Source organism: Vidua chalybeata, chromosome 13 (genome assembly GCF_026979565.1).
Source record: "Vidua chalybeata isolate OUT-0048 chromosome 13, bVidCha1 merged haplotype, whole genome shotgun sequence".
Lineage (NCBI taxonomy): Eukaryota > Metazoa > Chordata > Aves > Passeriformes > Viduidae > Vidua > Vidua chalybeata.
The window spans coordinates 2,197,730-2,687,080 of NC_071542.1; the positions used below are offsets into that span (position 1 = coordinate 2,197,730).

At 48.5% G+C, this 489,351-nt stretch overlaps 6 protein-coding genes and 4 long non-coding RNA genes across 28 annotated transcripts in view; 2 read left to right on the forward strand and 8 right to left on the reverse strand.

Annotated features, from left to right (window-relative positions):
* CD276 (CD276 molecule) overlaps nt 1–2,938 on the reverse strand; it is an 11,773-nt gene extending 8,835 nt beyond the window's left edge. Inside the window, exon 1 of the mRNA XM_053954831.1 lies at nt 2,619–2,938. Coding sequence (XP_053810806.1) covers nt 2,619–2,826 — 208 coding nt within the window. The 5' untranslated portion in view covers nt 2,827–2,938. The remainder of the gene's footprint in view (nt 1–2,618) is intronic.
* An 18,374-nt stretch (nt 2,939–21,312) lies between these two features.
* Nucleotides 21,313–24,937, reverse strand: LOC128794695 (uncharacterized). Of its 3 annotated transcripts, none has more exons than XR_008433233.1 (2): nt 22,081–24,937; nt 21,313–21,698 (listed from the first exon to the last, which is right to left on the reverse strand). XR_008433233.1 is itself a non-coding variant. In XM_053954832.1 (2 exons), the coding sequence occupies exon 1, from the start codon at nt 23,323–23,325 to the stop codon at nt 22,420–22,422; it is 906 nt and encodes a 301-aa protein (XP_053810807.1). In that variant the 5' UTR covers nt 23,326–24,937; the 3' UTR covers nt 21,313–22,241; nt 22,382–22,419. The 3 variants fall into 3 exon arrangements, 1 of the variants encoding a protein (XP_053810807.1); XR_008433232.1 differs by having other exon boundaries at nt 21,313–21,749; XM_053954832.1 differs by having other exon boundaries at nt 21,313–22,241; nt 22,382–24,937.
* Nucleotides 24,938–25,770: 833 nt separating this feature from the next.
* Nucleotides 25,771–67,870, forward strand: NPTN (neuroplastin). Of its 2 annotated transcripts, none has more exons than XM_053954834.1 (8): nt 25,771–25,950; nt 47,902–48,070; nt 50,668–50,762; nt 56,928–57,061; nt 57,909–58,182; nt 66,037–66,058; nt 66,381–66,454; nt 66,797–67,870. In XM_053954834.1, the coding sequence occupies exons 1-7, from the start codon at nt 25,863–25,865 to the stop codon at nt 66,439–66,441; spliced, it is 843 nt and encodes a 280-aa protein (XP_053810809.1). In that variant the 5' UTR covers nt 25,771–25,862; the 3' UTR covers nt 66,442–66,454; nt 66,797–67,870. The 2 variants fall into 2 exon arrangements, with proteins under 2 accessions (XP_053810809.1, XP_053810810.1); XM_053954835.1 differs by having other exon boundaries at nt 66,049–66,058.
* Nucleotides 67,871–67,872: 2 nt separating this feature from the next.
* Nucleotides 67,873–83,942, reverse strand: REC114 (REC114 meiotic recombination protein). 2 transcript variants are annotated; one of them, XM_053954837.1, is made up of 6 exons: nt 83,691–83,942; nt 83,135–83,224; nt 73,233–73,316; nt 70,098–70,262; nt 69,342–69,410; nt 67,873–68,100 (listed from the first exon to the last, which is right to left on the reverse strand). In XM_053954837.1, the coding sequence occupies exons 1-6, from the start codon at nt 83,859–83,861 to the stop codon at nt 67,939–67,941; spliced, it is 741 nt and encodes a 246-aa protein (XP_053810812.1). In that variant the 5' UTR covers nt 83,862–83,942; the 3' UTR covers nt 67,873–67,938. The 2 variants fall into 2 exon arrangements, with proteins under 2 accessions (XP_053810812.1, XP_053810813.1); XM_053954838.1 differs by lacking the exon at nt 73,233–73,316.
* A 13,780-nt stretch (nt 83,943–97,722) lies between these two features.
* LOC128794700 (uncharacterized) lies at nt 97,723–98,262 on the reverse strand. Its single transcript, XR_008433234.1, has 3 exons — nt 98,191–98,262; nt 97,891–98,027; nt 97,723–97,794 (listed from the first exon to the last, which is right to left on the reverse strand). It is a non-coding gene; the product is annotated as an uncharacterized LOC128794700 (long non-coding RNA).
* Nucleotides 98,263–123,500: 25,238 nt separating this feature from the next.
* Nucleotides 123,501–221,395, forward strand: HCN4 (hyperpolarization activated cyclic nucleotide gated potassium channel 4). Its single transcript, XM_053954829.1, has 8 exons — nt 123,501–124,332; nt 152,193–152,616; nt 181,451–181,612; nt 190,596–190,814; nt 203,288–203,434; nt 204,561–204,801; nt 206,935–207,099; nt 217,238–221,395. The coding sequence occupies exons 1-8, from the start codon at nt 123,629–123,631 to the stop codon at nt 218,830–218,832; spliced, it is 3,657 nt and encodes a 1,218-aa protein (XP_053810804.1). The 5' UTR covers nt 123,501–123,628; the 3' UTR covers nt 218,833–221,395.
* A 9,543-nt stretch (nt 221,396–230,938) lies between these two features.
* On the reverse strand, nt 230,939–395,309 carry NEO1 (neogenin 1). Of its 9 annotated transcripts, none has more exons than XM_053955282.1 (29): nt 394,974–395,309; nt 342,791–343,108; nt 326,934–327,209; nt 323,222–323,375; nt 315,945–316,081; nt 290,952–291,106; nt 289,443–289,563; nt 271,806–271,965; nt 267,257–267,411; nt 266,614–266,762; nt 265,118–265,256; nt 261,520–261,569; nt 260,973–261,117; nt 260,595–260,705; nt 257,802–257,996; nt 257,125–257,220; nt 255,897–256,120; nt 252,039–252,177; nt 249,405–249,512; nt 246,508–246,702; nt 245,767–245,799; nt 242,150–242,218; nt 241,375–241,522; nt 239,746–239,984; nt 239,149–239,241; nt 237,189–237,347; nt 235,658–235,894; nt 235,065–235,201; nt 230,939–233,517 (listed from the first exon to the last, which is right to left on the reverse strand). In XM_053955282.1, exons 1-29 carry the CDS (start codon nt 395,086–395,088, stop codon nt 233,434–233,436), a joined length of 4,341 nt encoding a protein of 1,446 aa, XP_053811257.1. In that variant the 5' UTR covers nt 395,089–395,309; the 3' UTR covers nt 230,939–233,433. The 9 variants fall into 9 exon arrangements, with proteins under 9 accessions (XP_053811257.1, XP_053811255.1, XP_053811253.1 ...); XM_053955280.1 differs by having other exon boundaries at nt 255,897–256,072; nt 271,806–272,025; XM_053955278.1 differs by having other exon boundaries at nt 271,806–272,025.
* Nucleotides 395,310–398,757: 3,448 nt separating this feature from the next.
* LOC128794955 (uncharacterized) lies at nt 398,758–410,645 on the reverse strand. 6 transcript variants are annotated; one of them, XR_008433328.1, is made up of 8 exons: nt 406,813–406,906; nt 406,302–406,376; nt 405,756–405,834; nt 405,629–405,676; nt 405,107–405,261; nt 401,740–401,854; nt 401,330–401,561; nt 398,758–400,341 (listed from the first exon to the last, which is right to left on the reverse strand). It is a non-coding gene; the product is annotated as an uncharacterized LOC128794955 (long non-coding RNA). The 6 variants fall into 6 exon arrangements; XR_008433330.1 differs by having other exon boundaries at nt 401,330–401,854; nt 406,302–406,371; XR_008433326.1 differs by having other exon boundaries at nt 401,330–401,854.
* Nucleotides 410,646–428,945: 18,300 nt separating this feature from the next.
* Nucleotides 428,946–433,798, reverse strand: LOC128794957 (uncharacterized). The gene is made up of 3 exons (XR_008433334.1): nt 433,702–433,798; nt 432,344–432,459; nt 428,946–429,131 (listed from the first exon to the last, which is right to left on the reverse strand). It is a non-coding gene; the product is annotated as an uncharacterized LOC128794957 (long non-coding RNA).
* Nucleotides 433,799–442,701: 8,903 nt separating this feature from the next.
* LOC128794956 (uncharacterized) lies at nt 442,702–461,744 on the reverse strand. 2 transcript variants are annotated; one of them, XR_008433333.1, is made up of 6 exons: nt 461,664–461,737; nt 459,890–460,064; nt 458,237–458,312; nt 455,002–455,154; nt 454,508–454,665; nt 442,702–442,920 (listed from the first exon to the last, which is right to left on the reverse strand). It is a non-coding gene; the product is annotated as an uncharacterized LOC128794956 (long non-coding RNA). The 2 variants fall into 2 exon arrangements; XR_008433332.1 differs by lacking the exons at nt 458,237–458,312; nt 459,890–460,064 and having other exon boundaries at nt 461,664–461,744.
* Nucleotides 461,745–489,351: the final 27,607 nt, after the last annotated feature.

A 489,351-nucleotide genomic window follows, 5' to 3' on the forward strand; every position in this document is an offset into this window, starting at 1 on the left:
CATCCCTGCCCGCGGGGAGGCGGGAGCAGCTCCGGGATGGACGCCGGGAGAAGGGATTAACGCGGAGCGGGCCGCGGGGAGGGGGAGGGCGGAGCGCCCGGCGCCGCTGGACTCCCCCGGAGCCCGCGTGACCCGCGCATGGAACGAGCTCCGGGCAGCGGCGCCACCGCGGTCCCTCCCTGTCCCCTCCCCGGGCCATGCCGGCCCATCCCCGGGTCCCGCTGTGTCCCCTCCCTGTCCCCTCTGTCCCATCCCATCCCAGGGTCCCGCTGTGTCCTGTCCCTGACCCCTCCCTGTCCCCTCTGTCCCATCCCATCCAAGGTCCCTGCCCGGAGCCCCTGGTACTGCCACTGCCACCCCTGTGGGTTACGGCACTGCCACATCTATGGGGTCACTGCCACATCTATGGGGTCACTGCCACATCTATGGGGTCACGGCACTGCCACCCTGTGGGGTCACTGCCACATCTATGGGGTCACTGCCACATCTATGGGGTCACAGCACTGCCACCCTGTGGGGTCACGGCACTGCCACATCTATGGAGGCACTGCCACATCTATGGGGTCACGGCACTGCCACCCTGTGGGGTCACGGCACTGCCACATCTATGGGGTCATGGCACTGTCACCCTGTGGGGTCACGGCACTGCCACATCTATGGGGTCATGGCACTGTCACCCTGTGGGGTCACGGCACTGCCACATCTATGGGGTCATGGCACTGCCACCCTGTGGGGTCACGGCACTGCCACATCTATGGGGTCATGGCACTGTCACCCTGTGGGGTCACGGCACTGCCACATCTATGGGGTCACGGCACTGTCACCCTGTGGGGTCACGGCACGGCTTTCCTGGGGTGCAGCGGGAACAATTTCAGCCTCATTCCCTAAATCCCCTTTAACTGGGAAAACGGCAGCGCCAAAGAGCGGCTCAGCTCACCTCCCACGGGGGAAACTGAGGCACAAGGGGAAATTGAGGCACAGGGAATGGGGGAAACTGAGGCACAGGGAATGGGAGAAACTGAGGCACAAGGGGAAACAGGTATGGGGGAAACTGAGGTATAGAGGGAAATTGAGGCACAGGGAATGGCGAAACTGAGGCACAGGGTTTAAACAGAGGCACAAGGGGAAACTGAGGCACGAGGGAAAAAGTGGGGCAGAGGGTATGGAGAAAACTGAGGCACAAGGGGAAACTGAGGCACAGAGGAATGGGGAAACTGAAGCACAAGGGAAAACTGAGGCACAAGATGAAACTGAGGGTTTTTTTCCCCTGTTTTTTTATGATCCCTGAGGTGCCAAGGGAACACCTCTGGGGCCTTCCAGGGAGAAGCCCTCGCCTCCCAGCCCAGCTCCATCCCAGCCCCAGCCGGGTCAGGATTTGCAAAGCCCAGGCATGATGTTAATTAACCCTTTCAGTGCCTCAATCCTCCCCCGAGTGAGAGAAAGGAACGGGATGTAAACATGCAAAGGAACAGCATGAAGACATCGAGAAGTCCCAGATGGGAGGGAGGAGGAGATGCCTTGATCTTAGGGCTGAAATCCTCTTGTAAGCCACGGAGAAAAAGACTCTTTTTCCCTAAAATACGCGAAACTATGTGGAGATGAAGGGTTCAAATGAATATTGAGCAAAGGCCTCCACACTAAAGTAAACAGATGTTAAAGTAGCTGTGATCCTGTGAAAAGTTTAAACGGGGGAAAAGAAAAGCATGATGAGACCCTGCGCCCCCAGGAACAAAAATATAAAGATCTTTGTTCCCAGAGATGAAGATTATTTTAGAGACAGATAATGAGAACTTTGACCTTTAAAACAATACCCCATAAGTGAACATAGCCCCTAAACAAACTGTGGGAAGGCTTGTAGAAAATAAGAGGGGCTTCAGGATAACAAATCTCGCCGGGCAGCTGCTATTTGTAAAAGAGCCACGAGAGATCTCTTTCCTTCCCCACAAAAAAGTCTCCACAACATCAACAAGAAAGAGTTCTCTCTAAGTGAACTAAAGAAAGATTATTTTACAAGTAGTCAACTAAGTAAAATTTTTTTAAATTATTGGGGTGCCTGGGTCGGCCCCCCCTCTGCCCCTCTCCTCGAGCCAAGAGCCAGGCTCTGCTCAGGACTATTTTTAGGTCGCGCTCAAGTTGTGGGCCTGCAGCAGCAATGCCTCACGTGGGACTCTGTGGGGATGGGGTGTGCAAAGATGGGACACAGCCCCCAAATCCCACTGGGGCTTCGGGGTGTGGGGTTTGGGGTTAGGAAGGGATGAGGATTCAGGGTGACACCTGGCAGGAAAAAGGGACGAGGATTCAGGGTGATACTGGCAGGAAAAAGGGACGAGGATTTGGGGTGATACTGGCAGGAGGAAGGGATTTGGGGTGATATTGGCAGGAGGAAGGGATTTGGGGTAATATTGGCAGGAAAAAGGGATGAGGATTTGGGGTGCAATACTTTGCAGAAGGAAGGGATGAGGATTTAGGACGATACTGGGAAGAGGAAGGGATTTGGGGTGATATTGGGAGGAGGAAGGGATGAGGATTTGGGGTGCAATACTTTGCAGAAGGAAGGGATGAGGATTTGGGGTGCAATACCGGGAAGGAGGAAGGGATGAGGATTTGGGGTGCAATACCGGGAAGGAGGAAGGGACGAGGACTCCGTTTGATCCTTGCCGGGAGGAAGGGAGGGGGATTGGGGATGCCCCCGTGGCCCGGAGGAAGGCTGGGCGGGTTCTCCGTTGTCTCGGCGAGGAAAAGGGGAACCAGCCCTTCCTCCCGGGACCGCGGGGCGCGTTCAACCCTGGATACCAAGAGGGCGCTTCCAGTGGCATTTCCAAGCATCCCGGGGTGCCACCCTCCCTGCACCCACCCCCACACCGGGCCGGGGGAACCCCCGCAGCCCCCCAACCCCCGCGGGGCTCCCCGAACCCCGCGGCCCCGCCCGCCTCGCCCAGGGGGAGCCCCATTCATTCCTCGCTCCTTCCCTCGCTCCGTTTCTCCCCCCGTCCGCCCCGGAACCCCGCCCGGCGCCGAGCCGCGGCCCGCGGGAGGGGCAGCGGAGCGGGGCGGCCCCGCAGCTCCCCCGCGGCTGGAGCCGCCCCGCTCCGGCCGGACCCCGACCGGACCCGCGCCCCACGAGCCCCCCGGGCCGCCCCGGCACTCACCGGGCCCGCGGCGGAGGCAGCGCGGGCGGCGGGCGGCGGCCCCGGCACGATTGGCTGCGGCCGCTTCCTGCCGGGAACGGCGCGGGAGGAGCCTGGAGAGGGACCGGGAGCGAGGGGATTGGGGAGCCGGGAATGGGAGAGAGGGGACTGGGGAGCCGGGATTGGGAACGAGGGGATTGGGGAGCCGGGAATGGGAATGGGAGCGAGGGGATTGGGGAGCCGGGATTGGGAGAGAGGGGATTGGGGAGCCGGGATTGGGAGAGAGGGGATTGGGGAGCCGGGAATGGGAGCGAGGAGACTGGGGAACCAGGATTGGGAGCGAGGGGATTGGGGAGCCTGGAATGGAGATTGGGGAGCCGGGAATGGGAACGAGGGGATTGGGGAGCCAGGAATGGGACAGGGAGCAAGAGGATTGGGGAGCCGGGAATGGGAGAGAGGGGACTGGGGAGCCGGGATTGGGAACGAGGGGATTGGGGAGCCGGGAATGGGAATGGGAGCGAGGGGATTGGGGAGCCGGGATTGGGAGCGAGGGGACTGGGGAGCCGGGATTGGGAGCGAGGGGACTGGGGAGCCGGGAATGGGAATGGGAGCAAGGGGATTGGGGAGCCGGGATTGGGAGCGAGGGGATTGGGGAGCCGGGATTGGCAGCGAGGGGATTGGGGAGCCGGGATTGGGAACGAGGGGATTGGGGAGCCGGGAATGGGAATGGGAGCGAGGGGATTGGGGAGCCGGGATTGGGAGCGAGGGGATTGAAGAGCCGGGATTGGGAGCGAGGGGACTGGGGAGCCGGGATTGGGAACGAGGGGATTGGGGAGCCGGGAATGGGATTGGGAGCGAGGGGATTGGGGAGCCGGGATTGGGAGCGAGGGGATTGGGGAGCCGGGATTGGCAGCGAGGGGACTGGGGAGCCGGGATTGGGAGCGAGGGGATTGGGGAGCCGGGATTGGCAGCGAGGGGACTGGGGAGCCGGGATTGGGAACGAGGGGACTGGGGAGCCGGGAATGGGAATGGGAGCGAGGGGATTGGGGAGCCGGGATTGGGAGCGAGGGGATTGGGGAGCCGGGATTGGCAGCGAGGGGATTGGGGAGCCGGGATTGGGAACGAGGGGATTGGGGAGCCGGGAATGGGAATGGGAGCGAGGGGATTGGGGAGCCGGGATGGGGAGCGAGGGGATTGAAGAGCCGGGATTGGGAGCGAGGGGACTGGGGAGCCGGGATTGGGAACGAGGGGATTGGGGAGCCGGGATTGGGAGCGAGGGGATTGGGGAGCCGGGATTGGCAGCGAGGGGACTGGGGAGCCGGGATTGGGAGCGAGGGGATTGGGGAGCCGGGATTGGCAGCGAGGGGACTGGGGAGCCGGGATTGGGAACGAGGGGACTGGGGAGCCGGGAATGGGAATGGGAGCGAGGGGATTGGGGAGCCGGGATTGGGAGCGAGGGGATTGGGGAGCCGGGATTGGCAGCGAGGGGACTGGGGAGCCGGGAATGGGAACGAGGGGACTGGGGAGCCGGGAATGGGAACGAGGGGACTGGGGAGCCGGGATTGGGAGAGAGGGGATTGGGGAGCCGGGATTGGGAGAGAGGGGATTGGGGAGCCGGGAATGGGAGCGAGGGGACTGGGGAGCCGGGAATGGGAACGAGGGGACTGGGGAGCCGGGAATGGGAGAGAGGGGATTGGGGAGCCGGGATTGGGAGAGAGGGGATTGGGGAGCCGGGAATGGGAGCGAGGAGACTGGGGAACCAGGATTGGGAGCGAGGGGATTGGGGAGCCTGGAATGGAGATTGGGGAGCCGGGAATGGGAACAAGGGGATTGGGGAGCCAGGAATGGGACAGGGAGCAAGGGGATTGAGGAGCCGGGAATGGGAGAGGGGGTGAGGGGACTGGGGAGCCTGGAGTGGGAGAGGTCAGTGAGAGGACTGGGGAGTCTGGGAATTGGGGACTGGGGAGCAGTGAGCTGGGGACTGGGGAGCGAGGGGATTGGGGGTCTGGGGAGAGTGAGGGATTGGGGTGTACAGGGCTGGGGGATCGGGGAGCCTGGGGTTGGGGGATTGGGGTGTACAGAGCTGTGGGTGTTGGGGAGCACCAGGCCAGAGGGATTGGGGGGTGTCGGGAGACTGAGGGTTGGGGTACAGGCATTGGGGGGCACAGAGCTGGGGGATTGGGGTACCCTGAGGGCATTGGGGTGCACTGAGCCAGGGCACTGGGTACACCCCGAGCCAGGGATTTGGGGTGCAGGGAGCCAGGGCACTGGGTACACCCCGAGCCAGGGATTTGGGGTGCAGGGAGCCTGGGATTTGGGGTGCAGGGAGCCAGGGCACTGGGTACACCCTGAGCCAGGGATTTGGGGTGCAGGGAGCCAGGGGACCAGGACACAGCAATGCAGAGGATTGGGGTACACAGAGGCAGGGAATTTTGGGGTGCACAGAGCTGGGGAAACGGCGTGCATGGGGCCAGGTGAAGCCCTCAAAGGTGGGACATGAAGCTCCAGGGGACTGGGGTGCACAGAACCAGGGATTTTGGAGATCTCAGATTTGGAATTTTGGAGATCTCAAAATGAGGATGAGGTGCAGGGAACCAGGGATTTTGCAGATCTCAGATTTGGAATTTTGGAGATCTCAGATTTGGGGTTTTGGAGATCTCAAAATCAGGATGAGGTGCAGGGAACCAGGGATTTTAGAGACCTCAGATTCAGGATTTTGGAAATCTCAAATTTGGGATTTTGGAGATCTCAAATTTGGGATTTTGGAGATCTCAGATTCAGGATGAGGTGCAGGGAACCAGGCAGGAAGGCTGAGCCATCTCCTGTGGGCAGGACAAAAGGCAGCTGGAATTTGCCAGGTGGAGCCCAGGCTGCTTCCCAGGAAAATCCTGGTTAATGATTTCCCCACCCCGTGCTGCTGCTGGGGACCCTGGCTGTCATAGTTTGATATGGGAGGAATTTAGGGAATTAACCTAAATTAACCTCAAATTAGAGTTCCATTTGAGGTTAAAAATCTCAAAAAAAAAAAAAAAAAAAAAAAAAAAAGAAATCTCAAATTTATTTGGAGAAATCTCAAAAAAAAATCAATTTTTTTTGAGGAAAATATAAAAATTTTTTTAGGAAAAATCTCAAATTTTCAAATTTTATCTCAGATTTGAAAAATCAAAAAATCAGCTTTTGATTTTTTCAAATCAAATGAAATCTCAGATTAGCGAACCAAACCCACTACGCCGGGGAAACCCCAAAATTTTTTTGGGAGCCGTGGCACTGGAAGGAGACCCCCAGCAGGGTGGTTTGGGCCTTTCCTGGCTGCAGAGCACAGGAAGCTCCTCACCCTTTTGATTACAGGGGAAAGCTGCAACACCCGGAGCTGGAGAGCTGAAAATGGAAAGGTGAGTTAAAATAACCCCAGACCTGCTATATTTAAACCACTCCATGTTTTTTTGGGGGGTTTTTGTTTGTTTGTTTGTTTGTTTTTTTGTTGTTGTTGTTTTTTTTTTTTTTTTTTTTTTTTGTTTTTTTTTTTTGTTTTTTTTTTTTTTTTTTCCCTGGCAGGAGAGGGAGGATTTTGCATTTATGTAAACTCTGAGATAAGAAATGTTGATTTAGAAATATTATGGAATAGGATGGGTGCTGTTGGAAGAGAAATGGAGTTAGAAAGCAAGTTTTAAAGGATAGTTTTATAAAAAATAAGATTAGATGCTTTAGGGAAATGGAATTATGAAGGATGTAGGAGGGTTTATGAGGGGTAGTTTTAGATGATTGTTTTTAAGGCATTTATAGTATGGTGTGGTAAAAGCTGACAGGTTAAGAAACATTTATTTGTGTTTTGTGATGAGGAAATAGCTGGGTTTTGATTGTGATGGTGTGACTTATAACATCTGTATCACTTTTTTATGAAATTGAAAGTGGAATAAAAGTTTTTGAAACGGAGGGACAGAACACAGGGAATTCCACCCTCCCAGTATCCCATCCATCCCTGCCCTCTGGCAGTGGGAGCCACTCCCTGTGTGCTGTCCCTCCATCCCTTGTCCCCATTTCCTCTCCAGCTCTCCTGGAGCCCCTTCAGGCCTTGCAAGGGGTCCCAAAATCTCCCTGGAGCTTCTCCTCTCCAGGTGAGCACCCCCAGCTGTGCCAGGCTGGCTCCAGAGCAGAGGGGCTCCACCCTTGGAGCATCTCCAGGGTTTCCTCTGGATTCTTTCCAGCAGTTCCAGGTCCTGCTGATGCTGGAGGCAGCTCTGCAGGTGAGGCAGAATTCCCTCCTTCCCCCACTGCCCAGGCTGCTGGGGATCAGCCTGGCACACAGCAGGCACAGCAAACCTCAGCACCCCAAAAGCACAGGTGGAATCCACAAAAAAGGCATCAATCCCCCCAAAAAAGGCATCAATCCCCTAAAAAAATACATCAATCCCCCCAAAAAAGGCATCAATCCCCCCCAAAAAAGGCATCAATCCCCCCAAAAAGACATCAACCCCCCAAAAAAGACATCAATCCCCACAAAAAAGGCATCAATCCCCCCAAAAAGACATCAACCCCCCAAAAAAGACATCAATCCCCACAAAAAAGGCATCAATCCCCCCAAAAAGACATCAACCCCCCAAAAAAGACATCAATCCCCCCCAAAAAAGACATAAATCCTCCCAAAAAGACATCAGCTGGCAGCAGTGCCAGCAGGGCAGGGCTTCCCACCTTCCCAGAGTCCTGATTTTGTCCCTTCTGCCACCAGCCCAGGTGGCAAAGGCAGCACCACAGCTTTGATTTCTCTGCTGTTCTGCTCCTGGAGGCACAAAGGGAGCTCTGAGGGCCTGGAGGTTTCTGAGTGTTAACAGAAACACCAGAAAATTTAAAAAAAAAAAAAACAGGGAAAAACGAAGGTTGGAAACAAAAGCAGGTTTTTAACACCAAAACACGCTCAGAATTCAAATCAGTGCTGCTCATAATTAACAATGAAAAGGCTTCCAGGGGGGAATTTCAGTTAGGGATGTCTCCATCCCAAATTATTCTTTTTGGCTTATTTTCCTTCCTCAAGCCCTGCAGTAGCCCAGGTGTATGGGGAGGAGAAACGTGCATAATAATGACCCAAAAATGTGCATAATAATGACCCCAAAACGTGCATAATAATGACCCCAAAAATTTGCAAGGTTCATTCTGTGCTCAGCCAGGATTCAGTGAGGGGCAGGAGGGCAGGGGCAGATCTGGGGATCAGTGCTGTTCCTGCTGGTGATAATTCCCGTTATCAGCATGGAAATGCAAATGGGAAATGCTGATAATTCCCATTATCAGCACCCCAAATGCTTTCCAGCAGTTGGGATGTGGGAATCAAAGGCGTGGTGGCCGGGAGGATCATTCCCAAATTTCCTCCCAACATGCTCAGGACTGATCCAGTGATGCCTTGGGAAGGCTGAGCTAGAACCGAGGCTAGACTGAGCTCAAGAATAAAGCAGGGATTTATTAAAAGGATTTCCTCAATGGAGCCACCTTGGGCAGCACCAGAGCCCAGCCAGGGCTGCACCCAGGTGAACCCAAATGGTCCCAAAATGGAAAACTGGTCATGAGGTGTCTCACTTTAATGAGTTCTGCTCCATTTGCATATTGGAGTTAATTATCCAATTACAGCTTTAGGTTATGAAATCCCATCCTGCTTGTTTTTCTCTCTCCAGCCCGCGTTGTTTGTGCTCTTGGGGCTGAGATCTGGATCCTCTGTCCTTGTTCCCCAGCTGGAGCAGGAATTGTTTTGTCTCCCTGCTCTGTGAACAGAGCTCACCATCCCCTAACAGGAACCCCAGACCCACCCACTGAAGCAGCACAGAATGTGAACATATAAAAGCTGAAGCTGAGGCATCATTTCCCCGCACTACAAGGCAGGGCTTGGAGGGTAAATCCCCCCTTCCATCCCAAAAACCTGCCAGGATCGTGGAATCCCAGGAGGGTTTGCCTTGGGAAGGAGCTTCCAGCCCATCCGGTGCTCTCAGATTAATCCCAGCTTTCACAGATGGGGCAACTTTTAAAATTAAAAACTTTTCATTTTATTCCATTCTCAGTCTCGCAGAAGGGTGAGACATGAAATATGTCAAACTCAGCACCATTCTATCAGGAGCCAGCCCATTTCCTGGTTAAAACACCTTATAAATGTTTTTCAGCCTGCCAGCTTTCCACACAATGTTGCTAATACTCCTAACACCAATCACCTAGATTTTTACTTATATTTTACCTGTATTTTACCACCAATCACCTATATTTAAACCTATATTTTTACATATATTTAACTCAAATCACCTCTATTTTTACCTATATTTTAACACCAATCACCTATGCTTTTACCTATATTTTAACACCAATCACCTATATTTTAACCTATATTTTAACACCAATCATCTGTATTTTAACCTATATTTTAACCTATATTTTAACACCAATCATCTATATTTTAACCTATATTTTTACATATATTTAACTCAAATCACCTCTATTTTTACCTATATTTTAACACCAATCACCTCTATTTTAACCTATATTTTTATGTATATTTAACTCCAATCACCTCTATTTTTGCCTATATTTTACCACCAATCACCTATATTTTAACCTATATTTTTACATATATTTAACTCAAATCACCTCTATTTTTACCTATATTTTTACCTATATTTTAACACCAATCACCTCTATTTTAACCTATATTTTTATGTATATTTAACTCCAATCACCTCTGTTTTTACCTATATTTTAACACCAATCACCTCTATTTTAACCTATATTTTTATGTATATTTAACTCCAATCACCTCTATTTTTGCCTATATTTTAACACCAATCACCTGTATTTTTACCTATATTTTTACATATATTTAACTCCAATAATCTATATTTTTACCCCACGTGGTCCTGCTACAATGCATCTTTCACAGTTTGAATTCTCCAAACTATCTGGTCATTTCCAAAGTTGTTTTCAGTTTTTGGTTTCATGTCTCTCTCAGCAATGTGAGCCCACGCCGCTGTGCCCCGCTCTCAGAGGTTTTGCCACAGCCTGCAGGACGAAAAGCTCCTCTATTCCTGGCAGGAATGAAGGCATGAGGAGCCAGCTGTGCTCCTTGCCCTCCCCCAGACATGGAAAATGAGGATTTTTCCCTTCTCCTTTCCTCCTGCTTCCTCCCCACGTCCTCCCCCCCCCGCCAGCTCTGCTGCCACCAGCACTGCACATCCAGCAAGGACAGCAGGGAGAAGGCAAAAAAGTGGATTTTTGTCAGATTTAACCCTTTTCTGACCCAAAGACGGGGCAACCAAGAGGTGTCTTAAAACATTTTATTCCATTTTCAGTCTCATGTGAAGGGTGAGACAATGCAGATGTTATAATTCACAACATCACAATCAGAAACCCACTATTTCCTAATTACAATAAGTGTTTCTTGGCCTATCAGCTTTTGTCACACCGTGCTGTAAATGCCTTAAAGCCAATCATCTAAAATGCATCTTTCATAGTTCCATTTCTCCAAAGTATCCAGTCTTACTTGCAAGGCATCCTTTGAAACTTGTTTCTAACTCCATTTCCCTCTCAGCAGTGTCTGTCCTATTCCATGGCATTTCTAAGTCAGCATTTCTTATCTCAATGTTTGGATACAGATGCACACTGTGTGAGCTTGGAGAATTCTCTACAAATCCATTTCCCACAGATTTCCCCGCCCAGACTGAAAAAATATGAGACCTTCTCCCCCAAGAGCATCACCCCGTGGTGCTCTGCCCCAGAGGCAGCTTCACAGTGTCCCACTCAGCCCCTGCAGCCAGGCTCGAAGGCAGCAGGAGCATTCACCTGGCAAACCTGAAATTCCCAGAACAGCAGGAAGGAGCCAGAGGTTCCTGCTCCAGTCCCAAAGCACGTGCAGCGTTTTGATCTCCCAGGAAATGAATTCAGCTCAGAGCAGCCCAGCTATCTGTAAATATCAGCCAGGTATTTTGTTAGCAGAGAAAAGCCACCAGGCTTTTCTTTTTGCCCAGCAAAGATGCTTCCAGCGTGGCTTTCATCCCTTCAGGGTTTGGGGGAAAAAAAGAGCTGTTATCTCCAAAAGCTTTCCTTGAGGTCTTTTCTTCAATAAACTACAAAGCCCATGGTGCTACAACAAACAAACTCCTTTTTGCCACAGAGCAGGGGCAGCCAGGCAGGACAAACAGCTGGCAGTGCCCACGGGGGCACCACGTCCCCAGGGAAGCGGGGACACCACGGCCCAGGCACGTGGAAGCTCAAAAGTGTCACCAGTGAGGGACCTGCCATGCCCAGAGCAGCCAGTGCCACCTGGTACAGCGTAGGGACGAAGGGCCCAGGCTGCTCCCCGTCTGTGGGCACAGCAGAGGGGCACACTGTGAGCAGCGTGTGGGGCTGTTCCTGTCTGTGGGCACAGCAGAGGGGCACACTGTGAGCAGCGTGTGGGGCTGTTCCTGTCTGTGGGCACAGCAGAGGGGCACACTGTGAGCAGCGTGTGGGGCTGTTCCTGTCTGTGGGCACAGCAGAGGGGCACACTGTGAGCAGCGTGTGGGGCTGTTCCTGTCTGTGGGCACAGCAGAGGGGCACACTGTGAGCAGCGTGTGGGGCTGTTCCTGTCTGTGGGCACAGCAGAGGGGCACACTGTGAGCAGCGTGTGGGGCTGTTCCTGTCTGTGGGCACAGCAGAGGGGCACACTGTGAGCAGCGTGTGGGGCTGTTCCTGTCTGTGGGCACAGCAGAGGGGCACACTGTGAGCAGCGTGTGGGGCTGTTCCTGTCTGTGGGCACAGCAGAGGGGCACACTGTGAGCAGCGTGTGGGGCTGTTCCTGTCTGTGGGCACAGCAGAGGGGCACACACCTGGAGGCCTCACCCTACACTTTTATTTACCCTAGAGTTACCAGAAGTTGGCCAAGTCCTAGAGCAGGGCTGCCCGGAGCAGCTGTGGCTTCCCTGGCAGTGCCAAGGCCAGGCTGGACCGGGCTGGGACAGCAGGAGGTGGCCCTGCCTGGGCAGGATGGGGTTAAGGTCCCTCTCACCCCACTGTGGGATTCTGTGATCCCAGGGGCTGATGTGCATCCCAAGATCCTCTGGAGATCTACTCCTGGCTCCTGCCTGGGAGGTGCCACCAGCATCACACAGGGCCTGGCAGAGCGCTCCGTGTGCCACGAGGGATCCCAGAAGCGCATCCTGCTGGGCACACACAGACACAGGGACACACGGACATGCTGCCCCAGAGGCATATCCTGCTGTGCACGGACACACGGACACAGGGACACATGGACACAGGGATACAGGGACACAGGGACACACGGACACAGGGACACGGACACAAGGACACACTGACACACTGCCCTACCCTGCATCCCACTGTCCCAGAGGCACATCCTGCTGTACACAGACACACGGACACACAGACACACAGACACATGGACACAGACACAACACATGGACACAGGGACACATGGACACAGGGACACAGACACAGGGACACACGGACACAGGGACACACAGACACATGGACACACAGACACATGGACACACTGCCCTGCCGTGTCCCACACCGTGTGCCAGTGCCCCAGAGGCACATCCTGCTGCCGGGCTGCACACAGACACACGGACACACACAGACACACAGCCACACCCCAAAGGCCAGGCTCCTGTGAGTGTCCCTGCTGCGGGACACCGCCCGTCTCCTCTCCAGCCCAACTTCCCAGCCAAGCCGGGTGTGCCTGTCCCACCAAAGCCCTGGAAGCTGAGCTGGGAATTCAGCCGGAGCCAGGCAGCCAGTGCTGCTCCAGCCCAGCCACCTGCGGCTCTCCCAGTTACCCCAGCGGTGGCAAAGGGCTCTGAAACTTCAGATTAAATGATTGGCTCTTGGCAAATATTAAATTGAATACTACATGTGTTATGTTGGAGAAGTTATTTTGTAGTACTGTATTAATCCTTTTTAAGTAGTGTGGTAGAGATAGTTTTAGGTTATAACATAATGTTATAATAAGAACTATTATTATTATTTTTATTTATTATTATTATTTATATTATTATTTTTTATTTTTTTTTTAACTAGCTCAAAAAAAGGATGAGACAATCAAGAAATTCTTTGCACAGAGATAACAGCAACAGGACACCCAAAGAGTTACTGCCTCCTTGTCAGAAAAGACAAACATCCTTCCACCTCCTCTCTGTCCTTAAGGAGCCACCAGGATTAAGGAGAAGAAGTTGAGAATAACCAGAGAACACCTTTTGTTTGAAAAGAATTTATGCATCATGTATGAGATATATGAATATGCAACAGGCTGCTGCTTTTAAGGGTTAATCCTTTGTTAGCGAGCCATGCTTTCAAGAAGAATTCTTTACTTTTTGTTGTCCATTATTGTCCTAACACTGTCTAAATTCTTATTGCTCTATTTTTATAACCATTTTATTACTATTAAACTTTTAAAAATTTAAAACAAGTGATTGGTGCATTTCACAGGGCTGATCCCATGGGAAGGGAGCCTGGGGATGGAATAACCCCGTGTGAGCAGCTGACTGTGAGCACACCGCATTGCCAGGCTCGCTTATTTTTGGATCCCGCCCCCTGGCACACAGCACGGAGCTTTTTTCCAAGAAAAGCCCTTCCCAAAGTGGCTTCTCCACCTCAGCACCATCCTCCTCCTCCTCATTCCCCCTTCCTCCGAGGCAGCTGGCAGCACGGAAGGGGGAATGGGAAAAACACGTTCACTCTCCCGTGAAAATGTAAAAGGTTTAATAAAGGACAGTAGGAGATAAGGACCACAGAGCAAAGGTTATTATGGCAGCAGCCAAGAGCACTCTTATCTTCGGGGATGCCCCTGAAACACCTTTTCATTACATCAGCTCTTTGCATATTCATAGACCCTTATGCATAGTAAACTTTCCACCAAACTAGTTTACATGTTCTCAGAATTGTTCAGCATGGCTCCTCCTCAGCTCTGCCTTCTTAGACCATGTGTATTTTTGGGTTGTGGTTTTAGTCCCTTTTTATCACCTCCAGTTTTGGGCTTGGTCCACACTGACCCTCACAGAGGGTGAGTGCTGATGGTTGGCAGATCTGTTCAGGTGTCCTCATCCCGTGTTCATTGGGTGTTATCCCATCCCAGCAGGCATTTTAACACGAGCATATTTACATGGGATGAGATTTCCAGCCCTGCTGCCACTCTGCAGCCTCTCAGAACCCTCAGGGATGAGATTTCCAGCCCTGCTGCCACTCTCCAGCTTCTCCCAACCTCCAGAGATGAGATTTCCAGCCCTGCTGCCACTCTCCAGCTTCTCCCAACCTCCAGAGATGAGATTTCCAGCCCTGCTGCCACTCTGCAGCCTCTCAGAACCTCCAGGGATAAGATTTCCAGCCCTGCTGCCACTCTGCAGCCTCTCAGAACCTCCAGAGATGAGATTTCCAGCCCTGCTGCCACTCTCCAGCTTCTCCCAACCTCCAGAGATTTCCAGCCCTGCTGCCACTCTCCAGCCTCTCAGAACCCTCAGGGATGAGATTTCCAGCCCTGCTGCCACTCTGCAGCCTCTCAGAACCTCCAGAGATGAGATTTCCAGCCCTGCTGCCACTCTCCAGCTTCTCCCAACCTCCAGAGATGAGATTTCCAGCCCTGCTGCCACTCTCCAGCTTCTCCCAACCTCCAGAGATGAGATTTCCAGCCCTGCTGCCACTCTCCAGCTGCTCCCAACCTCCAGAGATGAGATTTCCAGCCCTGCTGCCACTCTGCAGCCTCTCAGAACCTCCAGGGATGAGATTTCCAGCCCTGCTGCCACTCTGCAGCCTCTCAGAACCTCCAGAGATGAGATTTCCAGCCCTGCTGCCACTCTCCAGCTTCTCCCAACCTCCAGAGATTTCCAGCCCTGCTGCCACTCTCCAGGCTCTCAGAACCCTCAGGGATGAGATTTCCAGCCCTGCTGCCACTCTCAAGCCTCTCAGAACCCTCAGGGATGAGATTTCCAGCCCTGCTGCCACTCTCCAGCCTCTCAGAACCCTCAGGGATGAGATTTCCAGCCCTGCTGCCACTCTCCAGCCTCTCAGAACCCTCAGGGATGAGATTTCCAGCCCTGCTGCCACTCTCAAGCCTCTCAGAACCTCCAGGGATGAGATTTCCAGCCCTGCTGCCACTCTCCAGGCTCTCAGAACCCTCAGGGATGAGATTTCCAGCCCTGCTGCCACTCTCCAGGCTCTCAGAACCCTCAGGGATGAGATTTCCAGCCCTGCTGCCACTCTCCAGCTTCTCCCAACCTCCAGGGATGAGATTTCCAGCCCTGCTGCCACTCTCCAGCTTCTCCCAACCTCCAGGGATGAGATTTCCAGCCCTGCTGCCACTCTCCAGGCTCTCAGAACCTCCAGGGATGAGATTTCCAGCCCTGCTGCCACTCTCCAGCCTTTCCCAGCCCTGCCTCTCACTCTTGGTGAGCCAGAGCTGCTTCTCTTCCCCCCAAGCCCAGCTTCTCCCTCCAGGGTGCCTTTCACAGACAATCCTTTGCTCTTCTTTAACTTTGCCCTGCCCAATTTATTATGTCAGGGGCTGAAAGTTTTAGCTGGAGTGTGTATTCTATTGCCATCTGTTAGAGGTGGGGCAGGTATCTTCTGTTCATTGGGAAGTTTTCTTTATCTCTTCCACAGCCAATCTTCCCTCTGGGAAATATCTTCTGTTCATGGGCCATTAATTATTAATTATCGTCAGTTAATGGGCCATTGAGTGTCCCTGCACGTGATAAAATTCCATCATCCCATGGGGAGATGCTCTGCCCAGGGGGAGGAGCCAAGCATTCCTACCTGGATACAATCTGAGAATTTGGGACACCACAGCAGCCTTTGCCCACTGCATTCCCAGAGGAGCAGCTTTCTGCCCCACTGCATTCCCAGAGGAGCAGCTTTCTGCCCCACTGCATTCCCAGAGGAGCAGCTTTCTGCCCCACTGCACTCCCAGAGGAGCAGCTTTCTGCCCCACTGCATTCCCAGAGGAGCCCAGGCCCATCTCCAGCATCCCTGGAGCTCCAGAGGAAAACTGCAGCCTTGTCCAGGATCCTGCCCCAGCAGAAGCACAGCTGGCACTGCAGGAGGGCTGAGCCCCCATGGAATGGCACTGCTGCCACCTCCCTGACCCACAGGGTGTTCTCAGGGCATGTTCTCACTCTGGCAGTGTTGGTTTGTACTTTTGTATTTTTAATTTTCCTAGTAAAGAACTATTATTCCCATTCCCATATCTTTGCCTGAGAGTTCCTTAATTTCAAAATTATAACAATTCAGAGGGAGAAGGTTTACATTTTCTGTTTCAGAGGAGGCTCCTGCCTTCCTTAGCCTTCCTTGTCTTTTCAAACCAAAACAATCATTTTTCCCTAAAATTTATGATTTTCCTCCCCTAGTTCTGCTTTCTAAAAGCACATGGGAAGGTTTCAGCCTTTCCACTGAGGCTGTTTCATTCCTGTGCTCATGCTTCCCTAAAAGTGTAATTCTAACAACTTTAATTGTACATTATTTTCCCTCTGAATTGCCCCCATGGATAATTTATCCTCTCTTATTGTAGCAGGAGGGAGTACAATCTTATCTTTCAGCTCCAGCAAGGCTGACAATTTCCTATCTTCTGATGCCTTCTGTTCATCACTATGTTGGAGCTTTGTTAGAGAGTTGATTAAAGCAAAATTGCTTTTTTTTTTTTTTTTTCTGCAATTTTGCTGCAATCTCACCCAGAAATGCCCAAAGAATCACAGTCATCTTTCACAATGCTCCTGTGTTCCCTGCTATAAAAGTCTCTCCTGCCCAGGCTGGAGAATTCAGCACCAGCTGTAATGTTTGCCATCAATTAAACCTCCCCTCCTGTCACTCTCTGAGCTTTAGGAGGTGAAATCGTTGGGATATTCAGCCCAGTCTGGTCACTCACTCTTGTTCATTTTCTCCTGTTGATAAAAGAATCTTTTCCTCCTAAATTGCTTTTCTTTTACTGTGTGCATCCAGCTCTTCCCAATCCTCTGCACTGCAATTTCCTCAGCTTGTTTCTCAGGAGCCGGAAGGTTCCCCAATGCACACTAAAATCCCCAATTCTCCCAATTTCACCCATTTCCATGCCTTAGTGGGGCACAGAACTGTGAAATATCCTGAGTTAGAAGGCTCAGCAAAGCCCAACTGCTGGCCCTGCACAGGACACTGCAAAATGTGGCACCTATCTAACCCTGACTCCACTTTTGGGGAGTCCTAATGTGAAACACAAAGCTGTGTTTCGTGTCAGGTAAATAAAGGCAACCTGCGAAGTTGTGGTTATGAAATGTGTGGAACACGGCCATGGGACAGCTATAAAGATGAGTTCTAATAAACAACCGAGGAAAGCATGGAAGAAGGCTTTTGAACCAATCTTTTGTGTGCAAATAACAATTATAAGCCTTAAGCTGGTTCTGCAATAAGAACTTTTGAATTATGACTTTAGAACGTTTCCTAGTATTAAGGATATTAAACTGTAGTTCTAGAATGTATAACTCTTAAGCTGGTTTGTAATAAGGACTTTTGAATTATAACCTTAGAATGTTGTTTAGTACTAAGGATTTTAAACTGTAGCTTTAGAATGTACAAAGGATTTAAACAGAAAGGGAAGTGACCCTATCTCAAGCTCCTGGAGAAGGAAGATGGACATCAAGACTGCTGATTAGTGACTTTGAAAGGGGAAGCTGGACATCAGTACCATAGATTAATGATCCCAGAAAATAGAAGCTGGACCCCACCATGTGAACACACATCCTGGGATACACACAATAGCATATAGAAATTGGAAAGGAACCAAACATCACCATCATAGACTTATGATCCTGGAGTATAGAATTGTGATGTTAAAGGTAGAAATGGAAATTGTCAAAAGCTCACATAGAAACTGGGAAAATATTATGAATAGGCATGAATATGATCAATAAATACCAGCAAGCCCAACAATCACTGTGCAGTCAGAGGGGAAACCCCCACCACGGCACCCAGCGCTGTCTTTGCTCATATGTTACCATATTAATTAATAAATTGAATTGCTGCTTGATATATTGGCTGAGTCAAGCGTCTCATTCCTAACACTAACAATGATTTTGGGCTGGCCTAGATGACTTTGGGGTTTTGGTAACCCCCAGCCAGTGGGAGAAGGTTTTAGGAGGTGGGTTGTGCATCACACCTCAATCTTGGAACAGCCTGCAACCCACCCGTGTTCTTGCAGATCCCAACATGATGAAAATGGCCCTTTCCCAGTCTGGAAGCCCAAACTGGGCCAGATTTAGCAAATTCCAGCTCAAACTAAGAACAGCTCCCTGGGGCTGGGCCTACACCGAGCAACAGCAGAGGGTGGGTGGTGGGTGGGGGTCCCAGGTAAAGCTGCTCCAGGACATTAAAATCCATCAGTGCCCCCTGGCTGGGCCCTGCTCTTTCTCATCACTGGGGTTTATTTCAGGTGTCACCCTCCCGAGGAGGGAGGTTTTATTAAATCACTTTTATTGCATCACTGGCTGGAGTGAAAGTGCCCCAGGGCAGCAGAGAACGCTGATCAGGGTGAGCCATTAGGGTCAGAAGCACCCCTGGCTAATGCAGGACCAGGAAAATTATATTTATCATTTCCAAGGCCAGCTGATAGCGCTCATTTGGATTTAGCTGCTGAAGGACGAGCTGCAGGGGCTGGGGAAAATAAACATCCCCCACAAGAGATGTGAGAAGCAGCACCACGGTGCTGCTGCCGCCAGCTCGCAGTGACCTCCTGGCTGTCCCCTCTGTCACTGCCACACTGATCGCAGCTCATTGTCTTCATTTCATGTTAATCACCGCTCTTTAGGCTGATGGATTATCGGCCTTTCTGCCTGGCTGCCTGCCCCTGCGGCGGCTGGTGCCGCTCAGCTGGCCATTACAGCACTGATCCCATCGATAGCTGGGACATGGAGCTGTCCCCAGCCCCCAGACCAGCCCTGGGCACCTCAGAGTGTCCTTAGGGACAGGCACTGTGTGGGACAGGAGCCAGGAGGGGATCCTGGTGCTCAGCCGTGGCCATTACAGCACTGATCCCATCGATAGATGGGACATGGAGCTGTCCCCAGCCCCCAAACCAGCCCTGGGCACCTAAGAGTGTCCTTAGGGACAGGCACTGTGTGGGACAGGGGCCAGGAGGGGATCCTGGTGCTCAGCCGTGGCCATTACAGCACTGATCCCATCGATAGATGGGACATGGAGCTGTCCCCAGCCCCCAAACCAGCCCTGGGCACCTCAGAGTGTCCTTAGGGACAGGCACTGTGTGGGACAGGGGCCAGGAGGGGATCCTGGTGCTCAGCCGTGGCCATTACAGCTCAAATCCCATCAATGGAGCTGTCCCCACCCCTCAAACCAGCCCTGGGCACCCCACCATGCCCCCACATTGTGTGGGACCAGAGCCATAAGCCACGAGGGAATCATGGAATCACAGAATGGGCTGATGGAAGGGACCCTTTGGGCTCATCAGTCCAAGCCCTGGCCTTGCACAGGCCGATGACTGGGGCACGGAGCTGTCCCCAGCCCCCAAACCAGTCCTGAGCACCCCAACAATCCCAGCCTGTCCCACAGCCTCGGGCCTGTGCCCATTCCCTGGGGAGCGTGGGCAGTGCCCAGCACCCTCTGGGGAAGGATCTCCCACCTGACCCTCCCTGGCACAGCTCCAGCCATTCCCTGGGGCCTGTCCCGGGTCAGGGGAGTGAAGAGCCAGGTCCCTGCCCCTCCACTGCCCCTCAGGATGGTGGCACAGGGAGGTGTCCCCTCTGCTTTCCCTTCTCCAGGCTGAACAAACCAAGTGCCCAGACATGCAGGGTGGCATGTCTAAATACATCCCTGAGGAAAAACTGAGGGAAAACAGCTCATTGAGGTGGCCCTGCAATTTCAGAATTTCTTCTGCCTCCTGAGCAAACTGGTGCCCAGTGATAACTCCTGGGCCACAGAAGCTCTGGGCAGCCCCACCTGGGGTGGCACTCCCACCCAAGGGCATGGGAACCCTTGTAAGCTCAGCCCAGGGCTGCTCCTGGCTTGTTCTGGGCTCCTGCTGGTCTCCACTTTAGCCCCAGCTGTCCCTGCACCTCTGGGCCCTGGGGATCTGAATCCTGGCCTGGATTGATTTCCCAGCTGGAGCTCAGGTCAGGTTTGTGCCCGTGGATGTGCCCAGGAATCTCCTGGCTCTGTCCAGCCCCAGGTGCCCTTGCTGGGATTGATCTTGAGCTATGGATTGCTATCTCCAGCCTATCTTGTGCAGCATGTGGGGACTTCTGGCCGCTCTCCTTCCCTGCCAGCCAAAGCATTGTTCCTCTCCTTCCCTTTCCCCTTTCCTTTCCTTTTTCCTTTTTCCTTCCCTCCTTGCTGCCCACAAGGGCACCCCGTGCCCAAAGCCACACCCCAGGCCACTAAGATGCCACGGGAGCAGCCTGAGTGTCCCGTGGGGAGCACTGCAGGACACGGGGCTGTCCCTGCAGCCACCACAAGGGCCCAAATCCCTGCTGTTATTGGAGAGGAGCCCAGCTGCAGGCAGTGCCCAGCCTGGCTGGAGCCAGCCCTGTGCTAATCCAGGGGTGCCACCTGCCGTCTGCTCCTGCCGGATCAGCCACATCCTGAAAATTCCTCCAGATGTTCCAAGTTTTCCCCCCGTGCCTTCCCGGAGACCCTCACTCAGGAGCAAGCTGGGGTGTAGCAAAGCTGCCCCAACAAAAGTTATGCCTTCCCTCAGGGTAATGAAGTCAGGGAATGGCTGAGTTATTGAACTACATTCCCTAAAAATTGGGTGGAGAAAAACATTACAGTGTGGCTGAGCTGGGTGAAGAATTTGCAATGGAGACAAATAATTTTGGGCTAGGTCAGAGAGGAGGGAGGAGGGAAAGCAGTTTGATTTGTGTCCCTCTTGCTCCTTCCCTGCAGAAAATAAGGTCAGGCAAACTCCAGCTGTCTGTCATAACAGCTGATGTCAGCCCTGCTGAGATCTCTCCCCGGACTCGGTGTGTGCATTCCAAACCAGCCTGCCCCAAATCACCCTTTGCTTGTTCTGCACGGAAAGCCATTTCTGCTGGGAGGAAAGCACGGAGTGACTCCGGTCTGAGCACTGCCCACAGGAACTGTGAGCGTGGCAGGAGGGGAAGAACCCAGCTGCCATTCCCCACGGGACTGGGAAATGGCAACTCAGCTTTCTGGACATTTAGATTTTTTTTTTTATGACTACCCTGAGATCATTAATGTTGTTGTTGTTGTTGTTGTTTTCTTTTTTTTTTCTTTTTTTTTTCGAAGGGGGGTTGGGCTTTTTTTATTTTTTAGCAGTTTTGCCTTTGACTCCTTTCCCTCAGAGCACGTCCCTGTGCGATTTTACAAGCTCTTCGTTCTCTCATTTCTCAGAGCACGGGGGTTTTGTTCAGTTTCATTTTTTCCTGGCTGTTTAGGATGAGAACTGAAGGGCTCACCTGTGCAGCAGGGTGTGAATGAGGCCTCCATGGAGCCTCACCCCGATGTTATCTCACGGGGTTAACGTCGTTCTCCGGCTGCCATTGTGCCTCTGGGGAGATGAATACCCTTTAATCAGGTCGCAGTTACCTTTTGGGATCGCTGTTTTCCTGGCAAGTGGCCCTGTGGGAGCATTATCTGATGTTATCCAGGGTTTCTCAGCCCTGAGAGCAGCTGGAAAAGAGGAGTTTTGTGCTGGACTCTGTTTCGTGCTCTGCCCTGGCCCAGAACACATTCAAAAGAATATCCACGTGAGGAGAGCAAAGAAATTCTTCCCTGTGAGGGTGGGGAGGCTCTGGGATGGAGCTGTGGCTGCTCCTGGATCCCTGGAAGTGTCCCAGGCCAAGCTTAACGGGGCTTGGAGCACCCTGGGACAGTGCAAAGGTCCCTGCCCATGGCAGGGGGTGGAATGGGATGATCCTTGAAACCCTTTCCATCCTGTGAAAGCTTTCAAGTGCCAAAGCACTAAACACATCAAAATAACAGGGATCTCTCAAACACTCACAGTTGCAAGAAGACAAGCTCCAAATTCCCCCACAAAATAGGGAGGATGCATCTTTGCTGCTCTCCGAGAACTGAAACTCTCCCGAATTTCCTGCTTTTTACGGGGTATTTTTTCCTTCCTCTTTACTTATCTGGCTTCCAAGATTTTCTGTCTTCCTCGTTCTGAAGGAATAAGCAGAGAATAATCAAAATGGAGACCCCCTCCAGGTGAAAATATGGGTCTTGATTGAAGGGAAAAGGCAGGGATTGGGAAACTTTGCCATCCCTGAGTTTTCCCTGGCATTCCTGAGGCCAGGAATCACCTGCTCAGACTCCATCTGCTGGAATTCCAGGGTTTTCGTCACCACTGAGCCACAGTGGTGGATCTAGGGCTGGCAAATTCCCTTTTCCTGCAGAACTCCAGTTGTAAGACGATTCCCTCATCCATGGAACAACAAGAAGGGTTTTTTTTTGGCCACAGTTGATACAGCTGGATACCTGAGTGCTTTGTTATAAATTTTAGGGATTTGTGGGAACTCTGTGCTCCAAGAGACTTGGGATCAGACCCATGAGGACATCTCCTGGCCGTGGGGACTTTCTGCTCTGGTTTCTTGTGCTGCATGATCACAAATCCATGGATCAGCTTCATTCCCTGCCTGGGGAACAACCTCCAATGGAGACCTTCCAGGGACGCTCCAGCTGACAGCAGGGCTTGTCCCCAAGGCAGAACCAGAGGAACACAAGCGACAGCTGAGTTATGCAACTGTGGAGAGAAACTCTGAGCTGGTGACAGAGGAGGGGAAAAAATTCCTCCTGCTAAGTTGGGCTCAGGCCTGTGGCAGTGTGAGTCACCCTGAGCTGCCATGGTTACGGAGCAAGGATTGCTGAGCAGATCCAGAGCCTGCTCCCAGCGCTCACTCCTTCCAAACTTGGAAAACAGGCACTGGAGGTAAGGCCTAATAGCGAGTGGGTGTCTGCAAGGAGCAGAGTTCCAGCAAAATCCTGGGAAAACGGCGTGCAAAGAGCAGCGCGAGGGGCAGCGCTGGGTAAAACTGGATTTCTGGGCCTCTGTTCCCCTTTTTGTCTGGTTTGCAAGGGGTGCTGTTGTTGGGTTGTTCCACACAGAGGGGAATAAAAGAGGATGTCTCCGCGCCACGGTGAGAAAAAGCAGGGTAGTGTCACACAGATGAATCAGCTGGCACCAACATTGAGTCATGGAAAATGCACCGTGGAAATTCTCCAGCGCAGTGGAATCTCTGAGGCACATCGAACCTGGGAGCCAGGGGCAGCCAGGATGACGTGGAGCACCAGCACACGGCCAAAAAACTGCTGCTCCTCACGTGTGACCTCGCCCCTGCCATCCTCAGCCAAGTCCTGAAGCGCTCAGGCGGGGATTTCAGCAGGGTTTTCATGGAAAAGATGTGCCTGATCCTTGCTCTCTGTGAGTCACAGCAGCAATAAAAGGAGGACATGGAGGCTCTTTGCTGATGATCAGCTGAGACTGACCGACCAGGGCAGGGTGAAGGAGGAGGGAGACAAAGGCAAGAAACCAGGACAGTTTGGGATGTCACCATCCATTATTTCCCAGCCCACCCCACTTTGGGCACGCTGGTGACACAGGGCTCTGCAGAAAGCTGAAAATCTGATCTTGAGGATTTTCTGCTGGCTTTTCCCCCAGTCTCCTTCTCTGCTGGTCTGTCCCAAGCCTCGTATCTCCCCACAATCAGCTGGGCTCAAGGGTACAGAAGAAAGCAAAAGCAAGCAGCAAATCTGACCTGGCATCTGTGATTTATGACAGGAAAATAGAGAAAAGCCAGCCAAAGCACACCAACAGCTAATTTCCAGCGTGTCTGGCTTGTCCAATCATCCGGGAATGAGTTTTTGTGCTCTTTGCCCACAACTCCGTGGCTAACATGGAGCAAACACCTTTGCTTCACATGGCCTCGGTTTCCTACTTGTGCAAAAATGACATAGCCCTTGAAAAATCTTTTGTATGGAAGCATAGAAGTGAGGGATAGAATGCTGTTTAAAATTATATTGGTGTTTTGTGGGTGCGTGGACCTTAAGCTGAACAATTTGGGGTGGAATTGGGTTCCTCTGACACACTGTGGCCCTTGCAGAACAGCACAGAAACTCCTTAAGTGAGTATGAACAGAGCCAAATACCAGCTCTTACCTTGTACTCACCAGTGTTTTAAGCGCAGAAGTGAGGAGGAGTGTAGTGCTTTGCATATCCCAGCCAGAGGGGCTCCGCTGTGGCGGCTCTGAGGGGATGGATCCCTCAGCCAGAGGGGCTCTGCTGTGGCAGCTCTGAGGGGACGGATCCCTCAGGCGGGTTCTGCTATGGCAGTCTTGAGGGGAGGCTGCCTGAGGCAGGCTCTGCCATGGTGCCATCTGTGCCCCTGAGGAGATGGATCCCTCAGGCGGGCTCCGCCATGGTGTCCCTGAGGGGAAGCTGCCTCAGGTGGGCTCTGCCATGGTGTCCCTGAGGGGATGGATCCCTCAGGTGGGCTCTGCCATGGTGTCCCTGAGGGGATGGATCCCTCAGGTGGGCTCTGCCATGGTGTCCCTGAGGGGATGGATCGCTCAGGCGGGCTCCGCCATGGCACCTCTGAGGGGATGGATCCCTCAGGTGGGCTCTGCCATGGCACCTCTGAGGGGATGGATCCCTCAGGCAGGCTCTGCCATGGCACCTCTGAGGGGATGGATCCCTCAGGTGGGCTCTGCCATGGCACCTCTGAGGGGATGGATCCCTCAGGCGGGCTCCGCCATGGTGTCCCTGAGGGGATGGATCCCTCAGGCGGGCTCTGCCATGGTGCCCTCTTTGTCCCTGAGGGAGGATGCCTCGGCTGGGCTCCGCCATGGTGCTTGCAGGGATTGATCCCTCGGGAGTCATCCCTCCTTCAGTGCCCCTGGGGGGATGGATTCCTCAGGCAGGTTCTGCCATGGCGTCCCAGAGTAGGGGCTGCACCATGGTGCCCTCAGAAGGGTTCTGCCATCACACCCTCGGTGCCCCTATGGGAACGGATCCCTCAGAGCTCACTAAGGTGTCCCTGAGGAGAGGAATCGCTGAGGAAGGGCTCCACCATGGCAGCCTCAGTGTCCCTGAGGGGACAGATTCCATCAGCTCTGCCATGGTGTCCATGAGGTGACGATCCCTGAAGAGGGGTTGCACCACTGACACCCTCAGTGCCCCTGAGGGGACAGGTGGGCTCTGCCATGGTGCCTCTGAGGGGCCACATCCCTGACAAGGGGCTACGCCATCCCACTCACAGTGCCCCTGGCGGGAAGCTGCCTCAGGTGAGCTCCACCATGGTAAATCTGAAGGGACGTTTCCCTCCGGCGGGCTCCGCCATCGAGACCCTGAAGGGACGGTTCCCTCCGGCGGGCTCCGCCATTGCGCCCAAGGAAAGGCTGCCTCAGGCAGCCTCCGCCATGGCGCCCCTGAGGGCACGGCAGAAAGGGAGAAGGGGCAGCTCCCCGCCGCCTGGGCGCCCCTGTCCCACCGCCAGCCCGGGAGCTCGGCAAGGAGGAGAAGCCCCGGGACAGGGGACGCGGCGGCGCTGCACGGACCGGGCCGAACGGGGCCAACATGGCGGCGAGGGGCGGGCGAGGCGAGCCCTGACACCGCCCCCCCGCCTCGCCCGTCCCCTCCCCGGCGGCGTCGCCCCACGCCCCCGGCGGATCTCGCGAGAGCGGGCGCTGCGCTGCGGTAGGAGGTCGGCGGAGAAGGACGGACGGAGCCGCCGCCGCTCCCGCCGCCGCCTCAGCCTCCTCGCCTTCCTCCTGCCCCTGCCTCAGGAAGATGCCGCGCTCCGGGCCGCTCCCCGCCGCCTTCTCGCTGCTGCTGGCGACGGCCGCGCTGCTGCCGGGACCCGCCGCGGCGCAGAACGGTGAGGGAGGGCGGCGGCGGCGGCGGGGGGAGCGGGGGGGGCGCGTTGCTATGGCGGCGGGTGCGCTGTGGGCAACCCCGCGGGTGGGGGGCGACCTCCGTTTTGGGGGGATTCCCTGTTGATTTGGGACCTCTCAGGGGAAGGGGGAAGGAGGAGAAAGGGGGAGGGGGACAGGCTCGGCCCCCCCGGCTCCTCCTGAGGCGCCTCGTGCCGCCGGTAAAATGGAACATCTCCTCATCTCCTCCCGCCTACTGAACCTGCATCTGCCGGGCCGCCTTAAATCATTTATAATGCAATAAAGCCCGTAGTTCCTTAGCAACTGGAGAGGTCCTTCTGATAGGAGAGTAAAAGAAGGAATTATGAGGGGAAAAAAAAAAAAAAAAAAAAGAAACAACCAACCCACCACACCCCAAGCCTTCTCCGTTCCTTGTAGGCTAGCGTGAGCTAAATCCAGCGCGGCTGCCTCCTCCCCGGCGAGTTCGCAGCCAAGTGCATGACAATTAGTGGCAGAGCGGAGCGGGGCCAAGACGCTGCTCCAGCCGAGCCTCCTGCTCCAAGGAAATCCCGCAGCGCCGGGGAAAAAAATGCCTGTGTGCTCCTGCCAGGCCGGGCCGCGCTGTGTGCTCCTGGAGATGGAGCTGCTCCTGGAGATGGAGCTGCTCCTGGAGATGGAGCTGCTCCTGGAGATGGAGCTGCTCCTGGAGATGGAGCTGCTCCTGGAGATGGAGCTGCTCCTGGTGCAGCATCATGGTCAGCGCTGCTCGGGCCTGGAGAGCCGGCAAGGGCAGGGAGCTCAGCTCGCAGGAGGAGCCGCTGGGAAAACCTGCCCAGGAGGAAGGGCTGCCTCTCTCGTACGCCAATTCCACGCTAGTTTCATCATTTCGTCCTCCTTTCTCTCTCCTTCCTTTCTGCTCTGCAGATACTATTCAGTCCTAGAGTTTTCCAGCTGTTGAGGTCCCTGGCTCTCTGCTCCAGGGGAACCCTGGAATCACCGGAGTGTGGAATCTCGCAGCCTGGTTTGGGAAGGGAGCTTAGAGCCCATCCCACCCCACCAGGCAGGGACAGGGACACCTTCCACCAGGCCAGCATTGAGCCTCTCAGGGTGTTTGACAGCGATATCTAGATGGGGAAAATACTGTCCTAAAGATCCCGGGTGAGAGTTTTTCCCTGAGCACGTGCAGATTTTGCAGCGTGAAGCCAGCAGCGAGCCTCGTGTCTCTGCTAACCGGAGTTTGGCATCGGCACTGGGAGTGAAAACTGGAGGCTCTCTGCAGAGTGAGGCAGTCTGGGAAAACCCTGCTGGAGCTGTGTGGGATTCAGGCATCCGGGAAGGGGGCTGGATGGGGCTGAGTTGTGGATTAAATGTGGTCCTGTGGCACTGCTGAGTTCCCAGAGAAATTCCAGCCTCGGGAGGGAAGGCGTTAAATGGAAATGGGTCGCGTGTTCCGTGCGGGGAAGGTGTCAAGTGCCGGCAGCTGGGATGACAATCCCGAGTGGCTGCGGACAGTGCAAACATTTGTTTGGCAGCAGTTGCGAGTCTGGAGGCCAGCGATAAAGTGAATTTTGGGGAGAGCTGGAAAGGGGCTCTGTCCCCACCAAAGTGATCTTGGCGTGAGGGGAGATTGCAGCCCGCTGCTGTGTCCTGGAGGCTGATTAATTGTTATCTTTAATGAAATGGTGAGGGAGATATTGAGTTTCTGTAATGCTCTGGGAGCTCACACGGGTGAGTGAAAATCTGCTTGGGAAGGGTTGGAGCACCCCGAGCCAGGTGAAAGGTTGAGGTCTTTGTGACTTAAGGTTTATTGCTGCCCCAGTTTTAATGTAAAAAGGCCCTGCTGCAGAGGAGCTGGGCTTTTTTTCAGCAAATAATGGCCCGTGGGGAGCTTCCTGCAACAGAACAATCCCTCTTTGGGTGGAGGACAGGTCCAGCGGTTTCCTGAATTGTGGCTGTTCCTTCAGATCTCCTTTGAAAACGCTTCTCACCTATGGGTGTGTGCTTTGAGGGGCAGGGGAGGATCCCAAAGGGCAACGATTTGTTATCTTTTATTGATGTGCAACCATCAGAGTGATGAAAGGTGAAAAGTCCAAGTCAGGGTGGTGGAGGAATGGCCACGGACCTGTTGGAGCTCACCTGGAGTAGAAAATCCCCACTGGAATGCTGAGTGTTTGTGGGGAAAAAAAGCTTTTTCCCCACCTCTGACAGGAGATTGCTGTTAAGTTCCCAGTAATTTTTCCAGACTCAATACAATCCAGAATATTTGGAGTCAGGCTCACCTATGGATTTAAGCTTGCTAAAACTGAGAGGAGGGTTTTATTTTGAAAGGTTTTACTTTGAAAGCTTTTTATTTTGAGGGTTTTATTTCTCTGGTGGCTTTATTTTGAAAGCTCTCACATAAACACCTTGAGATCTCAGGGAAATGTGGCAGGAATTGAACTTTTCCCGAATATTCTGCTGGGAAAATGCTCAGTTTCTGCTCATGGCTTACATCCAGAGCAGAGTCCTGATGGAACTGGAGGAAGAGATGGGGAATGATGAGGAGGAAGAGCTGGAAAAAGCCAGTCAGGAAGATCTGTGTTTAACCTGCACTTTCTAAGGGCAGCTGTTGGAAAATCACTTTAATGCTTCCAGGCAAGCTCCTGGAGGGGAGGAAAACATGACTTTTCCATCATTGTTTCACTTTTGAAATATCTTTATTTCCAAACAAGCAGCTGGAAAACCAAAGGCTTTAGTGTAGTGATAATTCCACCTCAGAGTGGCTGGGATTTAAAGGTTGTTTTATTGTCTAAAATTGCTGCTGGAGCTGCCCCAGTCTGGGAAGTCTGCAGTGGTTTTTTTAGCACACCAACACAAGAGTTGGAGTGGGAGCAAGCAAGCTGAAGTGCAGAGAATTCTTCACCCTAAAATTGCTTGGGTTGTTCTGAGCTGGGCATGAGGGAAAATAAAACCAAATTAATTCAGATGGTGCTTTTAGTTCATCCTCTGCATAGATGGAGAAGGAACTAGCTGGCTAAAACCAGAATATGGATTTTCTGTTGGCAAAAACCAGCCTAAAAGCGACCAATAAATCAGGAAAATTAGCTAAGCTAATCCTGAATTCTGAAAATGAATTTCTTCTTGAAGGAGCCAGTGAAAAACTTTGCTTTTATCCTTGTTTGTGCCTGCTGAGCCTCACCCATTCCTCTCCACCTGAGCTCTGCTGTGCCTTTTCGTGGTGCCCAGATAAATGTGAACATTTTTGGAGCCTGAGTGTGGGCTGAGCAGCGAGGAGTTCCCTTCTGCTCCTCCCCACCAGTGCTTCTCTCCTCCTCCTCCAGGCAGGATCTCCCCTACTTCTGCTGCTCTCCCAAGTCCTGCTTTATGTCCCCAGCCCAGCCCAAGGTGGCTTTGTGACCCTCAGGGACCCTCTAGATCGTGGATTTTGTTTCATTATTTCATTTTCATTTCCATTATTGCAGCTCCTGAAATTCACACACGTGCTGCACTTGTCTCCTGTAGTGAGATTTTAATTTTTGGGGTATTTTTCTCTAATCAGGATCTAAATCAGGACAATTCCTGTGACCACATTCCTCTAAAGTTTGGTTTTGGTTAAAGCAGGAGGGGCAACGAAGCACAGGGAGCCCTCACAGCTTGGCTCTGCCTTACCCTGAGCCCTTTTTTCCATTTGTTAAAAGTTTCCCAGCAGAATTCTTCTTTCTGGAGGCTGGAATTGGGCTGGCTGCTGTGGAATTCCACAGTCTGATCCTTTGGATGTTTGGGGATGGGCTTCGTGTGTTCAAACTCCTCAAAACAGCAATATTTGGGAATAAATACAGTGACTTTTTCCCCAGTTAATTCTAAAATACAAATGCTGACTTCTGTAAAGCTGGAGGAGGGAGCTGTTAAAATATGACAAAGCTCCATCAAATCCCATATCCAGTCATTCAAACAATTATAATTATCTATGATTTTATTTTCATGGGAATTTATCCTCACTCCAGGTTAAGCATTTGTTTGATGCATGGTGCTGCTTGATTTTTTTTTTTTTTTTTTTTTTTTTTTTTTTTTTTTTTTTTGGTGTTGGAGATGTGCACTATTTTTTCTAGAAGAAAAATAGATCAAAATGTCCTGTTCTGGTTTGAATAAGCAAGAAAAAAAGATTTTTTTTTTTTGCTTTAGTTCCTATAGTTTTACATCCCACGTTTTAAAATCCACAGCAGTTACTGGTGTAGCTCCTCACATTTTGGGGGTACTCAGAGGGATCTTCCACTGGTTTGGAAACCTAAAATATAGCTTTATTTATTAAAAAAAAAGCAGTTACAGCATTTGTGTTGACAGAATAGGAAAACAAGAGGAAGGGGGAACATCACATTTTTTCACATTGCTGGAAAAAATGCACTCATCCCAAAACTTCAGCTGGAAAAGCACATGGAATTGCAGGAGCTTGGGAGACCTGACAGGGAACATCTCGGGAATGCTGAGGGATGGATTGGAGTGCCCAGGGAAGGCTTTTGGCAGTGCACAGAGCTCCCAGCAGCCTGCAATAATTCCGTGAGGGCGGACAGCAGGAGTTTGCAAAAAACAGATGCTCGGAGCATTTTTAAACCTGAGCGTGCACCAGCTTGGCTCAGCAATCCGGGGGTGATTTTTTTTTTTTTTTTTCCCCATGGATTGTTGGGAAAAGCTTTGTGGTGCTTCAGCAGAGCTGCCTCAGGTTCAGGCTGCAAATGGGGTTTGAATTGCTGTCGTTTGGAGGTGCTTGAGGTGAATTAAATGGTGCTGGAGCGGTTTAAAAGCAGCTCTGAATCAGAGGGCAGCCGCTCTGCCTGTTGGCACAGTGAAATCCCTGCAGGTGATGGGATGTTAGGGAGCTGCTGGATGGTTAAAGGATTAGAAAATCCCTAAAATAAAGGTTGGCAGCTTGGTTTTGGTCTGGTCTGACCGAAAATGATGCCTTGGGAAGGCTGAGCTAGAGCCAAGACTAGACTGAGCTCAAGAATAAAGCAGGGATTTATTAAAAGGATTTCCTCAATGGAGCCACCTTGGGCAGCACCAGAGCCCAGCCAGGGCTGCACCCAGGTGAACCCAAATGGTCCCAAAATGGAAAACTGATCATGAGGTGTTTCACTTTAATGAGTTCTGCTCCACTTGTATATTGGAGTTAATTGTCCAATTACAGCTTTAGGTTATGAAATCCCATCCTGCTTGTTTTTCTGTCTTCAGTAAATGATTGCAGCTCTCCATGGGATCCCCAGGATCAGGGATTGCAGCTCTCCATGGGATCCCCAGGATCAGGGATTGCAGCTCTCCATGGGATTCCCAGGGCAGGATCAGGGATTGCAGCTCTCCATGGGATCCCCAGGATCAGGGATTGCAGCTCTCCATGGGATCCCCAGGATCAGGGATTGCAGCTCTCCATGGGATCCCCAGGGCAGGATCAGGGATTGCAGCTCTCCATGGGATCCCCAGGGCAGGATCAGGGATTGCAGCTCTCCATGGGATCCCCAGGGCAGGATCAGGGATTGCAGCTCTCCATGGGATCCCCAGGATCAGGGATTGCAGCTCTCCATGGGATCCCCAGGGCAGGATCAGGGATTGCAGCTCTCCATGGGATCCCCAGGATCAGGGATTGCAGCTCTCCATGGGATCAGGGCAGGATCAGGGATTGCAGCTCTCCATGGGATCAGGGCAGGATCAGGGATTGCAGCTCTCCATGGGATCAGGGCAGGATCAGGGATTGCAGCTCTCCATGGGATCAGGGCAGGATCAGGGATTGCAGCTCTCCATGGGATCAGGGCAGGATCAGGGATTGCAGCTCTCCATGGGATCAGGGCAGGATCAGGGATTGCAGCTCTCCATGGGATCAGGGCAGGATCAGGGATTGCAGCTCTCCATGGGATCAGGGCAGGATCAGGGATTGCAGCTCTCCATGGGATCAGGGCAGGATCAGGGATTGCAGCTCTCCATGGGATTCCCAGGATCAGGGATTGCAGCTCTCCATGGGATCAGGGCAGGATCAGGGATTGCAGCTCTCCATGGGATCAGGGCAGGATCAGGGATTGCAGCTCTCCATGGGATCAGGGTAGGATCAGGGATTGCAGCTCTCCATGGGATCAGGGCAGGATCAGGAATGCTGTTTGTGCTCTTGGGGCTGAGATCTGGATCCTCTGTCCTTGGTCCCCAGCTGGAGCAGGAATTGTTTTGTCTCCCTGCTCTGTGAACAGAGCTCACCATCCCCTAACAGGAACCCCAGACCCACCCACTGAAGCAGCACAGAATGTGAACATATAAAAGCTGAAGCTGAGGCATCACTCTGTGTCTTCCAGCAGCAGCAGATCCCTGTGTGTTACCCTTCAGTGGATCACTTCAGGGCTCCTCATGTGCAGAGTTCACCTAGAGCAGCCTTCCCAGGGAATTTGATGCTTGCAAGAAGCCGATTCACATTTTCCCAGGATGGTTTGGGTTGGGAGGGACCTTAAAACTCATCAGTGGGCAGGGACACCTTCCTCTAGCCCAGGCTGCTCCAGGCCTGCCCAGCCGGGCCTGGGACACTTCCTTAAATAAACCCCACCTATTGCTGAGGGGATGCATCACACAGCACAAAAGAACAGGCTTGGATTTCTTGGCTTCCCAGCAGGAAAACGCAGCGGAGCAGGCAGGGCCCGGCTTCCCAATTCCCACAAAAACAAGGAAGAGCCATCAGGAGATCCCAGGATCCAGGGACAGCCACAGCTTCCCTGGGAATGCCATCCCACAGCCTCACCACCCTCACAGGGGAGAATTTTTCCCCAGTATTTAACCAAAACCTGCCCTTTTTCACTTTTTAGCCATTCCCTGTGTCCTGTTCCTCCATCCCTTGTCCCCAGTCCCTCTCCAGCTCTCCTGGAGCCCCTTCAGGCCCTGGCAGGGGCTCTGAGGTTTCCCTGGAGTCTTCTCTTGTCCAGGTGAGCACCCCCAGCTCTCCCAGCCTGGCTCCACTCTTGGAGCATCCAAGGAATAAATGGCATGGAGAAAATATGGATGTATATATTTATCACTCCAGCCTGCTGGATTGAGCAGAATGAGAATGTTTTTCACTTTGAGCTGAAGATGAGCAGTTTGCACTGACCAGCCAGCTGGGTTTCCACTTCAGGAGCTGGAATCACTTCAGGATTCCAGGGAGCAAACTGGAAGCTCATTATTGGAGAGCTCATTTGGATTTGATTTGGCCAGAGGAGCCCTGCAGCTCCCTCCTCTCCTACTGCCACAGAAACTGGGAGCTGAGCACTGCAGGGGATTGGGAAACAAATCTTTGGGAAGTGTTTCCCAAATCCCAGAGCACCCAGACATCTCAGGGTTGTGACTCAGAGCCTGCACCTGCACTTTGGGATCTCCTGATGGCTCTTCCTTGGTTTTATGGGAGTTGGGAAGCTGGGCCCTGCCTGTTCTGCTGCATTTTCCTGCTGGGAAGCCAAGAAATCCAAGTCTGTTTTTTTCTGCTGTGTGATGCATCCCCTCAGCAACAGCTGGGGTTTATTTAAGGTCCAATAAATGTAAAAAAATCCCTTTAGAAAGGTAAAATCCCAGTGTGTCCCAGGCACACTTCAGGGCTGGTACAGAAATTCCACATGCACGTGGGATTGGGACTTTGGAGTTGTGCTTGGAGAGCTGTTCTGTGGTGCAACTGTTCTGGGAGAAAAATACAGTCAGGGTGCCACTCTTAGGGCTTCATTTTGCTGTGAGAAATGGGATATTTGGTGCATTTATTCCCTCTAGCCTAGAAACTTAGTTATTTTATATGGCACCCATCCTGTAGTGCTGTAGGATCACAGTCACCTCTGGATTCTCCCTTCCAGTGTCACCTCTGATTCTGTCTTTTTGGAAATATTTCAGTTTCATCCCATCCTGCCAATTCTTTGGGCAGAAGAGTTGGGAGATGCTGTAACCCCTGGGTACTGTGAGAGCTTTTCTGCTCCCTGTCAGGCATGAGGGTTATTCAATATTTTCATTTCTTTCAATAAGATATTTGTGATTGGATCTTTTTTTTCCCCACTATAATTGGCTTTTTGCTTCCAAAACCAAAGCAGAGTGAGGACAATTCCCCCTTCTCCCCAATTTTGAGGTTGCTGAACGTGCTAAGGGGCTGGAATATTGTATTGGTGGTTTCATTGCAGCCTTAATTTGTTGCATTTTTTATCTGACAGGGTTTTCAGCACTTTGCTGAGCAGTTCAGAACCTGCAGCAAAGTGCTGAAAACCCTGTCAAGAAAAAAATGCAACAAATTAAAGCTGTTCTCACCCCAGGCTCTGAGCTGTCTCTTTGGGGTCTCAGGCTCCTAAAGCTCCTATTTTTAGTAGTGATTTGGTGTCCCCAATCTTAAGCCATATGGAGTAAAGAAAAAAAAGAGAAAAAAAAACCTAAAAAGAGGAAAAAAAAAGCTAAAAAAAAAAAAAAAAAAAAAGGTGGGGTTTGGTCTGCAGGAAGGGAATTAGTGGGAGAATGGAGCCAAAACCACAGGAGGGCACTGCCCTGGTGCTCTCCTGCTTTGGGGCCTGACAAAATGGGTTTAGAATTCCTAAAGGATTTCCCAAACACCACCCTGCTGTCATCCTTTTGCCAAGTGAAACATCTCAGAGGTGGGGAGCTGCTAAATCGGGATTTGCTTTGTGGAAACCTGCATTTGCTTGGGTGGCAGTAGAAAAGTGGAAAAAGCACCTTTGGTTCAGGAACAGCCTCAGCAGCAAATTCCTGGGGGCTGGCAGAAAATCCCTCTGTGCTGTGCCATTCCTGTCCCAGTTGGATCAGTTTATCTGTGGGATAAATCTCCAGTGCTTTTGCTGGGCTCTGGTCAGGTATTTTGAGGGAAAAAAAAATCTTTTAAAGCTGCTGTGAAATTGCTGCACAACTGAACGTGGCCTCTGGATGGAGAGCACGAGGGACCCTGTGAGGGAACAGCTTTTCCCACTGGGTGTAAAGCAGAATTCTTGGGGTATAAAGCAGAATTCTTGGATATTAAACAGAACCTTTGATATAAAACACAAGTAGAACCTTTTAACTCGGGTTAGGGGACATGGCTGAAATGAGATTTTCTTTAGGTCACCATTTCTGTTCCTCTCAGACACCACAAAATCCCTGCAGTGTGATTAAACACAATTATTGTTGGTACCATGGTGGTGATACTAATTTTTTTTAAATTTACATTGAGCAAAGGAAGCTTCTCTCAGTTTTTGGGGTTTTTTTCTGCTGCCTCTTTGAAGAGTCCAAATCTGCTTGGCTTTTAATTGAATTTTGCTTTTGTTGGGAAAGCTCTGGGAGCTGCTCTGGGAAGAGCTGTGGGACTCCCCCTCAAGCTCAAAAAAACCCCACAAATTGATTTTTGTGGTTTTTTTTTTTTTTTTGCCCTTCAGCACAGCAGTTGTGTGAGGTGTGGGTGCCCAGCCCAGGGAGGTGATTCCTGCCCGGGATTAGGATGGATTAATCCGTGCTGGAGTGGAATTCCAGCTCAGGAATGGGGTTCTGGATGCAGCGGGGAGGAGCTGCCCTGCACAGGTTATTTCTGGCCCTATAATCCCAGCAGTGTCAGTAGGGCCCTGAGATCAAACCTCCTCAGGGAGAGGGAGGAGCTGGGCTCTGCTGGAGCCCATCCTCATCCCAGCTCCCAGGGCTTTTGGGGAGAAATGGGAAATTGTGTTTCCTGGGGGGCACTTCCCTCATAAGCCATAAAAAAGCCATAAAAAAGCCAAGGCAATTGCACAATTTACCAAACCCCTCGGAAAGCATGGGTGGCAAAGGCATTGCAGGGAAATGTCAGCTTCCAGCAGCCCCTGCCATGCCGTGGAAAATGCAGCTTGGGGCTCTCAGGAAGCTGGGCTGAATCCCTCCCAAGCAGATTTCCTTCCACGGGGCATTTGTCCCTCCTCTCCCAGAGGTTTTTCCAGGGATTGAACCACCTCATGCCCAGCAAAGGCAGGAACTGTTCTCTGCTCTCCCCATTCCTGCTCCTCCCTGGCAGGGAAGAACCCCCAGCCAGCAGGCACTGCTTTAATCCCTTGTTGAAGGGAATACAGGAATGTTTAGTGCTGCAGCTGGGGACTAGACAAGAATCCCTCCAAAGCAGAAAGAGCCAGGGCAGGAGGCTCCTGGGAGCTGCCCAAAAAATCCACGTTAACAACTAAGAAGCCATTCCCTGGAAAGCAGTGGGAAGGGGTTCAGCTGCAGCACAGGAAGCAGAGTCTGAGCAGGCAGCAATTGCTATTTCTCTGCAGCAGCTGAAGATCTCAAGAAATTGCTTGGGAAAAAATACCTCTAAAAATGCAGTTTTTAACCAGGAGCTCAATGTGCACAGCAGAGGAAATCTACTGCACAAAGTGTGGCATCTCTGCTGCTTTTTAATCCATTTCTTCCTGCTTTCCTCTTCCCTGTGCCTGGAATTCCATCATTCTGCTGCTTTGGATGCACTGAGCAGGGGCTGCAATTCTCTCCCGCTCTGGAGAGCCTCAGCTTGGGATAATTAAAGCATCTCTAACCCCATGTCCAGCAGCAGGGCCAGGATTTCACACATCAAGCAGTTTAACCTCTGGTTTAGGCTCCAGAACGTGCTGGAAATGTGTTATCCCCTGTGCTGCTGCCATTTCCTGTGCTCACATAGGAATTATTTTTGTGGCTGAGCAGCTTCTCCTCAGCCTCTGTTACATAATCCCCAATTCAGCAAAGGGCATTTCTTCTGAAAGGTCGCTGCATGAAAATGTCCTTTCCCTCCCTCACGAGGACGTGGAGCAGCTCCTGCTCTTGCAGGGTGAATAAAAGGGGGAAAAGCAGCTTTGCTGGAGAGAAGTGGGATCAGTCTCCTGTCAAACACATTTGTTGGATCAGGAAAGGTCAGGGGAGAACGGGGGAGCGTTGGAAACCTTTGGTTATTTAAAACCCTTGCACCACGCCATTAGAGAGCCAGGCTGAGGATTTCACAGAGCTAATCTGACACAAAATCATTTTTATTCCCAACCTTTGGGGTGTTTTCAGTGGCTTTGAGACAAAAATGGAATGCTGTTTAAAATTTCTTGAGATCTTCAGCTGCTGCAGAGAAATAGCAATTGCTGCCTGCTCAGACTCTGCTTCCTGTGCTGCAGCTGAACCCCTTCCCACTGCTTTCCAGGGAATGGCTTCTTAGTTGTTAACGTGGATTTTTTGGGCAGCTCCCAGGAGCCTCCTGCCCTGGCTCTTTCTGCTTTGGAGGGATTCTTGTCTAGTCCCCAGCTACAGCACTAAACATTCCTGTATTCCCTTCAACAAGGGATTAAAGCAGTGCCTGCTGGCTGGGGGTTCTTCCCTGCCAGGGAGGAGCAGGAATGGGGAGAGCAGAGAACAGTTCCTGCCTTTGCTGGGCATGAGGTGGTTCAATCCCTGGAAAAACCTCTGGGAGAGGAGGGACAAATGCCCCGTGGAAGGAAATCTGCTTGGGAGGGATTCAGCCCAGCTTCCTGAGAGCCCCAAGCTGCATTTTCCACGGCATGGCAGGGGCTGCTGGAAGCTGACATTTCCCTGCAATGCCTTTGCCACCCATGCTTTCCGAGGGGTTTGGTAAATTGTGCAATTGCCTTGGCTTTTTTATGGCTTATGAGGGAAGTGCCACCCAGGAAATACAATTGGTGTCTCCTGTGAGAGCTCCTCCAGCACTTCTCCACTGATATTCCTTAATATTTCCATTGGAATATGGGATAAAAATGTGCTTTTTGAGACACTGGGTTTGCTGTGGATCCGGGTTCACAGGTTGGTCAGAGCTGGCCCTGCTCCATCTTTATCCATCTATTATTTATTCCAGAGTCCTGACCCAAGTGTTTCAGGTAAATCAAGAGATTTTTCCATGCTTCCTGTTAAAGTGAATATTTGATATCAAGTCTGCAGCGAGATAAAAATTATTCTGCACCCAGGATGTCCCAGAAAAACAAACACTTCCATGAACTCCATCTCTTTAAATTCCCAAGGTGCAGAGCCCCGGAATTCTGTAGTTCACACTGAAGGCCTGGGAGCAGCTGGGCTCCACCAGCAGAGCTGGGGAGGGAAGGAGCTGGAAATTGGAGCTGGAGCTGTGGGGGACCCTTGGGGGCAGGCAGTGCCCACAGTGACATCCCAGGGGTCTGTCCCAGCTCCCTCCTGGGGCTGGGCTGCTTTATGGAACCAGGGAACTGCCAGGGCTTTGTTCTTCCTGGCCAAAATCTGGGGAAAATCTCCATTCCTGCTCTCCAGAAGGTGGCTGCAGCCAGGTGTGACACTGGTCATGAAGCCACAGTTTATAATAAACCCTGTCCTGGTTGTTATTCCCATGGGATATCCCAGCCTTGTCTCAATTCTCACCTGCACCCTTCAGGTGGGTTGTCACCTGAAATCCCTGGAATTGTGTTCTGAGCCCAGCCAGGAGGGGATTTGGGGGAAGGGAATTCCCTGGAGCTGGGGGAAGCGTGGCTGTCCTCCCAGGGCTGTTCCCATGGGCTGTGCTTGGATGTGTTTCCTCAGGGAATTGGGGCTGCTCAGACCAGGTTTTGCACCATAGAAGTGGCCATAAAATACCAGTTGTGTTTCGAAAGTGTGAAGGGAAGCATTCCTGTTTTTATTTCAGGGAAACATGGATAAAAACATCAGGTAGGGGGTTGTGGGAGGGTTTCAGGCTGATCTGAGGGGCTTGTGAGGCCAGAGGACCTTCCACAATCCTTTCCAAAATCCTGATTTATCCCCAGGAACTGATCCCTGTCTCCTTTTCCCTGTTCAGGAATTCTTTCCTGCCTAAATTCCTGATTTATGGAACTGATCCGTGTTCAGGAATCCTTTCCAGCCTGAATTCCTGATTTATCCCCAGGAACTGATCTCTTTGTCCTGTCCCTGAACATCAGAGTGTTTCACCTCTTCCAGCTGTCACTTTTTGTGTATTTAACTAATTTCCAAGATTTTCAGTGGATGAGAGCACTGGCAAGGAACAAAACGTCAATCAGGGTGTTTTTTCCAGCAGCACTCTGCCAAAGTGAGATTCCCCACCCTCAGAACTCTTTGGTGTTTAATTAAGAGAAGGAGTTAATTAGCCAGGGCACCTTATTAACACAGCCCAGCTGAGGGGGGGCAGCTCCTGCCTGGCATTTTCTGGGATATTCCCATCAAATTGTCAATGTGGGAATAAAGCAAAAAGAATCAGCTCATGTGAGGGCACAGCAGAGCTGAGCACTTCTTGGTGGGCCTTGCATTTTCCACCTGCACTTCTGTTCGTTTATTTGAAGAATTTAAAAGATCAGGCTGCATAATTGAGGGAAATAAAACCTCCAGAACTCTCCTAAAGGCCTGAGAGCAGTGAAATACAAAATTTTGATGTGCTGAGAGGTTTTCCAGGTGGATTTTTGCTGTAAAGACAGCCAAGCTTGAAATCATTCAGTCCCACAGAGTTACACTTTGTTTATTGTGGCTCCAGACTGAAAATCAGGTTTATTTTTGCACTTTAGCCTTGTAGATTCTCAGTTCTGAGCTTTGAACTGTGCTTTGTGCTTTCATTTAAGTGGGATTTAATTGATTTAATTCAACTTGAGCAGCAGCCTCAGGATGGGTGGGAGCATTATCCTGCTTTTTGGGGGTTCCTTGATTACATTGTGTTGGTTGGGATTGAAAACTTCCTTGGAAATCCTTTTATCATTTTAGTCCTAATCTGTCCATTCTTTGTGTGTCTTAAACCTGGTTTTTGCTGTCTTTGAACCTGGCTTAACATCTTTCCTCAACTTGGCTTTTAAGGCAAAGCACTTTTGTTTTTTAAACTCCTTTTTTACACCAGACTTAACTTGGGAAGATGAAAATTCTCCCTGCTCTGCTCCTCCAGGGCCATTCTCCTTAATTCTTTTGCACCTTGATGAAATTTGAGTTCCAGAAGGATATTTTAATTATTAAACAATAATTTCTGCAGTTCAGGGATGACTGCCTTGTGTATTCTTACCCTGGCAGATTTTACAAGAATTCCTGAGCTCTGAAAATCCTCTTTTTTCTCAGTGGGGATTTAATTTTCTTTCCCCAACACAATTTTTAAGGCAGAAATGGAAATGTGAGGAGCCCCTGGAATTCCAGTGGAATTCTGTGTGCAAACTGAAATGTTCCCCTGTTTTAGGGTATTAATTGCTCCTTGTATGCATCTACACCATTGGGGGATGAGATCAAATCCTGAATAAATAAATCACTTCCAGAAGGGGGTTTAGGTTAGTCCCAAATCTTTGGGGTTAAACTGAGCAGAGTCCCAAACCTCTGGGGTTTAAACAGAGCAGAGTCCCAAACCTCTGGGGTTTAAACAGAGCAGAGTCCCAAATCTTTGGGGTTAAACCGAGCAGAGTCCCAAATCTTTGGGTTTAAACCGAGCAGAGTCCCAAATCTTTGGGGTTAAACAGAGCAGAGTCCCAAATCTTTGGGGTTAAACCGAGCAGAGTCCCAAATCTTTGGGTTTAAACCGAGCAGAGTCCCAAATCTTTGGGTTTAAACCGAGCAGAGTCCCAAATCTTTGGGTTTAAACCGAGCAGAGTCCCAAATCTTTGGGTTTAAACCGAGCAGAGTCCCAAATCTTTGGGTTTAAACCGAGCACAGTCCCAAATCTTTGGGTTTAAACCGAGCACAGTCCCAAATCTCTGGGGTTAAACCGAGCACAGTCCCAAATCTCTGGGGTTAAACAGGGCACAATCCCAAATCTTTGGGGTTTAAAATGAGTAGTCCCAAATCTTTGGGTTTAAACATGGCACAGTCCTAGATCTCTGGGGTTAAACTGAGCAGAGTCCCAAATCTTTGGGGTTAAACAGAGCAGAGTGCCAAATCTTTAGGTTTAAACCAAGAACAGTCCTAAATCTTTGGGGTTAAACCGAGCACAGTCCCAGATCTTTGGGGTTAAACCGAGCGCAGTCCCAGATCTTTGGGGTTAAACCGAGCGCAGTCCCAGATCTTTGGGGTTAAACCGAGCATAGTCCCAGATCTTTGGGGTTAAACCGAGCGCAGTCCCAGATCTTTGGGGTTAAACCGAGTGCAGTCCCCAGTCTCTGTGGTTAAACCGAGCGCAGTCCCAGATCTTTGGGGTTAAACCGAGTGCAGTCCCCAGTCTCTGTGGTTAAACCGAGCACAGTCCCAGATCTTTGGGGTTAAACCGAGCGCAGTCCCTTGCGGCAGTCCTGCGCTTGTGTTTCTGTCTGGGTTTGGGATTTTGTGGTGCTGCTCTCTCTGGAGCAGGAGCAGAGCTGTGGGACAGGCCCAAGAAAGGCAAGGCTGGGCTCTGGCAGCTCCTGCGTCACTGGGACCTGCCCAGTGTCACCCGCTCCGTGCTGGGACAGCCCTGGAATCCACTGGCAGGGCCCAAAGGCAGCAGCACTTCCCTTCCCAGTTGCCCTGTGCTGCAGCCTTGGGAATAATTCACCTTTTTCCCCCCTTTTTTTGTTCTTTTTTTATGCATTCCTGCTTGGTGCTGGCAGATTGCAGCTCCTGGCTGGGTGTCAGCGTGGGCAGTGGCCCTCTGGAGCATCACCTTGCTCACTGCTGCTGTTTGAGAGTGGCTGGAAATGCAAAATATTAACCCAGAACTGTCCCTGGTAATTGAAATATTTGTTAATTTATGTATGGAGGCTGTTTGGCATCCCAGGGAGTGCTGGTCTTTGGGGTCAGTGCTGGTCATTTAGGGTGAAGGAGCGCTGGTCATTGGGGTCAGTGCTGGTCATTGGGGTCAGTGCTGGTCATTGGGGTCAGTGCTGGTCATTTAGGGTTAGGGAGCGCTGGTCATTGGGGTCAGTGCTGGTCATTGGGGTCAGTGCTGGTCATGGGGGTTGTGGCTGTTCATGATTGGGGTCTGTGGCTGTTGGTCATTAAAGGCTGTGGCCATTAGGGGGCTGTGGCTGCCAGTCACTGGGGGCCTGTGGCCGTTGGCCATTAGGGGGCTGTGGTCACTGGGGGCTTTGCCTGTGGCCATTTGTCACTGGGGGCTGTGGCCATTAGGGGGCTGTTTAATGAGTGCTCCAAGCCCACATTTCCATTTCCAAACCTCATTGATTTGCCTCTCATCCTAAAATAAGCCAGGAATGTGAGGACAGGGATGGCACAATCTGAGGACAGGGATGACAGGCTCCTGGTGAGTTTTCCTGGTGTGACACTGTCCCTCCCCACGCTGCTGATGTCCCCTGCCCTAGCACAGCACCAGGACGGGTTTTGCTGCATAATCTGTCTGGCCAGCTGTGTCCTAATCCTGCAGTTTTAGGAGGGGCCTGGGGGAGGGCCTGGTGTTGAGGCACTGCTATTCTCATAAATATCTTTGGAAATAGGATTGAAGGACAATTTAATGTGTGTGTGTGTGCTCCCAGCAGGGCTCTGAGGCGGGTAAGTACGGAGGATTTAGGATATCCAGAATCTCCTATACTGTGGCCTGAGCACGGGTGTCAGCCCTCTCCACAACGTGGGAACTGCTGAGGGTCCTTTGTGGGTTCCTAACAAAACACCCTTTTGGTTGTGAGCGTTCATTCCGCTGAAATTCCCTTTCCCAGAGCTGGGCTGATCAGGAAAATGGGTCACTTGTATCCTGGGGGATTCCATGCCCTGGAGTCCTGAATAGATGGGAGAGGAGGTCAGAGCAGAGCTCACAACTGGCACAGGTTTGGCATTTTACCCCTGGTGCCCTGGGGGTGGGTCAGGTAAAGAGACCTCCTCAGGGAGCAGATCCCTGACCAGGGACACTTAACCCTGGCACACCTGAGCTTCCCAGGGCTGGAAATCCCACGGGGAGGGTGCCAGGGGCAGCTGCCAGGCAAGGGAGGAGCAGCAGGGATACCGGGAATTCCTGCCCTGCAGCCCTGGCCACTGCCAGTACCATGGGTGTCCTCAAGCTGTGTCACTGCCAGTGCCATGGATGTTCCCAAGCTGTGTCACTGCCAGTACTATGGGTGTCCCCAAGCCACCATGGGTGTCCCCAAGCTGTGTCACTGCCAGTGCCATGGATGTCCCCCCAGCCGTGTCACTGCTGGTGCCATGGGTGTGTCACTGCCAGTGCCCTGGGTGTCCCCAAGCCGTGTCACTGTGTCACTGCCAATGCCCTGGGTGTGTCACTGCCGGTGCTCTGGGTGTCCCCCAGCCGTGTCACTGCTGATGCCATGTCTCTAACTGTGTTTTCTGCCCCGCTGCTGTGTTGTGTGTGAGCTCTGTTGTTTTCTGCCGCTCTGTCACTGCGTTTCTGCTGCCCCTCCCTGCAGCCGGGTTTGTCAAGTCGCCCATGTCAGAAACTAAGCTCACGGGGGACGCCTTTGAACTGTACTGTGATGTGGTTGGGAACCCCACTCCAGAGATCCAGTGGTGGTATGCGGAAGTCAACCGGGCTGAGGCTTTCAAACAGCTGTGGGATGGCGCTCGGAAGCGCCGTGTCACCATTAACACTGCCTACGGGGCCAATGGGGTGAGTGTGCTGAGAGTAACCCGCCTTACCTTGGAAGACTCTGGGACTTACGAGTGCAGGGCCAGCAACGATCCCAGGAGGAATGACTTGAGGCAAAATCCCTCCATTACGTGGATTCGAGCCCAGGCTACTATAAGCGTCCTGCAGAGTGAGTCCGGCCCCCAGTAGTGGCACTGTAGTGTCTAGAGGCAGTCTGGTGACCCCGCCCCCGTGTCCCCACCCTCTGCCACCCTGTCCTGTCCTCCCGACCGCGGGTTGCTCCTCCTCGCCTGTAGTGCTGACCCTGTGTGCCACCCGTGTCTCTTCTCCTTAGGACAAAGCACTCGGGAAAACCTCGGGATGTGTGGTAGAGCTTCCGTGTGAAACCAGCCCGCTGTCGGATTTGTGTTTGTTCCCTCCTCCCTTTAGTTTTGTAGGAGGTTTCCAGCCTCCCTGGCTTCTCCACCAGTGCCTTTCTCTTTGATTTCCATGATCTTCCCATCTCTAACCGTTTTATTTTGATTTCTTCTGTTCTCTTGGAATTTCTGGGAATGCCTCCTCACCTGGTTTTGGTTACATATCTGCTTCTGGATAAATCCTTCCCTTTCAGTTCCACGTGACCTTTCGTGTTTGGAATTTTCCATGAAGTTGTGGTGTTTCTTTTCCTTCCTGGCCAGCAGCATGTTCCTAAGCAGTTCTCTGATGCAGCAGCACTGAGGAGATGCAGCCATTCCTAATCCAGCCTGTGGGAGCAGGGGGGAACGTCCTGCCTAGTGCTGAGCCCAAACTTGAGCTCAGTGACTCCATCCAGGGTGCAGCTCCTGGCAGCAGCAGAGCTCTGACAGCAGAGGTTGTGTTTGGCCCAGAATTGCTTTTTGTTCTTGCTTGTGGCAAGGCTTTCCTGCCTTCACTCTGCTTTTCAGCCCAGGTGGATTTGGGAGTTCATACGGTTAGATTCCGTAGAGAATAATATTGGGCCAGATGTAAAACTTGCATTTGCCTAAGGAAATGGCTGCTGAGTTACAGGTGGAATTAAATCTGCAGTGTGCAGGTACAGGAGAACTTGTTTTGGATGGTTTCTCAGTGCCCTCAGCTGACAGAAGAGCAGAGCAAAAGTGTGGTCTTGCTCCTGTGCTCTGTGCACAAACAGCCCTTTAATGCCCTACTGGGTACAAAATTCTGTATCTTGATTTTTTTATTTGGGTACTTTCAAAAATCCCCCCCAAAGCTGTCCCCGAAGCCTGGTGCTGCCGTGGGCACTGCTGGATCAGAGACCTTCCCTCTGGAAATGGAAACAGCCTTGGTGCACGTGGAGAAATGGCTGGTGACCCCGGTGCTGTGGAGTGACCGCGGTTACACCGGGGCCCTGAGCTGGAGCTGCTCAGCTCAGCCCACCCCTCGGCCCTCCCGTGTCCTTTGGGCTCCCAAAGGACTGGAATGCTTGCATGGCCTCCAGCAGCAGCTCTGCCATCCTGGGAACGCTGCTGCAAACGTGTCTGCTAGGGAGTGCTGTGTGCTGGAGAGAGCCCCGTGCCCTGCAGAGCCTGCCCTGGGACAGTCCAGGAGCTCCAGAGCGGCTCTGGGGGACACAATCCTGCTGCTGTGCAGAGCCAGCCTTTGGCAGCACAGATGTGTCCCTGTGGTCAGGGCGTTCCCTCCCTCAGGCCCCTGGCACGGAGCTGCTGCAGGCAGGAGCTGCTGCAGGCAGGAGCTGCTGCAGGCACTGCAGTTCAGCCTCTCCTCCCCTCCCAGTTTGTTCCAGCTGCTGCTGCTGAGTGGGAGCTGCCTCCTGAGTGCCTTGTGTGGGATCTCGCTGCTCTGGGGTTCTGCTGTGCAGGGAAATATGGAACAAACCCCTGAGTGCCTTCCTGTGTGTGCTGGGACAGCCGAGCTGCTCCTGCTGGGAGAAGGAGCCCGTGGACATCGGCGCCTGCCTGAGCCTGCTGAAGGCAGAGGAAAGCGGGCACGAGGTTCCCAAGGTGTCCCTGGAAGTGGAGCCCCTTCCCAGAGCCTGCCCAGGTGGCCTCAGCTGCTCCATTCCATTTGTCTGGGAAATGGGAATTGTGTGGCTCAGTGGAGTTGGAGTTTCCAGCTGCTGCCCTGCTGTGACACCAAAGCCCCACAGAGCACAGGCTCCGTCCTGGCCTCTGCAGAGATCAACTTGCTTCTGAAAATCTGGCACCCAGGAACCACCGTCTGCCTTCCACCTCATTCCGGATTTGGAACCAGAATTTCACTTGCTGGGGTTTTTTTTTAGTTGCTTTGCTTGGGTTTTAACTGTAAAAGCTGAGCTTACATAAAATGGGCACTTCAAGTGATGTGTAAAAGGTGATTTTCTAGGTGAGCATCCCCCTTTGGCTGCTGCTGTCCCAGTATTCCAGTTGCAGTTTGTCTCCTGCAATTAAATGAGGAGACTGATCCATCAATTTGCTTTCTAAATAACCAAATCAAAGTAACATAAATGCAGGTGAAGCTGGAAATGAGATGTACAGCTGCCTTCAGTTCTGCTAAACTAAAACTGAAAAGGTTGCAGGTCAGTCACGGAGTTACTATTTCAGACATGCTCCAGAAATATTCCGAGAGCTCTGTCAGTGTTTTTGTGGGAATGCAGATGAACTCTTTGGGGGTGGAAAAGCACACGGGGCAGGCCAGGAATGGTGCACGATATGGGAATAACACAACAATTTAGGGCCCAAACAAACCTTGAAAGGATAAAATGCCCAGCGTGAGAGAAAGGAGGCAGAAAGAGAGTGAAAAATGTGGTAATACAAACAGCAACTGCAGTGTTGCTGCAGTTAAAGAATGATTTAAAGAACTGGATTTCCAAGAAGGAGATCCAGGACTGGAATGCTGCAGGTTATCAGAGGATGGGTATTTTTCCTCCCTGGGCAGTAATCTAAGGATGTGCCATGGGATACAGGGATGTTCCTTCCCTGTGTGGAAAGCTGGGATGGTTCTGACACACAATTGGGATTTTCTATTCTCTCGTTGTGTTTCATAACCTGCATTCCAGAGGCTCCATGGATCATAATTTATATCCCAAACTGTTGCCACAGGGCACAACAGTTTGCAGAATCCAAACTGCTTGCATGACTTGCAGAAATCAGGGAGAGTCTGCTGCTTCCTCAGCCCCCTGCATCCAGAGGGGAATCTGGAATCAGTCAGGAATTCATCCCAGGCAGGGCACGCAGCAGCATTTCCACACAGAGCCTCTGGGGTGGCCTGCAGGCCAAGCTGATACTAAAACCATTTTTTTGGGGAAGACTAACAGCAGAAATTGTGAAATTCTTAAGCTGCCATCCTGTGTGAGGTGGTTTTTCACAGAATGCTTCAGACCCGAGGTGAGACACAGGCCCTGCAGCAGAATGGTCTTTTTGCCAAGTTTGAGAAGCAGATTCTGTGACAGAGAATCAGCAGTGAGCTGTGTGTGCTGGAGAGCAGCAGCAGCTGAAGGCAGCGTGGTTCTCAAACAGTAGGACAGTGCCCTCATTGATTTTAGCACTTCTGAAAGGCTTTGCCCTAAAGAATGGGAATTTGGTGATGCCAGGTGAGGCTGTGGAGTGGAACAGCCCCAAAGCAGCCAGCAAAGAGCAGAACTCCTGGGCTCTGCTCATGCACTGGGGCTGGTTTTGTTCTTTATGTTTGTGCTCAAGGTTGCTTCAGGCACAAACCAGTTGCAGCTGTGATTTTAGCCTGCTGTGTACCCTTACATTTCCCTGTCAGGTTTTGGGTGCTGCTCTCCCTCAGCCTCCTGCCTTCCCCAGTTCCACACAGCAGGGAAGTTGTGCCGTGTGGAATCTCCTGGGTGCACCTGGGCCCACAGCAGCCTTTGGCCAGGGGCAAATCCAGAATATTACCGAGAAGCCTAAATTTGAGCGCTGTTTATATAAAAAATGGGTTTGTTTGAAACCTCAAGGAGAAGAATTCACAGAATGACCAGGTTGGAAGAGACCTTCAAGATCATCGAGTCCAACCCAGCCCCAACACCCCAACTGAACCCTGGCACCCAGTGCCACATCCAGGCTTTGTTAAACACATCCAGGGATGGGGACCCTACCACCTCCAGAACTTTATCACTCTTTCTGTAAATAACTTTTTCCTAATATCCAACCTGTATTTCCCTTGGGGCAGTTGAGGCTGTGTCCTCTGGTTCTGTCAGTTCTTGGAGAAAGAGCCCAGCCCCACCTGGCCACAACCACCTTTCAGAGAGCTGCAGAGTGATAAGGTCAAAGAGCGATAAGAACCAAGTGCCAGCCAGCAAGAAGCTTCTGGAGGAGTAACTGAGGCCTCCCGTGCAGCCCCAGGAGTTTGTTTGGGGAGCACAGAGTGTGTCAGGAGTGCTGGTGTTACCTACCTGATGTGTGGGGATTCCCAAGAAACCATTAACCCCTTCTGTCTCTCCCCAGGAGCGCGGCCCCGGGGCGCCGCCGCGCCAGCTCCGAGCTCTTTGGTTTGGTTGTGCTTCCTCCGTGTGTCCCGCAGTGCCATCCCCCGTGTGGTGCCCTCCCCTCCCGCCCCCCCTGTGCCACGTAGAGTAGCTGGCACTGTCCCCAGGGGCCGGGCGCTGAGGGCTGTCCCTGCCTTGCAGAGCCGCGGATCAACGCCAGCGAGGACGTGGTGCTGCACGTGGCTGGCGTGGCCGTCACGCTGCAGTGCAACCTGACCAGCAGCCCCAGCCCCCTGGCCGCCAGCTACTGGGTGAAGAACGGCGAGGAGATCCCGGGCACCAGGAAAGCCTCCAACACCACCGAGTACAGGTGGGTGCTGGGCTCAGCCAGGGCAGCAGGGCACACTCGCTGTTCCACAGCGGTAGCTTGAGTCAAACTCTGTCAGTTCTGAGCTCTTCTCCAGGGTTCATGGATGGGTCTGTTGCTGCCCATTGTCCTGGAGCCCAAATTCCCAGCTGGAATGAGAAATGGGAATGGGCAGGGATGGTGTTCCTGAGGTGTGGGTAGGCTGGGCTCAGCCAGGGGACAAGGGCACACCCGCTGTTCCTTCCCACAGCGGTGGCTCTGTAAAACTCTGTCAGTTCTGAGCTCTTCTCCAGGGTTCATGGATGGGTCTGTTGCTGCCCATTGTCCTGGAGCCCAAAATCCCAGCTGGAATGAGAAATGGGAATGGGCAGGGATGGTGGTCCTGAGGTGTGGGTGCCTGGGCTCAGCCAGGGGACAAGGGCACACCTGGTGTTCCCACAATGAGCTCCAGGGTGGATGAGCAAAACTGTAAATTCAGAGTTCTTCTCCAGGGTTCAAGCACACGCACAGCATGGGTTTGGTTTCCTTGGAGCGTGTGGGGTTTATCCTGCCCATCTCCTTAATGATGAGTCTGTTGCTGCACATCCTGCTGGAACCCAAAATCCCAGCTGGAATGAGAAATGGGAACGGGCAGGGATGGTGTTCTGAGATGTTCCTGAGGTGTGGGTGGGGTTGTTTGGTCACAGCACTGCTGTGGGATGATCCCAGACCTTGGCTGGAGCTGGTGGGATCCCCTGCAGCTCCCTTGGTTGTGCCCTCAGTCTGTTCCTGTGATTTTCTTGCCCTGTTTTTTCTTTCCATCCATTTTCCTCTTTGATGCACAGCAAATCCAACTTCCAGTTCCACGTTAAGCCAAGCTGAAGAGCACTTTAGCTTGGCTTTACTTTAGCTTGGTTTGAACCCCTGCTGGCAACTTGGTCCTAACAGTTTCTGTCTCTAGAGGGGCCCTTTTCCCCCTGCTTCACTGACACAGGACTAGGGGATGTTCCAGGTTTGCATGGCCTTTGCAAAGCAGCCTCTCATCCACAGCATTGTGGAAGCTGGGTTTTATCCTGATAATGATTTGTCCTTTAGTTTTCCCCTTTAGCTCACTTTGAATTACCTGGCTAATTTTGCAGTTTAAAATTGAGTGTCATTTCCTTCCCTAACCCCTTCCTGTCCCTCCCTCAGTGCAGCGTTCAGCTCTGGGCCTGAGCTCTGGGGGCTCTGCTTCCTTCAGGAGGAGTCACTGCATGGGACTGGTGCTCAGGGTTCCTGGGAATTGCACATCATTGCCCAGCAAGGGCCAGGCCGAGGCTGACTCCTGTCCCAAGCCAGGCTGGATTTTCCCTTCCAAATTCCTCTGTAAAGAAGGATTTAGGCTTGGCTTCAGCTTTAACTGCTGGGGAAGGAAGGAGTGAAGTGGGAGAGCACCACAGTCCCCTTGTCCCCAGGGAATGGGGGGACTGTGGGAGCTCCCAGCAATCCCAGGGACAGCTGTAGAAATCCCAGGTTTCCATTTGCAGAGTAGATCCTGAATTCCTGACCACTCCTGGGCTGCTTTGCTGATGCTGGAGTTCAGGCTCTCTCTGCTGTTTGGTTTTACTTTGGATCTGCCCCTTAACTATGCTTTGGTTACATTTAAAACCCAAGAATTCCAAGTTTTCTCAGTGAAAAGCAGCAGCAGTAGCTGTGGTTAACAGAGGGGGTTTACCTCCCCCATTTATTTATATTCTGGTTTATATGTTGGTTCATCTTTTGTATTCTGTTTATTTCCCTTAAACTCCCGGGCTCTTGTTTTTTCAGTCACTTTATTTTGCTGCAAGATGTTCTTGGTGCTTGGAGTTCAGAGCTGGGTACTTCTATCATCGAGAAAGCTCCAGAATTTAGAGATTAAACTGCTTCAATTAAAAATCCTGTCTCTTCCAGCACTGGCAGTGGAATGAACCTCTCCTAACCCTTCATGCAGCTCGGGGTGGCTGCTCCTGGCTGCCTGTGAAACCTTGAGCTGTGTCAGTTTGCAGCTCCTGAATGATTGATGGCAACCAGAGCCCGGGGAGAGTCAGACAGTTCCACCTTGTCCTTCCCCTCCTCGTTCTGAGCATCGCCTGCAGCGCCTTCCAACCAGCAGTGCTGAGCGTGCTTATTGAACTGCTCTGCATTGGAAAGTTGCTTATCTGAAATTAATTCACTTTATAACTCGAGATTTGGGTGTGTAAATGCTGTCAGCACTCAGACTGAAGTGAGCAGCTTTTTCCACGTGTCTCAGCAGTTTCCACGTGTCATTAACTGATTTTATTGCAGGGTTTGTGTTCTTCTGCGGGGGCTTTTTTGCTTGAATAAAAAAAGAATTAATAAAAAAGGAAAGGATAATAAATAAAAGAATTAATAAGAAATAAAATAATTAATAAAAAGGAATCATTAGAAAAGGAATAATTAATAGAAAAGGAATAATTCATAGAAAAGGAATTACTAAAAAAGGAGTCTTCTGGGGGAGGAAGCAGTGCCTCAGTGGGGGGGTGGGCGTGCCCTGGTTGCAGCAACAATGAAAGGGTGCAATTAAGGGGTGCTAATTGAGGTGCTGTGGGTGTGAGCAGCTGTGCTGTGTCCTGTCCCTGCAGGATCCTGAAGGCCCGAGCAGAGGAGTCGGGGGAGTACCTGTGCGTGTTCGTGTTCTCCGGCTCTCCCGTGGCCAACGCCACCATCGAAGTCAGAGGTACTGCTGGAGCTGTCACTGCCCCATTGTCCCCTCCCCTGGCCCTGCAGGTGGCACTCACTGCCTCCCTCATCGGCCCCACAGCAAAGGAAAGGCCTCCTCAGCATGCAGAGCCAGGCCTGGGTTAATAACCAGAAATAATAATTTATTATCCTAGATAAAAGCTCTGATTGTGAGGGAAAACCTGCACACGTTCAAGGAAGGAGCTCAGAGATAGGAGCAGCCGTGCATTTGTGGGCACTGAAACACCTCTGGGTCTTGGGCACCTCCAGGAGCATGAAATTAGAAATAAAAGCTGCAAAATGGGCAAGGTTTGCCACGAGTGTGGCTGTGGGGGAACCACAGAGCAGTGCTGGTGTCAGGGAATTCCCAGGGAATTCCCAGGGGGCTGCAGGGAGGGCTGAGGTTGGGAATTTGTGTGGAGTTTGGCGGGCCCTGGGATCCAGCTGGGAGGATCCATCACTCTCTGGGAAATGGAATTGCACCACGCTGTGCCTCTGAGCAGCTTGGCTGGGTGTTCAGGGTACACAGGTGGAGGGCTTTCGTTTTCCTTCTTTTCCTTTTCTTGGAGATTTTTTTTCTTCCATTCTGCTCTTTTGCTTTAATTGCTGAATCTCCTAATGTTACCCTAATTAAAATGTACAGTTCCTGCCTGGCTCCTCTGGGCTGCTTTAGGTGACAAACCACTCCTGGAGAGGGGAAGTGCAACTCTGGGAGTGGAGCAAGACCTCTGCCAGCTCGGATGGTCTCTGCAAGGCCCTTTGGCAGTGTTTGCCACGGGGCTTGACTGCTGCTCTGCCAGGCAGGGCCACCAGGAGAGCTTGGCAGGGAGCTGGGAGTTCACTCTGGGGCAAGAAAAGTCAATTTCTGTGATGGAAGTGCAAGGAGAACTGATCCCACTCACTTCCCACAGGGAATTTACACTGAAATGCTCCTCCTGGGAAGCTGGGAATGGTAAATGGGGATTGCACTTGGAGCAGATGTGAGGGACAGTGACACCACCTGGGTGCCCGTGCACGTCTGTCATTTCATATTTACCTGCATGGGTCGTGTTGGTGCTCAGGCAATTACACTCAGATTTAACTGTAATTATGCTGATTGTAATTATGGTGCAGCTCTCTCTGCTGATACACAGAGAAAGGAGGGTGCTGAATGCCAGAGTGCTCCTGCTCCAAAAATAGGGATTTTCTGACAGCTCGTGAACAGCTTCCCCAGAGCCCAGGGCGTGCAGGGCCACCTCCCCTGGTGTGCTCTGCCTCCTGTCCTGCCCTGGCCCTGGAGCAGCCTGGCCTAGGGGGAAGTGTCCCTGCACACTGGATGGGCTTTAGGTCCCCTCACCCAAACCGTTCTGGGATTTTTTCACAAATAAATCCACAGGGGAGATGTGTGAGAGCAGTTGGGAATTCAGGGTTTAGTGACAGTGTCTGGTGCCTTTCCTGGGAACTCATTCCAGGAGTTCCCTCAGCCAGCTCTGCTGAGCTGCTGGGGGGGCTTTGTTCCTGCTCAGGACCCCAGAGCTCTCTGGGGGCAGCTCCGAGCTGCAAACCTGAGGCTGAGCAAATGCTGGGTTTAGGGAATCCAGGAAACGCTGGGTTTAGGGAAATGGTGGGTTTAGGGAATCCAGCAAATGCTGGGTTTAGGGAATCCAGCAAATGCTGGGTTTAGGGAAATTCTGGGTTTAGGGAATCCAGCAAATGCTGGGTTTAGGGAAAGGGGCCCTTGGAGCAGGGATCTTATGTCTCCTTTTCCTTGGCACTGGAGCAGGCTGGGGTGTCCAGGGGTGATTTTGGTGGGGTGGTGGTGCTGGAGCTGCCAGGCCTGGCCAGGGCACCCCCTCCTGCCCCCTGGGAGGGGATTTTTGATTGCTGCATTTCCACCTGGGGAATCCCTGCAGTGCTGGTGTGGAGCTCTGGAGGCCTGAGGATGAAATTGTGAAATGCAGCCCTGGAGAACTCTGCAGTGCTCCTGCTCTTGCAGGATCTTGGGAGAAAGGGAGAGGAAACAGGTGCTGGAAGGACCTTTTGAATTCCCCTTCCTGCCCTTGCGTCATCAAGGGATTCCTCCCGCTCCCTTTGCACCTTCCTGTTCCATCCTCCCCAGTTCTTCCTGGGGAAGAGCCTGCTCCTCAATTCCTGCCTGTCTCAGCAAACCTCTTCTGCAGCCTGGCTCCTCTCTACCAGCAATGAGTTAAATTGGACCTTCTCTGAGCCCAGCTGCATCTTGGAGTGATCCACAGAAATCCTCTCACATTCCCCCTTCTCCTGGTGCCTTCAAGCTCCAGAGGGAGGCAGGGATTGGAATCATAACCAGAAAGAGAAACTTTCCAGAGCCCTTGTTCAGGTCACTCCTCAGACATCCCAGTTTGCAGTGCAGGAATATTTTTAGGCACTTTGCCCTTGCTTTAATTTTGTCTCTTAATGGGAAACTTGAAGGTAACTGGGCCATGGTTTGGAGGTGCCACACATTTAAATTTCCCTCCTTTTCAGCTCCTTTCAGAGTTTGGAAGGGCTGAATGCCTCCTGTATATGAGGAAATGAATTTTCCTGGCTGTGTGACCCCTAAACCCTTCAGAAAGCTGCTGCATACTGAGTTCTGTGCCTGTTGGGAGCTGGGAGCACTGGAGCCCCATGGTCACCCTGCCACAAACCCCTTTTCTCCTGTGTTTTGGTTTAAAGCTCTCAAAATTATTCTGCTTAGAATTCCTCTCACGTCAAGCATGCCTGAATGTCTATTTATTTTTCCTTTTTTTGGTAGCAGTTAATTTCAATTAGATCTGCTTCCTTTTGCTCTTTGTGAGGTGTTTCCAGCCCACCTTCAGGATTTTTCCTGCTTCACGTGCAGGAATTCAAACCTCCCTTTGCCAGGGGCATTCTGCTGGTGCCAGTGATCAGTGATGCAGCAGTGACAGAGCAGCTCTGAGCAGAGAGGGGACTCTGGTGCCTGAGAGCTGAAATCCAAATCCTTCCCAACAAAACCTGCCTCACCCTGATGCCTTGAGGAGCTGGAGCAGAGGCTGGATAGAGTTAGGAGGAATAAAGTGGAGATTTATTGAAGTACCTTCAAAAGCCACACCCTGGCAGTACCCAGAGGGCTCCAAGATGGAAGCAAAACAGAGCTTGGTCACGAGATCTCACATTTTGATAAGTTTTAGTCCATTTGCATCTAGGAGCCAACTGTCCAGTTAATACCTTCAAATGATGAAGTTTCATGCTCCTTGCTTGCTTGCCCACCCTCCTCTTTTCATGTTGTTTAAGCTTTGGGCCTGAAGTTTGAAGAGATTGTCCTTGAGTCTCCAGCTGGAATAGGGTTGTTTTGTCTTCACCACCCTGTGAAAAGATCCCAGTAACACTCAACATAAACCTAAAAGCTGCACACCAACACAGAACAGAAAAACTTAAAACCTAAGGAATCAGCCCTGGGCTTTGGCAGTCACAGAGCAGAACGGTGCAGGGAGCAATCCTGGATTGAAAAGCTTCCCAGGAAAAACCTGCTAAAGCTGGGGCTGCAGGGATATGGGGCCAGCAGGACACAGTTTCCTGCACTGTTTGGGAGAGAAAATGCTGGCTTGGTGTCTGGGTGGTGGCACTGAGCCCTGAAACACCAGCACTGCACGGAGCTCCCTGGGTGCTCCAGGAATAGCCCTGGCCCAGCAGAGCCAGGGAGGAGCAGAGGTATTCTGGGCACTGCTGCTCTGCTGGGATCACCCCTGGGAGCTGGCCTCTCCTTCCAGCAATGTCATTGTGTCACCCTGGAGCAGGAGTGGAGGTGTCCCAGAAAGTGTTCCCTTTCCCTTCCCTCCCTGCCAGCAGCCTGACACAAACTGGGCCAGCTGGGACTGCTGTCCCTGACCCCTTTTCCAGGCTCAGCCCTGCTCAGGATGGCACTGGAAGCCAGCCCATGGAGGGGTGCAGCTCTGAGCTGCTGAGTGCCACTGCTGCTCTTCCTCATGGGGATGTTCCCAGTTTGCAGTCCCTGGTGGCATTCCAGCAGTGCCAGCTCTGGGATCGTGTCCTTGTCACCGCTGGGCTCTCGTGTCCCTAGGCTGGAGGAGATCCCTCCTTGACATTCTCCAGGAAGCAAAAGCCACAGAGGGCTCACCCAGCTCCTGCTTTAAGAACATCCCAAGCCCAGCAGGGAAGTGGTGGCACCTTGCAGTAGATCCCCAGATGATCTTGCCCTCTGGAGCCCTCATTATTAGGGATAAATGTCATTTTCCTCTCCAAGGCTGGAGACAGGGGTAGGAAGGATGTGGCAGGTGCTCTGCAGGGTGCTGCCAGCCCCAGAGCTGATTGATTTCCTGCCTGAAGATCTGAATTCATCTCAGAAACTCCATCTGCTCCAGGTGTTCCTGCCCCTTGCAGGCACAGGGAGTGTGGGATCACCTGGCAGGTGGGGAATGTTCCTCCCAGCTTCCTTCAGCTTCTGGCAGCTCCTTTCTGTACAAGACCAGGGGGTTGTTTGGATCTGGTGCCTTCATGCAGGTCAGGTTTTATGTCTGATGTGCAAAGATGCATTTTGGGTGTCAGTTTTCTTAAATGAACCCCTTGGGTTTGTTCTTGGCCTGTTCTTACCTATCATGGTGTAGTGGTTTTGGCATCATCTTGGAATTAATGAGTTGGCATCTGGCTGAGCTTCATCCTCTGGTCAGGACTCCTGCAAAGCCTGGGAAATGCTGTGTTGGAAATGCTGTGTTGGAAATGCTGTTGGAATTCCCATGGGCACTTGGAGAATGCCTGGAGCCTCTCCTGGTGTGCCTGTCCAGGTGAACACACACCAGCAGGTGCTGAAGCCCAGGCTTTCCTACAGCCATGGATTTTCTGTGGTTCACAATCTCATTTTGATAACGCTGTTACTGTCCAAAAAGGATCTGAGGCACAGGATGCTCCCTGCATCAAAACCCCTTTGACACAGCACAGTAGGAAGCAGGACAGCTTGCCAGGCATTTTCCCAAAGATTTGTGCTGCAATTTTGGGAAGAGCAGGCTCAGCTGCTGTCTGCTGGCACGAGGGCTTTTGTTCCCTTTGAGCAGAGCTGTGAAATTCCCCTCATTCTCTGAGCCTGCAGCTGGAATTGCTGGCTCTGGGTGTGCACGTGCAGGGAATCTGCTGGTGGTGCAGGGAAGTCTCCTGTAGGAAATCCCAGTTTCCTGCAGCAGCCGGGCTGGCCTGGGCTGGATTAACAGCTCAGAGCTGCCATCACACATCCAGCCACGTGTGCTGTAATTAGGAGCTGCAGCTTTAAAGGTGGGCCCTGCAGCCTGGGGCCATCTGCTGGGCCAGGGGTCAGCCCAGGCACTGCCCTGAGCCAGCCTAAGCTCGGGGAGGGTTTAGGGCTGTGCTGAGGGACACAAACACAGCCCAGGGTTTAGGGCTGTTCCCAGGGACACAAACACAGCCCAGGGTTTAGGGCTGTGCTGAGGGACACAAACACAGCCCAGGGTTTAGGGCTGTGCTGAGGGACACAAACACAGCCCAGGGTTTAGGGCTGTGCTGAGGGACACAAACACAGCCCAGGGTTTAGGGCTGTGCTGAGGGACACAAACACAGCCCAGGGTTTAGGGCTGTGCTGAGGGACACAAACACAGCCCAGGGTTTAGGGCTGTTCCCAGGGACACAAACACAGCCCAGGGTTTAGGGCTGTTCCCAGGGACACAAACACAGCCCAGGGTTTAGGGCTGTTCCCAGGGACACAAACACAGCCCAGGGTTTAGGGCTGTTCCCAGGGACACAAACACAGCCCAGGGTTTAGGGCTGTGCTGAGGGACACAAACACAGCCCAGGGTTTAGGGCTGTTCCCAGGGACACAAACACAGCCCAGGGTTTAGGGCTGTTCCCAGGGACACAAACACAGCCCAGGGTTTAGGGCTGTTCCCAGGGACACAAACACAGCCCAGGGTTTAGGGCTGTTCCCAGGGACACAAACACAGCCCAGGGTTTAGGGCTGTTCCCAGGGACACAAACACAGCCCAGGGTTTAGGGCTGTGCTGAGGGACACAAACACAGCCCAGGGTTTAGGGCTGCTCCCAGGGACAGACACACAAACACAGCTCTTCCATAACATCCCCTCGGGGTGGGAAAGCACAGCTTCCAGGGAGCAGGAGGGATTTGGGTCCAGGTGAGTGAAAGAAGCCTGTTTGTACTTACAAGCTGCTTTGTTGTCTCGTAGCCACTCCTGACATCACTGGGCACAAGAGGAGTGAGAACAAAAACGAGGGCCAGGAGGCCCTGATGTACTGCAAGTCCGTGGGCTTCCCCCACCCCGAGTGGGTCTGGCGCAAGAAGGTCAATGGGGTGTTTGAGGTAAGGAAGGGGGTCAGGATGTCTCCACCTGCCCAGACCCCCAGAGAGGGAGGAAAGCAGCACCCTGGGGCTGGGCATGGGCTCTTGAAGGAGCTTTGTGACTTCTCAAAGTGCTGTCCCTTCAAAGTGTGAGTGAATGTGGATATTTTTGGCAGCAGTGAGGTTGGATGGGTGAATAGAAAACTGATATTTATATATAAATATCTAAAATATAAACATATAAAAAGAAATATATAAAAATAAAATTGATGTTTATATTATTGGTATGTGAAGAAGAGCTGCTCACTGCATTTCTGGGCAAAGTTAAGAATTTACCCTGAAAGCCATTTTGTGGAATTTGCTACAAACTGCAAGATCTGACTTATGAAATGTGATTTAAAACCACATTGGGTTATGTATTCCTCCAAGTTTTACTGGTTGAGCTCACAAGACTTAATATGAGGAGGTGGCAGTGATCCCTGTTAGAGCTCGGGTGATCTGTTTGTTCCATGTATCCAGTGATGTAGTGAGCAGGAAAATGTGACCAGCAGTGGGAATAGCAGAGAGGAGCTGGGAATTTCCAACCCCTCCAGCCCAGCTGTTTCCTGTTGCTGCATGGATTGGATGGGCGGAGCCAAAATGTGAAGCGAATAGCAGGGTGGGATGAGTGTTCCCTGCTGAGTGTGAGCTGGAGGTTTTAAGGAGTGGCTGAATGCTGGCAGTGATCAGGCCCCTGAGTGCAGGGTTCCCTTCCTGGTGTTTGGAGAGATGAACACCAGGCCTGGGCTCCTCCCTCAAATCTCCTCCTGTTCCCGTGCCACAAAGGCCTTAAAGCTGTTGCTGTTTCCCACCCCTGTCCCTTTGCCAGGACATCAACAACTCCTCGGGCAGGTTCTTCATTTCCAACAAAGAGAACTACACTGAGCTGAGCATCACAAACCTGCAGATCAACGAGGACCCCGGCGAGTACCAGTGCAACGCCACCAACCAGGTGGGCTCCGTGTCGGTCACCACCATCCTGCGCGTGCGCAGCCACCTGGCCCCGCTGTGGCCCTTCCTGGGCATCCTGGCAGAGATCGTCATCCTGGTGGTCATCATCGTCATCTACGAGAAGCGGAAGCGGCCGGACGAAGTTCCCGACGGTAAGTGCGCCCAGCGGCGCCGCTGAGCGAGCACGGCGCGGCCGCGGGGCCGGCTGCTGCTGGAGGAGCCACGGGGCCTCTGCAGGAAGGACCAGCAGCCCAGCCCGTCCCGCTCCACGCTCCTGCCTTTCTCCTCTCTTCCCTCTCCGGACATGAAGCCCAGAGGGTGCGACGCCCAGGGCTGGATTTCAGGGGGTCTCAGGGGTGGGAGGGGGTTGTGGATGTCTTTAAAGCTTTGTTGCATGAGGGGTGGAGCGCTCCCATCTCTTTCCTGAGAAACGCTGTCCATCCGCCCCAAGGAGCATGGGGCAGCACAGGGGCAGAGCTGGCAGCACCCTCACCCCTGGTGGCATTCCCTCCTCCCTGTGGCCCTGGGGTCGGACACTGGGCAGGGGCTGTGAGGGAACATCACACTCAAACCAAGGAATCATTGCACTTCAAGGGATTGGGGCTGCAAAGGTGCTTCAAAACTAAAATGTGTGCAGGGTTCAGAGATGGGGGGAGGGCTCTTACTCTGCTGTGTAGCTGAATCTGTAGTTAAGGAATGCTCTGGAACCTGTATCTATTGTAGCCACTGATTAGATTTTATAAAAATAGGGCTTATTATCAGGTTTGATGGTAGCAATAATTAATTAATTAATCTGTGTTTGGTACATACAACTAGTAGTAACTTTTATCTATGAGCTTCTCCTGCACACCTTCCCCTGTGTACAGCTGGGGAAAGGGGCAGTGTGAGGCTGAATATTTGCAAGATCCATGCTGAGAAACAGCCTTTAATGTGCTGCTAGCAGCTTACTCCAGTGTGTAGTGAGAAAATCTCTGTGAGGACTCCTTGGGAGACGCAGCAGGAATGTCGTGGTGCTGTAGGAACACAATGGATCCGAGCATGGGACAGGTGGAGGGCAGCATGCTGGAGTGATCATCAGCACCATCCTGGGCTGGCCAAGCCCTTCCCAGTGAGAGCTGTTTGCCAGGGCAGCTGGGTGTGGCTGTGGGGCTGCAGGGGGCCCTCACAGGGCATGAAAATAGAGGTGTGAGGCAGTGATGTGTGTGTGGGGTGGGCACAGCCACCTTCACAGGTTCCACAGTGAGGAGAGAGGAGCTCATAGAAGACAGCAAATGGAATAACAGGAGAAGGGCTGAGGCTTGGATCGGAACTGGCTGAAGCAGTGCATCCCTAGAGGAAACCAGCTTTGGTTGTAAGCCTTGAGTAGCACTTACTAACTGCTTACAGAGCATGTGTGGGGGCTGCTCTCAGGGTGGAGCCCCCCAGTTGAACCGTAGTGCATGGTCTGTGCATCACTAACAGCTTCCAGTGGCTCCGGGGCTTGTCCTGCCCTCAGCGTGGCCTCAGGGACCTCCACCAGCCCGGAAAACTTGGAACAGACAATTTTCATTTCCCCTTGCACGTACCCGCCTCCACGTGAGTGATTACAGTTCCCTCCGTTCAGAATTTTCATTGGATGAAGTTTCACAAGGACCAAAACAAGGTCTTGGGAATTTGATACACAAATATTCCCTGCAAAGAGCCCCAGATGAACTGAATCCAAGAGGAGTTGGCTTTGATGTGACCAGATCACAGCACAGCCCCTGTGGTGGTGCAGCCCCTGTGGTGGTGCAGGGGAGCTCACACTGGAGGTGAAGAGTTCACTGCCTCTTCCCAAGGCGGGAGTTTTCCTGGCTGGTCTGGCCACTCCTCAGGTACCCGCGTGATCCAGGCTCATCATCCCCCTGGAGCTGTCCAGGATGATGAGCCAAGGAGCTGAGGTTACTCCAGTGCTCACTGGGGCCGCTGTTTTGAAGGCAGAGCCCTGGAGAGTGACATGATGCACCTCCGTGGGGGTCAGATGTTCTCCCTGTCCCCTTCCCTGGAGGAGAAATCCATGCTGAGTATGACAGTCGGTAGCTATGGATGGCGTTTGCCTGGCTGATGGACACAACTGGTGCATTGAGTCCCACATTCTTTGGATAGTTGTGCTTTTTCCATACTGGCACCGAAGCTTTCCGTGCTGCCGTGGTGGGAAACGCCCTGGGAGCAGGGCATGTACAAATACACGTGGGAAATCATCAGGAGCCTCCTGATTGCCATGTGTGGATCTTTGACTCGGGTTATCCTGAATTTTATTAGTTTCAAGACATGGTTATGAAATGCCAAAGTTAATGCTGGAATGCAGCGGCGTGCTCGGCGTTTGGAATTTCAGCTCCCTCTTCCAAAATCACACCTCCGCCTCTGCTGCTGCAGTGAGCTGGGGAGGGAACGTCAGGGAGCTGTGGCTGAGCCAGCAGGCTGAGGCCAAACACCACAGCACTCGTTATCCACAGCATCTGGCACCAGCCAGGATCTCTGCTGGCTTTTCCAATCCTGGTGTCAGTGGGATGTGATCACCTTTAGGGATGTGCTCATGGCAGAGCTCCACGTGACATGGTGCTGCAACAACCATTGAGCTGTTGCTGCCCTTCCTGCTGGGATGGGAATGTTCTCCTTGGACCTCTCCAAATTTAGACACTGAGATTGCTTCATCATTGCCACCGTCACCCCATCTTCCCAGGGTGGAATAACTCTGGAATGCCCTTCTGGAGTCCCAGGTTTCTGTGAGGTTTGTGTCAGCCTGGATCCCACAGCAGGTGTTAGGGTGGGTGGCTCCTGTGGATCTGTTGCCCCTTGCCTCAGCACGTCCTGCTGGGCGATGGCTCTGGCTGCAGATCCTGTAAAGATCCCGAGGGTTGGGCTGCAGGTGTTGGACCTGTGGTGTCCCCCCCTCTGCAGGTGACATACATCCACCTCAGGGTGTCTGCCACTGCCCCTCAGGAGTCCTCTGATGTCATGGCCACCATCTGGCCTGCTGAGAGGAGTGCACAGAGAACTGGAAATGTGGCTTACTCAAACCACTTGTAAGGATTGTTTTTAAAGTTTGGAGAAAACCAGTGCTGCTAAACGTGGCCACTTCCTGTGTTCAGGAAAATCAAAGCTTTTGGAGCAGAAGGAGCTGTTAATGAGCTGCCGGAACACACCTTGGCTCCTGACTGGGCAGTGCAGGATGAGCTGGATCCTGCTGGGAGCTGCAGATGCCCATGATGAGCTCTCATCTCGTGCTGTGCCCAGGTGATACTTTAGGGCTGGCTCAGTTAAACCTACACAAATGACAGTGTTTGGGATGTGCTGGGTCAGCTCCTCACGTGAGACCAGTCTGGTGCTGAGCACAACTGCCCACTTAGTCCTGTGGAACATGACTGGTGGGACAGAAGCTCTGGGTGAGAGGATCTTCAGGCCTCTGGAATTTTTTCCCCAGCACCTGGGAATTCTGCCTGGCCAGCCCCATAGAAACAATTGAATGAATTCCCTTTCCCTCAGATCTCCATGTTCTATAGGCTTCAAATGCCCTCGTTCAGCGTGCCCATGGCTCCATCCCAGGGAGGCTGGGGAGGGTGATGGGCTCCTGGGTACACTTGGAGCAGTTCTGTGTTCCCAAAACACTTCCCAGTAAAGATGTTCCCTCTGTTGGAAGCGCTGCCATGCTGGAAGAGCAGGGACACTCCTTTAACTTTGGCATTTCCTGACTGCAGGGCTCGGTTTTGCATGGACCTCGCTTTGTGTGTCTGGTGAGCTGCTTGGTGTGCCTCAGGCCAGGGCTGCTCAGGAGCTCCTTTGCTGATGTTTCCTCCTTCTCAGAACTCTGATTTGGGAGCTGATTCTTTTTCCTGCTGCTGGAGAGCGGGAAAAGGAACATTGCACCCGGGAAATCCCTGTTTCCACCAAAACAGTGGCATCAGGGAGTACCTGGTGCAGGGTTTGCTGCAGAGCCTGTGGATGAGGGGTTCTCCCAGCACATCCAAATCCCGTGCTGGAAGGAGGAAGGGAGGGCAGATGGCGCTTCAATTCCCGCATCCTTTCAGAACGTGAGTTCTGACCTGCCTTACGCCTGGCAAGGCAGCATCCAGCTCGCTCCCTGTTCCCAGAGAGCGGCCAGGGGCTGGCAAATCCAGAGGGGGCTGGCCACGTGCATCTTCCGTGGCTTTGGGGGCGAGAGCTGCATGAGCGTGGCATGCCCTGGCACGTGGCTGCATGCCCGGCGGGAGGAGGAGCCAGCAGGGAATGCCGGGGTGCTCCCCTGGGCAGGGAGAGAAGGGAATGGCTTTGTTCTCTGTAATACCAGAGCTCGAGCTGCTTGGTTTCCATAGACGAGTGACCAGCCAGCACCACCTGAGTGTAGCGTAGCAAAGGTTCCTAAAGGAGTGGGCTTTCTGCTGTTGTTGCATCAAATAGTCTAAAATCAGCACAGCCCCTGGCTTAAAGGGTGTTTTCTGGGGTAAGTAAAAAGTAAAAACCCCTTGGCTCCATTCCCCATAGGAATGGCAGTGGTTTGTACTTGTAAATCCATAGCCGTGAGGTGACTGGGTTATAACATGTCCCTTTTCATTCTTCCCCTCTCATTCCTCAGCCTAATCCAAAGATTTCCCATAAATGTGTTTCTTCTCCTGGCTCTGCAGAAGCTCCATCCAAATCCCCACATTCTTTCTAACCCTCTTTTGCTTTTTTCTTGACTTTCCCTGTTCCTGCTGTTACTGTAAGTAATTGAAAGTAACAAACTGTTTTAACTGCAACCATTTACCTTTTTTAACCCGTGATTTCGGTGGGTTTTTTTTTTTTTCCCTTTTATGCACATCTTTCTCTCCTACACTTTAAATTTGTCAGGGCGAGCAGCTTGTGAGGCAGGTACATAATGAGGCCATAGCCATCAGCTGTTCCCAGCAGCATTGCTGTATCCCAGTGGGAATGGGCACAGGACTCTTGAGCTGTCACAGGCTCTGGCTGCTCCTTCAGAGCATTGAGCTGCCCCTGGATCCCTGGCAGTGCCCAAGGTTGCACAGGGCTTGAAGCATCCTGGGATAGTGGGAAGTGTCTCTGCCCATGGCAGGGGGTGGCACTGGATAGGCTTTAAGGACCCTTCCAACCCAAACCAGTCTAGGATTGATTTTGGCAGGTTTTAAAGCATAAGCTGAGATGTAGAATCCCTTCAGAAGCAAAAATTGGAGTCTTAGTGCTGGAAGAACCCGCTGGTGTTTCATTTTTAACTTCCACCAGTCACAAGATGCTACCCAGGATTAATTTGATACTAAAAATAAACCCTGTAGCTTTCCAAAGGCAGTGAAATAAACTGAGTGACATACAGAATGACTTGTAAATTAAGGCTGAAAATGGGTGGGGGGGCACAAAACACATTCCCATCCAAGTGGAGGACCTAAGGGAGATCTGCTTGTCATCATCTTCCAATTTTAATTCCCAGATATTTTTGCCTGCAGGGATTGATTACCTCTGTTAAAGCCAAGCAGCAGTTCTCCCCTTTTGGCACAGAATGTGTGTTTTGGGGACCCCGTGAAGCAGGTCATTCCATCCCCTGAGGAAAGGCCTGGCTGTGGGGTTATTGCTGTGTGCTGTAACCAGGGGGGTTTTGGAGCCTGCAGGTGCCCAGTCCCAGGGCAGATCCTGCAGGAGGAGGGGCTCGGTGTGGTCAGTGGCCGCTCCTGGCAGCGTTGGGGAGCACTGGGGGACGTTTCCGTGCCGTAGGTGCTACTGACTGTTCTAGAGCAGAGCTGTGGCATTAAAGCTTTGGGTGATATTGATCTTGTCGGTTACTATGACTTCTTTTTTTTTTTTCCCCCTTCAATTGCATCATACCCTTAAAAAATGGTGGTAAGTGAGAGCTCTGCATGCTTTGGAGTTTGTTTAACCTCCGCTTCAGTCTATACAACGCACAAGTCATAACGTTAACACTCTTGAAAACTTCCTCATTCACGTTCACAACTAATTTGGATTTCAGTTTGCTGTTTTGAACCTTTTCTTTAGTCTGATTTTGTACTGGTTTTTCTGTTGTTCTGTTGCCCCTGGTTTCGCTGAGGGTTCGGTCTGTGTCTGTAGTGTACTGGGGATGCTTTTCCAGCACTTAACGGGTGACCGGGAATTTCCCTAGGTCTTTTTATCTCTGGTTTAGGTTAGAGATGGGACAGGGAGGAGTGGTGGGGATCCACTATCTAAAGTATTCCCAGTAGGCTTTTTTGTGGGATCTTCGTGAGGAATCACCAATGGCAGCCTTTATAAATTTGAAGCTGCTTTTTTTTTTTTTTGCTTTTTTTTTTTTTTTTTGACAACACAAACTTGCTGATCTGAAACAGGCATTTAAATCTTTGAGCAGAGAAGGGAAAATGGTTATTTTGTAGTGAGTGTCCACGGTGCATTTTGATATTGCTGAAGTCCAGCCAAACAAACTCCCAAAGCAGTCGATGGTGCTTGTTGGAGCCGAGTTGGGTCTCAGAGGCAGCACTGGCGTTGGGGGCCAGACCTTGCTGTCCCTCCCAGGCTCATCCCACCCAGAGCGCGGAGCTCGGCTGCTCTCGGATCCTTGATTCCCAAAGATGTTTGTGGAAGGAAGCCGTAGATTCCTCTGCTGTGCTTTGTGTTTGAGTACCTGATGTGTCTCTGTATATCTCACTGTATATACAATAGCACATTGATGTCTGGCTGTCCTTCCTAGTCCCAGTTCTCTGTACCGTGTCCGATAGTTACTGTTGCTGGTACTGGAATTCTGTGGACACCGGTGTGTCGCTAGTCTGTTACTTTGGCTGTAAAGCTCTTGGTTTGTGGTTAGTTCTTTATTTTTGAAGTATTTTTTGTTCTGGTCACTGTCTGTGCTAGCGGTGGCTTTGCCTCTCCGTTGCCTCGAGGGCCCAGGTGGAGTAATGTCCCCTCTCCCTGACATTACTCCTGGCGTGTGCTCATGTGGATGCCTACACTGTAAGACTGTAATTTCCATAACTGCTTCATGTGCACTAAGCACCCTTGTGGAATCCTGCTGAGAGTTTCTCAAAGACTTCCCTGAAAAATCCCTCTGGCACGAGGTGGGAACAGCAACTATCAAGTGCCAAAACCAGCAGGGCCTGAATTGGTCTCCCCAAAATCTATCTGTGGGAGCATTAGGCTCTTGGATTGACTCTTGTAATGTTGTGTAAATGCATTTTTGTCTTCTGTACTACAGCGTGGGAGAAAACAGTGTTTGAGAATTCCAAAAAAAAGCCTAATTGGTCATGAGAGTTAATGTGAAACATTGCTCATTGGCAGATTTCCCCCACCCCACCAGTTCCTAAATGAGTTTTGCCAAGTGCCATGGGCAGGACGATGCTGTCTGTCCTCTCTGCAGCTGAAGCGTGTCCAGAGGTGTCCCAGCACTGCGACTCCTCCTGGTGACACTGGATGCTGCTGCCCAAGGACCATGGTTGAAGCTGGAATCGAGTGTTCCCCTTCAGCCTCTTCCTAACCTGGTCCCTTCTAACTAAACATTGAGAAAAATGGGGAATGTAGAGGTTATTTCATCTGTGGGGGAAAATGAGTGTGGGGTATGTACCCTCTGGGGTATATACCAGGAGTTACCCATCAGCAGTGGAAAAACGGCTTAAAAATTAAAGTACATATTAAAAAAAAAAGTCAATGCAAGCAAACATCCAGCAGGATTTTACAACTAAACCGTTGGTTTGTCTCCTCATCTATTTTTTATGAGATTGAACCACTGGAACTTGGGGACAAGATGAGTCTTGATCATGTTGCACCAATCTGTCCGCTACAGTTGCAGTCCTTCATGACCAGCATTCCAAGTGTTAACTAAACCCATTGAAGCAACATACCTGCCATTAAACCCGAATCCAGAGCAGTAACTCCATGATCCTTGCACTCCCGACTGGAATGGCCTTTGATGCTGTAGATAGATCACTTTGCTGCTTGCATTGCAGCTCCCTGCAAACACTGACTCTCTTTTTCTTTCCTTCCCTTGTCTCTCCCTGGGTGCATCGGGATGCTTGCTGCAGATGATGAACCAGCTGGGCCAATGTAAGTGTGTTTTCAGGAAAAAAATACTCTTTGGGTTAATCTGGGGGGTTGTGGGAGGTGATAAATCATGGGATTGATATTGCATGTGACATTACAGATGGTGTTGGACCGTCTGATGCGTTTCTTGGCGCTGGAGGAAAGAAAAGCAACATCTTGCTAGAAAACAAATATTGTGCTAAAATACAAAGTCTGAGACTGTGTTGTCTTCATCCAATTAAAGGGATGAAGACTGAAACGCTGTCTAATGAAGTACAAGTAATGTCCATTTTTCCTGTACCTGTGACTGATTTTTGGTGCATTTCTCTCCCATGCCTTTCTGCAGGAAAACCAATTCTACAAACAATCACAAAGACAAAAACTTACGTCAGAGAAACACAAATTAAAAATGCTTATCATGTAAGTATTGCCTGCGCCCGGCCGGGAGCGGGCAGGCCCAGCCCTCCTGCCTGGAGTGCTGGGGGCGCGGCAGCAAAGCGTTCCCTGCGTTAAAATATTCCCGCTGCGCCTCAGGGAGCGCCGGGGGGGACCAAACGTTGATTTCCTCAAACAGGCGGGTGGTTTAAGGACCTGCTTGCTAAAATCTAGACAAAGCTGCCGAGCCCTCCAGATTGATTCCCCGCTAAAAGGTGGAGCTGGGGCTGTCGGGAGCCGTGCCCCGGTGGGAGCGCGGGGATTGCAGGCTGCGGCGGCTCGCACTGTTCACCATTGACTAGCACCTCTTTCTCGTTTCTTTTTTAGAGCTTTAAGTTTCTGAGAGACTGATGGCAATATGACCTGCTAAATTTAAGGGTTGGAACTCTTGGTTCTAGAACTCCAGTTCTGTCTGATTTCTTATTTTTTCTTTCCTTTCCAAGTGAGCAACAATATGACTGTCTAACGCATGCCTTATTTAGCCTCTCCTGCAAGGATGACCTAGCCAGATGAATTTTAATAATGCTTCCGTGTAGAAGGTGTAAACTCTTTTGGGCTTGATGTGCTGTGAATGTTGCTTTTTTTTTTTCCTCCTTTCCTCTCTTTACACGAGCAGTAGCCAGGCGGGTTCACGCATGCGCTGTTTTTTACTTCCTGTAGCTGTTAAAATTCGGCACCGCTCAAACCGCACCGCTGCCATCTAGTGAGACTTCTTTTGTAAAGTACAGCAAAACTTAAAGATATATACAGTATATATTTATATTTGGGGGAGGGGAAACCAGAAGTCGTTGTGGTTCATTTTGAAGCTGCTGATACTCATTCCTTACTGTATGGCTGGAAGGAGGAGGGAGTGATGCCGGGCTGGTGCTCGCAGCAGGGACATTGGAATTTCCTTAAGGGCTTTAACCATGGAGCATGGGGTGTCCTGTTGGGCGTCGGGGCTGGGTGGTGCCAGGGGCTGCTGGTGGTGGTGGGATGCAGTTGGAAACAAAAACAAACCTTCAGTTTATAAATATATATATATGATTGCTTTTTAAGTGATTTTTTTTTTTTTGTTAACTCATGTAAATTCTCAAATCCTTTTGCACTGATGTGTTCGACATATTCTTGTACATTCAATTCAGGCAAACTTTTATAATTTTCTTTTTTTTTTGTTTTGTTTTGTTTTGTTTAAATGATGAAATGTTACAGCATGGTGATATTCTATGCAACTAGTTATTCCTCTTTAGTTTGACACTGTAATTTCTCATGATTTAAAGATTGTAGAAATAGATCTACCAGGGTTCTCATGATGTGCGTAACTGTAGCTGCATGAACTTGTGTTCTGTGTATTTGTTGAAGTGCAATGATGTATAAAAAGTGGATTCACCTGTTTTTAAAAATAAAACACCGACAAAAACCGCTGTAGGCCTTGTTTTTCAACCTTTAATCACCAGAGCTGTGTGCACCCCTCGAGGGCCGGGCGTGCCTCATTCCTGGGCGAGTCTGTGCAGCTCCTTCTCCACGTCCTCCACGAAGGCGGGGAAGTGCTGGTCCATGAGGCAGAGGCGGATGAAGGGCCCCAGCTCCCGGGCACTCCAGGCCGGGTGCCGGCACGCCGGGGGCAGCTCCGGCCGCTGCCGCAGCACCGACTGCGAATGGAAGGTGGGAAGGGGGCTCTGACCTCGGGACACGACACAGCCACACCCCAGCCCTCCTGGATGCTGGAGGAACGTGGAGCTGCCGGCGTTTGATTCTTAGAATGGTGTCAGTCACCTGTGATTTCTGTGTGTGAGCTTTTCTCTGATGTCCAGGTGTGATTCCAGTGTAGCTTTTACACACTGTCAAATGCCCCTGCAATTATTTCAGTTGGAAATTTTCCCTGGAGATGCCAATTTCCTGGGTACCGTGGCTTCCTGGTGGGTATCCATTCTGCAGTGTACACTCTTTATGAGCTGTACATGTTGCCACATGGATAGTGTAGGGATAACCAAGCGTGCACTTCCAAGCTTTTCATTTAGCCAGATGTCTTTTAGAAGTAAAGTATGGGTCTTTTATGTTAAAACTCCCTTTTTATCCCTGTTTAATCCCCTCTCCCAGCTTTTTCCCATGGTGGTGGGTGAACTCTGGGCATCGTGGCACTGGGGCTGGGAAGAGGTGACCTTTGAGGTCCCTTCCAGTCCAGCCCAGTCTGGGATTCTGTGCTCAGCCAGTGACTGCGAAAGAAGGGTGAGGAAGAGACAGAGAAGGAACTGCTCAAAATCAGAAAAGAGCAGAGTTTTCTGTTCATCTGCTGCTGCACTGGCCTGAATTCCCAGTAAATGAGCAACAGTTGACTTCAGGTATTTACCCAAAACTGCTCAGTGAAGTTGTCCATGGAATATGGGGATGCTTTGCTGTGGGACACGGTTGAAAAGCAGAACCTCAGAGCCCCTGCCAGTGCCTAAAGGGGCTCCCAGAGAGCTGGTGAGGGACTTGGGTCAAGGGCCTGGAATGCCAGGACAAGGGGAAATGGGTTCCCACTGCCAGAGAGCAGGGTTAGATGGGATATTCTGTGATTCCTTGATTGGTATTTTCAGGCTTCAGCTCTGATCTGCACAAGTCACTTTTGCAGAGTCAAACCAGTGCCAGAGCCATTCATTTGGATGTTGCCTCTGGGTATTTCTATGCTCTCAGTGTGTCATTTGTTCCTATTCAAATGGGATGATTACACCATCAAACACCTTGTTTTGCTGTTTATTCCCTGGCTCTGGACCATTACACAGATCCAGTGTTTTGCTGGTGTAGATGATGGCATCCTGATGTTCAGGAAAGGCATTTCCCAGATGGAATCTGAGACAGCTCATTCTCAGGCTCAGTTACAGACTCTAAACAGGAGATGTTTGTTTTTTACCTGTGCAAGCTGTGCTACAGATCTTCTTTCTCCAAGGCTTGTGCAGGAGTCTGAGAGAGGCTCATCTGGCTAGAAAATACCAAATGCAAATAAGGGCTTGTTACCAAGCAGAGTGTGGGTATGTGCAGGGGGGGAAGCAGTTCCATTTTTAGCACTGACGGGAAGGGAATGTGCTCAGCTACCTTCTGCAGTAAAAAGGTATCTTTTTATGGAACCTGCATGCACATCTGCTCCAGTCTTTAAAAATGAAAAGACATGACAGTTTAACTACAGGCTTGTTAGCTCATGGCTAAACTGAAGTCACAAACAACTTCCTAGGAGTAACTTCAAAGAATGCTGTGTATGGATGCTCACAAGAGCACACTGCTTCTTTTCCATGGATCTAAACACCCAGGAGAGCAGAGATTTTGGAATAATCACCCCGGAATATGCTGTCTGTCTCTGCCTTTTCCAGTTACCTCAGGACTTTATCTTGGAGAGGGGAAACATTCTGTTCCTCCTGAGAATTCTTTTAGATGTGCCAGGTTAGGCTCAAATTGTAAACAGGCAGTGGTAGCAGCTACTACCACTGCAACCTGGGAGCAGGTAAACACAGAAAGGATCCAGGATTACCTTGTGGCTCTGATCATTTTTTACCCTGTACAACTAATTTCCCAGTTCCTATTTCATGCAGACAGTCTCACAGCTGTGAGAAACTCGTCATGCCCAGCTCTCTCAGGCAGAGGTGACTGGTTTTGGGGGTGTGTGGTCACTTACTGCGTGCTCAGTGTCCATGCCCTGGGTGTCCTGGCTGAGGCTCTGCTCCTCAGCCCCCTGCACTGGGACGTACTCGCTGAGTTTCTGGACACAGCTGCAGCAGTGCTCCTGCATCTCCTCCCTGGAGCTCCCTCCGAACTGCACACGGAACATGCGGCACTCGTTCTGCTCAGAAGCACAGGGAAATCAAATTAACTTGGAATCCCCTCAAACTGCTTGGATTAAATCCATATTTGTTGGAGTTGGGAAGAATGCAATAGTTTTGTGGATCACTGCGCCAATTTAAAAACAAATAAACAGGTTTTCCCTGCTGTATTTTCTTTTTTTTCCCAGCAGCTTAACCAGAAGACTGTGACAGGTGATTTGAAAACCAGATAAAAATATACAAGAAAATGGTAAGTGATGCAGGGCCACCTGTCACTAATTCAAGGTTTAGTCAAGTGGACAATCCTTGCCAGGACTCAGCTTTTACATGCAGCAGGAAAATTAAGTTTTATTATTGCTGCAGGTAGTAATCCTGTAAGGGTGTGCCAGCTCTGCACAGTAATTTGTGACAAAAAAAGACACAACAGTAAACAGAAGTTAACTCTGTATCTGAACTAGAAATTCTGGGAATGGCATGTTCTGGTTAGGATTTATGTTCTTGATGAATCAAAGTCAACCCTACCTGGTCCGCCTGTGTGGAGCTAGACCAATACATTCAGTTTGTCTTTCACCTAAATGTTCCTTGAACAGAAACCAACACATTGAATAGGAGTGCAGGAAATTCAAATGCATTACTGCAAAGAGTGAAATAATACTAAAAATCTTTGAAAACTCCCAGTTAGCTCTGACCCCCCCAGAGTAGGTTGTTGGGCTGTACCATAATTATTTTAAATAAGTGCCCCAGGTTCAGCAAACTGCCTTGAAATGGGGATGGGAATCTATGGTGTGTGATAAGCTTGGCTTAAGCACCTTGAGCTGATGTAAGGTAGGTGCATATTCAGTGTTTAGAGAGTGAATTAATGGAACTTTCTGTTTGATCTGGAAATTTCAAATTTAAAAGACTTAAAGTACTAGAAAAGCAGCAAATTCTCCTTGGCCCAGCCTGGCTTATTTAGGTCTTCATCTTCCTGAGGTTCCAAAGTCAACCCCATTTTCAATGCCCATTTTAATCCTACACTGCTGGGCTGCTGGAACACGAGGACACCTCTCACTTTAAAGCTCCTGTCTCAGAGATGAGCCAGCTCCTCCTGACAGCCCCTGTGTTTACATGCCTGCTGCTTGAAGATGTTTGAATCCCATAAAAAGATTTTTAGGGCAGGGTAAGCACAAAAGCTTCAGTGCTTTTTAAAGGGAAAAAAAAGTCAAACTAATGTGAAGTGCAGCACTCATTTGCCAGTGCCCAGTTGGATTTGCCCTCATTCATTAAGGAACTGGGGCAGCCTCACAGAGCCAGGCACTGAGCTGTGCACTGCCAGACAGGTGAGTTCTGATTTCAGTGACACAAAAGGAACTTGGGTGGAATTTCCTTAGGAAACTTTCAAAGACCACCTGCTTGTTTAGATCCCCAAATCAATTTTGAGGCTGAGCTATTTGGACTCCCTCGGGTTTCTCACAAGGACTGTTAAATACTTTAGTTTGCAGTTCATAAACAACGGCAGACTTTGAAAATTAAACATTGTTCCTTTGTGGAAAGAGAGCTGTGATATGTCAAGGTTTATAGTATGGGCAGTCACACCTGAACCACACAAAAGCTGAACATTGATGTCATGGAATCATTAAATTGTTCCTCTTCCATGCTGGGGTGGGGGGCTGAGCTCAAGGAAAACAATATGAAGGGAAATGATTTATTGCAAAATTATTAAGAAGATTCATCTTGTTCCTGTTCATAGTTTTGGAACTCATTCTGCTGCAGTGCCCTACTGAAGCCATATTTGAAGTGATGAGTAAGTTCCACTGTAAATGCAGTATTGATGACTTAAAAAAAACAAGGAGTACAAGATAAACCAGAAATTCATCATAAAGGTGAGCACAGAAGCTGCATCCACTGTTAGGATATAGAGAAGCTATATGGTAGAACCACTGCAGTGTCACTAAATCCAGTTGAAGTTGTGTGAATTTATGGTAAGTAAACACTGAGATGCACCAAATTAATTTCAGACTGTTAAAATTCCTCCTTTCCTGAAGTGCCCCTCAGAGCTTTGCTCGAGCCTGGCAGTGAGTGTGATGTTGGTTTTGTCTTGCTGGTGAGGAGCAGCAGAATCCCTTGATGCTGCGCTGGGGGACTGGCTCTGGTAACTGGGTTAGATGGGATATTTTGTGGGCCACTTATGCTTGTTCTGTTCATTTCAAGTAGTTTCTGTTTTGGAGACACACCAACTGTTTATTTAAATATAGCTATTCCCATATTCAGTCTGGTTTTACAGTGTTTTTCTTGGTAACTGGGAAGGAATAGCCTGCTGGTTCATCAGAACTAATTCCTGCCCCAGCTGTCTTCAGGTTTTCCAGGTTTTCTAGCAAGCTGATAGAAAGCAGAGTGCAGAGGTGTTTTGGTTTCAGGCATAACCCATGAATTTAAAACACTATGATACTTACAGAGTATCAGAGTTCATCTAAGAACAAAAATCCCTGAGATTTTTACATAAATTGGTAAGAAGTAAGTGCTGTTGGATCATTTAAAGGCAAACCAACCACTTTTCATCAGGAGAGCTGAGTGAGAGACCAGAAACTCATGTCCATTTTATTTCCTTGAGTACCAAATACCTTGAGCACCAGCCTGCTGCTGCTGTGCGAGGAGCCACAAAATGGCTCAGTAATTGCTTGGTTAGAGTTTGTTTCCTGAAGTGCAGTCTGACTCAGAGGAATCTTGGAAGAGATTTGCTTCATCTTCTTGTTAGCTGTGGCAGATAGATTGGGAACTAAAACCAGTCTGGCTGTTTTAGCAGCTAACTCTCAGAGAGCAGTCTAAAAACTGAGTATTAGCAGTTACAAAATATATCAATATTCAATCCATTTTTGTTTAGTATCTAGAGTAATAAATTTTTTTTAATTTACATAGATAATTTACACATTCTAGTTTAATTTAGCCAAAATGGAGAGATTTTCTCTATCTCTGTGTTACATATTAGGAATGTTCCAAGCAGCTCAGCTCACCTTGGCCTCTGCCCGGAGCAGCAGGCACTCTGCTCTCCTCACTATCTTCAGCCACTTGTGGGAATCAATCAGGGAAAAGCCTTCCTGAAATAAAGCACAAACCAGTGGCCCAGCAAACAGCAGCACTCAGGAGCACGTTTAAGTTCTGTGATGTAATTAAAGCCCTAATGAAGATCGGTCACTGCAGCTACGCAGTTTTTGGAGCTGTCAAACAACTGCCACTGTGGAAGTTTTACCCCTCCAGGGATTAAATCCAGTAACAACAGTGTCGAAGTATGTTCTGATTGCCTTACCTCTGTACATTTGTATTTGTGCATGCTATGAAGAAGCCAGAATAAAGCAGCTGCGAGTGGAGCTTTGAGTGCTGAAGTTGCCCGGGAGGGCAGCAGAGGGCAGGCGAACCCGGGGAATGGCACAGCCCTGCTTTACCCAAGCCCCGGGGAGCCCTTGGCTCCAGGTGGTACTCAAGGAACCAAGCAGCAGCTTTATTAATTGGATAAAGATGTTTTTGTACTCCAGTTGCATCACTGTCAGTCTCTTCAAACTCTACAGACTGCTCAGCCTCCTGTAAAAACACCCCAGGAAGGTGAAAAACAACTGCAAGGCAATGGACTGTGTCTCCCAAGGCACTCTGAGCCATTACTTAGCAAAGTCCAGGGGAAAAACCCAAACAATTAATCAGTGTTAAGGCAGGGAGGAAATCAGGCACACATTTTATCACACACTTTCAATGACAAAGGGCTTGAGCCCAGGCTGCTTTCAAGGGGTCCTAAGGGTCAAACCCCACAAGTCATGTCCATCCAGAAGGGCCAGTGATGTTTGCCACAGTCACCATCCATGTTAGGTGGGTCCAGGCTGGAAAACCATCTGCCATTCTATTTTGGAACAGAAATCACCTCAGTGGCTCTGCTGCTTTACTGTGCTGGCACTGGCTTTACAGTCTCATGCAGCAACTGCATGTAGATTTTTAGCTGCACTTCACAGAGGAATCTCTCAGAAAGTGTGAAGAGTTGAAGCAAAGGCAGACTGGATGGCAGACATCTGCTGTGACAGACTCCAGGATGTCAGCCAGCAGGGAAGTACCATTCCCAAAAGAGCTGGGGTCAGAGGGAGGGAAGAACTGCCCTGTGTGCTGTAAAAGCAGGTGCTGACAGCAGGTAAGAGGGCCATACCTTGTAGTGTCTCTCTGCACTGAACACACTCAAAGTGCCCTAAGGCAGGACGTGCTAAGCAGGAAAGGCCTAAAGGTCTGAACAACAGGGAGAGATCACCTGGTGAGCAATGGGAGAGGCTGAACCAAGCACCAGATGCTGTCAGTGAAGCAATTCCCAAACCATTCCATCACTAGGCCACTTTAACTTGTGGCCACTTGTGCTTGTTCTGTTCATTTCAAGTAGTTTCTGTTTTGGAGACACACCAACTGTTTATTTAAATATAGCTATTCCCATATTCAGTCTGGTTTTACAGTGTTTTTCCTTTCACTGGAGAGGAAGGTTGAACAAATGTTGTCTCCTTAAAATAATAACTGTTTCCAAAGAAATTATAGAAGGCAGTCACTGTTTAATTTTCCTACCAACTATTTTATTGATGTTTCCCAGGTTCTTTTATATATCCTGTTTCTGAGGTAAAACAAGTGGGGAAAAAAACAGCATTTGGAATTTTTAGTTATATACCGCGATTACCCAATTCCAACCCCAAAATTTGATTTAACTGAAAATGTTCAACCACATTATATTTTATCATTGTCCCTGTATTCACAGAATCACAGCCTGGTTTGGGTTGAGAGGGACCTTAAAGCTCATCCAGTGCCACCCCCTGCCATGAGCAGGGACACCTGCCACTGTCCCAGGGTGCTCCAAGCCTGGCCTGGGTCACTCCAGGGGAATGAATCAGAGCAACAAGAGGGAAGAACACAAGGAACGTGTCCCTTGAGGCACGCTCGAAGGCAGGAGGATCTCTGCCAACACCCAGGAGCGGGTGTGGGGCAGGGCCTGGGAACTGCAAGGCACTATTTTGGCATTACAGTCCACTGTGCCTTTCCACAGGTGATGGATTGACTCTCGACATGCTCTGGATGTGGGCGGTGACACAGAAAAAAGCAGCGTTCTTTCTGGACTGGTGCTGCCACCAGGCTGCCAGACCAGGGAACTGAGCAGCTGGTCCCTGTTCCCTTGAGCAGGCGTCCGTAGCTGCTTCAGTCAGCTAGGCAGGGGCAAAGCCAGAGGGCAGTGTAAGATTCTTCAGAATATCCCCAAAACGCTGCCTAGAACGGGGCAGGGACACAAGAGCCCAAATGTTCACCATGTGAAGAGAGAAACGGCAGCATTTTATTAAGTGTGGTCATCAATGTTCAGTCAGGCATACACCCCTGTGGTTCTCCACGACTGTACTTGTAACAAAAGTGGGGTAAAGGAAAACTCTTTCCTACATCTGTGACCAAAATCTAAGTTTCTCAGAGGGAGGACTGAGTGGGATGAAGCTGGAGGGGAAAACAAAGCAAGATGTTTCCCAAATGTTTTGGAAGCAGGCAAGATGTGACCACAGCTGCCATGAGGCAGGAGCCAGGAATGCTGATCCAGCCTCACAGCCATCGAGTCCAGCACTGACTGGGAAATACTTTTGTTCTGATTTCACATGTCAGCATTCAGAAACCTGCTGTGTAATGAGGGCTGTGAGCTGTGCTGGAAGGTATTGTGTATGATTTATGAATATTTTTTATTGTAGCATTTAGAAACCCTGTGGTGCTAAACAACACAGGAATAGATTATCTAAGTTTTGTTAGACTGCAACCCTATCTGAATGGAAAATTACTCTGTATCTAAGAAATGTTATTTGTGTAGCAGTTCAGCAATGCTGGCTTGCATCACTTAGTTTGGACACGCTCATGCACAAGCCAGATGTTTTCAAACAAAACTCTATGTAAACAATAGCTTAGCAGGAAAAGCTTTTTTTCTTGGTCACAAACATGATCTAGTCTGCCCTTAAATCACAACCAGTATTAAAAAAGACAAACTGAACCCCAGAATGCTATAGAGACACATTCTTCAGTCTGGGCTGCCTCTTCTAGCAGGCCCCTGAAATGCAAATACACCAGCAGTTTGTTCTCCAAGTTCACAGCTCAAAGGAATGTATGCATTGTATGCTATGGATTAAGGACTCAGCTGGGAACGTGCATTTGAAGGAAAGGATGAGATCAGCTTCTGACCTCATCGGTTCCCCCGTTCTGTAACTGACTAGTAACCATGTGTTTTGGTTTCAACTGTTTTACTAGTTTTTAGGGATTTTTTAGGGTTTTTTTTTTTCTTCTTTTTCCTCTGGGGATTTTTCTAGTTTTTAGTTGTTCGTTATCTCTGTCTCTTTAGGGAGGTCTTGACACTGATAGGTGTTCTTCACACAGGATTACTACTTATTTTTTTTTTTTTTTTTGTTAAGGTTGGGATTAAATTGTAAAATGGTAAAATTTAATTTTTTGTTTACATTTAGATGTTTATTAGTTTTTATTTGTGTTATAGTTTTATAAGTAGTGAGTTTTATAGTATTTTGTTTTAATAAGGTATAAAATGGTTATGTATTTTTAATGAGGTTTTTAAAGGATAAATTGTTTAATTAAGAAATGATATTGAAATTATTTTTATTTTTAATTTAATAATTATTTGAATTATGAATTATTATTAATTATTTGACTGTATGAATTAATAGTGCATAGCTGCCAGGGTGGTGCTGGCTGGGAGAAGAAAAAAGCTACAGGCCTCAGACAAAATTCTGCTTGCACCATTGCAACACAGGCTGGGCAGCACCATGGACACAATTCCCTGGAAAACAGAGAAATCTACTTCCAAAGTTTCCAGGGAGGTACCCGAGAGCTCCTTAACCCTTGCCTTTCCCAAGGTAAGGCACCACGACGCAAGTGGGGAGCAAACCTCACTCAGCTCCACTCACAGAGCCCGGGCAGGGCAGGAGGAGAGATTTGGGAAAGAGTTTTGTGGGAAGGGCAGGATGCTGTGCTGCTCTGAGCACCCTGCCAGCTCCTGCAGGAGCAGGAGGAGTTGGGTAATCGGGGTATATAAATAAAAATTCCAAATGCTGTTTTTTTCCCACTTGTTTTACCTCAGAAACAGGATATATAAAAGAAACCAAACCTGCAGGGATGGCTGAAATAATGTGCCACTCCTCCCAGGCACAGGGGGCACTGCCACCTGTGTCACCCTGTGCAGAGCTGCACGCCCCTGGGGCTGCTCACCACACTGGGGACAGAGTCATGATTCACTACCTGCTGTGTTGAGCTCAAATACTCACATTTTTGACCTGTGATGTTGTGGGTATTATACAACTGAACATTTATACTGCCTAACACCTTGCTTATTCTTGGAAGTGCCTAACTTGGCACCAGAGCAATGGCAATGTTATTTCCAGGTGTCCCCACAGTGACACACAGTCCCCACACAGTGATCTTTCACATCAAAAGGGAACAGAGATAGTGGAGTTGCAAGGACTTCTGATAACCACTCTCTTAGGAGACAGGAAAAATAAAGATATGTGAGCAGGCAGGCAGAAAAAGCTTGTGAATGATGTTCAAGAATTATACAGAATGTTGAAGAACAGGCAAAACTGAGATGCTTTCAGAAAACTGGAGAAAGTGTTTACAGGTAAGTGGTGATCAATGGTGATCACTTTAATAAGGGTTTGGTTATTAATAGGTTCTTATAATAAAAAAGTTGCACATGCTTGAAACATGACATAGATTCTAAATCAGATGCTTGCATAAATCTGAAAAATAGCAAATTTTAACTCCTTGCCTTCCCAAAAGAGAATGTGTGTTGCCATTTCACACTTTTTTCCTAGAATAAGCAGTTTTCTATTTAAAAAGTACAAATTCTTCATTAATAACTGTAGGAAAAAAAGTTGTGAAAATTAAACTTCTAACATAATTTCACTCCGGACTTCATTACTAGCTTGTAACACACCTGAAAATAGAATTTTTTGTATCTATTTCTAAGTAAGGCTAAACACATCAGGCTTGATTTCTGTAGCACGAGCTGTCTTGAACATTGAGTTAAGATTAGAAGAGCCAAAAAAAAAACCAAAAACAAAACAAACAAACCCAAACAAGACAACCTGAAGAGTGAGGGGAGCACAAAGTTGTCCCTGCAAACATTTCCAACCCTACCAATCAAGGCAGAGAGACAGGAGCAAGGAATAAAAGGATGTTAAGCTCTGCATAATGCATTTTTGACCCTCAATCTCTTCGACCCTCCCACCTTGCTCTTAAGCCTGTTTGAGTGTGGCAGAGAACAGCCAGGGCTGAACTCATTAAGCAGAGTGCTCTGTGTGTACACGGGCAGGGAGGCTGAAGGAGGGAGGGAATACAGGACACACGGAGCCACCCGAGGGGACAAAGGCAGAGAATGGCTTAGGCCAAAGTGCAAACACTGCCTGCAGGAGCAGGGCTTTGGATGGGTACAGCCCACAGCTCACTGACAGCAAAGACAGGCCTGACCTCAGCACAAACCTCGGTGCTTCAGTGACAACCTGAGTTGTTCTGGGGATTTTTCCCAGTGACATCTGTGCAGGGCCACAGAGAGGGGAACTGGATGCTCAGGGATGAGCTGGCTAAAGCTCTTCAGGGTGTCCCAGTAATGCATTCTTCCATTCTCAGTATAAAATATGTACTTCTCCAGACTGATAGCACACATTAAACTCTAGGGTAAATACACCTCATTAACAGACATCACTAATCTCAAAGAAAAAAAAAATCTAAGAGCTTAGGTTTAGGAGAATTGGGACAAGAGAAAAGGGAAGAGCAGAAGCCCTTGACATGGAACAGAAATGGGAAAGCTGATGCAGAAGGACACTCTCAGCTCGTCCAAAACAATCACATCAACAGCACATGTTGAAATAAACAAACTGAAATTGAGATTTTTGAACTGCGATTGTGGTACTAAATAATCCAACAAAACTTTAATAAAAGAACAACCTTGTGTGGCTTTGCAGGGCTCTCCCACAAAGCAGCATTAGCAACCTGCTGGCTGCCCAGCTTTCTGTCAGGAGCCCTCATTTATTGCACAGGGACCAGCTCTGCCCAGGGCACTGCTGTGAATCTCATCTGCAGAATTTGGTGCCTGAGTTTCAGGCACTGCAAAGAGAGCATCAGGAACATGAGAATGCCTGCTGAATGCCTGCCTAATTAATGAGTTTGAATCTACTGTACCCTAAGCACTGGTAGCTTATTGGAAGTCATGAGGGGACCAGGAGGGCACTAAAGACATTTAGTCTACACTTCAAAAGAGCAGGTCACAAATCAATTATTCCAGATTAATTTTATCCTATTAAGTAAGTCCTCTTCACAATTTCAATTTGTTTCATTTGTAGGATATTATCAATTCTAGCAGCAGAAATAATTGCACTGAATAAAACACCAAAATATAATTTCCATGATGTGTTGATAGAGAGAGAAAAGGAAATAAGAGTTGTGGTAAATGGAACATGATGTATCTTGAGCATGGCCAGAAATTACCAGAGATGCTGTTGAGATATTCCTGTAAAATTCCATTGACTACAGTATACAACAATGAGGTTTTTCCACCATCAAATATGCAGTCTGTTAGGCAACACTGCAGCAAAAACAGATCCTAAAAATACATTATGCAATTTAATTCCAAATGAAGAATTTGGTTTAAAAAAGAATAAAACAAAACAAATCAAAACACCCTTTAATTTGCATTATGCATCAGGGATTTTTATGCTCCATGCTCTGAAGTTCCATTTCCCTCCTCTTCATTCCATTACACAAGGAATAGATGGTATTTTGAAAGGAAAACAGTTGTTTCTGTATTTATTAAAAACAACAGTTGTTAGGATATGTGAATATTTTATTGCTATTTTATAAATATTGTTCTTAGAAACGGATCATAAAAGAGCCAGTGGGCCCTAAGGAAAAGGTTTCTTAACTTTCCTGCTTCAATAAAATTAAAAGGACTAAGAGAATACGTAAGTACACCCATCATAGACAGAGTATTTTGACAGCAATCAGAAACACCTGAATATTGTTCCTACTATGGATAATTATCCAGCCATCAGCAAAACAGAACTTTTTCTTCACAACCCTTTCAATTTTGTGCAAATATTGTTCATAGGTGAGAAACAGAAAAAAAATCCTTTTATTCATCAATGAAAATGTTATAAAAATTCAAGTTCTGCATGTTGAGAAGGAAATGTGTCCTGTGACCCAGATCTTGTTCCAGTGTAGAGGTACAAAGCTACAATAATTGTTATCCAGTTCTCTCAAACCAAGAGCTGGAGCACATCAAAAGGCCTGGAAAGTAGGGATTAGGAGATAGATCAAAAGACAAGGCATCAACAATTTAAAGGATGCAGTTCCAACACAGCACAGAACAGTTCTGTGAGTACACCAGAGGGAATTCCGATGCAAGTAAGGCAGCACACAGGTGTGGGAGGACACCCTGGCAATCCAAAGGACACAGCCCAGCCCAGGCCAGCAGGAGGAAATGAGAGCACAAGTGAAATCATGCCAACAGCTGCAGCATTCCGTCAAGGCTGATCCATTCCCTCTGGAGCAGGAGTTGTGCATTTTCCCCTCTGACAGAATGTCCAGGATAATGGACCCCCAGTGAGTGGATCTGGAGTGTGACAGGCTCCAAGCACGGGCTGTACTTAGTCGTGCAAAGCCTGGTTAAATATTGTGACAAGTTTGTGACAGCACTGACAGCTGGAACTGGAGGGAGATAGAACCATTTCTGATGATTTCTGCAGCAAAAATACAGCCTGAGCAGCACTACAAGTTGGTTTGTTCTTACGTGAACAAAGGGAAGGAGTCTGTAAAATGCCCCATCCCTGGAAGTGCTCAAGAACAGGGTGGATGGAGCTCTGAGCACCCTGGGACAGTGAAGTGTCCCTGCCTGTGGCACTGGATGAGCTGTAAGGTCCCTCCCAGCCCAAGCCATGCTGGGATTCTATGAAAACGAGCACATGGGGTATTTGGTGGGGTTTTCAGCCACTCAGGTATGTTTAAGAGGACAAGTGGGAGGACTGCAGCAGGTCCAGTCTCAGAAACCCACAGTCCAGTATGTACCAGTCCCACCAGTTCAGTCCTGCAGGCACAGAACACACCTGTGCCACCACCCCAAATACTCCTGCTCAAAGAGCTGCACCCAAAGCATCAACGGGCTGTAAAACCAACTTTATGTAATTTTTTCTTTAACAAATTCTAAATGTTAGTGTGTCAACTTTAAGGTTGGCACAGAAGCATTGCCAAAATAAACGTTAGAAATAAACCAAAACAGCTTTTTTTTTTTCTTTTGAACTCTCAGTACTATATTTTGGACACATCTACCAAGCATGTCTGTTCCACCTCTCCTGCACTATATGATAGCTTCCACAGTATCTCAGAGTCTCTTAGAAGCTGGAACAGTCCTGATAGGTCCCAAAAATTCTTCATCTGGCATTTCAAGCAAAGCAGCTGCCTGAAAGCTTCACTAGCCACTAAATACAAGAGCTGTAAGAAAGTGCTTTTCTCAGCCAAGTTTTGAGCAGCTTTTCTGATCCCTCATCCTTTCCGACAGCACGCTTTATCTGCCCTGTTACTTGCCAGATTCAGCCTTTGCCAGACAAGTCTTTGAAGGGCTGCAGCTTTGGGTTGTGCCTTTTTTGCACTTGGGTTAGTTATCAGAAGTTGCTGTTAGCTTTTATATGGTTATCTCAAGGACTTTTAGAGGAATGTCAGTTACAGATCACTAACAGGAACAGCCACTGGGAACAGGAGCATCCTGCACTGAGTCATTCCAAGCAGAATGTGGTAAGGGATGGCAGCAAGTCTCATTTCCAAAACCTCTTTCCTTGTTCTTATTCAACACAACTGCTAAAATACTTTCCACAGTCCCCTTTTACCTTGTTCTCACTAAATGAGCTGAGGGCCATCCACAGTAGCAGCTCTCTGTTAGCTCATGCATTAACTATTCAATGTTCCTAACACACAGGCCAAAAAATTCAAGGGTATCCATGGTTCTCCCCTATACTTGAATTTCTATAAGTTTATGACCCTTTAAGAGGCATAGTAAAAACTAATTTATAAGCTTATACATATTGAAAGCTGCAAGACAGTCCCTTATACATTCTATTTAAAAAGCTTTGTTATCTTTACACTGCAGCATCTTCCAGTGGTTTGTAATACCTTTCTAACATATTTATCAGCCAGTTCCTACTTGTTATCACCACTGAGTACTGGTGATGGTGCACTGAACACTATTAATTCCACCTTCCAGCAAGGTCTTCTTTGTCAGAGCATCAAACCCACTCCTTCTAGACAGAATTCTCCTTTTGCTGTCATTGTGAAATCTTTATTTTAGTAGCTGGTTATGCTTAAGTAAGTGCAGGCTACAGGAAAACCAGCTGTCACCAGTTCGAATTTTGTCTCCAAGGATCTTTTGTTGTATGTTAAATCCCATCATCCAACACAGAAAACACAAACCCTTTGATAAACCAGATTGTCAAACCAAAATACTAGCAGGTCATTGGCAAGGAGTCAGCTGGACCATATAGAAAAATGATAGTTTTACCTATTTCTAAAGAGTGTATTTTCCTGTCTTCTTAGTCACAAGAATAATGAAAAAAAAAACCAAATATCTTTCAACATCAGCAACACTTAGCATTACCTCTTAATCTAGATTTTTCGAAATGCAGAAGAAATGTTGATCCTCAGCAGGAAATAATGCATTTAGTATTATTCTGACAAATGCGAAGGGAAAGCAGCACATGAGAATTACCATGAGCAAAACAAAATTGACAGTTCCCACTCAGTGGGAGAGAAGATGAAGCTGAGAAAATAAACCAAGTTAATACTGATGGTAACATGAAGGAGAAATATTCTTTATACATGACAAACTTACCAGCACTGTTCGTCCTTGGGAAATGAAGAAATGGCCAGACTCCACAATGGTAAGAACAAGAGGGCCTGATTCTTCATTTGATTCAAACACCTTTAAAAAGACAAAGGAAAATCTGGCCCTGCAAGCACAGAATCTGCAATTCCCATTTCTAGGTCAAATAAAAGGTCTCAAAGGTTGCTGTTAGAAGCCAGGTGTGTAATTTGTATCTCACTAATGCAACTTACCCTTCACTCCCACAGACAGGAGGCACATCAAATGCTTTTTTCACTAATTATACCTCCATATACAGATCTAACTACTTGGGACAACCCTCTGGATTCTTCCACCTCGATCTCTAGATTTTAATACCACAGGTTACTGATGAATGAAGGAATAAAAAAAAGCGGGCCACTAACACTCTGATGTCATTAATAATTCATGAGTAAAATCTCCTCCGATTCCTGCTTTAGCTCTGGACTCGCAAAAAGACACCTGAAAGACCTCATTTATTCGTGTTTGCCTCACAGCAGAGTGTTACCCCACGCCGTCCCAACCACCCTCCCCGCGCCGCCGGCACCTTCCAAGAGGTGTTCTGCCCCTCATGGTCACCGTCCTTCGGGGGGAGGAAGCGACCGTAGCGCTTCAAGGGCCACACTGTGGCGCTACCGAGGAGGGAGGTGTCGCCGGCGCTTCCCGGCGCCGAAGCCAGCCCAGGCTGGGAGCCACGACCGCCGCCAGCTGCCGCCATCCCGCGCTGAGGGGCTGAGGGCTCCGAGGGCTCCGAGGGGGCTGAGGGCTGGCGGCGGGCAGCGCGCGGGAGCTGGGCGGGAAGCAGGAGCCAATAGGAGGACGGAGAAGGCGAGCGGCGGGAATTGTTCGCCAATCAGCGCGAGGCGCGCGGGGGCTCGCGCCGCATCTTCTGAGGCGACCCGTGCTCGTGCGGTGCGGTCGCTTCTTTCGCCTCAGCGGTGCGGTGCACAGCTCCTGGCTCCCTCCTCTCTTTCTTCTCCTTCCCTTTCCGCTTTTTCCTCTCCTGCTCCGAGCGCAGCGTGGCTACAGCCTCTCCCTTCTCCCAAGCAGCCCCTGGCCGTGCCGATGTGGTGGGTCCGCCCGTCGGCGCTGAGGGGAGAGAGGAGCGCGGACACCGCGGCCGCCATTTTGTGGCGTGAGGGAGCGCGGTCGGAGCTGCGCAGCGAGGACGAGGATGTGAAGCTTTCGATGTCTGTCACTGCCCCTGTGACATGGCCGTGGAACCTGGCCAAGATGTCAGCGTGCATCATTCCTCAGGTAGAATGTGACAAGTCCCTGTAAAACAGGTCCTACACTCTCAAATGTCTTTCTATTTCTTGGTGGCGTTAACTTCCTAAAGTTGCAACAGGGGTTCTTCTGGTACCTGAACTGAGATCTGTTGAAAAAGCTGTTTTCAATGTGTGTGATGGTTTTAGCCAGTATGAGCAAACAGCTGGATTAATAAATCAAAATTGTTCTCTCCTCCCCATTTCAGCTATTAGATGCTTCTACAAGGATGTAATTGTAGAGATTTGGAATTTTCCTTGGACAAGGAGTGATGGTGACAGGACTGCACTTTGATATTCCAATATAGTACCTACCTTGGGCCATAAACAATAAAAATGTGCATGAGCTTGTGATAAAAAGGTCTTTGTTCATCAAAACGAACATTGAAGATAAGAATTTAAACTGAATAGAGAATTTCAGACTGTGAGAAGAGAAAGAGGAGAAAAAAGGGGGGGGGCTTGATAAACAACAAGTATTCTGCTTAAGAATTGTGCAAATGCAGCTAGCATAGAAGACTGTGTAACTAACTATATACAAGCTAACTTTTAGGCCAAGGACAGCCAGCAAAGAAGATAAGGAGCCTTCATCCCTATGACCACCAAGGGCAGAGAGGAAAAAAAAAAAAAAAAAGGAAAAGGAAAAGGACCCCCTAGCAACCAATTGCACCGGCGCAGAGTACATCGAGAGAAAATACATCAAACAAAAAAAAAAGGGGGGACTATAAAAACAAAAAGGTCAAAGGGGGAAGGTGCCCCGTGGCAGAGTGGAGACTCCCCGGCCGCCCAGCGCTGTTTTTTTTTTTGCTTAATACCGCTTGCTAAATAAATTCTTGTTAATTGATTTATCTATAATTAGCCTCCCCAATTGAATTTGTCCATAAGCTGGTCGAGGTCATTGAGGGGGCCCAGAGGAGCCAGGTACCATTCAGAACTGCCCCAAATGGGCTTGTGGATGCCCATTGTGGATCACCTTGAGTTAAGCCATCCCTGCCTGCGGGTACCATCCCAGTACCTTTAATCCCTGTTCTGTGCATTGCCCACTGCAATACAATACACCTGACCAAGATGAAACTTGGCTAAATAATCAAATTAAGCAGAAAAAAAAAAAAAGTTTATGGCATTTTTCCCTGCTTTTCTTTACCTGTATGCTTTGCATTGATGATGTTGTGTTGGCTGATATAAATAAAATTAAAATAACTACTCTCTCACTGAAATAGAACCTTCAGGGATGAGGTTAACCTATTAAACTGTGATGGTTTAATCTAGATGGTTTAATTAGAAAATATTAGATTGACATTTATGTCCTGTGGCCCTTGTGTTTTTCATCCGATGCTGTACCCGAGAGCCTGTTTAGCATCCAAGGAACTATTTCCAAAGTAAACAATTTTACAGAGTTTCCAAAAGCGAGGTGTTTATCTAAGCATTCTGCAGATAGGGAAAGGCAGGCAGAAAGGCATTAAATGACTTGACAAGGTCATCCAGAGACATCAGTAATGAAACAGGGAATACAGCCTGGGCTTCCCAGCTGCCAGTTGCCTTCTCTAATCACTGCTTCCCCACGAGGCTTTCTCAAATTGTGCTTGTCAAACGTTCAGAATTTGCCAGTAGACTTGGGACTTTCTTGGAATCTATAGAAGCTGAACATTTTTGTCAGAGAAAAATATTATGAGTACATGTAGGTAAAATATTCTCCCCTGTTTCAGCAGGAAACTGTTTGCAGCATTAATTTTCTGTGGAAAACAGTTTCCAGTGTCTGTTTTCCAAGAGTGATTTTTGGCTTCTGCATGAACAAAACAAAAACTTAATACTTTACTAAAGCAAACATTTCAAAGTGTGGGTTTGAGAGAGGCAGATGGAAACGAAGAGCATCAGATACTTCAATCTCCTCATAGATCTTTGCTCTGCTAGTTTACTTCTAATTTTTGGACATGAATGTGTGATTTTACATATAAATATATATATATATATAAAGCCAAATGAGCATTGTGTTGAGACCAATACACAAGCCTTTGCAGATTCTGATTTCCTGGGGAACTGCATGATTAGCTCTGGATTCAGAGAATAGACATAGAGGGAGATGGTTAAAATGTGTTTTGTTTTGTTTTGTTTTTTTTTTTTTTTTTTGTGGTAAACGGCTACAGAAGCCGCCAGTTTTTAAAAATTATAGAATAAAATGTAGAAGAAAGAGACAAATAAAAGCTGTCAGGAGACTGACAGGTTAAAATGTGTTTCATCAGAGATGAGATGGCAAATCCCATCTAGATGCCAAGGGTTTGTCACTGTTGTGTGCTTCAGGTTTGCCTTAGACTTCACAGGCTGCAGTGGTACAAGTTAATTTTCTCACTGCAAAATAAATTAATAAATAAAAAATGATATTAATTATTAAATTAATTGTTAATAAATTAGAGAAAGTGCCAAAAGTAGAGCTCTCTGTGCAGGGACACAGATCCCTTCTTACACCACGTGGATTTTATAATATGCTGATAATTGTTAGATGTACAGCAGTCCATTCTGGTACTGGGTGTTTTGCTGAACAATCTACATTACTGATTTTTAATAATAATAGTGGTGGTGATAACAGTGACAATAAAATCACATCACTGTTACTTTACTGTCAAGTGTGAGCACAGATTTGCCGCAGGTGCTGGGGGTGGACTGGAGGAGCTCACACAGGTTGGACAGATAATGTATCAACAACATCGAGGGTGCCAGACGCATGAAATGGATCAAAGTAAGCAACAAAAGGTTGTAATTCTTTTTAGTAATTCTGTAGTTTTCCCTGTGGTACTGACCACTTCCCATCTGCTTCTGCCCAGCTGTGTTCAAGGCATGAATAGGATTCCTCACAGTGGCATAAATCAAAGGCCAGTGAAAATGTTTTGTTCAGAATATTTGATTTATTGCTTTGAGTTCTGTAATAATTAATGCTGTCTTGTGCTTTAGTTGCTTTGTTAGTAGTTGTGGTATTTCCCCAGGTTCATTGCATTAGTTAACATTTCATACAGTTGTTTGGAATGTGGTCTGTGACCTCCCTGCCCAGGTCTCTCGGTGCTGATGAAATCACAGCATCTTGGATTACTGCACTGCAGTTCTTTACCCTGCTCTCCCCAGAGCACCTCATCCAGTTCTGTCAACGTGATTCAGCCTGGGGCAGATGAACTCTGAGGTTTCTTACTCAGAAATTGGAAGCAAGGCCCCAGTGTGTTCTGGGTTGTGGTACCATGGCCTCTGCTGACCTGGGGAGTGTGAACACACCCACCTGTGGGAACTGCAGGTACTGATTTTTACTCATCACTTTTATGCTGTTCCACTTTTTTCCTTGACAAAATCTATCCCTTTGCAATAAGCTTTATATTTTCAAGTGAAAATCTGAGACCACATCATTGTGTTTCTGCTGTCATGTACTGAAAGTATCAGTGTAAGGTAGAAGTCTGATGGCTTGTGTTTGGCATCTGAGTCCCACAGAATCCTGGAATGGTTTGGGTTGGAAGGGTCTTTAAAGCCCATCTGGTGCCACCCCTGCCATGAGCAGGGACACCTTCCATTATCCCAGGCTCCTCCAAGCCGCAGTGTCCAACCTGGCCTTGGACACTTCCAGGGATCCAGGGGCAGCCACAGCTGCTCTGGGCACCCTGTGCCAGGGCCTCCCCACCCTCACAGGAAAAAAAATTGTTTCTACTATCCCATCTGACCCTGCCTCTGGGAGTTTAAAACCATTGCCTCTTGTCCTGGGACTACATGCTCATATTAAAAAATCCCTCTGTTTTTTATAAGCCTCCTTCAGGCACTGGCAGGGGCTCTGAGCTCTCCCTGGAGCCTTCTCTTCTCCAGGTGAGCATCCCCAGCTCTCCCAGGCTGGCTCCAGAGCAGAGGGGCTCCAGCCCTGGGAACATCTCCATGGCTTCCTCTGGACTGGCTCCAGTAGCTTCAGTTTGTAATGTGCTGGGACCCCAACTGATTTGCAGCTACACTTCACAGACTCTTTGCAGTGGCCAAATCAAGATTAAGATTGGCTTGAGAATCCACCCTTCAAGCACCATGAGCTCCCAGCTGAGTGTCTTCAATTATACTTTCTATTTTCAGAAGTTACTCAGTTGTTATGTGTCTCCAAAGATTGAGCCCATAAGTTCACATCTTGTTTCTGTATCTAAGGGGTGGCATTCCTAACTTGTCAAATTTCACATTCCTCACCTTCACTAGATCATCTTTAAAATCCCTTCCAACCCAAACCATTCTGTGCTTCTATGATCTTACTCCCCAGATTACATAATTCGTGAAGGTGCTTGAGCTTTAGAGGGCAGCTGTGGAAGCTCCCAGAGCAGTGCCTGTTATGGGCACACAGACAGAGCAGCCATGTGGGTCTGTGTATCGTGGTTATCACAGCCATGGGCTGTGCTGGAGTGTTTCAAACAGAGCCAGAAGCTGGGAACAGCTCAGTGGCCAGAGATGCCACAGAAGCCTTATCTCCTGAGGTCTGTGTGGCAGGCAGGGATGAGCACCGTGCCAGGCCTTTGGTGAGCAGGTGCTGGGGACAGAAAGCAGAGTTGTCCTCTGTCCCACAGTCAGCAGGGACACACCAAAGCCAGCGCGACGCCCTGACTTCATGGGGTCTTTGACCTCCTTGTGTGATTTGAGACTCTGCTGCATAAAGCCTTGCACTTTTGCCAGGGAAGGTCACATTTGTTCAAAACATAATTTATTTGCATTTCCTTTATTTTCTTTTAAGTTGTCTAACTTTAGCATTTGGGGCACAGATGAAGGAGCTGCTGCCTCACAGATTTTCCATTTACATAAAAACCCCACCCACAAACACCCTTCACTGTCAGTGCATCCATTTTGCTGAGTGCTTTTCATTTTCCATGACCTTGAAAACATTAGGGCGTTTATTAATTAATTCAGATTTACAGCTGGGTGGAGGGGAGAATTGCAGATCGGAGATAAGCAATTTGTTGTGTGCCCCTTATTTGATGAGGATTGTAGGAGAAATAGTCCAAGCCATTGCCAGGACTTCCCATCACAATCAACTCTGTTTTTCATTTAACCACTGCATGAAGAGTAACCCTAGCAGGGGAAGAGTCTGAACTTACAGGGACTGTTATAATGAATTCCTGACAGTCTTGGATATGAAGAGGAGCTGGAATTAGCTCTGCTTTTAACTCTTGCACTGATTAACTCTGAACATTTCCTAAAGTAAACTTTTACATACTGCTATATAAACACAGCCGCAAAGGGAATTCTGATTTGGACAAATCTGTCAAAATTTGTTTCTTTTATAAAGAAAAATATTTTTTTTTCCCTTCAGGTTGCATTTTACTGATTTTAGCAGTTCTTGCAGTGAGCCTGTAGAAGAAAATACATCTTTGATTCTTTCTTTAAGCCTCAGTCCCAGAGCTGATGTCAGGGAGAGTTATGTGTGCATAAAGAGGAAGAAAATGTCTTGAACTTCAGTGCTTCTCAAAGAAGGATATTCCCTCCTCACCACCCTAATTCTGAATTCTCTTTCTAGACTACTGGATTATCATGTGTTCAACCAAGGATTTAGTGGAGCAGGTGAAGAGAGGACTCTAAATATGTCTAGCTAGTGTAATACATCTGTGCCTCTTTGTGCCTGAATAGAATAAAATGAAATAGAATATTATGTTTCAGCTCCCGTTCCTAATATGCAGCTTTTTAAAATAGAGAAAAAAATGTGTAATGTTAGTGACATGAGATTTTGACATGCACCTGAGCAGTTGCTGTGCCTTCCACTAAAAATGTGACACTGAAACCTGCCTTGCCACATTCAGTTGTCCCTCTGACACCTGACTTGCAATCTGTGCCACATGAGAAGGAGCCTTTAGTCCCCTGAATCCCACTCTGGTTAGGAAGCAAGCAGCAGAATGCTAATGAATTTAATTTACTTGCTTAATCTCCCCTGTGTTTTGTATTAATATGAATAGCATTACAGGAGCAGGGATGTGCTTATATAACAAAATGTTCTCCTTCAGCTTAAGGTTAATGTAGTTACTCGTATGTACCACACACCAAACAGGGGCCTAATCTCCTGCAGCAGGACCAGTAACTTGTGTGGGAGTTCTGTTGTCTGCCAGGAGCCTCTGAGCCAGGGAGTGGGATCTCACCTCTGTAGCTTCCCCAAATCCTGTCATATGAGGTACTGGAGATGTTCCTGTCTCACCACAGATGACACAGTGGGGATGTGGAGGAGAACAGTATTGATCCAAAGCATGGATTTTCCTTGCTTGCTTTCATAGCCTAAAACACAAGTAAAGGCCTGATTTTTCTCTGTCACTCAAAGGCTCCTGCCTTGCTATTGGATTGCATATGGTGCAGTGTAGTGATGCTGTGCTGTAATGTACACTGCTCTATTTTTGTTAATTAAAACGAGAGAGATTGATCATTTTTCCTGTCAGCACTGGGGGTCAGGTTCCCTTCAGCCCACACTGATGGAGTCTCACTGGTGACTGCACTAAACAGCCCTGCAATGTTTGTCTGGCTCACAGACACCCAAGGAAAGGGGATGTGCCATGACATTATCCTCTCTCAGTCAGCAGCAGGCACAGGGCATCTCCCTGTTCTGGGGTACTCTCTTCCTGTACATCATAAGGAATTAATCTGTGAAGTTGTAACAAATTCAAGTATGAGTATCCCATCCTCCTGCTCTCCTCCATTGTCCCTGACTTCACAGGGGACATTTGCCAAATGGGCAAGCATGATTAAACTTTGGACATGTCTTCAGGATTCAGTTTTGTAACCCATTTGCATCTCTGAGCCTGCTTTTGTACCTCTTGGACGTGAGCTGGCTTTGTTTTCCTGTTGTTTTATAGAGTCAAGAGAATACCATCATTTCATAAACACGGAATAGCTTCTCTGTACTCCTTTTTTTTGTTAATTTTGAGACAGAAGGCAGCTGCTCAGTTCAGTCTAATTTATTTTCTGCATGAAAACTGAGAGATGTCTCTTGTCATTCTCTGCAGAACCTGGGCATGATTCTGATCATCCAGCAACTTCACAGCCTAATTTTGCCAGTTTCAGCTGATTTCTTCTGATCCTGTTTGATGGAAGGAAGAGTGAGAGCCTCACTCAGTCTTATTTGTTATTGTTACACAAAACCTGGATAGACAGGGATGCAAATAAATCCAGTCTTAGTTGTTATTCTCAGCAAAATATCAAGTGTGATAGCTGGAATGTCATTTGTGATGGAAGAGATTTTGTTTTCCTATCTCAGCTTTCCAGAGATAGAGTATTTGCTAACGTTTAACAACAGCCTGATGTCAGTGAAAAACTCAGATGCTATTTGACACAAGCTCTCACATTAATAAAGAAAAATACAAGTTTTGAGAGGCATTTCTGCTACCTGAACAGAAATGAGGCTTGGGGTTACAGTGGAAGGTTGGAGATAATTTTCAAGCTGCTTTTTCTCCTCACATACTGCAAAACAACATTTTCAAAACACAGCCCCTTTCCAAAAAAAGCATTTTCGTGGCTTCACTGCATTAATCATAAAGGTAGATGTAAAAATGTCTTAATCCCAGCAGTGCTGATGTCAAATAATTATTGGTGCTTTAAGAGGCCAATGGAGAATATTTTAACTTGAGGGTAAAGGACTGAAAAGGAATGGTTTTATATTTATTGTGCTACCATTCCCAGTGTCTCAGAGTCTGTCTCCTGTGCTGTGAAGTGTGACTCTGGGATTGATAGCAACTGCTGCAGAGAATCTGCAGATCACCTAAACTTTCTACCATGCTGGCATTTCTTTCTTCCCCCAAGAGATGACTTTGGTGTGATCCCTGCATATCCTTCACCAGGGATTTCATGTTCCCTGTAGAAGTAAGGTATCACCCAGGCTGCTGCATTAAATTCCCTTCAAACCAGAAAGCAGTTTGCTGGAGTGCTGGAATTGCCTGTTTGTCTGGGAAACAGCCTGGAAGTTGTCTTCAGGATTTGTGCCTCTGCCATCAAAGTCCAGAGTGTCTCAAGGACACTTCAGTGCCACGAGGAAGGTGCTGAGTGAGGTGACTCTGCTTTTATCAGGATGAGTGCTGTCTTCTTCCGTAGTAGACATCTCACTAGTGGAACAAAAGCCATTATACCACAGTGGCCCAGGACTTGAGATAGTACCAGAGGCAGTTGGAAAGTTTTAAAGGTATTATTGGACTGTGCACAGCAGCCTCATGTTTGCAAGTGAAGTTAAGCACTGTTCTTTTTAAGAAACAATGAGCTTTGAAATCTGTCTGGGCTTTTCATTCCATTCAAAGCCATCTCTACCTCTTCTCCTCCAGTAAGTTATGCAAGGTTTCTTAAAGTTTTACAAAGTGAAGCTGGATGAATTACTCTGATAATTTCTTGTAAAAAAAAAAGAAAAATGTATTCCATGTTTTAAAAGGTTTTATTATTTTTAAGAAAAATGCATAAAAATACAGAGCACACACCTGACTGTACAGGAACAAACAATTCATATACTGGTCTCTTTGCCATTGGGTGTTGTGGATGCCAAATGTTTATATGGATTTGAAAAATAATTGGAGAAATGCAAGGGAAGAAAGCTGTGATGGACCATTACAGGTGGAGATGATAACCCTTGGAACCAGAGAGTCCTGGAGCCCAAAGGTTGCTGAAGGTTTGAGAGGATAGCAGGGAAGTGTTTTCATAGGATTTTCCTGCAAAAGGCTCCCAACAGTGGCCACTGCCCCCTCATCAAGGTATCCAGGGAAGTGCTGGATTTTGAGAGAGCTTTCCCAGGCATACAGAGAGCAAACTTGGCTGACAAGAAAGTCTTAGTGCAGCTTTGGGGTGAATATAAATAAAAAACAGGGAGGTAAAAATAGGGCTGGAAGAATGCAGCCTGGCACACCACATGGTGTGGTGGTCTCCCTCTTTCTCAGGACTCAGGAGACCCTGTGAAGAGCATCAGGAATGTGCCCACTGGCTGATGTGGGAGGCTGGACTCTTAACAAATCTTAAGTCTGCACCTCTATGTCTGTTCATCTACTTCATTAACATTTTCTTACTCAAAATCACATTTTTCTAGTTGCTTCTTTGAGTGATAGAAACCATACAGAAATATATGTTGTATTAGCCATGTATAATATGTAGGAAATCAAATCAGGCACAAAACCCAGGCACCATCTTTATTAATACTACACTTTGGGGAGGGGAGGGAAGCTATTTTATTCATGCTTTTTAAAGGAATGAATAAAATCCCTTTATTCATTCTTTGAAAATATCCAGACAACTCAAACTAAAAGAAACTCTCAACATATGATATCCAGCAGCTGGGGAAGTGAATTTTGCACACAGCACACACATTATCCATTCCAGCAGCGTGCACACCTTTATCCTCTGTCTCCTACCTGCTTTCATAATGAGCCTTCCAGAAGCAAGAACACATGTCCTGAAACAACTTCTGAGGGTTACTTAATTGCTCAGTGACCTTTTCTAGATTTGCCAAACCGCTTAAGCTCAAGCACCACTCATCAGTATTTAATGTATACCATTGAGTGCCACTCAATTTTCAAATACTCAGTTCTGAACTTAGTTATTATTTCCATGAAGAAGGATTTCCAAATTGTTCCCTGTTGGCAGAATGAAAGCAGATAAAACTGGGTAAATCCTCAGCTACCTGAAATATGCCAAGGGACAACCAGCAGGGTCACTGTGTCATACATTTTGAACTCAGAATTTTGTCTTTAAATGGTTGTAAATTTGTGAAAATGACCTTCAGAATCAGAGGGTCAGAGACAATGCTTGGGGAAAAAGCGTGCAACGGATGATGTGAACTTTCTGTCATTGAAATACATAAAGCAGTGTTTGCATGTCACAGTATCTGAGTGTTGTATCAAATGCTCATAGATATGGAAATGAATAGTATTTTCTCCTGACCAAGGTCTCTGAAAAAAATAATAATGGAGAATTGGCAGGTGAGTGTTTAAGAGTTCATCCGATTGCTGTGACATCTGCAGCTGGTGATCCCTGAGCAGAGTCATGTGTTCTTTCATTGCAAGAGCACTGCAGGATAACTGGGAGTTGTGAAATGGCAATGAGATGATGTAAAGCCTCAGCCTTCACCAAGTTCCTCTGGAATTGGCACCAGGAGGCAACTCCCTTGCTCCCCTAAGACCACCTTGCATTTTACATGCACTGATGGACAATTTTCATATCAGCATTAGTTCATGAGCCACTTCATCCCCTCTTTGGATGGCACAAGCTTAGACACTCATAGTGTGTGCATAACATTTTCCAAACTCCAGTTTGTGAGTCTGAGGGCTAGAAATACAACTTTTATTTACAACAAAGGTGAGAATATCTGTTGGTGATGTGACACTAAGAACTGAAGACCTCAGCAAATGTTACAGCTTTAGAATTTAATCTGGGTCATGTGCCATAGTGATCATGATACTTACTATTATTGAAGTGTATGGATATATTATTGCAAGAGTGAAAAGAACATTCCAGAAAGAAATGTCCCAAAAGGGGTTAAATAGAAAGAAGACAAAATGCTGCTCTGTCTAAGCACTTCAAACCGCTCCCTAAAGCTGTGAAGATCCAGAAGATACTGGCAAATCGTTGCTGGTTAAAGGGAGTAAGCCAGGGTGCTCAGGTTCCAGCTGATGACTTTTCTTATATGAGAGTTTACAAATTCCATTACACCCATGTTACCTTCAGAATTGTTCTTGTTACCTTCCTCCACTGAAGTGCATTGTTTGAAACTTGATAAAATAGCAAAAGTAATTATAAATTTGGCTGGGAGACAGTCAGGAGCTATGTCTGCTTGTATCTGTGGCTGTTCAAAATTCATTTTTCTTCCTTTGCACAGTGACAGGGCACAATTTATTTTTACAATTATATTGAGATATTTTGTGGATGCTTTCAGAGGAGCAGTTTAGTTGGAATCTTTTCTCTGTACGAAGATGCTGTTGTTGGTCAGTGTTTTTATTCATACACCAGGAAAAAAGGAAGAGCACAGTTCAGGGTGCGGGTTCCGGAGGATTCAGGACTCTGTTGGGAGCATGCAGCCTGATTTGAAGATGATGTCAAAGTTCTTGAATGAAGTCATGAATCCAGGGAAGCCCTGGCTGATGGCCTGCAGAGTAGGATAGATGGAGCAGTTTCTTTCTCAGGCATTGCTGTGGCCAGGGACAGCTGTTCCTGCAGGGTTTCATGCAGGTGGCAGCTGCCGGGCTTGAAGCAGAAAGATGTGAGTCTAACAGGAATTGAAGGAAAAAACTGCAGTGTCTCAAAGCTGCTTTGAGTTAGGGTTGGGTAGGAATGATTCTTCCTGCTGGCTGCTGGAGAACGGTGGTGGAATCATTGTCCATGTTGTGAGAAGTAGCTGCGGGTGTGTGTGGTGGACATTGCTATTGCTTAGCCAAGCCCATGCTTACCTGGCACCCTTGGAAGGGAAAGCAGGTGCTAGAAAACATAACAGCCTCACAGCAGTGAGCTCAGGGGAGGTACAGGCCATGGCACAACAGCACATCCCTCTCTCCAGTACACAGAAGCCACAGTACACAGACTGGAGGTTCCTGGAGGAGATGGCAGGAAGGAGAAGGGCTCCAGTGTTTGCTTGCAGCCAGGCACCTGAGTGAGGCCCTCTTGTCTGAGGCTAGCACTGACTCCTGCCATGATGTGCTGGGGTATTTTTACTCTAGAAGCACAGTCTGAAAAGGCTAACTTGTTCTGCCATGTATAGCAAATGATCCGTCTGCTGAGCCACCTGGAAGGCCTCTATTTTTAGGCTCTTTCCTCGGAGCAGTTGTAACTTGAATTGACATACTGTTAGCCAAAAGCGTGCCACACGAGGCAGGAATATGTCCGGAGCCACGCGAGCCACTGATTGTTAGCAGCACTGGGAACAGGGGCTTGGCAAGGGCCAGTTTGCGTTTTCCAAGCGGGAAAGAAAGGAAAGCAAGCACACAGGTTTAACTAGGACAGGCCTGGCTTTCAGCAGCCTGAGCTGAGCAGCCTGAGCAGGTCAATCCTTGAGCTTAGAGAGGGGAGAGCAATGAAGGACACCTTTGACCTGCGTGGGCAGAGTCCAGCCTGGCAGTCACCAGCTGCAACGTGAGCACACCCAAGTGCCTGTGGCCTGGAGCTGTACATGGAATGGATGAGGTTTTGGCTAACATTTTACAGAGGTTTTTCTTTTTGCTTAATTAAGACATCTTTGTCTGTGTGTTTCTGTGTAGGTGCAGGTGGACATTTCTGTTTGCTTTCTTACCAGTGTTAAATGCTGGATCCAAGGAATTTTGGTTCCTTTTCCCCAGATCAGCTTTGACAACTCTACCATGACAGATTTGCTTGGAAATCTGATTTCCTGTTTGTTCTTGTTGTGTTTTGAGACTAGGGAAGTGTATTTTCTGTCCCATATTCTAGTTCTACAAGAGGCCAGTGGTGAAGCTTTGCTAAACAGTATCCTGTACATTCCCAGGAAAAGCAGAAACACCTACGGGTGTTGGGCTCATGTATTACTTGTATAAATGTTTGCAGTTTAAGTGCTGGTTTTTATTAAACTGTAGGCAAGGGGGTACTTTAATTCCACTCAGTCAATTTGCAACAGCCTTTCCTTGCTTTGAAACACTGTCAGAATCTCAGTAGTCCATATCCTGCTTCTGAAAACATGCATTCATTGAGTTTAAAATGATTTCCACTTAGCTTTCTGTTGGGAAGGCTGTCAGACCAGTGTATTATCCAGCAATTGGAACTGACTGGAGGAGTTTTTTGCTGTAATACTTCTTTGCAGCAGTAGTGAGGTGAGGAAGTCAGCAGAATGCTGGTGTGTTTTGTCTCAGGCTTTTTGTGAAACTGCTGTGTGTGCTCCAGGTGTGCAGTCAGATCCAGAAAACAGGGGCTGTGAGGCACTTCAGTGCTGCTGAAGTACAGAATCACTCATATATAAATATATATACACACCTCAACTCACCAGCACTGCAGCTGCTCAGAACACGGGGTAATTGTGGGACACACTTTGACCCTACCTGTCAAAACAATCAGTAACTCAGGGAGAGGATTTCTACCCAGGCTGCAGTATATTCCTGAGGGATATGGAAACTTCTCCCGTGTGTAATGGAGGACGTGATTAATTCTGACTGTGCTGACACACGAAGGTTACTGAATAGGATTTCCTTGTGAATGGCACATCCATTCCCAGGAAAAAATCCATTGCCAAGATGTCAAACACACTCCCATTGTATTCTGAACACCCACCCCAAGGCTGCACAATACCAGCTCAGGGTGTTCGTAATTAAAAGCTGCAGAGAAGCATCTCCAAACTTGTGCATTTTGTAGTAAAAACAATGTGAAGACTTATTTATTGGAGGGAAATATTAACTCTGTAGCCTCCCCTCAGTCTCTGTGTTCTCAGTAGCAGTGGAGCTGTGCCTGCATTGACTGTGGAGAGAGAAGAGTCAATGACTTAGATCTGACTGCAGGCACCCGGGTCTGGTCAAACAAATCACCGATGAGCAGTGCATTCATCACTGTTACCCTCTGGAAAGGAGCCAAGGACCTTGACAGGTATGGGCTCCTTCTGCCTCGGAGCGAGGTGCACAACATCCTGACATTTGACACCAAATCTGGGAGGTGGAGCTGGCTCCAGCTGACCTGCACATGCTTTCCCCCTACTGAGAGGACGTAAGAACCAGTGACAGGTATTACTCATGGTGCTCCAAGCACTCGGAAAGGTATTTTGGTGCAAGGTAATGGATGTAGCATTCCCACTGAATTCCCTAAGATTTAAGTGTGCATTAATGCTGCACTGACACAGTTCCCCTCAGCAGCACTCACCTTGCTGTTGCTGCATTCAGCTCACTGCGGGCAGCGGAAAGATTTGCAGCTATTAAAAACCAGGCAGAGGAATTGTTACCTGTCTATTGCTCCCCTAGCAACTGTTGGAAAGCTCTGCCCATGACTCACAAAGGCTTCTCTCTTTGTTCTGGCAGGGCCCTTGTGGTGGAGGGAGCAGTGTGTCCTTGGGGAAGGCAGGGACAGCCAGGGGTGCCATGGGACACTGTCCTGGTGCCACGAGAGAAGCAGGGACACCAGCACAGGGTCCTACAGCAGGATTGTGTCACTGCAGGACCCTTCTGACTGCCTGCTTTATTCCCGTGGAATCTCCATATCATTCCTTTGGAAGCAGCTTATCATGGTCATAATACAAAAGACGCTTGACAGAGCACAAGTCTCAAGAAAAACAAATTGATTCTTTGTGCTATGTCATGCATAGATTGGACACCTTCTAACTAGAACATAAAGAGGATTCTGTGAAGGATCAAGAGATCCTGTACATTCCCTTTCCATAAGAAGTTTCAGGTATGTGGTAGGTCTGGGAATTTCTTGATCAGCACCCTGAGTCCCTGCTGCAGCTTTCTAGGAGCATCAAGCACCTTAGGAGACTATCCATTAGGATACTGGATGCTAGTAGAAGTGTCATGGTCAGCAGAAGAATGATACTAAGATTAAGAATGAATAATTAAGAATTATTAACTGTTAATGCACATTAAAAAACTCAGTGCATAGAGCCATTGGAAAGGAATTAGTTCTGAAAGTTTTCTGTCCTCCAGCAGTCAAGAATTAGGCTGGGAGGGTTTTGAATTTCAAGTACTTCTTAATATTTCAAATACTTAAGTGCTGGATATAACCTCCAGGTCACTAATTATTCAGTAGCCACTAATTAAACCCTGTAAATGCATAAATCAACAAAATTATGTTATTATTTCTGTTGTTGTTTGTGTGAAATCCTAGAATCATCCTTTTACTTGTATGGATCTTACTGATCAAGTAAGTTTTTTTCCAAGTAAAAAGTTCATAAAATTAAATGTTATTTTCAGCGCTGTGCTTATTTTAGAATTTAATGGGATTCCGGGCAGCTGCCTGTTCTATTTATTTCTGCTTTTGTATATTAATTGGTTATATCATTCCTTCGGCCTCTGAGGTCTGGAGGTGGAAGCTTTACAGCTTAATTAATCTGTGCTTTTGCTATATTAATGTCATTGTGGAATCTGGAATTGGATGGGGTCATTTTCCTGCTCTCAGCAATGGTGAGGGCCATTTGTGTGAAGGTTCTTTTCCAAAAAGTGCTCAGCTTTGGGTTCATGGGCTTAACTCTGCTCTCAGGCTCACTGAGCAATCCATCCCAGTGTCATCAGTGCAGATACTCCAAAATATCTTCCATTAAATCAAATTTTGAAGAATTCATTTCTCCACGTGCTGTGGTGGCATAAGGAATTCCAATTGCCTGGGCCATCTGGAGAGGATGCCTGCATCATTTCTCCCATGTAAGCAACAGCACACTTCGAGAAATCTGATGTGTTTAAGTTTGCCTCTCTGGCTGAGAGAGGCTTGTTTGCTAAAGTTGTGGCAGTTTAAATATAGTTCCTCCAACAACATAGTTACATCCCATTTTTTTCTTTTTTTTTATTTGTAAAGCATTTGGTCCTTCTTGAATGCAGCATCTTCCAAATTCAGAGTACAAGGTAAACATCACAGATTCATGTTGTTATTTTGGGCGGTGGTGGTGAAAGATAACTTTGTAGATGTGGAAAAACATTGAGTGAATTGTTAGGCAGACATTATTTAAAAGGTTGTGTCTTTCATGTGTTTGGTGTTTAATAAACTTCAGACTCTTTGAGAGTTCTGCTTCCATAGCCCCATCTTGGGTTTGAAAAGATAAAACATTGGACCACCAATGCTAAATTCAGCTTGAGCTAAAAGAGCAAGTTAGAGAAATCAGTATTTGCTAGTAAAAGGATACAAAAGGAAATGTATATCAGACCCAGGCCAGGGGGGTATACAGAATATTGTCAAGGCTGGGTGGTACTATCTCACATACTTTATGGCTGATATATACCTCAGACAAACTCAAAAGAACCTCAAAACTGTCACTTCAATGGGGGGGGGAAAAGTGAAAATATATGGTGTAGAAAATGCCTTTTTATCCCAGTGTGGTGATCAACAGGGTGCCTCTGTCCAAGACATCATCAATTATACCTTTTCCCCCAGAGCTGTTTACTGATCTATTTTCAGAGCTCTGTGTAGTAGCAACAACAACAGGGAGAAGAAAGGCTCAGCAAACAGGCTGTTTCCCCTTCAGGTACAGAGCAGAGGATCTATTAGTGGGAGGGGATGCTATTTTTGAAGCATTTCCACTGTCCCACTTATTCACTGGTCTCATCCATCCATCTCAAAACCCTCTCAAAACCCTGTAACAATGCAGGCAGCAAGCCTTTGGCCAGATGTGCGTGTCTTGCTGCTGTTTAATGGGTGTTGGGTGAGAGAGCTGAAAGGCTCCTTCCGTGTCAGCGCCTGCCCCAGTTCTGAGCTCGCCACATTCCTGCGGGATGGGACACAAGGATCCCGCACAGCTGCGCGGCCGCGGGGTCCCTCTGCTGTAAAGTGCTGCCACTGGCAGCGGGGAGGCACAGCGACTGCTGAGGAGCAGGGATGCTCTGAGTTAATGCCTTCTGAACTGCCGGGAATGTCGTTTATTTCTTACTGCTCTGATGAGCTGAGTGCCCCAAGGGCCACAGTCCCATCGCTGTAATCCCAGCTCCAGTGCTGCAGGCAGTCCTGCTCTAGGGGGCTCCGTGTTTTCTGTGGGATGTGAGGCTGTTTGAACAGCTGAAGTTTGATCCAGGCTCTATTGTCCATCCAACAGTTCTGAAAGCTGGAAGTGCCCGGGGTTCAGTGCACGAATCCTGACCTTCATTTTCTCTGGATGAACTTAAGAGCAAGGCAAGCAAAGTGCCCCTGAGTGTGTGACAAATCATCCTCACAGACAGATCTGCTCTGGCTTTAAGGCAGGTTTGTTCCTGGACGTCTTCCCCGGTGTGGGAGCTGCACTTGAAATTTACTTTGCTTAGGAACTGTCTAGTGCTTGGGTTGGAAACCGACATGGTGTAACCTTGGGGGAGTCATGGAATTGCATATAACCCTATTTGCAAGTTTGGGATATTAAAATCCTCTTCTTGAAGAAGGGCAAGAAGTCTATTAAGTTCCCTAGGAGGCAGACTGCTGGGAAATGAGCATCATTGCAATTCACATGCTTGAGTGAGACATGAGTACAATTTGCTGTGAGCTCTGCAGCATGAGCAGCATTTTCTTCATTCTGTTGTACTGAGATTTTATAATTTCATTACTTTAAATTGAATAGGACATGAAGGCAAATCCATCTATGGAATAGAAGTATACTTCAGTGCATGCACTCATGCTTTAATATCTTTAGGTAGGGGCACATCCCATTGGAAGTAGTTTGTGCTTATGTTATGAAAAGCTTAATCTGGGAAACTGAGGTATCCATCCTTCAGATTACTCACCTGCCTAAAAGCTTGTGCCTTCTTTTCAAATTATGCTCCCACTGAAAATGCATGGTTTTCATAATGATAAATATTTAACAGCCCTGGAGAATTCCAGAATTTTGCATATTTATCAAGTGATTCAAGCAGAAAGTCTTGTCCTATCCTTGCATATGCCACTCTAAAAAGGGGGAAAGTTTGCTTTCCATGGCTTATTCAGTTCTTAATAGACAAGGCAGTTTTATTCTGGGAGCAGACCTGAAATCATTTAGTGCTCTCAGTGCAGTCATCAGGTGCAGACATTGGTTCTGGCTCTCTGCAGGTGGTGCAGTGTGAGCTGGCTTTGTTCTTGAGGCTCTGGTTGCCATTGCCATTCTCCAGTGGCTTTTTTGAACCCTGTCCCAACTTCATGAAACACTCCTTACCATATCCCCCACCCTAGTTAGTCCTGAGACCATTGTTTCATTTTGTTACTGACAGTGAATGCCATCATGAATGGATGCAAAAGGAGAGAACTACAAAAGAGAAGGTGATCAGAGAAGAATTGCTTTTTCCATTCCACCCCTCTCACGCACACACCCCTTGCCCTCACAAAGAGGTGGAATTGCTGAAGGAGCAGGAAGAGCAGGCTGTTCCACAGGGAAGGGCAGGTCAGCAGCTGAGGGAGTCCAGGCACAGGCAGGGGCAGCATCCTCCCCAGTGGGGCACAGCCCCACAGCACCCAGCTGGGAAAGCAGGACTTGGTGACCATTACAGGTCCAGGAATGTCAGAGAACTCAGGCGCAAACATGGAAACAACAAAGCTCAGGGCAGGATTGGGTGCAGGACTGAGGATCCTGACTCCACATCTTGGAGAGAGATCTGTCATTCAAAGATCAGTGCTCCCTTCCCTGTCTCCTCCTGCAGCCTGCCTGGTACTGGGAATGCTGGGCTGCTGTTCCCTTCATTCCAGTGACATGAATCTCCTAAAGCCAGTCACTGCCTGACCATCACAAGCAATTTATGAAAGCACTCCTCTTGTTTGCTAAAGTGTCACACCAAGGCAATTTAAAATCCAGGTTTATCTTCCTATTTCTTTAACTGCTGTTTCCTGCAAATTCACAGTGCTGAATAAATGAAGAGCACACAGTAATAAATCACTCTTGTTGAGGCTGCTTGGTGGCCAAACACTGCAGCCAGAAAGAGATGTCACACCTTTGCTGCGGTGACAGTGGAGGCAGTGAAGGATGATGCTGCCCCTCCCTCAGCGCCAGGCAGGAGATTCCAGCTATCATATCTCTTCAGCCCTTGATGTGTGCCAGCTGCCATTCATTAAGCAGCACTGGAGAATATGCATCCATCCCCAGCACATCTGATTTACTGACCAAAGACTGGGAGCCTTTTCTAAAGGAAACAATTTTCCTACCCTCCTTCACACATAGAGCAGCTTGACGTGGGGATATAATTTCTTCCTTAATTCCTAACTATTTAATTTCGAGGCAATCCAATAGCTGTTTTATTTCCTGACCACTTTAAGCATCTTCATATTTTAAAGGCTCTTCCATGGACAGCTCCTGAGCTATCCTTTTAGACATGGCAGCTTGGCTTCTGCTCCACAGGATACTTTGCTTCAGTTCAAGACTAAATATTAGGCCGTTCCCCAAAATTTCCATCAGATGCTCCAGCTGAGTGCTGAGCCCTTTCAGTCCCACACAGAAGCACTGCAGATGCTGCTTGTTAAGGGAGCAGCCACATTTTCTCATTTGGTACTGTTTAGTCATGGGTCCTCTGCCTTGGGGCTGCCTGAGGGATTGTCTCTACAAAAGCTGTTTTAAAACAGACTTTGCATCAGATATGGCAATGTTTAGTGCTATTACTGTTCTTCTTTGTGCTCCCTATTTCAGCAGGTTCTTAGGAAGATAGCTTTGTGATAATCTCTCCCTAATCCTGCAGAAACCTGTTTTTTCCTGGGCTGCTGAGGGCTCTGCTGAGGAGAGGTTGCATTTGGGGTATGGATGCACTTGGCAGCATGGTCCTTCTTACACCCGATGGACTCTTCTAGATCAGAGGGATGATCACTCTGATTCTCAGCCTCTTCTTTGTGACTCGTTTTTGGTTACTGAGAAGTGTCTTTGAAAGCAAGGGATTCTTCCCCAGCTAAGCCGTGATGGGTTTACAAACCTATTGGGCTTCCTTTTTGGTTTTGATGGGAAATGAGTCCCACTTCTGCCTTCAATTCAGTGATCAAAGAGAAGGCAGCTGCTGAGTTACAGCCCATGTCCTCCAGAAGAAGCCAAACACTCCTGTGGAGGTCAGTACATTGAGTTTTGTACCAGTTTGAACTGAACTACAGCTGGCAGCCCAGGAGAAAAGAGGTGCTGCATCTTTTTGTTCTCCCAAGACATCTAATTTTCTAGAAGAGGATATAAATATTAACAAATAATTGCTGTTCTGGTTAATAAAAGAACCCATTTTCCATCATCCCAGGAGCACGCATTGATTTCTGTAGAAATTCAGCTATCTCTGATCCAGAGGACAGACCTGTTCACTATTTATGACTTACACTGAATGGTTTTCTGAAAAATAGAGTCAGGGATTTGATCTTGAATGATTCATGGAAATCAGAAAAAAGGTCAGTCCCCAAGAAAGTCTGATAAGTATTTCAGAATTGCAGCAGCACCTTCCCAGACTGTATTCCTGGCTCAGTTATCATCTTTGAACTCTCCATTAGTCCCCGATTTCTTTCTGGCTTGCCCAAAACCATCCTGACTAAATCCAGGGACAGGCAATTCCATCATTGTCTCTGTTAAGCTCCCAGCACTCGTTCCTGAGTTACCACAACAACAAGGATTACGTGACAAGCAAATGAAGAACCAGTCAGATAATGGAGTTTTTAAAATGGGGATTACTGGTGCTGAAGATGTAATGGCCTCTTTGATGCTGTTACTATCTATAGCACAAATCCTTCTCAGTCTTTGGACTATTGACCTGACACACTGAAAAGGCTCCTTTGCAGCCCCCATTGTCCGGAGAAAGGGAGAAGCTTTGAGCACAGACGCCTTCAAGGCACAGGAAAAACACAAGGCAAAGAGATAAGCTCGGTAATTTGAAAGCATTTGATTTCTTTCAAGCACAATCCCAACGTTTTAGCTGAAACTGATATCTCGATCTTATCTGTTTTGCTTTTTCTCCAAAGTGTGCACTCAATAGTTTGTAATTTCCAAAGATACTCTGAGCTCAAAGATATTCCAGCAGCTTGCAAATCAGATCTGCTGGAAGGGACTGTCTGAGGAGATTCTGGGGAAAAAGTTGTCCCTGACCCTTGGGCTGTTGTTCATTTAAGGGTGTCTACAGATTGTACAGCATGACTGGATATAGACCTTTACTACCTACAAATAAGTAACTGGATTTGGGAATAACTGGGCTGATTGTTCTTGGTTTGGGAGGTATCATTTAATGGCAGCAGGATAATTTGTAGAAAGATGAGGTTTTTTTTACCCTTTGTTTATAACATAATGCTGATTGTCTGCAGAGCTGCTAATGTCCAGAGAACCTGGACAAGCATCAGCCCTTTGCTCTTTCATCCAGAGAGTTCTGGGTATTTTTGCAGATAGATTATCAAATTCATAATGTGAGGAACATGTTGTGAGGGATTGTAATGCTTCCTATTTTACAGATACAAGGTGAAATTCTCTCCTGCATTATGGCAACATTGTGCTTTCTAGCAGAGTTATGAAGGATGCCTGCAGGAACTTAACAGGTGTAGCTGTGCTTCACACACACACTCCCCTGCTTGGGTCTCTGATTAGTCCCTGCTTTTGTGAGAGCTCTGTGGGATACCAGGCAATTAGCAAGTGTTGGACCAGTTTCAGTTTGCTCTGAGACTGAAAATAAGTGTGCAAAAGAAAACTGAGGGGTGAGGCTGAAAGCTGCACTTGTAGAGAATTTGCCTCGCTCTGTTTTGACTCTGCTCCTCAGTTGCATTCAGGGCCAGGCTCATGGAAACTCAGCACAGTGGGACTCGTTCAAGTGTCCTCTGCTGGAGATCCTTGTCCTCAGTGTCACCACAAGCTCTGCCCCACAGGGCTGCTGTCCCTCCTTGTGTGCACAGGCCTCTGCTGATGCAAACACCTTCATTAGGTGACGCTGCCCAGGTTCACAGGGGCTGCTGGCTCCTTTCCCTTGGTGCCTCTTTGCAACTCAGGACTAAAAACACTTGTCCAGGAGCTTGACTTCTACACTGGCTTCAGAGCATTTTCCCTTCCAGTGCTCCAGTTCTGGATATCAGAGCTGTTTCAGCATTTGTGCTCTGGAGTTTTATTTCCACAAGCCTTGGACACGTCTCTCTGCTCAGTTGCACGGTTCATGGAGCATCAATACATCACATGGCAGGAGACTCCTGGGCTTTAGCCTTGCTGCCTTTACTGCCTTCCCTTTCCCTTCTCATGACAGCACTCTGTAACAAACTGGATTGTCCTTCCTGGATTCAAACCCTTCAGCTATTGGCAGGTGCTTTTCAGGACCCCCAGTCATTGCTGTACATATTTAATTGTGTTAAATTATTCTTTCTTCACAAGTCAGTCTTTTTAGCTCCCTCATCACTTGTGTCATTTTTTCTGAACCGCCTACAAACTCTGTCAATAAGGAGTCCATGACAGAACACCACGTTATAGATGCAATTTCACCACAGTGGCAAAGAAGAAATTTTACTGTTTCCCTCTTCCTTAATGCAGTGCTGCTGCAGATTCTCCCTCAGAATTCCTTTGCTTTCTCTTCTCTTTTGCTGATGTATTTTAGTGAAAACTTACTGCCAGTTTCTCCTAAGGCCCCAGGTGTTGCCCAGGGTCTCATACAGTACATAGATGTGGGGAAGCTATTGGCCTTAAATTCAGGACACTCGAGAAGGATGGTGGGTTTATTTGTCAGGATGGAGAGAGGTGCTGGTAGGAGTCCCCTGGGGCACAGCAGTTTAAACAGAATTCAGGTAATGAGTCACAGCCAGAGCTGAGAACACAAGACAGGAGCTCTGGCTGTTATTTTCTGCACCAACCTTTGCCCTCACACCCCAGGCCCAGAGGCCTGGGGAACGCCCCTATCTCGAGTGCATGCTCTGAGCTGCCCTGGCAACCTGAGCAGCAGCACCTCCACCCTGCTGAGTCTGTGCAGGCACACCCAGCTGGGCACAGCAGGGTTATTCTCAACTGCAGCCACACACGGTCCACGCTGCGCTGTGTGAACTGATTTGTTCAGACTGGAGCTGGTTTTGGTGTGATCTGTTACAGAGGCAGTGAGAGGGGAAGCTGTGGAAATGGAACGTGAGTTGACGTCTCAGAGCGTCACAGCAGAGACTCGGTGTGGGGACATTGACCTGGCTTGGTGCTCAGGACACCCTGCCCTACACCTTGCCTTCACCACTGAATGACTGTGTGGGCATGACTGAAACACCTTCCCACCCTTGGCCTCGCTTTGCTCTCTGACCCTTCATCTGGAACATCAGCCCTCTCAAACAGCAGCTTTGAGACTTTTTTATGCAGTGCCTAAGCAGCAGGGGCTGGGTTTAGCTGGGTTTAGAATCTCAATCACTCTAATGAAGCCCATCACAACAGAACAAACAAAAGCAGAGCAGAGTGCTAACCCCTCACTAAGTTATTAGAATTGCAGCAGGACTAAATCCCACTCAATCTGCTAAAGACAAGGGTGGCAGCAAGGGAATTTCAGTAATGTAATACCTGGATTTTTAAACAGGGAAATAAGGAATGGCTGGGGAGCTAGGCCAGGCAGTATCACCTCAGTAACCAGCAAGGTGGAGCAGATCTGCACTACAGCAGATGCAAAGTAAGGAGGTGATTGGTGACAGCCAGCATGGCTTCACTAGGGGCAAATCCTGCCTGACAAATGTGGTGACCTTCTGTGACAGGATTATAGTGTTGAGGGGTGAGGGAAGGACAACTGAATCATCTGCCTGGGTTTGTGCAAAACATCAGACACTGTCCTGCATGATCCCAGTCTCTGAACTGGAGAGACATGGATTCCATGGGTGGGCCATAGGGTGGGTAAGGAATTGGCTGGATGGTCACACCCAAGGAGCTGTGGTCAGTGGCTCAGTGTCCAAGAGACCAGTGGTGTCCTCAGGGGTTGGAATGGGACTGGTGCTGTTGAACAACTTTGTCAGTGACAGGGACAGTAGCATCCTGTGAAAACCCCCAGCAGGTTTGCCAAGACACCGAGCTGTGTGGTGTGGTGTCTGTGGGGTGTGTTGTGGTGGCTGTGGGGTGGGGTGTGAGGTGTGGTCAGCCTGGGGCTCTGGCACAGGGTGCCCAGAGCAGCTGTGGCTGCCCCTGGATCCCTGGAAGTGCCCAAGGACAGGTTAGACAGGGCTTGGAGCAGCCTGGGATGGTGGAAGGTCCCTGCCATGACAGGGAGTGGCTTTAAGGTCCCTCCCAACCCAAAGCATTCCATGGCTCTGTGTGTGAGCTAACACACACTGGGACAGGAGTACATGGCCATGAGTGCACCACAAGTAAATTTAGGCTGAAAAGTTGAAGAACTTTCTAAGCATCAAGCCAGGTATATTCTGGAAGAGTTTCCCCCTAAGGAAGTTGGGAGACAGATGACATAACCTTTTGTACTAACTGTGAACAGCTTTTTAACTTTAACACATGGGCAACTAATGAAGTTTAGGGACAGATTCCTACTCCACATCTCCATTTCTCAAAGCCATGTCAGATCTTCACTTCCTGTGTTGTTTTCTATCTTTAATTCCTACCAAGCATTTCCTGTAGCTGAGGTGAAGAAGAGTCTAAAACGAATTTGTAAACCAAGCTGAGGTCAGATCAGAGGGTTCTACCTGTCCATTTTAAACTGAGAAACTGTGGCTGCTTAGTGAGGACTTCTAACAGGATTTTTGTCTGAACCACATTACCATAATGGAGATAATTTGTTCCTTGATTGCAGCAGTCCACTTAAGGATGTTTGCAGCTGAAGTGTGCAAGCAAATGCACCTTCTTCCCCACCAGCAGGAAGGGAGGTGTGCTCCCCTGCCTGCCACCTTGGGTTTCTGCAGCTCTGCAGGCCATGCCTGTGTCTTAACTAGGTCAGTCAATATGGGAAGTGGAACCTTAGCTGGTTATCACCCTTGAGAAAAGTGCTGGCTTGGGTTTCAGCACGAGCTGCTGATCCAAACGGAGAATTACTTCAGTGGAAAAAGCTGCTTTTGTGAAGGAACAAAGCAGAAGGGAATTTGAATGGACTTTAGAGTAGCTGAGAAACTCCTCCACTTGGTACCTGCCTGCCTTTGTCCCCCTGTCCTTACTGTGCATGTGTCCTAAAATACAGAGCAGAACAAGCTCCTTGGAGTGTAAGATGCCAGGAATTCTGCCTGAACGGATCAGTGTCACTCGTGTGCCAGTGGCATGGCTTTGACAGGGCTGCTGGATCCAAACATCCAATCATGAGCTCCAGGCCCAGGCAACACTTCCTTGTAAGAGCCAGCTTGGCAGCATCGTTTTCCAGGAGGTTTTACAGGACCATGTGACTGGCAGGCAGAACAATCTCCCTGCACAGACCCTGCACAGGATGTGGATTGGGAAATGTACTCTGCATCCATTTGTGATCTTCCTTCATTGTGTCTTCACTGCTTTGTCCTTTCTCCCGTGATGAGATGAAGGCGGATGCTCCGCGCTTTTTTCCAGCAGTTACAGCTGAAACCAGAGTCCTGAGCCTCCCCTGAAGGTGCCATCTGATACTGCCCAGGCAGAGCCCAGGACACAGTGTTCTGCAGGGCTTCCAGCCCTTCTTTCTCAAAACATCCCAACAGCTTTCCTGGCAAGGAGTCCCTTCCTGGCGTCTCTACCTCACCTTGCTATTCTGTGTGCCACAATGAGCCCGAGCCAAAGGTTACTGCTGCTCAAAGGGGGAGCTGCATTTCCCCAGCCACCTCCTACACTCTGCTGCTTTTACTGCCTCTGCCTCTCAGCAGGGCTTTAAAAACTGAGGGAATCTTCTAATCTATCAGGCAACTAAGGAAGCAAACCAAAAACTTACATTTTCTGGATTAGGAAATAGAAATGTTTGTGAAAGTTTCCTGAGTGCAAAGAAAAGGGAAGGGAGAGCAGAACTGGAGAGTGAAGACCACTTTCAGCATCTGCCAGCTGGTAAACTTGTAGTTTCAGCTGTAGTTTCACCCTGTATTTTCTAAAACATTGGGAAAAACCGAAAAGCTGAAAACACAGAACCAATTTTCATGGTTCAGAGAGATGTCTCTCCTAATGATGCAAAAATACCTACAGGATAACTATCACAGACCACAAGGCACATGAATATAGTGTCCTTCATTCTAGGTACATTTTGGCAGAGTGCAACCCTTAATAGTGAATATTCTGCTCCTTGGGTGGCACCTAGGCTAGAAAAAATAAAGAATTAACTTGTCCCAGCGGAACACAGCGTGGTGTACTGCTGTCAGAACTTCCACCTGTAACTCTGGATGCAGGCTGTTCTCTCATGCTCCATGTTCACCCTGGAGAACTTTCTCCTGCTCTCTAGTGGTGGAAGCACAAAAACGCCAAAAATGTTCTGCTTCTTCCCGGCCAACTCACACTTTCACACCTCGTTGTTGCTGCCCAGGCCCAGAAAAGGTTCCCAATTCAAGCTGGAATAGTTCAGTGCAGCGTATCTGTATGCATAGTGTTTCTTAAGAGTGTCAGAGCAATCGTTGTGCTGCATTCGTGGAACTTTTAAAGAAAAGTCCTTGCCCAGCTCTGCCTCTAACTCACTGTTCCATGCAGTAAAAGTGGCAATAGCAGAGAGGCTCCTTGGCTGCCTGGCAGCTGAGGACACAGTCCTTAAACTCACACCTGCAAACACACCTATAAATAGAGTCCAAACTAAATGAGAGGTGGATCTGGATTTTAAACATGCAAACATTTCAGAACAGTGTCCTGGATTATAAACTAAACTAAAACTTCCCTTTAAGGTTTAACACAGGCGACTCAGAACAGATGAGTCAGTGCTGGAAATTGCAGATTATTTTCTTATTCATCCCATCCAGTGGAAAATAAGGGATATAAACTTTTTCCTAGTCATCTGCTGATGTGTGAGTAACGTGGTTTGATACCTGGACAGTCAATCCTCAGCTTAACTGCCTCAGTTGCTGAAGTATCCATTTTAATCAGAATTGCACAGCACCCTCCTCTGCTGAGAGGAGCTGAGCCGTGGAACTCCCTGGGCTGTCTCTTTTCCTGTCTCTGATGGGCATTTATACACTGAAGAGCAAGGTAAGTATAAAAACTCAATTACAGCAACTGGGGCAGAATCAATAAAGGAATGAGAGGCTGGCAGCTGCATGGATGGGGCTTTATCTCTGCAGCAGAATCCTGACACATGACATTATAAGAACATGGATTGCTTAGATGAGTTATGAAGATTGATATTTATGATTATGACTTGCAATTGTGCTATTTAAAAAACCCACCTATTTGGTAATGAAAACCTGCTGGCAAGATCTGCTCAAAGAGGTGAAATTGCAGGAAGAGTAAAATCAGATCAGTAAATCAAATGCTCTAAATCATCAGTGAGACACACTACAATTAGGGTTGGATTCAAGCAGGCAGACTTATTGAATTGCAAGCATAAATCCATGGCATGCATGTGCTGCCACTCCTTCTGGGAAGCACACTCTCACCTCCAGCATTTCCAGACTGACCTCTGCCAAGGGCAGGAGGATAAGGACTGCCTCCCAACATAATGATTCCCATGGACTGCAGTGAGGTTCCATTCTCCACAGGATCCCCATTTCCTTACCTCAAGCTCATGGGACACACATGGGTGTGGATGGGGCAGAGACATGCTGGAGGCTCAGAGCCCTTGGCTGGCTCTGCCTAGGGGGTTCACTGTTATTGATCTGAAATGCAGAACAACCTTGGAACAACAAACCTTGTCTCTTTTTTTTTTTTTGTTAATCCCACTTACTCCATTTGCCTTAAGAAGACTCCCAGTACCTACTGATCTATTGGTTGGTGCATGGAATGGGCAGCACAGGAGTGGACAGTGCAGGAGCTCCTCTGAATAATGCAGTGCCAGCTCTGGTGTGCTGCACTGTTATCCCTGTCCTTACCCACCACAGAAAAACGTGAGGCTGTCAGGTGATGAAACTGCAGCCTGGGCTTTCCTTGCTGCCCAGGGACACCTACTCAGGACATTGCTGTCAGCTGGGGATTGAAGTGACTCTTGCAGTGGCAGCTGGCTCATCAGGTTTAGTGCAAACAAACCTGCCTTGGAATGCATTTAGGGAAATGCTGAACAAAAGCTGCTTTCAGCTCACTGGCAACAGCTGGATTCTGGTTTTAAGAGGCAGCATTGAACAAGCACAAGTGGAGAGGAATGGCTTGTTCCAGTGGGCTGATTATGGCACGAGGAATTAGGAAATTCTGCTTTTTAGTTCCTACCACTGCTTTGCTGAGAGGCCTTTGGTGAAATCTTTTAGATTCTCTCCAGTGAGCATCTTCCTTATTTTACCTCCTGTAGCAATAAAACTTGCTTCAGTGAACAGTCACAAAGGCTGGCAGCTTGACACACTACAAATGAGCCTTGCTCAGAAAATTTAAGCAGGGCATATGGTTTCCCTGGTTTAATTTTTAGTAGAGAGGAAAATTGTCCCAGGAGTACACATGGGAGTGATAATATCTGAGAATTTCCTGTTCTCACTGGAGGAAAACACAGATCTAAGAGCACTTCTTAGATGTTTTCTCCTATTTCAGATCCTCTCTCCTTAGTCCCTTATAAAGAGCAATTAGAATAAAAGAGTGGATTTATGAGGAAAGAACCCCTCCAATTAATTGGGATTTTTGCTACAGAATGGTGAGGAATGGTTTGAAATTGAAAGCAAGGCTTGCAGGTTTTTAATCCTGAGTCCAGCAGTGATTTCATTGTGGTAATCTGGCCAAGGTAACCATTCTGCCTCATTTTCCCTACACAGAAAGCAGACATGAGGTGCTGAAGTGAATTTGTGCACCCACTCTAAGCAGCACCTTTGGTGCAAAGTAGTTATTTCAGTGGCTCCTTGATGATCTTTGGATGTATCCTGCAAAACTGCTGGAGGGAACTCAGTAAATGAATGGTTACTTGTCATCCAGCCTTGGGAATGGCTCCATCAGTTTTCCAAAGTGCCAGTTTATTACTCATTTTACTGAGCTACGAGGCATTAATAAAACATGAAGGCTGAAGCTGACTTCCCTGCACTTGGAAATCCATGCAATATAATTACCCAGGCTGGGAAATCTCATTATTTTGCTTTCAGTTTCTCCAGGAAAACAAACATTTTGCACCAACAGAATTTACTGTTTATGGGTTTCAGTTTGGATTCACCATCCTGTCACACTGCCATGCTCCCAGGAAGATTCTTGCAAAAAGCAAAGACACAGTCCCCAAGAACACATTGGGAGTCTTCCTTTGAAACAGACTCAAAGAGTGGTTAAATAGATCACTGCAACCAAACCCAGAATCCTGAATTCTGAGCACACAAACCTCTACAGGACAGGAGCTTGGATAAAAAGGATCTATTTGGGTCCATTTGGGAAGGATCAAAAGGGGTCCCGAGTGCTTACAGACCTCTTGCACATCTTTGAAGAGTCATCAATAAATGGAATAGCCAGATCTGATGTGTACTGTCCATTGGAAGTTTCAAAAGGCATTGGCAAATCCATTTTTTGAGCAAACTAAGCAGCCAGAGAGGGCAAGGGAAGGTCCTAGCATGGGGAGACAAAGAAAGGGATGGTAAAAATAAGGGATGATAAAAGTAAGGGATGGAGCCCCACAATAGTGCCAGAGGAGCTCCTTAGGGATTTGTGCTGCACGTAAGCAGTAGAGCATATTCACAAGTGACTCAGAAAAGGGTGTGAGCATTTGAGTCACTATTCCTCTTCATTTGCCTTTCTGTTTTCTGGGATTTAATATGGAAAGGAACATTATTAACTTTTACTCTGTCTTCTTTTGCGACATGAGCTGGGAAGAACCCAAATTGATTGCAGATTCAAATCTAGTATCTGGGATTGAGCTAAGGCAGACCTTTTATGAAAAAACTAATCTTCTGCTTAGAATTTCCTGTGACAGAGAATCTACGAGAACTTCATCGTGTCAATCTAGAGGTTAGTTGCCCTCAACATGAAAAATTATTAACTTGATTCTGGCCTGGAGGCGAGGAGCTTGCAGGCAGTGTCTCTTTTGCAACTCCATCTGCTGGTGTGAGGAGTCCTCCGTGTTCAGGTCTCCACCTCTCCATGTGGGTACTTAGAGATGATTATCAAATAATTACTTACACTTCCTTTTGCTTAACCAGAAAAGATTACACTCCCAGGATCTTTTCTATGAAAGTCTGTCTTCCAGTTCTTTTCCGCTGAACAGGATCTTCATCTTGAATTTGGCGCAAACACCTGCTCCCACAAGTCCTGGGTGGAGTTTAATCACCTTTGTGAGGGTCTTCTGCACCTGGAGACCCTTCCAGCCAAGGGGAAGGGCAGGATCTTTCTCTGTCCAGCGCACTCCAGTCTTGCCTCTGCTAGGAAAAGTTAAGCATTCCCTCGTACTGAAAGGGCAAACACCTGCTCTGAACCCTTTCCCCTCCTGAACAGTCTGAATTTATAGAAGCAACAACACAATTGTGAGCGTTCCCCCCATTACTCATGAAGGAGGTGTTTCCATCACCACACGTTTCCAAAGAAATCCTGCCACCTAATCCTGTTATGTGAAGCCTGCAGATCCAAGGAAGTGGAAGTTTGTTGCTTCACTGAAACAAGGATTTGTGAAAGGTTTTGCAGAAGGGTGAAAAACAAAGAATTAACAAGCCCAGAAGTAGCTAATAACATACACAATTATTCCTGGAACAGACTTTGATCACAGCTTGTCAAGTGTCTGCTGTGACATGAAGTTTCTCTGAAGGGGGACAGCAGTGGCTTTGTTATTGTTTAACCTGAAGTGCTTCCTCTGGGCTGGGATGTGCCCATGCCACAGTGCTCTTCAGCCTGACCTCTCTCTGTGGGAGCAGGAGGAGATGGTGGCAGTGTCTGGGTGGGCTTTACTCAGCTGCTTTCTGTATCTCTGGATGTGAACAGAGCCAGCAGAAATCAATGCTTTGTGCCAGGCACGGTGGGAACACAGATAACCTGGGAAACTGCGTGGGCACATGGCCTGTGCCACCTCGGGCAAGGTTTTACCCAGCCCCAGAGAAGGGTGGAAGTGCAGTGTGCAGGTCCTGGGGGCCAGCCAGAGTGGGACACTGGACCTCTGTGTGCACTGGTGGCTCTCTGGGCACCGTGAGAGCCTGTGTGCCAAGCAGGGAGCAGCTGAGCCATGAGGGAAGCACTGCCAAAATCAGGTAACCACACATTGCTGCTCCCCATCATCCCACCACGGATCAGCCACGTGTAGGGCTGCATGTGCTGTCACATCATCTAGAACTCTGCCAGAAAGATGCAAGCTTTTTTCCTAAAACGCCCCAAAAAACAGAAGCATTTTCATTCTCCTAAATTGCAGATGGTGAAGCAAATGCCCCTTCCCTGTTTGCCTGGTGTCCCATAGGAAGCATCTCGGTGAAGCTGCTTCATTTAACAGAAGATTTAAGACACCATCAGGCAGTAGGGAGAGCACAGGAGGGAATTTGATTCTGTCAGCTAATGGTTTGGGGGGGAAATCAGGAAGGCCTGGCTTCTGTCCCGCCCCAGGAATGTCTCTGCAATTCACGTGGGATACGGCCTTGGCTGAAGACAGCCAGGGAAGCAGCATCTAGAACTGCTGGGTGCTGCCCTGCCCCTGCACTCAGCAGCCCTGAGCAGTAACAGCTGCAGTTTCTCATTGATTTCAACAAGAAAAGCTTCAGTATCCACAGAGGAGCCAGGTGAGGGATCCCTCCCCCGCACAAAAACACACACACAAGGCTACATCCACCCAGGCAAATTATTGCAGTGATGAACTGATACTATCAAGGCAGCAGCCTCAAGGGTCTGCAGAGCTTTGTTTAAACCATCACACAAAGGTCAGCAGAGTGTTGAAAACAAATGAAAGCACAGGCTGTGAAAATCAATCCGTGGGGAGTCCCTGGGTGGGCTCAGGGAACACGAAGGGGGCAGGGCTGAGCACTCTGCTTCCCTCTGCTCAACTCCAGGAGCATCCCAAAATTTGCCACTGTTTAACCAGGATGGCACTGGGAGGTTTTGCTTTATCTTTCAAAAGAAGGAAATTCCCTTTTTGGTAAAGATAAGGTGTTCAGAATGTCAGCTTAGGTAGTTGAGATGAAGAATGGCCACAAAGCAGCTTATAATGGAAGTTCAGCTTGTCTTTAATGGTAGCATTGCAGCACAACTTCATCATGCAGTGCAGACAATTCTCCCCCTGCCCTCTTCCCATGTTCTCATGGAGCTCTGCCCTCCTCTTCTGCTTTGGATCCCCCCTTCTCTGTCTTTTCCCTGCTCAACTCCTCTCACCACAGCTTTCTCTGAACCTAAACAAGCAAAAAGGCAGCAGCTCTCAGCTGGCATTTGGAGCTCACAAGCTTGTTTCCTCTGCTGCCATTTTCTCTGCTGGCTTTTGACATCAGCAGGATTTTCTGTAACACCTAAAATTAAAGAACAGCAACAAATGACACACAGATGGGACATTTTTGATCCAGAACTGAAGGCGAAGCTTGATCAGCACAAGCACAAATGTGCAAGTGAAGACACAGGCAGGAGCAAACTGCAGGGAATAACATTGGATAACCACGAGACCTTCCTGGTGCTGAGTGGGCTACAGGCAGTGCCACCCAAGGGTGGGTTCTACAGCAAAGCCCAGACAGAGCAGGCTTTTATTTTAATCTCAATATTATTTGCAGCCTTATCAAGTGAAGCCTTTTGCCTTTCCTCTCCTTATCTCCTGGCTCCTGAGGCGCTGGGCACTGCTGACACTGCTGCTGAGCCACACATATGGTGGTGGCACAAATCCTCCTTTCCCTGCAGGAGAATGGGGATGTCTGGAGGACTCAGGCTGCCCTAACCTGTTTGCTTGTTTGTAGAAGATGTGCTTGTGCCAGTAAGAACAAAATGCAGGCAGAAAAAATTACTGTGTTCTTAGGCCATGTTTTCATGGCAGTGAACCTCTACTCCACTGAAATGAATGGAGTGGGAAGGATAATTCCTGAAAATCCCTCTGTGGCACCATGGCAGGGGTGTCTGCATGGGATAACTCCTGAAAATCCCTCTGTGGCACCATGGCAGGGGTACCTGGGAGGGGCAATGATCAACAGGCATCTGCTTGAAGCTCTTCTACTTCAGATGTGCTGACCAAGCTTGGCTTTGCAGTCTGGCTGTTTTCACAAGTCCAGGGATATTGAGTCTGAATGAAAATACCTTGAGGTTGTTCTCCCAAATCCTGACTTCTTGCTGCCTGCCTGAAGAAGTGAACCTTGCACAGTCATGCCCTATATCCATCATTGTGTCAGTTGCCTCTTACTAATATTTCAACCTGTTTGATCATTTAAAACTAATTTGACAAAGGGATTTTGTCTCAAAGTGAGTATCTTCCTACATAGTTCTGGAAGTAGGTGGCTGGAGTAAAGAGAAAATTCCTCCTGACTCATAGCATTATAGAATTAGAGGGTAATTTAGGTTGGAAGGGATCTCTCAGAATCTTCTGCTCCAAGCTGCTGCTCATAGCAGCAGCATCAATAAATGAGCAGACACTGAAGAATCGATGTGCTGTGAATTATGGACAGAAGGTTTGTATTGAATCCTGCACATTGGACATGGGAGACTCCACTCACAAGGAATTTCTTTTGTGGCCATTTTGCTTGCAGAGCATCTTGTTTCTAATTAGTCTCTTATTTCAAATTTCTCAATCTTCTGCCTGTTTTCAGCAAATGGAGGGAGGCAATGCTAAGGTACATCCTGAGGATTATGAGTTCCTAAAACACAGCCATACAATTCCCTGACAGGCTGTAAAACTTTGGGTTGCAAATGTGATGTTGAGTTTGATTAACTTCTGAGAAAAAGAGAGGTTTAAAGTGAGCCCAGACAGAATGCAGCTCACCAAGAGCAGAGTCTGGACTTGCCAAAGCTGGAGCTGCCATGACTGTTGTGGGAGCAGTAGCACATCTGCCATCCAATCCAGCACTGCCTGACCATCCAGAATAGCACAGTGGCTGCAGACAGGAGATCCATCAGCAGGACAGGCTCCAGAGAGGGATCCATTCTTGTCTGGGAGGCTGCAGCTCATTGAACACTGCTGAAAGGCACTGTGTTGAGAAGGACTCGTTTGAGAAGCACTGAGCTGATCCAGTTGGAGCAAACCTCTCCATGCTGTCTGAACCCTCTCCTGAATAACTCCAGATTAGGGGAGAAAACTAACCTAGTGCTTGGTTTTAAGATGGAAATTTGATGGAATATATATTTGGAAGGCAAATTTTGTTGAAGTTCAAGATACATGCTCAATATAAGCACTCTGAATATTGGAAAATTCCTTGGTGGAGTTTAGACAGGAACTTTGTAAGCTAATTGTGACTAAATCATGCAGCTGCTCTAATCTCAGCAGCTCCTCTGAGCTCTGTCATTTCCTTACAGCTCCATCCATGGTTACCTGTCTCTGTTTTCTTATTTCTAGGAAGGTTCCTATTCTCCAAGGGGAACATTAAAGGCCAGGTGGCAAGATGCTCATGCTAATCACTCTGTTCCTAGCTAGGATTTTCAGCTGCTTGCTCCAGTGAGGACTGCCATCTTCTGCAGAAAATCCTGGAAATTTCAGGGGATTATTTGCTGCAGAATCTGGGAATTCTTTCCATAGCCACCAACGTGGCTGAATTTTTGGATAACACATCCTTTTTGCAGTCGGGTTGCAAAGCTGTTTGTTGGCTGTCAGCACATTCCCAGCAACCCCCTCACACCCTATACAAGTACTCACATTTTGATCTTGGTTACAGGGGTGAAGAGAGTGGGCTTGCTGTGGATTTATTTACCCCTGGAAGCCGGAGTTATTGCTGCTTTCCAAGCATTTCCTGGGAGCAGCTTTTCCATCCTGTTGTGTATCTCAGCTCCCGTGCCAGGCTCCACTTTCTGCCGTCGCTGGGGATCTGGTCAGTGTCTCTTCTCCCACTGATGGATTTTGAACAGTTCTGCCTCAAAAGCCACTACAACTCTTCCTTCCATCCTGACAGCAGCTCTGGGGGATCCTCCCTGTCTGTCCCCCTGCCCACATCCCAGCCATGGATCTCCCTTCCCATTGCTCCTTGACAGTGGAGCCTTTTTCTAGGCTGTCCTTAAGGATATCTAAAGGATATCCAGAGGATATCTAACCATGTCCTTTGGTTAAGGAAAAAGGATATCTGGATATCTAAAGGATACCCTTTATCCTTAACCAAAGGACAAGGTTCCTTTATCCAGCCTGGTGGCCTCTGGGCCTTAAATCAGCCTGGGCTGATTTATGTTGCAGTCCCCACTCTGCAGCTCCTCTAAAGAACAAGGAGAGCAGGAGCAAAGCCCAGGCTGAATTTCAGTGAGTGCAGTGTGGCAGCACACCTGGGTAATGAATAAGGCCAAGGGTGAGGGGGGATTTGTGTATTTATCACGATTATTTCTTCATTATCTCTGAGCTGCAGAGGCAGCGAATGCAGCTTCTCCCACCAAAACTCCAAGGCAGAATTTCCCTGGTTTGTAGTGTTGAATATTTCATGAGTTTCAAATGCCAATTATGAGTTACCTGCTGCCTGCTAGGAACAATAGGCAGCTTTGAAAAGACTTGCTCCCATTCTTCCAAGGCCTGCCACATGTTCAGTGACTCCTTTTTTACCTGAGAATCCAGAGGCTCAAGGGTGATCATGGGAACTCTCACCCAAGCAAAGGTGGGCCTAAAAGACCAGCTTGCACTGCTGTTTCTGTACCCTGAGCCACAGGATATCAGTTCTTATGGCTCTCAGTCTATTCTTCTGTAGTCCTGAGCTAATTTGGAATGGGATTTTTCACATTTGCAGTGCAGCACTGGATTTTTATCAAAATACCATATATATATATATAATGTATATAAATATGAACTGGCAAAATTCCTTAAGACACAAATGAATCATTGGCTGCTTCACCTGCATTCTCCCCACTAAATCTATTCCCTTTGTATTTGTGCCAAGTCCCTTGGAACAGTATTGACAAATATTGTTGAAAAGGAGATTATTTCCCTCAAAACCAGTTCTTCCTTTTCCTGACAGGTGACTTCTCCATCCCCCCTTTGAATGTACTGTGCAGCCAGTGATACTCAAGAGAGTGAAATATTCTAAAAATCTGCTTCTAAAGGTGCATTTGCTGCCATGGAAAGCAGTGCCACAATGCTGGCAATAAATTCCATCTCTGATAGAGGTTTCATACCATTAGACAAGGATAGTTCCCATTCTCTACACTTAGTTCTTGGAAGGCTCTCAGGTAAAATACTATTACTTTGAAGTTCTCTCAACACAAAATTGTCACTACATTTTTAAGAGCTGAGAAATTCCTCTGAGTTTGGCTACCTGGACCTGCTGGAGCCAAGGTTTTAGAAGTGTTCAGGAACCCACACTTGGAGACAGAGGTGCACAAGGAGGCACCTTCTGGATTTAGCACTTTGGATGATTCCATGAGCCCACAGAGCTTCCTTAAATTAATCTTTATTACAGAGAGGTGTAAAGGTAGCTGTGGTCTGTAGGTGAGGAATTCCACCTGGGATGTACACACTGGCCAGTGGGGGCTGGGCAGTGCCAGGCTCCTGGGCACAGGGATATATCCATCCCTCTGGAATGGTGCAGTGTGTGCCCTCAGCCCGGCTCAGCCTCTGCTCCCCATCATTTCTGTCCTGCACAAGGGCTGGAGCAGAGTTCTGCTGCTGGCTGCCCTGTGGTGTTCTCCCTCTGTCTCAGGCTGGGAGAGAACCTGACACTGTCACCAAATCAGGCAGAAGCTGACCCTGTCACCAAATCAGGCAGAATCTGATCCTGGTCACCAAACCAGGTACAACCTGACCCTGTCACCAAATCAGGCAGAATCTGATCCTGGTCACCAAACCAGGTACAACCTGACCCTGTCACCAAATCGGGCAGAAGCTGACCCCATCACCGAATCAGGCACAACCTGACCCTGTCACCAAATCAGGCACAACCTGACCCTGTCACCAAACCAGGCACAACCTGACCCTGTCACCAAACCAGGCACAACCTGACCCCGTCACCAAACCAGGCACAACCTGACGCTGTCACCAAATCAGGCAGAAGCTGACCCCGTCACCAAACCAGGCACAACCTGACGCTGTCACCAAATCAGGCAGAAGCTGACCCCATCACCAAACCAGGCACAACCTGACGCTGTCACCAAATCAGGCACTGCAATCCCAGCCAGGCCAGGGCACAGCAGCATTTTCCAAGTGCCAGCCAGAGCACCTCTAGCTGAGAGAGGACAAACAGCTTGGTTCCTTGAGCACGTCCTTTCCTGCTATGTCATTCCCTGGGAACACGAGGGACTACGCTTAAGAAGCTGCATCAGTTTCAGATGTTGGTGCACCTCATTAATCAAAACACATCCTTTTGGTAAGCAGTTGATTGCAGCTGAGGCACAGAAGTGCTTACACCTCAGCATCCCTAGTGCCTGCAGGAGGGAAGAAAAACAGGGAAAGACCTTTAGTGCTCTCCCTGGCTTAGTTCACCGTATCAAATCTACAGGAGCATTGGAAAAATGAAATTTATTTCCCCAGAAAAGCTCGTTCTATTAGAAATTGTGATGAAAATAATAATATTAAATGATATTTACACTGTGGAGTATTTGGAATGAGTCACAGGCAGTCTGGCTGTGCCAGGAGGTGGGAGTAGAAGAGGAGCAGGTAGAGCACATGGGGGAAAGGAATCGGGAGAGAGTGAGGGAGAGGCAAACAAAGATGAGGAAGCATGTGCTCTGTGTGTGCTTGGTGGAGTCGCTGCTCAGCAGCATTTCCTTGCCGTGGAGCTGCAGGAACATTCTGCTGCTCTGCATGGCACAGTCACCTCTGGCCAGTGGCTCCTGCGAGGGAAAAGGGGAATATTTGCTCCCAAAGCAGCAGCAGGACAGAGGTGAGGTGGGGATTTCCTCCCTGCCTGCCGTGGGCATTCCTTGCTGTGCTCAGCCTCCCTGCCTGCGCAGTTCACGTGGTTTCCTTCCCCTAGCAGGTAGGATTTGCAATGTCTGAAACAGCAAACGTTCTAGAAAGCCTCAGATGCTGAACCTCCGCAAAATCATACACCAAAATCTCTCATATGGCCAAACAGATTGTTAATTTTGCTCCACTGGTTTCACAGGCTTGGCACTAGGAACTATTTGAACCACTTTATCAATCTAGGAGCTTTTTAAACAGAATAAGCAGCCATTCCCAAAGAAGCACAGGCAGGGCTGATTGCCACCTCTTTCCCTCTTTTTCTCCAGAAAAACCCTCTCCAATATCAAAAGGTAGGGAAATGCCTCATCGTAGCCTTTTTTCCCCGCTGCTTTTGCCTCTGTTACGGGCGGTGCCCTGTGGGCAGCAGTGAGGGGTAGCAGCATTCCCAACCGGAGCCGTTTCCCCGAGCAGCCTCGGCGGGCGGTGCTGACTCAGGAGCCCCCTGGGAAGTGGGGTTCCCCCGCCGCGGGGAGAGCCCACGCAGCCGGCGCTGCCAGCCCAGCCTCCGCAGGCCAGCGGCGGAGCTCGCCCAGATGCAGCTCCTTGTATTTATTCGGTTTTGGATGACTTCTCCACATCCCACCCCGCAGGAGAGCAATAGTACCGACAGCCAGGGGAAAAGGGTCCTCCCAAACCTCCTGCGGACGGGGGCAACGGCAGCGTGTTCCCGGCAGGCAAACTTTTGCTAGGGAACACGGGCACTCCCGAGTCCCTGCTTTGCATGCAAGTGAGATTTTCAAGGTGAACCGCTGGTTTTCCTTTAGCTTTGGGTTCGCCCCTTCTCACAAAACCCCCCGTGCCTTCACAAGCAAACCTGCTCCCGGCAGCCACACCTCCGGGCGGAGCAGGGAGCGCCCGCATCCGAGAGAAAAAGGAATATTCTCGCTCCTATTTATTTACTGTGTCATGTTTACGATGCTGCTGTTGATAAGCTGGCGGCAGCCCGGCGGCCGTGGCCGCTAGCGCGGCGCGGGCCCGGGGCCCGGCGCTGCCCGGTGCCCGCAGCGCGGTGCCCGCAGCGCCCGGGGCGCGGTGCCCGCGGCAGCGGCGGCAGAGCCCCGCGGTTGCCGGGCGTTGCCCCTTTAAGAAGCCCGGGTGCTGTCTCAGGTAGGCAGAGCCTGTGCGCTGTAGTCGCTCCTATGGCAACCCAATAGAATGGGATCGCTTCATGAATATTCCCAGGAGCAGGGGCTGCATGAGGAATAAGTGATGACAGTGATGTAAGCAAGCGGTGGCCGCTGCAGGTTGCAGTTCATTGTGTTATTGGCCGGCAGGTTGAGGAGTTTGAGGCTCGAGCTTCGCTTTCCGGATGATGTCTGCCCGCCGGGAGCCACGGCACATTTGCATCTCGAAGCCAACATGGCAAGGCGGCTGCTGCCGCCGCTGCCGCCCTCCCTCGCTTTCCAGCCAGAAGTGTGTGGTTCTCTTCTAGACTACTTGCTCAGTGCTCAGCATCTGAGCAGACAGGGATTGCAGTAACACTCGCCAAGGGGAGACAAGCAGCAAGTAGCCAAATCGGGACAACGGAGGAGAAAGGGGAGCTTTTTGCCTTCCCTTTTTTTTTTTTTTTTTTTTTTTTCCTCCCTCATTCCCTTCCCTTCTGGATGCAGAGCCTGTTTTTGATGCAGAGCCTGTGGATGCCACAGCCTGGTAAGGAGATGACACGCCAGTCTCTGGTCCCCCGTGCCCCGTGAGCCGGGGGCAGGGGCCTGGGGGCAGTGCCGGTTCCCCTCGCTGGGCAGAGCGGGGGGGGGTCTCTCTCTCCCTGTCCCCGAGCAGCAGCAGCAGCAGCAGCGGCCATGGACAAGCTGCCCCCCTCCATGCGCAAGAGGCTCTACAGCCTGCCCCAGCAGATCGGACCCAAGGCGTCGATCATGGACGAGGAGGATGACAGCGACAAGGACACCCGCAGGAAAAGCATCAGGCTCAAGCCACTGCCTTCGCCCTCTGCTGGGAGCACCCGGGCCCTCGGGGGCGACCCCGGCCGAGGGGGGGACCCCGGCCTGCTGGAGACGGAGGCCGGCGGCAAGGGCGCCAAGACCAGCACCAACGGGGACTGCCGCCGCTTCAAAGGGAGCCTGTCCTCGCTCACCAGCAGGCACCTCCACGACGCGGCCGAGGAGAAGCGGCTCATCGGCGGTGAGGGGGAGCCGGCCTCTCCCGGGGAGGACAAGAGCCCCCCCGGCAGCGGGGAGCTGGAGCAGGGGCTGCCTGTGCCCCCAGCGCCCGCCTCCCCCCCGGAGCCCCAGCAGCCGCCCCCCCGGGCCTGCTCCTCGACCTCCATCAAAGTGGAGGGAGGTGGAGGGTGCGACCAGATCACCCCAGATGAGGAGCAGAGGCTCGGCCAGGCCGGTTTCATGCAGAGGCAGTTCGGGGCCATGCTCCAGCCGGGGGTCAACAAATTCTCCTTGAGGATGTTTGGCAGCCAGAAGGCCGTGGAGAGGGAGCAGGAAAGAGTTAAATCTGCCGGGTTCTGGATCATCCATCCCTACAGCGACTTCAGGTACAGCCCACCCCTTTCCAACCCCCCCTTTCCCAGCCCACTCCGAAACAGCTGGCCAGCCCCTTCCCATGCCACCTCCAGCACAGAGCACCCACCCCAGCAGAACTTTCCTGGGTCATTTCCTAGCCAGAGGAGCTGGAGGACACAGCCAAGATCTGCTCCACTCAAACAAGCTGCAGGTTTCCTTTACATTTCACCTTCATTTTAGTGTCCCCACACTATTAGCAATTTTAAATTGTTTTTAAACCAGTTGTCTTTGGGTTTTTATAATGGAAAGGCTCTCTGTAAGTTCGTTGTAAATGGGAAAAACTGTTCCCACCTGATGCACAACTTTACATCTCTGATCTTAACTAGTCCTGCATCTCCATGGATGCTCTGCCTGATTGATGCTTCCCATTTTCACACCTCCAAGTCCTCTCCCTGCTCCTTCCCAAGAGTTAGGCAGGGATGTTGCTACTGTTGCTGCTTTGTAGGTGGCTTACTGCAGCATGGCTTGCCAGGAATTGGGATGTGCAGGGGATGGCAGGTTCATTAACAAGGTTCTTAACAAAGAAAGATCCTCTTTTGCATCTGTACATCCTCATTTGCAAAATTAGTTCGGATTGGGAATAGTTAACACTGACTTTGCCAAAGTAGTGGCTTGCTCTCACTCCACACCAACATTTCCGTGCAGGTTAATAAGGAAATAAACTTGGAAACCCTAGAGCCAGTTTTTATAAAGTCCTGAACAGTTCTGCATAGAGGGGCTGTGTTTGGGTATTTCTGAGCAAAGTACTGTCTGCTGCACAGGTGAACTGTCCTCTGCAATATGTATGTAAAGCACTGCAATCAATAATTAATTACTGAGTGCAATCAATGGCTAAGGTTTATTGCTTCAACTTTAATTACAACGGCTTTACATCTCACATTTAAAAGCACACAGGAGAAGAATATTATTCAAACATACCTTTGTCACACTAAGTGATTTCATTGAATGTGTGGACTCTGCAAGGAACCATGCACGATTCCCACAAATACAGTTAGCGAGATAATTGCAGGAAGGAGTTTCAGGGTGGATTTGGCCTCCCAAAGGCAGAATGACAGAAACCTCTTGACACCACCTATTAGGGATTTAGCAAGCAGCCCACATGCTTAGCGGATTCAGCACTGGCACTGACCACATTCCTTGATATTTGCTTGGATTAACAAACGTTATTAGAAGGCTCTGTGAGTTGGAAGACTGCACTGTCATTTAAATTCAGTGCATTCAAGTGTCCCAAGCACACAGCTGACTGAGCTTAGGAGGGTTTCCAGCAGATACAGCATGATGCAGAGTCCTTGCAAGCACAGCCTTACCCAATCCCACACTGGAACCAGGAGAAAATTGCCTCCCAGTGAGACTGACCAAGTAATAGCTCCCAAACTGAAATGTGAGAACGAGCAGCTTTCAAAAGAACAAAAAAAGTTTAATACTCTCAGCTGTATTTGCAGTATTTGCCATGAGTCTGGAGTTTAACTGCTGTGTTTTCTTGGGTTATTCTAGCAAGGCGTGCTCTGTGTGTTGCACCCTCAGGAAATTTGGGGTTTAGTCTCTGCATTGTATCTGGAGCTAGACAAAAGCAGTGTTCAGCTTCCATATCCTTCTGTCCCTGTAGTGGATTTATTCCCTTCCATATCTGTGCCTGTTTTCAGCACAGAACCAGCCTGGCAAACTTCAGCAGCAGGAGATGAGGTAACCACCTTGCCCAAGGTGAGATGGTCCCAAGAGTTTGGGATTTTAAGGTTCCTACGGAACCAGTGCTTATTCTGTAAGATGATGAGGTAACTTTTCATTCCTGAGGCACTTGGCTATGGGGCCACTTCTAGCCTGGCCCAAAGGAATGGAGCCTGCTGTCAAGCCCTGGCTCCCTGAGCTGGGTGATGGCACGGAGCTGCTGGCGCGGAGCTGTTTGTGCGTGCAGAGCTCTGTGGGTGCACTCCGGTGTTAATAACAGCCCCTGCCCTGATGGAGCTGGGAAGGCACAGGGAGCTGCGTGTCTGTACCCTGGGGCACGTTCCAGGTGGGCTGGTTTCCTTGTGAGCTGGTGTAGCAGCCCAGCCCAGCCCAGCCCAGCCCAGCCCAGCCCAGCCCAGCCCAGCCCAGCCCAGCAGCACGGGCTGTGTCCCTGCTGCCCCCTGGGCCAGGGCAGTGGGGTGAGTGTCTGGAGCCATGTTCCGAGGTTGGAGGAGCTGGATGCACCACTGCCTGCTCAGGGGGGATATTTCCAGGGAGCCTTTGTTCACCCCTGTTTCTAGGTCACCTGCAGGAGATCTGTTTGGATAGGAATGCTGCTTAGAGAACTGGGCTTCCATGGAAAGTGACCTGTGCACAATGGCTGCCTTGAAAGGGAAGAGTGGGAGCCTTCCCACCTTCTGTTTGGGCTTTGTGTTCCCTCTTGCCCTCTGCTAAAGCATATCTCTTTGAAAGAACTCCTGTGAATATGGCTAACATTTTTTGACCTCTGGAATTGCAGCAGATTGCACCAAAGAGCAGATCTTATCAAAATATTTGCAAGAGCTGTATCTGTGCCCCAAAGGAGGGTGTTGTGTGCTTGGGGAATTACGCAGTGCAATTCCTGACTGCTCCATGTTCCAGCCGGGTGCGCATCCCGGTTCTTGGGATCTTGGAGGCTCCATTATCCTGCCCTTGGCTGGCACCAAGGCTGTGCAGCAGCATTTGCTGGTCAAGTTTCAAAGTGAAGAAAGGGTTTAGACCCTGAGCTGCCTTTCTGTGCCTTTGGAGGAAGCAGCCTCCCCTCTGCGAGCGAGGTGCATGTCCAGGCTCCGGGGCTCCAGCCCTCGTGACTGCCGGCTCCGGGCAGCTGGAGCTGAGAAGTTTGCATGGAACACTCCAGGCCGATGCACTGCTGTGAAATGACATTGGTGCAATTCTCCGACTCCATGGAGTCGCTGCTCCTTCGTGCTCTCCTTCCAGAGGAGTTTCTGATTTGGAATAAAACAGAGGCTTTCATCATTGTCTCATTAAATTACCATTTTAGCATCTAACAGGGCTAATTCCAGTGGCAAATCTATGACCCTCCAAGAGTAAAACAAATTAATATAGATTCAGGCTCTGTTGATCTCTGCTTTTAGTCCATTGTGAGGGGAAAAGACATCAAATGACTTTTATAAAAATCAAGCTCAGTGCCCCTGAGTACTCCTGACTAATGCAGTGGGCTGGTTCTAGAAGCACTTAAACGGTGTCTTAGCAATTTCTAATGAAAACTAAGAATCCTGGCTCCCGTTCTGAGGTGCAGATGTGTGTGCTGGCAGCTGGAGTTCATTTGCATCTGTGGTTGATTGCACATCAGTGCAGAGCCACACTATATTTCCTAGATCAAGATTTATCTGTGACTTTGAAAGCTCTTCCACTGAGTAGACAGAATTGTGTTTTATTGCTTAGAGGAAGCATTGATCCAGTACAATTGGTTTAATAAAAAAATTCCAGACAAACAATGATCTGTCTAGTTCATAGCTGACTGAAGCATATGGTTGTAGCTGCTGCCCAGAATTGCTTGCAAAAAAAGTGTAGCATGCTGCTTTTAGAAAGACCTGAGAACAGATACACTATCTGAGGGCCCAAAATAGTCCCAGCAGTGGATGTAAATAGAACTGCACATTATTCACTGCCCAGTAATCTATTAACTTCCTCACAGTGAAGAGAAGCTGCTGTCTCTTTGAAAACAACGGCAAACATTCCGTTCGATAGCACACCCAACTACAGATTTTAGGATTCTTCTTTTCGCTGCTCTCCATTACTTGTAATACTTGTGTGCAAACAGATCCTTTCTTTCGTTTGCTTCCTCTGCCAGCGCTCCCTGGCTGCTGGGACCCTGGGGAGGTTTCTGTGGCAGCAAAAACCAGGTGCTCAGGTGGGAGGTATAAGGGGAAAGAGCAAAATCACTGCTTCCCTTCATGCTGCAGTGTCCCTCAGCCTCCCTTCTCGGGGGGAATCACTGGGATTTACTAATTACAGTCCTAAGAATTGAACCCACTAGCACTGTAGGATAGAGCAGAAATGGGAGGGATGTGTTCACCTTTCCCACTCTCCTGAGCAGACCTGATTTCCAGTGCCTCTCGGAGCGCTGTTCTGGCTGTGCACACTGTTCTCGCTGGGAAGCTTTTCCCCACGCTTTAGAAGGGTAAACAATTGGTGGAGAGTCCAGCAGTGCTGACTGACTGTGGCCGTTCCCTTGGGTGGGGGTTGCTCCCTGCCCTCAGGCAATAATGCCCTTTTGTCCGTCTCCTGCCCAAAGTGCTGCTCCTTGTGCTGCCCTCCCTCCACTCCTGCCCACACCCAAACGCTCAGTCCATGACTTGCCCTTTGCTCCAAGTGCCCGGCACGGAGCAGGATGTGCAGCACTTGGGATTTCTGCCTCAGGGAAAGGGCAGGGAGCAGTGCCTTTGGTGGCAGGACCTGTGCCAGGCGTTGGACTGGCTGGGTTTGGAGGGGGCAGCTCCCAGGCTTGGCTCTCTTCTCCTCCTCTCTGTGGTGATGGTGTGTCCCTGGGGTGGCAGGGGGACGCTGAACGTGGAGGTTGGGGACAGATCCCTCTGCCTTTGCTGCAGAGAACTTCCCAGGCAATTCCCAGGGCACTTTGCTGGAGCAGAACAAGGGAATCCCAACAGGAATCATACAGAGGATAATCCAAATTCTGCGGAACACATGGATTGGGTCCCTGTTGTCTTCAGTGGACTTGCAGTCAGGCTGCAGAAGAGCCATGGCTCTGTGACTGTCGTAGTTGAGACGGTCACAATAAAAAGCAACACACTTCATTTTCAGAAGGCTTCATTCATATTTTATTATAGCATTCATGCTTTTTATACATTCTTGCAAAACTCATAAGTTTACACTTTGCTCATTGGTTACGAGACACAAAGTGCTTTTTGGAACAGGCAGTTGCAGGTTTCTCTTATTTATCTTTCTTTCTTGGTTTCTGTGTCAAGGACCTTTGTAGGAAACTCTTTCAGGGGTAAACATGGATCCTCTTATCAAACTTCTCTCTGGCTCACAGAAGTCACTGTAAAACCTCTTCCACCTGTGACCATGAGCTAAGGGAGTGAAACTCCTGCATCCGCACTTCCCATGTCCAAAGGCAAGGCAGGCTTTGTGCCCCAGCTCACTTGTCAGGAGGCAGAGGATAAATCCACACTAGACAGTCCGTGTAGGAGTCCAGATTTTTGTAGGAAACATGTTCACATGCCTGAGCTGGAAAACAGGAAGGCCTCAGGAAAGGCAGCACTTCAGTGGGTCATCATGGTAAACTATTTTAGGACTGATACTATGGTATTTTCACATGGAGAAAATGAGATAAAATAACATAAATAAATAGTAAAGCAAGCACTGAGATTTAACAAAGAGCTGTGGTTAAGATTTTTGCAAAAACTTAAGCCAGGCCCTTCATACCAGTCTCTGCCAACAGATGAAGACATTATCTCCCCCAGAGAAGCTCCTCCCTCAGTACACTCAGGGATGGCTCCTTTGGGAAGAACAATTTAATGTTTTCTCCATCTCTTCTTGTAAGATAATATATCTTATTTATTATATCTTATTCAGATCCTGATGTGAAAAAAAAGGTTAATTTTCTCATGGCTTTACAAAATACTCACTATGCTAGCAATAAATGTTCAATTCACTTCCTGACAGCAAGGAAATTGCAAATATCATCCCCAGCTTATAGTTAGGTGGCACAGACTGGTGGGGATTGAGGTGAAACCATCCCTGACCTGGGTGTGGTGCAACTGAGGCCCAGTTGTGCAGAGCAGGAGGCCTCCCACAGCATGCCCTTGGTCAGAGCTCTGCCCTGGTGGCTCTGCAGGGAATGGGCCGTCCCTGGCGCTCAGAAGGGCTAATGAGGACCTGTGTGAGGAGCCATGGGTGCCTTGAGAGGACTGGGCACATTCTGGTTTGGACCATTTCTTAGGCTGGCTCTCTGTGAGCAGCCAGACTGGGAAATGGGCCCATCCCTCCCACCCTCTTCCCAAGCCTCTGCTACTTGTTGGTTTGTCTGTTGTTATAGCAAAAAATAATCACTGCTGTAAACAATGACATCGTGTTCTCTCCCATCCTCATCTCAGAGTATTATTGCAGTTACAGCTTGGGATTGGGCTCCTTGCCTGACACATCTGCAGGAGCTTTCTGGCAGAGGGGGAGGCTCCGGGGCTCTGCTCACCTGCCCTGGCCATCACATCCTACCTGCAGTTCCTTCTCTCTTCCACTGCAAACCTGCCAGGCTGGGCAAGAAATGGGCTCCTACAGAAAATCTCCTCCTGCACACGCCTGCCCCAAGCTCACCCTCCCACCTTGGAGGAGGCAGGAATTCTCTGGGATGCACTGGTTTGATCCATGTCCTGACTGTAACAGCACAGCCAAGCTCCTGTCTGCTGTTTCCCACCCCAAGCTTTTGACTTTGCAGTCTGATTTTTAATGCAGTTTTTCGTAGAGTTGTTAGGGTTTTCAGAACACCTCAGTCTCTCCCTTTGGTATATCTCTGGGGTCATTAGCGGGTGTGGAGCTGCTCAAGGCTGTGCTGCACTGCCCTCTGCTCTGAATGAGGCTCCCTGGAGCAGAGCTACAGCAAAGGAAAGATGCTGCACCACATTCCAGGGCTACTCCAGGCTCCAAAGAAAACACAGTCTGCCTGTTGTAATTCCCTGCTTGTTTTCTCCTTCTCACCTTCAGCCCCACTCTTTCCAACCTGTTGTCTTCCCCATCAAACTTGAAGTTTATGTTTCTCATCCCACCAGTGCCAGCTCTGTTTTCTAGGCTCCTCGTGGCAGCTATCTTGTCCAGCCAGTCCTAGATGCCAATATCCAGCTTCTTTCTCATCTGATCACTGATTTCCACCTTGTTTGCAGTAATGCCTCTCCCCTTCACCCCTTACCATGTTCCAGTGTGTTGGGTTGGCATTTACTCAGTCCACTTCCAGTCTCCATCCTTATCCTTCAGCTTTTTCTCTGGGTGGGTCTCTGCAAATCAATTCCTTTTCCTCCTACATATTCTTAGTTGCTATTGTCCTTCTGACACTTTGAACAATCTCAGTTTTCTCCATCCTATTCCTGACTTAAGAATGGATCATTTTTCCCAGTAATTTAAAACCCTTCCACATGATCCTTCTCCTTATCCTTGGACACTGCCAATGTTTAGACAAAAGCTACCCATTTTCTAGTTTTTAAACTTGAAAGATCTCAATCCTCAGACCTAAGCATTTAATGTGATGAATTTGTCTGGGAGCACATTCTCCACTGCAGGAGAATGAAACAGATTTTATTTGAAGGAAAAATGTGGTTTCTGAGGGTAAAACCCACAGAGTCAGTGTAGGACTTTGCAGCACTATTTTAAGGAGGTAAACTTGGGGTTTCAATCCAGTCTTATTCTGGTTAGGTAACTGTGCTAGTGCTTTCTGTGGCACTGAGGTTTCTTCTGCTCTAGAGTCACTGCTGCTGCGCTGAAATCCATTTATTATAGAGATAAAAGAGTGATCTTTGTCTGGAGATAACATAGTGTCATTTTAGCTTGAAACCATTGAAATTTGTCTTTGTTTCTGATGTGTTATGAGCATCTCATTAGCAAGCCCATGAATCCCTCAGTTTGCTCTGGAAACCAACTATCTGAGCTCTCATCTTTGCCAGAGCAGAGATTTCCTCCTTTCTCTTATTTTTGAAAGCTGTGTTGGTGCCAAGGCAGTTATAGGTCAATTGAGTTATTGTTGGTTCTAATTGGCACTCTAACAAGCTATTAAATCAATTTACCTACAGATGAATGTCACTCAAAAAGCAAGGTGCCAGCTCCTTTTGAGAACTTCAAAAAGCCTATTTCCACTGCTGAGTGTGAGGGAAAGGTCAGACTGCAGGGAAGTGGCTACTTGAGATTTGCCCCCAAAGTGTGTGTGCCATGAGCTCTGTGGCTGAACACAGGCCAGGCTTTGAGGAGGGATAAGAGCATTCTCAGAACTCAAGGCCAGGAGGAAGAATTAAGAACATCACCAGCTCTAACAGATCTCTTGCATCCCTTGCTGGGTGTGTAAGGAAGCATGGGCTTATTTCCATGTGGAAGGATCCAGGTGCTGTCCTCCTCCTTCACAGGTGTGTGTCCCACGTGCTTTCCTGTGGCTGTGCATGCAGGTGCAGTGTCCACAACCATCTTGCAAGCCAGGCAGCCCCCAGCTGGTGACATCATTGCCTTTTGGATGGTTGGCGATTCAGGAGATTTCCTGAAGAGACAGAGTCATTATGGTGAACAGGGTTGATTTAAGATCCTTTCTGAAACGTTTGGATGACCTCTCCCCCCAGCAGCACTGCAGAGCTCATCCCCACGGAGCTGAGCGCTGCTTGGCTGTAAACCTGTCACTCCTGAGCCTGCAGGGCAGGACAAGGGCTCTTACCCTGGCATCCCTGCCAGTTCAAAGTCCGAGCTGCTGTCCAGGAGGAGCAGTGAGCAGCACTCAGGCCCCCTCGAGTGGGCTGGGCTTTGGTGAGGCTCAGGGCAGAGCAGGACGCAGCTTGGCTCCGTGCAGCTCTGCAGTGCCGACAGCACCAAGCCCGGGTTTGTCAGCAGACACGGCACTCAGGACTCCAGAAACACAGCAGAGGGAGCAGATGTGTCCTGGGCTAGCAAGGTGCTCTTAGAGAGACCTTTTCCTGCCCCTTTCCCATGCTGAATGCTTTGCTAGCTGGGAAGTCCCTTTGCTAACTGCATTGTGTGCAGTATCAAATGTGGTCACTGCGTGCCTGGTGTTAGCACCAGGCTGGAGGAAAACCAGGCTCTTATCTCCTGAGGAGATGCTGCAGGCAGCAGGGGAAGACACTGCCGTGAGAGCAAAGCAGATGAGCAGCCAAGGGGGAATTCCAAGGTCAGCTTGAGGGCCCACCACTTCCACGTTCCAGGGGCACAGCAGCTTCCCCAGCAATGCAGAGAGCTAATCTCATTTGTGGTGACTCGTCCAAATGGGCTAATTAAGGATTTAACTCGCGGCCTCTTTGGATGGAGAGGTTGTCTGTGTGTGTGCATGCATTGTTCCAGAGCTCAGAGGCAGGAGAGGAGCTGCAGGTTGCCAGCTGACTCGGTGCAGGAGCTCTAACTCCTGGTTTTTCCTTGTCACAGCTGTGCTCAGGGTGTTTGTGAGTGCCAGGCAATCAGGAGCTGTGCAGGCAGTAACTGGAAACCACAAGGAAAGCTGCACTATTGGGGTCTCCTCTCCTTTATTCCCATTGTGATGGGCTCCTCTGCTGCCGTGTCTGCAGCACAGGCACTCCTCCCTCGTCCCACTGTGAACTGGGAGCACAGGAACTCTGCCTGTTCCTGGTCAGAACCTGGGCACTGTTACAGTGTGATCCTCATCCCATCTGAGCACGGGGAGGGCATGGAAAACCCGGGGAGATCCATTTGGATGTGCTGGGTGTGGGAAAGCAGTGTCTGGCAGTTATCAGTGCTTGGGAGGAGATAACAGCTGCATTCCAGAGACTGGGGGACTCCACAAACCCTGTCCTTCCCGGTGGTGTCAGGGCAAGGGGCTCAGCTCTGCACTGACACCTCTCAGCAGGGGAGTTGTGCCTCTCGGGGGCACTGGGGGCAGGGCAGCCCTTCCCTGTGCCCCGTTGTGTCCGGGTGCAGAGCCAGCTCAGGGACACATGGGGCACAGCTGGGCGGTGCCCGCCTCACTCTGCCATGTCCTGGACCAGCTCTCCCAACAGCCCAGGAGATAAGAGAAAAGATAATGATGCCTGGCTCTGTGCAGCTTTTTTAACAATAGCAAACCCACTTTCATTAAGCACAAATTTTTGATACTTCACCTTTCCCCTTTCACTTCAAAGAACTAATGCATGCACAAGTTACCCTTCTATTAATAACAAGAGGAATATATTTTTCCATCTCTATTTTCCTGTGAATCGTGGGGAGGGCAGGAGGAAGGACCAGTCTAGACTGCAGATGATGGTCTGTTCTCCTTGATGCCCATACAAAGCCACTCGTATTGTGCTCATTTAGCTGTGGATGCTCTTGGAATGACAAGCAGTGCCTAGCAGACAGAAGGACAAGCTGGAAGGAGTGGCAGGCATACAGGTTGGACCTGTGAGCCATCCTGAGCTGAATTCTCCATACCTTGAATTCTCCAGCTTTAAGAAATGGGCTGATGGTGCTGCCAGGGGCCATGGAAGATGCTGGGGGACTCTATAATATTTTAAGGTAGCAGCAGATGCCAGAGGAGATACCAGCAAGGGCGGGGTTGGTCTCTACCAGGCAGTTTCATGAGGATTTCATTGGGATTCTCCTTTTCTGTGTAGTGCTGTAGATTTGGTTTTACCTGTTGTCCATCTTTTATCAGGACCCCAAAAAGCAGTGGATCAGTGTACCAATAGGGGATTTCTGAATCATCAGTTCCTGTGTCTTGATAAGGGAAGAGATTACCAATACTCTCCAGTTCCATATATGGTGCTCTATTGTCTTGGCAAGTTTAGAACTAGGCTGGAAAAAGATGGGAAAAAAGCCTGCATGGAGAGGCAGGCAAGATGGATTTTACCTTTATGTCCGTCAGTGAGACTTGTGCAGCTCCTGCATGGGGTTTGGAGATGCTCTAAGAAGAAAATGTTCCATCTTTCCCTCACCAGTCATGTGTACTGCAGGGTGTGCTTCCCTTTTCTTTGGGAGTATGTGACTCTTGACTTCAGTAAACACTCCCAAATACCTGGTGTGGCACAGGAGCTGCAAGGTGTGGCAGCTCTACAAAACATCCCTGTCCTGACTTAGGACAATCCCTTAGGCTGGGTGGCTGGAGGATCTTGAGGTGATGTGTTGTGACCCTTGGCTTTTAGTGCAAACACCAGTGTGTTCCATGCCAGTCCTGGTCAGGGCAGTTCCCTGTGTGTGCTGTGGCTGGGACATCCAGGCCTGTGCCACAGCTGGGAATGGAAAAAAAGAAGCACATCTGGCTCACAGACGTGCTTCAGTCAGGCTCCAGGTGTGTCCACAGCTGCTGGCTAAACCCTGAGTGCTTCTGGACAGCTTTTGGGGCTCAGTTTGAGAAAGCACAGGGAGAGTTGCACTATTGGGGTCTCCCCTCCTTTATTCCCATTGTCTGCAGCACAGGCACTCCTCCCTCATCCCACTGTCAGTCCCACTGGCTTTCCTTGCCTGCAGATCCTGGTGGGAAATTGGGCCCAAGCCTTCCAAACCAAGGCAACCCCTTCTGCAGCATGAGCAGGAATTTGGGCTAACAGTGGCAGCTGTGGGTATGGCCTAGGACTCCTGCTTTCCAACAGGGGATCTGGAAGCCTCATTTGCAAGTAAATTCACACAGCCAAATCTGCACTGCAGACAAAAAAAGATTTGCCTTGACATCATCTGCCCTGCTCTGCGCTCCGCAGTCAGTCAGGAGAGCAGAGCACAGCTCCAGCCTCTCCAGCTCAGCAGAATTAAGGCTAAGCTTCATCATGAGCTCATGCAAGCTGTTCCCACCCCAAATAATTGGCTGCTGCATGCTTTGTGTCTGTCTAGCCATTGCTGCATGTGGGTGGGTGTGTTGTGTGTGTGTGAATGAGTCTGCTGTAGAAATGAATGCGTAACACCGGGGGTGCAGCTGATAATAAAGTGCCTTGGGAATGCTGGGAGCAGTGTAAGGCAGAGCTGAGCCCCTCAGACACCTGCACAGAGATCCCTCTGCCTGCTACCACAGCATGGGCATTCCCACTTCAGACCACCACCACCACCTCTCTTTTGCTCTTCCTCCCACCCTAAACCCCCTCAGAAGCATTTCCACCCTGTGTTTCCCATAGCTGGGATGTAAAAGCAGGACAAAAAGCAGTGTAATTCCTCCAAAGCTCAGCCCCCTCATCAGCACAAGCCTCTTTGCAGGTGGAGAGGAAATGCCAGAGGTGCTGGTGTGTCCATTGGGATGGGAGACAATGCGGTCCATGAGCGTGGCTGTGGGACATTGCTGGATGAAGTCAGGGATGAAACCCCTGTGGGGCTTGGCAGCCGTTCAGGGGTATTGCTCTCACAGGGCTGAGCTGTTCACAAGCACTTCCAGTGCAATCATCACACACTCTCTCAGGAGTGGCAGGCCAACAGCATTTCTGCCCACTCTCCCAGATAAGAGGTGCAGAGACAGGCTGTCAAAGAGCTCATCTAGGTGCCAGGAGTTGGGCCCTCCCATTTCCTCAGCCTGGCCCAAAGCTTCCAGCCCTGCTTTCTCTCCACACCCCCATGCCCAAGATTTTTCTGAGGAAAAGGCAGCTCTTTGAAGTTAGGACAGGTCAGTGGAAACTAGTACCTGCCCCAAACTGGGATCCTAAGATCTGCAGCCCAATTAGGGAAAAAGAATTCCTCTAGTGGTATGGGTCAGAGAGGAGCATGACTTTCCTATAGCTGGGCACAAGAGGAGAGCAGAGAATTCTTCACAAGCTCGTGCAAAACTTGCTTTTCCTAGGCAAAGTATGGCCCTGTCTGGCTCAGGGAGAGGAAGGGTATTCCAATAAAGGGAGTTTTGCAGTAATATTAACTACCTAGATCATAAACCCCCATGGCTTTGGCAGAGCAGCTCGTGACCTTTGCAGGCAGGCAGGTGACACTGTGAGTAAGGGCAGTGCAGTTCAGATACTCCAGCTTTGCTCAGCCCCTGCCCTGGAGCTGCAGTGGTTCTGCTGCATTTCCCTCAGCTGCAGGGCTGGGTGAGATCATTCTTCCACGCATTCTTGTGGATGCAGGAGGGTTGATCACCATTCCTGTGAAATGAGGCTCATTAGTGGAGCCAAATTCCCAGGAGAGAATGGCCCTGGGGATGAGTTTCCCCCCTTGGAAGCACCTCAGGCCGTGTGTCCCGGTACAGGATCCCCAAATTCCATCCAGGCCCTGTGCTGGCACTGCATGGGACCTGCTGGTGCTGCACTGCTGTCACTGATCCCAGACTCCACTCCCAGCTTGGTGCTTGTGCAGTGGCTTTTCGAGGCAGGATTCAGCCAGCCTGGGGCTCTCTTGCTACAGTGGAAGTGGTTCAGAGCTCTGAATTTTCAGCTCTTTGCCCACAAAACAGCTATTTCTGATTCAAGGATGCCTTTCCTGAAGGAGATCCCTAATTTACTGTCTGAATATCTAATGAACTAATATGAGTTTGGATACACTTGAGAGCAGAGCTGATCTGCTCCCTGCTTTTCCTGGCCTCCAGTCCAAGACCCTCTGTTATCCCCACTGCAGTGACTAGAGAGCTTTCCCAGGTACCCTCACCACTGACCCATCTTCCTCCTCCTCTTCCTCAGCCTCCCTGTGGCCTCCCAGTGCCAGGGCTCCCAGCTGGGCTGAGGCACAGCACAGACATTTCTGCTGGCGTGAAAGAACAAGAGCAAAGCCCTGGCTCTTGTCTTACTCTGAGCTTAAGCAGGAATGGATTAACTAAAAGGAAGAAAACCACAGAAATCATGTAATCATGATGGGAGTGCACGAGTTCCCAGCCAATTTATGTGATATCCCAGCACATCCCTGCTGAAATCAAAGGCTGAGCCTGCTGCAGTGGCCTTGAAATTGGGTCCTGTGTGTGAAGGAAAAACTACAAGGATGTTTCATGTTTTAGGGAAGAGGGCCCTTTGAGAGTGTGTTCTTCTTGGGAAAGCTGGAATTCATTGAGACACTGCTGCCATCCTACATTCCCAAAACAGGGCAGGGAACAGACTTGCCTCTAGGCACCACAACCAAAGGATAAGACTTGTCTTTTCTTTTAAGGCACAAAACTTAAAAGCCTGGAATTGTCTTTTGTGGCTGTGACTCTCAGATCCCAGAGCGTGTTTAGGTTCTTTTAGGGTTTCCTCTTCTGCACTCAGGACCACAAGTAGATTTTTCTAGGCTGGTGGGGAGGGCAAAGTGCTCGTCTCACAGTTCCACGTGGTTCTCTGTGCTCAGGCATGAACAGAGCCTGTACTGAGTTCCTGCCTTGAAGTATGGATTTAAAATTGAAAATAAGCCCTTACACCACATTTAGTGGTACCTTCAGTGACCAGGGAAGGGTTTGGCTGTCACTGCCTTGGAGCAGCTCCTGTCCTGCTGTGGTAACCATTTACCGTGTCAGCTTGTCTCACATCTAAAGGCTGTGGCAATTATGTGTCCCAAACTCCTTACAGAGGTTGTTATTTCACATTGCCCTTGTAGCTTGTCTGAGCCTTGTGCCAAAGTGGAAATACAAGGGGGGTGTTGTTATTTGTTGGCTTTTCATGGCTCTCATATCTGCTCTGCCCCAGCTGTGTGTAGGAATAGCTTTGTCATATTCCTGTGAAATAGCAGGGAGATCTATTCCCAGCTTATGGCTGGAATAGGAATATAGAGAAAAGGCTCCTTTATTTCCTCTTGGGTTGCTCATGCAGACTGAACCTGAGTGCTGCAGACATCACAAGGAGCTGTCCTGCCTGTCCCTGCAGTGTCCCTTTCCCAGCCTGTCCCTCTGGCAGGCTGGAGCCTCCTCACTCTGTATTGATGCATCAAGCTGAATATATTTCTGAAACAACTTGTTTCTGGCAGGTTGTTCATTCTAAAAATATATTTATTTCTAATTGCTGAGCGGAATGCTTAATGAATTCTTCCTTCCCAAGAACAATTAATCAAAGAAATGATTTGGGGTTGGCACTTGCTCCCTCAGGGCTCAATAGCTTTGTTCCATTGACTTAAATAGAGCAGGGCAAGTCCAGCCCATAGTGGAAAAGATTTATCTGAGCATTTTTCATGGTGCCCATCACTGTTTGTCTGCCTGTCCCTGCCACTCTGTATGTTAGAGGAGCAGCACTGCACAGCAGGGTCACAGCAAGCTTACAGAACCCCCCTTATCCTGCTGGGGTTTGGGATGCTGAGGAGAGAAGGGGCTGCAGCTCCAGCTTGCTCTAGAAAGTTTCTTGATGGGAACAAATGGCTGGAGAGGACTCTGTGGGTCACAGAGAGCCTGCAAGTTTTGATAAAGGAGACCCCTCTGGGAATCCCCACCACACCACAAGTCAGAAAGTTTGCAGCATGTCCTGGAGAGATGCAGCAGCATCCCAGGTCTTGGCAGAGGGCAGGGGCTGCTGGGTGGAAGTGCCTGGATCCCCAGCACACGCTCCCATGCTCCTTTCCAGGAGTGTGTGTAGCACATTCCATGTCACACAGGCAGGTGAAAAGCCCACTTTCCTCCTGCCAGTCTGACAGGAGGGGAAAGGCCTTAAATATCCCGAATGTGGCCACTGAATTCTTTATATTGCCTCTAATTGTGATTCAGAGCATCCTCTGTGGGCAGGGGTGTGACACTGTCCTTTCTGGGGAGGATGTGTTTTACACATCCACTGTGTGAGTTTTTCATTCTGCTGTCCCAGGGTGTGCACCAAGCCCTGCTCCTTCTCCCTCAGTCTCCTGCCCCCCTCAGTTCCTGCTGGGTTTCCTCATTCCAGTCAGCCCAGCACATTTGGAGGGACAGTACCAATTCCTCAGGACCTGGAAGGGCCTTGGGGGATCTGAAGCTCAGAGCTGAGTGTTCTTCACACTCTGGATTGGATGTCGGCATTCCTGCTCTCTCCTCTTTGTTCTGCTGAGGGAATGAGGCCCTCTGCAGTATCCACCCCTCTGTGCCTCAGTTTCCCAGCTGGCAGATGCTGGTGGGGAGACTCAGCCTCCTGCCCTAAAAAGCTTTGAGGTCAAAAGGGAGCCAGTCTCTGGGGAGCTCCTCAGTGCTTCAGTACAGGCAGTAATTAATTCAGCAGCCATTCCAGGGGGAGGGATAGTGGATTCACGTGGATGCCTTAGGTAAGCACAGCCTCAGTACAGTATGTTTCTTCTGAGACTGAAAATAATCAGAAGCAATTGGACTTTTTTTTTTTTTCCTTAACTGCTGCATTTTTAGAAGGTGATTCATCTCTTGTCTGGGGTCTGGGCTACCTGAATAGCCCCAGGATCCCAGCAGCATTAGTCTTTTTGAAGATTCATTGTGCTCCATTGCAGCCTGAATAACTCATTACAAACAAGAGTCTGATGTGAGCAGCAGGAGAGCTGGGCAGGAGAAGCATTTTGTGCTTTGGAAGCTGAAGTACACACAGGCCCTGCCTCGTTACCTTTTCAGGTGCTTTACTCCTTCCACCCCACTCCTTCCCCATGGAAAGAGGCTCTGGCATCACTGGGTGTGAGCCTTGTCTGGAACAAGGTGCCAGCAGGAACATTTCCCACCAGAGCTAAAAGCAAGGATGCAAACCAGTGAGGATTCCCAGAAAGTAATGTGGATCACGAGGAGCTGAAGGTCTGAAACACAACCTAGTATGGGCTCCATCCATCCCAATTCCATGCTCCTTAAACATTGCTCCTTTGGCACTGCCCCTAAGGCCTGAGCCATTTTCACTGGGTGCAGAAAATCCACATTAAAACCTGGCCATCCCTGTTGGCCAGAGTGTGTTTAACCCCAAAGCCACACCTGGGAAAAAAGGGATTTGCCCAGGAGTGACCCCTCTCCTGCAGGAGTTCTTCACTTGTGCCGTGTAACCCTCAGGGCTGTGGGGAGCTGTCCTTGCCAGGGGTGACAGCCACATGCAGCCAGCACCTTCTGTCACTCTGGCTTTCCCTGTCCTCACTGAACATGTGCTTTAGGGAGTTTGGATCCTTTAGAGGGAGTTAGCTTTGAATATGATTATTCCAGCAGACCATTGGAAACCCCAAACTGCTTTCTGTCACCTCTTTGTGGCAGCTTTGAGCATTCCTGTGCTGCCATTAGCCAGGACAGAGGTCTGGCTTTCCTCCCTGCCCCATCTGGCATGGCCAGGGCTCACCCAGCAGGAATGTGTGCACGGTGCTGAGGTCTGGCAGATGCTGTTCCCTGTCTCAGACATAAATCCTGGGAGCTGTGCAAGTTGGAGAGAGGCTGAGAGAGCACGTGTGCCTGGGAGCAGAGCTGGAGTAAATCATGCAGCTGAGCAGCAGCTTCAGGTTTGATCCATCCTCAGGCACTGGGAGCTTTCCTGGTGCTTTTTGGGTTTTCCTTGTGGGGTGGCTGATGTGACTGGCCCAGGGCTCAGCTGGGCACACACAAATGTGGTACCTGGGTGAGTTACCTGTGGGGATGGTTGTCCTGGTGCTGCATGCTTCAAAGGTTATGGCAGGTATCCCAAACCTGGGCTCTGGAGTCTAGAGGAGAGTCTGGATGTTGGAATGATCACAGAATCCATGAATGGTTTAAAGCTCATCCCATTCCACCCCTGCCATGGTCAGGGCCACCTTTCACTATCCCAAGGTGCTCCAAGCCCTGTCCAGCTTGGCCTTGGACACTTCCAGGGATCCAGGGGCAGCCACAGCTTCTCTGGCACCCTGTGCCAGGGCCTCAGCACCCTCACAGGGAACAATTCCTTCCCAATATCCCATCCATCCCTGCCCCCTGGCAGTGGGAAGCCATTAAGGGACCCCACTTTCCTTTGGGGGCCCTGTGAGTCCCAACCCTCAGGAGCTGGGGCACAGCAATGCCCAGGAGGAACATTTTTAGCATCTCGGGTGGTGGAAGTCTTGTTCTCAGCTGGCAGATGACTTAGCAGGGTTTGTCACTTCCCTGGGGACAACAGCAGAGTATGAGGACATAAATGTGTCAGTGCAAGGCAGAAAGCACTGCAGTGTCCCCTCCACACCCCCCACTCCCCAAACTGTGATTCTTACCTAGTTGTGTGACTCATGTCATTTCTCTGCCTTATTTTGGTGTTTAATTTTAGTAAATTTGGCTTCCTAGTGGTGAGAGTGACATCCTCAGCTCACATAAACCCATATTATGTCAAGACAAACATGTCAACACAAAGTAGTTTAGAAGTCAGCCTGTCATCCCTGTGACTTCCCAGGGAGATGAGTGTGGAAGGTCCCTGGTGTCGGTGACGTGTGTCCTGTGCCACTCTTGGAGCAGCTCTGAACTAAGAGACATCTCCAGAGCCCCCTGCCCTGGGCTGAGCCCCAGCCTGGGCAGCAGGGCAGGGGGGATTCTGCCCCTCTCAGGTGAGACCCCCACCTGCAGAGCTGCGCCAGCCCTGGGGCTCAGCACAGCAAGGACCTGGAGCTGCTGCAGCCGGGCCAGAGGAGGCACCAGGATCATGAGAGGGATGGAGCAGCTCTGCTGGGAGAGCTGGGATTGTTCACCTGGAGAGGAGGAGCTTTGGGGTGACCTCACTGTGGCCTTGCAGTGCCTGAAGGAGCTGACAAGAGAGATGGAGAGAGACTTTGGACAAGGGCCTGGAGGGACAGGACAGGGTTAGATGGGATACTGGGGAGGAATTCCTCCCTGGGAGGGTGGGGAGGCCCTGGCACAGGGTGTCCAGAGCAGCTGTGGCTGCCCCTGGATCCCTGGAAGTGCCCATGGCCAGCTTGGAGGACCCTGGGCTAGTGGGAGGTATCCCTGCCCATGGCAGGGGGTGGCACTGTGTGGGCTGTAAGGACCTTTCAACCTGTAAGGACCATTCTGTGATGATATGATAGATATCATATCTATCCTGTATATCATACATATCTACAACATCTATAGACAATCCTTTTCCTTCCTGTCCATGTGTACAAACCAAACCCTTCCCCAGTCCTGCTGCTCTTTGAGACAGCTCAGAGATCCCTGGTGCAGGTCCTCCCTGCCTGGGGTTTGACTCATGGATGGTGGATGTGGGCCAGGGCCTGAACTTCATCATGTCACAACTTATGCATGTCTGTAGGCTTTAATCCTTCACATTCCACAACATGTTCCTGATGGCTTGGAGGCTGCAGCCCTTATTGATCCATCCCTTCTCTACAGCAGCAACATATGGCACGTTTCCATGGCAATGGGTCCCCCTGAAGGGGCTTCCTTCACTTCCTCACTTTATTGGACTTTTTCATTATTAAATCATCAGAGATAAATGTACACAGGAGAAGGGTCAATGTGTGGATCAATGGGCAGCAAACAAAGAGGAACTTTTCCATATTCATACAAGCAGGAGATTTCAGGAGATCAAACAGTGCAGAATTGCCAGGCCCTGAGGTGGCAGCTCATGCATAATGTATTCTGGGAACTCTGCAATCAATGCACATCCAACACCTTGGAGATAGACCCCGAGGACTCAGCTGCAGGTGGGCAGGGACAGGGGAATCCACAAAGGTTTGTGAGTGCAGTAGGGTGGGGCATGAAGAGAGGTTAACTCTGCTTTGTCCTAGCCCTACAGCTTTGGCTCAATGCTGCAAACAGAATGTTGTGCTGAATTCTCTACCCGTGGAGGGTGTGGGGTGGGAGGTTCCTTCCTTCTGGTGGGGTCTGGTGAGCCAGCCATGGAGTGAAACCTGCTTTGTGCAGTGGTGTGAACCAAAATGGTCTGAGCTTCCATGGGGACAGGAGTCCTCGGGACATGGGGCTGATGGTGGCTGCACTGCCCTGCCTCCCTTCCCAAGGAATCCTGTAAACATCCCAGGGAATCTGCACCATTCCATCCTCAAATGGTGTCTCCAGCCCCTGCTGCAGTGAATTCCCACTGCAGGACAATTTATATCCGTGCTCACCTCGGTGGTGCTGTGAGAACAGCAATAAATTGTCCGGGTTCAGTGTGTAAATGCTGCTCCTTTGGGCCTTCAGACAGAGAGGGGATAAGCTTTCCTAGGAGTAGTACCATAAAAATTTCACTGCTTCTGCAGCTTGTTGCAGGGGAATTCTCCATAAGATATTAATAGCTGTGTCCAAGCAAGTGAGAAAATATTAATAATGCTGCTATAGTCAGAAATGGGATGTGTGCTCTATTGGCCTCCATGCTCCAAATTTAGAGCCGGAACAAACCGAGTCTCTTGTGGCTATCTCTGGTTCTGTGAGAGAAATGAAATCTTGTTTATTTTTACTTTTCTGGGAAGATTGGGTTCTAAGTATAGATTTAAGATAGGCTTTAATTTGTTAGGCTGGTATCTGCAGGCAGGAAGGCAGCAGGAGCAGAGGACAGTGGGCATTGACTCTGTGGGGCCAAGTCCAGTGGGACTTTGCTGAGCCTTGTGCCATGGGTATGGTTCAGAGTGACTGGGAATGAAAGTGCAGGTTCTGGCTGGTCCAGTTTGTCTGCAGAGCCAGGACTGGGAGCAGGTGTTCATCCAATTGAACAGAAATCCTGGGAAATGCTTCTCCAGGTCCTGTGGAGCCCCTTGCAGGATTAGGACCTCACAGATTGGATGGACCCTCATTATCCCAGGACAGATGCAAGGCAGGCAGCAGCACTCCAGCCTCCAGGAGCCTTTCTGCAAACGTGGTTTGCTCAATCCTTGAAACCGAGCTTAGGGTGTGAGTTCACTCCCCCTCAGAGGATCCACTTCACAGCTGGGATGTTGCTGTCCTGGCCATGGCACTTCAGTCCTGTCCTCACTTCCCACCTGCCTGGAAGTGAACAAACCTCTGAGCAGGGGTGGCAGCTTCCCTTCCAGGGGCTTTTCACATGCTTGAACAACACTTCATGTGGTGTGGTTCCTGACTGGTGCACTTGAGCACAAAGATAATGCAAAGTGCGGGGTTTTCTGAGGCAGGAAAGCAGCAAACACAAGGAAGATGTTCCAGCAAAGTCGCTGAAGGTCAGGACTGTCCATCTGGGCTGATTCATAAAGCCTGTTTCAAACTGAGAGGGAGGCCAGGGAAGTGTCTGTGTAGGACAGTCACCAGCAGCTTCTGGGGGCTCCTCTGGCAGCTCCCCTAGGCAAAGCAGAGTGTCCCACGTGTGGCTGTTCTCCCTCCCCGCAGAGCCCACATGAGGAGAAGGTGTTGCCTCTTTCCTGAGGCAATAGTTGATGAAAAAGGCCCTGAGCACTGAGCTGTTCCCTCCTTCAGGCAAACCCACTGCTTGGTGGATTGCCTTTGACATCAGCTCTGCTTTCCTGGTCCTCAGTTCTTCAGAATTCTCCAGCAAAATTTGCTGTCACGTGGATCCATAAAATGGTTTGGGTTCGAAGGGACCTTAAAGGTCATCCAGTGCCATGGGGACACCTTCCACTGTCCCAGGCTGCTCCAAGCCCCAGTGTCCAAGCTGGCCTTGGATACTTCCAGGGATCCAGGGGCAGCCACAGCTGCTCTGGGCAACCTGTGCCAGGGCCTTACCACCCTCACAGCCAGAAATTCCTTCCCAGTATCCCATCTAACCCTGCTCTCTGGCAGTGGGAAGCCATTCTCCCATATCTTGTCCCTCCATCCCATGTCCCCAGTTCCTCTCCAGATCTCTTTGAGCCCCTTCAGGCCCTGGCAGGGGCTCTGAGGTCTCCCTGGAGCCTTCTCTTCTCCAGGTGAGCACCCCCAGCTCTCCCAGCCTGGCTCCAGAGCAGAGGGGCTCCACCCTCAGAGCATCTCCATGGCCTCCTCTGGACTCTCTCCAGCAGCTCCGTGTCCTCTCTGTGCTGGGTACCCAGGGCTGAGGCAGCTCTGCAGGTAGGGTCTCACCTGAGGGGGCAGAGGGACAGAATCCTCCCTTCCCCTGCTGCTGGGGATCAGCCCAGGGCAGGGAGGGATTCAGGCCTGGGTCATTTCCAGCTCTCACCCCCAAGACCCCCAGGTCCCTTTTTCCCAGGCTGCTCTCGATCCATTCATCCCCAGCCTGGATTGATCCCAGGGCTTGCCCAGCACCAGCACTTGGCCTTACAGGGTCTGCTGCGGCTCACACAGAGCCACCTGTGCAGCCTGTCCAGGTCCCCCAGATGTCACCCAGGTGTCCATCCCTGCAGGAAGCCTGGGTGCAGAGCAGAGAGGCAGCAGCTCAGATTGATAGAGTGCCCTGGGTTTTGGGAGTTAAAGAAAGGGCAGCATTCACAATGTACCCACTTATAATTGCTTAAATCCATCAGTGCCTCAAACGTGGTGTTTGCAAATTGTCAGCTATTACTGCTGGAATAAAAATACCTCTAAGTAATGTGTATATTTATATTTTTACAGTAGAAAAGAGAAGAAATTTCCCCTTTGCTGCTACTGATCAAATTATAGATTACGGCATGGCTGGAAACCTCTCCTGAGTCTAGACAACCACATTTGCTGGGTAGTACTTCTACCTCTGAATAAGTTTCTTTAATCTTTAGTATCTATAGTCTGTCTGTAATATAGGATGATAATACCTTCCTAATTATATCTGCTGGGATTTAATTAATGTTTGGACATTACTTTGAAAAATGTAGGGTGTTGATTATTGTTTAATAATGTAGTGTTAGATTTAAAAATTAATGATAGAGAAGCAATGAAAATACTTCCTTGCTTGGACTGCAAATGCCATCTCCAAGTATTACATAAGCAATAGCTTCCTTAATTTTCCACTTACCAAAATCCATGTAATTACATTTTAAGGTAATAATATGAGCATATGTTCTAAACTTGAAACAGGGTTTGGAATTGGGCACTGCTCAAAGGAGATTAGGTGAGCAATTATGTAGATTGAAGATAATCTAAGTCAAAGGCTAAGTGCAGACCTTGGAGAATATCTTGCCTTGAGTAAAACTGCCAGCTGAATTCAATGGGAATTCTGTCAGGGATTGCACAGGAGCTTTTAGGAATCCAGATGCCAAGTGCTGCAGGGCCCACACCCCGTTTGTGCTGGGTGGGATCTCTCCCCATCACCCACCTGCTTGTGTCAGCACTCCAACCCATCACTCTCGCAGGCCCTGTGCTCCTGCAGGGCACTGAATTCCATGGGAGTCCTGTCCCATCCCACTGACCTGCAGCCAGCTGAGCCCCGCGGTGACCAAGGGAAGGGGCGTGCCCTGCCGGCTCCTGCTGGCACCAGGGAAGTGCTGGAGCATCCCTGGGGGAGGTGCGGTGGGTGCAGCCCTTTCCCAGCCAGCTGGGTCCCCATTTTTCGTTCTCCATGCCTGGCAGTGCCCTGGGGTTGGTGCCCCTGAGTCCAGGAGCAGCCGGGAGCCAGCGAGGCTGCAGGAGAAGCAGGCATACAGGAGAAGCAGGCATCCAGGAGATACAGGCATCCAGGAGATACAGGCATCCAGGAGAAGCAGGCATTCAGGAGAAGCAGGCATTCAGGAGAAGCAGGCATCCAGGGAAATCTGGAGGAGGCTGGGACCCAGCAAGCTCTCCTGTGCTGTCAGAATGCATGGTTAATTAGCAGTGCTCCCAGGGGCTTTAGTCAGGATGGCAGAGTATTTGCATAGAAGGGTCAGAAGGAATTAAAACTGTTTGTCTTTTCCTTTAGCTGGGTCCTTTCCCATTACACAGCACTCAGAATATTTTTGTAACTCATTTAACTCTTTTTTCTGGTGAGTATTCATGGCAAAGAAGTTTCCAAGTGCACAGGTCTTTGAGCAAACTCTCTATAAATAAATTAATTCCTCCCACAAGGGAATTGCTGGTTAAATGTCCTTAGTGTGTTTAGGAGCAGTGAATCACCATGTTTGTTCCTCCCTTTATCTCTAGGGCAGAGCAAAATCTGTAACTCTCCAGTAGAAACAGCCTGCTCCTATGTGGGAGAAGTGATGCTTCCAGAGGCAGGGAAGGATCTTCTCATGCTTTTTCTCTTGCTCACTCTGTCCAGCTGTCTCTGTGAATGGCTGTTCCTGGAGTAAACTTTGCTCCCACTGTGGCTCCAGCCACCCTGACCTCCCCTAATGCTCTTTCCAAAAGGTGATTTCTGTTTCCAGCCCAGAGCACTCCTGGGAACTGCAGCACGACCTCTTTCCTGCCAAGCCACCTGATCCGGTGTGCAGTCCAGAGCCAGGAAAGGCAGCTGCCACTCCGCAGAGAAGCACAGGTTTCCAGCACTCAGAAGGAATTTAGGAGCGCTTCCTCCCCAGCAGGCAGGGGACGGAGATTCCGTGTGGGGCTCAGTAGGTGGCACTCTGTTTCTGGAGTCAGCACCGAGCCTTGGGACAGAGCTGGGTTTGGATTTGGGCTTGGTTTGAACAAGTTGTGCTCATTAAAGAGCTGTTCTTGGGAAGTCAGCAGGGCTGGCCACGGGCTGGGAGCTCAGTTCCACTGCTGGGGAGAATCTCCTGGCCCCTGGCACTGCCAGGCAGGTGCACTGTTATTTGTGCTTCAACCCAGAGCTGGCTGCCCTTCAGCAGGAGCTGAAAACCCCAAAAAGCTTTGCTAATTTAGAGGTGAGGCCACTCAAGTCCATTTTCGCTGGACTGTGTAAGCACTGTGGAGCCAGAATAGAAATTCAGAAGCCACAAATGCACAGGGTTTCAGTGCTTTTGTGACCCAGTGATGCTGCTGAGCCTCTTACCTCTGGGATTCACTGCTTTCTGTCCAATTCCTCACTTCCTGAGCTCATGCTCTAGAATTGCCCACACTGCACCATGGAATGAAAAAGGAAATTTCATTTAATTGTAAAAAATTATTTCCAAAAGCAATATTCCTGGCCTGCTGTCACAGTGTGCTCTAGGCAGAGCAGAAAGATGGTCCAGCATTCCAAACCCACAAACCAATACCTGCAGAGTGTACAGGCTGTCACATCAGCTGAGTGACACAGCAGTGCTTAAGGAGCACATATTCCTGAAGTGTCTGTGCCACAATAATTCTCAGATACATTCTGTTTAAATAATACATCGGGAATTAAGAGATCCGAGGTAGTGGTGCATGTTAAAATGGGATTTTCAGATCCAAGGAGTGTGCAGAGAGTAGGATGGAGTATAAAAACCAAGGGTGTTTGAACAAGACATCTGGTTTATATAGTGCTGCCTGTTCCCTGTGCTCTGAGCTGTTCAGTTGCACTGAGTCAACTGTAATAAAACAATACATTCATATTTATTAATTTTTTATGTAGGCTTTTGGAAACAGGAAGAGAAGTGAGAAGAAGACAGGATATCAGACATCCCAGAGATGCATCTCTGTTAGGCTCTTTTGCAAGCCATACGAATGGCTTCAGATCTGGTTAGACTCAAAAATCAGATTCAGGTCCTAACCCTTGCTTAGCCTCAGCCTTGCGTGGACAAACCCCACGCTCTTCACTTTGCCACGTGGCTCCTCTATGTGCAAGGCAGGGATAATAACTCTGCCTCTCCTGAGTGCAGCAGAGCCAATTTCATCACTGTCAGCTCTGTGGAATCCCTGGGTGAAAGGAACAACAGAAATCCAGAAAACATGGGTTATTAATAGCTGGTGCTTGCCCTTACATACATCACACGCACCGTTAGTCATTGTGGCCAGTAATTTACAGGGAGGGGAAAGATGTTCCTGGGAGCAAATGCAAAATGACACTTGGATGGTATCAGACCTCTGAGGTGTTGTGGGCCCAGAGAGTCTAATTAAGTCTAAATGCACTGATGCCACCGTGAGCAGATCCTGCTTCCTATGTGGGTGAAATGGAAATGTGCAGGAGCTCTACAAATCTTAACAGGGGAATTTTAACTCCCAGGCAGTTCAGGTGCTGAAGTTGGTGTGCAGGCCAGATTCTTGGTGTGTTCCAGCTTTTTCTGCCTCCCTCAATAGGTTGTCTCTTCCCTGACACCTTCATTAGAGGGATCACTGGATACAGAAGTTTCCCTTCCCTGGTTTTAAGTGGTGGCTTTAAAGGTCAGAGCTGAGGGGCCATGACAATAATGCGGAGTCAGCAGTGCAGCCCTGAGGAGAGCTGTGCTGTAAGGGACATGTGGCAGTGGGGTTCAGCACTTGATCCCCTGCCCACACTGCACACCCTGCTGCTCCAGGGCAGCTCAGGAGCAGCAGGCTGGAGGGAAGAGCTGGAGGAGCTGAGGAATTGCTGCAAGTCAGGATGCAGGAGAGCTGAGCACCCTGGACAGGGAGAGGCTGGGCTAGCAGGGGGTGCTGCAGTCAGGAGAAAGCATTTCACTGGCCTTGTGTGTGTACAAAACATCTTCCTTGAGCTGGGAGCCATCCTGCCACTGCTGGCTCTGTCCCCAAGTGTAGAAATCACCACCCAGCCTAAAAAGAGGCACAAAAAAGCAAAGATCTCAGAAGAAAGGCACTTGCCTTCCCAGCACTGCGAACCTGGCCATTCCAGGCTCATGCCATTAATTTGAAACTTGGGAAAACTCATTTTCTTTGGGCCTATCTCCTTGTGTATTCCCTAAGGCAAATGAAGGATGGCTGGCAGGTTATTTATTTTCAGTAATAATGCACACACTGCTTCCAGACTTCCTGCTATTGTGCGATTATCCAGATTAATTGCCTGGGAAAGCTGCAGCATCATCTCGGGCCCTTATTAAGGAAGCTCACAACACGGATTTATATTAATGCATATTGCTGGGTGCCACAGCCTTGCTCTTGGAGGCAGATGGACAAATCCCACTGCTGAGTGCTGCCAGCACCCCTGTGCCTGCAGACTGAGGGGAGGATAGGAATTCTGGCACCTTGAGAGCCAGGAGGAGACAGCTGAGGTCATTTTTAGAAAGCTCGTTTGTGAGTAACTTCGCTTATTCTAAAATCAGTTCCCATCAGCCTCTGCTGAACGATTGTGAGAATTGCTGGGGTGCTGCTGGCTGCTGACCCTGCCTGTACATGGGCAAGGGCTGGAATCTTAAAGATGCTTTTAGGTGCTTTAAAGTGTTCTTACCAGGGAGAGAGGCTCTAGACAGAGAAGGCTTTTAAGGTATATTCTGCCCTTTGGTTTCCCTACTGAGAGTTTAACAAACCATGTAGTTGCCTTGCTCTGAAAATCCTGTTGTGCAGCAGCTCAGCCTGGTGCAGGTTCCAGCCAAACAGCCACTAACCAAGGTAGAGCTGGAGGGCCTTTAAAGCAAGTTCAGCTCTCCTGAAACATTTTGGGGATTTGGGCTGTAGAAGGTTAGACAGAGGAGCAGCATGTGCACGTCCTTCTGCAGCCCAACACTTCCCTCAGATAAATCAGTGTCAATGCAGGGTCTTACTGCTGTTGAGGTTATTGCTCATCTCCTGTGACAAAGGGGTAATTATTGTAGAGTAGCTACTAGCTACTCTAGAGTAGCTAGGCCATTAGAGTAGCTGGGCCATAGTGCACAATGTGGGGCTGCTGGAATCTTGGCAATGTGAGCCCATAGTGCATCAGCATCTACATGTGACACTTGGGGAGGGGACTGGAGCACCAGTGTGCTGGGCAGCAAGGCTCCTCAGCAAGCTCTGACACTGGGAAGGGTTTTAGTCCTCACTCTGGGGGAGTTGGGACCACATTGTCTGATTGTGTGTCTGTGGAAAATCTTTTAAAAATCCCAATCATATAAATTAGGGGTTCTACTCAGACTGTGTGCCTTCAAAGCAAAACTGAGTGATACAGTAAGGTCCATGGATAACACTGAGCTACCACTGGAGTGAAGTTAAGCTTCCTGGAGTCTGCTTCATGGAACAGGAGTTAAATGTTGGTGTTACTGTCCTTAGAAATGGAATAGGTATCTCCAGGCATGTGACTCCAAGCTTTATCGATGGTTTCTGTACAACATGGGAGCCTGTAGCGTGTGGGCTCAACTCCTGGAGTCCAGCTGGGCAGGAATCTGAACTGAAGGCTGGAGATGAGAGCACAGGTTCCAGTTCCATCCTGATCCCAAAGCTATCAGTGCTGGCTGCTTCTAAAGAAGGATCAGACAGCAGAAGCACAGCCTGATGGTTTAACCCCACATTGCTTTATTGACACACAGATTCTGAGGCCTCCCCAGTCCTCGTTCTCTCCTTACCCAGCAGTCTCTGTAGTAACCACAGGTTTTTCAGTCTCTCCCCGAGCAGCTCCCAGTTCCCAGGAAAGTGTTCAAGCAGGCATGCCCAGCCCTGGCTCAGCTCCTTTGTGAGCCCTCGAAGGCAGAGCAGGAGTGTTCCTCTGATATTAATTAGTCAATTAGCAGCTTGTGCAGTGTGCGTGCTCAGGCGGAGCAGCAGAGCACAGGGGATGACTGACAGCAGAGATGGATGAGTTCATCAGTGCAGCTGACCCGGGCTCCCCGACCTCCTGCCCTGTGCCTGATCTCACATGTCTCTCTTGCTGTCCAGGTTTTACTGGGATCTGACCATGCTGCTGCTGATGGTAGGGAACCTGATCATCATCCCTGTGGGCATCACTTTCTTCAAGGATGAAAACACCACCCCGTGGATTGTCTTCAACGTGGTTTCGGACACGTTCTTCCTCATCGACCTCGTCCTCAACTTCCGGACAGGCATCGTGGTGGAGGACAACACCGAGATCATCCTGGACCCGCAGAGGATCAAGATGAAGTACCTGAAGAGCTGGTTTGTGGTGGATTTTATCTCCTCCATCCCCGTGGACTACATCTTCCTGATCGTGGAGACGCGCATCGACTCCGAGGTGTACAAGACGGCGCGGGCCCTGCGCATTGTGCGCTTCACCAAGATCCTGAGCCTGCTGCGCCTGCTGCGCCTCTCCCGCCTCATCCGCTACATCCACCAGTGGGAGGAGGTGAGACAGCCCCGGGCTCTGCCTGTCAGCTCTGTTCTCCCACGAGTGCTTTCCTTGAATGCCCTTCTCCTTCCTGCTCCTTGTGTCGGGGCCTGATGCTTTGTTGGAGCAGGTTCCTGAGGGAATTCTGCACGTTGTTGGTGCTGTGGGCTCTGGGATTGGCATCCACATGATCTGTGGAGATGCTGCGTGGCTGGCAGGAGGGTGGGCACAGGTGGGCCCCTTGCAGGAACTGTGTAGCTGGTGAGCAGAGCAATCAGCCAGACAGCGAGGGCTTGCCCTCTTAGAGCCCCCAAAGGTCCAGGAACAGCTCCGAGGAAAGGGCTGGAGGCAGCTGATTTGCAGAACCTGTGGCATCTGTTTGCCATCTGCTGCTTCGCTGTGCTTATCTCTTGAATGAAGAGATAAGCATGGGCATGCGTTAGAATCCTCTTGCTTTCTATATTCTCTGACACTATGCTAAGGGAAAAAGGAAGGAGGAGCAATCTGCAGACAAAGGTCTGGTGAAAAGCAGGATCTCCACAAGCCTGGGACCCTGTGCTGCTCCCAGGGGGTATTCCAGGAAGCAGGGTGAGTTGTCAGGAATAATGTGGGTGAAACCACAATGTTGCAAGTAGCTTGAAAATCAGTTGTTTTTCTCCTGTCTCCGTGCCCTCCAAAGCAGAGAGAAAGCTCCCTGCATCTCTCTCCACATGTCAGGAGCATATTTTCAGGACAAGGAAAGCTGGTCAGGGCAATTTCATCTTCGTCCCCGTACTTTGTGTTGTGCTTTGGAGCAGAGCCTGCTGCAGAGCACGATCTGATGCAGAGCATGCTCCTGGGAATGTGAAGGGGAAGCAGCCATGCAAGTCATGGCTCAATTGCAGCGAGCTGTCACAACACTAATTCATGGTAGAGCTGAGTCCTTCCCTCCTCCAAGCAGCCCACGCTCACAGGGAGAGCACTCTGGGGCATACTTCACAAATCTCAGGCTTCATTCTTGTGGTGTTGCTGTTTGTGAGGGCTTCCCTTAGAGCAGAGCAGAGGCTCGTTGAGGTCTGGGATGACATTGGGCAAGGTGCTGGACAGATGCTGGGGAGAGGCAGCCCCAGCCCTCAGAATTCACTGTGGGTTCATTGGCTTCGTGGCGCTGGCAGGAGTGCACGGAGAGATGAACAAAGCACAAGTGTCCTTCTGGGGTGACTCAGTGAGTCAGGGGCTGAGCAGGGCACTGACATCTCTCCAGGTGTGTTGGTCTGTCCCGTGGTTGCTTTGCTTCCCTCTCCTCTAATCCAAGCAGCTCAGCAAAGGTGAGGTGATGGCTCAGGCTCTCCACAGATTCACAGGCACCCACAGCAATGCACAGCTCCCTGCTTGTTTCCCTCTGCTCCTTGACTTCCCTTCCAGGAAGTACTTGAAGAGGACTGAAGGATATTTGCTGTTTTGTACTGAATTTGTTTTAAAAATGATGAGACAGAAACAGATCAGTGTTTTTCCCTCTCTCACTTCTCGTAGTTTGACCGAGCAGCCATTCCTAGCTTCTGTCTCCTAATGCCATTCCAGGGATGCTGTTCTGTGCTGCTGTCCTGGGCCTTGGCACAGCACAGCTGGCTGCCCACTGAGGCACAGGCTCCCCAGGGTGGGGCAGTGCTGCCAGGGCAGGGCAGGGATGCTGCTGGTTGCAGTTTGGGACTGCAATGCAGACTCTGTGTGCACTGCAGAGCCCAAACAGCAAACGCCACCGGCTGTGTCAAACAGGGCTCGGCCCAGGCTGCAGTTCCTGGAGAGAGTTTGACACTGGGAGCTTCTCCAGCTTCCACACGGAGGAGGGAGGCAGGGGGAAGGGGCGATCCCCTGTCATTGGTGCAGTGACTGCCACAGAGCAGCAGGGAGACAGGGAAGGGGAGTGCTGCTTCATCCTTGCGTGGGAGTTGTGCTCCCTGAAGCCACGCTGGCAGCTCTTTTCCTCTGAAGTGCCTACAGATGATCCCTGTCAGAAAGGCCACATTCATCTTTCTTCCCTGCACCCATCAGTGCTGATCTGGGAGTGCCAGGACAGAGCAGTGCTGGACCAGACTTATTCTGGGTGTGCAAGAGGTTGCTGTGCACAGCTAATGAAGGAGGAGTTCTTGGGAGAGGGGGTGCTGCAGGTCTGGTCTCTGTGGTTCCCCCCCATCCCAGTCCATGCCTCATCAGCTGGCAGTGTCTCTTTAGCTCTTTGCTTCTGACCAGATCAGCTGGAGAGGAGATGTGAGCAGGGCGTGCTGGGCCTCTGGAGAGGAGCGTGTGCCCTAGGGGAGCGTGTGCAGGGCAGAGGTGCATGGACAGAGGGATCACTGTGCCATTGTGTGTGGGCACAGCATCCCCTCACTGCACAGAGCTGGGGCAGTCCCATTCTGTGGAGGCACACACAGTGCCCTCCTCACTCAGCTCCTTGTGTTGCTGGAGCCAGGGCAGGGATAAGGGGGCACTTCCCCAGCTGCCAGCAGCCTCTCCCTTCATTCCCCTGCAATTGTCCATGCTCTGCATGAATTTATCTGCGAGGCTGCAGTGAGCAGGAGCAGCCTTCTCGAGGGCTGCAGTGCTGTAAAGCAGCCAGGCACTCATCAGTTCCACATCAGCGCTGCTCAGGAGTCCGTGGGCTCAAGCTGCACATCCCAGCAGCCTCTGCCATCCTCCCCACATCCCACAGAGGGGCTCTGGGGATACAGCTGGGCAAACAACCTGAAGTGAAAAGGAAGGCAAAAGGCAAGAAAAACAATCTATTGCACTCATGTTCACTGGAGTACGAAAATAAGCTTAATTCCAAATGTAGCAGTTTCATTTGCATGATGCATTTTGCATGAGTGGTCCCATGAATGAATTTACGAGAAGGGCAGAACATAAATAGAGTCTTTTGGAAGTGTCTGCTGTGTCTTCCCTGCAGCTGGGAGCTTGACTGCAGTGTAGGCAGCTGCACCCACACTGGCTGGGGTCTGGCTTGCCTCAAATCTGTATCACCAGCCCCAGTGATGTTCCCTGGATTTCCCCAGGCCAGGAGCACAGGTCAGAGCAAACAGGGCTGCTCCACCCAGGCCTTGTCCTCCCCCAGAGAAACTCTTGTTATCTCAGCCTTTCTTTGGGGTACCCTGCTTGGTCAGTGGTTCCTGGACTTGCAGCACATGGTCCCAGGGTCAGTTGTGCCATTGTCCCACTGTCCCACTGTCCCAGGGTTAGGGAGCTGGCTCTCCCCACTGCTGAGCTGAGAGAGTGTCCAAGGAAAGGAGATCCGAACATGAACATCCTACAGACCTCATACTACAGACAGAAAAACAGCAGAAACACCATGGAACCCATGGACTCAATCAGGATGAACCACTCAGGTCAGATTAGCAGTCAAAACCCCCTCAGTTTCCTGAGCTTTCCCTGTTGTATGCACAGCATCTACCCCATGGTTGGTGCTGGGGCACAGTAATCTGTATTTAACATCAAACTATTTTGACTTATGAACATTCATTGGAACAACAGCACAATCCTGCGCCTATAAATTGGTTTCCAAATAGCACATGGGCCAAGATAACCAAAATGTTTTGATTGCAGACTCTGTGGGAGGGGCTGTGATGGGAAGGAAAGGAACTATCTGGGTTTGATATGGATCACAATGATAATACTGTCATAAGTGAGCATTTTTCAGATTTTTTTTCAGGAAGAAAAATACATCTTTTGGTTTTTGCAGCTGAAACCTGAAGCAAAGGACAATTTGATGATTTTCAGGCTATTACGTTATTGAAACTTGCAAATTTGCCTGAGTGCCGTCCTTTTCTTCCCTCGAGTTTCCATATTACAGAGAAGCTTTAGGAGGGAGGGAATGTGTCCTCTCAGTCGCAGTAACAACTTCCCAGTAACAACTGGGCACAGATCAGACCCTCTGAAAGATGATGCCACTTTCCAGAAGCTTCAGCTGTTTAGAAAATGGACCCAAAGCTGGAGGGCCTGTGTGGAAGGACCAGGAAAGAGCTTCCAGAAGCTATGAGAATATGGCTCCCAAGTGATTCTCCTTTGATTTGCTAATTCCCTTTGTTTCTTCTGACCTATCTGTAGCCTTTCCTAAATGCAATTACAATAATGTGGCTAGTGGCCTGGGGTATCATTGTCACCCCTAATAATGAGGGATGGGACTATTTTTGGGCTGTTATTGCTCAGATAAACATCAGTCTCAGAGGCCATGAGATTTTAGAGGAGCAAGCAGCTGGCCATAGCTCAAGAGTAGTCACAAGTTCTTTGTTACAAGGCAGTACAGAACTTTCTAACCCAATGAACAGATGCCACAAGGTTTATTTTGCTTTTCTAACCTATCACCTTTACTTACTTCTGCTGCACTGTGGATACTTTTACCCAGGTGACTTCTGTCTCACATGCACACATCTGCTTCTGGTGTCACTTCCAAACTCTCACGGTCGTGAGATCGATCCTCACACGGGGCACCGATTTGTGGGATTAGGCCCTTTTCTGACCCAGAGATGGGGCAACCAAGAGGTGTTTTAAAACATTTTATTCCATTTTCAGTCTCATGTGAAGGGTGAGACAATGCAGATGTTATAATTCACACCATCACAATCAGAAACCCACTATTTCCTAATTACAATAAGTGTTTCTTGGCCTATCAGCTTTTGTCACACCGTGCTGTAAATGCCTTAAAGCCAATCATCTAAAATGCATCTTTCATAGTTCCATTTCTCCAAAGTATCCAGTCTTACTTGCAAGGCATCCTTTGAAACTTGTTTCTAGCTCCATTTCTCACTCAGCAATGTCTGTCCTATTCCATGTCATTTCTAAGTCAGCATTTCTTATCTCAACGTTTGGATACAGATGCACACTGTGTGAGCTTGGAGAATTCTCTACAAATCCATTTCCCACATCAGCTTATTCTATACAACCCCACCCCTACATTATAAACCCTTCACCATTTTATCAATACAATTTCTCACTTATTTAAAACATATTCTTACAACTATAGAAACATAAGTTTGTGACTTTTCTCCTTAATGTCTGTGTATTGTATTTTTGCACCAATGCAAGTTTCTCCCAAGGCTGCAGATCAAACCCTTCAGTGTCTGTGGAAGTTTCTGGTTTTCTGATTCCCACACAGGGTGATGGGATGCTAGGCCAAATCTGTAAGTGGATCCTGGGAGGGGAGGAGCTGGGCAGAGTGACTGTTCCCAGGCAGCACAGGCAGCCCCAAGGGGCTGAGCAGATCCTTTCTCAGTAGCATTTGCAGTTGTGTCCTGTTAAACAGCAAGACAGGCCCAGGAGAGCAACTCATTAAAATCTGACCAGGCTTGGGTAAACCAGACTCAACAAACACCAGCAGTGTGGCTGGGAGGGGGATTGGGGCTGGGCTTCTTCCCTAATTTGCATTACCTCATTTCTGAAGCCTTATGAAGCACTGCTCTTTAATGTGCTTGCATCTTATTAAAACCATAATGCAAGATACAGGAATTTTCACTCTCACTGCCCAAAATGACCCCAAATTTGAGACATCTTTTCCTCTCAGAGAAAATCCTGGCTGCTCTGAAACAAATGGCAAAACCCTCTTGTTGGAATATCAGTTTTCCAACCACGGCCTCTCACATGGAACTGTTGTCACTCGTGCAGCACAACATCCTTGTGGAGGGAGAGCAGACAACATGAGGAGATGTATGTTCTTTATTCCTGTACATTGAATTTTCCCCTCTCCTGCCCATGGGCATCCCCAGTGCTCCATCCCCTGCCCTGTGCCAGGAGAAAGACACCCAGAAAAGTTTTTGTGGAGGAGTTGATCTTTGGCAGGAAGTTCTACAGCTCTAATGCAAATTCAGCTCCCCACCTAGGCATTGGGAATACAGTTTCAAAGAGAATATCATAAAAAATGGCTTCTAATGAATTATAAGGAGCCAGGCAAATATTTGAATAGCTGTGCAGCCATGGAGCTTGCCATGAACAGGAAAAAGCTTTTCTTTTTTCTACAGTCACCTTCTGCAGTGCTTAATGTGTCTTGTGTCAATAGAGGGTGTGAGCAGGGAATGCCTGCTGTGGGGTTTGGGATTAGGGCACAGAGTGTCTGTCTGTAGGAATGCCTGCTGTGGGGTTTGGGATTAGGGCACAGAGTGTCTGTCTGTAGGAATGCCTGCTGTGGGGTTTGGGATTAGGGCACAGAGTGTCTGTCTGTAGGAATGCCTGCTGTGGGGTTTGGGATTAGGGCACAGAGTGCCTGCAGGAATACCTGCTGTGGGGTTTGGGATTAGGGCACAGAGTGTCTGTAGGGCAGGAGCTCAGAGCCAGGCTGTGGCAGTGAAAGCCATTTGCTGTCTCAGGGGTGGTTTGCCCTGGTGTGTTCTCAGCACAGAGGTGCCCCTGTGGCAGAACCAGCTGGGCACTGCCCCGGGCAGCAGCAGTAGGGTTAAATCCTCCCTCCTGCAGGGAAGTCCCCATGAGCAGGGATGAGCAGGGCAATGACAGGGTGCTGCCTGTGCCCAGGCTCTGTCAGGGGTCACAAGGTCCCTCAGTCTGGCCTTTCCTGCTGGCCTGGGGTTGTGCAGGTTTCCTAAAGCCACAGGCTGCTCTCCTGATGATCCCTCATCCCCAGGAGAGCTGAGCCCTGGCCTCTGTGGGTTTGCTGTCTCTCGTGGAGCTCACATCCCCTGTGCTCTGCCAGCACCAGCTGCCTCAGCTCCGTTCCCATGTCGTGCCAGCTGCCTGGCATTTGCCTCGGGCTGTTGTGTTTGGAGGCTTCATTATCACTGCTGTGTTACAATAACAGAGGGATGTGCTGCAGCCTGGCACCAGGGCTCCTCCTGCCACTGTCACTTCCCAAGGTTTGATGGAGCTTTACTGATGGGGGTTGTTCCAGCTGCAGCCCTGCAGGAGCCCGGGCCCAGCCTGCCCTGGGGCTGGCACACAGGGCACAGCTGAGGAGTTGTCACCCACCCCTGAGTCACACGGTGGGTCAGCCTGGAAGGCACCACCCAGGCACAGGATTGTGTTGGGAGGGCTCCGGAACATCCCCAGGGAGGAGAGCCCACAGCCTCTCTGGGCTCTGCTCAGGGCTGGGCACTGCCCAGGGCAGGAGTTGTGCCTCCTGTGCAGGGGCAGCTCATGGGCTCAGTCCCTGCCTGTGGCTCTGGTGCCATGGCTGGGCCTGGAGCAGAGCCTGGCCCTGCTCTGCCCCTCCTGCACACAGGGACAGCCAGGGCTGAGGGCCCCTCTCAGCTGGGGCTCCTCTCCAGGCTCAGCCCCCTCAGCTGCTCCTCGGCAGGGAGGTGCTCCAGGCCCTTCCTCACCTCTGCAGCCTCTGGAGCTCCGTGTCCCTCTTGTCCTGAGAAGCCCAGAGCTGGACACAGCCCTCCAGGGCTGAGCAGAGGGCAGCAGCTTTTGTAAGCTGTGTTTGTAACAGGGACAGAGGTCTGACAGCCCTGTATTCCAATGGCAAAGTTAAAGGGTACTTCTAAATCACATCCCAGTGCTGTGAGCTCAGGAAGCAGCAAGGGCAGTGGCCATTCCCTGAAATGTGTGGGAGCACAGATTTACCCCTCAGAAGGGCTGTGCTCCATAGAAGGAGCACCATGAAGACCTCTGGAAGGGCTGCACCCTCCCTGGAGCAAGAACTGAGCACCCCAGGGCGAGTCTGTGCCCCCAGCCCACACAGCCTGCTGCCAGCACATCATCTGTGATACCCACACAGACAGTGCTGGTGCTGGGGACAGCTGAGACAGCTTTTGAACCTTCCACAGAGAGATTCCTGTTACCACTTGGGCTCCTGATCCAATGCCAACTCTGGTTTTGTCCCTCAGAGTCACGTTCTGCCAGGCTCAGCCCAGACTTTGGAGGCCAGTTTGTCTAAGGCACGTTAGCCTTGGCAAGTGGGTGCAAATTAATGGCTCCTCTTCAAAGCCTCTTCCAGGAAGGCACTATTGATTGCATTCACATCAAGTGGGAAACTGTAATGAGACAGCCAGAGAGAACAGCATTTCCCTGCCTCCCTGGTTGTGTTCAGCAAGGCAGGGCTGGAGAGGAACGTGCCAGATCTGGAAGTTGTGTGAATGAGGCAGGAGCTTGGCCCAGACAGCACCGTGGCCAAAAATCAAGTTAGCTGGTGGAGGAGAAGGGGATTCTGAGAAGCATGGCAGTGGGGAGCTGCTTTCTGCCAGGAGAGATTGAATTCAGTTCCTTCCTCTCCCCTCAGAGCATCCTCCTGTGCTGTGAACACAGGGTTGGGGCACAGTGGGGAAGGGGCTCACAGCTGGCCTGTGACTCAGAAAGAGTTAGTTGAAGAAGAGAAGCTGATAAGAGTTACCTTTGCCCCTGAAAGGAGTTCTACCAAGGCCATTGGTGCAGAAATGGAGGAGAAGAAGAAATAAACGAGGGTCCTGCAGTTAGATTTTGGAGGAAAACAGTGGTGGAGACCACCCTGCACCAATGAACATTGTGTTGATTTATTGTGGCCAATGAATAGGTATAAACTTTGTGAGAGGGTATAAAAAGACAGCATGCTGCTAAAAAAAAAAAAGAGAGAAGCCTTCTTAAACACATGGTGTTCTTCTGTTTGTTACAGCTGTCTCAACAAGCACGGCACAGGGCAGTGCCAGCCCTGCAGAAGGGTCTGGGCTCCTCCTGCCCTCCCACTGGAAGGGAAGGGATGCTCTTCCCCAGGGCACCAAACCCCCTCAGAGGCCAAGCTTTGCCTCTGAGCAGCTCTCCTTCCACTCTGGTCTGCCAGCCACAGTTCCAGGCTCTGCGAGTATGTGGGGAGCCAGAGCTGGAAGCCCCCAGCCCTGAGCTCAGCTTTGGGTTTGACCCAATTTTCTCCTTTGCCAGAAATATGGCAATGGAAGAAAACAGCTTTGCTTTTCCCACCAGTCTGAGATGAAGGAAGGAGAAATCTTTCTTGGGAAGGACAAGAGCCTGGCCCAAAGAGCTGTGTGAGGGTTTAATGGGCAGCAGCCTCATTGATGAAGTTATTTTCTGAGCCCTGCTATGAAAAGAGCTGTTTGGAAGACAGTTTCAGGACATGCAATTATCCAGTTTGCCAGCTTAATGCATTCAACTTAACCTCATTTTTGTGAAGCAGAAATCAATGTGGTAACTTTTCCAGGGCTAAGAGATGACATTTTATTCTTGCTGCTCTCATAAGGAGGCATATTTTTAAGCTTCATTTTCTGCTCTAACTCCTCCCTCTCCCACTTTTGCTTAAGCAGGAATACTCCAAGGACTAGAGGAAAGAGTGAGGCAATTTCCACATTCCCAGAGTCACATTAGAATGGAAAATATTTCTGAAATCTCTTTGCAATGCATGGAATCATTTTCCTTCTTGGAAAAGGACTTGGAAGTACATTTAGAACTTCAATACAAGCACTTTTTCATTCATTTCATCCAAGCACCACTTCACCTGGAAAGGATTCTAATGGTGCTGATCTTCCTCCCAGTTCTTCACTCCCAGGAGTGCCTGGCCCCTGTTCTCTCTTATGCCTCTCACCCTCTCTGCTCTCACATGGTCAGGAGAATTCTGGTACCTGTTCCTCCCTTGTGTCTCCTTCCCTTCCCAAGCCAGAAGTCCTGCAGAGCAGCAGCTGCCAGAGCTGGGCAATGCTTGTCCTGAAGCTCCCCAACAAGACTGTGCCATAGAATTGAAGAGAGCAGGTAATTGCCCTGCTTTTCATGAACACGCCCCCTGTCCAACCCTGGAACTGCTGGCGTGGTGGCAGCACACACGGGGAGTGTCAGTGACACATGCAAAGTCCTGTCCCTGCTGAGCTGCTGCTGATGGTGTCTTTGCCATTTGCTCATCCAGTATTTATGAGGGAGAAGCCAGGAATCAGGGAAGGCCTCGTCAGGGGGAACATTCTGCTTCTGGTGACAGCTGGAAAGAGAAAGTGAGAGATGTGATCTGAAAACAGAAACACCAGAATTCTCCTGGCTCCCTTCTGGGCGTGGGCTGAGCCACGGGCCTGCAGTGCCACCATGTCCCCTTGCCATGGAATGGAGGCACCTCACAGGTATCAGCTGCAGCTCATTCGCCCCCCAAGGAGCCACCAGGCACTCTGAGCCACGCTGCAGAGCTGTGACACCAACACACCTCTCTGCAGTGTCTGGGGACACTGTTCACTCTCCTCACCAGAAACCTGCCCTGGGTGGGACATTCCCATCTTTATCTCAGCCTCATCAGTCTGGGATGTATCCAGTGGGCTTGGGGTCATGAGGGGACATGAGCAGAATGAGGCTGGGATTGTGGTTTCTCTGGGTGTCCAGTTCCTGGGGCTTTGGAGAGAGGCAGAAATTTGGGGAGGCTGTTTCTAAGGTTTGGATCCAGCCAGGATGGGTCATCAAGAAACAATCAGGGTCTGTGTGTGTTGGAGCAGAAGGAGGCTGGCCTGAGGGCAGATCTTGAGGTAAGGGGTGAGTCAAGAGCTGAAGATGGCTGAAGACAGCAGAGCTTGGGAGCAGGGAGCAGCTGGATCCCTCCTCTGGGATCACCTGAGCTCCAGAGGGTGAACTTTGGGAGAGCCTCTCTCTGTGCTGGCACTGACAAGCACTCCAGCAAGCAGCAGCAGTGCTTCCTTGTAAACACTGGAGAGAAACTGTGAGGATAATGTCCCTTAAAGGAGCTGACAGGCCTGCTTTTCCTCAAGTCCCTGGAGAGGGTGGAGAGCAGTTAAGACGCAGCAGCTGTGTTTGTTTTTTCTTCATTTATATATTTTTTTCACCCAGCAAACTGCCGTGTGTTAATTCCTCTTGATTTGCTCAGTGCAGCCCAGTTTGGAGAGGCTGTCCCTGGAATAGGGCTGATTAGCCTCCTCTCCAGTGTGCATCACCCAAACAGCCACTAATCACACTTTATCCCAACTGTGTGCCTCTTGCTGAGGCTGCAGGGAATTAGGCTGGAATTGTGCAGTTAATTACACAAACTTGGGGCAGCCAAAGTCCAGAGGCTTCTGTCAGGCCCTCTGCCCAGCTGGAGGGGATGTTCCTCGGGTGCTTTGGAGTAAATGAGTGCACTGCTGAACTCTGGGTGTCATGAGCCCACCACTTCCCTCTCCCTGGATCTCCCCCTGTCCCTGCCCTGTGCTGGAGCATCCATGGGAGGTGCAAAGTGGAGCCAGCAACTTCCTTTCCATTCCCATCTACTCTTGAATGCACAGGAAGGATGACAAGGGCTGTCCTTTGTAGAGAGGAGAAAAATCCACGATTTAAGTGAAAAATCTGTGATCCAGGGTGGTCATTGCTTCTCCAGTGTTCCACAGGAATGGGGGTGAGCCTTGTCCCTTGGCACTCTGAGCTCCCTGCCCAGGTCTGTTCCCTGCCAGCAGTCACAGACATCCCACCAGGAGCCTCTGCAGCTGATAAATCACCTCAGGCTGGTGGGGAGGACAGATAAGAATTTCCACTTCAGCTCTCTTCCCTCCAGACTTGAAAGACACATTGGTATTTTGTGTTGAGCATAAGGCAGAGTCAGTCCAGCTCTGGAATGGGAAAGAGATGCATGAGGGGAGGGCAGCAGGATGAAGGGGCTCCTGTGAAAGGAGACAGGAGGAGGAAGAGCTGGGCAAGGGCTGTGGCATCTCCCAGTCTGTCCAGGCATGGGATTGTCTGATCTTCAGGGGCTGTTGGCAGATATTCCAAGCAGCAATATTTGTCACGTTTTTTGGGCTGTCCATCCAGCAGTTCGCGCACAATGTGGTGGGAAGAGTGCAGCTACACTCCAGGGAATTTGAGGAGTCCTCCCTGGATCTGCTCTCGTGTCCCACGGCAGTAAAATTGCTGGACATGAGGTACAAGCACACGGGGATGGTTCTTCTCTTACACGGATTTTTTGCCCCTCTCCTTTTCATCTTCAAGGTCATTTGAGCAGCTGGCAGGGAAGGAAGAACAGCCCACTTTGGGAAGATGGAAAAAACACTTCAGTTCCATCCTGGCTGGCTGGGAGTGCTGGGAATGCAGGTGGTGAGGTGTGGAGCCAGGCTGGAACATGTTCCTCTGGCCTTTAGCTTCTCCCTCCTCCCCTCCCCGAGCTACAGCACGCAGCAAACTCCTCCAGGAGCCTTTGGAAGGAGCCTTATCTCAGAGCACTCCCCCCTTATCTGCAGCCTTCAGCCTGGCCGTGCTGCACGGAGTGCTGGCTGGGGACCTGCAGCTGCTGGCAGCAGTTCCCATCTGCTGGGAAGTGGGAGCTCGCTGGAGCTTGCTCCCAGCCCAAGTGCAGCTTCACAGCCAGGGCACAGGGATCCCTGCTGCTCTTGGAGCTTCCCCAGCACTGCAGGAAAGCAGGCTGATCCCTGTCCCTTTGGGTGTCGGTGACATCACAGAGCAGGGACCTCACACACCTGAGCAGGGACCTCACACACCTGAGCAGGTCACACCCCTGCACAGCCTCCTGCACACCCCAGGCTCGGGAGCCGTGCGGGAGCTCCCCAGGGTGACAGTGCTGCAGGGCTCTGCCCCTGCTTGCCTGAGGAACGGTTCCCCAGGATGTGCTGCTCCTCCAGCCTCCCCTTCCCGCCTCTGCAGGCCCTGCAGGCACAGGGGAAGAGCTGCAGAGCCCAGCAGTTGACCCTGATCAGCTAATGGGGGACTGGGAGGGGAGAGGAGCCAGAGCTACAATCAGTGAAGCAGTGCCTGTTTTGATTAGCCAGCAATTTTTCTGGTCATTTGGAGAACAAAATTTGCCTTCCTGTGCTGCCTTGTGCTCCCTCCTTCCTGGGGGATATGTGAGCTGTTGGATGCCACCCCAGAACTCCCTCTGCTGTTTGGGAAGTGGGGAGAAGCTGTTCTGTGGGGCAAGGCTATTTCCACAGTGAATGAAGGGGAAAGCCCAAGCTCAAAGGGCTGGGGAATATTTTACCCCAGCCAGGGCATTTCCTCAGCAGGAGGGCTGAACATCAGCACCCCACACAGGGGTGTCTTACTCCTGCCTTCAGCTCTGGTTTGCAGCTGGTGCAGAGCTCGCTGTGCCTCCCAGCCAACACCCAGCCCCTTGCCCGAGGCTGCCGCTTCCGTGCTCTGTGGAGCCAGGAAGGTGGGAAGGCTGCACCCCTCTGCCACCTTAATTGACAGTTGGTACGGAGCAGGGGATGTGCTGATGGATGGGAGGCAGCTGCCAGCTTCAGATGCCAGCACTGGCAGCAGAGAAGTGACAGGACACGGGGCCAGGAACAAGCTGGAAAGAGCCTGGGACAGCCCCATGAGGGCGGTAGTGCCTGACTCCGGGTGGAAGCCTGGGAATGTGGCAGCCCAGGTGGGCTGGGTGTCCCAGCCCCTGGGACACTTCAGGGGCAGCAGTGTCCCAGTCCTTAGAGCCTGCTGGGAGCAGGACAGCAAAGCTGTGCCCTCCCCTGGGTCCTGCTGGCTGCACTGGGAGCCAGCTGTGCCAGGTTCAGCTTCTGCAGCAGGAACATGGCCACCACTCCCCGGGATGGCTAGGAGAGATCCTGCTGCTTCCTGGAAATCCTGCTGAGAGCAGGACATCCTGCCCGTGGAGGAGTGTGGGGCTGACCCCTCAGCACGACCCTGCTGCAGGGGACAGCACGGACTGGCCACCCTCAGCTGTGTGCTGGCCCTGCCTGTCACTGCTGGCCTTCCCTTGGTGACTTTGCCAGGCTTGCCAGGTCACCTTGGCTACACTGAGTCACAGCCAGGACGTGCTGGCTTGGGCAGATCCAGGTGCAGCCGCAGCTGCCCACAGAGCCTCCTGTGCTACCCATCAGCCCTGATTCCCAATGCCCTAAATGTGTGAGTTCCTGCCTTTCCTTTAGCAGGGTGATGCTGCTTGTCATGGAATCATGGAATTCCAGGCTGGTTTGGGACCTTAAAGCTCATCTCATTCCACCTCCTGCCATGGGCAGGGACACCTTCCATTATCCAGGCTGCTCCAAGCCCCGTGCAGCCTGGCCTTGGGCACTGCCAGGGACGCAACAAAAACCCTTCCAGTCAGTTTTTTGCCTTGAGGTTCAGTTTAGGGTTTTCTCTGATTGCATGCTAATACATTCTGCTCCAGCCCCTTCATGTCATCCCTCATGTTCTCAACACTTCCCTCCTCACCTCCTTTTCATCATCCAGCAGATCTGAAGAAGAGACAATCACTAAATTCTTTGTCTTGTCAGAAGTCCACGGTATCCTCCACGATATCTGGAGCACAGCTGGAGTACATAATGAAATCCTGATGCTCAGATCATCTCTTGTCTCTGTGCTAGGGAGCTACAAAGCTCAGCTTCAAACACCAATCACTCATTAAACATCTGAACACCACTCCAGTCCTTCCAGAGCTTGAGGTTCCTGGTGGTTTAGGGAGATCCAGACTAATAACTGGGGTTCCTGACTCCGTTTTCAGTCTTCCCACTGGAGGTATGTAATTTCATCCCTCAGATTATTTTGTTTACTGCCCTTGAGAGTGCCCATACCCATCCGTGTGCTTCTGAGCAAATTCCCTGGAGGAGGTCTCCAGGTCTAGGTGGTCATGAAGATAAACCTCACTGAATTCCCAGGTCTCACCACCATGGACACTAAACTCTGGAATATGATGGTGCTGTGAATCCAGGTTTAGTGGAAGGACGCAAACTCTTATATTCTGTGAGATTTCAAGAGTATGGGACACAGACCTGGGATCTCAGGGTTCTGAGCCCCAAACTGTCAGGGCAGACTCACACCTGGGGTCTCCCATCCAGGCTAGGAAATTTGAAGAGGTCAAGTTTAGTGCCCTGCATTTGCCTCATCTCATGCTCAGTTTATGCTTGTTTTTTTTTTGATGTTCAGAGCCTTCACAGGCTGCTGAGAAACCCTGAAGTTCTGGCTTTTGGAACAGCCCAACTTGCTTACCTTGTGTTGCTCTGGCAGAACTGCTCATATGCAGCTTAATCCCAGTTCCATTTGTGAAGGAGAGCACCATAAGTGCAAAGCAAGAACTTGGTGGTGTTATTTGAAACAGGAAATCGCTGAGTGCCAAAGCTTTCCCTTGATGTTGCCTAGGAGGTGTCCCTCGTGCCTTTGCCTGATCCCATAGGCTGCAGCTGCTCCCATTTCTTGCTCTGCCAAAGCTTTCTGGGGTCAGGGATCCGGCTTCATTCATAACCATCTGACACTGAATTATAACTCACCTGGGTTGGCAGTGCTCTTGGAAAAGACACCCATTATGGGAAAAGCAAAGCACTGGAGCACTGCACTGGTACCTTCTCCATCCCTCTTCCAGCAGGGCTTGCTCTCAAGGGCACAGATCCAGCCCTGCTGCAGTTTGACCACTCCAGTAGGATTTTTTTTGGGGAGAAAAGGCAATGTCAGCTTTCCTCAATTCCTGCTGTGGGTCTGAACCGCTCCTGGAGTCCCAGCTTGTGTGGGATCTGCAGTGTGTCAGTACAAACCCAGACATGGAGCAGTCACAGCCGTCATGGAACGATGGAATCACAGAATGCTTGGGTTGGACAGGACCTTAAAGATCATCCAGTTCCACCCCCCTGACACAGGCAGGACACCTGCACTTCCACAGTGAATGGGCTGAGTGCTGTCCTTAGCACAGCTCTGAGGAGGTCAGCACTGGGGGACCAGCAGTGATTCCCTGGGACCCTGAGCTCCCCCAAATGCACTGCTGCTGCTGCTGTGAGCCAGCCAGTGCTGCAGCCAGGAGTGATTCCCTGAGTGCTGCAGCCAGGAGTGATTCCCTGAGCTCCCCCAAATGCACTGCTGCTGTGAGCCAGTGCTGCAGCCAGGAGTGATTCCCTGAGCTCCACCAAATGCACTGCTGCTGCTGCTGTGAGCCAGTGCTGCAGCCAGGAGTGATTCCCTGAGCTCTCCCAAATCCATTGCTGCTGTGAGCCAGTGCTGCAGCCAGGAGTGATTCCCTGAGCTCTCCCAAATCCATTGCTGCTGTGAGCCAGTGCTGCAGCCAGGAGTGATTCCCTGAGCTCTCCCAAATGCACTGCTGCTGTGAGCCAGTGCTGCAGCCAGGAGTGATTCCCTGAGCCCCACCAAATGCACTGCTGCTGTGAGCCAGTGCTGCAGCCAGGAGTGATTCCCTGAGCCCCACCAAATGCACTGCTGCTGTGAGCCAGTGCTGCAGCCAGGAGTGATTCCCTGAGCTCCACCAAATGCACTGCTGCTGCTGCTGTGAGCCAGTGCTGCAGCCAGGAGTGATTCCCTGAGCTCTCCCAAATCCATTGCTGCTGTGAGCCAGTGCTGCAGCCAGGAGTGATTCCCTGAGCTCTCCCAAATGCACTGCTGCTGTGAGCCAGTGCTGCAGCCAGGAGTGATTCCCTGAGCTCCCCCAAATGCACTGCTGCTGTGAGCCAGTGCTGCAGCCAGGAGTGATTCCCTGAGCTCCCCCAAATGCACTGCTGCTGTGAGGCAGTGCTGCAGGCAGTGCCAGGGTGGAGCAGGGTGTTCTCCACATCCCCATGCTCAGTGCAGCCCTTCCCTGTGTTCCAGGGCAGGTGCAGCCACATGGCACAGCGTGGAGCCCCCAGAGGCACAGCCAGTGTGGCTCTGCAAGGCCCAGAGCTGGATCCCCCCAGAATGTCTGTGAATGAACCCCAGAGGTGCTGGGAGCTGTAAGGAATGAACAGTGCTGCCATCCTTGGGGACTTCATCCCTCCATACCATTTCTCAGGACTGCTACCATCAGTTTTGCTTTTTCTGTTGGGGAAATTTTTCCTGCTGCTGGCCTGGGGGTTCACAGCAATGAGGTGTCATTAAATCAGCTTGGAGTTGGAGAATGATCCAGGCCATGGAGGGCAAGGCAGGACAGGTGCAGTGAGCAGGTTTTGAATTCCCACAGGACTGAGTTTCCTTTAAACTGAACAAGAACCAAGCAGAGTAAACACGAGTGAGCACACAATGCAGCTCCATTTGTGTTTTGTAGTGGAGCTTCTCTGTGGAAGCTGCTTCTCTAGAATTTCTTCCCTTCTGCTGCTCTGCTGGAGAGGATGAAAAGAGAACAGACATTGAGGGAGCACAGGGTGGAAACAGGCACTAAAAATAATATAAATGGCCATTGTAGGTTACCTGAGTCTAAAAATAGTCCAATTTTAGTTACTTGGGCTACTTCTACCACAGAGGGTAAAGTGAATTCAGAGAAATCTGATGAGAACAACCTGGAAGAAAGGAAAAGCTTGGCATTCTTTCCTTTAAAGGGAAGAGATAAAAAGAAAATCCTGCAAAGTAATAAGTCAGCTAGAAAAAGATGAGTTCTGTATTAATTTTTGCTGCTATATTCAGCATAGATAGGGACAGCAAATGAAATTGAAAAGGCAGCAAATTCCAAAAGCAGTCCAGGAAATGCTCCTTGAGACAGCAGCTATTCAGTCATGGGAACCCCTCCCACAGGGAACCCCTTCCAAGGGCTCCACTTTGGGGTTCCTGGAAGCTCCTTCCAAGGGCACTTTGGGGGTTTCTGGGAGCCCCTCCCACAGGGAACCCCTTCCAAGGGCTCCACTTTGGGGTTCCTGGGAGCTCCTTCCAAGGGCTCTACGTTGGGGTTCCTGGGAGCTCCTTCCACAGGGAACCCCTTCCAAGGGCTCCACTTTCGGGGTTTCTGGGAGCCCCTCTCACAGGGAACCCCTTCCAAGGGCACTTTGGGGGTTCCGGGGAGCTCCTCCCACAGACACAGGGATGCTTTATAACCCTGAATTTTCCTGAAGCTCCAACCCCCTGCCCAGCTGTTATTGCTGTTTCTGGGATTGCTGGGATCCTGGTGTCTGACACCCCTCAAAGAGCTCTGCACATCTCCTCCTTCTCCCTGGCTGTGGCTCCTGGGATTCCTGCCCTGATAACTGTCATCAGGCAGCATTTCCTGTTGGATTTCTAATTAAAATGGCAGCCTTTGGGGACTCTCTTCCTGCCCAGCATGTATTAATGGAGGAGTTAGAATATTTTAGGTGGAGTTTAAATACTGCTTTTCAATGTCTTTGTTCTGCCCAAGTACATTTTTATATAATCTATGAAATCTGTAGACAACCACAGCAGGAATTAATCCCTCTTACTTTCATAAATACCATCTAGGCTGCTTCTTAGTTAAAACCAGTTTTCCCTGCCCTAGATTCTTCAAGGAAATCAAGAACTCACCCAGCACTTCCCCCTTTCTCTCCTGCTGGCATTGGGTGTGCATCCCAAGGTTATGGGAGCTGCAGCTCCTCAGGATTCACCTTCCCAGTGCTGTTCCCGTGGGATTTGTCCCCTCTGGGGTGCAGCAGGAAAAGGTTACATTGCTGTTGTTGTCCCAGCAGAGAGGGAGGACACTGTGTGTGTCCCTGTCACCCGTCCTGGGCCGCCTGTGACGTGTGACACTGCATTAAAACACATTTGTGTCAGTCTGGGCAGGGACACTGTCAGTGCTGAGGTCCCCCAGAGATGATTCAATCCTTGCTGGGTGTTCTCACACTGGTGTTTGTCAGAGCAGTTTAGGAAAAAGCCAGCAGTGACAAACAAAGCCATTGGAGTTTGTGCTCCCCATGCCCACAGCCTGGCACAGCTCTTCCCAGTCCCTCCCAGGGCTGCAGCCAAGGATTCTGTCCCTGGGGTGGGAAGTGCCCCTGTCCCTTCTGTCAGGTGACAGACAGGTGCCCAGTCCCTTCTTCTGCCCTCTCTGAAATGCAGGAAAAGCAAAGAGTGCCCAGAGTTGTATCCCTTTGCAGGAGAGGGCTCAGCCCTGTGCCAGCCAGGCCATGGGGCTGAGCATCCTCTGCTCCCCTGTGTGGGAATCAGAAAACCAGGAACTTCCACAGACACTGAAAGGTTTGATCTGCAGCCTTGGGAGAAGCTTGCATTGATGTAAAAATACAATACACAGACATTAAGGAGAAAAATAATAAACTTATGTTTCTATAGTTGTAAGAATATGTTTTAAATGAGTGAGAAATTGTATTGATAAAATGGTGAAGGGTTTATAATGTAGGGGAGGGGTTGTATAGAATAAGCTGAGAGTTTGGAAGTTACACCAGAAGCAGATGTGTGCATGTGAGACAGAAGTCACTTTGGTGAAAGTATCCACAGTGCAGCAGAAGTAAGTAAAGGTGATAGGTTAGAAAAGCAAAATAAACCTTGTGGCATCTGTTCATTGGGTTAGAAAGTTCTGTACTGCCTTGTAACAAAGAAACTTTCACAGACTCACAGAATGACCAGGTTGGAAGAGATCATTGAGTCCAACCGAGCCCCAACACCCCAACTGAACCCTGGCACCCAGTGCCACATCCAGGCTTTGTTAAACACCTCCAGGGATGGGGACTCCACCACCTCCATGGGCAGCCATGCCAGAACTTTATCACCCTTTCTATAAAAAACTTTTTCCTAATATCCAACCTGTATTTCCCTTGGGGCAGTTGAGGCTGTGTCCTCTGGTTCTGTCAGTTCCTGGAGAAAGAGCCCAGCCCCACCTGAGCACAGCCACCTTTCAGGGAGCTGTACAGAGTGATGAGGTCACCTCTGAGTCTCCTTTTCTCCAGGCTGAGCACCCCCAGCTCCCTCAGTGGTTCCTCACAGGGTTTGTGTTTCCAGCCTCCTCTGGACGCGCTCGAGCGTCTCAACATCCTTCCCAAACTGAAGGGCCAGGACTGGGCACAGCACTCCAGGTGTGCCCTCAGCAGTGCTGAACACAGGGGAAGGATGCCCTCTCTGCTCCTGCTGGCCACACCAGCCCTGATCCAGGCCAGGATGCCGTGACTTTGCTTGTGACTGTTCTTGAGCTATGGCCAGCTGCTTGCTCCTCTGAAATCTCACGGCCTCTGAGACTGATGTTTATCTGAGCAATAACAGCCCAAAAATAGTCCCATCCCTTCATTATTAGCAGCAATAATGATACTGTGAGCTGTGCCCACACTCTGCCCCATGGCACAGGAAACATTCTCAGCTCCAGGCCTGCCAGGAGCTTCCTCCCTGGACATTACAGCCCCTGGGAGCATCCCAGAGCCCAGACTGGAAGTTGTGCCTGGTTGCCGTGGTTGTAATGGAATTAGAGCTCAGGATTGAGTTAGGTGGGAGCACTCAGCGTCCCTGCAGAGCACAGAGCATCCTGGCAGGTTGTGCCAGGCTGGAGCAGCCACAGGTCATGCTTTGGGACAGAAAATAATCAAATATATCCCAAGAGCTGTGCCAGGACCTCACCTGCCCGCGCTGCCCTTGCCGTGCCCAGCAGAGAGAGTCTTTCACAGACAAACAGACACGTGCTCCTTTTGGGGAGTGCATTCCTGGCTCTCTTCTTCCCCTGTTCTCCTACAGAAGCCCAAACTGGGTTAGCAGAGGGATAACAAGTGTGTGCTTTGCTGTCTTGATTGAAATGCAGGTAGCATCAAAGAAATAATGTGAATTGATCAAGAGCAAACTGCGGGAGTTCTTTGGTTCTTCAGCAAGTATGCAGTTCCAGGGCGGGACCTAATGAGTTCATATTCAATCTCAGCTGTTAATCATATGGGTCCTTAGGGATCAAGCTTGGCTTTTAAAAAAAAAATGTTCTGAATTTTAAATAAAAAATTCAGGTGGGGCTGAAAGGAATAAGAAAACAAAGGTTGCTGCTGATTTCTTTATGAAATTGGGAACAAGAATTCTACAGGCAATCCAAACTTTGAGAAGACAATTCTCTTTCTCATTGAAGAGTCTGTTCTCTTGGTGGGATTGTGTTTCTGCCATGTCCTGCTGGTGTGTTTATGGATACAGAGCTGGCAGTCCCTGCTTCCCAGGTCAGCCTCTGGGATGGAGGAGACAGGGAGGCACCTGTGGCACACCAGACATCCGTTGAATCCGCTCTCAGATGCTGCAGAGGGAGCATCAGATGAGCTCCAAGACAACAGCTTTAAAACAATAAGTGATTTAATTTACTGGTGTTTAATGCTACCTCCTGATCAGGGACCTTCAGACTGTGCTGAAGCCATCACTTCATGGAAGTCAAACAGCTTCCAAAGAGCCATGGCACGGAAGGAAAGGGGTTGGGATCCCCTTCCTTAGCACAGTTTCCTAATGTCCTCTGGAAACAGGTCCAGGGGGCAAGGCTGGCACAGACCTGGGTACTGGCACAGCCTGAGCAGGGGACAAAGCTGGCAGTGGGCTGGGTGCTGGCACAGCCTGAGCAGAGGACAAGGCTGGCAGTGGGCTGGCACAGCCTGAGCAGGGGACAAAGCTGGCAGTGGGCTGGCACAGCCTGAGCAGTGCTGCCAGCAGTGTTTGCTCCGTGCTGCTCCGAGCCAGCTGCCTGCACTGACTGTGGGCCTGGCAGCTCAGTGCTTTCCAGGCTGATTTCCCACTTAGCCTGGGCAGGTTTGCTCAGACCACAAATGAGCCCTCCTGGCAGAGGCTGCAGCCTCACCTGCAGCTCCTGGGTCAGGCATCCATCACCTCTCCATGCTGCTGTTCCAGGGCCAGCCCTGAGCCAGCGTGGACCCTGGCACCACCCTGCACCTCTCAGTGCCCTTCTGGAGCCATTTCCAGGCCTGCAGGCCTCAGTTTCCTGTTTTCCCAGTTTTGTGTGCCTTGTCCCTTTCTCAGGGATTTAAGCCTCCTTTCCCCTCAGATATTCCTTTCCCTGGGCACATCTATGTATAGCTCCTGAGCAAGGCAGACCTTTTGTCTGGTGACTGTGGTCATTGTTAAACGTCCAAAAAAGCCCGTGACCTATTTCCAGCAGTGATTCATTGCAAGCCTCTCAGAAGGACTACAGTTCCCAAAGATGCAGATAAGAGCCCTGAGAGATTAGAGCCAGCCTCAGCAGGTAAGAGATCTAATTCCCCTTGAGAGCGAGACACCCAACTATTTACAGCTCTGGGGGTTTGTTTTCCTTCCCTTTTCCAAAGGCACCGAGAGATCCTGGAAAACCTGAGCTGGGGGCGTGTGGGAACATAAACCCCATGGAAAAGCAAAGGAGAGCTTCCTCCAAAGTCACAGAGCTTCTGGAAAAAGCCCTGGCCCCAATCCTTGTGTTGCTGTTCCTGGAGGTGACAGTGCCACTGTCCTTCCTCCCCAGAGCTGCCTGCTGCTGTCTCACACCCAGGGCAGTCTCACACTTGTGGTGCCACAACCCAACCCCAAATGTTTTTTCCTGGAGGTTGAAAGGGAACTGTGCAGGAAAGACAGTCGCTTGAGTTGTGCTAGAAAATATTTTTAAAAGTCTGTGTCACGTTGCCGTGGTGACAAAAGTTCTTAAAATGATGAAGATTAAAGTCTAGGCTGGGAATGGTGGCATGGGGAGAGGAAGGGGGGCTGCTGTCATGACAACCTCAACTCCGAGAGTGCAAGAGGCAAAACACACGGTGGTGGCAGGATCTTTGGGGTTTATATATATCCATAAACATCTGCCAGCTACACCAGCCTTCTCAGTGCTAATTAGTCCTGCTACTTCACCTTTCTCTGCTGTAAATATTTTCCAGTAGACACAAGTCTTGGAGGGAGAAGGCAAGAAAATGTCATTTTTCCCTCTTTTGCTTTCTTCTCTTCTCTGTCTCTGTTCCCTGAGCTCATGCCTGGGGAAAAACTTCCAGTGGCCAGGAGCAAGCTGCCTGGGAAGAGTTAAATCATCTGAGGAGGAGGTGGAGGCTTGCATGGTCCCTTAGAGAGCTTTCCAGCCCCGGGCTGGGGCAGGAGCACTGCTTGGGCTGCCCTGCCTGCACACACACACTTGGGCCTGGCTCACCCACAGCCCGTGAGCAGCAGATCAGAGCGAAAATTTTGCCCTCAGCTTCCAGTGCAAGAGGCTTTTCCCTATTCTGTGCCCTGCTGGCCCCTCCGGGACCGCGGAGCTCAGGGAGATTGGGAACAAAACAGATGAGTGTGAGCACAGCCCCTGAGACCTGCAGAGGAAAACTGCCACGGCAGCACAAAGGATGATTGTATTTGGAGTGTAAAATGTGCTTGGCTATCTCCGCTAACACCTGGGCCTGGGAGCGCTCCCCTGCAGCGGCTGCTGCCCCGGCACACGGCCTGGCCCTGCCCCGTGAGGCACGGCGTGACTCCAGGCAGCCTCAGCAGCTCTGCTGACATTGGCTGTGTCACACGGTGCAAAGCAAGCAGAAAAAGAGAATCAACCCCAAACTCTTGCCTTCATCTAAAACTTGATCTTCTGGCTCTGGCTGGCTGCTGGCACAGCAGAAAGCGGCTGAGCACAGCCCCAGCCTGTGCTGGAGTGTTCACACAGCCTGCAGATGTAGCTGTGCTCCACAGCCCATCTGCTGCCTGCTGCTGCCAGCCTGGCCCAACCAGTCTGCATCCCAGCTCCCTCCTTGTCCCAGGCACGCTGTGATGGGCACAGCCCAGAGCTGTCTGTGAGAAACACGTTCACTCTCCCGTGAAAATGTAAAAGGTTTAATAAAGGACAGTAGGAGATAAGGACCACAGAGCAAAGGTTATTATGGCAGCAGCCAAGAGCACTCTTATCTTCGGGGATGCCCCTTAAACACCTTTTCATTACATCAGCTCTTTGCATATTCATAAACCCTTATGCATAGTAAAATTTTCCCCAAAGTAGTTTACATGTTCTTAGAATTGTTCAGCATGGCTCCTCCTCAGCTCTGCCTTCTTAGACCATGTGTATTTTTGGGTTGTGGTTTTTAGTCCCTTTTTATCACCTCCAGTTTGGGCCTTGGTCCACACTGACCCTCACAGAGGGTGAGTGCTGATGGTTGGCAGATCTGTTCGGGTGTCCTCATCCCGTGTTCATTGGGTGTTATCCCATCCCAGCAGGCATTTTAACACGAGCACACTTATATCAGCTATTGCACTACTCTGTCTAAGCTTAATTAATACCAGAAATAAAAACCATATCTTTATAACAAAGTTACTTGAACACCACACATATAAAATCCATTTTAACATTTGCCAAAAGCCAATATTATAATGTGTGCCTGTAACATGTCTGACCCAGCTCTGCTCCTTCTGAAGGAGGTGTCCGCTTCCTGAGGTGTCAGTAAACCCAACTCTGTTCCTTTATGGGATTCTTCTTCTTCCCCAGCTCAGCCTGTTGGCAGCAACAATTGCCTTGGAAATTCCAAGTTTCTATCTTTGTATAATTTAGTGGCTAGAACAGCACTTTGTCCACTCTTCCAAAGAAAAAAATATGTAAAAATTTGTCCATTCTTCCTAAAGACTAAAACCTAAGGAGTTGCTCAGGACAGGAAACCTCCTGGAATCCAACTGGATTATATTTTGATGCAGCTTAAGCGTGACATCACTGGGAGAATAAATAGGAAGTTGGGGAAGGTGAGGAAGGAGCAAGAAGCAGGGGATGATGCATTTCCCACAGCAGCAGCAGGAGAGGAAAAGGAGCAGCTGAGATGTTGCTTTGCGTTGCTGAAACACCGTGTGTGCCAGCGGGCTGGGTTCATTCCACAGGTGGAATTCCTGGGGGGGCTGCCCTTTCCCTGCCAGCCCTGATTGCTGTGCATGCTCAGAGTGGCTCAGGGCTGCTCTGTGTGCCCAGGTGTGCTCAGGGCTGCTCAGCATGCCCGGGTGTGCTCAGGGCTGCTCTGTGAGCCTTGGTTCTGTGTGCCCCGGGTGTGCTAAGGGCTGCTCTGAGTGCCCCAGGTGTGCTCAGGGCTGGCTCTGTGTGCCCAGGGCTCCTGTGCCTCAATGGTCTGTATGTGCCCAGGCAGGTTTGTCCTCCTGGGGAAGCCCACCCTGCCAGTTGTGTGTTCTTTGTCTCTCCCTCACTGCAGCTTCCCAGGATGGGTCTGCTCATCAGGGCTCCCAAACCCTTCCCCTCTTCCGTGAGTTGTATCAGTCAGGGCTCACCCTGGGTGTGCAGAAAGTGACATTTGCCACGAGAGCTGGCACTGATGCCCAAATCACCCAAACCACAGGTTTTTTTTAGGGAGCTGCCTTCAGTTTGCACATTAGCTGGAATGAGCTTGTTGTCCAGGCTGGTCTTGGGACTAAAAAGGATGAGTGGTTTTGGGTGATCCAGAGGCACAGCAGCTTTTGCTGCAGGGCCTCAGCACAGCCACCGTCAGTAATCTGGCTAAACTGGATTTTAGGCTCAGAAAAACTCCTTGCAGCACCCACCTATCCCCAGTCTATTGGGAGATTAACACCGAGGTTTGAAAAGGCAGCTCATGCCTCTGTGAGGAAAATGGATCTTTACCTCTGTTATCTTCAAAAGCCAAGGAGGGAAAGGCAGACTGAAAGACATGTCAACTTTCTTCCCCACAGCCCACAAATACTCTTCTTAAATGTAAGTAAACACGTTTTTCCTCACAGCAGAACAACCTTAACTCTGACCCTGGAGCACTCACAACAGCGTATGAGACTGTTTTGATTCTCTTTTGAGATTTGTATTTCCTTCTCAAGTCTGTTGGTTTTTTAAGCCATAAATGAAGAGTAAATTTTTTGCTTGTATTAAGCTGGAGCGGTGTCACAGCTCCTTGATTATCTCCAGGGGATTTATCACAGTTGTATATTAACCATGGTGTGGGCACAGACACCAGCACTGGCTCGGGACCAGCCAGGATGTGGAGCTACAGAATTCCTGCCACGTTGGCAGTGCAGTAGTGAAGGACAACAAGCAGTTTCAGTGCTTTCCTGTAGAGCAGAATCTGTTCAGGAGCCCCATGGATGGCAGCGAGTCCTGCCAGAGTCAGTGCTCAGATCTGCTGGCTCGCCCTGCCTCAGCTAGGATCATCGGGGTGCCTCTGCATCAGGTCCCCCAAAGCCCTGGCAAAGCCCCTTGGTTCCCAGCACAGCATCTCCAGAGTGTGAAAAGCCAGCAGGGGTGTGCAGTCAGACCCCAGCCCAGCTGTGCAGTCAGATCCAAGCCCAGCTGTGCCAGCAGGGCCAGGGCCAGGGGCTGTGCCAAGGGCTAGCCCTGGCAGGGTGTGCCTGGAGCAGCTGCTGCCCTGCCCAGCGCTGCCCCAGGATGTGCCCATGGACAGGGCAGCCCAGGGCCCCAGCTGGCCAGAGCAGAGGAATTGTGGTGGCCCCAGCTGGAGCAGAGGGTTGGTGGTGGCCAGCCTGGAGCAGAAGGACTGTGGTGGCCCCAGCTGGAGCAGAGGGATGGTGGTGGCCGTGGTTTGGACAGCACCTGAGCCTTGTGCCAGCACAGACCAGCACACCTAATTAAACACAGCCTTGATTGGAGCCACTGCCAGAACCAGGCCCCACTTCTCCAAGGTGTCCTTGATTCCTTCCAGCTCAAGTGCTGAGGTTGGAGGAATGCTGCTGCAGTCCAGGATGGATGGAAGAGGACTGCATAGTTATTTGGGGCTGACAGGAATTCAGATTCCTTCTGATAGGATCCCAATAGCTCGTTCTGTATAAGCGGAGTTTCTGAGATGGAGCTCTTACATAACCAGAAATGACTTCTGGAGGGAAGTTTTGGTCCTCCCACTTTCCCAAGCTGTCCTTTCCACAAGAATTGCAAGGTGTCCTTTCGCTGGAAGGATCTTGCTGATTTTGTAGCAGGGATGCTGAAGCCAGAGCTTGTTTTGGTCTGTCAAAAACCAGGGATATTAACTCTATCCAGTAATATCCTTTAAATGTGAATCCATGCTCGGGTCTTCTCCTGGCTCCCTTTTTCCCAGTGCAAGCAGCAGAAAGACAGGAAGCACAGGCAGTGCTGGGGTGGAAGGAGCTGTGATGCTCTGGGACCCAGCCTGGGTTGTGTTACAAAGTCCTGAGCGTTCCTGATGGAAACCAGAGAAGTTGCACTCACGTTCCTGTGCTGGTGCATGCACCAGCTCTTCTGGAATGTTCCTGGCCCTCCTCTCCCTGGTGAGCCAAGGGAGTGCTGGAGGGCACTGCAATGCCCTCCAGCACATTACTGGGTCAGAATTCCCTGTGACCTCTTTGCAGTAGGAGCTTCTCAGTGGAAGGTGTTTGTTCCCCGCCCTTCACAGTTATTCCTGCGCCGGGAGTGCTCCTGGTTTTCTCTTGCATGGGAATGCAAATGTGTTCCAGGGAGTGGGCAGGAGCTGGGAACTCCCGAGACTTTTGGAATTGGAGTTGTCTCACTTGCAGCTCAGACATTTGCAGTTCATAATCATAATTACTCCTGGGAATCCCTGAGCTCCTTCTCAGGTGCCACAGCCCAGGTGTGTCACCCTCAGGGATCTGTTCCCATCCAGTGGCTCCAGTGTTCCTGTCCAGATCCCAAAGTGCAGAGAAGGAGCTGAATCCACCCTCTCTTCTCTCTGCATGCACCAAATAAAGGCTCTCTGCCCTAGCCTGACTTGGATAGATCCCAACCCTCCTCTCAGAAGCTCCTTATCCATCACCTGGTCCCTGAGCCATCCATACCCTCGGGCTCTTCGCTGTCCGCAGGTCCCTCCTCAATCTGACAGGGCTTCTCCCTGCCCCTGGCTGGAGCTCCCTGGGTTACAGCAGGGCTGGAGCTCTTTGAAAAACACCCGGAGGTGTGAGAGGAAAAGTCATTAGCACAGAAAAACCCTGGTGGCACAGAAGATCCTTCTGCAAACTGCTGCTCCAGCTTCATTAAAAGCACAGCCCCGGGCTCTCATTCCAACAGGATGGATTCACTCTGGGTTATCTAAATGAGAATGATCATTTCTGCAGGGGGAGGAAAACAGAGGAAACCAGGAGGAATTACTCTATGAATTATGTGCTCAGCTTTCATACTGACCTATTGAGTCAGCAGCCAGAGCTGGATTTCCTAGAACAGCCTTTCATGCTGGATTTTGGCGATATTCTTCTTTTCAGCCCTTGAAAAATCAGTCAAATGGCCTTTCTCACACTGGCAGTGTGGGCTCCAGCCTGGATGCAGGGAAATAATGGAGCAGTTATCCAAATCATTCATCCTTTTGGATTCCTGCATCCTTTGTGCTCCCTCCTGGCAAGGGTTGGGCAGGTGGGCATCGCTGTGGGCGTGTGACCCTGAGGTGGGCATGGCTGGTTTGGAGACAGCCATTCCAACTGGACAGGCAGCTCCAACAGCAGCAATTCCAGCTGCAAAAATGTGAATTCTTTGCCTGATAACAAAGGTTCTCTGCTGTTTTAGCTGTTGAGCTGCCTTCCTGTGGGATGAGAGGCTGGTCTCTGGTGTGGGCAAAGGTGGCAGGCACACAGTGCCCTGGTGGTGGGAGGAGCAGGATTGTCCCTGTTGGAGCAGCCAGGCGTATGGATCTGGGCACACATCACACAGCCTGTCCCCTGTGTCACAAACCACCCTGACACTCATGTCCCTGGCCATCTGTCACCCCTGCCCAGGTGAGGCACCTGAACCTCCCTGGATCAGGGGCTGTGTCACTTCTGACCTGTAAGAAAGTTGTGTTTGCAGCTTTATTTTCCACATGAAGAACTGACAGATGAGGAAAACCAGCCCTGTCTGCCATGGTTCTCTTTTCCTTGCCCACCTGGGCAGGGGTATAGCAGCAGAATACAAGGAACACAAGGAACACAAGAAAAGAGATGAATCAGATCCTCTTCCAGAAGCCTCTGCTGAGTTGGAGGCCGTTCCTTGTTGCATTTGATCTGTGCAGATACTGCAGCTGACTCCAGTACAAAGGCAGCTGCCACCATGGGTCACTGTGGAACACGTATCCAGCAAGAACAGAAAGCAAAGAAGGGCATTGCAGCTAAAAGATGGAATTATAGAGTTGATTCCTGAGGAGTGCCTGATGGTCCAGAAATATTTGCAACTAGCTTATTTTACCAAAGGAGTTACGGAGCTTTTAATAGTAAATTAGAAGGCAAAGTCGCAGGGCAGGAGGGGTGACTGATGATGAGTTTGTATTTTGGGTTTTTAAGCTGTTTTTCAGCTGGTTTTGCTTGCCTGGTTCTGTGTTTTGGTTTTTAAGCTGTTTTACAGCTGGTTCTGCTGTGCCTGAGCTGAGCTTTTCTGTCCCTTCAGCAGGGTTCTGGAGCCTGGCACTGTGTGTAATGACCCTGGGGGTTGCTTGGGGGAGCTGCCATCTCACCTGCTCCTGTGTGCCTGCAGATTTTCCACATGACCTACGACCTGGCCAGCGCCGTGGTGAGGATCGTCAACCTCATCGGGATGATGCTGCTGCTGTGCCACTGGGACGGCTGCCTGCAGTTCCTGGTGCCCATGCTGCAGGACTTCCCCGACGACTGCTGGGTGTCCCTCAACCGCATGGTGGTGAGTGCCGCACAGAGAGCACTGGGACCTGCTTGTGTTTCCTCCGTTCTTCCTCGCTTTACCTCTCCCCCCTGTTTCCACTCTTCTCCCACTGCCTGTTTCCAAAGAGTGAGGCCGATGCCAGGTGTTGTATACTTTATCCCCTTGATCAGCCCATAATAAATAACTAAATATAAATATATTAAAAATAATAATATATATAAAAATATATAAAATATATAATAGATATATACTACATTATATACAATATACAATATACAGTATACAATAATATATAACATATAACATATTATATATTATATATTATATATTATATAATACAATTTTTAATATATATAATGAAATACAAATAACCAGCTCAGAGATGGTGGGCAGGGTCTCCCCTCTGGAGCATCCCACGTGCCCTGCTCCCCATCCCACCCCTGAGCCCTAAACCCAGCCCCTGGCTGACACCCCCGCAGCACCCACTGCCATCTCCCAGCTTCCCGTTTCCCCTTTCACCCCCTGGGGCCGTCCCACGGCTTCCCAGCGCTGTGGGCAGGGAGGCAGGTCCTGCAGGGACACAGTGCCGGGGTTTGGTGCAGGTCCTGCAGGGACACAGTGCCGGGGTTTGGTGCAGGTCCTGCAGGGACACAGTGCCGGGGCATGGAGGCAGGTCCTGCAGGGACACAGTGCCGGGGTTTGGTGCAGGTCCTGCAGGGACACAGTGCCGGGCTTTGGTGCAGGTCCTGCAGGGACACAGTGCCGGGACATGGAGGTAAGTCCTGCAGGGACACGGTCCCGGGGCAGGGAGGCAGGTCCTGCAGGGACAGTGCCGGGGCATGGAGGCAGGTCCTGCAGGGACAGTCCCGGGGCATGGAGGCAGGTCCTGCAGGGACAGTCCCGGGGCATGGAGGCAGGTCCTGCAGGGACAGTGCCGGGGCATAGAGGCAGGTCCTGCAGGGACACAGTGCCGGGACATGGAGGTAAGTCCTGCAGGGACACGGTCCCGGGGCAGGGAGGCAGGTCCTGCAGGGACACAGGGACGGTCGGAGCAGGACCGGCCCCGGCAGAGCCGCAGAAGGCAGGAGCCAGGCTCCCTCTCCTGGCACCGAGCAGCAAGGAGCAGACATGGAAACTGCTTCCCGCTGGAATCTGAGTATATGGAGTCCCAGAGACAGGGCTGGGGCTGGTCCATGATTCCCATTGCCGGTCCCTTTGCCCCATACCCTTTGGAAGGGTCCATGTGACCCTTCACCCACCCTGGAGTGAAGCACGGTCACGGGATGAGGAGCCAGACTGCCCAGTGCCATCCCAAGCTGTGCCCTGCTCTTGCTGGGAGGGAGTTTGGCACCATATGGCAAAGGCAGGGCAAATTCATGGTACCTTTCAACCATCTTGCTGAGAATTCAGGAGCTTTTATTCAAAGGGACAATGTCCAGTTGATTAAGCAGCAAAAACTGACAAAGCTTAAAAAATTGCCTGTTATTGCAGTTCTTAACCTCCAGATTCCCCCAGCCAATTTCTTCTTGAATAAAGGAAATAATCAAGCACTGGGGCAGAAGAGAACAAATGTAAAATGTATCAGAGATGTGCCAGCCTGCCATGCCTCCCACGTGCAGGGCTGTGGGCACAGGCTGCCCGTGCCCGGAGGAGTGAGCATCCATGGAAAAGTCATTTGTTTGCTGTTTATTTATTCATTTCTCCTCTCTGCAATAATGGTTCTCTTCCTGCTGCTGCCAGATTACCAGTTCTGGAGCCTGGAACCCTCTGCTTATCTCCAGCAGAACAACAACCTGTGCAGCAGCTGCCTGGGCTTCCCCGTGCTGCCTTTTCATCATTGATGTGGCAGGAGCAGTCAGAGATCGGGGCCCCTTTGTGCTCCTGGGGGCCAAGAGGGCGCTCAGCTCCTCGTGCCAGGGAGCTCAGAGGTGCAGGTGGCCTCATCCCCACCCAGGGGTGACCTGGCCATGGCAGGATGGCTTCAGAGCAGCAGTTGTGGACCGCCGTTCCCTCGTCCCAGCATCTGGCTGCTGCTGGCAGCAGCAGCTCCTGGCTCTCCCCATCCATCCCTCGGGGCAGAGGTGCAAGCTGGGCTTGAAGCTGCCAGCTGTAGTCACAGGGAAGGCTCTGCAAAAGTGACAGGAATGGGACAGAGGAAGAAAAGATTTAGCCAAGGCAAATCTTAGCAGCAAGGCTGGGGAGAGAGGGGAGGATGCATTCCAGAGGCAGGAAGGCTCAGCAGGCTCCAGGAGGGCAAGGGAGGGAGCTCCTATCCAGAGCAGAGCTTTCCTCATGCTGCAGCCTTGTCTTCCCAGCCTTGAGAACCTCTGAAGCTGGGAATTAAACTTGCCTTGGGAGATTTTTTTTCTGCTTCTTCCCTGCAGCTAAAATCACCTTTTTTTTTTTTTTCACTTAAAATAAGTGAAAAAAAATCATTATCTCTCAAAATGGAGCCTCAGGAAAGTGGAATGAAGAACTGGAGAGATGCCCCACCTATAATTCAGGAGGCTTCCACTCCAGAAGCTGTGCAGGAATATGCCAGCCCCAAAATAGCCTGGGGTTAGAATATTTAACAAAGAGTGCAGTAGTTCTTTGGGGAAAAAATATTTTTTTTTCTCCCAATAATATCCTTTAATCTCCTGAGAAGATTTCCAGGCATGTCACTGGGACCAGCAGTGGATGTGGATGGCATTATCAGTAAAACAATTTACATCTAATCTGGAGGGGAGTACTGAGAGAGGCCACCGAGTCAGGAAACAAGAAACTGGAGCTCTGGGCTCTTCTCAGGCTTTGGTGGCAGGATGTGGATGGAAGGTTCCAGCATGGCTCTGTGTGATGGACACAGCTGGGAGGGGAGAGGCCAGGATGGCCTCTGTGCCAGGGAGCTGGGATTTTGGGACATTCTGTACCAGCCTGGTGGGAGCTCTGAGGAGATAAATAAATATCCCAGGTGCATGGCTGCCCTGATTACACACAGGAGCCAGAAATCTGGGGAAAAGGGAATCTTCTGAAGCTGCTGCAACCAAGGGGAGCTGAAAGTGAGGTCCAGATGCTTTGGAGGCTTTGTCTGTGAGTGTGCTCGTGCTGCTCTTGCTCTGCTCCGGGGTTTCCCACCACTTGGCACTCCATAAAACCAGCCCTCATTTCCATGCTGCAGGAAAGAAGATTCATCACCTCCCATCTGCTTCCTAAAGGTTTGATCCTCATCCAGGGGATTTGTGAAGGGTCTGGTGTTGCCAAAATCATCTCAGGGCCTCGATGAATCCCCGAGTCTGGTTCATCTGGGTGTTTTGCACATGCCTCGTGTTCCATCTTCAGCAGCCGTGGAAGCAGTGGGTGTCTGGCTGACTCCTGAAGCGGCAGGGCAGGATGTTTGCAGTATTAATTGCTGAGTCCCAATCCCAGGGGCTTCAGCATTAGCTTTCCTGCAGTGCACTTTATTAAAAACTGCAAACACTGGTGAGTCAGCTGCAGAGTGTGTGCTGCTCCCCCAGAGCTGGCCTGGCAGCTCCTCTCCCAGAGATCCCAGCTCTGCTGAGCCCTGAAAGCTGCTGGGAACACGTGGCCTCCTCCCCTGAGTGCTGTGCTGAACTCACACACCCTGCAGGGAGGGCAGAGATCCCCTAGGCCAGGGCAGCAAACTGATCAGCCTCCCCTCCACCAGAACACGTTCCTGTGGAGCTCTGCCCCTCCCTGCTCACAGCACCTTGCTGAGGGCTGCTGATGGAAAGGGGGAAGAGGAATGGCTGCAGAGTGTGGGAGAGAGCAATCCTGCACAGATCTGCTGTGATTCCCAGCTCCCCCCGAGCCTCTGGGCCAGCACATCCCTCCTGGCCTCATTCAGGCACAGGAATCTGAGGGAGATTCCATGTTCTGGAAAGTCTGTCAGGAGCAGCAGGAGCAGGGCTGCTTCCATGGGGTGGGAACCTGGAGCCCAGGGTGACAGACACAGGGAGTGCCCTCCCCAGCTGGTGCCAAAGCCAGTCCAAGCCAGGGTGGGCAGGGCAGAACGGCCCATAACTGGGAATATTGACCTTTCCAGGGAAGGCAGGGTGACAGGCACCTCCAGGGATTGTCCAGGGAGGCCAGCTGGGAGCAGCATGAGATGGGGATAGCAGCAGGGCTGGAAAGGAGGCAGAAGCACTCTGTGCACAGGCCTGGGTACAGTACCACGAGCCCAGGCAAGGTGTGGGTGCCCAGGTCTGCATCTCCAGGAGCACGGGGTGCTTGGGAGGGCTCCCAGGAAAGGCTCCCTGGGGCAACTGGGACAGGGGCACTCAGAAACCTGAGAAGATCCCTGCTGGCAGGTGAAGGCCATGTGGAGCTTCCCTTGGAAACAAGGCCGGAACAGGCAGGTTCTGTCCGAGATGAAGTCATCTCCATGTGTTCCCCCACTACTCCCACCCTTTAAACTGGACCTGGAGGTGTCTTTTCCCAGGCCAGCAGTTCCAGGGCTGGGCAGGGATGGTCAGAGACAGCTCCTGAGTTCTCCAAGTGTTAATGGTGTAAGTCAGGTATAACATTGTCCTGTGGAAGCTTTGTCCATGAGTGGGCTGTGCTGCTCTTCCTCTGCTCTGGGGTTTCCCACCACTTGGCACTCCATAAAACCAGCCCTCATTTCCATGCTGCAGGGAAAGAAGATTCATCACCTCAATAATAGGACTACACCCCTATCCCAAGAACTTCAGTACTTCTCCGTGTCTTTACTCATCTCACTCCTCCTCTCCAGGGAGGATTCAACCAGACACACTCACATGTACATCAGAACCAAAACACCCTGTCAGACACCACAGTTTGCCTTCAGGTGCTTCTGTAAGGTACTGCAGAACCCAGCAGTGCCTTTGAAGTGTTCCAGGGAAGTGTCTCCAAGTATTCAAAGGTGGATCTGAGCAGGCCAGACTCCAATGCCAGAGAAGCCCTTCCAGCACTGCCAGTGGGGATGTGAAAAACAAACCAGTCTGAGAAACTGCTTCAAAGTAATTTCACTGCCTTTTGCAAAGTCTCTTGGTGCCTCTGAGATAACCCCCTCTTGACTGTGAACAGGCACAGAACTGTAGCTCTGCTTCTGCTTGCTTTGGGATTTGCTTAAAAAGGAGTCATTTTCCCCCTGCAGTTTAAAGTCTCATTTCCCTCCCCTAATGGGCCATTTTAGCCACTCCAGTATCTGGAGTGGTGCAGCCCTGCTGCCGTGGGGGCTGGTGGAGTTGGGTATTAGATAGGGTATGGCTCTTAACAGGAACAAGCTGTGGCAGTGTGAGGCACCTGGTGCTGATAAACCCGTGTCCACATCTGGAACCTCTTCTAGTCTGGCCTAAAGTACTGTGGGCTTGACCTGTCTGCTCATCCTGTGGAAAAAAAAAAAAAACAACCCTGAAAAATAAAGAGGTACCAGGACCTGTAAGTGAAGAATCCTCACAGATCATCCACTGCTCTTCACACTTGGTACCCTAAAGGTAATTGCTCTGAAAGGCTTCCCCTTCACAGAAGTGCCTCTCTCTGAGCAGTCCTCCACTTGCTCTCCCAGCAGAGCTGGCTGCTCAGCGTTTGTTTGGAAAGCTCCGTGTTTTCCTGCAGCTCCCACCCCCCCAGTCTGTCATTCCTCAGCCATCCCTCAGTCTGGCACCCACAGCCTGTCCTCACAGGAGCCCTGCTGCTGCTGGGAATTGGGCTGGGGCTCGGAGGTGTGCAATTCCCAGGGAGCCAGCAGTGTTTGTGCAGGCTGCAGGGGCTCGGCATGCTGGATGTCAGAGTTTTACATGACTAATTCCTACAAAACACTGGCAAGCTTCCTTGTAAACAGCACTCCTGAGCAGCAAGTTGCTGGAAGAATGGCTTTTAAACCTCGAGTCTGCCTGGTACCCAGATGTTCACAGCCACTAAAGAGCCTGGCAGCCAGTTTTCCAGCTCAGCTATTACTGTTCTGTCTGCCCAGATTCCCTTCGGAATTTCAGCTCAGCTTCCTTTGTCCCTGCTCTCAGATGTGATGGAGATACACTGCCCTGTTAAACTACTGCCACACTGAACTCAGAGGGCAGCAGCATTCCTGCAACAGCCAGTGAGAAATGGGGAAGGAATTCATCCAGCAAGGGACGGTACAGGACAGCTGCACTGCTCCCTGTGCCCAGTACCATGGACTGGGAGCCTCCATAGCACTGGCAATGTGCTGCCCACCTTTGCAGGGATGCAGCATTTTAAGCAGAGTGGCCAAATGTGACAGCAGCCTGCTGCTGTCTCAGGATGAGGGACAATGGATGGGCTAAAGCCAGGCAAGTCACAGCAGCTGCCGTGCCCTGAGTGCGGGGCTGAGGGAAGGGGGCTCCTGGAAGGGCAGGATGCCTGTGGCAGCTGTGTGAGAGGCCCGGTGCCTGCATGGAGCAGAAGTGTGTCTGCAAAGTGCCACAAATCCCGCGGGTGGAAAATGCACCCACCACTTCTTTGGCCAGGCCTCAGAGCCCCAGCACAGGCCTGGAGGCAGAGGAGCAGGAGGGGTCACTCCTTTGGCCTCGTACCTCGGGCAGCTCCTGCCCTGGCCAGGGGACAAACCCCCTGTGCCCTGTCCTGCCCTGTGTGCAGCTCCTTTGGGCTCCTCACACACGAGCCTAGGGCACAGCCAGCAGCAGTCACCAATGGCCACTTAGTCTCTGGCCCCTCTCTTTTGGCTGCAGGGTGGTTTTTCCAGGTTCCTGCTCTGTTGGGAGGTGAGCCCAGACAGGCTGGCACCGGCAGCAGGAGCAGTCTCTGCTGGGCTGTGGCTGTGCCACTGCTCCCATGTGGGCTCTGCTGTCACTTGTGTGGCTTTGCCCTTCTTGTTACAGTGGGAATCAGGCCTGTCTTGCATAATGAAACCGAATCTGGCCAGGTAATGCTATCAGCTGGCTTTGTCAGCTCTGTGTGCTTATCTCCTAGCCAAGCATCAGCCCTCGGCAGAGGTTCCAGCCCTGTGCCACAGCTCCCAGCCAGCTTTGTCACTGTTTGCTCCCCAAAAGGTCAGTGAGAAGTGTCCCTGGGCATCAGTGGCACTGAGAGCTGCCTGCAGGGAAGTCATCTGCCACCCAGCTGGCTGTGATGAGATACCTCCAGGAGGTGCCTAGTGAATTCCAGAACTCCCAGCACTGCTGGCCACTGGTGCTCTGGATAGAGGTCACAGGAGAACTCCTTGTTTATTGACAAGCCAGCAGCAGGCCTGTGCAGTGACCTTCCAAGCTGCCACAGCACCTGTGTCTGCAGAGCTGCATCCATAACCTTGGCCCCTTTCAGGAACAGGGAGCAGCTGAGGAATGCCCAGTGCTGCCACAAGCGTCACCCAGCAGAGGCACTTTCACATCCTTGTAAGAGCCATGTGTGATGACAGAGCAGTTACTCGTCAAGGTTTCACAGCAAGAACTTGCTGGCAGATAATACCCACAGGATGGCAAGTGCACCTCGAGCAGTCCCATGAGCTCAGGCTAATCAGAATCACCAGGAAACTTGTGCTGGTTTTTCTCTCTGTGCCATGCTGAGGTGCTGCCTGTGGGAGCTGCAGTGGAGAGCACAAGATGTCTCAGCACTCTCTCCTGGCAGGACGTTGCTGCTCTCAAATGACACCGTTTGTAATTCCTCAGCTCTTTGAAAAAGCCCAGTTTTGTACTGAGAACTTGCTGTCCAGGCATTACCAACTTAATTTTCTGCCCTTCTCATCTCTCCAGGCAATGACCAGAGACCCTGACCATTTCCTAAATTGCTGGGCAGTGATTTTTTCCTCACTCTTAGATACTGCTGCTGGCAGCCTTGCCCAGGCTCTCTGTTGCAGTTCTCAGTTAAAGTCCATTTCCCAGGACAGGAAATTATTTGCTTCAGTTCCCTCTCCCACATGTGGGTCATTGTGAAAATCTCCCAGTGCATCATCTGGGTTTATTCCAGGTTACCAGCGGGGCACACTGGCTGCCTTCCCTGCTGGAAAAAGCACAAGGAGTCTCTAAAAACCAGGGCCAAAGTGGTGGTCTCAGATCTGGGATCTAGGCTTATTTTTCCAAATGGACTGAGCTGGGCTTGTGGGGCAGTGAGGGCTCTGAAATTAAATTTCTTGTGTAACAAAGGGTAAATTTCTTGTGTCGCGGTGCCTCCAACAGGGATTTTTGAGTGCAGTTGAGGACATTGAGGTGTAGGGTCTCAGGGATATGGGAGTTATGGGGCTATGGGGGCATTGAGGTGCAGGGGCTCGGTGAGGGATACAGGAGTTATGGGGGCATTGAGGTGCAGGGGCTCGGTGAGAGGTACAGGAGTTATGGGGGCATTGAGGTGCAGGGGCTCGGTGAGAGGTACAGGAGTTATGGGGGCATTGAGGTGCAGGGGCTCTGTGAGAGATACAGGAGTTATGGGGGCATTGAGGTGCAGGGGTTCGGTGAGAGATACAGGAGTTATGGGGGCATTGAGGTGCAGGGGCTCGGTGAGAGGTACAGGAGTTATGGGGGCATTGAGGTGCAGGGGCTTAGTGAGGGATACAGGAGTTATGGGGGCATTGGGGTGCAGGGGCTCGGTGAGAGATACAGGAGTTATGGGGGCATTGGGGTGCAGGGGCTCGGTGAGAGATACAGGAGTTATGGGGGCATTGAGGTGCAGGGGCTCGGTGAGGGATGCAGGAGTTATGGGGGCATTGGGGTGCAGGGGTTCGGTGAGAGATACAGGAGTTATGGGGGCATTGAGGTGCAGGGGCTCGGTGAGGGATGCAGGAGTTATGGGGGCATTGGGGTGCAGGGGCTTGGTGAGGGATATGGGAATTATGGGGGCATTGAGGTGCAGGGGCTCGGTGAGGGATACAGGAGTTATGGGGTCTCTGAGGGGTTTTGGGGTTGAGACTCCATAACCGTCCTAGCTTTCAAAGACCTCTCAGCCACCAAAGAATTAAGTTGATTGTGTAACACATCGAGGTGCCTCTGACAGGGATTTTTGGGTGCAATGCCAGGGCTGCTTTCCTGCCCCATATCCATGTCCCCGTGCTGAAGCTGTGCCCCTGTCCCTGCAGAACGACTCCTGGGGGAAGCAGTACTCGTACGCCCTGTTCAAGGCCATGAGCCACATGCTGTGCATCGGCTACGGGCAGCAGGCGCCGGTGGGGATGTCGGACGTGTGGCTCACCATGCTCAGCATGATCGTGGGGGCCACCTGCTACGCCATGTTCATCGGCCACGCCACCGCCCTCATCCAGTCCCTGGATTCCTCGCGCCGCCAGTACCAGGAGAAGGTAAGGACAGCCCTGCTGGGCCGGGGTGGTCTCTGTGATATCTGCAGGGAGGCCAGGGTGGTCTCTGTGCTGTCTGAGGGGAGCCTGGGGTGGTCTCTGTGCTGTGTGGAGGGAGGATGGGGTGCTCTCTGTGCTGTCCAGAGGGAGCCCGGGGTGGTTTCCTTGCTGTGGAGCAAGCCAGGACTGTCAGTGTGAGAGGCCAGGGCGCTGTTCCTTGGCTACTCATCCCCATCCATGCACTCCAGCACCCTCAGGAAGAAACAGCAGCAGGATCAGTAAATAGCAGGGCAAAGAGATGATTGTTGTTGTCTCTGCCTGTCTTTGTACACCAACGTTATCAATGGCACCGGTACCTAAAATTTTAAGTCACTTCTTCCTTTTCCACATCTTGTTTCAAACCCCAAGTGAATGTTCCAGAATGTGCAGCTTTTGTTTAGCAAGTGCTCTCTGTAAAAGTATCCTGATTTTTCACTCCAGTACTCCTGAGTGAAGCTGCAGAACAACCCCCAAAGCCCAGATCAAGGCTCAGGAGCTCGGAGCAGGTTCCCCAGGTAGCTGTGGAATTAATGGCACCATTGTGGGATTGCAGAATGGAGGGCACAGCCAGAAATGTCACATCTGATCTGGTTGCCACTGCCACAGTCACTGAATCTGTGAGCTGGGCAGGGCATCCAAAAAATGCAGCTGCCCTCAGTTAGTGGGGCTGGGGAGGTTTTATGGCCTGGTCTTGTGGGTACATTTGATCTGGAGACTAAGAGGAATTGTTCCTATTCTGACCCTGCCAGGTGCAGTTTAGGTGAGAGGGGAGCTGTGATTCAAGTGGAGAAACTGTGACCAGCAGGCACTGATCAGGTGAATTTTAAGTTCAGGGAGGGGGTGAGATGACCTTGGAACAGGTTTGAGACACAGGAATTACAATGGGAGGAGAGCAGGGCAGAGAGGGAGAGCAAAGAAGAGCAGAGGTTGACTCACGCTTGGAGCATAGGGAAGATCCCAAACCACAGCTAGAGCTAAAGGAGGGGGAATGCCCAGGAGAAGAGTGTCGAGGCCTGGCATGCATCCAGAGCATCCAGAGTTTTAGCTCTGTGTCACAGCTGAGCCGGGCTGATCCCCAGGGAGAGCAAGGCACGCCAAAGAGAAGGACACTGCAGCACTGGGAATGCAGGCTGATCAAATCTCAGGATGCAGAGTATTTATTCAAATGTGTTTGAAGTAGCACAGAAGTCAAGGACTGATCTGCAAAGCCAACCACCTGGGCAGCCTGGCACAGCCAGGACTGCACCTGCAGCACTGGGCACTCGGGGCTCTGGCTCCAGCCTGCGCTCAGACAAGGGCACAGCTTCACCCTGGCACTTGGACTCCAGGCAGTCCCCAGGAAGCCAGCAGGGACAGTGGAGGGGGTGGCAGGGACAGTGGGAAGTGTGAAAGCCTCGTTAGAACATGGGGATGTGAGGGAGAGGGTTAACAGACCCAGGAGAAGAGCTCTGACAAAGGCAATGGGGAGAGGATTGAACCAAGGGTGTATTTCCTATGGCAGGTTCATTTCCCAAGTTATCCTCTGAGGATCAAAGCTTCAGGGATTGACTACGTTCATTTTCCTCTTGCAAAGGGACAAATGATGGCCTAAAAACAAATATGTATTTACTTTCTGCATTCCTTAGCACTTGAATAGCCATGATTAAAATGAGGCTGCTGCGTGATTTGCAGCCCTGCAACTCAATTTAGTTCAGTCCTCCTGGGACAAAGTGTCTGCTGAAGCAGATTAGAGAGAGAATCTCAACAAGTTTGGAGGTTGATTGGTAGAAGCCAGCAGCAGTTGAGAGACCTCTGCTGAGTACCCTGTGGGCTCTGCCTGTCCCTCAGCACGGCTCAGCCTGCAGGGGCCTCGGGAGCTGTGCTGGGAGTGGCCAAGGAAAGGGACACCGTGGAGAGGGAGAGGAACAGCACAAACACAAACAGGAGAGGAGGTTACAGCTGGAGCTGCCCTGGAAGGCTTTGCTGTGTGGAACCCTCAGGACAAGGTTCAGGAGCGGGTTTTGGGGGAGGTTTCAGACTGTCCAGACCTCTGCCAACCCACTGGTCCTTCCCTTGGACAAGCAGGGCTTTAGAAAAGAGGAATAAAAGCCAAGCTGTGCTGTCTGTTGGCTTCAGGAGCAGGCTTGTGTCACTCTGCCTTGGATTCTCTGAACACTGGGACATTAAATCCCTGTCCTGTCAGAATCTCCTCCTGGAGCCTCTCACTTCATGCTGTGCTGGTTGTGCAAGGCAGGGAAGCTGGGTGGATCCATGGCGTGGCAGGAGCCACGGAGAATTCAGAGGGAATGCCCTGCTCCAAGCAGGGAGGTGCTGAGGTTCCTGGGTACCAGGGCACAGTCCCCTGTGGCACAGAGCCCTCCCAGCACATGGAGGGGGCACAGCTACGGTGCAGGGCCAGGCCTGGCCTCTCTCCAGATGGGAACAGCTCTTTGGATGGGGCTCTCTGAAGGGACTGTTTGACCTCCAGCCCCAGAGGCAAAGTGAGGAGGGACCTGTCTGTCCCATCAGAGTTTCCCATGGTCACAGAGTCAGCAGCAGGATCAGGAGCTGGTCTTCTCTCTTAACCTCAGCCTGGAGTTTAACTCCACAGTATCCTGGCATCTGTTTCCTGCACGTGAGACACCACCACCACAGGAGGTCCTTCCTGAGGGATTCTGACAGAAAATGTCCCCAAGTGCTGTTGTGGTGTTGTACCTGAATGGATGTGACAGCTCTGACCAAGAACTGAGCCCGTTCTCACCTGGAGCTCCCTGCCACCGTGCTCAGCTGGGCACCATGAGCCTTCCTGCCTTCCCAGACCCTCACTGAGCTCTTTTCTTCTCCCACATTAGTTTTCTCCCACATCAGTAGGTTGAAAGAGCTTATTTTTGAGCCCAGTGAGTGCCAGAGCTGGTGCAGGTGCTGGTGGAGGGGGTCAAGGACAGGAGCAGGGGTACAAGACCCTCTGCAGCTGTTCATGGATCAACTCCAGCCTTTACTCCGTCACTGGCTGCAGAATCTAGCCAGATATGCCCATTATTTTCATGCTTTTTGCAGGTTCTCCTATTAATTTATTTCCCTAATCCTGCAGCTCAGCTGGATTAGTATTTCAGTCAATTCACCACACACACCCTCTCCTCCTCCCCAGTACTCTGTAACCTTGAGGGTGGCGAGGGTGATGGTGCTGCTCTCTGCAGCTCCTTGGAGCAGGGCAGGGACATTCAGCCCCCATTGTGAGAAATGATCCTCACTTCCAAAAATTCAAAAGGGTTATTAAAACCTTACCAAAAATACAACAGAATACTGAATAGAGAAAATATTACAGCGCCGGGAGCAGAGGATCTTTCCCACCACGTGCTCATCCACACAATGAGGTTTTGCCTTTTAACCCTTTAGCCCTCCCAAAGTTCTGTCCATTGACTCCTCCTTTGCTGCCCAGTGCTGGAGATCACTTCCTGACATTTTGATTGGAGGTCAGGGGCTGCCACAGCAACGAGCTGAACCTCCCAAATGTCCCAAACCCAGGGCACCCCTGATAACAACACAATGGGGAGTGAAACTTAACTATAAATCTATAAAACTTCTCTTAACATATATACATGATATTTGCCTTTTAATTGTGAGAGTCCACCATCACATTACTCATCTATCCCAGTTGGGGTCACTCTCCCATCCCAGCAGGTGCAGGGAGGCTCAGCTCCCCAGGTACACCCAGAGCAGGCCCTGCAGTGATGCCTTGTGCAGGCTGACCTAGAACAGACCTAGACTGAGCTAAAGGGTAAAGAAGGGATTTGTTAAGAGGCCTCAACAGATCCACCTTGGGCAGCACAACCCAAAGTAGCCACAAAATGGACAACCAGTCACAGGGTCTCACTCTTTTATAAGTTTTGGCCCATTTGCATATTGGAGTTAATTGTCCAATTCCAGCTTTAGCCCATGCACTCCCATCCTGCTTGTTTTTCTCTCTCCGGCCCACGTTGTTTGTGCTCTTGGGGCTGAGATCTGGATCCTCTGTCCTTGTTCCCCAGCTGGAGCAGGGATTGTTTTGTCTCCCTGCTCTGTGAACAGAGCTCACCATCCCCTAACACGAAGCCCAGACCCACCCACTGAAGCAGCAGAGAATGTGAAAATATAAAAGCTAAAGCTGAGGCATCGCTGAGAGGCAGGGCTTGCTGCTGTCAGCACTGCAGAGCCCAGTAAAGCCCTAATCTCTCCTTCCAAAGCCTCATGTCCCCTCAGGATCTGCTCTCCTCCCTCCTTCCTCACTCCTCCTCCTCCCTGAGCAGTCCATGCAGCGCCTCTTATTCTTAAAATACCTTTTGACTCTGGGTAGGGACTTGCACTTTCCCTTGTCATTATCCTGAAGCAGCACGTGCTGCAGCAGGATTGCAGGGGGACACTGAAGAGAGAATCACTTCAGAAACCCTGCAGAGCACTGCCAGCACCCCTCAGCTCCTCACACCTCTTCACAGCCCTTCTGCCCACAGCTTATCCCTGCTCTGCCTACCCAAGCACTTCATTGTGCAGCTGGAACATTTCAGCCCTTCTGTCAGCACCCTGAACTCAGCAAAGAGAAGCTGGGGAAGGTTGAGTCATGGAAAGGCTGAAATAAAACAATGGGAATGTTCTATCCCTGTTGGGGGTGCTGGACCAGGATTTGTTGAGGGGAAATCCAGACAGTGCCCTTGGCCTGCCCACTGCTCTGAGAGCTGGGGACCTGTCCTGGGGCTCAGGCAGTCCTTGCTCCTTCTTGGAGACCAGTATAATAATAGTAAAATAATAGTTTTAGTTTAATAGTAAAATAATCGTTTTATTAGCAACAAGTTTAAAGGGTGATTTGGGCTTTTTTATGGTCCATGAGGAAACTGTGGAACTCATAGCTCCAGGGTGCTGCAGTGCTCCAGAGTCTCATTAACCTCAGAATATTTAGACAAATTGACTTGAGGAAAACCTTTCAGGTGTTGCTGAGTGCCCAGATGCAGATCCAGCCCCTGGCATGGGAATCCCAGATCTGCTTTGTCAGTGGGAAGGAGCTGGAGTCCTCCTCCTCCTCCTTCTCCTCCTCCTCCTCTCCCAGGCACCCAGGGCAGAGGAGCCCTCACTGCCCTCTGTGGGTTTGGGCTGCTCCCCATGAGCCTGTGCAGGGAACTGGGGGCACACTTCCTTCCTGGATAATCCCACCAGCCTGGCACTGTGCTGGTGAGCACCCCATGCCCACAGAGCTCATTAACCCTTTGCTGGAGCTGTGGTGGTTGCTGGGGCTCGGGGCTGGCTCAGCCAGAGGCACAGACACACCATGGTGACTCTGGCAGCTGCTCTGGGAGCCTGCAATGGGCACACACTGCCACAGTTCCCACTGCTCCCTGCCACTGAGCTGGCGGGGGGAGCTTCACATCCTCTACCAGTCTGGGCAGGGTTGGAAGTGACATTCCCGAGAGGATTGGTCACCAGGAAGTTCTCAGGGATTGTCCCCACATTCCTTGAGCTCAGAGGCATTCTGGAGAAGTGTCCTCCTGGGCCAGCACCCATGCTGGAGGTCAGGGAAGCTGCAGAGCTCACTCACACACTCCTTGGGTAATGTGTGTGAAGGAGAGGGCAGGGAGTGCAGCACTCCAGAAATTAAAGTTGTTTGCAGCATTTAATCAAATGCAAAATGTAATCAAATTTCCTAATTGGAAAGAGTTTGGAGAGCCTGGCTTTATCCTGTCATGCCTGCACTGAGTTTTTGTTCCCTCTGTGCAGAGATGGACTGAGCACTGTTGTGTCCCACCTTACTATCAGTCAAAACACCCTGGGTTGATAACAAGGCTGATAAAGGATGGCTTCAGTGATTGTGCCCCTGCTGTGTCCTGGGCCTGGGGTCCCAGCACTGCCCCAGGACAGCTTTGCTTTTCTGCAGTTCTGGAGTTCTGGCTGCTTTGCAGAGTCAAAAGAATGCAAGAAACATGTAATGGGGTGTTCACCTCAGTCAGAAACTCAGAAATTGTGTCAGTTGTTTTGGGTTTATTTAATCTTTTCCCTGAAAGAATCCTGGGCTGGTTATAAAACAGAAATGTTTGTTGAATGAAAACCTCATGGCTTCTTTTCAGGATGTCTTGTGGTGCAAACTGCCTTAACCAGACCAGGGCTGAGCAGTTCCTGCTCTTGCAGGAGAATATGTCACTGGTGGGCTTTAACTTGGTTTACCCATTCCTGAGAGCAGGCCCATTCTGAGGCTGTAAAACATGTCAGAAGCAGTGGGGTTACAGCTCAGATTGTGGCATCTCCACCCTGGGCCTGGAAGGCAGACAGGTCCTTCTGCCCTGTGACCACCACGTGGCACCTGCCTGTGTTGTCATGGCAAGGCAACCTCCCTGCCTTGGCAGCTCTTCCATTCCAGGGAGGGGTTTCAGACCTCAGTATCAGACTGGGAATTCATGTTGGCACTCGAGCTGTACATAAATAAATAGATAAATAAACTGAAGAGCTGATGCTGCAGCAAAGAGCCTCCCCCAGGGCCACCTGTCCTGCTGCTTCCAGCAGTGCTGGTCCCTCACTGCACACCCCCCCCACTCCCCTGTCCCCATCTCCAGCCTTTGGGGACACTTTTCACCTCATTCTCCCCTTCTGCAGAGAGTACTGCTGTCCCTTTGCCCTGTCCCATTCCAGATGTGTGGCTCCAATGATCTGACATCTCCACAATGTCCTGTGATATTTCTAAAGATGGATTGACCATGGCCAAAAGTGCCCTGTGCTGGCCTGGTGCCTTATGGCAGGATGTGGCCTCTCCAGCCCAGCCAGACATTCCCTTCAGGGGCCATTCCCAGGGAAAACAGGCTGTTCCATAGCCATGATGTGCAGGTTTGTCCATATTGCATTCCCTTGACATGCACAGGATTAGACCTTAGGGCTCAGCACCCACAACATTTCATGCAGAGGGATTTGCTTTGAGAGAAGCATCTGCTTTCCTCAGAGCCCCGAGCAGCAGGGATGGTCAGAGGCAAACAGGGGTTTCATCAGACTCATTATTGATCCTGCTCAGCCTAATGGTATCTCCCAGCCCAGGAATGGGATTGTCCAAAATCCCTGCCTGAACAGGAATGGGATTGTCCAAAATCCCTGCCCGAACAGGAGCTGATGGGAGCGAAGGGAGGCACCTCACAGCTATCCCCAGTGCAAGGAATGTTGGACAGAAAGTGGGAGAAAAGCTCCAGGGATTGTCTGTACCACAGCAAGAGATCAGGAGCCTGACTCTGGGTGAGATAATTCCCCAAGGTACCGTGCAGTAAGGGAAAAAGTGTTCCAGGTTTCCCATTTTCTCATGTTCTCATGTTCTCATTTTCTGGTGGAAATCTAACAAAATGAGCACAATGAGCAAGGGCTATGGTACAGGAATCAATGAATCCAGCCTTTGGAAAGGCTCACAACCAGGACATCACATAAAACTCTTGCAGAATGGAGGTAGCTCCCAGATTTTTGTCCCAGAATTTCTGTTGTTCCCTTAAACCCCTCCTGCAGTCCTGTGACTCCATGAGGAGTAAGATGTAGGATAGAATAGATCCTGAGGGTGGGAATATGAATGGCTTAAAAGAGGAAAAAAACCCAGAAGTGAGCATTTCCTTGGGTTTGATGATTCCTGAATGCTGGGAGCTGCAGTATTTGACTCCTAATCAGAGATCAGGGAGAAGAAACCAAAGATCCCAGTTGTGTCCTGTCAGCACCCTCCATGTGGTGGATCCCATGAGCTGATCTTCCCCCTGTGGGGCACTGATCCACTTGGAGAGCCCCAGCACTGGACAGGGTGGCTCTTAGCCCAGCCTTGGCAGACACCATCATTCCCTGAGCTGAAATGCTCCTCTGGAGCCTCCTTCTTCTTCCACAGGTGCATCTCTGGTGCTTTCTGTGGGCTCCAGGTATGGTGATATTTGTGACTGGGATTAAACCTGGTGCCACAGTGGCCTCAGCCCAATCCTGGAAGGATCCAAGCAGTGCCAGAATCATGGAATGTGCAGGGTTGGAAGGGACCCTCTGGGATTGTGGAACCCTGCATGGGACACCCCAACAGTCCCCCCTGTGCCTGGTGGTTTTCACCTTCAGAACTGGGGCAAGGAAAGGGTTGAGCCTGTTCAGTGATTTATCCCTGCCAGAGAGAGGAGGGTTCCTGATGGATATTGAGGGCATGGAAGGAGTTAAAAATACTCAGTTCACTTTGGGCTGTGAGTGTCAGAGCTTTGGTAGAAGGGGAGGGAAGTGGTGAGAGAGGAAGGAAAGTGGCCAGCTAGAGAAGCAAAAATCCTCAGCTGAATGGTTTCCTTTTGATATATTAATACATCCTTCAAGGGCTATTTGAGGAAAAACAGGCTTAAGAAAATGAGCTGGGATTTAAATGGGCTTGATTGTCTTCAGAGAGATTTCAGTAATTCCTAAATGAGTGTTTTTAGTTGAACTCAGAGAGGCCACTAAGCTCTGAGCACAGGTCAGGCTGGGGACAGGCAGACAAGTGGGAGGCTGAGCAGACGAGGAGGAGGAGGCAGGAGGGGAAATGGCTGTCAGGGGGGCCTGGCCACAGCTGAAAGGCAGCAAAGGGACACCAGGTGGCTTCAGAGGGGGCCAGCTGAGTGTGGCATCATCTGCCTGATCCCACAAGAGTGGGGCTTCAGCAGCTCCAAGGGAAGGGGGAAAACCCCAGTGAATCTTCAGTTTCTCAGACATGGAAAGAAGGGGTTGATGCTTTCAATTCTGACCCCATCTCTGCACAAGGGAGAGCTGAGGACCCCAAAACCCTCATGGCTGAGAGGAGGGAGCACCAGCAGAGGCAGGAGACAAGAGACTCCCTCTCTTTAACCATGACAGAGAATGATGGTTTCTTATTTCTCTGTTTGCTTTTATAACCCTGATTTCCATTTGCAATGGGAAGCAGCCCCTTTACTGGGGAAGTAAATTTGTCCTGTTTTCCCTGGGAGCTTTATGTGGGGACAGCGGTGACAGGGGACTCTGACAAGCCCTGGGGACACTGCAGAGCAGTAATTTATTGCTCTTTGTTGCAAAGCCATAAATCCACATTCAGTGGTGAATAAGCAGAGTCCCAGTCACCCCGTGCAGCCTGTGCTGGTGCATTTTGGAGCGTGGGGATGTTTTTCCCAGGGAGAAAAAGGGAAGCTAAGATGGACAGCAAGTGCCAGTGGAGGAGGGGACAGGGGCAGAGGCAGTGGCAGCAGGTGAGGACAGACACCTGGTGACACTGGTCACTGCTCCAGCCCAATCACTGCACTAAAGCTGAGAGCCTAAGGGGATATTTTTGGCAAATCATTTATTCAACAAAAATGCAGCATTAAAGCAAGCAGAGCTCTTTGTGGATTTTAGATGAATTTAATAAACCTGAGTCAGCAGAAGCTCGTGCCTAATGATTTCCCTTTCCGTGGTGAGAGTCCCACACATCCTGTGCCTGGTTTGCCAGGTCCCATGGGTGTCTCAGGCTGCAGTGCCTCTCCAGTGGCAGGAGACATCTGTGCTTAGATGAGCCACAAACCCTGAAACTTTCTGCTTGGAACACCATAACCTCCAAAATTCTCTTTGGGTGAGTTGCCCACAAGGGAGCTGCTGTTTTCCATTCTGCTGCTGTTTTCCACTTCCTTTCCCTCCCTCATTTCCTCGGGGCACCCAGCACATCCTGCCCTGCTACAGCCAGTCCCTGCAGAGCCTGAGCCACGCAGGTGACAAAGGACAGGGGCCAGTGCCAGTGGGAGGTGGGGACTCCCTTGCCTTTGGTCAGGCTGGAGGGATCAGGAATATTTCCAGGCAGTTCCTGTGCTTTGGGAATGCCAGGAAGCCCCAGGTGTCCCCTCTGCCACCTTGGCTCCTTGCAGTGATGCCCTCTCCTGCGTGGTGCAGATGGAGCTGGCAGTGCCAGCACAGGCTGTCCCTGGAGCAGGACCCAGGGCTGTAACGAGCACAGCTTCACTAACCAAGCTCTCCTGCACTAAAGGGACGTTCAGGGACATGTTTATCAGGGAGAAGAGGGGAAATAGGGCTGGGAAAGGAGCAGCACAGTCCTTTTGTCAGCAATTAGTGCAGTACACACTGAGGATTGTGTCCTGTACTGCCACCAGTGAAAGGAGCGTGACCATTCCCTGCACACACCTTGTCCTGCAGCACCTGCAGGGCAGCAGGATGCTGGTACAGCCCTGGCCCTTGGGGAGGTGTCCTTCACTCACAGAAAGTACCATCCATCCCCAAAGCTGCTCTGCCATCAGTCAGAGCGTGCCCTTTATTCTGCTGGAACTGACACCATGGAAATGAGAGCCATCAGGTGAAAAGATGGATGAATTAGGGTGAGTCCTTGGGGCACAGGAGTGAAGAAAAGGGAAAGAAAGTCCTGGGAAAGCAAAGGTTCCATCGTGGCAGGGTGGGCAGGAGCACAGAGGGGAGAAGCAGCAGGCTGGGCACTGCAGCTCCAGCCCAATAACCAGGCTGTTGATCCAGGTGTGCCCCTCTGCTTGCTGTGAGTGCACACTGAACTGCGGTGAAAAATGAAGACCCCACAATTCCAATAGATCTGTAGGGCATGGTATGTTTTTATTACAGCGCTGGACACATGCGAGGGAGCTTTCCCCTTCAAAGGACATGCGTGCCCCTGAAAACTCGCGATCTTTTTTTATTACTCTAGCTAATTTACATATTTATAGAATTTCACAATAGGTTCATGTATATTTATTATTTAGATTTTGCCTTATACTTACAGCTAGTTACATTTGTACTTAGTTGTTGTCAGAAAGTACAGAGAGAACTCCTGGGTCACTCTGTGCTGTTTGTTTTAAGGTCTGAGGAGTCTTTCTTATCTCTTATCTCTTTAGCTTGGAAATTCACATTCTTTCTCTTTAGCTGGGGCAGTTTTGCTAGTGCTGCAGTTACCAGACTAAACAGCATATTTTACTTATGTTAGCAAGCTCAAAGCGGCACGTTTCACCTAAATCCAAATGGATTTCTACCCTGTTGATTTTTTACTCTGTCTCAACACCCAGAGCAGGTTCTGTGCTTGCCCTGCTACAGCCCCTGGGGCTGCACCTCTGTGACAGCTCTGGAGCCCAGCTGGCCACTGGCCTGCCATGTGCAATGGAAAAACCTTCCCTGGGTGTGGGTTTGTGATTCACCCTAGGTGAGAGTAAAAGGAACAGGCTGCTGCTGTGCCACACACTAAAGTTTTTATTCTGTATTCTTCTGAAGATCTTCTGAAGGTGAGAGTTCTAAGGGGATACAGTGTTATGTCTGCCACGGTAGCAGTAGTGAAACAGCAACAACTGAGTGGGATCTTGAGTAGGCAGGTAGGTAGTAAGTGAGCAGGAAGGGTCTCTAGCATATAGAAGTATAGGTTAAATATGATTATAAACTAATGAATTTAATACAGTTTCTATTTTTTTATCTAATTGTGCCCTAATTCTAGTGGTCGTAAGATTTTACACAACATTACTAGATTATCACTCAGAACTACAAATGTATTTCTGTCAGTTTTTCTTGTTTATGGGAACACTATAGCTAAAAAATGTGAACAACAGGTTAAGTTTACCTTTTGTCTGGGGCAGGGTAACCTTATGGAAATACCACTACTATGGTAGAATTGTGCCTAAGGACAAAAAGGCCTCTGCTTTCTGCTGCAGTGTTTTAGATACTCAAGGCACTTAGTGTAAGTTTCTACTAAAAGCTAAAATCTATATTTCTATTCCACTTTGTGGCTTCATGTATCTCAGTTTCTCTAGGGGTTTCAGTTCAATCCCTGGGCCTGAATTTCTTTCTGGGCCTGTGCCCCGAGGGGCTTGCATTCCATCACCTGGGGGCACTTGGTCTCTCCTGCTCCCACCTGCAAAGTCCTGTTTGCTGGGAGGACCCAGGCACTCCTTCCTCAGCCCTGCTCCCAGCTGGGTAATAATTAGCAGTGACTCCATGTATTACAGAAGGCTGGTTAATAACAATCTTTATTAAGAGACTCATTGCTCTTTTATAGACAGTTACAATACAGGTTGACCTAATTGGTCCTCTAGTCCAAACACCATCACCATTGGTTAATTAAGAAACCACCCTTTGGTAAAAAAATCTCCATAACACCTTCCACATGTTCACAACAAAAGGTGCAACAAGTGAAGATAAGAATTGTTTCTCGTTCTTTTCTCTGATCTTCTGACAGCCTTTTCCAGGAGGATGCTTGGGAAAGTTGTGTTTCTCTCTGTGGTGCCACAGGGCTGTGTGGAGGGGAGCACAGGCTGCTCAGCACTCAGGCAGTGAGCACAGGGCACCCAGCTGAGGATGAGCTTAAAGGTTAAAGCAAGGGGCAGCCATTTGGGGAGCACAGCAGGCTAGTCTGCAAACTCCCCATGGATGGCACCAGCCCTCCCTGCTGCTCCAGGTGAAGGAAGCAGGGCCAGCACGTGCTGCCCATGAGTTTGTGGCATGTCCTGTAACCGGTGCCCTCGTGTCTCCCTGCTCAGTACAAACAGGTGGAGCAGTACATGTCCTTCCACAAGCTGCCCGCCGACATGCGGCAGCGCATCCACGACTACTACGAGCACCGCTACCAGGGCAAGATGTTCGATGAGGAGAGCATCCTGGGGGAGCTGAGCGAGCCCCTGCGCGAGGTAAGAGGGCGGTCAACGGGCAAGGCGCTTCCCCAGCGCCGCTGGCAGCTCTGGAGCTCCTGGGCCAGGGGCTCAGGAAGCTCCCACCTCTTGTATTGGGCTAAAACTTGGCATGGAGTGCTGGCCTCATCCATGGGGGGGGTCACAGGAAGAAGGAGCCTTCAGAGAAGCCCCCTTTCCTTCCCAGCTGAAGCCTGGCAATGCAGGTTGTCCCTGGGATGTCAGCACTGTGTCACCCACCAGTTCCAGAAGGGGCCTGCCTTCTGTCCTTGTTCCCCAACAATGTCCCTCCATGGGAGAAAGAAGAGCTGAGCAAGTGCCAGACTGGATTTAAAACTAGTTTTGCTGAAATCTCAAAGGGCACCCTTCTGAAAACCCCTGTTAGGGGACACAGATGCTTCCCCAGCTCTCTCTCTTCCTGCTGCAGTTATCCCTGTTCCCATGGAGTGCTGTGCTGGGCTCAGCACCACTTCCTGAGTGGGAGCTGCTGGGGCACAGAGCAGCTCCTGAGCTGTCACCCCTGTGAGTGACACGGAGCCCTGGGGGAGGCACAGCCCAGCTGTGCTGACAGCTGAGCTGGGCTTTCTTCAGCCAGGCTTGGTGATCCAGCCTCTGCCCAGTGCCTGGTGAGCACCTCTGCCTCCTCTCCTGACACTGTCCCCATCTGCCTGGGATCATTCTTCTCCCGGGCACATTTGTGCTGTTTAACAGCTCATTGACAAGCAAGGGCAGCAGAGAACGAGGGGCTGCCAAGGTGAGTTATGACACCTACCCAGAGAGGAGCCCTGAGCTTTGTCAGACAGCATTTCACTGTTGCTATGCTCCCTCACAGCCCAAGGTTTCCTGCAGAATCAGGAATGCTGTGTGTGTTTGGGAGGTTTGAGTGTTGTCCTTGCTCGGGGGAGGCAGAGGGGTGAAGGCAGTGAGCGTGGTGCTGGCTCCAGCACTGCTCTGAGCATCCAGAGCCCATCCAGCCTGCACCAGGGCAGCCAGACCAAGGCACAGCCGGTTTATCCCACTTTAAATGCACAGGTCAGGTGGGGGATCTTCACAGGTCATTAGGTGTTGACTAACCATATGTGTGTCCTCTCCTCTTCCTCTCTCTCCTTTACACCACACCTCTCAGGAAATCATCAACTTCAACTGCCGCAAGCTGGTGGCCTCCATGCCCCTGTTTGCCAACGCAGACCCCAACTTTGTGACATCCATGCTGACCAAGCTGAAGTTCGAGGTGTTCCAGCCTGGGGACTACATCATCCGGGAGGGCACCATCGGCAAGAAGATGTACTTCATCCAGCACGGCGTGGTCAGCGTCCTCACCAAGGGCAACAAGGAGACCAAGCTGGCCGATGGCTCCTACTTCGGAGGTGCGTGCTGCTCACTGCACAGCCACAGCCCTGCTCTGCTCAGCCGTTCCTGATCCACGTGGGACTGACCCCAGCACCTCCTCCTCCATCTCTGGGCAGCGTCCCAGACAGGGGATGGTGCAGGGGTGTTGGATTAGGCCCTTTTCTGACCCAGAGATGGTGCAACTGAGAGGTGTTTAAAAAACTTTTATTCCATTTTCAGTCTCATGTGAAGGGTGAGACAATGCAAATGTTATAATTCACACCATCACAATCAGAAACCCACTATTTCCTAATTACAATAAGTGTTTCTTGGCCTATCAGCTTTTGTCACACCGTGCTGTACATGCCTTAAAGCCAATCATCTAAAATGCATCTTTCATAGCTCTATTTCTCAAAAGTATCCAGTCTTACTTGCAAAGCATCCTTTGAAACTTGTTTCTGGTTCCATTTCTCTCTCAGCAATGTCTGTCCTATTCCATGGCATTTCTAAGTCAGCATTTCTTATCTCAACGTTTGGATACAGATGCACACTGTGTGAGCCTTCTGTCAGGCTTGGAGAATTCTCTACAAATCCATTTCCCACACAGGGAAAGGTGACTCGTGGGCACTGCAGAACCTAGGTCATAAATAACAGCAAAACACAGCAGGGAAACTTGGTTCTTGCAGGTTCATTTCCTTCTGACAAATGGGTGAAGCTGAGAACTTAAAGGTAAAAACCGACCTGTTCTCAGCTTTCTGCAGGCACATTCCTACTCCTGCTGTCCAGCATCTACTGCATGAGGGGCTGGATAAACACAGAGGGGAAAACTGTCCCTCATCTGCCCTGCCTGTGGCTCAGCAAAGCATCCTGGGTGTCAGCAGGCAGGCAAAATGTGCAAGCAGCAGAGCTCTGGAGCAGTGGGACCAACAGGAGGCTGGGAAGGATTTGGGGCATTGCTCTCATGAGAAACACAAAGCCCCCTCTCCTGTCAGAGCCCGTGCAGAGCTCAGCCCCAGACAGGCAGGTTACAGGACAAGCTCTGAGTGCACCACCTCTGATGATCTGCTGAGGGGAGACAGAGCAAAACCTGCCTTGCCTTCCCTTCTGGAGGCCATTCCTCTAAAAAAGTTCCTATTATGCATTTCCCACACTCCTGTTACTCCTGGTTCATGTGGAACAACCTGTCTGCACCTCACTTGGGTACAAGGATTGTGCAGCCTGGCATTTGGAGCTGGAGGGTTGGAGTCAGGATACCCTGACTGCCAAATGGGATTGAACTTGCCCATGACATTCCATCAGAACTCCTCACACACATGGCACTGTCTCCTAAGCATCATTTCCTTGGGAAAGCAGCCCAGGAGCACACTCATAACCTTGTGGTGCTGATGTACCAGGGCTTTGGGTAGGCTCAGCATGAATCCAAGGAATGGTGCAGGAGGATTGGCACCCAACACACACAGGGAGCAGAGTGCTGTCACTCTGCAGCTCACACCATCTGTGCTGAAGTGCCTGTCTGTGCTGCCCACACTCTGTGTAAGCAGTGGAAAAGGAGGATTTGGGAGCTCTCTGTTGGGTGTTCAAGGAGCTGTGGTTGAATGCAGGGCTTTGTGTTCAGTAACCAGCTGAGCACTGAGGAGTGTGTGACAGCAGTGTAAATACACCCAGAGCTGGGAGGTGTCACTGATGTGGCTTTCCCTGACAGTGCTTGTGGCATAGACATGAAAATCTTTGAAAACTGTGGAAAGACAAATGTTCCAGTACAGGGATCAAAATTACAGCCAGGCACCAAAAGCACAGATCAGCACAGAGCCTCTCCACAAATCTAGAAACCATTGGCTTCAATGAGAGCACAGCTTGACCTTCTGCTCCCAGTGCCTGCAAGGAGCTGGAGAAACACAACTCCTCCAGCATGAACACACAGTGCTGCCTTTGATAATCCCCCAGAACAAACCCTGTCTGCCTGACTGGACCAGCAGAACCCCTGAGGGGCAGCTGAGTGTGGCAGCTGGCCCCCGGTACTTTGAAATGTTGGTGCACACACAGAATGTGAACTGTGGCTGTGTTTTCTGTGGGAGGGCAGGCTGGAGGGAGGCTGTGAGGGCACTGCAGGAGGGTTGCAGGGGTGCTGGTGGTGGTGTCCATGCCCTGTCTCAGCCTCTCTCTGCTTGCAGAGATCTGCCTGCTGACCCGTGGCCGGCGCACGGCCAGCGTGCGCGCCGACACCTACTGCCGCCTCTACTCCCTGTCCGTGGACAACTTCAACGAGGTTCTGGAGGAGTACCCCATGATGAGGAGAGCCTTTGAGACCGTGGCTCTGGACAGGCTGGACAGGATTGGTGAGTACAGGGGGGAGAGTCTCCTTCCTTACCCGCTGCCTTGGCAGCCCTTCTCCAGGCTTGGTGCTCAGTTCTGTGCTGGAGTTGGGAAGTGAAGGGGATCCCAGCCTGCCTCGTTGTCCAACTTCAGCTCCCTCAAGGAGTCCAATCTAAACCTCCTGGGGGTAAGTTTAGGTTGGATATTAAGGAGAAATCCTTCCTGTGAGGGCGGTGAGGCCCTGGCACAGGGTGCCCAGAGCAGCTGTGGCTGCCCCTGGATCCCTGGCAGTGCCCAAGGCCAGGCTTGCAGCACCCTGGGACAGTGGAAGGTGTCCCTGCCCATGGCAGGGGGCCTGGGCTAGATCACCTTTAAGGTCCATTGCAACCCAGACTATTCTGGGATTCTGTGATGGTCACAGCTCACAGTGACCCATCCCAGGGTGCTCCCTGTCCTGTGGGAGACACAACCTGTGCTGCAGCCATCCTTGTCCAGGTGTCTCTTCCCCAGCTAAGGACCAGGATAACGTTCCTTGGTCACAGCCAGAGGTGTTTAACAGAGATAAAGTGACTCATGCAAGGTCATGCAGGAAGGCTGCAGAGCTGAGGAGCATTTTGGAGTCCCAGTCTAATCCTGCAGCTCCTTATCCATCTCCTCACAGTGCTTGCATTCCCACTGCTTTCCACATGGAAAGCTCAGTGGAGCTCTGGGCACAATGCAGAGGGCCAGGAGGGTGATGAGGTGAGGGGGTTGGGGCTAAGCTGGCATCCCAGCAAGGGGTGCAGTGCCAGGAACACTGGATTCTGTGCATCTCATTACCTGCTGCAAACCACCGAGTGGGACCCCTGAGGAAAAGGCTCTGAGCTGAAGACAAGCTTTGGCAAAGCCCAGGCTAATGGGCTTCCCTGGTGGAAGTGACAGTAGGCCCAACGCTTGGGTTATTTTAGTGAGGCTGTACAAATGACAGAGAAAATGTAAAATCAATGCAGGGATGGGTCAGCTTGGCTTTATCTCAAGTTCTGCAGGTCTGGGTGCTCAGTGCTGCTCAGCTTTCCAGCCTGGTGCCCTCTGGGACTGTGGGATCAGGTGGGCATAACATCCCTGTCCTGTGCTCTGTGCTCCTGCACACGTAACTGAAATCCATGGAAAATTCTGACCCAGCACAAGGAACCTCATGTGCTTCTTCCCTTGAGAGAACTCCCCTTCCACAGACAGCTGCAAATGTCAGCATAAGGTCAGAAGGTGACACAGAGCGAGTGCTCTGTAGCCCTTTGCTGCAAGGCTCTGCCACTGCCCCCCCTTCCTTCTGCTGGTCCCCGTGCCACTGGAAGTCCTGCTGTGCCCTGGTTTCCCTGGCACTCGCCCTCGAGAGCTGCCTGCTCCCTTAGCTCTACATCTAAACTGTTGTGAAATGGCTCCTCCATAGTCCTTGGTGGTGCCCAGCTTTCCTCAGCTGAAATTGCCCCACAGAGCCCAGAGGTGTAGCCTTGAAGCTCTGCTCTTACTGGGAATTGATCCTGGTGTCCTGCCTGGATTGGGCAGGAAGGGATTCATCTCCATGACTTGACAGAGGCTGGGATGCTACAAAGATTTGTGGCAGTCCAAGTATCCTCAGGCTCTGAGAGCTCCTCAACCTGCAGAACATCACACATGTTACACTCCGCAGGCTCGGGGCTGGAAGGTGGACACTCAAAGAAATTGGGCTGATCACTGATTAATGATCATTTTCTCCCTGATGAAATCAGCCCCTCTTCCTTGTTCCTGGCAGGCTGTAATTTGTGTGTAGTGTTTGTGGTTGCAGGGGTGCTGTGCTTTCGGCAGTGAGTAATTCTCTGTCTGGCAGCGTTGGTGAAGGGTGCCATGCCCCATTACATAAATTGCACCATTCTGTTCCTGCCTGCCTTTGAAACTGCCTTTCAGTGACCACTGGAGCTTAAAATGAGATTTCCACAAGTATTTGCACTTGTAAAACACCACCACTTAAATGCTCATTGAGAGTAAGCCCAGCACGGGTGGTGAATGCTGCCAAACCCAGGGCATAGTGAATAGCAGGCACAGTGCTCTTCCACTGCTCCATGTGCTGTGATCCATCCCAGAAAGGCCTGCACCAGCTCCTCCCCACCCACAGCAAGGGCACTGGTGAGAGCTGAAAGCCTCCCAAGAGCCAGAGGAAGTTCTTGTTTTCATTTTCCTCAGGAAGTTTTTGCCACGTGGTTTGAAATGCATATACTTTGAATGCCACTTGTGTATGTTTTGATACAAGGATCCCAGTGAAGTCAGGATTAAAGATGCCTTGAGCTTCCTCCGGGCATCACAGATGCCAAAAAACCAAAGAAAAGCCAAGACAACACAATTCCAGCCTCTAAATATAATTTATTATATTACTTCAGTATGAGAATGTCTGTTCAGCATGCTACAGTGGTAGAAATGTTTAAAGCTTTGTCTATAAACAAGCCACAAAAATAGCTGTTCCCAAACTTTGGCCTGCCAGCTCGTGACCACGGTTGTGCAGCTAAGATGCTGTTGGGTTTGCAGCCCTGCTTGTCTAGTCCTGACTAATCCCCTGGGCTGTGCTGCCTCCAGGCAGGGCTGGCCTGGGCCAGGTGAGCCAGGGAGGAGAGCAGCTGGGAGCGGTGCCAAGCTCAGCCTCAGATTCCCTGCTTGTCCTTGTGCTGCCTTTGCTCCCAGCCTCAGTTCCTGATCCCTTCTGCAGGGACAGTGATGCTCACAAAGGGGGAGCTGGGATGTTTTGGGGCTGCTCCCTTTGGCACTTGTGAGGATTTGTGAAGGAATTTTGTATGAGTTAGAGACAGGACCTCTGAGTTGCTTTAGATGATGTGATTTATTTTTCTTATCTTCTACATAGGCAGAAAGGGTGAGTTCGGCTCACATCTTCACTGCATGGCTCGGAAGGTCACAAGACCTCTAGTTACAAGGCCTTTTAGGGATTTATTAACTAATAAAACACTGCTAACAAGGATATTTATGTTTTTGACCCAATCCTTAAATATTTCATCTTATGGACTCATGCTACAGTGTAAGCTTTCTTAGCCAATCATGTTGTGACACACAGAGTTACAGTACTACACTCTAAAACTCTAAACTTCCCTCTACCTAGCTTAACATCTCTGCTTTAAACTATAAATCCACATTCTCACTTCTATCACCTAAGTTTGGAAGCCTTTTCCAAGGTCTCAGGTCACATCCTGTGTTTAATTCTAAGCTTTGGCTTACGGGCCCAAAGTTCTGAGAGTTCCCAATCCATTTTGGATTCCAACAGACACTGAATGCAAATAACTCCAGCAATGTGTGCTCAACACCAGCTTTCCACTTTAACCAAATACAGTCCCAGGTTTGTTCAATGGGCAGGTGAGTAACCCCCACAGGTGAGAGGAGCAGGATGATCTGGCCATCAGGAGATAAACACAGCTAGAGATACAGAAACAGTTCTGATCTGAGGCTGCTGTCCCAGTGGTGCAAGGAGAGAAGTGCCTGTGGCCTGGGTGTGCAGTGGTAGAGGGCGTGTGCTTCGGCACAAAGCTTCCTCTCAAATTCCCAGCCCTTGGCACAGGTGGGGTTTCTTATCCAAGTCCTGAGAGGTGCTCCTGTGTAGTGTCCTCTCCCATCACCTGAATAACCACAAATGTCACTGTCAGTGAGGAATCAAAGTTCAGGTGCCACTTGTGCATTTCTCTGTCTCCCTTCAACACCACAGCATGGGGATCTGGGTTTGTCTCTCCTGAGGTGGCTCAGGTCAATCACACCTGGAAGTGCTCCCTAGCCCAGGTGGGAGCTTGGACTTCAGCAGGAACTGAGTATCTGAATTTCCTTTTCTGTCTCCAAGGCCAGCCTTGGAGGCCTTTGTGTTTCACCTAGGGAAAGGGCTCAGTAACTCACCAGCCATGGGGGAATGTAAATCACTTCAGCTTAATGAAGGGGACCTGGCAGCCCTGCTCACCTGAATATCAAGTGTCACTTCTGTGACTCAGAGGAAAACACAGCCCCAACATCCCAGGAGAGGAGCAAGGTGCTGAGGAGATCTCAGGAGCCCCATCCCTGACCTTGACCTTGCTCTTTGCTGTCCACAAAGCTCCTTGCTGTCTGCATCGAGATAAAACACCTGCTCAGGGAACATTTCACCATTCCAGCTCCTTTATAAATATTTTTCAGCCCTCTTTTTAATCACATGAAGAAGGAGCTGCTCAGCAGTGGCACCTCTCCTCTTGGGGGCCTCTCCCTGCCTTGAAGGCACTCCAGGAGCTGTCTGCAGCCAGCCCACACTTGAGAGCAGCAGCTGACAGTGCCACGTGTCCAGAGTGTCCCAGAGCCTGTCCTGTCACAGCTGTCAGCTGCAGCAGGGCTCTGGGGAGGGTGTGCAGGCACCTTGGCACTGGTGCCACTCGAGGAGAAGGCACCTCTTGGTTTCAGTCTGCAGTGATGATTGAGAGCCCTGAGCGTGTCCCAGCCTCGGGAATGCCACAGCTCTTCACCCCTCCCTGGAGAGTCACAGCCTGCCCAGCTCTAGATATTCCATTTTTCCCTCATTCTGCAAAGCTCTATGTGAGAAGTGGGAGGGAAGAGCTCATTTATCTGGAGTGTAGCTGTGCTGAGACTCATCAGATAACATTATTCAGTGTGTGTTGGGCCTGCAGCAGTGTGGCTGTGCTCTGGCTGTGCACAGGGACACCGTGTTTTTTGGGGGGTTAATTGAGTTTATGGAAGAGGGGAAGCAATCAGAGGCAATCCCTGAGCTGTACAGGGAGGGAAGAAAGGGAATTGTCCATTTCAAAGGTAACCCCAGATTGGAGAGGATCCAGCAAGGGAGAAAGGGAAGGACAGGATGCAGAGAGAGCTGCCCTGGCAGGTGTCTGAGCTCTGTACATCCATGGATTTACACAGCCAGGCTCTCAGGGAAGTCACTCCCAGTTTCCAGAGCAGTGTTCTGAGATGCTCTTAGGGCTGATCCATCTGGCTTTGCTGTGCTCTCCCCCAAGGGCTCCTGAATTCCGAGCAGAAACCTTCCCACAGCAGGGAATGCAGCTCAGTGGGGCTTCACCTGCATTTTCCCAACAGGCAAAGAGCCCATAGTCTGGGGGTTAAGAATCATTTTGAATTCCCTGTTCCAGCTCATTTCCCTGTGCACACAGACTCTGAGAGCACAGCAGAAGCTGGAGTAGCTCCTCCCAACCAAAAAACTCCTGGGGCAGGGCAAACCCAGCCCTGAGTGTGGGCAGGGTCTCTGCCTGCAGCTGCCTCTGGCTGGGTACTCCCTCTGGGGCTGAATTCCCACAGGAGACAGCTCAGGAGAACCCCTGGCAAGGAAGGCACAGCTCTAGGGCAGAGCTGGGATGTGCAGCCAGGCTCCAAAGCCAGCCCTTGGTGCCAGGAATAACCAGTGAAGACCTGAGAGAAGCAGCCATGTGGTGGGAGCAGCCACGCTGACAGCAGGCCAGGGCAGAAGGCAGCCTAATAAAATGAGATTATTTCAAATACATGCAAATTCAGAAAGCAATTTAATGACCTGAATTTTTAAAGTGCAGCCAGTGGGCTCAGAGAGAACTGAAAGGAGAAAGGAACAGAAAGTCACAGCTAATTCCCCCTGTGTCTGGGCAGAATTTTAACAACACAAAGCTAATTTTGATTGTTTGATAGAAGAATTATTGTTGAGTGTTGGCTCCTTTTATGAAATCACATGAGCCTTTCTCCCTGTTCTTTTGTGTGCTATCTGCAGTTGAGGAAAATCTAACTTTGCAGTTCTTAATTAGGGGAGCAACATCTGTTTGCTTCGTTTCCATAATTTTACATACCCCGCTCCACTTCAAAGCACCAGGAGCTTTGCTCTCAACATCTCCAAGGCTCTAAATACCTTCCTTTCCCCCCTATATTTAGCCCATTGTTGCAGTGAGGCACACAAGGAGTTCTCAGAGCCCAGAGGGTGTTCTAAAGGGAGGGAGGGGAGCTGGGGCTGGGGCTGGGGCTGGGGTAGCTGCAGCTGGTTCCTCTGCTCTGGGGTGTCTCAGTGAGTGTGTGCAGCCTTTAGCAGTGATTCTGGATGCATTGTTTATCTCAGGACCTCTCTGTGCCCAGCACTGTGATTTCTGTGGGATGAACATCCCAGAAGGACAAACTCAGCCTCCCTGATGGGATTGCAGGGGACCAGGAGCCCTTCGGCTTCCCTGTGGCTGAGCAGGAACACAGGAGTGACTCCCTGCGGGTCACTGCGCAGGGCTGGGGACAGAACCTCATCTCGGGGGGGTCTCCAGAGCCAAACTGATCAGCTGCATCCCCTGCCCTTCTTCTGGCCAGGGGCTGGGACAAGGAATCCAGGCCAGGAAAAGGGGTTGGGAATTGTTTCCTCAATCCCACGAGGAGGAGGAGAAGGAATAATCTCAGCACCAATCTTGGCTCAAGCAAAGTCAGTCCCACTCCTTGTCCCACTGCTGGTTTCTGTCTCCTGCAGGACCTCAGGAATGTCTGTCCCAGCAGGACTCTGCTCAGGGCCTGTTCCCATCTGGGGCTGGTGGGAAGCAGGATTTTCTCCAGAAGCAATCCACAGGGCTTATACTGGCATGTGGAAACATTGTGTAAATGAAGCAATTCATTTGAGTGGGGAAGTGAATTAATTTTTCAGTTTGCCAACCAGTTACAGTTTTAAAAAATGGTTTTGAAAAACTCCTCTCCCCTTCCATGGCTGGAAGAATGTCTTCCGTAATGTTCTGCAGTGTTCTGGAGGAGAAATGTGATATTTTCTTGGCAAATCAGAAGAGAAAAAAATGATCTAATGAAACAGCTAATAGAGGCAAGCTGGGCTCAGGAAAACAGTGACATGTAATGTGATTTCAAAGGGAAAATTGAGTGTTCTGGTTTAAAAAACAACAGAAATAATCATTCCAAGGCTTTTACTGGTATTACTTCATCAACTTGACACAAACCTAAGGAGCTTTGATCAAACCACTTCCAGTAAATACCAGGCACGTTTGGAAAGCATCAGCATGGTCTGTGTTCAGCTGGGCTGTGGAGCCCCTGGAGTGCAGCTGGGAGCTCGGGCTGGGAGACATCCAGGGTGATTTCTCCCAGGAATCACAGAAGTGCACTCACAGAGATGTTCTACAAAGGCAGGTTGGAGGCACAGCATTATTCTCTCTCTAGTGAGGAATCCACATGCCAACACAGACCTCTGGGCACTGAGCAGGAGACCCTCAAAGCTGGATCCCATCTCGTGTTCCCCATTACTTGGAGCAGTTTCTCACACCTCAGCAGCCCAGGTTTACAGTCCTTGCCTTTACTCTTCACCCAGACTGCAGGTGCCAGAAATCAGAGTGGTTTTCCAGCTAGCTGAGATGGCCTGAGAAGGAGGGAAGCCACAATGCAGGGCTTCAGGGAGACCCTGCACTGGGACCAGCCCCAGAGCCACAGCCAGGGGACAGGGCACTGGGAGAGTGGGATGGGATTAGAGCAGGGAGAGTGGGATGGGATTTAGGGCACTGGGAGAGTGGGATGAGGTTAGGGTGCTGGAAGAATGGGATGGGATTTAGGGCACTGGGAGAGTGGGATGAGGTTAGGGTGCTGGAAGAGTGGGATGGGATTTAGGGCACTGGGAGAGTGGGATGAGGTTAGAGCACAGAGAGTGGGATGGGATTAGGGCACTGGGAGAGTGGGATGAGGTTAGAGCAGGGAGAGTGGGATAGGATTAGGGCACTGGGAGGGTGGGATAGGATTAGGGCACTGGGAGAGTGGGATAGGATTAGGGCACTGGGAAAGTGGGATGAGGTGTGGTGATACCAGCATGGAGCAATGGCTGCTGTGGAGCTTTGGGAAGCTGTTCCTCGTTGCCCTGCTCTGGCCCTTCCCCTGAACCCAGTTTTATCTCGGGACAGCAGCTTTGTCCCTGGCTGCTTTGTGTGTCCCAGGCACAGCCTGACCTTGCAGTGCTGCAGGAGCTGCACATGGCCCATGCTGGGATTTGTCCCTTCAGCTTCAGGAAGGGCAGGATTGCAAAGCTGCAGTCCCAGTCCCTCTGTGACTCTGGAATGCTGCAGTCTGGCCACCTCCTCCCTCACCTGCCAGCTGCAGTCAGGCAGGTTCTGCTCTCTCCACACGCAGTCTGTGTTTCTGAGTGTGTTTAAGCAGCTCTTTGGAGCTCATTTTCTGTGATTTTAGCAGAAATGGATGGGAATGACTCCGCGTGTGTGTGTTCAGTGACCTCCTGTGCCAAACCCCATTTAAAGGTGCTGGTGCTGCCTCTGCTGTGCCTGGCCATGGGAAGGACTGGCATCTGTCTCTCTGCGGGTATCCAGAGCTGTTCCAGTCCAGCATACAACAAACTGCCCTTAGAGAATTCCTACACTTATACTTCCAGCCCTGGAATGACTTGAGCAGCTCCAAACTCTGCTTGCCTTCAGGATCACATCCTTCCCGGGCTAGGATCTTGCTCTGAGTGGGAAACAAAAGCTTTTCTGCTTTTATTTTTTTTTTTTTTCAGGGAGTGATTGGCAGTAGGCAAAACAGCAGAGCATTGAGCATCTCATCCCATTCCCCACAGCAGCCAGGTCCCAGGTGCACGTCCAGGATCAGAACTCTGGCAGCATTTCAGTGCAGCTCAGCCCACTGCAGCTTTACCCCCAGAGCCCTCAGAGCCACCCCCTGTCCTTTGTGGGGTGACAAAGGCTTGATTTGAAAAAGGGAAGGGAAAACCTTCAGCATGTTCTGGCAGTATCTGCAGTTACAGTCAGATTGCTCCTTCCTTTTTATGGGCTTGGCTCAAATCTCTGTCTGCTGGTTCCTCCTGCAAGGGAAGGGAACGTTTGGGAACAGCTTCCTTTGTCACTGAACTCCCTCCTCAGCTGCTGTGAAATCACCTCTGTTCTGAATGTGCTGTGCTTTCTCACTGATGTTTTACATGGGGGTGGTTTCTGTACATTCCATGCTTTGCAGCAAGAACTAAACACATTTTACATTCCCAGCATCACGGTGGGAGTGACTGGGATCTCCCTCCTATTGTACAGTTTCCTCTTTATTGGTGCAGGAGTTGTTTCACCTTTTTCTGCTGCTGGATTTGGAACTCAGTGAGTTATATCCAAGGCTCTGCTGTTTCAGAGTGGCTCTTTAGGAGACCAGGGTGCCACCTTCCCTCCCCAGTGCCATTCCAGCTCTCTCCTGACAGATGTTTGATTTTCCATTTGGCTGGAGTAAGAGGCATGTCCTTAAACTCTTTTATCTGCTGCACACTTAAAAGCTACATCATGCAGTAAAAAACCCAACCAACCATCTGGATGTCATCTAGATGTGCCTCAGATCATAAAGATCTGCGAGCTGGCTGGGTGGGATAAAAAGGAAATCCCTCTGGTGCCAGGCCCTGCCCAGCCCTGGCTGGCTCTGTCCCTCAGCCCAGGAGTGCATCCCTCCAGTGCCAGCTGCACTCCCAGGCTGGACAAATCATCCCACTGCATTTTCCAGCCCATTGCAAGGGCAAAGAGCTGAGCTAAACTCTGGCTGCAGGCTGGGAATCCAGCTGGAACCTTCCCTAAAGCTGGGGCTCCAAGGGCACAGCTGGGTTCAGACAGGAGCTGCAGGATGCCTGAGGGTCCTACCTGGCCCAGCTGAGCTTTTCCAGCTCCACAGAATGGAGCCACAGAATCATTCAGGTTGGAAAAGACTCCAAGACCAAGTCCTGACTCAAAGAGAAATCTCCTTTCAAGTGAACCCCCATATTTGACTCCAAAGTGATCAAGGCACCTGAGACAGGTGAGGAAAAGGTGAAGCTGAAGGAAAGTGGCTGAAGACTTCACTGGGTTTATATATTTAGGGTTTTATTCTCTTTTTCTAATGGAGGCTCAGGTGCAAAATGGGAATCTTCCAAAACCATCAGCTCTTTGCTGCCAGTGTGCCACACTTCCCAGCAGTGCAGTTACTGCCAGGATGCGTGTCCCGTTGGACGTGCAGCTCTGCGTTCCAGCTCTGTGGGACCTGAGGCTGTTGGTTCCACAGAAGCAGGAGATGTGGTGTTTGCCATCTTGCTGCTGGGGCAGAGGCTGTGCACAGACCCCCAGGGACTGCGCAGGGCACCAAGGGGAGGCATTCCAGGGGAGTGGGGCAGGAAGCTCTGAAGCCCTCATGTTCTGCCACCCACAGTGACCCTTTCTCTCCTCCCTTCCTTCACAGGCAAGAAGAACTCCATCCTGCTGCACAAAGTGCAGCACGACCTCAACTCGGGGGTGTTCAACTACCAGGAGAACGAGATCATCCAGCAGATCGTGCAGCACGACCGGGAGATGGCTCACTGTGCCCACAACGTGCAGGCCGCTGCCGCCGCCGCCTCCACGCCCACGCCGGTCATCTGGACGCCGCTGATCCAGGCCCCGCTGCAGGCCGCCGCCGCCACCACCTCGGTGGCCATCGCCCTGACCCACCACCCACGCCTGCCCACGGCCATCTTCCGGCCGCCCGTGTCCGTGCTGGGCTCCCTGGGCCAGCAACCCAACCAGACCCCCAGGCAGCTGAAGAGATTCCAGTCGCTCATCCCGTCCGCTGGCCCCTCTGCAGTGGGCTCCCCATCCAGCACCCCATCCCAGCTGCACACGCCGGGCGCGGAGACGCCCTCGTCCTCGTCCTTCCACATCCAGCAGCTCGCTGGCTTCTCGGCCGCCGCTGGCCTGGGCCAGTTCCAGGTGGGGTCCCCTCCGGGGGGCTCCGGCCAGCCGGGGCTGAGCAGCACCTCCTCGGCGGGGCTGAGCCAGTTCCAGAATGCACCCTCTGGGTCACCCTTAGGCGCAGCCCAGCCCCTGCAGCAGCAGCAGCAGCAGCAGCAGCAGCAGCAGCAGCAGCAGCAGCAGCAGCAGCAGCAGCAGCAGCAGCAGCCAGCCCTCTCCAGCAGTGGATTTGGGCACTTCCAGCAAGCCTCAGCCAGCTCCCCATCAACATCCCTCACCCAGCTCTCATCAAACTCCCCCCCCAGTCTCCTGAACCAGTTCCAGCCCACCACGAGACCACTGCAGGGGGGACAGTCGCAGCAGCTCTCGGGCAGTGGGACCCTGGGGGGATTGAACCACTTCCAAGCCCCTCCTTCTTCCAACTCTCCATCCTCCAGCCTCAGCCAGCTGGCGCAGGCCTCGGGCGGGCCGTCCGCAGGCCTGTGCCAAACACATCCAAGTGCTTTAGGATCTCTGACTGGAACGATAGCCCAGCTCCACCAAGAGCGGCCTCCCTTCGCCTCCGTGTCCCCGCTCCAGCAGCCCGGCATCGCCTCTCCCTGTTACACCCCTTCTGGCCTTAGTCCTCCCAGTCAGAGCCCGGTGGCCACCAGAACTTTCCAGTGTGGCCCTGCCGGGGCCTCGGGCTCGCACGGCTCGCTGCTGCTGCCGCAGCCCGCCAGCCCTCCGGCCCAGCCGCTGCCGGCGCGCGGCGCGGTGCCGCCGGGGCGCCTCAACCAGGACATCAAGCTGATTTCTGCGTCCCAGCCCTCTCTGCCCCAAGAGCTGGCTCAGACGCTGGGCCGCCACAGCTCTCCTCATTCCTCTAGAGAATCTGTTTCCAGCTTCTCCCCTTTCCCCGGCGGCGGGAGCGGACTGCTGGGGAAGCCTTGTAGCTCCATCCCCGGGCGGGTGACGCTGCCACGCCAGATGTCCTCAGGTTCTCTGCCACACCCGCTGGCGTTGGGAGCCGGTGCCGCTCCCCTGACTGCGGGCGGGCGGAAAGAGTCCATAGTGCTCACGGGGGATCTGGAGCCCGTCAGGTCCAAACTGCCCTCCAATTTGTGAGGACTCCTGCAGGAGATGCTCGTGCCAGCTCTGCCCTTCAGTGACGAGTTCACCGAGCAATTTTTTCCTTTCCTTCCCCCTGCGCCACTCCTGCTTTTTATTTTTTTCTCCATTTCTTTTGTTTAGGTTTAACTGTGCTTAGAAACAAAGAAAAAACACATGAAAAACAACAGAAAAAAAAAAAAAGAAGATAACCAGGTATTCTTAGAGCTATAGATTTTTGGTCACTTGATTTTATAGAATATTTTAATACACAGGAAAAAAAAGGATACGAGCAAATTTAATCCAACGAGGTAACGCACAGCCGGGGCGTGGGCCTGAGCTGGAACACGTGAATGAGCAGCCATAGAAGCCACCAAAAAGGTTTTCCTGTTGAGACAAAGATCCAAGGTTGATGTGGGCCACAGAAGGGCCCGTGGGGTCAGGCATGGAGCTGGTGTTTGTAGAGCAGCCCTGCTTGGCCTCGTCTTTGCCCCAGCTGTGACCCTGGGGCTGGGGACGTGGGTGGCCCAGCACACACTACAAGTGTCCCTGCCTCCCTGCCACGTGTCCCTCCCTCCCTGCCAGGTCACCTCCTGTGCTCAGCGGGTCACAGAGGAGCCAGGAAGGGACGAGTTCACTCTTGTAGACCCCTTGAGGGATTTCCCAAGGGCTGAGGTTTGGGTTGGACTCCAGCTGAGGAAGATGAAGGTGACCAGCAGATGGATGGGCCTCGCTGCAGATTGTCCTTTTCTAACTCCACTGATACTCCAGTGGGAACAAGGAGCAATCCCCTGTAAGGCACAGGGAGGGCAGGGATGATCCCTCTGATGATCCCTCTGCATGTGGGCAGAGGGAGAAGCCCTGGCTCTGCCAGCACAGCAGGCAGAAGGCCCCAAGCTTCAGCCTCTCCGTGGAGTGTGCAAACCACAGGAGGGATGAAGGAAGAGGCAGCGCTTTAATGTCCCCTCTGTCACTTCAGTGTCTCAGTGTCCGTGAGTGACTGCTCTGAGGAGAACTAGAAAGGAGTGAGCAGTGGGGTGCAGTCCCCAGCCCTCCTCCTCCTTAGCCCAGGGCAGTGTGAGGCACCAGAACAGTTCCAAGATTTACAACTCCGTTTTTACCATTAAAACCAGATCAGCCCAGAAATTTGGCCGGCCTTGGTCTGTGCTTGTCCCCTGCTGGGGGAACCGAAATCCTTTGTTTGATTTCACCAGCAATAAGAGCCTGCACCTGGTGGGCTTCCCCTGACACCCGGGGCACCTGGGGCCGGGCTTTGGGCCCCCCGCCTGGGGGCACTGGCAGTGGGGTGGGGACAGAACGGGGCCAGCAGCACTGAGAAGCCACAGCCTTTACCTCCAGGGCAGACGTCTCCTTTTGTGTCACTTCTTCCTTCCTCTCTCTCTCTGTCTGGGGTTTTCTTAGGCCAAGGGGTGTCTGTGGCCACCTCACTGTCCGAGTCAGGTGCTCAACTTTTCTAACACTCCTTAGAGACACATCCAGCCTCCCTCTGTCCCCAGCCCTCAAGGGGACACAGGACTCCATGCAGCAGTGCCAAAAACTTCCCCACCCCAGTCCCTGAGCCCCTCCAGCTCCCCGTGCCCTGCCCCAAACCCTGGCTGACAGTTTTTATACCGACTTGTCTGCAGAACTCTCTGCCACGTGCCTGCACCTTGAATGTTGCATTCCTGGGCACTCCTGCTTCACCCTGCTTTGGTGGCTCCGAATTCAGATGTGATCAGCTTTGGTCTTCCTTAAAGGGTCAGGGGAACTCTGGAAATGCTTTTTCTACTGGCTCCATACAGCTCTGTCTGTGTGAGTGTGGTGGGAGGGTGAGCGTGTGTGTGTGTGTGTGTGTGTTTGTATAGATTTTATAGATGTATCTATATCTACACACCTGCTTTTCTATCTGTAGGGTAGTCACACACATCTGTAGTCTATTTATGCACATGTGTCAGCACACACACACACACATATTTATATATATATATGTATATCCTAGTTTTAAAATACGTGTCAGTTCTGACCCTCCTGCAGGGCTGATTGGCAGGTGACAATTATAACCTCTAGATCCTGCTTTTCCAAATATGTACAGGTTCATCTTGAAACAGGAATTGAAGCAGACTCACAGACCCTCTCATGTTGTCAGAGGTAGAAGGAAGATTCACAATATCCTTTTCAGTTTTTTGGGTTTTTAGCAACCCCTGTGTGCCAGAGGGCCCCTGGCTGAGCACCTGGAGAGTCTGGGGGCTCCGTGTGGGGCTGGGCTGGGCAGGCAGGGGGGAAAGGTCTCCAGCCCTCCTGTGGCTGCTGCACTGGCCCCGAGTCCTGGCCACCCTGGGGACCCTCAGGGGACACCCAGGGCTGGCACTGCCCCCTCCTCACTGCAGGACATCCTCCTTGGCTTTGCTTCCCTCGGGGATCTTCTTTGGGTTTCCAGCTCTCAGCACTGCAGTAGCCAACTTTGAGTTATTCTGACTGGAGCCCAGTCAACAATAGGCTTGTCTCAGTAGGTGGAACTATATTTATTACTACTATTATTATTATTATTATTATTATTATTATTATTATTATTATTTGGTTTCTTTTGGGGGGAAGGGAGGGGAAGAGTTCTAGGGGTGGGGTTTGCAATATAAAACACACAATAAAAACCTTAGTAAATAAAAATGTGAAAAACCCACCCCTCTGACTTGCTGTCTGCTTCACGTGGTGAACTCCAGGCAACACGAGACAAGCTTTAAAGGAGGCAAATCCCATTTCAGCCCTTTGCTTTGTCCTGTCTCTATTTTCCTGCTGCCTTTGGAGCTTTGGCAGGGTGTTCACCACCTCACACGTTCTCTGTATTCAGCCACTGACACAAAAAGTTTAAAACTTCCACCTACACCTGAATTTTCACCAAGCCAAGGGAGAAATCAGGCAGTTGTTTTGCAGATGTGTGCACGAAAATCCTTCACTCTAATGCAGACATGGGAGCTGTGGCTGCCTGTGGGATCCCTGGGGAAGGAACCCTGCACAGGACAGCCCCTGGCAGCAGGACAGGGATGGAGCCAGGAGCCACGCAGGGAGGATGCCAAGGCCAGGAGCTGAAGTTTTAGGAAGGTAAAACTGGCCTCAGCTCTGAGCTTCCATTCACACCTGCAAGGCCCTCTCGGGGGTCTCTGTGTGACTCCTGGTGGGGCACCTTGTCCTGGAGTTTCCAGGAGGGAATTGAGGCTAAAATGTTTGGGTTGCCTTTTGGAATGGGTTTTTAGGCCAGGCTATTTTCCGTGCCATTCCTATTACAGAGGGAACGGCTTGTTAGTCCTGCCCAAGTCAACATTTCCTTTAAAATTAAGATTTCCCAGGAGATTTGTAAATTTGCAAGGTTGGACTGGAAGAAAATCCAAGTTTCGAGTTCTCAAAGCACACCTGGAAGGCCTGGCTGGTTCAGCACATGGTGCTGCCTGCTTACCTCACAAGGACTTCAGAGTTCACTGGGATGATCTGGCTGTGGGGAAAAACATCCCCAGAGCCAGGTCACTGCCCTCAGCGGGGTGCCCCTCATCACCACTGCCTGTCCCACAGAGCCTCAGGACCCCTCCCAAGGGTGGGGCAGAGACAGGAGCAGCAGGTCTCTCCCTTCGCCCAGCCCTAGTTTGGGCAGGAATTCATGGGAATTTCAGCCTTGTCTGTGGAGCCTGGCCTGACCTGGCTGCCCACCCAGCAGTCTCTGGCTCTGGGAGAGGCAGCAGCTCCCACACTCACAGCTCTTGCACCCTGTGGGAGATTGTGGGGTGTGGGAGCCCACAGAACCCAGCAATTCCCAGCAGTGCTTTCCCAGGACACTGGGATTGGCTGGTCCCTGCACCAGCCAGCCCTGGGTAGAAGGAAAGTGGTGCCAGGGCCTCAGGGAGAAGCAGGCTGGGGCTCAGCTCTCTCTTGGGAAGAGGATTTTCCTCCCTGAGCCTCCCTCTCTGAGCTCTGCCTGGCAGGACCCTCAGGCTGTTCCCCAGTCACAGCCACCATCAGGGGCACCCTGCCACACCTCTGGGGTGTCCCTAGGAAGCCCCAGGCTGGGGCTGGGGTTGGGCATGCCCTGACTGAGTCCTGTTTCATCTCCTCTGCGGCTCCAGGGATCTCCCAACACGGGACCAGCAAGCTCAGGTACCCTGCAGGGTGCTCCTGGGAATGCCCAGAAGGAAAAGGGAGTTGCATCTTTTTCCTCCCTGCTAGGGAGCCACGAGTAAGGTGGGAATGACCCCTGTAAAGCAATCAGTACTGCAGAGTGTGTATTTTACCTGACATAAAGAACACCAGACAGCTTTCACCCCCAGGCTCAGGGCTGAGCTCGTCCCTGCCACCCAGGGCACTGCTGTGACAGTGACAGCAGCTGTGAGCCACACTCTGACCCCTGTGATTCTGTGGGACAGGATGCCTTTGGGAAGGGGGAGATGGGCACAAAGCAATGCTCTCAGCCATGGCCGAAGCACAGAGAGTAAAAATCAAACGGGGCAGCTCCTCCAAGCCTCCCACACCCCGGGCAGAGGACACATCTCTCACCTCTCACACCCCTGAGCGGTGGCAGGGGACTTTTCCAGCTCCTTGGGAATGCCCTGCTGCCAGAGCTGGAGCAGGGCACCCACCAGGGCTGCTCTGCAGGGACTGAGGGCTCCAGACCTCTCCAGTGGGACCGGAGAGGCACTGAGGGCACATCCCCTCCCTGCCAGCCCTGCCCTGTGCCCGCCTGGCACACGGACACGAGGGGAACACAGCCTTGGGGTCAGGGTGGGACCCTCCTGAGCTGAGAGAGGTCAGGGCAGGCTTCTCAGCAGCCTCCAGGGAGTGCTGGGACCACACTTGGGATAAAGGCTGGCCAGGAGTTCTGCTTCGCACAGGGAAGGGAGCTGGAGGCAGAGCTGGCACCTGGTGAGGCAGGACCCTTCCCTGGGGAATGATTCCCCTGCCCAGCCACGTCTGCAGCCCCAGAGGGGTCAGCTGGGACATGAGCACCGTGAGTCCCAGGAGAGGGGAGGGCAGGGGCCAGCCCGTGGCAGCATGCCAGGAGCTCCTGCTGAGCCCTGTGCCAGCCCCAGCGTGCCTGGGGCTGCAGGGATGAACCCCAGGACTGGCAGCACATGTGAGCAGTCCCTCTTTGCTGGATGCCAGAGACGCCCTCACTGTGCCTTCTGCCCCTTGCAGGCCCTGGCTGGGGTGACCTCTGTGAGGGATGGGGGGATCTTTCCCTCTGCTGGGCTCCGTGACTCCCCTCTGCAGGGCAGGGCAGGGCAGGGCAGGGCAAGCTGCAGTTGGGGTTTGCCCTCGGGTTGGAGGTAATCCTGCAGCAGCTTTTCATCATCCTGCACCTCTTTGGTCACATTTGTGCCTTGCCCCACATGGAGGAATGCTCCCACTGTGGTCCCAGGTTTCCTGTGTGCCTCTGGCCCCTCTGCCCCGGCTTCTCAGCCCAAATCTACACTCAGAAACCTGCAGAAATGAAATGAGGCTGCTCAGGCACGTTGTCAGCGACACTATCGACTCCTGGCAGAGGTGCAGCCTTGGCTGGACGCTGCTTTTCCCAGGGGGGGTCCCAGGGGAGAGGCTGGGACAGCCCCAGGTCAGAGCTGAGCACCCGCTCCAGGTGAGCTCCCTGTGCAGGTGATAGCTGCAAGGACACTGCCCTCCGTGCAGCCTTCCCAGCGACCTCGGGGGAGCAGTGCCCGGTGTCCCCAGCCCTGTCCCTGCACCCAGGGGTGCCTGGGCACTGCTCCTGGATGGGCAGGGGATCTCCAAACCCATCCCCTCCCTGCCTGCTCTCTCCCCTCGATGAGAAGAGGCTGGATTTTAGCACGGGTTTCTGGACTTTGGTTTTGGACATCACTTGCAGAGCCCCCAGGCATTCTGCCGCACTAATTCCAGCGCCCTTTGCCAAAGCCCGGCTCTGGCTTTAGACTCTGATTTTAATGGAGCTGAAGGTGGTGCCATTAAGGCAAATCAAGGGAACAAAGCCGTGACTTGGCTCTGCCGTTTGCAGGGGCAGGAGAGGTGATTGCTGCCCCTTCCAGCGCAGCTCCAGCCGAGCCCAAGCACCGGCTGCTCCCTCCGCTCCTCTCCCTGCTCCTGATCGGAACAGACCTCGGCTGGAGCCCCTCAGGAGACGGAGATGCTCCTTTGTCTCAGTGGGCAGACACAGCAGCTTCGCGGGTTAAACCGGGAGCTGCAGCCCGGCAGATGCCAGGCCCTTTGCGGGCATTCTGCCCTCCTGGCACGGGCGCTGCAGGACGGGGCCGGGAGAGCCTGGAGCGGAGCCGGGCAGGAAGGCGTTAACAGCCTGTCCCGGTGCCACGTGTGTGAACGCCTTCCCTCCCCGGGAGCCGCTCTCCCGGCTGTGCTGTAAATTAGAGAGCTCTTCAGGGTCACTTTCCGCTCTTCTCCCGCTCGCTGTTTTCACACGGCCGCTTTGTTGGGCGGGCTGGCAGCGGCGCTCACGCGGTGCCATGCAGGAGCCCACGTGCTGGCTGTGCCCTCCAGCCCGTCCCGGGGCCGCTGGTCACCCTGGGGCCAGCTGCATCCCCAAGCCTCCTGTCCCCCGCTGCGGCCGCAGGATGTGGTCAGCTCCGGCCAGGAGCCTGCCCGTGCCTTCAGCCCCTCCGCACGGCCACCCCGGCCCCAGGAGCCTGCCCGTGCCTTCAGCCCCTCCGCACGGCCACCCCGGCCCCAGCGGGGATGCTGCCGTGGCTGGGAGGCTCCCAGGGCCGAGCGCTGCCGTGGCTGGTGGCTCCAGCTGCCGCTGCCTCCCGGGAACAGCCCCCGGCGCTGGGAGCTCCGTGGGCTGGGGAGCAGCACATCCCTGGGCTGCTGGAGCAAACCCAGCAAGGCCTGGGGCTGGGTGACTTCTCCCTCTGGGGAGGAAGGATGCTGCTCCTCTGCCAGCCTTGGTGGATTCCCTGGAGCACAGGAGCCTTGGGAAGGAGGGGCACGGGGCTGAGGGCACATTGCTGCCCGAGCACGTCTGCCCACGGCTGCAGTGCCAGGCAGGAACGAGCCCCGAGGGATTATTCACCTCTCCCTGCTGCCTCACACCCTCTTGTAACAGAGATTGGAGCGTCAGGACAGCTCGTGTCTCATGCCCGGTGCTCCGGGGAGTCTGTGGGACCGAGGACACTCACGCTCAGCTCTACAAGGATGCTTAAGGTGTGGCTTTAATCAGCGCTGCCATGAAAGCACCACTCCACAGATCCAGCCGGAGCAGGAACACCTGCAGATGCTCGTGGCACAACCCACATCTTTTTTTCTTCCCTGTCTCCAGTAAAGTGGTCTCCTAAATCACAGGGTTTGGTTCAGGTGGTACAAAACCAGCCTCGGGCACTCTGGAGTATCCTCTGGGAGCCTGTGAGTCATAGCACAGTGGGGACTCAGCATCCATTTCTAATTTATTGTGATGCTGTTCTTTGCTTGATGGGTTTTATTCGATCCAGTGGTTCTCACAGAGCAACCTTGGCTGGAAGGGCTGTCCCCACTCCAGCTCCCATCCACTAACACACCACTGCTCCCTGCCCACTCTCCAGGCCCAGCTGGGTGGGCAGAGACAGCCCCAGCCTCGAGCAGCTGGGCTGGGACTCAGGGAAATGTCCTGGAGCTGGGGAGGGCCCTGGCCTGGGGCTGGAGATGGGAAACACCTGGGATGGAGATGGGAAACACCTGGCATGGAGGAGATGGGAGACACCTGGGATGGAGATGGGAAACACCTGGGGAGTGTGGGGCACAAGCAGGTTCCAGTTTGGCTTCTCCCAGTCCAGTTCCTTGCAGCAAACAGCACCAGCAGCTTCTCCTGTACCTGCCTAGGTAGGAGTGGGGGGCTTTGGGGGTGACTTTCCAGCTGAACCCCACCTTTTGGGGTGCTGCTGGTCCTTCTAATTCCTGGCTGCTGCGGGCAGCTGTGGGGAAAGGCTGAGCCCTGTCCCTGGGCTCTGTCCCCCTTGCCACTCCTGCTTCTATCTGGAGGTGCTCTGGGAGCCTTGGTTGGAGTGGAAGGTTCTGGAAGGTGCTGGATCTGGGGATTGGGCTGTGTGCCCTGTTTTTAGGGTCTCCTCTGTTCTGATATGTTTGGGGCCAGGACTGGGCAGCATTTCTTACCCCCCAGCCCCATGTCTGGGGGTGCCTTGTCCCTTCTGCTTTCCCCACCCTCCCAGCATTGCCTGCACCAGCACAGCTTTTCTCCCTTTTCATCCAAGTGGGAAAACGACCCCACTGATCTGTGCTGCTGCCCAGAGCTGGGCAAGGGAGGGCAGGAATGGCTGTGGGGACCCAGGGATCCAGGAGGGAACACAGCCATGGAAGCCCCTGCTCCTTCAGCCTGGCCTCGGCCCGTGGGGATGCTGGCAGGGCTCTGTGCCCCTGCAGGAAAAGGTGCAGAAATCCGTGGAAGCAGGAGCAGCCAGGCAGGGACACGGGGAAAGGGAGGCTGGGGAGGGCAGGGTGCGCTCCCTGGGACAGGGACATCCTCGCCAGGGTGACCCTCGAGGCTGGGAGTGCTGGGAGAGTTTTGTGATGGCACCGGGACCCCTTGCAAGATTTCCCTGGCAGCTGCTCCCTGCGGTGCCTCAGCAGTGCCAGGGGCTGTTTGTCACCGCGGGGGGAGCGGGGAAAGCCCCGTGCGGAAAGGAGGGAGCGGAGCGCCCGGCCCCGGCATCCCGGCAGGCTGGGATGGACGGAGGGGATGCTGTCACCCTGGGAGCGCTGTCACCGCGGAGACGCCGCCCGGGGAGCGATGGGCTCCGGTGTTTTCCCGGCGCGCGAGGATGCCGGGATCCGGGAGGGCGGGATGCGCAGTCGGGAACGCGGCCATCCGGGGCTTCCGCGGGGAACACCCCCTGTCTGACCGCAGAGCCGTGTTCCGCAGCCCCCGGGCGCTGCCCGGAGTGCCCGTGTCCTGCAGGGTGGCACCTGGGGGTCAGCAGCTGCCTCTGCTCGCTGTGAAAGGGCTCGGGGAGGGGGCTGGAGCCAGGTCAGAGCCCCCCAGCAGCTGCTCCAGCTCCACCTTTGGGGCCCTGCCAGCCCTGAGCGGGGCTCTCCTGTTCCCCTCAGGTCTGCAGCCAGGAGGGAAGCGCTCCCCGCAGCTCGAGAGGCGCTCAGAGGAGGTGGAGCCACTGACACGGCGGAAGGGAGAAGGGGCTCAGCCAAAGCTCCAGAAGAGGAGCCTGTGGCAGCCCAGCCGTGCCTTGCCTGCAGCCCCCAGGGTGAGTCCTGGTTTGGGTTAAGTTAACGAGGGCTGATTTCAGTGCTACATCTCCAGCTTGGCCTGTTTAGCTCTCCCAGCCTCTGCAGTAGCTGGAGAACATCCCTGGGTGCAGGGTGTTGTGTCCAGGGCTGGCCGTGCCTGGATTTGCAGCTACGGGAGCAGCACCACCTCCTGTCCCCACGGCTGGCACTGGTGACACTGGTTGTGACACAAAAGGGCTGTGGTGACACTGCCACCGTGCCCTGCCTGCTCTGGGCAGAGGACCTGGGCAGTTCCCTGGGGCTGGGATGTCCCGAGACAGCCTCCTTGGGGAGCAGGATTTCCTCCTAAGATACTGCCAGGGAAAATCAGTGTTTGCCCAAAGTTACAGCCCTGTGGGAGCCGTGGTTCCTGCACCTCTGGAGAGGGAAAGGCAGTGTGTGCTGGAAGCAGGCTGGGAAACAGGAGCTGGAATTGGCAAATAGCTGGGAAAAGTTGATTATGGGTCACTAAAGGACAGAGATCAGGTTGCTATCCTCGTGCAGCTGCCTCCAGCCCTGCCCGTGGAGGAGAAAGTGCTGCTCAGAACGTTCCCCCACAGCAAAGGGGGAGCCCCAGAGGGCTGAACCCTCACTGGATTTGTTTGTCCCTGGCAACTCTGTGGCATTCTGGCTTTCCCTGTCCCTTCTCCAGGCAGGTGTGCAGGCTGGGGCTGGGGGTGTTCTCCACTCTTCCACCTTTATGCTCACGTTCCTGTGGCTGCCAGGGGTTGGCTCTCCCTTTCCAAACTTGCCGTGCCCTGTCAGTCCTGTGTGCTTCCTGGAATGTCTGTCCCCTGCACTTCCAGGCTGCCACCACCCTGCAGAGCTGGCACAGCTGCTCTGTGCAGGGCAGGGATTTTATTGTGTCTGCAAGGCTCTGGAGAGCCACAGTGCAGCTCCAAGCTTGGCTTTCAAGAGTCACATGGGGCAGATGTGTAACCTGCTGGAAGCCTCCCCTGATCTCACAGAAACAAGCTGGGAGAGCTGGGGGTGCTCACGTGGACAAGAGAAGGCTCCAGGGAGACCTGCCAATGCCTAAAGGGGCTCCAGGAGAGCTGGAGAGGGACTTGGGACAAGGGATGGAGGGACAGGACACAAGGAATGGCTTCCCACTGCCAGAGGGCAGGGACAGATGGGATATTGGGGAGAAATTCTTCCCTGTGAGGGTGGCGAGGCCCTGGCACAGCTGTGGCTGCCCCTGGATCCCTGGAAGTGTCCAAGGCCAGGCTGGACACTGGGCCCTGGAGCACCCTGAGCTAATGGAAGGTGTCCCTGCCCATGGCAGGGGTGGGATTGGAATTGGGCTTTAAGGTCCCTTCCATCCAAACCATTATGGGTCCCTAAGAAAAGCTGCACTGGTTCAGTGGTTTTGGTAAAAGCTGTTGAGTTGTATCACCCTGAGCTGCTGCAGAAATGCTTTTACTGAGCTCTGAAGAGGGTTTAGGATCAAACTCAGTCTCATTCAGGAGGAGATGGGTGGCTGCTCTCACTGGGCAAAAGCCTGCAAGTGTCACCCAATTTATTGCAGGGGTTTGAGGCATCCCTTGGTTGTGGGTCGGAAGCCAAAACTCCCTTGGAAAATCTGGGATTTCCAGCGTGATCTGCTCCCTGAGCTGCCCCTCGGAAGCAGCAGCATCCATGGGGGTCCCTCGTCCCTTCCAGGAGCTCTGTTCTGGCCGTGCGAGCTCTGCGGCTGCTCAGCAGCGAGGCAGCGCTGCCATCTGCTGTCCCCGGGCTGCGGTGTCACCCGGCCCTGCAGGGCTGCTCCTGGCACGGCCCGGCCCTGGCACGGCCCCGGGCACAGCGACACAGCCAAGAGTCCCCAGGGAACTGGAGCACGGGGCTGGAAAGGGGCTCAGCTGGAGAAAAGGAGGCTCCGGGGGGACCTTGTGGCTCTGCACAGCTCCTGACAGGAGGGGACAGCCGGGGAGGGGTTCGGGCTCTGCTCCAGGGAACAGGGTGAGAGGAGACGTCCTCAGGCTGTGCCAGGGGAGGCTCAGGTTGGACATCAGGAGGAATTTCTTCATGGAAAGGGTTGTCAGGCATTGGAAGGGGTCGCCCAGGGATGTTTGGAGTCCCCATCCCTGGAGATGTCCAAGGAATTCCTGGACATGGCACTCAGTGCTCTGGGCTGGTGACAAGGTGGGCTTTGGGCACAGCTTGGACTCGGTGGTCTGGCAGCTCTTTTCCCAGCTCAGTGATCCCGTGTGAATCCCAGACCGTTCGGGCTGGGAGAGCTCAGCTCCTGCCCCTGACAGTGCCCCCAGGCCCGGAGCTGCAGGTCGGTGATTCGGGCAGGGTTCATCTGCTCTGCCCTGGACACAGCAAAAGCTCCCCAGGCTTCTCCCCTGGCCCCCAGCAGCTCTGACACGGCTGAGCCACCCCTGGCCATCCCTCCAGAACTCCAGGCTCCCTACCCAGCTGGGATGCAGGAGTGACCAGAAGGATCTGAGGGACAGGGCTGTGACCCAGGCAGTGCCCGCTGGCCCTGGGCTGATTTACACCAGCATGGGGGTGGCAACAAGGAGATCAATTCCTGCACTTCACAATCCAGAATCAGCAAGTGCACTATCCCGTGGTTATGGTATTATTTTTCAATTATTTCCCAGTTTATTAAGGCTATTATTTGTACTTGCCCTGATTTGAACCCCTTCCTTCTCTGCTTGCTAATTAAAAGGTGATATTTTTACTGTGGAGCTTTGAAATAGGGAGACAGGAAAATGCTCCAAGTTCAGTGTTTGCACAAAGCCTGAGGGAGGGAGAACAGTTCTGTTCTTTTTTCTTTGGAGAACACAACCCACGGCAAGGAAAAAAAGGGCAAGTAAAACCCCAAACATGGTTACTGAACCCACTACGAATAATTAAACAAACTCTCCAAGCAGGACAGGAGTTGATTGGATTAAAAAAAGTGTATTGGATGTCCAATACAAAATAATAAACATGAAGTTATTAAAAAAGGCCATAAAGGATACAGCAAATACTACAGAAAAGCAAAAAAAATTGTACAGAAAGGTCGACATCTACAGCAGTCCTTGAAATTCTTCTACATGAGAATCATAAAACAATGTACAGGTTTGGTTTGTTCCTTTTCCCCAAATGTCTGAGGGAAGCTGTCACTGCACAGCTGGACTATGACACTACAAGGATACACAATGTTCCAAAGTTAAAATCACAGGATATGTAAGAAAACGTAGCATTAAAATGTGAAAAAGTGCAATACAGATTGTACACTGAATTGAATAAATGTTTTTTTTTTTTTTTTTTTTCAGTTTAACCTTAAAAAACCAACTTTGAACAGTTGTTTTATCATTAAAAATATTCCCCCTCCCCAAATTCAATGACAATATTAACATTCATGGTGTTCTACATAAGGAATATTCACAAAGGCCCCCAGCTGGGAATACTGTGTGTGTAGGATGGCATTTTCTTTGGGTATAGGTAAAAAATAGGCAAAGGAACAGATCCACACCCTCCTTTCAGGCCAGGCGTGGATTTTATTCTTTAAATACATGTTCTGTAGGTTATTTTGCCCTGAATTGTACTGATTTAGAAGTCCAAACGTTAATTATTCGGTGGCCCATGGTGCTACAATTTATTTAATTCCCTCCCCTCCCTCAATAATAAATAAATGCAGGAAATGGCCCAGAAATGACAACACAGAGTCCAGGAAAAGAAAGGAAGCGACCCCACCCTCAATCCATGCTCTCCCTTCTCCCAGGAACAGCCCTGGGAGCTTCAGCTCCACTTCAGGGGATAAAGGGAAGCAAAGGAAGCAAAGTTCTTTTTGCCATTTCAGTGGAAATCTCCTGGCAGAGGCACAGAGGGGCCTGAGCTTCCCAAATCCCAGCCCCTGAACCATCAGGAAGTTTGGGATTCCTTTTATCCTAGAAGTGAAACTGCACAGGAGTTCATTGGCAGCTGGTTGGGGTTTCTCTCTCTCTTTTTTTATTTCTCATTTTACTGAACTCCAGCCCTTTTTTTAATGCAGAGAAGGACAGAGCCAGGCAAGCTCACAAAGAGAGAAGGAAAACCCCCTCTTCCCTCCCTGTTCCCTCTCCTTCCTTTCCAGACAGGTCTGTGAACAGCACCTGGGTCACCAATACTGGGTTTATTTTTACATGGTTTCCAAAGTGTAAAAAAATACATTTTTGCCTTGTTTTGTGTCCGAGGAGTCTTTCAGGACAGGATTCCTGGGACAGGGCCACTGCTGCAGGACCCTGTGGACACTCAGTGCTCTCCAGGCTGGATCTGGGCTGTTGGGAATGGGAAGATCCTCAAGTTCTCTGAGCCCAGGGGGCTCAACCCCAGCACTGCAGCCTTGCTGAGCTCTCACTCTGCACTTCCAAGGCTCCTGATCCATCTTTAAACCAACAACAACAACAAAACAGCTGCCAAAAGAAGCTTCCTGTAGGGTCACCTAGCCAGGAGAACCCCAGTTCCCAGGAGGAATTCTCTGAATATTCCTAAAGGAGACTCTTCCTGCGCTCAGTGACCAGACACACAGTACAGCTGAAGATGTTTCCTTGTTCTTCAGTCTTCCCAGTCACTGGAAAAAAGACAGGAAAACAACAGAACCCTCCCCGGGATTCCCTCCCCTTCCCCAGCTACTTCTCCCCCCACTCAAAATATTGAAACTGCACAAAAAGCGACAAACAAGGCTCTCCAATTACATCTCAATTCAAACAGACCGGGAATCTCACAGTGATGAGAGGAGAAAGTCAGGCTTTTAATAATTATAATATAAAAATAATAAAAAAAGCTTACAAAGAGCAGTGCAGCATCCCAAAAGGCCATGGATTAACTGCCAGAAGGGGACGTAATTATACGCAGAATAAAAAACAGAACAGAACAACCCACACTGGCAATGAATTTTCATACACAATAGAACAAGCAGTCAAACCTCAGCCTAGGCTGTGGAAAACAACAGTTTCTCCCTTTTTTTTTTTATTACAATATTTTTTTCCTTTTTATAAAAAAAGATAAAATAAAAACACAAATAAAATTGTACATAAATGCCAATGTCCAACACTGAAAAGGCAGGGCAATCACACCACTGAGACAAAACCTGACCAGAAAAAAAACTAATGGTGAGTCCACTTTGCTTTGCTTTTGTCCTGCTGGATCCCAGCCTGGCTGGCGTGGCCCGTCCTGCTGGGTGCTGCTGGAACCCCGCGTGGCTCCCTGCAGGACAAGGGGTGACACTGGGGTCACCTCGGGCTGGTTCCTCTCCTCCTCCCTCCATTGCTCTCATGTGCTGTCCCTCTTTCCGGTTTGTTTATTTTTTTTTTTCTTTTTTTTTTTCCTTTAGTTTTTCCTCTGTACAACTCCTTGTCTTCCAAGGCTGAGTCCGAGGCTGGCGGCGGCTGCGGAGTCGCGGCGGGGCGGTCACGCCGTGGTGATGGCATTGAGGTCCTTCATGAGTCCTTCCAGGTGGGCCATTTCTTTGGTCAGCTCGTCCGGCTCGTAGCTCTGCGGGCAGGAAAGGGTCACTCACACAGAGCTGGGGCCCAGCAGGAAGCCAGGAACGGGCACTCCCTGGGCCAGGTGCTGAGCCCGGCTCAGGATGAGCACAAGAGGATTTATCCATGAATAACGTAAAGATCCCTCTTTTCCAAGTGCAGTTGTGGCTCAGAACTCCACTGATCAGGCCCTGTTTTCCTGCCTCAATCCCTGCCTTTGAACCAAAGCAGGAAGTTGAGAAGGATCTTCCCAGCTTAACAGGAAAAAAGGTCAAAGGAATCCTTCAACAAAGCTGGTTTGGGATCAGGATAGTTGCTAAAGCCACACATTTTTAGGCTCAGCTGTCTCATTTCTGTCACTGCTTTGGACAGACCGTGGCCTGTCTCATCTCCAAACCCCTCCTGACCAAGTCCTTTCCAGTCTGAGCAGTTTCCAGCCCTGGCCTGTTCTCACACACAAACCTCCTCCTTCATTTCAACAGCCAAGAACTTGCAGTTTACCAAACCTCTGCCTTGTACAGCAAAGTCATCCCAGTCCCCTGCCCGACACATCCTGACTGGGATAAAGAGCAGCAGCTGGGAGTAAACCCCTTCCTACAGGTTCTCCTAAAAATCCAGAATTAATTCAAATCACTACCCAACCCTGAACCTCATATTTCAACTTGTAATTTACATTTTAAGAATCATACTTGAATCAGCAATTTAATTTAATCTGGTTTTTTGTGCTGACTCTACCTTGCACTAATACATGAATGAAAAAAAAGTATTAATGGCTCTATTTAAATATTACAAATTAGTTGAGGAGTATGGTTTGGTACTGACCAAACAAAATGAATAAAGCAGGAGTGACAGAAGCACAAAAGGGCACTAAGATCAAGTTTCCAGACCAGCACATAGAGAAATAAAATCAGGAGAGTAAAAACATGTGACAAAAGGACAATGAGGGAAAAAAAAAGTAAATTCCAAATGAGCATTTCCTGTAGCAGTGATGCAGCAGTGAATATTTGTATATTAACAGGTGACACAGTGACCACAGGAGCAACTCCTTGGCCTGCAATTTCAAAGGAAAACAGCTCCCAGTGCCTCACACCCAAAATATTCCTTAAAAGCTGCTTCCAAAGCAGCCCAACAAGGCTGCACCCTCCCCAAAAGTCAGGAAACTTTTCTGTGATAATTTACAACCATTTTTGGGATGATGGCTTGGAACACACTGCCATTAATGTCAAATGTTCCATGTGCAATGGCACTGGGAATGCTCTGGGAATGGCACTGGGAATGCCCTGCAGAGCTGGGGAATGGCACTGGAAATGCCCTGCAGGGCTGGGGAATGACAATGGCACTGGGAATGCCCTGCAGAGCTGAGGAAGCTGCAGCTGCAGGACTCAGCAGGACCCTCCCTGCAGAAGGTGTCTCCCCCCCCATTTTCCCCGCGGATTCCCGGGCAGCGGGGCTGTGGGAGGGCTGAGCCTCGCTGCCCTGTGCCTGGGAAGGTGCCAGTGCAGGATGCCCACAGAGCCCCAGGGGTGAGCCCTGCCAGCCCGGGCAGGGGGTACCTACGCTCTCTGAGTCCTCCAGCATCCGCGTGGTCTCCTGCACCTCGGGGGCACTGGGCACCACCACGGGCATGGGCGGCCGAGTCCTGCCCAAGGTGCCGATGGACGCCGTCTTCACTGCGTGCATGGGGTGCCCAGGGGCTGCAAAGAGTTTGGAACATGGTCAGGCCCGGCTCACCGCGTCTGCTGCCAGGGATGGATGGGATACTGGGAAGGAATTCCTGGCTGTGAGGGTGGGGAGGCCCTGGCACAGGGTGCCCCTGAATCCCTGGCAGTGCCTAAGGTCAGCCTGGACAGAGTTTGGAGCAGCCTGGGCTAGTGGAAGGTGTCCCTGCCCATGGCAGGGGCTGGGACTGGATGGGCTTTAAAGCTCCCTTTCAACCCAAAGCAGTCTGGGATGATCCCATGAAGGAAAAGGATTCTATCAGGAGAAAAGGAATGCTTCAGTTATGGAGTATTGGATTTTACTTGTCTTATCTACGTACAGAAAATGACACCAAGAGAACTCAAGCCAGCCTCTGCCATATTTCCTTTGATGCCCAACCCTGCCCTCCCTTTGTTCCCCAAATCCCCGTTTTCTGCCCGTGGCTCCCTCACCTTGCTGTGTCAGCAGGGGGGTGCTGGGCAGGGCAGGGTCGAAGGGGCCCCCGGCGGGGGGCACGGCGGGCACGGCGAAGCTCTTGAGGGGGTGCGAGGGGCGCACGTGGGCCGTGGGGGGGCCCTGGGGCTCCTCCTCCGCGGGCAGGAACGGCCCCTCGGGCTCCGGCAGCTCCGCGCTGGGCACGGCCGAGGCCGCCGGCATCGTGTCCGTGCTGGGCGTGTTCCGGACCGACTCTGCAACACACACCCCAACAGGGCTCATCCCTGACTGCAACACACACACCAACAGCAGGGCTCATCCTGACTGCAACACACACACCAACAGCAGGGCTCATCCTGACTGCAACACACACACCAACAGCAGGGCTCATCCTGACTGCAACACACACCCCAACAACAGGGCTCATCCCTGACTGCAACAGACACCCCAACAGGGCTCATCCCTGACTGCAACACACACACCAACAGCAGGGCTCATCCCTGACTAACACACACACACACCAACAGCAGGGCTCATCCCTGACTAACACACACACACACACACACCAACAGCAGGGCTCATCCCTGACTAACACACACACACACCAACAGCAGGGCTCATCCCTGAATGCAGCTTCTCCTCCCAGGGGCTGGCTGTGCGGGGAATGACGCCCTGGCACGCTCCGAGGTGACCATCGGCTGAATGGAAGCTAAATGGGCTGAGAGCTGAGTGACTCCACGTCTCACACTTTGGCACTGAAACAGCTGCATGTTCCAATCCTCAGACAAAACAGCACAGAACACAAATCTGTGGCCTCCTTGTACCCCAGTACCAAAGTATTGGCATTTTAAACTAGGAACTCTTCACAGCACTAGGGTGGTCACAGAGGAGCCACACTTGAAATCCATTTACTGAGACTCATGGAATGGTTTGGGCTGGAATGGACCTTGCAGCCTCAGGAACTGTTTTCATAAGGAAACAACAACTTTGGCTGTGGTACCGTCAAATGTTGACCTTAAAGTAGAGAAGCTCAGAGTTCACTTCATCCCAATATGTTACCCATGTGCACGTTTAGCAACACCATTGCTTTGGGATTTTTCAGAGCACTGGAGACTGTAGTGCTCTCTAAAACTACTGCACATGATTCTGATCAAGCCTGAAAGTGCTGCATGGAAATCAACCCCATTCTCTGTGTGCCCCCATTCTTGGTAGCCAAGCCTGGATTTTCCTCCCTGCTTGTTTCAAATTGTATTAAGTAGGGGAAAAGTTACCCCATGAAGCAGCTCAGAGTTAATCTGATGTTTCAGACTCCAAGGCCAGAGGCTTTAGCAGGAGGAACCCCTGTTTGGAGCTGTGAATAAAACATGAAACTCCTTTTTCCAAGGATACCACCACGGATGTCAAGGATCAACATCAGACCTACCCAGGAAAGCCCAGCCCATCCTGATGGAACCCAGAGAGGAGACTGAGCCAGCTTCAGGCTCCGATTGCCAGGTGTTTCCCTGGCTGTTGCACGAAGCAGCACCTCCCTGAGGGTTGGTCTCTCACCTGTGGAGTCGGCCCTGTCCGAATGGGACATGGCAGAGCCCAGGGGCCACGGGCTGAGCTGGTGCTGCAGGAAGCTGCGGGTTGGAGAGGCGAGGCTGCCGGAGTGGAAATGGTGGTGAGGGGGGTCGAGGGAATGGATGGGATGAGCACTAATCACAGCTGTGGATGAACACAAGACAGAGAAACACTTAACACACACACACAGGACAGGCTGGGGACTCCCCTCCCTGCTCCCTTTGCCAGCAGGGAGCCAGACCCTTGGCTGATTTACAACCCAGCTTCAACCCCTGGGTTATCACACCTCAAACATGCTTAGGACAAAAAAATCACCCAGTTACAGCTCCAAAAGCTGCCACCAGCTCTTAATGCACTGCTTGATTCCAAGGAAAAGTTCAGAAGAAGAATAAAGAGCGTACAGATCTGTTATCCACATATAGTATTGATAAAGAAGAAATGAGGTGTGTTAAACAGCAAACAGCCCTTTGCTTCCCAGTATCCTTCCAGAATTTCTGTACTCGAGGAGGCAAAGAAGGAAGTCACCAGGTACACACCATTACTGCAAATGAGACTTAAATGGCACTGTGAATTACCAAAATTCAGTATTTAGGAGCTAATTAATAACTCCATCTGAACACTCCAGTGGGTGGCAGAAAGCCATGGAAGGTTGTGCAGGCCCAGAGCTGGACACATGGAACAGTCCTGGTGGGGCTCACTGAGAAAGGGCCTCACGTGCCAGGGTGAGCTCCCCGTGGAGCTCCTGCCAGGGGAGACCCCACAGTGGATGTTCCATTCCCTCAAACCAGAGCCTAAGCTGGAGGGCCTTGGAGCTTTCACAAACAGGATGGAGAGTCCAAGTCTCAAAGCCAGGCTCCAGCAGGGCCTGGGCCTGGTCTGTGCCCCCAGGCAAGGCAGGAGCTGGTACAGAGCCTGGCATGGGATAGGCACCCACATGTGACACAGACCAGCTCCAAGGAATTTAGTGTCAAACTGCATCCTCTGCTCCCTCCTCAACATGGAGAGCTGGGAGACAACAAGGAGATCACACTAGTTAGTGTAAAACCAAGAAACCATGTGCTACTCTTGGAAAAAGGTCGTAGAACAAGAAGAGTCACAAACTGAACAATCAGGTCATCAGGACACTTGAAAAAGTAGGTAGAGATCAAGAACACCAAGTCCTCAGATCAGTTTTTAATTAAAGTAAAAAGGAAGTGGAAATGTAATGAACTACGCTGAAATAATTCCATAAAATGGAGGGCTGTGGCAGCAGTCACCTGGCTACAGGTGGAACATGATCCCAGAGCTCAGGGAAGTCTAAAGTTCAGCCTGGGTGAGCTTGGTGTGATTTTACCTCCCAGTTCTGCCCCTGCACAGTAACTCCTGAGCTTCTCACTGTGTTCTTACACAGGGTTTCAGTCTGGCTGTTCAGAGGTTCAGCCAAGTCCCTTTTCATCTTGGAGTCATTTGAAAACTCTAGATATATTGTTTAATTCCAAAATTATTTCATAATAATGGTAATTTTGGTATCAGAGAAGGATCCCAGGGCAAAGATGTCTCAAGGAGCTCAGAGGGAAGTCAGAGAAGGCTCTGAGAGCAGCAACCGCAAAGATAAAGGGGATGGTGACTGCTTGGGCTGGGAGGGGAAAAGCAAGAGTGAGGAACCTGACAGAGATTCCAGCTCTCTGCAGCTCTGTGGAGCAGCTGGACACTGGCAGAGATCCAAGGGAATGGCTACAAGAAGCTGTCAGGCCCACAGGCTGTCCCTGGAGAGCCCCAGACTAGGACAGACAGATCTGGACATGCTCCTGCCCTCACCCCAGTACTCCCAGTCCCTTCTAACATGGCCTCACTCTGCCTGCACCAGGAGGGGCTCAGGAGCCTCCTCTGAGCTGCTCCTGCTGCCCAGGAAGGGATTTCCTGGGAGCAGGGAGTGGCTCCAGCAGGAATGGGGGTGTTCACTTACGCTGAGGTGGCTGAGAATCAAAAGGCATCATCATCTTGGGCCTCATGCCCCTCCTTCCTGCCAGCGTGGACATGCTGTCCTCTGACTCGTGTCCTGAGGGGAAACAGCCACGTTACTGCTCTGCTCCAGGTCCTGAACCACGGCAGCATTCCCACATCCTCCCTCTGGCTCCTGCTCCCAGGCAGCTCTTGGAGCTGCCAGTGACAAAAACAGCCCCTTCCCCCCTTGCTGGAAGGTGGGAAAAAGATGGTGAGGATTTTTGGGAACTGGAGAAACTCTCCAGGCCTCAGTGCAAACTTCTGGCAGTGATTCAGCTCTGGGCTGAAAGGTCAGAAACAACTCCAGTGGCTTAATATGAAGTGAAATGATCTTCCCATTACTAATCAGTATTTACCAAGAGAAAGTAATGATCTAACTCTTGGATGCTCCATTTCCTCACTAAAACACGTGATCCAACCTTTTCAGAGTCTTAGAAACCAGGCACTAAGCCAATTCACTACTTGGAAAATAAGAACAGAGAAGAGTAACTGCATCATCTCTCAATAAAGTGATGCCACCAGCCACAGTAAATGTATTTCCCTCCTCATGACCTCCCACCTCTGTAGGAATTCCGCCTCTGATGGATATTGCTGTCCATGGAATTGTCCACCGGGGTGATGTCCTGGGAGTTGCGAGGGATCGGGGTGTCTGTCATGATGGGATTTGGATCTGGGGATTTATCAATGGGTTTGAGCTCCAGCCTCTCATGATGGATCCAAAGGTCTGGAGGTTTGACATCTTTGGAGTTGCCCTTGTACTTGTGGGAGCCGTTCACGGATTTGCAGGCAGCTCGTTTCCTGGGAAGGAGAGCAAAGGAGATGTTCTTCACTGTTGGAAAAGGAAACTTTTTTTTTCCCCTGGCATTTCCCTCAGGTCTTGCATCCAGCTGGGCACAAGTTTCCCAGTTTGAATTTTGCACACAAGCCCCACTGACACCTCAAAGCACATCCTGAGCTCCAGGGAATTTGTCCCTGATGGTACCCATGTGCAGCCCCGGCTCTGCAGCCCAGAATTCGTTAACAAGAATGAGGTTTGCAGAAATTCTGCTCATTGAGAGAATATTCCACTGCTGTGCCCATGTCCTGGGCTCATCAAGCTCCAGCAGCAGCTGGAGAAGGTGGTGCAGCCAGCCAGTTCTCCCAAGAGGATGGGAACACAGGATTAGTGACAGGAACCTTCCTTCCAGCCCTGCTCAGGCTGGACACATCCCCCTGGGGAGGTTCCCATCCTGCTGAGCAGCAGCAGCAAACCACAGGGAGGCAGAGATTTGGGATGGCAGCATTTTGTGAAAGCAAAATGTAGGTTTCAGCACTCCTGCCACGCTGACTCCTCACTTTGGGCCATGACAAAGCTGGAGGAGGGGTCCCTTTGGGAGCAGAGTTCCTGGGAATGGCTCAGACATTGGTAAATGTCACCGACAGAGCCTCTGGCAGGGGCGACTCCCAAATCCTGCTCCCACTAGAGCTGATGAGTGACAGGGATCAGGTTATTCCCTGGCTGAGGACACTCAGAAATTGCGATTTCACAGGGTTATTTCTGCTTTGAAAATAAACGCATCTCCTGGCACTGGCCCATCCCTGCTGCCCCTCCCAAGCACAGCCCCAGCTGCCAGGTGTGCCAGGGCCTGCTCCTCCATCCCTGCTCCCTCTCCTGCAGTTCCACAGGGTGCTCCTGCTGCAGATTATCCAAGCCTGGCTTTTCATCACTTAAAAATCTGTTTTGCATAACAGCAACTTTTCAAACTCCAAATACAGCTCTGGTCTTTCAAAGAACACGCAGAGAGAGCCTGCAGGAGCATCACTGCTGCAGCATTAATGCAGATGCTCTGAGGGAAGCATTCAGATACAAACAGCAGGACTTTGGAGCAGTTTTCTGAGGAATCCAGCACCACATTCAGATTCCCCTCCAGTGATCCTACTAAAAACTGGATCATGCCAATGCACTGAGCCCACCCATGCAAGAGTGAGGAGCTGCCTGAGCTCTTGAGCTCCCCCAGCTCCCAACACATGGACTGGCTCCACTGCCCTGATTCGTGTGTGATGGTTTGGAACTCTGGGACACTGACAGGAAAAGCAGAGCAGCAGCAGCACCTACAGGCTGCAGGACTTAGAAGGAATAAACTCCAAATGAAGAATTAAACAGCAGGATTCAGTAAGGCAGGCAGGGCCCAGCCCCCAGCCCCGTTACTTTTTCTGGTGGGACGTGGTGCGGCGCGTGCAGAAGACGGCGACGATGACGACGATGATGATGGTGATGACACCCACGGACACGATGATCACCAGCAGCATGTTGCTGTCCAGGGGGGACGTGGGGCTGCCATGGGGACTGTTACTGCCTGGGAGGGTTGGGGAGGGGAGAAAAGGCTCATTTATTTACACAGGAAAAGCAAGCAGTGCCCACCAAAGACACCTGGAATCCTGCAGATCAGCAGGAGGGGATGGATCTCCTGAGAAATGTTTGTTTCTCTGGCATTTGCCAGCTGTTTCTGTACAATTGTGCATATGGAAGTTGATTTATAGATCTATTTCCTACTGAGTCTATAAAAATTTAAGTGCAGCCTACTCAGTTATCACAAAAACCTCCCCACTCTAAGCAGAGTCAGTCTGGGATCCTGATAAACCTGCAGCACCACAGACTCCCCTTGGAGCCACTGGAATTGGATCAGGAGCCTCCAGGGGTCACTTGGCTCCAAAGGAAACCCTTTATCCAACACCAGGGAGCATTCCCTGAGCACAGGAAATCCCAACACACAGCACTGAGCAGGAGAAGGAACAGAGGAGGCCTTTCCTTCCTCATCTGTTCCTACAGAATTGATTTCCCACTGTCACACTGCTCTGGTTATGGAAATGCCACGGGAGCTCAGCAGCAGCAGGAACACCTCTGGAGCTGCTGCTGGAATGACCTGGGTGACCCCAAAGTGGCAGCAAAGTGTGGCCATGGAGAAGCTCTGCCCCACACTCACCTCCCAGCGGGGGTTTGTAGTCTGGGCCCAAGTCCATGGGGCGGCTCCCCTTCCCAGCAGATCCCGAGGCTGCAAAGGTTGGACACACAGGAATTTTACACACACAGACACAGCTCAGCATCTCTGAGTCCTTTAGAACCTCCTCATGCCCCCCAGGAGCAGCTTTCCCCCCTCCTTTTTCTGTCCCTACAACAAAATTCAGCTTTGCACAGCACCTGCTTCTCCAAGGAAAGAGCCACTTCTCCAAAAGAGCTCTTTAATGGTTTCCCAGTTATTATTTTCTAATTAAGTCTCTCCCAATTTCACTTGAAAAACAAGCCCATTTGCAGTAAGGCACAGGTACATGTTGAAGCACATGGTTTTGACACACTTGTACTGAGAGTTCATCACCCTGAAACAGGAATTATCCTGGTGTCTTTTCCTAACACCCAATTCCAGCAGATGAGGGAGACTGGAAATGAGTGGAAGATCCCAAGCATAGTAAATGCAATATTAAGGCCCTGCCTAGCCATAAAAATTTGCTTTCAGCTCCTCCCTGTTCTCCCCTGCACACCACAGATGACAACAAAGCACCACAAAAGTGGTTTTGATGAAACCCAAGGGAACAATAAATTAGTTACATCCAAACCTGGTCCTTCCAGTCTGTGTTTTCATCAAAATGCACTAATGAAAAATAATGTTAATGACAAAAACACTGGAGTAGAAGGAGCATTCAGCAATGGTGCAAAGAGCAATATTCCTCTGGTTACAGGAATCCAGAGTATTTTACACATTTTCACACTCTTCTACAAAAAACAAAACAAAACAAAAAAAAAACCCAAAACAAAACAAAACAAAAAAAAAACCCCACCAAAACAAAAGCTGAAGCAGTGTGGAGGAGAACAGTAAGGAGAAGGATTTTTTCTGTTAAAAATCCCCTTTAATCAAGAAGTATGAAGTGTTAAAGGATGTGTAACAAATGGAAACTGAACCTCAAGTGAGAGCCTGTGAACTGGTCCCTGAAATAAAGACAAATGGCAAAACCAGACAGGAGCAGGGGCAGTGGCCAAAGCTGGGGAGGGGAATAAGGAGAAAGTTCTGTGTGTGCAGAGGGAGCTGGAGCCTGCAGTGATGGAAAGGAAGCTCTGCAGTACAATGGGACATGGGAAGGACCCAGGGACCTGCCAGGATGGAGCAGACACAGCACCAGGGTTCCCTTGTTGGGGACCAAAAATCCTGCAGCAGCAGAGACAGGCTGGAACAGCATCTTGTGCAATAAACAGCATATGTGGAATAAATAATGTGTAAATTTGTTAACCTGCCCTGGAAAGGTGGGAACCCCTCAGAATCCCTGAGCCTGGTGCTGAGGAGCTGCTCCAGACAGAGAAGCTGAGGGAGAGGGGGGACATGAAGAACCAACATATTTTGGGAGGGCAGTCAGACACCCTGAGCACTTCCAGTGTAGCAGCTGGAGCCCTAAGGCAGGTGAGATGATGGAAAAGTGGATGGAGAGGAGATGGCACACACTTCACATCCATCTTTCTGGTTTATGGAAAACAAGTCTTTTCAAGAAGCTGAATGTCAGCCTATGAACGTGGCTGGTAACAGTAACTATGCAGATATATAATGAGAGCTATATAAAATATACTGCATTTAGACTTCCAGGAAACATCTGACAGAGTGCTGTGCAGTGCTTTGTTAAAATAGCACCATAAAAAAACCATGTGGAGCCTATTAACAAGATTAACAACAAATTAACTGAGAAGAATGAGAATTATTCATGAGGAATGCTTCCAGTGAGCTCTGCAAGGACCTGTGCTTGGCCAAGTGCAGCTCAGTGTCCTGAATAACACCATGAAAGAGAAGGGAATAACTGCCCTGAGGTCAGCAAGGGACATCAAATCAGAGCTAAGAGAGAGAGACAATGCACAGTGATCCTCGTGGAACCCATGTCCTCCCTGACGAATTGAGGATGAAATTTAGGTACCCAACCAAGGTGCTTCTGAGGATGCAATTCCTAAACCCACAGATCAACAGTTTAAACCTTTAAAAGCATTCCAGGGAGCCCCATCTCTTACACAGTGTGACCTGTTTTAAGGAACAGTTTAAGAGAGCATTTGCTGGAATTGTTTTTATTCAGCCTGTGAACCTCCATGTTACAATATATCCAGACAGGACATTTTAACTGTGGGTGACTTCAGGATGGGTTTACTCCATCAGAGACCTTAATCTTTGCTTTAGGATGAGGCCAGTGCAAGCACCTGAACCTGAGAGCAACAGGCCCTGAGTTCTGACCAAGTTCTGTGCTCCAGAAGGGTGTGGGAAAAGAATTGTGTGCTGAGTTCAGAGGGAAACATTAAAGCAGACAGAGAAAAGGACAGAACCATTCAGGGCAGAGAACCCATCCCTTTGGTTTTGCTGCCAGCCTGTGTAACTTGCTGGCTCTTTCCTGCAGGTCCCAACCTGGCAGTTCAGTGCTGCTGTCTCAGGGCAGCTGCTCAGCTCCTCTCCTGCACCTCCTCTGCCTTCCCCTTTCCCACACTGCAGCTACTGCCACGATTTCAGCTCTCCCAGTGTCCTTATAGGAATTCTCAAACCAAACTCTTGGCTTTGATGATTTATAAATACTAGGGTGTGATAAAAATTGGTCATGGCTAGGAGAACATGTTACTTTAGGATGTAACACTGGCTGAAATGGGGCTGGAACAGGGAGAAGCAGAAAACAGCAACTTTCACCTAAACCCTGCCACCTTCCCCAGTTCCCTCCTGCTGCAGGTGAGCAGGACAGTGACATTGGAGCATCTGCTCCCCAGACAGCCCAAACCCCAGCTCCCCCTCCAGGACACAGGGATGGGGATCAATTTACCCCCTGACTGCCCCTGCTGCCAGCATTACCTGGTGCAGAGTAAAAGCACATTTCATAAATTACTGCAAGTACCAAGCTGAGGAGCCAAGTGAGGAGCAGCTCCCTCAGAGCCCCTTTAGGACCTCTTTAATTGCATGTCTAAGCTGTTCGCCAATGGCCTTTTTAACTCATCCCTTCAGACTAATTCTCCCCTTTTTACGGGGCTTGTAGGTTATTTGGAAGAAAGCAAGAAGTGCCCTGGGACATCCACCTTCTAATTCGACGTGGGAAGCTCAGAGCTCCCATTTTTCAAGCAAACATTTTAAAACCTTAAGGCTTTTAGGAGCCAGTGCTGGGCTCCTCAGGAGAGTCTGGGCTCCAAATGAGCTGACAGGCAGAATCTCTCCTGCACACAGCTTTCCAGGGCTTCCCTGCCTTTATTATGGAATGAATCCTCACAAGCAGCACTCGTGCTAACCAGAATCCCTTTGATCTTCCACCCCCTCGTCTGTGGGCAGGGCTGGATGGGGCAGCACTGGCTCCAAAGCCATTCCCCCAGCAGCATTCAGCACTGGGACAACCCCCATGGCCCTTCTGGGACATCTCTACAGAGATCCCTTCACATTCCTCCCACCCATGGCCAGGACTTTCAGCTCTGCCCCTGTCAGCGCAGCAGGAACTGTCCCCCGTGGGAGCAGCAGGATCCTGTTCCACTTAGAAAATGTCACAGCACATGAACAGCAAAGCAGAACAGTGAGGCATGGACAGAGGAGAAATGTGGCTGTTCATTTACCTTGGTCATTGGGCATTTTATCTGAGGACTCAGCTTAGTGGGGCAAGCACAGGGAGGAAAAAACAAGAGACACATCACAAGGATTGAAGGAGTGAGACAGAATTTCAAGTTTCCCACAGTACAGGGTACAGCTCTTGATTCTCAGCACTAAAACTCACGTGGAGAAGTGTCCAAGGCAAGCTTGGACAGGGCTTGGAGCAACCTGGGCTGGTGGATGGGCTGTAAGGTCCCTCCCAACCCAATTCTGTGATAGGTTTCTATTACAATAAACTACAAGCTCTCTCATATTTTACTCTTTACTACTTGCCCATCATCATCAGTTCCTGAATTAGGGGCCTGTTGCATCCCACGAGTTCCCAGGGCACCATCCCATCCCCATTCCCAGATGTGACACACAGGACCTGGGCTGCCACTGCAGCCACCCCGGGTCTGCAACAACACAACAGCCCAAAGGCCCCGGCTCTGTGGAACAGCCAGTGAACCCCAGGGCTGAGCTGCAGCCATGGGGACCCACTGCATCCACAGGGCTGAGCTGCAGCCACAGGGACTCACTGCATGCACAGGGCTGAGCTGCAGCCACAGGGACTCACTGCATGCACAGGGCTGAGCTGCAGCCACAGGGACTCACTGCATGCACAGGGCTGAGCTGCAGCCACAGGGACCCACTCCATGCAAGCCCAGACGTCCCTGCAGAGCCCCAGTGCTGCCTCTCCCAGGAGCAGAGCCCGGGGCTCTGGGTACCTTTGGGGGTGCGGAACTGCACAGCCTCGGACATGGGCCCCATGCCCTTGGAGTTGCGGGCCTGGATCTTGAAGAAGTAGGGGGTGTCCAGGGTGAGCTCCTGGATCTGGTGCGTGAGCCTGTTGCCCACCACGGGCTCGATGACCCAGTCGTGGATCTCGGCGTTGACGTCCGTGCTGTAGTAGATGATGTACCCTGGGCAGGGAAGGGACAGTTCCAGTCAGGGGACAGGGGACAGCAGCCCATGGGAAATTGGCTGTTTGCCAGGGAAGCCACCAGCACCTTCCCAAGGGTGCTCTGGCTTTGGCAAACACTAAAACCATCCTCAAGTATCAGCCTGCCCTCCCATCTTCCCTCTGAACTGTTCAAAGTGGATGGTAAGAGAAAAAAGCCATTTAAAATATCCAGGTTATTTCTGATCGCCATTCCCTCAACGTGGACAGATTGCTATTTCCATCTCTTTACCTGTTTATAGACCAATAAAATAAAGCTGCCATTATCAAAACATCCTCACAGAATTTATATTATATTATTTAAATTACATTAAACCAACAAAACATTCTCATGCACAGTGAAACAACTTTTTATAATTATTGCATTATTTTTCAGTGTATTAACAAAGGCAACAAGAATTTGAAGAGACCTGAGGTTGCCCTGCACATCCCAGAAAAAAAGGTATGGAAAGAGTTTATGTTCTGTTATTAAAATGCAGTGAAGTCACCAATCATTATGCAGTAAAAGCTCTATAACTTTTTTATACAAGAAACACAGATCAGCATAAAATAAATACTTGAACCTCTATATATTTATATACACACAGAAATAAATACTTGAATCTGTATTTAATATATTGTATATAACACAATATACATGATATATTTTCATATATTATTTATATATTTGCATCACTATTTATATCTATATCTAGCTTCAAGTATATATGTAACATATATCGAAATACACATTTTTATATTACTATATATATGTTGTATATCTATATATCTCTACATCTGTAATATATGGGAAATGGGTTTGTAGAGAATATATATTATATATAAAAATACATATAGTTTTTAGAGATATATATATATGAAAATATATATCTATGAAGTGATGCTAAAAGCATTTTAACAGTCTAGAGGCACAAGTACTGAATTAATTTCAGAGTGGCCCAGTCAGCAGCTCTAACAATGCCTGAGCACGTGGGACCCAGAGTGGCCCAGCTCAGCATTCCATGGACAGGGGGCCATGGAATGACATCACCACTTGGAATTCTGGCATCACTGACAGCACAGAGTGAGTTAATGAGTGATTAATTAGTGTCTCGGCTGATGGGGCTGTTCCCAGCAGAGGGCACTCGGGCCCCACATCCCAAAAACTGTGTGGGCACAGGAAAAGGGGAGCTGGAGGTGGGAAAGGGGAGCTGGAGGTGGGCTCTGGGAAAGGGGAGCTGGAGATGGGAAAGGGGAGCTGGAGGTGGGCTCTGGGAAAGGGGAGCTGGAGATGGGAAAGGGGAGCTGGAGGTGGGCTCTGGGAAAGGGGAGCTGGAGATGGGAAAGGGGAGCTGGAGGTGGGCTCTGGGAAAGGGGAGCTGGAGATGGGAAAGGGGAGCTGGAGGTGGGCTCTGGGAAAGGGGAGCTGGAGATGGGAAAGGGGAGCTGGAGGTGGGCTCTGGGAAAGGGGAGCTGGAAATGGGAAAGGGGAGCTGGAGGTGGGCTCTGGGAAAGGGGAGCTGGAGATGGGAAAGGGGAGCTGGAGATGGGAAAGGGGAGCTGAAGGTGGGCTCTGGGAAAGGGGAGCTGGAGGTGGGAATGGGAGCTGGAGGTGGGCTCTGGGAAAGGGGAGCTGGAGATGGGCTCTGGGAAAGGGGAGCTGGAGGTGGGCTCTGGGAAAGGGGAGCTGGTGCCTGCTGCACTCAGGCTTAGCCATGAGTCACCATTTTAGTTCATTTTTAAGCTGTTAACTGCTGCTTGTGCAAAAGCTGATAAATACTGAACAGTTCTGTTCCAAGGGTTTCCTTCACTGCCAGGGGATTTTGGAGCTGGACAATGGGATAATTTTGCTAGCTCTGTGCAGGTAAATGCTGCTCTCTGTAGTTCTCTCCTCTCCCTCGGGTGTGCCCCTGGGTGAGACATTTGTGCCCCTCACTGGCAGCCAAATCCCTTCACCGAAGGCTCCATGTCTCCAGCCAATCCTCCTTTCCCATGGAGAGGAAACATTTTGCTGCCTTTTCCCAGTGATTTAACCAGTTTTAGTCTCCTGTCCAGAGCTTGGGCTCCAGTCCTGCCCAGTCAGGTGTCCCAGGTCTGATTCTGCACCATGGGTAATCCTGAACTCAGACCCAAAACCAGACACTGCACACAACATGTCAATAAAATCTGATTTCAGCTTTAAACAAATTAAAATTGGAGCGGATTGCTTCAGAAAGCCCTTCCAAATGGGAATCTGAACAGAAATTATTCTGAAGGGAAGGGAATCAGTAATTATTACTTTCTGGAAAGTGATTTATCCTATGTGGCAGCGATCAGTTAAAGGCAAATAACAGTTTACTCCTAGTGGTTCTGTCAGGGGAACAAGAAACTGCTCTGAAGTCTGTTCTGTGGCACAAAAATGCCACAAAGATGACAAAGAGCACTGGGATGGCTTCTCCTAAACAAGCCTCTGATGGGCCAGAGGCATTGGGGACATTGCTGGAGGCCTGCTATTAGAACAGCACAAAGGTTATGGAGATATTTAAACTTCCAACTGCATTTCTGCTTCCAGTTCCATTTCCCACTGCAGTTAGTTTAGATCTGAGTATATCTGGAGGAGGTACAGGAGTAAATAGTGAATGTGAGCTCCTGTAGAGGCTGGCAGAGCACACTGGGCAGCCCCAGGGCCGGGTCCCCCGTGCCCACCTGTGATTTTGCCGTTGGCCTCGGAGGGCGGCTGCCAGTTCACGATGATGGTGCGGGGTTTGCCCTCCTTGCTCACCACCGTCACGTCCTTGGGGGGCGAGGTTGGCACTGCAACACAAACCCAGAGTGTCAGCAAGGGCTGCTCTGTCACACCAGAGGAACAACCACCCCAGGGCCTGGATCTCCATCTGATGTGGAGTTCAATTATATTTGGGTTATTATGTGTATTTGGTTTATTCTCTTTACTGTTATAAATTCCCCCCTCCTGTGGTGTCTCACTGATTTACCCCCTCACTGGCCAACGCCATCCAGTGTCAGTGCCTCTGTCCCATATGGAGTTCCCCCTTTCCAGGGCACTTCTGGCACCAGATGTGATCCATGACTGAGCATCCTCAAAAATCTGCACAACTGACTTCTCACCTGAATTGCTTCAGTCATCACAAAAATCCCCCAAGACACATTCTACATAGGCAGGCATCTGAAATATCTCCTTGTTTCCAGGTTTATGGTGGGACTCAGACCCAGAAGTGCCCATTTGCCACTTAAATCCCAATCAGCAAAGTAAATCCACCAGCAACTTAGAATGTTACCAGCCTGGAATGGTTTGGGTGAGAATGGACCTCAAAGCCCATCCAGTGCCACCCCCTGCCATGGCAGGGACACCTTCCACTGTCCCAGGCTGCTCCAAACCCTGTCCAGCCTGGCCTTTGGCACTGCCAGGGATGCAGGGACAGCCCCAGCTGCTCTGGGGAAGAACCTCTAGGCAGAGCTGTAATGGAGCTCCTGAAGAATGATTTGTAGTTTGGAAGGCATCTGCACCTTAGAGGGTTTCAAATGCACAAGGATTTGCTGAGCACAACTGGCCAACCTTTTTCTTTGGGCTGCCAGAGCGCAGCACTGAGGAAAGGAAAGGAGGGGAGAGTTTTCCTTCTCCCATCAGCCTCTCCTGCCAAAAACTCAGGAAACAGCACAAATGGCTCCAGCAGAAAACTGAAACCCTTGCTGTGAGCTGGAGCCTCCAGAGGGCACTGACCATCCCTGCAGTGCCACATCCTGAAATCCAGGAGGCTCCTGAGGGGGCAACCTGGACTAAATCCACCTTGGGTGTTTAATACAACCACAGTAGCACTGAACTTTCTGCATTTCCAGAGCTTTATGTAGGTGACCTATTAGAAATCCATCCATAAATTATCTGGAATGAAGAGCTGGAAACCAGGCACAGCCAAAGCCCAGGAGTTATTGTAACTATTGCTCCAAATATCCTGTAACAACAGGATTCAGAGGAAGCAAAAATAGAAAATCAGGAGTAGCCCACAGGAGATCAGGAATACACAGCCAACACAGAGCCCAGAATTCTCTATTTTCCTTTTAGGAGCAAATCCTACACAACTTCTCAGGAGTATACCAAAATAATAAGACATTCACTCAGGAATTTGGCCAGTGTTATAAATCACAAGATCTGTTATGAGAAAATATATTTAGCCTTTTTTTCTTTCTAATTTCTGTTTTAAATTTTCTCCTTAGTTCCCCAGCTTTTGGGTCATATTTACAAATATTCCTTACAAGCACTTCAACCTGAGCCTTCCTCTTTAAATGTACTGAGCCCTCCTGCATTGTGCCCTTGCTCAGGGGCTTTGTGTCAAATTCTCTTTTAAAAAACTTTATTTGTGCAGCTTTTACAGTCCCTGCACTGAGAGCAGAGTTATGGCTGAGGATTGAACATGTGTCAGCAGAAACACCAAATGGAGTGTTTAATGTGGGCTGGGAGTAGTGGCATGGGAAAGGAGCCCCAGCCCAGAGCTGGCCCCACATCATGGAATTCCCACCCAAAACCACGACAATATTTTCAAAAGCAACTGAAGCTCACTGGGACTTCAGAGTAAGTTCAGAGAGTTCAGATTTTATCCTGGGCTTGCTTTTGCTTAAGCACAAATTAAAGAATTTCTATTACAGAATATCTGGAAAATCTCACTAATTCTTTGCATGTTTGATTTTTTGGCTGTATTTTAATTTAGAAGGAGAACTCTGGGTTCATTTGGACGGGCTTCTTGTCCTCCAAAGTCCATCTAAAGAGAGCCCTATGCATAATAGGCAGTGAATTTAATTGCCCAAAGTTCATTTAACACTGCAGGGTAAGAAGAGCTAATGAGGGGCAGGTCAGGGAGAGGGCCTGGCTCTCACAGCCACTCCCTGGGCCTGAGCTTTTCCTGGCAGCTACAAACCCTCCTCTGTTCTGCACTGAACAGGAATTTAGGGCTCATTTGGATGTCTTAATGCCTGCTGTGATTTTTTTGTCTTCATTTGCCTCATGCACCTTCTCACTCTGTAACAATTATCATCACATTCAGAGCAAATTTTAATTATTATTTGCTGAAGGGTTTTCTTTGTATTTGCTGTTAACGTGCTTTTTGTGAGACTTTCTTCTCTCCTGCCCATGAAGTGTGGTACATTATTCATGACTTCTCTGTAATCTGATGTAAATTCTCCTGCAATCATCCCTTGCAATTTTCAAGTATGTTGTTGTTTTTAATCAGAATTTCTGACTGAACTATTCAGCCCCCCCCCTCCCCCAGCAAGTGTTAATCAGCAGAACCATTTCAGGTGGGGGTTTCTCTAGGAATATCCCAGGAGTACCTAATTCAAAGGTTGTCCCGTGTGCTGTCATGCTCCAGGTGCTGGATCTCCTGCCCTTGGTCACCATCACCGAGAACTCGTAGAGGGTGTTTGGCTTCAGTCCTGTCACCAGATAGCTCAGAGTGGTGGCATTTGCAGTCTGAAAGGGAAAGCAGGGTCAACACTTCCCAAAGCACAGCCCTCAGACAGCCCCAGCCCACTGCTCCCACCATTTCCATAACCACAGTCATTAATTCAGTCTGGTTCTTCTCTTTATTAATCAAATATCAACGTTTATCCTCCACTAGAAATTGTGCAATCAGCAGGAGCACTTAGCAGCAGTCAATTGGAAATGAAAAAAACCAATACAAGGGCCAGGGCCCACTTGTTATGCAGTGCTTAAACCCCTGTTTACCTGGGGGTTCGTTTACAGCATTTCATTAACTCTTCTGGCTGGGGAAAACAAAAAGCACAGCAAGGAACAGCCCTGCCTGGCACCTGGAGCTGCCTCCCAGATCCCTGCTGGAATTTCCAGAACAACCTTAAATGTAAGAAACAATCAGCTAAAGACACACTCGTAAGACTTGAAGAGAATGAAGCTTTACTAAGATGTAGATTATTTTCAGAAAAAAATGGTTCTTTAGGATCACACAAGGAAATTACACGTAGATCACAGTGGAATTTGTAATTCAGCATTTATGAAGATCTGGTATTTGTTATCAATGGCTTCAGCACCAACAGAATGTACTGGAGGCCCATGTAAAAGAGGGAAAGCTGTATTTACAGGTATGTATATTCCTCACCTTGACCTGCAGTGGTGTAGACATAGAATTAAGGAGCTGTTTCAAGATGTGACAGGGCCATACAACAACTGGAACATCCACTGCCTCCAGAAACCACTGAGTGCAGCTGATTTATTGCCAAGGTAAAGGCACCTTTCCTGAAGACTCCAGCAGTGACAAAGAAACCCTGAGACCTCCAATATCTTAATTTCTTTTTTCTTACAAGGGATGGAGGTTCAGGAAATGGTGATCCAAGGGATGGCAGGGATTTGTGCCCAGGGCTTTGCTGCCTGTGGCCAGACAACAAAGACTCATAAAATGAATTAAAATTAAATCCTCCAATGGCTTTAAGCCTCTCCTTGGTACACACTAGTGCAGTTTCGATGGGTGAGGCTGGCTGAGGGGCTGGGGCACAACTGGAAGGGCACAGCTGGGAGGGCACAGCTCCCTGGGGAAGGCAGGCCTTGCTGGGAGGGATGGAATGACGAGTCCAAGGCAGGAATCTTTCCCTCCCATCTGGCATTCCCAGCTGCCTTACCCCAAAAAGCTCTTCCTCTCCGGGATGCTGGAATTCCCAGCAGTATTTAAGCATTCCAATATTTGTATTATTGATGTGGCAGCTGGGCTCCTTTTACAGGTGAAAGTTCTGGTTTCCATCTCTGGCTTTGAATCTTGGGATCTTTTAGTTTCCCTGTGCATCCCACTGAGTGTAAATGACACACCTGAGCCTCCTGAGTGTCAGACTCCACAGTTTAACAATACTTCATTATTTTTAAGATCCCAGCCTATCCCACAGTACCAAGGCCTGCTCACCTGCTAGAAATAAACTCCATAAATATTACCCTGAACAATTTGTTTCTCTTTTCTGCAGTCCTAAAAGATCCAATGTTTAATATTTTTATTGATTCCTGATGGATCCCAGGTAGCTGCAGGACAACCCCACACGCCAACAAGGGGGCTTTGGAAAACTGCTCCATTGTTACAGTTTTATAAGTCGTGAGTTTTACAGTGCTTCACTAATAAGGTAAAAAATAAAGCTCTATTTATCTCTTTATAAGCTCCTTTAAGGATCAACTGTCTAATTAAGAAATTATACTTAAATATTTTTACTTTTAACTTAATATCTAACTACTTGTGTCTGGCAATGTGGACTTTTTTATCTAATTACACAATACGACTCAAATTCATGAAAGACAAGGTAAAGAAGTAGGACTAGCTTCTGTTCTAAAACTTTCATCTTGCTTTATATATATTACTATATTCTAAAACTTTCAACTCTATGTTTTCTACTAAGTGTGATATTACACACTTTATTTAAACTATACACTCATAATTCTAGTTCTGTTATTCAATTTTGGAAGCTTTTTCTACGGCTTCAGGTTAAATGTAGTGCTCTTTTGGGGGTCAGTGTCTAACAGCACAGAAAGTCTAAAACTCTCAGCAACCAGGGTTCTAACACTCCATGGTAGTGCAGAGACAGCTCAAAGCACAGGAGCTGCATCCCATCTGCTCCTGGGTTTCCAGGCTCAGACTGGCACAATCCTGCACTGAGGACTGAAATCCTTCACTGCACTGAAATCCCTCTTTTCCTCAGTTTCCTGCACAAACAAGGAAAGGGAGGAACCACTGGTGTCAGGAGCACACAGCCTCTTCCTCAGGAGTTTGTGACAGGAACAGAACATCTCAGTGAACACTCTCAGCGCCCAGTTTTGGGATGGGAGGGAGAATGAAACCCCACTGAGCTGAGCAGATGCAGCTCTGGATCCTGCAGAGGTGACACAGGATTTCTGTCCCCAAAGCCTCTGGATGCAGAGCAGGAGCTGCAGAGGGGCCAGGACAAGCACTGCACTCACTGCAGAGAGGTTCTCAGCCTGAGACCCAGCACTCCTGCACGGTCTGACCTCCCAAAAAACATCCAGCAGGGCAGGAGAGCATTTCCAACAGAAACAAGGGGAGGAAAGCAGGATGTGGGTTCTCCAGACACCACAGGTTACATGTGATTGGAGCAAATACCTCAAACTTCTCTCCTTCAGGCAAATCCTTCCTACATTTTTGAGTAATTTTGAATTATATTCCATCATTCCATGTTGGTTTTGGTCACAGTAAAACTTGTTGCCCACTGACCACCAGCACTGGAACAGTAAATTTACTATTATATTCCATCTTCTATTTTATTTCATTCTTTTAAGCAATCAGCTAATGAAACTGCAGCTTTATTTAAACCACTCCTGAGAGATCCTCTGTGGCTCAGAAGTAACTTGCCTTTAGAGGAGGAATACACACATATTTACATCTTTTCATTTCAATACAGAAAAGATCTGGATTATAACAAGCTGGCTCTGCAGGAGCATAAAGGGAGCTCCACTGGCTGGGTATTTTAACAACCAGTTCCTCTGAGTCTCATTACAAATGTGAAATTTGCAGTCAGCAGCTCTGAGCCCTCCAGGTAACTCTGAAAATTAATAAAAAAATCCAACCAACCACCAAACCAAACCCTAAATCCAGTCTCCAAATCAAAACACATGAAAATAGAGGAAGGCAAGGATATAATAAAATTTTTGTTGTGTATTTTGAAGCAAGTCAGCTCCCAAAGGAGAAGTTCACTATTAGGTTTGTAGGCACTGGAAAGGCTCTAAAAGGAAACTCCAAACCATGGGGGTAAATCTGTTTTCCCTGCATGGCTCAGTGAGGGGCCCCAGTCACACACCCTTTGCAAATTTAGTGACTCTCCAGAGGGAAGCCCACACCTCCCCCTCCCAGGGATCAGGGCAGGGGAAAGCTTCAAACCCTCACCATGTCCACAGAGCAGAACAACTCTGGAAACTTCTGTTCCCTCTCTGGAGCAGCTCTTCCATCCACTCCCACAACACCCAGCTCCAGCTCCTTCCCACAGGGGACAACAAAGGACTGCTCCCACCAGACCTGGAGCAATCCTGGCCCTCCAAGGTCCCTGGGCTCATGCCAGCAGTGCTCCCAGAGCTGTGCCTTGCCCTGGGAGTGGAGCTGGAGGGATCCTGCCCCTCCAAGGAGCCCAGCAGTGCTCCCAGAGCTGTGCCTTGCCCCGCCCGGGCTGGGAAGCTCCCCTGGGACTCAGTACCTTGTACTTGGTGTTGGCAGGGATGTTGGTTTTCCAGCGGACGGTGTAGAACCGCGCGTCCGTGATCTTCTGGTTCTTGGGCAGGGAGTTGTCTGCCCAAGTGATCCGGATGGTGTCATGGCTCAGGATGGAAGCCTGAACTCCCACCGGGGGCATCATGGGAGACGGATCTGGCACTGGAGTGTATGGAGCATTAATAACAAACAAATCAACCTCGGAAGTGTCTGGGCAATCCGTGGGGAAAAGGCCGTGGTTTATAATTAAAAAGGGAGGAGGTGGCATTTTAATGTCAACCAAAACAAAAAAGAAGGGATGCAGGGAAGTGCAATGAGATGGAAGGTGAGGAATGGAGAGAAAGAGAGAAAAGCCAGAGTTAATAGGTGACATCAGACTGGGCAATAACATCACTCTTGCATTGTCCTCCCTCCTCCAGACAGTAAGACAACAAATCCCTGCTGGCATAGCCCTAATTCGTACTCAGGGCACTCAACCATGACCTATGAACCCCAAACACTCAGTCATTGTAACTTCATTTGCCTGGAGTGTCCACTGAGTCCTCTCCCAGAAAACAAAGAGGAAGACACGGAGCCGGAGCTCTGGATGGGCAGATGCCACTTCCCAAACACACCTCCCGAAAGGCACCTTCAAAGGAAGGGTTCCAAGTAAGAAACCAACTTGCAGTAACTGTGAAACTGCAATTCCAGCATCCTCTGGAGAACCTTCAAGCATTCCAGCTCATCAGGACTAACCCCAAGTGTTGCACCTCCACCAAATTCCTGGGTGGTGCCAGCAAGCTGGGAGGGAGCCCAGCAAGCCATGGCATGGCAACAGCTCACCTGCACAGTTCTCTGCTTAAACCCTTTTCTTTATGGATTACAAGGCCAAAATAAAAACTGCCCAGATTTTGTTTAGTGTGAGTGACAACAGAGGGACACAAAGCAAACACAGGCATCATGTTCAAAAATCTCAGTGAGAAAGACCATAAACCCCAGCTCAGGGCCTTTAGAACTGCACCAACGTGGGCTGTGCTCAGGTAAGGGGAATGTTTGGAGTAAGAACATCCATTAGTAGCTGTCAGGTGAGTTTGGATTTTACAAATGAGCCCAATTTAGGTGGTTTATCAGAACGTGCAAGGCCAAGCAATGACAGGGACAGAGAGCACGGGATGAACTGACAAGCAGGACCCTGCCTCACCCCCAGCCCATCCCAGCTGCAGGGCAGGACTCACCAGAGTGGGGCCGGGTCACGGCACTCTCGTACAGGGGGATCCCTTCCCCCACGTTGTTGAAGGCTTTCAGGGTTATCACGTAGTGGGAGCTGGGATCTGAAGGGGAAATCAGCACAACCAATGAATCTTGGTTTCTGCTTCTCCATACCTTCTTTGTTCCCTATTTTAATTTCGAACTGGAATATGTGATTTGAACTGAGGAAGTCTCCACGCAGACCTTCTGTTCATGGCCACAGAATCCCAGACTGGTTTGGGTTGGAAGGGACCTTAAAGCCCATCTCATTCCACCCCCTGCCTGGGCAGGGATAGCACAGCTCAAGTCTACAGTTACAGCAGAGCCTTTACTACCTTCTTAAAAGAACAGCCAAATCAGAAGTGAGAAAAACAATTTAGAAGAACAAAACCAAAATTACTCAAACCTCTGATTTGATGGAATTCCCTATATTGCTGTTTCTCTCACTTTCAGACTATTTTACCTCCCACAGAGGTTCTGTGGAGGGGTGAATCTTTATTTTCCTTTTAAAGGAGCCACCAGTGAATCCTGGTGACATTTCAGTCCCTTTTTCTCCTGCAGCTCTGCAGGGAGCACAGTGAACTCGGGCTGCTGCTCACATGGAAGCTGTTTCAGGAGTGCTGAGGGAGCTGTGCTGGGCACAGATGCCATTCCCTGCACTCACCCAGGTTCTCAATGGTGTAGTATCTCTGTTTGTAGTCCACCTTGATGGTCTGGGCGTGGGGGCTGCCGATGCCGTAGCCGATGGCGTAGCCCCTGACCACCACGTCCTGGTTCTCGGGCGGGGTCCAGCTCACCACGATGCTGGTGACCAGCGGCCGCACGTGCAGGGAGCTGGGCACCTCGGGCACACGGGTCTCTGCAGGAACAGGGAGGCAGAGCAAGGCCTTCTCTCAAACAAAGGCAGTGACATGGAGACTGTGAGGCAGGAAGGTCAAACAAAGCACTTCTGTGTGTTGGAACGAGCGCAATGAAACTTTGGGCTGCAGCAGAGAGCAAAGAGCTCCGAGAGCAGAACGTTAACGTTACATTCCAATAGATTCACCCTTTAGAAGGCAGCACAGTTGTGTTTAGGGGGTTGGGATGGTTTTTGTATCAGATCCATGTTGCCCATGTCACCCAGTTTTATCCCATCCTTTCCCTCCACAAATTCATCTCCTTTCAATTCCATCGTATTCCTTACGGATATGTGGAATACTTCCTTGTGGGTATTACAGTAATTACATGGAAAAGAATTTTCCATCACTTTTCTGGTGATGAAAGAAAAGTTCCTGAGCTGGTTGTAGCATTAAATAGGATATTCCACAGCTTTAAGAACTGCACTACAATTGTCACTGCCTAGATCCTTGGATTCCCATAATTCATACAACATAAGCAGGAACTACACAGAAAATACAGAGTCCACATCAAATGTTCAAACTCTTCCCCCAAAAGCAACACAAGTCTCACCCCATCCCACAGAGACACGGAATGTGGATCCCTAATGCCAGAACACTTCCACAACGTGCCACCGTAAGCCCCTAATATTTCTCCTAAGAGGCTTTTCCCCACTATTGACTGGAACCTAAAAGCAATCTGCCCCCCATCCCTGGAGTGTCCCTAACTTTAGGTTCACTTCTCAAAAATGAAATAAATCCTTTTGTCGGGTGCCAGTGGATTAGGGATAATTCCCTGTGCTAGCAAACGGAGCTCCCCACTCCAAATGGAATCAAGGACTTGTGCTTCCTGCAGGGATTTCTTTTTAATGAAATACGCTGCATTTCTCGACAAACATTTAATAAAGCATCACAACAGGATTAGCTGGATCACAGCACAGGCCTGGCCCCCAGCCCGGGGAGCTCTGAGGCTGCTGCTGACACAGCCCAGCAGTTCCAGTTCCCAACTATTAAATACAGCAAAGCTCCAAGTGCAGCACGAGAGGTGACATTTCCACTGCACTGGGGACAACCTCTGTACAGCTGTTCAACACCTCCTGCTCTGCACTCAGGGGGAACCTGCTCCGACTCCAGCGTGGAATTGTAACACTCCTGCTCCCCTTTACATCCATGGGACTCTCCTGGGAATTATTTTCTATTTAAACTCAAAAAGCAGCTGTGGAATAAAAAGAAATTATGCTTCATGTGTCTGTTGAACCTAAGAAATGCAAGGTGAGCTGTAAATGCATTTACATGGTATTAAAATTATTCACATGAGCTTTCTAAAGAAAGAAACCCAAGAAACGCAGTGTGCACACACAGATCTCACAGGTGTATGCAGAGTTATATGAACATCATGTTATGTTGTCTTAAATGTCAATTTTTATTACTTTATTCTATGGAAAGAATGTGAAGGAAGTCAGATTTCCTGCAATGGAGGTGAAAAAATTTAAATGACAAAGCCAACAGAGAAAGAAAAGGTTATTTTTCTTCTTCCTCCTCCTGCCCTGTTTAAAGTTAAATTTAATCCTGGTGCTGTCCTCTGGCAAAGTGTTGTTTACTCCAGTCCAGGGACACTTCCATTGCCCTGTGAGGTGCTCATTTACAGAGCTCTGCCCCACTTTGGGGATGTGGCAGCTCCAAGGGTGTGTCATCCACTAAGGGCCAACAGACACACGGATCAAGGAATTTCCAGTACCCACATCCCTGAACTGCTCTGTTCACACCAGAGAAGGAGCAGCAGGAGGACCAGGATTAAGCTGAGCATCAGCTTTGCCCAGACAGAGATGGGAGAAGGGTTTTCCAGGCTTCCTGAGCTGGCTGCTGAAGGATCCTCCAGCAGCAGAGAGCAAATCTTGACCCATTTCCATTACTGCACCTCCCAGCTGCCAGGATGGCTGAGCCTACTCTAACACAGCACAAAAATCCACGTGGACTTGGTGGAGCAGACCCTCTGTTGAGGAGAACCCTTTAGAGCACACACAAAGAGCTTTGGAATATCCCATCTAATACTCCAACAAGCCCAGGAGCCTTTCTGCCATCACTGGAATTTTCGGTGTAATTATTCTAATACCCACAATTCCAATATAATTTGTATTTAATACCTACAGCAGAATTTCTAATGGTAGATGTAGTGCAGAAAATACAGAAAATTTAATTAATCTCCCTTTTCTTCTGTGCAAAATAAGTTACTGTGGGTCAAAGAAAGCACAGCACCAACATGGGGGTAAGACTGCAAAGGGCTGTGGCTGAGAACGCTTTCATTATTTCTTTCCTACTCTGACATCTCATTGTCACTATGAATGAGTATTAACATACAGCACTAGGAAGTGTACAAGCAGTTTCATTTCAAGCCACCTTATTGACTTGGCAAGAATTTTCTGTTAAAACAGAAATTGATGTCAATCCTAAATAAACCCCATTGTACACGTAGAACAGAAGTGAAAACACAGAGGTTTGCCTTCCAAAGAGGCAGCCAGGTGTTGGTGAAAGGAAATGAGTGAATTTGCCCATTTTGCTGTCCCAACCCCGGGGTCTCTCACCATCCAGGTCGCTCTCGAAGGTCTCAGCTGACACCCAGTCGGTGGCGGGGCCGGTGCCATTGATGGTCATGGCGGCCACGCGGAAGCTGTACTCGGTGCCTCGCTCCAGCCCTGAGGACAGGGGGCAATTCCCACGGATCCATCAGCCCAGTAATGCCCACAGCTCCCACAGCTCCATCAGCCCAGCAATTCCCACAACTTCATCAGCCCAGCAATTCCCACAGACCCTGTAGGAACCCAATGGGATTCTGTCCCTGAGCCCCGTAAACACCGCCAGGGACCCCAGGGAGGACAGGACCCCACAGGAACCCAAGAGGATCCTGTCCCTGAGCCCCCTAAACACAGCCAGGGACCCCAGGGAGGACAGGTGCTGCTCACCTTCGATGAGCTGGGAGAGCTGGGTGCCCCCCACGCTCTCGGTGACGTCGCTCTTGCGGGACACTTTGCGGTAGCGGATTTTGTATCCCGTGATTTGTCCGCTCTGGGTCCCGGCAGGAGGGGGCTGCCACTGCAGCAGGATGCTCTGGGAAAGGCAGCACAGAAAGGTATTGGGGAAAAAAGTCTTTAGGAAAAAAACCCTCCACACGCAATTCCAAAGGCACAATGGAAAATATTTCATTTTCTCAAGGGCCCAAGGCACTCCAGAAGTGTGCCTGTGTGTGCCCACACTGCAAACAACAGTGAGCAGAGATTCCAGCTCTGATCCTTCCAGCCTCATTAAATCCCTCCGTCATCAGCACTGTCACTGCATCCCACCACGGCCAGCCCACAGCTGGACTGCAGATTCTCCAAGCCCCACATTCAGATATTCTCCATAAAGAGCTCAAAAGCTGCATGGGAGGAAAGAAGACCTAAAGCAGCTCCAAAATCTAAGACCTCTCCCCTTTTATTTACCCATTGCCAGCAGGAAATGCTCCAATCTTACCTTGGAATTCCGGACCTCCAGCGTTAGATTCTGTGGTGGAGCACTGGGGACTGGAAACATTAAAGGAATTACAACCCCAAAACTTTCAAATATTGCATTTCCACACCCAACTACTCTCTGCTCTTATTTGCTATGGAAGTACAAACCATTCTGGTTTCAGGCAGCACATAAAAGAACTACCAATCCTCACACAGGTACTTTCTGACACGGTGAATGGCTAAGGACGGTTCTGTATTTTCATCCTGAAGAAAAAACTCTTTATTTTCACACCTATCTAAATAAAATATGTTTTATACTTAAAAGCACTTCTCAAACTCTCAGAGAAAATATCCCACCCAGCTCTTTCCCAAGGCAAATCTTTACTGAACACACTGCTTGACTGGGGGAACCCACGTTTAAATTTCTGGCCTGGATTTTGTTAACCTGATTTTCTGTAACAGGAAACCACTGAGTCCCCAGGGCCCTGTGACAGTGAGGAGGTGAAGAGCATCTCAGACACTGCGGCTGCCTTTGAACTCCCACTCTTTGCTTGTTCTTTACTCACTCCTCGTGGCAAGTGAAATCCAGGCAGAAAGGGAGTGCAAGAAAAACCCTGAGAGCAGGGAATTCCTTGTGGCTCCACAGCAAACGTTGGTCCCTGGCAGAGCTGAGACTTCCCTGGCAGGAAGGGGAGGCTCCAGGGAAGAACAATGATGGGCAAAGAGCACAGGGATAGAGGGATGAGGATTGCTCCAGCCTGCAGAATTCATCTTCCAAATAAGTCAGCCCAGCCACAGTAACATCCCAGAGAACCACAGGAACATCCCAGGGCATGAAATAGAAGAATAGTTTGTAAAGGATGGGGTGAAACCTCCCTCACCCACCACCCCACGGCAGAAATGGAGAGGAGCAGGATTTGCCCTCCCTTGCTCACCCAGCTGAGCCTGAAATCACCGCAGCTGAGGATGGAGAGCTGGGGGCCTGAGAAGCAGCACAGTGGAGAGGAGAGGATACAAAGGCAAGCTTTCCTTGCTTCTCCAGTGCCTCCCCTGCCATGGGCAGGGACACCTTCTGCTAGCCCAGGCTGCTCCAAGCCCCATCCAGCCTGGCCTGGGACACTTCCAGGGATCCAGGGGCAGCAACAGCTGCTCTGGGCAATCTGGGCAATCTGCTGCTCTGGGCAATCTGTGCCAGGGCCTCCCCACCTTCACAGGGAGGAACAGGGATTTGCTATGGAAAGGCATCTCCTGGAGTGGGAGAGCACACAGAGAGCAGCCTGGCAGGAGCACCAGGACATGCTGATGGCTCAGAGACTGTGAGGGAAGGGCCTCAATCAGGCTCTGAGGCTCAGATTCCACTCCCAGCTGTAATCCCCGATCATAATTCCAGGAGAGGAGAAGCAATTCTCAGGAGCAGCACATAAACCTGGGTCCAAATGGTAATACCTGCAGAGTTATCCCTGCAACAAGGCACTGTAACAGATTAGGAGCAAAAACCTACATAAAAATGCAGATGCTTTGTTAAATCAGGGCTAAAGGAAGCTTAGGGAGAAATCCCTGCAGGGAACATGGAGATTGCTCCTGGACACCACAACAGGAAAACATGGGAGGAAAATGTGCATCATTCTGGAAAGATTTGAGAGCTTGCCAGGGTTATGAAACTGTAAGAAGCAAGATGATATCCTTCAGAGAGCTTTAGAAAGTAAGTACCTATAGGTTAAGTGTGAAAACTGAAGCTGGAGAAGAAAGAACTCCAGGAAAACTTCAAAATGACATTGTAACTAATCCTAAATTCTTCTTCAAACAACCAAGGAGCTGGCAGCCCTTTAGAGAAATCAGTGAGCAAATGGTCAGGTAGGGCAAAAAGGACAAGATAAGGCCACCCAAGTCTCTCTTCACATTGGTAATGAGGGGAAGGGAAAGAAGAGGTTTCCTTGACACCCTTCCAAAGGATTCCCATGCTTCCTCCAACTGCAGTGTCAGGGTAGGGGATTATGGAAGAGTCAGACACAGGGAACAGCAGCCTCTTGCCAGGGTCATGTGTTATCCATCCAGGAATTTTCAAGGAACAGGGGAGTGAAACAGCTGCAAGATTTCTGCAACCTGTCCCAGTTTATCTTGATACCAGAAGTGACAAAGTGGTGCCAGCAATAAAATGGGACCATTCAAACTCCACCTGCTGGGTCAGAAGCTTCCACCAAATCAATCAAAGTAACAATAAAGCATGAAGTTGAGAAAGCAGGAGCTAGAGTAGGAGCAGAATAGGGATTTCTCTGTCTTTCAAGGTAAATCAATTTTAAGCAGTGAGGGATGGGAGGGAAGTGTTTGTTGAAAGAAAGGCCAGAGCAAGAAGAAGGGGGGAGATGAGCTGGGGAGATCCCAGGGTGTGATTCTTTGGTAAAGAATTGCACAAAGACCTCAGGATGATTCCTCTTGGTGCTCAGAAGAACCCAAAAAGCTCCTCAAATGCAAGAAATGCCTCACTTACACCTTTGGTACCATTTCAGTCCCCTCTACCTGAGTTTTTAAAACAAAGGAGAAAAGGAACCTGGAGGAAAGTTCAGAGAAGGGCACTAAAGGTTGAATCAGCTTCCACAGGAGAAATGGGCAACCATTCCTGTGTCTTTGGAATCTGGAAAATGGATGAACCAGGAAGACCATGGCAAAGGTCCACAGAATGAGGAGTGGGACAGAGGAATAATCAGTGGACACTGAGTATTCCCTCCTTCAGGAGCACAGCCCCAGGCAAGCAGGGACCCCAACACAGAGCAGGGGCAGAACAGACAGAAAGGGAGGATTTTTCAGAGTAAATTTATCTGTGGAACCTTTGCCCACTTGATGTTGTGGATAAAAGCTGTTGGAAGTTCAAGAAGATGCTGACAGGGTCTCATGGAAGAGGAACTGAATTAGCAAATACCCAGAAACCACTGCAAAGTCAGGAAGTGCCCCAGAAACAAACCTGGACCCAGAGAGAGTTTGGGACAATATTCCCCTCTGTTCTTGGTCACTCCTGGGGAGAGGATTCTAGGCTCTGCTCCCTCCCTGTGAGTTCTTCTATATAAACCTCTCTCTAACAAATATGAGCTATCACAACTCTAATCACTCTGCAGTTGCTCATGTATCTCTGTTTGCTCACATCACCTCTTTATCTGCCTTATAAAAAATACTGACCTCACATCCTGCTCTCACCACTCTGTGCAATGGATTTAACAATATCTGTGCTGCAGTGCAAACATAGGAATACAATTAAAATAAAAGCACTCCAAAACCAAGAGTCTGCTCATATGTGAGAGAACCTAGAAAACAATTTGGAGTTGGTGCCTTCAGCATATTTATTTTTCTGTCCACGCTCAATGCAGGCTCAATAATCCATGAAATAAATGGGTGATGCTGGAATGAAGGACACCATTGTTCCTGGAATCACAATCCCAGACCCTTCTGCAGGTGTAGCAATTTTCCTTCACCCAATTCTGGAAGGCCTCTGGGGGGATTTTGACCGTGAACAGCCACATGCAACAACGAACAAACCCCATAAAAATCTGGTTAAAGATTCACTTGTAGGAAATTGCCAGATAAATCCTGGAAAAACCCCAAAATGCAAAGAAGTGGAGCAGCTTTACCGTCTGACAGGGTCCGGACCACGACATCGTGGGTGGAGACGCCGGGGCCGTGCTTGTTGTAGGCGACCACGCGGAAGCTGTACTCGGTGAACTTCTTCAGCCCCGTCACCGTGTGCGCCAGGCCCGCCACGTCCACGTCCTGGCCCCACAACACCCCCAGGCAAGATCAGGTCAGTCTGCTGATGCCTCAGCTTTAGCTTTTATATGCTCACATTCTGTGCTGCTTTAGTGGGTGAGTCTGGGATTCATGTTAGGGGATAGTGAGCTCTGTTCACAGAGCAGGGAGACAAAACAATTCCTGCTCCAGCTGGGGACCAAGGACAGAGGATCCAGATCTCAGCCCCAAGAGCATAAACAGCATGGACCAAAGAGAGGAAACAAGAAGAATGGGACTTCCTGGGCTAAAGCTAGAATTGGACAATTAACTCCAATATGCAAATGGGCCAAAACTTATAAAAGTGTGAGACCCTGTGACTGATTGTCCATTTTTTTGTGGCCATTTTGGGTTGTGCTGCCCAAGGTGGATCCATTGAGGCTTCTCAATAAATCCCTACTTTATTCTTTAGCTCTGTCTAGTCTCTGTTCTAGGTCAGCCTGCACAAGGCATCACTGCAGTGCCACTAATACCACAGAGTTCCTGCACAACCCACAGCAGAAGCGACACCTCTGTGCCATCTTCAGGCACAGCTAGGACTTGGGAGGATGCCAGCTCTGAGTTTCCAGGAGAAAATTCTCCCTATTTAAATCCTAACATGTCCTGGACATGGAAAGGGACCTGGAAACCATTGCTCAAAACCATTATAATATATATCACTATAACTGAAATAGTGGGATGCAGAAGTACAAAAGGCAACAGCCCTATCTAAAAACTGATGTAAAAAAATATTTAAAAGCTGAGAAAAATATTCTTCCCTTTGCTTTTTAAAGCTGGAATGATACTGATATGCAATCAGCTGGGAATGTGGCTGTGAGGACTGGGATTAATCCTCATTATTCTCAGGTGACAGCCCATACTTTGACAGAACACACTGAATGCTTCAGTGGAATACTAAGAAAATTAAATTAATTAGATGCTCATTAATATCAAAATATCAATCACTGGTTCCAAGAACTCAAGAAAGCTTGGATTAGGGATCATGCCAAAATCAGTATTTAGCATGAACTGCTAAAACCCAGCCCATAACTCTGTGCAAGTATCTTTAATATCATCTGCCCCAGAACAGCTCAATAATGACATGGCTGCTTCTCTGCCTTCTTCTCTTGTGATATGATGGAATTCCCCAAAAGCTACTTGATGTTGACAAATATCAAATCAGGGCATCACCAATAAAATGGGTTTCATTCCCAGCCCAGACACAAACATTTCATGTTGAAATTCTGATTTTAAGTATTCCCACATGTGAAGCTAAAGCATTCAGTCTGTCAGAAAAGCAGACCCTCCCCAAGGTGTCTGCAGCCCTTCAGGGCAGTTTGAGTGGGTGCAGCAGGCCCTGTACCTGCTCTGTGTGCTGCCCCTTCTCCATGTAGTAGAGTTTGTAGTTCTGGATGTCCCCGTTGCCCGAGAGCGGCGTCTCCCAGGTGACAGTGACGGTGGTGGGGGAGCCAGAGAAGGCGCGGATGTTGGGAGCGGGGCCGGGCAGCTGGACTGCAACACAAGGGGGGAACTCTGTTAGTCCCAAGCTCGGAGTGCCCACCCTGGCCAGCACCCCAGGAAAAGGGGGGTTTTTCCCATTGTGACATTCCACTTGGATCCACCGCGGGGTGGAAGGTGGGACCAAGTTTCCAAACGAGATCCTGCTCCCGTTTGTCTAGAATGACCCTACCGAGTGACTTGGCATTTGCCTGAAGTTTTCTCTTTTTCAGTTAATGACCATTAACTTCACACAAATGCCAAGTAAAAGCAAAAAGTATTCCTGTTAGAACGGTTTAGAGAATTTAGCAAGGAATGTCCTATCAGTTCTCAATGGTGACAATAAATCCCACAATCCCACCAACATGGAAAATCTTTGGAAACTGTGGTCCGCAAGCACAACTTTTAAAAAGCATCAGATTCTGGGAAAGGTTGTGAATGGGGAGAATAAAAAATAAAATCAATATCAATGCCAAAGTGAGGAAAACTCCAGGAACATCCTGGCTTACCCTCGGGCTGCGTTGCCACTTTGAGCGGTGCTGAGCTCTCGCCGGGGCCATGCCTGTTCTGGGCCACAACCCGGAACACATAAACTGTCTCTGGCATCAGGTTCTGGATCATCACCTGTGTCTCTCCAGGACGACTCGTGTTTTCCACACGTTCCCTTTGGGAAACAAAAGGGTTTGGGCACAGACACCATCACTGATTAGTAAATGAGGAGTAGCTGCTCCTGCGGCGTGTCCCATCTGAATGTACCCAGTGTGTAAATGACGTGGGATTTGCACTGCGCTCCCTGCACAACACCACAAGTGTGCCAGAAGTGCTGCTGACAAACTGCTCCCAATTTTGCAACTTCCCTTTGCACAAAACCAAATGCACTGAAGGAACAGAATAAATTACACATGACACCCACAAACTCAGAGTGGTTTCTTTGTTATTCCCGTGACAGCAAGTGATAATTCACAGTGACAGTTTATCCTACAGCTCAGGAGCCAGCACAGAAACTATTTTAGCAGCACACACAGTCTGGCGAGATTTCGGGCATTCCTGTTAATACTGTGGGGCTGCTTTTTGGGGATTTTTCAAAGGAGTTGTTTTAACATGCTCTTCTACCTCCAGCCTTGCCTCTGCTCCTTGCTGAAGTTTGGCTTTGTTCAGAACACCCAGGGCAAGGCCGTGGCACTGTCACTGCTTCCACACAGAATTCCAACCTCCAGAAACTCCTGGAGATAGATCCAGGATACCAGACCCCAGCCACAGAAGGAACACACTTGGCATGGGAAGGGGCATCTCTGTCAGGCCAGCATGTTGTGAGCTGGAAGCCCTAACCCAGCTGGGAGCACACAGGTTAGGTGTGGGGGCACCTGGAAGGGGCATTGCTGCTGCTCAGTGACCTCCAGCCAACCCTGGCACCGGAACACGACGTTCCCCCTGCGGAATGAGGCCTCTGCCAAACACCACTCAGGAAACTCCAGCTGTTCTTATCAGGGACTGAGGGGAAGATTAGGAGATCAATCATTAAACCAAGGGTAGCCTTTATTTCGAGGCACTGCTCTGCACCTGAGCTGCTCGGGGCTGTGTCTGGGTAACGCCACCCATCCGTCCCTGGGAAGGAGCTCCCTGGGAACGCCAAGAACTCCAAAAGGAGCAATCAGGAACTTCCCACTGAGCAAATGCAGGGGACTGTGCCTGCTCTGAGCACCATGCAGCCCCTCTGGGCTGCCAGGCTCCCCGTGGGACAGGGGTGGGCAGGGACAGGCCAGCCTCAGCCCCACTGACACCTGCTAAAGCATTTCTGACACAGGAACTCTAGCACAACCATCCCAGTCTCCCCTTCCTCCCTTCCAGCCACCCTGCTTCAGTTTCTATCAGGGAAATAGGATCCCAAATCCCCCATTTTTAATTTTGTTTTTTACATCCACCGGTGTGGTTGATTTAGCAGAACCTGGCTGAAAACATTCTGAAATCCCTTTTGGTTTCTGCACTATTGAACTGTATCTATAGAGGGGAACAATGCAGTCTCTGTAACTAAATACCTATTTACATCCATTTTCTAGAATGTTCCCCTTCATAGGCTCAGCTAAAATGGCACTGCATAAACAGCTTCATTTATTGCAGCTTTTTATTAATTTTCATTGCTAATTTTTCCACTTTGAGCACAACATTTTCTTGAAAACGCGTCTCCAAGTGGAGCTTCCTTTAAGACATGCTGTAGCTACAAGGATGGGATCTGAGAGCCCAGTCTAAGTGCCACTGGATTCACAGCTGTGAGGTAACATCCAGCTCCCATTAACATGCAAAATATAGCATTTTCTGTCTCAAGTGCCAGTGCACTCTCTGATTTGATCTAAGAAAAAATGGAAATCAGCAAACCCAGGTTATTATTTAAAATTAGAAAAAAATAAATGTATTTTACTGTAAAGACAACATTTACCAAAAATAAATAGACACGTCACAGTACTGCAAATTTTCAGTGATAAACAGGGATGTGGCCTCACAACAGCTTGGTAAAAATAGGGAGAGATTAATCTAATTAAGTGCTGAGTGAATCCTTCCTTTATGGCTGTTCCTGGGGAGCCTGGAGCACCTTTTCCAACGTGCTCAGGTTGGGATAACAGGCACAAGCAGATGGGCCCCAGGAATAACTGCAGTACCCTGCAGATCCTTACGGCTGTTCCATGACTCCGCTCTAATCCCCAGTTAAGGACCTTTGGAAGCTCCAGTTCAGGTTCACAGGAACTCTCAAGCACCCACAGGAAGAGCCTTCAGTGCAAGCCCAGGAGTTTGGCTGGAAATGGCAAGGTTAAAGTTGCACTTCCATCTAAAAAAGCATCTCTGGGGAGCTGTTAGGGGGTGGGTATTGTGTGTGCCAGCCGTGCCAGCTGTGGGGCCTGGCAGGGAGCTCCACAGGCATTCTGGTGTGATTACACACAATTAACTCCATTTGCTGTGTCTGAAGCACACCACAGTTAATTGTGAATTCAGCAGTGTTTCAACATCCCACGTGTGTAATTTACTACCTCAGACCAGCAATGTGCCGTTTTTATTCTTTTAATGTGCCATTATTTCTTTTTTTTTTTTTTTTGTCCATATCTTAAAGTCTGGGTTCTTCTGCCTGACTGCTTGTCTAAAGTTCCCCAGAATTAAACCTTCCTGCAGCACTTTTGAATTTTCACACCCTTTCCAGGGGAACTGCCTTGAATGTGAAGTAAATAAATACCTGGGGATGAAATAACCTTTTGCAGCTGTGTGAGACAGTAACTTCCATCTGATCAGATTCCCCCAGGTCCCCAGGGGGTGTGACAGGAAAGCTCTGGGACACCCCTTCATTCCCACCTCCCTGCCCCCAGGGGAGCCTCTCCAGTGTCACCAGGCCAAGGTGGGACAAGCCATGGCTGGTGACACTGTGCAGGCCCTGAAGCAGAAATGTCCCCTCCATTGCTACCTCCTCACTTTGCAATGCTCCTCTTGGAATCACAGAACAGGCTGGGTTGGAACAGAAGTGAAAAGTGATCCAGTGCCACCCCCTGCCATGGGCAGGGACACCTTCCACTGTCCCAGGGTGCCCCAAGCCCCATCCAGCCTGGCCTTGGGCACTGCCAGGGATCCAGGGGCAGCCACAGCTGCTCTGGGCATCCTGTGCCAGGGCCTCACTGCCCTCACAGGGAACAATTTCCCCCCAATATCCCATCTGTCCCTGCCCTCTGGCAGTGGGAAGCCATTCCCTGTGTGCTGTCCCTCCATCCCTTGTCCCCAGTTCCTCTCCAGCTCTCCTGGAGCCCCTTCAGGCCCTGGCCGGGGCTCTGACGTCTCCCTGGAGCCTTCTCTTCTCCAGGTGAGCACCCCCAGCTCTCCCAGCCTGGCTCCAGAGCAGAGGGGCTCCACCCTCAGAGCATTTCCATGGCCTCCTCTGGGCTCTCTCAAGCAGCTCCACGTCCTCTCTGTGCTGGGTATCCAGGGCTGAGGCAGCTCTGCAGGTGGGGTCTCACCTGAGGGGCAGAGTGGCAGATTCCCCCTCAAAGAAGTCCAAGGGGCAGAGGTGAGGAGGCACTGCCCTGTTCCTGGGTCTCCCCTCCCTGAACGCTGAAGAAAGCTGAGCCAGCAGAGAACAAGGCAGTTGGAACCTCAGACCCTCAGAGGATTTGGGTGTTCCTGCACACTTCCCACTGCCCCAGGGTGCTCCAAGCCACACCCAGCCTGGCCTGGAGCACCTGGAATATCACCAAATGAAGGGAGTAACAGAAAAACAACATTTGTGAGGCAAATAAAATGTTATGAATTGCCTCAGTTAATTGCCATGAGCCTGGAGAAGATGTCTATCCACAGGATTAAGGAAGAGCAGGAATTCCCCTCTGGAGTGTTTCTGTTCCAAATGACTTTGCATCTCACACTCTCATCAATAAAGTGAACAGACAATTTTCCCTTGAGTAATAAATCTGATAAGCCAATCTGCAATTAATTAAGCATTGCTCCAAATGAATGTTCACTTCAGCTTCCTCAAACTTATCACAATTTGAAACTGTAATTCTGAGCAGTATATCCCATCAGGAAGGAGAAGGGGACTGGTATCATCCACTGGGATAACACATCACAAGTGACGATCATGAGGCATTCCCCAGATTTCTGTTTACAGTGATTCTGAGGAGGGAAATGGCATTAGCACTGACCACAGGGCTTAGCCAACACCCACCACACAGCCGGCCCTGAATGAGGGGGGATTTGCAGGGGTTTGGAGCCTGATGTGCCTTTTGCTCCCAGCATGGCTTCCAGGGGATGTTCCTGTGCTCCCTCAGGAGCTGTGACACTCCTGCTGCTCTGTCCCCAACAGGCTGCTGGAAACAGGTGGTAGCTGGAAGATTTGCAGCCAATCCAACCATGCTCAAGGACTGCCTGTGCAACTCCTCCACTGCCTGTGCAACTCCTCCAGGAGTGTGAAACTCCTCCAGGAGTGTAAAACTCCTCCCTCCAGAAGGGGCTGGAAGGAGGGAGGGGAACACAACCCCTCCACCTCAGAGTGTGCCAGCAAAGGCCAGGAGAGCCCCTGCTCCAGGTGTTTACCTGTTGATGCCCTCCTTGGTGTAGAAGATGGAGTAGGTGAGGTTGTCTCCCTGCGGGTCCGAGGCCGGCGGCCGCCACGTGAGCCGGATGAAGCGAGTGGACACGAGGGTGGCCACAACGTCCCGCGGGGCGGAGGGCAGGGGTCCCGCTGTCGCTGGTGCTAGATGGTCATTAGTGGCACTGGTCAGTGAAGTGGGAGGTAATGTTGGGATGGCAACATCTTGCATGTGCAAACATTGGGGAATATGAAGGGCAAACATCACCACGGTTTAAAAAAAAAAGAGAACAGAAGAAAAAAAAACGTAAAAGAAATAAACAAAACCACGATGGGAAACAGAAGAAAATGAACACACAAAAAAGGCCATTAAACTGAAGGCTGACATGCAGGCAGAGGTAACTACTGACCACTAATGGGGAGTACAGGACACGGCACTGTCAGGCAAGCAGACCAAATCTCCACTGTAATGGAAGTGGCAGGGGAGGGAAGGGTGGAACTGGGGTAAAATAGACCTCAGGAGAGGACACCAGCAGCAAACCACAGTGTCATTGCTTTGGGACCACGTGTGTGACAGCTAAACCCCAACCTCTGTTAATTACTCAAATGCACACCCAGACCCCACTTCCTACTGTAGCTCATTAACACGCACAATTCATTTAAATGATTCTCAATTATAACAAAATGACAGATGAATACCCAGAATTCCTTTCGGTGCATACTCATCCAGCCAAACCCTGCAGCCCTGACCTGGCTGGGGTCTGCTACTGCCCAAGGCACTGGAATTACAGTCCTTTTCCCACTGTTTTCCTGCCATCTTCCTCTGTCCCACAACACCCATTTCATCATTTTACAGTGACTCTAACAAGCATAAATAACTGTTGCTCTGGATTATACCAACACTCTCCAAACTTTTAGCCTCAGTCATGTCTTCCTATGCTGCTACTCCAAGGCAGGATAAATCCAGGGATTATTGCATTAAAAGGTTGGTGATTTAGCAGCACAAGCTGAACCATAGGAAGAGCCACTCTCTCTCCAAATCCTATTAAAGCAATCCAGGCAGTAAATGTAACAGTGAGATTCTGAGCAGCTGGACCCCAATTACCACCGAGTATTCCAAGCAGCACAATTAGTAACAAACCCCCAAAGCTCAGGATACATGGAATTTTTCTGCATTCTGAACTATTTACCAAGCTTAAGCCACCTGATGACGTTTTCCACATGGGAATCCATGCTGCCAAATACATTTATTTTTTCATTAATTATGGAAATTAACTAAAACTGCTTTGCTTTTCCCCAGAAAGAAATTCAGGACTGGAAGAGCTTGTTGAGCTGCAACATCTCCACCAGAACATGTGGATTTGTGTTCTGATACACAACGAGAAAACCTCCCAAAAAACCTGACTAAAGAAGAAAATGTTGTCTGAATGACCAAACCTTCAGGGAAAAACACTGAGGAATCTTCCATCAGCAACAACCTGATTTTAAATTGTCAAAGCCCCTTGCCAACCCAAGCATCAGCTTGGGAGGTCCTCAATTGGCAGAACTCTCATTTTTCCTGTTCTGTTTCTTGGGCAGATCCTGAACGAGAGCTAAGAAGAACCACAGGTTTTATCAGATTTGTACAGTGTAACACTAGTCCATGGGCAGAACTGGGAGACAGATCCCAGAGCCAGGAACATTTTGGTATTCCAAATACAGATCAAGAGAGACTCCAGGGTATCTCCTTAATTATCCCTTCCACACTCTAATAGCTAAAGATCCCAATTAAGTGCTCTCCAGCAGCCCCTCCTGATCAATACACGACACCGTTAATTTCACATTCATTGCAAAATCTATTTTTATCTAACCCCCCCTTTTTTTATGTCCCATCATTGGATTTCTTGCAGGAATGCACCACTTTCAGCTCTTCTGGCCTCAGCCAGGGCACCATTCCCCCAGGGAGTCCCTTGCTGTTGCAGATCATCCAGGAGAGCACTGAATGGGGCCAGGGGATCTTCCCAAACCGTCTCCCTGCTCCTGAATGACATTCCAGTGCTGATCCAGTATCACACCAGGCTTCTCCTGTGTTTAAATCCCAGCCCCTGTCATCAGCTCCCCTGGACTGGACACGTCTCACTGCACCTGACTAATTCCTTCCCCAGTGTTCCCACTGAGGAACAAGGGATGGAACTGCCTGGTGCCCATTGCTTTCAGCACTTTTCCCACTGTCCTGCTTGATTTCCAGCTCACTCCAAATTCCAAACACTCATACTTGGGTTTCTCTTATCTGTCTTGGCAATACTGTCAGGTGATCTGCTTCAAATTACATGGTTTTGATGCAAAATCCACCCTTTACCTACTGTTAAAATTTGTTCAGTTGAGTTGAAGTGGAATATTTTAAAATTCATCTGCTTGATCTAAACCCCATCCTCACACACTTGTGTGGTTTTCTTCCCATATCATGAAATGGATGCCTCTTTTGTGAAGTGATGTGCACACAGAGCTGAGGGGTCTGGGAGAGCTGCCAGGATTTCCCAGACAACAGACACCCAGTTCTATCCCTGGGCAAGGCTCAGAGCAGGAACGTTCCTTCCCACAGCGTTACCGGAGAACAGTCACAGACAACAAAACCCTAATGATACCTGAAAAATCAGCTGAGGCCCAGAGAGAGCAGCAAGGACCTGAAACCCTTCAGGTGAGGTGAGCAGGGCCAGGCCCTCAACTCCCCAAACACTTCTGGGGCTGCCAGGAGCTGGGGGAGGTACCCAAAGATTAAGGGATTTCCTTCCTTTTTTCCCTGTGTTTCCTACAAATGCCTCAAGTGCTGTTACAGAGGCTTCATCCCCAGTTGGGTGAGCAGAGCATGGCACTCAGAGCTGTGTTAATGAGCAATTACACCCAAATTAGCTCTAACACCAACCAGGGAATGGCTTTGCCCCTTCCAGCTTTCAGCACTATGGAAGAAGCAGCTCAATTATCTCCTTTCTAACGTCTCCATCACTTCTTAAACAGTAACTCCAACTTTGGACTGCTCTCTGCAGTTATTCCTACACAGCTTTCATGAATCTCGTTTTTTAAAAGCACATTCATCAAGTGACTTGTGCTTTGCACCATAATTTATCTCCTACTGTGGAGTAACTGGAACCAGAGGGATGCTGGAACTCCTACACAGCTCCAGGCAGCAGAGTTCCACCCCTGCATCCTGGCCACTGCAGGGCAAACAGCAAATCCCAGCAACTTCAGAAGCTGGGAATGTTTAAACTTTGTCCTAGAAGTTATTTTCCCTATGGAAATGGTTTTCCCCACATCCTACAGCATTCCAAGACCCAGCAATCTGTGTTTGTGCTGCTCAGGTGTGACACCAACAGCGCCAGCCGAGGCAGCCCCACAGGAATCCCAGGGATGCAGGGTGAGGGGACATTCCAGCTGCTGATCCTCAAGCTGCCCTTCCCAGGGCTCCTTCTGAGCAGACATCAAATACTACAACTATTTTATCAAAATACTTTGTGAGGTGTGCAAATGCCCACAAGGATTTGAACTCGAATCAATCAGTAACAAGGTCTGAGTTGCCCCAGCACTGGGCTGGTGACACCCAAGAGGTGAAGGTGTCCGTGGGGTGGGTGTACTGGTGTGATCCCACTTTTTCATCTTGTAGGAAAACCATGGGATAACAGAGAGGGAGCACGCCCAGAGAGCTGCTCCAGGGCCACCATGAGATCTTTTCCAAACAACCCAGCCACACCTGAAAACCACTCACTGAACCCTCTGGTTGTTATGAAATCACTGCAAATACTTTCCGCCCCTCCGGTTCAGATTTCCCTTTTCCTGCCTTCCCCCACTGGCATTTCCAGGCTTCCTCCTGTTTGGCAACAACACTCCAGTGATACCATCAGCTCCAGCACAAAGTGGGGGGACAGGAATGTTATCTGCTCCAGCCTTATCTAAACCACTGGGGACACTCCAATCCCCTGGGTGCCCAGCTGGCAGTGCCACCACCTGCCTCCAAGGCTGTGGAAATGCAGGGATTCAGACCCACAGACACCTGAAGAGCTGGTTTAAGGTCATATTTGGGCTCTTTTGGACATATCCAAGTGTTTGCAAGTCCTCATTACAGCACCTGCTGGGATTCCAGAGCAGGAGAGGCACCAGGGGCTGATCCAGGTGTTCCTGGAGCCCAGTGCCTGCATCCCATGCAGCTCTGGAGCAGCTCTCACCCTAAACACCCAACAGGGAGCTGAGTGCATCCCCCAGGCCAGGACCAGCCCAGACACATGGAAATCCAAGACTCCCTGAGTACAGTCAGGGGGTGAGGAGCAGGAATGGGCTGGGAAGGTCAATGAACCCTCTGAGAGGGGGGATGGATCCAGCACGAGAAAGACCTTCCCAATGGAATCACTCATGGGGACAACAAGGAACAGGGGCACCAGTTAATACATAGAGAAGGAGAAGAGAAAGTCCTCTTTGGAAGGACGTCAGGGTGGATTTTAGAGATTTGAAACAGATTTGAAACATGCTTTTAGCAACAAAGATCTGCTACAACTAAAAATAGCGAATAACTATTTTGCCAACAAACCTTTTGGAAAAAAAAATTACCTAGGACATTCAGATCTCAACACCTCTAATATTTTAACTGTATTCCCTAAGAAAGAAATTCCTAAGAGGCACCAAATGTTTAATTTTGACTTGAGGTATTCCTATAAAACTGTGTACTCAATAAATAATATTTCTCTATTTAACTGGTTCCAGAAAGGTAATAAATAAAGACTTTCAAAGTTTCTTTTACCTACTGCACTGTTCTAAATTTGAACTTTGTTTCATGGTGTACCCATGGAAGGGTTCAGCTCAGACCAGGATTAAGCAGCTGTGATGCTGCAAAGAGCTACAGTCAAACCCCACTGATTTTGTTATGCTCATCGTATTTAAAAATAACAGTAGAACTTGGCTGCAGTGCAATAATAAGCATGAAATAACAAAATTAGTAAGTTCACACTACACACTACCCTTCAAAATTTTGCTTTCTCTATTTTTTGTCTATGTTTTTACTTGTATCCAATTGTTGTCCTTGTTCAAATGCTTAAAACACAAATTTCCAACAGAAGGGATCACCTTGTTATTGCCAGCTGCTCCCTGAGTGATACCACACTCAAATAAAGCCTCGTTACCTGGCCCAAGTAATTTCTCTCAGCCAAACACCTGAAGTGCTGAAGCTGGTCTCACCAGATCAGCTGTAACAATGGAATTAACTTCTTCCCTCGGAAAAACTCATTTAAAGAAATCTCTGGGACTCCCTCCACAAACTGATGCTTTTGTGCAAAGCTGGAACAGAGACTGAACAGATGTGGAAAGAAGAGGGTGGAAAGTAATTTCTGCATTATAGAATGAACAGAAATGTCCTGAATCTCCTGGATTTCCAAAGACAGCCACCATCACCCCCTGGTGTAAGTCACAGATCCACATCTCCTTAACAGAAAACACTCTCCAATTTAGGATTTTGTAGACTTAATTATTCTTCATTAACTAATTTAAACTGCAGAACTTTATGGACTTAAATTGATTTTGGAAATTTGGAGAGGTGTGGAATTTGGAATTTGTGACTTGGAAATGTGTCAGAAAGACAAACACGACAGCGTTGGAACCAACACCTCGAGGGAAGCGCAGCTGGACACGGAGCCACTGAGCAGGGCATCCCTTTGGGATTTACACCTGCAGGAACCACGGGAACCACGGAGCAAACGGGCCCACACAAGCATTTCCCTGGATCATCTCACTCAGGGGAGAGGTCTGAGGGCAAGAACTCAACTCAACACTTGGAATAAATTTTGTCCCTCACACACTTAAAAACCCAAATTCAACCCCCATGCTGAGGAACAGACCCTCCCCTACCAATATTCCTCATTTTCCTCATAAATGAAATAGAGATGTTTCCTTGTTTATTCCTCTATGCCAACACGTTTAGCTCAGAGCAGGCAAAATGCCTTATTTTAAATTTTTAATTGCCTTAGATTAATTTACATCACCACTGGGAGAGAGAGCTGTTATTTACTCTTCACTCAATGTACAAATTGAGTACAAAAATCTCCCCAAAAATCCAGAATAAGCAAGTGTTTAACTGCCACTCAATGATTCTGATTTTTAGGCATTTATTTGGTTCTGTTTCGCATTGTGAACGGGTACTGCTGGGTGCACAATAAACTGAGATATATAAAAATAGTGATAAACACATTCTGACTGGGAGCCTGTGTTTGAAAGGAAGTCATAAAACCCCTCCTGATAACGAGCCCTCCTCCCATTCCCGTTTCACCATGAAATGCTTTGGTGTAGAGGAAACAATTTGATTTTTTCCTGTCTCATAAAACAACCCTTAAAAAGGCGTGACAGCCCTGCTGACGCATTCCAGGGAAACGGAGCAGGAACCCCCTGGTTCCAACCACATCCCCGAGCTCCAGGGGAGGATGGAAAGGGAAAAAAGCCCTGCAGGGATTTCAGTCATGAGACTCAGGTTATTAAAAAAAGGGAAATAAGCCAAACACACCTCACCTGTCCCCAAGGAGTTTAAAACTGCTGTGAAACACATTTTGTCATTGGAAAGAAATTCAAACCGTAACACATATTGTAAAATGATGGGTATGGCCTTCAAATTCAGTAGTGAATATTCAATTATTTAAAGAATTAAATATTTTTTTTAACAATTACTCCTTAAGAAAAAGAATCAAAAACCCAAAACAAAACCCACATATAGAACCCGAGGCAGAAAAACTGCCTGGAAGTGCCCCCAAAGAACCCTGGCCAGGGTTTCCTCTTACTGTGAATATTCATTAGTTGAACTCCTCTGAAGAATTAAAATCTCTTGAGAGCAGCAGAGCCTGCAAGAGTGTTCTGCAATCGGACTTTAATAATAGCAGCAGAGCTGTGACTTTATTCTCAAATAACGGAGCTCTGTTCAAGCACAGCCCTTGAGGAGCAGTGACAAATAAAACCCTGTGTCCTGTGCAAAGGATTCAGCTCTGCACAGCCACTGGCACACCTGGAGAGTTCAAGATGCCTCTGAAGTTCCCCTGGGCCCTGCCAACAGCTCCTCTGGTGCCCTTGGGCCCTCCCTTCCGCAATCGACAGGGATGCTCAGCTGGCACTCTCAGGGGAAAGGGGTCACACAGTGCTGGGAGCTCTGGGAGTGCTGCAATAATCCCCAATAATCCAAATAATAAGAATAATCCTGAATAATCCAAATAATTCCCCATAATTCTGCAGCCAGGCAGTGCAGGAATCACTGCTGCACTGGCAGAGCAGGACCAGCACACCCCTGGCAGTGCCAAGGCCAGGCTGGATGGGGCTGGGAGCACCCTGGGATGGTGGAAGGTGTCCCTGCCATGGCAGGGGTGCACGGGATGGGCTTTAAGGTCCCTGCAGCCCAAACCACCCTGGGATTCCATGACCATGCCTTGACTATTTCAGGATGTATTTTAAAAGGAACACCACAGTAAGAGCCTGAAACGAAATAAAGGAACCCAGCAAACACAAATCCTGCTGCTGCTCACAGATCACTGATAACCCTGACTTTCATCTGCAATATTTCCTTTAAGGGACTGCCATGCTCCTCCAAGTACCTCTGCACAAGATCCTTGTCCCTGTCTGGGACACCTGCAGGTACAAGGGCTGTAGTGTTACCCTACATGGCTGCTGCTCTCCAAAAAACACCTTGGAAGTGGGACATCTTTTCCTCCTGTTTGGGAGTTGCTGCCACTTGGAACAAGTCGGCAGCACCAACTCTGCCAAACTGGAGCTGCAGCAGATGAGGCTGAACAAGCTGCTTGTAGTCAAAATTGTCCTTATTTCTCCAAGCTCTTTAAAAAACTTATTTAAACTAATTATTAATGGCTTATTTAACTATTTGTTTCTTACACATATCTACCACCCTCTCTTTTCCTTCCATTTAGGTTTATGCCTATACAATTAATACTTTTTAAGAGAGAGAAGATCCCCTCAAATCCCCCCTTTCCTCTTTTAGTCTATAAGAACCTACAGAGCAGCACTGTTAGGTGTAGTACCAGTATTTTATTAATTTTCACTGGATTTCTCTGCTAAAGGCCACAGCTCCTTGCTGCCCACCTCACACTCAGCCATTTTTGTAGAACTAGAGGAGTATCAGGGTATTTGGAAATCTTATAAACTCTTAATTAAGACGTCTTCTCTTTCTATTTTTAAACTTGTATTATTCACTTGTTCCCTCATATTTCTAATTCTAACAGAAAAAGGGAAGCCTGTGAGTATTTTTAGAATACAACTGCTTTTCCCAGCACAGAGGCTTGAGAATTTGGGGTGCACTTTCCAGCACACAAGAATTGAAGGTTATTCCCCCAAAGTACATGATTGGGTTTATAGCAAGAGGTGCAACATTTAAATGTGGATCTGCTGTGGTCACTGACCACTGTTAAAAATGCCCAAGAAAAAGGTTTTGAAAGCAGTTTATAAATGTAAATTGGTGCTGAAGAAGGGCCAAGGTGGAATGTCCATCCCCAGTCAGCTGTGACTTGGATCCAGGCAGGACTTTTCTCCCTCTTTCTTTTCCTTCAACACCTCCAGTGCTGATGTGTGACCAGGAAAACCACACAGAATCCATCTGTCCTTTAAAGAATCTGGATCCACAATTATGAGTTTCTTTTTGGGGAGAAGAGAGATGATAGGAGAGGGGACACAACCAGGGAAAGAAGAATCTCCCGCTCCAGGTTGTTCTGTCCCAGTGAGAACAGTGACATCTTACAGCTGGCTTCAATACTGAAATACACATTATTAAAAATTACATTTCTCTGTTGGATTTATGGCATTTCCTTAGGGAATAAACCCCATGAGCAGGTTATCCTGTCAATAAGTACCAGGGGCTTCTCCCATCTCCAGATTTTCATCAGCATGAGTCCTCTTAACCACTCAGCCCAAGTGAAAGCCAATCCTGTCCCTTCTCTCCAAATGGCATTCAGCTGTCTCTGCTATTCCTGTATAATTTAGCAACTCTGAAATATAAGCAACCAATTAAGACCAACCCCATGTGTTTATTCTCCCCGCTGGTGCGAGACTGAAAAAATCTGATCTTTTCCTTTCCAACATGAGCCTGGGATCAATTACAAATTAAGGGTGTTTCTGTCAATCTTCAGAGCCCTGGATATGAGGAATAAAGGCAGAGGAAATGCCTTTGATAGTCATGATGGATATCAAGCTACAGCTAATCCTGCCCTTCCACTCATTCAGAGATGGAAAAAGCAAAGCCACTAAAAACAACAGCCCTCGTGATCTACTCCTGATTATTTGTATTTTCCCCTCTAAGCAGGAGCCAGAGCCAGGCAGAGGAGCCATCACCACTGCTTTGTTCCCAGGAAAAAGCACTCCTGACATGACATCACCCAGCCAAGCTGCCAGGAATATAGAAAATATGAGGATAAACATGATTGTGTATTTCAGTGCTGTTGAGGGAGGTGTATTTGGTGTTAATAATCAGCCTTTCTGGTGGCCAAGAGACTTTTCTGGGACTGAGAAACTCCCTCAGGAATCCAGGATTAGCCAGAAGTGATAAAATGGACTCAGAGCCTTCCACACACATTCTACCTCACTGCACTTCTGCAGTGGGACAATAAATATGGAATAATACAGGTGGAGGACAGCAAACTTGTATTAAAGTGTGCTGTGTATTTCTCATAAAACACTGAAGCCCTTGCTCTGCCTCAACTGAGCATTCCTTACCTATCACTCCTTTTCTAACATGACATGGAATTTCTTCAAGTTCCTCTAGTCATCAAGTCCCCTGGTGAAAACCAAAATCCAAGGTGCCAGTGTTCCCAAGCACAAGCAGTATCCCCACAACCCTTTATTTTTGGGCCCAGACTGAAGTCAGGACATCCAACCCCGTAAGAATTTCATCAGGAGGTTCCCACTTCTTTGCCAAGCCAACTGTAAATACAGCCATAAAACAAGAAATGAAAACTAATAAGCACAATATAAATGCTGTTCTGCCTCCCTGCGATTCACGGCGCGCTGGCAAACATTAATCTACTCCTAATTTAATCTAAATTAGAGCAATTTATTCAAAGCCTGTGCCAGCTTTAAACATGAATAGGCTACTGAGAACTGCTTAGCTCCCGTTTCATCAAGTTAAACGTTCAAGAAGTTTGGGATCTAGGGTGGTTTAATCAGTTCTGCTTCTCAATAAGACTATATATTAGCAGGGCTTATAAAGAGGGAATAAATAAAGATCATTTATTAAACAGGAACTGAGTTGAGAAATGAAACTGACTGAATTCAAACAGCTCCCAGGCCATTTTGAACAGACATGCAGCCATGAGAAACACAAATGCTGCCTTTCCCTGAGGAATAATAGCTAAGTAATGTAAATTAAAATCAAAATTAAACCCAAAACCCCCACTCTTTCAGCACTAAAGAGGAGCACACACTGCTGTGTTTACAGAAAATTAGCACTGGAGTGTACACAACCGGTACAAAACATTCTCTGAGTTTGGCTTTGGCTGTGACTGAAGTCAGTTTGTGATTTCAGATGCTGTTTATGTTCCTGAAGCACAGCTCTCCAAATGAGGCTTCCAAGCTGTTCCTGCACCATCCATCTGATGCTGGGTGGATGCTGGAGGGCTGGGATGAAGGCAGGGACTTCAGGAATGCTCTCGGCTCTGTGGAGCCCCAGCACTGCCAGGAGTTCTTAAATGTTCCCCATGTGCAGCTTGGAATTTGACATTTGCTGCTTTTAAAGCTTTTTGGGGACAAACTTTACTCCTGTGAGTGGAAACCCTCAGGGATATCTGGATATAAAATAGACAGAAGCAGGGAGGAAGCTCCCCTGCTACTCCTGGCTCTGATGATGCTCAACCCACCGGATTTTCCATTCTCTGACTTTCAGATCTTCCCAGACCAGAGGTTCTTCCCCATGTCCCCAGTGCAGCAGAGCCAGGTGCCCTCAGCCCAGACCTGCTCTCCAAGAACCATGGGCTGCTTTGAGCTGCTTGAACATCAGTTCCACCCCAGGTCCATTGCCATCTCCCACTCCCCCAAAATCCACACTTCATTCCTTTGAGTGCTTTTTCCTCTTGACAGAAAATGTGAATTTTGGTCTGCAAGGCTTTGCAGCCTCTCTGCTCAATCTTCATCTATTTCTTCCCTGGTGGATGCTGAGACTCCTGAAAGCCACTCCTGGAAACCACAGGCACGTCTTCCCATTTTCCTTCATTAAGACATGCAAAATCGGACAAGGCAGAAAGAACATGAGAATGTTTCTGTCTGAGAGAAGAAACAGGAGACCCTGCAGAGGAACACCCAGAGTCCTCCTTTACTGTTCTTTGAATAAGAACAACATGCTTTTATCTTGTTCTGGCATTTCATTCACAACACACCCAGCAGATTTTTCAAGTACTTCTGTAGTCTCCAAGAACTCTTCAGAATTCCATGGACTGAGAATGATTTCATTCACAATATGCGACTAAAAAATACTCTAAAACATCACCTCTATGAGAGAGAGAGCCTGAGAAGGTACATTTGATATTTATGGAATCATCCAGAATAGGTCCTGAGGTGACCTGAGAGGAGTCTGCCTCAGGGCTTGAACCAGGCAAGGCCCTATTTATGGGATTTTTTACACATGGCAAATACCCAAATGTGGAACTGAGCAGAGCACAGTTGGCCTGTTAGTGCCAACTTTCACATTTCTTTCAGTAGGAGCCAAAACTTGTCAGCAAGAATTTCTATTTTCCTCCTAAAACAGCATAATGAAGCTTACAGTTATGGAAAACACAGAGTATTTCATCTATCCTGAGTGAAATAAGGCTTTATTGACATTGCCTTTAAAATCCAGCTATAGCTGGGAATCTTTTCAGTCAAGTCAGGGGAGCTGAAATGGCCTCTGTGTGAGGAATGGGAATCTCCAAGTCAGCCTGAAGTGACTTCAAACAATCCAGTACCATCTGCAGTGCAGAAATGACAGATTTTCAGCACAATCTTAACTGAAATGTGCTGGCTTTGGGAAACTTGGATGAGAATCCTGATGTTCTCCATCTTTGTGGGGCTCAGAGAAGCCCCCAGCCCACCCAGCTCCTTTCAGTGCTCCAAGCCTGCACACAGCTCACGGCCAAACCCTGGCAGAGAGGTACCAACGCTAAATGGAATTGTTTATGCAGCAACAGGCCTGGACAAAACTCAATTGCTTTAAAAAAGCACCCATTTAGGGCAATAAATGATGTCTTTAAAACTCCCTCCAAATTAGGATCCATGGAATGCGACTCAGCAGAGGAACTGAGATCATGCAGTGGTGTCAGACTTCAGTCCAACATCGTTTGTGATGTCAGACTGCCATCAACACCAGCACTTTTGCTTCTCCCAAGGAGAGCAGCAGGAAACACATCCCATGGAATTGTCAGATTTGGCCATTCCATGCAGAGCACCAACACCAAGAGGGTCCATCCCCACCCCTGCCTCACAGTGTGTCAGGACCACAGGTCTGGGGGCTCACCTGAACCCCAGCTGGAGCAGGGTCACCTTCAGCCAGGCTGCTCAGAGCCTTGTCCAGGTGTGCCTCGAGGATCTCCGGAGAGCAGAGATTTCCAGACCTCCCTGGGAAACCTTTTGGACTGCAGCTCCCTCCCTGTGAAACTGCTTTCTCTGATCAAATTCCTTTGCTTGCAGCCTTTCCCTGTCCCCACCACCTGTCCTGTGTGTCCCCATCCCTGCCTGAGCAGTAACAGGGGGTCCAGGATGAATCAAACTCAGCACATCCAGGACATCACATGCTCCCAATTTCCACGCTTCTCCAAACATCCCATCATCCAGTCTGGATTTCCCCAGTTTAGCTTCAGGGATACCCTCGGAGACAGCACCAAAGGCCTGGCTAAAGGCAAAGCAACCAAAATCTGCTTCTCTCCTCTCAACCACAGGCCCAACCATTTTACGTCAGAAGGCCACAGTTTGCCTTTGGCAAATCCATGCTGATGTTCCCAACCATCATCCCTCTCATGTACCCATAACATGGCCTCCGGGGGGATTTGCTCCATAACCTTCCCTGAAAAGGTTCCAGCTCCAGCTGAGCTTTGTCTTTCCTACATCCCTACACTTCCAGGCAATTTTCTGCCTTTGATTCCAGATTCCCTGGGCTTTTATTGGAGTCCAGTTGGCAGCTCCTTCTTTATCCCTCCTGGTCTCCTGGACACACACTCTCAACCCCTGCCCTGGAGCAGACCATTGCTGTGCTTTGGTCCTTCAGGATCAAATGGTTTGCCTCTTGTTAACACACTCTCCTATGGAAACCTACAAAAATATCCCAAACAAGCCAAAGCCTCTTGTCCGGAAGCTGAAGGCTGGAATTCTCAGCTCTACTTGCCAGCCAGACACAGGCAATGAATTCCAGCCTACTCTGGAAACTCTGTGTCCTGCTTGTCACACTGGAGCTGCCACCCAGCACCCCCACATGGCTCAAACCCCACACGAGCACCAGGGCTGTGGTAAAAAGCTCCATGTCCTCCCTGCCCTGCAGGACCCAGTCTCCAGCAGACACACACTGCTGTCCTTCCATCCACTGATCCCTGTGCCACTGCTCCTGGCTGCCTCATCACCTCTCCAAAGTGAGGAAACATTGGAGTCAGCCTTCCAGGGTGACCCAATTCCCTGCCCCTCTTCCCTGAAGGACCTGCACCCATCCCATGGAGCCATCCCCAGATGTCTCTGTGATCCCAAAGCCTTACAGCTCTACAACTACACACAGATTTCTAATTCCTCCTCCCTGCTTCCCACGCTGGGAACAATTAATCACATGCAGCATGCCCTTGCTTGGACAGAGACCTTTTTTCATGAAAAAACTGAGCTTAAAGAAACAGATAGTTCCATTACAAACAATCCTGACACAGCTCCTACAGCACGGTATCCAACTCAATTCACTCTGAGATCTCACTCCTGTACAATTCACAACACAAAAAGTGAAAAAACCCAATTTTGTAGTATAAAAGTACAAGAGCCCCACAAAGCACCCCCCTTCAGTTGTGAAGGTGACACAGTGCATCTGAAAGGATGGTTTGAAATTGTTCACCCATAACACAGCATATTTGTTTACAGTCCAGGGCCGTGCTTTCCACAGTGTTCAGGCATCACTCCTGTTTTTCCCTGGTGCCTGAGTACTTGTCAATGCCTTTCACACAGGGTGACAGGGAACCATCTGCCTCCCTCCTCCTACTTGTTGCCACCTGTTCTTTTCCCAGTCCCCACATGGCAGCATGAGCAGGGCCAGATTCTCTGGACAAGGCCGGGTTACAGCACCAAGAAACTCCAAATACCTCCGTTACCCCAAGGGTCTCACCCACCACACACAAAATGCTGTAAAAGTGATGACAAGGAATGGCTCTGCTATAATTAAGTGTATCTGCTCCATAACTGGGACATCCAGGGGCTGAGCAATGAGGGTTGGAAGTAAAGCTAGCTGGGTTTGTGTAAAAAAGGGGGAGGAGAGATTTGAGGTTGCTGAGAAAGGCATTCCCAAAGCATGATGGAGATTCTGGGATAGGCAGGAGACCTCCATGGGGGCATCTGCAGGACATCAAACCACTCATCTCTTCATCAAGGAGGCAAAGAGAGAAGCTTTGAGACTCAAAAGCCCAAGTGCAGGGCAACGAGATCATTGAGGAACTTCCTTCTTTTAGGGAGAATTCCCAAATTCTTCCTGAAAGGCAGAGCAGGCAGCAGAGCCACTCCAGTGAAATTCTGAAAGGCACTGAGTGCCCAGGGCCAATATCTGAGAAACAGGGACACAGCTTCAAATCCCAAAGTGGTTGGAAAGCACATGAGAGGCTTTTCAAGTCCCTTGCAGAATTCTACACCTCATGTTCAGAACAGGGATAAAGAGGATTTAACTCAGACCATTGACTCAAATCTTCCTCCCTCTTCTATCCTTCCAACCTTCTCAATTACAAACACTCGTCCTAAAAGTCTCAGCTCTCAATACCATGATTCTTTCATATACTCCTTAAAAAGCAAGGGCTGTGGATTCTATATGGCAAATCCCTTCTAGATGCAAACTTTTCTAAATTTATTCACAGAGTTACCAAAGTTTAGAGGAAAAGCCACTCAAGAAGCCTTTCAATTCTGTGTTTTAGCATTTTCCAGAAATAAATCTCCTGTGTACTAAAAGGTACCCAGAACTCACCCCAAACACCAAAAATCCCAGCCTAAAATGTTGTCTGATGGATGATTTTATCAAGCTCATTGTAGGAGACAGAGTCACAGACAGGTTTCTGTGGGGCTGTGCAGAAGGTGAATCACCAAATTCCAGCTCTCTCCAAATCAGAAATCTGTCCAAACACAGACAGCCTCCCTTTGTAGCAGATGAATGTTTTCCCCTCACTGCATTTCAAACTTACACTGCCTTCCAGGAGCACAAAGTACAGATGTGGGACTTCACTTGGATGAGAGCACTCACATGGCCTCCCTGAGAAACTCCCCAGGGCTTCCACTTTCTCATTTGCATTTAGCTCATTCAAGATCAATTTGATAAGCAAAAGGGCTAATGAGAAATGGTTTGTAAATAGCCAGATGTTTGCCAATTCCAGCAGGAAGGAGAAAACAGAACAGCACGGGAAGGGAAGTGCTGCTAACAGGGAAGAACTTTGATGAACACTTAATCAACATTTTTCTCACTGAAGTTACTTTTCAAATTGGTAAAGTTGGCATTTCTCAGCAGCAGCTATGAAATAATTAAAAAAAAAAGTTTTCTGAATTAATGATTGAAATGCTCAGAATAGTTTTTGCTCAAATTAGGGGTTTGAATTTTCATACCAAGCCAGCTGCCACTACTGCATGTGGTACCTTCTCCCTCTTTCCCAGAACAGTTTCCTTCTCCACTGCTCAGGATTGAGAGAAGGTATTTTAAACCCCAACATCCATATTTCCTCCAGCTGTGATTGAGTTTTCACATATCACACACATTCCTCATGGCACTGCCCGTCACAGCCCCCCTGCACAGCACAGCTCCACTCAGATGCGTTCCATGGGGGTGTGCCACTGCTGGAGAACAGCATCTCAAGGGCCCCAGAGTTCCAGGGACACGGCCTTAGGTGTGTCTCTGCACCCACAGTGAGACTCCACCACTGCAGCCCAAATCCTCTGGCAGCATGCAAAAGAGAAAGGACATTATGAGCAAAGTCCTTGAGGACGGCAGGACAAGGTGCCGGAGCAGAAAGGAGAAACCGCTGGACAAACAGCAGGGGAGGGAAAGGAAGAGGAGTGAGACCACAGGAACTCCAATAACAACAGTGAGAGTCATTTATAAACCACTACAGGGAGCTGGGTGCAAGCACAAGCTTGGGCAGGGCTCCCAAAGCCAAGGCCATTCATTATTCAGAGTTTTAAACGTGGAGAATGTGGAATAATGCTTCCGCTGGAAGGGGCTGCAAACCACTCAGGTGATTAATGCACAGAGCAGACATTAAATTACTTTTAATAATTTTTCTGGCAATCTGATGACAGCAGGGCAGTGCTGGATGCAGACTTCTGACACTGCTCCAAGGCTGGAATCCCATGGCTCCATGGCATTAAAGCTCCTGACCCCAGGAGAGGGCACCCTGCATTCCCCACGTCATTGTGGGGAGTACCTGTGGCTCTTCAGCCAGCAGTGAAACACACCCAGATCCGAAGACGAATTCAGAGGAAGTAGCAAGTGCACAGCAACTCTACAAAACAACTGGAAAATAAACAGGAAATCTCTCCTTATGGCTCATTCCTAAGTTTACTCTCTGCACACTGGACACCAAACCCAGGGACAGCAGATTCACACCTGCTCAAGGTGTGAAGTTCCATCAAACCTCCAGCCATGGCTAAGACTGTTTCTCCTAAATCCTCTCCATCCAAATAAGAAAGAAATTAGAATTTAAAACAATCCCCCTCCAAAAAGACAACACAAAGCCCCCCTGGGTATAGTTTTAGTATTTTCTTGTCTGACTTGCCACCCTTTATCCTCTGTGGGTTTCTTCCCTGGGCTCTTAGAAATTATTTTTCAGAACTCTGTGACCTGAAAAAGCAAAACAACCTGATGCCTTAGAGATGATACTTGCAGTACCTCAATTTTGGGGTCTTTTATCATAACACCAATTGTTCTGCTTTGCAGGGCACTGTATGGGGAGCAATGGCAGGAGTTCCACTGATTGGAGCACAGAGACAAATATTTACTTTAAACTGCAGCTGTAAACCACCAGATGTGCAGCTGCAGTTTGCAGGAATGACAAAGTTGACTATTTTTACACTAATAGCAGAAAAAAGCTCCTGACACCTAAATGACTTTGATATAAAATATTTGGGGTGATTTGGGGTGTGCTCCATAGGTGCTTCTTTTCCAGGTTTGTGATTTTAGTGACTGTTTTCATTTTGGCTATTCTGCCATTGCTTGTAAACCTCAGCATGCAACATTTCTGACCATGTTTTATTATTGCACCAAATATTATTCAAAATACAGGATGGACCCTGTAGATTTCTTTCAATTCTCCTCACTAAGTGTACAGAAAACAGCACTGGATCACCCACAGGATTTTTAAAAAAATCACCCTGCTCTAGCTGAGTTATTGACAGAACCCACCATGTGGAAAGGTCCCTTGGAATGGTCCCTCCCCACTTTGGCTCTCTGCTGTCACAGTTTATCTTACCAAGGTCAAGTATTATCAGCTGGGCTCCAGCCTGTGCATTTCCCACATCGTTTTCTGCAATGCACTGATAGAATCCTTCATCAGACTTCACCAGCCCCAAAACTTGCAGGTTATGTTCTTTCTGAGGAGCAAAGGGAGAAAACATAACACTTAGAAATGGGCTGCAATTACCAAAACAATGGTGTCAGAAGGGCACGTTACGTGGCAGGAGAAACTTCTGACAGCAACTGGGAAAAGTGTGTTTGGAGCTCCCAGATCTCACCTCCCTTGCACTGAATCCTCATGTTCTAGTGGTTCAAAAAGCAGCAGAAGCTCTCATTAATGGCTATCATTTTCTAGCATCACACAGCACTGGCAAATCCTAATGTTTCCTCAGCTGTTCTGGTGGTTCTTTGGACCCTGACTGAACCTCACAGCCCTACAAGCCACGTAGAGCCAATTACACAGCCATTCATTTCTCAACTATGTCTCAGTAATGCCTTTCACTGCATCTAAAATCTCCCTGTAGAAGCATCCCTGTGCCAAACTCGCCATCCACAGCTCAGTTACATTTCTATTTCGGCTTCTGCTAGAAACTAGAATTTCAATGGGGCACAGACTGCAGCACACACAGCCAGTGGTCGTGGTGAGCTTGTACTTTGACAGTGCATTTTTGTCACCCTGTGTGCCTGAGTCTCCTGGAAAGTCCAAGCTATAAAGACATCAACTCTTACAATGTAAGCAATGTACATTAAAGGGATTCAAGAAACCATTTCTCCTCCAGGCCCCAAACATCAGTAGGACAAAAGCAGGAAGCAGGTTCCAGAGAAGAACCCAATTTCCATGACTGTGCGCAGGAGAACTGCCAGGCCAATGTCAGAGTCCAGGACATCCCTCTGGCTGCCCTGGCTGTCTCGAGACCCTGACAGGGGGCTGGGAGACCTTGGCATGAAATCAAAAACATCTGTGGCTTCATTTTAGCCCGTGGGAGAGGTTGCCAACTCTATATGAGGAATTACAAGCCAAAGGGGTTTGAGTAGTGTAATAGGTGAATTGACACAGGGTGGAAAAATAGAATTTTGAGGTTTTTAGAATGTGATTCAGGGGTACAAGATGGAGGAATCTGGGCATGTCCTAGCCTTCCTCTCCTTCGTCTTGCCCTCCGTGTGATGGTGACATTTTTCTATTGGTTTAAGGTAGACAAACACTGTCTGACATAGGTGATGGGTATTGGCACAAAACTGTAAGCATACTACATGTAGTTTAGAGTATATAATGTGGGAGCCGCCCGAGGCTCCAGGCAGACTGCCGTGGCTTCTGTACTAGACGGACCTCGGCTGGTCAGAGAGAGAATGTTACAGATAAAGAAAAATAAACAACCTTGAAAACTTGACTTCACGCATTCCAGACCTCTTCTTCGGCTGTGTGGGCTGGGGAACAGGGACTTTTACAATTTTGGGGTCATTCCAAGCAAAGCAGACCCCGTCAGGCCAACAGCCTGCAAACGTGCAAGATGGTCAGTGCACTCACCACGATTTTGAAGTAGTCGCTGGGGATCACCACGTCCCCGTTTTTGACCCACTTGACGGTCGGCGTTGGCTTCCCGGTCACCTCGCACTCAAACACGATGTCCATGGACTCGTGGGCGTAGATGTTCGCAGGGCGCTTCAGGAACGTGGGGGGAACTTCAGGGTGAGAGGAACAAAGAGAAGAAGATGATGTTACAGCCAGAGAAAGAGACCTGACAGTCCCACACACAGCCAGCTTGACACCAAGAGATGGACTGGGCACTCAGGCATGAGGGGCAGCAAGGGCAGCAGGAATTTGCAGCTCAGCTTTGACAGACCCTGACACCAGCTGGGTGACCACTTTTGGGCCAGCCTGGTCCAGTGGAAGGTGTCGCTGCCCACAGCAAAGGGCTGGGAATGACAGGATCTCTAAGGTCCCCTCCAACCCAAACCATCCTGGGATCCAGCCAGTTGGGAATGACCTCTTGCGAGTACATGAAAGAAGAAATTGAACTAAGGGGTATAAACTGCAAAGTTAAACCTCAGGGGGTTCAAGTCAATAGGAAAACAAAAGCTACAATTATATCAAAAAGTACTTTTAAGAATGAACGGACACAAAACCGAGATGAAAATTTCCCAGGGCACCGTGGCCTTGTGCCCCCGGGAAGGAATTGAGGTTATGAAACAGAGAGTGCTGCAGTGAGCCCAGGAGTTTCTTCTCTGGCCTGTGGAAGCCAGGGAAACAGGATGTCCAGGAGCAGCCAGGTGCTCTGTACCACAGTGATGACATTTCATGGATATACAGGAGAGGAGCTGTGTATCTATAACACAGCAGAGCAGAAGCTGAACATAAAATTCTATGAAGAACAGAAGTTCTTCACTTACAGCATGCACCAAAGATGTTACTCTGGGTTTTGGCTGCCTTCTATATGTCCTTAAGTCCCCAGAGCGAGATTAATTCCATCAAATATATTTAAAATCACACAAACTCTGAGATACAGATTTTTTGGGGACAGCAGCCCCAAGTGACTGGTGCACAGACACGTCACAGATTCTCCCACAGGAGCCTCCAGCTGCATCCAGGGCCTCTGCCCTCATCTGGCTCAGCAGCACCAAGCCCTGCAGGCACTTTAGGATACTCAAGGTATCCTAAACCTTGAGTATCCTCTTTAGAGAACACGCACCCGTTTATTTGTGTTTATTATGCTCCCAGCACAGGGCAATTCTCTTACTTGTGTTGGCAGCTTGGATTGTTAAGAGTTCCAGGAAAGCCAAAAGCAGCCTTTTGCCCTTTAATATTTAGCAAAGAAAGTCAATATGGAAGGGCCACGGGGTTTAGACAAACAGTTTACACACTTGGCCTCTCAGTGGGGTTTATTTGGTGCTGTGGATAAGGAATCCTAGGTCATGTTTCCTCTGAAATGATCCCAAAGGTTTGTAGGTGGATTTAATACTTTTAAAAACAGCTGGAGGCGAGCAGTTCCCCCAACCCCCCTTATGTTTTGGGTTATAAATAAATAAAGAGAACATTAATAAATGGAAATACTTTAGAGTAAGAAGGTGGTTTACCTCTCAGGTAAGGGTGCAAACCCACACAAAGCTGTACATTCACTGCTCGAACTCCCACACAGGAGCAAAAAGCTGGATGGGGCCGAGCCCAGCTGCCTATGCATTCAGACATCCCTTTCATACCAACTGCCCAGAAATTCACCAAACACACCATAAATTCCACCTTAAAAAGGTTCAGATATTTCTGTGCTTACTCTCTGATGGCTGCTACCACCACACGCAACTCTGACATTTAAAAACTCTCTTCTGAATTTATTTGCCACCAAATTGCTGTAATTTATTCTCTATGAAAATTATTTTTATCCCTCCTTGGTATTTATCCTCAGCACTGTTATTTATTACAAGCTGTGCTCCCTCCCTTCCCCTAACCCAGCCTTATTTTGGGTGGCTCAAGCAGTCGTGCTTGCTCTGCTCTGCTCTGCTGTGACAATTCCTCACACCCCCCTGGATGTGCTCCAGCCTGAATCCATCTCCAGAGCCTGTGGAGTTTCAATCATTTACATGGAATTTCAGCTGTGTCTCAGCAGTGCTTTGAAAAATGGCATAAATACCACGGCAGCACTGCAGCAAATCCCTCACCCAACCCATCGCTCTGCCTATGCCCTTCCCACATGCATCATCCCCTGCCAGCCTGGGACAATCATTGCCTGCTCATCGTTAGCCCTTTTTAACTAATGACTCATTTTGTTCAGCCTGCCTGATCAATAGTTTATGTTCTCATTTCCCTTCCATCTCTGTCTCTGGCTGTACTCACACACACGATCGATTCCTGCAGTGCTCGCAGAGTTGAAAAAAGGGAATACAAGAATTGAAAAAGTTGTTTTTCCATGAATCTACAATGCTTCCATTTCCAAAACATTCATTACAGGTGAGTTTTAATTCCTTAGCCACATATTAATCTTGTAAGAGAAACACAAAGAGACACAAGACAGTAGCAGTGACTGTTAAAAGCACAAAAACTTATGTGAAAAACTCGTCATGGTATCCCAGCCTGGTTTGGGCTGGACAGTTCCTGGAAGATCATTTCATCCCACCCCTACTTACACCTTCCACTAGCCCAGGGTGCTCCAAGCCCTGTCCAGCCCTGCCTTGGACACTGCCAGGGATGCAGGGGCAGCCACAGCTGCTCTGGGCACCCTGTGCCAGGGCCTCAGAATCCTCCCAGGGAAGAACTAAATGCCCAAACTGTATCACAGGAAAGTTCTGACTCTGCGCTCCCCACTAATGTTTAACTTGTAATGAAGACATTTGGAAAGAACTCAAATATTTTTGGCAACTGATATTGCTCCAAATTGGGACATCATCCAGAAAGAGGCATTACTTTTGAATCGTAAGAGGCAGGATTTTTTTGACACAATAATGGAAGTTGAAGTAGATACTCTCCTACCTACTCTCAATTACTTTTGATTTAGGAGATGAAGAATTTGAAACACCTTATTTTTTCAAAGTGACTTTGCTTTTCTGGCTCATGGAGCAAATACCAAGCTGCTCACAAAGGGATAATAACATGAGGAGTGCTCACTTTATCAATTACTTCCCAGTTAATGAATTAATAAATGATTTTCAAGCACACTCTTCTGGTTTAACTATGTCAGTGTTTAGCATGAACACAATGCAAGTACAGATGTTTGTGGTAGAGAAGTTCAAGTGATAACCAGTGAGCAAACGAGCCAATTACCACAGAAAACCATATTTGTAAGGGAAGATCGTGTGCTCTGTTGCCAAACACACAATTAAACTTCAAAGACAACTTGGCAGTTCAGCCCCCTCTTCGTGTCAGCATAGAACAACTCCTGAAAAGGCAAAATGCTTGAACAGAATTTCACACCCCCCAGGGAGCCCTGCCACCCTTCTGGAGACTGAAGAAAATATTTTGATCACAACAGTGATCAAAAGATTAAGAAAAAAACCCAATCCAACCTACATCAGCACTTGATTCAAACTTCTAAGCTACATCCCAATAAAGGTGAAATATGTGAAAAATAAGATGCTTTTTTAAGCCAATAGCTCTAAAAGGATGGGAAGAGCTGAGGAACTCCACACATGCAACAGGAATTGCACCCAAGGTGATGTGGAAACAGGAATGGATGCTGGACATGGATCCCATTCCACAAGTACAGGTGATCAGAAGGAAATGGAAATGAATTCCTGTGGTCTGTAGCTCTGCTGTACAGGAGGAACACAGTCTCCATTGGACACACAGGTTGTAAAGATCATTTTAAAAGACTTATTCTCTTTCTAAAAAGCATTACTGAATCAGCTGTTGGGCCAAGCACAGCATCCAACAAGCCCAAAGTGATCGGGACGAACCAGCAGTTCCAAACACCGCCAGGACAGAATCCATGACTGGTTTGGGTTGGAAGGGACCTCAAAGCCCATCCAGTGCCACCCCTGCCATGGGCAGGGACACCTTCCACTGGACCATGGTGCTTCAAGCCCCATCCAAGCCAGCTTGGGGCACTTCCAAGGACAGAAACACTTCCAGGACTATTCCTGAAGCAGTGTTGGAACTCCAGTAACAGCCTAAGGCAGCCAGAGGGCTGAATTTCCAAACTGGAAATGTCCAGGACAACACTGAAGAACCATTCCTGCTTCCTCAGCCACCTCCACATGCCCTCCATCCCTAGACATTAGGAGTGTGTCTTCCAAGGTCAGCCAATGAAATCCCAGTCCCTGCCACTCCTCCCCATCCCCTTCCTCCCACACTTTTGGCCATTACCAAGTGGACATGGAGTGCATCTCCAGGCACCCCTTCCAAAAGCATCTGCTCATTCCAGAAGCTTCCCCACAGCCCAAAGAGCACAAATACAAACTTAGCAGAGTGGCCACATTTTCCCAGTGTATCTCAAATAATCCTGACTCCAGCATTCCTGGCCAGCTCCATTTATAACCCATTTCTCAGGGATGCTGGGGGCACAATCCCTAGCTTGTATTTCAGTTACAAATCTGGATTACCAGCAGTATTTAAAATTGACATTTTACCATAAAGACCATTTCATATCAGCCTGAAATGGTCCACAGGGATTTTATTTCCTCCTCCAGGGATAACAACCTATTCCATTAGGATATGCTCCAAATCCTATTAGAATCATTATAAAGTTAAATGCAATTTTCACAACTGCAATTTAGTTTCTAAGAAGGATCAAACTGCAACATGACCATCACCCAGTTAATCCTTCCCCTCCTGTCCCTCCCGCAAAACACAGAAAAAATGTTTGAATTGATGTTGGAAAGCAGAATTTTTTGATTATTATCTTTTAATTCAGTGAGTTAGTGGTATATAAATTAGTTGGTTTTCTTCAAATGTATCCTGAAAACAAAAAAAGGAATTTACACTTTAAATGAAAATGGGGAGTCATAACATTCTTTCTTAAAAAACAGCAGAAGTATCTGGATAATACCTGGGGGGAAAAAAGATATTTAAACCCCAAAACTATGCTGTAGGCAAGACAAAGTCTTCCCAATTCCTGAGCACAGCTATGATGTCCTTAACATACTTAAAACACACTTAATATGCAGCTACAAAATTTGCAAAGCAAACACAAGCTGACAAAAAGGGAAAAATAGCTAGAGAAATACAGAAAAGTGTCAAATTAATGTACAAGAATCAGCATATCAAGACACAAAAAGGTTATAAAAATGTAAACTACTACCGCAAATTTTTTGCGGCAAAACCAGAGTTGCAGTTTATGAACAGTTTCAGTGGCAGTGACATTCTCTAATGCAGTAAATGGGGGTTTTTAATATACATTTTAGAAAATTAAAGCCAATGTCCCTAGGGAGAAGTGGTGCCTGTGGCATCCTGACTGCTGGGAATCTTCCCCTCTTCTTCAACAGCCAAAGCAGAGGGGGTCAGGTTTGCCTGCTCCAGTGAGCTCGTTAACCTCTGCTCTGCAGCTGCAACAGCCCCACATGAGCATTTCATGGGCCATGTTTTGTTCCTTTGGACTGCTCAGAGCTTTATGGTTTCCTTGGTAAATGCCAAACTCCAGCCCCATGGAGAGCTGGTTCGAGTGGTGACAGAAGGGCAGGGCTGAATCAAAACAACTGTTTTATATTTACAGCGAACAGCTTTCATTCAGAAATTGCTTAATATGATCCACGCTTCAGAGACCAGCCCCAAATCAACATTCCAGAGGCAGAAACCAAAACCCAATATTCAGTGCTAGGACAACAACCAAGAAACCAGGTAAGTGTGAATAGTACAGCACAAATATATAGTATAATTATATTGATCAATTAGAGAGTAAAAAACTCACGCTATATTTCAACATATGTGGGTTTTTTTAAGGGAGAAATAATATATTGTATATTTATGGAGCAGGAAGTAATAGCACTAAGGTTCACAGAAAAAGGCCTGAGAAACAAGGATTTTCTCACAAACTGCACATGAGTCCCAATATCACACTGGGATGGAAGAACTGCCCATGTGGAGTCTGGCAGCAGCTCCCTCCCCTCCCTCCACCCAACACACCCCTACCCCCCCACATTCGAAGGAAAACGTGAACTCTGATTTACAAGAGAACAGTGAAAATGATCAATGAGTCAGAAAATTGGCTCCAAAAGAAAAATGGAAGAGCTGGAATCAGTTATTTGAGCAAAGGCAGGATTATGCAGCCATGGAGCTGGACATCTCAAATAGGAGCTTAACAAAGAAATGCTCAGTGCTGCAGAAAGGAAATTAGTGTATATAAATATATATATATATATATATATATATATATATATATATATATATATATATATATATATATATATATATATATATATATATATATATATATATGTATCATTCCTGTGCAGGAGGAATGACACAGGACTAACATCTCCATCCCTGCCCTGTCCTCAAATAATACTCCAAACAATTAATTGCTCACTCTTGCATGTTGGGATGGAAATGGGATTCCCTCCCAGCACGAACTGCAGTAAAATCCAACAGTCCCTGAACGCAGCCATGAAGAAGCTCTCGTGTGCAGCAGCCCCATCCCCAGCAAGGCTCCTGTGGAGAGCTGTGGGCTCCAGCCTGGCACTTTGATTGCAGGCAGGCAGAGCTCTGGACATGGATCCACAGCTGGAATTGCCTGGGAAGCTCTCTGGGTGCACAGATGTGCAGCAAGCTCTCAGAGCATCCCGTACGTGAGCAGGATTTTTCTTTCTGTGTTCTTCACTTGCCTTATCACTCACAGTCCATTCAGACACCAACTGCATGTTGGCAAGAAACCTCTGCCAAGGCTGGCCCAGCATTCCCCACTCCCCTTAACCCTCTGTGCACAGATCCAGTGTGAGCAATGTCCCTCCTGACTGCCCTGCTCAGCCATGGAGCCAACGGGCACCTGCTGCAGGTGTGGTGCCCGCTGTGCCTCAGCCCCCAAACCCACCCTCAGGGGCTCCTCGTGAGCAGGACATGTCCAGGGACACCAACACACAAAGGGGGCACAGTGCCACTTGGCAGCCAAGGCCAGGTGTCCAGAAGGGACCAGAAGAAAAGCAGAAAAGCAAAATATCTCCAGATATTCTCCCAGCATGGAGCAATCCCTGGCTGAGTGATTTCCTGAGAAAGAGGAGATACCTTTGTGTTTTCTGATCCTGGTTAGATTTTGCCTTTAAAAAGCTGCTTTCTGGCTCCAGGTGAGCCTTCAGCAGCCCTAAAGATCACAGGGATGAGCTCCATGAGACACCACCGGGGAAAATTTACCAACTTTTGTGTGTTTTGGAGCCAGCCAACCATGGGATGTCTCTTGGTTCTGGCCAATGAAGAGAAACAAGCATTCCTTTCCATCCTTCTCCCCACAAAGCACTCACGATTTATAGAACAGAACAGAGTTGGACACAGCCCTGAGCACCCTGGGATAGTGGAAGGTGTCCCTGTCCAGGGCAGGGGGTGGAACTGGATGAGCTTTAAGGTCCCTTGCCACCCAAACCACTCCATGATACCTGTTACATCCTACACCTGGCTCCATGGCCCCTGTTACACCCTACACCCCCTCCATGATCCCTGATATATCCCACATCTCCTCCATGATCCCTGTTACACCCTACACCTGCTCTGGCTTTACTACCCCCAAAAGCTTTGCTGTGTTTCAGAGAGGAGGGAACAAGAACTGCTCGCCCCATTTGACATCCAGGACCAGCACAGATTTAGACAGCCCCATCATGATTTTTCTGTTCAGGTACCTATTCCTTTCCTAACAATTCCTACTATTTCATTTGGTTTTTAAGATCTTGTATTTTCCAAAGACCTGCATCTTCCAACTTCAGTATTTCACAGCCATGCTAAGCCCCAGGTCAGAGACCATGGCTGTATTACAGAAATGGGCAGAGCTGCATTTCCCTGTGTAATGCACGTGCAGTGCATTGAACTCCACCGTCATTTCATCGCCTGCATGTTCCTTACATCACAAGGTGTTCCCAAAGTTCTTCACCAGCACCATTTGTTTCCAAAACCCCAGTGAACTCAGAACACCCCAAATCCCCTTTTCCACAGTCAGTAGTGCAGACTCAGCTTCACAGATAAAAAAACCACCTCATTCCCCCTCTAATTTCCTATTAAACAATGAATTCATTCCCTTTTTCCTGCAGAAGGGAATTCACTCTGACTCACAGCACCAGTGTTTGAAGCTCTTAGTGAGTGACACTGTCAGAAGGGCTCTGGGGAAGGAAGGGCAACAACATCCTGCAAAAGGTTCTCCATAGCAGAGTGTGGCTTTTTCCACACAAAATACACATGGATGGATTCAATCATCTATCAACACTTTATTTTAATTTTTTGTCGTTTTAACAGGTCCAGACATCAGATTAACTCATCCACATTTTCCCAAATCTCCCCCAAAAGGCTTCTAAAACCCTTATGTCACACTGACCAAATCTCCTTAGTCTGATTTTTTTCAGTCTGCTGATTTAGGTGCTAGGTTACACAGCACTCTTGGGAACTCAGGATTTCACACTTCAGCTCCTCAAGAAATGTAGAGTGAAGACCATCTGGTCCCAATGATTCCTCACTGTTCACTTCAGGGGTTTGCTCTGAAATAGATTTTACTAACTGCAAGTTCAGGTACAGCCTCCCTCCAGCTCCCTCTATTTGAAAAGATAAAATACAATTTAAGACAAAAGTCCCCAATTTTGCAGAGAACACAGACAGCAGGAATTCACTTTTCTGCTTCAGGCCATCTTCTCACCCCTTTCTCCTCACACTGCACCACGTGCTGACCCAGTGCTGTCCCTGGCAGATGTCCTAGCTCTGACAGGCTTGGAAAAAACTATCACAAGATTTGTATGTTATTAGCAAATGACTGAAAGTTTTGTATTAATTTACTTGCAAATAAACAGGAGAATAATAATTCCTTTCCCTTGTCCTTAGGAGCTCCCTGGGGAGGTTTGGAGATGGGTTTTTTTCTCTTTCCAGGGTAACTTTTCACTGGTGTTGGGTGCTCACTGTGAACACAAATGCCACGTGCCCAGTATTTGTTTAACCTCTTTGGCTGTACCTTTGCTTTGTGTTTTTAGTAACCTTCCTCAAACTATTTTATTCTTAGTTAACTTCTATTACACAGATCCCCTCTACAAAACTAAATGCTGATGGATGCCATCACCCAGGAATGGCCATCAGTTTACAGCTCTAGTACCCTGATAAATTTTGGGTTTGAGCCTGGATTCTCCATGTTTTCCATGACTACAAGGCCATTATCTCTGGTGAGGGGTTGGAATCATTGATGTTGGGGCAGAAGCTGATGAGGCCTGGGCAGGGAGGGACCCTCAGTGCCAGGATGGTGCTGAGCTCCATCAGAATAGAGGAGTGAGGGGAGCTGGGGCTGGAGAACGTCTGTGCCCAAAGTGATGCCTTGTCAAGGCTGGCCTAGAACAGAGACTAGAGGAGCAGGGATTTATTACAAGGCAGCACAAGAGCCCAGCCAGGGCTACACCCAAGATGAACCAAAATGGTCACAAAATGGACCACAGGTCATGGGGTCTCTCACTTTTATAAGTTCTGGTCCATTTGCATATTGGAGTTAATTATCCAATTACAGCTTTAGGTTATGAAATCCCATCCTGCTTGTTTTTCTCTCTCCAGCCCACGTTGTTTGTGCTCTTGGGGCTGAGATCTGGATCCTCTGTCCTTGGTCCCCAGCTGGAGCAGGAATTGTTTTGTCTCCCTGCTCTGTGAGGAGAGCTCACCATCCCATAATATGAAGCCCAGACCCACACACTGGGGATGTGGGTCTGAAAAATACAAAAGCTAAACCTGAGGCGTCAATAGAAACACACACAAACCACTCCCTTTGCCTGCATGGCTGTGGAAGGGCTGTTCCTGGGGGACAAGCACACCTGGGCCCCCACAGAGGTGGAGAACAGCAGAAGGAACTCCTGTGTGTCTCAGGATGACAGACACCAGGTGGGTGCTGCTCTGACCCACAGCATCCCCATAGATCAGGGCTGTAGGATGGAAACCCCACCCACTCTGAGCTCAGGGAAGATGTGCCAGGGCTCCCTCAGCTACTCCCTGAAGGGATGAAACACTGACCTTAGTCCAAGATCAGTGAAAAGCTGCTTCCTTAGCACTTTTCAGTGGTATTCAGCAACAGGACAGGAAGCAATGGGCATAAAAATTAAATCACAAGTTCCACCTCACTCTGAGGAAGAGCTGCTTTCCATGAGGGTGCAGAACCCTGGAATAGCTGCCCGGGGTGGGGGGGGTGGAGTTTCCCATGTTTGGGAGACATCCCAAACCCACCTGGATGACCCTGAATGGACTGCATGGTCTCCAGAGGTCCCTTCCAATCCCAGCTGTTCTGTAAGTCTGTCAAGAGTATTTGGCCCCACCAGTGAGTGTCTGTCCTGTACTAACCTAAATTGTGATGTTTTACCCACAACAGGAGAACACACAAGTGAAAACTCAAACCACCTGTGGACTGAAGATGTACACATTTACAGATTCCTGTTTCCTTCTATGGGAGAGTTTTGGCCTCAATACCTTCTGCACTTGTCACCTCTCCTCCAGTGCTCCCAGTAAAGCCCTCCATGTCCAAAGACACCAAAGATTTATTTCCTTCTTGTTCAGACTGAGCCCACCCTCTGTGGGAGGGCATCTCCCAAAACCTGCAGAGGCACAGGCTGGGATTAACCTGCTGCTCTTGGGGTGAACTCCCCAATGAAGGAGGAACTCAAACAAAAAGCACATGACAAAAGAGATTTCTATATGGAAATGAGCTCACCAGATGACATGGAAAAGCTTATCAACCGTAATAAACTAGAGCAGAGCTCACTCAATGCTTATCAGAGGGTATTACTGATTATCATTCGAAGCGAGCCTTCCACACAACTTCTCGGGTGATTTTTAGAAGTAAAAACCTTAATCTAGCCATCAATAATGTAAAACTGGTACATTCATTATTTCTCTGTTTTACTAAGCTCTCCTTCCCCAGCCCTTCTAGGAGAAATCTTGCCTGTTTGACCCTGAATCTACTCCAAGTACCATGGAAACATCTGAATAACAAGAACGCTCATCAAAATTTAAACTTCTTACAGCACTGCCAAAGGCAATGAAATTTTTATTGCATTCCAGAGCCCTCATTTTCCACACGAAGCCGAGCTGGAGAAGAGGCCTCAGACAGCCCTGAGCACGACAAGGCCCAGAGCCTTTGGGGCCTTGTTTCCCATTTCCAGCTATTTCCAGGCAAAACCCTCAGTCCCAGTTCCCACCATGCTGCCTCTGGTGTCTGTTTAGGTCCCTCCTGCTCACTCCAAACAAATGCCCAGCAGGGATCCTCCATCTACCCTGGGACTGTTTAGTGGGAGGATGTGCAGCACTGCTGCAATCACTGTGAACAATGCAGTGTTACTTCAGGATTTAGGGATGTTTATTCTGGATACATATGGATATATATGGTGAATATAGGGCCAACTCCTCCCTCCACCCAGAATGACACCCAAAGCACCTCTTACTGAGCAAAGAAGTGCTTTATAACTGGAATTTGGAATATGGCACATTTCCCACTTTTATTTTCTTCCTTGAATCTTTCAAAAACTCAAATACTAAATTTACAATTGTTCAAATAATTTTGATATGTGAAGATTAAAAAATAATAACAACAAAACTGTTGGCTTTGTTGAAGATGACAGGGAGATGCCTGGAAAGCAGTGAGGGACTGCAAAGCACCATGGAGGGGGAATGAATGGCCCTGGATGTGACAGTGCCCTGGAATCCCAGGTGCCTTCCCCAGCCCCACCTCTCTGGTGGGATTGGGTGGACATTTATGGAGCAAATCCCATATTTGAGAGGTGACTGTGGCCCCTCAGCCCCATCTCCAGGGCAGTCACAGCTCTGAAGGGACAGATTATGGGATGCATATTCTGAAAAATCAATGCTGAAGTGTCTCACACTGGGCACTAAAACAGCTGGATACATTTCCTCTTAATTTTTCTGTGTCCCAGTCAATTTTTTAAATAGATTCAATGCCACTTCATTTCAGCAGAGAGCAAAAATACATTCATTAGTGGTTATGAATGATTCAGGTGCCATGGAGCTGAATACCAAAACAGGAATAAATATGGATTTGAACCGAGCAGTATAAATAAATCATGGGACTATCCCCTGAATAAGGAAAAATATCAAATATTGAATATTTTCTCAATAAAGTAGCACTGTGAAGTTTGTGCAGTGCACAAGGCAGTGAGATCCTGGGGAAAAACAGCAAGAGAACACATATTTAAGAATTTCGTAACTCCATCCCATAAGAAGGGGAAAGAGAATGTGACAAATTAAAGACAGCAAGCCTTGACATCCCATATCTTTGAATATTTCCCAGTGCAGCCCTCACAGTGAGGGAGTTCATTTGTGTGCTACAGACTGAGGCGCTCCAAAGGCCAGGAAGGACACACATTTTAAGATTATTTCAAATATTAAGCTGTTTGTTCACTGAATACAGATTGCCTCAGATCATCTGGGGAAAAGACAAACTAGGGCTGGTAACAGTAAAAAGAATTTATGGGATCAACTAAGCCCCTCTCATGTTCACCAATAGCTGCTGCTGGATCCTGGCACTATAAAAAATAGCTTTTTCCTGATCAAGTTCAAAAGAAAATAGAGAGAGTTACGGCTGTTCCGTGTTTTTGTCTTGTAATGACACAAATTCTGCAGGCTGGCTTTCCACATCAATTCCAATTCCCTTCCAGCTCAGTGAATGCAGGCCCATCTTCACATCAAAGTCCCTTCTAATTTACAAATCCCAAAAATAACCTTAATTACAACCCACTTCAATAACAGCTTCCGTGTAAGGAACAAGCAAACAAGACTCTGCAGCCTGAAAGGAACAACTCAAAGGACTCAATAAAGGCCCAGATAAACATGCCTGGTATAGTGGGGGAATAAGGGTGGACTGGCTCCCATGAAAGCTGGGAAAAGAAAAACCAAATAAATTTAACAGATTGGCACAAAATAAAGAAAAAATGTGCCGTTCTTCTCTGAGTCATGGGATGAGGGGGATACAAGATGTTTACATGGAGTGAGAGAGGAAAACGGAATAATAGAAGAGAAATCTATGGGGAATTGATAAATAATGGAGAAACCACAGAGGAAAGCCCAATCTGCCTGGAGAACAAGGCATTGCTCAGGGGAAATAACTATTCTCACCCTTTGCTGAAATCCCCTCAGCCATCTGCCTCTGGACACTGTCAGAACACAGAATCCTGCAGCAATCCCTGTCAGGGACCAGAGCTGCCACCCTGCCTGGCTGTCACCATCCAGCAGGAGCTCTTGGGGGCTCTACCAAAAGAGATTATCATTTCCTTTTTACATTTTTTCATCTTCAAATGGATTCTAATCACTGAGGCACAGAAAGATACAAAATAAACTTGGAGAAATCTTTGTAAACTGTGCCATTCACTGCACAAAAATCTTCTAATTAATCTTTCAGCTTTCCAGAATTACTGAGGGTGGACTCTGGGGCTGCTTCTTGCCACACTGCACAGGTACAAATTTGCCTTTACAATCTCTTATGTTGAAACCTGGCCCAGCACATGAGGCCAGTGAGAGCAGCAGGAATTCAGAACAGCAATTCAGGAAAGCACAGACCCCAGTGATGTTCTTTTTTCTTAAATAAAATCCAGTAATTTGGGCAAAGGTAAAGAAATTGAGACAGGTGTTACAGATCAGGTGCACACCTCAAATCCAAGTTTTTAATATTTAAAGTTTGTGATATACTAGAAAAGAATTTTTCTCTCAAAGAGAAACAGAGCATTGACACATTTTAACTACAAATTAGTAACAGTTAATAGATTAGGACGTTCTAAGAGATTTCAGTACTCAGGTTTCAAATTAACAAATTAAACAGTGACCACTTTAACAAGGCAAAGGAGCCTCCTTATAAAAACACTGGTCAATAATTGTAAAAGACTATCTTAGAACAGTATTTTTGGCAAGGTGGTACAACAATGGATCGCTACAAGGGAAAGATGGTCTTCCAAATGACCCAAATTTTACCCATCTGTGCTGTTCCAGGCAAACCAAAGAATCCTCTAGGTTGGAAACAACCTCCAAGATCACTGAGTCCCACCATTACCCCAGCACTGCCAGATCCATCACCAAACCACAGCCCCAAGTGCCACATCCAGAATTCAAATATTCCCTTTAATCAGTGAGATCTTCCTGCACTTCAAAGAATTTTCTCTTTTCCTTGGGAAACAACAATCAACAATTACATTCCCATGTGAAACTAAAGAAGCCAAGTTCCAGTTTTCCAACAGAACCAGCTTAACATTTGAAGCCACAGTCCTTTACCCAAGTAGTCCAAGTCCTGATTTAACATTAGTGTGGTTGATGTGCTGATGCAGAGCTCTGCTAACAGCACCAGCAGTCCATGGAAACCCTTTGGAGGCTCCATAAAAAGTTTTTTTCATGTGCTCCAGCACTTGCTTACACCCAGGGGAATTTTACACGAGTTACCAGGTCCATTGTGAAAACCCTCAGCTCCCCTGCTCCATGTGTCTGCCTGGACAATCTGAGCAGCAGCAGCAGGGGGATCAGCAGCTCTGCAATCACTCCTCTAATGGTTAATCACACTAATGATCGTTTAAGCAAATTAGCAGAGCAAGAAGCATGCACCGTGCAGACTGAGTGTGTGACTGGGAGCAAAAGCACAGCCAGTGCCAAGGACAGAGCCCACAGCTGCTCCAGCCCCAGAAATCTGAGCTTGTGGAACTGAGCCTCCTCCCCAGTGGTTCTTTTCCTTTCCCACTCCATGCAAATTCCCAGACAGCAAAGCAAAGCTAATAGTTTCAGCTAATTATTTAAAGCACAATGATTTGAACCTTATGGTTTCTTCTGAAGCCAAGAGAACATACCAGGGTGGTGGTAATGAACTCTTATTTTTCTACTATCTTCCCACTGGAAGCACCTTCCTAAAATACAGTCTTCCCTATGTGGCATCTTAGTCTGTGCTACAAGAAACAGGCAAAAGATAAACACTATAAATCAGAGCTATGTTAGTGTTAACATTGTCAGTAAACAAACTTATTAATTATACATGTACTGGGAAAGCTGAAAAAAAATTATTTGCCCAAAGGGGAAAGGAAAGGCAAAATTATATTTTAAAGATTCTGCCCAAAGCGTGGCACACAGCTTATAGTAAATCACTAGAATTTAGTGAAATGTTTGTTCTGCAGCCCTGACTCAGCTCTCAGAGCTGTAGGCTGCTAAAAACTCACCTCAAAAGAGACTTTCAGTACAGAAAAGTGACCTATTTGAAGTTCTACTTCAGCTTCTTTGGTTCCTCCCTGTGCACAAAGCCTCCCTGAGCCTCCTTGCCCACAGCAGCTCCATCCCTGTCTCAGAGCCATGGGATGGTGGGGAAGGGGCCAGTCCCAACCCCTCAGAGCCCTGTCCAGCCTGGCTCTGGGCACTGCCAGGGACGGGGCAGCCACAGCTCCCCTGGGCACCCTGTGCCAGGGCCTCCCCACCCTCCCAGGGAAGCTGTGGGCCACAATTCCTCACTCACCCAGGGGCACATCACCAAATCCATGACTCTCCAGAGGCTGGGATCACCAGGACAGGGTCTGATGCTTTGCACAAGCCCAGGCAGATGATTCTGTTGCTCTTCCCTCACTCACCTCATTTCTCTTTGTGCCTTCCTGCAGTTTCCAGCAGGATCTGCTCCATGACCCTGCTGGGCACTGAGGTGGCACTGACTGCCCTGTGCTTCCCAGGGTCTTTCATGAATGGTATTCCATCAGGATAACTAGCAATAATTGGAGGCTGGAGCTCCAAAACACTACAGAGCTCATTGAGTTACAGAACATGAAGCAGAATTATTTCCAAAGGCTGCCAAAACTGTTGCATCTCCTTCAAGTCCCATTCCACCCTGCCACATTGCTATGGAAAAAATACATTTTCCTGCCTAAGGGAACTGCTCCTGGTGCTTGCTGATCCAGCTTCTGACAGACAAGCAGCACTTCTTGCAGGCAATACAAAGAGAAATCCTGAGCAAACCTACATTCTGTGCATTAACCTGTCAGTAATGGGAGGTTCCAGGGAGCCTTTCAAGCATTGTAACTCAGGATGAGCACAAACCCCCTTTTATTCAAATTGTGTTCACAGAACCAAGTGCCTTACTGAAGCTAAAACCATCTGATGTGAGAGACACACAACCTGGGGAGTGGCACTTCCAGAGCACAAGGTGCTTTGAGGTACCACAGCACAGCAATTCATATCCTCACCTGCAAAGTGCTTTCTTTCACATTATACTGAGACTACATTTAAGCTCCTAAGGATGTGAAAATAGAGATCACAGATGCAACCTTTGAGTCAGCACTTGAAAACAAGCAAGACCAGCAGAGCTGCCAGAATTTGGGACTGGTTAGAAAAATATTCAATATAAAAAATAATGTTCTGCCCTTCATTAACCATTAACCAGCCTGCTTTGAGCCTGGTTTCCTTCTGTGATTATCTTAGATCCTGTTCCCATTTCCCTCCAGGCCTGCCCCCAGCACCCCTCTGGAGAGAGGACCTTGAGGAGCACAAAACACCTTTATTAGGCAGCTCACATGTGCCTCCAAGGCTTCCCATCTCCTCCAGAACACGTGTTTAACTTCCACTGGCATCATAACCAAACCCTGTTTACTCCAGGAACACAAACTGCACCGTGCTTTTCCTTTAAATTATTCTCCTCACGAAGATAAACTAATTAACTGCAAGACTACGTAGGGAATCAGCCAGCACAGATAAGAGCCCTCCTCCTTCCCACAAATTACTGGATTGTTTCATCTCTGCAACTTTGGGAGAAACTTCCCTGCCAAGGACTAGAGTCTGGATAATGAGACATCCAGTAATGGCAATAATCTGGCTCCCATTAGAGAAATCAATCATCTGCTGGATGAGACTCAGCTTAACCATCATAAAAATTTAACTTGAAAGAAAGTATATTTCACTTTATGGTATGGACTCTCTCTCTCAAGACTGATTGATGTGTGGTGTTCCTCAGCACTTCCACTTTAACATCACCCTCAGTTTTCATCACGAAATTTGGTGGTGTGAAAACAGTGCAAAAGTTTCTGCTGAAATGGAAAAAAAAATTAAATCCCATAAATTCAAAAATTAAACTTGGAGCTTGATTCAACCAATTAAAATGGAGGGATGACCCTGATGCACAGAGAAAAGTACTCACCATTTAGGGCACAACTCCTATAAAAAGAGTCTCACTTAGAGGCAAAAGGCATTTTAATGAGCTGCTTAGTTCACACATTCACATTTCTTGGAAGTCTCTGGCATGTGCAACTTAAAAATTACTACTGAATCTTTCAGCTTCTAGCTTGCAATTGAAATTCTGTCATCTCCTTTTGATGGGGAATAAAAGCAGTATTAAAACCTCTATAGCTTGTCTCTAGTACATACATCTACTGTATCCTTGAATCCTTAAAAGCATCCAAGAGCACTTGGGACCATAAGCCAGCTGGGCTTACCTTTCCTACAGCATTGTATGAAAAACACACTACAAAAAGAGTAAATCCTGGGCTGGGCAAAGCCTGTTCCAAACTAAAAAGCACATTTTTATTTTGGAGACCAAAAAAAAAACCCCATCCCTAAATATAAACCCTGGGCAAAACCCTGCATTTTCTGTAACTGCCTGTCTAGGCCAAAGGCAAAACCTCAGCTTACTGTTTTAAAAGCCATTTTTGGGGAAAAGGATTTCTGTCCTAAAGCAGCAGCTGGTTCAAAGCCCTGTTAATATGATCCTCATTTATTAGAAACTCTGCCTGAAAGAGAAACCAGCCTTTACAATTCCCTCAGTTCAATATCAGTTTCGACATTGTAGATATTTAAGACACTACTGCTTAATTTAGTAACATTTTCATTATCCCCAAGGATTCCTCAAGAACATTTACAAGGAAAACCATTAGTGTGAATTCTATGGGTTACTGATAATTTGGTTTTGTCCTTCTTAATGGGTTTTTTATAAATATATATATATCACAAGAGGCTTTTTTTTTTAATTCCACAGGTATCCCATCTTACTGGCATGTGCACTTATTCTGGATCTTACCTCCCACATCCATTATGGACACCCATCCCAAAGGATCTCATCCCTGTCCTCATTAACTCCTGCCCATTTGGGGGCTGTTTTGTAACTGTTTTTTCAGTGCCACAAAAATCCATTTGAAAGCTCTGCAGCACCTCTGTAACACAAAGATAACTTTTCCAGATAAAATCAGACTTGGAGCAATCTTTGTAAACTGTGCCATAACTGCACAAAAATCTTCTAATTAATCTTTCAGCTTTCCAGAATTATTGAAGGTGGAATCTGGGGCTGTTTCTTCCCAAACTGCACAGGTACAAATTTTGTAAAATACAGGGAATTTGCCTTTACAATTACAGGGAATTCCAGATGTTTCATGTACAAGAACCTCACGATTAAATGTTGTTAGATCTTTGAATAAAAAAGACTTTGGAAGAGGAAAAGCCTCCCTTGCAGCAGGATTATCTGGAGCCTGCACACCCATGGTTCTGGGGATGGTCTGTACAGAGGGGCTGCACATCATCCCTGTCCCCACCACCAGGACCATCCTGGGATCATCCCAGCCTCCTCCTGGCTACAGGGATCCATCCCACTGACCAAGGCACACACAGCAGCTGCCCCTGCCCAGCCCTGAGCCCAGGAAAGGTTGGAAAACCTTCCCAGCCCCGAGCTGCTGAGTAACCCCCACCTGGAACGCGGCAGCAAGGCATAGATCATGGCTTGGCAGGGCTCCCCTGAACTTCTCCTACAACACATTTCACTGTTCTCTGACACCACCATGGAATGTTAAACATCTGCACTGCTACCAGAGAATGCTCCTTGAAATTCCAGCAAAGCTCATTGGTGACTTTCAGAAATACAGCTAAAAAAAACAAAGTTGGTGCCCCCATTAAGAACCATGGCAAGCTCTCTTCCACATGCCAAGGGCTGGATAAATGTTCCTCCTGGTCTTAGAAAAACAGCAAGACAGACCAAGAAACCTGCAAACTTACAACAGTCCAGCTACTGAACAAGATTTAGACACTGAGCAGGAAAAGCAGAGGTTCTGCTGAGCCCAAGCCCTGTGGAACAGGAATCAGGTCACAGTCTTGAACAGGAGTGGGACTTTTGCACGATGCAAAGAACACCTTGGGGAAGTTTATCTTTAGTATTAAAAATTACACCTCTCCTGAAGATGGCCTTTTCTGGTGTCCAGGTACAATCTGAACAAGTGATGTAGCCTTAAAATAACACTCCCCTGTCCTTCCTCTCCCATGTCTCTGAATATCAGTTTATAACTTTTCTACCAGCAACACTTGCCTTGAATATAAATGTGAGAGGCAAAAACTCCCAGTTAGTTGAATTCACAAGTAAAGTGTGAACTCCATTCACATTAAACTACACCAAGGAGCAAGAGTGAGGACTTTCAAAAAGCCTTTTCAGACAAACAGTGAAGTGCAGTGGTAGAGACCCAAATTCCATGGAGTTCAGCTCATCCACCATCCACACCAGACTCCTGGACTCTCTGCCCTTGTTTGCATCGCTACAGAAAAAAGGTCACTAATTACTCATTACATTTTCAGGGCAAGAAATAACTCCTATGAAGCCAAGGTGTTGTTTTTACCACCAAGAGCTTCCCCAAGCAGCACATTCTGAGACCCCCAAAAAGGACAATATTTTGTCCCCCACGTGAGCCTTTGACAAGTTCAGGTTCATGCAGCATCTCCTGCATCTCTAATTTTGGAGCAGCCATTATCAAATACAGCACTGAGCTTAATTAGAGAGGGAAATCGATGAAGATCATCTAGAAGGTATGAGAGAGGTCTGAGCAATTTTCAGTGATGGTTCAAATTTCTTCCCTGGAATTGTTTTCAATAATAATGAAAGCTTAATGCAAAAATAACAGTTACCCAGACATATTACTCCGCTGCTGCAGGACTTAATGTGCTTTGCAAACAGCTACAATTTCTGGGGCAGGATGGCATCAGCTTTTATCAAAGCAGCTGCCCCAGAGAGCCCTGGAAAACAAGCCCAGGGTTCTTCACATTCAGGCTCTTCCTTCTGCAGCTGTCCTGGTTCTGTTTTAAAGAAAGTCTTGACTTGCCTTACACATCCCGGCACATTCTCATTTTATTTTAATAACAAGTCATATGTTAATAGATGCATAATCACAACTCGTTTTTAAGCCAAAATCTTCAATTAAAAATTTATAATAATTACATGCCATGAGTAATCAAAGTACTAGAGACCCCATCCCAGCAAGAGCAAAGGCAACAGGGAAATCCAGGTGAGGCAATCCTGCCAACCCCCCCAGAGCACAGAAATCACTGTTCCCTGACATTGCAGGGCCAACACTCAAAAATTTCCTATTTTCTGCTGGAATAAGGCTTTGCCATTGCTGTAAGCCTTGTCAGCTCTACTGAAAATATTTCCAGCACTTCCTTCTAAAGCACAAAGTGGACAATTAAATCAAAACATTTCTGCATTGGGTTTTTTCCATACAATTTGCTCTGGCAGCACAAACGAGGCCGTGATCAGCCAGTTGCCACATGCAATCTCTCTTTTATCATTACAGATACCCCAAAAGAAGCTTCTCTTGTTTTATTTTTAAATTTAGTTACATTAACACAGTGAGACGTTTCATGCATTATACTTCAGATACACTATCAGACACTGAGTGCTGTCCTAGACAACTCAGAAGTTGACTTTCTGCTGTTCCAAAAACTCACTGAACAGCAATAACAAGCAACAGCAAAGAGCAACTCCCAATCTTCTCCCACAAACACAGGGACTTATTTATTTTAGAGGCTTCAGACCTGCCATGTCAATTTTATAGGAGAATGAAAATGGAAATTTTTTTTTGGTTTATGATTTTTCTGGTTCATTATTAACTGCAGTAAATATTTCATCAGGGAGAAAAAGTCCCCCCAAGCTGCTGGTCCCCACCCCAGCACCAAGGCAGGCCACAGGAAGCCCCTATGGTGACCTCACTCAGCCCCAGCCCCTGCACAAACCCCCAGGGTGCTGGGCACAGCCATAAATTTGAAATATTGCCCAGATGAAGGCTGAACTTGTGACCTTCCCAGTATTTAACTGCCACTCTGGCTCTTCCAGGCTGAGCAGATTAAATACAGTAACTATCTGTTTCCCCAACTCTACTGTCATCACTTCCCAATCTTATCTGAGGGAAATGCTACAGATTCTTTCATGGCTGGGGAGAGCAGAACAAATTTTTCCAGTGCTCTCAATTCATTACAGGTGTGGTAAATAACCTGATAGCAGCACCCACAGTGAGGGGAGAGCATTGTCACTAGAGCCAAGGGAGAGGTGAACTTCAGGCACCGAATTCTTGCCTCCACCATGGGAAGTGTCCTGCCCTTGCTTGGCCTGGACTGTGGTGACCTGCTGGATTAGGCCCTTTTCTGACCCAGAGTTGGTGCAACTGAGAGGTGTTTTAAAACATTTTATTCCATTTTCAGTCTCATGTGAAGGGTGAGACAATGCAGATGTTATAATTCACACCATCACAATCAGAAACCCACTATTTCCTAATTACAATAAGTGTTTCTTGGCTTATCAGCTTTTGTCACACCGTGCTGTACATGCCTTAAAGCCAATCATCTCCATTTCTCCAAAGTATCCAGTCTTACTTGCAAGGCATCCTTTGAAACTTGTTTCTAGCTCCATTTCCCTCTCAGCAGTGTCTGTCCTATTCCATGGCATTTCTAAGTCAGCCTTTCTTATCTCAACGTTTGGATACAGATGCACACTGTGTGAGCCTTCTGTCAGGCTTGGAGAATTCTCTACAAATCCATTTCCCAGTGACACCTGCTTTTGCATCCAAGGAAACTGAGGTCCCTTTTTCACATTCTGTGACATTCTGGGTACAAAGGTGCCCACATGTTTTGTCCATTCTGTGTTTGGCCCTGCCCCAAGTGTGAGCAGTATTCAGCAGTGTCCAGCTCTAGGAGCTGGCACACTCTCAGCCACAGCTTTCCCTGGGACATTCCCTGTTCTCTCCCACATGAAATCACTTCTCAGATGCACCAGGCAAAGGTTCAGTGTGTGATCAGTGGGTCCATGGAATCTCCAATTTGCAGATACATAGAATCCCAGAGTGGTTTGGGTTGGGAGGCACCTGACAGGTCATTCCATTCTCCCCCTGCCATGGCAGGGACACCTTCCACTAGCCCAGGTTCTACCAAGCCCTGTCCAGCCTGGCCTTGGACACTTCCAGGAATAGGGCAGCCAAAATTCCCTTCCAAAGGTAAGGAAATTTCTTGACTCTACCTCCCAGATACACAATGCAGATAAAGAGTCTGAGGACAGAAATTTGTGTAGAATTCTTCTGGACTCTTTAGTACCTTTCTAGTCAAGTTAAATGTCATTTTCCTGATTCAATCCTTCTGTGATGTATGTAGGGAAACAAATCCAAATCATTTTTTAAACCCAGCATTAGGGCAATAGAAAGCTCCTCTAGCACCTTTTATTTATGACACAGGGGTTCAACTATTTTCAGGTACATGAAACTGGTGATAGCCTTAAGTGTCACCAATAGGATCTGAGTAACTGCACTGAAGGTACCACTTATCCCAATTGAAAACGGTGCCAAAAGTAACAAAAAACCCCAGGAACTCCCAGGATTGATGGCTGTACAGTCCCATATAAGCTGGAAAAAGCTTTCCCCAACCACCTCCCTCATACCTTACACAAAGCCACGGTAAAACTCAGGTATTTTCCTGCCAGTTGAGCACAGCCTCAGTGTGACACACCTGAGGGCACCCTCCCCCCAGGGATGGTCAGGAATTTTATCCCCACTGCCATGGAAGGAGAATTCCAGTGGCCAGCACCATACCAGAGACAGTCATTTGCTTACAGGGTTTTGTATCCTTGCCAGAGGACACAGAAAAGCTGGCCATGGAGCAGAGGGACCTTTAAGAGCATTCCTCTGAGTCCATGCAGAAGTCAAACTTACAAGTGGATAAAGCAGATGGTTTCTGCCTGCAAATTTCAGTCAGCCCACACCTGGCACTGCCAGGAAACCTCAGTCAAGACGCAGCCACAGGAACACCTCTCCAGTTCCACTGCCCTACCACTGCCAAGCAATGGCATCATCACCCTTGGCACAGAATTCCATGTCTAAATTGCCATGGGGAAATGTCATTAGAAGGAAAATGACTGGCTGCCTGAGCACAACCCCCAATACAGAGTGAAACCTCTTAGAAAATACAAGGGCTTCAAGGAGAGCTGCAGAAAAATACAGTACCCAAAAAATGAATTCCTTGTCTGAAACGCTGCCAGACTAATTTCTAAGAATGGCAGAAAGAACTTAAATTAAGCAAAAATCATGCTGTTATTAGGTGGGGAGAAATGACAATTTCTTTGGTCTAGAAGAAAATGATCCAGGGATCAGGTAACAGTTATTCAAGCTATTCAACCCTGCACCAAAGTACAGTAATGCAGAAATACAATTACTCCCTACAGTGACCTCTCAAGGAAAGTAGAATTAAGATTAGAACTAAGAAGTGAAATCAGAAATGTCACTATCTGAAATGCACTCTGTAGAATCTTTAATATATTTTAATACTCAAGCATAAAGGATTTTCTTTCCAGTGCCAGGTGTGTAACAAAATATCAGCGTGGAAGGCATGGCAGAACATAGTCTAAATCTTCACAACCAAATGAAGGAATCCTTTACAATGGTTCAAGATAAGGAGCAGAAGAGCTGTCTCCAGGTCACTTTCATCCCCAGGTGACCTAGCTGGATGTCCTGCACTAAGGCTCCTCTCAGCTTTATCCACAACCTGCTTAATTGCATCGTATCATTAATGTTATTAATTGCTGTCACTGCCTATAAAACACAAAACCAATTCTGTAAAACAGAGAGGCTGGAACTGAATTAAACACAGCACACAGTGAGCTGTTTGAACCTACTGTAAAGTGTTCTGAAGCATCAAGCTTGGAGATATTTCCAAAGCCAGAGCAACAAATCTTTATTCTTTTGGCCAAGATACAAGGTAAGAAAAATGTGAGGTTTTCTGCATGACCAGAGAGAGTCTGAGTGCTTCCTTTTGGTCAGAAAATCCATCCTCTTGTTTATTGAAAATCCTTCATTTATGGATGTTCAGTAAATAAATTTCTCCCCCCAGAATTACTTTTTAGACCAACTTTGTAGCACCACAGTCCACAGTAAACCAAGTCAGGTAAGCTCTTGTAAGGACCCTGCATATGCCATGAAACTCCAGCGAAAGAACTGGAAACCCTTATAAAGGGTCCAATCAATAAAAAAAGACATATTTCCTCATGGAATGTAAGAAAGGCAAGGAAGGCAAACTTTTACCTGAATTTTTTCCCACTCCTTACCAAGTCTATTTTCTTCGCTGACCTAGTCTGCTTTATTTACTTTTTTATGTTTAGTAAAATGCTTTTTAAAGCTACATTATCAATATTTCAGTGCTTTTTCTAGTAAAAATATCTTGCAAGAGTAAGCAAAACAGTTACACACACAATAAACCAGCATATTACCAAATATCTCTGCTTTTATCTTCTCTCAAGCTCATTGAAAACAACAGCATATTTAAGGATTATGAAAAATTCGTTAGAGATGTCCTTTCCAAAGACAGCCAGGTTGCAATACCACAGGTTGACTTTCAGATGGGATCAGCCACACTGTGGCCTTGGCCCTCCTTCAGCTACATGACACCAACCACATTTAATACTACAGGAGCAGATAGTGCAGCTTTTAAGCACCCACAGGTTGTATTCTGTAAGTACATTGCTTATTTGGCTATTTAGGAAATCATAAGTAGTTTGGATAATACATCAGAGTAACAATATTTATAACAGTACTGGAGGGGGCTCGGTTTTTAATGGGGCACAGAACCAATCACAGAATAAACTTAGATATTTAGGTATTTTGTCATCTGGAGAAGCGCTCTCTGTGAAAATCAAAACCTCTGACCCACCTTGGACTGCCAGCTCTGCCTGAGCCTCCAGGGTGTCGTTGCCACTCTCAGCGATGCAGGTGAAGGTCCCGGCGTCGGCCTCGGCCACGTCCCGGATCTCCAGGACACCCCCGGGCAGCAGCTGGAACCGGCCAGACCTGCACACACAGGGACAGAGTCATTCCATGGACACAGCCTCAGACCTGCACACACAGGGACAGGGTCATTCCATGGACACAGCCTCAGACCTGCACACACAGGGACAGGGTCATTCCATGGACACCGCCTCAGACCTGCACACACAGGGACAGAGTCATTCCATGGACACAGCCTCAGACCTGCACACACAGGGACAGGGTCATTCCATGGGTCATTCCATGGACACAGCCTCAGACCTGCACACACAGGGACAGGGTCATTCCATGGGTCATTCCATGGACACAGCCTCAGACCTGCACACACAGGGACAGGGTCATTCCATGGACACGGCCTCAGACCTGCACACACAGGGACAGGGTCATTCCATGGACACAGCCTCAGACCTGCACACACAGGGACAGGGTCATTCCATGGGTCATTCCATGGACATGGCCTCAGACCTGCACACACAGGGACAGGGTCATTCCATGGGTCATTCCATGGACACGGCCTCAGACCTGCACACACAGGGACAGGGTCATTCCATGGACACGGCCTCAGACCTGCACACACAGGGACATGGCCTCGGCCATTCCCCAGATCCCTGGGATAACCTGGCCAGACCTGCACACACAGGGAGGGACAGGATCATTCCATGGACTCCACCCCGTGTGGGACACAGAGGAGTTATAATTACACCATCACATCCCACACTGAAAATTAAGTTCAACCCTATCAATTCCACAAGAGAAGCTCATCCTTTTGCACGTGCAGCTTCACTTGTTCTTAATTAAATGTGATCCAAGGTATTTAGTCAAGAGCAGCCAGAAATGAAGAAAAATCAGGTATTGTAATCACATAATTAAAAAAAAGGCATTTTGCAGATCCAGCTGGAATGACTGACTGCTTGGAAAGCTGAGGAAGTACAACAGGAGAGACTGTGCCTTTACAACACAAGGACAGCAGTGCACATTATACAATGTACAGGAATTGAATTTCTGTGAAAAGGAAGCCATCCCTGAGAGATTAAATACTTCAGAATAAGATAGAGGTTATAAGAAATTCAAAATACAGACTCATCAGGTGACAACAGGTCTGTACAGAACCTCCCCTTCTGATTTGCAAAGGGCAGGGAAGGGTTCCTAACCCAGCCCTTACATTTATCTGCTTTTGCTGCTAAATGGGGCAGATAAAGGTGGCACTTCATGCAGCACCCTCAGCCTCCAGCCACATCCTCCTCCTACTGCAGCCATCACTGACCTTCAGCTGATAGAAATTTGTACATGACTTTTCCAAGTTCCTTCAACACTCCAAGTTTCCACATGAAATAGCAAATAAGCTTTCCAGTAAAATGCCAAGAACCCCAAGCCAGGACAACAATGCTGACCCAGAGTCATTCTTATTTGCAGCTGGAAAAGGAAGAGTCTGGGGAAAAGGGAAAGGAACCTGGTGGCTTCCTGCCTGGCACTCTCAAGCCATGGCTTGTGGGCAGGAAGAGACTGAATTCTGTCAATATATGAACATTACAACAATAGTCTTTTTTGGTCTCTATTTGGAATGGCCAATGGACAAAAATCAACCTCGGTGCTTTCTCCATTTGAAATTTTCCTAGAATTACCTGATCTGCTTGGACAGGTAAATTGTTGGGACACAGCCTTTTGCCTCATCTCACTATTATTTATCAGATAAATATTGATTGATGATCCTACTGTAACTGCTGGTCAAATTTCTGGTTATTACATATAAAAGCAGAGCAAACAAAACCGTAAGTGGTATTAAGCGTTAAAAGCATCCAAAGAGATGTCCCTGTGCAGGTGCCCTGTAAGGAAAGCCATACTGTTCCCATGAGGAACACCAGGACTACAGAAAGGCTGCCTTGGAAGAAGTGCAAGGAATTTGAGTGAAGATACGAGTTTGAAAAATCATATTCAGAGTTTCTCAAATGCTGGGAAAAATGTCCCAGGCTTGCCTTGCGTGGGAATGGCACATCAGACAGGCTCTAAAACCAGGCCTAAAGAAAAACACTAGGGTAAGACAAGCCTGGACCTTGACACATCTATCCATGAAATTTTCAACCTTCTTTTGTTATGTAAAAGAGCTGCTTTGACTTTTTGTTCTTGCAGCAGGGAATGTGCTGAGGGCTGGGATGAAAGCAGGGAGCTGGATCTGCCAGGGACAGCGGGACATGGAGCAGGGAAGGAGCTGTGCCCCAAGAACTGCCACTGTCACATGCTGAAGGAATGATCAAAGGCCATCAGCATGTCCATGGCATTTTGAGGACATTAATGCCTTTTCCAGGATATCCATTGTTACCCTCTAAATGCAACACGTGCCTTAGAGTGCTCCTTTCCCTCTGCCAGCCTCTGGAAAAGTTACTGACAGCAGTTAAGATGTTACTAAAACTATTAAAAACTATTCCTCCTTGTCACTTTAGCTTGTCCTATGGGATCTCATAAACTACTTGCAGCATCAGAATATTTGTGGGAATTCTCCAGTTCAGCCATCTCAACATATGCCATGTTTGTATTCCCTTTGATTATTTTCCTCCACAAAACCCAGAGTTGGGTTCAATTTCCCAATAGGTGATTCAGTGGAAGTTTAATAGAAGAAAACAATTAATCTGCCAGACTCCTTGGTGACTCCCTCTGTATGAATCAGCTGTGGAAAAATTCTGGACTTAAAGCAAAGCTGCTTTTATAATAAAACAAAACATCTTAATTTTGTAAGAACAATGAAGGATTTTCACAAAAGAGTGAGGCAATTGGATTTCAGACACTGGAGACAAAGAATCAGCTTAATATAAAAGTGATAACATAATTTGAAGTGTCATTAAAAACAACAAAGATTGATCACTCAGATGTCAGGGAAGAGGAAAATCAAATTCCAGCCTTTTATATGCATTCCATACAGCCCTCACTTGCACCCCCATAACAAACAATTACTGAGCTACTCCGGATGCCTCACTCACAGGCTCTTTGTGTTTCATTATCACAAAATATAGTGAGCCTTTATTAATTTACTGTAGTCAAACTGTCAGTTATACCCTGAGGTTTGGGCTTTTCTTCCCTCTTTTAAATTACTATTCCCCAAACATCTTATAATCTATTTGCTGTCTCAGTAAGTACAGCAGATAAAATTAGACAGTAAATTAGATTATTTTGTGGAATTTATTACCAGAAAAATCTCCATAATTACTCTGCCATGCTTAACCTTTCCTGAGCTGGGCAAGTGTAATTCACTTGGTACCAATCACTCAGAAGCCTGCAAACAGAAGTGTGTAATAATGGGAATCTCACACATTTGTGGGAAGCACTAAGGAAAACCCTGCATTAGGGATGAGGATGTGATCATACAATCACAGACATCATGTGAGCACAGGCAGCAGAGCAGAAATGAACATGGCACAAGTGCCCTCAGCTGTCATCCCCTCACTGTAGGGAAGTATTACATGTACAACCATGTTTCTGCAGGAATTTTTCAATTACATGAAATTTTGCTAAACTGAACAGTGGAAACCTGCTGCAGAGCTTGCTAGACTTTACAGACATTAAAATGTCACTGCTCAAGTCCTTTCAATGGTTTAGTTTCAGATGAACCATCTCATCTACTGCAGGTTTTTGAGAACCCATGGCACCTGCATTTGCTCCTTCTCCCACAAGACATGTCCCAATATAATTGAAGATACAATATATGCTGTTGGAGCACACACTGCCAAGTTTCCAGAGCAGATCATCTTCCAGACACTTCTCTGTGCCTGTGTCCCAAGCCCTGGGGACAAATCCACCTGGGCAGTCACCTGGAACTTCCCTTTCCAAGTCAGGAATTGTCAAAAGCACAAAGTGAATCCTGCACTTGCCGAAGAACAGACCCTTCACACAGCAGGATCCTCAGCCAGACTGGAGACTGAAATAAAAAATATTCACTAGGTAAGAAAGGCTCCAGGTTGGCTCAAACCTGAAGAGCTACTCAGCCTGAACAGAACACCTCCATTCTAACCTTTTGTACCAAGCAATGTTGACACTACAGGAGATTTTATTTTAGGAAGTTTCCCATAAAGGGCCTAAGATTTAGTCCAATCGCTTCAGTGCCTTCCCTGCTTCCTTCCATTTCCCTCAGCATTCTTCAAATTCCTGGCAGAGATACTCCTGACTCAGTCCATGGAGCCAATCCAGCTGGAAAAGCAGGAGGATATTCCCAGTGCTGAGCCCATGGATGATGTCTGTCCATGTGCCACCTGCCACACACAGAAGGCTGGAGCCTTCCTTTGGGCTTTGGAGCTCCACCTCAACCTAGAGCAGGGTTTAGTCTTCTCCTTTCTTTACAGACAGTGGAGTTTTGGGAAAACTATAAAATATGAAGACTACAAGCTGGACCAGTGAACCAATTCAAGGGAAAGCTTCTTAGTCTTTAGTGGCATTCTTTATGGAGAACCAAGAAGTTAGCAGTCTCTCCATCAGATTTCTTTAAAAATCTTCAAGTTAGTGAGTTCAGAAGGATTCCTTGGAGTTCTAAGAGCCTTGTTCCAATGGAAACTTGGAGCACTGAGTAAACTTCCTTCTCTCATCCAACACCCAAAGCTTCCTTCTCTCACACTCTAATTAATTTGGAAAATATTTTATCACAGCAACTAATTTCACAATATATTGCATTACAGACTGTCTGAACAACTGCCAAAGCTGCCATCACTCAAGTTTACCCATATTTATCCATTAACATAAATCTTATTGCAGTCATCAACAAATAATCCATCAAATTTAATCGTCTTCCCTTTTCTCCAGATCTTATAACAAATATTTAATACCAAAACCCCACCACTTCCTATCCTTAAAATTAATCTATTTTCCTATACATACAGGCTCCTATCCATATTCTCCTTAGGAATACAACTTGAAAGGCGAACATTCGATTTTGTATTCATTAATTACCACAGTTATGACAAAAGTAAAAATAAGGTTTTGTGTAAAACCCTTTAACAAGGGGTCAAAATTAGGGGTAACCTCCCCATGCTGTCCGAGTTTTGTTTCCAAAGCCCAGACACACACAGAGAAATGTCCCATTATATATGGCTATATCTACATATATGTTAATGCTTGGGGTGGGGGTGTGCATAAACAAACCAGGGATTTCAGAGCTTTTCCCAGGCAGAAGGGACATTAAAACCTGCCCAGATGAAAAGAATCAGTTTTTTCTTGGGATAAAGAAAAGCCATGCTAAGAAAATCATACTTTTATATCAAAAGGGGATTTTAATACAAATTAAATGTGATTTAATTTGTAATTGCATTAACAGACTACGTATAACAAGCTAAGGTAGGTATTTAGCAACAGTAACTGCAGGCTTTTCTCCAACAAAGAATCTTAATTTCTGGAGATTTTCTAGTTATTCTATTCACACCAATAACACAATAGCTGGAGGGTAAATGGAGTTTTAAGAGGTTTCTATTCTCAGCTCTTTGAATCTCTGCCCTGTTCAGCCACAGTGACAAGCAGCAGACTTGGGAGCTTTGGCTCAGTTTGATCACTTGAAGGAGCAGTGAAAAAAGTTTACCCCACAGAGGGGAAAAAGACCAAGTTTCTACCTTTACCTACCTTAAAACTCAAACCTACAACGAGCACACATTTCACTTTAAGGAAAGTGAAATCTCTTCTTGCTAAGTGTTGCAAGAAGAAAAAAGTCAACTGGAACCCGTTCTTGTAACAAAAGGCAAAACACTAAAAACTAATGCTAAATATTCTGAAAAATCAGGTTAGACTTGGTTGAAATTGTGTACATTTGAAGATCAAGTATATTTACTAATGTTATGCTCCAGCCCTCCAGAACAATTTCTTACTCTGAATTATGAGAAAAAGAAAATACCTGTGAAGCCCTAAGAAGTGCTCATGGCAACCTCACAGAAGGAGGGAAGCAAATTCCAAAGGGAATTAACAGCACTGTATTCAGTGGTGGGAAAATCTGGGCTTTATGTTTCAAAAATCAAGAAAATAAAAGGAGAGCTTTAACCTCCCTGTGCCCTGAATGTGCCACAACCTAGAGAAGGACAGGGCATCAAAACTTCCTAAAGATGTGACATGACATCACTTTACATACAAGAACAACAAATTCAGATCTTGCCAGGCACATTTATTCTGCCATTTCATCCCATTTGATTGTGCTGCTCCAATGAGTCTGCACCAGCTTTTGTAGGGGAGCAAGTTCTCATATTTATAAAACCCCCTGAGTTTAAATCATGTGCCTTCACACTGACACAGTACCATCTCTCAGGGGCTGTTTGTCATTTCCCACAGCAGCCTCCCATCAAAGACAGTTCAAATTACCAGCTCCTGGATTCTTTTAATTTAAGAGTTGCCAAAAAAGAGATATATTATATCCCTGGTGCTGCAGAGACTTGAGCATTGTTCTGGCTGCTGTGTCACAGTTTACCCCTCCTTGTTCCATGATTAACTTGGCTCCCCATTAATCTCACTGCTGACTTTGAGGGACATGGAAAACATTCAAATATCTGTTTGCAATCCTGGTTCTAGGAAGTATGTTCATTACATGGACAAAAACAGCCTTGATAAGGTTTGTTCTGCTTTTTTATACAGATTTTCTACCACATTATTCTGACTATGCCAGCAATGACAATGTATAAGTTCTCACTCTATACATCTCTGAAAGCTCACTGATTTTTTGCCATCATGTCTACAGTTTTATTATTCTATTTTAACAAGAAAATGTGTCATTTTGCTTTAAACACTTATTCTTCCACTCCTGTGGGACATTCTGACACAGAGTGAACATTTCCACTGCAGAAAGAATGAGTGCAGGGCTTCACACTCAGAATACCCCAAGTCATCCTCCTTTTCCTTCAGTGCCCTTATTCCCTCAATTGCTGCTTCTACTCCAGTGCCAGCCTAAAAGTAATCTATTCTTAACAACCTCCCTGCTTCGGACAAGATTTCTCGGCTTCAAAAGGCTGCAAAAAATACCCTGACAGTGTACCAAAGTCTCCTGAACTGCCTTCCTTATCCCAACACCGAGTCTTGAAGCCCTCCAGCATTTGGGATCAGCCTCTGCACTCCAGGTTTCAAGCCCAGAGGAAGGTGAGCACTAATCCCAAATCCTGACTCCAGCTGGATTGCTGCCATGGGACAAGGACAGGGCTGTCAGCCATCACTCACCCGTCAGTGGGAAGCTCCTCCTCATTCCTTGTCCACCTGATGAGGGGAGGAGGGAACCCGGCAGCGACGCAGGGGAACACCGCTCTCTGCCCGGGCAGCCGGCTGAGGGACGAGGGCGGCTTCAGCAGCGCCAGCCTCTGCGGCTCCTCGGCATCTGCAAACAGGACACGACACAGCTGGCACCAGACGCAAAGTCAGAAGATGGGCACGTTAGAAATCACCAAAAACCCTCTGAACCAAAATCCAACCACCCAAAGAAAATCACAAATGAAAACTCTAATTCCTTTCCTGCCCCTCCAGAGGATTCCATCCCCACCTCACCCACAGCCTCTGCCAGAGCCTCCCCCAGCCTTGGAGAGAGCCTCTTATCATTTCCTCCAGACATGCAAAATGATTCCCCACTTTTGGGATTCTCACTCTTCCAACTCCCTGGGAAACTACTCCAGCTCAAAACTACAGCCCTGAAACTGGTACTTCCACCAGGTAGCAGAGATTTAGGAAAGAAAGGAGAAGGGTTGAGTTTGTCCAGCAAGCCTTGGGCTTCATCAGGGAGCTTCCTGAGGAAGTGCTTTTACCCGCTGGAAAATTAAATTATTGCAGCAGTGACTGACCCCAAGTAAAATACAACAACCAAGGAATGTGCATGCTGAAGTAACAAAGCAAAAACGCCCCACCACGGCTTTCTATCCTTATGAAAACAGGGAATCTTCTGAAGTAGCTCTACATTGGATTAAGCTGACAGGGGCTTGTTCCTTCTTCTTCCCACCCTTAAGAAGCACAAGCCATGGGCACGTTTATTCAGTCCCTACTACAGGGTGTACCCTCTGTCTGTGCCCTGCACTCTACCCAGATGAAGTGAGCCCTACAGAGCAGCTGCACTTTGGGCTGGGTAACCCCTGCTCACGCTGCACTAACTCCTGCATTACCAGCACTCTGAGGGGTGTTTGAGGGTGCTGTGGCAGCAAAGCTCCACAAATGGACAAAGCCTCAAACTATTTCTGGCCACCTAAAATGGGGACAGAGTATTCTGCACCTACTCTGCTCCTGCTCCCTGGATGAAGCACATTCTGTGTCTCATCACACACATATTTGGCTGCTCTCTCACTTGGGCCCGAGGTGCTACTCGCAGGCATTTCAGGAAGTTGTTGTTTTGGTGTTCTTCAGCTCAAAACACTAAAAATAACACTGAGTGTTCACAGCACTGAGCTCAGGGCAGACACAAGCTCCAAGGCACAACACGAGGAGGTGCCAGGACACTTGGGGGAAGCAGAACAGGTGGAAATCCCGTGTGGGAGTTGGCACAAGCAGAGGCAGCCAAGCTCTGAGCAGTCCTGGATCAGCCAGCCCCATCCCTGCAGCTCTGTCCACATCCCTGGCAGGAAGTGCTCTGCCTGCCCTGCTGTGCATGGGGAATAACGAAGTGACAGGGACCTGGAGCAGCATGTGGAGCCAGCCAGGCTGCCAAGCAGGGATACAACATCTCCAGGCAGCCATTCTTACATGCAGAGGAGCCAGGATGATTCCCTGGAGACTCCACTCTGACTGCTCCAAGCTCCCAGAAGGGAGTTCAGCTCACAGGTAAATGGAAACTGGATCCCAAAGTTAAGTGACATTTTTCCTTTGCAGTCCTCTGTTTGAAAGCACCCACTGTGAAGTGGCAGAGCTCAGAAATGCATCTTTCTGCTCAGTGGCAGCCTGGTATCAGACAAAGCAGAACATTTAAGCAGCATAACACTGTCTGAGGATGCAAATCTTTGGGATGCAGGAGTGTGCTGTGTGTGTTTCAAAGCCTGGGAAGCAGTGGTGGGTTCACTGTCAGCCACACATCAGATAACCACTTAAAAGAGGAATAAAGTGAATAAAGAACAGATTAATTCAAATCCTTCTTTCAAATACTTCTCAGGCCAAACAATCAATTACAGGGCTGCTCAAGACTAAGGGAGCTTTCCCTTCAACAGCTTAATCCCACTTTCTTAAAAAAAAGCCTGCAGGGAGGGATTTTACCAAACTTCACTATCGATACTTTTGGATTCATGATGGAGCAAAGAAACAGCATCATTTGAATTCGTTAGCACAGCTCTATTTCATCACTTTCAGCAAAGCATTACAAAAGCACAGAAACTAGAGCTGGAGCCAAAAAGGATTCAAAATATCAGTGTAATATAGACATTTTCAAGAAATCTTCAGTTTCCATTTAAAAAAAATCAGCAAAATCCTCAGCATTTGAAGGCCTGCAGAAACATGAAGGCAATCCAAACAACAGGAATTCAATCAAGCATCTTTTCCAAAAGTGCTTTTCTTCAAACCCTATATCCTTAGTTGGAGAAGAGACAAGGCTTTGGAAAGGCTAAAGAACTGAATGAAACAGTCCTACTTTAAGCATGATTGATTTCCAACATCCTAATTTCAAAAGAAGGCTGTAATTGTAAAAATTAGGGTATTTTATAGAATAATTTAGTATTCTAAGTAGAGAAGGGCCATAGACACAAGAAACAGAACTATTCCTTGAAAGGGACCCCTGAAGGTGCCCCCCACCTGCTGCCCACACCAGGTCAGGCCAACCAGACATTGTCCAGCCTAACCCTGAGAGCTTCCCAAGACGGAAACTCAGCAACTCCCTCCAGCAGCTCTGCAAGAGTAACAACTGAATGAGAATTCCAACATGGAGACTAATCCAGAAGAGACAGCTCTGGGAACAATTAAGGAACCTCATATAAAACACAGCCTGTATTTCCCTAGTTTGGGAAAGCACAACCCACATTCCTGTCCTATTTTTGGTCACTTTTCAAACCTTTGTATGAGAACAGCTGGTGGTGTCACTGGGAACAGAACACACTGAATGTGCCAACAGTTTACATCAGCACTGGACTTCTGTTCTAACAAAAATATCTCAACATTTCAGCACAACAGGCAAAGCTGAACCTCCCAGAATAAAATGTCAACTCCTCTGAGGGTTGGAGACTTCCCAAAAGGTCCCATTGCTTAGACAATCGGAATTTCCAGAATACTGGGACAATTAAAAGCACCTCAGCTTAAGCATCCCAAGAGCGACAGACTAGAGCACCAATTTCTTTGCAAAGCTTCCACATGGGATTCAACCCGAGAAAGAGAAATCCCCAAAATTTTATACTCACAGAAACAGTCAATTCCCATTTTGTATCATGTCACAATAGAAGTATATTGTTGGGGTTTTTTTTAAAGAAGTCTTTCCCCAGAATGTCTTAAAGGCTGAACCATTAAATATGGGAAGGCAGCCTGTGAGTGTCTCCAGCCTGTTTCCAACCACTGTGAAGAGCTCAGGGCCTGTGGACAAAGACTCTGAGTTGGAGACTTCCCCAAAGGTCCCAATGTTTAGATGGTCAGAACTTGCTGAATATGGGAAGAACTAAAAACACCTCAGCTTAAGCATCCCAAGAGCGACAGACTAAGCACCGATTTCTTTGCGAAGTTTCCACAGGGTTTGAAACATTGGATTCAACCTGAAAAAATACAGAAGTCCCCAAACATTTATACTCAAAGAAACAGTCAGTTCCCCCTTTCTATCACATCCCAATGGAAGTGTATTACTGGTGGCTTTTAAAAATGTTTTCCCCAAAATGCCTTAAAAGCTGAACCATTAAATACATGAAAGCAGCCTGTGAGTGCCTTCAGTGCCCACCCCTGAAGCGCTCAGGGCCTGGAGCAGCTCAGTGCAGAGAGCAGCAGTGGGTACCTGGCAGGACTTTGAGCTCGGCCTCGTCGCTGTACTTGGGGGTGCCCCCGCTGTCGAGGGCGCAGCGATAGAGCCCCGCGTCGGCGTCCGAGGCGTTGGTGAGCAGCAGGGCCCCGCCGGGCAGCTGCAGCACGCGCCGGTCGGGGGCCAGTGCCTGGCGGTCGCGCTCCCAGCGCAGCAGCGGCGCCAGCTCGGCCGTCACCTCGCAGCCCAGCACGGCGCTGCCGCCGCGGTACACAGAGGTGGGCTCGGGCTGGCTCGTGAACCTGGGCAGACCTGCAAGAAAACCAGAAGAGCAATGAATTTGAGATGTTCTGAACACGACACCAAAGATTGGAAGTTCAAGTCAAGACTCAAGAATGAAGTTTTGGAAAAGTTAAGATGCTGTCTGACTCTTTAAAAACCTTAACAGCTGACAGGACAATGCTAAACATGGATGGTGTAAAGGCAAACAAACCCAATAATCACAGAATCCTGGAATGGTTTGGTTTGGAAGGGATCTTAAAGTCCCACCCCCTGCCATGGACCGGGACACCTTCCACTATCCCAGGCTGCTCCAAGCCCTGTCCAGCCTGGGACACTTCCCGGGATGGGGCAGCCACAGCTTCTACAATGCAGCCTACAAAACACCTTCACTTACCACCTCCTGTACAGTGCCACAAGGTAAATACTGAGCTAAATATTTGCATATGAACATTCTCAGTGTGGCTGAGACGGGAGTTTCTCCAGGGCACACCACAGAGCTGACCCAGCAGTGCTGCACCGTGTCACCTTTTCCATAAAAATAAAAATGTTCTCCAGAAACACCCAGAGCCCACTTAATGGCTTCACAGTTGGGCTGGGGAGGCCAAACCTTTGTGGGAGCTGTGGGAAGAGGCTGGGGGCACAGCTGGAGCTGGTTCCATGGAGCCACAGCTGAGGCAGCCAGTGAAGCTGGAGGCACATTCATGAAGAACATCCAAGACAGGGAAAACTACAGGACAGTGAGGCAAGTGTGAGGCACAATCCTGGAGTGGGCAGGTCTGAGGAGGAGGAGGGAGAGGAGGAAGGGCAGCTTTGGGTGTCACCCTGGGGAGACCAGGGTAGAGCATGAGGCTGAAGAATTAGGAATGAAGGCAGGGAGTTGAAATGGGGAACCAGCAGGGAGAGTACTTTAGTTTGGTTTTTTCTTACCACTCAGATTACTTCAGTTGTCAAGAAATTAAATTAATTTTCTGCAAGTCAAGGTTGTTCTGCCATTACAGTAACAGGGCGCGATCCCATCTTGACTCAGTAACTTTAATCTTATTTCCTCTCCATCCTGCTGAGGAGTAGGGCGAGGGCACAGCTGGATGGGCAGCCAGCCACAGTCACCCCATCCTAAGTGTTCTGCACATGGAAATGATAAATTTGCCACAGTTCAACCCCTTATTTTCACAAGTCTCACTTAATACCTATCATAAATGCACTGGGAATGCACCAGTAGAAGGCCCAGTCCTGCAGGACAGCCAGACTGGAGGAGGATTCATATATTCTAACATTTAGGATTAGGATTTATATACCCTAACATATAAATCACTTCTGTCCTGTCCAGTTCCTTCCATTACCCTGAACAGTTCCATCTCCAACTGTTACATATTTTCTTTCCTCTCTCAGTCCCACCTGGGGACGCCTTCCATAACTTTATTCCTCCAAGAAACTTTCTGTTTCTAGTTTCCCCTCCCAGTGTACTTCCAATCAACTTGCAGCCCTTTCATCTTGACCTTGTTTTGGTATTATTTTGCATCTTTGATATTTATCCATCAGTCCCTCCAAGGTATTCACAGGAACAAAAAATCCAACTTCTTTCTTTCAATTTTCCTCCTGCTTAATGAAGCTACAATCTTGAGTTTCTCTCCCTCATTCCCCTAACACCCTATCCACCTTTAAAGATGCAGAATGGTAGGATAATTTTGGAAGGAAGGGACCCAGCCAGAGCAGAATTAGCTACAAGGTCAGAGCTGGTTACTCAGGGATTTGTCCAGTCAGACCTCAAAAATCCCCAAGGGGTGGAGACTGCACAACCCTTGGGCAACCTGTTCTACCTCATGGAGCAGAACTCCCTCTTTAAACCCAGTCAGAACCTCCCTTGCTCCAACTGACCCCCAATGTCTCCTGCTCTCCCACCAACCACTCCTGGCAGAAAGACAAACCCCAGTGTGTCCACAGCAATATTACAAAACTGCTTCTCTGTCTATTGAAAAGATCTTCCCAAAAGATGGAACCATCTCAGTGGCTCTGCACAATCAATCCTAGAACCCAAGTAATCTTTTCCTCTCCTGAATCACCCATCCCTCTGTCCCAGCACAATCCCAAGGTGTCTCTGCACCTGCCCGACTTTGCACACTGCACTCAGAAGTTCCATCATTAGTCAGTCTGGAGCATTACTTAATTCTCCCTGTGAGACCAAGGGTAACAAGGTCTCCTCATTTGCCACACTCACTAATTTACCCACTAATAGTGGGTAAATGGGTTGTTCTTACAGTGATGAGGCTGTTAACCCTGAGCCTCTGAACTCCAGTCTCTGAAGCATCTGTCCTTTCTGAAAATCTCCTTCTTGACAGAACCCATTATATGTTCATAATTACCTCAATTCTTATATCTCTCAATATTCTCATTTATTAAGAGCCCTGCATATTAAGCCAGTTCTTTCCCCATACTGGGAGGGAATCCTGGGTCTCCTCCTTTAGTCAGGTGACCTTGTGACTTCTGTTTTTACCTCACCTGTTGCCATCTCTTTGCTCCCAGCAGCTCCCACTGGTACAGCCCCATACTGGCAACTTCAAGCACAAGCAGGAACGTTCCTGGAGGACTGCAGCCCTGCAATTTCTCACACACAGCTCAAATATGCTGTAATTTTAATCTCTTACAAGTACTGTTCATTTCCTGGACAAGACAGACCTTGTGCCTTCTGTTGTGTGCAGGTGCTCCACTGAGGTTAAATAAGCTTTATTCAAGATGGTTTCATTACTCACTAGAAATGAAATTACAGATGATTTTCCAAGTCATCTTAAATGCCACTAAAACCTGTATTTCGTCATAGTCCTGTGTGGTTTTAAAATATATATTTTAACCTAGCCTATAATTTTGTCCTAAAGAGTAATTTTCTCTTATTCTACAATTATTGGCTATTTGCACTGCTTAAAAGCCTCCATTGTGGAGGAGGACCCTTTGCTTTAGCTAACAAACAACCACAAAACAATCATGATGCATCATAAAAAGCACTCCAAATCCAGGCCTTAATTGCTATTAATTTGGAGACCTGTTTATAAATCCAGGAGCAGGTCCCAGAGTGCTGGCACACCTCCTGCAGCAGTGAGCCTAGAAAATACCCTTTCATCTCCCAGCCCAGAACCTCTGCATTACAGAGCTGCTCTCTTCAAAACATCAATTATCAACTTCTACGCCAGCATTTCCTAACTTTCTATAATAATTTTTAGAGGCATTATCATGTAAGCCAATTCAGTCTAGTTAAACTACAAACACTTTTAAAACAATTTTTAAAGTTAACTTTAAAAAAAATGGATACTTTTTTCTCAGTGCTTGCTATTTCCCAAACACATCAATCAAGAAGGCTGAGCAAGAAGTTCTAATGGTGAGTAGAATCCCAGGATGGTTTGGGTTGGAAGGGACCTTAAAGCCCATCCAGTGCCACCCCCTGCCATGTGTGGGGACACCTTCCACTGTCCCAGGCTGCTCCAAGCCCCGTCCAACCTGGCCAAAGGCACTGCCAGGGATGGAAGATACACTCCTAACTGAGGAAGCAGCCCCTACTCCTCACCCATGTGTTGCAGGGCAATCAGTTGAAGACACCAGCCCATCTTTTGGCAAATGAATGTCATGATAAATGACACTTTGGGCTTCTGACATTGAAGACAATTTTTTCATGTTTCTACATACATTAATCATTCTGTGGCAGTGCACATACATTAGGTATTGATTTCAGGACACCAAAGGAAAATACTACTGACCTAACAAGAATGCAGGTTAATAAACTCAATTTAGGAAGGATGATTTTCCATTTGGAATGTTCTCTAAACACAGGCAGAACACATAAGCAACAGTGCACTCATGTACATATAACAGGGATTAGATGCATCCCAAACCCCTCATTTCTGCTAGGACAATGGAAATGGCAGAGAAGGTGGGGAAGTCAACTCTGTGCCTCTTTTCTCCTTCCCTTTTGTTTCTTCCTTCCCCTCATCCAAGCCCAGAGCAATGGCAGGAATGTGAATGAACAATCTATGAATGCAAATGTGGTGCATTCAATCAGCATTCCCAGTCTCAGCGTTACTGAGATTTGTGGCCCATTGTCTCCATTTCTGAAAAAGATGTGCCTAGAAGAGCAATAATTCCCATGCTCCTGGAAAACACAGATAGTTAAAATTCTGGCTGTGGTCTCCTGCCCTCAATGGAGCCAGTATTTCATCTCCTAGAGTCTGCAGATTCAGGGAACTCACTGCCCTGAGCCAGATGCCAATCTAGTTCAGCAGCCTCCCTGCAACTGCAGCCAGTGCCAATCATTTCCAAGGAGACCGAAAGGAAAAAAGCTTCATTATCAACCATTACTAAATACCTTGCTCACCTGAGTGCAATAACTCCAGAGTCACAGCTGCCTGTGCTCTGCAGCCTGCCAGCAGCACTGCAAACGCTGCTCTGGTTTATGTAGATGCCATTGCCACACACGTTTAATCCCCACAGAGTCCTACCAACCCTTTGGGACCCATCTCACCAAATCAACACTGCAAAAGGGAAGTGAGAAAAGAGAACCCTCTCCTCATCTCTAGGGAACAGAAAGCTGGGGAGGAGACCTCTTTTCCTGCCTCTGGCAGGGCTGTACAAGTGGTCACAAGCCTCTATGAGTTTTCCTCACTTGTGTCCCCTCTATTGCCACTGCTCTGACTGGAATTTAAGATAACACTTCATACAAGCATTAAACTGCTCTAAACACACACATCACATGTTTGTGCAATTACCATTTTCCCAAGGCTGGTTTCAGGCCTTCTTGTGACATCTCGATGTGCTCAGCAAATGTTTTCTGTTTTTTCCCCTGTTTCTACTGCAATATGGAAAAAGTACAGCACAGGAGAAGCTGGCAAGGTTTTCCATCCTGTTCCCTCCTGGATACCATCTGTGAAAAGCCTTTGCTGCCCAGAGTTAACTTCCATTCAAGTTTCTCCTAACTTACTCAACTCTAAACTCCAGCAGCACCATCTCCAAACATTCCACCCTACAGCTTCCACTCTCAATCTGAAATTCATCCAACTAGCCTGTGAATGATCCCACAAACTGCTCACAATTTTCAGCCACTTGAATTTTCCCCCATTCCTGTCTGCCTGATCGAATTTGAACTCGTGACAAATCCGTAACTATGACTCCTTTCCCCAAACAGCCTCTTGGGAAGTGTGGAGATTTCAGCACCACGAGGTGGTAGTGGAGAATGGGAACATGATCCCCTATTGTTAGGACAGCTCCAACATCTGCTACCCTTCAGCAGCGCAGCGATCACAAAGATGCCGCCTATTTTGTTTGTGCATCAGCTCCTCACCCCAACCCTGCTAAAAAATTAATAAGTCCAGCCATCTGTGGACACTTCATTAAATTATCACAGCTCCTTCTCTCCAACATTATTCAGCATCATTTGTTGGAGTGGCAGAGGTGTGAAACGGCTTAAAATACACTGCTGCTAATGAGACATATTTCATGGATCTCACTGGCACATGGAGCAGACTTTGTAATTACAAACACTCCTGCAGAACACAAGTCCAGCACCACCTGAATTAGGGTAAGGCCAGATGCTTCCAGTTCTTGCTACAAACACCAAGCAGCACATCATTCTCCCCTCTTGCTTTAGGCAAACCAGACAGGGGAGAATGGAACCAAAAATCCAGTCAGGAGACAGCTCCTCGGGGAAGGGAAGAGGATTTTTACAAGGACATGGAGAGAGGAAAACCTACCAAATGTCCTTGCTGGCTAACCAGAGGTGGGAAGTATATGGAACACAAAACACAAATGAGAAATGTCAGTGCATAACCAGAATTCTGACCTGGTTAAACACAGCTGGGACAGCATGGACATCGTGGTATGTGCTGATGAAAAAACAGTGTCCCTTGGCAGGAATGAAGGGACAGAGGAAAATGTCACCGGACACATCAGTAACAGACGCAGGTACTTCACATACAATGACATGCCAAGCGACCTGGTGGCACCTCAGAGCTCTTCTGAACAAACAGCTGAACTCCAGATGTCCCAAGGCCCCTTTCAAGCTCAATTATCTGATGATATGGGGAAGGTCCACAAAAAAACATAGTGAAAAATAGCAAAATATTGCAGAAAATATTATCAAACCTGGCCTTGGACACTTCCAGGGAACCAGGGGCAGCCACAGCTTCTCTGGGCAACCTGTGCCAGTGCCTCAGCACCCTCACAGGGAACAATTTCTCCCTTTTATCTACTACACATCCAAAAATTGTAGAGGGTGTTTGGACAAGGAAAACACATCAGCATAATATGATATTCTACCTGGCAAAACAAGCAAATCCAAATTCTAGTCAGGTGATATCAAGAGAAGAGCAATAAATTATTTCAGGAATGGAATGGGAGTGACAAAATGACTGAATGAAGATCTTCAAAAATACACAGGTCACTACTGACAACCACAACTACAAGAAAGGCAGTGGGAGAGAGGTGGGGATGCCAGTCCATAGCACATGGTCAGGCTCAAGAAGTGCTGCAAGGAATGGCACAGAAACAAAAAAAAAAAAAAACAAAAAAAAAAAAAAAAAAAAAAAAAAAAAAAAAAAAAAACAAATAGATCTTCTGATGGAGGAGGTGAAATAATATCATGAAAATTGGAGAAAGGACTGGGCCAAACAACACAAAGCTCCAAAGCTCCAGCAGCAAAAGCTGCAGCAGCCAAAGAATCTGACTTCCACAGACACCAAGAAACGGCTAAAACAACATTCTAATGTGAGAAAAAATGAATTGTGGGCATGCAAACCATGGAGTCATTTATTTGCTGCTGTTGAAGATCATTCTAATAGCAAAACCAATGAAACCCCTGTGGGATTTCAAGAGAAGCCCTAAAGATAAGGCACACAGATTGCCTCATCATTTAAGGAACTTCAGGTCTTCATCAATAGACTGCCTAAAAATAAGAACCCTACAGGCTCACAATTACTCTTTCTAAAACAAAATCGAGAGCCACAACAAAAGAAGAATAAGATCCAAGGGTTGTGGTGAAAGAAAAGAGCTTGACAGGTTAAATAATTTTAGTTCCAGGCGAGGCTATCAATTACGGAAGCTCATGTGAACAAGCTATTCAAAGAAGATTAATGCACAGAGAGGACTGTCAGGATAAATTTATCACAAAACTGGAAGAAAAGAGAGATCTGAAAAACTTTTGCAGGCAACTCTATAGACAGTGACAAAGACAGCTGGTACCTGACAACAGGCATTTAGAGACAGGAAATAACCAACAATTTCACTGCAAACTCCTTGGGATGCGTGAATAGCAAAGAAAGCCCCAAAACCAGGGTGCTTGAAGGCTGACAGAACAGCAGACAAACACAAAGCACAAAGAACTTTTACAGACACAAACATGCAGCTCAAAGAGGTGTCTGGAGACAACAAGGGTGCATGGCAGGATAAAGGCAAACACTAAAAGCCATATAACTCCAAATTATCCAACACAAGCACAGCTCAGCACCAAGGCAGCACAGCTCAGGTGGCATCAGCACACCACTGACTCCTCCAGCAGCTGCTGGCCATGAACCTCCGAGGATCAGGAACAGGTTTTTAGAGGTCTCTCCACAACAGAGCCTTTCTTTGCCTATTTTTACTCTGTTTTTAAGAGCAGTTTGACAGTGCATTTAAGCCAGGGCCAACTTCAGAAGCTGTTACAGAAGAAAGAACAACACCTTGACAGAAACATACAAATTATCTAGAGATGTTTCCCCATGCTCCCCCAAAATAGGGGATTCTGTATGCAAACGAATAGGGCTTGGAGAGTTTTAAAATTTTTAACATCCTTATTCCCAGTGTATTTATGTGAAGGGTGAGACATACCCTATGCTTTTAAAAATGTTACTGAGAATTAGCCTCACTGAAATCAACCCTAGCAAATGTCATAACCTAATTTTTCCTTATTCAAAATATTTTTCCTCCATTTTGTTTCCTTTTCAGGGTTATTAAACTTCATCTTGAATTTTTGTTACAGAAAAATAAAACATTAATCAATCAGAGAGACCCTTGTGCCTTGCTACTTCTTACCCTTGCTGCTTTTGTGTCACCTTTCACTTGGGGCAATAGTACACGTTCTAATAGTTTTCAAAAAGCAATATTGAGTCAGTCAGAAACCTGAACAATGTCAGCACACAGAGCCGTCACTGTAGACTAATAAAGCTGAAATCTCTTGCTGATTGCACACTGGAGCAGGCAGGGAGTGAGGAGCACAGGCTGCAGATGTAACCATCACTCTGCTGACAGCTCGGGATTCCGAGCGAGCTCCGCGTTAACTTGTCAAACAGAATTACACAGGGATTGCTGGTGCTGACATGCAGAGCAGAAAGAGGGGAAAATCTGATCTGAGTCAAAATATTAACAAATGAGAATCCAATCTAAACAAAGTTCAGCCAAGTTTCTTGTTTAGGGGTGTTGATGCACTATCAGTATGGTGTCACTTTGTCCTTGTCTCACCATGCAGACCCTGCAGCCGAGCACCAGCTCATGGGATTTCAGGGATTTGGCACCAAGCTCCCTTCCACCAAATTCCTGTTTCTCCACAGATTAACTCTATCACCTGCCATATTTTCAAAGGCAAAGGTCAAGATGGAACATATGCTGCAAAGAGCTCCCATTTCTTATGATTTACAATAAGTTTATATTATTTTGAACTACATGAATATAACTTTACCCATGAACTCCATGCACAAAGGATATTCCCTTTGCCAGTTACAAGACTTGCATTGCACAGGATTTTAATTTCAATCTAGAAAACACAAGTCTTTTTCTGAGCAGTGCTATTACATCATTACTAAAACAGGAAGCTCAGGCACGAGTGCCACACATCTCCCAGTGCCCCCTCTGCTCCAGCTTCAGCAGAGCATTTGTCACCCTCCAGCAAGCACAAATAAGCTTTAACTGGCTCACTGACCCACAGAATTCGGGACAGGGATAGTATTAGGCACAATGAGCTGCTGGATTTGGTTTGATATAAGGTGAAATAAACTTGAAATGCAAAAGCTTAAGAAAACCTGTGCTTTTCAATAGGAACTAGTTTTAAGCAAGCAAATTAAGAGTCTCTTCACGTGGGCTCTGACTTGGTCATTAGATGTCAACAAAGAGCTTCAAAACAAGCAGGTCACATTCCCTCCTGTGGGCTTTCCCCAGGATTCCAGTGGTAATCCAGTTGCAGGCAAGTCCTGCCCTTCTCTGCCCTGGACATGGCAAGAGGGTCTGGAATTAAATCCCAATCTGAGACTAAAAATTTATGATAGTTTTGAACCTGGACCTTTGCCTTCAGTCCAAGAACTGAAGACCAATTCAAAGGCTCACATAGATTTTCTTTGCTACTTTAACTGGACAAATATGAACTGCAAGAATTGAGAATGACAAATAACACAGAACATTTATTGTCTTAAGTGTCTAAACACTCACACTTTCAGTAACAGCTGACAGAACCTGTACAAACTGCAGTTGTGTTAAAACCACCTTTGCCATTTACTTGTCATGAAGAAATGTATTTTGATCTAAGCCAATTTATGAAAAACATAGATGCTTTTTTCATAGAAAAATATATTTCTGCAAGGAAAATTTATCACCCATGTCACTTCCTGGCTAAGTGCTCTTAAGTACCCTCCTCCAAAGTCTCTCTGCTCTGAGCTTTTTTCCAATTCTGAGATACAGAATGTTCTTTATTCACCAAGATCAGATCAAGATTACTTTTTTCTCCTTGCTGTTAAAGGCAATGTGCAATCCTGGATAAAAATGTGCTGTTATTTCTAAGTTAACCCCATCTCCACAGAGCTGGGACAGTTTGTCCTGAGCTTCTCTCTCACTTTGGGATGGCACGTTGAGTCTAGTGAGAAATAAAACACTGCTCAGCTGTAATCTTTAGAGCTTGGCAAACATCTCAGAGGACATGAGCAAACAGAACCAAACAATCTGTCTACTTCCGTGCAGCTCCTTGTAGTTATGGCAAAAAAACAAAGATAAAATTTCAGCTCAAATTAATGTTTGAAAAAAATCCTTATCTATTCACCATTATTTATAAAGAAATAAGTGATTGATATTCAATAGCTAAGCACTCTAACACCCCAGAAGGAAACACAGCACACCTCTGGCTGCTGAGCTTTGCAGAGCTCTACCTTGAACTGCAAGCCCACATCTCTCCAGGTCCTGCTCCCTCCCACAGGGTGTGCTCAGAGAATGGCCTGGATAATGATTTCTTGGCCATGACTTCACCCACTGCCTACAATTCAGAGTCTGTAACGGAAACAGAATTCCTCATTTCTACCTGCCCTCCTCATCTGCAGCACCTTGGTGCATTATAATAATACTTTAAATTTATGGTAGAGAAATTCTTTATTAACCCATGGAGAAAAGGCAAAGCATGGAGATCTGGAGCTGGTGTCATGAGCTGCACCAGAAGCAGGATTAGACCCTGGCATCTCTTGGCTCAGAACTCCAAGCCTCAGGAACCACCACAGCCCATCCAGGCCTCCTGCAATTCCAGGGGCAGCTCTCCCAGTCATCAGTTTGGAAGCCCCAAGCCGGACACATTCAAGATGCAAATAAATCTTGAAAAGGCAATGTGGTGAGCTAAAAACTGGAGCAATCTCCCAAGAGAAGTCCATTCCCTCTATCCGATGTCTGGAGGAACTCTCAGCAGTGAAACCCGACCGAGGGCAGGTCCCTCCTCCCCACAGGGCCCATGTGACACCTGGCATGGTCACACTGACTTGGGGCACCTGACCCCACACAGAGAAAGCAACAGGAGCTTTGAGTGCACTTCTGAGAGTACCCATTTTGTCAATGACCTGCCCCAGCACAGCAGTCCGGAGGAGCTGTGGATGGGCAGGATGGACCAGCAGGAGAAGGGCAGCAGAGCAGAAAACACTGTGCTCAGGAACAAAGTGCTCGAGTATGGCTGGAATTACTCCAAGTCCTTCTCCCAGGTATCGACTCAAAGGGCCTTGGCCCACTCCAGCATGCCCAATTTGAAGTGGAAAAGCAGGAAGCCTTGCAAAGTCTCAACACAAAACAACACATGAAGCTTCACCGTGGCATTTCCAGAGTCACTTTTCAGGAACATCCTCCTCCTGGGCTGTGCTGCCCCTGCAATGTGCTCAATGGTTCCAAAGGAGATACTATATTTTTACTAAGTACATAGCAAATCCTTCTGGTTTCTGAACCATTTTAGAGTCTGACGTTACACATGGCAGGAGCATTTCTTAACAGAAGTGATTCGTCTGTACTTTTTCTAAAAGTAATTACAAAACGAAGGCTTGAAAATAAAATTTCTGAGAGTATTTAAATGAGAAATAATAATTCAAGGAGATTATTTAGTTGAGGTGAGAAAAAACAAGTCAGACACTATCAGCAAGTGCTTCTGAATTAATGAAACTCAGACACACCTGAAGTTTGTACCAAGGCAGTGCCACAGCTGCCTCATCACAGCCAAGCAAATGACACAAAGCTCAAAGCTAAGAATTATCAATTGCAAGGATAAGTGGAAGAAGAGGAAGAAAAACAGCTGGATTCACTTGAGGAAAGAAAATGACAAGAGGTGAAACAAATAATTTATTGAGCAGTCTCAAAATGGATTTACAGAGGAAATAAATCTGCATGATCAAACTCAGTGCCCTGTCACACTTCCCAACTTTTAGATCCTCATGTATCTGTTCTCTTAATAAAAGCTCTAACCAAGTCACAGTAACCAGTGACTGGGGAAAGATCATCCCGGCAATATTTTCAGCTCCTGTCATTATATTTTTTATTCAAATACATACATATTTATTTTTCCAAGATGAATTACAGACACAGATCTCCAAAACTTTGTAAATCTATTTTTAATCCATGTTTTACAGCAGCTTTTTTAAACCCTCTACCCTTCTTAAGATCTAACTAGCACTTAAGTATCAAAGACAGATTTGCATTTCAAAAGCCAATTAAAAAACAGTGTACCAAGGCACTGATTAAAGTGTTGTGGCTTTACATAAATTAGGCAGTTACTTGGACTTTCCCTATTTCAAATCCATCATAACAATGGGAAAATCCTACACATTACATGGACTGTATGACCACCTTCTCCCTTCACTACCCTTAGAAACTGGTGATGACAAACTCAACCTTCATTTGCTTGAATGAACCAAACTGTGGAGGCTCAAACTGAATGGGAAAGAGATATTCATATCCTCAAACTGCTGCTCATTAAAGAAAACTAACATTTATTGTTGTTTGCAGTTCCTAAAAATCGAGGATTTACTACTACAAGCCTGGTAGAACAGCAAACACTTTCCTACCAAGGTGTAGCACCACACAATTTCAAGTTACAGACTAATTCAAGTGTTCTTCACAATGGAATATTTTATCATATCCTCTGACTTTTTGAAATCTAAAAGCAGCAAAGATCAGTTTCTTTACAAGGCTCAGTTGCCACAGGACCTCTTGATCCTCACCCCTCCAAAAGCCCAAAGAGCAAAGTCTTCTCATGGATCATCACACACAGAAAAGGTCCTTTAAAGGCACGTTGCCAAGTGCACAGTGAAGCTGCCACGGCACGTTCAGAGCAGGGTCAAACACACAAACTGAGGAAACCCCAGCCAGCCTCTCTCTAACACAATTCCTTCAATCCCTGACCCAGCACTCCAGGCCCAGGCACTCAGCATATTTTGGGTTGAGTTTTTCATACAGTGGCTCGCTAATCAAACCCCTGTCACCCTACAGCAATGAAAGAGCTTCAGATTCCAAAACCCTAAAACTTTACATCCTTCAAACTAGAATATATAGAAAATCCTTGACAAACTTATCCAAATTTGGCCACCTTCCTACAGGTAGATTGCTCAGCATCATCCACCAGCTGTGCAGTTCCAAGACTGAAAATTCCAGCCCTGTATCCACATGATGGAACACAACATGTTATTACTGGATTTCCTTGCCCTGGCCTCCGTGACACACCAGAACTTGTCATTTTTAAGAGTTATTTCCTGAGTAAGAAGCTGCTAAAACATGCAACCTACACTTCATATGTTCCCTTTTAGAGATCAGGTGCATGGCAGCACCACACTACACAGAGCAGAGGAACCACTGCTCAATTAAGAGGAGAATTGGCTCCCTCCCACTGGAATTTTGAGGCCGAGGGGAGCCCTTACTATGCCAACAATGCCCAAGCTCACCGCAGCCCTAAAGCTGCCAATTAAAACAAAGAGTGGGAAGGAATATTAAAAATCACTGTTAAAACTAAGAGATTCAAATGAGGGCAAGAAAAGCAACAGGCTAAACCAGGATTTAAATATTCCACCTCTTATTCCAAAGCCTTCAGCAACCAAAGTGCCTTTCCCCCTACAAGAGGATTAAACTCAGCATGGTCTTGCCCAGCTCTTGGCACTTGTCTGGGGTGGTAAATAGGTTTTCACACACCCACATCTGCCAAAGCCTCTGCAGCAGTGCAGCCAGAGGATGCTCTGGGACAGGTTTCCAAGGCACAGGATGGCAAAAGGCAATGCACAACATGTGTCACCAGCATTTCCTCTAGTTCTGGGCAATAAAAGTACCATTTTTATTGCATGGAATTAATCAATAATCTTAACACACAGCTGTCAGGCCAATATGTGCCAAAGGGGCAACTGGTTGTGTGGGGAAGGTCCTTATTGTCTTGGGCTAGACTGTATCCTCACCAGAACTGCATTGTTGTTTGTTGTGGTTTTTTTTTAAATTAGGCTCTTGTGATTCTTTTTTTTTTCCCCAAGTACTTGGGTTCTTTTTCAAGTACTAAAAGGCTCTTAAAGATTCCATCATTTTAGAAAATATCAACTGAAATAGCACCTTCTACCTAGATAGGAGAAAATGGAAGTGGAAATTCAGCAGACATTTTGGCTTACCTTCATTTTTAACCCCATTAACCTCACCTAATGATCATATAGAGCAGGCTGATAGCAGAGGCAGGAGGCTGAAGGCTCTCATGTGGAAAGCAGCAGAATTAATCCCGACAGCAGCGAGGCAAGGAGGTGGTAATTGCTGGAGAGAAGTGTGGGAGAACTGCCTTTATTGTCCTCACTGCCAAGACGCTCGGAAATCTATTCCTCATTAAGAGATTCTCAAAGTCACTCTTTTAAGGTATAAAACCCCAATTTTTCTATTTCTGACATTGCTGATGTTTCACAACAATGCTACAAGCCAAGTTAATGGGAACAACATGTGAATACAAACGATGGAAGCAGCAGCTCTGGGAGATGCAGGAGCACCAGTCAGGAAGAATTCATTACCCCGAGACATTTATTAAGCAAAGGAAAAAAAAAACTGTTTGAAAAAGGCTGGCAAACATCATTAGAGAAACAAAGGAAAATCGCTTCACAGGCTTTTTTTCTAGTTGCAGTGCCTTAGTTTACCTTGTTTTTTTCATTTGATTGGTTTTTGAAGTCTCACCCTTACTCAGTAATTACAAGTCTCTTCCTGCTTTACTGTTTACAAGACACAAACTGACAATACCAAGCCCTGAGAAAGAAGCAAGTGACAGAACAGACCACTTTTCCCAGAGATAATCTTTATTTTTACCTGCAAACTTCACTCTCATTGCTTCCTACCCCCCAAAATAAAGCTATTACCTCTCAAGTATAAAGGGTACTCAAAATACCAAAGCGAGGTTATGACTTGGGCTATTTAATGGAAGATTGTATGTGTCTGGTTGGTTGTTACTTTTCAGGTTTATTTGTTCACACCTGATACTCAAGAAACATAAAAATACAACTCCCCAGGACTGCATTCCCTACCCATCTCCCAGTCCTGCAGGGATTGTACACACTGGTAATAGGAGCTTCCCAAATGTTTCAGACAGAGCAGGTAATTCTCCTCATACAAGCACAGAAAGTTATTTTAAGGTTATTTATACATAAAGAAAGCAAAATCCTGTTTTCTTCTCCCTTCTAAGCTGTAGTAAATCTCCATTATGATTTCAGACACCTGACACTTCTCTTAATCCATTCATTGCAGCTTTCCTGATCTCCAGCATTTCCTGAGAAATACCCTACATTAAGCTGCTTACAGGAACAGAACACATGCCAACTCCCAGCCAGTAAAATGAGAGCCACAGTCCCAGTTTCCCTGAGCTAATGCTCCTTGGGAAGCACCTCCCCATTTTTCCAAGGGCAGAACATTCCTTTCTGTGAGAAATTATCCTCACTTCCAAAAATTGTAAAGGTTTATTAAAACCTTATCAAAAATACAACAGAAGACTGAATAGAGAAAATATTACAGCACTGGGAGCAGAGGATCTTTCCTACCACGTGCTCATCCACACAATGGAGGTTTTGCCTTTTAACCCTTTAGCCCTCCCAAAGTTCTGTCCATTGACTCCTCCTTTGCTGCCCAGTGCTGGAGATCACTTCCTGACATTTTGATTGGAGGTCAGGGGCTGCCACAGCAACGAGCTGAACCTCCCAAATGTCCCAAACCCAGGGTACCCCTGATAACAACACAATGGGGAGTGAAACTTAACTATAAATCTATAAAACTTCTCTTAACATATATACATGATATTTGCCTTTTAATTGTGAGAGTCCACCATCACATTACTCATCTATCACCATGCTCTCAGGCACACTTCCAAACCAGAGCCTTACCTGCCACGGTGAGCTTCGCTGTCCTGCTCACGATGGTCCCCAGGCTGTCCACGGTCGCCACGCACTGGTAATATCCTTCATCAGGTTTATTGTGCTTGGAATGCACCACACTGTTAATTAATAAAGATCCATCTGGCAGCAGCTGGCGGCGGTCGTCCGACACCAAGTTGAGGAAAGAGCCATCCTTCTTCCACTCAATTCTGGGAGGGGTCTCGCACTGAGCCGAGCAGTTCATGATCACCGACGCTCCACGCACCGACAGCACGTCCAGGGGCTCCACCAGGAAATAGAAAGGAGTGAAGGTTCTCACAAGCGATTCTGCAAAACATCACAGAATTTTTGGGTTAGTTTTCCACGGTTTTTCATGTGTAATGAGCACAAGCACTGTTCACATCCTCCCCCCGAACACATTCAACCAGCTTGGTCTGTGTGACAGTGTTTTCTGCTTTGATTATTCTCATCATGGACCCTCAGATTCCCAGACATTTTCATCCCTAAAATGTATTTCCCTGCTCTGCTCTCAGCCTCTATGGTGTGGGTGCCCTCCCAGCAGTGCTGTCCTTTGCTTTGTGGAACCAAGATTGGGAACCATCAAGAACAACTCAGCCCTCAGGACAGTCTCCCAGTCTGAGTTTAACACATCTTGCAAGTGTGGTTTTTTTACTTCTAATATAGCCCAGGATAAACATGATTACTTTTCCATTTTAAGTATTCCCCAAAGAGTTCTGTAATTAACATCTAGTTTGCATTAAGAAGTGAATTTTAATTACTGTCTTTCTGGTGTATTTGGTCAAGCAGAACGATTCTGTGTCAATATCACTTTGACTTGTCTTAATTTAATCATCGATAGAAAACAGAAGACAAATTCTTCCAGAGGAGAACAGCTTCCTAATCAGCATAACACTGGGTTAAGAGAAAAGGGCATCTCAGTTTTTAAAGCCCACCTTAGAAATAACACTCATAAAACAATAACAAACTCCTGCACTCATATTAAAACTATGTCATCTCTCACCATTGACCATTTCATCTCACGGTCAATAAAAAAATGGTGAAATATTTTAAGACTACCTGACAGACAAATAAGCATTTAATAACACGATTTGTTTAATCAAGCCACAGAATAATTCTGGGGATTGAGGAAAAAGCACAAACTCTGAAGGAGACCTTTACTTGCAAAAAAAGGCTGTCCTGGATGCATTGCAGCTTCTCCCATTGCTTGGTTGTTTGTGGGGTTTTTAAAATCGGATTTACCTTCTAAAATGACCTTAATTAACAAATTGATGTGATTTCCTCTATCACCGAACTACACAGAGAGTCCCTGGTCTCCAAAGAGCCTCCAGCTTCCCCCCAGAGGGACTCCAGCCTTCCTGCACAGAGCCCATTGTCTCTGCTACTCACAATTCACAGCAACTTGGAGATAAGGCAGGAGTGGTGTGAAAGAAACAACAGATAAATGACGCTTTGGCAGCTGATAGCATTCAAAAGCTCTCTTACCTTCAAGAATTCAAAGAGGAAATAAAGGAAAACATTCTAGAAAGACTGACGTTTCCCCAGTGACCGTGTCAGGCTGGAGACCTGTTAAGTTGGGATCCAAATCCTTGGGATTGTTCTTGAAGATAATAGAGACATCCCCCAAAAAACCCCAAACCAAATACACAGAACAAACAAAAAAAAAAAACAAAAAAAAAAAAACAAAAAAAAAAAAAAAACAAAACAAAAAAAAAAAACCTTAAATATCTAGGAGCTGCTTCTGTTACTCTGGTTTGTACAAGGGTACCTATGTGTGGATGTTCTCGATTCTCTGTGCCTCTGAAATCCTGAGTGTCAGCTCTCATGCAGCAAAAGGCAGAGCAGAAACAAGAGCAATGAACAGCAGGAAAATCTTTGACCTTTTTACCCTTATAATCTCTTCCAGCACACAGAAACCTAAAGTTCTTATCAAAATTAAAGACTGAGCTGCACAATCCCTGGGCTTTGTTTCCAAGGGAAACATTTCCCCCCCACCTCAATTACAGGCTTCTCCAAGTTTTTCCAGCATAAATCCAGACCCCTAAGAGAACAAAATACACTGTTTTGAGTTTTGTTTCACTCTGGCTTTTCAAATACAACCCAGAAAACCTTTAAAAGGGGAATGGCAACTTTTTGTTTGCCCTGCCAGTCTCCAGTGCAGATTGGAGCAGATCCAACCCATCGATAGAGTAAAATTGTTCTTGCCCTGGAAGCAACAAGGTGTCCAAGGAAATAGAGCAGAGGATGTCAAGAGAGGTCACAGCAAGACCTAACAGCAGCTCCACAGGGATTATAAACCTTGAGGAAGAACGGGAAGCAGAGTCCTAGCCAGGCTTCAGAAGTACCAAACTCCTGCCAAGAGCCCTGGGAAGATACAGCACAAGCTGCTTTGTCCCAGGATATCACTGTGCTCCTGCACTGAATGCAGTGGGGACAAAATGTGAAGGGTTGGTGAATAACTCTATCCCAGCTTAAAGGAAGTTAAATCAGAAGAGAGACCATTTTTCCAGAGGATTGGCAGTTGGGGTTTGGGGCACTCTGGAGAACCACACTGCAGCCAGCTAAACTCATGCTGCCTTCAAGCCTCAATTCAGCACAAAAAGGGTTTGTACTCCCTTGACCTTAATAAACTTCTATTTCTACCAACGAGCCACTTCTCCCACACCATCAACCTACTGATAACTCATCTCGATGACAGCATCTTATTTGGGGTAGAATGGGTGTGTATTTGGTGCAGGGAGTCCTGCCCCTTTCCACACACTTACAAACACAGGCATGTACACACCACTGCCTCCATTTGTGCAAACACTGGCCAAGGAGCTTATGCTAAGGCATAAGTCTGTCTCCCTGCTCAGAAACAGGAACAGATAAATCTCACTCATTCCCACCAGGTTGGAGTTTATCTCTCCCCAGATCTGCTCTGGAGATGAGTGGCAGGGAGCCAGATGTGCCAAAACACAACAGAATGCCCTGGCACAGAGAAGATCTGAATGAGCCGCAGACACGGAGTCACTTCTCATGTCCTGGAAGGTCCACAAGCCCCTGACTCAGCCCTGTCAGCACACAGGCACTCAGGCTTAGCACTCCTGTGCCCATCCCAGGGCACAGGCACTCAGGCTTAGCACTCCTGTGCCCATCCCAGGGCACAGGCACTCAGGTTTAGCACTCCGGTGCCCATCCCAGGGCACAGGCACTCAGGTTTAGCACTCCGGTGCCCATCCCAGGGCACAGGCACTCAGGTTTAGCACTCCGGTGCCCATCCCAGGGCACAGGCACTCAGGTTTAGCACTCCTGTGCCCATCCCAGGGCACAGGCACTCAGGTTTAGCACTTCTGCGCCCATCCCAGGGCACAGGCACTCAGGTTTAGCACTTCTGCGCCCATCCCAGGGCACAGGCACTCAGGTTTAGCAATTCTGCGCCCATCCCAGGGCACAGGCACTCAGGTTTAGCACTTCTGCGCCCATCCCAGGGCACAGGCACTCGGGTTTAGCTCAGCAGTGTGGCACTGCTGACTACATCACTACCATATTGCCCAAATCCTGTTCTTGGAAGCTGCTGTAAGGCAATTTAATGCTAGACTAGCTGATTATTCCTCCCTAACTGTATTAACTTGCCCTTGGGTCCTCCAAATATTTCCACCTTCCATAGAACAGTTTGCCAAATTTGAACTCTAACCTTGTCCTCACCCTTCCCTAAGTGGTGTGAAAACGTAACAAACACAGTTTACACCATCAACTGCTCTGGGAGTGAAAGACAGCAAACACAAGTTTACCTAGAACACACAAGCACAAAATCCCCACAAAACAGTCTCCAACATCAACATCAGGATGTGGAGGAGCTCCTGGAGGAGCCTAGAGGAGGCCACAGAGATGCTCTGAGAGTGGAGTCCCTCTGCTCTGGAGCCAGGCTGGGAGAGCTGGGGGTGCTCACCTGGACAAGAGAAGACTCCAGGGAAACCTCAGAGCCCCTGCCAGGGCCTGAAGGGCCTCCAGGAAAGCTGGAGAGGGACTGGGGATAAGGGATGGAGGGACAGGACACAGGGAATGGCTAAAACTGGAAAAGGGCAGGTTTAGGTTAAATATTGGGAAGGAATTGTTCCCTGTGAGGGCGGTGAGGCCCTGGCACAGGGTGCCCAGAGCAGCTGTGGCTGCCCCTGGATCCCTGGTAGTGCCCAAGGCCAGGTTGGACACTGGGGCTTGCAGCACCCTGGGACAGTGGAAGGTGTCCCTGTCCATGGCAGAAAGTGGGACTGGATGAGCTTTCCAACCCACAGAATTCCATGATTCTGTGATTCTAAGTTTGGGAAATGCAAGTTCGCTCACCTCACCCATTTGTCCAGGAACTGATGCCCAATTAACTACTTTCATCCATTCCTACCCCCTACTATTAAAAATACTCTGGGGTCTTCTAGTTCTCCCGGTAGCTCCTCTCTGCTCAAATTCTCACAATTAACCATCAGTTCTGACAATGTTTCAACCAAGACAAAAAAAACCACATCACCCCAACGTGATCTGGCAGTATTTCACCATGAGGTGCCTCCAGCCTGTCCTGCACTGTTTTCTATGCAGAAGTGCATCTTTATAAGGCTTCAGGTGTGCAGTGTTAAGAACAGTAAATGCCAAGCAGCTGCACAAGTGGGAAGAAGCTTCCCTTCGTTATCCAGTTAATTTCTGGAAGACACAAGCACTCCAATATCCACCTTAAATCACTGAAATGCAACCTTTAACAACCGCCTGCCACGAGCTCATCAGAAATTACAGCACTTAGGAAAATAACTCCAGACAAAACCACTCTGATCTCAGTCCTACTGACTCCACATAAATCACCTCAAACTGGTGCACAGCAATGTGTCTCGAGATTTTACCAGCAGTGCCACAGATCTGACTGGGATTCAGTGCTGCCACCAGAACTGTTGAGTCGTGATGTTCTCCTGAGGATGAGCAGCAGCTGCAGCCCAAGCACAGGGCTCCAACACCACATTTCCCTTCACTTTGCAAAGAAACCACATCACATTTCACAAGGACCAAACACAACAACCATCCAGAATGAAAATGTGAAGCACAGGTATTGTTTCAGAACTCCTTTTTCCAAACAAGATGATAAGGCAGCCAAAAGCTGCCATCACAATTAGCTGATGAGCAGTACACCAGGCTTTGGTTTGGAAGGAGTCAAACGGGGCTTTGATGAAGAAAGATCACTCTGTTAGGAGCTGAGGAACGACGTGGCAACAGGGACAATACCTGTCCTTCTAACTCCAAGGCAATTTGGGAGCATGGATATGACACCCTTCAAGCTTGACATGCAAAACAGAAGCATTTGAGAAATCCTGATCAGACTGGCAGGAACTGTTAGAAAGCCCCTTCTCATATACTGGGAGTCAGCAATAAAAGCTCCAAGCTCTCTGGCTGCAGAGAGCACTTTTAAAAGGCTTCTCCTCAGAATTTAATTAATGTTCCCAATGGCCTCTATAATCCTAAAGACAGTGTTATGCCCTTCCTAACCCACATCATTACAAAAAGCTGCCTCCAGAATCAGCCAGACATAGTTTAAGTGAAGATGTTCCCCACATCATTCCCTGCAGGCTGCCAGCAGGAGCTCACAGGGAACTTGTTCCGTGGTTTTGTTCACATATTCATGGCTAAGGAGCACGTTGTCTATGTGGGCAAATTGCTGCATGTGGTAATCTCTAAATAAATGTATTTATTTCCAGCTTGGTAATTTATTGGCCTTGACAGCATCAGAAGCATTCTGCATTCTCCAATAACCAAAATTTATCTATGATATGACAATGTACCAATGTTTAGACAAAGATGTATTTTCTGCTTAATATTACATTTTTCACTTATAGGCAATAGAGATTATAGACCACCTGATCAAATTAAACTACAACAGCAATATACACCAGCCAAACATATTTTGATTTTTCTTTCATAAAGCACTTCCAAAGCCCAATCAAACACACAGTGTTCACCACACTCAAAAACCAAGGTCACATGTCTAAACTGTGTTCTCCCAATTCACTTCAACTCCTGCTTCACAAAAACTCTGCAATCCACAAATTATACCAGAGAAAAATTAAATTGCACTTAAGCATCAAGAAAAAAAGGAGGGAGTCTAAGAGCTACCCCAGACTGCAGAGTACAGTATAAATCCTGCTGCTACTTCCATAATTCCAGCCGTGGGCTGACGGTGGAACCTGGCAGAGCAAGTGACGGAATATTATGAGATAAGTAATGCCTTGTATAAATCCAGACTTTCCCAGACTGTGTAGATTCCTTTCTCCTTCAGCTCCAGCAGATTTCCTCCTCTGATGATTTAATACACTGTAACAAAGATATCCATCACAAAGAGTAACTCCTCTTCACCCCAGCATGGTTGGGAATTGTGGGCTAGAAAAGGTGCTTGAGGAATGCTGCGGTGCCTCAAATTCCCCTGCCCACAAGGGAAGGGGCTGTTCCGAAATGCCCAAGGGAGAGAGATCCTTTCAGGATGGAGGAGGACACATGGAAGAAATTCTGCCCTGTGAGGGTGCTGAGGCCCTGGCTCAGGGTGCCCAGAACAGCTGTGGCTGCCCCATCCCTGCAGGGTCCCAGGCCGGGTTGGACAGAGCATGGAGCACCCTGGGCTAGTGGAGGGTGTTGCTGCCTACGGCTGGGGGTGGAAATGGAAAATCCTCTCCAACCCAAACCACTCCCAGATTTTATGGTATTACTGAGCTGAGGTTTTTGACATTATGTACCAACAAGATCACAAAAATCAAGACAGTCGCTATAACAATGGCATTATTGTAACAGAGAAGGAGGTGATATGGTTCAGGACTTGGCCTCAGTAACTGAGGAGTATCCAGACAGCACAGCCAATAAATTAAACAAAGAACCAGTCAAGCAAAGTAAGCCATATTTTGCAACAATGCCTTCAGAGCTTTGTTTATATTTCCAGTTACCTTTCATTTGTTAAATAACAAATTATTGTTGGCTTAATCTTAAGTGACCTTCTTGATGGACCTCAAGCACAAAATTATATTTTAAAAAATTAGCCCAATAAAAAAGTATGCAGGAATAGAATTAAGAAGCCTCCAAATAGTGTGGTGTGTCTGCAGTAAATCACTGCAAGGAAGCATCCCTGCATCTAGTCCAACCACTCCCTCTGTAAGCAAAACCATCACCTCATATATTATTAAATAATGGCAAGAAAAACACGATAATCATCAGCAGCCAAATCCAAACACAGATTGTAATCTCGAAGATCAGATGTCTGTGGAGATTCATTTATCTGGTGTTCAGTTCCACAGCCTTTCAAACCCCTTGAGAGACCCAGACATTTTTACCTGGATTTGGAACACGTGGAAGTGATTTTATTATTTACAATTAATTGTCTCGGGTGCTGTGCCATGGCTCCCTTCAGCATCTGCTCCCAAGCACTGTCACACCAGGTCACAACCTCTCTGTCCTTTTACTGTGGGGCTGTAGTTCTGTTCAGCTTGGAAAACTGCAGGAGAAAAGATGGCACCAACTCCTCCTAAAGCAGGACCAACTGGAACCACTTCTCATGATAACCTTGGGCAACTTGTCCCAAAAAATCCCCACCAAGGAGGTGCTCCTCATGTCCAGTCCATATTCCCACTCTTAAACTGTTTCCTACTCACAAGGATTTAATCATTTGCCTTAAATCCAAGCTCAAGAAAATGAAAATAAAAAGCTGTCTACCAGCTGTGCTTCAAAAACAACTTCTGGTGCACTTTTTGTTCCTCCTGAAGTGCCAGGGAAAAAAAAAATCCTTTATAAGTACTAAGCCCAAAAATATGGATTTCTTTCAGGTTGTTTAAAAATATCCTTGGGTTTTACAGAATTCGCATGCAGCAGCTGAGCCCCACAAACCTCTCACCTTGTGCAAGGAACATTCTTTCAGGCCATTTTGCTTTTATAAATCAAAGGAAACACAAGTCAGACCATCTAACACCCTATATTTGAATTAAGCCAGTGAGGAAACCTCTCTGAAGGTCCCAACTGCAAAATTCCTTCTCGTAACCATTTCAGAAGGAGAGCTTAAAGGATTTTATCCACTTTTCCCTTTTTTTTGTGAAATACTAAAGCCATTTCTCTCATTTCAAGCAACTATCAGTTTTAATAACAGCAATGCTTCCTTCAAAAAGCACCTCAGTCCCAGGGGACCAGAGCTCCATTATTTATTTAATTTTTAATTCTTCCAGGGCCTGTTTTCATTATTTTCTCCACCTGGGCTGAGAAACACCCCTCCAGCATTTCTCCACAAGTTTACTAGAGGGCACTGTAAAGACACCTACAAAGGGAAGAAAGTGCATTTCTGTTCCTCCCGGTGAACAATAGTACTTTGACTTTTCCCCAGAAATAGCTCCCAGATGTTGGCTCCTGACAATGCTACAGTTGTTACAGCAGGTGAAGAGGAATTTCCATTTTTTCCTGGAGTAATGGATTTCCTCTCCCAGAGTTCCAGTCTTCTGAGCACTCAGGCACCTAATATACCTCTTCAGAGAGAGATGTGAAAGAGAGTGGCTTTCTGGGGGTTAAGGACAAACAGAAAACCCACTTGTAAGGCTCAAAATACACACTGCACACAATGCAAGGAGCTTCCTCATCCTGCCCTACTCCTCCTGTCTGGGCTCCACTCAAACCACCCAGCTCAGACCCACAGAACTGGCTCCCCAAACCCTCCCAAGGCCAGACAAGACGACGAGCTCCCTGTGGAGATGCCCTGCTGGTCTGCAAACCAAGCCCAGATAATCAGGGAACAGATTCCTTGCTTCAGACAGGGTGGGTTTTTTGCCAGACTGGTATTTCAAAAATGGCTTAGAATATAAATACAGAAAAAAATCCCCACACATCACAAGAGGATTATTTGCTGAAACCAATTACTTAAATATTTCCCAAGTGTAAACACGCTGCAGCATCCAAGAACTGTGCATCAAGGGCAAAGTAGTTTTAGCTTTACCACTTCTCAGATGCCAATGAGGTTATGGGGCACCCAACAGAACCAATTCAGTTTAAGATGCTCTTCAAGTGAGGCAAGCTTTGCACTCAGTGAATGATCTCCCTCCCCCAAGCCACCTCTTCAATCCAGGGCTCCAGGCAGACCACAGAGATGCCAAGGGATGCTCACAAGTGTGAAGGGCAGGGGAAATGCTGTTACCAAGTCAGGGGGCTCCAATCCAGCAATGGCCAGAAAAGCCACACAGGAAAAAATATTGGCAAGAAAAGAAAAATTGGTTTCTATAGGAAGCATAAAATGAAAAAAAGGATGAACATGGAAAAAAAAAGATGCAAGGAAGAATCAAATAGAAAGTTCCTGGACATAATTTCCAGTGTTTTTCTAAAAGAAAGTGTCTTTGTCACATTTCATGAAAGAGGAAAAAATTCTTAACAAATACCTTTAATGTCAGATCAAGCAAGGAATATCTGAGAGAACCTGAAAACAGAACAGCAGCATTGGATCAGAGCAAAAGGAATCCCTTTTAACTCAGCATCCTGTGACAGCAGCCCAGAGCAGATGCTGGGGAGCACCCAAGGGCAGAACCAACAGCAGCAAAACTCCCCAGAGTCAGCCCCAGCACCTCCTTCTCACAGCCCAGGAACACCAGGGTTTGTTCCTTGGCTCAACAGCTCCTGGAGGGAAAGCCAACCTCTGCCAACACCTTGGAGCTGCCTTTGGGGAGAGAAGGAAGGAAGAAGGGGAGAGGGAAAACAAATATGAGTTCAGAATTGGATTCGGGGGTCCCCAATTTAGGGGACCAGTGCAGAGAGATGAGGATAATCAGTAAATTCTGTACCCTCAGCACAACTAATTGTACAGCCCTTCCCTTCTCTGGTTTCCTACCAAGCACTGCCCAATCACACCACTGAGCCACAACATATAAAAATATAATAACCTCAGCAATGTGTTAATGAGGGTTTTATTGATCTTTCAGGGCAATAGTGAAAAAACAGGAACAGTAGAAAGGTGGAAATGATGCACATACACACTAGTACAAACATGTTACAACATTAGCAAGAATCTTATTTTAAGAACATATTTGCAGCAGTTTTCCATCCCATAAAATTCAACGTTATTTGCAGAGTTCATTAGATGTTGTTGTGGTTTAACCCGGGGATGAATCAGGTGCAATAAAACCTGCCCCTCACAAATTTAACTCTTAACACTCCTGTAAAAGCGAGCTGGCCAACTAGAGAGCACCAAATTGAGACTGTTTTAGCAGAAAGGGTTAGAGTGGGATGACAGGCACATCACCAGTCACAGGAAAAGAGGGATGCAGCAGGTGCCCTCAATGACATGGAAAACTGGGGCAGATTTTAATCATGCCAGCACCAAGGTAATACCCTGGGAAAGCTGAAGAAATAAGAGAGAACCAGCAGTATCCCCAGTTTTCCTGGACTTTAACTGAGCATAAGGGTTTGTGTCTGTGTTTGCAAAGCCCAAACTAAAAGCTGTAGAGTGCAAAGCTAAAGCTCTCAGAAATGCCCACTCTGGTCAGTGACCACAGCACAGCATTGGGGCCCTTTAAAAATTACAACACCCATCAAAAATATCAACCAAACATCTTACTAGTATCATCAGTGAATGAGCCATATAAAAGAAGTAATATATAACAAGGCTTACAAAACCAGAATGTTACTGCACCAGATTTCAGGAAGACTTGGCAAATCCAGAACTGGTAAAAATGTATATAATATTTAAATCTGATATCCAGATCAGCTCCAATATTCAAATGAGCACCATTTTAACTGTGCAAGTTAGAAAAAAAAGCCAAGAAATGACATCCCAGACCTGTGCCCAGACCTGTGTTTAAGCATGAACTCAAACACACGTTGTGGAGTCAACAGCTCCTTCAAGTTACTCATTCTTTACTCTGAGTGGTGGATAAAGCTCTCCATTTGTGCCACCTCCACAATAAATTGTGGTTTGTTTGTCTTTGTTTCATCCTCTCAGCTGTGAACTCTGCATATTGATCCTGAAACGTTTAATGCCTTTTACAGGCTTTGGCTGCTCCTGTTCACCAATGCCACGGGCTCTGCCTGGCCCAGCACTCCCTCCCCAAGGGAGTATCTGCAAATCTTCCTCACCCTTCATCATGAAATGCACAAAAATGATCTGTAATAAAACCCAAAATATCCCCAAGTCTTATTTACCACAACTTAATTATTTCAAGTACAGTGAATGTATATGGAGTAGAGCAAATTATTGGATTTTTGTTTGTTATTTGCTATATAAGAAATCAAGCAGCTACACTTTGGGAAGGCAACTGCAGCCTATTAACAGTGTATTTGTATTCTAAACAGATCTATAAAAAAATCTAATTGCACTAATCCTTTACTGTAACTTTGCAGCTGTGTTATTTTACCCAGCTGACGTTTTTCTGTAACAGATTCCTATTAAGCTGTGAGCGCTCCTAAGCCTCACAATCCAAGAAAAGCTATGAGAAAAAGAGCCAAATGCCTCAATTTAACTCCTGATTCCCAGTGTGTTCTTTTCCCCACGGGGAGTGGGTTGGTACACAGTTATCTCCCCCTCTGTGGCAGGGAAAGGGGCGAGGGGAAGCCCCAGGGTATCCCTGCCATTCCCACACCATCCCAAAGCACTGGAGCTGAGTTGGACGGATAACACAACCCTGGGCTGTAACTGGAGCGTGTGGAACCACCATCCCTGCCCCATTTGATCTCAGTTGAAAGTACAGTAAAATGAAGTGAAAGAGCAGTTTTAAAAGCTTTACACAGATTCTTGTCTCTCCTCAAAGCACATTAATGAAAACACTTCCTGTGGCAGTGTGTGAAGACAAGCAGCACCTTTCATCTCCCCTGTTTACTGCCTTCACCTCCCCGATTCCCAGGCACCACTGGAGCTTTGACTGGCACAGCTTTTGTCAGAATGAAGGAAAAAGCTCAACTGTAGCTTTGCAAATATATTAGCAAAAACATTTGCAAGTATTAGCTTGGCAAATGTTTTATACATCTGAGGGGAAAAACAGATTTATCTGTTCATTTATATAACACAGATTATTTCAAAGTGGGAAAGTACATTTCAAAAGAACTTACGTAAGAGTGGAAATACAATTACTGCATGTATTAACTGAATTATCATATAGATATGGGTATTACTGGATGCACAGTTCTGGATATGCTGCTTCCCTCAGCCTCTGCTGTGGCTAATCCTGGCTGTGCTGTGGGCAGGCACGCATTGACAGCTACCTGGGTGGCTATTTGAGGGGTTCCTCTGCAAGGTTTTGCTCTGCTTAACACAAAGCAGATTTTTTCAGTTGAAATAATAACATCAAAACAGGCCCCAGACCTGCACTCCGTGCATCACGTCTGAGAACAGCGCTCCATTCACACCACTTCATTCCAAAGCTGTTAAACAAACAGACAGACCTGATGAAATATTAATTTGGCTAATTATGGCAACAGAACTCCAGAAGGAAGTAACAACTCCACAGAAAGAGAGCAGTACCTGTTGGCAGCAGTGCCAAGTGCCCGAGTCCCAGACGTGTGGCAGATGGCTCCCGAGGCCTGGGCACGCCGTGCTGGGCCCAGCCTTGGCTCAGCTCTCCCTGCTTGGAAGATGCAAAGGCTCACCTGGGTAGGCAGAGCCTATGTGTAAGCTACTGAATGAGGGCTTTTAGGGAAAGACAGCACACAAAGCATCTACCACTCAACAGTTGTTCCAATTCATAGACTGCAATCAAATCCCAGTGTTTTCACCAGAGAAACATTTACCTTTATTGCAGTAAAAAGCTCTTCAACCTGCTTGGACAGCAGATGCAAAGTACCTGGCAATTCACTGTCCAAACCAAAAATTTTGGATGGTAAGACTTCATAAAACATCATTTAAATACAATTCTTTGCATGGAAGAGTCTTCTGGAGCTCACTTAGTTCAGTCAGCTGCCCCAAGCAGGTCTATTGAGATGAGGCTGTTCATGGATCTGGCCAGCCAAGCTTCAAACTTTCCCACAGAACCATTTCCCAGCAACAGAAGAGAGCAAGCAAGAAGTGTGCGAGTATCTAAAGTAGCAAAGCATGGTGAGAGATACACCTCAAACTGTCTTTTCATTATTTCCTTCCTGACACATCACAACTGTGAGCTTTAGTTAAAAATCTACAAATTAAAAGTCCCAAAGCCACAACAATGGCAACATTAGGAAAGATCTGTTCTGAGGAATCCAGCAGTAAAAGCTACACAAAGTGCCTGCTGTGGAGCTGTCATTGCAATGATGGGTTTGTTTGTACCACCAACCATGTAACCTGGGCTGTTCTGGCTCCCAGAGCCCAGCACACGAGTCCAGGGACCAAGAGACACATGGAGCCATGGCTGGAGCTTGACTTGGAACCGTTCACTGCCCTAGTGTCCCTCAGTGTTCCCAAACATCTCACTTCAGCTGGACTCTGGCCCAGCTCCAAACCACAGGCTGATCCCACTCTTCAGCTGCACATCTGGGGAGAGTTGCCACAACTTCTGATGTGACTGCTCCATCCCAGGCCAGCAGTCATCACCATCAGCACAGAACAAGGACCTCAACACCCTTACACTGCTGTCTTTGGTTCATTCCTTTTAAATCCCACCTTCCCCATACTGCCAGGGCAGCCTTTCTCCTCCACTTGAGGTCCCTGGCAGCATCAATGTAAGGTTTTGGCACATCCTTCCCATTTGCATCAAGGCCAGTGTGTGCCACAGCAAGCTTTCTATTTTAAATACTGCATATCGATAGGAGCGCATTAAAATACAAAGCCTTTACACAGCTCCAGAAGATGTAACAGCACAGCTTTTCCCAGGTTCTGTCAGAACTCCTGCTCTAATTTGTCCCAGTTCCCAAGCAGCACCTTTCAGAGAAAGCCACAAACGCTGGGAGCCGCAGGGCAGAGCCTCCACAGAGCCACCACTGACCACCACCCAGACACCATTAGAGAGCTAAAAATTCCTTTGGTCTCGTTTTCCCTGTCCATTCCAGGGTTTATGTAAATAGCCTGCACAGCCTTCTCCTGAGAAACTCTCCCAACCTAAAGCTACCTAAATCACGGCATAATCAGATAATTAGATTGTGGTCCCTCTAAGTCTGCCATTAGCACTTCCAAGCTATGTTTAAGGGGATAAAAAAAGCTTTATTTCAAGTAATTCACAGCACATGATGACTATCACAAAGGGGAAGCTCTATTTTCTAGCAGAGTAATTTACACTTTCTAAACAAAAAAATTCCAAGAGAAAAATTGTCATATAATATGTGGTGGGGTTTTTTGTCTGCTTTAAGAACTACAAGCAGAAAATGGAGCTACTGAACCAGCTCCTTTCAGCTATAAGAAGGTTGAAATGCAGCTTTGCAGGAGAAGCAAGCACTCGTGACACCATCAACCATGAAAAAGTCCCAGACAAGAGCATGTAAAATCATTGTATCAGCTCCAAAACAGGAACATCCATGCTACAGATGGGATTATGAGAGAAGGGGGGAAAACGGAGGTCAGGAACTGGTCACAGGCAGCAGCATCTGTGAGGTGATGCACTTGAACAGCACATTCTGCAAATACAAACAAAACCTGATCATGTTCACTTTTTTTTTTTTAATTCAAAACCTGTTAGGTTGGTGTAAAACATTGCTTTTCTTGGATTTTCTGGCTTTGTCTCAATACCAGGCACGACTGAGGTCCTCCTTGCCTTGCTGCACTATTACATTGCTTGCACATCAGAGAGAATATAAATCACAGAATATTAAGCAAAGTAAGATGCTTTGCCTTTATTTGATTAGGGTTTTTCAGCAGCACAGATTTCTTACAGCCAATATTAAAGTGTAATTACTTTGTCTCCCAAAGTTTTCAAATACATGACTTGCATATATAGCAGTTGTTTTTATCTCTGTAAACACAAAGTAAGAGAGGGAGGGTAAAATTACTCCACTTTTCTGCTTAGCAATCTCAGTTCTAGCAGCACCTCCTCCCCAGCCACAGCAATGCATGAGGGCTTCATCCCTGCTTTGGCTGAGGATGAGGGAAATGTTAAATATTTGTCACAGGAGTCTGTGCCAATAACAAAAATGAAGGAACCACAATCAGGGCAGGCAGATGGGCCAGAGCTCAGCAAGGCATGAACTGAAGTGTGTCAGGAATCTTATGAAATGAGACATTATATAACAATATCAAATCTGGGCACCCAGAGCTGGGTCACCTGCATCTCCCCAGCTGCACACAATGCAGACAACCCAAACCCAAGCATTTAAACATCTTACACTGAGTTATATACTGACTTATTTTTATATACTTATATGTTAAAGCATGCACATCAGCACAGCTTGCAAATGGATGTACCTGCTGATTTCTAAAGCAAAAATTAAGCTAGACCTATCAACAGGGCAGCTGATAAACCCATGGGCTTTGATACAGCATAGACAAGATCATCTGAGACTCAACCACTAATGGTGTTAGATCCACCTCGGCATCCACATTAATTTTGCTGCTCCAGCAGTCCGAGTGTTCCTCACGAGCCTGTTCAGGGAGGTGGGAGCTGAGCTGGCCAAGGGCTTCTCAGCACAAAGCCCCACTTCTGGCATGTTTGCAGTCCCCGGGGTCCATCTCCCCACTTAGCTGTTAACAGATACAAAGGTAACTCTGGATACCAGTGCCACCTCTTCAAACTGGTAATCTAGGTGAGCTATTTTTACCAGAGGATATTTAATCAGAGATCTGAGAACAATAATTATCTAGAGATACTGAAAATCTGGGGCTACGCTGCAGGACCACACAACAGAAAAAACACAGAATACAGAAGGACACTGTAATGAGGGCTCTGCCTGGAACACGTGAGTGAGAAAAGCAAGATCCCACAAGCACAAGGCACAATGAGCTGTCCCAAGTTCTTTCTGCACCAAACCCAACTGTCTGAAGGGCTGCTGACTGCAAACCACCCCACCAAACCAAAGCCCAGCAGATGTCACGCTCACATCACAAGCAGCAAGTTGAGAACATTTCAAGAGCAGCTCATGAAGTCTGCAGAACTTGCTTTGAGTTCATAGGAAAAAAAATCATGGTCAAAACTTAGTATTAGACTAAGGTGTCTTTGATACCTCATCAATTAAATTAAATCTCATTAATTTTGCATGCAACTCATAGATCATTCTCTAAATACTATGCCAAAAATCTAATTGAGTCTTCATTAAGTGATCAGGTAGGAAATGGGAGCTCTTCCCTCACTACAGAATTCAAGGTTAAAACACCAAGAACTGTTAAGAACTGCCTCAGACCCTCACTTTCAGTCACCACACAAAAACCCCTCTATTTCATTCACTCCAAATTTCCCCTATTAGCTGGCTCCTCCTCCCATTTTACAGCAGTAACCTTGAAAAGAGGACAGGTGGAACTACTAAAGAAAGACAAAGGGACTTAAGAGATTATTTCAAGCTACAATTAGAGTATCCTACCAGACTACACTATTTTAAAGCTGAAATTTAAATTCAATTCAAGCTGCATTTTTAGCCACGTACTTGTCGTTACCTTTTTGTGATCCCAGTGTCAGAAGAGAACAATTCCTAGGCTTACCTCCACCACCGAGTGCCACAGCAGGATTTGGCCACCCTTCTGTTATTTGTGGGTGATAGTAGGACAAATCGACTCTCTGCCATTTCACAATTAACAATGAGACTTTAAAAAGTGGTAATTTAATACACAAAGACACAACTGGAATAAAACAGCACAGCAGAAGAGGCAATAGGGTTTATCTCTGCAAGGAAGGTGTGCTACTATTCCCCATGCCTGAAGATAATGTTAGGTCATGACTGCAAGCTCCAGGATGGAAAAGGCCCTTGGCTAATGCCAGGTAGCCAAGCAGGACTGCCCAGGAATGAGAGGTTAGGCAGGAACCCAGGCAGGCTCTCAGCTGGCAGGGGGATGTGGCCACTGCCTGCTCCGAGACCAAAGGGAAAGTGAACAAGAGCAACAGGGAGCAGCACTCCAGCGCTGGGAAAGGCTTTGGAAAACTCCTCTGGTGCTTCAGGTGAATGGGAGCACCGCTCTGGGACAGGAATGGCTCCCACATGGCCACTGCTGGAGGTTCAGGGCAGGTCTTTTGGACTTCATTAGTTCAAGAAAGGGACACCTGCCCTTTGACTTCACAGCTACCTTGGTTCAATATTCTGAAGTACAACCTTGGAGTTCTGAGCCTATTCCAAACTCTGCTCTTTGGTGTCACACAGCAGGAGAAGGAATACTGACACAATCTGTCATAAATGTTTTCCTCTTCACTCCAAAGCTGTACATTCAAATCCAGCATCCTGCCCTGCAATTCCAGCTCACGTTTTTTATTAGATCATTTTTTCAGCATGAATGGTACAGCCATAAATACTAGTTTTTCCATGAGAAGTATTTTGTACAGGTGGTATTTTGAGTCTCCCCAAATCATTGATCTATTATTGAGCCAAGCTGAAAACACACTATCAATTTTCACTGAACTATTGATCATGTAAGGTCAAGCCTTGCAAGATACATGGAGCACCAGGAATCTACAAGCAGGCAGCTGGAATGAGCCATGGTATTTCTGATGCCATACAAGGAAAGGAACTTAGAAAATAATATTTAAACAGCTTGCTGGAGTGCAGGCTACTTGTAGGAGAACGTCAGCAGATTGGGTACTGATTACAGTGAAAGAATGTGAGCCCCACTTGCAGAAACAAAGGTGATTTTTGAAGGCTGCTCCCTGAGCAGCAGGCAGCCTGGCCCAGTTCCCCAGCCTGAAAATGAAAATAAACTCGGGTTATCTCAGTTAAGGGGAGGTATGGATGGTAGGAAGTCAGGGGAATTTAAATATTATGGATAAGTGTGAAATCCCCACCTTTGCTTTGCCAGTAAGGCATTGCCATTTGCTATGGCAAAAGAGGAAAAAAGAACCATTTTGCACACACATTCCTTCCCAGGACTGGCACTGCCAAGAAGTTACAGGGAAGGTTTAACAGACACCAGTGTGATCTCTAAGTGCCCTGGACACAGCACTGGCTCCAAGCTGGGCTGGGCACTATTTCAATTCCCCACTCTCTCTCTCAAAAAGCTGTTTTTTCACTTGAATTTCTCATTCCCTGCAGCCTTGTTTGCAAAATGAAAACAAAGCCGAGAATAACTTCCCCTTGTAAAAACCTTGCAAGAGATAACTCGGGCTGTTAGTTCCCTTTGAGCTGCTGGGATCTGCCTGGTTTTCTGCCCCACTCCTTTAGAAGAGCCCATTATGAGATTTGTATAGGAAATCAATCAATGCTGAGGAGCTGCAGGTAGCCCTGGCCTCCTTTTGTGTTGCCAGCACATGGCCCAGCTGAAGCAGAGAGGTGCCCTGGCAATCCCGGCCGCTCGGCCCAAACAATGACATCACTCGGCTCCACGCGGCATTCGGGCAAGGTAAAAGCCTCGCTGCTCCTTTTAACCATTATTGCACAAACTACAGCGAAAATGTGAGCCTTGTCCTGCCACCAATGGGGAAATGAAAAGCAAGACGGGCAGAAGAATGGTCTCTCAGTCATGCCACTCCAGCAATAATGTTTTTTCCAACGAAGCTTTCAGCAGTCAGACATAGGAAAGATTATAGACACAGAACCTGCAGTTCCATTCAAAAAGATCTTTGTTAGCAGAAGCAATGAAAAGAGGGGGAAAAAGCCCACAAAATTCCTCCACTTAAAGCACAATCTCAAAACATATGCTTACAATCCTGGAAATCTTTGGGAGATTCAGGGCGTTCAACAGCTGCAGCTGAGCTTACAATGAACATTGCAAATAAATGCTAATGAGATGCTTATAGATCCTGAACAAATTGATTTACTGAGCTCTTGTCGAGTGTCTCCTATCAAGGGTTTGTCAGAGTAAACAACCAAATCCTTATAAACAGAAGTGACTCATTCATTACAACTGGAAGAAGAAAGGCATAATAACTGAAGCTATAGTCCAGGAAGATGATAAAACAACCCCCACACACACACGTGTTATTTACCAAAAAATAATAAAAATTAAGTTTTTGAAAACCCTGTTAGAAAACATGTACCGTTTACCTCACCAGACAGCAACAGATCAGCTTGCAATGCTGTGAGTACATTAAAACCACAAGAGTTATCAGCACAAGAAGTAACCAGAATAAAACAGACGTGAATAAAGCTTTAGGATAAACACACATAAAGCAGATGCATAACAAGTTCATACTCGTGCTGAATTGTTTTATTGCACATTGTTACAGTACAACCTCTGTGTGTAAGCAGCTCCTTGGAAATCAAATGGGAGCAAATCCATTCTCTTACAAAAAAACCTTACTGTTCATAAGGTTACATATGACTATGAACAATAAATTATGCAGGAGAAGCAAGGTAAAGCTTCAGAAGCTCTATATCAGAATAAGAAAAAATGTTTCTAGTTCAATTAAGCTGAGATGATTCCATACTATTACAACTGCCTAGCACAGAGAATTCTAGGATTCCTTTTTGGCCAGTCACCTATAAAAAATGAACATTTAATGATTTTATAATGGCAGGCAGGGAAGGTGGTAACATGTATCCCTCGACTGAGCACAGACAGGGTGTTTCTCTTACAGAACATTAAGAGCAAAAAAGTGAAATTCTCCAAACTGTGATAAAAAGCAAGGGCCACTTTATTAACGCTGAACGGTCTTTGGGGAGGCTGCCCAAAAAAACTCTTCAGTAGGAAAAGCAACAAAATGCAAGAAAAATGAATCCCTTCATCTTTTCAGTCTCCACTGAGAAGATGAGTCTCCACTGAGACTCCACTTAGTGAAATCCTGGCAGCTTTTAAGGGAAATCCAATCCCCTAGTCTCCACCTACTGCCCAAGCTGGAGCAGCCCCAGCCCCACATACATGGCTGTGTCTGGAAGGTGATTTCCAGAAGATCCTTGTGAAAGGCTGATGTGCTCTCCTATTACTACACACTCTGCCCTGCCTGCAGTTCCTCACAGCATCCCTTCCCCACAGGAAACGCAGGGCTGGGGGGAGTTTGCCCCTGCAGTTGTAACACAGGTCACCACCACCATATCTCTTTGTATCTGCCCAAAGCAGAGCAAGAGCAGTTGACATTCCAAGAGCAAATTCCCTTAGAAATAAACAAACCCAACTCCTCTGAGGTTTGGGATCCTCCACTAGGATCAGGAGAGCATACCCAAAATAAAGTACAAATCTGCAGACTTCTATGCTCCTCATTTTAAGCAATGCAAAGCAATTTCAATGAGTCTCGCAGCAACATAAGGAGAAAAACTCTGGGGTTTCCCCAAAGAGGCCCAAAGCTCCCAACTGAGTGACAAATGCAGCTCTAGCCACTGCAAGGAGGAAAAGGAAATCTACTGTAGGAATCCTCTTTTGGGGAAAAATCCCAAGTTCCCAGTGTCGTGTCTGCAACAGGACTGTGGTCAGGGAAGGTGCTGTTCCTGCTCCATGACACTCCTGCAGAGAGGCACCAGTGGCTGCTGCAGCCCTCTCCTGCGTGCTGGTGTGCGAGTACAGCCTGCTCCGGGTCAGAACAGCCTGGCCTCCTGCAGAGAGAAACCATGGGAAAGAGGGAATTCTTTTCAGACCTGAGCCATTCAGGGCCTCCATGGGCAATCACCAGGAAGCTTTTCTCTCTTCCTAGGAGCACTTCACAAACCACAAGTACAACACAACCATACAACAAAATGGGCTCTGCCCTCTGTGAGGAATGCTACTCATTCTGCAAAACGGCTCTTCTGGGGGAAAAAGGGTTCTGGAAAGTGCCTCCCCCACCCCAGCTGTGGGACTCAGAAACACAGCAACTCCCTGTCACACAGGGCCACCTGCAATCTCTGTACATTGAGCCTTCACCAGATTGATGGTGTTTTTATTATTTTTGGGAGGCTTATAAACTGAAAAATATATGGGAATGGGTGTTATAGATAGGCATTTCCCAAGACACTCCAGCTGACAAACCCAACTATCTTCAGGCAGTGGCTCTCATCATCTCTCGCCAGGCAGGTCTCCCAGAAGTAATCCTACTTTTGAGAAAGGCAAGACTAAGAGAACAAGGAGAGACATGACAGTGTCAAAACAAGACAAAGTAATTAAATACTTTATCCAATTCCTGTGTCTCTCAAGCTGAAGGCAGTAGTCAAAATTAAAACCAGACTCAGAATTTTGTAAAATTTCGAAGGAAGCCCCAGACCACATATTCTAACAAACTCAGAGTGCTCCAGATGAAAACTGACACTGTCCAGAGCAGTACTGCAGCTCCACAAAGGAAACAAAATCAGGTCCACAACATGAAAGAGAATGGATTTGGACAGCAGAGGTGCTGAGGGCAAAGTCTGGTGTATGAAATCAAGGTAAACACAAAACTAGCTCAGCTTAGAAACAAATTTTCTCTTCCCTTAGTTTTCTTGGCTGAATCGCTCAGGATGTTCCAGGGCCAGTAAGACTGGATGGAAACTGAGATAAATCCCAATTACTGCTACAAAAGGCCACTGCTTTAAAATAATCAATCTTCCCTTTCCAATGCTGGACAATAATCTCCTTTTCTCGAGGTGTGAGCAGAAAGTGAAGAGGCTGCAAGGAGGCAGCATTTGCACTCCTTGTTGACAGTCACCTTCCTGCAGATATCAACCTATAATGTCCCCGGTTTGCTTTATCTGACTTTCCCCTTCACCTGCTTTATCTGGTGGATTTATCTGTCCCTCTTTCATCACGTTCATTCCAAACCAAACAATTTGGTTTGTTGTGTTTTTTTTTTTTATTTAAAAATAAAAACACTGGGAAAGAGAATAAAGCAGTTATTAACTGAAATAAGAAGACTGTCTTGAAAAAAAGATAAAGCTTAGAGTATTTTCCATTTGAAATTACATTTCTAATGATATCTAGCAAATTCAACAGGTTTATATAATTCAAATAGTATTTTTAAAAATAGGGTTAAGCTGTGCAATTTCAAAAAATGAAAGAACATAACAGATTAGGAGATAGCAGCAGTAAGCTTTCCATGGCAGGAGTTTCAATAATGGTGTTTTGGATACTTTGCTTCCATCCTCCATAGAACAGTGATGGGATTTTAACTGTATACAGAAGGGAACTGCCAGATGTGGATTAACAACACCATGACACACTCAAAAGAAAGTTATTTTTCATCTCCTGAGTGCAAACTGAAGCTTCTGTGAGCTGCTCCCAGGATGCCAGTTTGCCTTCAAAAGAGTCTCACTGAAAAAGCTGAAGCTATTATTTAACCAATTTTAACAAAAATTAAAATCAATCCAACAAGTGTCCTTAAACAAGACATCTGCAAAGATGGGCATCACCAATACAAAGAGCATTAGTCTTCCACATCCAGAAAATAGATATTCTTGAAGCTTGAGAATTTTGTAAAATAAAATGGCTTTGTAATGCTGCTGTTGACAAGTTAATCCAGTATCAGCTAGAAAGACATTGCTGCGGGTCCCATATTTCCAGCTTTCCAAGGCCAGGCTTGCCTTTCCCAGGAGCAAGTCTCCTCTCTAAACTCAACTAAACATGTCCCTCAAAGGGACATGTGCTTACATTAGGGTCTCCCAAACTAACCCTGAACTCTTCTTTGAGTCTCTCCAGTTTGTCCCCTAAGTGGAGTTAATTCCTTCCCACCCCACTATGGAAGTGTTTGCTATGGAACACTCTCAGCCCCACACGTCTGTTCCTACAGTTGCTCCAACTTCCTCTCATGCATTTCAGACTTTTCGTGTTCTTTTGTCCCTGCAGGAAAAGAATCCACCAAGAGCTTTTCAAGAGCAGAATCCCACAGCAATGGGAAGCAGGAACAGTTGGAATCTTGTGGGGTTTTCATTTTAATTTGCATCTTCAGGGGAAATTTAAATAAAAGCAGCAGACACTGTATCTTTGAGGCTGCACCAGACAACACAAAACAGCCAGATGTTTATACAAAAACAACAGCATTTTTCTAAACATAAAAAGGAAAGATTTGGGGGCTTAGTCTCTGCTAAACTCTCCTGCTAAACTTGAATGCCATTCCCAAGGCCTGTTCTTTCCTTATTTAACTCTTCAGCAGGGATGTGATGTGTCTGCACCATGAAACCGCACCACGTTTAACGCAGCCCGGGCCTTAGCTGCAAATCTATCCTGTACCTCAAAATAAGAACACTGGTTTTCCTGACAAAGAGACCACTCCACCATGGAAGTGGTGGGCCTTCAGTGAGGTCACACAGTGAGTAATTCTGCCAGAATTCACAATTGACTCACATTTTCTCCCCTGTAGGAGGGCACTCATTGAGCTCCCCTGATTTACAGCTGGGTGTTCACAAGTGGTTCTGCCCCTCCCATCACCCCGAGCTCTGTAAAGTGTCTGTGCATGGAGCTGAACACAATTACTCCCAGAAAACAAGATTCTTTTCATTCTGATCTAGATGTAGAAGCTCCATTTCAAATCCACCCTATTATTAGTAGCAATCACTGGAGATGTATCTCCTGCCCTCAAAGCCACTGTGCACTAAGCACTGCTCCAGGCCTGAACAGCTCCATTCCAGACCTTCCTATGGCCCATTTCTGTGCCACACCTGCCCTCTCCCAGGAAAAACGTGACAGGCACTTCAGCCAAAGGCAATGTGGGACATGCTGGTGTCAGACATGGTCCCTGGCTGATGCCAGCCCTCCCACCAGCTTCAGCTATAACCTTAGAGCCCTTGGAAACCAATTTCTCATTCCTCAGAGATGGGACCTCCCTGGTGCACTTGGCAGTGAGAGACTCTAAATACCTCGAAAACGGCACAAAATAATAGCTTTGTGATTAAGGTAAACACAGGTTTCAAAATATTTAATGAACACCATGGCCAACCTTTCACACCTCTCCTCTTACATTAACTTGGACAACACAGGCATCAATCTGCTAGTGCTGAAAAAACCTCAAATCCTGAGCAATCATAAAATCATAGAATCATTTAGGTTGTACAAGACAGTCAAGACTGAGCCTAATGCAGCAGTAAACCATGTCCCCAGGTGCCACACAGCCCAGTGTTGCCAGCACAAATGGAAATGTGTGTGCCATAACCCCCTCTATAGTCACATCACCACAAAAATTTAACATGAAATATGAATTCTGCCCCAATATGGGTAAGAAATTATTAGAAATCTATATTCAGATTCAACTCCTTCAATAGAGGCCAAACTTACAAACTTGAGAAGTCAACACAACAAATGCCTATAAAAGTCAGTGATGCAGAAAGCCCCCCAGCAAACCTAATTTTTAGGTTGAGAAATTGAATGCAACTCAAAAGCAGTAGCGATGTGCACAGAATGATGTCATAAAACATTAGAAAGTATTTCAATTCTTTGTCCACAAATCTTAATTAGAGAAGTCCTGGTTTTAACATACATAATTGACCACTTGACTGGATGACCAGCAAGTGTGGAAAGCTCCCCATCTCTGAGTCTGGAAAGATTCTCAGGGATATGTTTGCCATCACAGAACATCCTAAAAAGGCACACTGGTTTGAAGTTTTTTGGAAGCAATTATACATAAATCCTGTAACTGCTGGTTAACAGGTACTGAATGCAAACAGACTGTAAATCTGGAAGGATATCAACAATTCCCAGTTCTAGTCAGGGAGAAGAGGGAGTGCCACTCCTCTTTTCTGAGTGATCCAGCAAAGCAGTGTACTAATAAAGGAGAAAGCATTAATTGCAGCAGAGAACTTGCATGCTGGGGCACAACAGCTCCATGTTTTGCAGAACACTTCACTGCAGAACGGAGAGGTGTAGGAATAGTATCACAAAAGGATGCAGGGAATGCATGAGAACCAGCTGGAAGTCTAATTTTTGTTTAAGCAGGATGAATTTCCTAGAGTTGTCCCCACATTGACTAAGAAAACACATGTAACACCACACTGGGCCAGATCTACAGTTCAGTTCCAGCCATAAAACGACAGCTTTTTTCTATTATTATTTTGTAAGTGAAAACACCAGAGCCTGACCACTGTCTGTAACTCATTCCCCTTGCACTCCCCCAGTCCCTACAACTGACACAGAGAAATTGTTGGGGGTAAATCACTGCCCAGATTTTGGCTGCCTTTCCCCACCACCCCCAACACCTCTGTCCATGGCAGCAAGTTCCAGAAGCTCCATCCCCACTGTGGGATGTGGTTCTCTGGAACTCCTCCTTAACAGAGCTATTGGTTTCACCAAGTGACTCATCCCACTCCAGGGTCTACCTCAGGCTCTTCTCAGCCTGTCAAGAGAAGGAAATTGGTTTAAAAGCTACAGTGAATTACATGTTGCGCCCAAGGCAAAACACCTCCCTACAAAGTAACAGGACAAGTGTTGTCAAATCACAGAAACTCTTTTAGGGCCATCACAGAAATTAAACATTGCACTGAATTATACAAAAGAAAAGAGAGAGTCAAGCTACAATAATAAGTTGTGCTAACACTGAAAAATAAAAGTGGTTTTGAGATGATTGAGCTGTTGCAAAGTGCTCCTTTAGTAACCAGGCAGGAAACACTAATGCTTGCCACTCCTTCCCATAAGCAAGACCAACAGAACTGCTCATCTGCCGCCCTTGCAAACGGGAAGATGCTTTCAAGCATCTTCACATCTTTTGAAATTTATGCCATTTCAAAGACATAAATTCCCCATCTACCTCCACAGTGTGTTCTTCCCAGCAGTTCAGTGCCTCAAGTAAAGTGCCTGTGGAAGAAAATTGGACATTTTCATGAACATTTAAATCTGTGTTCTAAAGAAAAGTGATTATTTCCCGCAAGTCCAGAAGCACAATCCAAGACTTAAAAAAAAAAAAAAAGAACCAAAGACAAGCAAAGAGTGAGAGTATTACAGAATTATATAGAGATACACGTTATATGCATATCTGTGTCTTTGCCTCTTGGATAATTGCTAAAATGAGATAAAGAACATAATTTCACACTTCCTTCAAATTACAAAGAAAACACGTTCCTGAAAAATAACATGACAAATGTGATAGAAGCAATCAACACCACAGGCCTGGGGGCTTTGGAGAAGTTGAGGTGTGCGGCTTGTGGGTTTTGTTTTGTTCTTTAACAAAACCAACATCTCAAGACTTCAGAATTACCTAGTTTGAAACTACTGCTTCATAAAATATTAAAGTATCACAAATTATCTTATGAACAGTACAGAACCTCTCTTTACAAAAGTGACTGTCCAAAAACCAGCCCTCCTTGAAGTAAACCTCGTGAATCCTTTTAAATAGGACCTACTGACAGAATTTAACATTACAGTGGGAAGTTTTATGCAACTTTGTTTCAAAACCACAGCTCCAAATGCAGAGAAATTCACTCAAAATGAAAACGTAGTAACTTAGTATGCAACAATGTCACTCAACTTCAGCCATGGAAGGGAATTTTGAAGTGAAGCTGCATGAATTCCTAAACACAGAAAATGAACAGCATATGAATAATTTATTGATGGCTTTTGCTCCATGTCAGCAGCTTTGCTGGAGGAAGTGATCTTTATGAAGTCCCCCAGGACACCAAGAAGTTAAAGACAGGCAAAGAGACCACAGGATACCATTCTGTGAGGCAGCAACGCCCCTCCAGGGGTCTGGTGGTGTGCGGGGGCTTCCAAACACCAGAGTTACACAGTGCCCAGATTCATGGGGCTGGGAGAGGAGTCACCATTCCCACCTCTGATAAGCAGGAACTGGATCTTTCATGCATAACAGGTGCTACAAGGGGGGGAAAAAGGTCAGCAGGGATGAAGACTGAGCATCGAGAGTCCATGGTCCAGAATGGCACCACAGCTCCTCAGCAGGCCTGTGGAGCAGCACAGACCCACACTGTACCCAGGAGCTCCCACACCCATTCACCTCCTGTTCACACTTCCTGGCACAAACTTAGCGCTTTTTTTCCCCCCATGGCCTCTTCAGCCCAGCACAATTTCTCCCCACGGCACTCCCTGTCCAACCAGCAGCATCTCCTCAGCACCACAGCTCCCAAAGCAGGTAAGTTATTTGCCCTCTAAGGATCTAAGAACCTACTTCAGGCACCTGCACACAGCTCACTTCCCTCAGGCACCCACCAATTACATATTACAAATCTAATTTTACAAAGAACTTAAATAATGGAAATATCACTAAGACCAAATCAGTTTCCCCTAATTTGCCCAAATCCCTTTGTAAGATCTAATAAAGAATATACAGTATCCTTTCTTGACAGCCTCTACAAAAAGCCTTTTTTTCCCCAGATGTGGATTAGATGTTAAGAAATACTTTATATGAAACAAGGGAACTCTCTGAAATTCATATATAAACAGAAATATTCCTGCTGTTAATCTAAAACCACAGGTGGCAGCTCTGTAGTAGCTCTTACAAAGGTAACTGAAATGACTGACCAGTTTATTGTGTATACTGCACTGGGGGTGAGTGTTTATTCAAAATGAAGGGCAGATTAGCAGCAAATCTACAAGATGGGGGAGGAAGCAAATTAAAAAGTCAGAGAGAGGATAACTGATTCAGTGATGCAAATTAAGTGTTTTAAAGCCACTGGGACTCTGGAACATAGCACAGCTCAACAGAAAAAAAACCCAAGGCAATGCAACCTTCCAAACACAATTAACCATTTCTCTGGAATGCCAAGACTCACAACATCATATTTACCTTAACTGTGACTGCTGATGGCTCAAAGCTTGAGTGCTACTACAACAATTATCAATAACCAATATTTAACCCCTTTTTGCAGAAGAATCTCTGAACTTCACCATCCCTTAAGCACAGCAGCAGTGGCTGCCCTGGATGGCTCTGCAGTGAACATGAAAGCTGTTCTCTGCCAGAGAAGCTGAGCTTGGCTATGGACACACCACTCCAGCCCGGGCTGAGCCTACCCCAGACTTGTACCCAACACTACATCAAGCCATGCTTCTGCCTTCAAGAATATGGTACTCACATACAGAAAGACTCAATTTTCATTTTTTCCCTACTCACAGCAGGCTACAGGGTAAATTAATGCTTCAGCCTGCAGCGACTTTGGATTAGGCCAGTCTTGTCAATAATTAATACAGCTCTGTAGAGCAAAAGCACAGGAAAAAGCTAGATTAACCAAAATCCCTTCTGCTGTGGCACCAGCTTTTACCCCTGCTGAATGTGCACACACAGGACTTAAAAAAGGACAAGATTATTTATGACTTTAATGTAAGAGTTCTGAATGTCAGGATTGGGTTTTTCCTCCTTTCCTTTAAAGAAATGCTTTATAAAATAAGCATTTTTATTGTAACAACTCAAATTGAAATAGTAGCAAATACCTTTTTTAACTGGCCTCTAACTTATCTAAGGTCTTAATCACAAGTTTTCAAGCCTTGGGGATTTCAGAATCCTAATGGGAAGCAATGAACAAAGGCAGCAGCCCTGCAATTGCAGGGGCTCAGGCACTGTGATCCGTCATCCTCAGAAAGGAGGGATGAAGCAATGACAGCCCCTCCGTACACCCTCCACGCAGGGATTATCCATCCCCCGCCACCAAGCAGTGACCAGTTACAGAATATCATCAGATGGAATTGCCACTTCTTGGAGACGGCTATGGACAGCATCTGGATGCTCACCCCCCTCCCCTCTCTGTACATCTACATTGCTGTCACTGCACAACTACCGAAGATATTAAATCTGCAAAAGGCTTCAAGGTGAAACAATTAATTTGCAAATTGGCAGATCATTAAAAAATTGTTTTAACAACTCTAAGTATCAAACAATGAAAGAAAATGCAAACATGCAATCAGCTGGAGCCTAAATTAATTCCTTCGTGAGGCCATTTTTCTTAAATCAACCCCCTCTCCTGGATAATCCTGGATTTCAGCTGTTTTGTTCAGCGTGCATCTTAACGAGGCCACTGCTGCTGAAGGACATGACCCGATTTCTTCCGAGGTCAATGGTTATCAGTAGAACTGGAACAATACAAATTTCCACCGAGACACAAGAAAAGCACTGAACCTGCAGTACTTTTTCTGAGTTTTCCCATCTGACACCCTATTTGACAGGAAGTTCTTCAGCTGATAAAGCCCTCAATTTTCACATGACCAAATCCAACTTCTTGACATCACTGTCCATCTGTTGACTTTGGGGAAGACGCTTGCAGCCTCAAGGTATGTGAGATGCTGCAGTCCAGCCATGAACTATGCAACTGCTACAAAGCAATACATAAATGTTCTTTTTTCAGTCTTCAAAGCAGGTGTTCAGACTGTTTTTATTTTCCTAGATAATAGCAGACTTCTCGTGGAGAGTGAGACAAATTTAGATAAAGACAGAGTTCTGGTACTTAGGGCCAGGCAGCAAAGTATTAACTTAATCATGGCGCTCCCACTGAAATAAACACATTTCTATTGTGCTCCTAGAGCCGTGAAGTGACAGACCCCATAGCTCTGGCTGTCCTTCCAGATGTGTTTTCCACCCCTTCACTCAGCCTCAAGTCCAGCTCCACTCCAAGGTTTGCTTCCCCCTCACAGCAGCTACCAGAGCAAGGTGCAAGCTTGGCCCTCTCTGTGCATCACACCCCTGGCAAGAATAAAGATTGGACCAATTCTCCTCAGTTAACCTCAGGTGAAGTGAACTCAGACACCAGAAGGATGGGGAATTGTTCAAGATGGTCAAAGGCAAATAATTTATGTTCTTTGTGATTAAGAATAGTACATAAGGAGAGGCACAATTCATATGTGATCCAAAGTCGAGCCACTGTTTCACGGAGAATGCCAGACAAACATGCATCACTTCAGGACATTTCTTCAGTGAATTATGCCATAAATAAAGTTTGAAGTAACGGAATCCATCTGCCTTTGGTGCAGCTCAGAGGAGCTACAGCAGTTGCTTGAGGTTTTACAAAACCACCTTTCCAGGGAAAAGGGCTCCCTGCCCACCTCACACTGTCCCTGAAGTGCTGCTCTTTGAGAAGGACATCTCTTGCATCATTCTGACATGGAGACAAAAAAGGACAAGTTCCTAAGGAGAACCCCCAATACTTTCAGACACAAACCGCTACAAACATGAATGGGGGCTTCCAAAGGGGCATAAAGCTTGGAGGAAAACAGCAGGCTAAACTCTTACACAGAGACAGGTGGAAATTTGAAGGTATTTTGGGTAAAAATTTTGGAAATCAACTAAAGCTTACCTCATCCTTATGGAAAATTTTCATAATCAGCAGTCCCAATGCTGGCACTGTTGGGAACCCAGCACATGGCAAACTTCAGCCCAGTGGTAATTTAAAATAAATCCTGCACAGTAGGGAGTACTACCCACATACCATTGGAGACTTTGTTTAAACACAACTAGAGTCTGCATTTAAAATTTCCCTTTAGGCTGAAATTCACGTTTTCATTCAAAAGCGTTAGCCCTGCCCCAAAATACATTTAGTCAACATTTACAAGACTTACAGTGGGACAAATCAGTCTTCCTTCTTGTGCTTACACCTACTGAGGCTTTACCAGCAAATTCTGCTCCAGCATTTGTCCATGCAGGCTTTAAGCCAGAGGAGCAAGCTTGTTGCAAACAAACAAAAAAATTCAATACATAACCACAAGGGCCACATAAAAGTAATTTAGCATAACCAGAAAACACACTAAGTCAAATTAAAGCCCAGTGCTTTCATTAGGGCATAGGGAAGTCTATTTATGCTCAGGCATTCTCTACTTCAGAATTACCAAAAATAGTCCTGACAAAGTTTGCTGCCCGTTTCCTCAGCGCTGGACTAGCGTTGGCAGTGCTGGCTGTGACACAGCTAGGCTCCAAGTCACCCAAGGACACCAGAGCCTGGCCTGACAGTCCAGGGAAATACAGCATTTTCATGGGGTACATCCCAGGGAGTCTCCGCTGGGACTCAGCAGCTTCCCCAGGGCCTGAGCGACGCCCTGGCCAGCACTCACCAGGCTCTCTCAGCCTCCTGATGGGTTCTTCTGCACATGGATTTGCTTTTCCATCCCAAATCCACAGAGATGTGTGTCAGAGTGGATTCTACAAGGCTCAGTGCATCACGAGTGCAATTCCAAGAGACATCAGCTCCCCAGATCATGGGTAATCCAAAGGAAACCATAGATTGAAGCATGTAAAGAACACTCTCCATGTGCTTTTGGCTCTCAGGTAGCCCTAGGAGAGCTCAAGTTCCAACAGCAGAGTTGACTCCTGCTGCCCCAGCACCCTCCTCCTCTTCCAGCAGGTTTCAGAACTGCATTCATGAACACAAGCAGCTCCAGCCCTGCACAGAATGTAGGTGAGCAATACTTTGTAATAATTTTATGAGCAAAGTCCCAGAAAAGAGAGTGGAAAATACTCGGCATGTTACAATCATGAGTCCTTATCTCCCAGGGGGAGCAGTTTGGGGACTGGGTGAGGATTCCCACAGAAACCAATCCTTGACCAAAAATCAGATCCCTGCAAAGATGAATCCATACATTAGAACTTCCTCACTTTCAGCCAACAGTGGTGCCAACACCCCAGCAATACAACACTAAAAGCACTGACTGCCCTCAAGGAGAAGGCTCAGCAAGAGACATCGATGGGTAGTATGATTTAAAGATCTAGCTGGTCTGGTGGGTTTGGGTGAGTACAAGAGTTCTCAGCCAAAAGTTTTACCTGGTCTGTAACATCCCAATAATATAAGGATTATATTGCAGGAACAACGGCAAAATTCTGAAGCAGCAGAAAGAAATGTAGTATTTCCAGTAAAAACAAAGAACCAGACAGAACAGGAATATGTACAACACTCACTACTGAATTCTTAACAAGACTTTTCTTGAGGACTCCACAAATCTTTCAGCTTTAAGAGATTACTAAAAATGTGGATTTTAGCCTATTCTCATGAGACTGTTCTAACTCTTAGATAGCAGAAATATATAAATATTGGATCAAACTCTAGCATCACTTCTTACATTATTAATTCTAGAATAAAATACTGTCAAAGTTCTTTTCTTTTATCAAATCACTTCCTAACCCGTGAGAGGGGCAGGGAGGATGAGATCAACCCTGCACATTCAAGCTTAACCACCACTTACGCTGCCGTGTGCCTGAAAGCTTTAGAAGTTTGGCTACCACTGAATTTGCTGCTGCCCAAAAATACCCCACTGCAAGTCCTGCAGTTTCCAGTTTATACAGGAAAATGCACAGAAGGAAGGAAAAGAAACAAATTAAATGACCTTTTAGAGTTCATTAGTGATGTACTTAGACTTCTGTTCTCTTCAGAAGTAAATCAGTTTAATCAGACCCCAATTAGTCCAGTTCCAGCAGGCAAGGACAGCTACTGTGAGACCGCACAGAACAGCACTGAGATTTGCTAACTCATTCTACAAGCTGTTAAAAATGTCCAAACCCACTGAGAGGCCAAGGCTAAAAGAAGAACCCCAAAAAATCTATGCTCAAACTGTAATTTAGCTAAGCAGTGAAAACAGTCTGCATGTCAGAGATGGAAACAGCAAGTCCAAAATCCTTCTGTCCACCAAACAGCCATATTTGTTGCTGCTGCTGTCAATATTGCTGCTGCTTTTAAGTAAAAAAAGGTTTATTGTGTACATAAGTATGTTCATTATGTACATTTATGTTATATATGAGCACACAGTCACCCCTTGCAGAAACTCCAAGTCTATTTGCAAATCTTGAGCAGATTTGACAAAGATCATTTCAAAGAATTCCCATAAATTAATAAAAACTGAAACAAATCAAGGAAGGATTTGCTGCTCTCAAGATTAAGATGGCCACAAAGTCACTTTTTAGACCATGAAAATATCCACAGAATATTTCAATGTTAATTATAAATGTTCAAAAAGGATTCATTCCATGGCTTGTAGAATTATTAATTACTTCCCTCCTTCCTCACAGAGCTGTGTTACAGAGGGCAAAGAACAGGAACACTGAAAGCTGCACTTTGAAATGTGCCCACGCTCCCACAGCTCCCTAGCAGCAGTGCCCAGGGCAAGGGCACAAGGTGGTCAGTGCTGACATGGGGGTCGAGCACCTCATTTCCTGAGGGAAATCCTGAGGGACAGCAAGTCTGAAACCACCTGAGACAGCTCAACTTAACTTTCACCTGTCAAATGGGGAAAGCACTGCCACAAAATATACATTACAGTTCACGTCAATGTTTTTCTTTCAGCCCTGAGAATTTTTCAAGCCTTTCAGTTCTCTTCACAAACTTTCTGAAATTCGAGAGACAATATTTTATGTTACCAAGGCTTAGGAAAAATCTGAACTCAAACTTGCTCAAATTTGAAAACGTACACACTCAAATGCAAAAAAATTATTTCTTGTCTACACAATCGTAAGGCAGGAGGACAGACTGATTATACACTTTTACAGCATTTGCTACCCAACCAAACAGCTCCATTTTCCTGAGCTGTGTGGCTGCTGCTATTGAGAGCTGAGCACTCCAGAGCAAGCAGGCAGGAGCAGAAGTTCACGTTTCCCAACAACTTCCTGGATATTTTACAATTGCTTCCCCTCAGGAAGCTGATTCAGTCTTTGCAGCTCCAACACCAACAATTCTTGTTGAGAGGCAAGCTGTCCAAGAATACTAAAGCACATTCCTACAGCACACACAGACCCATTCCTGGCTCCCTAACAATGGGTTTTTCTTTTGGCCAAACCTCTCACTCCAAAGAGGAGAAAAGGAACAAACTAGTCAGGTAATGCCCAGTGTGTTGGGCTTTTTTTGATTTGTCTGAAAGCAGCAGGGCACCCGATCACAAATGGAGAAACAGGCTGGGGAACAAGTCTGAAAGGAGAAAGGTAACATGGAGCAAATCACCCCAGTCATTCTGGGGAGAAGGATTTCCTTCATGACATATTTAACCCAATGCTTCATGCTCCAAACCCCTGGTTTTCCCTCATCTTCAAGGCCAAATCAGCCATGTGTCTGCACACATAACACAAGTCCAAAACAGCCATGTGTCTGCACATGTAACAGACCCTTTTTGTTTTGTTTTCACATGACACAATTTTACCTGTAACTGATCTTATTGTATAATGTATCAGTTACTTACTAAAATTCCATCAGACTTCTTTTCCACAGAAGTGCTACACCTGAAAGTAAAACAATTAGATAACCAGGACTTCAAAGCGAGGATTTCACAGATGGTGGCCTTTCAATGCTTAGTCAGACTAAAGAATTGATCTATTTGGATCAATCTGTTAATACTGCTACTCTGAAAAAAACAAGAAAACAGTTTTATTGGGTCATCCCATCCTCTGATTGTTCTAAAAATCATCACTCTATTATTACAAAGCTCCTCCCCTCAAAGCCAGGCTGATAATTTTCAAGATAGCCCATAAACACAGCACCAAACCTTAATGTTTGGAGCAAGAAAGATATTTTATGTACATCAGACTGCTTTAAACCCATCTGTACTACTTTTCACATGTTATTACATTCAAAAGAAATATTTATGACATAAAATTACTTAATACCAGTGTCAAGCTGCTTTTCTGGAGAATTAACTGGAATGCTATAAACACAGGGAGAAGTTGTTTGGGTGTTGTTTGAGTCTTTTTAAACAGCACATATTAAAGGCTCCTGACTCCCAGTTTTGCTGTGTTGTGCAGATGTGAGATGTGTTGAACAAAAGCCTCTCTGGTTGGGAGCTGCAGAGCTTTGATGGTGAGCTGCTGTGATCTCCACTTCCCACACGCTCCTCTTCACTCCCAGACTGGAGCAGAAGACACAGTTGCCCTGATTTTCCTGTTCCTGATGAATATTTTAAGGTTGAATGAAGTATCCACTGAACTTTCCTCACAGTAGCATAAAGCCTGATGTCTGTCAGAATCCAGCTACTACTTAAACTCAACTGCCAGTGCTTATCCAGTGACTTCCCCCTTGCTACTCATATGAATTTCTTTTAAATGTCAGGCTTGTACTGCCAGAATATTTAGTTATGCATTAATATAAATGTTGACTTTAAAGCAGGCTCAACTTTAAATATTTAGCTTTTATTAAAAAAAAAATCAGCTATAAATGATAGCCTGTGTTTAAATAATATTTTAACTACTTGGCCAGTAAATATTCAGATAAGATTAAACAAAATTTCCAGGAGCTAATAGGTCAGGAATTGCTTGAAAATTACATTTTGTAAAATGAGAGAACAGTGATAATTTCTAGTACTTTTTTTCCAACTTTTTCTTGGCAACCAAATCCTCAAGTGAAAAACCTCATGACTAAAAGTCTTTCTTCCAGCAAATAACTAGGAGCTGTTTTGCCATGGATGTTACCCAAACCTGCCGTCTCCTTTGGGTGTTTATCAGTTTGATGAACTCAGCCCCGAGACGAAGGCTGCTTATCATCTTTGTTAAGGAGCTTTGAAGATGTCAAGTGCTGCAACCCTGAGGAGTTCAGAGGAAAAAGATTATCCTCTAGTCCAATTTCTGAATAACTCAGATGTGGTGGTTTCATCATCAACTTTAACAAATTCTCTTTGGTGAAACGTGGAGAGCAGGAAGACTCTGCTAAATCAGCATTAGGAAGGACACACTTTACCTTGACATCCTACTCGGAATTCTGAACCACAGAGGAACTAACTGAGATAGATCCCTGTCCTCTGCTCCAAATAATCCCAGAGCAAACCCCAGTGCAGCTGCCACAGGAACAAGCACACCGAGCGCACCTGGAGCACAACTTGGAGCACCCAGGATAGGGGCAGGCAGGACAAAAGGAGATGTACAGAAAAAGCCAGGCCAAGCTCTGTGCCCAGAGCTCTCAGCATTAAACAGATTAATGGAAAGTCCCAAAGTTGCACCAGAAGCCTGCAAGTGGCTGAGTGGGGAGCAGAGGGAACATTAGTGCCAAGCCTCAGTAATTGATTGGGTCTGCTTGCATGCTCTGTCTTTCCCCTCAAACTACATTTTCCCTGCATATGGTTTCTCTTTCTGCCACTTTTAAAGTGATTTATTCCTTCAGAAGGGGAATTAGGTCTTATTTAGATCAAATATTTAGGACCTTTTAGACATTAAAAGCCACAGATTACAAAGAAGGAAGGGTCAAAACAGTAAAGTCAGATTAAAATTGCAGATAAGCCACAAATATTGAAGTCAGGAATGAACAAACAACTAGCAAAACAAGATTCAAAGAACTAAGAGGCTTACCCATCCTCCCTGCAACGTCTGGCTCCTTACTGCTAAATAACTGCTACTGAGATCTTCCCCACACAGGAGCTGATGAAAGGGGTCTGAATATAGGTCAGCAAAAGCCTTTCAGACACAGCTACAGACACTAATTAGATCACTTTCAGTTATTAAAAAAGAGAAAAGGAAAAAAACTCCAAAACCAAAGTTTTGCTGCTCAAAATGTTCTGAATTTCTCTTTTTTCTTGTCTCTAATTGGCAGTGGCCTTTGGTTTCAAAGCAGCTGGTTGTTGCCCCAGCTCTGAAATTGTCACCACTATGCACCGAACACGGCAGTGACCACACTGAGGAAGAACCTCCAGCATAATTAAGGCTGAACAACATCTGCAGAGATCCACAAAGACGTGGTGGGGGGGGGTGGTCTTTAAATATGTTTTCAAGATATAAAAGAATTCTTCAGCTTTATAAGAGAACACTGACTGTTTTGTTTTACACTGCCAAAACCCACAAGGCAAAAAAAAAATTCTGACTTTTTTTCCCCCTGAAGTATACAGTATAGCTCAGTTCATACAGGGCTCCTTGTACCAGCTTGTTTATGCCTCCTCTCCCGTGAAACAAGCCTTTATGTCTCCATAGTGGAAAAACCCACTGGTTTATATCCTTTTTGAGATGTATGCAGCCAATTAAATTGTAAAGTAATACCTGTTTCAAAGTCTAACTCAAAGAAACGATACATTCCTGGACTGGGACCAGAGCCAAGAAGGTCACCTTACACCCCACGGTCACGTGGGAATACTTGGCTTTGGAATTTCGTATTTTGATTTCCATGAAAGTAAAACTGGGGGACTGAAAGGATGAAGTATTGTGTATTCTCTGCACCCAAACTGTGCTGATTTCTCAAGTGATAAGGTTAAGAAAAGACAGTTCAAGAGTTCAGAGTGATTTCAAGCCATTCAGAAAGACTCCGGGAAGTGACAATTGCTGGTAGCTCCGCACTTTCCAGAACAATTTTAGTGATGAATAAACTATTATGTGACCAGACTATATGCATAAGAATGGTATAATGTGCACAAAACAACAGTGCACCAACACATTACAATAAAATCCACTTGTCAGAATAACAAGCCAAGTCGATTTCCTTCCATATGAGAACAGTTATGAAAAGACTGACATCTCATTTTAATTTCCAGTTTTCTGCAAAACAAACAGCATAGCAACCCCAAAAATAGCGACTGGAGACAGGCTGCAACCCACCAGGTGAGCTCACCTGGGCTACCTCACAGCAACAGACAAGTCTGGTTTTAAACTGGTTTGATACGAGTCTCTGAGCTAATGTGAGGGTTTATTCTAAATTTAGCAGCACAAATGTGTATGTATGGTACCCTCTGTCTCTACCTGATGCCATTTAAAGAAGGACCCTAAAGTTTTGATGCCTTGGAGATTTCTGGATGGACAACAGAGGCCCAGCAAATGTACCAAAACAAGGACCTCGACATTTTTGTGACATCTGTGTCTGACAGAAGCTGTCGAGTCAAATTCACAGGTTGTTTTCTTCTAAGTTAGTGACCATAATTACAGAGTTTTCTGTGAAGCTTTCAAGACACCAGGCAGTTTGCTGTGCCCTATTCCCACAAACCTCCTGCTTTAATATATTAAAAACTAGATTGCCTAGCCCAAATGAAAAATCCTTGCAATGACTATACATTTAATAAGTTTAATTCCTTTGTCAGATCTGTACCATGCCACAAAACTAATACCCGTGTAAAAGCCATTTTTGTACCTGTTTCTCATAATAATGATCTGAGAACCCAGGAAAGCTAGAGACAGAAAAGTAGTGTTCAAATCAATTTTTGGCACATAAAAAAATAATTCTGTATATTGATTAGGTACTCAGAAAGAATTGACTTAATATTGGCATCATTAACATCTAACAGCAAAATTCAGAACACTCTTCAAGCAAAGGCTATATCAAAGAGCTACAACATTGACTAAGGGTTGGATAAACAACATCAAGTATAAGCAGGTGCATTCCCTTGTAACTTGTGTACAACACAGCATTTTGCAATGTTTCAGAATAATATTGTAACTGTTTAGCCTCAGAAATATGAAAATTTTTTTTTTTGATGCAAGTCGTGTGCAAAATCAATTGTGTTGACCAAAATATAACTTGAACATATTTACATCTTCAAGGCTTTTCTGCACTTGACTTTGGGGTAAAAAAAACCACTTAGCTCTCATAGTATATATTTTCTCCCCCAGTATGTAAGAATCAGGATTTATTTCTCTATATGGATCTACAAAACAGCTTTTCCCTTGCAAACGTTTCCCAGTGCAAGTGTGCATTAAGAACAATAACCACGTAGAAAAGCTGCCACAATGCACTGGGAAAAGCTTTGTCTCTGACAGCCACGCTGGAAGCAGTAGTTTGAGTTCTCAGTCTTTTTAGAATTTACCAGACTGAAAACTTGTGGGTTTGGTACTCCCACCAGCCAGGGCTGGCATGGGAGGGCAGGGCAAGAGTCGCTACAGGTGAAGGTGGTAACGGTGGTCCTTTGTGGCCAGCGTTACAGAAAGGCAAAGCAAGCTGCAGCAATCCACCCTCATCTCTACCCGCGCCGCAAGTGTGCGATGCCGGGCATGGGTTACTCCTCCTCCCGGTCAGGACAATGTGCCGGGCTCCGGCCGCGCTTCCAGGGCAGGAGAGCCGCTCCCGGCACGGCTGGAGCCCGCTCCGTTGATGGCCAAGAGCTCTCCCCAGCCCCCTGCGGCGGCCTCAGACATTCCTCTGCTCTGTCAGGCAATGAAAATATCCCCAAGAGGATTAGAGCAGCCCTTGGGAAGAGAGCGGCTCGCGAACATCCCCAGCCCACGAAAGGCACCGATGGCTTTGGTGGGGAGGGGGTCACAGTGCTGGGAATGACCCTCAATTACAGCCGCTAACGGTGGGGGTTGAGCCTCTGATAAATTAAGACCTCTAAAAATTCGCTGGTACTTTCACATTCTTGCGGGATGCAGCCAGCGTTTGGAAGTGTTCATTAAGGAGGGCAGACTCCTGCTCTGGCACTTACACTAAGGGAAAAAAAAACACGAGAATAAGCAAAATTAGAAAGCAAAACATCTCTTCCTATTTCCATCGCGGGCACAGGCACGACCAGTTACTCTATTCTTCTCCTATTCAACTTCATACAGAGTGCTCAAGGGTTAAAGTGCTTTAAGAAAAAATTAAGAAAGGAAGAATATTTTTCCTACAATAAGAAAGGCTCCAATCACCAGGCTAACAAAGAAAACGGTCCTGAAGAAGGAGGCATTCACTACAGCATTCAGGGTTAGATTCTGCATTCACGTCCTTTGCCAAGTAAATATATTTAAATAAAATTATTCGATCCCAGTGTGGCTTCCAGGCCACATTAAGGTAGTAACATTCTCCTTAATTATACTCCTTTTCACATCTTTAAAAATCCTTTCAATGTTTACTTGAAAAGCTAATTGCTGACAGCTAGAAAGAGCATACACTGTGATCCTTACCAATTCTGGGGTGGAGGGAGAGTACTGTCCCCTCCCCACACCAGTTCCCAGGAGCCCGACAGCTCCAGCACCCTCACAGAGCCCCGGGGATCAACAGCCAGACACAAAACCTGGAAAAGGAGGCTCAGGGGGCACCTTATTGTCCTCTACAAGTCCCTGACAGGAGGCCAGGGCGGGTATCCCTAGGGACACCAGGAAACGGCCTCCAGTTGCTCCAGGGGAGGTTGCAGTTGGATTTTAGGGAAAATCACTTAAGGGCTGTCCCGCCCTGCACAGGGCAGTGGGGCAGTCCCCATCCTCAAAGGGATTTAGAATCTGTGTGCATGTGGCACTTGGGGACATGGGTCGGTGGTGGCCTCGGCACGGCTGGGGGAATAGCTGGACTCAACGATCCGAAGGACTTTTCCAACATAAACAATCCCATGACCGTGTGTATATTATCCATCTCATACACCTTGCCAAAGACACTGAGCTGGGGGATGCAAAGGGAAATACAGGGTTTTTCTAGGGTTGAAAACAAAAGCCACCAGAAAACAGATCTATACAGAGAATTTCTGATTAAAACTCCAACACGGATTTTAACTACAAGACTTACAGTTTCCTAATTGCTATTTAAGTTTAGCTTGTGGATGACAAAAGATGTCCACATTCCAGAAGTACTGTCTAAGAAAAATCTTTATTTTTGTACTCCAAAAATCATTAAGCAACTTCAGAAAGCTCTTATACGGTGTTACAGTCGCGCTCAAAACGATCTCCAAGTTAGCAGCAGTTTCTCAAGAATTTACAAGCTTGAAATGACTGTCCTATTGACCAGAGCAGTCTACATTTTCTCTGTTGAGACCACCAAATTTCTACTTTTAAACCAAGTACAGATGGCACAGACAGCTCTAATCAGACTTCCATGATAAACATTTTTTATTGATCATTTTCTGTAAAGCAAAGTTTGAAAGTGCAAAACCATATGTAAAAGAGAGAAATTAAATCAGGTCCAGTTCTATCTTTATAGAGTTTACGAAGTTAGACATAGGGATGACAGAGCCACCGCAATTAAATACATATCACAGAAACGTTTCTAATTTTAACAAAAAGTTGTGAAATCCAACTTAGCAGCAACTTGGAAGGCAAACTCTGAGGAAAAGCACTGCAGGGTTTACCCGGAGGGAAGGGAGGAGCTGAGCTAAAAGGAGCAGCAGCCACCTCCCCCAGAACGGTTTATTAAAGCAAGGACCCAGCATCAAAGCACATGATAAATAATTAACGTGCGATGCCTTTGTGATAAGGTACTGAACTTGAGCTTTCTCCTAAGGTAAATGACTTGTAAATGCAAATTTGTCCAGCTGCTCCTTTCCTGCATCAAAAGCCTGCTCAAAGATAGCATTTATGAGCTATTTTTGTCAAATATTTATACCGTCTTAATCAGGTTTTGAATCACGTGTGCACTCATTGGTATACAAAAATGCAGGGCAGTTGCAGTTACATAAACTAAAGGGTTTGGGAGGTTTAAAAGTTGGTTTTTGCCTACTGGTTTATTCAAGCTCACTCTTTAATTACCCGGCCTCATTCACAGTGAGCAGTAACGCACCTGCAGAGACCATTCCAGTTACATTCCTCAATCCATCTTTCCCTTCACATGCAGATCAGAAGGCTTGGAAACAAGTATTACATTTTTTTATTCTAAAAGCATTTAGGAAATGGCACCTCAAAATGAAATTACATCTGCACGGCAACTACTGAAGGCTGTGTTACAGCCTTGCAAGGGTGTAGAAGCAATTACAGCAGGAGTATGGATGTTTCTGATACCAACTGCTGTAAGTCTGCACAAATGTAACTGTTATTATCATTAAAGGCTGAAGAATGAATTAAATGTGGCTCTGCTTTTACAGTGATACTCAGTTTGGTCAGCATCTAACACCTGCCTATCAATCTCTAGGAAAACTGTCTGAAGAGGAATTTTCCAGGCAATAAAGCAAACAGCGTTCTTGTTAGCAGAATTCCAAAGCTCTACCTAAAAAGCTGTAACAGCTTCCTGAAAACAGAAATATTCCTGCTCCTTTGCAGAGGATGGGTAATGGCTCCTTACCCACACAGCACCCCGGGATAGCCCTGAAAGAAGATGAAGTCCTGTTTCTGAAACCACTTATGAGAAAGTTTTAAGAAAACTAGCAGTAACAAACAGGATAGTTCCCTGGCTACAAGGTAACAGACTGGCCCCACTCCACCAGTGCCTGAAAGGTACTTAAAACTTTGTAACACAAAACCACTTCTAGGTTTTGTTGTACGACAAGAGTCACCCAAATAAATTTTCAATCTTTGGGTTACTGATATAAAGCCTCAACTCAACCTACCATCCACTTCCTACACTGAAAGTCTGCACAAGTTACAAGAAATCAGATGCCAGTAACATAGATAACACTCAACGTGTTGTGATTTGACCTTCAGTTCACCAATCCAATCCAGCTTTGCATCCCAAGAGAATCACAGTCAAGAGGGGCAGTGAACCCAGCTTTAGTAATGATTTGCATTTGGAAATGATTCCACAAGGCTCTCAGTACCACCAGTGAGGCACAACCGACATAGGCCAGTTATTATTTTATTTTTTTAAATGAACACCATCACCTCTGCTCATCATGCTCACACACAAAAACCAAAAGGCCTTCAGCACACAAGTTAAGAATGATGAAGTTGCTCACATGACAGGAGCTAAATTAGATTTAAGCAATCTATATGCTCCATATATTTATCTGTAATAACAGAAACAAGCACTTGATAACCTTTCAAAGCCTTTTGAAGAAACAAGAATGTCTTGAATGGGCTAAACTTGGAGAAAATATTTCTTTAACATCACACGAGACAAAAGTAAAGGCAAAAATCCACTTCTTACAGGTCCTTATTTCAATAAATCAGTAAAGGACATGCTTGAAAATGCTAAAGCCATAAAGTCTGCCCAGGATGAATGTGAAAGCAAAGATGAAACCCCAAGGCACAGGCTCAAGCTCCGCTAAGGAGACCTGAGCAGTGGTGCCTCCACAGGAAGTTCCAGAGTGAACAACAAACAGCACAAACCAAATTGCACACAGAGATCAGATCTAGCACAGATAGATTTTCAGCTCCTGTGAATGCTGGCTTTTTCCATTTAGACTGATTTCCTCAGTGAACTGAAAAACTGGCAACAACAGCAAAGAAAACAACTGGAAAATGTTACTTTAGAAAACCAACACTTCAGATTTGGGGCCATTCATGCTGTTACCATGAGCACATGAGACTCCAATTGAGCTGAACTAGGAAAAGCCTTTAACTAGCACTGCCTAGAATGTGGAGTGTACTGGATCCTGCTCTGGGTACATCTGATGCTTGGTTCTCCTCTTTCCATATTCAGGAGTCAATTCTCCCTTCCAAAAGTCTCAGATGTGAAATACAAAAACCTCTATTCACATGCTGTGGTGTTGCCTTGCAGATTCTGGCCCCTCAGTTTAGAGCAGACCTACAATATTTACATCACCTACAAGAAATTCTATATATCTGCACTCACAGACAACACATTGAAAGAGGAAGAACACAAATCCACACTCAATGGAACTGCCAAGGTTTTCCAGTTGTGCCAAAAGGACACTCCATTTTCCGCAGCTATGGTTTGCGTGGGTTTTCTTTCATCCACATCTCCAAAAAGTTACATAAAACCACAACACAAGCTGGGTACCAAATCACTGCAGGTATCTCAACCATCTCTTATCTCATACTATCCAGGTATTTTTCAAAACCTACCATAACTTCAAATAAGGAGATAAGTAAAAAGAATCCATAGCAACAAAAGAACTATAGAACCTAAAATTAAGGCTCTGAAGACCTGAGTAGGTATGAGCAAACAAGAACATGTGAAGATTTGGATAAATAAGCTATTTTACACTTCAAACAGAAGACAAGCCTTGTCAGATTCCAGAAAAGGAAGTAACTTGGGAAAATTAAGGAGGGCTGTCCCACCCAAAATCTGCGGTGCAGTCTCTAAGAGCTCTTAATGCTAATGAAAATAGTGTCCCATAAAATGTATTAAATCTGCAGTTGCAAATGAGTAAGAACAGACTGCTGTGATTTCAGGTGGAATCCCTGGGACTGTCTGTCCCTTCACCATAAAGCACAGAGCACTGCACCCTTACAGGGGCTGCCAGAGGTTGGTCTATCAACCCCATCATTTCTACCTCTGCATTACCTTCAGTCAAAAGGGGTAACCAAGACAAATCAAAACATTCTGTCTCTTATCTGCTCTGCAGAACCACCAAGAACACTGCCAAACAGAGCCCAGTGCAAGCAGGGAGCAGTTTTCCACCTCCTGAGGTACACACTCCTCAGCTCCCCAGACGTGCACAGCTCCAGCACTTCATTTCAACCTTCATTTTTCCCTGAGAAAAACTGAGCAATGTCATCCTGAGCCATTCAATTGGCTGCCATTCTCCTCATCTTGGGGGCCTGGTTTGAATGTCAAGAGTGCTTCCCATGTCCCTCCATGACCATATTGTCACACCCTATGACATTTAAATTTTTCTTACGCTTCCAACCAGGTTTCCATGAAGTGCTGTCCTTACAGGATTTCGTTATTGATACAGGGATGATTATGAAAGTCCAGGCCCCAAAAAGCTACAGTACAGCTGTTAAAAATGATACACTACACAAGACAAGCATCATTAATCGAGGTTCCCTCTGGACTTCTGCAAGTGAGTGTATTCCGAGCTGTCAGGCCTCCATCCTTTTCTGAAACCACAACCTGTTGGGCAGTTTTGCATTTTTTCTTCCTCAAGGCTAAGCATTTTAAGATGAAACCTGTAGCTTTATTCCCACTTCAGAACCAGACAAACAAATGAAATTTCAGCGTGGGAAAAAAAGTTACAAACCAAAGCAGTAATTAAAGCTGAACTGAGAATTCATTACCCAATCTGAAAATGAACTTTTATGAAACATTTCTTTCTCAATGAATTTGCTAATAAACAGTGCCCACTTTCTGAGAAAATTTCAGTCTATAGATCTGGAATCTATATGCTGAAACACATATTAATATTAATATGGAAGATTAAAATGGTGACATGAGACACACAATGTTATTTTGCTCACAGTGCTTTTCATACTCCAATTCTACGCCAATTCCTACCCCCACCAGAAAAGCAGTGGCAGCGTTCCCTGTGCCCATGTCACCCTTTCCCTCCTGCCAGCATGAGAAGAGCAGGGATCTGATCCAGTTCTCTACATCCTCCACAAACACTTAGGAAAGCCCACAGAAGAGCACAGTACCCCCTCACTGCAGTGGCACTGCCAGCTTGAAGCATTGAAACTAAACACCAAAATAGGATTAACACTTGGCTATGCCTTCATCTCGGCTGTCTTTCCTATCTGGCCAAGCACATTTCTAATGGGAGACTCACAAATCGATAACAAAATACCTGGATTTTCTGCAAGGTGAGCACTGACAGCCCACCACTAAAAATTCCAATCCCAATGGCACTGGAGCGTACTACAAACTGCTGAGGTGTCCTACCATAGCAAATATGTTTCTGGATGCAGTTTTCCTTTATTTCCAGTTTTTTACACTTCCTTCATTGCCTGTTTTCAAACAGGAACATTTGGCTTTATAAATCACTTTTGGAAATATTTCATCTTCTTGTTAACACCCAGCTTTCCTCTCTGCTATGCACAACACTACAACAGCCATCATTTCAAGTAATTTTTCAGTTATTTAAAAGACATGTGGGTGTGGCACTTGGGGACATGATTTAGTGGTAGACTGGGCATTGCTGGAGAAATGATTAGACTCGATCCTGCAGGGCTTTTCCAACCTAAATGGCACTGTGATTCTTCTGATTATTTTTTTAAAGCAATGTGACCTCTCATAAAATTTTGAAGACAAGTTAGACTCCACTTCTCAATTTTAAAAGTCATGACAGGTCTAATGACTTAAGTGACTTTTGGCAGCCTGTTCTACTTTTAGAAGGAATACCCAAACACCTCTATTTGTGGCTCTCCCTTCCTCACTGCAGTTACATTATAAGGTTTCAATGCATGAACCACAGAGCCATGTTAAGAGGAGATGTTCAGGCTCATTAACTACAGAGGAAAGCTTGTCTCCATCTCAGTCCAAGTGGAAGCAAGCTGTGGGACAATTACACTGAGAACTAGGGAATGAAAAAAACCTGGAAGCTGCCTCCAAGTGCTCAAGTCTGTTAGTGATGGCAGTAACACAAAGGTGGCTCTGCCAAAAGGAAGATGAAAGAGGGAGAAATGGAACCAACACAATCAGAGCTGGAGCTTTTACTTTCCAGGCAATGTAGGGAGCAGTGCTGTGTTATAAATACACACTCTAAAATACAGAAAGATAAACACGAAGACAAACTGAGATTTACCATGGCTCAAAATACCATCGTAAAGTACACAACAAATAAAGTAAAACTTGCCCAGAAAAGCACTCATTAAATGGCTGGAAACTCCACACAGAACATGAAATAAATGGAAGCTGTAGATAAGCACAATGTCTCCTCAAAACCAGATCAAGTCTAACTTAAGTATGTTAATAGGCAAGAAACAGCAGCTGAGGCTACACTGGTACAGCCCTCAGCCTGCTGATTGCCCAACACACAGCGTGCTCTGTGCTGCTCACCCCGAGGTCAGCAGCAACACTGGACACATGTCATGAGTTAAAAACACATCAAACAAGATAAATTCATCAAAGTATCGTAATAATAACGGCAGACAAGCATGCTGGCTACTGACACATGCTCTGACCCAGTGTCACAAAACCTGACAACTTCAAGACATCCAAGACAGGCATCAGACAAAAACAAAGGTAAAATATACTTGGATTCCATATATATGAGCTAGAATTAAAACCCCTTGCAAGTTACCCAAACTTCTAAGCCAAAAAGAAAGTTAAAAAAACAAACAGATGGCAAAGTCCAACAGAGCTATACTGATGAAGCACTGAAACCCCAAAGGATATCAGTACATAGGTGCCTACTAGGAGAGACAAAGTGAAATTTTAAGAGATCAGCAGGCAGAAGTACAAAACCATGGGGTTTTAAGGTAATAACAAAACAAAACATAATAAAAACACAGTAAGATTCACGCCCATATACATAACAATTAAAATCTGATCTATATACAACAGACAGTAGTGCACAAATTCTTTGAGCAGACAGATGAATTAGTGGGTAATTTAATCACAAAACAGCTTTTCCACTTCTGTACGATCTCCAAACAAAACTGTATGACTAGAGGGTACCAAAAATTATCACCAAGCTGCCATGCTTTGATGAGACCCAAAAGAACTGAATCATCAAAATCCACACCATCAGCAACAGTCCATCATATGAGCCAAAACCTCTGCAACGCACTAAGGAAATGAAGATCAATAGATTAAAATGTGCAAATGGAGAAGTTCAGGCTAAGCAGAACATCTGAATTTCTTCAGTGGTAACCAGCACCAAGCCAGCTGCACAAACAGCTCCACAGTGAAGAAAATTCACAGCTAACACATGCAGAACAGCACATTTTGAGGGGGGGAAAAGCTCTGTCTATTGTACAATTCACTGTTTCTAAATCAACTTAAAACAAGATTGCTCACTGGAAAACTAAAAAACTAGAATGTCAGAGGAATAGGAAAATAAAACATTGTTACATGACTGAATGACCAGTACATTCCTTCCCCAAAATGCCACACTCAGTCCTGGGCATATCATAACAACAAACCCAAAGCTGAACCAGAAAAGTTCAGAGACTGGCAATGAGAATCAGTGATGCCATAAAAAAATACCTTAGTTTATGTATTTGGACCCCAGGTGACTTCCCAAGATGGGCAGTCCTGTCTGAACAACACCATTATGGATTTAACTGTCATTTCTTTCCTACTAATACATCTAATCCCAAAACATTCAGAAGCAACAAGTGGAGCTATAAGTTTAGTGCTGATGTAAAAAAAAAAAAAAAATCCTTTAGAGTAATTTATTACTTTTCATTAAAATTAAACCGCTTCTCTTTTTGCACAAATCAAACAGCTTGTGGTTGTTACACACCCCAGGGAATTACCCAAAATCCCAAGAAACTTTAGCAGCAGAATATTCCAATTCCTTCATTGCCTTTGGTAAGGGCAGCTTTAATGAGAAAAAAAAAAGTATTTTAACTGATGCAAAAAGGATTTACCATAAATTGATAGTCGGCTTACTCTGTAAAATTAAGATGCTCCTCTGCATGAATACTAAATGGTAAAAACTCTGGAAATTAAAGCACCTAATAGACCACATAAAGCAGACTTTCAGTTTTCCTACTGAACCCTGCAACTGTACACATACAAATCAGGCTTATCTATTTATATGGAATTAATCAGGATTACCACTTTCATCTTGGCAATTTCACTGGAGGACGAAATCAATAGCACCCAATCAGTAAAATATGACTGTTTCCACTGTGCTGAGGCATTTTCTCTATTAAGAACTATTCTGCCTTTTTAAAAAAATCAATAGCCTCGGGCATTGTATTTCAGTATTGGAGACCCAGAGCTGTATTCTGGCAGGACAATCCAAGCAGCACCCCAGTGTTTGAGGCAGCTCTTCCCTCCCAGTCTAGCACACCAGAGAAGCAAACACGGGCCTGTGCCCCCATAGCCATTCCCAAAGGCTGCACCAAGACTTTGGAGCTCTCAGGGGCTGAACGCCTAGTCCACAACCCTCGGAGGAAGGTAAAAAACCCTTCTGAATCCAGCATGGGAGCTGCAGTCTGGCCCTGCAGCCACTGAGGCCCCTACAAACCAGCTAAACAGAAGTGGAGTTTCCCTTCTATCAAGTGACATCCCAACGTCAGCGTTGATTCCTCATGGGAAACCAGCACTAATTAGTTACTAGCAACAACTCCAGTTATACCTCCTCACAGGCAATGCAAAGCGAGACTTTAAACAGCCTGCATCTATGAAACCACTGCATGTTTAGAAAAGTTGGCTACAAACACTGGTACACATTTTACACACCAAATTATCTCCATGAAACTGGTGATGATAATAAAATTCACTTTCAAACCCCCTGGAACACTCAGGCTAATGTTACCCAAGTTAAAGTTCTGCTTTCAAGCTATAAAACTTTAAGCAGCATATTGCACTGCTCCTTGTGTAGTTTTCCTAAACCCCCACTTCATTTCCTCAGTCATTTATTATCACTCTCCTTCTCTTGGCCATGCAACAAACTCCAGTTAGGTGCCTACAGAGTCTTCAGACAATCTCTGGCTGAAGGTTAACCTCGTGTAAATCACAAGGGCATTTTATCATCAGGAACAACCAAATACTCTTATTTGTATAAGGAAATATCTACCATATGTAACTTCCTTACTTACACTGATAAGTTAGCACAAGGTAACTGAGCCAAGCTTTTTTTTTAATGACACTTTTTGTTTGCTGCTTTTCACTGTGATGAACATTAGGCACAGGTGTGTACACACCTGACAACTTTAAAACTGAAGTGTTATTTTATTAGGAAAGCTTCATAAGCCAGTCAAGTCATTTTCTTAGATGACTAACAAACATGCAGTGCAAAAGCCATATGCAACCTGTCCATATGGAACAGGAATATCCAGCAGGGAGACCGGTGCTTAACTGACTTGGGATGTAACCGAGACCTGAACATTTCTGCTCTATTTTTAACTTGGGATATAATTAGAAATAATCAAGCAGCACACACAAAACAGAAACAAATGACAACCTGCTGTTTCTAGGGTCCCCAGATGATCTGTGCTGCCATCCTTAGCCTTCCATACCCCCTCCCCCGCCATTACTCCCCAGGAAGAGCATCCCTGGCAGCAGCACCTGGATGCACTTCCCAGCTTGCTGCTCACAGACCCCTTCAGTTCAGGGCTCCTCCTGCAGCTCCAGGCCCACCAACTGCTATTTTTGATCCATTGGGACTTCCCAAACCAGCAGTTTGTCCTCTAAAAACAAAATACATATCGATTCCAAGGACTTCAAGAATACCAGGGAGAGACAGAACAAATTTTCTGCTTCTGAATAATCTCATTTGCAATCTTAATGGTGTATACAGGGTATCAGAGCTTTCCTATTAAAAATTAAGTGACACTAGTTTCATTTTTATTTCTAATAATGCAATCTGTATAGATCCAAGTTTTTATGCTTATCTCAATTCAGTTACAAACAGTTATAGGAGGCAGGATTTAGCTTAATTTGATGCTTCTTCTTGATTTTATTCCCTCAGCTAAGTGAAATGTTGTCCCAATTCTAAAACCAGCAGCTCATCTCACCTTATCTGCAGAACAACCAACTACACTGGAAAACACACTAATGTGTGCAGATACACAAATAAATGAAGTTATACAGTTTTCTACTAAAATAATTCAGCTGCACTCTTTTCTTCTTCAAAGAGCCATGATGAGCTATTTTTAAATAAGATCAAATGTCCCTCCAACACACATGACTCCACACAAAGAATATGGGCTTCCAAATCTGCAACTTCTGCTCATTTATGGCACTTTTACCCACACTAAAATGCCAGCATGAGGTTTTTTTTTTTTTTTTTGCACTAAAACCCCCTGTTCTGGATATAGCAAGCAGCACTTCAGCCTTGACAAGAAGAGCTGTGGGTCCCACAGCTAAAGCTCCACCTGGACCTACAAACAGTTTCCTCTGCCTCTCCAGCCCTCAAGTGTCAGCCTAAGGAGGCTCTTCCCAGCATCCTGAAGAGATCAAGCTTCATCCAGAGCATGGAACAGAAGACAGCACTACCCCCCTCACATCTAAACTCCAACAGGAGAACTTTCATGCCATGGAACATCTGCACCCAACTCCCTCTCCTATGAGCACCTGCCCATATAAAAGTATATGGAACATCCTCTATTTAAGAAAAACTACTAGCAATTAGATGGGAAATAGTGTGAATTAAAATGAACTTCATCCACTACACATCCTCTTAATTGAGAGAAAGAACTAAGAGAGCCTTTCTCTCTTTCCTCTAAGTAACTGGTACAAACACCCTCAGACAGGGAAAGCCCAGCTCCTGGTCCTCCCCAAGAATCCCACAGGACACATCCATGGACACAGGGTAAAGGCACCTTCCACAATAGAAAGAGAGGAGAAGAGGAGGAGCTCACCAGAACTTCCAAGATTTCCACAATGATACTCCTAAATTCCTGCTCTGATAAACAGCTCCAATGAAGGTTTTATTCCATATCATTTCAGCACATCACCCCCACTCTGCAGACTTAATTCACATATTTGGCTCCAACAGACAGAACTTCACCTACTACTAAGTTGATTTCCTCAAACCATAAAGTATTATTTTAAACTAGCAAAGAGCTACTAAAACAACCATAAGGCTACTGAGCTGTCAGGAGAACAGGAATATCAGAAAAGAATCACCACGTGGCAAGATTTTACACATCACAAAGTAACTTATCTGTTACACATGTTCTGCAGATTTTTGAGTCAAACTGCAATATTTTTCAAAAGGAAAAAAAAAATCTGCTTCAGACCTGGAATCTGCAAAGCTTGTACTGTGTAAGAGAATAAATAGAAATATTCCCTGTCAACAGGAGTCAGCTCACATGGCTCCATCAGTGGTGTCCAAGATGAGAACCACCGTGGAAGATCCTGCCTAATGTGATTTGAAACAGAACAATTACACCATTTAATGGCAGAATTTAACCATTCTTACTTTCCCAATTTGCTAACAAGTTGCTAAAACACATTCATTTGACCAGCAGTTTTTCCCATATTCCTTCCACTTGTACAGACTTCTCTCTTAAAATATCAGGATTCAATCAACCTACAGGGGGTATTTTTTTTTTTTTAATCCCAGCACTCAGCATTCAAGACCAGATTTTCTTTCAAGCATCCTAGCAGCTTATTGCTGGCAAGAAGGAAATAAAGAAGTTACTTTTTAAAGCCAGTATTTGGCATAACGAGCAGATAACATCGCTGAAAAGCTAAGGAGGCTTCTGTGGTATTAATGGTCTCATGCAAGGGCTTTTGAGAGAGCCTTCTCCTGCCTCACCTGGGTGAGATTACGTTTTCCGTAGCCTATAAAGAACCAGGATTCAATCATAGACCATTAAAGACAACAATGGTAAAAGGTGTGAGAACTACCGCGGCTGAAACGCTGCCAGACCGCTCATTTCTGGGCTACTGCGGCAGTTCCCAGGCAAGTTCCTCTCTCTCCACAGGTTGCCGGTACCGAGTCCGTGCCGCTTCCAGCAGCCCTCCAGAGCTGGGGCAGAGACCGCCCGTGCCCGGCTCCCCTCAGGGGTAAACCGCAAGCCCGATCCCACTCAGGTGTGCCCTTCTCCCCTCACTGGTGAGCTGCAAGCCTGATTCCCCTCAGGTGTGCCTGGCTCCCCTCCACGGTACCAGCGAGCCAGGAGCACAGGTGGGTGAAGCGTTCAATCCCCCGCAGAGGGGGCTCCAGGTGTCCCTTGTTCGCGGGGAGGCACCGCCGCCGCTCGCCGAGGCTCGCAGTGGCCCCTGCTGGTGCCCGCACGGGGGGAGCGCAGCGGGCTCAGCCCCTCGGCACCGCTCGCCCTGCCGGGGCCGCCCCGGGCCCCGCCGCCCCCGGGACCCCTCCGCGCCCCCGCACAGCTCCGCGCCCGCCGCCTCCGGGGTCTCGCCGCGCTCTTACCCGTCAGGAGGCTCCGGGAGCCGCTCCGCGCCGCGGCGCCGGTCGGTGCGGGCTGCGCGAAGAGAAGGGCGATGCACAGGGAGCCGAGGAGCCGCCGGGCTCTCCGCGCCGCCATCGCTCCACTCCCCGCGCCCGGCAGCCGGGCTGCACCCAGCGCCAGCCCCTCCCCCGGGGGGGCTCCTCCTGCGTTCCTTCCCTACCGGGCGGGCTGCGCGGAGGCGGCGGAGGGAGAGCGGCGGGCGGGCGGAGCGGCCGCGCTCCCTCCCTCACTCCATCGCGGGCCGGGCTCCGCCGCTCGCTCGCTCCGTCCCTCCCTCACACGGACCCCGCGGGGCGCGCGCCGCCTCCCGCCCGCCCCCGCCTCGCGCATGCGCGCGCTCCTCCCCCCCCGCCCCCGACCCCCGCGCCAGGTGTGCGCGCGTCCGCCCCCCCGCGCGCGCCACCGCGCCTGCGCGTGCGCGCGGGGGGGGGGGTGGGGGCGGGGCCGCCGCCCTCTGCTGAGGGGCGACGCGCTGCCCGCGCTGCCCCCTCCTTCCCTCAGGCGTTCGGTGCGTAAAGTTCGTGGGTTTTAACGCAAAAAATCCATGTTTTCCCCTCTCCTGGACCGGCCCAGCACGGGTGCGGGAACTGCGCGTTTCCCGCACGTAAAAACGTGGAAAACCTGACGGTTCGGCAGCAATCCGGGTATCTCCGCTATGTGGCGAGCCGGAGGGTGTGGGAAGAGAGAGCCCTGCTCTGCCATGGTGCTGGTTACCAGCAGTCCAGAACCGGCAAGAAACCCGAAATCGAGCTAAATGTAGAAAAATAACTTGCGGAAACTTGTTTTCTTGGGGAGCGACTCTGCTGCTCTGTTCGGGATGTCGCCTCTCCCAGTAAACATGCTTCTCAAAGATAAATAACGTGAAGAAAAGGCTAGACGTGCTCCTAAGAGGCAAATGCAATGTATTTTCATCCTCCTGGGGGTAATTAGTTTTATACAGCATTTGCCATTCAAATCCAAATCACTGGAATGCCACATCGCTACCAGCCCGTTCCAGCCCTACTGCCAGATCCAGTCTCCTTAGAAAAGACACAATAAAAGCTATAAATATACATTCCTCCTTCATTAATCATATGGAGTGTACCCTGATATTTTTTCCATCTTAGTTTGTTTCCCACTAAATTATATTTTTACAATGCACACTGTGTCCTTGCTCATTTTATCACTGACTAATTGAATCATCTCTTTCAGGACATAAATTACATGGGACCAGGGCTGGAGGTAACTGGGAGAGCCAGACCCCTGGGGCACTGCAGGATGTGAAACATAGGTACCTCCCCTGCAAAACATGTTGCAAAACATTTTTAAATTAAATTTAAATAATCTGGTCCAAAAAAAACAGGCTTTTATGCTGGTTGTGAGACTCCTGTTAAGGAAAGTTTCCCTTGATAACCTCAGTGTGTGTGGCAAGGGTGTCCCTCTTGTTGCAGGCAGCTCTATATTCCCGTGAAATTCTTCTTGATCCAGCGGGATTTGCAGATTTGTTTATGGAGAGGATTTTCTGCGAGGCAGAGGCTGGCAGAGTGTGCAGTGCCCCAAACACAGGTGTGGATTTTGCTGTACAGGGATGCAGGGATGCACACGGCGAATTAAACGCTGACGTGACTGCAAAGCACCAGCTAATACAGGTGTCTGAGGCATCTCTCCTTGTGAAGCTTGCTTCATTATTTTATGTTTCTGTCAGGAAACAGGGGTTTGGCCACTAAAAATATCCCGGGGCATTTTCACAATGGAATAATTACCTCCTCAGAAGGATGTTTGGGTTTCTCCAGCTTACCCTTGCCGAGCTACACTGCTATCTGATATGCCACAAGGATTACCAGCAACCAGCTGCAATTTATCCTGAAAATGGAAGTGGTGATTAAAAGGCAGGACTGGTAGTGTAACTCCTATTAAAGCTGGTTAGCAATTCTCATCGTGAAATCCTGCCCTCAGTCGCGTTTAATAGGGCCAGACTAACCACTGTGCTGAAATTTAGGCATCTGAAGTTCATACCTTGGGTTAAAATATAACCATTTCTCCTTCTGTTCCTTCTGTCAGGGATTTTCTAGTCTGAAAATGAGAGTGGTCACTTTGTCAGAGGTGTTCCCTCAAACCCCACTATGAAAACCCTCCTGAAAGTCCTGCTGGTTCTTGGCAGGGGCTTCCTGGCGCTTCCACTCCCCAGCAGCTCCATCCTCATCACAGCCCAGGGCTGTGGGATCAGAGCTAGACCTGCAGCTCCAGTTCCTGGCTGCTCTGGACCATGCTATGTCTGCAGGTAGGAAGGGCAGACCTGTCCTTCCAGTCTTCTTGGGAAACACAGAGGAGGAAGCTCCTTGAAAAACACACAATGGGGACAGGAACTGGGTCTGGGACAGGTAAGTTGGCAGGCATAGAGGCTCTGGAGAGAGACAGGTTCTCCAGGGTGGTGAAAGGGAATGAGCCAGAAGGAAAAACAGATCTGCCTTGAGGGAGGGATAAAGCAAAGCTCATAAGAAAGAGTCTGGAAGCCAGGCTGCTGGGAGAAGACTTTAAACCAGAGTGGAAATGGGAGATGTTGCTAGGAGGAGGACGTGCAGCCTGGGAGGACTGGGAGCTGTCCCTGTGCTCTGGTCAAGGTTTGAGGGAGAGCTTGCTGGGCAAAGGGGATCAGATGGAAGAGCTGGAGTGGGGCAAGGGAAAAGGACCCCAAGCCTGGGTATGGGATGCAACAGGGCCTTTGGGAAGAGGGAATTCACTAGAGACAGTGATGGAGTAATGGGAATGACAGAAACTGGGGGAGGGAGGCAGAACAGAAAGGTGAGGATTTAGGAATGGGAATGAAGACCACCTGGAAAACAGTCAGCAGGTACCTGAAATACACTAAGAATGTACCTCACCCCCTTGGAGTGCTGGAGCTTGTGCCAACCATGACATCCCTCACAGAGGGAAATTTCCACATTGCTGATGGCCTGCATCGATGTCAACCCAGGATTACATTACTGGGGTTAACTCTACATGGGAAAGAAGTACATATTCAATAAAGCAACAGTACTCAGGCTGCACAGAAACACACTCCCCAGTTATCAAACGCCAGGATAAAGGCAACCAGTGCAGAAGGATATGCCAGGCTCAGACACTGAACCAAGGTCAGGGAACCCAGGCACGTGCCTAAACAACTTCCACCTCATTTACTGCAAAAATCAGATGTAGGTATTTTATGCACCCTGTGAGGAACTGCTGGGCAAGCAAGCACAGCATTGTGGGTGGGGCAGGTGACTGCTGCTTCCAGAAAGGATTTTTAGCCTCTGGAATCTGTGGGATGCAAAGCACAGTCCCTAAACAGAGCCTGCCCAGCGCTGCACTAATTGTGCAGTCAGCACTGCCCAGGTGCCTGGGCTGACATTTTGAAGCCTGACTTGCAGAAATGAAGAACTCTTGCAGATAAATCTGCAATAACTGAGAATTTATACAACTTCTGACTCAATTAGATGCCTGGCCATGTTCTATTTTCTGACAAAATCAGGCCACTGAGTATTTCTAATTGGATCTCTGAAATGAAAAGATGTTTTTTACTATTCTGTCTGTACACCCAAGTTCCTCGTCTGTAAAATAAGGGCAACACCATTTCTCACTACAGTGTTGAGAAAATGAATTAGAGTTTGTGAAGCACTTGGATACCATAGTGATGAGTCCCATGGAAAAGCTCAGGAGGAAATGAATAAATCTGTCTTCAGAACAATATTTGAATAGTCTGCTGTAAATAAAGCACAGGCCACACAGTGAACAGCGAGGAGAAAATAAAATTATTACTTAGTGAGCAGAGTCTATTCTGTACAATGAGTGAGGCCAGGAACCTGTTGAAAGAACAGCATGCGATCTAATTAGAATTAAATACTGTATCATAATGCAAATGCATGGAAGGGACAAATTACAGTTGCATAGGCCACCTTAATGTTGGTATTTCTAAACTTTTAGACTCTTGAATTTAAAAAAGAACTCCACTGTTAAGTGAAAAGGTGTAATACACATGTATAAATGATTTCCTCACCCTTTAATAGTGGGAGACAATATATTTACCTCCTCTACCTCAGCCACTTAAGTGGAAAAAGTGTTTTTCTCCTCTTGGAGATATCTCAGCCTTACAGCCAAGATTTAACGCTGTCATTCACACGCTGACGTAGAGATTAAAATCCAAAATTTACCTTCTTTGGGAGTCTGTGCACGATCATCAGAGACAGACTATTCTCCAGAGAGGGAGCCAGAGGAGGACCTTCATTTCGGTGATTAAAATTTTGTGTTTTGCTTGGAGTGCTTCCCATTCCAAACCAGCCCCCTGGTTTTGGTGCAAAGGCAAGGTTATGGAACAACAACTCCCCTGCTCCTTTCGACTTCTCAGTCCCGAGGCTACACTGAGCTTTCCCGACTCCTGCTGAGACTTGGAGCCGCTTCAGAGCAGCTGTAAATTGCTCTGGGTTATCAGTCGCCCACAAGAAGGGTGATGGAATTAGGATTGCACTGTTCAGTGCCACTCTGGTCGTGCCTATTTTTCTCGTGGTGATTTCTCTATTGCTTAGCAGGATGTGAGGTGACACTCAATCGTTACACCAATTTATTGTTACCCAGAGAATTTTCCGTTACCAGGCATCCTCTGGCAGCTGGTAAAGGCAATTTGGGCTAAGAAGGGGCTGCAGCACAAATAAAGACGTGGCTCGTTAAGTTTAAGACTTAGAGCTATGAGATACCTTCAGTTTAACCTGCTGTGCTGCCTCCCTTGTGTGAGGCATTGGCTCAGTTCATGGACAACATCTGGCACATGGCCTGTCCGATTAGTCCCAATCTCCATCCTGATTCCAGCACCAGTGCCCAGCAAGGTGTGCTGTCTTTCATCCTTCAGTAGGGGCTAGATTTATTTTTTCATTAATTTTTTACATTTATTGGTCACAGATGTGGTTTTGCAAACTGCTCTGAGGTTAAAAGTCATCCTCTGGACTTTGCCAAGCAAATTCTAGGTTAGCAGGTCATATGCCAGAAACCCTCCAACCCCAGCGTATACTTCTGTCATTCCTGAGGTCAACAGCAATTCCAGCTCCTCACTGGAATCAGGGAGGGTCATAAATGGAGGCAAACCTTCCAAACACTGAGCTGAGTTCCCTGAGATGGCTGAGAGGAAGGTGGAGCTCCTTGAGTGCCAGGTTGACAGAGTCTGAAACACAAACAGGGCAGTTGGTGTAAAATGCTTTTAAAGGCTTCCCTTGCTGAGCAAGGGATCTGTTGAGGTCTAATCCAATGTTTGTTTATTTAGGGTTTTCAGAGGTAGATGGAGGGAACCTAAAATCCAAAATGCAGGGTTTACTGGAATCCAATCTGCAATTTAAAAGAAAAGGGATTTGTTATCAGGAAGTGCATAATGATGTGGGATATAAGTCTCTGATCATCCAGAAGGAGAGAAATACAAGTAACACCTAAGGGGAAAGGCTGATGTTACTGCAGTCAACGGGATTTTTGTCATCCATGTCAGTAGTGTGAGATTTCATCTCTGGAAGCCTGTCATGGGATGACACCATGCCACAGGTGCTCACAGTGACTGTATTTTCCTGTTTTGGTGGTTGTCATTAGTCCTTGTTCTCAGATGAGATCATTACTGGGGACACACTGGCCACACCAATCTGTTGTAGATGTCGGTGAACCCAAAGGGAAGAATGATGATGTCTAACTCCATTTCAGAAAGCTGAATGATTGCTTAATTATAATTATGTTATAATACATTAATATGCTATATAAAAGAGGATACTAAATACTACATGCTACTTTCTCTAACTATCATATCTAACTAACTCACAACTCGTGACCCTGTTCTCCAGAGCCCAGATTGGCTCTCAGGCCCAAACAATCCACCATGGTCCAACCAAGCGCTCACTCTGGGTAAACAATTCTCCAAACACATTCCACAAGAGAAAAACAAGGAGCAGAAATAGAAAATGTTTTCTCTTTCATTTCTCTCTGTGCACCTCAATAAAAAATCCTGAGAGAGAGAGAAATGTGCTTGCCACACCATTCTGCTTCCCCACTGTCCATGCCCTCACTTTTCCAGTGTCCCACTTCTCCCTGAGCTACAACAACTCCTCTTTGAACTGATAGACTCTGCACATCCAGTAAGAGAGGAGACAGATGGTCCATGCCCTCTTGTGCAAACAGGATCAATCTCCTCTGCATCTTAAAAACCACATAAGCCAGGCAAGGATTCCAGGTGGTGTTTATCCCAAAGCTTTTCCAGCAACCCCACAAGAATGTTAATTACTGACACCAACAATCTTGTTCTCATTCATATAATGGGAGTGCCTAAAGGTCTTACCTGAGGTTGTGTTAGACACTGTAGGAAAAGGAAAAGCACAGAGGGATTTTAGTCCAGGTTATCCTGACAGGAAGTCAGAACCATGGAGAGGTGTTGGAGGTAGAGCCAGCAGGGCCACCTTTCACATCTCCTGAGTCCCAGTGCTTCTGCTCTGTAAACACCATCACGTTTTCTCCTGTGCCAGGGGAAGTGAGATGGCAGCGGTCTGAGAGAATTCAAAGCAAGAGGAAAACTGTGGAGAGGAGAAAGGATAAGAAGAAAAGGAAAAGAATTGATGCTTAGCACACAGAAACGGTCTTTTGCCTCTGGGCTTGGGAAATCAAAGAAATAACCTTAGACCAACAGCTGAGGATGCCTGGAAAATACAGCCCATCGCTCCTGGGGATCCCAGCACACCTCACAAACCTCACCTTTGCTTGTGGCAGGAACCAACAGCAGCACAGCCTGGCCCTTTCTGTGTGTTACCTGAAAGGGTCAGCTGAGGTGTTGGGTCATACGGCTGGAATCAGATCTGTTGGGGGATTCCTGGAAATGGAAAGAAAAGGCCTCATTATCTGTGAGAGATACAAACAGATCAGCCAGAGTTAGATGAGCAAGTCCACACATAAAACTTGAGACCAAATAGACTTGACTGTTGTGTCAACACCTACAACTCCCACGAGTGTCCTTCCTTTTGGTCTGTATCTCAGACTGTGATTTTAGGTGTTTAAAACTGAATATACAGAAACAATGATTCCAGGAGTCATTGCTTGGACACAGTGGCTGAAGTGTCCCTCTGCTTTAAATGGCAGGAACTGGAGGCACAGAGTGCTATTAGAACCTTGTGATGGAAGAGTAAATATGAGTAAAATTACCTTAGTTTGCTAATTCAACAATTCAAAACCAGTCATTGCTATGATGTAGTGAAGACAGGGACAATGAACCACAGAAACAGGAAGGAATAAAGACCTTGGACAATAGGTTGGGACAGGGACAGAATCCTGTTTGCTGTAATAATCTTGTTCATGAACTCTCAGACAGCCCTTTAAAGTCATAGTTTTAGCTTTGCTTCCTCCAACTGGAATGCTCAGACAAACCTCATCACCCTTTCAAATGCTATGAAGGGATTTCCTATAAATATAATGGATTTTTCATGGAGGAAATAATGGACTTCTTCATTTTTACCATGTTATCTGACAAAGGGAAAAACTTGAACAGTTATAAAATTAAACTTTTCAGAACAAGACCTGGTTTACAAAGGGTTTCCATCCCCCAAGCTCATAGCGTGCCACAGAAGGATGCCTGGAGCCCTGGCGGATACTTTTGCCACAGGATCTGTACATTGTGATCATGGTGCTTCTGAAATTACCTTCCTGCCAGGAAAGGTTGTGCTGCAGCACCTGGGAACACTGCAAAAGTCTGGACAAGACCTTGGTGATGTCATTGTCAGAGGAGAGCATGCCGGTCTCTTCCCAGAGAGCAATAGCAGGGATGCAGCCCTGATTTGCTAAGGAGAGAAACAAGCTTCTGTTCCCAGCAGCTCCTGGTTTAAAAGCAGAGTTATTGACTCATTCTGCATGCATTTTATTTTTAAGTCATTCTAACCTCTTGCAATTCTTAAGCATCTCTAAAACCAGGGTGAATTAGCTGACATTCCTTCCTACTGTTTCCAGTGCAACCTCTTACCCCCATCAGCACAGTCTGACTCTTTCTCAGCTGTAGGACTGAGCAATATGGGGACATGAGGACAGTTTAAAAAGCAAAGAACACATTTTGCACCAAGGGATGGTGCTGTACTGAGAGCTCTGGCAGGGAGAATGTGGGCAGCCTTCAGATAGGTGAAGAGTCTGACTCCTCAAGCTCCAATCTGACACTTCTCACAGATATTAATTTCACTTTTTTGTTGTTGCTTAAACAACCCTTCAGGGCAACATTTCTGCAAAAACACCACCTTTCTCCCACCTTTCCATCACTCATCCCAGGGGAGCAGTGATCAAAGCCAGGAAAGCAAACCAGGGGCTCTGATGGGATGTGGAACATGGGTGATGGAGCCATGAGAGCCCATAGGATCTCCCTGACAGGTCTGGGCACTTGGCACATCAGGATTCCTGGGTCTGCTGTCACACAGGGGTTCTACCACTGGTGTTATTCCCTCAGCATCTGAGTGGCAGGTTTAAAATAAAATTACATGAGTGCTACAGGCTGCAGGCCCTGGCTGAGCCCTGAAGTCAGACAACTTGAAACAACAAATATGCCTGGATAGCAGTTCCCTAAGAAATGTCATCCTTACACTGCTCCGCTGTTCCTCCTAACAGAACCTGACGGGACTTATTGACTGCCCGCTATTCCTGTAACTGCATCGGAAGTTATTGATTCTGGGAAATATGAAATGTGTCTCCGAGAGGTCAGAATGTGACTCTGTGTCCAAGTGAGACACTAAGGTCTTCAGAGACACTGAATGAGGCAGAGGGAGCAGCAGGAAACAAAAGGTGGGGAGTTGACTCCAGCAGGGATCGGTGGGGTTTGAACACCACCGCCACAAGAAGAGGTGAAGGTGCTGATCCAGGTTCCTTGTGACCAGAAACCACCACAGTGTAAATGTTGCCCAGGCTGTTGCTTCACCTGCTTTCCTCTGCACTAATACACATTTTTTAAGGGATGCTCTTAGAAGGACCAAAAGTTGAAATGCATTTCCTCCTCCCATAGAGGAAGGCACATGCTGGCAGGGGAATCTGGGAGGAAAATGCTCTAATGCTATACAGGCAATGGACATTTTGTGCACAAGCAAGATGCCTTCACATTGCCAGAGGAATTCAGCTAAAAAGCATCACTTCCAAAAACTAGAGAGAATACAGATGCTTGGAACAAACTTATATTGCTAAAAGTGGGGAACTGGTCAAGAAAGATGTTCAGGCTATCAGAAGTTGTTATCAGAAGTGTCCTTCGTTTCTGAAAGCACAGAAGTGTAGGTATTCAACAAAAATCAATTTCACAAAATGACTCTCCTTCCGTGACCAAAAACCTTTGGTGAGGGCTGAAAAGAAATTGAGGTTTATGTCTGTATCATGTGGACATTTAGATTCCACGAAGCAAAGCAATGGTATTTTTCAGCCGTGAGCCCTCTGAGGCAGGTAACAAATAACAGAGATTTGACAGAGGGAGAAAAGCTTTCTCACAAATCTCCTGTTTTCCCAGTCCCAAAGGGCTGCAATCTGCCTCTGACCCCTCTTCCATGCTGCTGCTCAGTCCATGTTCTGTTGGGTTTGTGTTTTCAGATGGGAGTCCAGCGTTTTCCTGCTGACCTCCAGCAATCAGTAGCACTCAGCTGCTCCTTCTGGGGTGTCATCATGGTATCCACCACTGCTGAGGCTGCCAGGACATTCTGGGAACCACTGCCTTTGGACAAGGCAGCACAGGAGACCACAAGGAATAGTATGACTGACATTTGTTTTTGTGTTTACTGCTACTACTGCTGTTAACGTGTGTTGTTTTTTTTTTTTTTTCTAAAGAGCAGAGTTCACGAATTATGCTCAGCTTAAAAAGAAAGCTGTAAAAAGTACCAGTGAAAGATATCAGGAAGAAAAAACTCAAAACCACTCCTGTTCTCTTACTCTTCTTTTTTTTTTTTTTTTTTTTTTTTTTTTTTTTTTTTTTTTTTAAGTTCTGCATGCAGTTTCAGGCAAATGCAACAGTGCCTGAGGTGTGGTGCTTCCAGAAGACTCCTGAAGAAGCACCTGCTGGGCACAGGCTCCTGCTGTGGGAAGGCAGCAGTGGGAACTCAGACACAAGAGCAGGTACCTCGCTGTTTCCACACCCGGAAGAGGAAGATCTTGGTCTTGTTCCTGGCTACAGGTGGCTCTGACACATGAAAGGTTTCACTAATTCTCAGTCGAGACAAGTGAATGATGGCTGTCCCATTAGGAGTGACTAAGGTAAGATATCTTGCACTTCACCTGAAACCGACACCAGAAGAAGGGTAGGTTTAGATGGGACATTGGGAAGAATGAGAGAATGCCAACACAGACTGAAACGTGGACAAAATCCCTGTTTGGAGTTCCTGGTCCCAGGGAGGGTGGGGTGACACTGCAGCAGGAGGGTCCAAACCACAAAGGTAATTGAATATTCAAGTTGTACGCCAACTTAGGAACTTAATTAACCCCAACAAAAAGCTTCACACAGATTTTGGGGATTGAGCAGTGACACTGCTTTAAGTCAGCTCCCACAGTGGGGATTTTCCCTCTGACCAAAGAGCTCCCTTGGTCAATGTATGGGGAAACACAGACAGCAAAAGAGATGGTGGGAAAACTTAGCAGCATTTACAGTTGTGTTGGAAAGCCTGGTTCACATCAGAACACCTTCCCCAGGTACCTGAACAAGAGAATGGGGATTTTAAAAAACAGGAAAACCTGCACAGGGTGCTCAGTAAATCTGAAAGGAGAACACCCACCTTTAAGCTCACCTCCTATATGGAATTTGTACCTGGAGTCCAGCTGACACCAGAGGAAAGGGTGAAAAGGCTTACAGCTCTGTGAGAGATAATGACAGAACTGACAGAAGTGAACCTCTCCGGGTCACCAGAGAAAGGGGGGAAACACAACCCTTTGTGATTACAGTCAAATACAAATAAATATGTTGGAAAAGAACATTCTCTATTTCCTGCAAGCAGTAAAGTTTGGGGAGAAATGGCCTATGACAAATATTTTTCTCTGCTGGAGGCAGCAGCAGGGCTCTGACAGGCACATTGGAAAACAGACCATACGTTTGTGCATATTCAACAGCCCCACTGGGAGACATCAATTCTCAGGCTGCCATTGGGGTTGTGTTTGTCACTTGAACTGTTTCGGGGGCTTTGATAGTCCAGGATCTGTGTAGAGGATGTTTTGTTCTGAGGGAAAAGAGCATAAGCACATGACCAGAAGCTCTGATCAGCTATTGAAAAACCCAGACCAGCAGAGCTCAACAACACAACTCCTTTGTAATGGAAATGCCATACCTAGGCATGAAATTAGGAAAGCAATGTGTACAAGTGGGTTCCAAGAAGATTGAAGTCATCTCCAGAATTCCTGCCCTAGCAGAAAAGGATGCAAAGTTAAGACACCTCTGAGTGGTGAAGTGTCGACCCAATTTAGCTGCCCAAGCAATCAATGATGGATCTTTATGAGTGTTCAGGAGCCCTAACACACAGATCTTCCCAGGGAAACTGAAAGGAGCTAATTAATAGCCCAGATAAACAGAATGAAATGCAAAGCCAGACATAGATCTTTACAGGCTGGTGCTGACTGCGCTGAATTCTCTCCTTGCACTCCCAGCTGACCCCAGTTAGGCATCAAGATTAATGCTTGTACAAAAAGCTTTTTCTTTCCATTTTTTTGTAAAGCACTTGCAGACTATCTACTCGAGTGTTTCACCTGGCTGCAATTAGAGATAGCTTAGTCTTGACCTACAGACTTAGCTGGATGTAGTTTTGCTCTCCCCATCCCGTTCTGAGCACCCTGAAGTGATACCTCTCTGTCTTTACTGCTCTGGCTGCCAGGACATGAATTCCCTAATAACTGAGACTGTTTGATTTCAAATTGCTCAGCTCCATTCGTGCCACCTGCCCTGTTTGCAGTGCAGTTTGGGACTCTCTGGTGCTCCACACTGCAATGAGGTGATGATGTCACCTGATGTCAGAGTTAACACACAAACCCCTGGGGAGGAGATGTTGAAAAGTCATGGGAATCCTCCTTGTTCCCAAGAGGTGCAGCACAAGGGCCCTCAAAGGAGCTTTAGGAGGAGTTCCAAGGCTGGCCTTGAACGTGGGATACTTCCTGGACAGTGTACTTGGGGTCATTTGGCCTTTTCAAGAACAGGTAAAGAGACATGAGCTTGCTTTGGGGACTGGACTGCTCCAACCATGGGACACATGGCCAGCCCAGCAGAAGCAGCTCCTGCCCTCTGCCACCAGACTGAGGCCATTTTGATCCAAGTATTTTAGGGAGAAATACCAGTAAGTCTTGTCAGCAGGAAAGGTGTGTCTGGGAAGACATCCCTTCAAGTGCTTGGAGATGGCAGAGGAAGAAGTTAAACAGTGAGGGTTAAGAGTCTGCCTTGCACAGGCAGCTCCTGCAGCAGGGAAAGCCAAGAGCAGGTTTTCCAGGATCATGATTTTGGAGTAAAGTGCCTAAATTTTGTGTACATTTCACTTCAGACTCTGCTTGGATGCAGCCTTAGATGTCCCTTGTTTTTCCAGTGGAGAGCAGCAATACTTCCATGGTGTTTCCCAGTGTCACTGCTAAACTAGTGATCCCTCTTCAAGAGCCAGGGTGGAAGGTACAGTACAAAAAAAATCTTCATTTTTTAACTAAAGTAAGGTAAAAGAGGACATAAAATAACAGGGTCAGCCTGAGAGCACTGAGAGGATTCATAGAATCCCAGAATGGTTTGGATTGGAAGGGACATTAGAGTTCATCCCATTCCAGCCCCTGCCATGGGCAGGGACACCTTCCACTAACTCAGGTTGCTCTAAGCCCCATCCAACCTGGCCTTGGACACTGCCAGGGATCCAGGGGCAGCCACAGCTGCTTTGGGTACCCTGTGCCAGGGTCTCCCCACCCTCACGGGGAGGAATTTCTTCCTAATATCCCATCTAACACTGGGGTCCAGAGAGATGTGAGATGTTTGAGAAAGGTAAATCTCGGGCTCGAGGGCTGCAGCTGACCTTGATTTTGTTCCTCAAGTGAGGAGCTCTCCTGGCTCCAGAAGGAGCCTCTTTCTACATGGAAGCTAAAGATCATTAAAACCTTCCAGAGGAACAACATGAGATACAGTCAACATTCCCCTTTCTCCCAGCTCCCACTTCCTCAAACACCCCCTTTACTGAGGATGAGGAGCAGGTTCTGCTTGGCCTGATTTGGAAGGGAGACACAAACCCCACTGGCCAGGATCTGGAGTTATCCAGCTGTACCTCAGTCTTTCCTGCCCCATCATTCTAGTGACCCAGAGCTCTGGAAAATAAATCATATTTGTAATTGTTGGGTTATTCCTCTACACAAATGTAATCCTTCTATCAGTGCTGTGTATAACGATATACAGAGAAAACAGGAATGTTCTTGGGATTGGAGACCAGTGGGCAGAACATTTTTTGCAGGCCCACACAAAACTTTTGGGTTGTCCCAAGCCAATGTCCCAGAAGGACATCGGAGTCAGCACTTTCACTGCTGAAATTACCCACAGCCAAGATAAATACATGAAATATTAGTGGGAATATTGAGAAATAACAAAAACTCGTGCAGAAACCGCGGTGGAATGTGCTCGCAGGGACATGCACAGGCACAGCCTGTCCAACAGACTCATGGTCATCCACGATCCTGGCTCACAATCTACAGCCATTCCCTGAAACCTTCCACCAGCCTGAATTCCTTCTGTACAAAGGGAGTCTCGTGGCCTGTTTTAAAGCTCTAACACCTTCATTTTGGTTTGAGTTCAGCTTCTCTCCTGGACTAATGGGCATTTGGGAAGCTGTGAAGATCATACCATCATTGTAGGAAAGGAAACTGTTCCCCTGTGACATCCCCCTGCACTCTGTGCCCACAAATCTCAGGGTCCATCACGCAGCCTTGAGTCTGCATGGAAAGAGCCAGCTGGAACCTCTGGAAACCTGGAATGCTCATGGGATTGAGGAAGGGGGAAAGCATGAGCACTGGCCCCTTCTCCAAAAGCTGCACACCAAGATTACAAATCACTTCTTACTCCAGCACTCAGAAACTCACTGGAGTCAGAGCTTTGGGATTTAACTGCTGCTGGAAAAGGAGGAAACTCTATTTGCATGCACAAAGATTGTGAGTTTTCTTCCTCCACTCCAGTGGAAGTTTAATCCACCAGGCCCCTTGCTGAGTGTCCAGTGGCCTGGTCACCACTGCCTCAGGTGAGCACAAATCCAGTGGACTGACGTGGGAAAGCAGCCTGGGCTGGAGATGTGCTCACATAGCTTCATTTAGATCTTTCCTGATGGGAGAATTGAGAACCAAAGATGGTTCCCACCAAACCTACTCATCCAATTACCGGAGCACTTTGAAAATGTGATACGGATCAGAGAACAGCCTGCGCTTTTCCCAGGACAGAACAGGAGTGTGCAGACACTGCACTTTTGGGAAGCATTGAGAACCAGACAGAGGAGCTTTGTGGCTTCTCTTCATTGGTTCTGACTTGCTCTGACTCCTCAGCTGCTCACCATTAGCACCCCGTGGTGCAGTTGTGTTTGACATCCCTGTAACAGCCCCTGATTTATATGGCCTCGCACAATCCCTCCTCCTCTGCGCAGCCTTGGGAGCAGCAGAACAGACATTTTGAAATGGAACTCCTTTGAATCAGTCACTGCCAAAGGAGCAGACACCTTCAAAGAGCATTATCTTTGTGCATCAAACTTCACCCTTCCCAAATGATCTCTTTTTTTAATGAAATGGAGCTTTTAGGGTTTGGCAGAAGCGGACAAATATTCCAGTGGGCAGACTTGAAAAAAACAGGTGAAAGCATGACTGAGATTCAGAGTCACAGAATAAAGGAGAGAAAGGATCCAGGGAGAAATCCAATGTGCTACATTCATCACTCACTCATTCAAGGATTTGAGCAACTGTCCAATAAAGGGAATTCAAGCTCCCCATTTTATGGTGTACCTCTGATGCTTTTCCACATGGCACTGCAGGAGATGAGCCGTGCTCCTTTCTACACCCATTCCCCACAGAAAATCTGCAAACCATCACCACTAATGTTCCCTAATTTAGAATCCATGTCCTAACGTTCTCTGCCTCCAAAGCATGGCCACCACATAATGCCCTGCTTGCTTTAGGAATGTGGTTTTCCTTTGGTCCGATGGGAACACCACGATTATGTGCTGCACGTGCCAGAGAGCTGGGTGGGGAAGGAGAAGGGAGGCTTCAGCTGACAAGTGATAGTACCTATTTTTGGCTCCCGGAGCCAGGCTGTGCTTCTCCCACTCTGTTTTGATGCTCCAACACATTTCACTGGAGATGTCACCAATCCCAGGCAGTCACGACAATCTGGGGTGCTGGGATTCAGCCTCGTGGGGGAGGGAAGACAAGCAGCAATTTTTCTGAAGTCTGTGGCAGGAACAAATGGATTTGTGGTAACTGTTATTTGAATATTAGTATTTAGATGAGGCTATTTTTCAGTCTGAACATACCATTAGAACACAGGAGATCTACACCTGGCACTCCCTTCCACCTGGCTGCAGTGGGACATCGCCTCTTCCTAAACTTCCATGGTGAGGTTTTCAGATCTGGTTAAACATCTTGCAGAACCAAATGCCCTCTTGCTCCCCACTGCCTGGGAAACACAAAATACAGTCTTCTGGAGTGAATTCATATCCTAAGTGTGTTTTACATGACTACAGTGCCTACTTGGGGTGCACAGGATTTTCCCACAACTCCAAGTGTTGCAGTTCCCACTGTTGTTAAGTGACAACTTATTGACATCCCAGAATTCTGAGGCAGCACAAGCCAAGGTCTCTGCTCACATCACCTGTTGCAGGTACCTCCAGGAGGTTGTGAGAGGGTCCCCTCTCCATGGGTGTGCTTCAGCCATGTGAAGGAGGAAGCCCAAAAACTCTCCTGAAACTGAGCACTCGACCTGGGCACCTCAGTCCATGCTGAAGGGGCTCCCCACAACCAGGCCACCCTGTGCCTCCTGCCCCCAGGAGCCTGTTCCTGCCTGGCACCATGCCCTCAGCCCTTCAGCACTGAGCAGGGAGGGGAGACAAAGCTGTGGCTGCCCATCCCTGGAGGTGTCCAAGGCCAGGTTGGATGGGGCTTGGAGCAACCTGGGACAGTGGCAGGTGTCCCTGTCCATGGCAGGGGGTGGAACTGGATGAGCTTTAAGGTCCCTCCCAACCCAAACTATGCTGTGATTCCAAATCCAACAGGATCCAAGGGAAGACAAGGCAGAGGGTGAGGAGCTTGGGCATCTCTGATGCCAGGCCAGTGCTCTGGGGAAGTGGGGAACCAAAAGCAAACCCTGTGGGCCTGCTGCTCACCCACCACAGGATCAGGTTTCCTTTCTTCAGCTGCTTTTCTTCATTCTGTTCTCCTGCAGCACCCCATGCTATGGAGTGATAGAAACACGTAACAGCTTCTCCAAACACAGTTATCATTAGAAATGGAACAGCAAAAGAAAATGACACCATGTAGACACTGTAAAAAGAAAGCCTTCACTACATTAAAGAAAAAAAAAAAACTTACATTCTTGATCAAGGAACAAACTGGTCTGAATAGTCACAATCACATTTTACAGCCATGTAACTCTTTTTATCTTTTTCTCTCCCAACATCTGAAGAAGATGAACATCTGATTCCTTTATGTGGGAATTGCTTAAACCAGCACTTGGACAAAATATGCAGTTGAATACTGATCTGAAAAGATGGAGTGAGTTCAGCCCTGAGTTAATGGTCCTGGATTTTGGACAGGGTTGGCAGAGCTCAACCCCTCTTAGGACCAGTCCCAGCCTGGTTCCTGCCAGCCCTAGAGCCCGAGTCTCCTGCAGCTCCATTCTTTTCAGCAAAGGTTGGCTTAAGGAGCACAGCACCAATTTATTTAATCATGGTTGGAGTTCTCATATCCACAGGAAAAAAAATCCTGGGAGCAGAGTGTATTCATGATCAGTGCATACAGAGTGGTATAAAATGTCTGCACCACTTCTTTCCACTCCAGCCCATGCCTTTGAAGTCATGGTAACAGCTTTTGGATCCCAATCCTCTGATGAGACTCCTTGATTTATTAGGTAAAACATCTGGAAAAAATGAGGACTTGTGGCAGTGTAAATCCTCCAGAAGGAGCAGAGAAAGGTTTCATCTGAGCAGCCCTCCTGTCAAAACGCAGGAAACCTGAGCCCTGGCCACTGGCTTGAGGGTGCTCCGAGGCTGAAAAGCTCCAGCCGGGCCCGTTCCCGTTTCACCCAGTGGCCAGAAAGCAGCTGTGAGCAGAGGTATGTCCAGCAGCCAGCAGCCCGGGGAGCTGGGAGCACGCCAGGCCCTGGAATGGCTTGCAGACACTCGGGTGTCAGTAGCAGTGCTGCCCTTGACAGCACCAGGGAGCCCCTGTTGTAAATCCCGGCGATCTGGGAGCAGTCTGGGATGTAAATACCTGCAAATACCTGCCTGTCACCCACACAGGAACAGGCACCAACCAAACCCACTGCCCGGGCCCCTGCCCAGAGGGGCCTTGGGGTGACTTTTCCATCCCATAATTACAACAGGAATGTTGGAGAAGAAAATGGTTTGGAAGGATTGAAGCCCGTGCAAATAACAAACAAGGCAACATGCATTTTGTGAGGCAGATTCCTTCTCTTATTTGGAATCAGCCCTGAGGTAAGAGAAGAAAAGAGAGGAGAGAGGGAACAGCAGGAGCAGCTTGCTGTGCCCGAGTTGGGCTCCCCCGTGCAATGCGTGTGATGGGCAAACATGCGTGAGAGCACACACGTGTGCATCCATGTTTGGTACATGGGTAAAGGTACAAATCACCCAGGTAATTGACTCAGAATTATTTACTCTCTGCCTTCTCCACACAACAACCCAGGTTCCAAATTTCAGCCCCAACACTCTGGGAAAAAATCCCCCGAGAACCATCCTTTGCCAGTTATCTTCCCATCTAAATCACTCTTCCAGCGATTTGAATCACACAGTTCAAACACCAACCCTGATGCCAATGGTGCTTTTTGGAGGGGGCGTAGGACCAGTGGAGGAGGGGGAGTTTGGGGAGTATTTTTTTAATCAGATAAATTATTGCTGGGAAACCAGCCACTTCTTCTCTCCATTCAATTTATACTCTATGGGGAATCCATCTAATACCCCTGCTCAGAGTGTGAGGCAGGACCAGCAAGATGCTGTATCAAACCAGGGAGGAAGGCAAAAGATGGGATGGAGTGCAGGGAATGAACAAACAATGGGAGGAAAGGGCTCTGGAAAAGCCTGCGGAGAAGAGGGAAAGCCAAGGGATGTGTCTGCAGCTCCTCAAACAAGGGAGGAGGGGAGAAAATGGATGTCTCTGCTGGCAAATTGGAGCAGGCTAGAGCATGGGCAGAGTGGGAGGGTGTGGAATGGGATGGTTTGGGATGGGATGGGATGGGATGGGATGGGATGGGATGGGATGGGATGGGATGGGATGGCTCCAAAACGCAAGCAGCTTTGCACCTGCAGGGAGGTGGCACAGCTCCAGGCAGGATGGAGGATCCAATCAGGCTCTGATTGAGTTTGCAAAGTGAGTTCAGCGATTTGCCCCCGTTTCCCAGTGGAACTGGGAAGCTGCCAGTTCACCTCACCGCTGTATTTGGAAGTGGTGAACACTTTGCTGGCTGGCAGAGAGAAGCCAAGGCCTGGGAAGAGAGACAGCTTGCAGCACCCAGGGTTCCAGCCGTGCTCTCAGGACAGCATGTCTGGGAAGCTTGCCCTGCTGTCTGGGCATTCCTCTCATCCCTGTTTGCATTCCCTGCTCACCTCAGGCTCTGCTGCCACTCCACGGGTGTGGGACAGGCGTGTCCCTAGGAACTCCTCATCCAAACGGGCACAGCTGGAGCTGGGCACTGCCAGCAGGGGCACAGGCAGGGAATGATTGTCCCGAGCCCACCGAGCGAGCTGGTGACCAAACCTGCCCAGAGCTTGCTGCCCCATGCAGGACTGGTTCTCTTTCATGTGCTAACACCAATTTAGTCCAGAGGCTTCCCAGTCCAGCACTTCCCAGTGACTATAAATGCAGAGTTTTTAAAGAATTACAGGGTAATGGCACCTGAATGGGTGTCGAGGTGCACTTTGCTGGCCTTTTATTCTTCTTTATAACAAAGAATTCAAAGCTTTAGTAGGAGAGTTGGCAGTAAGCTCAGGAGATGGGGAGACTTGTGAGGATGATTTCCCAGATTCTGGGAGTGACTACAGTACAAATAATGTTGGAAAATAAAGGAATTGACTCAGCAGGAGGCAAAAGGGAACAAGTGGAAGAGTAACTCTGCTCTGGAAAGCCGCGAGGAGAATATGACACAAAGCAGAAAAGAGAAATAAGGCCCAAAAAAAGAAATCCAATGTGTATTTCAGAGGGATTCCTTCTGACAGCCTGACTGTCCAAAAACTGCCAAGTGCCATTCTCAGGAAAATGGGCCTTACACGAAGTCCAGGGAATTTTGGCTCAAAACAACAGAGATGCTTTTACTCAGAGCTCATTCCCATCTTCCCCAGCAGTCCATGGGCTCTCTCCAGTCCCCCCTGGCTCAATCTAAGCAGTGTGAAAGTGTCGCTTCTGACATTACACCCTCCTTTCCCAGGCAAAATTAATGCTTGAAGCAACACTGATCTAAACACGTAATTAAACCTCCTCTAGCCCACCTACCTAATAAACTCATTTCCAGACGCCAATTAACCTCTGAGGTTATTACTGGGGATTACAGATCTCCCTAGAACTCCTCGTGCCAGGATGCAGGGAGCCCACTTGTTCTGCAAGTGTCAGGTCATGGGGATCACCTTAACCTTGGATCCTTGTCCAGCTACCACAGTCCTGGGAATAAAATTAATAACTTTCTGGCATTTTCTCCCTCTCTAAGAAATGGAGAAAGTGTTATCTCTTCCTCCTCATAATTTTTCCTTGTATTTTGAGTCCCCAGACATCTGTACTTTGTTAAAGCACTGCCCATTTCAGAGGCTTTTTCCAGGACTGGATGAACTCTGGTGATAGATATCCAAGCTGCTTTGTACATTTAGTAGTCCCTAAATGTCTGTTTTGGAATCTGTTCCAGATTCTAATCATTTTACATTAAGGTTCAGGGACTCAGTAACCTTTCCCCTCCCAATCCCCAAGAAAAACAGAAACAACAGCCCTTCAACCCTACATCAAGCACAAACCTCTCCAAAATCCCAGCCCAGAACCATCTTTCATCAGTTTCTGTTTTCTGTGACTCCTGGACTCCACAGGATGTGCAGAGTCTCCCTGTCCAAGGAAAGAACACCCATGATATGACTCAGGACTTTCTCATGACAGATCAAGGTGGAGAGGCTGCTCGTGGCCAGCACGTTCACCTTAAGGGGCCATTTAAGCCTCTCCAACATTTCTGGAGCCTCGCTGGGCTGTGGGAGTTTTATGCTGCTCCGTTGTTCCACGTTGGTTTTCATCCCTCATTTCTTTGACACCTGATGCCATGTGGTTTATAGAAATCCCTCTGGGCTCAATAAACTTTGGAACTGAGCCTCCTCATTCTGCTTTTTTCTTCCACTGGTGGGGACTCTCTGCTCTGGGTTTCTTTTTCCTCTGTCCAGCTGCAAACTTTCAGGTAACTTTTGCGAATTTTGTATCAGTGAAGTTACTCCCAACTCTGCTGACTGAGTTTCAGAAGGAATTCAAGGGAAGGGAAGAATGGCAGGAAAACAGCAGAATACCTCTTTAGAAACCAAGACTAGTGCAAAAGGGCTGCTGGAAATCTTGTTTTCATCACCCACAAATTCCCTGATGCTGGAAAACGTCCCCCATTTTCCCATCTTCTCCCATTTGCTGCAAGTTCTGACAGGAACAGCTTCTGCTGGGAAGAGCTGACTGTGCCAGAATGGGAGAGAGCTGCTGTTCCTACACCACCCTCCCCTCCCCAGATCCCCACATTTCAGCCCAGAAAATGGAAATTGCTCAGTGTTTACCAACCCTCCTGCTCCTTCCCACTCCACCAGGACCTCTATGCCTGAGCCAGGTCTCTGCTGTTTACAAGCCCATCTGCTGCTGTTGCTTTTCCTCACCTCAAGTTTGAATGCTCTGTTCAGGATTTCGCTCACCATTGTGTTGGGAACTGCAAAGAGCAGCCGAAGATTTCAGGTGGGAAGTGAGCAGCAGGGAGAGAGGAATGTAAATCTGCTCTCATGTAAAGAGCCCTCAAAATAATTTAAAAAAAAAAGAAAGAACCAGATGAAAGAGGAAATTCCAAATGTTTTCAGCAGCACAGTCATTCCATGGAGAGTTTGTCTCATATTTTTGTGAGAATTTGAACATTTAGAACCAGAAGGGAAAAAGCACAAGTGTTCCAATGGCTGTTGCCCTGAAATTACCCTGATCCCTCTGGTCTCTGCAGTTTAGTCTGTAGGAGCTTCACGCCTCCACTTTGCCCAAACCTGTCAAAAGTGGGTTGAGAGCTCTCCATGCAGTGTAACTCAAGGGTGCATCTCTCCAGGAGTAAAAGGGAGACCCTTGGGAGTCACAAAGAGACTGGAAATGTCTGTGTCTGCCCAGAGGCCCCTCTGAGCAGCAGAGCTGCTGCCCTCCTGCCCGAGCCTGCACGAGGGGTTCTCACTCCAGAGGCTGATAGATTCAAGCTCTCTCCTATCCTTCCCTTTGCCAGCAGGGAAGCACAGTGTGGAACAAGCCTGGGCAGATGCTCAGACACCAGCAGGCTTCTGCCAGGAGCAGGGATGGGCAGCAGCCAGGCTGTGGCTCGTGCTGTGCTCCTGGACATGGCGTGGCACTGGGAACAGTGACCCCCCCAGCTCTGCTGGGCCCCACTGCTGGGTCTGGGTTTTCTGCTCCCAGTTGCAGCCTCCCAGTCCATGATGGTGCCTGGACTGGGAGAGAATTGTTTTCCTGGGCCCTTCTCAGAGTCAGTGAGAATCAGGAGAACCCAAAGAGCTGAACTGCCCTGACCAGAAAACATCAGTGACCGAAGTGTCTTTGCTCCAGCCCTTCCTGGGCTTTACTTCTGGAGTTGTGAACTCAGCCAAGAACTGGCTATAGGGAGCAGCATTTGGAATGGGCTCTGCTGTGCCCTGAGCTTTGGGAGGCCCAGACTGAACAGATACATCTGCCATTCCACGTGGGAGAGCAGACATGGCAGGTTACAGAACAAACATCCAGGACAAGTTCACACTGTGTGTATGGACAATGTGGAGCAGGAAGAACTGGAAAGTGGAGAGGATGGATTCTCAGGAAGGAAAAGTCCACCAGAGGTTCCTTCTGACTGTCTTTCTGTGCCACTGGAGCACAGTGGATCAGCTGCACCAGTTCTCAGCCAGAAATCTGCCTGGTTTAGGGAGGAACACGCTGTCCCACTTGGCAGCTTCCTGGCCCTGCCCTACCAGCTCAGCACAATGCACAGATCCTGTCCCAAGGCTGAAGGCTGTTGGGAAAGGAGATTCCCAGGAGGGCAGGAGGCCCCCACTGTGGCCAGGGCAGCTGCTGTGCTCCAACCTGGAACCCAGGATAACATTCCCTTCCGTCTGCAACGCCTATGGCCCTCCCCAAAGGATGTGTGTGTTTGGATTATCTCTCTTTGAGGACTTCACCGTGCAGAGCAAGGTCTGAAGAGCCCAGAACTGCCCAGAGGTGCTGAGTGAGTGCTGGTTCAGCTTCCCCAACCCAGAGCACTCAGAGAAACTGCTGGATTTACACACTCCCAATGGAGCCAGCAAGGTTCTGGGATGCCCTGGAAATGCAGTGCTGAGCAGGTGAGGGCAGAAAGACTGAAATTAGACTTTGCAAGAAGTTCCTGCTTCGTTCGCTCACAGAAATGTCCTCTTTGAGTCGAACTGTTCCTGGGAATAGCTATGTCTAACACCAGGCAGTGCTGCAGCTCCAGGGCCTGGAGCAGGACCTCTGGAGCACACATGCTCTTCATTAATGCTAATCCAGGAGCAGGAATGATCCGAGAGCAGAACCTCCAAGGGGATTAAGTACACAGATACCGCCTCATGGAGCTGCGGCGCAGGGTGGGATCCAACCTGAACGTCCTCCAAAACGCACTCAGATCTGGTTGCTCTGGTTTGGCCTCGACTCCAGCAGGATGGAAGGAGCTCAGGGAAATGGTGAGAGAGGGGAGAAGGAAGAAAGGAAAACAGTCTGCTCCCTGTGCTCCCCAAAAAGCAGCGTTTCACTGCTGGGGCTCTCAGCGTGCACTACGAACTTGCCTCCCTTCCCTCGCTCCCACTTACATTGTTCACTTTCCTGCAAATTGTTTCCACATTCTGTATAAATAACCCCGGTGCCAGCGAGGGGGAGGGGAGGCGCAGGGAAGGGGTGGGAGGAAATCCAATGGCTTTGTTACTTTGGAAAAAGAAGGTGGAGGATGGAGAGGAGCTGGAGCCCTGGCAGACGGAGCAGAGAGTTGCCATCGAGCTTGCGTTCAGACCTGGAGGAAGAAGAGTAAACAAGGAGGAGATTATATATAATTATAGACAATCATGTTGCCAGGGATAAACAGGACTCAAAAGCACGGAGGCACTGGAGTCTGGCACATCCCCAAGTACGGAACAGAAGCCAGCCAGCGAGAGGCACTGCAGCAGGAACACACTTCCCTTTGGGCCTGCTTTCACTTAGCTCAGGGGCTGGGGGTTTTTTCCTCTCTTTTTGGCTGGAGGCATTCCCCCATAAAGAGAGGAGCCCATCCAATGGGGAACAGAAGCCAAACTGAAGTCAGCAGAATTCTTGTCTGTGACATTCACCGATTACCCTGTGAGAAACGTCAGAAACATTTGGAAAAGATACAGCCCACAGAGGTCAGCAGGAACAACAACAGCAGGAATTTCTGAACAAAAATGGCTTTAAAGACACTCCAGAACCTGTGCCTGAGTGCCCTGTGGGCAACTCCTCTTTGGCAGAGGGGGAGCTGTGGCTCAGGGTGGCACTCGGGTGGTGCCTGTGGCTCCCAAGGATCCAGGGTTTGCTTAATGGGGAAATTGTGAACAAAGCCATGGAGAAAACCTGAAACAACAGCAGATGGGACATAAGTGTTGTGAAACACTTATGGGATAAAGTGCTGTGGGTTTTAAAATGAGGACTTGGGGGAATTTAACAAAGAAAAAAGAAAAGGAGCCTCCTTCGTTCCCTTGAAGGCCCTTGAGAGTCAGAGGGAAGGTGACAAACAAAGGACAGCAACCGCCTATGGTGACAGGAGGAGATTGTTTAGCAAGGCAGTGTGAAGAGCTCTCTCCCAGGCACTGTTTTCAATCCAAATAGCTCACAGTCTGCTGAATTCTTAAGCCATTTTGCTGATCTCTCAGCTGTTCTTCATTGAGAACACAGGCAGATACTTCAAAGCAAAAAAGCAGAGAGGAAAAATAAATATATATAAGATACAACCAGACCTGTGTTTAGAATCTGTGTAAGATCAGAGGAGGCAGGGAATGCTCAAAGGCTTCTTCACCTTCTCCCTTTTGGTACAGGTGCTCCAAGTGTCCTTTCTCCTAAGGAAAGAAAATGGATTTTTTAAAGGGAAATGACATGTACTCATTGAGAACAGAATCACAGTTTGATGGATGTTATTATCTGGCGATCTGGATGTAGGATTGTGTATTTTGTGTGCATTCATCATTATGGGCATCTTTCCTCTGGGATTTCTTCTGTTGATAAATCCTTCCCCAGAGGATGTACCTCTGTGTGTGCACATGCAGGGGCGAATGAAAGATCTCTCTCCTGGCCATGTAGAAGCTGTTTGGGTATCACAGACAAGTGATAAAATAGTCATGTTCCTCTCAAAACTGCTGGAAAGAGCTCAGAAAGAGCAGAGGGCATGGACTTGGAAAAGACAGTAAAGGGTTAAAAAAGGTATTTGGAGTCCAAGTCTTATCTACTCTAAATTTACATCGACTCTGTGAGGTAATATTTAAGCAATCTACTCCCATGCCAAGTTACAACAGCTCCTTCCAAATATCCCAGACAGTGAACAGAACCAAGACTAAAAAAAAAGATAAAACAACGATAGCAAAAATAGCCAAGCGTGTCCTTTCCCACGTGCCCCTGTGCAAAGTGGGGCACAAACAGTGCCAGGACTCAAGCCATATGGTGAGAAGGTAGGCCTGGACAGGCTACAGCCTCTTTGCTTTCTCTTTCATTTGTACCTGACCAAGAACGGAGAAGGACACAGAGCTCTTGTCCCGATGTTCTGGCAAAACTGAAATGAGGTTACTGATCTCCTGCAAGCACAAATGAACATCAATCACCAAACACTCATCAAAGCACAAACACAGTCCCTTGGTGTTGTTAGACAGCAAGAATTAAGAGTTTATCAAGCTGGAAAGAGCAGATCCTCAAGGGAGAATGGATTTCATAAGCAAGCAGCAAATCCTTCTCCAGGCGCCTTGGTGCAACTTTGGCAGTGAGAAAATCAAAAAAGCTCCCACCTAAAGAGAAACACACAGGAGTATTCCCAGCAGGCATCTCAGAAAAAGCCCTTGGTGGGAGAAAGTGTCAATCCTGCCTCGCCTCCTCCAGCTTTCCTGAAGCAAAAAGGGGAAAAAGAGGGGCAAATGAAACAGAGAATGATATTTGCATTGCTGCTTATTTTTGCCCTGCAAAACAAATCTATGTGTGCTGGAGGAATGGTTTGCACTGGCTTGTCACAAAATCTCTGCAGCTGGGTCAGCCAGTGAGACACCCTGGCTTAGGACAGGCAGGAAGCAGCAAGAGCTGCCTGACACATCCCACAGAGGTGCATCCCCAGAGCTCTGCCAGGGCCCAGGGCTGCAATGGAAGCTGCTGAAGGTTGGCAGAGGTGAAACTCAGCTGCATCTCACCCTGCTTAATCCCATTTTGGAAGCTGGAACTTGGCCATGGGGAATGAAAATATGACTGAAGCATTTCTTTAGTCCAAGTTTGCCTGGCTGCCTTGGAGTCCCACCTCTGGAAAATGCAATGATAAAGGGACAGAGCACTTAGGGTTTTTCCCCAGCTCCTTGCTCATGGTGCTGAAAATCCTTGTATTCCCAGCCCTAGGACACTGTTATGTCCTAAAGTGTCCAAGTGCACAGTAACTGCACAGAGATGGGGGATTTCTCTGAGGTCAGGGATCACAGGCTGGGGGAGACCAGGGGATGAGCTGCAGAATCACCCACTGCACCTTTAGTCACCAGTGACCTCTCCATAGCCCCACGTCCCTGCCCATGTGCTCAGGAGGCAGATGTTTAAACCTGCCATCCAGAAAATGTGTTTCCCTGTCACTGTTCATGTGCTGACACTCCTTATGCAGCCACTTTGGAAATAAATATTCCTATTTTTATGAAAAAGGGCAGGGATGAGCTCAGCCCTCCACGCCAGAGCTGCTGGGCATAGGCAACTTCCAACACATGCCTGTAATGAAGTAGGGAGATGCTCAGGGGAACCCAACATTTTGTTTAATGAAAAAAAGCCCTGCTTCAAGCTTCTGAAGGGTTATTATAAGCTGTGGTGAGATGAAACTCAAGACATAAGTCTCTTTGTATTTAATAATACATGGGATCGATTTTTTCCTGTGGAGAAACTTCAATGAACACCTTTTTTTTTTTTTTTGTTTAAATCTTTTGTTGCAGGTATTGATTATTCATTGAAAATCTAAACCCCAAAGATGTGACCAAATGATTTCACAAAAAAGGTCTGATTTCTGCTCCAAAGCAGGCATTTCCACGCAGTAACAACCCTTTTGCTATACAGATATTGCAGCGCTGATGGTGAGTTTATAATTAGCCCATACAAATGTGTACACAAACGTACATGACTGCATTTCAGGGGAAACTACTCACCCCCTCAAGCAAAAATGCAGCTACAATACACACCAGAGAAATGCAGCAAGCATTCTGATCTTAGCAGGTAATTAAAGCAGATTAATAAAAGTCAATTTATTACCAAACTATCCCCAGAAAGGCTCCACAAAGCCCCCTTGAAGAGCTGTGACACCCAAGCAATGTCTGCTGAAGAGGCACCACTCCCTGGCCTTACTGTTAAATCACTTTGTCACAGAGAAGGTCCAGCAGGCAATGACTCAAACACCTGTGTTCCTGTACCTGATGCAACACGAGGGTGCCATCCTTTTAAATATGTATTTATGCTTCTTTAACATCCCAGATCTCCTCCTGAACACCGGCTGACTGCGGGTCTGGTGGGATTTATTCTCCGAGCTGGAGGGGGGAGGGGGGGTGAAGCAGATTGAGATGCACATGAGACAGGAGGAGGCAGAGGGAGAGAAAGAAAGGGAAAAGATCAATTAACGACCTGATCCCGGGGACAAAACAGCACAGTTATGGTCCCTAAAGTCCCCTCAAGTAGGTCGTGGGCGTTAAGTGCTAGGGAGGGAGGCAGTGCTCTGTGACAGAGCCCAGTTCCAGCGGCCGGGCACGAGTCTCCAGATCACAATAAGGCAGCTTGAAGGTGACGGATTTCATTGTTGAAGGTGATAAAATTCCACGTGGCGCTCTGCAAAACAAGGGCTGGAGCTGCGCCCGCGGAGAGGGAGCAGCGCCGCAGGCAGCGCGGCGGGAGTGAGCGTTCTCCTGCTCTCTTGGCCTGGAAAATCCTGGAGAAGCGCCCGATGCCGGGGTGGGTGACAGGTTTGCTCTTGCCTGACACAGGGCAGGGGAGCTGCCGGTGGTCAGGCGAACCTCGGCATTGCCACCTGTGCCGTGGGAGTGCCGCGACGCTGCCCCGGAGCGGCGTCTGCCGTGGGTGGGCACCCGGGGACCGCGGGGAGGCAAAGGGAAAGGGAAAGGGAAAGGGAAAGGGAAAGGGAAAGGGAAAGGGAAGGGAAAGGGAAAGGGAAAGGGAAAGGGAAAGGGAAAGGGAAAGGGAAAGGGAAAGGGAAAGGGAAAGCCAGACAGGATCCTGCAGGATGCACACTGGCCACTGCACGTCTCCTGCCTGTGCTCCTTGCAGCTGCTCCCCCCCAGTTCTCTCCCATCTCCTGCGGGGGTTACACCAGCACAGGTTCGTCATGAACAAGGTGTCACAAAAGCTTCAAGTTTTGTTTTCCAAAATAACCCCCGATGCTGTTACACAGCTAAAACACCCATCCAGCAAAAGCCTGACCTTTGCTGTCATTAACACGTGCCCACTTTGCTGCAGAGACTTTGTGCAAGGGCTGGGCAAGGACAGGCATTGACTCCCAGTCACACAGAGGTGCAGCTCAGGCTGGACACTGCCCCAGCCAGGCTGCTTGAAATGCAGGAAAGACTCAGTGGCAGAGATGTGAAAACAACAGGAAAATCAAAGCCTGAGACTAAAGGAGCAATTAAACCAGCCTCAGAATATATCAGTCAATCAGATTGAGTCAAATCAATCCATACAAGAATTGCAGTCACGGTGTGCTGGTGCCCACACTTCCTCCCTCCCTCCCTCCCTCCCTCCCTCCCTCCCTCCCTCCCTCCCTCCCTCCCTCCCTCCCTCCCTCCCTCCCTCCCTCCCTCCCTCCCTCCCTCCCTCCCTCCCTCTTCATTTCCCTCTCTCTCCCTCCCTTCCTCCCCAGCCTAGGCTGAGATCCAGCCTCACTGTCTGCTTCATCAGAATATGCACAAAGTGCAGTGACAACACATCTCCTAAGATGCTTTATCAGTTTTTCAAAGTCCCAGTTCATCCTCCTCTTGTGGATCCATTTACATATTGATGTATTTATTCCCCTCTCTCCAGGCAGGCCCTAAGAGATTAAACTATTTTATTTACAAAGACATTGGGGTTGCAGCTCCTAACAATTAAGTCAGCCAAGATGGAACTTTGCTGGTGCTCACAGATTGATGTGTGAACAGAGTAATCGGCCTCGTCAGCGATTTGGGAGCAGCTCGGGGGGGACTGGCTCAACCCCATCTCTATAAACCACTCAATAGCTGCTGCAACTGGGAAAAATGAATTGGGGTGGTGGGAGGCACCAATGTGCAGAAGGGAGAGATAATGAGGCAACAGGAGGGATGAATAAAACCAGGAGGAGAAACTTTGCCAACAGGGCTCATTTTCAAAAAGGTTGGTACTCCAGAATGGTTTGTGTCCCCTGGGAACTCGCAGGCTCCTGAGAGCTGCCCCTGCTCCATCTCCCTCATCCATGCCAGGCACACAAGGCTCCAGGATGTGTTCCTGTTGGATCCTGTGCCTCCCACCAGGGGAAATATGTCCATCAGAGCACCTCAGGCCCCTTAAACACCGGAGCTGAAAAGTCACCCCTGCCTATTCAGGCCTGTATAAATCTGGCACACTATTGCCTCTCCCTGACAGCAACTTTATCCAGCGCCAGCATTCTTCCCAGCATCTCTGACATTTCAGAATTATATTTAGAGACCTGGATGGGAATTTAATTTTGAAGTTTTCCACGGCACCCTGTCATATAAATATTCCACAGTGTCTGCCGTCGGGGTGTCGGTGCGGAGCGAGCCCAAGCCGCTGCCTCTAATTAAACAGGCCCAAGGAAAGGCACTAAAGAGTGCTGGAACCATCTTAAAAGTCAGCACGTGTCTCCCTATTAATTCTCACCCTGATCTTTTGCATAGCACTATCACCAGGCTAATTAATCACCGGTGTGAGCTCGAGCATTAATTGGAACAATGAATCATTTTTTTTGTCTGTTCCTGGCCACTTCTAGCCTATAGAAATGCAGCTACTGCCATTACTTTAATAATTATTATAAATATAAAGCCAGCAGCCTGCACTACATTTGGTAGGCATTAAAAAAGACGTGATATTTGGCCTGGAGCATTAACAATCTGGTGCATGTTCAGGGGAGTGATGGATGCAGCTCGCTGACAGTCCGGAAATGTGCTCCCTGAATCACTTTAAGTCAGGACACTTTATGAAGGTGCTGGGGAAAGCACAGGTTTCACGGATCCAGTGTCTGGATCAACACGCTTTGGCAGGTCCTGGCCACTCATGGCTTGTTGGGACTTCCAGGGCACCCAGGGATGGAAACATCTCCATGAACTGCAGGAGGGAGGAGAAGCTGCTGACGGAGCTGTTCCAAGGGATCAGATTATAAATGTATGGAATGACTCAGGTGCACCCTGCATCCTGCCCAGGAAAAGCACCTGCATGCACAATGCCCAGCTGGGATGTGGCACTGACAGCTCAGGCACTGGGGTCAGAACTCACCTCCAGTGTCAGGCTGGCAGAAGCACTCAGGCTTTGGATGCTGGGAAACACAAAGCCACAAGAATGAGAACAGAACTTTTCAGGGAGGAAACACAAGCTAAAATGTGAACAGCTATAAACCCCCAATTTGTCACCTAGAGGACAGCAAGTATTTCCTTTCCTTGCCAGCTTGGAGGCTGGGGAGAAGCAGAAGTGGCTGAAGGAGAGCTCAAGGTGAGGCCCGTTATTTACTGCTTCTGATGAATAAGCAAACCCCCACATCATGTTTTCCTCCAGGACAGGAAAAGCTCTGGAGTGTTTAGCAGGCTGGGCAGTTGTTCTTTCCCCCCTCCTAGGGTGTGTTTTACATGCTCTTCCAGCGAGACGCAGTCCTACTATTAATTGTTCACACACATAAAACACATGGAATTCTCCTCCACCCCCACTCAGACCCAGCAGACCAAGTGGGGGAGGGCTGGAAAAGTCACCTACCGAGACAGAGGTGGGGGGAATAACGTAAAAAAGATCTAAAAGGATTTGTGTTGGATTTTTTAAAAATGTAATATACTTCTCTGCACCAGTTTAAAAGCACAGGCTTGTTTGAACTTCCTAGGGAAGGCGGGAGCATGAGGCAGGAATTGGCAGGCTCCGATCTGGCTGCTTTTCCTTATTATGAGAAAATCCACTCTGGTCTTGTGCAAGGGTGTGAGGGTATGAATTCTTCATCTCATATTGTGTTTGCACAGAAGCGTGAAATACATCCCGAGCACTGGTGCCGTCCCCAGAGCACAATGCGAGAACAACGAGGGCACTGAGAACGGGGCCGCTGCTGTCCAGGGCCCGGGCTCTGCACTGCATTCAGCACATCCATGGGCCTGAAAAGGAGAGCCCGAGGCACGTATTTCCTCCCCAGTGCTCGGGGGCCCTGGGCTGTGAGCTGTCGTCCCTATGGGAAGCTCCCACCCTCCTTTCCGTAAACGTTCCCCCCGCTGCCACTGAATCACCAAATAATCAGGAGACCCGTGGGAAGGGAATTAAAGGGTGGTTATCACGCTGCCATGTTCTGCTCATTTTATTTGTTTTAAATGACCATGAAAGCAAAGCGGGGAGAAAAGAAAACACACAAGTGGAAACTTAATTGAGTTGCTGAAATGTCTTCAAAGGAGCATTCTGGGCTGGATGGTGATGCCTTGGCTCCCACTGGTGGCATTTGCTCACATGAGTGGGCAGCTGATGAGGCAGTTTGGGACCTTTCTCTGAGTGATCTGTGTCTTCTTCTGTAGGCTTGGAAGAGAGGATGGGCACAGACACCCAGCTCTGGGGGTCTGGGGACACTGCATGTCCCAGAAAGGAGTAGGATGGGAGCAGGCTGCAGGTACCCAGCATTGCTTTGGGCTACAAGGGTCTGAGTCCTTGTTTCATGACAGGGTTTGCTGCTCCAGGGGGAATATTCATGTTGGGATACAGCTTTTCCCTCCTGGAGCCAAAGACCATCTGCCCTGGCTCTGCTTCTGGGAAGGAGGAAAGGGGAACCCACTCCACTCATCATGGGCACCAAAGTGCAGGCACAAGGTGGCAAAACCACCTGAAGCCACAAAGTGGCCTTGGTTAGATGCTGTCTCAGGATGGAGGTTCAGGAAGGGCTTCCAGAGGGGCTGCAGAGCCCGTGGAGGATTTATGGGGCAGGAGAGCACATCAAAGAGCTGGTCCGGGACAGGAGCACAATCAGAGAGGGACAGGAACAGTGTCACAGGAAAAGAAGGAAACTTGCAATGGAAGTGGCCAGCAGAAAAGGACCCAAATGTGGGAAGAAGACTCTGACAGAGAAGAGGGAGGAACTGCCCTGACCAACTGGCTGGAGCTGGAATGTAGGAGAGGGGGCAAAGAAAAGCCAAGATGTGGAAAGGCAGGTCCCACAATCCAGCACAAACCGAGCCACCCACACCTGAGGGAGAAGACAGGGCGGGACCCTGTGGGAAAAGGGGGCTCAAGAGATCCAGTGTGGGAGCCCAGGGATCTGACAGGGAACCTGCTGGACCTGCTGGAGCAGCCACACTCTGGCTAATCTCTGAGTGGAACAGAACTTGCCTCTGGCTTGTTACACCCCGTTTTATTATGAGTCCAATATGCACCCAAGTAAATAAAAATGTGTTCCTCTCTATTCAATCTTCTGCTGGATCTTAAAATCTTCTAACATGCAGGAAACCCTATCAGAGATCCCTTGGGAAGGATCCCTGCATTCTCATGTCTGAGTTCCGAGTCCTGTGCAAATCCAAACGAAGGCAAATGGGAGGAGGGGGAGCTGAGCTGCTCTGCCTTGCTGTGTGCATCCCTTACACTGGCCCAGCACTGCTCAAAGGAATTGATCAGCTCCTTTCTGATCCATTTGTCCAGTCTCCTTCCTATGCATGGGCCAACTCCAGCCCAGCAGCAGTTTTGGGATGCCCTGTCTCCTGCTCAGTCCCTCCTGCCCCATCTCCGTGCCCCAGCTGTTTTGTCAGGTGCCTTCCAATCCCGGGATCTCCCAGGAGCCTGGTGCTCTGAAATCCAGTGAGGAGGGGTACACATCCCACTTGTGCTGGGAAGATAATGAAAAGGGCAGCCAGGGATGGGAAGGGGGATAGAGACCTTCCTGCACACCTCCTGCTCCACTGGCTCTCACTAGGTCAGCACTTTCTGGGAATTACTGCATTGCCAGATGTTGATTGGGCATCTGACAGGAGATGAATAAAGCCAATAAAGCTCTTATTTCTGGCTATAAAAACAATAATGAAAAGCAGACAGGGATGGCAGATACGTTACCTAAAGCCTTCCTAGGCCACACTGAGCTGACTGTAGCAGGAACTACCTTTAGCTGCCCTCCCTTCTTGTTCCCTCCTGCCTGTGCGCCATAAGCAACAGCCCTGAGATGGAGCACTTGGATGATACTGTGTACAGTCAGAATTCCTCTATTCCTGTCCAAGCTTCCCAGCCATGACCCTCGTCCAAAGCTGTCTGTGCTGAGCTGACCCCACAGTGAGATCAGGGCTGTGCACAGTGGGGCAGCTCCGTCATCCCTGCATGGGCCAAGTCACCTCCTCTAAATAAAAATTCCTCTGCCTGCAACACAGCACGGGAGAGCTCCTGTTCCTGTGCCAAAGTCTGCCCAGGCCTCTCTCCCAGAGGCACAGGCCTGCCTGTGCTTTCAGCTCCTACACAGCTAAAGACCAAAGTCTGAATATCAACCACTTCCTCTGTGCTCTGCTGTACCAGCCTGGCAATATTTGGCCAGTTCTGAGGAGTTCTGGGATTCTGAGATATATTTCTGCAGGGAGATTTGCTACACAGCTGCCAGCAGAAGAGCTGCCTCTGTCCCTCCCTCCAACAGTGACACCTCTGCTCTTGGGAAGTGCTGCAAAAGGGGCAGATCATAGAATCAGAAAATCCCAGAATCCCAAACTGGGATTTGGGTTGGATGGGTCCCCCCCAAACTTGGGTTGGATGGGTCCTTGAAGACCATTTCATTCCACCCTTGCTGTGGGCAGGGACACATTCCACTCTGCCAGGTTGCTCCAAGCCCCATCCAGCCTGGCTCTGGACACTTTTAGGGATCCAGGAGCAGCCAGAGCTTCTCTGAGCAACTGGTGCCAGGGCCTCTCCACCCTGATAAGGAAGACTCTCTCCCTAATGTCCCATCTAATGCTGCCCTCTGAAGTGGGAAGCCAGATCCTATCATGCCCACACCTCCCAAAGCCAGGTGGCAGCTGCAGATTTGGAGGGTGAAGGGGGTATTTATAAATAATTTATATTGGGTTTATAATCTCATAACCAGGGATCTAAATTAGCTCCCCATGAGAGGTCTTGAACAACCCACAAACCTGAGGGTTGGTGGCAAAGATATCCTTTGTGGCATAGGTATCATCCTGCCACACTGCCATTCTGGGAATGCTGGCACTGACCTGTGCACACCTGGCTCTGGATAAACCTGCAGATCCAGCTCAGTCCGTGGCAATCAGAGCAGCCCTGTTCCCTGCTGAGATCCAGGTTGGCAACTGAAAAGAAACATTCAAAATGTGCATTAACACTGTTTTAGGGGATGGGCACCACCACAGGGACAATGTCCAGCACTACAGAGACAATGTCCAGCCTGGCTGACACACAGCACAAAGCAGAGTTGCATGACTGTGGTAAACTGCAGCTCAGGCCTAGCTCTGACTCATAAAGCCAGGAACAGTTCTTCCCAAACAACAGCACCTTCAGCCCAGAAACTGCTGCATGGTCTGGTTACACTGGTGCAAACACCTGCACCAGCAGTGACACACACACCTATGCATTTAACATTGCTGTTTTCCCAGGCCTCAGCTGCCAGCATAATGGCACATTTAAGGTGGAAAGCATTCCTGGAAACTGGCTGTTCTTCAAAGGCATATTTACTGGATGTTCCAATATCCACGACTCAATAAACATACAGCAATATTACACTGGCTAAAAATATCTGGGATAAAAGAAGAGTGAAACTCCCATTACTGTTTTATTTAATGTTTTTATCAATGATCTGAATGACTCCATATAAATCCTTGTCATGGGAATGTCTGCAGATGCCAACGAGATTGGTGGGAGGGGAACAAGAAGCAGGATTGGGCTATCAATACACTGGGATCTGACATGAGTGAGAGCTGGCCACATGCCAGTGAAACATGATTTAAACAGTCAAACACAAGGTAAGAAATCTGAAACCAGAAACACAGGTTACACTCACAGGATGCTGCCTCGGAAAGGAAGAGTTTGGAAAAGGACTTGAAGGACGTTGGAGATTTGCCATGGCCCTAAAGCTGCCAGTAAGGGGGACTGTGATCCTTCAGTACTGAGAAGGGACAACGGATGATCCCAGCAGGAAGGATTCCTTCTGACACACAGCTCCAGGAACCTGCTGGAAGGCCATGATCAGGCTCTGTTCCTTCCTTAATGGAGAAGGGGAAAATACAGGAGCAACTCCGCAAAGCCAAACAGTGACTCTGGGGCTGGGAAATGGAAGGTGCCCAGTGCTGCCCTGAAGGAGCCCAAGGTGTCAGCTTGTCAAGGATGTGACTGAGACAGGACTTGGCCACTGCTCCAGGCACTGATATGGGATGGCAGTTGGTGGAGAGGACTCCTGGGAACAATGATACCTCTTCCAAGACAATTGCAAGTTTAACCTTGAAATAAAACCAAACAGAAACAGCCATGGAGGATGTCCAGCACTGGAAGAACTTTTCAGGGCACCAGATGAAATTACAAGGTCAGGTGTTTTCCAGAAGGGGCTCCTTAACTCACCTCTGAGAGAAATTATACAGGGGGTTGGTTACACTATGGAATCCTTGGATGACTATTCATAGTCCTTGCACAGGCTGTTTGGAGCAGGCATCTCTTTGTATTTGAAGGAATGGAGGAAGCCTGTGGAATGGCTCAGGCAGCCTGAAAGACTTTTCCTGGCTGCCTCAAACTCTACACAAGGGGATACTTCTGCTTAAGCTTTACATACTGTAAGTTATAGGACTGTCTCTTCCCAAATTAAGCAAACAGAGATTCCCTCCTGCCAAGTGAAAATCTCAGTATCAGTTTCTCCAGTCCTCAACAAATCCTCACCAGTCTGGCTCTAGAGAAAATGCATAAAGAACCCCCGTCTGCTCTGAGTTCCAGCTGGGGAGCTGCACGGATATCAGCGAGGTTTCAGGGTGTAACAGAGCAGAAACCAGCTCAGCATGTTCATCTTCTCAAGCTAAGTCTGTCCTTCTGTTTCCACAGATTAGCTCTTCCCTGCATTCCCCCTGCACAGGATGCCAGCCTGGCCATGGCAGCAGCGAGCCGTGAACAGCGGGAGGTCCGGCTTCATCCAGCACCAGCTCCCACATCCCCAACAGTGGCAGCTTTTGTTCTCCTGGTTCCTGTCTGATCTCTCCAGCCCGTATTACATTCCTCCTTCAGGGCCCCCTCCAAAAGTTACGCCACAAAACATGATCCTGCTTTTCTATTTCAAATCCAGACCTGGCATCGGAGCAAAAATAAAAAGTGATCCATCATGGCACTGATGCACAAAGGTCTTTTTCCATCTCTGCCTTGGTTTGTGCAAGCTGAACTGTCACAAGCTGCTGTTTGGATACACAGGGAACACGTGGACTCAGGGAGGGGGATACAAGGGGTGTATTTCCTGGATAAAAAGGTAAATGCATTGAGTAAACTGATCTTACCTGTACAGCTTCCTGCCAAAGCAAGCTGTGAGCTCATGTCACTGGGTGAGCGCATGTCACTGCTCCACTTCTCACTGCTCCCATTCAGTGCTGTGTCCCACTTGCCCTGTGTCTTGGCTCCTAAATCCCACGTCATCAGTGGCAACTTTTCCACCATAGACCAGATCTTTGATTGAGTACCAGGTGCAAGTGTTCTCGGCAGATCCAAGTCTGCCCAGACAGTGCCATCCCTTCCCTTGGGAGCTACAATGATTCTAATCATGAAACAAGCAACTTCCTGACTGGGAGCTATTGCTTCCCTGGAACAACAGCATTTCAGAGTGAATATGTTATCAAAACAATAAACCAGGCTGTGCATGTCCAGATTAACTTTCATCTGCTGTTTCCAAGAAGGAGGCGCTGCTCTGACAGCTCCCTGCACATCCCGTGCCTGTGTTGGTGTTTGCTTTCTCTGGAGCAGGGCAGCCTCTTTGAGGGGACTCTCCTGACCTTGCCAATTACTACAGTCAGGTCCAGGCTGCAGAACTGGAGTCCTTTCAGCCATGGGAAGAGCCCCAGAGACCCACAGAACCCACATTTGAATGCTCTAAGCAATGGGGCCAGACCAAACCTACCCCAAGTAATTCCTTCCGAAACACAGAGTGGACCAGCACTGGGCATTTCACTCCCCAGATCTCCTTCATATTGCACCTTCCTGCTTCCTAGTGCAGGGTGCACCTCTAGAAAGCCTCTCTGCCCCTGCTTGTCTCTCTGCAGGACCTCATGGTGTTTCCCAGACAGCTAACACAGCCCAATTAGCTAAATCCCCCTCCATTCCACTCTGTTCTGGTTTAGCTAAACAAGATTGCCATAAGCAAGAGAGGGAAGGTGGCATGATTAGAGCTCACAGTTTACCCACAGTTGTCAAGAGTAGCTATGGCTGCCCCATCCCTGGAAGTGTTCCAGGCTAGGTTGGAGCAATCTGCTCTAGTGGAAAGTATCCCAGCCCATAGCAGTGGTTGGGACTGGATGGGCTTTAAGGTCCCTCCAAACCTCACCAGTCTGTGATTCCATGATTATCCTCTTGTCTGTCAATACAGCCTGCAAAGGTCCACGCCCTGGGAGCTTGGCTTGGGTCATCAAACCTTCAGACTTCTCCTGTCTCTGTCAGGCTCTGAATAAAAGAAAAACTAAATAATCTAAAGAAAATCTAAATAAAATTCAGGCTCTGAATAAAAGAAAATCCAGAGCTGAGGTTCAGGAAGGGAACCATGTGTTCTCATGCTGGAGGCCCTGAAGGAAGTGGAGGTGAATTCCCATAAAGAAATTACCAGGATCATTAAGGATTAATAATTATCTTTACATCTGATAAGCTATTGGAGCTTTAATTTCCTGCAAGGTTTTTGTGAGCCGTTGCGTGTACAACAAATTGTGTGTGAGCTCAGCCTGGCGTCCGCGGGCTCCGATGACAGTCTGGGTAAGATGTGCTCAGCCACCAGTTATTTTCCAATTAACATGGAGTTGTGGTGTGATGAGTAATCATGCACAGAGAGGGAATCTTAATTTGCCTGCCCTTAGAACAGGTTACTGGGATTTCTAATGGATGGCAAACAATTGCAAATCCTACCTAACCAAAATAACAGGGCCCTGGCCGGTGTCAAGTCTAATTTCACTAAACGCCAGGATCATTACATTCTCCTGTGGTGGTTGATTTTGAACTGGCACCAGGCATTAGTTATTTCCCACTCCATGGGGATTTCAGATTTCATCTTTGCTTCTATCTTTGATTTATTGAACAGATTTCTTTTCTGGGTTAGATGTTAATATTTTTGCCCTTCTGCTAATGATAAGGTTTGCAGTTCAGTGTGTCAGTGGTGAAGGAATCAGGAGTGTGGCATTTGGGTATGCTGGAACTGCAATTGGCCACCTTTAGACACTTCCACTGGCTCAGAAACATTGGTGTTCTCCCCCTTTGCAGAAATCTCAGTTCAAAAGCATCACTCTTCTCCCAGAAATGAATTCTGCCTCAGGAACTGATTTAAATCAGAGACCAAAATAGAGGAAAAACCACTTTTCTGTTATTTTCACTCTTCCCCTGCTCAGAATCTCATGCAACAAATCAGCTGCTACTTACAGAACATCTTCCCAAGACTGAGCTTTTTTCCTGTAGAGGCTGGAAGAGGAGGGCATGTCCCTCTGCCACTGGGACAGCACAGTCAGCACATCACTCCAGAAGCTGCTCCCAGTTACCTTCTATCAACCACTACTGGGCAAACATTTATGGTGGGAGTGTCTTAAGGACCCAAAAAATTTAAAAATTAAGGACAACTCTCTCTGTGTCCTGCAAGTGATTTCTCTTCCCCCACTCTCCCAATACAAAACTCCCCATCTCCACCCTAAAAACCCCAGTTTGTACCTCCAGCTCTGCAACTGCCACAAAGCATCTTGGTCCAGTCAGGATCATGTTTTCAGTCTCCCTGCATAATTTAGCAAGATTTTACTGCCAGAAAGTATTTTTTCTGCAAAAAAAAAAAGACCAGAAAGTCTTGTCTGATCCCTTTAGCTCTGTATAACTGCAAATGTAATGACCCTACATGCTGCTGTGTCCCGTAAATCTTTAATAAAAATATTAAAGAGCCCCAGCAGAGGATCTGCTGCTCAGCCCCCTCCTCACTGACACTGACCCTGAGCTCTGAGCCTTCTTCCCTTTTTATTTTACCCTTTTCAATAATAGATTATTTTAACCTACATTTAGGGAGTTTGGACCATAATCCATCAGGCAAAATTTTCTTAAAGCCTCATGGACAACCAGATAGATTTATAATATCTAGCCTGATAGTTATTTCATTAGCATAAGTGATCAAATTAGTCTGACATGATTTACCTGCAATATATCCATGCTGACTCATTCCTATTACAGTAAATGTATTGGTCCTAAAAAAAAAAGAAAAAAAAATGAGCTGCAGACTAACTGTAAATGAAGATTTTAGAAGGACATTCCTCTGGAATCTCTGCCTCCTGTTATTATTTCTGTTGGGATGGAGCACAGCCGTTGTGGGGTTGTTTTGGGAATGGGCCGGACTAAAAGCAAGCCAGAGGGTACAGGTGGAGGCATGAAAGAGCTATCACTGCAGAGAGGGCAGCCACAGTCAAGGATTCTTGACTCCTTTCAGAGAGAGACAGCACAAGGAATTAAGCCTGGCACAAGACACTCAAAGTGGGATTTATCTGATCTGATTTTCTACAGACCCTGACGAAGCACCTTGGGCAAGAGAGAGAGGAGCGGGTCCACCTTGGAGCTTCCAACCACAGGCCCACCATTGCCTTCTAATAAAACTACTAAAACACACCCCCCCAAAAAGCAAAAAAGCTATTGCATGGCCAAACTATCTGTTTCTTACAGTTCATTTCCCCACCATGGTGGGCAATAATGTCCTCACCTAAAGGGTTTACCCACAGCTGAATGCAGCTGCCAGGCCCCGGGGAGCAGCCCCAGCCTGCAGGGATTGCTGCTGGCACAGGCACTCACTGGGGTCTGGGGGTGCAATTCCAGCTCTGTTCCTGTCCTCTTGTGCCACCTTTAGGCACAGCACCTTCCTCCCAGAGCTGGCTTCCCCTCCCACCTCGAGCCTGCCTTGGTTAAACCTGAACTCTTCAGAGGACAGAGCAACGTGGGTATCTCCCAGAGTCCTTTGGGCAAAGATGCCTAAATCTGCTTCCAACTCTTTCAGTCAAAGCAGTCACTTTTCTTTCATTTTGCTGTTGACTGAACATTCAGTTGAGATTCCTCACACAGGATTTAAAGATTGGAGAGGAGGGAGAGGGACTTTTTATATAGGCAGGTAGTGGCAGGGCAAGGGGCAGTAGTTCTAAACTGCCAGAGGGCAGGATAGATGGGATATTGGGAAGGAATTGTCCCCTGGGAGGGTGGGGAGGCCCTGGCACAGATTGTCCACAGCAGCTGTGGCTGCCCCTGGACCCCTGGAAGTGTCCAAGGCCAGGGTGGACAGGGCTTGGAGCAACCTGGGATGGTGGAAGGGGTCCCTGCACATGGCAGGGGTGGAATGGGATGAGCTTTAAGGTTCCTTCCAACCCAAACCATTCTGGTATTCCATGACTTGGGAACTTAACCACATAGCACGGGTAAATTAAATTTTGTCTAGGGAAGCATTTTGATATCAAAGGATGCTCCTGAAGACCTCCACATGCAGCTATTGGGTAACCTGTGTTAGCACCTGAATCATTAAATTACATTTTCATTTCAACCCTGTTCTCCAAGACAATGAAGCCACGTTCAACATGTGTTGGGGGCAAAGTCAGTCAAGTAGTTTTTAAATGGTCACAGTTGAGAGGTAAAACAAAGGTCCAGTCATTAAAGCATTGGAAAACTGGGCCTTTTTCACTACATAATCCTCTATCAAGCCTCCCCACTCAGTGGTTGGCACAGTAAAATAATATAGCCAGAGATGATATTTTTTTCCTCCTACATAAACTCTCATTTAGTTTCTCGAGGGAAAGAAAAACCTTTTCAAGCTCTTAAGAGTTTAAAGAGAAATAAAGTTAAGTGTGACAGTCTCTGAGGCGTTTCCAGCCTGCTGTGTTGGATCAAGGGATGAGTTTTGTCCTTGAGGAAGAACAGGCACCAGTTAGGATTCATCCCTGACCAACCAGCAAAATTCAGTGTAACTGAGGCTGGTCCTTAAGCACTGTTGACCTCAAAAGGTTTTAAGCACATATTTAAAATTATGGGAGGCTTTGATAACCTGGGACCTTGGTCAAATCCAAGGATCTCTCTAGGAAAAGAGGAGATACTGTCTCCAAGCACAGGACACACATGGCACTCCATGTAACCCCTGAATTAGCACATTAGTAACCCTGAATTGTGCCCTACCAGGAAATCTGAGTCTCTTCTCCATGGGCACCATCAGCATCATGGCACTGCTGCAGGAACCTTCTCCTTAATTACATGGGACCTCTGGAGCAACCATGCGCTGTGTAATTAGTCTCAAAATGAAGTATTTCAGTAACTTGCATTTAACAAGGAGTACTGCCATCCTGATTGCCAGCCAGTGTTCAGCCACCATAAAAAGCTGTTCTTCTGACACAGGAAAACAGATTTTTCCTGCTTCTAAGGTGCTGCAGATTGGAGATTTTTTCCAGGCTTTATTAACATCAAGTCCTGTGTCCTTACAGATCTCAGGATCTGCACTGACAAGGGAGCTTATCAGGCAGAATGATCTCTGGAGCAGGTTCCCAGCTGGATTAAGCACTGCTGTGAATGGAGGAAATCAGCCCAAAAAATAACAGGGAAAATGACAGCCTTTCTGCCGTTTGACAGAGATCTTGCTTTTCCCTTTTTTCCCCTTGTACACGTTCATAATTTTGTAGACAGGTAATTACATGTCTGATGTAAAGACCACCCCTCCTAGTTCAGGCTTCAAAGCTGGCAGAATTCAGTTGCAATTTCATCGCAGCAGTCACAGATCCAGCAGAAAAGCAGCTGGGATGGAGGTGGAAGATCTCACTTCCAATCGAGCTATTCAAGTGGGAGACGTGGAATTAGCCACAGAGCTGCTGCTCTTGCCTTTACCTCATCCTTCAAGCACAGGGGAAACCTGAAGGAATGCAGAGGTGAGCTCAGTTCTCCCCCAGGACAGGGATCCAGGCCACCCCAGCTCCCACCTGAGCAGGACTGCACCCAGCCTGCTCTCTCAGGAAGGTGAATTAAGTGGGGTGAACCAAGATCACCCTAAACCCGAGCCTGTTTCCTACAGCCAGCTCAGCATCCCAGCCCTGCCATTCCCATCTCTCCCACCCCAGCTGTGGCAGGGGCAGAGCCAGCTCAGTCTGCCCAGCCTCCCTGCCCAGACATGCCCTTCCTTCCCCACAGAGCCCCATAGCCACATTCCCTTGGACTGAAAAACTTCTGGCAGGCAATGGCTGGCAGCCATGTGGGCCAGTGAGCACATGTTATTTGGGGAAGGCAGGAGTGAAGAACACCTCAGAATTTAGGGCATGGTAGCCCAATCTTCCAGCTTCCTCTGAAGCACTGAGTGGACTCTGCTCAGGAGAGGAACTGGTGTAAAATTCAGAATCACAGAACATTCTGAGCTGGAAGGTGACCCACGAGGATCATCGAGTCCCACTCGCAAGTGAATGGTTCATACAGGGGTCAAACCCACAACCCTGGCATTATTATAGCACTGTGATCTGACCAAGGGAGCTAATCCCCAGAAGAACTACAGGGAATTTTCATAAGGACACAGGCCCAGAGACTCTGGTCTGTTGTCATGAGCTGGTCTGGGGGCATCAGAGCAAGAGCTGCACTGCCAAGGCTGCCAAGATCAGGTGTAAAGGAACACATCAAACAAGCAGAGAAAAAAGCAGGAGTGGAGTGAACAAACATTTGCTTTAACAGCAGCTTCCATTCACCTGGATCTTGTCAAAACACCTTTATCTCATAACCAGCACTGCTCAGCATCAGCACCGTGCCATCCTGGTAGGGCAAACAAACCTTCCCACAAGATGTGAAGATAAAGGGAGAGAATAAAAGCAGCTTCACTGGTTTTCTAGTGACAGGATGGCCAGTGGAGAAAACTGATATTCCCTGAACAAAACCAAACACTGGATAGGAAATGAGCCCTGAAATTACCATCAGACATTTCCCTGTCTAACAGACACTTGTTCTGGAGGTCTTCAGTCATTATTATTTCAGGGTTGTGCCTGGCATCAATTCTTTCTGACACATACACACAGAAAAAGCCAGAAATGTATCCCAACTGCTCCTAAGAAGCTCCAGCCCTGGGGACTGTCCCTCTCCAGCCCAGGAGATCTGCTCACACCGTTACTATTCTTACCACTTTCCCAGCACCTACGTTGAATATGCCTTGTTGTTAAGTCCCATTCTTGCCCTCCCAGCACAGACCCATCCCTCCCTCTTTGCCAGAGCTTCATCACCAGGTGCTCTCTTGCCCAAACACGCTCAGTTCCCTCTGTCTGCTCCCCGAGCAAATGTTCCCTGGATCTATGATTGCTCCAACCTGCTGCTCATCTCTGTTGGTGTGTGCACCTCTTGTCTCCCCACTGAGGTAGGGTCTGGTTTACAGATTTTTCAGGTGCAATTTCTATTTTATGAATAAAAGATCTGGTCAATCAGAGACATTGGAAAAAAGACACAGGAGCCTTGTCTCTGCTCAAACATGCCCAAAGAGCAAAAGCCTAGAATACACTGTGGATGAGCAGATAAAATCGGGAGCATCACAACTGAATTGGGATGTCTGGTCACTTTAGCTCTGTCACAACTGTACCCTGCTGCTGCTGTTGAAGCCTCTCAGCTGCCCTTTAAAAGCACGTCCCTTTCTGAAGCTGCCAGCCCTTTGTTCCTCCCCAGAATAGTGTCCTGCTCGTGGACACAGGGGCAGGGCAAGGTTGGACACTGTGCACTGCATTGTACTGTCAGCCTAAATAGAAGCTGATGGGATAATAATTAATTGCAGTCTCCCTGTAATAAAAGACAAGACAAAGCCAGAGATATAAATAAAATCATCAAAGGGACTCACAGAATAGGAGCTGTGTCTGCATTTTGTGGGCAATTTACAAGCCAAAGGAAGGTTGGGAACCCAAGGACTGAAAAGCAATAAAAATCTATGGAGCCCTCACAAAACCGTGACAGCGTCTCGCTGATCTGCCTTGTTACCAGGCAGAGGTATAAATTCCCTCAACACCTCTGTTGTTTAAGGAGCTGGAAAGGGAAGGGGAAAGCAGGGCTTGAAGTGGGAGTGACCCTCAGCTCACTGAGCCCCGCACAGCGGGGAGGTGCCCTCGGAAGAATAGAGGAGACAGAAGGCACCCAGCTCTGCTCCGGGGGCAGCCGGCTGCCAGCAAAGCACCAGCCTGGAAACGGAGGCTGCGAGCTGCGGGCAGCCCCAGGGCTTTCATGGAGACGTTTTTAACTCTCTTTGTGCCACGAGGGCGCCTTTCCTTATGGCCTGCACAAAAACAAACCTTCCCCTGACCTGCAACTTGCCGGGGCCAGCTGCCTGTCCCTGCTCCCCGGCTGTCACCGCCTTCCAGCCCAGGGGCAAGACGCGGTGACGAGGCACAGCCGGGCTCAAAGGGCCCCGACACTGCCCCGGTCTCGAGCAGCTGCAACCTGAAGACACGGGAGGGAGGAGAGAGGGGAATCCTCCCCCTGCTCCCTCCCCATGAAGCCGTGAGAGAGGAAAATGGATAGAAACGAGGGTGGATATGAAGGGACGGGAGGGCAAGATCCTTTGTCCCGTTTAATGCCTTATTCTTACTAAAGTAGGACAAACAGGTACCTCAACATCCTCAAAGCTGGTGACATGACACATCCCTCTGCTCAGCAGCCTGTTCTGATCCCCAGATCTTTCCACTCAGCCTCAAAGACAGAAGGACTGAAAGAAGATGACCAGGTGCTCTCATAAAAGGGGAAGAGGTACAGCCCTCCCAGACATCTGGGCCAGACGGCTGCTGGTCCAGGCCCCTTCTCCTGGGAAACAGGCTATTGTACATTCAGCTCATCTCCATATGGCCCTGAATCCCACCACAGAGATACACAGGCTTCCCTCCTTCATCCCTAATGTGGATGGAGAGGCCAGGAATAGTGGGAAATCAAGGAGGCACACCCTCAGCCTCTGTGGTAAAAGCTTTTCTTGCTAAGTGTGTGCATAGCAGGGACCAGCTGGAAGCACAGATCCCAAATCCCAGCCCCACATCTGAGCTTTGTTTTGTGTTCCTGTTTCCTCTCTTCTCTGGCTTTATTTTTTTTTTTTTTTTTTAATCCTCCTTTCAGAATCTTCTTCTCTGGCTAAACCAAGCCAAGGTAAAGAAACAACAACTAATTAAAAGGAACTGACATTGCATAATGTCGTGTCGTCCCCCCCACCCATCCCCCCCCCCCCAAGGCAAACACGATCCTCTTCCCAAAGAACAAATAAGTCCTCAACTAAACAATGGCTTCCTTAATGGAGTCGGCAAAGTCTTTCTTCCACCCGATCCCTAAACAACAAACAAAGCAACCAGAGAGGAAAGTCGCCTCCCTTTCCCTGCTCCTGCCTTGGCAGGACTTTCCATCCCCGCAGAAGCAATGCCAGTGGGAAAGGGGCTCTGCCTTGCTGGGGACCTGCTGGGAGATCAGCAGAGAGGGGATCATCACAGACCACCCCTGCCCTGTCCCCCTGCAGCCCAGCCTTGTCTGGAAGGAGAGGTGCTATGGCCCCAGCCAGCCCCGGGGGCAGCACAGCTCTGGCCAGCCCCAGGAGCTCAGGCTACAACTTTTGCCTTTGCTTCCAAGCAGGGCACAGAACCAAAGCTGGGTTGGTTGGATTTAGGGACTAAGTCTTGGATCTAAAAGGAGAAGCCTGTCTAAGCTGAGGGTCAGCCACACCTTACCAGTCTAAACAGCTCTCTCTTGTGAGCTCTTCTCTATGCTCAGAAGTTGAATTGATTATTTTAAAGCTCTTTTTCAACCTGGATGATTTTATGATTGTGCGACGCTATCCAAGGACCTGGAGGGGTGATGCCCAGAGCAAACTCAACAGTGCAGCATCCCCAGCTTGGCTCCAGGGAACTCAGAATGGATCAATCAGAAGTCTCCTGTCACCTGGCAGGTATCCTGATAAAGCTCATCCCTATCTGGGTGCAGAGCTGGAGCTGATGGGTGGTGTGGGGGAGGGAAAGGCAAACTGAGAGTTAATCTGTGTCCTTGACTCCAAGCAAGTTGAGAGCTGCTACAGAGAGTGGGAGAGATCTGGAAAGCACCCAAACGTTTGTGGGGCCTGCCACCAGATTCTTCCTCTAGCTTACAAGCAATCCTCTGGGTAGGGAGAAAGGAAGGAGGCTCCAAGAGCTGCCAAGGGAAGAGCACACTGTGGGTACAGGAGCAGGAAAATCAGAGCTCAGCTGCAGCTGTGCCAGCTTTGTCACTGCCCACTCCCGAGGACCACCCCTGTGCCATCTGCCAGCCGGGGTGGCCTCTCACTGCTCCCTAATCTGGCTCAGCCAACATGAGCTATCTTTTTCCGTACCCTATTCCCTCAGCCAAAGAGCTCTCAAGGCTGGATTCAGTCACCATGAAGCTCAGAACTGGGGAAAAGCATCTGGCCAAGGTCTTTGGTGGGTGAGAGCCATCAAAATGTGTGCAGCCTGCCCTTTGCGCAGGAGGAGACATGCCTGGTGAGATGAGCCCCACAGCTTCAACACTTCAATTTCTTAGAGACTCAGCCAGGAAGACCCTCCTCACCAAAGCTGGTCCAGAAGCTTCTTCTGCCAAGGGCACAGTCCTGGTTGTGCTCCTGACCTGATAATCAACATTATTCCTGATCTTCAAATCCAGGGCTCACCCCCAAATCCCCCAACTCCACTCTTTCCTGCAGCTCCAGTGGGCTGGATGGCCACAAGTGCCTGCTGGGGGGGGGAGTGTCCTGGGGTCGCTGGGGTGAGCCAGGGCAGGCAGTGCAGAGCCAACTCCTGCCGGGGGTCAGATCCCGACACCGCCGGACTCGGCACAAGAGGAGCGTTGTCAGCAGGGCCCTTACCCAGCCCTGTGTGACCCTGCCCTGCACAGAACAGACACAAGACCAGAGCCACTTCCCCGAGCTGCAGGAGCAGCCCTGACAGCAGAGGGGCTGTAACCTTTTGCTGAAATACACGAACTTCAAAAAATCACATTCTGAGGACAGAACAGACGCTCATCTATCACACCTTCAGCTGTAAGATATCCCCTTCCTACAAGCAGGTTTTTTTTTAACCTGCATCCAGGCAACGGGAGCTACGCTCGCTGATGGACACATTGCACAGCCAGCCCGAGGTAATTCCTGCTCACGGGCAGGGGAGGGAGAGCTTGGGAACGGCTCCTGCTCAGTGGTCCAGAAGGTGATTAAACACTGTGCTGCTCAGAACCACACTGGCAGCCAGGCAGGAACAGGTCAGAGGTAAGGAGGGAGGATCTCACCATGTGAATATCAAGTATAAAGAGAAGCATCTCCCTCTGATTCCATTCCCAGCCTTTTGTGCAGTGTGAGCAGGAGGAACAGGTTGGAGGAGAGGCTTCCTGTGCTGTGCTGTCACAGCAGCACCCAGAGAGGAGGGGGCTTGGACTCAAGCTTAGAAACTACTCCAGCCTGTGCATGGAAGAATGGGAAGGGTGCAGGCACCTCCTCTGCCCACCCTCAGCATGGATCCACGACTATTGCTCCTTCAGCCTTGGCAGGCCAATCAGGCAGAACCTTAGGCCTCTTGCCTTTCCTGTTCTTGAGCCATCCTACCTGCTGTGCAATTTAGGAAGTGTGGCACAGATTCTGCAGGGTGTGAGCACACTCACACGCCAAACCAAACGCAGTTCAAGTTTTTTTATCAGGGATTGCTAACACCTGGACTTTCGGTACATATTCAGACTAGTTTAGTGATTAGTAGTAAATATTCTTGGTGATAGCATGTGTGAAATGCAAGCAAGAGCTCTTCTGCTCTTCTGTCTTCGTTCTCCTGGATCCTGGATTCCATGGCACAAGGAACCACATGACTACAGCCATGGGAGGTGGGTGCTTGTGTCCCATGAAGAACATTGCTGTGTCCTCTCCTGCTCTGCACTCCAAGATCCTGCTGTTACAGCCTGCTGGGATTGTTGGAAGAAGACAGCTGAGTGAGAAATCATGGATTTTAAATAAAAACAGAGGAGTCCTGTGGGATATGGCATAAGGACATGTGGGCTCAGCTTTCCCCAGGGGTTGGTTCTTGAGCCTTGTGAGAAATCAAAGATGATGATACCAGATGCTCATGGTGCTCCAAGGCACTGTTCCCTGCTCCTCAGAAGCTCCCCAGGTGTCTGCACCTGCAGACCCATCAGTGGAAGGCAGAGCAAGAGCAGAGCTCACAGGATGGCCAGGACCATCTAATCGTATGCTGCTGATGCCATGAGGAAAGAAACACCATACGTTGCAGTTTATTTATTATTCTGTGTGCCCCAAGAGCAAAACCAGATCCAGCAGCTCTCCCTGCTGTAGGATTCTTGGAAGAGAGCACTCCATCCAGCTGAGCTCCCACAGACAAGTGAGGGCTGGTGTGTTAAAGCAGGTGTGACAAGCAGGTGTGTTAAAACTCTCCCTGTAACAGAATTTTTACAGCCCCTGAGGTGCTGCAGCCTTACATTAATGCTGCACTTGACTTTGCAGGCTCTGTCCCTCACTCGCAGCTGCATGATGCTGAGGTGAATCCCACAGAGCCATTTTCCTGAGCTCACCCTTCCAGGCACATCAGACTCACCTGCCACAGCCATGAAGCAGCTCAGAGGCAGCAGCAGCATCCTGAGAGGCTGTTGAGGGCAGAGCTGCCAAGTCCTGAGGGGACCTGTCAACTTAAACTTTATCTGCTGGAGACCTGCAAGGCCCTGAGCTCACACTTGTGGAGCATTGTGCTCACAGAAGAGCCTTGCAGTGCTACAGCAGTTCCTCTGTTCTTTACAAGAATTCTCTTCCTCCACAAAGGTGTTGTTTACAGGCATTTACTTCTCATGTGTCCCCCACAGCATGTCTGGGTGGTGCAGAACTGCTGGGGGCACAAGACGTGACTTCCTGACCACAGTCCTGAGAACAGGGCAAGGAGAACAGCCAGGCCCTGAACCCAAGGAACCTCCTGCCCTAGGCTTATGATTCCAAGGCCTGGTTGCTCCATAAACCTCGTGCATGGTGGTGTGACCATGGAGCCACGAGGATCACAGCTGAGTGGAAGGCACTGGACTGCCACGGAGGGCTGTGGGAGCAGAGCTGTTTGAGTCACTCAGTGAAGACTTCAACTTCACTGACTGTAGTGTACTCCAGGGTTTAGGACAAACCCCTTCTCAGGGGTGACAGCCAGGGGCTGGCTGCTGGCAGAGAACAAGGCACAACTCCAGCTCAGCAGGGCCATTTGTTCTTTGACTTCATCTTCATTCCTGGGCTGTTCTGAAGGGAAGTTTGTGTGAGACAAACGTACATGGCACACAATGCCAGCTTCAGAGCAAGCTGTGAGGAAGCAGATTGAGCTCTCTGTGCAAACCAACAGCGAAACCATTCCTTGGTGGCTTCTCTTGTGGGACACTTCAAAGGCACCACGCAGCCACAATGCTGCTGTTGCCCTGGGGAAGGACTCTCTGAATACCCTCCGTGAATGAGAAGTAAAAATTAAGCACTTCTATTTGGCACGTGCAGCCCAGTAAAGATCCCTGAATGCTCAGCTTCTCATTGAACCTAAGGCAGGCTGTTAATTCGTTATTCACTTCCCAGCCTGGAAGGAAAAGCATGTTATACCCGAGGGCCAGAACTGATGAACAGAGCCATAAATCAAGCAGTTTACAAGACCAGCAATTAGGAAACAAGCCGACAGAAGGGAGAACTCTGTCAGTAATAAAGCAGACACACCACAGGATCTGCTGAGTGCTCAAAGCAACAGGGGATACGCACTACTTTCCACACTCCATCTCTAATTTTTCCAGTCATTTGCTGCTTTTCCCCTCTCTCTTCTACTTCCTTTTATTTCCTCCTGCCCTCCCTCCAGTTTTTCCTCTGTTCTCTCCCTCCTCTCTTCCAAAAAGCCTATTCTCCCAGTGAATGAAGGAACACATCTGCTGAGCAAATGGGTTTGGCAGCTGCTGCCCAGGAGCAGAGGCACATGCTGGGTACCAGCAGGCACAGGATGATGGATAGGGGCAGTCCACAGGTGCAGGGTGGGATGGGGGCAGCTGGGTGCTGCTCTCCAGCCCAAGCACTGCACAGTGCAGGAGCCCCTGGGCAGGGGAGAGGTCCTGGGATGGTGGTGCTGGGGGAGAGAGTGGCAGTGGCACAGCTGCTCAAGTAAGGAAGGGATGGGGTAACTCTAAACTATCTCTCTTGCTTCTGCCCTACTCATATCCTGGATCCAGCACCAGTCAGATCCAGCTCCCTTGACTTTGATAGCAACTTCCAACACCCTCCCAATGTTTCCTGCTCTCTTCCTACTTCCCTGTCCTTTGACATTACTCCAAATGATCTCCTGGAGTGGGGTCACTGGCCAAGGGGCTTCAGTGGCTTTAAACCCACTGCTGGTCCTGATCCCATGGGCAGCTCTGCACCGTGTAGTCCCCAAAGAACCCCCCCAGAGAAGGGAGGCAGTGCTGGGGGCTGGCTGGACACTCCTTCCCAGATGCTGCATTCCTGTGGAGCAGCACTCTGGGCAGAGTCAGCCCTGAGCAGCTGTTCCTGCACACAGCACAGGCACCCACACGTGAAATCCCAGTGCAGGACATGGGCTTGAACCACCTCTCACATCCCCCCTGCTCCATGCACTGCCACAGCTCCTGAACATCACAGATTTGGGAAATCACAGCCAGAGGTGAGAGACTTTTGGCACCAGTCTCCCTAAAACAAGAGGAATATGGCTAATTATGAACCTCCCTCAAGGAAGGCGGGAGACCAGACACTCCTCCAGTCACCCCAAGACCAAACAGACCAAGTTATGCCAAGAATTAAGTGTGTGATATTCCAGTGCAACCTGGAGGAACCTTATGTTAACAATGAGCATCACTCCAACATCCTCCCAGCTGCCTGCGAGTGGAAAAGCCAAAGATTTGTCTGGAAGAGTTGTCCACGAGAGGAAGAAACATCTCCTCTAACCTTGAGCAGAGAGAGATTAATAATCCAGCTCCCCCAGTGCTGGGGATGGAAGGCTTTGATGAGCTCTTTGGCAAGTTCTGTAGGAAGAGGCTGCAATGCAAAGTTAAATAATTAGGTCACTGCAGAGCACAAGGGAAGAAAGTAGAAATATTCTCTGATTCCAGAGAAGGAGCAAACAGCTGCATTTCTGGAGACAGGCTGCATCAATCCCCTTGAAGAACTGGGGAGGGGAATGGGTTTCAAGGTCTTGGGGAAAGCAAATCCCAGACACGAGGCCATGACAACAAAGCATACTCAGCAGCTGGGACTCCTTGGGACGAGACAGGAAATCCTCTTCCAAGGAAGATTTTTCCCACTCAGATCTTGGCAAGCCACTGTGAGCATTTACATTTCACTTATCCAAGGTCTCTCTCAGGCCAGCCAGCCGTGGATTTCACTCCCAGAAGAGCCGGACAGTTTCTGAACTACCATGACTCACCCTAAATGTGTTTGAGGACAGGGGAGGTCCCAAGAGAGCTGTGTGGGGCTTGCCTCAGGTATCCCAACCCATGGTCTTGCCCTGGGATTCCCAGAGCCATGCAGGGACACCCATGGAGCTATGCTGCTGTTCATCACCTCTGAGCACAGAGCCCACAAGGAAATCACAGGTGGTCTCCTGCTGCACCGTCCCAAGTCTTTCAGCTGTCCATGGTGCACAGGAAGGAAGAACATGAGGGAATAACAACTGCTGGCACTTGGGCCAAGGGTTTGTTTTCCCAGAAATGTCACAGAGGATTTCCACAGCATCAGGTAGGTTTTGAGTGGTACTTAAAGGGAATTCCACCCGCTCGGCTCTGCCCCACTCCGGGAAGGTCAGAGCTCCACAATGAGCCATATGTTCAGCCTTGGCTTCCCCTCACAGTGCTAGGACATGTCTGCGAGGAAGGAAGCCAGAGGGAATGTGGATCACCACCGAGACGGAGCCTCTCCTTGGCTCCCACCCTAATTAACCATCGGAAGGGCCCTGCCGTGCCAATAAAGAGTGTGGGGTAGGTAATTAATTAGTGGCTTATTGGGATCCCAGCACCTCTCGCCGAAGCCCAGCTCCATGGATTGATACAAAACAGATTTAATGGAAACACAGTGGTTTTCCCATTGTGGCTTTGAGCTAAATGGAACTGGTTTGGAAGGAACCTCATTTACAGTCCTGTCCCACAACTGATGCTTGGCTCCTCACCCTGCATGTACAGGAGGAGACTGGAAAGGAACCTGCTTGTGGAATGCAGGAATAAAACAGAGAGAGCCCCTGAGCTAATTTGTGAGCTATTTATGTTCTCCACCCTCCCTGCATAAGAAACCAGCAAGAGCAGAAGGACACCACAATTCTTTCCCACAGTAGGAAGCTGGAGGTGAAAAGTGTCCAGGAGCTGGAACAGGGACAGCAAACCGAGGCTCAGGTGGTTCTTTTCCTCTCCCATGAGCATGGGTGACATTGAAGCACCAAGGTGTCAGGCCCAGGGCAAAGAGCAAGGGCAGAAATAGCACCAGGAAATCACATCAGGGCAGCCCAAAATAAGAGATGCTCAGAAGACAAGTGAGGAGCAGCTGCCAGAGGTCAAGGGATGATCTGTCTGGCCTGGGATAGAATAAGACTTTTCTAAGGGTACTGAGGGTCTGGCACCATGGATGATACCCATTCTGCCACACCCCACTCAGAGATCCAAACCAGAGCCAGCTGCAGCATCCTGCAGATGCACAGAACATGCACAGCAGTGAGACAAAGCCACGCTGTTGGGTGTCAGGGCTGGTTTGTGGGCCCAACAGTGACAGAGCTCTAGAGGGCAAAGAGTACAGAAAGAAAGGTCACCCTGTTTAGAACAAGGTGCTCAGAGCCAGACATGGCACAGTATCAGCAGTGGGACAGGCCAGAACAGCCCTGCACACCAGGAGAAAGGAGCCATCCTCTGCCCAAACTTGCAGTTGTCCTCCCTTCCTAACAAGCTCTCTGGCTCATTAACCTTGTTTTGCTTCTCTTCATCTCCTTTATTGCAGCTGGAGCCTTTCCAGCTCCCTCTCCTGGCTTGATGTCCCTGTCCCTTGCAGCCCTGCTTTGCAGGGATGCGTGCCATGCTGCTCTTATCCATCTATCCCCAGGTCACAGCATTGTCCCAACACCAGCAACTTCACACTGGCCTCTCCCAGGTGACATCCAGACTGGGAGCTATTGTAACCTCTCCTTTCAGAGTCCTCTGATAGCCCTTGTCCAAATAAACTCATCTTGAAAAGATTAGGATTTTTCTTTCCAACAGACACCTTTTTCACTCCTCTCGGTCAGCTCTCATTTTTCCACATAAAGCTGTCAGTTCCATGAAAATGTCAGCTCAAGGCTCGGCAACCATCGAGAAACAGATCAAGTGGAATGAATCATTTGGAAAGCAAAGAACAGAACAGAAAAATCTATGATTCATCCACACCTTGGGTACTGCGGGCACTTGTGGTCCCTTCATCTCAAAAGGGGATATCAGAACTGAAACAGATTCTGAAAAGAGCACAACAGATGGTGGTAGACACACAGCATAATTAAAAGCACAATTACCGAGGCACAATGAAGTAGGCTCAGACTCGTTAGTGTGCAAGAGAAAAGGCTCGTGGGGAAAAAGTCAGGGTGTGAAGTCATTATTGCTGTGAAGGGGGCTTGGCTCCTCACCTCCTCCTCCAAGCCAAGGGCTCAGGGCTGTGGATTAAGCTCGGAGAAGCACCCCAGGAGGTGCAGCCCACGCCCCCCCCCCCCCCCCCCCCCAGCCCAGACCAGGGAATCCATCCTCTACATCTGCTCCTGAAGCTGGCACGGAGGCTTTGCTTCAAGTGTCTCAGGAACAGAGGGACAACCACATTCACCTCTACAATTCCCATTATCTCCTTACTCGCAGTCAAACATCCTCTCTTTTCTCTATCATATTAGGAAAAAAGCTCATCACAGTGTTCTCAGGAGTAAGTTAATTATACCAGTGCTGAAGGCCTTTCCTTGCCTCTCCCCATCTGTCATCTTTCATTCATTATGAAGGAACAAGCCCCCACCTTCTATCAGCTCATAGCACCAGGCCACCCACCAGATTTCCAATGAAGCATCGCCGTGCTTTTCTTTATACATGCTTCTAGCAGGGAAAAACACCCAGAAAGCTCCTCACTTGTTTTCAAAACCTCCTTTTGCTGTGACTCTACAGCAAGTTTGCCAGCACAGCACCAGGATCACAGTCAGGATCCCTTCACTGCTCCTCTGTTCACCTCCACCAGTCTCACATTTTGGCAGGAGCTCTCCAGGACAAGCCTCCTCCTTTTCCCTGGTGCAATTCCACACCACAAAGCTTGGTTTTGCAGCTCTCGTGCTGAGGATCTATCAGAGGAGCTTCCCCAGCTGCATCCATCACTGGTTCAGTATCTTCCTCTTCTGATCCATTCCTTCCCAAAAGACCATGGGAGGGACATTCAGGCTGCTCACTGTACTGGTCCCACTCTCTTCCTAGACTGGTTGAGCTGGGCCAGGGCATGCAATGGTCTGAGCTGGCCCCAAGTCTTCTGTGGTCTGCAGGGAAGGAAAGGGCTTGGAGCCAGATTTGTGTGTGGAATTAGCTGGAATTCCTTGAAAAGCCTGCGACACTTCATCTCCTCAGCAAAACATCCGAGATGCTGCACATTTATTTACTGTGCTGTTCCAAGTTATAAAGTGCTTTTCTAAACCACCCTGGATACACACTGGATGGGAGCTGGCATTGTCCCTTCTGCACTTGGAAAGGCCCACAGAGAGGCTGGAGGAGCTCTAGGAGCACAGGGGAAGCCTGGTGGGTGTTGAGTCAGTGATAAACCTGCTTTGAAAGCAGAACCTCTGCTAGCATAGAAAAGGGCCAAGATTTTGGAAAAGATTTCACACTCAGTACTGAGCACTGTGCTCAGGAAAACGCAATTATCCAGGATAGCAACTCAGAGAGGCAGAACAATCAAATCCCTGTCCTTGAAGACACACAAAAGCTGACTGGATGAAGGCCAGACCAACTGGACTTCACTGGCTCCAGCTGACTCTGGAGACTCCCTGAGTGTCCTTTCACCCCATTATCCACTGGCTGTGGAACTACACATCCCTGACACTGCAGACAAGTCTCAGTTGCACAGGGAACAGCAAGGCTCTTCCAGTCAGCCCCAGAGCACTCAGCAGAGCTCAGCTCTCCTCCTTGGCTCCCTGGCATGAAATACCCACAGCAGAGGACCTTCTGGCCCAGTCCCTGAGCTGGGTGCCTTTTACACACAGGAAAATGTCTCCTGTCTTGACAGCATTCCCACAGTCTTGCAGATAAGCCAGAGGGTGCCCCTGGAAAAACAATCTGCAGGAAAGCTGAAATGTTGGAGTGAAAGTCTGGCTGGTTTGCATTTGAATTTCAGTAAAAATGCACTTAGACTAATGTTTGGCTCCAAAAACCCTTCCAGGTTTGAAAGCCTAAGAGCCTTGCTAAAGCAGTTCTTGGCAGTGGGATGCTGTCTGCAGAAGGAACACCAGTTCCCACTGACAGACACAGGATGGGAACTGCCCTTCCCTTACACCCAGACACACCTCAGGACTAGCATCCTGTAAGGATGGATTTTACACCTTCACCTGGGGATCATCCTGGAAAACAAGGGCTTATAAAGCCACTTTATAACCTGGAACATCACAGCAAATAAATGTGCAGCATCTCAGATGTTCTGCTGAAGAGATGAGGTGTTGTGGGCTTTTGATAAGATTCCAACTAATTCCACATACAAATCTGGCTCCAAGGCCTTTCCTTCCCTGCAGACTGTTAACTAAGCCCTTCCATCAATGCAGTGACTGACTGCATTCCTCCTGACCAGGACTTTCTCTGGCCTCTTCTCCCTTGCTGCAAAGCTTGGCCCTCCCTAACAGTGGGGCACAAGGAGAGAGAGAGGACCATGCTGCAGGACATGGGTTGAAGGATGTTGGGTTTTGCTGCTTGCAGGTGTTTTCAGGGACCTGTTTTGAACTGAGATCACTTGGATTTGCTTGGACATTTGTAGCCCCACACCCCCAAGACTGTGCAGTAGCACACGGGAGAGTAGTTTTCCACCAGGGAGCTCAGATCTGAAGTCTGTGTGTATTCCAGGACTGGCAGGAAAATAGAGAGGAGCAGAGGCAGCATCACAAGGGGAAACGAGAGACTTCCCTTGAAATAATCCCTTCCATAGAGAGGGGTTCAAGCAACTGTAGGCTCTTCCAGATTACACCTTCCAAATCCCTGGGATCAATCAGAAAGAGGCTGAGTTGTTGTTTCCACAGCCTGACTCTGGAAACTGCACCCAGTAACACTTTACAGAGATGGTTCAGCACTGGCCCTGCTGCTGTTCCCCACACATGCAATAAAAGAGTGTGCTGGCAGCTCAGAGAATTCCCCATGGCATGTTCAATTGTGGCTGATGTCCTTTAAAATAATCAGTGCATCCTCCAAAACACTGCCTGCATTCCCTGTTCCTGAAAACTGCCTGCTGGAAGTGCTAATGTGCTGTTAGACTCTGTGTGATGATTATAGATGATAAACATAATTATTTTGGGTCCTGATTGCCTCTGCTGTCTCCATTCTGTTGCTGATGTGTAAAGCAATCTCAGTGTTATCAGTTTTATGGGCAGAGTGTGGAGGTACAGATTTATTCCTGAAGCCAAACCCTCAGGGAACAACACCCCTCTCCCCCCTCCCCTCTGAGGCACTGAGCTGTGCTGTGACAGATTCCTGCCTCTTGGAACATGGAGTCTTTAAGATGCACCTGAACACTGCTCAGCCCAGGTCAGAGAGTGATGGAGGTGGGTTTCCTCATCCAGCTGTAAATCCCAAGGGGAGGAAAGCACTGGTGATGGAGTCGGTGCGATTTGACTGACCTCTGCCCAAAGCAGTGCTGTCAGGCAGGTACCACACCAGGATTTCATGGAGATGAAGAAAATCAAGTCTCCTAAAGCAGCACAGTGGCCCATTCAACCTGGGAGTACCGTGTGTGAAGTTGGGGGTGAGGGAGCCCTTCAGATTAGGACCAGCAGATGCCTCAGGTTGGGATCCAGAGCACAAACCTCTGACTTTTGTTTTAAACCCCTGACTAGTCCATCCTCCAAAAGAGTGCAGTTCCTTCCCAGCCATGAGAATAAAACACTGCTAAGCCCTATGGGAAGGTTGTCATTGTCCCTTATAGAAGAGGTGAGAGACAGGAGACAACTGTAGGGAACTGCACAGGAGAAATAACCAAAGGAAGGCCCACTCTTTGTGTTCCATTGTCTTCTCTTTACTGTAATATTGTCCTGTTTGTAGCCTTGGGCTGTGAACTACCTCCTTGGACTATGCCTGCCATGTCCTGAGAGAGATGGAAGTGGCAAGGTCTGGACAGCCTGCACAGCACCATAAACTTTCCTGCCAATGCAGGAGGAAGGAGTTACTGGAGAGGGCTGAGGAGCAGAAGGAATCGTGGGATTGGCAGATTTTAAGTTCCCCAAGCAGCCCTGCTTCCCTCCACACTAACCCCATCATGACCTGGCTCCATAGAGACAGCCACTGCCTGGAAAACAACTTGCTCTTTAAGTTTTATTATTAAATAAATCCAGCCAGCTATCACAAGGCCCTGCAGCCAGAGCAGCCAAAGAAAGGATTGGAGAAGCCAGAGAAGCTCCAGTGAGAGAAGGTAACCAGAGATGTGTTTAGCACAGAGCAGAGACAAGGCTCCTCACACGAGCAGGCTGCAGCCCTACAAACATCCCCCCTGGCCTGGCCTGGCTGTGCAGGGAATTTACACGTACAGGCAGGGCGACGCCGAGCCCTGGCTGCTCAACAATCAACTTTTATTCTCTGCAGACCAGCAAAGCCAAGATTTCAGTAAACACGCAACCCCAAAAATGTGCCTGCAGATTGGGTAGAGCAGAGCCTGTGCTCTGCCTGCCAAACTACAAAGCCCCGCTCCGGTGGGTGGTTTCACGGTGAGGTTTCTGTGGGGAGGAAGTGTTTCCAGTGGTCAGAGCAGGGAGCAGGGCTCCAGGAGACCTGGATCCCATCCCTGGCTCTAGGAATCTGGAAAGCTCTGATTGCAGGAAATCTCACACACACTCAGGAGCTGCTCTCCCTCTGCCCAGCCCTCCTTGCTGAGGCACAAAACGCTGCTCCGAGGGGAGGCTGATAACACTGCCTGACCTTGCAGGGGTGCTGCGGTGCTGGGTGATTGATGCCTGAAAGGCTGTCAGAGCTCTCTGGATTAAAATCTCTCTAGAAGGCACTGGGAGAAGGCACATATGGGTGCAGACACGTGAGAGGGAGACAAGCAGCTCAGACACACTCTGCTCCCCTCCCTGCCTGCAAATCCCCACACGGATTTGCTGGGCCCACTACTCCTGCATTTTAAATATTTACAAGATGGGCCTGCAGAAAACCAGGGGTTTAGAGCAGAGCAGCCAACAATCAGCTCAAAGCTACCCTCACAAACCCAGCCTGCTGCTCAGGCCGCCCAGGCTCAGCCCCAGCTCTCCTGAGCCCAGCCCTGCTCAGTTTGGCCAGGCTGGAACCTGGGACCTCCTCTGGCCCTTGGCATGGCTTTGTCTTCCTTTCACCCTCCATGTCATTCACATGCCGCTTACTCCATCTTTTACCTCATTAATGAAGACAATTAAAAGGCTGGAAGCCCTGATCCCTGTGGCATGCCTTTGGAAAAGTACTTCCTTGATCATCTCCCATCACCTCCTCCATAGGAAGGACCTTGCCTGGAGGTGTGCAGAGCTCCTAGAGCAGCTCCTTTGCCCCACCAACTGCAACAACAGTTTCTATAACAAATGAAAAAGGAAGCAGGAAGGAACATCACGCTCATAGGATGGCTCTGTGTTGAGAAGCTGTGCTGGGCTTGGCTATTTACAGTATTTTATTCAACTTTTGGGCTCCCTTCCTGTCCTAAACAGATCTGGACACTGTCAACTTTTCTAAATCTTCTCTTACCTTATTGGCTGTGTTTCAGAAATAGGTGGCATGAGTCAATCACAGAGGACCAGTTTATAACATTGTAAGCTACTTCCCTCAAGTGGAGGGAATAAAAATCACTCAGCTGTGTGTCACAGGCTCTGTGTGTACTTCAGGTAGGAGGAAGACAATGGGAGATGGACACCTGCATGAGGTAGAACCTACCAACCTGTCTGAAAGGTGTTAGGAGAATAGGAACATTGCCAGTGACAATGCAGAATAAACTTTCCCACTGCACAGACCTCAGGGCACATGGGGGCACCCTTTGTGTCAGATCCCAAAGGGGCAGGTGCTCTGAGAGCCCAGCAAGTTCCCACATGGACAGCTCATCGACATCCTTGCCCAGGTTCTGGGAACATGCTGAATGCAAGCTGAGATGAGTCACAAGTGCTCCTACACAGCATTTCAGCACAAATGGAAGAGACTGCTTAGAAGCAGCTTGAGGGGTGAAAGACCTGAGTCCTGTGGAACAAAGCTTTCCTGCCTCCCAGAGCTGGGGCTGAGAGGCAGGATGGGATGGAGGGCACCAAGCCCAGCTGAGCGAGCTGGCAGAACTGGTGGTGGGACCTGCACTCACCCCGAGGCTCTGTCTCATCTCATGGTCGCTGTTTTCCTCAGAGAAGCCAATGAAACACAAACAAAGAATCCCCATTTCACTGTAGTTCTACAGTTGTGGAGAAAGCAGCCCAGCTCCAGCCTCTTCCCTGAGCTGCAAGCAGGAGGATGTTTCATCTCCTGCAAATGCAAAGAGATAAGAGGGGTTTAGCACGAGGCAGGATTTGTTTCTGATCAGTCCAACAAAGGGACACACAACCCGTTTATCACTGGAAATTAATTGTGCCATCAATGCAGATGCCTGCAATTACTTCTGTTAAATATTATCTTTAATTAACTGTAAAATATATAATTAATAAACTTGCCCCCTCATTTTTGTTAAGTTTCACTGCTAAGACCTTATTACTGAAATAAATCTTCCTAGCAGCTCACATTGACAGAACAGAGGAAGGTGCACGCCTCTAGCACAGGATAATTTCTGTATGGGAAGTGGAATTAGGAGGGAGGAATAATCACCTCTCTTCGTGGCTAGGACTGTAGAGACACCCCACTCTGCCACCAGTTGTTTCAGCTCGTGCTGCTTGGAAGCAGGCACAGAGAATCTGCTTTGGCTGGCAGGGCTGGCTCGCTCTGAAAGCTGTCAGGCAAATGCACGCTCATCTTTCAAGCCTGGAGAAACAAAAAATAAATTTCCTTTTCTGATTTACAGTCCATTAAAGAAGTTTTCTGACTGTAAAGCTGCACAGAAAGACCTTGGTGGTTAGGCTGGTTTTTTAGAAGCCCCATGTTGCTCCAGCTCTCAGTGCTATGCTAGAGCTGCATGACTGATTTGCTTCCCACATACATCAGAACTGTTTGGATTCAGGGAGGTTTGGGGAGGCTCTTAAACCATCCCAATTAGAAACGCTTCAAAAACATTGCTGAAATTTGACTCCAAGCATAAAATTCCCCTTAGACTTTGTCTCCACTTGTGATCTTTACCTCAAGTTCGTTGATTGCCAGATTAACCAGAGGTAATTAAAATATTTCCAAAGGCTGTTCTGGGCAACACTTTTTGCCTTTCTGCAGGTGACAAATGTTCGTAGTTTGCCTGAGGCTGGTGTTGCCTCCTGCCTGAGCTGAGCATGCCAAACCCAGAGGAATGCCTGCTCCATCACCATCCTCCCTGCCTGGGGAAGGTGGCACAGAGACCCAGGGACTGCTGGCACGAGGGAGGAGTGTACAAGCACAGACATCCAGCTCCTGGGCATGGAGAGACATAAAGAGGCACACAGGAGGAGAAGGGCTGTATGGCTTTTAAGGAAACCCTATAATTTCCCTGCTTTCAGAGGTACCTGGATGGCCCCCAGCAGAGCCCACAGGCTGCAGAGCCATTTGCCCACAGCCTGGCAGTGTCAGTGCAGGTGAACTTCAGAAATAGAAGCACAGAACCATTGAGGCTGGGAAAGACCTCTGTGATCACCAAGTCCAACACCCCACTCAGCACCACCACATGGTCACCACTAAGCCATGTCCTCAGGTGCCATAGGCACATCTTTTTTAAACATTTCCAGGGATGGTGGCTCCACCACGTTCCTGTTCCAATGCCTGACCAACCTTTCTGTGGAGAAATTTTTCCTAATACCTGGAAATTTTACCTAAACCTCCCCTGGCACAATTTTCCCTTCAAGGCCCTGGTCTGGTCCCATTTGGAGCTATTTCACAGAGTCACTGAGGTTGGAAAAGCCCTCCAAGACAATCAAGTCCTACCTATGACTGATCCCCACCTTGTCACCAGCCCAGAGCACTGAGTACCACATCTAGGCATTCCTTGGACACCTTCACGGATGGGGACTTCAAACCTCCCTGGGCAGCCCCTTCCAATGTCTGAGCAACCTTTCCATGAAGAAATTCCTTCTGATGTCCCATCTGAAGCTCCCCTGGCACAGCCTGAGGCCTTTTCCTCTTGCCCTTAATAGAAAAGGAGAAGGATTCTCACCTTAACCACTGTACTGAGGTTTTGGCAATGAGGTGAACTTGGGGAGACAGGGGGTGTCAGTTCCTGGCCATCCACTACCACTTTGTCACCCCATTTTGCAGCTGTGGGCAGACTAAAAAGGGCTCTGTGGGTTGTGAGTGCTGGAAATGCACAACCCCTGACACAGAGCAGGTCCTGTCTCAAAAAACATACTGGAGACCCTCACCCTGCTACAGCTCTGAGTCTGAAGAAAGGGCTCAATTCTCCACTTCATTTAACTACCACTTAAAAATGGTGTTGGACAAATGTTAAAACATCCAGCCAATTTGATTACACAAAAATTTTAGAGTCAGCAAATTATCTAGTGAAATGATGCATATAGAAATGTTAATTCAACAGCAACCAAAGCCTTCCACATCCCTTAACATCTAAAGATGATAATTCTACACAAAGAAAAGAGAGGCCTGAGCATACTGTCCTTGCTGCAGAAATTACAGGAATAGTCTAGCTCTCATGTACAGTGTACCCTATATGCAGTGATATAAATAGCAGGGGCTGAGGGAAAGTTTAGAAGTGGGTTTGGGCTCTGAAGCTCTGAAATCATATTATTTGCCTGGGTTTGCTGGGGGAGAGGCTCCTGTATCAGCCCATTCCCACCATGTGCCTCTCTGCAGAATCTTTCTGTATAAAAGTCTAGTTTTCCTGTTCTATACAAAGCATAAAGGTACTTTATTTTGACACACACACCCACCCACCCTTGGGAGTGAGGACCCTTTGTGCCCCCTCCCAGGCATTTTGTTCCTTAGGATTCCTGCTGGATCAGACCAGGAACACTGGAGAGGGAGAATGGAAGAGTTAAGCAACTTAACTCTCTGGCTCTTGGGCCACAGAAGGGGAGGGAGCAGGGGGGCAAAGCATCTGGCTTCCCTGCTTCCCTCACAGCCTGGCGGGAAGGCTGCTGTCAATTCCGCCTTCTGCCTTGTTGGAAGAAAGTAGAAGTGACAAGAGGCCCTCTAGGCAGGCAGCCAGGAACCAGAAATTCAATTGTGCTACCTCCTGAAACTGGACGTTTTTTTTTGGAGACCCTTTCCCTGAAATTGTTTTGACTTAAAAAAAAAGACTGTCATCGCAGTTCAGGGCCAATTCATCACCCCTGGTCTCCTGGCTCTCCTTGCCTCCATGCAAGCACATTTGCACAAAAGGATTTCCATTTTCTGGGCTGCTCTACAACCAGCCTCACCCACAATAAATACACAGACACATAAATATGCACACACACACACAAACACTGTTATTTATAGGTACAGGCTCTGCCACAGACAGACGCACGCCCGGGTGTGTTCCTTCGCTGTGCAACACGAGGGCTGCGAGCGCTACGGCAGCTGAATTTACTCCACACTCACAGCTTAGGAAGCAGAGTGTGGGCCATACGGTCTGTCCCAGGGGCTTAGACCAACTGGTTATTGGCTGGTGCTGTTGTTGCTCTAACAAGCCCCTGGATATATGGCAGGGGCTGCAGAGAAATGCAGCTGGAGGAGCCTCTCCCTGTCAGCAGCAATATGTCACTGTGCGCTCGCGCCCGCCCCGTGCAGCACAAAAGCTGCACGCCAGTGTCAGCACAAAGGTCAGGCTGCAGGTAGGCTGGGAGGGTTCTTCATTTCTGGGAACGTGCAGCCAGCTTGAGGCACCGTCTGGATGCTGCAGCAGGAATTTCAGCCTCACAGATGCCTGGCTATAATTTAAAATGAGGCAGCATTTCCATTACAAACCCCATTTTTCCCTGTGGATTTATACCTCAGCTATTCAGCTCCACTTTGGGGTGGACCTTCTTCATATTTTTCCTGCACAATATTTAAATCCAGCTCAGCCTCTGTTGGTTGTGAGATGGAGAAGGAAATTACGTATGCACACAAACACTCACGAGCACACACAAAAAGCTTACACAAACATATGCCCACAGAGAGATCTGTCACAAAAAACCAGACCAGCCAATGCAAATAAGCTCAATTTTAAGAGTGAATTAATTTGACTTGGTTATTCTAAAGTATTAACAAGTTCCAGCAACCTTAGAATGCAATAACCGCACTCAAGCTTTCATCTAGGTTAAATGGAAACAGATAACTTACACTGATAGAGATGATATCAGTATTAATCTGTGACAGCAAAGTTGGAGGCACAAACCTGACCCACTCAGAGCCCCTCTCTTTGCAGCTGTGTGTTAACAATTCCTGAATGCTTCCCCTCCCCTGAAATATTCCAGTGCAATGAATCACCCCCAACAGAGCCAGAACCCCTCTGTTTCCCTGGCTGCCAGGTGAAACCTGACCTGCACAACACTCCTGTCTGTTTATGACTTGCTCCGCCTTAGAAAGCCCATTTTGTTAGGGTTTTTTTAACTCTCTATTGATTCTACTTTGATGTAGTCCAATAAAGCACATTGACAGAAGCAATTTATGTTGGCCAGTGCCTCCAGTTCCAAGAAAGCCTTCCTGGCATACGAAGAAGGGTTAAGCACCTGGCAAGTACTATACAGGTTATGCAGTTTACCAGATTACCAGGTTCATTCAATCCAAGCCCAGGCCTGAGATGAGGAATGACCTCTTGTTTCTCCCACTCCCAAGCAGTAATAGGTATGATTCTCTCCATGATCACTTTCTCACACCACACAGAAACATTAGGAAATGTGACAAGGATTTTCTCGATCTTAAAAGGAAAAAGCTGTAAGTGGCCACTTGGAAGGAGATGAGCCTTTCCTCACCTCTGATGGCACAGAAACCAATCCTGGGGCACCAGAGCTGGCACTGGCACCAGAAGGGCTCAAGCACCCGGAAATTTTAAGATGTGCCTATTCACATTTCTGCACAGGTGTGCAAATGCAAATTGTTCCAGTGCCACAAAGATCTCAATGAGGCAGTTAGGAATAGCATGGATTTATCCTATCAGCTGGAAACATTGCTGGTGTCCACCTGATAGGCTGTATTCCCTCTTCCTTTCCTGGTTTCACACTCAGACCTTGCTCCTTAGGCTGGGGAAGCACTGACCAAGAGCATCACTCAGGGAAGGTATTTAGTAGATGCTTAGGTGTCTCCTAAGTGCAACCTAACAGTTTCCTTGCTTCTTGCTAAGAGGGCAGAGGAGCAGAGCTGAGAGCTGCAGGGACTGGAAAATTCAGCTCAATTTAGCTACAGGGCACTTTAAAGTGCCTGTTGCATTTTTCATCTAAGCACAGCAAATCCCTTCACTAAGCACCAGCTCAGGTGGCTATAACTCCTGGAATGCTAAGTGGGGAGCAGGTATTGGACAGGCCATGCATCAGGCAGAGCAGGGAGCAGCTGGAGAGGGACACTGTCCTTCCAGGGAGGAGATGCCACCTGTCAGCAGCACCCGCTGCTCCTGAGGCATCCAACCATGCTGGATTCTCATCCATCCACAGCTTCCTGCACTCACCAAGCATGGATAGGGTTTCACTCCTCACCAGCTGGAGCTCCAGGAAAGGCAAGTCTCTCTCCAGACATGAAGATGAGGGGGGAACAGAAAGGCTGCAGTCGTGACACAGCAGAGATGGCCATTGGGCACCTCCTGTGCCAACAGGACACTTGGGTGCTGAAAATGCAGCTCAGCACTTACAAAAGGAAAAGAACACAAAGAAAATATGGTCTTAAAACCCACCTGGACCTGCTGCCCCTATGCCAGGCTCCCAGGGAGCCTCTGCTGCAAGAAGGGGGACAAGGCACATTAAATTGCCATGAGGTTGTTAGCACCTAACTTAGGGCTCTTCATTTATCAGAGGAAGAGCTGCAGAGCCTCCTGTCTCCTCACAGAGAGCCCTGCTCAGCACCAACAGGAGGTTTCTTCATCCATCCATCCATCCATCCATCCATCCATCCATCCATCCATCCACCCTGAGCTCCATGGGCAGCTGGCAGTGCCCAGGGCTGAGGACGGATGGCTGAGTGTGGCAGCCAGGCTGGAGCACAGGCAGCAGGAGCTGGGTGAGCTGTGATGGACACAGGGGTCTGCACCGTGACCCCTGGCGTGTGGCTGCTCCAGGATCCCCCAGAGCTCCCACATGGCAGCTCCTGAGTGCTCAGGACCACTGGGGCTGTCAGGACAAACACGTGGCACTCACTGGCATCCCACCCAGGAGTTATGAAGCCGTCACTTGCTCAGGCTGTCCACAGACAGTGCCAGCAGGCCTCAGAGCACTGCCTGCTCTCACCTGACTGGCATTTTTGGATGCTATTACTGAGAGGTTTTGGAGCTTTGAGACCTGCTGAGGAGAATGAGGCCAAATTCTCAGCCTTTCTGCCTCCCCACTTCTGCCCTGCTTTCTCTATTCTGGAAAGTTTTCCCATGCTAAGTATAGCTCCTAACAGGTGCATGACCAGAGGGGACTGTCAGGGATGCAGCTGTCCCCACAGAGGCCTGGCTCCATCTCCATCTGTCTCACTGGAGCTGTCCATGCTGCCTAGCTGAGCTCTTCGGACACAGGATGGGGGAACATCAGGGATGCAGGCAGGAAATACACGTACACACACACAACAGGGAGGAAGATTGTGCCAGGGAATGCCACAAACAAAGCCTCTGACATCAAACTAATGCATCCTTTGAGGCTTTAAAGACCCCTTGGCACACACAGGCAGGCTGCCAGCTAACTCATCTCTCTTCCTTGCCATGCTACCAGCCTGATGCCAAGGTCAAGCTTTAAAGGAAAGCTGGCTGCTCTGTAATCCCCTGTGCCTCATTTGGGGATGCCACAAAACTTGTAAGGATCAGTGACAGAAAATATTTGACTGGGGCTGAGGCCAGTGTGATGCCTGAAGTGGTTCCCTTGCCCAGCCAGCTGCCAGTCCTGGCTCCCATCCTGCCAGCCCCACACCAGCCCCTTCCAGCTGGGAACCAGCCAGGTGGGGGCCACAGGTGATGTAAGGCAGTGACACAGGGAGCTGGGATCCCTGTAACACCTCAGAGTGGACAGTGGACATCAGGAGGCATCTCCACAGTGGTGACAAGGTGTCCCAAGTTTGTAGGGGACAGGTGCTGGGGTGACCCTCCTGGGCACTGAGTTAGCTCATCACTGTGTAGGGGATATGAAAATATGAGCAATGGGGATAAGTGACAACCCTGCTCACAAACTAAAGGTGCTTCCTATCCCTAAGGTGTCCTGGAATAATTCCAGGCTGATAGGACATGAGGAAACAAGCATTTTGCTACAGCCCACCGGGTGTTGCAGCAGAACAGCTGATCTGGTTCACAAATCTGGGTCCTGGGACGTGTGCTGTGCTAACAGGCTGGGGTGGCTTAATGCAAGGGTGATGAAAACCGTCTGCAGGGAATAGGATGGCACTGTGACATCAGCACCACTGGAAGAACAAAGGAGGAGGTTTCTGCAGTCACTCTGGGCCACCACAGAACGTGCTCCAGACTGTCCTTTGGCCACAGTCCCATGTTTGAATTTGGGGAAACCAGAGCCTGAGTCCCTGCTCAAGCTGCAGGAAACTGAGCCACAACCAGCCCTCAAACCTCTGCCTGGGGCTCAGTGAAGGGGTGGGAGGGGCTGGGTGAGATGGATGTGTATAAATCCTTAGCAGAGGGAAAATCCATTCTCTTCTTTAATTCTACGTTCAAATGAATTTTAAAATGAAACCACACTGCTGGTAGCAATCCAGTCACACCCTCCCAAAGGAAGAACCCTGTATCCTGGGATCTGGGGTGACTTTCCTTCACCCTTTCACAACAACTCCTTTCAGGCAGAAGTGCTGACTGAAGCTCTCTTGGGTCTCCAAAGACCATTCCATCAGCTCGGTGCTGCTGGGGCTGCCAGGCTGAGTTATCACAGGTCCTGCCCTCCCCTGCCATTAATACCTGCTCACCAAGGGAGCCCTGGCCAGCCCAGGCAGAGAAAGGCAACCCGGAGCTGCAGAAGTCTCCCACAGTAAGGAAGGAGGCATCAAAGGGGAAAAAGAGAAAAATAAATATACCCCAGGCATCTCTGCATAGTCTTAATGGAGCTCAGACAGCCCCAGGAAGGGAATGAATTACTGGGAGTCATGAACTTTCCAGCTCACATTCCCCAAGGAGCTCCAGCCACACCTCATGCCCAGCCCTGAGCCCGATGTCCCACAGCACCGTGTCCCACAATCTTGGGACAGAAAAAATCTTTCTGTCCCAATACAACCCTTTCCTGCCAGGCAGAGGGTCACACTCCTGTCCTGCTGTCACCTGTGTGAATGTGCCAGGTAACACCTGAAAATCATCTTTCTACCAAAGCTCAGAGTAAACCAGAAGCAACACCCAGCACTTCAGCAGCACAGCTGGAACATCTGCAGCATTATGCAATCCCCTGCCTGGCCAGACATGGGACTGAGAAAGGGTTTTCTGCTGAAAAACCCAAGACATGAGTAAAATTCTCTTTGCTTTTTGGTTTTAATCCCAGACCTTGAGTGCTTTAGCCCCAAGACTTGTGCCAGCACCCCAGCAATGAGCACAGTCACTCCCTGAACACACCAGAACTGAACAGGATCAGTGACCAAACACAGGAGCAAGGCTTTGTCCCTGGCCAGGGACAGCTAGCACCACAAACCCAGCTCAGGGATCTGAGCAGCCTTGGTCAAACCTCCTGCCTGCACTTTACCATCTAAACATCAGTCTGGGGGGGGAGAGGGGGGTTGATGTGCTTCATGGAGTAGAGCTGGTTAATTAAGAACCTATAAAGATATTATCCAGGATCAGCCTTGAGAGCCCCAAAGCACCCAGAACCACAATTTTACTACAAAGCCTTCAGAAACAGGGTGTTCTTCAGACCCCATCTCCTGGGGCCCTGTGTCTGCATGCAAAATTCCACTTTTGTTACTGCAAAAATGGCACTCTGGGCTCCCACAGCTGAAGAGTCTGAGAATACAGCTAAAGGATTAAACCCCTCCTCCCCAGACCGACTGTAAATAAAAGAGTTAAAGCAGTTCTGCAAACCAGAAGGATTTGAAGCCAATTTTGTGACTGTATCAGGCAGTTCTGGCATTCTTTGTACTCAGGAGAAGCCAGCAGAATAAAGGGGGACTGGGATGGCTCCCTCCAATGTGCAGATTTCTGGAGGTGGAAGGGCTGGCAGAGAGGAAGCAGAGGGAACAGGAGCAGACAATTTGAGAGATATTTACAAATGGATTTCTGAGCCAAAATTTCCCCTCAGTTGCGCCTGCATATCTCTGCAAACATACGTGGCCTCTGCTCTGTGGGTTGAGGACAATTTAACCTGGAGTCTGAACAATGGGATTAAGCACTGGATCAGCAGAAAAATGGTTGCAGATAGCTACGATTGCCACTGGAGAATGATTGTTTCCCTGAGCCACATTGTGAAAGTGTCGGTGCCTTTGTGAGATTTAATGGTCCAATTATCCCAGGCGGTGTCACCTCCTCCCGTTGTGCAGTTGTGCACGCCCAGACCTGCTCTCCTGCCTTCATTCCCCTCTCCTGTTCTGCCAGCAGGCAAACACACCTTTGCTGCTCCTTCGTGGGTAGTCCTGGACCTAACTTCTCCCATGCCCAGGGATGGAGGGCTGGGGATGCCAGAGCAGTGGAAGAGGTGGTCTCTGGGATGGGTATCTCATCCTAAAGGTGGCTATTTGGGAGCTGGTCTTTTTCCATGGGTGAAAATCTAAGTTTTTACTTAATTGGCAAAAATCTAATTTAAAAATTCTCATTGAAGTCATGTCAAGCTCTCCTCCCAAACATCACAGTGAGCCATCCTCCTGGTCTCCAGCAGCTCCAGCCTCTGTCACACAGCACCTGCTCAGCATCCCAGCAGCTCCACCTGGCATTCACAGCAAGAGGCTTGGCTGGAATGTCCAAGGAAGAGGATCGAGAGGGCCCTGCCAGACATCTACAGCCATAGATCAACCAGTCTCCAATTAGCCCCACAATCCCTCTCTGAGGAACATCCACTAAATACTCCATAGGCAAAGAAACCTACCTTTGGTACATGGCTGCTTGTAGAGCAACACCTGAGCCAAAAGCACACAGAGCCATGGCAATGGGCAGAGCTGCTCCTCCCCACCATGGCAGGGTCGGGCCACAGGGAGAGTTAATCACACAATCCCACAATGGTTGGGTTGGAAGGGACCTCAGAGCTCATCCAGTTCCACCCCTGCCAGGGGTAGGGACACCTTTCACTGGACCAGTTTGCTCCAAGCTCCATCCGACCTGGCCTTGGATACTTCTACGTTAATTCCAGAATTCAAGAAAGGGCAGGAACTGGTGTCAGGAAGGGGCAAATCTCCTATTCTGCTCTCTTAAGAGCAGGTCATCCAAGACTATCAGCTCCTCACCAGGATATCAAAAAAGCACTAAAGCAACCAGAATTAAACAGTTTCACCACAGGATTGGACATTTATGTGCACAAGAACAGCATCTGCAGGGACTCCAGCTCCAGGGACAATCAGAGCAGCTCCTGCCTCTCCTGCTCTGGGGTAGGAGCTGCTGCCAGCTGGGGTCAGGGGGGAATCTCCCCTCACAGGGTCATATTGCACAATTATGGGCATTATGGGATTTTTATGTCTTCCTTTAAGGCATCCAGCTTGGCTTCTGGTGGAGACATGATACAGGGCTGAAGTTCTGTTTGTCTGTTCAGCTCAGTTTTTATGTCCTAATACAAAATTAATGGTTCTCTCACTGAGACTTCCTGAGGCAAAGCTGCCTGCTCTGAGCACTCCAACTAGCAAAGCAGAAGTGGGGCTGAAAACTCATTCCTTCCCAATGTTCCTGGGTGGAACACATCCCTCAGCCCCCACCCAGGCTTGCTGACTCACCTACACCAGTACAGTCCCCCCCAAACTCTCAGGACCAGCACGGTGATGCTGGACCCTGATGAGCTGCAATTTGGAGCTCCCATGCTCGAGGGGTCCCTCAGCCTCCTGCTTCCTCTGCCAGGGATACCAGATCCACAAATCCCTGCAGCACCAGCTGCAATGCAGGTGGGTTGTAAGCACTTTAAACCTGATTGTGCCACCTCTTCAGCAGCCTCTCCTGCTGACTAAAGGGCTGCCTGTCAGGTTAGGCAGGAACAGCTGTCTCAAAAACTGTATTTCAGGATTCACACAGAGGTTCCTTCTGATTGTATAGAACAACACTTCATTCATCATTCAGAGAGCCAGACAGAGCTACTCATCTTCACTCGATGACACCTTTTATCTACAAACACCTAGACTGACTCACAACCAGCCCGTGAACCCATCAGGATCTTTCTACCATGCCAGGGGCATGTTTTCCTGGCTCACATCCAGCACAGTGCTGGGGGCTGGAAGAATTCCTTGCTCCCATGAGGACTTTTTCAGGGTTTTTCTGAACAGACACTGTGCTCCTAGCGACTGGAGCAGGCTGTTTTTGTGGAGCTGATTATTTTGGTATCCAAGTGGAAGCCAAGCTCTGCAATTGCCTGTGTGTGGCTGGCTTGTGGCTTGCCCTGAGGGAATCCATGGCACTGCTGGGAATTCTGAACCCAGAGTCCTGACTCAGGCGTTCTGCAAAACCACAGGGCCTGTTGCTTCCAGGCCCATCTTTGTACTCCTGTGTCTCTGCTGGGGCCAGCACAGGAATGGAAAAGGCAGGATTTGAACTGCTGGACCCACAACATGGAGAGATGTGAGCAGCAGTCATCTTCCACAGTGCAGCTCCAGAAGCCTCTTCCCTTTGGCTTTGTGTCCAGCTGTGAACCTGCAACAACTTCCACCATCCTCACCTTCCTACTGCCACCTGATCCTCTCCAACACATCTCCACCTCACTGAAGGCTGCCACAGAGCTACTATGCCTCCTCCAAGCCAATGCCACAAAGCAAATAATTGTGCACTGTTAGTTATGGGGGAGCTTTCACACACGCACATAAATTCACTGGGAAAGAGGACTCAAATATTAGGCCCTGACTCTGAAATAGGGAATTTCTCTTGGTGGCCCTTAGACCTCAGTGACAAACTGACCACACAGAACAATGAGGCAGAGCACCAGAGTCTCTGAGCCCATCCTGTGACAGCAAACACTCCTGCTGTGCCCTGCTCTGATCACAGCACCATGCTGAATCCTTCCTTCACCCCCCAGCTCTGTCTGTCATGGGGAACAGTGTTCTAATTCCTAGAGGGATTTTGACCAAATCATAAAGATGTAATGACATTGTCTGGGCTGACATGCTGATCAATGCCTTTCATGCAAAATTATGCTTTCTGCAACTAATAAATATTGATCCTTTTTGTTCCTGTGCAGCACTGCAATAAAGAGTGACTTAAATGTCTGCCAGCTTTGAGCTTCCACCATCATTTTCCAGCCCCCAGCTCCCTGGCAGCATCCCTCTACACTTCCTACTGACACTGGTGCCAGTGCCTGACCCCAAGGAGGGCACAGCACCTCCATAAACATCCACCTCCCTCCGTTCTTCTGTCCTTTGAATGGTACTTATGTTACAGGGGTTCATGGGAAGCAGCGGAAAATAAATGGAATTGGAGGGAATGCTGGAGAAGGGGAGCAGGGTCATGTCCTGGGCACATTTAGGATAATAAACAGGAGGAACCAGGCCAAGTGCAGAACAAATAGAAACATTTACAACTGCTTGGCTGGGGAAGCATGTAAGTACTAATGGGCTTGGTTCAGACTCCTTAAATCAAAGCTCTGGGCTCAGCAGCCAGCACATGCTGACAAACTTTGCTGGACACAGGGATCCATTCAGCCCTGATGAAAGGCTGGGCTCCATGTGGCAGCAAGTCCTGCTTTATTTGCTCCTCTTCTGGAGAGGGGTCAAGCAGGACCCTGCCCCTGACACCCACATGGCTCCCTCAGCTCCACACCACAGTGCCCAGTGACCACAGGTCACTCCTGTCCACACACGCGACCCCAGAGTGATGTGATGGCACCCCTCAGGTTGGGTTCTGGCACCCTCTTTCCTCCAGGTCTCACTCCACTGCCTCTCATTCTCCCACCTCCCCACCCCCAACTGGAAGAGGAGCCTTTCCCAGTCTCCCAGGAGTGCAGAGAAGGGAGCTGCACCAGAGAGCACAAGGTGTGAACTCCGAGTCAGGGCTGCAAATGGATTGATGATGACAGGCAGAGGCCTGGCTTCAGTCACTGCTGCCTGGCAGCCAGGCACTGATTGGATTTGTGTGCTACACACATTTTGGGAGCACACTGCCTTCCTTTGCAGAAGGGATTCAAACCCATCCTGAGCAGAGTTCAGCTGCAACAGTAACCACAAAGCAGGAAAGGCCAAAGGTCCACAGTGCCCTGTACAACCTCAGTGAAATGTGTCCTGCTTCCTTCACCACACAGACAGCAGAATGCTGAGAAGGCTTTTAAGGCAAAAAAACTACAGATAAATACCCTGCCTCTGGATTACAGAGCTTAAAATATGATGGCATCTCCCCCAGATTGTGAATGGGTTCCCTGAAGAGTTCCTTCAGTTCTGAGACCCTCCCTTCCCCATTCCCCTCCTGGGAGAATTGGAGAGGCAAAGGGCTGCTGTTCCAGCAGATTTGCAGGAGTGGGAGTTGAAGAATCAATGAAGCTCTGAAAGCCAGTGGGGAAAGTCATTCTGCACCTTCCTGACACCAGGAATAAATGATTCAGCTGGAAAGGGAAAAAAAAAATCCAACAACCCTCAAATGAGGCTGGAATTACCCTCTGGAGAGATATTTCATCTTGAGGAATTGTGTTTGCTGCAGTGTTCATCTTACTGAGCCACAGCAAGGCTTTAATATCCAGCAAAAGGTCAAACCTAAATGGGAATTGCCAGAGCCTGCTGGAGCTCCTGTCTGCACAAGAGCTCCCAATTCTCACATGGAGCAGCTACGCCCAAACCAAAGCCTGAAACAGGGAATGGAGCTGAGCTGGACCATTGTCCTGGTCGCGTGTGTGGACGGGAGTGGACATGGTTGTCGTGGGGACAGGATATGTCCCTTCCCTATGGGATATCTCCCTTCCCTGTGAGATCCCAGACACAGCTCAGCCCTGCACTCATTCCCTTTGGATGGGTACAAAAGGAACAGACCTGCCTGCCTGGGTGTCTTGAGCAGGGGGAGTTTGAAGAGAATGCTGAGAGCTTCCAGATGTTTCCACCCAAGGGATCTAACTGAATGTCAAGGAAGATGGGATTTCAAGGCACCCAAGGGCTGCAGGGGCAGCTGTCAGCTGCTTCTCAGCTGGAACATCAATGCTTGAAGCACTGCCAGTGCCCTCCGAGTCCAGCACAGTCTGCAGGGCTCTGGGAGCTCTCTCCTCATGCCCATCAGCTCCCCATGGACAGACAGTTCTCCCCACTTTTCCCACTTCTGCTTTGATACTGCTGCTGCCCCACTCCACCCACACATCTGCTTAGCCTCTCCTTGGTAATTTGTACTCTTCTTCCTTCCCTCGGACTGAGCTCTGCCCTCTGTGAGTCTGGTATGGCTATCCCAGGCTGCAGCAGAGTTCCAGGGATAAATTAGGCAGACAAGAGGTGAAGGCAGAGGTTCCCAGGGAGTTTCCTGTCTCCTCTACACTGTGACAAAGGTGTGTGTCCAAGAAAATAAAGGAGGGAACTGAGTCCTTCCTGTAACATCCACCATCCCCCCAGGAGGGCACAATGATCATCAGTGAGCTGAGCTGAGCAGAGGGGGTTTTATCTAAAGAGCTGAAAATCTGCTTGAGCTCTGAGCTTGATAGCAAAACTGATTCCATGCTACACGCAAAATCTAGACCCTGCAAGGAATCTAGACAATGAGCCTTCCACCAGCCATCTCAGTCATCCCACACAACGTGGAGCCCTCCTGCTTATCAGGACCTTATCAACCTCTACTAATGCCAGCAATTCCAGCTGTCCTTTCAGCCCTTCTTGATGAGCAAGGTGCCATCCATGATGGGCAGCATGCTGGTTTCTGTGCCAATGTGGAGGAACATCCACTGGGGATGAAACTACCACTCTCACTTCCACATGTGACCCAAGCCAGATTTCACTATGTACAGAGAGATTAAATTTCTCTAAGGTTAACACAAGATAATTTTTTGTTCAAATATTTACAGTTAGAGCTCACCAGAAAATCAACAGGATTCTGCTGGACAACACTCAACTATCTACATCCCCCAAAGGCAAACAGGGTTTTTATGTGGTATTTAAAGGATCCTGAGAAGCCATCCAGAATGAAGCCCTCACCATTGCTCCTGGGCCAGGCTGGGTCTGCGCCATACATCCATGCCTCTGAGGGAAGCAGGAAAATCTTGCTGGCCTTTTCTTCCTAATAATGTGCCCACATGGACACAGCCAGAGCAGGTCACCAGCCCCTCACATGGTCACACAAACGGAGGAGGTGGAGACCATTCAGAACTGCATCCAGCAGCTGCATACTTGGGAAGCCCATGCTGTGGAGAATGGGGTCAGATTGCTTCTCCCCATGTTTGGCTTTGTGGAGCTGTTTGTGTCTCCTGGATGCAAGACTTCCCTGGCAACAAACTGGAGCTGTCATTTGGAGATCTTGTCCTTTCTCTCCAGGATGTTTAAATTCAAGCCTCAGACTTGTGGTTGGCAGGGAATGGGGGCAAACAAAGAGCCAAACAATCTGCTGTCAGCTCCTGAGTGCCCAGCCTGTGATAGTTATCCCTCCTGTCCACGGGGAATGGTGGAGTACAGAGGCAATGGCTCAAGGGCCTGTCACAGATTTAAGCTGCTCAGACTTACAAGACAGAATTAAAAAAACCCAATAGACAATAAGTGTACTGAAATATTTAGGCTTTGCTCCCTCCTCTACAGGGTCTGTTGTTTCATGAGAAGAAGGAAGACTGAACTCACCCACAGCTGCACTAAACATTTGGGGCTTGAGGAACATTCCCTGACTGCTTCTGAACCTTTGTTTGCTACTCCCCCAACCCCTGACCCTCTCTTTGACATGTCAACCTCTACTGGAGGTTCCCATCACCCCCTCCTGAGACTGCTCCTGTCTGCTGTGTGTGCACCTGAGGTTTAATGGTTTTCTGTTAGGGAAGTGAAGTTTTCTGGGAGGGAAATTTGACAGAGCTGCTGTGTCAGGTGCAGAAGTTCAGGTGGAAATTGCTCTCTCCCTCCTCTGCTTCTTTCCAAGGGTTAAGAGGGAAGGCGAGCACAGACTGGATCCCTGCATGAAGAGCTCTGAAGGGAGCACAGACATCCTCAGATGTTCCTCCCACTGAGGTGATTTAACAGCCTCCCTTCCCTAGGTGGACAATCAGCTTTCCAAGGGAGTCAGTAACTTTCTGAGGCAGTGCTTTTCTGGGATGAAGCTCCTGCCTTTGAAGGTGTCTGATCTCTCCCAGTGCCCTGGGGCTTTCTGCTTACCCTGCTCTCCCATGCAACCACGTCCTGCAAAGGCATGCCATGCCAGCTTCTCTCTCTGCTGGGTGCAGAAACATTTCCCTGCAGCCACAGTGTTTGTGTATGGTCGCCTCAATCCACCAGGCTCACAGGGAATGCAGGAGTGCACACAACTCCTTCCTCTTGGTTGTCCCCTCTAACCCAGCCCTACAGATGGCAGGTCAGCCCTCCTTGTGCTGCTGAATAAGAGAACTCAGAGGCAAGGGGAATGCAGACAATATCCTAAACAAATCTGCTGTTTACAAAGTCCTCTGTAAACTGTTTACTTTGCTGGAGAGAAAGCATGGAGGAACAGCAGCTGGAGAGTGCACTTCCCAGTGGGAAGAACTCCACTCCTGTTTGCTCCACTGCTGTGGGAGGGAGTGGAGCTGATGCACATCTGGAAAGGGTGCAAAGGCATGAGAGAAAAGAAGAGGCAGCAAAACCCCAGCACCACCCACCCCCCCCCCAGCCTGTCAGGAGCTCTGGCTACCTCAGCACTGCCTCCCAGAGCACACTCTGAGGAAGGTGGTCTGTCCCTGGGGTGCAAGGTGGCAGGGAACAGCCATCCTCAGGCTCTGAGCAGTGCCTGTGATGGTCAGGCTGAGCTGTTCCCTGCTGCCAGAGGAAGTGTCCCAGCCAGCCCTAAAGCTCACTTGGAGCCACTTGGCTCTTGGGCTGTGTGAGGAGCCTTGTGACTCTCATCCCTCAGAAATGTGGTGTGTGGTGCCTCTAGCTCATGGTTAAACATGGGACCTCAGGAATACCAGCATTGCAAAGAACATTGCAAAGTGCTGGCATAAAATAAAAGAGTGTGTCTCTAATCTCCCTGTTTCCTGTCCATGAAAAGTTCTTTGAAGTGCCTGTGCTCAGGGCAGGGCTGGAACACCCGTGACCCAGCTGACCAGCACGACGCTGGCCAGTGACACAGCGTGACTGCCCAAGCCCCGGTGGCTACCAATGGGGCAAGAAAGGCTCTGAGGGGAGACATGGAAGAGTTAAACCTCAAACACCCTGCATCAGTCCCCTTCAGACTGGAAGGTTGGTTTTGTTACTTGAGCAGGAAGTGAGAAAACACAGCCTCTACCCAAGGAAGGTGAGAAGTGCTGTGAGCCCAGAAATAGTCCCAGAGGGGTAGGGGAATGGGCAGCCAGCTGGAGCAGCAAGGACAGAGCAAACATCCTCCCTACACATGATATGGCAACCCCTGACCTGCTGGTTGGAAAGAAATACAGGTAAAATGACTAAAAAAAAAAAAAAAAGAAAGTGGGCAAACTCAGGCTTCCCAGAGAAGCTGTGTCTGCCCCATCCCTGGAAGTGTCCAAGGCTGGGTTGGACAGGGCTTGGACAAACCTGGGATAGTGGAAGGTGTCCCTGCCCATGGCAGGAGGTGGAAAGAGATGATTTTTAAGGTCCCTTCCAACCAAAACCAGTCTGTGATTCTATGAATACAGGTACAATGATTTTTAAAACAAAGGAAGTTGTCAAACTCACCCATTTGGTGTGAAGGGCAGGCAGGGACACCACAGTGCTCCATCAGCAAGGGGTAAGGGATGTTCATCCACATTTACTCTCAAACACAGAACAACTCTACTCTCAGCACCTTCACCCTCCACCCACTTGGTCTTCCAGGGCCCAGTTGTGTCCCTTTCCTGACCAGGAAGAGGATGGAGAGGTCTCCCAGCAGAGCCAAACATCTCAGCCAGCTGGAATGTCAGCAGCATCAGCAGGACCTTTCAAGGACTGAGCTAAAAGAAAAACAACAGAGTTAAAAAATACCCAAACTTTGTCAGGCCAAGCCATTACAAAAGACCATCAAGTTCCTTTGTTGAAGTAAACTCAAATCCAAAAACATTTTTCACAGCCAACCCCAAAGAAAATTTGTTTGATTTTGGTTTCAGAAGCTTTTGTGCAGCTCTAAAAGCATCAGCCAGCTACATTTCTGAATGAAATGGCTCCTCAAAATGAAATCTTGAGCAATTTTGTTTTAAACTAAGTCAGAAAGGACTGGAGCTGTAATCCCATAGGAGTGCTAGATGTGTTTCCTTGGCTCAAAATTACTTGCTGAGTTTGCCCTGAATTTTTGTGGATATTTTTGCTTGAGCCCACATGGCTCAGGCACAGTGACAAAGCACCTTCACTGCTCCTCTGCACAGTCCTTGCAGAGGAGCAGTGACCTGCAGGAATACCCCAGTGCTCCCTAAGCTTTCAGAAACACCCTGTGGAGGTGGGTAGGTGCAGTTTGGAATAGGTGTTAGGGCTTTTTGGTGAGTGAGCAGCCTTTCCCACTTCTCTTCATACAACCAGCACAGCCAGGGTGAAGACATTCCTTCACACAACATCTCCAGTGTGAGCACCTTGTCCAAAAATCCCGCAGTCAAAGGCAGAGGGACAGCACAGCAAATTCATCTGTCATAAATTCCCTCATGGTGTGACAGGCTGGTCAGCACCTGTGTCTTGCTAATGGCAAAGGGATCATCTCTACCCTTCTTCTTCCCAAAGGTTTTGATTACTACAAACCTTTAAAACAGAGACAAAATGGCCAGGAACTAACCCACACATCTTCTCAGCATGAAGCTCCAGACTCACATGTCAGGCAATGTCCCAAAATCATCTGCTGGAATGCTGTCCCAGACATCCACCTAGAGCAGCCCTACACTCTCAGCCTCCTGTGCCTTCCAGGAGCATCCCCATCCCTCCCCATTGATTTAGAGGATGGCTGGGATATGGTCTGTGCCCCTCGGAGCTGTGGGAAAGGGAAAAGCAGAGCTGGGAGGAGGCAGTGGCCTGGTTTGGGGTGAGGATCTGTGCTCCCCATGTTTGCCCAAGGTCAGGGGGCAGTGGGAGTTGCCCCCCACCCCTGCATCTCCTCACCCCTGTTTCTAGACAACCCTCCCTGCTGGCATGTTGAGGGCCCTTCCATGCATGGAAGTATTCAGGAATTCCTGCAATTAATTCCCTGTCATCCCCAAGATAGCTCTGCTGTGTGGAGGAGTGCCACAGACCAGCAATTAGGGGGCAAAGACAGACTGCCAAGGGAGGCACTGAGGTCACACCTGTGCAGCTCCAGAGCTGTGCCGGGAGAAAGCCCTGACCAAGCTCCAGAGGGAACGGCAGCTCCTAAGTCAAACCCAAGTAATAAGATGGTCTTGTAGGGGGAAAGATTAATCATTATTGGCAGCAAAGAATGTGCAAGTCTAACAAAAGCTAAAGGGTTTTTTATTACAGTCCAACTGCAGCTGGGAAGACAATGTTAGCTAAGAATCATTAAATCCGTTGCAAGAATAAATTTTCTTTGATCCAAACCAGAAAATGGGAGTGAAATCCTCTTAAGCCAGCAGCAGCTCCTAATGGAACAGACATTATTATTATTTTTTTGCGAACCAGTAATAAAAAATAAAAAGGGGTTAGATTATTAAGTGAATAGATTAGGCTCCCAAATGGTAAATATTTAGTCAAGCAAAACCTGCCTAATTTAATACCTGCCTCAATTAATTTTTCAGTTTGGGATTATAATTGAAGGGAATAAGGGCATTTTCTGACTGTACAAACAGGGATTCATGAACCTGTTTTCCTAGAATTCAGGCAGGAGAAGAAGGACCTGGGGAAACTTTCCCTTGCTAACCCCCAGGTAACATCAGAGCTGCTGCACATGCCAGTGATGAGCTGGCAAGCCTGGAAGATGGAAGGTGAAGCCAAGGTCCCCTCTCACAGATGGTCATTAAATTTACTGAAACATCTGACCAGGAGGTCACTCCTGATATTATCAAATATAAAAAATATTACAGAAAAATTGAAGCAATTTATTACTGCAGTCTGATTTAGTCCCTGCTTTCAGGGCAAGCTTGAGGTATTCCTCCCTCAGTGCTTTTTCCTCTCTGCCAGACACAGGAGATGTGGGAAGGGAGTGGAACTCTGAGCTCCAACATTCACAGGGGCTCCCTACACCCAGGTGGGAAAATTTACCTACTCAATCCCTTCTTTGGGGCAGGTGGTTCAAAGAGAGTGTGTCCTGTGCCCAGGGAGACTTTTCCACTCCTGACACTCCTCCTCTATGCTCTGGACAATCTGTCTTCCTCCTTCATGGGCTGTGCTCCCTTCCCACTCTCCAGAGGGTATCCTTGGATGCTCAGACCTTTCAGGCCTCTAAAAAGTTACCTGATCTAAACACGGCCTCTGCACAGTGGAGCTTTGAATCAGCAAGTCAAGGGAGGGGACTCTGGCCCACTCAGGTGAGACCCCACCTGCAGAGCTGCCTCAGCCCTGGGTACCCAGCACAGAGAGGACGTGGAGCTGCTGGAGAGAGTCCAGAGGAGGCCATGGAGATGCTCTGAGGGTGGAGCCCCTCTGCTCTGGAGCCAGGCTGGGAGAGCTGGGGGTGCTCACCTGGAGAAGAGAAGGCTTCAGGGAGACCTCAGAGCCCCTGCCAGGGCCTGAAGGGGCTCCAGGAGAGCTGGAGAGGGACTGGGGACAAGGGATGGAGGGACAGGACATGGGGGAATGGCTTCCCACTGCCAGAGGGCAGGGACAGATGGGATATTGGGAAGGAATTTCTGGCTGTGAGCGTGGTGAGGCCCTGGCACAGGGTGCCCAGAGCAGCTGTGGCTGCCCCTGGATCCCTGGCAGTGTCCAAGGTGAGGGTGGACGGAGCTTGGAGCACCTTGGGACAGTGGAAGGTGTGCTTGTAGCAGGGGGTGAGACTGGATGAGCTTTAAGGTCCCTTCCAGCCCAAGCCAGGCTGGGATTCTCTGATTCTCTGATTTTTACAGCTCACATCCACAAAACACACTGACATGCTCAGAGCCATCCACAACCGCTCGCTATCTCCATCACTTGCATGACAGTTCTCCTAGAGATGAAGATTACTGGAGCAGCTCCACACCCCACTACCAAGGGGATATCACCACAAGCTCTACCCTGGAAAGAACCACATGGCCACTGGCTTGCAGCTGGCAACCAACTCTGCTCCTGGAAGCACACACCGCAATAAGTGGGAAGAAGAGAAACGTTTGAGTACAAACCTTCCTGCCTGCAAGCATTTCTGATCCTGGCTTGACCAGCTCAAACTCAGCTCCAGGAGTGTAAATTTCAGTGCATGTCTGAAGTCTTTTGGGGAGGAAGATGAGAAGAACATGGGTTTATCTGATACAAATCTTGCTGTCACGTCAGAGCTCTGTTGCTTTTGTTTTCCAGGCAGGAACCTGGCTGGCAAGTGCTGGTAAGAGCTGCAGGCTCATGCAGGCTCTCCACACAAATTCCTGGTGCAGGTCTGGTTGTATGTTGTGCACAAGGGTCAGTAGGGACAAAAATGAGAGAGAAGTGGATTCAATAATGAAATCTTGAAGTAAAAATGTGGTTGGTCAGATGACAGCGACAGAGAAGGTCAGGAGTACTTTAGACCCAAACAGCTCTTAAATCCAGGTAAGAAACGGGACATCTGTGGCAACAGCAGAATCATCAGAAATAGCAGTTAATCCCAAATTGGGAGCAAATAAAGTCCAGAGCTTGCCAGGGAACAATATGTGTCACCAAATGACACAAGCAAAAACTACGCACCACAGCCTTGGTCACGATGAAGAGACTGATTTATTTTTTCTGACTCCAATCTTTTATAGTTCTCAAAAGATGCCAGTGGATTGGAGGGTGAACGTGCCACCTCTCCAACGACACTGGACAAACTACCTGTACATCAAATTTCTCCGCCTCTATGAAAGAATGCAAAACAATAGGTTATTTACAGAAAGTTGTGTGAGAAAGTTCTCTACAAGAATGTAAACTCAGAAGGCTTTAGAAAACTCTTGATAACCAGGGCGACACAATATGTCAGCAGGATTACGGGCAAACCTTACAGGGCAGCTGTGATTCTGAAGGCCTGAGAAGCCAATTGTGATCAAAGAGCCATGCAGGCACAAGAGGAAACAGCATGGAACCCAGAATCCTTCTCCTGAAGGCAGATGGAGGTGAGTGACAGCCCAGCAGATCCTTTCCAAATCACCCCCCCCAGGTCCCAGGAGCAATGGATGGGGGACTGCTCACGTGACGCTGACTGACACGCTGCAAGATCGTCTGTGGGAAAGGAACAAGAGGGGTAATTTTATTGTCACGTCCCGCAGGGGGGTGTAAGGAAAATCACAGCATGAGAAAATGACAGTGTATCTGTCTGAGGTCATTTGCATGCCCGGATAATCTGTGGGAGGAGAGCCAGAGTTGCTGTGCTTGACAGAGGCAACACCACGACAATGGGCCTGGGAATCGGGAGATTTGCAAGCCCTGAAACCAGCCTGGTGTTTGCTGCTCTCAGAAACCAAAATGACCTGACTTCATCATTTAGGCTTCCAGGATTACACTTTCCTCCCTCATTACGGGCTGTATGATGGTCTCATCTTGCTGATGGCAGAGAGGGACAGTCCCACACTCAGAAGTGTGCCCATATCCCAAGGACACACTTAGGGGACACAAAGAGACCATACACAGGCAAAGGAGCACAAACATGAAGGCAGACACTGGTAGCAGTAGCTGTGGGCAGCCAGTGCAGCCCAGTAGATTTTAGCAGGGATCCAGAAGAAGGAAAAAAGGCTTTGTCAGTGGTTCTAGGTTGCTCCTCTGCTGCAGAGGGAGTAACCTGGGAGAAACACGCAGTGGCAGATGGGAACTGGCATGGCTGGCAGGAAAACTCGGCATCTCTGCAGTGGAAAATCCAGCTGATGGTTGGATGGAACAGGGCCAGGAGGACAGGCTGCCTGCAGAACGCACAGGCACTTCACAGGGAGTGTGAGGGAGATGGTGACAGGTTGAGTGAGACTCACTCACACAGCCCTTTAACACTGCACTGCCAGAGGCTCCCAGGAAAATCCCAATGATAAGGTGTGTGGGACTCTGCACAGCACTGATAAGTGTGGCAGAAATCTGATTGCTTCGAAAACCTGGGCATTCCAAAGGGATTTCAGCTGGGTGCATAGGGAGGACGAGCTGGATTTCAGAGATAACCTTTGGGCAGAACCATCCAGCTTTCAGCAGAACCCAGATATGGGTATTTAGAGAAAGGTCAAGTCAAAGAAAATGGAGGGGGCGAGTGGATGGTGAGAAAGAGACATCAAGAAAGGAGCAGGGAAGAGCAAGTATGAGGAGATTTAAAACTCCTGAGCTGAAGGCAGGAGGTAGGTGTCCAGGAAGGGCTGTCAGAAAGCAGAAAGTGAATTAATTTGGACAGTGCAGGATGGTTTAGAAGGAAAGTGATCGCTATCAGTCATCATCAGGACATTAAATATGCAAAATTTGTAAATAAGGTCACACCAAGAGGGAACACAGAGCAGGAAGAGAGGAGGGCTGGGCAAATAGCCAAGGATGGAGCAGGTGAAGTAGCTGACAGTACCTGAGGATTGTCAAGCAGGGCAGGCACAGCCCCTGATCCATCAAGGCAGGGGGAACCATGTCCTCCTTGGGCAGAGGGGAATAACAAACCTCCCCCTCCACCAACAGGTAGACCCAAAGAGAAAGCAAACTGTGATGTCAGTGTGCTAGTGGTAGCCAGAGATTGGAAAAGACAAGCCCACAGCTGCAGCTGGCAGGGAGTTGTGTGGGAAGCTGAGCCTACCCAGCATTATTCAGCTGCTTCCCAGGTGCTGGAAGAGCCAGAGCTCGTGTCTGTGATTGCAGGGGCAGGAGCAGCAGGATCCTGAAAGGCTCAATTGACCCCAGGTTACAGAGCCAGCTGGGCACACGCCAGGGCTGAGCTCACCCACTCACCTGGAGCTGGCTGGGAAGCAGAAGGCAGCTCGAAGGGAATGCCAGGTTACCTTGTTGCTGGCAATGGCCTCTCATTTATCAGTGAGGGATGCAGGCAATTTGCACAGGGATGTGGGAGTGTTGCAGGTGTTAGGCAGCCACCCTGAGAGCTCAAGACAACAAAGAGATCCTGAAAAAAAGCAGATCCATTTCTAGCTGCAGAGAGGCTCTTAGCAAGTCCAGCAAGCCCCAGGCAGAGCTAGGGGAAGGGGGGCTGGGAATCGACCACTGGGACAATGGTCCAAGGACAAAAGGGCTGCATTAAAGGGCCTATTCTGGCAGTTAAGCCAGGTTTAAGAAATTTTGCTGCTGCCTAATAATGAGTCAGTCTTAAAACCTGGAAATGCCTGGCCAAGTCAGGGGAGAAGAGAGGGTGAGGCACTTAAGCAGTCCAAGCATTATGTTTCTTTCTGTCTGCATGTTCAGGACAAAGGCAAACTGCTTTCAGGTTTGGAGTACACAATCCCCGATGGAAGCGAGATATTACACAGACCTGATGTGGTGCTGTGATGGGGTGAGGAGCCTTAACATCTCTGTCTGGTGCAAGCCCCAGAGGCAAAGTTCAGTGAGCTGGTGCCAGGGTGACTGACAGAGGTCATCCAAAAGCCAGGTTCCATGAAATGCAGTTAGTCAGGACAAAGTGGCCTGGTCTCTGCAGGCTGCCTGCTTTCCTGTTTACCTGACCCAGCAATCCAGAATTTCTTTTACACAGCTTCATTTATAAAAGAATCCAGTCTGCAAAGCACAGCTTAGTCCAAATTTCCACTACCAGACTTCATCAGATCACTCCAGGCACTGAGACCACTGTCTCCACACAGTAATAGACATTATCCTCAGGCTTTGTGTGTGTTTATGTTACCCTTCCATTTTCCCTTCAGATATGACATGCAATTCCTAGAAAATATGTTATAAACTCTTCTGCTCTGGAGTTCTTGCCACCTCTGATTGCACTCATTTGAGCCAAGGATGTAGTTTCAAAGTAAATCAATAAACAAGGCTTAAAAGGGCCCTACAGACAAGAGGCTGGGGGCAGCACCACCTCCCCCTCCCCAGTTATCTCTGCTGTGCTTCAACCTAACCAAGTAAATGGGTGAAATCCAAACAGGAGAACACTTCCCAAAGCTCCCCAGTGTTGCTTTACAGTATGAAAGTAGGGGCCAGGGCTTGCCTAGCACCTGGAATGGTACCTCCAGTGTTCAAAGTGTCTGGAGTCATCAGATGAGCATGAGTGGGTGTCACAGCACAATCAGGGTTGGTGGGAGGCTCTCCCAGGGATCATTGGCAGGGACACCCCTCACTGCCAGCCTGTGGTACCCACAGGGGGCTGCAGCCAGGGTCTCCTGGTTGCTACAGGTGGTCCTGAAGGCACCCAAGGAAACATCTCAACCCCAGTGAGAGACTGGAATGGCAAACCTGGAAAGCCTGGATTCAGAAAGGGGCCATGCACCTCCCATTCTTACTGAAGACGTTTAAGGCCCCTCAGGCTCGTTATCACATAGCGAGTAACACATCCAAGTAGAGCATACCTAGATTTATTTGGGAATTCCAGTGGAGCACATCTTCACCCCTAATCCTCCTTTACACTGCTTGCGGCTTCTCGTATTTCCCAGAACACCAACAGCCATACAGGCACAGGATCTGATCTTTGGGAGACTCCCAAGAAGCTCTAAACAAGGTACCTCCTCAAGCAGTTCCTCCAAGGTGACCCATAATGAACTCCATGAGCACAGTATGGACTGCTGGCTGAACACTTCCCTAGAGAAGAGCTGAGAGGTGGGTTATTCATCACCAGGAGCTGTCCTGCTCTCCAGGATCAATGCACACATGGGCAAGGGAACTACCAGAGAAACCTCTGACACAAAGCCTGCTTGGATGCACTTACAGCAGGATTTACAGAGTAAATTAACTCCACTGGTTGAATTACTTGCATTTTTTTTTCCTTCAAAATCTCCAAAGGCTGCATACACACAATGCTGACAACTCAGCCAGAGAGGGCTGCTATTGCACACAATGAGAATGAAGGCCCACTCACTCTGCCACCAAACAACTGATGGGTTTTTGCCTGCCTGCATCTTCAGCTGAGCTCTCCGTTACCTGTGTGCTGATGGTTGTATTGGTGTGTCTGCCTGGGCTTCCTCAGGCTGGCTCAGGACATCTGCTCTGCTGCTTTTGCTCGCTGTAAAACAGAATGAATCATTCAGGGAAGAAGTGATCTCTTGTTTTGTTGTCTTCATGGGCTGGTCTCTGTTAGTGCTCTGTGCTCTGTTTCCAAATCCAGCATTGTGTGTACAGAATCTGATTAGGGGAGTTTACACCACCAGAATATACATCCAATGTAGCAATTACACACAGCTCTAGAAGAGCCTCCCACACAACATACTGGCACAGTGAAGCTCCTACTAGAGACACGTGGGACGAGCAGCCCACATGTCTCCTGCACAACCAGATTACTCAGCCCTGGAGTGCTGCTTGAAGCAGCATTTTCTTGGGATTCAGGGAGAGATCCCACAGACTGCTGCTCTTTTTTGTGGGGTCTGTCCTCATTCACAGAGCTATTACTCATTGCCTGTAAGGCTGGGTGCCACCAAAGCGCTCTGAGCTATCCCAGCCTGCAAAGAAGGTTCCTGTGAGCTGCACCAAATGACACAACTGCCAGAAGCCATATCCATGACATTCCCCTGTGTCCGGATCCTCCCCTGCACAGCACCAAGCATCTGAACTGCACACACTGCTGTGGTGCCTCAGTTTCTCTCTGTGCCTCCAGCAAAGGCTTCCCTGCCCCTCACCCAGGCAAACCCCAAATTCAAAAGGCCAAATTCTTCCCTGTGTCCATGCAAAGCAGCCCCTTATCTCCCCTGCAGAGCAAGAGGAACCCTCCTGCCCTGACCAGTACTGCAGAGCCCTGTTATGTGGCCCCAGTGAAACACTTCCAACCCCAGAGTCGCTTTTCCTGCTGGGAACCATCCCCTGCTGTGGGCACCTGCAGCACTGAGCAGCTTTAGGGGTGCTCAGCCATGGGGTAATTAATGAACACATGTGATCACTTCCATTATCTGCAGCTTGAAGGCAACTCTTATCAAGGCAGAGCTGGAGCTGTGCCCACCCAGGGCACAGTCACATCTGGGGTTCGGGACCTTTGCTCACTCATTCTCCCTGGCTGCTCAGGGAGTCAGGTAGTGCCGTTCCTAGAAGGTGAATAAATTATTACTGCAAATTACTCTGATGAAGTGGCTTTTATTAGAAAGCCAGACACAAAGGGAGTTTGCTGATTGGCTCCCAGTGATGTCATACCCAGCACAGCACTCAAACACAGAGATACAAATTTTCTCGTCTATATTTTGCATATAATTTTCATTTTCTCCTGGCAATAAAGACACCAGTGAAGCTTTTCACTCAGGGAGGGTGGTGGGGGGTCTGTACTGCTCAAGGGGTTGATGAAAGAGAAGTGGCCTTTGTTCCTCTGTCTTGCAGGGAACCTCAGGCTAACAGTTTGCACCCAAAAAGGCACTGTGGTTTATTGCTCTATTACAAACCCATCATTCCATTTCCTAGGTGGAGAGCAGAGAAATTGGCACCTTTTTTTGCTTCATTGTATCTAAAATCATTCTATCACAGAGATTTTGTTATTAACAAGCTGAAGCTTAAAGTGCAGATAAAGCAACATAAGGGCTGATTGTCATCAGAAGGTTGGTATAGGGCTTTGGGAAAAAACAGGCAGCAAAATCCCAACAAATTATTTATTTTCCAAGTTTCACATGGTAGTTGTTCCTCCCTGCAAAGCCATTGTGAGTTCTCTGTCTGTCAGAAGAGAGTGAAGTGAAGTCTGTCAGAGGCAGACTCAGTGACCAGCACACCACATGCTCTCATTCCTCTTCCCTAATTTAAGGTCCTATCGAACTTACAGAATTAGCCTAGGAAATGTTCCAGCTTTATTAATTTCTGGATGCAACAGGGCTTGCTGGTGCAGCTCAAACAGCAGAGCCCTGTGTGGAAAGCATGCATAGAAGTATCCCTTGCCTCACTGAACTGGAATGAACTCCCAAATTCAAGTGAAGGCTGTGGTTTCCTCAGCAGCTCCCTCACGCAAGGCTGCCACAGTTCTGGGCCCCTGTTGTCCCTGCTGAACCTGGACATGGGCAGAGGGGAAGGTTTTCCATACCTTCCTGCCTCCATTATGTACCACCGAGGTGTAAATTTTGCTGGGATGGCCAAGTGTAACATTTCCATCCCTTGAAACAGGCTCCTGCTTGTTCTGTGCAAACACTGGGCTCCCCTCCAACAGAGCCAGCACAAATCCTGAGCTGACCTACAGTGCCTGCCTATTCCCCTTTGATTATGGCTCCAAAGTCACTTGTCCTACAAGGACAGAAAACAAAACACATCTATCACTTGGAAGATGTCCTGGAAGCCCCCAGACAGTTGTGCTGATGAAACTGGACACTGAGGGCTACTGGAGAGCTCAAACATAGTTAGATTTGCTGTTCCCAGTCCTGGGGTCATGACTCCCTGCAACATCATCAACTCCACTTTATTCCAGGTCGCTCAAAGTTGGAAATCATTCTCTCTTATTGTCTGAAGATTTGCTGAACTGCCTGCCCTTTGTGGAAAACAGGAGCTGTCCTCAGACTCCTGGATGTTGGATCTGAGGCTTTTGAAATCCTGAGGGTGAAGGTGCAAGGAACAGGCATCCGGGAAAAAGAGCACCTGACTGTGAATCAGAGTGAAAAGGAATGTGAAGGCTGCAATCCTGGGAGAGGATGCTGGCTGAGACACACAGCCAGCATCAGCAAAAAGGGAATGGGCTCTCAGGTTTAAGACCTGGAACAGATTCAAATTACCCCTTTTAGGTCTGACCTCTTTGCCTGTCTGAGGGAGACAGCAGAGAGGGCAGGGAGCCATGAATCTTGGATCCTGTCCTTATGCGGCTTGGCCCTACATCCCTCCTTGCTTTTACCACTCTATATGTAGAACAGAGGGTTATTAAAAGCACCAGGAGAATCTCAAGTAAAACAATTTTACTGTTTTTAAGAGCTTTGTTATAGCATCTCTGGAGCTCTGGTTTGAACCACCACAGACCATTTGTCGGGAAGCTCTAAACAGCCTTTGGATATTGAATTACTGTTCAGAAACATATCAAATTCCAAAATTGCAAACACTGTCCAAAAAAAGAAGCCTCTGTAGAACAGAACACGCTCAGACAGCACAGACAACAAAACCATCATGCTGGCCTAACTCAGCTTCCCTTCCCCACCCAGAGCAACAGCCTTGCCCCAGTCTCATTCCAGCAGTGTTATTTCCCTGGGAAGCAGCCGGGCTCTAGAGGAGAGCACAGTCCCACCTACTCATCACTCACCTCAAAACGAGAGCCCTTCTATTGCTTGGCTTTTAATGAAATTGGGGCTTGATATCTCACTCAGCCCCTCCCTTCCACTTGAGGACAGCATTACCATCAGTCTGGATTAAAATACCCTGTAAGATGTTCTGGGGTGATATGAATCAAAGCCCTGAAAGTGGGATTGTGTTTAATTAATTGTGGCTGACAGATGAAGGTATTGATCGTGGATCGAGAGGTTCAGGATTGGCCCGGGGGATAATTATTGCAGGGCACACTGTGTTAGGGTGATATTTTTTTAATTTCTGGCAATGTAGGAGGGAAGCAGGGGGGAAATAAGTGAATAATTGCAGCTAATTAGGACTTGTGTGTGCATCCCAAATTAATTTGTTTGAATAATCAACCACCAACAGCAGTCTGATCCAAAAGGAAACAACTGCTCAGAAAGACCTCAATTCCTCCCATAAATTGTGCAGCCCCATGTCTGGGATGAATGTTTTATGGAATTGAGGCCGTAAATACAGAAGGGGAATCGGGCAAGATTATTGAGTGGAAACACTTGCTTTTGCCAAAGATCTATGATAAATCAAAGGAGGTGGGTGAGACTGTGGGATGGCAGATGATGCTCTTGCCGTGGCCCCCACCCTATCTACCCCTACCCATGTGCAACAGGACCCCCCCGCCAGACTGCCAGCCGCCACCCCCTTCCCAGGTGGGACACGGGAGGTGCGGGATGGTCATGGGGGGATCAGACACACAACTGCTGTTGCCGCGGGGATCATGAGAGGTGTCTCGGGCGAGGAGAGGGCAGATGGAGGCGAGGCTGCGGCAGCAATGTGTGTCCCGGTGCCCGGCCCCTCGCTCCGGTCCGCGGGATCCCCGTAATCCCCGCCGGCAGCCCTGCTGCTACAAACACTCTCATCACCATCACAGCGGGGACAGCTCAGCACAGACAGCGAATGATCTAGCGGGGGGTTAATAAAAGGACTGGCGCAGAACAAAAAGCCTGTCAGCCGCCACAAGATGTGCTCTCCTCCCCTTGTGCCCCCCAGGAAATTAAAAACCGGAGCCCGTGGTGTGCAGTGTTCTCTGCGGGACTGGACGGGGCCCTGGGATGTGGAAGGGTAGGGTGGGAAGGGGGAAGTAAGGAGTTAATGTTTGTCTCAGCTGTTGTTTCTGACGCAATCTATCAAGTGCTGCTACTCTAAAGGACCAGACTACCTGGTCTTTCCAAACCTGAAGAGACCAAGGCACATTTCTGTGTGCTGCTCCTCCTGGAGAGAGTCCACTACATCCTGCCAGGCTGCTCTGCCTGACACCACCGAAGTCCATGTTTCCATGGAAATGGGAAGAGAACAGATGCCTGTGACACGACATACCTTTCCTGATGTAGATTTGGACCATTTCTAACATCCCTTTCTAGTGACAACCTTCAGGACCGGATATTTTGCGGGCACAACCAAAACAGAACAAGAAGGGGGGAAAGATATCTGATGGTATTAATCAAACCCCACCATCCTTTCTGGTGGGCAGCAGCTGAACTCGAAAGTGCATTAATCCATTAAAACACCCTTCCAGGCAGAGAGACCCCTGCACTGAATACAATACAATTCACAAGCGCATAGTGAGGATCTGCCCCTCGCCTTTCTGGGCTGGGTTGGGTAAAGTTTCCAGCAGCATCTCCCTGCCGAGGGCTGCAATCGCAGCGCTCGGAGGTTCCCCGGCGGTTCCCCGTGCCCAGCCCGGGCTACGCAGCGCGGGCCCGCAGCGCCCTCTCCCGCGGCACCGGGGCACCCCCGGCGCCGGCACCCGCAGCACTCCGGGGCTGCCCTGCCCTGCCTCGCCTGGCCCGGCAGCCCCGGCCCCCGGACAGGTATACGGGCGGTCAGGTACCGCCCACGCAGGGCCAACCCCGGCACCACCCAAACCAGCAGCGACTTCTATGCGCCTTGAGGGATTCTGGTGAGCAGAGGCAGAAGCCTTTGCCTACCTACAGCTTACCAGCAATGCTGGGTACTTTAGATAAAAGTGAGGAGGTTCACAGAGGCTTTGCTGAGGGCACGTCAGTTTGGCATCTGCCAGAAGAGTGTGGAATAAAGCCATTGTCCCTCTCTTGGACACAGTGCTCAGCACGTGGGGTCTGGATGCACCTCAGTGTGTCAAGCAGCCAATCCCTCACCAGTCTGCTCTCATACCATCATCACAGAGGTTTTGTACAGCCTCTCTCCACAGCTACTTCTCTCCCACGCTGCCCTGGGCATCTCCGTGCCCACACTGCAGACTAGCCTGCCCTGGACCTCACTCCAGAGCCATCAGCACAGCACATTAGGAGGAGAAACAGGAGATATTTGTAAAGCCAAAGGCAAAGCAATGACAAATTTTGTCTCTGTAAGGGAGTTTGCTTGGGATTATTATAATTTTAAAGGGCAAGTTACTGCTCCTAGAGCTGGGAGCCAAGGATTTGAATAAAGGAGCTTCATGAATACAGATACATTGCATAGACAGAATAAATAAAGCTGATCCACAGCTGCCATTTTACTTTACAAGTGGGTAAAAATGAGATGTCCCATCCCCAGGAGATACAGAAAGGGCTTCAGCCCCTTCATTAGACACAGAGAAGAAGCTGAGATGCCAGGTCTGGCTGAGTGCTTTCACCCTGTCAGGTGAGCAATGTGCTGGAGGAGTCAGCCTTCCCCCAAGGAACACCACTCCCAGGAAGCAAAGGCTTCCTGGCTACCATAAAAACACTTGAAAACTGAAAATACTCCTGGCCCTTTCTCAGTGCAAGGGACTCCAGGAGGCACCAGTGTCAGAGCCAGAGCCAGCTACACCCACAGGACACTGTAGCTCCTGGAATAAAGTCAGCAGGATAAATGAAATAAAATGGGATTTCAATTGACCAGAACACTTCATTCAGTCCAAAAGCAAATGAGAAGCCCAGGGCTCCCTCTGAGCAAGAAGCAGCAGCACTGTGACATGTCCCAGCCTTGCCCTCTCCAGTGTGGGCACTCACAGCATCTGGCCAGATGTGCCCTCAGGCCCTACCCTGGCTCATGCATCAGCACCTGCTGCTGGGAAATGAGTTTTTGCAATATTCCTTCCTGCCACATGCATCTCAGACAGTAGAAATAAACATCATGTCTCTCACACCATGTTACATGTCCTGACAGATCTGCCCAGCCAAGACATCCCTTGCAACACCAGCCTCGATTTTTCCCTGATCTCAGTGGATTTGGCACCAAAGGTATTTTCTCCAGGCTTGGGAAGATTGTTACTTCTTTTGGTGCCATTGGGAAAACTGTGTGTGCTGTGTGGGAGATCAGATGGGGTGAGTGCAATCAGCCCTGTAGTGACAGGGGGGTGCTTGTGTGGGGTTGTAACAGGGCTGGGAGTATGCTCCATGGCAGGCAGCAGGTCTGTGTTCCTTGTGCTGCTGCTGAACACACATCCCTGCACATATCCCTGTCCCCCAAGTCTCATCTGTCCTACATCTGCAGTGAGTGTGTGTATTTTTTGTCTCAGGAAATATAAAAGCAAGAATTGACCTGCTTAATGGATTCTGCTGGGTCCCACGTGTCCACAAAGAGCAGTGTAACACTGGCAGGACCTCTTGGTGGTAGTTCCATGTGGTCTTTTGTGTGCTGGTGATAGAGGATTTGTTTTTTCTTAGCATTTCTCTGCTTTGAGTCTTCCACTACTGCTGGTAACATTGAGAGTACCAGCTTCAGGGAGTGCAGGGATCAAAGTGAGGAAATTCTCCTTTTGGTGCTCTAGGTAAGGAACAGATCAAATCCAAAGCAGACATGGGCAAGGTCCTCATGCCCCTGACTCTATCACTGAACATAAACATTCATCCTGGGATCAAACATTGTGCCAGAGTGCCACATCCAGCTCTGGCAGCCCCAAAGGTCCCCTCTGTTCACTCTGTCTGCACTCTATTTGTCGTCACCCCAGCTGCTGGACTGGTGCCACCATGGCATTAACCTCAGAAGGATGACAGTGACACTGTCCTGACAGAGCTCTCCTGGCTGAAGCCCTGCCAGTGCTCAACACCTCCTCACTCACTTTGCTCTGGGCAGGCTCCAAACCCACCTCTCCCACTGCACTGCCCACAGCTCCTCCCAAGCTCACACCACCTGTTACTCCAGCAAGAAGTGAGTCCCAGTAATGTGGGGACACTTGAAGAGCCCCAGATTTGCAGGGACTGCAGCTGGTAGTTTATGCCTCCAGGGTGACATTGCAGATGAAAATCAAAATGCCAGAACCGACAAAAGGAATTTTAAAAAGCATTTCTGCTTTTAGGCGGCTGAGGGAAGAACAGATCTAGAGTCACTGGGCTTAGGTCAGTCTTGTCTGAGATGCACAGGTCCTTCTCCTTGCTTTGTCCTTCCAACTTCTTTCCCTTCCCAGAAACACTTCAGTTGAGTCTCCCACTGTGCAACTCCCAGGTCAGTCTTTAGAGGGGCTGCAGTAGCTTATTTGTTTAAATCTCTGCAGACACCAAGTCTTCTCAGGAGCCCTCAATCTTGACAGAGTAGCAAATATTCACAACTGTAAATGTGTCTTGCACAGTTTGTTCTCAGATTGCTGCTAACTGCACCCAAAGTTTGGCTGATGCCCTCTTTTTCTGTGTTTTCTTTTACACAGAACGAAGATCTCATTTCGCCATTACCTTGTGGTATTTATGATGTGTAAGGTTGCTCAGGGTCCCAACTCTGTACCCTTGTGTCCTTTTCTCCTCACACAGATACAAGCTGCAGCATGCCACTTCAGCAGGATGTGCCAAAGGCATTTGGGGGGCACTCACAGTACAACTGCTACTTGGGGATTTGATCTCTTCCTTCTCAAAAGACCTTCTGTCCTTGACATACAGCTTGAACTTTTCACATGAGACCACAATATGCTAAACATTCCTGTGCTATTTAGAGACATCTTTGCTCTGTTGATAGCAGTGACATGCCCAGGAAAGCCACTGCTCTGCTGGCACTCCATTTACTGGCAACAGGTGACACGGTCAGCTCCATCACTGAGGGATAAGACCTGCTGTGGGTGTGTCACATGGATGTAAATGTCTTCCAAACAGTTCTCTTTGGTAGAGCCAACTCAAGGCTTGCTAATATTTAGAAGGAAGCTGGAGTTTTTACATTCCATCAGCCTCTGAACAGGCAGCACACACCTTTCCTGGGCTGAGTCCAAACCTCAGGAATTCAGCAGGTATCTGCTGTGTGTTGTTACAAACTAGGATTTCATCAGAGGTTTATTCCCTCAGCTGTTGTTAGCAGACTGATGGCTTTGTGATTATGATTTTCCTCAGCTTCTGTCTTGAGATGTTGCTGTGCCTGTCTGAGATTGTCACTGGGCACTGCACTGACTCACACTCCCCCCCCGATTGCTGTGCTAATGAGACACTGAATAACCCACATGAAAAATGCTTTCCTTAGGTTGAAGGATGGTATCACTCC

Excerpts from the sequence above, each read along its gene's own strand:
- NPTN (XM_053954834.1), top strand. The coding sequence starts at position 25,863 with ATGCCGCGCTCCGGGCCGCTCCCCGCCGCCTTCTCGCTGCTGCTGGCG. Across the intron at positions 57,062-57,908 it reads AGGTCAATGGGGTGTTTGAG|GACATCAACAACTCCTCGGG; the intron begins GTAAGGAAGGGG and ends TCCCTTTGCCAG. Across the intron at positions 58,183-66,036 it reads GCCGGACGAAGTTCCCGACG|ATGATGAACCAGCTGGGCCA; the intron begins GTAAGTGCGCCC and ends TGCTTGCTGCAG.
- NEO1 (XM_053955278.1), bottom strand. The coding sequence starts at position 395,088 with ATGGCGGCGCGGAGAGCCCGGCGGCTCCTCGGCTCCCTGTGCATCGCC. Across the intron at positions 265,257-266,613 it reads AGGGGCAGCACACAGAGCAG|GACGTGGACGTGGCGGGCCT; the intron begins GTACAGGGCCTG and ends TTGTGGGGCCAG. Across the intron at positions 257,997-260,594 it reads CTTCGAGAGCGACCTGGATG|AGACCCGTGTGCCCGAGGTG; the intron begins GTGAGAGACCCC and ends CTGTTCCTGCAG.
- LOC128794695 (XM_053954832.1), bottom strand. The coding sequence starts at position 23,325 with ATGTGCCTCAGAGATTCCACTGCGCTGGAGAATTTCCACGGTGCATTT.
- HCN4 (XM_053954829.1), top strand. The coding sequence starts at position 123,629 with ATGGACAAGCTGCCCCCCTCCATGCGCAAGAGGCTCTACAGCCTGCCC. Across the intron at positions 152,617-181,450 it reads ACATCCACCAGTGGGAGGAG|ATTTTCCACATGACCTACGA; the intron begins GTGAGACAGCCC and ends GTGTGCCTGCAG. Across the intron at positions 181,613-190,595 it reads TGTCCCTCAACCGCATGGTG|AACGACTCCTGGGGGAAGCA; the intron begins GTGAGTGCCGCA and ends CTGTCCCTGCAG.
- REC114 (XM_053954837.1), bottom strand. The coding sequence starts at position 83,861 with ATGGCGGCAGCTGGCGGCGGTCGTGGCTCCCAGCCTGGGCTGGCTTCG. Across the intron at positions 73,317-83,134 it reads CCCAAGGACGAACAGTGCTG|GAAGGCTTTTCCCTGATTGA; the intron begins GTAAGTTTGTCA and ends GCTTTATTTCAG. Across the intron at positions 68,101-69,341 it reads CTGTAGCACAGCTTGCACAG|TCGGTGCTGCGGCAGCGGCC; the intron begins GTAAAAAACAAA and ends TTCCATTCGCAG.